Source organism: Calypte anna, chromosome 1 (genome assembly GCF_003957555.1).
Source record: "Calypte anna isolate BGI_N300 chromosome 1, bCalAnn1_v1.p, whole genome shotgun sequence".
In the NCBI taxonomy this organism is placed as follows: domain Eukaryota; kingdom Metazoa; phylum Chordata; class Aves; order Apodiformes; family Trochilidae; genus Calypte; species Calypte anna.
The window spans coordinates 28,326,530-28,903,245 of record NC_044244.1 but is presented as its reverse complement, the minus strand read 5'-3'; the positions used below and the strand labels follow the sequence as shown (position 1 = coordinate 28,903,245).

The following is a 576,716-nucleotide window of genomic DNA, read 5'->3' as shown; positions in this document are numbered from 1 at the left end:
CAAAAGCATAGTATTTCTGCATCCAATTTAGGATGCACATCAACCCATCAACATTTATTGGGTGAAAATTTTCTATAAGGCAATTTGTCCTGCCTCGTGGCTTCAGTTCTTCCATATCCAGTCCAGCAATGTGAGACATTCTTATGAGCATCAACATCAGCAGTAACCTTGATGTTAATTTTGTTGCCTAACCTTGTCTCCCTCCCTGTTCCATGGCCTAGAAGATATCTTAGGCTGAGGACAGTTTTGAAGGCTGCAGGATCACACTGGATTAGTATGGAATATGCACATGGAATATGTATTCAGGCAACAATGCTGTTGTTTACTAAGAGAAAAGACATTGTCTAGAGTGGGGCATCACATTGATGGTATCCTTAGCCGGGCTGGTCCCACTGCTTGGAATGCTGTCAGGACATGCACATGAGCTGTGAGAGACACTGCAACACTCCCAGCAAAACTGCTGCTTCTGTACAGCCTGGGGGAAAATGTCACCTTTCTTGCTAGCTTCCTCACACTTGAATATACAGAGCCAGATGAGTTATTTTTGGAGGAGCTTCTAAATCCTGCTTCAGTTTCACACAGCCAGACTGAGAGTAGGACTAGTTCCCATTTTACTCACACTTAGCAGCTTTGGAGTCTTTTTTACTGCATAGTGCTTCCCATTCTTACCCAGAAGTGGTAAACTTCAAATCTATCTCTTTTTTTTAAGTGCAGCAAAGATTATTTGAGCAGGCTTCAGATTCACTTGAGTGCTGCACAAAGGCATAGTTGGAAAGAGGAAGAAATGTAGGTTTTGTTCTCACATCTCCAGCACCATCTCAGTCCCACTGAAACTGATGGAAATCTGACTTCTTTCAAGATGCGTTGAACCTGGGCATACTGAAGAGCAATTAAAACTCAATATTTTTTACAGAAGATGATCCTGCCCTGAAGCCAGCAAACAAACTGAACAGAGGCTAGTAAATCCTCTCCTGGATAACAATGGCTCTTTGCTTATCAGCCCTTCAGATTTCCTGTTTATCAGCACCAGGTTGCTGCTGGACTCTTTCTGTTCTGCTTGTTAGTGTCTGATCAGAGGCTTCCTTTGTACAGCTTTAATTATGCATGAAACCCAAACAAGCAGGCAATAATGGATAGAATTTCTTCCATTGTTTCAAAAAGGTTGTATAATTATGTGAGAGAACAATAGAAAGCACATTTTCTGCCTTACTGTCAAATATAAGAACTACAACCAGGTTTGGCCATAAAAGTAAATTTCTTTCATTTTTTTTTTTTCCTTGTTGCTGCAGCTTCTGTTTTTAACAATCTCCTGGTGAGGTAGATAAGCTACTAATTCTATTAATGTTGTTATCAAACTTTGTAGGGTGACTGAAGCTTCCAATTTAATGATTTATTATCCTGAGCAAGGTAGGTAGAATGTGTCTTTCATGTTCCATAATCAGCACTCAAACAGCAATAGACTCCTAAGGAGGAAACTTTCTGCTTGACATTTCTATTCACAAAACTCTTGATCAAACAAATGAGCCATCTTTTCCTTTGACTGACATCACTTTTAAATAGTAAAGAACCCAAATAACAAATTTATGAAAGCATGGGCTCTCCCAATGTCCACTTCTTTTGATATAAGATCCTGTGTATTTCAGAGAGGTCAGAAAAATATTAGATCTAGAAAATACTCTTAAAAATGGATCACATCACATTCTCAGGCTCCTCAGCCTGAAGCAGGATTAGCAGAAACAAATCCAAATCTCCTTTGTACATGCTTTTCAATCCTCTCACACCAGGCATTTGCTAATAGAACTCTACTGATTTTACAAATGTACATCAGTATTATCATAGGAAACAAGGGAGCATACTTAACAGATAGCTCTACTGGGCTCATCCTGAGGGAAGAAATAAACTCCAGGAGCTTTGAAAATCCTTTTTTGACAACATCAGTTATATGGAGAGAACTTGCAAAGGTCTAAAGATTCTGCTAGATCTTGCTATATAGTCATCACAGTCTACAAGAAAGGCCTTTGCTTTGAATTGCTCAGTTATGCATGGACAGGCAGGTGATCAAGTCAGCATTACTTGAGGACAGTCATGTGGAGATTATTCAGATACAACTGTTATTTGTAAAGGATGTACAGTGCCCGCCAGGTTGCAGGAAACAAACACTAATGGCCATTGCTAAGGTCATAAATTGGATGTTACTAGTGCTTGGCGTTTCCTCTGGGAGTGGAGAAAAGTTCAGGAGTATTTGTTGAGATCCTAGCATATTCACAAATATAATCACCAGCACTCCCTCCAGATATTGATTAGCTTCAGAATATTTTTTTTTTTTTTTTTTTTTTTTTTTTTTTTTGTACTTTTGCTGTATGATGTAACTGCAGAAAATCCAGCCAAACTTGTGCTGGTACTCTCTGCACATGATGGTACATATGGAAGTTGACCAATCAAGTTGGTTTAGAATACACATGGGCACACTAAATCTTTGTTTGTCAGCAAGGAGTAGATTAAAAAGTCAGATTTTATAGGGTTAATTCTCTGGATAGAGGATGTTATTGACTGATTTATTTATGTACATAATTCATACGAGAGATGCCTCAGACTCTGGATATTCTGCATGTACATGAATCCAATTTATTGTCAATTGGAGAGATGTAAAATATGATCCCCACTATTTGTGGTCACTAAAGGACCACTTTTTATAAATCTGCTGCTGTACAGGTGGTCTTCTTTAATATTACCTTTCATAATCACAATTTCCCAAATTACTTTCCAAGATTCTCCTTAAAAAAGACTCTATTTCAGTATTTGGTAAATATAGCCATATCCTAATAACAGCTTTATATTAACGATGGTGAAATGATTCCTGTACATGTATCAGTTTGGAACCTATCTGATGGGAGAGGGCTCTGATTATGGGAGGCAATATTTTTACTACTAGTAATGCTTTTTAGGGGAGGTAGTATTATCATCTCAAGAAATTCAGGGGTTTGATGTGACCACCTTCTGTTGGAATCTTGCACTAAATAAAACCACTTTAAAGTCTATAATGCATTCTCTTTTTAATGCAATCCACATCAAAATAGAAAATGAACACTTTAAGAACTGAGACGAGGTAATAGCACAGATGAAATTGTTCTCATAATTCTTAGGGCTTATTTTTGCTGAGTCTCAGTGAGGTGAATTCAAAGATGTAATTATCTTTTACAATCAGCATTACTTAGAATCTTGAGGTCTCTGCTGTATTTATCCCACTGTACCACCAATATACGATGATTTAGACATTTGTTTTGGCTTTTAATCTTTGCTCATATATATACACCTCCAAAATAAAAACCAGTGGAGTATGCACAACCATAAATCTGCCCAGACTTCCACTCTTCTGAGATATTTCAAAAAAGGCTTGACGCTTGTAATCAGAACTAGGTTTGGATGCTGCTTTCAATTAATTCAACAAACACCCTCCCCCCCGACCTCTCTGCATTCCCTTCTCCCTGTTTGATTCATTTTTAAGCTCAAAGGTTGCAAGGAGAGGAAAACTCATTCACAAGTGCCTGAAGAAGAAGCCTGGCAGCAGTAGGAGATGCATTGTTAGACTAAACATCAGTTATTTTTTTTGTTTTGCCTCAAAAGCACGCTGATTTAATATGTTCAATGTACTTGTGCTGTAGTGAATATTGCATATTTTCCACTCCTCAGAGCTTCCCATCTCCAAACCCTGAGGAGCATTCCATCTTTTCAACTACTGCCACCCCACAGTGCCTTCTTAGGTCTGCCCTAGGGAAGCTCTGGTGGGCTCACCAAGTCTCATGAGAAGAGGCCTTGGGGCAACCCAACAGCTGCTTGCAGCTCCTTACAGCATGTTTCAAAGGTGAAGGATGCAAACATTCCTCATGAAATAACTAATGATACAATACAGGGCAGTGGCCACAAATCATAGCTCATGAGGTCCAGTCTGGACATTACCAAAAAACCATCAGGAGGACAGAGCTGAACATGTTTGCCCAGAGAGGATGTGAAATTTCTATAAATCACCTCTTAATCCTGTGAGAGCAGGAGAAGTATGACCTTAGCACAGCACCTGGCACTGTAGGCAGGAGGAGATCACCAATGTCTCCTAGGTCAGCTGGAGGCACATTGCCATGCCAGGACAGCACATTTGGTGGTAGAAATCATAGTGGTGGATGTGTGGTGATCAGGTGGGGTTCTGAAGGCTGTTGGATGATTCAGAGATTTATCTGTCTGAGAAGGATGGGATTACTTACATAGAGTTTATCTTTTAACAAGAGTCTTCCTTTCAGGTTCACCTCTCTGCATTTAATTCACAATGAAACCACATAAAGGAGAAAAATAATCTCTTTGCTGCACAAAGAAAGGCTCCATTTAAAACAGTATTGCAATAAGTCTGGCTAGGCAAATGCTCAGCTAAGCCAATGTTATGTGAGGTGTTCAGTATAGAGAGCTCATGCTTTGAAACACAAAAATTACCTCTCTGTAATCTGTTTGTGCAGCTCCATTGGTCAATAGTTCCTACTGAACCCAGAGATAAGGTCCCACTTGGATAGAATGGTTTTTGTTTAGTTACTCTGGATTTGAACAGTGTATCCAAGAGCTGAACCCAGACCAGAAGCTACAGGAATAAATGGGATTGGAAAAATGTATTGTTTTGAAAAGGAAAAGATAATCTGATAAACTGGGCAGCAGGAGAACTATTACTGTGATTGAAGACTTTTTTCCTTCTAAGTTCATGTTTGCTGGATTTATTATTTATTGCTGGGAGATGGTGGATTATTAGATTTTTCAAAATCATTTTGATATTTGATTATGAAGCCAAGTTGCCCTTTTGAGACTTTCTTGGATATAGTGCTCTTTTGTTCAGCACAGAAATATCACTGGTTGTGTTCTTTACAAAATAAATGCATTGTTATTATACCAATATTGAAAATGGAAGTTCTATCATATTGGGAAATATTTTCTTTCTCTAAGATGACATATTCTTACTCTCCTAGAGGTAAGGTAAATAGTAAGATGCTATTTTTCATATTTAGGAAATTGTGAAGCTCTAATTAAATAACTGACTCAGTATTCAGAGCTTTCTTCCTCTTCTGGGCTTTCAAAGTTGTAATTTTCTTGCCACCTGTTTATTTTTTCAGACTGCTTTTTCCTAATCTCGTATTTTTCTTTGTATCTGGCCATCCAGCAGTAGGCTCTACTGTAACAGCCTAATTTTAAATGACAACTTAAGAACATCATCAGGTATTATTTGCGATCAGACAATAAGCCTTTTAAGTTCTTGCCAGATGGAGCAAACAAATCATTAGAAGTTATCCAGCAGACACCAGTGTCAAAGTGCCATAGATTTATCTCTTTCATTTGCCCTTTGGGTAAAAAAAAAACCAGAGCATTTTCTGTCAAAGCTTGTTTTGACAGAACTGGCCCAAAACACGTTGATGAACAGTCTTCTCCCAGAGACCAGTTTCATTTCCACTGAAACAGCCTGTGACAAGCCATCCATTTCCAGTGTTTCTTTTACTTTGTGGGAAAATTTTGAAATGATGAGGTTTGACTTTCCCATTTCATTTTGTGATGATTTTAAGTCCGTGCATTTTGTTTTTCAACAGAAGCAGCCTAAGAGCACGCACCCAGTCCTACTGCATTCCTTGGTGGACACGAAGCATCTGGCTAAGCCAGAGGAACTCGATTCCATGTAGAGAGCTCAGTGCCTTTGTCTTTGGTTTTGGAGGAAAAGGGCTCAAACTGGTCCCTTCACAGAGACCCAGCACTGGGCATCCATCAGCATTCAGCACCTGAAAAAGCTCTTCTCCTCAAAGAGATGCAGAGGGCAGGTCCTGTGTTCTGGGGAAGGGGCATGGCCCTTTGCAGTATTTTTTACCATGCTGCTGCTTGATGCTGGAGCCAGCCTCTTCCCTGCTTTGAGTTCAGGCTTACCAACGTGTGTTCCTCAATTTTAGGTGAAATTGCAAAGAGGAAATTGGAAACTTGCTGCTCCATCCTTATTTGGGAGATTACACACCAGCTAATACCATGTCTTTAGTGAAAGTCAAATAGTTTTCCACAGTCAATAGGTGAAAAGGTCCCCCGAGCATGAGATTGCATTCAGACAAGGATCTGGAAACTTAGCAGGTATTTCCATGTGAGAGAAAAACTGCTAAATCCCACTGTTTGAAGTAAAAAAAAATTAGTTGTACTAGCCCAGAGCTGTCTGCCTGCACCCAGGGAGGCAGGAGAGTGATGCTGGCAGGCTGTACAGCAGCAGAGTGAGGCTGTGGGGACAGCTGTGAACAAGAGGGCCTGAAGGGATGCCACATATTGGGCTCCAGAGAGCCCTCATGATGCTTCTGTCACTTTATGCAATGGACTGAGATGCTTGCGTGGGGAGGCACGGCCCTGAGCATGGATCCCTAAATCCCTCTTGGGTCCAAGGAGCCTCTTACTAGACTGTTTCTCCCCCAAAAGCAGACTTTGCAATCTGTTCCATCTACGGTTTGTGCGTGTTTGGAGAGGAATCAAGAATAAGCATACAAAAAAATCCCCAAAAAACAACCCAATTAGAATGGGCTAGGGTGCTATTTGCATGCAATGTTAAAGAGTCCTGCTATCTCTTTAGCTATTTCTAACCACACTTGAATTCATGTAATATTTATAGAAGAACTCCTAACCTCTGACATGGACAACCATATAATTTTTCAAATATATTTATAATGAAAGTTTCAACTGCCAATAAATCTTTTCCAAGAGGCAGAAGGTAAAGGAGACAGAAGGAAATACAGGAGAGATAAAGGCATTGAAGGAAGATCACAAGGTCGATAACAGCAAGAGCTGCAGTCAAACTTGTGTGTTTACACACTAAAAAAAAACAGGAGTGGCATTTGTTCCCAAGGCTTCACAGATCTTCATCATCTCTTTGTCATTTCAGAAATAAAGTCTGTGCTGCTACTCCCAAGGCATGACTGCCATCAGCCATTTCACTGCAGAACGTGATATCACACCAACACAGAACAAAAGAGAAAAGGGAAGGTGAAAACTTGGGAACAAAACATGGGAGTGGTGAACTTGAAAGAAGAGTAACTTCAGTCCTTCCCTGTCTCTCTCTGATCCACGGTTGTCTTTTCATCTAACCCCAAACAGGTCTAATCCCAATTTACCTTTAACAGCTTAACCACTTGTTTCTTTGTTTTCCCCTTTTTTTCTCCAAGAAGGCTTTCCTGTCAGGTGCTGATCTAGTTGTTGTTGCTGAAGTTGTGTCATAAAATCAAAAAATGGTTTGGGTTGGAAGGGACCTTAAAGATCATTATTTCCAGCCCCCCTGCATGGGCAGGGACACCTCCCACCAGACCAGATTGCTTAAAGCCCCATCCAGCCTGGCCTTGAGCACTTCCAGGGAAGGGGCAACTTGTTCCTGTTGCAACCTTATAGTAAGGAATTTCCTCTTAATATCTAATCTCTATCTCCCCTCTTCAAAGTTTAACCCATTGCCCCTTTTCCTCTCTCTACACACTCATGTGAAAAGCCCTACCCCAGCTTTCTTGTAGGCCCCCTTTCGGTATTGGAAAGCCACCTCAGGACCTCCTCTTCTCCAAGCTGAACAACGCCAAGTTCCTCATCCTGTCTTCATAGAGGAGATGCTCCAGCCCTCTGATCATTTCTGTGGCTCTCTTTGGACACATTCCAGGAGGTCTATGTTCTTCTTATGTTGGGGACTCCAGAACTGGACACAGTGCTCCAGGTGGGGTCACACAACAGCAGAGTAGAGGGGGAGAATCACCTCCCTCAGCCAGCTGTCTGTCTGTGCTTCTATTGATGCAGCCTAGGACATGGTTGGCTCTCTGAGCCAACATTGACAACATTGACAGCTCATGTTGAGCTTCTGGTTCACCACCACCCCCACGTCCTTCTCCTCAGGGTTGTCCTCAATCTTTTCTCTTCCCCACCTCTATTCATGCATGGGATTGCCTTGACCCAGGTGCAGAACCTTGCACTTGGCCTCGCTGAACTTCATGCAGTTTGCACGAGCCCACTCCCAGATCCTGTCAAGGTCCCTCTAGATGGCATCCCCTCCCTCCATCTGTGTCTATGTTTATATCTATCTATCTATATCATCTATATGTATATCTGTATCATCTATATCTATCTATATCATCTATGTCTATTTCTCTATCTATCTGTATATCTCTATATCTCTATCTCCATCTGCAACTATATCTATCTATATCTATCTATATCTATCTATATCTATCTATATCATCTGCATCTACCTCTATCTATATCTGTATCTCTATCTCTGTCTCTATCTCTCTCTCTGTCTCTCTCTCTCTCTCTCTCTATCTATCTCTATCTCTATCTATCTCTATCTCTATCTCTATCTCTATCTCTATCTCTATCTCTATCTCTATCTCTATCTCTATCTCTATCTCTATCTCTATCTCTCTATCTATCTCTATCTCTATCTCTATCTCTATCTCTATCTCTATCTATCTCTATCTTTATCTTTATATCTATATCTATATCTCTATATCTTGTATATCTATATGTATATCCTTGTCCTTATCTCTATCTGTATCTATATCCCTACCTATATCTCTATCCCTACCTGTATTTATATCTTCATCTGTATCTGTATATCAGCTTAGCCCTGCTTGGAAGTGAATTAACAAAAAGCTTTGACAGCTGATGCAGAGACCAAATGATGAAGGCAGGATCTGCTTTTGATCTCCTGTGAAGCAGCACGTTTTCCATTCGCTTCTCTCAGTGTCTGGTGGTGGTTCTGCACTCACTTCAGCTTCCCTAACCCAGGGCTCAGTTCTCTTCTCAGTGTGGCACCAAGATGGAACTAATTAGACATGTTCTCTTTCATGGCACATAGATTAATTGCTTTGCCTTCCTCTCCCATCCCTGTCTCCCTTAGTTGTCATCCCCTGAACCAATCCTACCTTCTTAATCTACTGATCCCACTGATACTGCAACGAATTCATTAAAGTGTCTTGTCATTCCATTCCACCTCCCTGGCTGTCAAGTCAGAGCAGAAGGGTGAGCCAAGTGACCACTTACACATTTTGTGATGGAGTCAGAATAATATGTGATAAAAAGATTTCTGGTAATAAGATAATCTGTCTGTCTATAATTACAACATATTGCCTGGTGATACATCCAGCTTAGGTTTGGATGGCTGTGCAAAAAGGCTTTCTTTTGACAGTAGGCACCCATTCTTCTTGACCTTTCTCTTAGGTGTTGATTGAATAGCTAAGTTACTACTCCCTGGTACTATGGAAGCACTGATATTTTCTTGCAGTCTAACTAAGCATTGCCCATTTGTTTAGATCCATGTATCTGAGACCCACCATCATGGATATTTTTTTATTCTAGACAATACAAGGTAAAAAATAGCTTTGCAGAAATATCTTTGTGTTTTTACTGAGGAGAGAGCTGGGGTCTAAAAAAATCATAAGCAGGGGACTGCATTCCAAAAACAGCTTGAGAGAAACAGGGTTCTTTACTGCTACAGAGTTACAGACCTAAAATCTACAGACCACTCAGTAAAGTAAATTTTGAAAATTTATTTCTTGTTAAAAGGAATGATATGGAGTGGTTTTCCTGAAATGTGTTCATTAAGAATTAAGATAAAATCTTGTGGATGTGAGGATTAGGGGCTTCACTTTATCTTTGCAATAGGAGTGACAAGTGTCAGGTGCAATAACTATTTGCTGAGGTGGGGAGCAAACCTCCTCACTGAGGAATTGGTGAGCACCTCAGGCTGATGTATTAGCCAAAGGCAGGCACAGATTTATTGAGCCTACTCAGAGGATGAATAATGAGATGAGGGGGCTGTTACAGGGTCAGTGGTTTGACCAGGATGCTGGATAAACCACCCCATTGCTGACATAAGTTGATTTTTAGGAATGAGAAACAGTGCTACTCCAGCCTCTCTTTGGAGAAGCAAATACTCATCTGCTATTACCAGAAGAGCTAACAAAGTTAAAACACTGTCACTGCAAATGATCTTTTTCACATGTGTCAGCACCACCACCAGAAACAAAAATGGTCTGTGACACAGTGTTTGCCTCTGCAGAGACACTTTTTTCTGCCTCTGGCAAGGCAGCCTTTACACTTGCCATGCCACCAGACACAGAGGGGGAATCTGCTGGCAGCAACAGCCCCCGGTTGTGCCCGTTCCCCACCACTGGACCTCGTCTCCAGCCCCTCTGGAGCTGGATCAGTCAGAATTTAAAATCATTCACAAGGGGTGGAACCAGAGAATAGGCACAGGAGCTCAGTTCACCCGGCTTTAAAAATATGTGTTATGTTTTTCTCCTCCAAATCTGAATATGTTTTTGGCTTAACCTTTGGAGGATGACACCACTTCTGGAGTTGCAGACACTCTCCCTCCGAACTCTGTGACTGTGTGTCAGGGAGCTCAATGGCTCTTCAAGTTAAACTACTCTGTATTGTCACAGGTTTTTGAAAAGTAAACTATTGTTCTGGCAAGCTGGAGTGTGACTGAGACACTGCAGCCAGAAACACATGGGGAAAAAAAAATCAATGCATTCTCCATCTCCTCCTGAGCTCTGTGTCCTGTGCAGCATCTCACTAAATATTAGAGTCAATGAAGGACCAAAAAGGCTGTTCCAAATCTAGCCTTTTTCTGAAGAATACATAGAGTTAAATGTATTTAGATGTGGAAGGGAAGTAATGGTAGACAGAACCTTCTGGGAATCCAGAACTCTTCTAAGATCTCACTTCTTACTTCAGACAAATGCTTCTTTCACTATCCTTCCTGGGCTGGGTCAAAGCAGCTGGATTTTGGAAAAAACCAAACCAGCTTTGTGTTTCCCAGGTCCCTAGAGCCTGATAACACATTCACATCTAAAATTAGCAGAATAGGAGAGGAATAATACTCTTTTCTTCTTTTTGCCTGTCCCTGGATCTATTAACAATAAAGCACTTTGGTACAATCTTACAATATTACATCCTGACCCACACTGGTCTGAGGAGTAGTATGTTGCTTCATGAATCATTTGACTTATGTAAATATTAACCACCTCTTTTCTATATATAAAAGAAAGACTGATAACAAAGACTGTGTATTTGTGCAAACATTGCACTACACTTGATCACTTTTAAACCCCATTAAAACAAGTTGAGTCTTTTCTGTATGTAGAATAAGGCTCTCAGAAGACTCTATTTTATTCATTGTATTTGGCAGTCACAGCCACATAGTAAATGATCACATTTTATGCAGCATCCTAATGTGCAGAATGTAAATGCTGAGGAGGATAACGAATAGGGCAATTGGGGAACACAATTACATTTCCTACTCAGGGCTCTGATCAGCCCTAGTTAGCATGCTCATAAGTAAGGAGTTAGTTATGGAAAGGTGACTGGTGCCTAAATGAGTGAAGAAGCACATTTGTTTTGACCAGCAGAAAACTGGTAAATAGATGGGTATGTGGGAGATACCAGTGTGTGGGATGCACAGGTATTTTCACCCGTGTAAAAAGGAAGTTGCCTTTTTATTAGGGCATGCTGAATACTTGCAGTTCATTAAAATGTTTTTTGGTGAAAATTTAAATCTCACACTTGACCTCCACAGAAATTTGCTGCAAGAGTCATCATCTGACTGTCTTTCCTTGAGATATTCAACCTGGGAGTTAATGTGGAGAATCAAGAAATGTAAATGCTGTTCAGGGACAGACAACTAAACTGGCTCCATGTTATTTTGGTATTGTATCTTCAAAATGTCTTTCCCACTTGTGAATAAGAAATGTCTACTGACTTTTATCTGCAGAATTTTCCATGCTTTTATTTTTTCCCCCTAACATTGGCACTCAGTGTGTGATAAATCCAAGTTCTACCATACTTCTAAATTCTCCTTCATGTTTTTGGTCAAGAACTAGCAAGTCAGACAAAAGTAAAACTTGGAAAGGAGTTGAGAGGCATAGTTTGTGAGCCAGCCTCACGTGCTGGTCAGCAGCTGCTGTAATACTACAGCAATTAATTGCACAACCTCTCAGAAGTGACAGGCTTTGCACAACCAGAAGCTACCTTGGGGTGGGTGTGGATGAGAGGAGGGAACTGAAAAAAACCTGAAGAGTGGATGTCACAGTTTTTCATCCAAGCTCCAGCAACCACAGACAGCTGTGGCACTCCAGTGAGTGTGACAGCACGTTTTTACTGCACAGTAACCTTCTGTACCCATTAATTGCTCTCAAATACAAATGGACTGCTTTGGAGATCCAATTAATTATGTGTTACACATGTGTAACACCTTAATATGTACCCCTCATCTGGTGGAATTTTGTACTTTACCAGCCTCCATAAACTTGCACTGATAGAGTTGAGTCTAGACTGTGTTGTCATGACATAGCTTGACTCTGTGTGGAAAGAGTTAGAAAACTATGTCTGAATGAAGTAATAGTATTGGTTAAAATGGTTTGCTAAACTGCATTGATCCCCATTATAGGCATTCTTATTCAACATTAAAACAACTCTAATTCAATTCAGTTTGATTCACTTTGGGAGTGGAGAGAACTGATTTGTACTGGTTGGGTGCCCAGACACTGCTGAATTCAGGCTCTGGCCTTGTGCAGCCCTCTCAGACTATACCTGCACAGATTGCAATACCTGTCCCAGACTGATAACTTGGATAAGCATTGACCATTCCTGTATTTGGCATGTCTACCAGGATTTTGTCTGACAATGTCCTTGGTGATTGCTTGGTTACAACAGAAAAGATTAACTGTTGAATGGTTATGGCTGCTATTTCTCTTAGAGATTATGTTTTGCCTCATTGTCTTGTGAAATGCACAGCATTTTTGATAGACATCTATAATAAATATTTTCTTGATTATTATAAGGAAATTAGAGTATTCCTATAGATGTTTATACTTAAAGGAATAAAACCCAAGAAGATGATTCTGGCTATAATTTGAGAAATAGACAAACACGAAGAACCATGAAGCCTTCAAATATTTTGACTCTTTTAAGCCATTATGGTCTGCTGTGGGGTATTTCTAACCCTTTATAAGCACACTTCTGTGAGAGAGCTCAAAGTGAAGGATGCTGTGCCAGGACATCCAGGTCACCCCTCCTGGGATCACCACTTGTGATCGCAGCACTTTCTCATCCCAATTTCTTCTGCCAGTAGATCACCTGCACCACATATGGGTGGTAATACTGCTCTTCTCCCTCATGTTCTTGAAAAGGAAGAAATATTCCCTTAGCTGGAGGAAGTACTCCCTGGAAAGGAGGCACAATCCACTTTCAGTCTCTTCCTTTCCCCTTTCTATATGGGCAAAATGTATAGGTAGCAGCATCTTTGCTATTGAAAGAGGTTTTTATGTAAAAGAGGGGCAAAGGCATAGGCCAAGGATGGCCAAGAGAAGTGGAGTGCAATGGGTTAGTTTACAAAAAATAGTGTAGGATGGAGCATGAGACTAACAGTTTTCATACTGAAATGGTATTGATGCTTATTAGTTCAAGTATTGTTGGGATTCTAGAGATTTAGAACAGTTACTGCTATGGAAATACTATGTACCTGTATGAATAAAACCACCTAATTTTTCATTCTGAAATATCTAAACACAATAAATCCAGTTCCAACAAGCACGAAGAGATGGTATATTTTCAACTGAAACTAACAGATTTAAAGCAAGTTTCTTTTACTGCTAAATTAGCAGCAGCTAATGTAAAAATTCTTACATTCTCCAATCCTTTTTATATTTTGTAACAATAATTGCCCTGCAGATGACAGCTAATGCCAAGATGTTAACCACTAGTTCTGCCTCCTTCTGATTTGTGTAAATTAAATTAGGCACATAGATTTATTTTAATATTTCTGAATAATTCTTTTCTCTTTCTAAAATGCAGAGGCTCTAGTAATTTTTATTTCTGAGATCTGACAGCTACCCCTTGCATGGGGCCTTTAGATTAATGTTTCATGGAGACAAATATACTCTCTCCAGTGAGTGTGGGGTGTTATCATTAGATTGTCCATGATAATAGAAACTGCATTCACACTTGAACAGAGAATGTTCTATATTATCATAATATCTCAGCTAAACAAATTGGAAGTGGGAGATGATCTAGTGACTTCAAAAACAGTTGTACATTTTATGGAGCATTCCCTTAAAGGACCACAAGAAGATTGAACACCACGGGCCTGATCCTGCCTCCAGAAAGCTAAATGGAGAGTTTATGATGATTTTGTATGTAAATTGACTGAAAATCCTAATCTTTGTCTCACTTATCCTTTCTCTCTGTACTACATTGACACGAGGGAACTCACTTGACTTCAGTTAGGCCAAATTTTCTGATTGGAAAAAGATATCATCAGACTTTCAAACCTCCTGTATCAGCAGCATCTCCAAGTACTGTCAGGGAGCATCCAAAAAAACCTTTTCAGCCTTTCCTCATAAGATTTTTACAACTAAAAGGACAAGTACAATAAAACCATCAGCAATACCATTCTTGTATTTTTCTGTCTTTGTAAATACAGCATTTTCCCCCTTTCTGAGACACTTTCAAGTCAGCATGTATGTTTTCTCTTTTAAAGTTTCTTGTACTAAATTGATGGAGCAAATCATCCTGGGATCTGTTTCCTAATGTTGAAGTACAAGAAGGTGATTTGGAGTAATAAGCATGAATTTATGAAAGAGAAATCATGCATTACCAATCTGATAACTTCCTGTAATGAAAAGAATGGCTTGGTGGATGAGGGAAGACCAAGGGGACGAGGGGATGTTATCTTGACTTTAGTAAAGATTTCAGCTCTGTCTGCTATGTGAGGTGAATTTTTGGTGTGCTTATAAGTAGGCTGGCCATAGAAGGCATCAGTATTACCCCATTTTAAGTAAGTACCTTCACATGTCTGAATGTTGTTATGATTCTCAGCTTTCAAGTTGGACAGCCTAAGATGTTGATGATTACTTGCTCAGCTTCCCACTCTATAACTGGACTTCTGAAGATTTACTCCATTCAGTCCAGGGAGTCTCTCATACTTGTTCATGTGCTAGAATCCTTTTGTCTCCACATGGAGGCCTTCTATGTAGTGAGATGAGGCAACCAGGTGCCACTAATTGCCAGGTAGTGGGCATGAGCTTGTGTTAAGCCCACCTGTGTCTGATTAGGGTGGGCCCCAACTGCACATGAGCAGGATTAGGGGGCCAATAAAAGGTGAGGCTCAAGCTCCCGGGTTCAGCTCAGTCCTGAGGTAGCCAGCAGAGAGGTTAGTTGCTCTCAGAGCAATAGCACCGATCCAGGCTGGTCAACTCTGAGGGCTACAGGCTCAGAGCACTGTTTGTGAGTCTCTGCTGGAACACCTGGTTGGACCTTGAAGCGCTGTGCCCTAAAAGAGGTTCGTCTTGCTACACTTCTAGATGTGTCCAAACCACGTCTTGGTTCAGCATTTCTTGACTGATTTACTGAAGTTTCCTCTCCCTGATCAGGGAGCCTGGAAACCTGAAGAGAACAATTTGTTCCACTGAACCAAGTAACTGCCCCATTAAGATCTGAATGATTGTGGGGGACTCTCAAGGATGAGCTGGAGAGAAGCTGTTGTGGTGGAGTTGATAGAGCTGGTACCCAGGAATGAAGTAAGGTTGAAAAAGTAACTGTCAGTAAAGACTCCTTTTCTCTACACTAACTGAATTAAACTATATTGTCAATTTATTTGTCTGCTGCTTGCTCTTCTGATCCAATTAAAACTCTTCTCATGAATTAAAAAGACAGGATCACCTTATTGCATTATGGGAGATGTTATTTTACCCGAGTTATTAATGACAGTGTATATTATTAAACCAGGAAGAAATTTTGTAAGCTAATTCAGTATCACCCTGGATGCTGCAGTTCATCAGCTTTAACAGTAAATAAAAATAACTCATTTTTTTTCTTGAGCTTGATTCTCTCTCAAACATCTCTTTTGTGTCAGGGTAAAGGTTCTATTGTTCTGAATGGAATCTGGACCAGGCCTATGGGACTGTTTGAGACAAGAATTAGGCTCTTTCTCATTCAAAACTATCAGTTCAACGCTGTTGTTTCTTCAGCAAATGCTAAAGTACATCCTAATGCCCCAATTTTCTGTGTAATTTATTTTTATTCCCAAGAAACTGAGAAAAGGTCTCATAAAAATTTATTTTGTCCCCAAACTAAATTTTCAGAAGTAATTAGGCCTGTCAAAATCATTTTACTTCTGGTTCCAACAGTATCTTTTTCCTTTTTTCAAACTATTTTTTTCTGCTTTTTTCTCTATCTCAATCTGGTTTTAAAGCCCATCACAGATAATTTTTAAAAAATATATGAAATATATATGAGCTTAAGATATTTAAGGAAAATCTGAATTTCAAAAAGGAACTTTAAAGCATACCCCCAAAAAGCCAGGCATTAATCTAGGGGGACAACATCAATAAGCCTTTATGAAGAATTTAGTTCTTTTGTTTCCAAGATAAATCTACCTACTTGAAAGGTGAAGATGGCTCACCTCCTAAATAGCTGTTGGAGCTAGATGATATATAATGATTAATTGTAATATGCAAAGTCTATCCCACGTGTATAGACATCATAAAGCCAAAGATGACACAAATGGACTATTAGTCTCATCACAGCAATGAAATAAGCCAGCTTGTGATATAATTATATATTTTTTGTATATATGTGATTACAATGAGTGTTCTGGCAGTATGTAAAGACATAAGTTAACTATTCATGGTTTTATCTGTAGTCTTTCACTTGGTTTAAATTGAAAATGTAATGCTTGATTTGCCAGCAAATCTAGAAAATATGGTTCCAGACTCTGTATGAATTTTACTGTATTACATACTGAGGCTGCCCCTGGGAAGGTATTTATTTCTCTCCTCCTTGTCAATAATGAATGACCCTACATAGCAGAAACCTTATTAGAGTCTATGTTTAATGATTGCCCTAGTGATATGAGTGGCCTGATAACAAATTGAAATGTCAGACACTCTATGACCCTCAAATAATATTGAAATCTGCCAGCCCCTATTAAAATGACTTCAAACTATATTATCCTGTGGTAATAGATCAGTTACTTACCCCTACTAATATAGTTATCACGTGGGACACTGCAGCATGATCCTTTTAATCAAAGGAGTCAAAAAAGCAGTGGAACAGTGGGAAAAAATGAGGTATAGTCAGAGCAAGTCATGATGAACCTGCTTCATTAAGGCAGAAAACTGCTCAGGCAGAAAGAAGGCTGTGATTGATACTCATTCTGCTGTGTCATACTGTAAAAAGAAAGAAGTAACTTTCAGATTTGAATGAATAGGATTTTGTCTCTCTCTTTTGGCCTCTCCCTACTGCTGTCTCTGTTTTAATGCATTATTTTATTGCATAAGCCAGAAGCTACTTCTGTGGGTCCAAGGGCCATCTGATCAGTTCTAGTGTTGCCATAGGAAAAAAAAAAATCAAACCCATCCAGGAAACAAAAAGACTTTTTCATCATTATTTCTAACAAATCCTCTGCCTCTGACACTTTTACATGGAGAGAATGGCATTATTTTTTCCTGTTTCCAAATATATGAAATAAGGAGTATCAATTAAAAAAAGCAATATTCATTTTCATGATTATAACAAGGAAAACAAAAGTGACAGCAATTGTGTTATTGAAAAACCAATATTTCTCCTTCTTTAGGAGTTGCCCCTCACTGAATTATGTTAATGTGTATTTACATGACATCAATAGTTGCACTTGAACAGGAGCATTGTGCAATAGATTTACCCATAAGATAAGAATGAAAAAGAGAACTCTTGGTAATCTCAGACTGTCTCAGCACTTGACACTCTTGAAGCTAAGGGGAACCTTTCTGCTGTGGAAAATGCTGAGTTGTTCTTGCCTATGTGATTCTCTGTCCCATTCCTTACTATGGAAATGAAGATGAGGTTAGATAGGAAGCCTATCAAGTCTATTATACTATAACTAATAGGGATCAGGGTAGATGTGACCTTCTGAGCCAGGCTTTACCCCTGGACTAGCACTTAGAAATTTAAAATATAAACACTGAGAATTCTAAGTTCAAATTTTGAATGTTATGACATTCCAGCTGAAATACCTCTGGAAATGACTCTACAGCTCCTCTGCTGAAATGTATAGGAGCATCTAAAGGCCCAAGGGCACACTTGCTTACCAAATGGAGTGTCCCAGGGACCCTGTACCTTTGTCAGATAAAGAAAATAGTTCAGAGTCCTTCCTAGGGGAATTCTGAGCAGAGTAAGGGAGATGTGTAGGAGGTCTGTGCTGAGCCTGACTCCATGTTTGCACAGAGCTGACTGCAGGAACTCTCTGGGTTTCAATAATGTGGGATCTGATCTTAAAGTCCCTTTTACATCAACTCCTAGATGAAAAATCAGGATGGTAGGATTGATCTACTAAGTGCATGAGTATTTACAGCTTGCATGGAGGGGAACATCTGCCTGCTTCTATCCCTTCCTCCCTGCTCTGAGGCAACATCCTCTAGCAGTGCCTTCTGCTATGTGCTTTACACCCTACACAGTGCTCTGTCATGTACCACTATGCTAAAGGTTTGTATGGCCCTCTAATCAAACTACTGAATCATAACTCCCAGTTATCTTTTCTCCATAAACCATCTAAAATTAGATCCCAGTGCTGGTGCAATGGGCTCTCTAAAGCTCACACAGTTTTAATTGACCTTGACTTATGGATATAACCAGAATGAAGAAAATTACAACCTGGTTTCAGAAGTATCCTCAGCAGGAGCTGAAAGCTGCAAGAAGATTTTGGCAGAAGTTTTGTATGAGGTGCATTTAAATCCACTCTGTTCAGAAAAAAAAAATTACTTTGTCAACTTAGCTCCATGTTTATGGTCTTTTCATTGAACAGACCTAACTTACAAATAAAGGGATGGATATTTTATCTACCATTCCTGCAAACTCACTGTGGGCTTTTACTGTCAGGCTTAGCTTCCCTTCATTTCACCTATCAGCAGCAGCAGCAATAAAGACTTGCAGGCCAAATTAGCTCCCTTGAGATGACTGTAACACACTGGCTTCAAATTGTGCTTTCATTGACACCCCTGCAGCCCCCTCCAAGCCAGTGGTTTTCTACAGGTAAAGTAGGATGACAGTTCACTGAGGATGTGCAAAAGCTATTAGGGACTATAGCTTGTAGGTCCTTGATGCATTACTCTGTAGAGGAAGCAGTAAGAAAAAGGAAAAAAGGTCTAGAAATTGGTTACATCATCATTGTATTCATATTTGATGATTTCTACAGAAATTCTTTCAGTTGTTTAACAGGCCAGAATTGCATCTAACTACCCAAAAAATACATAAAAGCTTGATTTGTTTTCTCCAAGGTTCAGCTTTTGATTGTGAAAGGCCCTACCCTACAATGAAATTTGCCCAAGGACACAGGCAGCCAGTGTGGTCTCATTGCCAGGCTGGGACCCACCTGATTCCAATGAGAAGAATTCCTCAGCACAGTCACAGAAATCACCAGGAGCTCCAGTGAATCACATTTGGAGTTGAAGGCAATGGGTCCACTTGCTAGGCATAAAGTAAAGCACATGAATAACACAGAATAATCCCCAAGAGTCTTGCATTTATTCCACTGAGTTCAGAAATGTTAATGGTTTGGATTTTCAAAATAAAGTTTCAAACCTACTATCCAAGAAAGTTTGAGACATAATGCATATGATAAATTTTTCCATGCTAGAATTTGCTTGGAGGCATTTTTCCTTAGCATGGGATATGTTTCCATGTACTTCTGAATGCAGAAATAGTTAGGCATAATAGTGCCAGACAAATCAAGAACACATTTACCCATGGATACGTTTTTTCTTACCCTATTTGTCCAGCTTCACTGAAACTCTTGACCTCAATAAACTTGAAGATCCAGGAAAAAATATCTTGCTATCTGTTTTCAAGTACCTGATTAGCTTGGTTAGAAAACAAAGGATGTTCATAAATATTGTCTATTTTCATATTCAGTATTCTGTATCAAACCATGTTATTGACCTGAACATTTATTAAGTATCCTCTATATTTTGTTATGTAGTTCTTCCTATAGGGTAAATTATACTTCCAAATGCCCTCCTGTTTTGGTAATTTTCCTTTCATCCCTGGTGGCCATTTTCACTCTTGCAGTAGCTGTTGTGAGATGACACATGTAACCTTTGGTCATGTAGAATATTAATCCATCTTCGCTTGCATTTCTCTGTGTATCCTTCCAAACATCTTTCTGGGTTTTTTTCTCCAAAATAAAATCTGAAGTAGTTCAACATCTTTATTTTTCTTATTGTGATCTGTTCACTTTTGCTTTAGTTAATAATACTGACTCTGACTTTTTTTTGCTGTGGGGTTTTTTTTTTAATTTTTTTTTTTTTTTTAACATAGCTCCTGGGCTTGGGTGCTGATGCTTTAGAAGCATCTTTCACTGCTTTTGGTTTAATTTTGCTGAATCCTCGTTAGGATTACAGAGGTAATTATCAGAATATATAGCTGTAACATAGATTTTCTAAACTTGGTATTCCAGATCATAGAATCATAGAATTGGCTGGGTTGGAAGGGACCTCAGAGATCATTGAGTCCAACTCTTGAACCACCATTGCGGTTACTAGACCATGGCACTGAGTGCCACATCCAGTCTCTTTTTAAATATCTCCAGGGATGGAGAATCCACTACTTCCCTGGGCAGTCCATTCCAATGTCTGATCACCCTCTCTGGAAAGAAATTCTTTCTAATATCTAACCTAAAATTCCCCTGGCACAACTTAAGGGAAAGCCTTTTTCCATTGTCAGCTCCCCATCAGTGCAGGACTGTTTCTCCTAGGTGATTTTGCTAGCCACTCCTGTGCAAAAAAACTACCCCACATGTTAGCTTTTCCACTCTTTAAGAGGCTACAACTACTCTACTGTAGTAAATCATAATTTATTGTTCTTACATTTTATTCAGGATGATAACAGGACTACTTGTGATTTCTTCTGCAGGGTGTGGTTCCTCTTTTTCCCAGCATTTGAAGGACTTTCCTTCACTGTGTAATGCTCATTTAAAGTGCCCTTCATCACTTTGTACCATCCTTGAATCCCCATTAATGTTCTCTGAGCAAACTCCACCTTGCCAGCCTTTAGATTCTGTAGCCCAAACAGCAGAGAAAATTTACAGAACAGAAGCTATCTGTAGAAATTTCCCTCACAAATACATCTGAGACAAAGAAAAGCCACATGTATGTATCATGAAATTAAATTTGTATCCTGAATAAAACACTATAAAACTCTCTGTCCATGAGCCAATGCCACCACATACAGAGCCCACAGTTGTGTTACCCTTTTGCACCCATCCTGCAGGGAGTGCTTCTAATTTCCTGCCCACTGTCACCTTCAGTTTTTTGCATTCTATTGAATTTGTGACTCCCCCCAGTCCAAGTTATTCTTCCCCTGTGGCCTGCAGTAGCATACATTTTTACAAGCTGAATCTCATTTTGCTAGTCGCAGTCTCAGCCTGTATTTCTCTGAGCTGCTCTATATTGCATTTCTTGATCCTGACTGCTATAATATCTCCCAATTTAGCATCATCTGCAAATTTAATGAATGTGTTTTTATCCTGCCATCTTCATGATTATTAATGAAGATGGTAAGTCAATATTGGTCCTGCTATAGGGGTCTATGGCTCTGCACATCCCCCTTCACATCCTTACCCCACTCCCTTGTACCTCAAGCTCTCTTCGTTGCACTGTCTGGCAGTATTTTCTCCTTTCAGCAGCCCCAGTGCCACCCTTTCTGTATTTCTACATAAATCTATTTTGCAGGTTCATTTGTTGTATTCCTGATTTATCCAGATTCACTTCTCGGACACCCAGAAGTTTAGGAAAGTGCAATGATGGTTTAAATGTCATAGTTCTGTTACCAGCTGTGATGTAATGCTTGCATTAGATTGTAGCACCACATCTCTGGTCTTTAAATCAGTGACAGCTTAAAAGGTTTTGTGCCCACATTGGTTTTGCTAAATGTGTGATTTTTTTTTTTTCCCTGTTATGTACAGAGGTTGGTTTTTTCTGTATTGATTCAGTTAGATGGTGTTGAGGATATTTTACTCCCTCGGTACAACTACTTTTTCAGAATAAGCATCTTGATACTGCTGCACGGGAGGTGAACAGAGTGGCAGAAAGTCCCTGTTTGTGTGTGACTTTGATTACATTTACTGGTTTTGCTGGCACAGCAACCTGTGACTGAAAACAAGTGTTTCTAAGCAGCATGGAATTCAAACATAGAAGCATCTTCACTGGCAAAACATGCTTTTTTTTTACAGATATTGTCTTCAGAGAGTTCCTATAGATTAAGGCAATTTTAATTTTTTTTTTTATAAGATTTGTCCTTAAAAGAAGGCTTTATGCAGGGTTAATAAGTATTTAGCACCTTCTCTCAACAGATGTACCACCACATACTTAGTCCAATAACTGTTAGGAGGAAAAGATAGAATAAGTAATAATTATAAAGTAATAAAACTACTAGGCAGCAGCAAGAGCATCTTCTGCTCCATTTACCAGCATTTTAAACCTGTGGAAACCACAAAAGAGAGAAGGCACTGGGATGGAAGGAAGAAAAAAGCTCAGGTGATCTGGTCTGTGGATCATTAGTTTACATCTTCAGCAAAACACATCCATGTTTCTGTTAAGCCCCAGCCTACTCCATGCCTTCAGCAAATTACATAATCTCTCTATAAAATGTGTCTATATAATAAAATATAGAGAAAAAAATCGAGTTCTGCAGATAGCAGCATGGACAAGCAGTAATTTTAACTTGAAGCTGTCTGGTAACTCTTGAAAAGTAAAGGTAGCTGAAGTTTTTAGTAAGTAATGTCTTCCATTTTCTAGTAACTGAAGTTTTTACAAAGGCAATTTAGTTACAAATTACATTTAAATAATGTACAAACAAATAGCCTTCTAGGTATTATCTCCACATTTACCTTCCAACTAAATGGAAGGTGACTACTACATCAACCAAATAGTTACAATTGGTGGAAAGTTATAGGAGTCTGCTCAGTCTTATGTCTGTGTAACTCTTCAGCTTTCCTCTCATTCTGTTGTGCTTCTCTCATTCTGTTTTGAAAAATAGATTAAAACCCAACAGTATATTTCAGTCTCTCAGACACTTTCGTGCCTGGTTATTTTCAAAGCCTATTTTCTTGCTTGCTTTCCTCCTTAATTTTTTTTCTCTCATTGATATATTAATAAACGCACTTCTCTTTTCCTCTCTACCTTCAGCTGGCATTTACCCTTACTTTTACCTTTCTCAGCTGTGGCTGAATATTCTTGCTTCATTGCCTCCTTCCTTTTTCATTTCCAGTTGACAGCACCATCGTAAAGGTGAACTAAAAAGAAAATTGGAAATTCTGTTTACTTCACCACTGTGATCTGAGTGCCCCACCTATGCAGTCTAACAGAGAAACTCATAATGAGAATGCTCTGCACCAACAGACGTGTCTTTTTCTCTGCAGATCTCAACATATCTTGCAGGGATGGTTGATGCTTAGCATTGCTGTTACCTTGCTGGGCAAAGGTGGCCTTGAGCAGACTGATAAAGGACAAGATTCACTGGTGCTACTATATCATATATGCATTTCAAATCTTATTTCTTTTTTATCCCTATTTATCACCCTTTTTATTTTCTTGAGGTAAAACCTGATCCTTTCCCATCAAATGTGTAATGCTTTTTCTGACTAAACTTAATATATATGGTGAGGGTAAAAAGACTTCCTGAAGCTAGACTTCAGAGTAGGTTGCAAATATATGATTATAGAGTTATGTCGTGTTTCCAGGGATCTGTGCACAGGAGGCAGCAAATTTAAGTGTGTGTCTAATGGAACTCAGGTGTAAATCATCACAAAAATATCTACTGCTTTAAAGTACTGCTTCTGTTTTGGAGGTTTTTCTGGAGGCCAGAAAGGGGATGAATAATAGAAGGAATGACTTCATTTTTAACAGAACTGTAAGACTGGTATCTCTCTGAGCAGTGGGACTTATTTTTAGTGAATTGCTGCACTGATTCTTGGCAGCCATAGCAACTAAGATCCATTTCTACCCAGACAAAACCAGAGAAAGGTGAGAAGCCAAACTTTACTGTTACCTTGGCCTCTATTGGGCAGTTTCTGTAACCCCACTGCAATAGGTTTAGGTTTAGAGCAATTGCTCACACATTTTCCCCTACATGTTTGCAGCTCCACTATAACCTGAAAGAATGGATTTTTGCAGTGGGGTTCCCTCAGCCCCTATGCTGTGCTACCACCTCTATTGGCCCTTTATGAAGATGACTGTCTCAGTCTTGTGTTAGCATATCAATGAGACACGAACAGGAGGATGGAGTGAAACTGATCAGTCCCATGGGAAATGCCAAGAGCAGACTATTCTTGATGGACCTCATCCAACCTGGCCTTCAACAATTTCAGGGAGGGGGCAGCCACAACTTCTTGGGCAACCTGTTGCAGAGTCTCACCATCCTCACTAGAAAGAATATTTTCCTCTTAATATCCAACCTAAATCTCCCCTCTTCAAATTTTAAACCATTTCCCCTTTTCCTCTCACTACACACCTGTAAAAAGCCCTACTCCAGCTTTTTGTACACCCCGTTCAGACACTGGAAAGTCACTATAAGGTCACCTTCAATCCTTCTTTTCTCCAGGCTGAACAACCCCAACTTTTTCACCCTGACTCCATATGGGAGGTGCTCCACCCCTCTGATCATTTTATTGGCTCTTTTCTGGACTCCTTCAAGGAGTTCTGTGTCCTTATGTTGGGAACTCCAGAACTGAATACAGTACTCCAGGTGGGGAGATTACCTGGCTGACTCCCTGGCAGAGTCCTACCCATGATGCTGTTGGTTTGTGTTTGGCAGCCATTTGACCCTCAGAAATTGTCGGGCCCAATACAGGATCACAGAATCACAGAACTGCAGAATCATCTGGGTTGGAAAGGACCTCTGAGATCATCAAGTCCAACTCTTAATCCACTGCCACTGTGGTTACCAGACCATGGCACCTCCAAGGACGGAGAATCCACCACCTCCCTGGGCAGCCCATTCCAATGCCTGATCACTCTCTCTGTAAAGAATTTTTTCTTAATATCTAACTTAAACTTTCCCTGGCAGAGCTTAAGTCCATGCCCTCTTGTCTTACTGGGAGAAGAGACTGACCCCCAGCTACAACCTCCTTTCAGGGAGTTGTAGAGAGTGATAAGGTCTCCCCTGAGCCTCCTCTTCTTCAGACTGAACATCCCCAGCTCCCTCAGCCCTTCCTCACAGGACTTGTGCTGCATCCCTTCACAGCCTCCTTGCTCTTCTCTGGACCTGCTCCAGCACCTCAATCTCCTTCCTGAACTGAGGGGCCCAGAACTGAACACAGAACTCAGGTGTGGCCTCACCACACCCTGCTGAGTACAGGGGCAGAATCACTTCTCTGGACCTGCTGGCCACACTGTTCCTGATCCAGGCCAGGATGCCATTGGCCTTCTTGGCCACCTGGGCACACTGCTGGCTCATGTTCAGATTCCTCTCAATCCAGACTCCCAGGTCCCTTTCTGCCTGGCTGCTCTCAGCCACTCTGTGCCCGGCCTGGAGCTCCCCATGGGGTTGTTGTGGCCAAAGTGCAGGACCCAGCACTTGGCCTTGTTGAACCTCATCCCGTTGGAATCAGCCCAACTCTCCAGTCTGTCCAGGTCCCTCTGCAGAGCCCTCCTGCCTTCCAGCTGATCCACACTCCCCCCCAGCTTAGTGTCATATGTGATTTTGCTGCTGATGGACTCAATCCCTTCATCTAAATCATCAAATGAAGATATTGAACAGAACTGGGCCCAGCACTGATCCCTGGGGGCCTCCAGCAGTTCCTAACCCAGCACAGAGTGCCTCTGTCTGAGCCCTGGGCTGACAGCTTTTCCAGGAGAATGCTGTCAGAGATGGTTTCAAACGCTTTGCTGAAGTCCAGGGAGACTCCATCCACAGCCTTCCTCTCATCCCCCAGGCGGGTCACCCCATCATAAAAGGAGATCAGATTGGTCAGACAGGACCTGCCTTTCCTAACCCTGTGTTGTCTAGGCTTAGATATTTAGTATTAAAAGAGATATCTGGTATTAAAATATTGTGGCATAGAGCCTTGTTAGAAAACCTGCCCATCAGAAGACTTACTGTTCTTGGAAATTCCAAATGATTGTCAAAATTAAAAGGTAGCATTGGTTTTTGTCTCTGAAAATGGATGGCTTTTATGAAGAATTATCTCCTGTAAATATGTTGGGGAAAATGGCTGTTTGTAGAGATGGACTAATATTTAATGAGGGTGAAGAAATAAAAATATTAAAATTTGAAAAAAAATTGCTATACTTTGCCATGATGCTATCTGTTTACTGCTGGTTCTGCTTTGTGGACAGTGCTAGACCTTGTTCCTCTAGCCTACAGTACAAATACTGAGGTCAGGATCTTTGTCTCTTGCCTTTTTGACAGATTTGTTGTGTCAAATAAATGGATAATTCTTAAAAATTTAGATTTCCAGTAGGGCCTTAAAGGTGACAATTCTGGAGTGTCATAAAGATACTGATTGCTTCCTGGCTAGTCTGATAGGATCAAAGTTTGGAAATACTGTGACTCCTGGGGGAAAGTGATCTCAGCTTTCCAGAGGGGTAAGAAGCTCTTTATATCTTATCTTTCTTATTTGTCTTTCTTATCTCTAGCAATATTAATGTGAACATGATATAGACCTGGGACCATATTCATGAAATATACATCTTTGTGTCAACTTATTTCTCCCAAGTTGTATGATTTAACCTTCCTGGGGAGATACCTGTAAAATAAAAGGGAGTATTTTAACAGATATAGAGGGTCAGAATCTAAATATTAGGCATACTTTGTGTACAGACAAAAATACCATATTTCCTGGACTAAAACATATTTCTTTGCCCCTCGAGGCTCATCTGGCAGTGATTGTACACACCTAGCTAAATCCAGAGAGCCACAGCTTGATTTGAGGCTATTACTGAAGTATCTCAGGTCTTTCTGATCAAGGCAAGCCACAGAGCAGTCATCAGAAAAGAAAGAAGGCAGATGAGAGAAGACATGGCTTCTCCCAGGGATCAGTGTTGGGCCCAGTTCTGTTCAACATCTTCATTGATGATTTAGATGAGGGGATTGAGTCCATCATCAGCAAATTCACAGACGACACTAAGCTGGGGGGGAGTGTTGATCAACTAGAAGGCAGGAGGGCTCTGCAGAGGGACCTGGACAGACTGCAGAGTTGGGCTGATTCCAACGGGATGAGGTTTAACACGGCCAAGTGCCGGGTCCTGCACTTTGGCCACAACAACCCCATGCAGCGCTACAGGCTGGGGACAGAGTGGCTGGAGAGCAGCCAGGCAGAAAAGGACCTGGGAGTCTGGATCGACAGGAAGCTGAACATGAGCCAGCAGTGTGCCCAGGTGGCCAAGAAAGCCAATGGCATCCTGGCCTGTATCCGGAACAGCATTGCCAGCAGGTCCAAGGAAGTGATTCTGCCCCTGTACTCAGCCCTCGTGAGGCCACACCTTGAGTACTGTGTCCAGTTCTGGGCCCCCCAGTTCAGGAAGGATATCGAGGTCCTGGAGCAGGTCCAAAGGAGGGCAACCAGGCTGGTGAAGGGACTCGAGCATAGACCCTACGAGGAGAGGCTGAGAGAACTGGGGTTGTTCAGCCTAAAGAAGAGGCGGCTCAGGGGAGACCTCATCGCTCTCTACAACTACCTGAAAGGAGGGTGTAGCCAGGTGGGGGTTGGGCTCTTTTACCAAACGACTTTCAACAAGACAAGAGGGCATGGACTTAAGTTGTGCCAGGGGAAGTTTAGGTTAGATATTAGAAAGAATTTCTTTACGGAAAGAGTGATCCATCATTGGAATGGGCTGCCCACTGAAGTGGTGGATTCTCCGTCCCTGGAGATATTTAAAAAAAGACTGGATGTGGCACTCAGTGCCATGGTCTAGCAACCGCAACGGTGGTTCAAGGGTTGGACTCGATGATCTCTGAGGTCCCTTCCAACCCAGCCAATTCTATGATTCTATGATTCTATGATTCTATGAAAATCAGCATCACAGGTAAAATAACACAGGCAGGAGAGACCTTTTGCCACAATATCTTGTGAGCAAACTCCATGCAAGATTGTGTTGTGTACTTGTAGCAATGCTTGTATTTCCATGTGAATAGAAAGAGCTCTTCATGCAGAGGCATTCCAAAGGAATAAGCTAAAGCAGACAAAGCTTTTCAGAAGATCTAAAAAAAGAACTAAAAAATAGTTTATTCAAGCAATAATCCCCTCAGAATTGGTTATTACCACTATTAATGACTTGCTAGTTAAAATATTAATGGTCCATAACCAAAACCTGCTGGCAATGATTGATTTCAAAGGGTGTTATTGCTAATTAATGACACTGCCTATCTTCAGTCGGTTTTGTAGGTATTCATTTTGCTGTCTGTTTCAGGGTCCTAAAAGCTGTTATCACAAAGAGAGATAGAACAGATACTTATTTTCTGTTTGCTTTTTTATATAATTATTTATTTATTTCATGGCTTATCAGCTATCTTGCATCTGAAATTATTTGTCTCCTAATAATATATGGCTTCTTAGTAGGAGTGTTAAGTGCATTGAAGCTGCATGTTTTAAATGTGTGTTGAAAAGAAATGCATCCTTTTGGGAGAGACTGGTAAATGGCAATTTAAAATATCTATTTTAAATAATTTTTTATAGATCACCTCTTTTTTTTTTTTTGATCTCTGGATGACAATTTCTTTCACAATACCCCATTTTCATGCATTGCTTTGCCAGGTCCTGTTTCGAAAGCTCCTTAGATGTGTTGATACCATGACTGTGCTAGTTTGTAATTCATACATCATGCTGATTACAAAGGGTATGTTGTGGGAATACCAATGGTTAAAATAAAGTAAGCTGAAATGCCAGGTGGCTGGATAAGTGCAAAGTGTGGAGGGAGTGAAAAAATTTTGATACTCCTACTAAAATATCTCAGACTTTGATTTGCTATGAGCTGTTGGTTATTCACTGTTCCCTACACCTGCAGCTGTTTTGCTCAGGAGTGGGCCATAATGAAAATCCTTTGAAACAGGCAGTTTTAGTATCAGTATCCTAATTTCTGCCTTTCCCTGCACTATCCCACATGTTGAACAACAACACTTTTCACACAGGAGCTTCCAATGTGTCAAAAAACGCATTGCATTTTCTGGTTTGGACATTTTCAGTTCTTTTATTAATACGCTTTCTCAGGAGCCAGTCCTACAAACCCTTACAAGATTAATGTTATCCTCCCAAATGCTCCCAGATCACAGTAGCAGAACAGTTATGGGGACTATAATGATCATTCCCTTGGCTGTAAATCTGGCTGTAAGCTCAGGCTTTTAGATACTCAGTAGTGCTTTCTGTGAGACATACTCTTCTTTAAAGATTGTGGCAACTTGTGGAATTATTAACAAGGTATTCTAGTGTATTTCTTCTACTCCTTCTTTAGTGAAATACTTCAGAAAGTACAAAAATTTACAGGTATAAAACCTCACATTGAATAGCTCTTTAACTTGCCAAGTATTAACATTTATTTTAAAGTCAATTTTGATCAGTTCTGCTGAACATCTCTCCAGACTATCTTAATTCTAGATCCCAGGCTGAGAGACCAAGAGCTTTGACAAGAGCACAGGGAGGGGAGTTCAGTGCACACAGAGATGGTAAAACCTCAGATGAAATTAAAATCAAAAAATATTTAAATTAAAGATTAGCTTTCATTGTCTAAGAAAATAGGGTAGACATACAACAATATGGTTGTTCTTTGTGCTCTTGTGGGATTTATTGCTTTCATTTAAACAAATTTTGGGCTACCAAAAAATGATAATTTTAATTCGAGTTGAAGGCCTGCCATCTGTGTACATAGTCATCTCTTCTCCCTTATGCATTATCTATGCAAGTAACACCCATTTTATTGTGTGGGAAATGCAATGAAGACAATAAAATTGAATAGAGACAGGTGCTGATCAAACAGATGTTATTTTAGTCTGACTTCTTCTACCTGGCTCATCAGTGTTCTTCAGCATAGACATACATCACTCCCAATATTGTAAGTTTGAGCTAACTCTCCTGGCTTGTACTGTGATTTGCTGGAGGAGCACAAAGGAATCAACAGACATTACCAAAATTATGTTGCAAATATCTGGGAGGGAGAAGGTACCACACACTTCCAGTAGGTCACTTCACCTGTGTCTCTCAAAATAATCAGTCTTCCATGAATCTCATCCTTAAGTTTTTTGGCTGTGCTGACATTTTCAAAAGAGAGACAGCAAAGAGGTATTGGGAAACATTTACACAAGTGTCTGCCATATAAAACCAGCAATACCAGCAGTACAAAATCTATATCTGAACTTCTTCAGCTATAGAATAAATTATCCCAATGTAATCCATATGGAATGTAGTCTAAAGCTGATTTTAATGCTAACCCAAACCTCTTTTAAATCTATTTCAGTGAGATGGTGTAATTAACTAGACCACTTCTACCAGCCCCATGTACTCAATGCAAATTAATGGCACTCAGAATACAGTCTCTCGGTGTCTTGCTACTTGTGAATCCTATCTCCCATCCCACACCTTGCACTTGCACAAATGATTAACTACCTCCAGAACTCATTTCCTCCTAAGTGTCTTCACAGTATTTTTCTTCCACAGAAAGAAAATACAGTGGGTGAGCCAGCATAAGACTATTTTCAAAGATGTCTGCACTATTGTGTCAGAGTAATTGTTTCTGATACCTTATACTATAATACAGAATACAAATGTTATGTTGCCTATTTACTATATACTCTATCCCATTCCTAAGGGAAAAAAAGAGGGGTCTGTTTTGTATTAAAAATATGCTGTTTGTGGTAGAATGTGGAGGTAGGCGTTTCAGCCAGACTCAAAAATGAACAAGTATTTTAACATAGCATTTAGGTAAAGCTAGCCTGAGAAATGACAGGTATTTCTCTCAGGGACACCAAGCAGACCCTCTTCTAAATGCAAATGGTTTTTGAGGCCATGACATGGACTGAATCACTCTCATGCCCTTTGTCACCAAGAGGAAATGCAGTGTAAGAGCTGGATTTTCTGCTTCATGAGATTCCCACATGTAAACCTCTTCTATTTTTTTTTATTTTATTTTTTTTCTTGCCAGAGGGGAGTAAGAAACAGAACTGCTGAAAATCCTTTCAAGTCAAGTTCTGACAAAATCCAGCTTTCTCAGTTCTTACCTGAAGAGCCCTGCCAAAATGTCAAATTGAGATGAAACCCTGACAGGTCACTTTGGTGCAGGGTGTAGAGAGAGACCTTTGAAAAATTGTCTTTGCTTTCACGTGAGCTTCAGACATGAAACCCTATTCTTGCTCTTAAGCTCTTAGGATTCCTGGAGGCCCCTAGCAGACAGTGCAGTCCTGTCAACTGGGTGCTCTATTAAATCTCTGTAATGGAGAGTTACTGCCCACAAGAACTTCACATTAAAAGGCCAACAGAACACAGGTGATGTGGAAAAATGTTGCTGTGCTTATTGGGACTAAAACAAGACCACCCAAACCCTGTCTTCCACCAGCAGTAGCAAGCAGAGGCTCTGGTGTAAACACACAGGACTCAGCAGATTGAAAAGGGGCCAGGTCTGATGCAGGTGCAAGTGCTCTGCAAGTTGACGGTAGCCACCAGTCTGGGATCAGACAGCAAAGAGCTAGGAGGGCAACCAGGCTGGTGAAGGGACTAGAGCACAGACCATATGAGGAGAGGCTGAGGGAGCTGGGGCTGTCCAGCCTGAAGAAGAGGCGGCTCAAGGGAGACCTCATCACTCTCTACAACTCCCTGAAAGGAGGTTGGAGCCAGGTGGGGCCTGGTCTCTTTTCCCAGACGACTTTCAACAAGACAAGAGGGCATGGTCTTAAGTTGTGCCAGGGGAAGTTTAGGTTAGATATTAGAAAGAATTTCTTTACCTAGAGGGTGATCAGGCATTGGAATGGGCTGCCCACTGAAGTAGTGGATTCTCCATCCCTGGAGATACTTAAAAAGAGACTGGATGTGGCACTCAGTGCCATAGTCTAGCAACCGCAACAGTGGTTCAAGGGTTGGACTTGATGATCTCTGAAGTCCCTTCCAACCCAGACAATTCTATGATTCTATGATTCTATGAAAGCCACTACAACCCTGCCCAGAGTAACAGGGCAGCAGGTTCTGGCTAAAAGGACCCTCAGCCTGGCAGCCACATCAGCACAAGTGGGAAACTTCTGTTCCCATTGCCCTAAAACCAAGCGCTGCAAGTTGTCACCTCTGTTGCCAGGTCTGAAACCTCAGTGGGGCTGATGGTGAGTAGGAGATGGTTGATTATGGTGGAACAATGATGTGAAACGAAATAAGAACCCCACTGTCCTTGTTAGCACAAGGGCACCCCCTAAGGGAGGCAGAAATTAATTGGAATTCTGATTGGAATTTGCTACTGGAAACAGAGATTCACTGTGTCATGCATTTCGTAACATCTGAGCTTCTCCAGTGCTGATGCTATATTAAAATGTTACTGTACAACTGCAGAACTTCTCAGAAAAGTTTGGCTGAAAATATAGGAATGCTTTTTTTGTCCTGCTTTGTAGCATTTTCCAGGTGTGATTCTTGTGGAATTGTTTGTCAACAAACTCAGTGTTTCATCTTTAAGTTTGGAAATTTCCTCCTCACATATGTTGCAAGTAGTCCCTACTCCCTGCATCTTTGAGCATTTCGATGCAGCACTATGTAAACTGTCTGTTACAGGGGAAAACTGTTTCAAATGTGCAAGTGTATCTCAGGCTTGCAAAAATGAGCTCCCACAGGGTTTGGCTTATTATAGACCCAGGCTGTGGACACTTGGGTCATTCTGCTCTGGCCACCTTGGCTGCACGGGATGTCACCAGCCTGGCTGCAGCTCTGACCTGATGCTGCTGCCCTAACATTGTGTGGGGCCTCTTTGTGAGATCTTTTCTTGGCTCATCTGCCCATAAAGCAGTACCTGCAAAAAGAAATAATTTATATCATCACAGTGGTTAAAAAGGGAATACCTTGAGCTGTGTTCCACAGCTCTACCCATTGCATGGTTGACAACACAGTCCTGTACACTACTGCTAACCACAGAGCAACTCAAGACTCATTTGCATCTGACATTTTCCAAGTACCTACTGCTGTGTGGTTCACTTAAACCCATACTGGAATAACAACAACAATAACAACAACATTATTATCATTATTACAAGTTATGGCATCAAATTCAACGGGGTTCTATATACTGCCAATATATATATTGATATTAAATACAAAGCAGCTAGTGAAGACAAAGCTAGTTGAACAAGGTAAAATTAATTAATTATTTAATGTTTTTTCTTGAATAGGAGGGTGGGTTAACTATCTGTTGGAAAGGCAGTGTAAATCATTTCACATCACACCTTGTAGAAGAAGAGAAAAGATGAGTCTCTAAAAGGAAAAGCAATCAACAGAAGGGGTGGAGAAAAAGTATAAATCAGGATGGTTTATGCTTTCTTCCACCTTGTTGTAGATTGCTTTTCCTTCTGTAACCTCCCTCCCTCCTTCTCCCCCTTCCTCTGTCCTTCACTAGCAACTCAGTTTGTCCCCACACATTTGCCCTTCTCACAACATTTGAGTGTGTTATGAAAGTAAAAGTACAGTTTATAGACTGGGCTGAGTGTTGTGCTACCTCTCTTTTTATTCTGGACAGGGGAATGTCCAACTCAGAGGAAGTTTTTGATCAATAACAACTCACATTGAATTTATACTTTGCTGCTGAGCTGTGGACTGGAGGTTTAGATTTAGGTACCAAGTTCCTGTTCCTCATCTTTTTACAAACATCTGTTTCAAAGAAACCTGCCACTGAGATTGTACTCTTTCCTTTTTGCAGTCTTGGTTTGAAAGGATAATTTTAGTAGGATTCCAAGTCTTTGGCTCTGTCTCTTAGTGACCTTATAACAAAATGCAGCAGCTGCATTTCTTCAGTTCTAATAATTTGTTCCATTTAAATTTTAAGGCAAGAAATGCAACATTCACACATGCTTCTTGTGATCAAACTGTAATAAAAAAATTCAGCTCTGCCTTCATAAACCTCTTATGACAAATGCTGTATGATAGTGCTCATCCTGATACACCATTATCAGCCAGGAATGCATGTTGGTCTTTCCTAGAGGAAAGATCAAGAGCTGCATTACCATGCCAAGGTAAGACACATGGTGATGGATGTACTTGTGCTAACCCATCTACTAGAAATATTTGATTTGTTTCAGAGGGGTGAATGCAGTCAATGAAACTAGAAATGTAGTCTGTGGGTAATTAGGAAGGTGATCTCAGCTGAATTCTTCCTTTCTTGCAAATCTTGCTTATATGCCTTGCTTAAAGAGTCAAGTAGACAAACTTTCAATAAAATAAATTTGCAGGTGTCAGCCTAGCAGATACAATGTACTGGACAATAAGGTCTGAAAAGGGAATCTAAGTTTCCTCAGGATATTTTTTACAGATGGCAATTTTACCTTTCTGTCCTGTTTATTGAGAACATATTTCACAAAGCTGCTTAGGTGCTATCAGAGTTTTATGTTGAAATGGGAACTTAGTTGCTGTAATGTGGCCTGATTTACTGAATGTCCACAAGGACAAGCAAAAACAACAACATACTTCATGGTAATTTTTTTTTCTTTTCCTCTGAGGAAACAAATACTTTAAAGAAAATGATGTATAGTGAAGCCACACTTGGGGCTGCAGAATTTGGTCCTTTGTTATAAATCCTACAGTGGCTTCTTTACTCCCAGGCAAAGAGGTGCGGGTGGCTGATATTGCTCCAGAATGATGTATTCATCTATAGTTTTAAAGCAGGCTTCAAGAGCTCCATCACAGAAAATCTTTTAACTGGCTGCTATCAGTGCCAGTTATTTGTGATTCCATTGGAGCTCAGCTTTTGGCATTGTCATCTTAATCATATGGGATAAATCTCTAAATCTGTACAAATCAAAACCATATCATATGTTCAAGCATTTAATCTTTCCTCCAGGTTCTCAAAACACTTCCAAACAAGGCTGAATTTAACTAGGAATTTTGAAAATAGGACCTAGGCGATTGTTTATATTCTAATTTTACAGTTGAGCAAATTAGGGCATAAATAATTTTTCTGCTAGTGATGATGCCATAAGAGGTTTTGGCACAAACAGAGAAAATATCCAGATGAACAGGAAAAGAACAGCTTTTCTGTTACAGACACCTGGGATTCATTTTTTTTTGTTTTCTCTTACACAAAGAGTGAGATGATTAAGAGAAAAGATGGAGAAATATAACCCAAAAGTATTTTTCCTTATGGCATCCAAAATACCCATATCATTCAAATTTTCTGTTACTTTGTTAAACTTACATTGAAAAAATAGTATTACTAAGATACACTAGAAGGTTGTCTTTCCCATGAAGCATTTTAATTGTTAAAAATAAAAAGCATAATGATTCGTGGTGTTTTTTAAAAAAGTGCTTAACCCTTCCTACCACAAGAATTAAGCTAAGCAGAGAGAAAGAGACAATAGAGAGGAAAGGAATATTCCTTTTTTCTCTCTGTATATGCTCTCAGAGATAAGACATAAATTACAGTGAAGTTAACAAACACCAAGACCCTTTGGCATTTGACACAAGAGCCTTTTCTCTTTAATTTGGCATCCTAATAATGCTTGGAGTCCCTTCATTCCAGCAAGTCAGTGGCAGATGCTTTATTGTGTCTGTTGTTTCTCCTCTGGGGCTGTACATTAGGTTAAAATATCACAAATAGCTGCTATTAAAGTGTGAGTCACAGAAGCTACAATTTTTCATGACAGCCAAAGAATATGTGACATGTTTAGGAAACTCTGTCATTGATGCTAGCACTCAGATCTTCAGGCAAATGTTTAATGACATACTCAGCATGCTGTGCAAACTCCACTATCTCCCAAACAAAAGGTAACTATGAGGGAATTATAAATATCTGCAAATGTCACTAAACAATAGGAGCTCTTTTCTTCCTGATCACTGAAGGTAAGATTCAAATCGGACTGTTGTGGACTGCAAAAAAGAGAAGGATTTTTACATATGCAGCTATTTTTGTTTGGTTCCTGTAAATACTGTGTTAGCACAGCCACCGTCTGTGCTTAGTGCAGAACCATGGCTTTCCTCCTTTGTTGTGATTTAAGCTTTTGTCTGGCAGTGAGCTTCCAGGCTTACAACTGTTCAGCTGCTTTCTTTCTACTGTACAAGGAGTAGGAGATAACTAACACACACTTGCATACACCCTCTGAGATCATAGAATCATAGAATTGGCTGGGTTGGAAGGGACCTCAGAGATCATCGAGTCCAACCCTTGAACCACTGTTGCGGTTGCTAGACTATGGCACTGAGTGCCACATCCAGTCTCTTTTTAAATATCTCCAGGGATTGAGAATCCACTACTTCCCTGGGTAGCCCATTCCAATGCCTGCTCACCCTCTCCATAAAGAAATTCTTTCTAATATCTAACCTAAACTTCCCCTGGTACAACTTAAGACCATGCCCTCTTGTCTTGTTGAAAGCTGTCTGGGAAAAGAGACCAACCCCCCCCGGCTCCAACCTTCTTTCAGGGAGTTGTAGAGAGTGATGAGGTCTCCCCTGAGCCTCCTCTTCTTCAGGCTGAACAGCCCCAGCTCCCTCAGCCTCTCCTCATAGGGTCTGAGCCTTTCTGCAAGCAGGTCCTGTGCTACTCATAAAATTCCTAGGGAGCTTTCATGATCTCATTGCTCATGGTCATTTACCTTCTTAAATTAGACACTATGTATTTATTCAGTCTTTATGATTACTGTTAGAAACTGGGCTATCTTAGCTATCATACCAAATGACTAAAATGAATTGGGAAGATGCATGACTTAGGCATTTTAATATGAGTGATGCAAAGTGCTGCATTGTGAAAGTCCTGAGGACGTGTGTAATACTGCAATATAAGCTTATGGTCATTTAAGGTGACATCAAACTATCAGCAGTATGAAGGAGAAAAAAGGGAATTATTTTACTTCATCCACAAAAACCATCAAGGCTGCAAACAGTGGAACAGCAAGTGCAGAGCAGTCGTGGCCAGGTAGCTGGGCTGTAATGTAAAATGCCATGGAAACTGCCCACTTGGCTTCCCTCTGTTTCATGCAGGGGGGCAATTGATTCTCTCTTTCACTGAGCAAGAGAGAGTGTCCACTGGTGAAGCAGACATGAGCTTTCAAACTGTTCAAAAGGATGATGGGTCTTAATCATGGTATTACAACAGGTTAAGAATTGAAGCCTGCACAGCCTGGAGATGATGGAGCTGCCTGGGGATGGAAGTTCACTGCAGCATATTAGCACCTAAATCAGGGTTATGAGAGCTCAGGAAAGGAGAGAACTGAGCAAAAAAAAGCAAGAGCAGAATGTACAGGTTTCCCTGTGGATTAAAGCAAAGGAAATGCTTGCATGCGTTTCTGTTCTTGGAGGGCAAGGATTGCTGATTGATTTCTTTATCTCCAGAGAAAGTGATAGAGGTTTCAATGTTTTAATTTAAAGGGAGTAATATGTTGTTCAGAATTATCTTTTTTAGGCTGTCTCTACAATTTCAGCGATGGGGAGCATGGGAGCTGTAAGGTTCATCACAGTACTGTCAGAAACCCAAGCTCAGGGGAAAGCAAGGGCCTTTGCAGGAATGAACATTAGAGCTAGCATGAAACACATGATATTTCCACCTGGTCAAAATGAGCTGCAACAGCAGATCCTGCTTAGATACTTGTCTGTTTTTCTGTGTTTCTGAAATGCACAGTTGAGCTATCAAAAAGACAATATGAGCTGAGATTTGAGTGTGAGTTTGGGCTCTCACTCAAACCTCAATGTGGGATGCTCCCTCCTCATGTTATGAGATTATCTGCCCTATGTGGGAGCCCTCCTGGGCTTTTTGCCCATGCTGACAGTTTCTTCCATGTGAGGGGTAATGTTCAACAAAGGGAAAATTTATAGCAGCTGACAAATGGAATGTTTTTCAGCACAGGTTCAAAAACAATATCTGTGTTGGGCTCTTGGAGACTGTTAATATCTATCTCCAGGTAAGTGCTTTGGGAAATTAATCCCTTGTGATCTTCATGTGGTTCCCAGAGAAACAAGCAAAACCCAGAGAAAGTTGGGATTTTGGATTTATCTTTCTCCTCAAAATTTCCTAAGTACACTTTTTACATGGTGTTTATAACTGCATATATACTTCTTTCCTCTAGCCAGGAAAAGCATAACAGGCAGCCTCATCACTGGATGGGGTATTTGCTTTCAGTTCTGGCAGGTACCAGATGTAAAAGAATCTGACAAGAGAAAAATTTCAGACTGAATACAGGTCCTTGAAGGAGGTAACAAGTAACTTTTGCAGTGCTAGTTAGGAGGCAGTGAAGAAAGAGCAGGGGAGGAAAAAGAAGGTATTTCTTCTACTCTGTTAGAAGCATGAGAACTAGGAGGAAGGTTGAAGACGGAGTCTCCCTTCAAAGAAATGCAGAATGCCGGGCTAGGCATTTTTCCATATTCATGTGGCAGGAAAGGCATAAATCAGAAATAAGCTTAATCATGGGAATTTGCCTCTCAGAAAAAGGAGAAGTTTAGGCTTGTTGACCTGGATGATGATAAGTGGTTTTGGACTGGTAATGCATCCCCAGTAGCATTTTTCTCCCTTATCTGCATATAGAAACACCATGAGGATGCAGCCCTGGAGTGGTGCGTCCCAAACTGGACCAGAGAGACTGAACTCATACTATTAAAGCTTGAAAAGTTCAGAAATCTAGAAAGAAAAAAAAAAGATGATAGAAAAGGCTGTTTAGCACAACAGTTGCTGTTTGGAACAACAGTTGCAACAGTTGCAAGGCAGCCATCAATATGCCATTGTCAATAATTTTTAGAGGCTGCAGAACATCCTAAATCCCCCCTGAAAAACATTTGGTGATTCCTGATGCCAGCACACTTGTACAGAGGTATACTTCTGATATTACCAATGCCTTTGCAAGCTGCCAGAGAGAAGCACTGGGACCCCAGGAGGTCCCAGAGGCCTAACGTTGTGCTGCAGACAAAGTACAACAGAGGAAGATTGGCAGACATTAGAGAATTACTGTCTGAGCTAACATCAATGAAAGCTTTGATGCAAGCCTCTTTCAGGGAATTACAATAAAAGGTAGAGTGACTGAAGTTGAGGCAGGCTTAAACAAGCATTCAGATAGAGTTACCGATACAGATAAGAGACTTCATGAGCTTGAAAGGAAGAACCTAAAAAATAGATCATTTGGAGAATTGAGAGAGAAGAAATAACACTGGCTTGAAAGAAATCCCAGGCCAGACTGACACAAAGAAGGAGGGACTCTTCAAAAAAGTGTTAGATTTCCACAGAAGGAACTCTTCAGTGAGGGAGAGTTTTCTGGGTATAAGCGTATGGAGCACCTTATACATAGTGAAGCCAGCTTTTCACTCTAGCACCCATAGCTTTTGCACTGTGCTATGTACCACAGTGTACCAGTGAAAAGAAAATGTGCACTTCACAGGAAATGATGAAAAAGGATATATCCCTCTTAGTTTCTATGAGAAATGAGCATGGAGTTCAGCAGAATAAGAGGGGAAGCACTGATGGGAGAGAAAGGATGTCCAGAAATCAAGGCAGATCCTTAGATAAGCCTAGAATTCATCACACGGGGACTTGAGTACCAAAAAATGACAAATCTGAAGAGTCAAGACACTGAGCTAGAGGGTTTCTGCTGAAGGTGAGGGAGCTGAGTGCCACACTGCCACACTGGGATGTGAGTCCTCCAGCTCTGTGCTTCCTGGGAGCCTCTAACCACTTCTTCATGACACTTAGTCACACATTTTTTTCAATAGCATCAAGTGTGGTTCATTTCTCCATGCAAAAGTGTGACAGCTGAGAGTAGAGGTAGAAGATATGTGGGCATATCTGCCCACAAAATGAGGAGACCTGAGATATATCAACCCTGCTTCTCCCAACCCAAAAGTACTGTTCCCAGCAATGCTTTTCAATTTTCTATTCAAATGTCATGGTAGCATGAGCAGAAGTTCAGGTAAAGAAATCAGGTAACGGTCCCTTTAGGAAAAAGGTTCCTTCTTTCTCCTTTTCTCTAGCCCAATAAATCCTAAGATTTGGAAGAGATCTTGATCTCTTTGGGCAGGAGGAGGAAATGGTCAGGTTTCCCTTTTCCTGCTGGAATGTGCCAGCCACTAGGTCAACACACACAAAGATTTCCTCTTGCTGTTGCTGATATAAAAGAAAGTTTTGAACATATTTTTAATTAGTGAAACATAATTCTGATGGTATGTGTTAGGTATCATCTGAGAATATCTATGAAGTCATGCTCTGATGGGCTGGTCAGTGGGATACCTACCTAGCTTATATGCCATCTAGTCAGTTCTGTAAAGAAAGAAGCTGAACATGAGTGTCAATAGGAAAAGAAACTATTTAGTTAACCCAATGGATACTTACCCAGAGATTATTAGATATGCTGTTTTGCATTATTTGGAATGAGTTCTGAAATCTAGGAAGAACTTACATTTTGGGAGCTTAAAATCTTTCCTTGAAGCCAATGTTTCAATTAGAACTATTTGTATTCAGCAAAACAGAAGAAATCACTATTTCTCACATTTAGAGGGGAATTTTGAGGTGTGTTAAACAGGGTATAGCTCAAAGGTGTAATCACAAAGTGTGTTTCCTTTGCAAGGAGTTATTCCCATTTAGGCAAAAGGTAAAATGAATATAAAATTTTTAAAAGCTCAAACTATGCACCAAGGTTTACAGCTAGCACTATAGTAGCCCAAATCCTGGGGGAAAAACAGCTAAGAAAACAAAAATAAATGTGAAGGAATATTTTAGGAAATGGTGAAAGAAAAAAAAAAAAAAAAAAAAAAAAAAAAAAAAAAAAAAGAGGAAGAAAAGCCTTATTGAGGCATTAAATGAAGTAAGGGTTTGGCTTGCGACTCTGCAAGTTTGTTTCCTGGGAACCCAGCAAATTTCAAAATCAATAGAAGCCCTTCTTTAATTGACTTGAAACCTAACGAAGACAAATTTGTTTTTTCCTCTCATACGCCTGTCTACTCGTTCTTTATTGAGGCTGAGAATTCACCAGTGTGCTGGCTAATAGGTTGGACTCTCTGCTGCCTGATTAGTTAGTGGAGACCAGAGAAGCTGTTTGCAAGGGCATTAATCAGCAGATCATACATGAAGAAATGCAAGCATATAACAGGTATGCCATTGTCCTGTCATGCAGAGGAAGTCTTAAAAGAAGCTGATTTAAACCATTTAGAGAGGAGTCCTTAATTTTATAAATAATTTGAAAACATCACAAGTATTTAGACCAGTAAGTATGGTTCCATTATAAAATCCCTTTGTCCTGAGTCTAAGTTAACCACAATTCTTTGTATCTTCAGTGTATACTTCCTTTTTGCAATGGTCCTGGCACTTTTGCATAAATTATCACTAAATTTCCATCTTTCAGGTATAAAAGATAGGAGATTTGAAGACTGGAGTAATGCAGAATATAAATGACACTTTAATGATCCACTTTTTGTGACGATTGTTGTAATGAAGGAAATTAGGAAAAAATGTGCAAAGTTTATAAAAGGTCCAGGGCTTAGTCAATTAAACCAAACTTTTAGCATTAGTATTTCAAACAAGTCTGACTACTCACAAATCATTACAAGACAAAAGTGAACTCAGTGAGAAAAATCTTAATCAGCTCCTAAGGAGTTTCTAGCATCTCCCTCCTGGGAAAAAGGCATGATGCAAATTACATTTCTATAGCAGAAAAAAATGGGAAAAGATTTACTACAAAGGACAAAGCCAATAACACTGTGAACCACTAGAATCTCAAAAGGGAGTCTTCTCACCCTGAGTGTTCTGCTAGACACTTTCTGTCTCTTCTTATTCACTTGGAGAGGGGCTGCAGTCCTCCATTTTAGTTACCATTTTAGCAGAGGAGAAAGTTGTCCTTAATTCAAATACTTCACATAGGGCAGAACTGAGGAAAAGGAAAAAAAGGCTTTTTCAGTATTAATCCTCATTGACTGTGAGTGCAGCCAGATCATAATGCATCCCTTTGGAAAATCCTCCAGTCTATGGGTACACAGCCCAGGTGATTTTTACATCAGTTCCTGTATCAGCTAATGTTTCAGTAGTGTAGAAGCTCTAGAAGTCAGTCTGAAACAAAACAAACCTTTTTTTTTAGTCCCAATCAAATAAACCCTTTTTTCCCCTATTTATGTATTTGATACCAGTAGAGTGTAATTAAGCTATGGATGTAGCTGTGCTCTAAATATCTCCCCAGTGGGTCCTGGAGGGCAGGCTAAAAACTATAATGCAAATATTTGGTGTATTTTGCATGTAATCAAGACAAGAAAAAAAATTGTTAGTGGAAGGAAGAAATCTTCAGTGCTTTTATTTTGGAAACAGAGGACTATTTTTTAAGCAGGGACATCGCAGGATCTTCAAAATGAAACACGCTCTCCTGCAATCTGCCAGGCAGATGGACACAAAGCCATGATGTCCATTCATCCAGCTTCCTGCCAGGATAGAGGTCAGTGAGGAGCCAGCTGTCTGCAGAAGGGGGGGTGACAGCCAGCTAGTTGTGGGTAGCCTATCATGAGACATCAGCCAGGAGGTTTCCCAAGGATTCTTGCTGTCCACCAGACTTTTTGCTTGGGAATAAAATGCCCTGGAAATCTGGTAGTCCACCAGCCTCCCTGAATCATAGAATCATAGAATCATAGAATCATAGGGGTTGGAAGGGACCTCGAAAGATCATCTAGTCCAACCCCCCCTGCCAGAGCAGGGCCACCTAGAGTACCTCGCATAGGAACGTGTCCAGGTGGGTTTTGAATGTCTCCAGTGAAGGAGACTCCACGACCCCCCTGGGCAGCCTGTTCCAGGGCTCTGTCACCCTTACAGTAAAAAAAATTTTCCGGATATTCAATTTGAACCTCCTGTGCTCCAATTTACATCCATTACCCCTTGTCCTATCACTGGTCACCACTGAGAAGAGCCTAACTCCATCTCCTTGACACTCACCCCTTACTTATTTGAAAACATTGATGAGGTCACAGTTACACACATCTGGTGGGTCTGTGACCTACTTTCAGAGCAGCTTGACAAAACATTCATTGAGAAGTAGGTGGAAATGCCCATGGATTCCTCTACTGCTCTGTCTTTTCTGGTAGCTGGGGAGGTCACGCACCAGTCTGGGTGAACTTCAGTGGCCTTGAAAGGTTCCCAACACAGGGAAAAGAAATCAACTTGTAAAAGTCTAACCTGCTTTAAATTGCAAAGGAATATGTGTGTTTACAGAGCTGTGCCATCTTTCTGTCTGCAAGTTGTGAAATGCTCTTCTCACCTATGGATGACATGTCTGACGCATCATTTGAGGGACACTTGACAGACAGTTGAAGTGACAGGTCTATAAAAGTTTCATTTTCAAGCTAGAACCTTGTCATTGCTCTATATATTCATAGTGGTGCAAAAAAAAAAACCCAAAAACAAATGGAGTCTGTCCTGAACATGCTGGTCCCACCCAGACCCCTTGGAGTAAAGGACAAGTGGGAGAAACGGTGGGGACCAATCTGTTCTGCAGGCACCAGTGAGTCCCTGAGACCCTATCAAAGGTGAACCTCTCATATCAAAACCTTTTACTATCTGTACCAGAAAAACCTGTATTTCACATAAAAAATCAATAGTTTAATGTCCATAGACCCAGCATTCTGCACTGCAGAATCACCAGTAGCCAAATTTGCTTTCATTCAAGGAACAAATTAACACTCTCCCATCCTCCCCAGATAAAACTGGGTTCAAACACTGCTAGCAATGATTCCACAGAGGCTCTGTACAGGCACAGGTTAAGATTATAGTCAAGTTTAAGGGATAAATGTACAAAGGACTGCCCTGAAGGCAGTCCAAAGCCCTGCCCTGGGTCTGGTGACAGGAGTGGTGACTGAGCAGCTGAACTGGGAACCAAAGTCCCCCAGGCAAAGGCATCAGCTGGGCCCAGGAGTCAGGAGAAGTCTTGGCCTGGCTGTGTCCTTGTGCCCCTGTGAGGAAAAGGATCAGCTTTAAGACATAACCTCTCTTCAGTTTTTCTTCTTGAGACACTACCCTGCCATCCTAAAATTTAGGCAGTGCAACATTTAAGGTCCCTCTGTGGATCCAGCCATAAAACTTTTGCTTTCTGGGTTGTGATATTCTGCCAAATATTCTTTAGCACAGCTCTGAGCAGCTCAGCACTGTTTTCCCATGTGCAGACAGCCTGAAATTGCACTTCTCTTGTGCCATTTAACATGTTTACCAGCTAGGCTTTGTAGAAGCTTGTTTTCTAAGTAGAACCATTCATGCTGAGTTCTGAATCCTTGGTCTTAAAACATTTCCCTAGGCTTCTTTCCTCTCCCAAATCCCAAATTATCTTTTAGTCAGTGTAACTGCTGCCAGATGCCCCTGATAATTTTTTTTTGCCCTTCAGTTCTTCATTTCATGTACATTTCAGAAGCAGAGGAGAAATGAAAGTGTAGGGTAAAATAAGGTTAGTTTACTGTGACAAATAATGCAAGAAATTTCTTTCATGGATTATTCATTATATACTGAATGCAATGATGATCTTAAGTTTTAAACTCTACCTGAAGCTGCAGTATTTCCAGACTGCTGCATTAGAAAGTCAGGGAATCCAGAGTTACTTTCTGGATAATTTAGGCCCTGTTTGTCACAGTTTGCATAGGGTCTTATCTATTGGAATTATGGGGAAATAGATAATTAGCAAGATCTATGGTAACTCCAAGGTGGATTCAGGACAGGAGCTGCCTTTTAAGAGACACTAAAGACAGAGGCAGTGAAAACCCAATTAGCATTTAAAAATACTTTAAACAAGGGATGTCACTGCCAGTTGGGATGAGAAGGGAGATACTTACTCTTCCATCTAACTGTACAGCTACATAAAATACCCATATAAATGATAATAGGCTATATTCCACACAAAAGAAGACAGGCATCGAATAAAGAAGACACTTAATTGTACATGCATCTTTCAGCATTAGCGAATATCTCTTGAACTTATCTGCATCCCACAAGCCTGGTCTGGGGACTGAAATTATGATGAGGTCATGGATCAGTTTTATTCACTGCTGGCTGTTACCAGAAGCCACCAGACAATTAAATTTTATCCATACATGGATATAGGAGAAGGCTTGTGGTTAAAGTGATAAGTAATGCAACACAGTAATTAGTGCAATACAGAAAGGTTACATAGGTGAATGCTACTGACAGACATGAGAGGACTTTTGAGATTACAATATGAAGAGTGAGCATAAAAAAAATGATGGGAATTGACATTAGAGACCTGGATCACTCCCTTCTCTGCTCATGGCTACCAGAAAATAACATCTTTTATTTGCTTTGTTATAATACCATTATGTGGGATAGATTTAGCTGGGGTAAAAATTATAGAATATTGCTCAGTTTAAGACAACAATCTTCTGACATTTAAGTACAGACAGGAAAGGGATGAAAGGTTTGGCTCAAACAGTTTGACATAAAGCTGCTGAGATTTACAGAGATATTTTCATTAATACTGTAGTATTTGGATCAGCAGCTGGCTCAAGGTGCACAAAACCCATGCCTGCTCTCTGCTTGTTGTAATCTGGGTCCAGTATTCATGAACAGCTGCTAAAACAATTAAGGCTGAATGGGTTTTGTTTTCCTGCTCCTGCAGGAATAGGTATCCTGATCTCTAAGATTCCAAATGAAGCTGTTTCTAACAACATGCAGCACTTTAAAATGCAGGACTGCCTTAACTCCAATACCGCAGACAGCTGAATCTCAGTGTGGAATGTTTTTTAAGCAATGGGAATATAGGGAAAAATGGATGAGTTGTGTTCCCATATCATTGCCAATACTGTCACATGCTGATTTTAACTTATACATTATAATTTGTTTACTTTACATCATCCAAATTCTCATCTAGATGATAGTAACGCAATATTGGACTTCAAAATCATCACGTTCCCCTGCTTCAAGCCAAAGACAAAGAACATTTAGTTCCAAACCACTAATAGTTTTTGCTCAAAGGTCTGGTAATATACCAGATAAATAAATATACCAGACTGGCATTTATTTCCTCATTACAGCCAGCAAACCCTCACCTGTTTGAAAGGAAGCTTCACATTATCTTGACATGAGAAAGTCTTCTAAAGCTTTGTGAAGCTAAAAGTGGACCAACCATAGATAATTGAGTTCATAGGTCTTGCAATAGATAAAGCTTTTCATTTTTAAATGCTTTTCTGATAATTGCATTATTTACTAATTAGGAGCTCTCAATATTTACAGAGACAATCATTCTGCATGCACACATATTCAAAGGGACTAACAAAGTTCCCTTCTCTTTCCCTTCCCTGACACCCTTCCAAGGGGTCTCTGCACTCCACTCCCCTCTCAGGAGCAGAGCAAAGGAGGGAAAGGGGGGCAGAGGAAAAGGCATTGGACTATTGGTGCAGTGGCATTGCTCATTCCTCCATACACATCACAGGTTTGCTGCCACTGCCCAAGATTAATATAATGATCTGAATCTTACACTTACAGGGAAATAAATTTTTTTTTTTTTTTGCATCCAGTCTAAAGACTAGGTGGCATAGCCAGGAGAACGTTAAACTAAGACAGAATAATAAAGAAGGTTGGTACATGGTACCCTCTTGTTGAGGGGACATACATGTGCTCTAAGATTTTCCTTCAATCAGTACTACCTTACGACCAAAGTTCCTAAAAAAAAAAAGATATTCTAATACAGAAAATATTGCAAAATGATTTTTTTTCAGCTCTATTATAGAAGATGAAGGTGAATTAATCACTGAACTGGAAGATTGTCCTTGTACAAGGATGATGATGATTACATTTATTGTTGCCAAAAAGTAGGGCAGATCCAATCTTGAACACACATATTGGGTATTTTTTTGAAGAAGACAAAGAAAACAGAACTAAGTGGAAGAAAAATCATTGCTGTAAAACATAATTTAAACTTCTTCAAGAAGTTTTGTTATGTGTCAAGAAAGCACATTCAAAAGCAACTTTGTCCCTCGATCCCTCTATGGAAGTGAGAGAAGCTATCACAAATGGGGAAAAGAAAGAAAAATAACACAAAACAAAAGAAAGAAAAGGACAATAATAAATATAATTTGTGAAGTGAACATAATTGATAATCAAAGCTAATAATATCATGGATTTGTCTCTGGGCAACATAAAATAAGGAGCGTCTTAAAAGTCTATTAGGACCAAATGAAATCCCAGCAATAGTACAAGACCATTACCAGAGATGATAATGCCATTAATAATGAGACAGGAAATGCAGGATTGTACAATAAATAAATCCCTATTCTGCTTTTGAAATGAAACCAGAAGAAGTGCTTTTTTCACATGAAGATGATTAAGTACTCAGTTAAGATCTGAGAAAGATATTAAAAATACCCAACCCTTGTACAGGGGATAAATCGTTTCAAATTAGGAGGCCTAAATAGTTTATACCTAAAAATCCCTAAGAATTACTTGAAGATATTTCTTCCCTGAGCACCAGCAATATCCTGGGAATGTTGATCCTAAAAGAGCTGTGAACTTACCCAGGTGTCTCTAGTACAAATAGTCTCTGGGCAATCTGTCCCAGAAAAAATGGTACTAACCCAAAATGGTGTTCAGTTTATTATGACAATAAATATGATTCCAAAATAATCTTAGTTGTCAATCTGGTTGCTACATGTATTCTGATGAAACAGGATGTTGTAAGGCACTTGCCTTAATACTGCCAAGCACAAGTAATGCCATCACACAGCATCAGTGGAGAAGTGCATTAAATGGTTTACTGTCAGGGTAATGGATAAACCTGAGAAAGTTGGCAGCAATAATCATAGAATCATAGAATGGTTTGGGTTGGAAGGGACCTTATAGGTCATCTAGTTCCACCCCCCCTGCATAGGAACACCTTACACTAGACCAGGTTACTCAAGGCCCCATCCAACCTGGCCTTGAACATTTGCAAGTAGGGGGCAGCCACAGTTTCCCTGGGCAACCTGTGCCAGTGTCTCACCACACACAGGACAGAATTTCTTCCTACTGTTTACCCTAAACATCCCCTCTTCAATTCATCCAACAGGCTCCTGTCCTTGACACCTACATTCAAGAGAGTGTGCTGGCTGGTAGAATGAAATGCAGTCCCCTTCATGTGTATGTGGTGTCTGACCTCAGTGAAGAACAAAACATAAAGGTAAGACATGGTAAACAACAACTGATGGTGGATCTAAATAGTAGAGCTTGTTTAAGAACCAGCAAGATTCATCTTTTGCCCTACCTGACTGTCCCTCCCCTCAGCAGAGACCTCATGTGACCTTTCCCACTGATGGCCCAGGAAGGCTGGGAAGAAAGTCATGTCAGTTCCCATGGTTGTGAGTCTTGGGCATCACCCATCAAGGCCTCTGGGTGCCTATGGTATTTGTCTCCATCCATCTCCCTGATTTCCAGGACCTTCATTGACTTCAAGGATCTTTCCACCAGCCAGGGTCTTCATCCTCAGTTCTGGGATTGCTAATTCTTTCAAAGAATCAGTACAATCTCTGTGCAGGACCACAATGTGTAATCAGCTGTGCAGCTGATGGTCTTGTCTCTTGACTCTTTATAAAAGGTGGTATTCAAGTCATGTCATGTCTGTTTAGTGCAGGTGTTACTAAAACACATGACTAGCCCTTCCCAACTGAAGCTGGCAAGTAGTAGAGTTCTGCTTTAGAGTTCAGAAGTTCAATTTTGGGCATTTGTTCCCGCACTCAATTGCAAGTGTTGCCTCTCCACTTTGACTATTAAATCTTTTATTCTTCTTTTTCCTATAACACGACATAGTACAAAAGCCAAATTCTCCCCTGCACTGTTTCCAACATTTTCCTGCTGGCTGGCTCTAGGCAGCTCTGTGCACAGAATTAACTCTTCCCAGTGCTCAACCCTGACTCTACTGCTACAGCTTGTGGCCTAAATCAGGTGCTGTTGTAATGGAACTCTGGGAAGAAAATATTTTCTTTGGATCTTCTGCTAAACTCAAAGAAGAAGCTCTGTAGTTAGCACATTCCAATCTAATCTTCAGTAACAAATGGAGAGTTGACGAAGAGGAAGTCTTCCCAGTCTAGTTCTGTTATCAGCAGTTCCCTGTGCAGAAACAAACTACAGTTTCTCTTTCTTGGTGTGTTCTTGTAATCCCCTTATTTCCTTTCATTATTCGTCAACCTGTTGTTCAGAACATTTTTCATGAGTTTATTTCTTATTCCAGTGGGATTTTTGCATAAAATGTATAGAATATGTATATTTACAACATTCACATGGGAGGTATAATCAATACAATGCTCTCGCAAGTCTCTAGTATTAAAATTATGTTGAAAAAATATATCAGAAACTCAGAAAAGTATAGGTGGTAAAAATAGTATTTCAACAAAATTAACTTCTAGTAGCAAAATAGAGTTTATGCAGTAATTGTTAGAGAAATCATCTTCCACCCACTCTCTCTCCACTAATATGTAGAACTCATCAATTGAATTAAAATTTGGAAATGAGCTAATATGAAGGCAAGTTTTGCATACATTTGTATGTATTAGAAGTTTGCACAACTTTAGCTGTCATGAGCAAGTTTTAATTAAGAAGAAAATCAAGAAATTAATAACACCTTGCCTAAATGTCTTCAGTGCAGATTAACACATGTTATTTAATCAACAGGTCTCACTAACAAATGTTAGTAAAATAACATGCCAGAAAGACAGATGAGTAAGTATGAAAATCCAGATTTTGAAGAAGAGGAAAGCAAAATCACAGGAAGCCTAAGGATCCAGTCCAGAAAAGTTCGAGTTTTTTCTAAGTTTGCAGTGATTAAAGGGAATTTAAGATGCTCATTTATTTGCTAAAATTAATTGTCACAATATGTAGCAGATGCCAAAATACCAATGGGTTCTAAAAGCAATTTAAAACATTAATGAAAGAAAGACAATTAATTAACCATAGAGATGTGGTTCAGGCTCAGGAAATTCAAGAACATGAGGAAGCATCACTGTTTTCTTCCCCTGCTCTTCTATTTCCCTGCTCATCCGGGATATTGGGTGCCTACACATAGACTCTATGTGATATTTCAAAGAATTTTATTTCTCAAAAATAAAAAAAAATAAATGCAGGTCAAGTCTCAACTGAGTTACCATGAGCTGTTTTCCTCTTTGCAAAGAGATGGGGCTTTCTCTATAAATAATTGCACACGAAGCATACAGCAAAGTAAGCTTCTTGGGAAGTAAATGATCCAAGAACAGTTTAACTATATCAGGATTACATACTCCAGGGATTTAGCTGAAGCAGAAGGATTTGCATGGCATGAAGCTCCTGAGAAACCTCTCAACAGAAACACAGCTTTCTTTCTTTCACATGGTGTGTGGTCCAGCAGCTGCTACTTAGTGTTTGTATTTTTTCAACAATCCAAATTATTGGAAGACACTAAGTAGTCTGAAAGCCAGCTATGTTTTTAATAAGCTCTGCTCTGTGTAGTCTCGGAGGAAATGTTATTCAGAAGGGTTAGGCAATTCTACTGCTAAAAAGCCAGGAATTTTTAGTGCATGGATGAGGATAAGAATTATGTTTTCAAAAAGTAATGGAAGTTTTCAGATTTGCTGCAACTCCTGATGCAGTATAATGGAAGCTTTTTAAGCACACGTTGGATTACGTTTTGTTACCTATTCTGGAAACTATAGGTGTGGCAAAGTTGGTCAACAGTGCTTGATGTATTGGCAGTTCTTTGACAGGTCTGGGTAACCAATATAGTGTGGGCATCATTCACCTCCATTTGCTTTAGGTCATGCATTATTCTCCAGTTCATAGCTTCATAAGGTTGTGGAATAGCCTTTCTCTAGGAGAATCTGTGAAAAAAGAACATAGTAAAAAGGGTTAGATGTGGCCATAAATATGATAAATGCCTTGCTAGAAACTACATCAAATAGCAGCAATATCAGCCCAGAGATGAGTTCTGCAACATTCTTATTGCAAGCCTGTGTGGATGGGTGATTCACTATGTGCTTGCTTTTCATGGACATCATTTAATGGAATGTCCTGTGTCAGTAGTCATTGCACTCCAAATACAGAAGACTTGTTTGCTGCTGTTTAACATTTCATCACACTTTCCTCATTCTCCAGACTTTTGTTAAATAATGGGAAAGGAAATCAGCTATGTTACAAGTTGTGCCTCTCACTCTCTTCTGCAGCGTTTTATCTGGAATCTTTTGACCTCCCCTGCTGTTTGTTTCTCTTTTTGGTTTTTTTTGTTTTTTTTTTATTTTCTAGTCTTCATCTAATTAAGAGGTTTTTCCTGCTGTGCTTCTCTGCATCACAATCCTCCAGATAGCAAATTTGGTTGCTCAGCTTAGAGCTGAGTCCTGCATCAAGATCCTGAGTACAAACTACCTCAGCATTGTCCTCAGTGGCTCTGTTTTCACAGTACTCCAGGGAGCCTTACTGAAAACCTACCTAGCAGGTACACTCAAGGATGAACTGCTCCCTGTCTGCATAGAGTTACACTTTATTAAGTTAGTACTTGGCAGAATTCAGCTCACTACTGCATATAAACCATAGACAAAACTTAGAAAAGTGGTCAAGTTGCCATCAGGAATGCCTCCTGCTGTATTTTTCCAGAGGATGTGTCTTCTATATACAAACTTCAAATATTGGTATACTGTAGATAAAGAAACTCATATATATATTTTTAGATTATATTTTCTTGACAGTAAAAATTGCAGATAGGAAAGAACATAATGGGAGAGCAAGCATCAGTGAAGAAACCAAATATTACCAGTTCTAGATAATTGTGAGATAGCAGGAAAGCACTTTCTTTGATGGTGACAGCAAATATTTAAAAATGGTAACAGGAAGTCTACTGTCAGAATGATTCTATTGCCATAATTGATAACTGTGCTCTATGAGATCATAGCCTATTTGGGGATTTTTGTCTCAGAGTTGCTTGCAGCAATGCATCTCATTCAGCCTCTCAGCTTTGCTGATGCACCAAGCTTGACCCTGCTTCTTGGAAACGTTCTCGCTATCAGTCAAGCTTGTTCACATTAATGTAGACCACTTTTATTTATCATAGTAATATACTTCATTTATATTTATTGCATGCTGCCTCCTTTAGTTGAGCTTTGCCCTTAAATTGACCCAGATTGTACACTGTACATGGGGGTACTGTTACTTTTCTGGCCAACAACAACTGAGGAGCAGACCTGAAAAGACACTTGGGGCCAGGGTTGTGTGGAAGAAAACAACAGACATATCAAATTGCAGTTAAATCCAGCTACATTATTTACAACATCTCAAACAATATATTTATGCCTCGGGGCATTTATAGCAATTATTCAATATGGAGTGTATATTATTTTAACCCCTGATTATAGCAGATTTGACAGCTTGTATTACAGCTTGGTATTCCTCACTAAAGCTATCTAGGGACCTGCTTCAGCGCTCGGAGGTGACAGGAGAAAGCTTCAGCCAGTCATGACAATTTGTAAAACCAGCAGGTTTTATTTGGTTCCAATTACTTACCTAGCACACCTTCACTGATGTATAAATAAATAAACCAGACATGTCTCAGTGTCTACGTGAGAACAAGCAGTATGGGTGGTGGCTGAGCCCTCCTGCTTGATGAGTGATTCAGATGTGAGAGCACTGGGATGGGAAGATGTGTTACAATAATGAGGAGTAAGACCTTCTTCATAGTTTCTTTTTGGGTAGGTTTCACAGCATTTGGTCTGTGGGAAGGCAGCATCCTGTACTCTCCATACTATGGATATAACAGAACAATTGCTAGCAACAAAATTACTGAAGCATCAGGAATTACCAGCTGGCAGATAAACTATGCACCCTAATTGCATTAATGCTTCTCTTCTGTTACAAGTGAAAAGTAAATGCTCTAGTGGAAATTCTGAAGGTGGTTTATATTAGAAATAAATATTGTATTTTACTGACCCTCATCTCGATGCTACTTACACAAAGTGGCAAATGTGGCCTTTGTGATGATTTAACCTAGTGCTTTTCTGTTCCACCTGTGTGTTAGGTGGCACACACACATATAGCCAGCCAAGGCAGCTCAATGACATATGGCAACTTATGGAAACAAGATATGGAAACTCAGTTGTTTGTGATCACCTGTTCATAGCTGGTAATTATTTCAGCTTGCATCAAAAACCCTAAGAAAGAGGTAGGCTTTGAAATTAGGAGCCTTTGGTAAATTTGAATAGGATTTCCATGTCCATAACCTGGATTGTGTATGTATTCCTGGATATGAGCAATATAGCAGAGGCTGGAGAACACAAATATTTATTGAGCTCAATACCTCCAGTGTATAAGCATCAGCTTTTTTTTACCTTTTTTTTTTTTCTTTATCCTTCCACAGTAGGCAGTTTGCTGCTATAGACTAGAAGATGGCTATTAGTAGATATAAAATGATTTTTCTACTTGATTTTCCACTCCTGTATTTTTATAGCTTTTACTTACTCATTTGCAATGTCCTCAAAGAAGCCAGTGCAATGCTCTTAGAAATATCTTAGTCTACCCACGTTCAAGTCCTTTCTTGCTTTGCACAATGGCCAATGTTGTATATGGCTACACCTCCTTCAAGGGCTTTAGATTTCAGAGACAGACAGGGTCTGTAACAGAAGTAAAAGCAGAAAGTAAAAAAAATTGATATATTTAACTACTACAGCATTTTTCTCAAGGAAAATCCTGGGGCCAGGTTCAGTGTCACTCTGTGTTGTGCATGCTTATATTACACACCTGTAGAAACCAGAAAACAGATGTCATTTCCTGCCTTCTCTCAGTACAGCAGTATTTTACATCACCAACTCTGCTGCAGAATCTTGCAAGAGGGTTTTCCCCAACTCCCCTGAAAGATGAGAAATGGTCTTCCGAAAGAAACGGTACAGGTGCTGTCTCCTGGACTTTCTCTGACTAAATGAACACTGGAAAGGCTTGAAAATGTGTAGCAGTCGGGTGACTTGAGTGTCTTCTCCAGTTCTGATTTCTGTGATCAAGGAGACAAAGGACATAGATGGTATTGAATTATGCCTGAGGCACAAGGATTCCTGGAGCTGATCTCCTCTCCCAGGAAAATGTCAGTCTAAAAGGTTTTCCGATACTTCTCACTGGCAATTTTGACATGTGAAAGTCAGGTGTTCCTCTGAACTGTAGCTGATGTTGTTGATAATATTTATTATCAGAAATGTCAAGGTGCTGTCCTAGATGCTTTAATATTGAACTTTTCTTATGTGACCTTCCACAAGATTATTAGTCTGCAGGGGTTTGTGTTACTTCAAAAGGTCCAGTGTGAGCTTCCTGTGGTGACAGGACAGTAAATGATTAGAAATCCTCTATCTCCACACGCCATATGGTAGGCAATACAAGGACCCTTAATAAAACTCCTTTCTGGACCTCCTTTTGCCCTGTTTCTTCTTTTAATCTCTGACCTGAGCATCTTAGGCTGAATGCTTGGGATGTCTTTCTGATAGGTTTTGAGACTTATATCCAAGTGCTTGCAACCTGGGGAACTCAGGTACAAAAGGTTATAAACCTGCCTCTGGAGATACTGGAATACCTTCAGACACTCCTTTCAAATCAAATAAGAAAAAAGATCTCTTTTGGTGCCCACTTGACTATAGACAATGTTGCTGATTTACTGGTTGATTCTGCTTTGCAGAGATTCAGATACCCCTTGAGCATGTTATTGAAAATTCTGAGCAAACAGCAGCTGAGGGTGAAGAAAAATGCTCTTTTCATAATATTTAAGAGTGTGATGAAGAACTTGAGAATCTGCTTTCTCTCTGCTTTTCTCTGAGAGAGCCCTGTACACCTCTGCAAAGCCTGTGCTGAACCCAGTGTCCACCCTACTAGCATTTTATCTGAGGTTTGCTTCACTTGGGTTTCTATAACAAAGCAAAGCAGAAGCCTTGGAGTACAAGTGCATGTGTGTTTTTGAAAAACATCCTTAGTAATATAGGACATTTTTCATCTAGATTTGCCTTCCTCAGGTCCCAGCACCAGGACAGCCTGATCTCCTGCTGCTAACACTGACTGTCTGTAGCAGATGGTTTCACCTGCCTTTTATGAGGTCTCCTCAGGTCTGACAAATACCTTAGAGGCAGGAAAAGCACAAGATACATCTAGTAGTTTATGGTACTTCCTTGATTCTAACCATTATCAAAGCCTCAGTAACTTTGTCTATATCTTTTTTGACAAGCTAATACAATCAACTCCATTCCCTCAGCTCCTCTCTTCTCAGTGTGGGAATATCATGTTCTGATGAAATTGTTAACCATTAATAAGCGCAGGCCTGAAATATTAACCCATTTTTTCTCTCCAGGGCATTAAAACCCTCAGATTGCATAGGACTTAAAATGTATGTATGGAGTTTGCTACAGTACATAGCACACCAAGCAGCGACTTAAAACACACTCTGAAGAGACCTGTTTTTGTCATATGTAATGTGTAACTGGAATGAAAATTAGAGGCAGGAGTGTTTAGTGATTTTTCACAGGAAGAAGTAAAAAAGGTATCTACTGCTGCACATCAACTGTCTTATTCTGATCTCCTGGAAAAGACATAACTTATAAAGGATATACAATAATGAAGTTCCAGTATAGTTGTGTTAAAATGGGAAAGAACTTGCATCAGTGTGCATTATGGAAATCTCCTTGTTCACATCTCTTGTAGGCTTCTGCACAAACACCAACCTTCCTGCCCTCAGCTGTCTTACCATTTGCTTCCTCAGCCAGGAAAATAAAGTCTAGTGTGAAGCATGAACCTTTACTAAGCTTCCTCACTTCACCAAATCATTACAGTAGCAGCTATAAAAAAAAACCTCTTTTGTCAGGTAAAGCAGAATACACCACAACACCTTTCCAGCAGGCAAAAGGTCCTAATTTTATCTCCAATCCTCTGTGTTTGCCATTCACTTTCTCTCGGGGAGATGCCCTGAAGATATAAGCTAAAATCAGAATAACTGGTAATAGCTGAGTTGTTTTGTTGTTAGGTTTTGATTTGTTTTGTTTTAGAGGATGGTGGCAATTAATACATAGCTTCAGCAATTTCTTTGTGTACCTCTAGGCTGCTTTTTGTCTGATGCCTTGCAAAAAGTGTATGAGGTGGGCATCCTAGGGATGATAAAGCAGAGACACAAAAAGACTCTGTATTCCTTGCCAGCTTCTATCTGTGCAAGTTACTGGGGAAGCCAGATAATCCTGCAAAAAGTGAGGTAAATCATAAAGAAGAGCACAGTTTGAATGTTTTCTATCTTTCATTTACCTGTCAATGCTTTAGATGTATTCAGGTACCATTATTTCTGGAATGTCTATGAAACATGGTCGTGATAATTAAAAGAGATCTCTTGCCCTTAACATCTCATTTTCACAGTGAGTGTGTTAACATGAAGCATTACCCAATTCTTAAATCAAGGTATTGGTTATTTCAAGCTGTACATGAGCTAATATTGTTTTCCTTATGGACAGGCTAATGAGTTAGTCCACAACAAAGGAAAAACAGATGTACATCTTTTCTACAGAGCTCAGAGATGAATTTTCAGAGGGAAACTGGACAAAATGACTTGGACTGCTGCTAAGCAGTTTCTTTCTTCCTTTTCTTTCTTCTCCCACTGAGGGGACCAGTTATAACACAATACTTCCATTCTTGCCACACGAAAGGTAGGGAGCAGCTGCTTCCACGGAGGAAGAAACGCATGGTTTGTAGAATAAAGCAAGCTTGTGCACTTTTTATTAAAAACTGCTTTTTACAACTGAAACATAATCTGCAGATGGAACAGCTGATATGGCTATTTTGCTGGTTGTTAAAGAGTTTATACTACATTAAATTGACTCCCATGGGTTTAATTTTTCAGGGTTCTTACAACCACCAACCTTTCTTATTGAGAAGGTCAATAGGCACAATGTGAAGTCTTGTAAATCATTGCCTTGCTATTTTTGTAATATTTAATGTGACCCTTTTCACACACCTTAAAAATTATAAACCAAAGCACATACAGTATATCAAACAAATAAATCAGCTGCTATAAATACAGTCTTCCTTTTGGTTCTGGACAGATTAATTCTACTGCATTTCATATGTTTTAAATTGTTTTCTGCTTCACAGGCAAAATCTGCTTTTGTATTCAGAAAGCAGAGACCTTGGATTTAATCTATTTTAAAAGCTTAATAGAGCCTAAGTGACCCCAAAAGCATATTTTAAAATGACTCCACTAAAATCCTTAATGACTCCAAACATTAAATAAATTAATTGATTCTACTGAAATAAAATATATGGTCAACTGATAAAAACTTTTAAAGTGAAATTTTGAAAAGGAGAAAGAACAAGTGGTAATTAAGTGCAATGGTCACCTGATGCTCTTTTCCTCAAGTGTATTTACTCATCATGTTTCATGTGCAGACTGGGAGTATGACATCTGGGGAAACTGAGTCACTGAGTAGTTTGTTTTATAATGGAAACCTGTAGTGTTATAAGGAGAAATTTCTTTTACTCAGGAGATTGTTTATTCAGCTACATAGCAAAGCAGGGTTTTTTAACCTCATATTCTTTTCTGTTTTCCCTCATGCATCTCAGCACCTACATAAAAGTATATCTCAGGTCCATGCTTACAATCTTCATCAGTCCATGATGAGAAATGGGTGTCCTTAATCATGCTTAGTATTCCAATACTCTTCCTAATCCTCATCATTGCTGCCTACACTCTTGAAGGAAACAGCAATGATCAGAGGCATTTGAGGGTGAACTTATATAGGAAAAGGAAATTATTAGAACTAAGGGAACAGATTTTTAAAAGAAAGAGCTGCAAAAACTCTAATACCTGTGAGACTTTTTGTTTCTACTGTGTCATCACTGCCCTGAATAAAACATTTCTCAATTACCCCTCAGTCATGGTCTCTGGAGAATTGACTTTACCCTTGGACACTGTAAATCTGGGTGGAGAAAAGGAAAGGGTGTATTTGTGTGCCTGTGTGTGACTGTACTTCTGATGTTCATCTTGCAGGTGCCCTTGACAATGCTAGCAAAATCCAGGTTATGAAGCTGAAAAAACTGTGAGATGTTCCTTGAATTTCAGCTAGATGAATGTCCCACAGAGGCTTCATTATTGTGTTCCCGTGATAAGCAGATCATCTTGATACTGATTTTGCTGAAAAAGTTTAAGGTGAGAATTTGCGTGTTCCCTACTGACATATTTTAGTCTATTTTAATATGTTTTCATCAACTTATTTTTCTAATTAATCTTTTGTTCTTCCTCCCTCTATGCCCCCTACCATACATTTTTACAGACTGCAGTCTTCAAGGGCTTTGAGAGACACTGCTCTGACAGAAAGTCCAGGAAAAATCTGCTGCAAAACAAAACACAGGTTTTAGACAGAAGTGGTGCAATAGGGTCCAAGAGAGCTGGGAATCTGGGTTTATTGGGGAACAAGTCTTTGCCTTAGCTCAATGAAGAAAATGGGATTCGAAGTATAGTGTTGCTTGCATCGTACTTCCCTCCTTGTACAGCCAAAATTTGTCTTGACAGAAAATACTTTCATATGAGAAACACTGGATATATCAACAGATCCTGACTAGGCTGACAGCCAAGTTGTGATCTGTACAATTCCCTGATAGAGACTTGCATTACTTTCTTAGATAATACTTTTTTTTTGGTAAAAACTGACACTGTCCTACAAAAACCTGTGAACAAAATGTGATGTAGGTATATAATTAAGGAAAAGGGACTTCTTCTTAGTGGTTCATTTGAAGTAAAGGCCAAAATGTTTGAAATCAAAGATCTTGTGGTCAAATGAAGTCTGCTTACATTGGATATTCTAGTCGTTTTTAATTATCAAAATAATCTGTATGCTCACATTTACTTTTTTTTCAGGCAGAAAAATCCCTTTGATTTAGACATCTAAGAGTTTTCCTCTTCCTTTTCCTCCATCTCTTCAGGGAGCTTCCCCCAAAGAAATGTCAGATCAGCCCTTCAATTCCTAGCATTTTCTCTACAGTTCTTCCAAATATGTAAAGTAAACCTGGTCACCAATCTGATTTATGTCCTATATTTCATCTCAGAACATGTTTACAGGCTGAAGGTGTAATACAAAATGCTGGGAGTCAGTGAATTATACAGTGTAATATAGATGTTGAAAGCACTTTCTTTTTTCATGTGTGCTATATTCTAAAACATACATTTTACAAAAAAAGGTGAAATAAAATTTACTTAACAATGTACACTTCTGAAAACTAAGGCATAGCACCAATTTTTCCTGACACTCATCAGAAAAGTTCCTGAAATTTAAATGTAGGTCTAAAGAAGTTGGGATAAAGTTCCTTTTTAAGAATAATACATACAATACACTGCAGCATTTGTTTTATGAAGGGCTAGACACCTAAAAATGACAACATTGTATTTTTCGTTTGACACTGTAAGAATTTTGGTTGCATTCATGGCAGTTCAGTGAATTAGGAGTGAACATGAGGAAGATGGCTACAGTGAACAGAAAAGGAATTGAAAGGAAACAGTGATACAATATAAACACTGTGATGGAAAATGGTCTTTCTATACCCATCCCCACTGCACCTGCAAAACTGGGCTCAGCTTCATTGTTTTCTCTCTGTTTTCTTTTTTTAAGGACATCCCCCTCCCAGGTCCTTTTAAAAAAAAGGAAACCAAATCTCATAACACTGAAACCTTGTAAAATTTTACTCCAGAAAACTTAGTCCCAGATATTTCTGCTTGGTAGACACATAGTACCTCAGTTGATGACATAACCTACCAGTTTTAAGGCTAAGATTAGTTGTGGGGGACTTGGGCTAAAATACATTTGTAACTATGGTAGGCTACAATAAAAAAGGTATTTCAAATATTAGAGTTTTGAGTGAGAATTTTTGTGAACATTTTGACAGCATAATATTGTACCAGCATAATATCTAACATGTTGCAGCAAGACCCAGTAATTTTATTGTCATACAAGGAATAAAAACACTAAATATGTGAACAGTTAGTATGGTAAGACGGCCCCAGGTATGCTTCTTTAGTAACATAAGTGAGGAAAATCAAGACTGGATTATTTACAAATTAATTGTGTTTTATATAATGAAATATATGTGTCTCGTATAAGAGAAAAATATTTTACTGACAATGAAAAACACACAAATCAGGAATAAAACCAACCATCTCATCTAAGTAGTTATACTTTTAACTGCCTTAACTTCCAGATTTTTAGATGTCAGCAATAATTACATGGTATATTAATTTATTTTCCTATGCTAAAGACTGTGGAGTTGACTTTGAATGACATGAACAAGCCTAAAAGCTTGTTCAAGCTTTCAAAATACTTCAAAATATTAAAACACTCAATTCTTACAGGTTTTTAAATAGATTTTCAATAACATTGGGATTTTCCATTTTAAATAGATGATCTAATGCTTTCAGTGATGCTAGTAGATAATGATGCAATTTAAAACGTAATTCAGAGTCTGAACTAACCTGCCCTCTTTAATCCATGATTCAGAGGATGATGGATGTTAAAAGAATTTTGTTAGTGAAAGGAATGTCATATTGATTGATCATAACAGTCTTTTGAGAAATTTCACAGATGTTTAGTCAAAACAGAAGCTCCCGAAGGCACAGGTAGTTCCTGTTCTGCCCTGTTGGTTGTGGAGCCCATGGTGAGATCTCTTCAGTGATCCAGGCAATTGTTCACAATGTGCATTTTATGTAGGTGTCTTAAATCATAGAATCATAGAATTGACTGGGTTGGAAGGGACCTCAGAGATCATCAAGTCCAACCCAAATGGTACAGTGCTGAAAGAATCCTGATTATTCATTCTTTGATTCAGAGGTTTGCAGGTATCAACAGTGAGGGCCACAGAGCAGCTATGGCAAGGTCTCTGTTTCCCCATGTTTGCAACCCTTCCCCACCAGCTTTTCTCTCTCTTTCTGTTGCTTGCACTCCCGAAGACTTATGTTACACACTGAAATAATGCTTGGGGAATTTTGGCGCATTTTACTTTCTCATCCCATGAGGAAATTTGCTTTCTTGTAGACAACTTTCTCTCATTTCCATCTGGATAAACAGGAGCTTGTGGGCAGGAGAGCAGACGGGTCCTCCCTCTCCTATGGTATTTCCCATTTTTTGAGTGTCTCGTGGGTACATCAACCTTTGTCCAAGAGACCCTTGTGCTTCACTGAATTCTTCAGCCAGGATCAGGTGTTATGGTGAGGTGTGGTAGAGCATCAGCATCTGCAGTGATCCTCAGCTGGGAGTGTGGGGAGGACAGCCCAGCAGACCTGTACCAGAGAAGAGGCAGAATGAGTGCCGTGTGTTAGGATGCTCTCCCTCTCTCACTTCTGAAATGATTCAAATCAGCACTGCAAACTTCATGCCAAATATTACTTAGGATTGGACCAATGCACGACTGGAGTTCTCAGAGCCTTCTCAAAAGCAATTTTCATTTTATTTATTTGCAGATTCACAAAGGCTGACCTATTGACTTATCTCAGTGCAATCTAATAAAATACACACAGATCCATCTCTTTGCAAAGGCAAAAGACAGTAAGATTATTGGAATGGAGATCCCTGCCAACTCCCCCTCCTCCTCTCAGAGAAAAGTGACATCCCACAACCCACCTGCTGGAAAGGGCCTTGAATTCAGGTTGTCTTTAAATGCACAGAGGCCTCTTGCTGCAGAAGGGACACTGAAATATGAGGATTTCTAGTGCCAGCACTCTGCATGACCCCAGTTGCCATGGAAGATCATGAGGCAGAAGGTGGGATTCGAGACAGCCTGGCCCCAAGGTGTATTTGCCTTTATCATTAAAAGGGGCAACACTTCCCCCAGCAGTCAAGAGTAAATAGGAAGCCAAGGTGCTGGATGAAAAATTGACTTCATATGTTCATCTGGATGATGGCTGCTACCAGCAGGGCAGTGTCCTTGTGATCTAGGTCATTGGGAGTCAATGGCAGCTGCTGGGAAAATGGCTACCAAGGGACCCAGGTCTGCATGTCCTCTGCTTGGCTTGCTCTTCTTGATTTTTTCAGCCACCCCTCTCAGTAAATTTAGTCTAATTTAAAACAAGAGACCTGAATTTGATTGCCTAAAGGGTGAATCAGGAAACTTTGATTTTCAGAGATGCCAAACAGCTTTAGACTCTGCTGGCTCTCAACAGGCAGCAGCCTCATGCAGAGCTGCAGGAGAACGTGGTCCTTGAAACCCAGTTACCTACAAACAAAAATCAGGCTTGGAGTATGATGCTTCATTTAGGGAACCAGTCAAAACAATATGGCCTTTGACCTTGAACTCTGTGTTTCAGCTGTACCTCCCATGAGACAATAATAACACTTACCTATGGTATTTCAACTATAATCAGGAAAAAGCTCTAAAATGCACACAGGCTGCATCACTGCATAATTGTACAGTTTTATTGTCTTTATGTAATCAACAATAATCTAACATGCCATTAAAGGGCAAATTGCTGTTTCAAATTCCTGCAACACAGATTTCTTTCCTATTTTGTGGGTAAGCTCTGCTTTGATGATGTGCGCATATGTTTATCAGAATGCCCTTGAGAAATAAAATAACATGTGAAACTCATTTTTTATTTTCCAGTAAACTTCATAACACTTTCTCAGATTCCATCCTTTGGAGTGATTTCCAGTTTATCTTATGTGTGAGAAATGACCTTATAACCTATGTGTGACAGTTGCTTGGGTTTTATTAAGTGCCCTGCTCACTGGTAGCATTGGGGCATTACTCAAAGAAACTATTACAGAAAGCTACTACAGCTACCACAGAAAGCCAAGGAAAATTATTATTATTATTCTGTATTTAACTATAGTGTCTTTCTTTTGCCCCATGTGACTTAGACCAGTATCTTGCACAAGGATAGGTTTTCTTTAAAATTGGGAAGAGAAAAGTGATGAGGCTTTTTCTCTGTAGTTGGCTCTGGCATTCAGTGCTCTGGAAAAGGCAGCTTTCATTTCTGGGAGCAGTTTGCCAGCCCTTTAATTGTTTGCTGTTTAAAGCAATATTTCTATGTAAAAGCTGCCCTCTGTATGAAGAATGAAGAGGTAAATTGCTTTCCATGTAGAGTTCAAGGAAAGCTGTCAGAAGAGGAGGAAGCACATAGCTTGCATCCCTCTGAAGAATTCCTCTGCTGGGAATCAGAGAAGGAGCTAAACCTAGATGAGTTTACTAATAAGGTTAATTTAAAAATTATTCTAAAGGATTGTTATTACTATTATTATGAGAGAGGTTTATTATAACTTTTCCTATTTTCAGTCTCAAATGCCAGCAGTAATGACACCTTCCATGTGAATGATACTCATTACAGTGCCCTGGGGCTGTGCACTCTCCTCACCTTTTTTATCTCTGACTCTCTCTCTGGTTTTAATTTAATTCAGTGTTAGGTATAATATGATTGTACTTGCCCAGGACACACACCAGCTTTTCTGAAAGAAGCTGGGAGTCTGCATCTAAAAATACACCTCCATTTAGGATGGTGTCAACAGCAATGAATCAGTCAGGTGTTTCATAATCACCACTCTTTTAATAAGAGTATTGGAAAGAATAATATTCTGAATTGCAAATGGGACCTTTGGCTGAACTAAAAATGAAGAAAACAATTAGAATTCCTGGCATAATGGGTCAAAGCAACAATTGCTGCAATGGATGCTCCATATTATTAAAACACATTGTGATAAGGTTTCTTCTGCAAACACAAAGGCAGAATTATGCAGAGCAGGGTTTTAATCTAGTTTATTATCCATGCCTTTTATTGACAAATAGCTAATGAGTATTACTCATATTTCCACTGTATCTTATCAAGCATTGCTAATAAAGAGCCCACTCTTTTGCATGTATGTTGCATCATTTCATAAAATTTTCAGCAGAATATGACTTACTAAATGAAGTTGTCACTCAAGCCTCATTTCCCATCTGACTTCAGAGAATCAAAATGGACATTGAATTAATTCTGAATATTGTCTGTGTTTGATGAGGTCTCTGCAAGATCTCTGTTCTGTCACCTTTAATGCACCTTTGAGGGACTTATCTGATTTCTTATTGTTTCCAGGCAAAGATGAGATATTACAAATCTGCCCCTGGCCTCATCTAATTTATGCCTTTGAAATGTATGGTTTGGGTTTTTTGTTTTGTTTTGGTTTGGTTTTTTTATTTTATTTTTCTTTTTTGTTTGTTTGTTTGTTTTTGTTTTGTTTTGTTTTGCTTTGCTTTGCTTTGCTTTTTATGTGAAAAGAAATTTAAAAAAATGGGAGATCCATCATTATTTTACAAGACTCCAAGTCAGAAGTACTTGCAAAAACAGAAGAACAAGTACTATGCTTCATTGTTCTGCCTCTGAAATAGTACAGCTGAAGTATTATTTTCCTCAGGAAAGTAGACTCAGGAAACAAAATAAAATTCAACCTAAAAGCACAGCACAATATTTACAACTTTGCAGATTGGTATCTTCATTTCAATTTTTGATTTGTTAGAGATCCATATAATATAGTAAGACAGGTGTAAGCCTGTATTCAGCTCTTGAAACTTTTTCTCTATAAATTATTCATGCAATTTATGAGTAGAGAACCTCTCACACCTTTGTGAGTTTTTCTTGGTCAACAGTGGCAAGACAGTGGCACAGGTTGTTGAGGAAAGTTGTGGCTGCCCCATCCCTGGAGGTGTTCAAGGCCAGGTTGGATGGGGCTGTGATCAGTCTGGTCCAGTGGAAGGTGTCCTCACCCACGGCAGAGGGGCTGGAACTCCATGACCTTTAAGATCCCTTCTGACCCAAACTACTATATGATTCTATGACAGGGGAAAATGTGCATTGCTCTTTTTCAGGGCTTTTTCTTCACTGTAGCATGCTCAGCCATGTGTTGGTGGCAGAGGCAGCCAGATCACCTTCTTCCCACAGGGTGCTCCTCAGCCAGTGGGTCTTGCAATGCCCTGCAAGCATTGACCTGGAGCTCAGTTTTCTTTTTCCCTAGGATACTGTTCCCTAGCCACATCTCCCAGTTCAAGGGCTTAGCACAGGTCTTGGAAGGTGGGAAAATTTGGGCAGGAGAGAAATGGCAACCAGATCTCACACTTTTCCTCTGGATGACTCCACGACCTGATCTATTGCATAAGGAATGGTGACCACTTCCTTTGCATGGGTTTTGTCAGGCAAGCCTGGCACAAGTTTAAGCCCCAGAGGCATTTCCCTGATGTTCACCACAAAGCACCTGCACATCAGACACAATCCTGACATGAAGAAGCACCCTGTCTGTTGCACTCCTATTGGCTAAGTCAGGCAAGTCCCCATTTAATGAATGTCAGTAAGATTCAGTCACTTGTTGCTGGTCACCTGTTGGAGGTGAGAGCTGTCAGGAGCATGTGGGAACAGACCCTGGAGGCCAGCACTCAGCATACAGCCAGTCCTGAGTGCTTTTGGGGCTGTACCATACTGTCACCATTTTTTTTTTTAACTCCTGCACAACCTAATACTGCAGGACATTTTTAGGCTATTTAATCATGTGCTATTTTTTTCTTTTTTATAGCTTGGTCCCTCTGCAACACTGTGGCTTTCCTAAGTAACATCTGTCCTGGCTGTTTGAGTAAGTGGATTTATTCTCTCCTATCTCTTTCACTTTTACCACATAGAGTGACAAAACTGACTGTAACAGGTGTCTCAAAACTACCCAAAATTGAACAAGAAGCCATTAACATACTTCAAGGACAAGTTCTATGCAGGAAGTCAGAGTGCTCTGCTCTGTTCAAGTAAAATGAGCTGTCACCAGTGAGATGGCTATAAATCGTTGCACTATTCTTTATGCTGATGCATCCTGAAATGGCTCTGCACTATTGATGATACTTATTTATTTATTTGATGATTATCAATGCATGGATATTTAATAACAAATACACTTAAACCCTTCCAGCTCAGGGTGTCATGCTATCTTTGTAGCACTGTGCCTGCCTCCTGTCTCCCCCGAATGCTCATGATGAAGTACAAGGTCTCTCCTAGGCCACATCCTTTTCAAACACTTTAAAAACAGTAAGTGAAGTAAGTACAGGAGGGCCTGAAATCAGAATCATAACTAGAGCTCTCAGTTATAACTATGTTCTAGAGGGTAGGCATTCTCAGCTAATAATAAAAATATTTGATGACACAGGCCTTCTTTTTGGATAATACACACTAGGGGGGTTGTTAACCATCCACAGTTTTGCCTCAAGCTGTGTAAGTGCCTTGCAGAAGATATTAATTTTGCATGTTAATGTTTGCGTCATCAGATGGTCTTATTTACACATTGGGATCCTGTTAATTTGCACACTATGTTTAGAAACACAGTTTCTGTGTATTTCTTGCAGTAAACATGCAGTCCTCTTACTTCCACTACCAAAGCCATCTTCATAAGTGTCATTTGGTCACATTTACTCAGACAAATTTCAGAACTAGTCACTGCTTTGTTGAGGAAATCTGTCTGTGTTCAACATACTCTGATGTTGATGGGTCCTCTGGCACCAGAGGATGGAAAGTGAGCCATCTGCTCACTTCAGACAAACATCCTCCCCAGTGAGCCTCAAAGGAACATGTCCAGGAAGCTGCCATTAGATGAGAGACCTTGGGTGGAAGGTGTGGCTGAAGCAAGAGATGAGTAGCACCCTCCAGTCACAACGAGAAGAGCTGGGTTGAGAAGAAGCACGTTTTAGAAGTGTGGGTGAATTATTGCATGGCATGCCCAGAAATAAATCCGCAGCCTCTGAATCAGAAAGTAATATGGGAAGCAAACCTTGGCACAGTTCGGGAACAACGTGTGCCAGAGTCCTCACCCCAGGAAGCACACACAGACTTATGAGGATGCAGAGCAATGCAAAGCATTTAACTGGGGACTAATGTGGATGTATCTTGGAGAGAGCTTCACTGAAATCACTCAGTAAATGAAACAATAGGCATTGATCCTGAGGACAAAAGGTCCAGAAAGAGGCAACCAGCAACAGGACAGTGCTACAGGGGACATAGGACACAGGGAATGAGGAACTGAATTTCCTGACTGGTGAGGGAGCTCTGCCTAGGCTGCAGGTCTGCACGTGGGCTTACAATGTGAAAGGATGACAGCAATGCAGTATCACATCTTTTAAAAGGAGCCTTTTGCAAGAAGCTGAAGAAGCTTCTGACTACATGGATCTAGTGGTCTGGGGCCTAACAAAACAATCTGGGCAGCAAAACTGGAACTGACTTTTTGTTGGCCTATTGTAGCTGCTTATATAAAATATGCAAGGGCCAAGAATGCAGCCTTTCTGATCCATATTTGGCTATTCCATTAATCTTTTCAAGTGGTGCTGATTTATTGCTTTTAATACAATCACCTGTATAAGAAACAGTGACTGGTAACATGGCTTCTGACCTTGATTCGTACTTCTTTCGTAACATCCATCTCTAACCATGATCTGGAGATGTCAGCATTGAGCAAGTAAGCAACATCCACACATGATTAGATTTTCCTGCAGTCTCTGAGGTAGAACTTGATCTGTGTTTTATGTGGTTCTCACCAAACAGAAAACTAGTATGAAGCAAAATGCAGGCACACAGAGAGCTGGACACTGTTCAGATTTCATGTTTCCCGGTTTCTCATTTATTAGCCCTGTGCAAATGCACCTATTTGTTTTCAGCAAATTCCTATTCTCTCCCCAGTTTTCCACTTGCACTGCCAGAAGCACAAAAAAATTACCTGGCATGCCAAAATGTACACAATACCACTGCTTGGATGAGGACCTAAAGAAGTCAGAACCTCAGTTAAGCCCAGGTGTATTACTGTGTCCTATAATTGTGACTGAAAGAATTACATTTTATTTTAACACAGTGTTTTGTTAAAAGAGTGGAAAAAAGGTTGTGTTACTGATGAAGAGGATAAAAAATTATAAGACACTGATTTTTCAGTTTCTCCATGGTCCCTGTGTAACCTCATTGAAGTCACACGGACCATGATTTTCAACCCTGGATTCATAAAGATCTCCAAAAATCACAACCAGCTCTTCTTTACACATCCTTGACCCTGCACTGGCTCTTAAGCCTCCAAAACGTGAATCTCATCACTCCTCAGCCTTAATGATGGATAGGCCAGCACATCCTTGCCATCCATCCCATCATGCATACAAACATGTCCTGTGGATGAGGACTACTTGGAAAGGGAATAAAAAGCCTATTTCTTTTGGCAAGGAGCAATATGACAGTTGACTTACAGAACAAATTATTTCTCTTTTGTGTAGTTAATAATCACCAGATAGGGTATCTCTCCTGCACTGCTTGCTCACTGAAAACCAGCGAGCTAAACCCAAACTCTTTTAACATTATTATTTAACGAGCCCCCTCCCTGCAATGGGACTGAAATCCAGCTGAAATTGCCAGCTTCCCTAGGTATAAGTCTGAATAACAAGATTTGCCTTGACTTATCACCCATACACAATAAGGAAACGTTTTTCTGCTTTAAAGTGCTGCACAGCTTGTGAGGGAGACTTTCTGTATCTGCCTGGAGATGAACTGGATCCCCAGATACTGCATCTGAGGATGAAGGAACATGTGAGGAAAGCAAATCAGAGGCACTGAGCATTTCAAGGGATTTCATTCAGTTAACAACCTTCCAATGTTTCAAATAGCAGAAAGAAGAACTTCTGTGTGTTGGCCAGGAGCTTGTGAGGTGGACACAATACCACCTGCCCTCAGAGGAGATCAGGGTCACTGAGCCACCACCACTTTTCTCCCACTTCTTTCCCTTGCAGCTCCTTCCCCTTTCTCCAGGTTGGTGAGCAGCATCCTGCACCAAATCAACCTGCTTGAAGGTATCACAACCAGAGACACCAGCAAGAAGTGCAAAGCAGTGGTGCAGAACACATGCTTTGTGCTTTACCATCCATCAGATATTGGTCATGCTAATGAAACTGCAATTCATTCTGAGGTGGAATATGATCAGTAAGCAAACTTACTGTGAAAATCAGTTTAAATATTTAGTTATTTTGGTTATTGAAATAAGAAATCTGAACAATTAGCAAGACTACAAGATATTCTTCTGGGAGAAAATACATGGTCTCTGGGATGTGTGGATGTTCTGGGCTGTGGTGGAATAAATACAACTCTCCTTTAACATTGTAACTTAAGAGTTTCAGAAAAATAACAGAATAAACCATATTAAAAAATCCCTTTACCCCAGGCTATTCTAATGAAGAAAAAGTGTTCCAAATGTGAACTAATGAAGTACAAAGTAATGAATATTTAATCTGTATAATTTACAGAAGTGCGGTTCGGAAACCAAGCAACATTCTTCATAAACACAGTGTTCATTAGGCCTTTACTGTAGCTTCCAAACAATCATTACATTTCCCTCTCCACCCCCCCCCCCCCCCTTTATTACTATTACTATGGTATTACACAAAAGTGAATGAACATCTCATGAGAGTATCTAGAAAGTTCAAGGGAAAAAAAAGAAAATGAGAAAGGTAGTGGTGTCTATTAAATTTAAATAAGCTACCTGTTTACAGTGAAAGAGATAAAAGACTAAGCACAGCAGAAGAGCAACTGAGAAAAGGAATAGAAAAGGTAATTGAGTTTTACCTTATGGGCTTCTTCACTTGGCAGTGTGAATATTATTGAGTTAGCCCCATTACTATAAAGATTACACATAAGCAGAACAGTGTGAAGGCTTGGTATAAAACTTTAACAATATCAGTGGAGGTGATGTAACTGCTACCAAAACTTCAGAGGAATGTCTCAGATAAAGAATATCGTGGGATGATATTTTTTTTCAGTAGAACTGAACTATGGTGTGCTGTGAATTTTAATAGGAGCACACTGAAAAATGAAAATACAGACAGCAAAAAAAGTCTCTGCACAGAGGGAAGGATTCCACAGCCACAGCCTGCACAGTAAATATCAAGAGGTGAAATATTTGTATTAAAGGGAATGTCCTTCATACCATAGCTTTATTTAACAGACTATCTCTTGCCATATCCATTTGGTCTCTAGCTTACCAAGTTGATTCTGGCACAAGGTCACATATTTACCTGAAATATGGATTTCACATATTTTTATAGATGCAAAGTGAGAATTAAAGGTCAGCAGATTTAAATTACCGAGTGTGCAACTAAAAATGCTGCTTTTGTTTGACTGCAGAAAATTGAACCAGGTTAGTTTTGCAATACTTTACCCTCTTCTCCAGGTCTTCCTTCCTCACACTCCAACATACATTTGTATCTGCTCCCTGGATATTATTTGCTTAGTTGCCCACACAGGTTTTTCTGTAAGGCATCTCCTTAGGATGTTTAAATAACATCTAAAATCATAGCGTAACACTCAGTATTTCACACTTTTCTTCCAGAAGATAGCAGGGTATCCAGAAGAAACAAAAATAAAACCAAAAAAACCACACTGATTTGATCAGGCTGCTTTTTTCACTCATCACTTAAGTGGGAGACTAGGGGCTGCTGGACAGGAGAAATTACCCTGGCACCAGGGGTCCTGGTTAACCATAAGAACTACTAGTGCCCCAGGCTGGCAAGAAAACCTAATCAGGTACTGAAAAGAACACAATTTTGACAAATTATATATTCTAGAAGTATATGTACACAGTGTGTTGTGTTCTACTTTTTGCCTTCCCCATCTCTGAATGAAGGAGTGAGTTGCCCTTGCCAGGGGTCACCCCCAGCTATTCCCATGCCTTGCTCAGAGCTGTAAGTTAGCGACTCAGCCCAACTGGAAGAAGTTTTGAACAGCTGGCAAGTGGAATCCAGCGGGATCTCCTGCCTGTTTGATGTAACTCCTGCCCATTTGAAGGCAGAGTAGATGGGTAGTTGCACAGCTTCCCAGGAGCAGCAGCTCTGGCAGCTTCAGTCGTCACCATTGGAAGAGCCCAGCAGGATGCTGGACCCCAAGGCCTCTGTTTAGGGAGCTATTTGCAGAATGAAGGGATGCAGCATGAAAATGTGCAAATAATGAACCAGGAGAGACTGATGATGGAGGGTGAAGCAACTAGGAAAGTGAAATTAGAGGGGAGATGTAAACTGCCATCTAAACGTAACCAGTGGTAGGTCCTGAACATAGCTGTATATGGATGGGCAATTTTCAGGTTTCAGCACAGATATTTCTCATGCTGTCTTAGGGTAATTTAACAAAAAACTAGTAATTCTCATCCTTTTTTTTTACTTTAAGAGACCGACAGTGATATAATGCTAAGGAAGCTGAAGACTGTGGATGGAATGTAAGTCTTCTTCCTGTGTCTAGAGGTTCTTGAGTGCAGATGTGAGGTGCATCTCAGGTGAGCAGTGGCCTGAGAGCAATGTCTGGTTTTTGGCCCAGAGCAATGGCCAGGGTCATGCTGACAGCATGCAGCTCTTTCTTGAAGTGGGATTTGTAAAAGAAATGCTTCCCTAGTTCCAGAATTATAATGAACTAGAGTAATAGAATCATAGAATGGCTAGGGCTGGAAGGGACCTTAAAGAACACCTACTTCCAACCCCCCTGCATGGGCAGGGACACCTCCCACCAGACCAGGTTGCTCAAAGCCCCATCCAACCTGGCCTTAGACACTTCTAGGGAGGGGGCAGCCACAACTTCCCTGGGCAACCTGTGCCACTGAACTGGACTGGTAAATGATTTGTGTTGTTGCCTTTCCAGCCACAAGGGTGGGAGAGCTCCTAAACCCCTACCTTCTCCTCCCTGCAGATGCTTGGAGGAGATCCCATAAAACAAATGGGTGAGCATCCAGACTTGAAGGAAAACCTGGCTCAGATTGGAAGATTTGTTAGTCACAAGAAAATTATTTTGGAGAAATGTTCTTTTTATCATATGTAAGCATATTCCTTCTCCTTCCTGAACATAAATGAACTGGTTTAATCCTGCTCTTTTTCATTTAATAGTATTATTATTCCCTTTCCATCTTCCCTGCTGCTTCTTATCACAGTTGAGTATTTATTAAGTAGGAAGATTCATGGATTTTGCTTGCTTGCTAGGTGGAGAAAAATACAGAAAGCAGGCAAATGGCAAAGTTCTGTGCTTATTGAATAGGGACTGCTATGGCTATAATACACTATTAGATTATATAAAAAAGTAGTAAAATTGTTGAAATGAAGCAATAATTTTCATATCTTACGACCCAATCTTGCAAAGTGCTGATGGTGCAGTTTTCACAGAAAAATGGGATGAAGGCCGTGGCACTTTCAGTTGCACAATACCACATTATGGGAAACACTTAGGACCAGAAAACACATTTTTCCAATCTGTTTCAATATGGAGATAAGTCTAATAAGTTTTCTCTGGAAATAGACTTTACATTGCAAATTGAAGCCCCTAGTCAACAGGATCTTTCCACCTGTGCCCAATACCAATTTTTTTTTTTTATTTTTTTTTTTCCACCATTGTCTCATGATTCCTCCTGGCCCCAGAGACTTGTTGAAATTCTGTTATCCAAAAGAGAAAATGATGACCCCAGCTTGTCAAATACATCTCTACATTTAATCCTAATTGAAAAGATGGGGGTTCATGTTAGCACATTTGATATTTGCAACTTCAAAATTTATTTTGTAAAACTCTGAAAAGGAATTATATTTGTGGTGCATGGAAAATTCTCGGCTCATGTTACTAGTAAATTTTTCTTGCAAACCAGTAAACTATCCTGAAAATTCTGTTTCAGTTTTCTGTCAGCTACCAATATAAACCCTTTAACATATCAAAAAATCCTAGATTGATTTTTTTCAAACATTTGATGATACATAGGGGTCATCTGAATCACAAAAAATGTGCAGGGGAGCATTTCATTTCAGAAATAATGAAACATATTTCATTCAGGTTTTAGTAACATAAGTGAGTCAAAAGGTATAAATCACTTGTTCAGCTTGGCTTGGTACTGAGATTACACTCTCAGTCTAGTCTGTCTCCAGAAAAATTCTATCTTTGTTTCTCACAAAAATGCTAAACTGCCACATCAGGAAAGATAATGCCTATGTAGATTACTTGAAAGGTCTCTTACTGCTTCCAAAAATGCTAAGCTTCACAGTGAGTGTTTTCTAAAGAGAACGGCATTAGGTTTTTTATTCTACCTGATTCCAGCAAAAACAAAACTGCAGAAATGAACACAGGGTGCTTCACACTGGTGGAAAGATATTATTTGGTGATTAAGAAATTATATCCTGCTGGCTCAGAGGAAAGTCTCTAAAATTACAGAAATAACAAGAGCAGAGTTAAACTCCCTAATAATAGGATTTATGGCCCCACATTTTATTTCATGCGAGTGCCTTATAAGTATGAATAAGTAAACTGGTATTTTGTGCTTCAAAATGTCATTTTGAATCCATAATATAGGATTATTTAAAGATTCCTCCATATATTCTTGGCATGTGTGTTTCTGTGTAGGTAGACATAAATATATGTAGCGGGAGGAGCCATTCTTGCTCCTGAAGCTCGACGAGCTGCTGGTCTCTTCCAGGACTCCAGCCACCACACAGCGCTTCCAGGGTAGAAGTGTAGTGGGAGGAGCCTTTCTTGTTCCAGAGGCTCGAGGAGCTGCTGGCCTCTCCATGCCTCACACCAGAGTGAGCTGAGTTTCCTTCTGTGGGTGTGTGTCCCACCTTTAATGGCCCCCTGGTAATAAGGGGCCTGCCCTAACCAGGCACAGGTGGACTCACACCCACTCCTTGGCAACTCGAGGCACCTGGTTTATCTTGTTTCTCTACAAATATATATGTGTGTTTTACATATGCACTACATATATGTGTTATATGCCTGTGTATATACACCCGTAGGTACCCACCCCAAGTTTTGTGGAATGCACTGAATATTCTTTCTTTTTCTTCTAAAGCCATAAGGAGCTGGAAAGCTATGCCCAAGTCCAGGTGTCATTATACAACATCATATTTAAGATGGTGATCAGCCACAGAGGGGCTAAGAGTGAGACCAAGCATAAAGTGTGTCTGATGAATTAAAATTCATTCAGTGCCCCTGTTATCTCAATCAATAATGTGGAAAAGGCAGTAGGATTTATGGTCTGGCACTGGTAAAAGCTGATTCAAGATATTTAATAACGTGGACCTATTGTATAAAATATCTTGATTAACCACACAGAGAAATGATGGGCACCGCCATGCTCCTGGCCTGGGAAGAGAGTACAGATCTGCAGGACTTGCAGGACATGGGATGATGCCCAGGAAGACAGCAACAATCCACACTGCAGACTGGTTTAGTTTATGCCAACTAGTAGTACAAAAGTTTAAAAGTGCCTTCAGTTAACACAGAATACAGACTTCAAGCATTTACCACTCTGGATGTAAACTTGTATGGAACAGACTGTGTAGGATAAATGTGTAGGACTGAGAAATTAGTTTTGCAAAGAATGTATATTAAAAAAAAAAATTGCAGAGGAAAATAAAGACAGAAACTTGTGACATGACCCTCATTTTCTCACCACCTGCACAGGTTATATACAAATGTGCAATGGCACACATGGCCCCAGCACATGAATTTCTGGAAAAGCAGAGTCTGAGCACCCAAAACATCCCATTTAGACTGGGATCTCACTAACTCATCTCTATGGGTGATTTGAGTTGGAGCAGCAGCTGAGATACTATTTCACAAGGTAAAGAAGAAGGGTGCAGGTTATGGTTGGTTCTGCGCCTATGCCCACCTTACTCTTCAACCAACTGAATGGTCATGGCCATAGGCGAGCATAAGGAAAGAAAATAAATTGTAGGGAACTTAATCCACTCCCTGACACCAAGCAACTTCAACTATACTTTGAATGAATAATCACAATGTGAAATATCACTAGAAGGGGGAAAGGGATAGTGAAACATGTTCATGGGCAACTGTAGCAGTGTAAATTTTGTCTAGGGACTTGGAAGCAAGGATTCTGAATTTGATATACATGTGGGATCCAAGGAAGAGACTCAAGTGAGGCAACAGGAAGTCACGACAGTGACACGTTGGCTGATCTGGAAGAACAGATATTAGAGAAACTACTAAGTCATTTCCAAGTGAGAAGTGATACAGTCATGTCACTGACAGTGCTAAAAGTGAGGAATGCAGAGAGGGCTTTGGGAGCAACCTTGAAAATTCAGTTCTGGGGACAGTGAGATTGACATGAGGGTTATGACGGCAGCCAAGCCAAGGTGAAACATCAGATAGAAGGAGATGAGAGCCCTAAGACCATTCAGATGCAGTGGAGTGAAAAGTAAATTTGAGAAATGCTAACACAGTCAAATAGGTGAAGCCACTCAGCAATAAGGAGTAGATTAGAGGCAGATGGCAAGCAGAGGCAAACAATTTGCACTATTACTTAGTTTGTATTTGAATATGGTTTTACATTCTGCATATCAACACCTCATGTACTGAATGTGCAAATTCATAGGTCGTTAACAAAATGGGAAGCATCACAGAAATTACAAAATGGAGTACTGAATGTATGTTTCTACAGAGGAGAACACAGGCAACTCACTGAAATGACCTTCAGTCTCCCAAACACCATAAAAACTGGCCTGTTCTCACTGTATGGGCTTAGAAAGCTGACTGTAAACTTTCATGCAGACAATTATGACACCTGCCCTGAACATCCATGTGGAAGCACACTTGTCCCTGCCCAAACCTTGATGCTAGGTGGCTGCTTTCCTGCTTTTATCAGGACTGTGTCTTTTGAAGCACTCACATTTATTATACTTCTTATTTCAGCCAGGCATTTACTAGTAAAAGATTCACCACCATCTCTGGTGAATATCAAAGTCTCATTTGTAAAGAAACATATTAAAACTGACAAAAGTTAAAAAAAAAAAACAAATATGTAAAACAAACCTTTCCCTTTGAAATTAACTAGTTTCAAAACATCTCTCACACCAAAGCAGAGCAAAGCAGGAAAGCAAAGCAAACAAGAAACCTGGAGAGACAGGAGAGGATGGAAACAGACCAAAGGACAGATCACAAACCTGGGGAATCAAGTCATATGCAAATAGTGGTAATCAACAAGGATAACAGGAAAAGCATGATCAAAGCTAAACTCTTCTGATATGAATGACTCTCATGGCATGCTAGAAGTGCATTAGCACCCTGTAACCACAATAAAAGAGCCCAACAAAGTAATTCGTATCAAAGAGTATCATGCAGAAAGAGTACATAACAAAGTAACACATGGTAAACAGATTCCACCTCTTGCCTATATTTAACTCAAAAAAAAAAAAAAAGAAAAAAAAAGAAAAAAAGAAGTGAAAAATGGTCTCACTGACATGACATTAAAGCAAAGATTAAGGAGAAAGAAGACAAAAAAGCCATCCCAAACTAGCAGCCAAGATTTTGAATAAAAAAACTCAAAACATTTGAAGAACTGAAAACATGAAGCATAGCAAGCCTCTCAAGAGCCGTGAAAATAAATCATTCCAGTTTTCCTAAGGATCCTCTTTATCTTCTCCAGCACTATATCCATCTCCTTATGTTCTTACAAATCCCGTGGCCAATATCTATTATGTTACCCTTGCAATATCTCAAGTCCCGTCCACACTGCAGTCCCCATGGTTCTCTTATTCTCCTTTCACTTCATGTACAGCCCCATAGTTCCCCAACAACCCCCTGAAAACAGCCTGTCACATTTCCCCAGCTGCCCTCCATGGCCCTTACACCCATCAGCGATACCCTCCAACATACCCCATGTTTCTGCCATCCCATCTGGGTAAGTTTTGCTTCCTCCCATGTCCCTTATGCTCCACAGAGTCACAGAACCTCAGAGATTGGAAAGATCCCTGGATGTCTCTAGTTCTGCTCCTCTGATCAGGTGGGGTCCAGTAGAACACATTGCTCAGGGCCATGTCAGCTGATGGAAACTTCACAGCCTCTCTGGGCAGCCTGTGCCAGTACTTGCCAACCCTCACAGTAAAGAAGTGTTTTCTTATTTATAAGTGGGATTAACAGTACAACTAGATTTTTCCTGTGACCCCAGTATGTCCCCCAGTGTGTCCAGCTCTGAGCCATACCATATTCACATGCTCCGAGCACCCTTATCCCCAAATCTACATGCCTTGCACCTGCATGCAATGGCTGATCCTCTCCCATGTCTTCTACCAAATGTACTTTGCTTGCTGACAAGGCAGAGGCTGGAACAGATTGTGCCCTGCTCTAGGATGTCACTGGCCATAGGCATGGACAGCTGGCAGACTTTTGGCTGCTAGACAGACTAAATACAACCATCAGGGCTGAATTCTCTCTGTCTTTCTTCAGTGATTAGCTTAATAAAGCCTTTTCCTCTACACAGCCATTGATTCAGATCTCTCTGGTCTGTCATTGTACCTTGACTTGGCTCAAAACTGGTACTGGGTTGAAAAACTTTTAGTCGAAGCTAACAGAGATCACCCAGACTTAAATGAAGGTGTTTATCCCTTCCCATCAACAATGCTTTTAATTTAGCCTCTGAAGCAATTTTCTGTTTCTAAAATTATGTGAGAGGAATTAGGCCTACAAGTAACGTGAGAATCTAGCTACAGACTGTATTGAGAATAAAGACATGAGGCTGGAGATGGTCTAGTAACCCAAAGACACATTTCAGGTGTTCATGATGGATATTATCACCATCTCTCTTCAGACAGAGAAAATACTTCATAGCCAATAATAAGACCACTTCTGAAAAAAAGTGCTCACTTCAAAAATCATTAACCACACAATGTAGTCCATAAAGAATACAGGTGCTAAGAACCCTGGGCATTGATCTATTTAATGAAGCTTTCAGGAAGCAACATAAGATGTGAGCAAGAGAAAAAAGTGAGATGCCAAATTCACTTGATAAATCAGTGAATGGCACTGAGCACCCCTTAAGCTTGGAGACCATTTTTCATCCTTCCAAGGAATTTGCAGAACAGGATTCATATAAAATAGCTCATAATAAAAACCAGGTTGTCTGGGGGAAAGAGTAAAACTGTTCTAAAATAGCATCTGAATCTATGAATGGAATGAACTAATTTAATAACACTGAAAAATAGTGCAGAACCCAGCTTCCAGCTGAGACAAGCTTAGCAAGGCTCTTCCTGGCTTAATATTTTGGCTCACCTGGTGGAAATGCTGTGAGGGTCTCAGCTGGAACCTCAGCTGTGCTAATGTGCAGGACATATATTGAAAGTCCAGATACCAGATGGGGGATTTTACTAACTGCTTAAATCAGGCCTCATGGCTAGCTACCAGTTGGCAAGCACAGGAGCATTTACAAGTTTGTACTATGCTAAAAAGCATAATATTGGGAGGGGGGGAATGAAGAGCATGACAACAAAGATAACCCTCAAGCGAACATAGAGATGGGTGGTTTCTGTGTGATTGCAGAAGTCTTGTATTTGCCATTGAAACCTGACAGGTAATGATTATGCTTTTAAAGGGAATAGAAATAAAAATATACAGTGTACATCATGTACACAAATACACACAGGGATTTTTGCAAAACTGCTGAAAAGCAGTAAAAGCTGTTGATATTTAAGTGTTTCGGAATCCTGACTCTTAGAAAGCTACATACTGAAGTTATGGCCTTTGCTGCTTTAGCATTCTGAAGCTATTTTCAAAGCTACCTTTCATTGATTTAAGAGCCAGACTTCTCAACTGTCTTTGAGAAGCTTCAATCTTTTTTAGCTTAAATTTTCTGGAAGGCTGAACACATATTTTGCAAGGATGTATAGCCAGATGGAAACAACTGCACAGCTGAAACTATTTCTACACAAGGGTTCATAATCTCTATTACAGTCATAGGCTCACCTATCAAAACAGCTCCCAAACCCGAGCTTCCAACTCAGAGTCCAAGTAGTCCATAATATTACATATCCAAAAGTCAATTACTTTGGCTGGTGAATAGTTACTTTCGGTTTTTAAGTCCAAGTTTAGTGGTACAGTAATTTCTGTTTCAATTGACACAACGTGGCAGAAACACCTCCAGTTCTGCAGTCTTTGGAGGGAAATCAGGCATTCATTATTGTGAAGGCTTCTGGATCTCCCTTGGAGGACCTTGTGGACACTTTTGTTCGAGTCACACAGAGAAACATAAAGGAATCTGGTAATTCCAGTCAGGGTATGCATATTAAGTTATTGTAAAAAATATAAAATGTGGTAATATGTTAGAAAAATATCCTATATTGGGAAAATATAAAAAATGAAAGGTATTTCCACATCTTCCCCTTTACTGTATCACTCTGTATCACTATTCTTTGCCATCTTCACTATCTTGTGCTTACTTCTACCTACTTACTGTTTTATTTTTAAAACTTAACACTTTACAGTATAACTATTCTTTCCAACTGAAGCCCCCCAAAATTCATAATGTATGTCAGGAATCATAATGTCAGGAATAATGTATGTATTGGATCAGGATCCAATACAGCTGATGTCCTTCTCCCTTTGTAACCATTGGAACAGGAATGATGAATGTCAGTGCCTGGGGCCATGGTGGTATATGGATTGCAGCTGATTCCAAATCTGAATGTCAAGTTCAAGATTTTTAGAGCTAGCTAGAGATATCTATCTCATTCCCAACTTCTAGCTTCTAGCTAAACAGAGATCTCTTGCATTCTTAGAACCAAACTACCTTTCCTGAGAAAGGAAGGAATTTAATTTTTAAATTTAAGAAGATTTTTCTGCCTCTGGAATGGATTAAACCCTTAGCCTGTGGTAAGCAATACATACATTGGGTAAATTTGAGACTTAAACCAGCAGAACCTGAAATGAAAACTCTCACTTTAAGAGAAATTAGTAACTTCTGTAGATAAATAGTTTTAATTTATGAGGCAAAATTATATAATCATGTGGAGAAGAGGCAAACAACCTTAAGTGGAACAATGAAGTTCTGATCAATTATGACATAATGACAGAACAGTCTTCTAAAGCTCTGGAGGTGCTTAACCTTTCTCTTTCCTAAGTAAAGATAATCTGCAATTACAGTGTCTAATTATTTGCAAAAGTTCATTGTATTTTCTGTTTCTGTAAAAAATTTCTATCCTAAATTGACTTGCTCTAAGCAAGGTTATTTTTTAAAATTCAAACTAAATGTTTTCATGTTTCCCCATTTTTATGTAATATCAAGAACTTTAGTTACTTTCCCCCATATGCCATAATTTTGAGCATGATTTTGTAGCCTGGGTTGGAACACCACGGGGCACATATCCGGTACCTTTATGCTTGGAGTGATCATAGAATCATAGAATCATAGAATTGGCTGGGTTGGAAGGGACCTCAGAGATCATCAAGTCCAACCCTTGAACCACTACTGCTGCAGTTCCCAGCCCATGGCACTAAGGGCCACATCCAGTCTCTTTTTAAATATCTCCAGGGATGGAGAATCCACTACTTACCGGGGCAGCCCATTCCAATGTCTGATCACCCTCTCTGGAAAGAAATTCTTTCTAATATCCAACCTAAACCTCCCCTGGCACAACTTGAGACCGTGCCCTCTTGTCTTGCTGAGAGTTGCCTGGGAAAAGAGACCAACCCCCACCCAGCTACAACCTCCTTTCAGGGAGTTGTAGAGAGAGTTGTAGAGGTCTCCCCTGAGCCTTCTCTTCTCCAGGCTGAACAGCCCCAGCTCCATCAGTCTCTCGTCAGAGGATCTGTGCTCGAGTCCCTTTACCAGCCTAGTTGCCCTCCTTTGGACCTGCTCCAGGACCTCAATCTCCTTCCTGAACTGAGGGGCCCAGAACTGGACACAGGACTCAAGGTGTGGCCTCACCAGCACTGAGTACAGGGGAAGAATCCCTTCCCTGGACCTGCTGGCCACACTGTTCCTGATCCAGTATAGGATGCCATTGGCCTTCTTGGCCACCTGGGCACACTGCTGGCTCATGTTCAGCTTTTGGTGATGATGAGGTTTGCCTTTTTACTCACTAATCCACTATGCAAAGGACGATACACAGTGAGGTGACCTGTCCCCTGTGCATGTGGCACTGCAAGGTGTTCATAGTTCCATGTCCTGGGAATTTATCATGATGAGCAAGGACATGCTTTGGAAGTGGGGTTGCTGGTAAGGGCATGAAGAGAGGTCAGACAGGGAACTGGAGCTAAAACCTGTCTTGGGTACCCTTACTCTGATTTAAACATAGTGAGATTTTAATGAAATACTGGTGGTTTTCAACTTTTTTACACCTCAGGAACACATCTCAGCCTGACCAAAACTGCACTGAACATTGCCTTCTTGTTTAAAAGCATTAAACTGCTAGGATTTATTTGTTTATTAGTACAGGCTGGGAGGTTTCTCTCTGCTCCCTTATTTTAGTACAGATGTTTTTATTTTCAGCTGCACGATAAAAATCAGTCATATAACAAAAAAAAAAAACAAACCAACAAACTTCTGTATGATGCATATGTTTCCAAGATTGCCACAAAATGAATTTTAGAATCTAGAATATTTTCATTTCTTCTTCCACTAAAGAGGGACAAGAGTATAATCGCAGCCTTATCCTGATTTATACTTCATGGGAAAGTATGTAAAAGAACATAAATACTATCACTGCAGTGTTGAATTATATTCCATGCATATTTTTTTCACTTCTCTTTCTAGTGCTTCCCAGTTTCATCTGCTTACTGCTTTCCTCATGAAAGAAATGAGCATGTTGATATAAAATATATCAAATACACCTGTGAACATGCATTCCTGTTTCCTGGATTTTAGAAAATAAAGAGATGTTTCCAAGCTTCTGCTTTGCTACAGAGAGAGGCAATAAACAGCTTTGGTTAATATCTTTAAAAGTGCTGATAGATATAAAAATGTGAGCTGCATTCCTACTTCATTCATACATTAAAAAGGGGCTGAAGGGTACTGGGGAACAGAAGGAAATGGAATTAAAGGAATAGGGCTGCTCAGCAGAGTAACTGAAAACATCATGGGCTTTGGGGTTAGTCATAATACTAGAATTAATGTAACTAACCATATTGCTATAGTCTGCAACTGTGAGAAGGGTTCTGGAAAAAAAAAAAAAAAGGAAGAGGTTGTGTATGGTTTTTACATATAACAGCAGTTTATTTCCTAAGATTGCTGTTGAAGCAGAAACCATATTTCACATTAATATCATTTAATACCTTATTCATTGCCCTGGGCTCCAGAAACGAGCAGTGAATTAGGTCATGGTGAATAAATACCTATCAGTGTCCATCAAGTGACATTCCTCATTTCTTTTCCCTCTTTCTTCTTTTCATGTGGTATCAAAATCTCATTCTGTTGTTTATCAGGCAGTACACGACAGAGCAAACCTTTTTGGGGGTGGCTATAAATATACAGCTCCCATTACAGCTAGAGTCAACCTCAATACAAATGATAAGGCTGATGTAAATCCCCCTCATTTTGATGAGGTATGTGCTGCATTTGGTCAAATGAGCACGTTTTAAATGACCCTGAACTAACTACCACTCAATGACATGGCACAGGGCCAAGGCAGGGGCCAGTGCAAGCTGCTGGAGATGAGGGGAGTCTGTGCTGCCCCCAGCTCCATCACCCCTTCCCTTTCTCTTTTGCTGACAGCGTAACTGGGGTTGATTTTTGCAAATGCTGGCTAACAAAAAATGGCTTCTCAAGCTACGCATCAGCAACTTGATAGTTGCCCAATCCTTGTTGTTTTTTTTTTTTCTTCTAGAAAATGATTCCATTTTCTTTTTATCTCATGTCCTTTGCCTCAGACAGTTGTTGATATATTGCTATTTTGATATACATTGACATATGGCTCCTGAAGCACTAAATAACAGATTCAGGCTGCTGCAACAGTTAATTTATAGCCTGCAGACACAACCTTCGCTCCCGATGACGCCCAGGCTGTGTGCAGGTGACATCCTCTGTTATCTGAAAGGCAATTCCTCAGACCTTGGCACCCTCAGATAATGGAGGCTTAACAATCTAGCTAATCAAGATCTGATCAGAGCATTAAAATTAATGGGATAGTGAAGTGTTTTGGTAATAATTAGGGGTCTGTAGCACTGCCCAGGTTTTTAAATCATATTTACAGCAATTCTTTTATTAATTAACTGGTAGAGTCACCAGGGCAAGATAGGTGGCTTGCATTTAGCCATGCAATGGTGTTCTATGTCTTTAGTGGCCACTGATGTCTGTCCCAGGCCCACCACTGGTCATGTGGCTTCTTTGTTTCCTTCACTGAAGTCATGGCATGTGCCCTGCACTGGCCATCAGATATAAAATTTTCCAGGGGCTGTCAAGGAAAGAAGTAAACAGAGGTGCCTGTAGAAAGTTTTCTGGGAAAACAGGCTTGCAACATGGATTAAAAAACAAAACCTGTCTTCTTTTCTGCATGATATTTTCAATCAGGGATTGAGGGCACACTGCTCTTTTGTCCCCTGGCTGGAATGATTACTAGTTTTGGCTTAACAGTTTCCAGGAGGGGAAAATTCACTTTAAATATCTAGTTAGAGACCTGTTACTATTTTAGGAGAATGCCCTGAGGGCCTCCACCTTGTCCCTTCTATTTATGCATTTATACTGCTTTAGTTAAGACTGTGACAGGACTTCTGTCATACCTACTGTATTTTCCAGAGGCCAGAGAACCTTTTTCTAGCACTGTAATGTGGTCATAAAACTGTGCTTTGAGCTGCAACCAGTAATACAAGATTTGAGCCAAGAAGCAGACTCATTTGACCAAATTAAGCCTTGCCCAAATAGCCAAGTTTTCTTGAAGTTTTACAAGTGCAAAACACAAATACGTTTTACTCACTGGGATAAAATTTTGCTGGAATCTTTGTGCAAGCATACAAAGCAATGCAGGGGAATAAAGAGTTAATACAGAGTTAAAAAATCAGGATCATGCTGACAATGTAGGGTCACTGAGCATTAAACTAAAAAGCTGAGCTACCATTAACCTTGTCCAAGGCTGACAGGAGAAACGTTATGGTGGTGATATATTTAAGCAGATGGGATCATGGTCTTCCCTTCCTGTGAAGGTTCTGTAAGACATCAGAGAAGTGGTCTGTGCTCATGGCTTTACTTCTTTCATTTGATGGGGACAGTTTCTAGCTGTGCTTTGTGCTTAGAAGTATGTCCCTGCCTGAGACATGGAGTGTTGCTCTATATGTGTTATTCAGGCAGGGGTTTCATTTTTGCTATAGAAACAGTTTTAATGAAGAAAGCCAAAATCCTCTTTTGCCACAGCCACAAAGGCCCTATTATTTAAAGATAATGTGGGCAAACTGGCAAAAGAGGAGTAGTCAGGACAGCTGAAGTGAATCAAAGAGAGGTGTGAAGTCAATGTGAGTAAGCTACAGAACATCAAGCCACCATGTGCCTGGTTTCACTCAGAAATGAAACATCCTTAGCTGGCTGCAGCTTAATCCTGGAAGATACTCAGTGTATGACTTCAAAAATTTAGTTTATCCACCTGACCTTTTCTGGGTGTCCTTGTGCAGATGAGTAACACAGCTAGTAACTCTTTTGTAAGATAGGGTGGATCTCTGCAGATGCAACAAACCAACACATCTTTTAATTTAAATATCTCAGATAAAGATCCCAACTTTATACCCAGGCAAAGTTTCCACTGAATTTTAAGAAAGAGCTGATCCAAACTTCAAATCCTGGTCTCCAGAATGAGAAGGGGAATTTTTAGAGTGTCTGGGAAAAATTGCTGCAAAAGTGATTAGAAGTAGGAAATTAGATTTCAGGCTTAAATAATGATAATGCTACTTGGTAAATAAAGTCAATAGAAAAACACAGAAACTTGCACTGAAAAAACGTAAGGTAATTGTTCAATGCAAATGAGATTTATGTTCCACTTCAGTAAACAAATTAGATTTACTCAGAATTTGCAGATGCTGGACAAGACTTAGGGTGACTATGGTGGGTAAAAATATTTGGAAGTTTCTAAAGAATTCTCTCTTTTGTGAACAGGGGCAAGCACAGTATTAGCCATCAATTACAGCTCCAAGGGGTGCTCAGGAAAGAGCCACAACACCTCAATCACCCCTGAAAAAATTCAGCTTCTGGATTCAAGCCCATCTCCTGCCAGAACAAGAATGGAGTCCATGGATACCATCCTGAGAGGCTGAAGTATCTCAAGGTCTCAACAGGACAAGGAGGAGACGGGGCAAACCTAGCCATGAAGCATGTCAGCAAATGATGTCTACTTGTAGGGTTCATGTTTACCCAGTACCAGTTACTGTTCAATGCAAAGCACAGCATGACCACATGAGCCTCTCTTTTGTTGTGAAATGGGTGATGCAGATAGCTACATTTATATTTATAATAATTTATGCATCTCAGCAGTCTTTTCTACACAACATCTGAGGGGCTGAAAATTGTTTACTCTCCATGGAATTATCTAGGGTGCACAAAAAATACAAGGAAATGGTGATTAAAGCTGGGGTAGCTTTAGCTGACAGATACACTACAGATAAATTGGTATTACTGCCTGTTGTTTAAAGCCACTGGACATTAGGTTTGGCAGACTAATTTGACTGTGTTATTTTGTCTTTTCCCATGGATAATTTTTATCTGCCCTTGCTTCAAAAGCTAACTGTCTTCCTTTGAAAAACAATAAGATTGACAGGGTTCAAGCTAAGCTTCTTGAACTTAAATCCAGCATGGCTATCCCCTGACTGAATCAGCATTAACTTGAATTGTGTGTGTCTAATATTTCTCACCTTTTCAATCACACTCCACAGCAGCTGAGGACTATGTGAATTCTAGTGCTAAATTTTGTCGAGTTCTACTCCAAGGTGGAAGAGAACATATCTTGAGAATTAATGGAAAGAGACAAATGAAATCAATCCCTGGTATCTTGGTTATGTCCACTCTGCACCAGAGGACATCCAGGAGAAAAGTCCTTCAGTAGCAACTGAAGCCTGAAGTCTGATAATGTGAGAACTTAAAACTGCAAGGTATGAAACCCATGAAAAATGGTACACTTCATCTGGACTGTGGATCAACAAGAATTTAATAAGTTAATCAGATCACCACCATTTGAGTGCACATAAATTTGAATTGTTTCTCCATTATGAAGTGCTTGTCTGTAAATTATTGCAGAGAAAGACATTTTCAAATTAATGTTTGAGCTATTAGAAAATACAAAGGGCATTTTCATTAATTGGAGGCAGCTTTTCTTCCTCTCCCTTTATCATTACCTTTGTTACTCACAATCACTTTAGAGCTCAGATTTATTGATGGGTCTGATTCAGTGGCATTATTTGTTTCGAATTTATCCTATACCTGGTGGAATAAACTCATTAAGTGTAAATGAATAGTTATGTAGTCATCATCTGAAATGAGTCACTGCAGTTCTCTGAAGTCATTACAGTGCCTTTGAACACAGCTGGAAAGAAACCCTCTGCAAAGGTTACAGATTCCCTTTCAGAGTGTAACCACCATTAATCCCTTCCTTGGGATGTCTTCTTGTTTACTGACACTGAGATTCATTCTTCAGTGGAAGACCAGGACTCCCTGTCCTACCCAAAGATTTGTCAAAACTGCCAGCAAAATGTCCCATAGTCCACTGCCACCACACATTCCTTTACACTGCATATAGAAGCTGGGCTTCAGCCAGCAGGACATTTTTTTAGGAAAACAAACTGATTTAAAATCACTGGTTTTGGAGATAAATATGAGGTACAGCTTCTCCTACAGCTGACAAACATCCTGCCACTGAAGGCTGAAGGAAGAGGAGAGCTTGCAGACTACAGGACACACTTTGTAGGAACTTCAGTAAAACTGCTCACAAGGACAGAAAAGCTTCATGGCATGTTAGAACTCCTACAAGATAATGAATGAAACTGTATGAAACTGAGGCTAATGCTGGCATGGCCCTCCCTGGTTTGAGAAATAAATACCTCCATAAACTTTGCCTACCTATTTGAATTCTTTAAAATATAGGTAAACTGAACCATGTTCTGATAATACTCATATCATGTCAAACACCTATTTTGATGTCCAACGTGAGCGAGACTTGTAAGGTGCCAAGCAGTAGTGTGGCACACTACAAGAGAACAGGATTCCTACTCACTTTTTACTCACAGCTGGGATATCTCATTGCACCACAGGAAAATCTACATAACTGTATAACTCTATACAACCTGTTTCAAAGTCAAAATATATCACGCTGCCTTCAGCATAAACCTACTGGAAATCACATTACTTGAGAAATGCTTCACTGAGAATGCTGTATGCTAGAAAAACCATAAGAAAAAATTCCTGCTAAAATTGGCTGTATCTAATAATCTTGCTCAGAGCTACAACCATTTCAGTTACTTGACTTTTTCATCTAAATAGCCTTGATATATTTTGTAAGCATACTGTTTGTGTTTCTTTCCCCTTCTTACAGGCTGAGTTTGGTTGTCATGAGGCCAGAGAGATCTATGAAGGGAATATCAGATGTTTATGGCAGTTGAGATACTGCCCTCAGGCCAATGATGCATTCCAAACCACACTGGACTCCCTCCACTTGTTTTTACAATGCTTGTGGAGCACAGGTACCTTCACAAAGGTGTTTACACAAGATCTGAGCCAATGCCCACAGAAGTCAGCAGGACTTTTTCTTTCAGGTTCTGGGGACTGCAGATCCTGCCTATGGTCATGGTTATTTCACTTTAGACAATGTCAGAGGAATTAGTTCTAATTCCATTTTATTTTTTTCTTTCCCTGGCACAAAATATAATTAAAGACTCAGGGAGGCATTTGAAATGCAACCAATGAAACATTTGATGTAGCGCAAGTAAAGTTTGCTTCAATTAGGAATGCAGAATTGTGTTACACAGCACATTAAATGGCACATTAACACATGTAAGTGCTTCCATCAAATTAAAAACGGTTAGTTTGCTTGTTAGATTATTTTTTGTTAGAGTAATTGTGTAGTTTTCTGGTTTTCAAGAGCACATGAAGAACTGATCCAACATTTCTTCTCTACTTGTAGGTTTCTGGAAGTGGATATATGTAACTTTTCTGTCAGAAAATACTGAGCCACTGCATGCAGAGGAAGGAAAAACTCTTTCAAATCACATATGTCATTCCCAGAAAAAAACACTTGAACATCTATAATTCTAATTAATTTTTGATGAAACTATTTCAATTATTCCTTCTGTGGAAAACATCCATATCTTAAGGATGCACCATCTCCTGGAAGAAAAAAAAAAGAAAAGCAGAACAGTGGAAGAGATATTTACAGTAGAAAGACAGTAATGCAAAATTAATAACTTCAACTTGGTTGAAAAATGCTATTATTCCTCAAAAGGTTTACTGAGAGAAAAACATTCCTGGAGAATGGCATCTCCCTGGCACAGGAGACCAAAGCAGGAGTCAGGAAATCACTGCAGCTGGTGCTGTATCTCCATCTGCAGTAGATTATCTCACTGTAAAGACCAGGAGATTTGTTTGTAGCAAAGCTGCACCTCAGGCAAACTGACCTCCTGGAGGCTTTTTTTTTTTGGACTCCACCACTGTCATTGGGAGAACAATAGAGAACAGAACACAAGGCACCACTGAGTCACACAAACTGGTCTGTTCCCTGCCTTGTGAGGGCACCTGCGACACAATTCCTAACCTCCCACCCTGACTGCCCTTTTGAACTTCAGAGGATTTGAACAGAGTATTTGAACTTAACTTTTCACAGGGTAGAAGCTCAAAACCTGCCAAAACATCAGGTGACCACATTACACCGTGAGCCACCTGAGCTGATTACGTAGTTTTCTTGGGTCTCTGAGAGGCAAGGAAGGCATCCTCTTTCTGATCTGGTCCTGGCAAAGATTCCCTTGTTCTTGGGGGTGTAATTAATTACTGCAATTACTTAGAGTCCCCAGTTGATCAAAGATGTGGCAACACCCTGTGTAGTAGGGGCTCTGGGGTGCTCAAGGGCCTTGGGAATGCTTCACCGCAGGTGTCACAAGTGCATCTCCAACAGCAGTGAAACTTCTTGCTCCCAGATCACACCCACCTAGGGAAATGTTGCAGGTATCTCAGCACTGAGATGTGCAGAGTGTAAAAATTGAGGCACAGTTGTCTATAGCCACAGGGCCAGACACATAAACTTCATCTCCACTGGATGGAGTGAACTGGATGGTTACATGTTTCATGAGGCCAGGATAGAAAAAACACAAAGAATGTCACTGGGAAGTGCTGAGGAGGCAGCATTTCTGCAAATCCTGTTTTTCTGAAACACTGATGCTCTCTCATAGACCTGAGTGAGATCTCTGAGGCAGAGACTCACAGCCCAGAGCCACCTCCTGTCCTCTGGCATTACAAAGCCAAAGCCCTGATCTGGAGGGTGGAGTGAGGCCCCTGCTTGGTTCCTGCTCCTCCACCCCTTCTGCTCTTTCTTGACCATCCACACTGGGGTCAGCCTCAAGAGGAGCCAGAGACAGGATCTGTCCTACCAGTCTGTGTGAAACAGTCATGATTCCTCTCAGTGTTTTCATTTCCTTTTGCATTCACAGTTCTCCAAGGTTCCTCACATGGCCATGAAACACTGTAATACGTTTTTTTCCAAGTTGTTTACCCAGGCAGCTTTGGGTGAACTCACTGCATGAAGCATCCCACTAACATTCTGCCATTTTCTGGCAACTTTTATGTTCATTTGCCTTCAGATAAGTCACTCAGAAATGAGAAATAAAGTGTAAACTTGTCTTTTCAGGAGGATTATAAGCAAGTTTTCGTTCCTGATTTGATGACTTCTGATCTTTAGCAGAGGAAAAGTCCCAGCAAAACCATACCTTTGCTTCTACATCTCATTAATCTCAGTGTGCAAAATTAGATTATTACAAGCTGCAGAAGCTTAATCGAGCAGCCTTTGAAACACAAAGGCCTCTGACTCAAATGGATTTAACAGAGTTGTTGGTTTTTTTTTACCACTGCTCCCATAATGTTTAAAGTCATTCCCATTTCCACAGAGTGCTCACTGATGATTATGAGCAATGAAGCTTTGGATCCAGTTATACCTGTGCTTCCATCTGCTGTTGCAGAACCCAATTCTATCATCGTTACTTTCTTGTTAATGACCTACTTCTTGCACTCATTTCAGATACCTGTTCCCTTGTGCTCTTCTTCATCAGCAGTGTCAGTGGAATAGCTGCTTTTATATTCAAATGTCTTGAGCACAAAAATTGCCATTTGAATTATGTCTGCCCTGGGTGTTGAGCTGGAAAGCAGAAAACACATCCATTTTCTACACCTTGTAATGAACTGATTCTCCAGTTGCTGAATGAGGCACATCATCAGAGCAACTCTGATTTGGGAGAATGTTTTTATATTCACTGGCATGCCAGTACTGAAAAACTTGCTTATCTGTGGATATTTAGGAAGGGATCCTATGTTCATCCATCTCTTCCTTCCCTTGCCTATGCCCAGTGAAAATCTGTTTTGTTTCAACAATATAACACTCACCAGGAAACTATTTAATGGCATTTTTCTCCTTTCTCATGGATTTTACAAACTGAAGTTGAAGATGTTTCCTCTTATCCTATGACCTTTAAAGGCTATTTTTAAGTTGCTTTGGACATTTTCGTGTGAGCTGCAGTGGTGTTGCACATTGCCCTATTGCCCAGAGCAGCACTGCATGACATTTGAAACTCAGAAACTTTACGCATCATCAGCAAAAATCATGACCCTGTCCTCTCTGAAAGTAGAAATCATTCTCCATCTTCCCCCAGTGCTCTAGCTAAATTACTGATGTCTCTGTGTCTTTAACCTCTTCCCACTCAGCCTCAGGGGTTGTGCCCCGAACTTTCTCTTCTCCTCTGTCCACAACAGATGAACTATTTTAAGATCTCTCAGTATTGCATGGCTATCCTAGCCATGCCCTTCTATGAGCCCTCACCCCTCTGCACCCCTCTGGTTGGTGTGCAACCAAAACAAAGAGAAGAGAGCCCAGGAACCACATCAAATATAAATCTGAGGTAGACTTTGGAGCCCATACACGTGTTAGGCAACTTTCCCCCTTATGGCAGATGGATGTAACATGGGGAACACGGATCTTATTGCCCATCAGTGCTTCTGCCTGGTGCTGGGCACCACTCTCCATCAGGCCATAACACACGATCCCAGATGTAGAAAGTAGGACAACCCCTTCAAACTGAAATGCAGATTTACTTTTACTTCTTTCCCCACCTCCACTGATCTCCTGTTTCTGCTAAAGCAGAAGGGAAATACAGTAAGAGAGCTAGTGAACTATTTTATGTGCTGGTGAGACAATTTACTTTTTGGATGTGTTGATTTGCAGTGCATGACTAGACAGGAGCTATCAATACATCTGATAGGGAAACTGGAGCGAGCTTTGCTGCCTGGAATACCATAACTGGGTAGCTGAAATAATTTCTCCTCTCCAGGCAATAATGACAGGAGCATTTTATGAGCTATCTCCTCTCTTTGCTTCTTTCAAATCAAAGAGGATATTTGAAAGAAATATGTGTGTGTAAAAGATTATAGTAATGTGGCTAAGGCTCTTAATCAGTTTATATATGCAGTGAAATGCTAGCTGCAGTTGGGTGGAAGTGGTAGTAATGGTGAAGTTTTTCATAGGAAGTTGGTAAAATCTTTTGAAATAATAAAATGAGAAAAACTATTAATGACTCGTTCATTTAGTACCATCGTTGTACACAGAGTAGTGACTATTACTTTGATGGTTTTATTTTTGCATTTGAAAGCAAGTTTTCAATAACAAAGCTGGAATCAGTCCAAGTCATATCATACGTGCAGTTAAAAAGCGACATAATAAAAGGCAGAGATAAGGCCTTTCATTACAGATGTGCAGAAAGTCCTAAGGAAAAATGAAAAAATAATTTGATGTCTCTTCTGACCATCTTAATCCCCTTGCAGAGACTGTGCTTGTTTGACTTGCTCTAACTAGGTTTAGCTCACTTTGTTGTTCCTGGAATATATTATGCCAAATGCTAACACCAGTATATTCTCTTTAGTGGTACAACTTGCACCACAGTGACAAGAACACCCAGCTTTTGCATCCTGTAAGTAATTTTTTTTTTTTATCCCTCTAGGTAATCCTATTGTTTTCTATTTTATTATTGTACACTTGGACTTCAAATATAGTCAGAAAAGCAATAAAAAAAAAAGAGTTTACTGAAATTTCAGTATTAGGACAATAAACACTGAATATGAGATGACATTTTCCTTGTGTACAGCAGTGCTATTATTTCAAAGAAGCTGCAGGAAACACGAATGAAATCTGACTTTAATCTCAGCTAGTCCTGTTCTTGTAAGCCTAATGATTTCCTATTCTAGAGAAGAGTGGGGCATGTTTTTTCTACATGTCTTAGGGCCTGAATGATCCAGTAATAGCCTAGCAGCCAAGCTTCCCACTCCCTGGGCAGGAGCCATGGCTGCTGAGCCCACTGGCAGAGGATGAGTGGCAAGCCTGTGCTTTCTTTCAAGGGTGCCCCTCTTTTCAAACATAGTTTTGGATATCCATAAAACCCATCTACTCCTGTGATGGGTGAGGTTGGGGCTTTTTTCAGAAAGACTGATCAAGATGCTCCTTTCAACCTGAAGTCAATCACTTTCTAGATCAGCAAAAAGTGCCCCAAAGGATGCTCCAGAAACAAAGTGTGTGGGAGATTAATCTGGAACCTCTGGCATAGCCCTGGTGCTGCTCTGGTTGCATGCAAGGAGCCAGTGGGTCCATACAGCCTGGGCCAGTGGGCTGCAGGGTGCTCCCACCTGGATCTGAACTGTCTAGCTCAGCACAGGAAGCTAAAAACTCAGACTGGTTGGAATGGGGTTTGGCCAGACAGTCTGCCCATACAATTCCCATGGCGATAAACTGCTTCAAATAGCTGGATCAAAATCTCAGATTTTGAGTAGTGCTCAAGTGAATCAAAGAAGCAACTAGCACAGACAGATATAGGCATCCATATGAGTTTACAGAAATACCCCATTTTCAACTTTGTAACTTTTCCATGAAGAAAATTCACATCTGCAGTGACTGTACACTTTTGGGCTTCAAAACTAAGCTATTGAGAGAAAAAGGGTGCATGGAGAAACAGGCAAGGCCAACACTAGGTTTATGGTACTTTTTGATTATTCAGTGGCACAGTAGGTATTAGTCCACTGCACCTTTGAAGTTAGCAAACTCAGAGAGGTTTTGGAAGCATTTTCTTCACGGAAGATGAAGATGTTTTTGAAAACTTGCCTTATGTGGTTTCCCCATACAGTATACAGGGTTTGAAAGACTTTGCTCAAGCTATTGACCATCTTCATAGTGCTAATGGCCATTAAAAAGACAAAACAGCTGCATTTATTACATTTAATCAGGTTGTAAATATGTACATCCAAGAAGGATGACAGGCAATTTAGCAAATTAATGGTGATTTGATTCAATTTTGCAGTGTTTACCTTTTTTTTTTTCCAGTTAATCATAACCCTGTACAATGTAATACCCTGTGGAAGGTATCCTTCTCTTATACTCCATTTCTTTACCCATTTTTAGTTGTAGACATTTAGTGAAAATAATAACAAAAAACCAGCAGTATCCTTCACCATGCCAGTGATCACAAAAATTAATAATCTCAGAAATTCTGTATTCAATCTGACACAGCAAGCATTATGAATATAGTACACAGTCTATCTCTACGTTTATTTGCAAATGTGTATAGATATGCTTCATATAAATTAATCCTCTATGCCATTATAAGGAAGGAATTATGTCTGTGGTCAAAAGGGTGGGGTACAGTTAATCTGATTTAGCACAGCATGTGAAAAATTAATTGAAAGTCAGAACTCCATAGTGTTTATTATAAAGTAATTTCACACCAGCTCAGGATTAGCATGCTAACAGGTGACAATAGGTCATTACTATGTTAATTGAAAGACAGCATGCTTTTGTAAAAAAAAAAAAAAAAAAAAAAAAAAAAGAAAGAAAAAAAAAAAGAAAAAAAAAGAAAAGAAAAAGAAAAAAAAGAAAAAAAAGAAAAAAAAGAAAAAAGGGATCAAGACAAAATGAAATTACAAGGAAAAATATTATTAAACTGAAGTATTTTATCTAGGATTGGGTTGCAGCTCTGTGGGACATGTCCTAGGGAGAAGATATCTTCTGAAAAGAACCAGTTGGCCTTATGGTGATAACCTTGCATTTGTCACCATGCTGTGGAGCAGGGCAGATGTCTGTGTGTGTCCCCTCCCCTACCTGGCTTAGGCTGGTCCTTTTTCTTTCCACAGGAGCTTGCTGCATCTCCAAAACAGTGGCCTGGCATTTGCAGCTTACTGACACTGCTGAGAGGCCCAGGCATGTGGCAGCAAAGGCAAGCCCGAGGGGAGGGAGCTCATGAACTCACCTGGCTTGCCCAAAGGCAGCGTGGGCCCAAACAAAGCCCCTGGGAGCCGTGAGATTTTGCAGCAATGTTTAACAGAAGAGCAAACTCCAGTTTTGTTCCTTGACAAGAGGATTAATAAGCTAAAAAGACTGCCAACACACCAATGGCAAATAGCCTGTCACTTCGATAGGATGCTGAAGCATGAAGCCAGGGACAGCTCATCCTTCCACTTGAGCTGCAGTGACATTATCCTGGCTCTGAATAGGGATGGGTGCCACTGTGCTCAGCCGCTCTCCTACTGTGCAGTTTGACAGACACCAATGTACAGGCATTTCCCATTATAAGCTGTGACCTGAGTAAGCACTCCTGAGCCACCAGCTCCAGCCTGTCAAAAGACATCAGGAAACTATTTTTTTCTCTTTTATTTGCATAGTAGCAAAAGGTGCTAAATCAGTTTTGGGGGCAGAAGTTCATTCTATAGGTCTCCCTATAGTTGACAGAATACAGAGAACACAACATGCAATAGTGTGTAGGTTAGCAAGATGGAAAGAATTCTGTATTATGGCAGTCACCACAAAAGGACTTCTGCTAATGGCATGTTATAATACAAACAAGGATCTTTTCTGATAATATGCCTATGTAATGAAGCTAGCTGCCTTGCTCATTGTAAATGGAAATTCAGAAGCACAGCTGGGACTTGAAAATGGGAAACTCTGATTTCATTTCCTGGAAGAAGAATTTAACCTCTTCAGATACCCTCATGCAGCCCAATATATGAATTGATGAGGAATGTGACCTTTCTGCTTACCCTGTTTGAGAAAAGTTTGCAACCCAGCCTGACACAATCTGTTGTAATATGTTAATTTCAATGTAGTTCTGCCACAAATACTAAGGGTGATCTCTGAGACCTTTACATCCAAGAATAGAATCCTTCCAGACTTCTCTTTCATCTCAAAACAACCCGATTAAGGGGTGCCTACTTGTCTAATAAAGGTCAAAAGGAAAGAAAGTGTGAATGTTCTTTGATTACTTACTACAAAGGAAAGAGCTCAGATGGAAGATGATGCCCTTGCATTCAGTGCACAGTACAATGTGATGCTGCTTGCAAAGGAGAAATGCTGACCCTGATCAGATCATCTGCAACCCTAAACTACTGCCAAGCTAAAATACTAATGTAATACAACTACCCCTGTGAGCTGATGGGCTGGTAACCTGCTCACCAGCCATGCAAAAAAGCAATATAATAATTTGTACATCCCCAGTAGGAAAATCTCTTAGGATATAAGCACAAAACACAGCCTCTGAGCAGACTATGGCCAGAACATACAATTTTTCTGATGATAAGACTGAATAGCAAAGTGGGAGAGCAAGTGACCAGATTCAACCCTACAAATACAACATTTTAAAAAGCATGTTAGGGATGGTGGTTAGTGTGTGATCCTGATATAGTTATTGATCAATAGGAGCAGCCAAGTTTATTTTTAATGGTTTGCCATATCTTTGCAGATCCTTTACAGCAAGTCAGATCCTGAGTAGCCCACTCCACCTCTCTCTGCCCTGAAGTTGTTTCTGCAGCCAGAGCTGTAAGGACCTGTCCCAGTCTAGTGGACTCATGAGCAATTGGCCTTCATCCTGCTCATCCCAAGGCTGAGTCCCTGAGCCACCCACAGCATGTGTTTCTCCCTGGGGATGGCCAGGAAAGCACAAAGGGCAAGTTGTCTCTTTGGTTTCATGTGGTACAGGCTGCTTTCTGGCCAACATTCAGACAACGTGCAACTGCTCCAGGCAAGAGCAGAGCTGAGGGACTTGGAGACAACATTGACATGGTTGCTGCTTCAGAGTGCCATCGATTCCTTTTCTGACATGTTCTCCTTTTTGCTCTCCAATCAGCTAAAACAAAACAAAACAAAACAAAAAGGAAGAAACCAACTCTCCAGACAGACAGACAGACAGAGTGGCAGGAAGAACATATTTTGAATGTACTGGCAAAACTGATGAGAGGAAAAGCTGCACATGAAGCTGCAGCAAGCCTGATGTTGAAGTAGTTCCAAAAGTAGTTTTTTCCTATTCATTTGATTACAGCTGTCTCTGTTGTTTACTCTGCTCTTCTGTGATCTTTAACAGTAACAGTTCAATTTAAACTCTGTACAGAGAGAACTCTGTCTTCTCACCTTTCTCTACACCTCAAGGATAACTTACACAGCCATGTTATGGCTTTGCCCTTATCTAGATGAGGGATATGTTGATTTGGTTTCAGCTCATCAGCTCTCTAAGGAATCTCTTCCAGATTAGGCATCTGCAAAGCTGGACTTATCCATACTTCAGGGCTTTTTTTCCTCTGTGAATTTCTAAAAGGGTGTCCCAAAAGGTGCATAAACTACACGGAATCCTGAGAAGCTCCAGGGATTACTTCACAGGAAATGAGTGTCCCCTCTTAGGGTAATGAAATTTTGTGTGTAGCGTTTGGTGCTCAGGGATTCATAAAGGTTATCAGACAGGCATTTAAAACAAAAGTTCTTCCTGCTTTTCCTGGCATGCATGGGGAAGATGGGAGTGTTATCAGTCTGACATTTCTGTCAGAACTGGTATTTGAACCACTGGATGATTCTGACAAATGCCACTGCTGTCAACTGCTGCTCAGTTTTAATTATATCTGACTGAGGCTTTCAATGGCAGCAAGAAGAAAACTTAATTAGTTGGTTTAAAGGCTGATCTTCAGAGTTTGAAGAATCCAAACAGCTTTGCAATACTTCTGCACAGAGGCTGCCGTTTTCAGTCTGACGATGCAAGTCAGAATAATTAATGGTCCCATTCATGGGAAGGGAAAACCGAGCAAGATTTACAGGAATGTACGTCAACAAAATCCAGCATTTCTGTACCCCACATGTCAGCAAGGCAACCTCCTGTCTAAGAAACTGCTGTGCTGGCTCGCAGGTGGGTCTCAGACAAATGGTAGCAGAATGCAGGCAAAAGATTGGGCACTCAAGGGAACATCCAGCTAATGAACATCTGTTACCTTAAACAAAATGTATACGTTCATCCTGCAGCCGACTGCTAGCACTGCACTATTTGGAAAGACTGAAAGGCTGGCATTTTCTTACACACCACTGCACTGTTCAAACAAGCTGCTTGAAAGAAGATTGTATTAACAATTGATACCACCTTTGTGTTTGCTTTCATAGCATTAAGATGATTAGATTTCTGCATTATATCCTGGAAAAAAACAAGCATTGGTAAGATGCAGTGTCAAACTGCTAATATGATGCAATTAGAAGTTAACATTACATTCACATGCTGGTTTCGGGTTGCCTGTGGGGGGAAAAGAAACAACTGAAAATACATTCTTGTGTTCCACAAACCCTGGGGCTATGGGTCTGGGCACTTATCCAACTACCCTGGTGGAGATCTGGAATGGGTGGGTTTTGCTTATTAGTGAGGTCACATGCTCTGGAATGCTGCTGCTGGCATCCTTTGGAATATTGCTTAGTTTCATAATTTTTTGAAAGGAATGGGATGAATTTTATATTAAAAAAAAATGTGCCAAAAGCTCTGTGTCTGTGAGCTGTAGTCAGGAGCCAAAGCACTTGATGACTTACACAGCCCACAGGACTGATCTGCTCTCATTGGCTTCTCCTGCACTTGCAAGCGTTGTGCTTGCAATTTAGTATTGATCACAGAATCACAGAATTGCTGAGGCTGGAAGGCATCTCCAGAGATCACCTAGTCCAAAATCCTGCTCAAAGAGGGATGAGCTACAGCAGGCTGCTCAGGGATTTGTTAAGACAGGTTTTGAATATCTCCAAGGCTGGAGACTCCAAAACCTCTCTGGGCAACTTGTGCCAGTGTTTGACCAACCCCTGTCATAAAAAGCTTTCTCTTCTTATTAAATAGATTTTCCTGATTTTCAATTTGTGGTCACTGACCCTTATGCTGTTGCTGAGCACCACTGATGAGGGTTCAGCTGCACCTTCTTTACTCCCCCCCATCAAGTTACACATTGATTAGATGCCTCTCAGCCTTCTCTTCCCAGGCTGCATGGTCAGAGCTATCTCAGCCTCAGTGCTCCAGTCCCTTAATCATGTTTGGGGACCTTCATGAGACCCTGTCCAGTATGTGCATGCCTTGTCTTCTGTGTGTAAGCCTAGGAATGCACACAGCACTCTCCAGTGATGTGGTCAGGGCACGCTGTGGGTTTATGGTGTCCTTCAGGACACCCTGGAACTTCTCAGCAGTGCTTTTAGCCAGCTGGCCTGCAGCCTATACTGGTGCATGGGGTTATTCCTTCCCAGGTGCAGGACTTGGCATTTCTTTTTGTTGACCTTCAGGGGATGCCTATTGGCCCATTTCTTCAGCCTGCTATGTCAACCACTCCTCTCAGGAAACCATTTCAAACTCGCTGAGGGTGCATTCAGCCACATTGTCATGAATGAAGCAGTAAACGGGGGATGGGGGAAAAACATGTCTAAAGAAATTATATGGCTCCTATCACTGTTTTCTCAGAGTCACAACTCTAGTTGAGCCCTCCCTGCCTGAATCCTGCCTCTGCTGCTATAATGAGTCCCAGTCCACTGGGATGCAGGTCCATGCACTCATGTAGGTGTATGACTGGATGATATAAAATGTGCAGTCAGCTTCACTGATCTTCCTCTGCAAGAAGAGAGGAACTTTTGTCCCCTGTTCTGCTGAGCTATCAAGGGGCTAATGAAAAGATCCTCCTGTTGTGAGGGCAACCTCACACTGACCTGGGCTGCCCCTTCTCTTTCCTGCAATATTGTGTCCTTGATGGTTTACCCATCGGGGTGAGTATACATAAATACAAAAGCATCCCTCCCATATTATACAAGAATTTGGCTAAAGAAGCTCAGTGTCTGAACTAAAACTTGAATCATACATTTTTTCTTGGATAGAAGTTTTTACAAAGGCCATAAAGACAGTATATCTATAGGCTATGTGATAGCTTTTGTTAATCTTTTGTTTTTTCTAGACAAATACATTGGTCCAGAAACCACCATTTTCTAGACCATACACAATAAGGATGTCCATAGTTTTTCTTTCTATTAGTGGCTGAAAAGCTGGATTACTCTACTTTTAAGTTGTTTCCTATAGTATATTTAAGAAGATTACAAAATTCTGTACTTAAGGATGAGTTTGGATCCATGTGGCAGGCAGCCATTTTGTCAGAAGCCAGCGATCTGCCTAGCCTGAGGGAGTGGCTGCTGGAACCCCAGAACTACTGGGTCCCAAAGTGTTATGTCTGAATTGAATCAAATTCATACAAAAGTTGTTGTGCCTAACAAAATCCACAACATGGAAAAATTCAAGTAAGTTGTATATTCACAGAATCACAGAATCATAGAATGGGTTTGAGTTAAAATGGGCAGGGAGACCTCCTACTAGACAAAGTTGTTCAAAGCCTCATCCAGCCTGGCCTTGAACGAGGCCATGGACGAGGCATCCACAGCTTCAATGGACAACCTGATCCAGTGTCTCACCAACCTTACACTAAAGAATTTTTTCCTAATGTCTACTCTAAATCTACTCTCAGTTGAAAGCCATTACCTCTTTTCCTATTCCTAGGTACCTTTGTAAAAAGTCCTTCTCCAGCTTACCATAGGACCTGTTCAGGTACTGGAAGGCAACAACAGGTTTCTCTGGAGTCTTCTCTTTTCCAACCTAGGTTTTGCAGTTTTAATTACAACTGCAGGAAATCCTCACACCAAATTCACAGATTTCCCTTAGACAAGGTCTCAAACTCTTTAGGGCCTCACAAACTTTCATGATTTTTCTCATAGACCACCCTCCCCCAAGCCCCCCCAACCCCTGCAAGTCAAGCAGCAGCATCGTCTCTTTCTCCAGGAAGCAAAACTGGAATTCATTGAGACTAACTATATTAAATTCACATCCTAAAGTGCAGGTAGACTTCCAGAAGAATTGGGAAGTGAAATGGCTGCATGGCTCAAGTGTCTTTCTGAGGGTCCCAGGATGCAGGGAATCCCCTTTCCTTCTAAACACATTCATGTATATAGCAGTACACTATTTCTGCAAAAGCCTCTCATGGATTTGTCCCTTTGCTTGATGATGGCTGCAGCGTTTGCCAGTGCAGACTCAGCCTTTAGGCTGAGCTGTCATTCTCCATCATTGAGCTAACACAGTTATTTCTGTATTATAGACCCTTTACTTGACACTGAAGGTATCTGGTTAATGTATTAGCTAAAGGGATGCTGAGAATAGTCTGCCGCCTTTAGCAGGGAATATTGGATGCTTTTGTCTTTGAAAAGTCCCACTGGTCTTTCCTTTGTGAATGGCTGTAAATTGCTTACTGGAACTAAAATGCCACTTTTTGTCCAATTCTTTCTTGATTTTACCCAGGAGGTACATAGCAGAGGTTGATTAAATTGGTTGGTGTGCTCTCTGCCTAAAAGAGACACGACTCTCTCGGCATATGCATTCAGGAGTCTTCAAAAACAGGAAAAAAGCTTTTCATATCCAGTTACCTGTTGTCCCCTTTTTGGAAGGCACTAACATACTTTAAGCCAGGCTTTTTTCACTCTGCTACAGCTAACAGTCTGAGTCTTGGTCTGAATTAAGCAGCCAAGTGTGCCTCATAGGACACCTTTACTAAGGAGTGAAATCAGCAGGTTTTTTTGAGGTGCCTCCTCTCTATTCCTGTGTCTAATTTAATCTCTTAACCTAGATCACTGATTTAGCATCCTGCTCTTAAGGTCATAAAGTTATGTGAGGTGATGCCAACTGAAGCCTGGAAAAGCTTTAATACTCTTCCCTCTTTAGGTAAAATCACCTTTCAACTTTGGAGAACAGGCAAATCCTGAGGAGCATTATCTTGGAGTTGGATAATCCAGAGATGGCAGTGCTAAAGCAAGATACAAGAAAAGAATAACTGTAATTTCCTTTAGAAATTTTATCTCTTCCTCAAATCTTTCCAAGGCTGCCACTAAACATGCTCTTGTTTTGGAGTGGGAGCCACTTTTGATCCACTTCCATTTCTCAGATAATGGGAGTGCAAAGACTAGAGTGGATAGTTAATCCTTTTCACACCAATGAAAAGGGTGAAGCATTCAGCCTTGCACTGAAAACTGAGATGAGGTGAAATTAGAAGTATTCTGTAAATATAAACACTTTCAAACAGAATGACACAGATGACATAAAAGTATAAAAATGGTTACTGACATGAATAATTCAATAACTATTGCATGGTGTAAGTCACCAACTAATGTGTATTACGTGCCATTTAATAGTGGATGTATCTGAGGAAATATGGAAATTGGAATAGTTTAATAACTTTCTATATGAAAGATGATGAGACTGCCTAAATGATTAAGAGGAAGATATGTTATAATGAACTAAAGCCACTCGAGTGTAAGGTAATTTTAATTCAAATCTCCATCTGCTTATGTATAATTAAGACTCATTTAACAAGTTAATGCCTAACAGAGAGAACTGATAAGTTTGGTTTTAAAGAGCTTAAGAGAAGTAAATTAAACTGTCGAGTTTGAGGAGCTTTCATTTGAATTCCCTGTACCTGAACTAAAAATATAATCTTCCAGAGGCATTTCTTTACCTTGACCATATATTCAGTTGGCAAAGTTAGGGAAAAAAAGAAGGTGAGAAAAGAGGATATAATTTTTTTAATTTTATTTTAATTTTTGATACCACATCAAGTCAGGAATTTCACAGCATCTTCTCTGACATGAATATTTATACTGTTCACCCTGCTCACTATATAGTGTCTACACACCATAAGAAGACACTTTACATGCCATCAAAAATATTTATGCATTGCAGAGATTGCCAGTGGGGTTAAATAACCTATGAAAATAAGAGGGCCGCTTTTGAAGTGCAAAAAAAAAAGTAATAGTTTGATCTGTGGTGAATTTTATGTGATATTTGCCTGCTTAACTTTCTATTTCGTTCTTTCTTCAAATATCTTTCCTGCAAAGGTCCAGTAGTCAAAACAGTGACTTCAACCTTTTCATCTTCCATCATGCAATTTTAATTTTCTTCTTTTGGCTTCTTATCCACCGTCAAGATGAGAGCTCCCTATGCTCACTTTACACTTAAAATTCTCTGTGCTCTCACGTTTTTGTCACTGTAGCCAGACATCAGCTTTGAATATCTCCTAGTGCTTAGCAGGAAGTTAACCACTTTCAGGAATGTATTGGAAGAACAAATACCACATTATGTCTGATGCTCATTGCAATGCAGATGTTTCCAAGTGAAGTAAGACAAAAATTAAAGCTATGAGGTTTGAAAACACCATCTCAATAAATGACCAACATAACACATTGTTGTAATATTTGAAGCTGGTCTTAGGCCAAAGCAGACTTTTCTAACATGCTTTAGCATCAATCTAAGAGCAGAAAAATCAGGGACTGAATTGTTTAACATACATAAAGGAGTAGAACCAATGTCTTACTTCTCAAATGGAGTTTTGAGCAATGGTGCTACTTCAAATTCAACAGAAAGTGAAATTCCTTTGTGCTTACATCCATAGATTAACACAATTTACTGCGAGGGGAAAAACTGCTTCTTTTAGTGAAATCCTCCCTCCAATATTTATTACATTTCAAGAAAAGCTGAGTTTCTAAAAGAAAGAAGGAAAGAGAGATGGAAAGAGAAAAAAAAAGATGTAAAGAACTAAAGAGAGAAGGAAGGAGGCTTAGTCTGCAAGATGATCTTACAGACCCAGGGAATTAAGATTTTAAAATCATATTTAAAACCTGAATACAAAAAAGAAAACTTAGAAACTCATACCTATACCATGAACAAGTCTGGAGTGGGAGGAAGCACAGATTTTCTCTGTGAAACATTGCTGATGGACCCTCCCTTGTCCCTGAGTATATCCCAGGACATACTGCACTTGGACACCCCTAATCTCACGGATGACTTCTCACTTCTGGATTTTGGGATGCAAGAGGATACTGATTTGGGACATCTTTGTATCTTTAATGAAGCAAGAAGCTTTCATCAGGGAATATCAGCATGAGATGGACTAATTAGTGAGGACTCAGTCCTGTGCTCTGCCCCTCCTCATGGTCAACTGAGTGTGAAAAGAAGCACACACATTTGGATGTAGCTCAGTAAAACCATCAGTTTTATTTTACAGTTCAGTGTAGCAGACTATTAGTAGTCAACATCACGTATGTACTTAAGCCCCATACCCACAGAGAGCACAATCCCTTCCTGCAACTACTTCCTTTTTTGAAATTATTATTTTATTTTTTAATAAATTAAAAAAATGTATTTGTAAGTATCTTTTAAATGTGGCTAACTAGGAAATGCATTTTTTGTTTCAAGGTAGTCTTCACCATCTAAGCCATCTTTACAACACAACAATTCCACTTCTTAACATCACTGGGATCCATGTTTTGAACTGCTACAAAAATACCATTTTTTCCTTACTCAGAACTGGACGAATTGCACCAGGGAAGTCAAGATGCTTAATCACTAAGGGCAAGAAAAGCTGCACATAGCTGAAGGCTCTCATGTTAAGAACTGGACCCTTTCCCCAGGAGGACTGGAATGGTCTCACTCCTAAGTAGGGCTCAGGGACTATACTTGGGGTGGCTGCCATGCTGTCTGCATTCCAAATCCCTAGGTTGTGCCTTGCCTCAGAGGTGCCATCCTAAGCCAGTCATGTGTCCATATAGAAGCTGATATTAGGGCAAGATAAATTACATCTGAAAATCTGGGAAAAATCCATACATGATACAGCTATCTAACTAAAAAGCTGAATGCTTAGCCTCAGAAATGCCACAGTAGCCATCCACAGGGAATACTTTTTTTTTTTTTTTTTTTAAAAAAAAAACTTGTTTCAGAGCAAAGGTATTTAAAGAAAAAAAAGACTGATCATGATCTCTCTGCAGTATCTTCTCCAGAAGGCATTAGTCAACTGGCCTCACTCAGAAAGTAACACCACTAAGTTTATGACAGCAGCTCTGTTTTGCTTTAGTGAAACTCCCCATCATATTAATTTAATCCTGGCTCCTCAAGAGCATTTAATGCTCTGAAAAAGCAGTAGGTCCATAAAATGGATATTAATAGAGCACTTAGCACATACATGTTTGTGATTAGCAGCTTAAAGGTTAAGAACACAAGTAAAACAAAACCTGGAATAATTCCAGCCTTGATTCAGGAAGCATTTTAGCACAGAAGTCATGGCATGCTCCAAGGGGATGCTGTTCTATAATTTGTATCAAGAAATGGGGGATGGAAACCAACATTAGTTTAAAAAAAAAAAAAAAAAAAAAAGAGTCAGGCATCATGGTATTAATGATTAATTAAATCCCCATTAATTCAGAAAGCATAATGCTGAAGTTGCTGTATCATCTCTTTTGAGATCCCTGCAGCCCTCTTAAAGGGCAAGGCATCAAGCACAGATTAGATTCCATCTCTGATTCCTCCTGTTCAACTCAGGAGGTTTAATTTATTGTCATGATCACACTAAATACTTAATTTTCCCTTTAAGGATACTCACACTGGAGAAGAAGATTGACAGATCCCACAGATTTTAACCTTACTTGTGAGCAATGCTCCTAAATCACATGGCAATAGAGTTGTCATGTGACACAAAATAACTCTTTTCACAAGGCCATTTTGCTTGGAGGAAAAATTGGGAGGAAAAATTACCTCCCACTGGTCTCAGATGAATACCAGTTTTGGGGAAAGAATGAGTAGGACACGAACTCCTTCCCCAGCAGTGATGTTGGCATAACACACCTAGCCAGGTCCTCTTCTTGCCTTTTGCTCTTTATCACAGAGCTGCAAGCAACCTTCTTAAGCAAGATCTGGTCTTGTTCCAGTTGGAAAGCATTTTTATATTTCTTCATATGGAAACAAAACAGTTTTTGAAAACTTTTAAAAAAAAGATTTATGACAACACAAAATGTATTTTGTTTCTTCTCTTTTAATTTGTCTTGGTGCTAAAATGTTATTTTCCTCATTAAAAATTATGACATTTGGAAAATAGTATATGCAGGAATAAACAGCATGTGGGATGCCAGACTTGGATTTCACTGATAAAGAACTGCTGGGATGAGAGAGCACAATGCTGAGTCCTGCCCTGTAGGAGAAGCCAGACTAGAGCAGTGGGCAGTAAAAGACTCTTCTGTCATTCAGCCCTTCTGCATCAACACCCCAGGTCACCTCACAGCCCTGCTCTGGGCTGGTGTGTTTATTGGCAGAAATGACTGAGGCATTTCATCAGGAAAACCCACAACGCTTCTTCTCCAAAATAATGCTTAGAGAAGAAAGGAAATGTCACTTAGTAACTGTAGATATGAAGGAAGGAGAAAAAACATGGGCTGGTGGAAACCCACCTGATGAAAGTTTGGGCAAGGGATGTGTTGATTCTAGCAGGTGAAGAAGGGAGAAGGTGGTTGGCATGAGCTGAGCTAGAAACCACACCATGGTGTGCCACCAGCAGTGTTGCTGTGTTACCTCATGGTCTTCTCTTTGTCTCTTGCTAGATTTTTCCTGAGATCCTCAGATATGGATGATTTCCATTTGCAGCCTACTAATATATAATACCTAGAACTAGAATTTATTTGTTTCTCTAATATTTTTCTAGTACTTTATGCACCCCTCCTCCCCCTCCATCCAGTTAGGTCTATTCTCTAATTAGGCATGGGGTTTTCTAATTTTATTTCTCATGATGAAATAACAATATTACATTTTCTGAATATTCGGGCTGTTCTCTGAAGTTGCATGTCATAATGGTTTGTTTGAGAGGAGCTCTCAGTCATCATTTAATAATGGGAATAGAAGGGTAAGTACTGTGTCTAAGGGAAAGCTGTAAGAGTAGCCATTATCTGGAGCTGATGGTAGGAGAACACTGGTTAGGAATGAGATTTTTTATACCAGTGTGGTCAGTGGAATGTAATGAGAGAAAGATCCAAATATCTGTGCTTTGAAGTCCCCAGAAAAAGAATGTATGCCTTTCCAGGTGACAGGCTAGACAATTCCCTGGCTTAGCTGGAGGGACAATCTGGTAATGGTCCCTTGAATAAGTACTGTGTCATCCCCAGATCCTGCCTGGCCTTGGATTCCACACTTTTTCAAATTTAATGGGAACTGGTGGAAGTGTTCTTCATTATGCACAAATAGCAAGGATTTAGCATCTTGTCTCCCCGAGTGGTGAGATTTTTCTCATTCTCAAACTGCAGAACTGTCAGTGGCATAATTTTCCTAAGCACTTGGGGAGCAGTGTTTTTATGGTATTTACATGCCAGAAGATGAAGAGAGCACTGCCAATGCCTACTGGTGCCAGAAGTGGTTAGGAAACAAATGACTGATTTCCAGAATTGGATGATCTGGAAGTACTATACTGTGCCTTTCGGCATCTTTAAGCTTATCTTTTAAAACTCGATGCCAAGTGACTTCAGTGCCTAATCCTGCTATCAGTCAGCCAGGATGTGCTGTGGATCATGTGCAGGGGCAACAAAAATGGGGCTACTAGGCAAAGCCTTCAGCCCTGCTGATTGCCCAGGACTATTCATTTCAGCTTGCTATAAATCTGGGCTGCCATCAGCACAAGCAGCTCAGAAGATGCTGCAGTGGCAGCTGAGCTGACTCTGGTGCAGGGAGGGACAAGGAGAGACAGTGCCTGACTCTCCCAGGTACCCAGACAGAAAGCTGCCCTTGCTCCCAAGCCCCAGTCAGCTCCCACTGGGGCTCTTCTAAAAGTCTCAAATGTTAAACCCTAAACTCGTTTTGATGATTTCCATCCTTTATTTTACCTTCACTCACCTTCTGTGAAAATACCAGTGACAGCCACAGGCAGTTTTTCCTGCACAAGATTTGGCTCAAAGTTAGGCATGTGTTCTATTTACCTTTTGTATGCATTGAATAAATAGCAAGCCTGGCTGGGGAAAGGATCCACAGTAGTTACCTGACAGCATGAGACACAGTAACATATCAATGAATCATCCAGTCAACTAATACCAGCAAGTAAAAAAAAGGTAGGAAGACCCACTCACTTCTACATGTTTTGCAAAATGAAAAGCTAATTAATAAAAAACTTGTCTTTGGGATTTTGTCCCATGTTCCTGAAATCTCGGCACACTGTAAAAATCATGCACGGTGAAATGACTCTTCTGTTAAAGGCAAATGCTCAATTTGAATCAAAGAACTCCTGACTTTTGTTTTCATAAAGATAAGCAATAATTTATTTCTCTTTCATCTTCACAATTATTACATACTGCCCAGCTACATGACCAATGCCACTACATAACACAGGAGAATTGCCCACCTACACTTTACTTGGACAAATACAATTGCAATTTACAGATTAAATGTACTATACAATGTGTTGTTGGAAAAATGTCATTCTAATCTCTATGATGAGATGTGCCATATGATTTATAAACAGATGCACTCTAAGATGTAAAACTTTAAATCTTTGTTAAGCCAAGGATACAGTATAAAGCATTTTGTTTTGGTATTGTATTGTTACTAAAGTAGAAAAAAGAAAATTAGAGAAATAAATCCAGATCTTAACTTACAGGATATGTACTACGTTAAGAAATTAATTGACTTCTCAACTTTTTTTGTTTTGCTTTTCTTTTTCTTTTTTTTTCTCATTTTTTTTTTTACAAATGAATAATATGAATATATTGCAGGATAAAGAAAGACTGCCAGAAAAGAAAGGTACCATTATATGAAAACAAATGAAAAATTACCAGGTAATTCTGCTTACAAAAAAAGATCAAACTATAAACAGTCACAAAAATATATAAAAATGCCACATTGAACGAGGCATCGTACTCTACCTAAACTGGTAGTATACTCTCTGAAAGAAGTTGTGTTCATACAGTAGTAACTGATAAAAAGGCATTGTGTACTCTTGTGCCATCTGGAATTTTAGCAGCGTGCGTCATCAGTTCTTGGATTGTCATCCAGTTGTCCAAGATTTTCTTGTTTGCGCATTTTTCATCATCTTTTGTGACTCAGTTCAATAATGTTAATTTCCTTTTTGCCCTCGCTGCCACTCTGGGACTTTCCTTCAGACACTCCAGCCTGCTCCTCATCATGAACTCCCGCCGCCTCCTCTGCTCCTTAGCTCTCACCAAGTGCTGCTTCCTCTCTTCTTTGCTCCAGTAGCGACCCATCTTCATCTCACTCATGGTATCATCATCTGTCGTCATCCACTGCGCTCCTCTTTAATTTTTAAGGCACGTTCCTTCAGGATTCTGTCTCGAACTGGTCCTCTTTGTGATGTACCTCGTCCCATCACTCCTGATTTTCACTTTCCATTCCATCTTGGGCTCTGCACACTTCTGTGAGTCCTTGCACATGCTCACCAGGCTGAGCTGGCTTTGGGCATACTCCAAGCAGACTTCTGCTGGATCAGCTGCATATAGCTTTGATATGCTTGGCATGAGCAGGTATTTCCCATACCTGTAGGAAGAGGCTGTGATAGGGAGACAGGTAGGGAATGGTGGGCTCACTGCTCTGGCTTTTTCCCTGCTCTGTGTGAATTTGCCGTTTCTGATGCCAGCCACTGTGTCCTTCAGCCAGCACTGCTTGGCTCGGTGGGTTTGGTTTGGCTGGAGGGTTGTCTCCCTGCTGGCTTTGTCCCGAGGCCGATGACTGATTAGCCACGATCGTGCTCCTCAGGTTTTTCCTGGTTTGGTGATCGAACTGATCATCCTCTGGAGAGAGTTATCCAGGGGATTCGCTCCACTGTCAGAGGAGTGTTCCTGCAGCTTTCAGCCCGTGTTGTATGGCGCTGGAGCTTGTCCTTGTCAGACTCTTCTCAGGGTGCTTCCATGATGTCATCCAGTTTGCCTCTTTGTACACTCTATGCTGGTGTTTGTAATTCCTGAACCCTTCATCATGTAAAGCCCCAAATGTCTCCGTACTGATCCCTCACCTTTTGGAGCCGGTGAGCTTGCATAATATTCTGACATTCGAGTTCAATGTTCCTCAGTTCCTCATTGAGTAGCTGCAGCTCCGTGCTCTAACTCCATCTTTGCTCTCTCCTGTTGCAACTCTATGGTGCTGCTTGAGTAATAGAGGTCGTACTCGCCATGGTTTCGAATCTTGCACTTCAGTTCCAGCAGCTGCCGAAACCTTTCACATTCCTCCTCTGGGTTGCCTATGAATCAGATTCGATGTATTCCCCAGACACAAAGCTTTCATTGCACTGGAGCTCAACGCTTTCCTAAGGTGTCTTGGCTGTGGCCCCAGCTCCCGTTTTGCTCTGCAGGGTTGCTCTGTTTGCTCCTCGGGTGCATTTTCTTTGCTCCGAGCTCTCATCATTTGCGCAGACTTTCATTCTGTGGGTCCCACCCCACTGTCCTTTTCATGATTGTTGGATGATGAGGTTGCAGTGTCTGTAGTGCCATCCTCCTCTTCATGTTTCTTTGGCTAAAAAAAAAAATAAGCAAAGCAAAATGATTATCAAATGCAAACCATATTACGTGAGAATATTTTCCAGCTCTGTTTTGCTTAAACAGCTGGGATCTGATTTAAGCTGCGTTAAAACAGATCACTAAACAGCAGTCCTACTGCTCATAGCTTTTAAACATTTCTGGGAGTCACGCTGTGGTGGCCATACTGAGCAATGTAGATGAATCACAGCACCAGTGACATATATTCTAAAGTCAGGAAAGAAATATTTCCCTCTCTAGCTAAGCCATCTCTTTGCAGTGCTTAAAGATAATGATGACCAGACGGTGCACTGTTTTTTATTCTGGATTATGGCCAGAGACTGGTGAATCTGAAATCCTCTCAAATTGGGGAAAAAAGCTTCAGTACTGGCATCATTTCAAAAAATGAGAGCAAGCAGTCCAATCAATGACTAGTACCGTGTAAAAAGTGTGCAAAGATTACTTTCATCCATTAGGGCTTTCTTCTTTTTCTAAAAAAACAGTGAACTCCTTTTTTTGATCCATGGAGATGGGCAGGGTTGAAGCCTGTTCTGCTACATCTCACAGCCCTTTCTCACACTTCTTGTTTTCAGTAGTCTTTTTCTGATGACTGTTCATTTTGAATCCTAGGATTTTGCTCCAATACACCTCTCTCTGTTGAATCCCTGGAGACCATTTTTGTTCCTAGTTGGAGTTTATGTTCTTTAGAAATAAAAAACAGCCTTCTACCATTAAGTGTAGAACAACACTAAGTGCTCGCCATGGGGCATATGTCAAGCTTTTAGGCTGTTGTTTTTTAATTTGCACTGTACTTTGGTGTGACTATTTATATTCTCAACCTATTTATATTCTCAAGAATGTGAGATAATACCTTTCTGAGAAGAGAGATGTTTTTATTTTTCACAATGGATAAGCAAAAGAATTTCCTCCTATTCCCCTTACAGTCCTGCAAGTGCAATTTTTATGGCCTGTTCGCCAAAGACTAAGTGTCTGTACTTACCAAACCTAGTGCCATTTCTCTTTTAGGCAGTATAATTGCATAATTATGTGTAATGGTAGCAATAATCAAGGGAGAAAAAAGGTACAGTGCACCAGCTGAAAGGAAACAAACTCAAAAAGGCCACTGTCATCATTCCCTTTTTCTCTACTTTGACAGACAGTAAAGTAGGATGAAAAATCTGCCTCCTAACTATCCTTTCTCCTCTCTTTCATGTGTACCTCATGATCACAAACCCTTCAAGTGGGATCCTTTCTTCAGTTGTAACGAAAAAATAATGGCCTAGTCTCAGAAAGCAAAATAGCCTCCAAATCCAATAAAAATTACAATAGTGGAATTAAACAAAATTAAAGAAACACAACACAAAGGACAATTCAGTTTTGTGAGAGACTAGTTAAAAAAATTCCAAAAAGATATTTTAGCAATTTGTTGTCAGACAAGACCTTCAAAAAACCCTCTCACTTTTAAAACTGAAGCATACACTTTACCCTCATCCTTTTCCACATACAATGTGCAGCTGATAGCAAAATGCACAATAAATGTGTAATTCTCATGTAGCTTTGACAGCCACGCAGCAATGTACCAATTACTATTTCTCAGTCTTCACAAATGGGGAGAAACTCTCCCCTTAAATTCAAATGTCATGGAACAGAATGTGTTCAGTGTCACTCAGGGGATCATGAAAAGGTTCAGTGTTTCTTGAGGTTGTAGGATCAGAATTTTCTAGAAACCAGATTTTGAAAAGAGATGAAGGCAGACTCATGAAGTTTCGACAAGTTTTAAAACCTTATTAGTAAATATTTTCCCCATCTGAGATCCTCACAGATCTGTCCATTGTGACATCTAAAAAAAATAATTAACAGAGTATCTTGTTGTCACAAGTGGAAGCAGTAGTACCAATAACAAAATAACTATTCTGTAATTGTTCTATAATTATTATTTATCTATTCTTTCTTTCCTCAGCTTATGCATTGCTGAACATTTGTAAAGTATATTGGAAGGCTTTTTTTTATTAAGGCTTTTGTTATATTTTTCCAATGTGTCTGCAACAGTTTAGTTCCATTTTCAGAAGCAGCTGGAAGAGTGGTGGGAATGTAATATCTCCCCACATCACCTGCTTTTTAAGAGTTCTTAAAAAATGTCATATTTTACACAGACAAAAAAACCCAATATCTAGAGAATTCTTCATGAAAACCAAAAGTAACCATACAGAAGAGCACTTCAACCAGCCAAGTGGCTGGGACATTTGATACAAATGCTGGAGATTTAGATTTAAGTTCATATTTTTCCTAGTTTACCTCCTTCAAATGAGTCCGACTACATGAGCTATTTCTGGTCCCTTTACCCACCTGCTCTGGAGATGCTCCAGCTTGTACTGACCTCCTCTGCTCCAAACCTTTCTGCAGAGAAGTGACTCCAGACTGGGTCACCTACACTGCACCCCTGCACTGCAGTGTGGAGGGACACAACCTGTTGGTCTCTGACCCCAAGGGGGAGTGACACATCACAGCTTGCATCTGTATGACTAAACCCAAAATTCCAAAATCAGAGTATCTCACTTCCAAAACAGAGTGTCTGATCCACACTGCGTGAGTAGTTATCCAACTTACAAGACCTGAGCCTCATGATGCTTCCTCTGATGTCTCCAGCATGGTGTCACACCACCCAAACATGTATTTGAGCACTTCTGAAAAAACTCTTAATGTATCTCTTTGTATAGGTGTTGAAACAGACCTTACAGGTCAGGCCTACACAATAAACACTTTCAGTCTAGTGGCTCTTGTTTTCCACACCACTCTTTCAGCTATTCAAACTTTGCTCTTTCAACTTCCACTTGATTAGACGGACTGAATGTAAAAAGCTGTCCTCTACTCAAGTTACACCATCCATAATTAACACACATATGCATGCACAAGATGTAAACAAAGCAACTTCTCTATCTTTCTAGTCTAACAGAGATCATACAGGTGGGATTGATTGGGTTGGACTCAATGATCTCTGAGGTCCCTTCCAACCCAGCCAGACAATTCTATGATTTGACCAAATGTGTCTATAGTACAGGCACCTGAATACTAGGTAGTCACTTTGGGTTCCCCTCCTCGTGAGGAAGAAAAAGTGCAATTACAATCAGATTCTTCTCAATGCAAAGCAGACATTCAAATCACATTAAATCTTTCTCCAGTATGTGAGTTCAATTTCAGTTAAAAAAACAGTTCAACTAAGAAAATCAAAAGTAATAAAGATATTTATTGTAATGCATAGCTTTGAGATTTATCTTTTTAAAAGTCTACTGTGACTCAAGTAAGGTAGTCCCTGGCTTCTGTCCTGGACTTGTCATGCTTGCCAAAGCTCCTAAACATGTGCAGACTGAGCAGGCTTTTACAACACGAGATTATTTTAATTTTACTTTGAAAGGTAGCAAGCCTAACACCAGGTTAATTCCCTTCTGAAAAAACCGAGAAAGGTAGCAAGCCTAACACCAGGTTAATTCCCTTCTGAAAAACCGAGCGTCTCCAATTGTCAGTGTGTAGCTTTTGTGAGTGTGATCTATTATCTATTCCAAACAAAGTGTTTGTTTTCAAAAGTACCTTGTCAATCTCGTCTACAATTACTTCTGTTGGAAATACCAAAGGGCTCCTTAGGCCTCATCTTTGCAGTGAGAACTCAGATAATGAGAAAGCAAACCTGGTGGTGAGTACAATCAAGCAATAAATGAACCTCAAAAGATTCTGTGTTTCAGCTGCATTCATAGCCTATAAAATGGCTAATCCTGCAGGAATTCAGGCACTGCTCTTATCTCATTTTACAACTTACGATGTATATTGGGACTCAAAACCCAGGCTGCTGCTAAGCCTTGCAAGCAGTGAGATTCAGTCAAAGGTTTTAATGAAGGCAGCTGCTGGGATCTCTTTTCAGTCTCTGACAGTGAGAAGGGTGACTGACCAGAGTGAGATGGATCTCCAGTGGCAGGCTAACCACAAGGTACTCCAGCCACGAGGGAAAATTGAGAGTGATTTCAGCAGGGCACTAAAAGGAAAAAAAGGAGCTCCTGCAAACACTACTGTTCCTTTAAAACAGGCCTCTCTCAAAAAAGCATTTCCCCCAGATATTTTCACTGCATTTCAGCTTTGAATGAGCGTGAATGAATTTTTAATCCAATTCTTTCTCTTCTTAATAGGTTTTTATATATTCCATGATATTGATAAGAATTTCCGCATGGCAGATGTATGGTATTCTTCTGAAAGTTATCTCTGCTGAACTGCCATGTTGTAAAGGAGAAGGAATACAAAGAGTTATAAAAAATTGGAGAATTATATCTTTCCTCAGGGTCTATTGAACTATTCTATACAGAGAAGATAACAATTCTTGATTAAATTCTATAGAGTGGCTCAAAAACATACCAAAAAGACCTGACTACCTACTCCATTCCTCTGTTACAAAGCGTACCAGGTTCTTCTGTGGCAGTTCATATTGTTAAAATGGCATTCTGTAAAACAGATTTGTATTTGGAAAGATATTCTGCTATAGTGTATATTGTTCCTGGCAGCTTGCAAGATTCACGATGACAGATGATTATGAAGCCAGAGGACTGTGTTTTGGTTCACAAAAATCCAGGCTGGCATTAGAGCATAATCTCCATGGCTAGCCAGGGAGCTTGAGAGTACCCATCTTGGCCACAGACAGCTGTAACAAGAGAGGCTTTATTGTGCCAATGGATTATGTGATTCACCTCAGGAAACTGCTAGGTTTCCCAGCCTAACAAAGAGTAAAGAACCAGTTTCTGACTTGCCGAGTCACTATGTAGAGTCTAGAGACAGCAGCTGTCACAAATTACTGATGCTCCATTACACACCAAGCTGCATTTGGTTGATTCGATTACTCATCAGAAGGCCATGGAAATGTCTGGCTGTCCTAGAATTACTTCAAACAACCCAATGTCAAATACCAAGAGAGCACAAGTGACCATAATTTTTTTGAGTGCAGCTCCCTTCTACAGTAATATAAAATCTCAAGAGGCAAAAAACCCCCGATCAAACCAAACAAACCCCAAGAAAACAACTTTAGTATAAAATCCCAATGGGGAATAAAGGATCTCAGTGAAACACAACTTCAGAGAACTGTTCAATAATTAACTATGTTCAACCCAAATTCAGTGAAAGAGCCAAAGCTTGAGAACAACTTGGGAGCGGAAGGTCACAACTGTTAAGTGATTTCAGAAATCCCAACACATCATGTGAGGGGCTAGCAGGGGTCTGTAGATAGACCTGCTCAGGAATTTCCTCCAGAAGGGGGGGTTTGTGTGAAAATGTCACTGTGCGAGGCAAATTGCTTTGCAAATAAGCAGTGTTCTTTCTGACAGGAAATCTTTTGCTATCTGAGATTAAATCTGTGGTTAAAAAATAAACAAGATTCCAAATATTTGTTCAAAGGAGCTAGCTCTGCAGTAGCAAATTTAACCCGGGAAACCCAGGCTTAGATCATTGCCTGGAAAAGAGGGTTAGAACTAAAAAGGCCACTATAAATCCTGTTGCAAGCCTCCCTTCACCTCTGACCCTGGAGTTATTTTAATTTGTGTAAATAATTAAATGCTTGTAAGATCAAGGATTTGTAATCTGATCTATCATATTCCAGATAATTGACTAGATTATTCTGTCAGTGTCTCTGTCTGGATGAATATTTAATCTATGTACAGTGAATAGCTTTAATAGGAGCTATCAACCACTCTGTAGCCCAGTGTCAAGGCTTGGGGGGAGAGGCTTGTGCATCTTCAGGCCTTCAGTGTGGGACAAAGGGCGAGGCATTTGAAGCCACATCTCCTGCTATCCAAATAAGCTCCCTGGTTTCCAGAAGAAGGAAGGCTCCTGCAGTCTTTCTCCTACCTTTCACCTCAAAGTAAAATACCTCAGGCTCTGATTTCAAGAAATTCAGAAGGGGGAGGGGTGGAACTGTAAGTCACAAATTTTCTGTGGATGGAAAAACAGTTTCTCCCCAGTTGCCCACACCCAGAAGCCAGCATATGAAGTCAGATTTAATTTCTTTGGCTCCACACAGGTGTGCCTGTGGACATTTCATCAGATTCAGGTATGAATAAAATCACTTATGCCTTCAAGAGAGGACTCTTCTTTTGATGAAACTGTATGGCTGGGGGTGCATATGCATCTTTGCCACATTCACACCACTTACAGCACATATGGACAGCTAAAAGTCAGGATAGCAGCAAGCTGAGACTATGCTAACAATAGGCTTATTTGTCTCCATTAACAGAACAAATGTCGAGCTGTGTGCTGTCTGTATAAGAAAAATACACTTGCATTACCAAAACACCTGTTGTTTATTATAAACAGCTCTTCTATCTTGTTTTGCAAGCTCTCTGGTGCAAGGGCTTGCTCATACCTCACATGCATACAAGAGGCACATCTATCTCAACTCGGAGCTCTAGCTGCCACATGATACAATTAATAAAAAACCCTCCATAAAATATAACAACAGAAACTCCAAACACTTCAGAATTAAAGAAGGAAAAAGCAATATAGTTCTTAGAGTTCAGAGAAAATAAGAATTTTGCACTTGCCACAGCCTCCTAAATTGTTTGCTAACTTGTGATACTGGCCTAAGCATCTATTGTTCTCCTTTCCCCAGGAGTGCACAGCATTTTAAAGAAAGAATTCTGTCAAAGCCTTTGACTTTGTTTCACAGCATACCATTTCATTCTCTATTAATAAAAAAGATACCTAGCAACATTTCAAAAATACATCTAGTAGCAGTCCTACCTGCTCCACCTCGTTGGCTGTGTACTGCATTGCTTCATTATGCTGCTCTTCCAACATTTCCAAGTTTAACTCCTCTAAGAATTCATTCCTTTCATCATCCAGCCACCCTTCTTCCAGCTGCAAAGAATACATTAGTATATTATATTATATTAGCAAGGACACATGCTCTAACAGGGTAAACCCAAATGGCAACACTTGACTAGTTCTTTTTATCCTAATGATTCTTTCAGAAAGCCGGGCGTAAGTTTGCATCTCAAAAAGAGAAGAAGAAAAAGAGGAATGAAAAAAAATGGGACTCTTATGCCTTTTATCCTTTCTTGAAACACTGTGACTGATTTTCTCTCATAATGAAGGAGCCTGCACAGCACAGACATTATTTCCTTTCAAAAGGTATGAAAGATGCAGTGCATAATCCTGAAGCTGTCATGTTCATTACTGCCGAGAGCCCCCATGCTGGAGGAGAAGCAACGTTACTAATAGGTCCAGGAGGCAACTGGGTTCTTTCCTCTAACAACCTCCATCCCAGTGTTGTGCCCTTCTGCTGACACCTCAATAGAAACCTTATGTTGCATTTCTGTCACCGTTTTCCCATTGATCTTCCAGGTAAACAAATGAAGAGAGGAGGGTGACAGAAAGATGCAGGGTTTGAAGGGAGGTTATTTTTGTTCTTGCAGTGTACCTGAAAGAAAGGCTTAGTCGTTTGTTTGGTTTTTTTTTCCCCAGCTGTAAATATAACATTGACATTTGGAAGACAGGACTGCAAGAGGACGGGAGGGGATGGTATGTTTTCTGTCAAGTGAGTGTATCTTTTCTCTGAACCCACTTTATAGCCTTCTTGCTAAACTGATAAACAGGCACCTCTGGCCTAAAATGCTCTTCCTCCAATTTTGTACATTGCACACATGTGTGCACATGGCATACACCCATATGCATTTGCAATCCCTGCCCAGATGGCACACTGCTCTGAAGAGGAAAACATTGATGAGTGGCACTCCTGGCTATAACAATGGGACAGCAGCAGAGTGTTTTCTCACTGGTGAAGGAACCAGGTGAAGAAGGTGACAAGAAGATGCTAAGAGGTTAAAGTCTCAGAATTAGACAAAAACCAACTATTCACATTCCAAGACATGAGCAAAGCAACAGAGGCCAACATCTACAAGAGAAGAAGTACCACGGCCTCAAGGCCAGGAGAGCTCCAACCACTGATTCCAGTCAGAAAAGCTACACCAAACCAGCAAGTAGTATTTCAAAGCTACACAAGGGGTGACTGATGCTGTGCGGTACTACTAGATGAATACTGGCAGGAAACTACTGTTCCCTTCATGAATTCCAATGTGTTTTTCCCATGCCTATGAACTCTTTCCTCTTATGAAGAACATAAGCCTTTCACCATTTTTCCTTGGCAAAGCCAGCCTCTAATAGTTTGGGGGTGAGAAGGTGGCTTTTTTTTCTTGAGGACGCATAATTTTATGTTTGTCCTTAATGGATCTTACAAACCTTTCATTAAAAACATTTGCTCCTGTATACATACAAGTATTGTTTGCTTGTCTTGATTACTCTTCTTTCCCAAGAAAAATATTAACACAGCCTTTCCTCTACCATAAAGGATGTAGTTGAGTTTCCCTCCTCTGAGGAAATCAAGAGATTAACAAATCTGGAGGATGAAAGATGACTCTCATTTGGGTAAATCTGCTGCTTTGATTGTAGCAGACCCATTACCTAACAACTAATGGCAATGCATACGTTATGTTACAGCTTTTTAGAATAAAACCAATATATGACAGTATACACGTGGACTACATACACTGTGTGTGACATACCCTCATGTAGGCATGTGCCTGTGCCATATGTTTACATGTTAAACAGGTTGTGAGCTCCTCCAGTGCCCTGTTTCAATACCTAATACTCATTGTATTCATTGGTATTCACTGTGCAAATAAGTGGTCAGAAAAGGTTTTCTTCCCTGTCACCAAATGAATGCACTCAGTAGTCATCCTTCAAGACTGCAATACTGCCATTACCATTTTCTATCTAGAAATGAAAGCCTGCTCAATCTTGCTTTTTTTTTTTTTTTTTTTTTTTTTTTTTTTTTTTACCAGAGTCAAAGCAACACAAACCAGCATAAATCAATTTAGGGACACCTGATTTCTGATATTCTACAGTTTTTTCACCAATTTTCTATAAACATATTCTTAAAATGTAAACCAAAAGAAACCCCGACAAAACCAACACCAAATCCAAACACTCTTTTATAATTTAAAAGGAGCATCCATAGGGGTAACTATACCAGTAGAGCTAAGTAATTCTTTTTCTCATACTGATATAACTTTTCTTGATGACCACTCTAAAGAAATACAGAGGATGAGCTTTCCCTGGGCATGTATTTTATAAATGGGAGATTTTTCATTCCCTACCAAAAAACAAAATTTTACTGAAAAATAGGAAGTATGATATTGAAACAACTCTTTTAAAACTTCTGCACCTTCCAGTGTGGGCTACAGTTTTGCAATATAAAAACTGATTAATGGCTTTTTTGCTGTGCTATGTCACCAGTTTTATGAGAATTGTTTAGATTCCTGAAAAGCATAAAGGAAATGAATGATGAAATTGTGAATCTTTTATAACTACTGCATTCAAGTAGAGATTCCAAGTGGCACTGAATTACACTTACTCAATTTAATTTATACAGAGTACGCAGCCAGCAAGACTGAGAATATCAGATCAATAGCATAAGAGACAAATGGCAACATAACCAACTCTGAATTGTTGGCAGCTGGAGAGAACAGTGACAATATAATATCTTTTTGCTTTGCAATGGCCTATAAACAGAATATAAAGGGAAGTACAAACAATACCCTTCTTCCTCTCTGCTTCTCCTTCAGTCTGATGATGAACCTAACATCTGCCTTCTGCAATGATATAAAAAGTTCTTGGCATGTCAAGATTCTCATAATTGGCAGAATTTTATTTTTGTAATAACTGTAGGAAAGTTTCTAAAGGCTTTTGAAAATGCACCTCCCAAGATACAATTTGTAATGTACAAGCAGGCTGTTTGTGAGCAGGGTGCTTCAAAAGCAATTAGATCCAGGTTTGTTGAACGGTATTGTAGTGCAAGTTCCACAACTGGTACATAAATTAAAAGTTTTCATGCCTGCTTATAAGTGCATAGGCAAAAAAAGCCATCACCACTGACCAACCACAGCTTTGTGTATGTTCATATAAGTGACTGGGGAAGCATGGGAAATTTATGCCCAGAACAACAGGAAATACTAATAAAAAGTATACGTAGTTCCCATGTTCTACTTCATATTTTGCTAATGTCATATTAGTGCTGTCATCTTATTTTCATATCTGCTTACTTTATCTGCTGCAAAGGAATTGCTTAGTTTGGGGGAAAAAAAGCCCTTGTAATACCACGTCATTTTCTTGTTGGCTAAATAGGGGCAAAGCTCTGCAATTATCTGCGTCCTCCTTTGGTCAGGAACTTTGGCATTCCTATTTCTCAGCAGTACATTACTTGTAGTGACAGCAAATGTATGGAATAACCCAGGTTCTGGCTGAGTGCACCTCTTTAGTCTAACCTGCATCTCCGGTCTTGCAACCAGCAACACAATTTTTTTGCATTCTTCACTGGAGAGCAATGCCACTGCCTCTTCCCGATTCTGGACATCTTGGCCATTTATCTAGAAAACAAATGAAAGTGGCACATTAGTTTCTATTTCCACAAAGCAACACACAATAAAAGGCAGATATCAGCTCATTTGTGCTGAATGTATGGACGATGAAACCCGTGCAGCGGGCTCATCTTCAGCCCCTCAGTGGTAAGTGCCTTCACTCAATTATGCGCTTACTGTAAGAGCTGTATCGATTGTTGAAGGATGGAGGACATCAGAGGAAGCAGTTATGTTCATAAATGTCCAACCTGCGCCCTGGTAACATACATCTAGCAACACAATTAACCAGTCCCTGACAGGTGACGTTCATCTTTCTCCGTTCAGAGTAATGGAAGTGTCACTCTGAGATAATAGTGCTGGTGGAAGCAAGACTGGTAATGTTACAGCTGAAATCAGTCACCCTGTATGCTGGTAGAGAGCCAATTAGAGAGCTGCAGTATTATCTCTCACCAGGCAATACTTACAAGCCACTGCTTATTGCTGCTCCGTTTAATCATTTTATATTTGTGTGGACAGCTTAGTACCCAGAACCGCACAAAACATATGTATCCCCCTTAGAAGGGGATAATCAAAATAAAACTGGTTCTCCAATGAGAATGTGCTTTTCTTGCTGCCTTTCTCCTATTCTGTCACCTCATTAAAGCAGCTGTGTCTGTGACTACACAGTAACATGCACATCTTTCATTGTCCGAAACCTTTCATTGAGGGAATCAAACAGAAATCTTATTTTCCGTGCATATTAGGTTCTGTCCAAATCACAGCACAAGAGGTGGATTATTTTCATTGTGGCAACAAAAAAACCCCGAACACTTGGTTTATTTGAAAAGGAGTGAAAACAAAATCAGAAGATAGAAGAATCTGAATATAAGGGGGAAATAAAACCTTGTAAGGGTTTGATTTCCAAGTAGCAGGAACTTCCTTGTTGAAAAGTAAAGAGAAAGCTGCATTTCTGCACATATGTTTGGCTTGTAAGCCTTGGCTCAATAAGGAAGTTTTAATTTATACCAAAGAAAATACCAGTGTACCCTGATTACATCACCAGCAATGACTAAAATGTTGAAACACTTCAAAGTCTGTAGTCTGAAGTCTGTAGTCTGTGGGAGACCAGACAAACAGTTCATAATGCAGAACTGCACTGACCCAAGAAGCAGAGATAGAATCATAGAATCATAGAATTGGCTGGGTTGGAAGGGACCTCAGAGACCATCAAATCCAACCCTTGATCCACTACCACTGCGGCTACAGAGATGCAGGAGCAGATCATGGAAACATATAACAAAATGGTCTGGGTTGGAAAGGATCTTAAAGATCATCTACCTCCATCTTCCCTGCTATGGGCAGGGTTGCTTCAGGCCTCAACCAGCCTGGCCTTGAACACTTCCAGGGATGATGCATCCACAACTTCACCTGGCAACTTGTTCCTACCACGTTCATTAGGAAGAACTTCTTCCTTAAATCCAATCAAAATCTATTATTTTTCATATTGAATTTTTAAACTATGTCCTGTCACCACATGCCCTTGTGAAAAGCCCCCTCCCCAGCTTTCCTGTAGGTCCCCTTGAGGTACTGGCAGGCTGGTATAAGGTCTCCCTGGCACCTTTGCCAGGCTGAACAACCTGAACTTCCTTGGGCTGTCTTCATAGGAACAGTGCTCCAACCCTCTGATCATCTTTGTGGTCCTCCTCTGAGGGATCTCCAGCTTGTGCAGGACATCCCCAGCTATGGGTGATTCCTGTCAGCCAAGCAGCTGCTCCTCACCAGCCCCACACACACATCCTGGGAGGTGTCCACCCCACCACAGCTGCACCATCACCAAGGACAAGCAGGACTTCAGCCTGCCCTGTGTTATCTCACCCCCATGGACAGCATTTGTCAGCCTGGAGGTTAACAGCTAAAATTAGAAAAACTTCAGGCAAATCCCACTAGGTTTATCCCTATAAATCCTTCTCTTTGACTTTGTAACATTTCATGTAAAATACTCAGACTGTTCTCAGACACTCAAGGAAACTGTGGAGGTGATGGGAGAGGTGTGAAATTTGTAAGAATGAGAAGGGGACAGTTTCAGAGTCAAAAATGTGAGGAAATGGGCTGTAATTTTGTGAGAAATACACAGAACAGTGTCCTTTCCAGCCTTAACTAATGCCATCTGCCACCCTCAGATAATGCCACAGATAATGCTCAAGGATCTGTCTCCCTCCCACCTTCATTGTAATCCCCCCATAATGGCACTGTCACCTTCTATTTCTCTGAGTTATCTCATCAATAAGAGTAGAGAGAGGGTCAAAAGTATTTTCAGATATGAAAGTAAACCCCATATAAGTCTCTGGGAGTTAACACTAATAATCAAACTCATAGCTATATATCAGCACTGACATTAAAGTTATGCTTCAGTACAGAAAGGGATGGCAGAATTACTGATGCTTTTTTCTCACCCCTGTAGTCTTTACTCACAGTTGAAATGAATTTCATTAGGAATTGGAGAACATTTGCCTGAACTGCTGTTGGGCCTCCATTTCACCCAGAAATTTTATAAAGCAAGGAAAGGAGCAGAAAATGGATGGACCTACTCTCTATTTCCTTATTTTGAAATGCATAGGTTAGGAAAGAAAGTTGTTTCTACTCAGCTGCACAAACTAGTTTTTTCCTTTTTGATTTTTGAAAATGTAAAACATCATTATATTCTGTTTGCTTCCTTCAGCAGGTATTTTACAGAAAGACATAGAAGGCAGTGCAATATTTTTTCCACTCCTGGCTGCATGTCATGATGTGGTTCTATCATTCCAAGTACCTGGAGCACTTGGATCTCACTTGTCCTCACACTGTGTCATCTGTGTCTTCTTGGGGGGGGAACACCATCCTTCCTGTCAGAGCTTTTACATTACCAACCACACAGAGAATAAAGCAGCAGCCTCTGAGTGAGCCCTGCCATTAAAATGTAACTTAATGTATCCTCTGCAAAAACATGAGCCCCTTTGGTAAGCCAGCTCACAGACCCTGTTGTGTTAGTGAGACTCCCAGACCTGATACCAGGGTAAGAGATACAGGCACAGGTTTCATTTCTTGCATAAATGAAGAGGCTGGAGGGAAGGAGCAGGCTGACCTTGTGACAAACTGAAAGATCATGTGCCTAAATTAATAAAGGGTAATTATGGAACTGGTTACAGAAAAGTGACTTCTCACACTGGGAACTACTTCTGGGGCTTAAAAGGTCAAAATACAAGGGAAATCAACTGGGAATCAAAACTAAAATGCTTCAATACAGCAAATACTTTCCAGTCTGCTGATTTTTGGTAGCTGTTTTGTGATTTTGTTCACTAGAGCAAAAATGTACTTACTCACTGCCAGCTGAAAATGGAAACCTGCTGCCATTCTAGCTGTACAGGTGCCCTGCCCTCCTCCAGAGCCAGCAGCCAGCCACCCTCACCCACTACGCTGGATCACACACACCTATCTTGGGGCAGCTCTTCAAGTGAGCAGTTCAATGGAAATGAAGGGTAAAAAAAAAGTCAAGATGATGGATGTGAAAAAAATCTCAGAAAACCAATGTTTTATTGGTGGAGAAAAGAAAATATTAACAAAAGCCTTAATGAAACCCCTCCTCGTGCATTTTTAAGAAGAAAACTTACTAACCGCTCATTTTTTGCATGAAAACTCTTCCCATCTATGCTCAGCACAAGTGAGTTTTATCCAAATTTATGAGATCAGTGAATGATCAGCAAGTCTCAGGCACCCATAATTCTGTCTGCAGAATCCCTGTTTAGAGTTTGACACTGAGATGAACATAGTGGAAATGAGGTTTGCTAATAAATACGGCAAAAAAAAGAAACCCCGACAACAAACACGAGACGTAAGGGCATGAGCCAGAATGAGTTTGTCATTCTCATTTTTCAGTACAGGCATTCTAGCTCCTGGCTATTGTGTTAAAAAACAGACAGACATGGATTTTCTCATCGATCACAGTAACAAAGAGAACTACATTCCCTCATTAACAGTCCACGGGGAAGACGGCACCGTGCGTCTGTCTGAAGGGAGTTTAAGGAAGAGTCTATTGTCACTTACTTGCAAAATCCGGTCTCCTTCTCGGATCCGGCCATCTCTGGCAGCAATGCTGTTTGGATCAACCTGCAGAGGACAATATCCAGAAACTGAGCATGGAAAGATTTTGACTGGAAATGAAAACAGCTGTGGAACTGCGCAATTTGGAAAAGTATCATTTTTACTCTGTACAGGAGTTCCCTTTAGAGTCATATAAGCAAACCAGGGCTTCAGAAAATCATATAAGCATCTTTCAGATAAAAGCTTAAGGACAGGAAGGTTTGGGATCATACGATTTTCAGATTAATACTTCCATATGCCACTCTAAGGCATTAACCTTCAGCTGTCAGAGCACTAAGAATTAATGGTAGAGTCCCTCTTCTCTGGAAGTTCACTATGGACTGAGATACTTCTGCAGCAGTTGATACCTCTACACAAATGACACCGACTTTGGGAAATGAGCAGGCTTATTTTTCTTTCATGGAAATGTTTGTATTAGATTATTATCTCAGTCATCACCATTATTTCCCCTGGAATTTCGTGGCTCTCGAGGAAACTGCAAAAAACCCCAAAGGATCTCCATTGTATAGATCACTCACAGGTTCTGTATATTGTTACCAGTCTGAGTCAGTTAATTTTAAGTTAGTTAAACCTAAATAGATGTTTAGGGCTCCATCAACAGTTTATCAAAGTCACTATAGCTCGTCCCTGAGCAATGACCTACAGCTCATTGCAAGGCAATTTGATCTATCACCTTTCACTTGATGGTTATCTTAAATCATTAATTTTGCCTCATCATGCCATAAGCTATTTTTTTTTTTCGAGTCAAGCATTTGGTTTTCAGGTTACATTCTCTACAGCTCTTATTGCTTTCTTCTTGTCCATTGTCATAGAAAAAAATATTCTGAAGTGCTAATCAAGTACAAAAGACAATATAATTAAATTCTCTTTAAAAGGTCTGAGAAATTTCTACCATGTAGGAAAACCATCAGGTTGCAGATAAAATCCTGGAGTGTATTAAGAGATTTCTGCACTTTCTTTGTTCTCACAAGGTCAAACAGAAATTAACAGCAGTGTTTATAGATTTGGTAGAAGACCTATTTTTGGGCAGATTTACATTAATTCCTCATTCTTGCTCCAAGGCTGTGCTTTTTGGCTTCCTTGATACTGCTGCTGGCCTGTGCATGTGCAATGTGCCTTCATTCCCATTGATATGTAGGAGAATTTTCTCTACCAACCCTCTCTGTCCATGAGCTTCACTCCAAATTTAGAACCACAGAATATCTCAAGTTGAAAGGGTCTCATATGGATCATTGAGTCCAAATCCCTGTTCCTTGAAGGGTCACCTAAAGCTAAACCAGATAACAAAGAGCATTGTTCAGATTCTCCATGAACTCTGCCAGGCTTAGTGCCTTGAACACTTCCCTCGAGAGCCCGTTCCACCAACTGAGTACCCTCTCAGTGAAGAACCTTTTCCTAATGTCCAAATTTGGTTCAATGAGTTAAAAAAGGGACAAACTGATAATACAATTCATGCAGGACAGTCATCAGTGACCTTGGGCTCACAAGAGTTCTGCTTTATCCAGAAGAACAATCCTCTCTGAATGGCTGGAGACTCAAAGGGAGCTAAATGCTCCTGGAAGCCTCGTGGACTGACCCTGTGAAACACTAACATGCTGTGCTATGTGCTGGATGCCATGTTTTCCTGGTGAAGCCAATGAAAATCTGAGGGTTCATCCCATTTCAGTATCTGGTATTCAGTTTTTGTCTGGTAAAAGAGTAATTATTAGTCTTTCTAACATATTCCTCTCCCAAGCTACTCTCCCCATCCACCTGTGGTATGTCTGTGTAATACAATGCTAACAAAACCACAAATAATAAATTATTATCCAGTGATTACCAAGGCTGTGCCAGGAGAAGAATGCAAGAAAGGTATGTAGAAAGTGCTTTTCTCCTTAATTTTTTTGCCTGATTTCCATCAAAAGGGCAGATTTCTTGCAAAATTCATGCTCAGACTGCTCTGTACTTCCCTAACTATGATGTTGTAGTTAAAAGCATTCACTCTAAAGAAGCTCACTAGTAATAATTACACTACTTGGACAACATAATTTAAACTGATAATCAAAATTAACTAAAAGTGACACATGCTGGCTGATGGCTGACACTTCTCCACTCTGGTCTCAGAGCACTTGCTCTTACATCCCCTGGCATCTTCAGCCTTTCCACCATGAGCATCTCTCACAGTCCTCCCCATTGCCATGTCCTTATCTCACTCACATAGTCATGTCCTTACCTCACTGACATAGATCCCTGTGTCCTCCTCATCATCAGTTCTGTAGCAGACAGTCAGCCCCAGCTTCTCCTGGCTGCTGATGCGACACAGCTCCACCTCCTACAAGAAAACACACAGGCTGCTACAGTGGCTTTGGCCAAGGGTGGAAGAAATGGTACTGCACAACGGAGCCCTTGAGCTACTGACACATTCAGACATGCTCATAACTGTGGGACCTTCTCATACTGCCCAGACTCAAGACACAATATTTTGTGTCCATCTTTATAGGGGAAAATATTCTGTGAATCAAAGAAATTCCTGAACATTGCAGGTTCAGGTTATATAGGAACGGTTCAGTAAGACATGCCAAACTCTGAGAAATATTGATGCGAATTGATTTTGCAGGTTTTTTTGCTTTTGGGTAATAGAAGATGACTTACAGCATATTACATAGTCATTTTAGTCCTATCACACCAACTGTTGATTTATAGGATATAAGAGAGTCTAGCTGCACATCAATCAATCCATCACACAAGTGCCACTCTCTTTTAACAGCAATCTAAGCCATAAAACAAAACCATAGCCTTCCATTAATAGCATAATTCCTTCCCTGTGCCATAGCTTCATTGCAAAACCTGCTGGATAACAGTGGGATGCTTCAAGGAATCTCCTGTGGAGCTGAACAGCCGTGGCTTCCTCCTCAATTGTGAGATGATGCAGAAAACATATTTTTAGTGCCAGATGTCCCAGCAGTGGCATCTCATGAACAGTGCAAATTTTAGGGCAGATGGCACAGTGATAACTACTACATGCACCCATCCAAGTTAAGCATCTTTAGGGTTTCACAGGGGAATCATTCACAAAAATGCAAAGCTGCACTTAGTTTGAACACTGTGAAACAAATAATTGTAATAAAGCATGATGAATCGAATAACACAGGTTATTAGATTGGTTGCAAACGGGAAATGTCAGTTGATATTTTTATTTAAAAGGAGTATGCAGGTGACATTTGGGGCTTAACAGCTTCTGCTTCTCAGCTTCTGCTTCTCATAGCTGAGCAAAAAAAAAAAAATGAAGACAGACAAACCCACGCTTCGGTTCCCAGTCTGTGCTACGGAGCGTGTTTCCCTCACCCCCAGAGATGTCACACAGATTAATCCATAAACAGGCACAGGGCACACGGCAGTGAGGACTCACTAGTGAGTCCAATCAAGTTGTGGGGACCAGGTGTCAAAATAACACAAATTACGGGAAAACCTGCAGTTCAGGTGCACACTTAGCTGATGAGCCCCACGCCTCTTTCATTTCATCTGTGCATCCTTCACAAAGTGCCCTGCCATGGCTTGTTCCTCTGCCCCCTCCCCACTGTACACATCTTCATGGGTTCAGCACCTACATAAACCCTATAAACTTTTCTCTGGATTTTGAAGAATCATAGAATTGGCTGGGTTGGAAGGGACCTCAGAGATCATCAAGTCCAACCCTTGATACACTACCACTGCGGTTACCAGACCATGGCACTGAGTACCACATCCAGTCTCTTTTTAAATATCTCCAGGGATGGAGAATCCACTACTTCCCGGGGCAGCCCATTCCAATGTCTGATCACCCTCTCTGTAAAGAAATTCTTTCTAATATCCAACCTAAACCTCCCCCGGCACAACTTAAGACCATGCCCTCTTGTCTTGCACAGAGTTGCCTGGGAGAAGAGACCAACCCCCACCTGGCTACAACCTCCTTTCAGGGAGTTGTAGAGAGTGATGAGGTCTCCTCTGGGCCTCCTCTTCTCCAGACTGAACACCCCCATCTCCCTCAGACTCTCCTCATAGGATCTGTGCTTGAGTCCCTTCACCAGCCTGGTTGCCCTCCTTTGGACCTGCTCCAGGACCTCAATCTCCTTCCTAAATTAAGGGGCCCAGAACTGGACACAGAACTCGAGGTGTGGCCTCACCAGGGCTGAGTACAGGGGCAGAATCACTTCCTTGGACCTGCTGGCCACACTGTTCCTGATACAGTCCAGGATGCCATTGGCCTTCCTGGCTACCTGGGCACACTGTTGGCTCATGTTCCTGTTGGCTCAGGGTCCTGTCAATCCAGACTCCCAGGTCCCTTTCTGCCTGGCTGCTCTCAGCCACTCTGTGCCCAGCCTGGAGCTCCCCTTGGGGTTGTTGTGGCCAAAGTGCAGGACCCGGAACTTAGCCTTGTTGAACCTCATCCCATTGGAATCAGCCCAACTCTCCAGTCTGTCCAGGTCCCTCTGCAGAGCCCTCCTGCCTTCCAGCTGATCGACACTTCCCCCCAGCTTAGTGTCACCTGCAAACTTGCTGATGACGGACTCAATCCCCTCATCTAAATCATCAATAAAGATACTGAACAGAACTGAAAGAGTCAGTGACATGATGAAAACTAAGAAAATGTTGAAAATACCTTGAAACTTCTAGTATTCTTTAGTTCTTCATAAATATGGCAGGAGTTTTAAATAGGGTGCGAAGAAGTGGAATTAGTTGCCAGTACACGGGTTACACACTGGCTTTGAAAGAAGAAACACAGGACTGTGTTTTATTAGGGAAGAGAACTGCAGTGACCTGATTCTGGCATTAGGAGGAAAAGTATGTGTACCGGAGGGAGGCCTATTCAAACCCCCTAATAATCGATGCCTCCAGAGGGAAAGAACACTTGACTAGAACTGTAATATTAGGGAGAAATTACAGTAACAAAACGGCTTCAATTACAGCAACAAGGTATACTTTTAAGGAATAAAGAAGCTTGCGGTCCCTTGGAGGCCTATAAGGAAGCCTAAATACACCATAAAGGATGGAGACTGGGACCTTTAAATCAAGGCAAATTAGGAGCTGTGCACAAGATGAAATCCATTGACTTTCATTGTCCTGCCAGCACAACCTCCCATCTCCCTGCATTGAGGCTGGCCAGGGACCCCAAGGACTGCTCTGAACATAATTTCTTTGGTTGGGAATGACCTTGAAGTTCTTGTGGATGATTTGTTTCAAAATGTTACTACAAAGCTGTATGAGTGTTTCAGGCTGCAAACAAAGGGAATCCTTTCAGTGTGCTGGCTCAATGAGCAGAATAATGTAACCATTTAGGCCATGAAAGAGCAAAGGAAAATGAGGATGACCCTAGAGGCTCCATCCTGGGAGTCCAAGAGGTTTTGCTAAAACTGTCTCTGGGAACCAGCTGGTGATAAATGTCAGTGGCTAATATCCTCTGACTGGGAGGTACCAGCCCTGGCTGTGCACAGTGCTGGAGTTGCCTCTGCCTTTATTTATTTGCCCAGGAACAGAGCTGCAATCTGTTCTCAATACTCTTGGGGCTACCTCTTTCCTAAATGGCTGTATGGGGCACAGTCTGATGACTGCACATGGCTGTGGCCACATAAAAGGTGTAGAGACCTACAACTGAGATACTGGTATTTAATGTTAAAGGCCCCAAAAAAACCACCTCATGTGTTTGGGTCCAGACTAAATTACATAAGTAATATCTCATTCAGCATGAGGGAGTAGTTGGATGAGGACTCTTCCTTTGCATTATGAGTCATTCCAGGTAACTACACAACTACACTACTAAGCTCATGGCATCATCTTTTTTACATACATTCTCAGTCACATTCAAATAAATCAGGGTTGACAAAACATCTTTGGAAAATTTAGAAAAACTTTGCATAAAGCATTAAATCATCTCTCAGAGCAAGAGTCAACAAGTCTGATCTTTATGTAACAACCATGTCTGAAACAGCTCCAACAGAAGAGCAGCAACTGAGACACTAAGGGACCTGGACCATCATAGTCAAATGCATTTGACATTGAATTTTGTGACAGATGCTTTTGAGTGTTTTGTTGTTGTTTTCTGGTTCAGTATTTTTTTGTTTTGTTTTGTTTTGGTTTAGTTTTTTTTCTTCTCCATTTGGTCTTTAACAAAAGAAACAGTAAATCTGGCAACCGTAATGGATTTATAAAAATGTAATTTCCTTCACTGAAATACCTTTAGATAGATGCATGCATGCAAACACACATACACATATAATTTCTTTCTCTTTGGGGTTTTGTGTGTTTGTGTCTAGGGACTGAACTTACTGTCGTCAAAATTCAGCATTTAAAAAATCTGTGAGAAACAATATTTGGAGATTCATGAAGTGTGCTGAAACACAGATGGTGGAAGGAGAAGGACTGAAGAGAGAGCTTGGGAGATGACAGCCTCCCCTTCTTTTGGGCACTTGAGGGGCAGCCACCTCTCAACATGAAGAGTATTCTGGTGCCAAATGATGCAAATCAATGCCAAATCTTTGACTTGCTTCTTCTTTTCTCTGCGTGGGCAGGACAAGTGAATTGCCATAGTGAAGACAATACTCTTAAATTGTTTTGCTATAAGTTATTTTGTTGAAGGATAGAGATAGAAATAATGACTCTCCTGTCCTGAAAGACTTGGATGAAAATTTCCAAAGTAGTCCAGTTCTTCAGCTATAGAAAAAGATAGTGAAGAGGTTGTGGGTCATGGTCCTGAAAGACTGAAAACTGGTTATACTGGTCATCCTCTAAAGTGAGGCTGTAGCCTCTGGCTCCTAGTTCAAGACTGTCATTCACTTTAGTAAACAGAAAAGCAGTTTACAGGCTGTCAGCCTCAGGGGACATAAGACCAAACAAGGAACTGTCACATCTTTGGGGAGGGAAGGTGAGGTTAACACTGTCATTTCTCTCAAGTGGTAGAGAAGCAGATCAGCAGCTGCATCAACGAGGCTGTTGGCTTTCTAGAATTGCTGAGAAGAGATGAAGGGCTATTCCAGGAGACCTTGTAAAAGTTTGCATCAATTTGCAGTTACAGTGAGCCTTTTTACTAAAAGCTAGATTACAAAGAGTAAAGATGATGGTCAGTTACCATGAATCCTTCAGTACCTATTCTTAAACAGCCTTTCTAGGACAAAAAGATCTATGAAGTCTTCACATTTTCCCTCCACACATTGGGAAACAAATTATAGTCCAAGAGGGAAGTTGGTAAAGTTTCTGCTGCCGTGAGAAACTTCTGATAAGAGTTATTCAACTGATGATCCTGTACTAGATAACTACACACATGGAAAGCTTATTCTGCCTCATTTTTCTTTGCCATACACTCTGCTAATGGCTTTATTAAGCCATGCAGACCTTGGAAACCTTCCTCCACTTTCTGTCAGGATTTGCTAGTCCCTGTTTAACACTGCTCAACCCATTTATGGTGTGGCTGAGCTCTGCCTGTCTCATCACTGCCTGTCAGTCTCTCACCTCCATTCAAACCATGCCATCCTAATACCCCTCTCCAACAACACAGTACTTCTTTCCTTATCTTCAAAGTCCTTCTCATCTCACTCTTGCCCGAAGTGACTCTTCATACGTTTTCAGAGACAGCAGCCTCACTCACCCTTTTCTCCCATTTCCCCCAAAAGTTTTCCATTTTCAGCAAGTGAGCCCCTGCATCACCTTCCTTTTACTTTCCCTTGTAACTCATCCTATTATCTTCCCTATGGAAGTCTCTAAAGAAATTACTGCCTAATAAGCAGGAAGCCCCATCTACTAAAGTGACCCCTTCACTATATAGGATCATACATTCAGCTGGGCACTGCCAAAATGACCTATCGTTACTGTCACTTTGTTTTCCTTCCTCTCTCATCTTCTGATATTTTATCATACTTTCTCACACTTTTGTGTGATTAGAAGAAATTTGTGAACAGCTGGGAAATAAAACAAACAAGAAATCAGAGCTTGATCCAAATCAGTTGACATGAACAGCAAACTGCCCTCCTCCCAAGGCAGGAGACTCTCAAAGCCCTTACAGGAACTTTCAGTGCTTGGAAGCGACTGTGTGGCTTTGAAATAAACTTGAGATCAAACGTGTCCCTTGGACAGTCCCAGGAACAGCTGGGGAGTAAGTGGGTTCAGGGAATCTCTGATTGTCTATTATTTTTGTTGATTTTAATCTATTATAGTCAAAGAATTAGTGACAAAACATTGAATTCTTTCCGTTGAACTGCAACTCTTAGACTGCTCTAGTGCAATGGAATTTTAAGGATACAAACACTGCCTCAGCTCTAAAGGGTTTAGAGTCCAGTTGCTGAACATTATAATGTTGTCTCATCTCACTCAATGAGATAAACAATAAGATAAAGCAAAATACTTTTCATTTTTGTCTACTCATGATTTACTGGCTGTGAAATGCACTAATTCTAGTTTATTGCATGTACTGTGGACCAATATAACTAAGAAAATTTAATCAGTTCTTCCAAATTATTCTACAGTATGAGCAAGGTGAACTCTACATTTGGCTACTTCATGTCCAACCAGGATGCCCTAGGACTGAGAAGCTCATAACAGGGGAACTTTCTGATCCTCTTTGCTATTTATTTGTATATGGAAACACACTGACTCATTTCCAGAATGAAAACCTTTAAGAGCGAAACCTTAAAAAAAGGTTAACATTGCAAAATGCAGAGGATGAACTTACTGAGACAAGTAACTGGTTGCAAGATCAAGAAATATAAAATTTATGAAAAATCATTGAGTGTGTTTTAGAGTACTGGGCATATGCTTGAGATATTTTCCTGGATGATGCTCTATACCAGGGAAGGAAAATTTCCCTACCTGCTAAAAATCACCATCATTTTGAAAAAAAGTGAGTAAGATCATGCCTCGTAAAACAGTTTTTCAGATGGTTTCCAGAAGATTTCTGCCTTTAAGTCCCTATTCCCAGCCCGATTGTAACAGCTTTGGTGCAGTCACCTTATGTAGGTTTTTGTTTTTGTTTTTTTTTTACTTGCTTTCCTTATCTGTAAGCAGAAAACAATGCAAACATCATCAGGATAGCAGGACATAAAAGAATAACTGATTACAGAGTGTCTGAAAGGCACTATAGAAATATTATAAATACTATACTCCCTTCCAACATTCCCCATCTGCCTTAAAAGCAATTGTTGCACACCACTAAAAGGACCAAGAGAGACTATCAAAACTGTAATAGCTATTGAGTTCCCTTCACCCATACAGTATATTAAAGTAATGGGTCCCATGAACTTTGGTAACACCATTAAAAGGGACAGAATGGAATCAAAACAAAACAGTCTTTTTCCTACACAGACAGAGCCTGATCATTTCAGTTAACATTTAAGTCCTCATTACAATGAGAAAACCGTCTCACCTTTGAGACATAGTCAAATACCAAATTAATTTTAATTAGTGCTGCTCTCCAGTGTAACAGAACCTGTGATTCATAGTTCAGCATTTGTATTTCTGTGTCATGGTAAGATAGGTGTTCTGTTTATGATACAGTCAACTATTTCCCTTCTTAGCATTAACTGACATCTACCTTTGTCCCATTTAACTCCATTGTCTTTAGAGGTGAGAAATTAGCTTTTTATGCTGGTTATATAGCAGTACAGCCCAGGCTGTAAAGCCAAACCATTTTGCTTTCTTCCCTCTCCCCTCTGAACAACTCTCCTCATTGGGGAGGGGAGGGGGGGAGACAGAGAGGAGAAGTTTAGCTCTTTACAGGTACAAAATTCCCATAGAATCATAGAATCATAGAATTGGCTGGGTTGGAAGGGACCTCAGAGATCATCGAGTCCAACCCTTGAACCACCGTTGCGGTTGCTAGACTATGGCACTGAGTGCCACATCCAGCCTCTTTTTAAATATCTCCAGGGATGGAGAATCCACTACCTCCCTGGGCAGCCCATTCATTAGGAGCCAACTCAACAATAGGCATGGCTTCTAGAAAAGAAAGTCACCACAATGTACTGGAGGGGGATTCCTGCCTCACCAGAAGGCAGGTAAAAATCTGGCAGTCTGGAAAAGTCCTTATGTGGTGAAACCACCAGTGCAATTCAGATTTGCTTTGTCTTCAAGATTATGCCCTTGTTTTCCTCAGTTTCTTCCACAAGCATTTATAAAGCTGTGTCTTTGGGCCAGGGTAGTTATTTTGTGCCGTAGCCTTTCCTGTGCTTTCAGAAGGAATCAAAGGTTATTGAATGTAATGAGTTGGCCCAATATTTGATGATCCAAGGTGGAGCAGTGTAGCATTCACCATAAATTTTAAGAAGGGAAAACAAAGCCTGAATAATAAAGGAAAATCAGAAAAGAGGAGTAATCTTTATCTTTGCTTTTCCTTTTTACCTGTAGTAATAGTTGAGAAGCTGGTTTTATGTTCATCTTGCTAGCAGCATAATTGACAGAATGATTTACTGAATGAATGAAGCTCAAAAGGCTTAGTACAGAGCACTGACAGAATAATTCAATGAAGAATTAACTGAAAAAGTACATTAAGGTCTGACTTATTTTAATAAACTGGTTATACTAAAAAAAAAAAATCCTCATCCACCGGAATCAGTGTCACTTTTCTGAAGCACCAAAGAGAAATGCATAGGGACTACAAACATCTTAAAATGAAGATTCAGTCTTCATTATTGCTCTGTATCCACATCTTTATAGGTGGGATCAAACTCGCAGTTAGCTGAATTTCAGCTGCTCTTCACACTTTCTGTCCTGCAAAGTCAGATCAAATGTACCAGTTTCTTGCTGCTGGTTTCTGTAAACTATGGAAACCAAGCAAAGTTTGCTTCCAACCTCATCATTGTGTTTACTAATCTCAGCTCTGCAGTTGTTATCTCCTCACTGGGAATGATGCAAGCACCTGAGAGCTATAAGGCAGAGCTTCCCACAGCCAAGCATCCTGGCAGCATCTGGCTGGTCAAATTAATTTTCTTGGTTTCTTCCTCCACATGACTTCAAGGATATACCTTTTCTAGGCTTTCAAACCATAGGTTATACCCATTGCTACCTTCTATAAAATTTAATCTTCCTAATGCATCATGTTTTTCATCATTGGCAAATAATTCTGCTCCTGAAATAAAAATAAATAAACCAACAGAAGCAGAGCTAGTTCTTCACTCTACGTACAGAACAGTTAAATTGAATGAAGCTCTAGGAGGGTAGAGAGCTAACAGTGGACCTACCAAAAAGAAAAATTAATCTCAAACTCAGAGTGACAAGAATGTTATTACACTTTACATAAAAGCATGGGTTGCAAATTAGAGTGGGTGTAAAACAGAGGAAACAACAACAAAAAAGCAACAGCAGCAGAATAAATGCTGCTCTTTAGACTTTTTTAAATAACACCATTTCTTTCACCTCTGAACTTGTACCGTGCAGTAGGAGTTGTGACTGTCACATAGAGATGATCAGGTTACACACAGTGAGTAACACTACACAAAAACAGATGCTCTTGGTGTTCCAAACAAGTCTCATGTTTCACCTTATCCAAATCATGTTTTCTAACTGTCTTAGCTGGGCTTTATTTAGCAGTGATGTCTTTAACAATGACCAGAAGCAATTTGAGGAAACTCAGAAAAAAAAAAAAGATATGTAAATCCTAGTGTCAGTAGAAATCATTGCATCAATCTATTTTATATATGAGGAATTATTATTTCCCTATGGGCTACCTGTCTCTGACAAAGAGAGTCTGTGATACCTCCAATGTACATTTAACAAAGTGATGTCAGTTTAAGGTAAATATTTTGTTTTCAGGCTTGGGGTGGGTGAAAATATTTGTTTACTTGTGTGTGCATGTGTCTGTGTGTGAAGAGGGGAGGTAATATGTGTGTGTAAATGTACACATATGAGCATAAGGGTATATATAGTGTGTGTATATCTGTGTGTAAGTGTGTGGTTGTACTGCAGAGTCCCTCCTGGCAGTCATCAAACAATACATTTAGAAGTACAATTGCAACACTTGAATACATATGACAGGATATACACTTCTAATGAGAAAGTAGAAGTATGAGATGACCCCACAATTCACAGAACCAGAGCAGTGACATTTATAGCCATCTCTGCACTCTACCTTTGAGTAGAATGGCAAAGAATGGCAAACCATTCTTAAGACTAATTACTTATTCATAACTGCAAAAAGAGAAATTACAAAAGGAAATAAGAATTTTCAGTTTGCTAGCAGGTTCCTCTGCCATAATCTAAATCAGTCAAACATAAAGCCCCTCTCTCACTTTACCTCCACAATAACTATGTGGTTAGGGCAGGCTACTGTACAGAAACAACTCAGAGGAAAGACTGTACAGAGGAAACGCCTGTCACTGCAGCTTTCTTAAGTGTACCAACAAAAAGAGATCAAAACCAACTGGGATTCTGGGACTGCCAGACTGAAAGCAAGTAATACAGAAGGAAAACGAAGGCTTCCTACATCTGAGAACTATCCTAATTCCATCAAGAGTAAAGCTCTCTTGTCAAAATGATTTTCCAGGGGAAAATGCTAATGTCTGTGTAACAAAGGCTAAACGTAGGCTATGTAACAGAAGTTCAATGAATCTGCCCATCCCTTCACAGGTCACTGCAAGGTCTTACTGAATTCTTTTCTCAACAAATAAAATTGTATTTAAATGTTAGGAGTGGATTTAATTTATAAAAATTGGCCACTTTGATCAGAAAAAGAATGCTTCCATCAGAAAAGCAAAGCTCTAGACTCCTCTGGCACCTTCACTATGGAAGGTAATGGGCATCACAGGATTTTAGCAGATTATAGTTCAATTTTAGAACCCACTCAGTAAATGCTTATGGAGATTTGGTAGAGTTCAAGATTGCATTTTTAAAGTGACTGACACTCTTGAGTAGTGAAAATAACCCAAAACAATACAGTGATTTTTTTCCCCCTAACACTCTCAGCATGTTCTGCTATGCAGATTTCATGTAGCCAGGCTCATCCAAAACATACCTGGTGGCTATGTGGATGGAAATAGAAAAGCTATGGAGCAAGACAGAGCCAGCCTGGATGTAAACAAGCTGGAACTGCTGGCAGCTGTGCTGTAACAAATAAAATTGCATTCCCCACTGTCTTGTCACTTATCAATTTTGACAGAAGACTGTCCTGACTTCTCATAAATAGCAACGAAAAGGACAAATCACATTGGGTGTCAGATTTGCCAGAATGGATTTGGTTGGTAGCTTACCACAAAGAAACAGAGGGTTATCTCCATCCCACATGGTGGGGAAAAACAATGCTCTGTCCAAGGGGTGGGGGCTCTACCCTATAGGCTAAAGTCTCATTTAATCCTCATTTTTTAAAGTCTGGTTTAGATTTAAGAATCTCTGACACAAGATTTGTTTACATCAAAGCAGAAAGGAAAAATATCAGCAAGCATTTCTCAAATGCATAATCCAAAAGAAAATAAAACATAAAATGAGAAATATTTAAAAATAAAATCACTTTCCTACTGATCTCTGCTTTATAGGGGACACTTAGAGCCACACAGTGCTTTGTGTTCAGACAAAGAATGCTCTGGGACAGCAAGAATGCTGCTGACAATGATACAAGTGTTGAAAGGCAGAGGGATGGGAAGGGAAGAGAAGGGAAGGGAAGAAGGAGAGAAAGAAAGGAAAAAGAAAGAAAAGAAAAAAGACAAAAGAAGAAAGAAAAAAGAAAAAAGAATAAGAAAGAAAAAAGAATAAAAAAGAAAAAAAAAAGAAAAGAAAAAAGAGGGCGAGAGGGTGAGAGAGAAAGAGAGAGAAGAAAGGAGGGAAGGTGGGTGGCAGGGAGGGAGGGAGGGAGGGAAGGAGGGAGGGAGGGAGGAAGGAAGGAAGGAAGGAAGGAAGGAAGGAAGGAAGGAAGGAAGGAAGGAAGGAAGGAAGGAATTTACTGTAGTAAATTTACTGTAGTTTACAAATCCTTTGATAGTAGAGAAGCTCCACTGGATATGGAAACTTGATCTCTGCAGCTCCAGAGAGAAAATATTTGGTGTGTACTACACTTCCATGTAGAAAATCAAACAACGGAGGAATGTAAGAAACAGCAAGCCTGCCAGTGCATACTCAGTAGTCTGATGTGTGATGATCAGTAACAGTCTGATGGCTGTGAGTGAGAGGAGGAAGACACCCAAGCATCTTGGAAGACACCCAAGAGTCCCATTGGGTGAGGAGAGGGGTGGGAAGCAGTTGTGGTGCAAATGGAGGAATGGATTGGGCTGGATGAGTGATGGAGCTGGGTGATGAGTGCGAGAAACGTTTGATTGTTGCACCATGAACAGATTTAGCATTGCAGTGGGAGGAAGGGCCTAAGCATATGGGGATGAGTTAAACACAAGTTTTGATTCCATGGGCTTTTCAGACTCTGTGTGGCCTTTCTGACTTGCTTTTAAAGGATATTTTAAGCCTTGCATTTAAAGACACATGGTGAACCTTATAGCGAGTGCAAGAGTAGTTTAAGAGGGGAAAAAATATCCTGTACAGATTATAGGCTTCCTAATTGTAACAGGCTCAACAGATGATTGTATCAACTCCAGACAGTCACAAACATCCATTCAAACCTGAGTCTTCCCCCTTAGCTAGCCAAATCTCAAGATCCCTAACAAAAAAAGATAAATCATAAAAGTCAGCCCTTACGGAAAATTTTATGCATAAAGTAACTGAAGTACTTTTATAAAACATTCCTCCCTTTTATTGTCTGGATGATCACACTTGCCAAAAAGCTGAGTCCTCAGCATACCCTATTATTTCAAACAGTCTTAATTTCCTACCTAATTCTTCCACCTCCCTATTCATTCTCTTTACTTCTGTTCTTGAAGTAGAAGTACTTAACTACATGCATAGGTTTTCCTATGTTACATATGCATATATTCGTTCAACTGCATGAGACCCAACGCATCTTCTGGTATGTTCTACACTTGGGAAAACCATGAATTCTTGCTTCCTGAGCAGAGAGATCCATGATAAACTGCTTATATATAGTATTTCTCAGCAGGCAGCTTTGGTCCCCACTTTTGGTCTTTCACCCAACGGAAGTGTGAAGTTGCAGGGATATGAGAAGAGTTTAAATTATAATTAGCTAGCTGATGATATGTGGCAAAGGGTTTCCTTTTTACTAATCTTAGATTCTACATTCTCACTTTCTTCTCACTGAACAAAGTAGGTGGGAATAGCACAGGCAAGGCAGAAACTGAACCTTATGGTAAAATGAGATAAGAAGATTGGAGTAGTAACTATTCTATTTTGCAGCATGTGTGAATATACTCAACTGTCACATCGGCTCATAGCCTCTATATTGCAAAGAAGTCCTTTACTTTTTGACAAAAAATGTAAGAAAGATTTATTATTACATGTATTTGAAGAAAAAAAAATCTGACTTTTCACTAACGCTCCTATCCTGACTCCCATATTAAAACTCTTGGGCTTTCAGCATTGAAAAAATAGCAGATACAGCTAGGGAATCAAGGGTGTGATTCATTGAAGAGGTCTGTGTGGGGAGAAAACCCTTCAGCTTTACCAGTCCAATTTTTTTTTGGTTTTGGGGCCTTCTAGAGTTACTTCCCCAATCTGTTTTCCAATAAAAATGGCTTTGACATTGAATGTCAAAGGTAGGAATACAGCATCCCACATCTGGCTAGAAGTCCCTTAACTAATTAGGGGGCTGGAGCACATCTCCAGTGAGGGAGGGCTGGTAGAACTGCATTTGGTTAGCCTTTTGAAGAGAAGCATCTTCTTAAGAGAGAGATCTTGATTCCTTCAAGTACAAAATGCAAAGGTAGAGATTTCAGAACCACACTCTTCCTGGTGATGCTCTCTGACATCCACACAAGACAACAGACCTGAGTTACTACTCAGGAAATTCCAACTAGATATCTTGTAAGTCCCTCTTAACATAAGGGGTAGTCAAACACTGGAAGAGCTGTCCAGAGACTGCTTATAGACTGCTTACTGTAGAACATAACCAGCTATATCAGCTACATAACCAGCACCCGTTTCTTTGCCCCTCTACAATGGGCTCTCTGCAATTTCTGGATTTGCCTCAAATTGTGGTACTTGAAAGCAAGTTGGAAAATTTGGTGGTGGCATCTCCTGAAGGGAATGGGACAATAGTAACACACAACATCATTGCTAAAAATTTATGGAGCCCACCTGTATTTCTGTTTGTCATTCACTGTGCTGGAGATTAAGGTCTGGAAGGGGTCTGACAACTGAAAAAAGCTCTATGTACTGGGAGACCATGCTCTTTAGACTGCCAGATATATCCTTTTCTATCCACTAATGTCCTCTTCAATATAACATGGACCTTCTCGGGAAAAGACACTGATATCTGGAGTCTTCCTGTCTCTAATAGTATAAAAACATCCAAATTGACACACTTCAAAAGGTAGAGGAAAACCTGCTGAAAGTAAGAATTCTCATAATATCAGGAACTTCAAGCCCCAAGAAGATCACTATTCTTCCTCCAAAAAACCCATACACTGCAGCTGTTTCTAAGCCTAATTCCCAACTCTCTTAAGTTTATTAAAGATAACAGCCTATCATATAGCTTATTCATAGCTCTGAGTCCCTTCTAAACTCTAATAAGTGCCTTTTTCTGGCCAACAAACGTTAGATATGCAAAGTCCAGAATTTTATGGGTTGTCATAGCCGCAGTTCAAATCAGCAGAGAATCACTTGGCATAATTAGCTTTCACTTTAGCTTTCACTTTTTCACTTTTTCACTTTAGCTTTCACTTTTTTTTTTTTTTTTCATAATTAGCTTTCACTTTTTACAATACATTTCATCTATTGCATGTAAAATCCCACTTTGTTTTAGCTGTATTTCAAAACGTTACTGCCCAGGACTTGGCTCTGTAAACATCATTATTACTGCTGCTTTCCTGCTTTGGGCCTGAAACGTGTCAGAAGATTTATCTGTCTCATCAGCCCTTTCTGAACACCCAGGCAGGGAATCGAAACGGGGCGGCAGAACAGATGTGCCAGCATCTGCTGCAGCAAGCATTTATCTGGACAGCAGAACATGGAGCTGTAGATTCAAACTCCTAACCAGGAACAATGCCACACATTTGGACAGCCTTGATCTACAGCTGTGTGCAGGCTATTTTGGAATATTAATTAAAATTGAGTTGAAAATGTAATTTTTCAGTTTGAGATGGCTGTGAGAAATACACCTTCCTGTAGTTGTTTATGCCTTTCAGAAGCAGTAAAGGCAAAATACTACAAACAAGCTAAATTTAACATTGAGTTCATAAAATTAGAATTTCTTAGAAAGCACCAAGCTAAAATCCCACTCCATCCATTCTCTTCTTCACATTGAGATACATTTATATAGATATGTATAGTTAAAATATGCAAATTTTAATCACATACACATGCCTATAAATCAAGCGCACGAAGCGATAGGCAATGACTTTTAAAACACTTTTTTTTATTTTCCTGGCACCAAAATGAGATCTATGGGCACCATATCCATGCTGAGTTTCAGCTGTTCAAACTTCTGTTGCACATGGAAATTTCCTCCACCCCCAAACACATACTTGTATAGATTGATGAAATCCTGAGATGAAATACAAAACAAACTCATCATCTGCTTTTTTGATGCACAATACAGTTTCACCTGTATTCCTGCTCACCAAACCATGCCCTCCAGGAATGACTATCACATTCTCTTTGAAGAGCTGCCTCATTAAATAAAAAAGCAAACTTCCAGAGAAAAGACTTCTCCTGCTTTTTTGATTTCTCCTCTGAAGGCTCAGCATATATAACACTGAAACCTTGTTTAAATTCCATTTTCTTGTAAAAGGCTCCTGCTTGCTAGAGGGATTTGGCCCCTGCTTTGTGTGCTCTTGAATTTCCTAGGCTACTAAGCTTTAAAATAGTGACATTATAATAAGCTGGTTAACACAACTTAGGTTATTTTTAAAGAATTATTTAAGAGACATTGTTTGCTTCCATCTTTCGTCTGTACAGCTAGATTCCATCACTGCAAGACAGACTATATGAACTTTCAATCAGAAGTTGTATGAAAAATAGCATTAATAAAACCCTTAGAAACATTTTCACTGTAAAGCATATATGGAGGTATGTATGTTACAGTATAAAAACTGTCTAAACAAAGCATTTCTTCAAAACAGATGATTGATAATCCAAAGATTTCCATAAATATGAAAATATTGCCAGCACCTCTCTCTTCCTTTACTGAGTGAAAAACATATAGCATATGTTGTAAAGTTGCCCAACAATAAAGTGATGCTGAACTAAGCCCACTTTTCTTAATTTTCTTGGAAAAACATAAGCTCTGACAACAAGGAAGAGTTTTTATTAGCTTTCAGGTGAAGTGAGGAGTAACCCTGTGTTTGTTTGATGAAATCATGGAACAAAATGAGTATCACTGACTTGATATATTTTGCTGCTGTTTTAAAACACAATAAAAGGTAATAACTTTGATAAATTTGTGTCTTTTTCTCCCTACCCTCTCATGATCCTCTGTAGCTGTGGACACAGTTTAGATCTTTAAACTGGGATATTCATTATTTAGGGGAAGGGAGATGACAGGAAATTCATCTGCTTTGAATGTTGGAATTTTATGACATACAGTAGCACATTCAAATTTAACAAACAGCTGTGGCAGAAAGCACCCTGACATCCTGTTCCATCTCTAGGATCAAATGACCAGCAAGGAAGAAAAGTGATTTAATGGCCAAAAAAAGAGATGCATTACAAGTAAAAGCTTCTGGGTTTTACTGCCAGTTCTGTCACTGACTGACTTGGCAAGTCACTCAATAGGACTGTCCTTAGTTCACCTGCTTGTGAATTCCTGTAATAATACAGGACATACTAACACTGAAGAACCTCAGTGGACTGGTGTTAAATTTAATTAATTTATATGTGAAAAGCTACTTCTATTCTTAAAAGACAGATGAAAAAGTAAAAGGAAGGGACTGTTTCTTTTACTCATCCTTTGCTCATTTAGAGTGCACAATTGGCCATAGCTAAGGAGAAATCACATATTTATTACTGTCTATGTGGAAATTATGATGATTTAAATCCCCAGGTGCTTTAAAAATAAAAATGCCAGGGAAATACATAATTTTGCGCTGCAGTATGCCAAAGGCATGGTACAGGAATCTTTTAATTATTACACAAAAGAATTACAACAAAAGATATTCCAGTGCCACTTCTCCATTTTCACTGTGACCTTTTCCATTTTTAGTCCATAGTGACAGTCAGCTGGATCACAGGCTGGGTGTTAGCAGCTCAGAACTTCTTTCAAGTTAAAAGAAAAAAAATCTCAAGGAAGTATTTTAGAAGCCCTGATCACCTAGAGTGGTTTCTCAGGTTCAACTGAAACAACTCTAACAATCTATTTACTCATCCAGACCTCCTCACAAGCTTTTCAATTAATAGCTTTAAAATATACTCCATTTTTTTCTCTCCTTTTGTATGACAGGTAGGAAAGGAAAAAAACACAACACACCAACCTAGGACCCCACAAACCACAAACTCTCCTAACTAACCAAGATCACAGCTCACAGGCACACACATACCTGTTCACTCCCTTCATAATACCTCTTAACAGCAGATGCTATATAATATAAAGAATTGGAAAAAAAAAAAAAAAAGAAAAAAAAGAAAAAAAAATCAAAATAATAGTGTAAAGTGGCTCAACACCACCGGACATCCATGATTCAGCCATAACCATGAGGTGGTTATGAATTGACGGTCAGAAAATAAACACAATGCACTAAGTCTCAGTTTATCTAAGCCTGCTCTGAGCTGTCAGATTAGTCCTTCCACCACTACAGCAGCTGCATGAGGTAAGGCATGTGATGAGAAATATCTGTTTTCTCACTGAAAATCTTACACACCACACTTACCACTGAGCCTTTTCATATTCCCCTTACTACATCAGTCAGGTTTGATGACAGTGTAAAGACAAAACCATGTCCACCATTTCAGCTCTTCTAAATGTCTCTATTAGGATCACTACTTTTGGAAGCCTTCTTTTAAATTACATTTGGTGGTTGCTGAATTTAAAAACTGCCTTTTATTAATAGAATTTGAGAATGGTTTGGGTTGGAGGGAACCTTAAAGATCATCTAGTTCCAAACCCCCTGCATGGGCAGGGACACCAGGTTGCTCAAAGCCCCATCCAGCCTGGCCTTGAACACTTCCAGGGAGGGGGCAGCCACAACTTCCCAGTGCAACCTTTTACAGTGCCTCACTAGCCTCATGGTGAAGAATTTCTTCTTGATGCCTAACCTAAATCTATTCTTTCAAGGTTAAAGACATTCACTAGAGGTTCTTTCTTCATTCATCCCAAGTTTTGTGAGGTCCAGAAAAAATAACCAATCACAGCAGGAAATACAGAAGAAACACAGACAACCTAATAGTAAGCCAGAGAAGTATTATAGCAGTTCTGCCATTCATATCACTGTCAATTCAACTGAACAATGGATGGAACTTGGCTTGAGTGATCCATACCAAAATAGGGTTTCATAGACTCATAGAATGATTGCAAGGGGCCTCAAGAATCATCATGGTCCAGCCTTTCTAGGTAGGAACACAGTTTAGATGTGATGACCCAGCACCTTATCAAGCTGACTCTTGAAAGTGTCCAGTGCTGGGGAATCCATGACTTCCCCTGAGGAGATTATTCCAAAGTTCAACTGTTCTCATTGCGAAAATCTTCTTTTTTTTTTTTTTTTTTTTTTCCTGATGTTCAATCAGGAAGTCCCCATGCAACAAATAAGTAACTGAATGAAATATCTTCTCTGAGAAATGTTTTTCATCTTGCTGTTTACACACCCATCTTCTGGGTTAGCTTCTCTGCACAGAAACACTCACTGGGTAACAAAAGAGTCTGACAGGAGCAAGGGGAAGGGCTGGCAGTGTGTGCACAGAAGCTGCTTCCATAAAAACTGTTTGTTCAGGTGTTGGCAATTGAAGCAGGAGCTCCAATCGCGCTGCCGCAAGTGCTGGCAATACTGGCACAGGGGTGTTTGGAGGCTATCACAGCTCTGGAGGGAGCTGTTACAAGCTATCAGATCAGTAATTCTCATGTTAAAAAGGCCCTAAATATGTATTTACAAGATAGACGGATCTGTTTGGTTTACTGGTTAAATAAACCATGTGTTGAAAAGGCCTTAAATGCAAATTCACGGGGCAGGCAGGCAGGTCTCTCCTGGCCTAATGCAGCAGTGAGGGGCTTTTCAGAAAGTCACTAGAGACCACACTGTAGAGGCTCCTGAGGGCCTCAGCCCACAGTACTTACACGTTAAAGAAACTTGGATCAGATAAACAGCCTCACACAAACTGCTAACCTGAACAAAGTCACTCCTGTTCTAAGCAAAAAAATATCAGTAAAATCAATCACTTCAAAAGTGTTATGTCACAGGAATGGGAAATCTGAATTTGTGCCTGAAATACCTTCCTTCATCATGATGGGATAGGTACTAATGTAAAAGCAAACAAAAAATTTTAGAGGTTTTCTCTCTTTAAGGAGCTTTTTTACACAGTTGTGTGTAAAAAGATTTTTGTGAAAATAGCTGACAGCACCTGACCCAGAAATTCTCAGTCAATAGGAAACATTATCAAGTTCACTGGGTTTGGACCAGGCCAGTGGTAACCTTGAAGGACTATTCTACATTTACAGTTAACAGAGTTATGAGAGTAAATACTTATCAAAATATTTAAGTGAACAGATGTGCATAAACTAGCATTTACATTCAACATACACTCAAACAAATTTATTTCCTTATTCTGACTGAAAATCTGTCCCTTGGGTCTACAAAGTAGAGCATGAATTTAAGAATATCCATTTTTGCCCTGATGGATTAACCAACCTTCTGAGCACCATGAGTTGCTTCAGTTACTGATGATGGAGTAAAGCAACTTTGATACAAATCTCCTTTCCAGAAGTTTTACTCTCCAAAGGAGGAACAAACCCAGCAGAAGTGGTTTCCAATTTATGCTCTAGGCTTCACAGGGGCATCTGGTGGAAAAAATCTCACGTGGCTTTTTTCTCAAAAGACCATTCGCTTTCGTGGCTGCTGTTTCCTGCAGGACCTCTGATCCTTTCATTGTATGGACACAAAGGGCTTCATAAAAACTGACCACAGAAAGATTTCACCTGCACATGCCCTATGTGGTTGTCTGTTGATTTAGTGACAGGCCCTAACTTCCTGAGCAAAAAAGTAAAATAAAGAAGCTCAGTGGTCTCAAAGACCCTCAATAAAAAGCATCAGAGCATCTCACATAGGGTCAACTAAACACCTAGCAACTTCTCCCAGGTACTGGTTTCAATACTGCCCCAGTCTGTCATTTGCATGCATTAAAACTGGAGATATCAGCCACTGGCAGGCTGACACAACGGCTGCCATTCTGCCTGTTCACTCTGAAAATGCTAATCCTGGCATGGTGGGATGTTGTTGTAATTTTCCAGGCTCCTGTGAGCTATGATTTGTACTGAAGCAACCACTTATGCCTTTGCTGGAAAATAAGAACACAGCTGCAAAGTCTTTTAGGCAGTTAAGATGGTCTCCTTCACACAGCCACATCAACTAACACCCAATGTTCCTCCAAAAGAAGCCCTCAATTCTATACAGAAAACAGCCTAATCTTCCTCCTACACAGAACAGTAAGAACAGACCCACTGCTATTGCTTCCCAAGGAAGCTGATTTTTGCTGTTTGCAAGGAGCATTCAGCTAAAAATAAGAATATTTTCCCGCCTCAGATAAACAACATTTTAAAAGCTGTAATTATCCAAAGATATTGGCTCTCACAGCAGAAACTGACCACTTCCCATTCTGCTTTTGCTCAAAACTTGCATCAGTAAATAGATGGTACAAAGGTCTCTGCTCTTGGATACTGACTTGTTGACTAAATGACACCCCTGACTCATAACATCTTTTCTTCTGCCCCTCTTACTGCAAGTCAATCTCCTCAGAATATGAAGGACCAGATATCAATGATGGTTTTTTTTCTGTCCATCTTTGTCTTCATAACATTCTTTGGGTTTTTTAATCGTATTTTTCACTGTTCCACCATTTAAGTGACTTTGTCCCCTTAATTTCTGTATTACTGCCAGCATCTCAAACCAAGCAGAGGATGTTTCTGTCTCCTGGATGGTAGGTTCAGAAATGTTATTAAATAAGTGCATGTCCACTAGCTTATTTACTCCCCTCTAGCACCCAGTATCCTCTGTTCTTCTTACAAGGACAAGTTCAAGAGCCATGTTTAACACAGGTTTACTGGGGGTTTTGATGCTTTTAGTCCTTTCACCATGTTGGTACCAGAGTGTATACTCTAATACCACATGATGTGATTCCAGCAGCACAAGAGCCACTCACAGCCAGACTGAGTGGGTTTGTCTTGAACACCTCTGTCTCTCTTTCAGTGATCCTGACTGCATGTCCACCTGAGCATTTACAAATCAGTCAATTCCTCCTTTATTACAAAAGTCCTTGTGGGTATCTTGCTATGCCAGAACTGCAAAGTGTTTCCTCTCTTCCTGCCAACACTGACTGAGGCTGGCTCTGACCTCTGTCTGAATATCTACCAACAATTTGGATTCCTTTTAGGACAAGTTTTGCAGCAGCAACAAAAGAATGCTCAGGTTGGCTATCAACAGTCCCCCAGCATCATCATCTTCACAGCCATTTGTTTAAAATATGGTACTATATGGAGCCTAATGAGACTCCTAGGGAGTTCATCCTTCCAAGACAATTGGCTCACACTTCAGTTTAGTGCACCTTGACAATTTGAGAACAACCCACTAAGTTTTTCTAGTTACAAATGGTGTAGAAAAGTCTTGCAAGTGTCTAACCCTACCAAATTCATTGGCAAGTCCACATCCCCAGTGCTGGCTATCATATGTGACCCTCCTGTTTCTTATCATGGTAATTTGGGTACTCTAATGCCAGCATAAATCTGTAAGCAAATTCCAAGCTGTTCAAAGATTTCCAAGACATTCCCTTTCCTGGAAAACATTATTGTTTACAGCACCTCAGTTGCTAGTCATCTTAGTTCCTTTCTTCCTAATTTGGCAGAGTATTTTTCATTTGTGTTTCAGAACTGACTTCACTTCCAAACCATTTCTAGGAAATAACAAGGTGTTGCTCTACTAAGCTTTTTCTGCTCACTATCTGCTTTCAATTTCTTTCTAAAATCTCCAGGTTTGGCTTTGAATCCATTTATAAAAATTAAGTTTGCCATAAGCACCTGTGAGCTGCTTATCTGTATCCTTTTAGCACAGAGGGAATGCTAATGTGGGGTTTGGAAACAGTACCATATTCTTCACTCCAGGAAGGTTTTTATTGTGGTGTGTGATTAGCTAAGGTTCTCATCAGAAAGTTGTTACAAAGAAAAAAACCTGATAAAACCTGGTATCATTGACACAACTCTCGTCTGCAGAAAGCACAGTAATAAGAATAAAACTCTTTTCCCTGAACACAGGAGAAATCAAATGGTGGGAGACAGAGAATGCTCTGTGCATCTTCCACCCAACCTGGAGCCTGCAGGGCAGCATAAGGAAAGCGTCTGCTCCCTCTCTTCTTGCTGCTTTCACCCTTAGATGGTGGATGGGCAATGATGATGTTATAAGCTGGTTTTTTCTGAAGTCCTTGAGCATTTTTTTTGTTCCCTGGTTCCCACAGCACAGTAACTTGTGGAGCTCTGCTGGAAATTAGATCAGGCAGCTGGGCTAGGTTGAAAACAACCCTTCTAAAAACCCATTTTTAAAAAATATTGGATTACTTTTCACATCTGATTTAGAAAAAGTGGCATTGGTGTAACTGAGGGGCAGGAAAACATCAGGGCAAGGGTAGGACTGAGTGGACAGAGCAGGGTACAGCTAAGCCAGTACTGTTGTAGAAACCTTCACAGTCTCTGATCCACTCATTTTCCTGCTACTTCTCCCCTGGATTCACAACAGCAGCTGCTAAGAACCTTATAAGTCTGTCTTTTATGAGACCTTTTTTTTGGATGGAGAAATACATCTCTGGGGACATGCTCTCAGTTTTTTCCAGCTACCTAGATGCAGAGCAAGGAAGCTAAATAGCATCTTTTAAGGACCTGAAATAATAGATGATGCAACCAATGAGTACCTAAATCATAAATTACCATATGGGCTTAAATTATGGAAATATTTTTTATGTTTAGAGCTCTGCTAGTTAGAGGCCTTGAGATGTTCTTGTTTCTCCTTCAAAATATTCATGTTTAGAAGAAAGCATCTTCTCAAAGGAAGCTAGATGATTCCTTCCCCATTTGAATTTCACATGAAAAACTTTATTTCAGTCACCCAGTGAATTTGCCTTGGGCAATTGAATCACAACTGACAGAAAATTAATGACTATGATGGTGTGACTAGTAGATTACAGGCAACTGAGAACCTGCTTAAGCATTTCCCATTGTCACTATACTTATCCCACCTATTATTAGGGATTACTAATGGTCGTAAAGAATACTTCTTTCCATGAGGTAGACTCTTAAAAATTTTTAAATCTGTTAGTATTTAAATTTGCCACTGATATTCTAATTAAATGGTAAAATTATTTTTATCCACTTTAAAATATTTTTCTAGGTGTTTGCATTATAGATTTATTTAAATATTACCTGAAAAATAGTTTGTTACATTTAATGAAGAACTACTTTAAATAATCACGTTTAATAGATAAATTTAATACTATATTATGCAGAGGGAGTAAAAAGAGGACTTAAACTCCTGCGTTATGCTGTGAGATACCACACCAAAACCCAACTGGGAAGACATAATGATTTCCCTAATCCTTAGCAATGATTTTTTTTTTTGAGGAGTTCAAATAAAAGTTTGCTTGCTCTGATTGAGAACCACTAAGTACACGTTATTTGATTTTTCTGGTTCCTGGGGGAAGAAATTCCAATTCCCCAGCCTGATAGAAGAAAAGAACAATGGGCTGAATTTGCAATAGAATATTTTAGCTGCTAAAGACACAATAAAAATGAACACACTGCATATTTGCCAAAGCTTTTGCCATTCATTTCATTTCCAAATGTCAACCAGTTATATGAAACCTCTAAAGAGGTTTCTTAAGGTAGAGCAAACAGGAGGATAGGTTATTTTTAATCTTGAATTAAAGATATTTAATTATAGTCATTCCTATTTAAAATACAGTAAGTTGAACTTATGCAGAGACTCAGCACTGTTTAATAATACAAAGAATCATCTGCTTCTCATGCCTACCCCTACAAGTATTTTATTACTAATTAATAGCAGAAAATATGAAAAGCTAATGACTGGCCAACAAGAAGACTAGATATTGAAATTAAAATCTAATGAAGTGCACTGTCAATCACATGTTATCATTTTGGGAAGCCTCATATAATGATTTGCCAGTAACTCAGAAACACATCCACCCTTGTCACTGGAGAGTACAATGCATTAACAGCAAAGGGAGGTTCATGGTACAGAGCACAATTTCTAATAATTGCAATTCTTGCAATGTCAAATATCAAAGAGCAAGTACCAGAAATTACATTAATTTTCAAAGTCACAGTCTGATCTTACAAACACTCAAGTACGGACCCAAGTATCTGGAAGACTTACCCCATACACATGAGATACAAGGCCAATTAATTCTTAAAAGTAGGGGGGAAAGTAATTAAGTTTCCAGTTGCAATTTTTAATTTTGGAAAGCATTGCTAAAACTGCAAAAGCAAAGCACCCAGGGTACAGTCTCCACCGCACTGAGGGAACATCCTTAATAAACCTCTTGGACTTGTATGTAGCCACACACTGCAGAATTCTGCTTTCACATTTCATGTCTATAGCCTAACCCCAGTAAAGCCTGTGACATTACACAGGTATCAAAGAAATTAGTCTTTGGTGTAGATTTTTAGGAAGTATTCCCACTCTTATTTCTCCCAGAGGAGCTTTCTGTCAGCTGTGCAAATACCATATCTGTAAGAACAGAAAGAGAGGCTGCAGTGTGCCCGTGATCTTACCTCATACTCAAAGTCCTCTGCTCTCTCTGCATCAGCAGGCAGGCTGGAAAGATACTCATTACCTTCATAAAATTCCTGCTCCACTGGGTGAAGAGAATGGCAGCTATGAGGAACAAAGCAGTACAACAGTAGATAAGACAACAGTTTTTTTTAAATTAAAAAGTGATAAAAACATCCCACTCCTCTGTAGTTTTCTCATCTTCGGAATGCTAATCTGAATAGCCTGACAGCCTGGAAGGTTTTTTTACCAAGAAGTAACATAAGCTGTTTGCTTTTCAGAACTGATGCACTGTCTGAGTTCATTTTGCTGCGCTCATCTTTTGTCAGATTTACACAGGGTGATTTCTTAAAAAGCTCTCTTCTGGGCCAGACTACTTAATTGTGACAATTTGAGATTCCTTATGCTCATAAATGCACCTAACTCCATATTCACATGCTGTGTCACGACTAGGGGCAACTCACTAATTATCTGGTTATAAAATCTTGAACATTCACAATTTACAATCCACACCAGGCTCACAAATTGCTCAAGAACTTGCATAAAACAATTTGCATTATGCTCTTCTGTTAAAGTGATAACAGGGTGGCAAAGTGCATTTGAAAAACTGCACACTTAAAAAATGTCAGTAAACTGCACTGCTAAATGGGCTTGGAGCACAAAGAATGAGGTCTTTATAATGTTCATATCTTTAGGCACAGCCTCAGGCCCAAGGCCAGTTCCCACCAAGAAGCACTCAATGTGGATCTGTCCTAAAAGAGGTAGAAAACATTATTCCAGTGCTGAGGGCTTCACGAGAAGTTCAAACACAAAGTCGGAAAAATTTTAGTAACAACTCAAAATTATACATCTATCATGTTCCTAGCTGTGCAGCAGTAAGTGGTAGGCTCAATACAGCATTTGGCTGGCACATTCTCTCCAGGATAATCACCTACCCAGCTTACCTAGAACTTCTAAAAAAAGAGTCACAGCAAAGTCAAGAAACCATCCGTGTAGCCTGAATGGGATAGTGGTTATCCATGACACAGTTTACTTAAAGTATTTTTAAGACTTTTACGACAGAAGGCCACAAGCCTACCACTGCAATGCCTTCATCCCCCAGGTAAGCACCAGGAGAAGATAAGCCATACCTGTCTGAAAGCAGAAAAGGGCAGATATCAGGAACTGGTGGTGTGGAAGGCCTCAGTTTTGCCAGAGCCATAATGTGCTCGAAAGTGATGTCAGTCTGAGTGCTGGCATCCACCAGCCGAAAATCCTGAGAGCTGCCATGAGCTTTGCTAATTGGGGCTCGTCGTAAAACCTGAACTACAATTGGCTCCTTGGCATTACGAAAAGCTTCCACTGCCTCTTCATGAGTAGCCTTGGAGAGGTCCTTTCCATTGACCTAAAGAAAAGCAGAAAAATAACAAAAGATTACTCAAAAGAGAAAAGGCGACAGAGAAATATGGGTGTAAAATATAGGAGACTAAATTGTGTAGTACATCAAGCTTTGTGCTGACATTGACTGGACTTGTTTTGGCACCCATGCAAGAGAAAAGATAAGGCTGGGAGAAAGAATAAATTCTTTAATCACTTCTAGAAACTAGAAATGGCTTGAATTCTTCCACAGCTGTCCCAATGGAACCTGAACACAAAAAAAACCCCTACAGCATTTAAAAATGACATTTAAAATTACTTCTCTCATGCCAGTTAATTCACTTCATAAAATACAAATAATAAAAAAGGAGAGATGTCTTTAATTTTCAATTTCAACATTTTCTCTGCCATCCAACTGTTTCGCAGGGTTTCTGGCATGGCATTGCTATTAATGTGGATTTCAATAACATGTCGCTGAGGTCTAAGTAGCCAGTTTCCAATGTTTTGTCACTCATATGGCCACTATACAATCCTTAAGATCAACAATAGGAAGATTTGACTATCACAGTCAGGTGCTGCTCTTTTAACAAAAAATAAATCTGAATTAAACAAGCCAAAGAAATAATTTTCTACAAACAAATGAATATTAAACCAAAGAAAACAATGGTGTGCATGCAGCATAGCTTGGTGAAACTAAAATACTATGGCAAAGTTTCTCTCTTCTATGGGCAAAGCAGCAAATTCCTCCCAGTCTGGATGAGGTGTTCTGGTATTAATAAAGACAACTGTGAGGCTGGGTGATGTTAAATTCATACAAACTCTGCTGTTCAGGGCAAAGTTTCCAAGTATCAGTCCACTACAAAATGTGAGGGATAATTTGTCAGTGGCAATCAGTAGCTAAGCCCTTGGGCACAGGGGCTGTGCAATATCCTTACACAGAAAATACCATTCTGTGGTTCCAGAACAATGGGACTGCTGATGAGCCCTGCACAGGACACAGACGTTGTGAGCTACTGTGGAAATGAGATGATCCCCTGCCAGGGTAGAAAGGCAGAGTGTTTCTAGGAACAAATGTGAATATCTAAGGGTAACAAAGCCTGATTAACAGTTATATCCCTAAGAACATCTCTACACTGGCAAGAAATCAGGGTTCTACCCCAAGTTAACATCCAGATTACCTTTCCTGCACAGAGAGTGAAGTTGCAAAACTTCTGCTTAATGAATTAAACGCTAGACCCTTACCAGAAATGAGGCAGACCTCATAACTAACTTACTCAATGCCTGTCAGTGCTGACTGAAAACAACCTTGCTTTGCCACATCACTCCTTCATTCCAGAAATTCTAGGAAATTTCTTGTCAGGAAAGGAAAAACACGCAAGCAAGAACAACACCAGGAAACCCAAAGGAGCCCATCAGCAACTCTCAGCAACATTTTTAACCCTGCCAGGAGAGGATCTGCAATTATAAATTAAGGTAACACATGTAACCATAGTCCTATCTATCCATGTGGATGGCTATGATGCAGCTGGCCAGTGTGCATCAACTCAATGCATCTCCAGAATGCATGCTCAAGTATAAGGTAGAACCAGCTTACCTCTAACACAGCTTCCAAAGCAGCAGCACTTTTGTGGCCACTTTAGTCAAGAAGACATGCAAAATAACCACACTGTAGTGTAGCCACCAACACAAAGGTCAATTGGTCCTTCTAACTGGCCCTCATGCTCTAACTGGTCATGAGAAGGGTACAAATTACCTAAGGAGAATTCTAAACATAAAAATGCTCACAAGTCCCTGTGCTGACTGGCCCTCATGCTCTAACTGGTCATGAGAAGGGTACAAATTACCTAAGGAGACTTCTAAACATAAAAATGCTCACAAGTCCCTGTGCTGAATGTACAAGATCCCCAGAACTCCATCCCACTGTCGTCACCTAAGTTTAATGTAGATGTACAGTTTCTCTGATGACCAAGGCCAAAACCATTAAGGTTTTATGTTAAGATTTTATCATTTAAATTATCACCCATCAAATAACAATGCTGGGTTTTGTTAAACTAAGTTACAGGGGAAAATACGAGTGCTATATAAGAGAAAAGGCCAGAACAGCCAAAGAACAAGTTATGCTATAAGAAAATAAACTCCCTGACGGAGTGAGCTTCTGCAAACCCTCTCCCAGCAGCACAAGTTCTACTGCCAGGGTGTTGGGACTCAGACCAGTTTGACAGAGGCTATTACAGTTAAAGTTTCAAGACTGAGTCTCCCACATTCCTGCCTCCAAAACCCTTATAATACTTCTTAAGTTTCAGAAAACTATATAGTGCTTCTCCCAAAAGCAAATGCTAGGGTATAAGTAGCACATAGCACTGCATCAGTTTTTTTCCCCATTCAAGTATAAAACTCATGATCCTTCTGCATCCCAGCTGAACCACACAGTTTTGATACTAGCTGACCATTTTATCAGAGGTCCACATCAGCAAAGCAAAAAGATATTTGGATTGCATTAAAAATATTAGATTTTCTTTGAAAACAAGAAGCTCTGTTTATTCACATCAGTCAATACTTATCACTTAGTCTGAAGAAACAGACATAAATTCACAACAATGCCACTTGCACGGAAATTTTATTTAAAAAAACCCCACTATTTAAAATCAGATGAGTGTGAAAAATCACAAAAGATACACATTTTCATTTATCCTGGGAACCTAGGGCTGACCTCTATTTTCAACTAAATGCCTATTTAATTAAAGCCTTTAAAAACATTCCATCCTTTATGTCTGTTTCTTATGAAATACAAGCACTTTGGACACCCAATACTTGTTTAAATTGTCACTTGAAGTTCATCAATGCATTTTTCGATCTGCATAAAGGTCACCTAATTTATGAATGCCACCTCTCTCAGAAGAAAATCTATAGCTGAATTACTCTATGCTGGCACTTGGGGATGGGAAGAGAGAATTTATTTTAAAACCTAAAGCCAATATTACAGATGGGGTTGGAAGCTCTCTTCACATAGTTTCTTTAAGGTTTTCTGCCTTCTGCATTATCCCCCAACTTAATGCTCACATATAGTTACCCTGGGAGCCATAGACAGCTGAGCACTTATTTACAGCAAGACACTTACAGGTTCTTAGTGGATGATTAAATAAATTCCTTGCCTCCAAAAGGTTACTTTCAGTGGAGTCCAGGGTACTATTTTAAGTGGGTAGGGAAATCAGTCACTTTTAACAGTCAACATAAAGACATGGGAATACATTTGTTGTAGCAGATGGGCTAATTAATCCACAATCAAGTTGTGAATGTTAAGTAAAGAATATATCTTTTCTCATGTAAACCATCCTCCTGCCCTGTTTGATTAAGCTTTTGTTTAATGAACACTCTGTCCCTGCTTTTGGACACACTGCAAAGTCCGGGCCACTTGTCAACATCTCCCCCAGAGTGACTGGTGGCCGATGCCTGGATCCTGGCCACCCCCTTTGGATTCTTCCTCTAAATTCAGCCACATGCAAAACTTCCTCAGCATCAGAAAATAAACAAGCAAATGGGCTTTGTCTTTCAGGCACAAATCAACTGACATTGGCCACTTGCCACTGGCAGTGCCAGCACCACTGTGCTTAGGCTTATTCCCACTCACACAGAGGTGGACAAGAGAGAAAGAAGGAGGGACAGGACTAAATAACAAAACAGTAGCTACAAAAAAACCCCCACAACAACCTAGGAAAATGGTTGTTACATCATCTGTGTGCTTTGATTGCATTGAAAATAATAGTAATTAAAAATATATTAAAAAATCAGTCCTTGGATGAAGACTGCTTCCAGGATTTAAGTGCCCATGACTGAGAAATGAACGAGCCTTGTCTTCTAATGCTTTTCTGCTGTGGTCATTTCTTGTGATGCTAACCAGTATTTTTGAATAAAGAGGGTCAGAAAGGCCTACATGTTTCCTGTAGCCTTTTCCCATATTAAAAGGAAAAACAGGAAAAAGGGAAAAAAAGGAAAAAAAATGTGTAGTCAAGTGAATGCAACCATCACATGAGATGTATGTCACATTAGCAGCTCATGAAATAACCTCTTATTGTCAGCAAGTACCTGGCATATGCAAGATGAAATTTAAGATCAGCTCTGCTGAAGTAAAGTCCTTGGAGATCCTCCACTGAATCAGTAAGGGCAAAGGGAAGAGTAACCTGAGCGTTCTGCTAGAGTAGAGATGTTCAGACATCAGAATTTCCCAGAGAAATTACAAAGATGCTGTCTGACATGATGATGGAGTTCACACAGGGCTCACTGTTCTGGGAGATTTCCACATCCATGCAAAAAGCTGCCTGTGACCTGACAGGTGCTAAATCTGCTCTCATCACAGCAATCTCTTCACCTCCAATCCCTCACCCTAAATACATCCAGGGTACCACACCCTGGGTGCATCCTTGGATGGCAAGCCAGCACAAAGGATTGAATACTGTCCCTTAGTTTAATCAGTCCTTCTTTAGGACAGGAATCTGAGCCCTCCCTAACTGCAGTCCACAGAAAGAACAAAACCATACCACCTTCCTCCCAGTTTTACAGCTTTTGGCACATACAGACTCTGGGGCCACCAGATGTGAGGCTCACCAGGCAGGACAGAGGAGCACAGCACACATGAGCTAATAGTGACACACATGATGGAGAGGACACTGAAACTCTTCTGCTAACACAATTGTCACAGCTCCTCTGCAGAAATGGCATTCAACATGCTGACCTTTTAGGTTACAGTTCAGTACTAAGCTGCATTTCTTGAGCAAGTTAATCTGAAAGGTAGCAAATTCAGCCACTACCCAGTACCAGTATCTCAGTCAGGGTTCAGGCAAGTTCAGTAAAGGGACAACTTTTATTATGCTGGTTAATGACATTTCCTCTTCCTTAGCCAGATGAGTTAAGTAACACTTCTTCCCATTTGATCTTTTGGTGCCCTGACCTCCAATCTTGTCATCCCTCCTAGAAGCTACACAAGCTGCTGAACATGCAAGCTCTGGGTGCTTCCCCCAGGCTGAACCACAGGCTCCTGAAGAGAATTACATCTTCATTACATCTAGAGCTGAGGCTTGTGCTGTTTGATAATACATGTAGCTGGTTTGACAATGCTGAATGGATCAAGGCAATGTCCAGTACTGCAGGCTCCTGTGCATCTTCTTAAGTGTAACCAGCACTTCCATTTCCCAGTATTTAACACTAATCTACCATGGCTGAAAAGCCTACGACTGAGCCTTAACTTAAGCAAGACAAAATGAATGCTACAAAAAGTGGGAAAACATAGAAATATATCTACTTTTCCTCTGTAAACCTTCCCTCCGGAGAAAGACATTCCAGGGACCTCTTGGCAATTTTTATTATCTAAATAGCAGCTGTTAGAAAAAAACACCCTTCCCTCAATTGACATCAGGTTGGTGATTCATTCTGTTAGGAGTTGTCCGCCACATTCGGAGCATCTGTAGGCAGGCCTGACATCTGCAGCTCCTCTCTGTGAAGGACATGACACATCCTAAAAAAATGCCAGTAAAGAGCTGGACACTGCCTGGAAGTTTGGCTAACAAGTTAAGAAATTCAGAAGATTTTAAAACTGGATTGGAAAAAGTGCCCCAGTAGACACACAGGGAATGGAGAAAAATCTCTCATCACAACTGCAGTAAACTACAGCAAACTAACGAGCAAGATGAACTGATACAGAAGTTCTTGTCCCATTTTGATTCTCCAACAAATACAAACTCACCTTAATACCTTTTTCTCCATGATTTTACCTTCTCTACCCAATCATCTCTAACTAATCACTAGTACAAGAAGTTTCTCCCAAAACTTTGTGTGCAGAATTATGCTACAGATTTTGAAAGAAAAGTTCAGTCCATTATAAGCAAAAAAAAAAATTAAAAAAAAAAAAAAAATCACTAAAGACGTCTCCCTCCCAGCTCCCACTCCCCCTTTAGGAGAAGATTTTAAATCCCTAATGTATTTACTGCCAATTGTATTTAAAGTATTGAGCACAGACAAGTATGGTGTTTTAGATACATGCCTATAGCCTGTTTCCAGCTGGCTAGGTTAGGCACAACCATCATGTACCACAAATGCCTTTGAGCATTTTAATCTCCTCTAACAGTGGATGGAAAATTTCACCCTGGTAGACACCTGAGATTTCCATGCCTAAAGCCTCGTTGTAGATCCTGGCCTGCCCTTGAGTCATATTTCAGAGAAACAATTGGGTGCTACAGTTCACACCTCCAGGATAACTATGCCTGCTCCAACAAGTTTAAAAGCACTGCTGAATTAGCAGTTTTAATTTGTGGCCAAAACGCAACCTGAATTCCTGCACCTTTTAACATGAGTTAAGAGTAAAACACCCCCTCTATCTCCCCACTGTGTGTTAGAGAAACACACATCCCACAAAGATCCTTTCAAGTCCTTCAGTACTGATGTTCAACAACATCAGAATAGCTCAGAAATCTCAGCCTGGAAAGCCCAGCTGAGACAGCACAGCAGCAGCTCAGACAAGGCAATTCTCTTGCTTTTTGTTATCTGCAATTCTCTTGGTTTGTGAGTGAAATGAAAACACCAAAATTAATTTAAGAATCACTGCTTTAATTTCATAGGGAGCTGCCTGTAGACAAGTGCTGGTAGACATGCATTTGTTAGCTGTCACTATTCCCCTTTTCTGACTCCCCCTGTCTGCCTGGCAGACACATTGCTACTTGCTGTGTCCATCTTTCTTGCACCCACTTCCAGCTGGCATTCATCTCATTTTTCTCTCCTTTCCTTTGCTACCTCTGGTCTCTCTCCTCATTTTGGATGTTGCTCTATTCACTTCCTTTTTCTTTCAGTGCAGCCCCTTCTCTCTCCCTGGGGCCTCCTTTATCTCATGCCTCCTGATTCCAGCACCTTCCATCTTTCCTTTCCTGAACCATTCTCTGTGAAGAGCTCCAACTGAACCTGTCCCCTTCCCACAGGGTGGGGATGATAACACTTATCATCCTCCAATGGTGACAGCTGGACAGGCTGAACACTTGTGAGGTTTTGTCTTCACCAGCACCTCCTGGTACCAACACAAATGCTCAGCTAACCCAGATGGTGATATAATAAGGCTGGAGTCTATTTACTATGTAAATTGCTTTTAATATTGACAAACAGTTTTTGTGATGATATTAGGATTCTGCCTGAGGGCAATAAAGACTAAACTAGCTGGGGTATGCATAGAATATGTTTTTTCTTGATAGAATTAGACTATCATTTATAACATTAATCATAGAAAACTTTTTCTATTTATGGATAGGCCATTATATAAATCTCTCACAAGATCTACCACATACAGCAACCCACTGATGCTATAGAATAATACAATCAAAATGTGTAATCAGAAGAAATAAGTTTTATCTCTAAGCTCTGCATTGAATGCCGTATTTTCTTGTAAACTCCATGGTGTCTCTGTTCTACCACAAGCTCACTCCCCAGTTTCTTTCTCTTCAGGGTGTCATGGTTTAACCCCAGCCAACAGCCAAACACCACCCAGCCACTTGCTCCCTCCCTCCAAGGCAGGATGGGTGAAAGAATCAGCAGAGTACAGTGAGAAAAAGTGTGGGCTAAGATAAAGACAGCTTAACAGGTCAAGGAAAAGTTGAGTGCACAATCAAAGCAAACCAGGGAATTCATTCACTACTTCCCAACAGCAGCAAGGTGCTCAGCTGTCTCCATGAAAGCTGGGCTCTATCATGGGTAATGGTAGCTTGGGAAGACAAGCACCCCTTTCACAGCATTACATGCTGACCATAATGTCATATGGCATGGAATGTCCCTTCGGTCAGCTGGGGTCAGCTCTCCCAGCTGCATCCCCTCCCAGCTTCTTGTGCACCCCCACCCCATGCACTGGTGGGGTGCTGTGAGAAGCAGAAAAGGCCTGGACCCTGTGTAAGAACTGCTCAGCAACAATGAAAACACCTCTGCATCATCAGCACTGTTTTATGCTCAAATCAAAAACATAGTCCCATACCAGCTACTGTGAAGAAAATTGACTCCACAGCACAAAAGGTAGGCATTTTTCTCACGTTAGAGGCACTTCAAAAGGTAGCTGCCATTAAAGTTTTAGGAAATTAAATTAATGACATTCTTTAATCATCTTCAATTCCTAATGCATAATAGAAGAGACTGAATGGCAGATATGACTGTAAATAAAACTGTCACTTTACTCCTTCTGAGAGAATCATATTCTACATTTCACCAACAAAAAAACCACCTCTCTTTCACTTCTTAAAAAAAAACACCTCAGCCTTCCATGGACTCAGCCACGGCTGGCATCGCCACATGAATGTTCACTTATCACTGTCATAACAATTCATTCACGTATAGACACCTGAAATTCCTGGTCTCCTCCAAACTGAGTAGTTTAAAAAGATAGATGGCTGCCTTCTGGCTAATTGTGGGAGTTCTTTCATTACTATAAAAAGACTTTTTATATCTCAAGTGACTTTATAAGCAGTGAATAATGAGACTTAAAGTCTTTGGAAAGGAGTCCACTGATCAAATGCTAGGATAACTTATGGGCGCAATGACCTTTTCCTCAGCAAGATACTCCAAACTGCTGCTGTTGGCACATTATTAAAATTCCCCATTTTAGGCATTCAGTAAAGCGCAAGACAGATTTTATTTTTTATTTTTAAATCCAATTTAAGGTAGCACAGCAAGAGCCAGAGCTCTCCCAGGGCTGAGGACTAACTCCCATCTGCTCCAGCTGTGCTGGTGCCAGCACAGGGATCCTGCTTCCCCTGCACACTGTGATCCTGTCCCAGCAAGGGGACACATTTCTGCCAGGACCTCCACCAGCATATTGCCCTGGCTTTTCAAAGCTGCAGAGAAGAGCAGCCCATAGCATGTTGCCTCCAGCCTCTCCTGTAAGCAGAGTTTTGCCTCCACCACTGGGCATTCCATGTGCCAGTGTTTCATAGTGCAAAACAGCAGCTTTGTTACACCCAACATCAGAGCCCTGAGACTGGCCCCAACCCTGACTGAATCCCTGGTCACTGCAACACATTCAGCCCATCCTGATGTCCTGCTGGGGTGCTAATGACATGATGTGCTACGGCTAGAGTGCTCCCTAAAAGCATCTGACCTTGATTTTCTTTAATGGATATACAATAGACTTGCTCCACTTCAACATGTGTTTCTTATAGTGTTTTAATTGTCATCTTGAAGGGATAGAAAAGGCTTCTCCTCTCTTGAAATAAGACTGGGATATTCCCTTTCATTATTTTTCCATTATTCTTATGTTGACTCAACACTAATTTGACACAGTTGTTCTCCATCAATTTTCATGGCTTTGCTCCAGAAGCAGCATATTGGCAATTTTTGGGAGTGCATGATACTACTTGAGAAATTTCCTTCCAACTTTTTGAAGGACTAAACATTTTAAAAAATACTTTTCTGAACATTTTAAAAATGCTTTTCAAAAGCTGACACATATTTACAGTGTCTCAGCCATTGGGACTGACAGAGCTATAGGTTACTAAGAAGCTTAACAGCATCTTGTCACTGGGACATGGAATACAGCAACTTCCTTGATCTCTTTTTTCAAAGCAGAAAAAGTGAATTAAGAGGAGCCATTCATTTGATAAAACCAAGCAAGCAATGGGGCTTACATGCCATTGAGAAGTCCATCAGAGTCTTTTCTACCAGGAAGTTCCCAGTAGCTCTTAGGAAAGTTTAGCAATATTTTTCATTTGAACATGAAGAGAGCAGGTAATAGTAACTTGTACACATTTAGTTGCACATAATGAACACAAAGTAATCTACATGTAGATGCACAGAAAAGAGACCTATGAAACATACTTGTGTCTGTTTCTTCCCTTTTGCTTCTCTCCTATTTCAGTCTTTCTTTGAAGACTATATGTATGATTATTTTTCTACTGAGTGCTGGCTTACTGGACTGACACAGAAATATTTTAAGTTATTCGGTAAATTGCCTCGTCCCTTCTCAGCAGGAAAAATGGGAAGACATAAAAATATTAGGACCAGCTTAATTCTATTTATAAAGCACCATTCCTGTGTACAAATCTTCACTAGTAAGAGCTGCAGCTCCTTCCTAGCTGAATATCAATTACAGCTGCTATTTCTGTCCCAGTGTTTCTATGTCTGTTCTTCCTTCTGGAGTGTCTCTCTCCTTTTTTCCATATCTCTGCCTTGCCTCACTACTTCCTTCCTCTGCTGTATTCCATTTGCCTCTTTGGCTTCCCTCCTTCACGTTCCTCTTGCTCCTTTCCCTTCCTTTATCTTGAGTTAGGTCTCTGCAGCATCTGCATAGGCCACCACCCCTGTACAGCTTTAGAACTTAACACCTGCACAGGAAACCTTCCCCTGCAAGTCTACTTGTGAATTATTGGGGAAGTTCACACAATGCTTATCAGTTTCCACTTGCCAGGAAGTTCTGGGTGTATGGCAAAACTGTCTCAGAGCTGCTCTTCCAGCTCTTCAAGGCACAGGAAAGATGTGGACTAAATAGAAAAGCTAAGGACTAAATAGCTGAAAAATAGGGAGGTTACATGTTGCTTGAAGACAATGCTGTGAAGTCTAATGACCACTGCATGAATCAGATTTGTACCACTGCTCTGCAATACTTCATGTATCACTGAAACCCAAGCATATTTTGAAGAATATCTGTGTTAACAGTTCAGAGAAATACCCATCCTTTGGATGCACCTGGGCAGCTCTTGCTGCTTTCAGCTGCCGTGCACTGACATCAGATGGTGCAGTTTAGCATACAGAGCAGAAAAGACCTTTTAACATCAGGAACAGAGTAATTCTTCCTGTTCTGAGCAACAGAGTCATCCTTTAATATGTAATGAGATGATTTGACAGTCTTTTTGATTATCTTGTAAAAGCAGCATGAACACTTTAATTAAAACACTGATCCTGCAGTCCACACTTTACACCTCCCATACTTATCTATTAAAGAAAAATCCCTCGGCACAAGGACTGTGTCTTTTTGGTTTTACAGAATCAAGCACCACTGAGCCCCAAAGCAAGTACAGCCTTCTAGATATTGCTGCAGTAAAAAGCAATGATTACACATCCGTGCTGAGAATTTTGACAACAAATTATAAGTGAACATGAATTCAAATAGACACACTCGAAAATAAAGTTTATGGCCTAGATAATGAAAATACGTTAACCATGGCACACTGTGGGATATCAAGCCAAGGGTGAAGTCATTGTTTTGTCTCAGGAATCAAGTCCTTTTAAAAATGTGCTTTTCTTCTTTTAATTCCTTTGACATTTCATAAAAGAAAAATGTATCAGTGAAAAAAGAAATAAGGCATCTTATTTTTTACATTAAATATTAAAAGAGAAGTGTCAAATGAACGTAAGTTACTGTTGGCTATGTACAAATTATATGCAAAGGATTATTTTAGAAAGAGAGATACAAGTTCTATATGTGCTTATAAAAGAATGATTGAGGAACAGCTGAGTACCTAGAAATATTTTTAATAAGATTTATAAAAATATGCCTTAAGAAACATCATACCGTTTGTAAAAACTAGAGTCCTAAAAAACTGAAGTCATTTCAACAAAATGAACAACACTGAAAGGTAACACTTTTTAATGGAACTTCTTATTTAAACCTCAGACAGATTTTAAGATCTCATTTGCCATCTTATCACGACACTGCCTTGAAGTGTTTATTTACACTAACTTCTGCAGTCTTGTTCAGTGTGAAGCAAGAAACTGTGGCAATACATAAAATTTCTGTGCCGGGTATAAGTACAGATTGTGCACAGAGCAGCCCTGCAGAAAGTGCTGGCCAGGGGCAGGTTCAGTAGGAGCTGTGAGCCCTGGGAGCCAGGAGGGCAAACAGGATCCTGGGGGCATCAAACACAGATAACCAACTGCTCATACAGGTGGTTATCCTGCTGTATGCAGTGCTGGGGTGGCCTCACCTGGAATACTATGTGCAGTTCTGGGCCCCACCATTTCAGAAAGATGTGGAGGTCCTTGAATGTGTACAGAGGAGGGCAACAAAGCTGGAAAGTCAGTTTTTTGAGGAGTGACTAAGGAATTTCGGTTTGTCTAGCTTGGAGAAAAGGAGGCTCAGGGGTGACCTCATTTGCTCTCTACAGCTTCATGTGGAGGGGAAGGGCAGAAGGAGGTGCTGAGCTCTTCTCTCTGGTATCAAATGATAGGATGTATGGGAGTGGTTCAAAGCTGCACCAGGGGAGGTTCAGATTGGACACTAGGAAACATTTCTTTACTGAGAAGGTGGTCAAACACTTGAATGGGTTTGCTGAAGAGATAGATGGTGGATGCTCCAAGCCTGGCAGTACTTAAGGGACATTTGGACAATGCCATTGGTAGCATACTTTTATGTTGGTCAGCCCTGAAGTAGCCAAGCAGTTGGACTAGATAATCATTCCAATTTTAAATATTCTATTCTATTCTGTTCTATTCTTATTCTATTTTATTCTATTCCATTAAAAAGTATTCTATACTCACAGAAACCAAAATATGATGTTAGAACATCAGGGCTTGTAAAATTGTTATTAGCCCTTTAAATAGGTAGTAGACAAGGAGAAGCAGCACAGGCTTGCAACAGGATGGATGTATTGTAGCAAAGTACAAATTTCCACCCTGTCCTAAATCTAGGTATTCTTACAGCTCAGATGTACCTAGATTCAAGGTTTTCTTCTCGGCTCACTTGTTGAAAAGGTTATGTGTGAGAAAGGCTTAGCTGCAGAAAAGGCTTCCCCCTTAAATTTAAGATCAGATAGGTTCCTATTTCAAAGTCCACATCATGTAGGACCTGAGAATAGCTTTCACATTACTGCTGGTAGATATAATCTTTAAGAAAGCCAGGTTCCTTTAAACTTTCATGGTAAGCTGGCTTTACAAGCCAGTCAAGTAAAATGTCATAGCATAAAGTTAATGGTGAAAAGATCCACAGCTGAAAAGCAGAGACATCCAATAAACGGCGAAATGTCTGAAGCCAGTTCAAATGGCAGGACAAAATTTAAACAAACCTTCCCCACCCGAGGAGAGGCAGACAAGCATAAATCATTCCCAGCAATCAATTCTGCTATTTGAATTTGCCCTGACACTTGTTGGGCTCAGTCGCTGACATGGAACCATGGCAGAAAGGCCAGGCCACCAGGGAAATTTGGCCAGCTTCCACATCTGAGAATGAAGCACTCGACTGGAGGTCTCCAACCCTCATAGCATTGTTCTTTGTTCCAAGCATAAACCATTTTGTTTTCTGTGCTTCAGGTCTGCCTCCAAGACTAAAGGATAAAGAAAATTCTTTGATTACTATTCATACAAGAGAAAGGAAATATTGGGAGATACTCCAGCCAGCAATGGCACAGGTAGCTTTTCAGGCAGACAATTTAAAAATAAACCTGCCAAGTCAGTATTCATGGCTTTGTTTCTCACTGTGACTACTTTGCAGTTAATTATTGATATTCTGTTAGACAACAAGCAAAATGTCTGAGAAAAGGGAGTACAGGTTTCAAATTGTGTGAAAATTCAATATTTACATATGTAGGAGACAAATCTGCTCTTGATGGAGATTCTCAGAAAAGATTTTTGTGGGAATGAATTTGCATACTGGCCTCAAGTGCTTTCATTAATAGCAAATGGAAATACAATGATGCTCAGATGTCAGTGCAGAAGTCTCACTAAAACACAGTTAAGGCAGCCAGTGCTATCTTACACACATCCAGAACATGTCTTTTTTTCCCCAACTCCCCCTCCAAAACTCAGCCTTAGGGAAACCAGAGACACCAAGGTCAGGTACCCAGCTGTGCAACCTTAACCTCCAGCTTCCCCCTGATGCCTGCTGCAGTCAGTGGAAAGGAGCTGCAGGCAAACCATCACATCCAGTCTGTCACACAGCTCTACAGAGCAAGAGGCAGATTACTTGGAGCAGCTTCTGATACTGTGGGCTCAGAGGGAGCAATGCTGTCCCATCTGACATCCCTCAGGCAGGACCAGCAGATGATGTGTGTGAGCATGCAAAGAGATTCAGCATCCTCATTTCACCCTCTGCTGTTTGGGAGGAGGAGGCACACAGCCCCTCCAAAGCTGCCAGGCAGGAGCTGCATGTGGTCTATAGGGCAAAAGAAGAGTCATCATGCACAAGGGGTTGGGAGTGAACTCAAAAGGTGCTTCTGGAGCTGCCATCTAAGCCTGGAAGTTAATCAGTCATTTCTCCCCACCAGGTTTTCCATTTTACTCCAGGCTCAAGCTAGTCAGCTGGTCTTCTTTAGACGTAAAGAATACAACAGAACACAAGTTTTTCCCTTGGAAAATAAGGACAGTGAGGACTGGGGGCAGTAGCAGGTGCATCGTAGTGTAACGAGTAAGTAATAGGCTTAGAATTTGGAAAGCCTAACTCAGCATAAGTGAATATGAAATCACATCTTTCACTCTGCAAGGGAGTATTTCCATCAGGTTATGGGACATTTTATAATGCAAGAAATTATACACCACTTTCTGAAGCTATAATTTGAAGTAGTAAAGTATCATCTAGGCTTGGAATTAAGGAGCTAGTGTGGGTAGATGAAGGCTACTCTTCAGAAATGCTCCCTCCCTCCCAGTCAAGTGGGCACAACCTCTGTGTTTAGAAAAATCATCCACTAGTGGAGTAACTGTGAGAAATCACAGGTCTAGTTTCAATCTGTTTCTCTTCTCCTTATCATATTCTGATTATTGTACTTCACAAAACTGTGACACCTTACACAAATTATCTCTTTTGCCTCCACTTTCTGCCCTCAGTATTTAGCCTTCTCCCTTCCTGCCCTCCTCCTTTGCCCCTCCAGGGTTCCCAGGTAAATCTCCCAGTCTTACAAAAGTCACTGTTATTTTAGAAGCATTAGTCACATCATTAGGAATTGACAGGTGAAATTTGCTGACATTACTGCAAAAGTCACTAATAAAAGTGTTAAAACAATATCACTGCACAGAAAAACCCTTTCAGAACTCCAGCAGTCACCTCTCTCCAGACTTTCACTTTCCTTTTTAAAACTGCATGTAGAGATATTTCTCCAGAGTCAACTCCATATCCTCCCTACAACTGCTTATCTAACCATTTCTGTTCCACTTGAGCTAGTGTTTTCCCTTAACATACCATGCCAGATATTTCTGTTTATCTGAAGCCCAGATAAGAGAACCTACCCCACACTCTTCATCAAGATAAGGTATCTGCTAATCAAAAAGTCTATCAGGCTAGCCTGGCTTTGTAGCCATCTATCACTGCTTAGTCTGCAATTCATTATATCCCACTTATCCTTTGCTTCTCCTGTGTGTAATAATCCTTTTCTTAACGCTGCACTTTAACACCTTCCACACTGTGTATGCTGAATTTGAAGACTAACAAATTGCACAGTGACCCTAAGCACAGGTACACCATTTCATTTTATCCCACCAATTCCTGCTTGCTAAAGTAGTTAAAAAATCTCTCTATTCATGCTGGCTATTAGTTCTCTCAATGCTGGTGCCCCTTGCCTCACAGTTACACAAGTATAGTTCCTTCAGGGGACTGTGCTTAAAACTGGATGACTGAAAAACCCCACCTCAGAAATCATCTTTATTAAAAGGGTAGGGTTATTTACCCCACAGGCAATTATCTTATCCTTCCATGCTTCCCGAGTTCCATTCGAATTCCTTCTACTACCCCTTCACTCTTCAGGTGCTTTTTCCCTTCACTCAAAACATATCTGTCTAAATCCTTCTGAGAGGATTTCATTAATTCTTTCTGTTTGACACAGATTGTATCTCCCCAAAAGGAAGAACACATTCTTCAAAAGGACAGACTGTTAAAATGACTCCTTTCCTTACGTAGCATTTCATGCAGCTACCTGGTCACAAGGCACAGGCAGTGTACAAACAGGTCTTCAGATTGAAGAGGAAGACAGCAGTCTCTCTTTACTACTAAGAACCTCACACTTGCACTTGAATTTCTTCTCTCATGCAGACCTTCATTAGGCTCGTGTTTATATTGCAAGAATAGCTGTTTATGTTGGGTTTGATTTTTCCACCAAGTAGTAGACATGTCCTGAATAAGTGAGGGCGCTGAGTGGATAAAGCATATGTAACACCATCAAACCCGAGTTCTGATTCCTGAACACACCAAAAAATGTAATACGATCTTTCAGTTTTGGGAAACCTTATCTTCCTAAGGAAATAGACCTCAGAAGCCTCAAGTGACCTCAAATTTGGGACATTACCCCTCGAATGATCTACGAGGCATACCAGCTACCAGGAAAATTCAAACTGAATTTCAAACTTCCTAAGAGTTTCCTTTTAACCATGCTCAATCTTAAAAATAGAGAAATTTGTGCTTCACCATAAAAAAAAATCAACAAAGACCACACTTTGGACATCCACTGGCATCCCAAAGCATTGGCAGCAGGAGAATAAGAAGCAGTTCACTTCCATCTGACCTTCATTTACAACGCTTCCAGTAACATGCTTCAGCAGCTCACCAGCTTCTACAATCAACTCTGACACAAGCTGAAGAAAAATCTATATTCCCTTTGTATCATCTAACTTTCACACAAAACTCATTCTGACCATTAATGTTCTGCATGTCCATCTGAAGATATGGACCAACTGCTGGGCAATGGGTGAAAGTTGCCAGTTCCACCAACCTAACAGCAGTCTTTGTAACCTTTAAGGAAGACCAGCCTACAGGTAGCTTATGTGCTATCATCCAGACCAAATTACAGAGCTACAGACAAACTGCTCACCCAGCCAACTGCTGGCCATGTGGACTTTCCATTTGGGACAACAGTCTCATTGACTCATACTTAAATCTAAAACAGCTGTTTATAAGAAAAGGGAAGCCGTGGTGTATCTGCCTCTTCGTAAATGCCAGGAGACATAAAAACTGGAGAGATATGGGGAAGAAAAACCAGAGAGATATAGAAACAAGGATTTTCCATAGTCAGAGGGGAGGAAGGGTTATCTAGACGCAGTACTTAACCAAGCCAAAATACACAGTTCTTGAGCTACTGCACAAGTACTATTACTGACACAATATATGTAGGAAAAAAAAGCTGTTAGGCTTTAATTTGAAATATACATCATCGAAGATACTCAGACTACCAATGTAGACACCTAATTTAACTGGCTATTCTTCTATAGTCAAAGACAAGAGACAAGAAGAGAAGGCAAGCCAGAGATGTAAGGGAGCTATGAATAAGCTGAACCAACCTCTGCAAAGGCAATCTTCCTTCCATGAAAAGATGAGAGCTTTCTAGAGAAATATGTTGGTTATGAATTTCAGCACCTTGGAGGATGTGTATATATCCTTTTCATGTACTAAAAGGCATGACCTCAGTTTTGGACAATTTAGAGACAAAAAATCAGGCATAAAACACAATCAGTGAAGACAGGAAGAGAACAGATTTTTTAATTTAATTGCTGGAAAATTTAAAATATATTTTAATATGGCTTTGGTAATCCTACTCTACTAATAGATGGCACTATTCAAGGGTGTTGCAAACATACCTCCCAGGATGAGGTCTGATTTATAGTCTTGGACAGAAATTATTCTTCCTGTGTCTTATGAAAGAAAAAAAAAAGTGTTCACTCAGCATGGTTTCAAGTTACACAAGTATAACACAGCGGAGACTCCACTGTTTTCTTGACTCCTTCTGTGCTGCCATAAGTTAGCTCAAAGATGGTTTTATTTTTGTAGAGTAATATTTTACAGGCCATTAATCCAGAAAGTGGATTACTGCCTTTGGGTATTTTGTGAAAAAATAAAATAGAAAACAACTGAGGTATTTCATTTCATATAGCTGTTGTGTATGGCCAGTGATTTGTTTTTCTCCCATAATATATTAGGGTTCTCAGTGCTTGGACTTCCTAAAGCAGCTTCTCTAACATAGTTGACTGTAAGCCCCACAGAGACCGTCCTGTCAATTAATTGTGACTTTGGAATGATTTACACAACAGATCATAATGACCTGGGTTTAAAAGAGGTTTTAAAGGTGTGATGTATTTATCCTGAAGCCCAGAACAGCTATGATGGAGATAATTATTGTGCCAGCTCTTGCACTCACACAATGAGTGTTTTTTTCATTTAAAAGTTGTATTACTAAAAAATGGAAGTAGAGATGTGACTTGGATGGCACAGGCCTGAGAATACCTGCCTTCACCACTGTCTTGGTCCTATCATCTTTGAACAGTCACTTGACTATATTATGACTTTTTTCCCCTGCTTGATATGCTGAAGGTAAAGGAGTAGAATTCTACTCTGACTTAAATAATAAACTCAATTTAAAAAATATATATAGAATATAAGATTATTTATTTTTGCCATGTTTGAAGATCACCATTTCCGAGCATGCTGCGTGCTGGCTACACTACATCTCAGAAACACTGCAGTGGAGTTCATGTTTGCAAAGAGTTTCTGAACCTCAAAAAAGAGCACATTCACAAAGCAAACTGTAATGAGGGCAGATGTTGAAGTCTGATAAAAGCTGCAGCAACAGCACAAAGCAGTTATGACTGACATGTGACCCCCATTCATTTATCTCCAAATGTCACTACTGTTTAAGACTGGTATTGGATATGTTCCAAAGGGGGAACCATAGAACAGTGTTAGCAGAAATAGGAAAGTTCCTGTGCCAGAGTATCTGCATTCCCAATCTATCCAACAACTGATGGACTCCACTTAAGGTCTGGACATCAGTTGGCAGATACAGATGTAAATGCCTTGCAGGTGCAGCTCCTGGAAAATATGACAGCTGCAAAGAACAACTCCCAGCTTGGAGCACTTTGCATGGCTCCGTGCAGCTCTGCCACCAGCACTGTCCCTCTGCAGCAGGCTGGCATGCTGCTGGCTCCAGAAATGGCTCTGCCCTCTGCTTTCTGACTCTTGGCTTCAGTAACACAGTGGGTACAGGCAGAGTTACAATCATTGAATTGTTCAGTTTGCAAAATACCTGTAAGATCATACAGTCACAACTTTAACCTAACCCTACCAGCTCACTGCTAAACCATGTCCCAAAGCACTGTAGCTGTATGATTTTTAAACACATTCAGGGATGTGTCTCCACCACTTCCTGGGCATCCCATTCCAATGCTTAATAACCCTTTCTGTAAAGTTTTTCCTAACATCCAACCTAAACCTCCCCTGGGCTGACCATCCCCTGGCTACAACCTTCTTTCAAGTAGCTATAGAGGGATAAGATCTCCCCACAGTCTCCTCTGTTTTCAGACTCCAGTTCCCTCAGCCACTTCTCATAAAACTTGTGCTTCAGACCTTTCACCAGCTTTGTTGCTCTTCTAGTTAAATACAAAACTGGGGTCTCTGTGCTGTAGAACATGGACACAGCTAGGTCAGGCCACTACTACATTGGTTTGTGTTCAGCTCATTACATGTTTGTGCTTGGACTCTGTTCTTTGTCACTCATTGTGAGAAAGGCTGTTAAACTACCACTCATAGGACATTTGACACATTCAGAAATTTCCTTGTGTATCAAAAGAATGGACTAGAGAAGTCCTCAGGATAAACAGAAAAGAATAGAATATATCTTGTTTAAACTAACTAGGCTCTGGAATGCACCTGTAAAAAAAGGCTTGTGACATGTAAAAATAATTTGCCTTGGAATAAAAAAAAAAAAAGTTTTGTTAAAAAAAAGTTAGAGGCATATTTGATGGAAGGACATATTATTGCTGCCCAGAGTAGAAAGATATTTATAGACCAGGATGTGCAAAACTGGAACATTATTTTGCCAAGTACAAATTAAGCTAATGTACCATTAAAAGCTGGTGGCTCATATACATTAAAAACATGAGATTAGGACACAGACCGTGATATGACAAACTATCTGTGCAGAAACTTGACAGCGATCATCCAGCATCCAGCTAGGAAGTCAAACAAATCGCTCCTTTGCCTGCAGGATACTTAGGATGAGCTTTATGAACACTAATATTACTCCAAACAAAGGTGTGCTTTCTTTTTGGAAAAAAGGAATTAACAGTGGGTAAGAGAGAGCAAAAAGGTATGAAGTTTAATAAGAGGTAAGACAATACTTCTGGTGATGTTATATATAATTTTGTTATGATGCACAGCTCTTCCTTATGTTGCATCTTATACTCCTTACCCTGCAGCAACTTAATTGAATCAATTCAGAGGAATTTTGCTGCCTTCAGCGTGACAAGGAAAAAGAGGTAATAAGATGGAAGAGCATGTTATATTCCAAAACGGGGCAACTGTGAACTAAAGTAACATCAGAGTACATTCACAGAATCATAGTATGGTTTAGGTTGGAAAGGACCTTGAAGATCATCTAGTTTAAACCCCCACGCACAGGCAGAGACACCTCCCACTAGACCCATGCAACCTGGCCTTGAATTTTTTCAAGGAGGGGGCATCCACAACCTCCCTGGGCAACCTATTCCAATGTCTTGTCACCCTCGCATGAAAGAATTTCTTCCTCATGTCTAACCCAAATCTATCTTTTCTGGTTTAAAACCGTCACCCCTTGTCCTATCACTACATGTTCTTGTGAAGTCTCTCCCCAGCTCCTCTTCTGGTTCTGGAAAGCTCATATAAGGTCTACCCAGAGCCTTCTCTTCTCCAGGATGAACAACCCCAATGCTCTCAGCCTGTTCTTATAGGAGGGGTGCTCCAGCCTTCTGATAATTTTTGTGGCCCTCCTCTGGACTCACTCCAAGAGCTCTATGCCCTTCCTATATTGGGACTCCAGAACTGGACACAGTACTCCAGGTGGACTCTCACGAGACCAGAGAATCACTTCCCTCAACCTTCTGGCCATGTTTCTTTTGATGCAGCCTCGGATACAGATTACTTTCCAGGCTGCAAACACACATTGTTGGCTCTTTTTGAGCTTCTTATTAACCAACACCCACAAGTCCTTCTCCTCAAGATATTATCTTTGGAGACAATCTTTGGAAATTATCTTTACACTGCTTGCCTCCATCTCCAGTTACAAAATCAAACTTCCATGCTGCCTTTGCATCTCCCTCCACCTCATAGTCTCTATGACCTTCTTTGTTAATAAATATTTTTATGACAAAAAAGTCACTTGCAACTTTGCCCCCTCTTATTTATGGGGAACCATACAGAAAATAATTCAAAAGACAGCAGACAAGAATTAAAATACATGTGCTTTATTTCCTTCTTTGCTCATTGCTCTGTCCTGCTAAGCTGCCTTTGCAGCCTGGAATAACATGTTCTCCATCCAGCAACAACAACTTCCTGAACTAAACCCAGTCATTATTTCTTTTTACTTTTCACTAGTGTGACATGACAGGTGCAACCCCCATGCATGCCCCTCCATACACAGGGAGCTGCTAAAAATCCCAGGCACCTACGTTCCAAAAGACAACCACCCTGTCTCCTTTAAGGAAAGTTTCACTACCTCCAAAGTACTTTCTCAGAGATTTCCAGTGAAAATAGTTCAGCAGCAATGAGAAAGAGAGATTTCAAGAGTACTGATGGCATGAAGAAAATCAAAACCTGTGGATTTTTATATGAGCTTTTTGCTTTCTTGGTCCCACTGGAAAACTCAGTTCTACCTTTATCCATAAATCATGAAGGAAAATGCAGCTCTAAGCCACTTCCTATCCACACAACAGTCAGTTCATCAAAACAAAAGTGGAACGCAAACTGCCAGACACTAAAGAGGAATTTGGGTGAGATGCCCAAACTCTGATGACAGCCAACAAGGAGCCTGCACCTCTAGAAACAAAGACAAGCTGCACAGTGGGAAGGAAACACCCCCATCCCTACAAGCCTCTGCTGCTGCTTTTTTTACTGTGTCTGGTTGGTATGTTGCTTTCCACATTTGCTTCATTAACACAATTATCATCTGCAGCCTTTGGAAATTATTTTCTAAAGATGAAACAATTATGCCAAGGACTATTAAAAGCTCTCCACTGGTCCATATCTGCACACATTACCTTGTATTTCAGATGATTTTATGTACATTTAATCACTACAGATTAATTAGATGGCATATAGAAATCAGCAAAACATTGAAGAGCTAACTTCAGTTTAAGTGCACAGGAAGCTAACTTGTGGCTTTTTAGAACAATTTTAATTAAAAGTACTAGAAAAACCACCCAACTGAAAATATTTGGAGCTTTGGGATGGGCTTAGCATAGCTAATTAATTGTATATTTAATCAAAGCAGCCTTTGGCTGTAATTAATAATCTATTTTCCTCTGGTAATAAATACAGTAATTCTGTGAAACAGAATATATAATTTGCAGAATGTACAGACAATCCACACTGAAAAGAGATCACTGCAATCCCAACCTTCAGAAAGCAGGTTGTTCTTCTTTTGCATATGTAAGACTACTTTGAAATCAGCTTTAAACGTCATGTCAAAACAACAGTTTCTGAAGAAGGTGCCCCAAAGTGCCTTGGATTCCTCCAAAAGAGGAAGAATGATCTAGAGTGACAGTAGGTTTGAATGAGCCTGACTTTTCCAGTGAACCATGGAAAGAATGCAAGAAATATCCCACCGGCTCAGACCAACACCTCCATCTAGGTAGCCCACTTCCAGCAATGGAAATGGGATATGCTATTAGTAGTGAGCATGTGAGGGCAGTCACTTCTGGCAATCCACTCCCTTGTATCCTCCCAGAAGTTCAGAGAATTTTACAGATAATCTTTAAAAATGTCAGTTGCACAGAGAACCTGAAAAAAAGAGCTTTTTCCAGTTGTTTCTAAATAGTAGAGTATAATAGCTGGCAGATTCTCAGTTCTAGCCATCCTGGCTAAATGCTGGATTTGATCCATGCAGCCAGATGAAAACACTCCCATCAGTGCAGAATAAACCTTCCAGCTTTTGGAGTCACAAAACCACTCATCCATCTACTCACATGGTGAAAGCCAAGAGCTGCTACAGCATCTTTTCTCCCAGAGACGTCCCTTCATTTATATGACACAAATTCCCAGTTGTGCTACTATAACATGTTTTTAATGTGGTCCTGCACTGAATTATCTCCACTCCTTTACGGGGTAGATGCAAATTTAAATAAAATAGCTACATTAATATAAAACAATGCATCTTCTTCTGAAGTATCTAATGTTGTAATATAAATAACACCTCTGACTCTCTTCTTGCTTAGTTAGATCAGAATGCAGAGCATTTAATCTGCACTGAAATATTTCATTAATTTGTAACAGTAAAAATACTTCATCTTTTTGTTCAGTAATATAAGAGACTGACTAGAACATTATCAATCTGATGCCCTCCCCTGATAAAATTAAATTGTCAAACAGATTAGTTATTGATCTGCTAGCATGTATTGATGAATACCAGCTTATTGGGAATTAGTGTGGAAATGAAAATGGGCACTTCATTCATAATATATATTATACATATATGCACACACTACAACCTTTTATCATTATGCTTAGACTACAGTAAACTTACAGACCTTTGCTCTTCCTGAGACACATATAAGTCCAGCTGATCTGCACAGATTTTGTAGCATTACAGAGAACAGAGGCTGTAAGCACTTCTCCTGTAGGAAAACCCAACGCTGCAGTTCTCTTTCACTGTAAGCTCTTCTACTTTCTGTGCACCTGTCACAGCTATATCCTCTCCTTTTCATATCTAGGAAACAAAACCTGCTCTTCCACATTCTCATGCAAATACTGTCTTCTTTGGCAGGTTGCACAAATTTAAAAATGCAGGTTATCAATGTGCAGATTTCTGGAAGTGTTTCCCAAAGCCCTCATCTTCATGGCCTGCTCTTTCTGCACTATGCATTCTAGTCAAAGAGCTGAAACATGGCTCTGAAGTCTTCTTTGTGTCCCAGCTTTACCTTGCCTGACAGAAGTATAGCATTGAAATGATTTTCTCTTATTGGAAAAAGTGTGAATTCCATTTAACTATAATAGCCTCTCTTTGCCTTCCAAGAGTTACCGTGAGGTCTCCATAGCAAATAGGTCCTAATCATAGTAGGCCATGAAAAATACATCTTTCAAACAGGATTCTGCAAACTACTCTAATTACAGTTGGAACTGCAAAGAGGCTTACTCTGCATATTTACTCTGCAACCAGCATTCCCTAATAGCAAACCATCCTCAGTAGGCAGCCACATGTTCATTCCATTGGACCTCAATGTGGCTAGCTGCACATCACTTGGCACATCTCTCATTGCCAAACACATGGTCACTTTCTTTCAAGCCATTCACAACTTCTCTGATAGCAAATGACTTAGGAATAAGGACATAAATACAAAGGTCCATTACCTGCACCAAAAATATGCAGAAAAAAGCACAAGTGAAAAATCTGTATTTGAGCTCCATCCTGATGACAGGCCTTCCTAGCATCTTCCACCCATCCCTCTTTTTAGAGGATGTCAGCCTTACAGTATGTGTTAACCTTACAGACTTTGCTCTATAAAAGACAAGAAACTTCTTTGCAGATGAAATACGGTTGTTGGAAGAGAATCAATCAAATGACAACCACAGAATGTGAGGTATAAACCCCTTCATTTTGGGAACCTTCCACAGCAAGCCACTTGCTTGTTGCCAAGCTATAATCCCTTAGGCAGCACTGATGAGAAGACAAAGATGCTACTTCAGAGTCAAAACTAGCTGTATTGATCAACAACTGTGCCTGTAGGAGCAATAAAGATAGATGAGGCAGTATGTCCACATACACATGGTATCAATTACATTTCATATTCCACATACTGAAATGGTAGAAATCTGTTACACTTATTATAAATGTCCCTGAGCTTTGCCTTCTGCTCTTTTACACCATTGTTTTCCACTGCATGCTTCATAGGGAAGGAGACTGAAAAGAGGAATGCTTAATAAATGGAATCATTAAAAAGTCTGGACTGCTCCTCTTGCTTTCACAGGCATTATTGCAGCAGAATTCATTCATCTGTTATGCTATGAGTAGCAAACAGTGAAAATAAAAGTGCATCAATACAGTAAAAATGGCAATCAGACTGATGACATAAAATTACCTAAATGCTGCTTTTTATGTCCTAGTACTGATGCACAAAAAAAAAAAAAAAAAAAAAAAAAAAAAAAAAAAAAAAAAATCAAAACAAACCAGGTAGCTTTGAAAGCATCAGAATACGCAATATTTGTCATTTCTACTGTAAAAGATGGAATTGGACTTGATCTCACCTCCATTGTTTTCAATAAACAATCTAGTAACAGCATTTCTCTATTTCAGTAACACACACCAGAGTTTGTTCTGCTGTTATTGCTCCTATAACCTAAAGACATCAGAGTAAAGTACATGGAACATGATAATATATTGTACAAGAAAAGGTCATGCAGCAGTTTCACAATTGCTGATCCTAAATATATGTACAGTTGTGTCACCCTGCATTATAATCACATTTCTGATGCATTGCCAGCGTGCATGATAGCAAGTTTATGGTGCAATGCCAATTACATGACACTGTGGGGGAACAGACAACTATTGAACCAGCATAAAGTTAGAATGGTGCAGACAGATGATATCTGGTTTGGTATTAAGCATAAGCCCACGGGTAGGAAATTAGCCAATCAACATTTTTTCAACAAAAACTGGAAGATGAATTTTAACTCAATCAATGGGAAGTGCAATGTAGTCACAGAACTTGTATTTATGAACCGTAAAGCTGCATTTACTGCATCACTGCATGACAGCCCAAGAGAGCTCAGGAATACACATGGAATTCAGCCAGGAAAGCCTTTCTTCCTCATCCCAACCAGACACAGCAACTTTAAATGAAATGAGGACTGCAGCAGTTGATCTGAATTAAACTGAGCTCTATTAATTATACAAAGGCTAACAAATGGGTACTTAGCACATGTGGAGCAAGAGGTGTTGTAAGCAAGGAGTAAGAACCCAGAAAGAGACAAGAACAAGGAATCAGCAGGCTGGAAATGTAAAAAGGGTTTCCTTAGTCAGGCATTGATCATGCAATAATAATATAATAGGCCAGAACATCTCCATCTAGTTCATGATTTTGAGGTATGAATGACATTTGCCTGTCTCTAATGCAGAATTTCCTGTTTTGCAGGTCCAGTTACAGAATAGATTTTATATCATTTGCAGAGTAAGTTATCACAGTAAATGCTTCTTATTGATTGATAGAGATAGGATCCACCATTAAAATGGATCAGAAATTAGATATTGTTTCTCTAAGAATCCAAAAGTGGAGTTTCTGTGAAATAGAAATGGGGGAAGAGGGGACAACCAAAAGAAATCAAAATCAATCTGTATCCATTACAGAACAATATCAATTAAAGCTGGATTTAACTAATTTTAAAATATTATTGATGACACCAGCACAAGCTAATGTCAAACCACAACATCAATTAAGAACAGGGAAAATAACTGCAAGACTTGAATGAAATATACAGAGATAATTAATCCTCTAATTAGCATGCTAAAATTAATTCAGGGATTGAAGGGTGAAATCCTTTCATCTGCATTATTCTATGCAACTCTCCAGCTTTTACTTTTTAAGACATGATTCATCTTTTCCATTCTGGTATCAATGCATTTTTTTTCCATTGGTGTATGAGCAGGACTGTAAATGACATGTGAAAGCCTGATTCTGAGAAATTTTCTGTAACTTTTTAGGAATGTACCCACACAGATAAATGGGACAAGCAGACACATCACAGAAGTGCTTTGGATATTCTGGACTGGACTGAGCTTCCTGAACTCATGAGGAATTTAAAGCTTTTCAGGTTATGTTTGAAGGTCAAACTCTTTACAGATTTTCAGCTCAGGAAGTGTTAGATTTTTAGCACCAGGTCTTATACAGAAGTCTTGCATATGGATGCTTGTGTCCCACACCCAAACAACCTCTGCCAAAGACAGAAACTCACTACTGAGTCTACTGGGCATAATCAGACATTTGCAGCTCTTAAGAAAAAAATAATAAAAATAATGAAATATGAACAGATGCCTTGAAAGCCTCCAGATCACCAGTAAATACAGAAATGGGAGTGAACGGAGGCTAGAAGTTGCTGAAGAAGAAAGAGGGTGAGGAAAAAATGAAGGAAAGAGATTAAAACACCCAGAGTATCTGCTGCGACTTCATGACATTTGTGCACCAGGGAAAGAGGTTTCAGCTTGATTTCACCTGCCCCCTCTCAGCACAACAGTGAGGAGTCAAGAAGAAGAGACAAGGGATTTGATGCATGAGGTTGTTTTAGAAAGAATTACACTTGGGAAAAACACACAAAATATCCCAAACTTCAAAGCTGCCATGATAGAGCTTTGATCAAGAGAAAGCAATACTCATAATGCAGGGCACACCACACATCAGAAGAAGATCTTCTTCCATTCCACTCTCCATCCTGGTGGCACTGACCTGGCTGGTAATATGGATTGAATCACATATTGAATCACATGGCTCAGAGTTGTAAGGCTGAAGATTGGCTGGTGTGAACTGGTTTGGATGCTAATATTTAAAAGGAAAATAGCAGGACCACGAGCTAAAATAAAGGAGAAGTAGATACCACTTAAAAATTACAAGCCACTCATGAGGTAGAGAGATGGAGAGCAAGGGGAGATGAACCCCTAGCCTTGCTTGTTAAAACCAAATCCAGGAATAAATGTGACTTGGCTCTTAACTCTCATAAGTTTCAAACACATCTGTAGTTCTTCTCTAAATTAGATAAGAGACCAGGATCAGATAAAGTACAATATAAGAGAAACACTGTAGAGAAAGGCAGAGTTTGTTCATCTTTGTTACAGACCACTTATAAGCTCTTTTTGCTGCTTACATCACTGCTAGGAGTTATTTTATTATTTTTTTTTAAAGTTGTACGAATTTTCTTGGTAAGTAAAGCAAGAACAGCAGGATCTGACTCCTACCTCTGTAACTCTTTCATCTGCTTAGGTGACTGCATCAGCCACTTCCTCTGACTGGAGAACAGAGGAAAGTTCAACAACAGAGTGACATAATAATGGGGAAACAAAATAGAGATGAAAAGAGCACATGTCTAAATGTCTGATGAACTGATAATAGCATATAAATGCAATATATGTACAACAGCAGCCTTTGAATTAAACCACAAAGAACACTGTCTACTTGATTAGTTGTTTATTTTTTCTTTTGAGGGGACATATCAGAGCCACAGATTGATGCTTTAATAAAGAACCTAAAAACCTTTAGTAGAGATTAAAAGGGCTAGTGGTTAGATGTCATAATTCATGGATACTGATTGCACAGGACTTTGACAAGAGCCATTAATTGTCACTTTGTAGCTACCTTCTAAAGTCACATACTCAATTTAGTTCTAGTTCTTACAAGATGTGGTAGGATCATTAAAGGAAGCTTGAGGCTAAGCACTGATAATGGGACTATTTTAATATTCTCGGTACTTTTACAAAGGAACAGCATGTCATACATCAGTTCTATGTATTTCACCTAAACTCTCAAAAAAAAAACCCAAAACAAAACAACCACCACAAAAACCAAAAAACCCCACAGCATTTTGCTGCCTCGACTGTTATCTAAGAAAACGAGGTGTTAGGGTTTCTGCACTCTTTTGCAAGCCTGAGGCACAGCAGGAATCTGAAAAAATCTACAAAAAAACGCAACCTGCAGAGGTCTTTCATATTCTCTTTGTTTGAGGTCTGGCTCACCTTTTGGATTACTCTTACAGATTGCCTACTGTTCCACAGTACAAGTCACTCTTCATTCAAAATACAAGGAAAACAATTAAAAGCAAAGGGTGCTTGCTTTCTGCCCATGAAGACTTCAGGAGTTCTAAGAGGTAAGATCATTTTTTCACTCCAGTGACATTCAGGATGGATAAAACCCCAGATTAATGCAAAATACAACAAAAACTTCCCCATTCTCCCTTCTTTCTTTTCTGCTGTTGCTTCAGAGCAGCATAACAGAAACACAGAAGAATAAACGGAAGCTAAATGTGCTCACAGAGGCAGAAAAGCAGATGAATGTTTCAACAGGAGGCCAGGTCTCAGTGCTTGTAATTAAGGCAATAGCAGGGTTTAGGTTGAATTAATAAGCATAGGAGAGGCATGGAGGAGAAGGAGGTTCCCTCTGGCCACTCTGCCCATCCTGTTTGGGAGCTCTGGCAGGTTTATTTTATCACAGGCTTATACTACCATATAAACATGAGAGCCTTCACTTCATCTGCCTTCTACATATCCTTAAGCTATATGCCTGGTGGCTGCAGGCCTCCTTTGAAGTCAAAGTGTGGGCAGCTTCAAGCCAATGCATCTGACCCATTTTATCTCTGTTAAGGAAGAGGTCAGCTGCTCTCTGATGATGCCTGTTTCTTTCCTTGTTTTTCCCAAGGCCAGGCATATGGCTGAAATAGGGCAGATGAAGCTGCTCCCATTCAAGCTTCATTCATTTCTTGACAGCTTGGCTTCTGGGTGCAATAAGCTAGTATTTATTCTAGTGGGTAACTGGGCATCAGCCTCCACTGAGAAGAAAATCCACAATTAAAAAAAAATCCAGCAAGAGTACAATAAAATAAAAATACCTTGGTTAACAAGCCAGCACAAGTTTTCATGCAGGTAGTCTTACACTCACTAACATTGCGCTAACTGGATGTGTATTTTTTAATTAAGATCACCTTTCAGTATTTTAATGACTTAATTTGAATACAGTTGCTGTTCATGCAGGACCACTTAAAGTCTTGCTGCAGACTGATCTTAAGATCTGGCTTTATGCCTTTATCAGCCATGGAGTTTTTTTGTTTGGTTAGTTGTTGGCTCTTTTTTTTTGTTGTTGTTGTTTTGTTTTGTGTTTTTTGAGAGAGACTGTAGCTATTTCTCAAAGTGGGACAGCAGAAAAGGTAATATTTCAGGAAGCTTCAAGACTGAAACTAATTCACTGTTCATAAAGAAGGAAACAAAGCCCAAGAAGAATGTTCAGCACTACAATTTCCCCTGAGGTTGGCCAATTAATTTTGGTTGTGGTATATTTGGAAGATTCAAATCCTGCTTTGTTTACAACTCATTCCATATTATTTAACACATTATCGCTGTCGACATCCCATTAATTAAATAAGCACAGAGACAGATTGTTTCAGCTCTTGAAAGCAGAATGAATAAAAGACCCCACAAGAACAGATTTCTCTCCCTCACACATTGAAAACACCAGATCAGAGCTAGAAGTATTTCCTGTCACAATTTCATCAGGTACCAATCTTTCAGCATCTGAGCAATTTCTGTTTTGATTACACGCAGCACATGATGAATTAAAAACTGCCAGAAATCTCACAAAGGCATTTCTAGGCATTCCACTTTCCCCATCTCTCTCTGAGATATCATGCGCCACAAGGGGAATTCACTGGACCCAGTGGTGATAGGAAACTTCTGTGTGAAGATGGAGTTTGCTCTCAGCAACCCTGAGCAGCATCGGCTCCAGACTGGAGTCACATCCTGCCTCTGGCATCTTGAGGAATTGATTTTGAGCAGTAAGGAAGACATAGATCTGAGAGAAAACCATTGCTAAACCACTTTCTGAATAGTGAAAACCATCCCATTTAAATGTTTATGTGTTGATACCCTGGCAGGGTCTCCTAGGACCACTAATCTTTTAGCTACTCTTATGCATTCCATGGCTCCTCAACTCATCAATACATTCTTAATGCACCAACAGAAAACCAAGTATTTCCTTTGGTCCTGCAGACTGAGAAGGCTGCTGCATAGGGAAGAGCCCACTTGGAAAGGCTTGATAAACAGCCAAAGCAAGCATGTCGTTGGGCTACACTGTTCCTTCTCTCTCCCTGCTGGCACAGTCCATCTAGAGCAGGGCTGCTAATGTTGTGTCTCCTGCTGCAAAAAAAGAGTTTCTCTCCTCAGTTCTCCTAATGAATATGTCCCCTTCCACATACTAATTCCAAGAATCAAAATACTTGCAGCTGTTTCTGTTCATGCCTTTTTCAAATTTTCTGAACTTTTCTGTCACAACTCAGTCTCCTTCTCCCCAGCTAACAAACCCTTTCTTGCCCAAGGAACTTCTTCCATGACCTCTGTATCTCCAGATGTTTGATCGGAACAGAGTTCATTTGTTTCACATAAATAGCCTTTGGGAGCACCTTGGAATGGTCACACATCTTTCAGGTGTGCTATTAATATAAAATAAACTATTTTAACACATCCTTAATCTTTCTTTAATAATCCATTCTAAGTAAATTATCTTGAAGCAATGCTGGACTGTGACTGATGTTCTCTCTCAGTAAGATCTCACTGTTGCTTCCGTACAAAAGAAGTGCCCTGCTAATAAGAGAAAGCTCAGCCTGGATAATCAAACTGACTTCTTGAAGAAACAATGGGATGGAAAAAAATACTGATATTTCTCAACCTAGTTCAGTGAGATTGGTGTTCTGTATGAAACAAGATAGATGCCTTCCTCTGCCTGCTCACAGCACTAACAGCTCACCCTGCATGTGCATCACCAGAGATATCGCCAAGCGCAGCATCACTGTACATGAAGTACTGGGACTTCATGCAAACAGCCCTTATCAGAGTTGTATTTGCACATCTATACAAGGTGTTGTAAAGGCATAGACACTTACTGGAACAGCCTGTGCCCTATGCTGCTTGAATTATTGATCAATTACTAACAGATTACTAACAACTATGAATCGTTAAAACCTTATCATAAATCACATAGACAAATAAAACATGCCCAGGGTAAATAATCTTCTCTTTCCCTCTTCCTTTTTCTGAATTCACTACCAGAAGTGAGGCACTAACTTATTTATGGTAAAGCTGTGTTCTAAAAACCAAAAGGGCAATATATTCAAAGAGTTGGTGGTCTTTTGAAGTAGAAAGAGGATCTCCTCATGCATTATTATCTCAGCTGCCAAAACAGGGACTGCTAATAAGTTCACCTTACAAAATACTTACATCTTCAAAGAAGCTGATCATAAAAAAATTGGCAAGTACAGTAACAGACTGTCTTTTTGTTCCTTTTAAAGCATTTTGCTCCAGCACTTTGATAAATACAGAATCCTTGAAAAATTACAGAATGATAGAATGGTTTGGGTTGGAAGGAACCTTAAAGATCATCTAGTTCCACCCTCCATGCATGGGCAGGGACACCCCACACTAAATCAGGTTGCTCAAAGCCTCATATAACCTGGCCTTGAAATCTTCCAGGGAAGGTGCATCCCCAGTTTCCCTGGGCAACCTGTGCCAGTGCCTCACCACCCTCACAGTGAAGAATTTCTTCCTAATGTGCTTTGTCCTTATAGACACAGCGTTAATTACTCCAGGGCTTTAAAGCCTTTTTAAACTCAGAATAAATATGTATGCTGCAGTCCCTGCAAAGATTTAGGCAAGTGTGGCTGTTTCAATACTTGTTCTGCTACCGCGTGTGCAAGAGCCAGTGTCGGAGATGGTGTCAGAGATGGAAATGTCAATACTGTGACTGCCAGTGCCAAGAAAAGACCACACCAAAGCTGCTGGGAAGACCAAAAAAAGTGATAGCAGAACAGAAAACTTCCCCAGCACTGCTGCAGATATCCTCTCTGCTGATAAAGTCCTCCTTGCCTGATCTTTGAAAGGTTTTGAGGAGGCACTGGGTAGTACTAATTTATCTTGCCTTATCCTACTCATACTCATAATTTCCGTAACCAAGTTAATAGAGCAGAGCATCTTGCAGGCAGGAGCAGACCAGTCTGTGAAGAGCAGGATGAGTGGGAAGTCTGCTAACAAGACACGTGGCTGGATAGGCTGAGAGGGGCTTGGCAGAGAGATTCCCACCAAAAACTGTGAAATGGGTTAAGGGAACAAAGCAGCATGTTTCTCCCTTGATGCTACAGATAGCAAGATAACAGGTGGCTAAAGCCATCTCAGTTTTTATGCTATTCTCAGGGAATGAAGCAAACTAAAGTGCTTTCATTGCCACTCAGACTGCACTGCCCAAAAGTGTCTCCTTTCTTTTATGCACACAGGGAGATGTGCATGTGCAGGTAGATACCCACTGACATGTTCAGAAAAAATTACAGACTTGGATTACTAATTATATTACAATGTTAAGAGCTATAAAATGTGGTGAGTTTATCAGGAAACTGCTGTCCTGTCTTGGTATGGATGCACAACCAACAGTCTGTGCCTGGCAGAGTTTGGGTATCAGTACATAAACAAAACAAACAAACAGAAAAACAACAAAAAACCACCACAAAACCAAAAGGAGGAACACTGAGTGGCAGTAAGACTGTGAATTTTGCTTATTCAGCATATTATTTATATCTTCATCTCATTTTGTAAGTTACTACTTATGTTAAATCATATCTCTGCTTGTGAGACTATAATTAGTGTCACTCTAATGAGTTATAGAAATAAGTGCAACTGCAAGGATGCCACAAAAGGCAAAAAAGCTGCTAAATACTGGAGCAAACTGGACCTGATTTTTAAACAAATGCTCCCCACTGTCCAGCTAATGGAAAACAAACAAAACCCAAACCACTGAGCATCTTTAAAGATGTCACCACTTTTATTCTAATTACACCGAAAGTCTGGCAAAATGAGTCACACACATTTCAGTAATCCCCAAACAGATTCTATCAATTACATTTCAATAAAACTCAAGTGGATTCCTTTAGTTATTTGGAAGAAAAAAGGAAATATTTTATCATAATATATTGCTTTTTCAGAAGAACAATTTTAACTTTAGGATTGCTGGTAAAGCTCAAAATATCATCAGTTATACTGAAAATGCCATTTACACAGAAGAAATACGAGGTTTTGTCACTCAAAATCAGTGGCTGCTGCTGGGATTTCCAAAAGCTATGGAAGACACTGGGGAGCCACCAGAAGGCTGTTTTAACCAAAGTGAGCTGAAATAATTGTAACCTCAGTGTTTTGTTCTTCTATGTACAGAAGCCTGAAACCCAGATCCATCTCACATGAGAGGTTCCAGCACTGTGAGAAGGCTGAGGAAGACCTTGCTGATGGCACGGACAGTTTTATGGGGAGAGAAAGAGGGGACAGAGCCAGGCTCTTCCCAGAGGTGCAGATTTGCAAGATAGGAGCCAGAGGACACAAGTTACAACATGGGAAATCTCAGTCAGAGATCAGGAAAAATGCTTTGCCACAAGGGTTGTGACTTGCTGGGATAAATTCCTCAGGGAAGCTGTGCAGTATCCATACTTGGTGAAGGTCCTGAGCAACCTGCACAAAACTGGAAGGGGGCTGGACCCTATATGGCCTTCAGCTGTCCCCTGCAACATAAATAACCTATGGTTCTGCTCATGGCATGTCACACGAGGGGAGAGAAATAAAGACAAATAAACAACTTACCAGCCAGCTGGGCATTTTAAGGAAAATAAAGGATCCTTACCTGGAAAACATAACAGAAAGGAAAACCTTAATATTTCATCAGACTCAGCAGGGTAACAAATTGTAGTAACTCCTGCCATATAAGTAACATACCAAATTATGCATTCATGGCATTGTAAACACTATTTCACTATGCTCATACTCTGTAAAAGATAAGATACAGCTATGCTGGAATTCATACCAGGGCTGTCTTCATGTCAGCACCTTCTGCAGCTTACACCCACAGCTCAGAGAAAATAAGTAGGCTCTGTGACCTGAAGGTTTTCTATGCACTCCCGCACTATTTAAATTTCATCAGACATGTGCCAACATTTCTTGTAGACAATTTCACCTTCAGTCCCTGCTGAGGATCTGTCCACTAATGACCATAATGAAACATGCTTTGTGTGAGAGCCTGTTCATTTATTTTCATTCCCGTGAGTGCCTTCAGAGACCGGTGTTGCAATCACGGCTACTTACTATTTAATTCCCAGCCAAATTTATGGCCAAATTGAAAAATGGATGCAGGCTGCCTGATGCAGGATGCTTTTGTCTGAAGTGTCCTCGTGGAATCATTATACTTGCATTAATCTTTAATCTGCAATTAAACAATCAGTTCTATGTAAAAGATAGCTGCAAACAGATCTCCTGAATGTGTACTAGACAATATATCTTAATGGGCGTATGCTTGCTGTGGAGGGTCTTGGGGGGAGAAAAGTCAGCAATTAGGACAGCATCCATCACTGGGCCCCAGGTCACTGAAAGGTTAGGGGAGAATCAAACCTCCCTGAGGTGCTGAGCATCCATCCACTACCTGCCCTTCTCCCTAGGGCTGTGCCTGCAGCAGGGGGGACCATGGAGGGAACAGGGACAGGTGGGGGTGGAAATGACGATCCAATGGATTAAGGCCCCACTTCACTGATAAATCTGTCTTGGCAGAAAATGCAACCTGCTTTGAATCTGTTTCTTTCCAATTAAGAGCCCTGCTTCCAGCTCCAGCAGATGCTTAATTGGAGACTGAAGCTGCCAGGCAGGCACCAGCACCATGATCATTAACAGGTAGTTTGAAGCCATTAAGGTGCTCCTGCTTGTCAATTCCCTTCTCATCCACCACTGACACAAACAAATGCATCTTCTTCCTTATGGCAGCTAGCTCACCTCGTAGGGAGAGGTGCACGGGTGTGTGCTGCAAGCTGCCCTTCAGTTCCTGGGACTGCAAGGTTATTAAATTAGTACCCAAAGCATCTAATGCAGCAGGGAACACTTAAGGGCTTTTCTGCCTGGTGTCAGTGTAATATTAGAGTGGTACCAAATGGCTTCACCAATAGGTAAGCAGAAGGGCACATGTTTCAGATTTGACTAAAATAGCATAATTAGATCTTGGTAAGAGATCCGTCTGCTCATGTGTGGTTTTATCAAATGTTCTTCCCTGATCCAAATAAGGAACCAGCTCCCAGATCTCAGTGGACACAATTTCTGATGCAAACGTAGGCACCACCTTAAGAAACTCAACACCTGTGCAGAGCCTTCTGTACAAACAGCTGACTGCACCAATACACCAGGTTTTTAATTACAAAGAGGGTGAAACAAAACTACAACGATACCCACTAACCCTACCTTATTAAAAAATATAGTACCCTTGCAAGTATTAGTCTTCTTAATTCACTCACCGGCTTAGCAAAAAACAAAACAAAACAAAAAAACCAAAGAAAAACTCTAAAAAAAAAAAGCCCCCCCACCCCTCCAAAAAACCCACCCAAAAACCCATAACTGGATTGATGTCAAGTGTTGAGATTAATTTTATTTTCTATTACAAGGGTATCCTGAAAAAAATTCACAACTGTCCCATTTAATGATGTAAAGAATTCACTACCACGTCCAACTTACAAATCAGCTGATCTTGACAAACATACACTAATTAAAGGCAAGGAAGCAGAAGGCATTTATTGACTGCAAGGTCTAAAGCACCAGAAAATGGATAAAATATATGTTCTTAAGGAGTTAATAAATGATTTAACTGTGCTATGCCATGCTCTATGTACACCCAGGGCTATGGAAGCTAAATGGCAATTCAATGCTATAGTCTTCCATCATTTCCATTGGGCTAATAAGATCAGCAATTAGACTGCTGTCTTCCTTTCAGACTCAGTGTTAACCTGATCACTTGAGTAATGGACCAAATGATACCCAGCAGTGGGGACAAAACTACCATATAAAAAATATTTTGCAAAAAGAAGAGCCACTGGTTTAAAACAGTGGCAGGAGAAGTCTCAGCTGTTACATAAAAATAGTATTTTACAGCTGCACAGTGATCACAGAAACTTCACATCTATGGTCCACCAGAAGGGAGAAGAGTCTTAATTAAAAGTGAGACCTTTTTCATGGATTCTATCCCTGAGGTGATAGAAATCACAGGTGGACTCCAGCTATCCTAAAATGATTAACTGAGATCCCTCTTTGCTGACAAACTGACTCTTCAACAACATGCTGCTCATGGTTCAATGAGTAGAACCATCCTGACATGGAAAACCTAGGGCTAGATGTCCTTAGCCAAGGTTCAGGTGGGAAACAGGGTTCTCTCCTGTAAGGTCCTGTAGATGCTCATGTGTTTGCTCCCTTCCCCAGTCAGTGGGAAGGCACTCCTGGGTGAGAAGGGAAATGTGCCCTAAAAAGCCCACAGCATCCACTTCCCCAGGGCAGGGCAGGGGTCCCAGCCCAAGGAGCTTCCTGCAGCCAGACAGGACCTCAGAGGAGCCATGGGCCAGGCCTGTCTGGGGCTTGGTCGTTCCCCTGCCTAACACTGGCTCCAGGTCATGCCCACTTTGGTCAGACAAAAGCCAGAGTCCTCAAGTTCTGTCTTATCAGCAGAATTTGCTGCTCAGGTTGAATAAGCATAATTATATAAATGAAGGCATTTATTTACTACTTTCCAGTTCCCTTTCTACTTCCAAGTGATGCTATACTGTACTTTCCTCTTCATGCTTTTATGTAGCTTTACAAAATAAACAGAAATTTTTCCTTTGCCCCTTCAATATATGCAATTCTAGAATGGGATCAGAGAACAGATGGATGGCTTGCAAGTTGCCCATGAAGCGAAGATCATCATCTCTCATTTTTCTCTTTCCTCACACATACACAAGCACAGCACATGCATGGTGTAAAATAATTGATAAATACACCTAGACAGACCTTAGATGATCACCTAATATTCCTCTCTTTCAAGGATTTACATGAGAGGAGTTCATTTAATCTGTTCTCAAAACCTGTCCCTAACAGACACCTAATAGGAATTCTGAGCCCTCCTTTACAAACCTTAGACTCAAACCCAAGCCTCATACGTTGTTGCAGTTTAAGCATGTTATTTATTGCCTCACTCTTCACAGGAAAAGAGATACTCCTCTATGCACCCTTCAAAAACCAGACCTCTCCCATCCCTATACCTTAGACAGTCCTTAAAGTTCACTTTCGTGCCAACCCTTAGGTGTGACTTCAGCCCTGTAATTCCCACTTACTTGCATGCTTTTTCTTTCTTTCTCCTTCCCCTCCTTTCCCCTGCACATAAATTATGAAGCTTTACACACTGAGCCATGCTGCATACCCCTAGAAATAATGGACTTGCTCCCAGCTTACTTCACTGTTCTGATTATACCAAATTTAAAGCAGAGCATCAGTCACACAGCACTCTCCTTCAAAGTCTATCAATAAGCAAGAAGTGACGGGTGGTCATCTGAACAATGCTTTGTGCTTCCATATTCAGCTCAGCAGTCTACAGAATTTTAAGCAAGGAGCTGCAAGGATAAGGAGAAAAAAGATTTTTTTTCTAGTCAGGTTAAAATGTTTCAAGTGGCCCATTTTTGCTTTCTGTACACTTCTGAAATATGACTAGGAATCAAGATGAGAGATTATGCTCTGTCGGTGGTGTACTGTATTCATAATACATTAATAAGCAAGAATGCCTCAATTTTGGTTTGACACTGGCAATAGACTGAACTAAAAAAGGGCATTCACAGAGGTGAGAATGAAAACTGAAGGTAGTGACAGTGGACTACCCTCCAGTAATAGAGGACCTTGGAAAACTGAGAATGTTTTATTTTCAGAAATACTGTAAACTGCATACATACATGTTACTCAACCCTCCAAAATGAAAAACTGCATTAAGCATTTGAAACTCTGGGAGAGTCTCAGTAAAGGCAGCAGTAAGTTACAGAAATGGAAAGAAAGAGGTGACACACTCTTCAGATATAATCTCTCAGCTTTGTTATGTTATATTCACATTTTGGTGACAGGAGGAGGTCCTATCAGGAACCACAACCCCTTGCACCAGATCAATGTATGACTGGGATTTCCTCCCCAGCCAGCTCACTGGCAGGTTAAGCCTCTTCAGATAAATGAGTTGAACCTATCTAGCCCCAAATGCCTTAAATAAAATACTCTTTCCTCTCTGAGGGCAAACTTTCTGCCTCTGAGCACACTTTCAGAAATCATGCATAATTGTATTTACTTAATTGGAAATAAATCTACACTCAGTACAGGCTTTTAAAGGCAGAAAGCATAAAACATGTCACAGCTCACATGAATAATGGCAACTGGAAGTCAGGCTTCTCAGACTCCAGCCAATAACCCTCTGACACCACTATGGATTGGAAAGTCAGCCTCTCATTGGGGAAAATGTTTTGTCAATTAAGAAGTTCCTTTTATTGCTTCTGGAAACAGAAAATGTGAATCCAGATTGTTAACTGAAAGGCTTCCCACTAATGAAGGAACTTTTTGCTGAACTATGTCAAAGCCAAAAGGTTTCTGAAAGTATTGGATGACACAGAGGTTTTATGGTTGCTTTGTTGTAATTTCCTTACTGTGCTCCCAGATGGGATTCAGAGACTCATTGGAATGAAAGTGTATTCATTTGAATTACAGCATTACAAAGCACTGTCCTAAAACATATTCTGTTTCCTTACAGAGGTTTCCAATCTCCTTTAAAGATACTGAAAATCTACAGCATCCACCTCCAATTAGTATTTCTGTAGGCTGATCAAATACTTACCAAACTTCAAACTGATTTATCTTAGATTTGGATCCTTTCCACACATTAACTGAACAGCCAAAACTTAGTCTACATGCTCATTGGCAAAAAACCCAACAAAAACAACAAACCCACCTCGCCCTGCTCTTCTGTATCTTTACTTCACAACTGGAAGTGCAGAAAATTACAAAAAAGTAAAGTATAAACTTACTTTTATAGCAAAAATAACAAAACATGATCATACAACAGTAAAAAATGAATCAGAAACTGATTATGTTGATCCCCAAGTCACTGCTGTAGGTTGCCCACACACATTGGAAAGACATGGACTTGATGGATGAGGAATTGGTTGGATGGTTGTATCCAGAGGGTATTGGTCAATGCACAATATCCAGAGAGAGAATGGTGATGAGTGGTGTCTCTCCAGGGTCTATACTGGGATCAGGACTCTTTAATATTTTCATCAATGACATGGACATTGGGATTGAGTGTACCTCTTTGCAAGTCTGCAGATGACAGTTAGCTGAGTAGTGTGGTTAACATGCCCGAGGGACAGGATGTCATCCACAGGGACCTGCACAAGCTTGAGAAGTGGGCCTATGTGAACTTCATGATGTTCAACAATGCCAAGTGTAAAGTTGTGAACCTGGTTCAGGGCAGTCCTAGGTAAATACAGGCTGGGAGATGAAGGGATTTAGAGCAGGTCTGTAGAGAAGGACTTGGGTGTACTGATGAATGTAAAGATGAACATAAGCCAACAATCTCTGCTCGCCACGCAGAAAGCCAATTGTATCCTGGGTTGCATCAAAAGAAGTGTAACCAGCAGGTCAAGAGAAGTGGTTCTGCTTCTCTATTCTGCTCTGGGGAGACCCCTCCTGGAGTTCTGTGTCCACTTGGGAGCCTTTAGCCCTGGAAAGAAATGGAGCTATAGAACAGGTCCAGAGGAGGGCCACAAAAATTATCAGAGGGATGGAACACCTATCCTATGAGGAAAGGCTGAAAGACCTGAGGTCCTTCAGTATTTGAAGTGGGTCTATTTGAAAGTTTGGGACATACTTTTTAGCAGGGCCTGTAGCAATGGTACAATGGGTAATGCTTTTAAACTACAGGAGGGTAGATTCAGACTAGATGTAAGAAGAAATCTTTTACAGTGATGGAGGTGAAAAACTGGAACAGGTTGCCCAGAGAGGTGGTATAAGCCCCAGCTTTGCAAGAATTCAAGGTCAGGTTGGATGGGGCTATTAGCAACCTGATTCAGTTGAAGATGTCCCTATTCATTGCAGAGGGGTTGGACTAGATGACCTTTAACAGTCCCTTCCAACCCAAACTATTATTTGACTGTAACATTCTATGACTTTCTTGGTAATTTGTCAGAAATATTCTAGCAAGGAAGTGCTCATAACATATAAAGAGATTAAATCCCTCTTATGAGAGTTACACAAGTGCTTTGCTAATATTTACCACCTTTCTACCTTCTGACACTTAGCACATTTTCTGTACTGTCACTAGGTAGTCTCTGCTAGTGGAAAAACAGAGCATATACCACAGACACATAAACAGTGAAATATACATGAGTTCAGGCCACTTGATGTCCAAGGAGAAATGACCAGAGAAAGAAACACTAGAAAGGACACCAGGAAAGGCAAAGGTTATTTATTAAATCAGGGGTGTTCTTGGCTTGTGTGTCTGAGGATAAAGACAACGCATTATAAATGGATGCAAATTCTGCAACTAACGTTCAGCTTTGGTGTTGCAAAAGCAGATGATACAGGTCACACGTCTGGTGGCAGATCTTAACTTGAGTTGAAGCTGAAGCCTTTAGTTGTCTCTGGGTCATGGATTTTCTATTTTTTTTTTTTCCTTGTTATGGGTTAAAGATTGAAATATGCTTTACTTGTGTGATCTTTCTGTGTCATTAAAGTTAAGAGATTATTTTTTCCTGGGGAATGAGGTATGAAAAAACAAACACAGCACAAAATGCATCCATTTATATTTCATTGGAAAAGATTGCGAATGAAAGTGAAAGCACAACACAACAAAGACACGAGGAAATCTATCAGCCCTAATGTTTTATACTGCATGTTCAAGAAAGTCACTAAATTACTCTGTTGATGTGCAGACACTGCACCTACAAGCATTGGCTTGGCAGAGAAGGTCTCACTGATTACCATGCATTTTCTCTGGCATTTCTATAAAAAACTCAGTCACAAAATGCAAATAAGAGTGCATGAGATATACAATGATGTTGGTTCTGCCTTACATTTTTTCCATATTTGTATACTCTCTCCAAAACGCAAAGGAACTGATTTTCATACTCCTGCCATAACTTCCCTAAGGCAAACAGAAGTGAGGGATGCTTGGTTTGCTGTTCTCTAGACTTCCTTTTCTTCTGCCAAATTTGAAACTTTTTGACAACCACTCCCCCATACACTCGACTGTCACCCTTAGATGTCATTGAAACGATACTAATAATATTTGTGGCTGGGTATGCCACTCAGCCACCAGAAGCAAAGCTATTTGGCACTGTCATGCAAATTAGTGCATTCATCAAATGAGCTTTGTTAGTTATTCATTGTGTTCCTTATCATTTCCTCCCCAAACCCTGGTGCCTCTGCAGTGTGCACGGAGGTGTAGCAGCAGCAGCATCCCTGCTATAAACCCCATCCTTATCAGGCAGAGCAGGGTGCCACAGCAGTGACCTGCCAAGTCACTGCATCCCCTCTCCTCTCCCTCACCCTTTTGTGCCCAGTGTCACTCTTTGTCCTCATCCAGGGGATCTGTCTCCCCCTCCTCTGCTCCCTGCACCAGACCCTCTCCCACAGCTGGAAGAATGATTTGCAATGAAAGGGACTCTTGAGAGATCCGTAATTCCCTCCTTCTTCTATCCCATCTCCTCATTTGCCTCTGAAATCAACTGCTCTCACCAACCTTCCATAGGGTCAGGCTTTTAAAAACAACAACTGCAACAAAACAGCCCAAGCCATCGTCCATATCTCAGAAGCCCAGCAGGTCTGCACAGACAGAAAATTGTATTGACAACTTTGGAAAGGGACAGACACCGACTCCGATGCAGGCAGGGACTCGGGGCTTTTTTTTTTTTTTCTCATTAAATCTTTCACTGCTTAACACAGTTCAACATATCATTCTGTACCTCCAGAGAAAAGCTTTGGGGGGCTGGAGCCAGAGATTAATCCCTCTGTAATTTCTACTGCTTCTGGCAGTACTAACTGCCAAGGGATTTGGGGGAGGGATAATGGCACTGTGAGCTTGTAACCTAGGTGTAAAAACGATCTTAATAAAACTGGGATGTTTGAGGCCCCATCAGTAAGGACCACACACCAATTTTATTGGACTTAACAGATGCAACCCATTTGATGTGATACTGGAGGCTCGTCCCATTATGGTAATTAGTAGAGGTTGGGGAGCTACTCCAAAAATTGTCTACTGCAACAGGAAAGCATCCAGGACAATCCAGTCAGTCAAGCTTCTAAAGTAAATGTGAAGATGTAAAAAGCTTTGGTAAGAGAACTGGTCTGAATCTTTCTTCAGTGTAAAATGTAATTAAACAGGGTATAAAAACTGTGCAATTGAACCAGTTTGGAATGATTCTGTCAGATATTCCATAATTAATGTTTGTATAAGAAGAAATTTTCTGTTTTGCAAGAATCAGCAGATAATCAGCAGTTGATTGTTAACCTGCAAATAGCTGATCCAAGCACAGTTATTTCTACACATGTACCTAACTTTCCATGAAAACATAAGCAAGAGATATTTTCTCTACCTGAAGAACTGCTGTAACATCATGAGGCATAATCCCCAAACAAATCCAATAGTGTTAAAATTACTCTGGACTGTAAGTGCTTTGATACTGTGATTAATTATTAACATATTGATGGTTTGTATTGACTTTTATAAAACTAACCTGTGAATTTTCTGTATTTCAAGTGATGATTTTGGAAATGCAAGGGATCAGAAAAAAATAACTAGATTGGTAGGTCTGTAATGCACCATTAGAAAGAAGCCTTGCAATGGTGACAATTAGCTGTTAGGTTAACTGCTGGACTTGGTCACCTTGAAGGTCTCTTCTAACCTAAATGACTCCATGATTCATCAGCAACAGTTTTCAAAAGCTGCTTCTAGCCTTGTATAATATCTACTGTTATTGTCAAGTTTGTTCCTGTTTATGATCATATCTCATTTTGATTAGGAGAGCAGTTCTCATGTAGCACAGAAGACAGACATTTACAGTGATAATAATAAAGCATAGCCCTTAAGTCATGCCTTTTTATGTATTTATAGAAATCATTCTTTACAAAGTTTCTTTCCTCTCCCATCCTTTTCCTTTTCTAGTCAAGTAAAATTCATCACTGAACATAAGACCATGCAAAGCTCAGAGAGATTTTCATGCTCTTGCTCTGGGACTGCTAGACAAGGTTCCAAATGCCTATTTGCACCTTCCATCAGCTGCCAGGACTTGGAGGTGTAACATGCTTCATCCCTTAAGGTAGATTTGGTGGGACAGGACTGGAGAAGCATTTTGGGAAAGTTTTCTCAGGTGTATGTCAAAGATACCACTTTTCACTTAAATTTGGCTGGCTCCACCTAATTGGGTTTAAGACTGAAGGGTCTATAGAACACTAAGAACATTATTGAAGCTGCTTGAAATCAGACTGTAACAAGTATCTAACTCTCTGTTGGGCATTTGAAAACCCTGGGAAAAAAAATGGAAGCAGGAAAAGCAACAATACAGAGGTATAGGATCACATCAAACTTAGTCTATCCATGAACAGCAACATAACTTGCATCTGTATAAAGAAGACCAAGTAGAACAAACTCCTCATCAATTTATAAACACTCATAATGTCTGTAGGATGCCCAGTGGCTTACCTAAGAGTATGTGTTGCACACAAAAAAATATCACCACTGGAAAAAGATTAAGAAAAAGGAAATATTGTTTGTATCCCTAGTGTGCTGAATTAGTGAATGATACAGAAAACAACCTAGCTGCAGATTTCTTATCCTTAAAATGAAATGGAAATGTATCACGGTGCAGAAAAATCTAAATGCATACTTACAGAAATGGGAAGTAAAAAGCTGAAGCATTAGATATGCTATTAGCAGAGGGGAAAAAATTTCAATTGGCCACAAACTCCATAGCACAGAAGATTAAATTTTAGTAGAAAATTATCAAATCAGCAGAAAATAAAATTGATCATGCCCATGCATACTGCAAAAGCAGTATTTTAGTGAGAGGGCTGAATCCCTCAAATACAACATAAAAGCTTGCCATAATGACAGATAGTTCTATTACAAGAGGTACTGAGTGCATAATTAACCACTGCTAATACCAATCTGAATATTTGAAGAGAAGAAAAATTTATTCAAGTGGAATATAAACTATTCATCAAAGCTGCAAAAAATATATAAATGAAATTACTGCAGTGAAAACATGCACTAGTCGGGCTATGTTTATGATGCCCTGACAGAAGATGTATAAATAGGAAAAATTTACCACTCGTTCACTAGAGGCTAATGAAGCAGAACTAAGATCACATGCACACCATTACTCAAGTCCAGGACATTTGCAACTTCTCAATTTTATATGGAACTGCCTGTTCAAGTCCTGTATTCTGTTACAAAGGTAATTTTTTTTTGTTGTTTTGTTTCAGTCTAAACAGTAAACTGTAATTGGCTCAGAAGTTTCATTTTTCATAAGCTAATGTTAATTTAATGAGTATTCCCTCCACATCCTGGATATAGGTGATGGAGGACTTTGCTTTCTCACTTCCCCAGTATCAATCATTTGCATACAAGAAGGCATAAAAAGTAATATTTAATTGAAGTTTCCTGCTCTGTGAAATGATTTATACTCTTGGATAAACAGCCATTGCTCTAAACTTTGTTTTTTTAAAAACTGCTCACAAAAATGAAGAGAATCTACCCCTGTTATGTCCATACTATTCAAACAAACGCAAATGTTGAAACAGCTAAGTACCTGTAATCTAAGAAAACTCTTCTAAGAGTTGAAACATTTGTAAAGGATAATTCAAAGTTTATACTCTGTAGACAGGTGCAAGTTAAGGTCTAAATTCTCAAACAATGGCAACTTTCCAATCTTTGAATGTTCATTTAGATTAACACAAGCTGCATTACTTTGTCAGCCAATAGAGGCATATGGACAATATTCCTGAATATACTCTCATCTCTAAAGTTGTAACATTTGCCACGTGCAAGTGTAAACATATTTATGAATTTTTAGCATCATCTTATTCTGATGACTTTTTTTATCTGCGTCAAGTAGTTTTTTCCTAGAAGCTGTCTGTGAATAAAATTTAAATTAGTGCTCTTCCCACAGAGAGATTTGAAGTATTTCCCATGAATTTACTTTCACAGCAAAAATGCTGCCCTGTAATTTTAGTCAGTGGATTATCCCTAATACATTATTTTCTCCCTAATTTATTTATACAGCCTATAATGCACTTAACAAAGATCTTAGTGAGTCAGGTGCTCTGTGAATGCTAAATAGATTAAAAACTACAGGCCTATTTCTACAAATAGGAAACAAATAGTACCTTGTGGTTCCAGCAGCATGCCAGGAAAATACTCTCTGGGGATTAAATCTGCCTCCGTTCTCCAGATGAGCCCAAAATAATGCCAGTCTATAGGAAGCATGACTTTTTCCTGCTATGAATACAAATCTCCACTACACTTTACATATGGAAGTGTCTTCATGGAAGTGTTCAAAGGGAAAAATCCTACAGCACCTGAAACTTTGGCCCTGTATCTTTAAGTTCACTCCAACTTCCATTTGCTATGTGGAAGGGAATGATCAGAACAGCCCTGTTCTACAAATGTGAGTATGAGACTAGATGGCTTACTGATCATCCTCATGTCCCATAAAGAAAAACCTGTGAGAGTGCCCTGTTGCTACTGCAATCGGTGGCACATCCTGCTGGGCAGAGACCAGGGACATCTCTCTTTTGTTTAGCACAGGCTGAACAAAAACCTGTGCCAGTACCAGGAGGAGGCAAGGAGAGCTTCCTTGGTACAATGATGCATTTACTTTTTTAATAGCAAAGTTAAAGATGGAACTGTCCATTAGAAAAAAAAAAAAATCACAAAAAAACCCCCCACAAAACCAAACCAGACTCCCAGTGGAACAGCATTCCCAGTATTTTAACTATGGACAGTAAAGTTTTACTCTGTGTTGCTGTACATATTAGTAATGCCAGTGGAATTTGTATTGCTCAAATGACTATACATGTGTTGTGGAGTGGAAAGCAAGCTAGTCAATCAGAACTTAATACTTACTAGTATTTAACACATCCATACCATAACTATAAAATCTCTCACTAGAAGAAGAAAAATAAGAACCACAAAAGACCTTGAAATGGCTTGAGAAGCCATCACACAACTCTTTGTACATCTGGTGCATTGCATTGTGGACAAATTTGCAAATAAAGCTTCTTGAGTGGCTCCCAGCTTTCATTCTTAACCATCTCGACTTGCTGCTGAGGTACAACCAGCAACACCTCCAAGATAGTATTTATAATTTTGTTTCACTAATGAAAAAAGATTGAGATGTTAGCCAGAGAATCACATTAGAAGAAAGAGACAGGAGTAAATATTCTGTCAGTGTTTTATGGTGTTCCTGGGCAATAAAAGGAAATTCAATTTTCTAATAAATTTTTAAATTTTTTTTTAATTTTTTGCATTCAGATATTCCTCATTACAACAAAAAGGTAAACAATCCTTGGTGTCCTTCAACATGGGAGCAACAGCTTTTCTGTAAAATCTGAAACCCAAGTAGATTCCAGTTAACGTCTCCTGAGGCATAGGAAGGTGGTAGTATGAGACCCAACCCTTCTAAAATCACACTAAAAATCAACAGCACTATTATTTGAGTGATGACCTTTCTGCACAATGCAGAGAAGTTTCAGAATAACAGAAGTTACTTGTTGGGACCTATTCCCTACAGCTGCTGCAGTCACTGTGACCCAGAAGCGTAATCCAAAACTTCTAAGTTCCCACCTTTTTCATATCCCACTGAGAACATATGCATGGAAAGAATCCCAATTACAGGGGTGAAAATTTCAAAAGATCAGCTATGTTAAATACTTTTGTCCAAAAGGAGGGTGCATTCTGCCACCAGTCCCTTTTCCCCAAGTCACTTCAGCACACAGTAAAAGAGTGGCAACAGAGTCCTGCACATAAAGATTCTGTCCCTGGTTACCCTGGGGTTACTTGTTCAAGTACCTCTAATGTTAAGGGTGACAATTTGCTTGAAAAAGTCAGAGCTGTCCTGCTTAAGTAGGACCTGCCTAGAGGCTCATTGCATATTTGTCCAGCTTCCACTCATTTCAGGAGTTAATTATCTTTAAGAATGTTCCTTTGAAATAATGAATCCATTCTCAGCTGGAGGTCAAGGAAGCAAGAAAAGAGAGCAGGAGGGCTCACAGAGAAATTACTAAATTAAGGTTCTTAAAGTCTTATTTGCCTATTTTAATCTTAATCAAGCTGCTCTTCAGAAATTATAGAAGTGAACAATTGTCTTTAAAATACAGATGAATAATAATCAAAGTGAATCTATTGCCAACATAGGTATATTATCCACTTCACAGTGCACCATCTGCAGCCTGAGAAAAATGTTGGACAAAGCAATAGGTCTTGAAGTCTATCAATAATCTCAAATAATTATAGATAATGATATATGAAACAGTATTTCAAGACTCAGAGCTCTCTGCAGCATTTCCCAGTCCCCAAACGAAACACACTTGGGAACTTCACAGAGAGTGACAACTAAGCCTGTATTGCCTAGATGAAGTATTAACATAAAGACAAGCCTAAGAAACCCAAATTCACACCCCAGAGCTTTCCAAATCCAGAACGTATTTGAACTTTTTCATGGAAATAAGCTTCAATGCATTACAAGGGAAGTGAACAGCTGCATTCAGCAGTTGCTGAAGTCAGTCTCTACAAGAACATCAGGGGCCCATTAGGTTGCATATTGGGGCATGCAGGTGCCCATGGTAAAAGCCCAAATTTGGAAAAAAAATAAATAAGTCTCATTGTTATGCACAAATCAGAAAGACTGATTGGCTGCTGCATTGAGAAGGCTGTCATATAAGCTATAAATAAAAAACCATACTGATCACTTTAAGAGCCTTCCCTTCTGGTTTTCTTCTGTGTTTTGTCTGTGGTTGTCAGTAAATATGATATCTATCCTCACCATTCAGCTGGCTAATGGCCCTCATCTAACTCTGAAACATTGTACTAGTACTTTGGGAAGCCATCTGTATCCATGAAATAAAGATAAAGCCAATACTACAAAGGCTCTGTATTTCTAGTCTCCCATTTATTGCCCTGAAGATCGAGCAGTTATCACCAAGCAGAACCTGGAGACACATCACACAAGTGCTCTCCTAGAGCATCTGTGGCCAAGCAAAATCTTATGAGTCCTTCCCAAGAAGAAAGGCCTGGGCTTGTCAAACAAGCCTCCATCCTTCCCTGAGAGGGTATTCAGGCATGCTTGCAATATCTCCTGGGCAAGATTACCTGAGGCAGCTTATACATGTAAAAGAATTGTATGTTTATTTATTGTCACAAAAATTAAAGGAGAAAATAGTGACATACGCATACTGCTCTAAATATCATACTGAAAAAACAGAAGAAGGGATTGTCTGCTATTAAGGATTAATAAAAGTTAGCAATATAGTTAAAAACAGAAATAACTACTCAATTTAGTCTAGATAGCAGTGGAGTCTCATTTTCTCTTTCAAAGGCATAATCAGTTGAAGGGCACATTTTTCTTCCCTTTGTTCTTTCCCATCAATTTTAATGGGTGCAGAACATCAGTCACATGAAATGTAATGGGACAAGAAGATGGATGAGTACATTTGAAGCTACTAGTCACAGGACAGAAAACATCCTGACAAAGTGACACTGGCAGCATAGGGTTCAACAATAGAGCCTGGACAATATTTAGTAAGTGAAACTACAGTGCTACATGATTTGGTATTCTCACTGGACAAAATCCTTCCCCTGTCACTATTCATCATGCTCCCATAGGTCAGACTTTCAAAGACATTCTACTACTGAACATGACCAAATGACATTTTTAATCCGAGGAAATGCTTAAATCTGGGGGAAAAAGAGGTCACTTGCAGATAAATGGGAGGAACCTCCTGTATTAAGAACTTTAAATTGCTTCATCAAGGTTTGAAATGGTTTAGTAAGATTCACACTTGAGATTTGAAATATATTATGCTCATGGGAGTCAGGAGACTTTACATCTATGCTGAACTTATTGACATCAACAGGACCCCACTACTGAAGAACATGTAGCAAAAATCACTTATTTTTACTAGTACCTGAAGAAAGCAAATACAAATATAAATTAGTACTTAAAAATTGCTCCATAACGAAAAGCCTCAAATTGGCACAATACAATAAAATATATTAATTAAAGAGCAACATGTCCCACTAGTTATCTGAGAAGAGGTCCTAGGGGAACTGCAAAGAAAATTCCTACCAAAACTGATCTTTAGTGTGCAACAAAGGCAAAACCAGTTATTCAACAAACCAAACCAAACCCCTTCTGTACTTGGAGGAAGCACAGGACTCCGGAACTGTTGTGAAATGCAGACAGATCTACTCTCTACTGCAACAATCTACCTGTGTTACAGCTTTACCAATAATTGCTAAGTGGATCAATCTAGCATTTTGCATTAATTCTTGTGATCACCATCATCATTATTAGACAATCCTATTCCAATTTTCTAACCATTTGCTGAGATCTCTACAATTAATCTTGACAGCTTTAAATAATATTGAAACTTCATACCAGAACAGGAAAAGAGAAACCAGGACCTCTTCAAGTTTACCCATGAGAGAAAGAATTAGAGACAGACCTCCAGGTGCTGCTCTTGTGCTGAACAGGCCCTATGCACAATAACCCACCCAGAGGCCTGTGATAGCCAGAAAGCAAAAAGGCAGCTTTTGGCAAATTCTCTTAACAGAGCAACATCCTTCTTTGGCATGACAGCATACACTATGAATGTGGTAGTATATGCTTTTTCTAACAAATACTGTGCTGTAAGCTGTGTACACAAATGCTTCTTGCTTTATTCCTTCTCTCCCACAAGATATGAAACTGCTCTCCAAAGGATCTCTAAAAGAAATGTACACTGGTAAAGTAGATGATACACAGGGAGTTTGCCACAGTAGGTCATATATTTTAGAATGGGAAATCCAGAGAGGATGGAAATTCCACATCTGCAGAAGGTTTGAGGTTTCACAGTTAGCACACCCAACTCTGGAAACAGCAAAGCATTTGAAGATAAAAGAACAGTTGACTCACTTTTGGCTTAGAAATTTTATACTATATGAAATATACTATATGAAATAATGCACCATTTTAAAATCTACTAAGCATAGGATATTTCAAAAGTTAATCAACCTAAATATTTTATTGATGATATACAAATTATATTCAGGTGTTTCTGGAAATTTCTTTTTCTGTGAATCATTTTGATATTGATGGAATTGCATTCCTTAATCCAAAACAATGTAGACACCACACATACTTTCTGGAATTCCCCATTTATAATTTATGGGTCTGTGTCTCTCCTGGCTGTAGTAGTAGATTACATGACAAATTTATTTTTTAAAAATGCATAAAACTATATTGCAACGAAAGATGTGATTCCACTTATATTAACCCTGGCCTCTGAGAAAGCATTCCAAATGCTAAACTTCAACTAGTGATTGACCCTTTCTTCCATCTTTCCTTGCCATTAGAATTTGTTTTGAGCTGGCAGTTCAAATGCTCAAGGATATCATAAGGAATCTGACTATTTCACATTCTAGCCATGAGGAAGTCGAAGGCCTGAATAATGATTATTCCCTGAGCAGCTTTACCTGCCAATCCATCACTATAATATGCAAAAAAGCACATTACAAATACAATCAAACATATTAAGTAGGTCAGTCATTGTTCTGTTATATCACAGGTAACCAAAGATAATCCTTTTCTCCGATTATTTCATGGGTCCTGGCACTGCAGTTCATTATCTTTCTGACATTAGAGAGTCAATGAACACCTAGGAAGTCTGTGGATCTTTCCCAGGAGTCTCCTCAGTCTGCTGCACATGGACAGAGAAGCTGCACTAACATTTGCCAGCAGGATGGTCCCTTAAGGCACCTCTAAAGATGCAGAGGCAGAAACTGTGATCCTAGCCTAAAACCAGTTGAGGTCTCAAGTATGCCATGAGATGCTGACAGCTGTGTACCACAGCTGGCTCCTGATGGTACTGATGTCTGTGGACAAACAGGACCATTTTCCCTGAAAGAGAAGTCCAGAGCAATTTTCCTTCACCCTAGGACATGCACACATGCTCAACCCTCAAGCAATGATGTCTAACCTAGACATGCAGGAGAATACCAAACCCTTAGAAATTTAGACTGTTTCTCAACATTATCTTTCAACTTCATCCCAATTCCTTTCAAATTTCCTAAGCTGTAACCTGAAGATGATTGACACTTTCTACTTTTGTCAGTGATCATAAGTGAGGCCAGGTTTCATGAAAAGTGTTTTTTTCAAAACAGGACGATTCCAAGAGGTAGGAAAAAAACCCCAAACAACCCTCCCAAATGCTAAAATATATAAAACAAAACAAACAAAAAATTCTCTAGCTGGGTGAAGAACATAAAACCTACATTTTATCTAGCTGTATTAATGATGCTTGTAGACTTTTGCAGATTGAGTCCTCTCAGGTTTGACTCCTGACCCTAAAACACATGAAGCACAGGAATTCTGCATATGAAGTGGTAGTTTGGAAGACTATTTGTTCCACTGTGCCCAAACTGTTTCAGAGGTCAAACTTCATGGCCAAAATCTCTAGGAAATAAACTGATATTCTACACAATCAGATCACAAAACAAAGGAAAATGAATGCTTGTTTTGCTCCCCTTTGCTGATTATCAGGGTTTGCTTCTGTTGGTTAAAAAACCAAACAAAACCATTGAAAAAGACCACCAAAATCCCAACCTTCATCCTGGATGAAAAGGAATTAATTATTTTTTTCATCTGAGAGAAGAAGGATATGTAGAATTTCCTAACTTCCTCAAACTGAAACAACAAAACCCCTCAACACTGAGGGTCATGAAAGTTTACATCATCCTGTAATGCAGAAATGGTCAAATGGCCACACTGTCCTCTGTGTGTTCACACCAGTATTTTAAACTAAGCCACAAACAACTATGAGAGTTTGCATTGAGCTATATGAAAACAACACAATTCCATTTCTGTGTTCAGTCCATGCCATAACAGTATTTGTAAAATTTTCTTACTGAACCACCACTTATTATAAAAAACCCCCAAAACATACACATAAAAAACCCCCTCACCTTGAAACAGTTATTGATCTAATATCCTCTCCCAACAGACTGATTTTGTTACAATTATTGAGCAAAGTAAATCATATTATAGGCTTATTATACACAAAATAGTAAGTAAGTAAGGACTCTTACTGCAACCACAAAGTGTATAAAAATAAACTGCATCTAAATCATCTTGATATTCTGAGCTGACATTTGTAAACTAGGAAATTCTCTTCTCTTGGAAAAAAAAAAAAAAAAAAAAAAAGAATGTACATGTCTCCATTAAGCTCACAGCTCTTGAGAGAAAACTGGTGGAACAACCCACTGTTGATTAACCCATAGCATATACTTGGCAGAGTGCTTGGTTGACATTTTAATGCTCTTTCTCCTTCAATGAACCACAAAACTAAAATATTGAACCCCTAAAACATGCATCTTCAGCAGTTATCAATCTGTGAATGTTCAAGGTAGCAGGATTGGCTTTAGCATATCGCTGATGTGTAAAACTCACACAAAGATACGTTTTTGCCTTTAGGCCTGAGGATTATATCCATAGCAAATCACATCAGGAAGCAAGCCTCAAGAAAGGACAGCTCTGTAAAAAGTATATAAAAATCTGATCATTAAAAGAATCCTTAATCCCTATTGTCAAACTCAAGATTCAAGGAATGGCAAAATGACACAGAAAGTAATGCTATTCAGTGCCTCAACAACTTTTTTTTTATGTTCATGGCACTGCATATCCCTGCAGATTACTGATATAATCTTGGTTCGTTCTTTTATAGCTGCCTCCATTGTACCCATCCCCTGAATTCTTATCTCACATACTATTGTCTGCTTTCTTATCTCAGGCCTCTTTCTGTATCCTTCCTCTTGAGGTATGTGCAGGAACCACATGCCTTTTGCAAGACCGTAAACAAGGACAGAAAATGAAAGCCTGGCCCCAGTGAAGTCAGTGGCAACACTTCAGAGTTTCCTGGATTTTATCAGAAAGAAGAAAAAAGTGTTTTATCAAAGGCAGTTGGCATGAGACTCAAAATAACACTTAGGTATTTAGCATTCAGGTGTCATGTTCAAGAGAACAATCCCAATAATACTGCTAGTGGGTGTAGGTTTTTAGGAAATAAGATGACAACTTCCTCATATGCCTAGTTGTATGCATGGGTTTCTTCTTTAAAGTCCCCATCCTTCCTGGTGTCCACAGCTGGTTATTTTAAGCTGCTTATTTACAGCCCCCATCCTTCCTAGGCCCAAATCCCACGGCACAATCCTCCAGGACTCATCAGGGAGCCTTCACACCTAAACACAGATCTGGTAGTAAAAGCCAGACAGGAGGTGCCCTTTCAGATATATCTTCTGTTTTAAGCAACTGGCATGTGGTGACTCAAAACTCAGAGCTAAGGAGTGGGTGCCCAGGGTGGCAGGCACAGTTACTGTCCCCAGAAGTCCCCAGGTCCATGGGCTGGGACCTGGTATGGGACAGTGAGCTCCTCCACCAGGAACAAGAGCTCTGTTGTTAGTAATGTGCCACAGCACTGGTGACTCTTTTAGAAAACAGCCTGAAGAAATGTTGTGGCAAGAGAATTAGTTATTTAGGTGAGTGCTGCTCAGTTATCAGTGTAAAACTAAACAACCAGGGAAGCCATGTCTGTTAACCATAAAGACCACCCCTTTTCTGTAAGAGAAGCAAATTTTTATGAACTCAGGTATTAAAGTCTTTCCTGATCAGTGGATGCTCTCCAAGAAAATTTCAAGCAAGTTTCTAGAACATTGCTAGAAACATGACAAGCTGTACTTGATTACATCTTTACCATAAATAAATTCCCCTACTAATATGGGACAGTGCAGCTTTAAGAGGAATTACATAGAGCAGAGCTCTAAAATAGTTCAGTTAAACTGAGAGGTACTCCTACCTTCAGCATCTAAAATTTATTTTTGAACTTTTCAAACACATAAATCAATATTCAGAGGAGATGTTTAGAAAAAGCAAGAATCAGGGAGTTCTCAATTTTTAGTTTCAAGAACTGAAGAAGAGCAAGAAGGAAAAGATAGGAAACGCAATGAGATCAAACAGATCTATTTTTGCCACTGATTTAATTGAGCTCAGATAATTAAACTGATTTCCAGATAATTGAATTTAGAATTGTTTCCTTCAATATTCTCCAGAGTTGAAAGTGTCCCACCACAGAATTTCTGTTAAAAGTAGAACCTAGATATAAATGGACCCTATTTGATACTCTGAATAACCCCAAAATGACATTAAGACCAAAGAATGCAGGTCCAAAAGACAGGGAACACTGCTTGGCACTCAGTCTTCTTTCTTGATTCCAATGCCAGACATAAGCAGCATCTCCTGAAAAATACAGAAGTGCCTCTGCTGTTTCAGTGGGCAGGCTTGGAGTCTCCCTTGTGAACACCTTTCAATATGAAGAGATGTACCATTAAAACTCAGTACTTCAAGTAGCCCAAGGGATATCAAAATGAACATAAAATCAGAAGTCTAAACTGGTGAAAAATTGAGCTTTATGCTAATTACGGAAACCAACATGAGAAGCAAACTGCATAATCAGTCTTCAGAGGATTTAAAAATGCTGCAAGCAGGCTCTACTACCATCTCAGGTCAAATGTAAAAGATAAATGTGCAACCTTACAGTTATAAACCCATCTCCACCACTGACTTTGTGAGCCATCCCAGATTGCCAGTGTTTTCCCCTCTAGCCTTTTTCCTCTCTCTTTGTCAATTCTAAGCTCACCTGAGCCAGGACTGCTTCTTAATATGTAACTCAAAAAAAGTAGTTCACACTGGTCTGGTTGACCTCCAGAAGAATCGAATTCTCTCCCCCTCCCCCCCTTCTTTTTCTTTGGGTTAACTACACATTCTGAAAACAAAGCTTAAGAATTCCAGAACAGAAACAATACCCATATGATATCCATAGAATTCTGTGAAAAATTTGAATTTACTTGAGTCTCACACTAGGCTATTGAAGATCACAGCTGATGGTTGATTAGATCAGTTACAGCACCTCAGTTGCATTCCCTCCAATCCTTGTCACATTTCTCTTATCCTTTCTGCTAAATGGGAAGAATCCTTATCATAGAGGGAAAAACTCACTTTTTTCACCCCAGCAATACAAAAGCAAATCAGCTGAAGATGGCAGAGATCTCCTCCTAATGGACATAAGCCCACACTATGTCCTACCTTCTTTAAGTGATTTGATGCAGACTTCCTGGCTGTGCATTCATTAGCTCAATCTTGCTCATACAGCACACAGGAAATAATAATAATAAAGTGCTCCACAGAAGTAGCATCTAGGGCCATAAATTTCAAATTGAAACATCTTCCATTTCTACGCCAGCGGGTACATGGAGAAGAGGACTTTGTGTGTCTGCTACACCTGATAGATTCTCAAGGAGAAGTCAAGAAGCTGAGCCATCCTCACATCCTGAGGGCAGGTGAAGAGGCACTCAGAAGCACAAGAGTCCTTCACCAAAGCAGAGTGGTATCTCAAAAGCATTCGTTCATAAAACATGACTGCTTGACTTTTTGTTTTAATCTCAACCTGCATGTGCAAGACACAGCTATCAAAAGAAAAGCCCCCATCATGCAGGCAAATGCTGTTTTCAGAGAGGGCCTTCATGGTTTCTCAACTGCTTATCTCAGTGAAAGGCAAATGCCTCTGGAGGAAGGGGGTTAGTGAGAGGAATTATACGTATTCTAACAATGTCTTCATTTCCCAGCAGCTCTACAACAAAAAGCTCTCCAGTGCTGAATACACCCTCCCTACAAACAGTAGCAGAAAACATGCTTCATTGTAAGCACTTGCATGGTTTTCCTCTGCAAACACGCTTCCCTTTGTTTACTGTATTTTTAAATCCATGAGTGCACAGACCACCCACAGTATCAGGTAGCCTAGCACGGGAAAGGTGAGCAATGAGGCTCGGATTGCTTCCTTATATGAATATAAATTAAACTATCTGAGCCACATATGCTAGTGAGGCACAGCTCATCCTCAGTCAGTTCATGTCCCTGGCAGGCTAACTTGTCCCAGGCTCTCCAGAAATCACGCAGATGAAAGAGCCAAGGCTGTGGTACAGGCATTACAGGACTGGAGAGTTAAAAAGGGATTTGCAAATCAAGTATTAATGCCTTCCTTGGCTTAATTTAATTTATCATATTCTACTGCTGCTCCTCCCCCCAGCAGCAAATCAGTATTGTACACAGAAACGGTGTGAGATACTACCTGATCTCTACTGTAGCACCTGCTTAAAATATGCTCAGTATCCTTTGGGCTCTGACCTGCATCCACTGAAACAAAGATAGGGATGAGTTTACAGATAAACACAGGATCTCGAAGCGAGCACACTAAGTCATTTCTCTGCTCTCCTTCTGCACCTTATCAGTGACATTTCCCTAACAGCACAAGATGCAGCACCAGGCTCACTGCACTGCTACTCCCCCCCAAGGGAACTCACTCAGATTCTCCCAGGTATTAGACTTTATCTGGCAAGCACCAGAGTAAAAAGTGAAAGCATTAATTCATTTTGTACCTTGGATGTTCACATCCACAGATACTCCAACTCAGCAGCAGGGAAGATAAATAAAGGGAAGAATTTCTCTAGAATCTCTTGAAAACTCTACCTTTGGGTTTGCTGAAAATTTAAATAGAACTTATTAGTATGCAACATTACTAAAGAGTACTTTGAAATACTAAATACTTGAATACTAAAGAGTATTTTGAAAATTCATTTGCTCTAAGCCAGACACAGTCTCTTTTTTCCCTACACACATGCAACCCTTTAAAAAATAGCTAATCCCCTTCACAGCACAACCTGCATTTCTTATTCCCTGGCACAGAAAAGCAGGCAGCAACCCACTCCACTCCATTTTTTAGATCCATTTGGCAACCCAGAGCTGAGGAGGGGGACAGGGAGGAGTGGGAAATGTGCTGCTACGCTTTTGCCTGTGTTATTGCTGTAAGAAAGCACGATGATGGGATTACAACTAACTATGGAACTAAAGGAAAGTGTTCCACCTAGAGACCGTCTCCACCAGGCAGGGCAACGAGCAGGTTACCTGCAAACAGACACTCTCTGAAGACTGAATATGTCTGCTGGTCCTGGGGTAAAAAATGCTGCAGAGGTATTGCCCCCGGTAATTAACAATGTTAATCTTCTTCTTCCTCTCTGTGGTGATAGAAAGAGTCATTTTTATATTTAATTAATGCAGAAGATCGTTTTGGAAACTGGCTAATGAGGCTCTGATCACATTACCATGAAAATGTGCATTAACACCACAACCGAGGAGGCTGCTTCATGTGTAGAGAATCCACTTTGTAATTAGCCCACTGTGAAATGAATCACGTCAGGAGGAACTTGGAGGGAACCAGTGGGCAATGGGCACTCAGCTGCTGCTGTGCCAATAGACCACCAACACTGTGAGCTGTTTTTCCTCCTCCGTGCTGCCTGTCAGCAGCAGCAGCACAGCCCCAAACTGCAAGCGTTCAGCCCCCGTCAACAGCAATGTGTCAAAGCCAGGACAAATTATAGAGAGGGAGAGAACAGATGCTGAAAGGCACTAAACTTCAGTGTGTGAGGGTCTGCTGTGCCAAGAAGAAAAAAAAAAACACAACCCACAAAGCAAAACAAATAATAAACCCCAAAATCTGCAAATCAAATACTGATTCAATAGCATCTGAGCAAAAAATGATGATAAGTGCTTGTTTTGTCTTCTCTCATTCTGAAGGAGCTGGGAACACGTTTGCAGCACACTGCTGCACTGTTCTCACACTGATACCATGCCAAAAGAGACACCAAAATGTCTAAGATCTTTGTCTAGTAGTAAACAGAAATAACACCCACACAATGAAAGAACAAGCAGCGTACCCGTGGAAACCCTGTTGTACTCTGTACCTGTTTAAAGGTAACCAGCACATTTCAGAATCACTTCAGTTTTAATTAATGAACCTGAAAATTTAAGACAGTTCCTGGCCACCACAGACATGCCATAAAAACTTTGCTCCTTAAGTTAGAAATACCTGAGATCACAGACCTAAGGCTTTCAGAGGCAGCAATGCAACTTGCCTGAAATCACCCTTCTTACCAAAGCCACAGACTCCCTTAAAACATCACCGACACGGTTCAGTGAGACTGCTGCTATATGACTGACATCTTGGCAGAAGATGCACAAAAATGTTAAAAGAATCCCACAGGAAGTCATCTGAAGGGGGAGTGGCAAACGAGCAGAAAACAACAGGCACCCAAAATACTAATAATTACCACCACCCCCCCAACAACTTAGCTAGCAATTTTGCAAAGGAAAATAATAAAAAAAAAAGGCAAAGCAAAACAAAAGCATCTCTACTTACTCTCTGCAAAGAACACACATTTTTACTCTGGAGATGCTGGCAATATCCTCTGCACTCACCTGTGAAACTTCATAGAGCAGTTTGTAGTGCTCTTCTCTCTTCTGAAAAGTGCACAGATTGCAGCCCATCCTAATAAGCAACACAAGAGCAAAGCCTCTAATTTCCCCAGCACTGAAAGGCAAACGCAGTGACAGGGAATCACCCTCCAGACTTGACTACTGTTTTTCATCAGTCACTCCAGCCCCGAAACACAGGCACACCACTGTTAGCTGGCAGCACAAGGCAGGGCAGTGTGTAGCAGCATGCTCTTCTTCCCTTTCCCTAACTATCTTACACTCACGTATACACACAGAGAGTTTCGACTCAGTTCATGGCAACACTCCCCCTGTCTCTGCATCAGTGCACATGACTACACAGATTCTCACTCATGAATATTAATAGCCTCTCATTGATTATTTATGACAGAATGTGTTAGCGGGGAGGGGTGTCATAGCTGCTGCTGATGACAGATGAATATTCACTAATTAAGAAGCAAATGTACTGTGGTTAAACAAAATTCACTTGTGTCAATACCATCTCTGTTTATTAAGGTTAGAAGGACTAAGCCTCACGTATCTCACCCATGGTCCCCTTAATTTTTACAGTAATTGTGAAACTAATTCATGACTGGGGATAGGAGGGGGTAAGGCACAAGTCAGGTCTTATGTTAGGTCTCCACCTTGTGCAACAGGGATCCCAGAATACATTTAAAATATTTGTAAGCTTTTTAAGAGAGTGCTTGTGAAACCTGAGCTGATGTTGCTGAAAATTTAAAGGAAAGAGGGAGAGAAAATTAATCCAGATGGCTACTAGCTTCACCTTTGACACTGCCAAATTTATCCAAAATTGCAGTGTACTCACAAAAGACAAGCTTGTAGCAACTTGCCACAGGTACCCAGTATATGTGGAAATAACAGGGTGCCTGATTTGCTGTTTTTTACATAGATACACACACTGTACTGTTTATTAAAGAATCTCGCATTCAAGCCTCTTCTGGCATGTAAACCAGATTAATAGTAATTATAGCTCAAATCTACAAAAAGCTCAACAGATCAACCCTCTTGGACTCCTAGATATCGAAGCCTTTATTATAACACACCATTATATCTATTTTTAGCATTTATAAATTACATTTAATGGCTCCACAGTTCTCAATGTGTGTATAAAGGCAAGGATGCATTTAAAATTAAACCCACATATTAGATGTTAAGGCCACCGGAAATCACACTTAATTCCAGGCTGACATTAATTCCTATATTGCATATCACATAATCCATTGGTAGTTATGCAAAATAAAAAGCCCAACCCATGACAAACCAAGACAGGAAAGAAAAACGTTGCTTTTGTTTCTTCAGTCCTTTCGCAGCAACTCTGTTGCTGAGAACTGTGTCCTTGTTTCAAAGCATCTTTAATCTAGAGGGTATAGCAGGTGGGATCCAAAGCAGAAATAATTACTTGGAAACCAATGAAATCAGTTAGTTAAGATTGACACTGGGCCCTAAAGAGTTGTAATTACTAAGCAGTGATGTACAGCTTCCATCTTTTTTTTTTTTTTTTTTGGGTGCAGTTTCCTAAAAGTGCTTTGTCAAACATTTAAAATCGATAACAGGAAATGATTCTAATGAGCACTAATTGTTAACAAATTGGCTTTGCATCTAGCAGCACCTCAAACACCACCAACACCGGGTAGCAAGCAGATCAACAATCATGTGCTGCTTATCAGTCCTGCCTCTTGGGATGTAATAATCCGATTTTCTGGGCCTTAATTTTACCTAACAGACAGGATGAAAGCCAAGCAGAGGAACCTACAGGAAAACTGGACCATTATTGCAAGTTCTGCATATTAGTAAAGTTTGCTAGAATCTCTATATAAATTACAGATAGTTTGACACCAAATATATTTCATCTGTTTTAATAAACGAGTCAGCAAGCAATAGCAAGCTCTACTCATGTGCCAGCTTCCAGCACTCATTTAAAATGTAACAGTACTTTTTCTTTGGTTGAAGAACCCAGGCTGGCAGGTTTGGTTCTGAACTTTCCCAAAGCCCAACGGTTCCAAAGCCAAACCATGGAGACAGCTTCATCACTGTTAGCAAGAAGAAGCCTCTATTCTCCTCCTCCACAATCTCATGAAATGCTGCTCATGCTGAGAGTTTTAAACCCATGAAGCAAACATCAACTTGATCTTTGAAGGTTTCTACATTGTGAGGTACAGAAGGCTTCTCAGATGTGTAAATTTTGAACTTGTCAAAGTTCAAATCAGATCAAGGAACAAGACAACAGTTGTGCAAGGACAACCGTGCCATCTTCCAATGAAGTGTTCTCTCCTTCCACTGACACAACCTCCTCCTCTGACACACATACAGTCTGAAAGATAAACTACGTCCTTGAAACAGCCATGATTTACACTGTCATAGTTTTGATAGTCCCTCAAAGTTAGTATTTCAAATAAAGGTGAAAAAAAGGTATCTATAACAACAGGAAGCCAGTTGTATGGTTACAAGAAACCACCACCACCAAAAATACACCCCCAAAACCCAAAGCCATCAGATAAAATAAGCACTAGAAAATTACATTTAATTTTTCAGCAGTTTCCCCTGTTAGGCTCTTTTATCACTGCTCTTCCTCTGGTTCTTTTGTTTTCTTTGGAGCTGACATAGGCTTCTCCATTCATTTATCAAATGCCTGCCCTCTGCCCATGCAGAGAGTAAAAGGGTTCTGTCTTCTGCTTTTGCAGCCACTAATGGGCACAGTCTGCAGGGCTGAATAGATTTAACTGAGAAGGAAAGGTGTACTTCCAGGTTCTTGAGCTCCACCTAAACATGGGGCTTTGATTTTTGATATACTGACCTTTGAGTAGCACAGAATAATACTCAAGGCAAAACCTGATTGAACTAATGACTAAAATGAAATCTACGATGTGCTTTTCAATTGGAACTTGATTTTGGGGAGAAAGTAATCTCTTTCCTGCCATATCTCCCTCTTAATCCCCCTTCAGCATCAAATTTATAGATAAAGGGACCAAATAGATACTAAAGCATAATCATGTAATTCTTATTCTGCATGTAACTCAAAAATATTTGAATAATTCAATACTTTTCTTAATTGTGGAGTTCTCCATGTTCATCACCTAAAACTTAATGCTACTATAAAGACTAAAATCACAATTTATAGTCAAACCAGGAATGCAATGATGCAAAAGGATGGCATTCAATTTCAAGAATGCCTCATTTGAAGGAACATTAATTCTCGCCCATAAGAAAGTCACTTGTTGCACCTTGTATGCTCTAGTACAGCCACTGAGACTTCATGAACTGCTAAAAGTCTCAGCAAGAATAAGAGTGGTAGGAGAAAAGGTAGGACATGGAATTCCTGTGTTCTGCATTTCCCACAAGTATTGTAATTTACCCAAAGATGATCGAGGTCTACTTGGCTGTAAATCAAAGGGGTCCATAAGTGCAATTTTCCATTAAGCTCAGAAGCCTCTTGGAAGGTAGAAAGCACCTTCAACAACATATCACACAAATCTAGTCTATTGATTCATTTTCCATCTATGGTTTAATTGACTCAGATCTGTGGGTTTCCTGGTCTAAAATGTAAATACATATCTATGAGAAATAGAAAACTAGCACATGTGGAACCATCTCTGCCACAATGGGTTACAGCCCAAGAGCTACTTGGTCCTTTTGTTCTACACATAAAACAATTATTAAAAAAAGTAAAATCACATGAACCCCTGATTACCTACCACTCCCAAGTGAATGGGCTGGCAAGCTTTCTTTGGGAAAAGTACCATTCCTTACAGGTATACTGGCCAAACTTCAGACTGCTTAGATACCTTTTTTTCCTGTTTTGTTTCTTTGAGTTTCACCCAGGATATTATTTCTGAGATTTTTACTCGGGGTGGCTTCCTTATTATTTCTTACACTGCTGCCATAATCAATTACAGAAGTGTTGCAGAACAGCAAATGATGCCAACACTGAACTTTAGGACTATAGGAATACATAAAGACATCAAATGGATGGCATCTGTTAAACTGAGAAAATTGGTCAATGCTGGCCCTGAGTCCTCTCTAAACTAAGGCCTTTGATAAAAAATTCTAAAAGATACTGGGATTTCTCTTGACTTTCTCTATCTCAACACTTAATTACAAGGAAACTCTCTGACCTTTATCTTTTTATAACCATGTCATTATGTGAAACCAGACTGATAGCTCTACTGCACTAGAGAGTTTCAACATTACAGAGTGTATAGAGTAGATTTACTCATAAATAAGCTTGAAAGGATTTATAGGAAATGGGAAATTTTTAGTCAGGATAGCCAAACCTAAAATGGCTGAACAGAGTGGTGAGAAACCACTTCTGACTAGATAAACTGGGATACAAAGTCCCATGTCAATAAACATTAACTAATGCAATTAGGGAATACTGCTAAAATACCCACAGTTGTGGTCTTCAGTATAGTTATTCCTACTCATAAACCAGATCTGGAGTTATGGACAGTTCCCTTGAACTACAGGTTCAAAGCTTTACCACAGCAAGAAGTCAAGTAGAATGTGAGGAATTTTAAAAAAAGGCTGAAAATGGAGCAGAAACTATTGTCATGAAACTGCACAAGCCCCAGCAATACCTATATTTGAATATAAACAGCAGTCCTGGTCTTTCCATCTCTAAATCATTTAATGGAAATGGAAGAGCTACGAAGAATAGATGAGAAACACAGATGTGTAATAGTTCACTTTCCCTGCATCCTTCATCTCAATTTATAATTTTTTCCCTTCATACAGAAGCCATTCCTTCTGACATTACCCAACGAAATAATCAGAAAATACATTGAAAGCAACCAGAGGAAGTCTGGCTTTTTTTTCCCCAAATAATTTGACTGCGGAACTCATTACCAAAACTCACTGGAAGCAAAAAGTAGAAAAGGATTCAAAAAATATTAGACAAGTTTCTGACAGACAACTGTCAGGACCCATCTGCCTGCTTAGGAAGCCTGTAATTCACCCACTCCTGGGAGCTGAGAGAGAGAGTAGAGCAGCAAGACCTCTCCATACACCCTCTTGCTGATGGCTTGCCTGTGTTCTATGGTTGGCCTCTTCAGAAATCTAATATTTGCAATATGATCCCTTTACTAATTCAATTCCAAAGCTCCAAATTTACCAGGTCTTGGACAAAAAGCTAGAACATGTACTAAATTGAAAGTTCCTTAACTAACCTTGGATGGTAATACACCACATAGTCCAACTACATTACGAGGCTTCACAATGCACACATAAGGACTTTAGATGTCAAACATGTCTAGAAAAGTACAATTTATTTTTGTCCTCACTGGTATCAAAGCTTTTCAAGACACATCTGTTTGGAAAAAAAAAAAAAAAAAAAGAAAAAGAAAAAGAAAAAAAAAAAGAAAAATTTTTCCCCACACATGAAGATAAAATCTTTTACATCTGTGTGGGAAAGAAAGACTGTCTGGAACTGAGATATTACTCACCAAGTTCAAGCCCAGACCAAACAAAGGCAAATATCAATGAAACGCCTCAATGAGAAACTGAGCTCACAGTAGAAAACTTTAATTCAAATGCTGAGGCAGCAGGAGCTGATTCAGAGGATAAGAGCAGCAGTGAGGACTTCTTGGCTCTGTTCTTTCCTTTGATTCCTGCTCCATTAGAAAAGCTTTTCCTTTTTACATTCTTGCAAGTAACACCTGTCTTGCAAGAGCATTAATTCAATGAACCTTTAAAGATTTTTCAGAAGTTTTCAAAGAATGTTTTATGGAGAGCTGTTAAACCCATCCAGAGTCTTCTGGTGAGGCCACCATCAGAGTCTCCAGCATTCAAACAAAAAGAAAATGTCTTGTCTGGTTTCTTAATTAAAAGCTTTAAGTAATACTGATGGTGTGCTAACCAGCATAAAAGCACCAAAAAAAAAAAAAAAAAAAAAAAAAATTACTCATGGCTTGAAGAAGTTTCTTGCTAAAAATGACAATCACAGCAATTTGAGGGATTAGAAAATCTAAAGGGTAGATATACTTAGGCCAGGGTGATGGTTGAACATGTCTTCATCCTAGAATGGCTAAAAATAGGCTAGATAGAGGTAGACTGGACTACTTCCTTCTCAGTTGCCTTCCATTTTCAGTACCATTAGTTGAATAAATTGACAGGAGTAGTTTTGGCATATCCAAGTATTTTTAAAATGAAATAAAGATGCTGGGAAGAGGAGCCTGTCGTGAACAAGGCACTACCGTTACAGAGACGTATTTACCAATACAGACACTTCATGGTTCATTTTCAAAGATCACAGAAATTAAAATCTAGAAGAATTGTTGAGGGATACATGCAATATAGTTGATTATTCTGCCTCATCCCATATGAATACCCTGCTGTAACCTAGAAAAACACCTTGGGATTAGGGAAGTTTTCATGACCTTGAATGGATTTTCTTGGTATTGGAGCTCAAAGGATTGTTATACTGAGCCAGACCATAAAAACAGCTGTTTTCCTCTTTTGCCAAAGCATTAAAATGTTGTAATGTAAGTGTCAGAAGTCCATATTATTATACTAAAGGTAATTTTGCAACAAAGACATCACAATTTGAAAGGAGTAATGAGGCAGGGGGAGCTGGTTGGTTTGGTGTAAATAATCATGACTTCATCACCCTGAAATTAGCATTGGGTGGTGTATGTGATTGAATCAAAAATCTGGCTTTTGAGATTTGAGATTCAATCACATCTACCACCTAAAACTAATTTTAGGGTGAGGAAGTCATGATTATTTACACAAAACCAACACATCTGATGGTAAGATGGATGCAGGAGCAGCACCACATGATGCTCCAGGAGGAACCATCCACACCACTCTTGTGTCTGACAGCTCACTAGTTTGATTTAAAACTACAGTTTGAACTGAAATCAACTCTGTTGACAGTCATTAACTGACTACCATAAAAGTGCCATTAATTCTGTTGTAGTCAGCAAATGCTTTGTAATGATCTAAAACTAATGCAGCTCCCTCTCTTATAAAATCCCCACAGTGTTGAAGGTTTACTTTGCACACTGTTTGGGCTTTCTAAAGCTTAAAATCACTGCCAGTGCACCTGCTTTCTAGAAGACCATTGGGTAAAAATCCCAACAAAGCCCAATCAACCTGGCTTTAGTTACCTTACCGTCTGCTGTAGAAGAAAATAATGTTATTAGATGCATCTTTCTCTGAAAATTGCTGGTGTTTGGTTACCACACCAGCTGTCTGGGAGGTGTGTGGGTGTGCTGGACACTGACCCAGATGGCTGCCTGGGCTCAGCACAGCCCCAGCCCCTTGCTGGTTCTGATGGGACCCTGATCCAGCTGCTCTGCTGGCACCAGGGTGCCCCAAGCCCCTGCAGGACACCAGACCTCAGCCTGGCCAACACAGCTCCCAAGCCCCAGCTCCCTGCAATGCTCACCGAGGCCATTGTGAAACAGCAGCACTGGGTCTGAACTCAGGTATCAGAAGTCAGGAGAAAAAAAAGATAGGAAGAGTGAAGAAAATCCTGCAGAGCCACATGGATGAAGACAAATCCGATTAACGGTGCCTCTTTTTCTTCCATTTTGATGTCCCATGGAAAAGAAATTAGCATGGCAAATCCTGCTTTATCTCTAAACGAAATTTCAAATCCTCCGTCTGAAATCTGCTCTTTCCTCCTGGAACAAAAAGTCAAACCCAAGAGCTTGTCAGCTTGAGGAGGGAGATTTGTCACACGCCAGTGGTTCCCGGGGGTGACTGCTCGCCTGGCCCTTGCTGCCCGATGCAGGGACACCTCTGCTGCACAGCCTCTGCTCAGCTCCTGTCTCCCCTCTGCTCCCCACCAGCCTCACCACAGCATGCCAGGCCTTTTGGTTTGTCTGAGCCCTCTGGACAGACACACTAAAACCACTTTTTGAATATAGCTCCCTAAAATAGCCAAACACACAGTAGGGGAAAAGTATTAAATCACATTATAAGCAAAGAACGGTGCTAATTAAAGCAGAGAGCTTAACTAGTATTTGGCACAAAACCCATCTGAAACCCTAGAAATGCCAATGTCACTTAAAAGAAACTTAAAAGAAAGGAATCACTTAAAAGAAAGGAATGTAGAGGCATGGGCCTCATTCACTTTACTAAGAATGAAGCAGTTAAAAAACCCCAGTGTGTTCTGAAAGGTTGAGCCCCTTAGTACCCTTCTTCACTGGTAAGTATTATTAGATTAAATAGAAGCAACACCAGTGCAATTTATCTTGGATGAAAATTCTTCCCAATTAAACTTTCACACAGTGAAAATACTGTCTCCCCAAGCCATTCTTTGATTTTCTGTTATATCTGAATGCATTTACTCACTACAAAATATTCATCCTGCTTTGTCCAACAGTGCAGTGAGTGCACTTTACCAAAAGCAAACAGTGGTATTTAATAATAATAATAATAATAATAATAATAATAATAATAATAATAATAATAATTATTATTATTATTATTATTATTATTATTATTATTATTATTTCATTTCAAGGCCATTTGTATACCTTTGTCAGCTCCTCTGGTAAGCCAGATGCTGTGCTTATATTTGTAAGAATTTAAAGATGCTCAAAGACAGACACACGTACCTTCCCTGTGCCCCTGCACCTACCCACCCACTTGCCCACTCAGACCAAAGCATTCTGCTGTAATACAAAAATAGATAAACCTAATCTCATATACTTCAGAGACAGTTTCAGTACCAGTAAATCATTTAACCTCAAAAGGAAAACAACGGGCTTCAGGCCAGGTAGGCATCTCCTGTGGCTAAATCTGTCCACATTTCTACTTGTCCATAAGAAGTCAGCCCTCACATTTTCAACTCATTGTTTTCAGAGAGGAGAGAAAGATGCTCTCATTTACCACAGGGGATGAAGTGACATCTGTGAAAAATGAATTTACTTATCAGGCTTCAAACTACAGGCAGTGTGTATGAGAGTGTGTACACTGGAGGGAAAAGCAGCGTATTTCCCAAACTCACTTGTGTTTCATTTTTACAGAATTACACTTCTTGCCTTATAAAACAGAACAATCTTTTACTAGAAAGAGAAATATTTAACCTTCTCAAAGTCAAAGCTTATTCTCTTCTCTCTGATTGCTCCTGTAGAGATATTAAACAAATCACAGGGAAAACAAAAAACAAAACAAAACAAAAGAATTGAGGACAATAACATACTGGGGGGGAGGCTGATGATTTTTTCTGCAAGACCTTCACATCTAGTCTGAATCTCTTTCATTTCTATTCAGTTCTTGTGCAGGACACTAGGATTATAGGTATCAACCTAATTCAGTGATAAGAAAATCCTTACTATAAATCCTACCATGTGGGACAAATCTGTCAAGATCTTGATTATCAAAACAAATGAACAGACAGTAAAATGTGACATACGTAGCATACACTTTACATGATAAATTAGTCCTCGCAGAACTGACAGACATACTGTAAGGGGATGTTAAGGTTGCTATGGCAAACAATGCCTTTCCTCCCCCAGCTCCTGAATCACAAGTTTTCAGAAAGAGTCATTGACTTCTAGCAAAAGACAACAAATTTTCTATGGTTAAACACTACCTGCATGTTACAAGACATATTTCTTTGTCCCACTGTGGTCTTCTTCTGAAGTTATTGCCTTCTAGAGTGACCTTGCTGGGTCACTGGAGTGACCAGCCAGAAGCAGTAAGGTTGTTTTTTTCCCCTTCATCAGACACATTAGGGATTTACTGTAATGCTTCAGGGATCCAAACAGTGATGGTCAAATAAATTAGGAAATGTACTTCATGCAGCAAACCACTACATTGTCAGCTCAGGGTAAACAAGCTTGAGTCCTGTGTCAAGCTAGAAATGTGAAATAAAATTCAAAATTTTAGCTACCCAAAAGTTTGGATGGTACACATCCCTCAGAACCGGGTTATTATGCAAGAACAGAGGTTTTCAAAGCAAAGATTACCCCTTTTGTTGGGAATAAAAACCACAGGGGGGAAAAAAAAAAAAAGAAAAAATTATTTCAGCATATTTCAGCATTCTTCTCATTGAAAATGGTGTTTGGAGCTCCCATGGCAGAAAATCAGTGATACATTTTAAGAAATGAAGCAAGCTCCAATGAGAATTCAGTAAAGGATCCTTGACAATTATTTCTATCAGCAAGACCTAAGCATGCACCCAAGAGTTCTCCTGCACAAAGACCAAAACACCAAAGAGACTAAAAGGTGTATAGAGTACATTCCTAGCAGAAGGTCTTCAGAAACTAAATCAGGATGTCCTTGCTGCAAAAACCCACAAGTCTTACACAATAATCCTGACAACTTCACTGAACACTCCTGAAAACCTATCAGAAATTCAAACTAAACAGCCTCTCCTGCTTTTCTTAGCAAAACTCATAAATGACCATAAACTCTCATTTTGCTGTTAATATCTGGTTACAGAGTGCCTTCTTTCTCTTCAGTTATAAAGATATGTGTATTGATCATCATGTGACAGGATGCAGTCACAGCTATGACCACATCAAAATCACCATGTGAAATGTTCAGATTTCTCCAGATCTAAGAAGGTCTGCAGAAGGTGCTTGTGTCACCTTTCTACTTCCTGATGTAGTTCCTCATATAAACGTGTCACAGAAGGTCACAATTCAGTGGATTACATTAATTATTCAGGTGCTTTTCCAAGCATGTGCTATAATAATGGCAAGTGATGAAACAAGGATGAGAAGCAAAGATTGTGCAAAACTGTCATCCTCAGCTACTTTGTCTAAATCCTCCCTGTACTATTGGTGAAGAGACCAATTTACCAATTTATATACAATTCTATCTTCTGTTTGAAAATACTTTTCATTCCTTCAGGCACAAGCAGAAGAGCAAACAATCCTGAGGAAGTAAAATAATTATTTTAAAATTATTGTACAAAACTTGTAGAAAAAAATTCTACATGTCAGTAAACTGTGTAAAAACAGAAGTCAAGTTTCACACAGACTTTTCAATACAGAGATATCAAAGTACCTCACAAAGCCAGGTAATATTATCAACATTCTATAAATGTGAATAATACAGAACTCCAGCAATGCATAATACTGAAATAGGACACATAATTTTCAAAATTCAGTACCCAGATAGAAAACACCAAGAAGCTCTGTGGTGAGGGAGATACCCAGCACTAGGCAGGTGATGGCAGAGCAGTAGCACACCAGAGGACATCATCTAATGGATTTCAGCGATTCTTTGGGGTAAAAAAACATTCCAAGATCTTTGTATGCCTTGCAAAGAAAGAAAACCAGTATGACATACAGCCCAATTTTAAACAAAAAACTCTTTGAAGGTAGCTCTTACAATAAACTGTAGAGAACACACATAACAAAAACAGCACTAGCTTCCAGTGGGCAACACGACCCTCTGCAGATTTGTCTCATTATCTCTTCTTCTTCCTTTATTGTAAGGTGAAATTTTACTTTTGCATATCCTGCTTTGTATTTTTTTCTTTCCCATACCTAGTTTAAATTCTGTGCCCTCCCACAACTCTGCATTTATTTCCCTATTCATCCACTCATGACTCCAAACAGGCTCCTGCTGCTGTGGTCTTTTTTGTCCACCATTTCCTGCTCCTTCCCAGCTCTTCTCTACAGTATTTCCCTTCATCTTTGGCTGCCAAATTTCCCCATTGTCCTTCCTGTGCATTCTCCCAAGAGCCCAACACTAAAACACTTCTGCCCCTCTTGCTGGGCTGGAGGGGACCTACTCAGATGGTGCCCAGTGGCTGACAGGTGGTAGGGCCTGCTAATACGTCTGAAAGTGGTTGGGCTCACCCATGCTTGCTGGGACTGCTCCCCAGGAAAAGTCCCAGTTTGAGTGTTGAAGCCAGCATCAGCTGCATGCCTGCTATCCTGTGCACAGCAACAATAAACCAGGATGCTTGGGTCATGGGTTTCATTGATTTTTTTTGTCTTTCACCCTGCTTCAGGAGTCAGTCTGATCAATGTTATTTCACACTCTCCGGTGCAAGCTTTACTGATCTAACCCTTGGCTAAAAAAATAGATTCATCAAAGCAGCACCAGGGGAGGCAATATTTATCCCCTGCAACACAGAGGGAATGTCACGTTACAACTTCCTCCTGGCTTTCCTTTTCTATTAGGTGAGGCGAGGAAGGAGGAGAGGGAAGGAGGACTCCCACGGCTGAAGTGAGCTCCAGCACTGGAAACTGATGCTGTGTGTTTATCCACTTGCATTAAGTATGGAAGCAGCAGTCACAGTTCGTGCTCCCTTGGCACTCTTGCAAATTGTCATCCTTTCCATCTTCCAGTGGGTGACAGAAAATAGCAGTTACTGACAAATGCTGGGGGAAAGCACAAGACCTAACCAATAAATAATAAATGCATCTATATCTGTACAACTCCTTCCTTCAAGTCCACACTTAGTTAATATGAGAATCCTCATCGGAAGTCATGGAAGCTATTAATAAAATTAATTCTATTCATAAAGGTGAATAAATAGACTTTTGTACTGCTTCACTGCATTTCTTTAATAATCTGGATAAAAGTTGCCACCTAATAATACAGCAGAAGGTGTTCATCATCCACACAAGACAGCCTTTCCCTTGCCAACCACCCTGGTGTGAAGGGAGAGGGAGAGGCCCTGGCAGCATTGCCCCTGCCATGCATACACAGGAGGTACCCAACAGCCATGCACATGAAGAAATAAGGCTTTGTCATTTTGTCACACAGGTGAGAGGATCACTTCATATACAAAACTGACATCTACAAGGACTGCTACGTGGATGTGGTGTGAGAAGTTACTTGTGCTACTACGTGCACCAACTTGTTTCCTCTCCAGCCATCTGCTCTTACTCCTTCTTAGCTTGTTGTCTTAATGTACCTTTCTCAAGGACATTTTCTCAGTTCTCTTCAATGGTGGGTCTATTGCTAACCCCTCTGGTGCCTTTTCCAAATCATGCAGATTGTTTTTCAATATGGAATCAAAAAGTCCCCCTGAAAGGCTGAGTCCCATCACAGCTTGACTATTGTCAATCCTGCCTGCTGTTCATTGAATATTTCCATTTTGAGTAGTTTGCTGAGATACCATATTTTAATCACTTCCCATTCAAGGTGCACACCTTCACCACTAGAGACTCAGACTTTAAAAGCTCACCTGTCACTCTCTCCTATCATTGCCCCTGCTCCTGCAGTGCTTCCTTAACACATTTAACTTAATTCATCCACTTGCTGCTCTGTACAGCTATTTATGAAGCTTCTAATTTGGGCATAACTATTCTATTTCTTCTATGCCAAACTTACCCTGAGACCTCATTCATACATCTCCTTAAATCAACTTCCTTCAGGGACTGCTGTATCACATCCCTCACAAGGAGATCTTGAGTCCTCAGCTGCCTAAACAGAGTCCTGCGTTCCTTCACACTGGACTGTGACATCTTTAACTTCGGCACTCCCCTGAACCTCTGCCGCCTTCTTGCAACCCACTATGTTGGAGAGCATCAAAAGAACAGGTTTCTTCTCCCACTTTCAAACAGATCTATTCCAGAAAACTATTTTTTCAAAGCTGATGTAAGACAGGACATTGTCAGTGCCATGGACAACAGCACTGAGTGCACCCTCAGTAAGTTTGCCGACGACACCAAGCTCTGTGGTGTGATGGATTCACTTGAGGGAAGGGATGCCATCCAGAGGGACCTTAACAGTCTTGGGAAATGGGCCAGTGCAAACTGCATGAGGTTCAACAAGCCCAAGTGCAAGGTGCTGCATCTGGGTTGGACCGATCTCAGGCACAATTAACAAGCTGGTTACAGAGTAGGTTGAGAGTAGCCCTGAAGAGAAGGACTTGGGGGCATTGATTGATGAGAAGCTCAACAAGTGCCAGCAGTGTGCTCATGCAGATCAGAAGGCCAACCACAATCTAGGATGCATTAGAATGAGCATGGCCAGCAGATAAAGAGAATTTATTCTCCCCTCTCTACTCTGCAATTGTGAGAAACCCCCCCTCCCAAATAGTGCACCCAGTTCCAGTGTCCCCACCACTAGAAGGGCACAGATCTGTTGGAATGAGTCCAGAGGAGAGCCACAAAGATTATCAAGGGGCTGGAGCACCTCTTCTACAAGTAGACACTGAGGCAGCTAGGATTGCTCAGCCTGAATAAGAGAATACCTTGGGGGGACACTATAGCTGTCTTCCAAAACCTGAAAGGAACCTACAGGAAGTCTGCAGATGAGCTTTTCATAAAAGTACAAGGAGAAAAAGATTTAAACTGAAAGAGAATAGGCTTAAACTAGATACTAGGAAGAAGTTCTTTAGTATGAGGGTGATGGGACTCTGGAACAGATTGCCCAGAAAAGTTGTGGATGCTCCCTCCCTGGAGGTATTCAGGGCCAGGTTGGATAAGGCTTTGAGCAAAATGAGAGGCATCCCTGCCCATGGTAAAGAGGTTGTAGTAGATCACCTCTAAGGTCTCTTCCAACTTAAGCCACTCTATGATTCTATGATTAGGAATCCAAGCCACTCTGAATTTAAAGTACAAGTAAATAAATAAAATACACACTGCTTCTGAGGCTTTACTAACACAACTCAGAGCCAGGAATTAGGACCTGCAAGTATTTATGCTGATTTGAACAACTGAAAACATTTTATGCAGAAAGCACACACTGAGCCTGTAATTGGATGTGCTGTAATCAAACAAGTTCTCAAAAGCTGCAGAAGCAAATGCTTACCTCAAAAAACCACAGCAGGGCATCAAATCAAGACGAGTTTGAAGTCACCACCCTGGAAGCTCTCAATTTGACCTCTGGGTGCAAAATGAGGAGGATTGTGATGCCTTCTCATTTGCCATGCTAATACCTAAAGTATCACTTCATATGACCACTGCCTAGTACATTTGCAGAGTGAACCATGATATTCCCTTCAAATGAGGTGTCCTTTTTGCAGACAACAATAAAAACTGAGCAGAGTATTCAGCACATTCCCCAGCACAAACAAGAAGTCTGGCCCTGCGTGTGTCTGCCCTGCACTGTCTGCTAATTGGACCTAAAGCGTGCTGAAACAGTCAGCTGGAAAAGAGCCACCTTATCTTTGTGCTCCAAAAGAATTTTTAAAAGGAAAAAGACACTCCTGTTGTGAATTATGAGAATAAGCATTTTTCAAATACTGTGAATAGAGTGATAAGAAATACCTTTTCTTCATGTCTGTAATACCCCAATCAGCAAGGACTGCTACTCTCTCCCCAGGTCTCAATTTAACACGTTTTTATTTACAGTATTACTTTGCAGAGAGATATACTAGCACTTTTTTTTCAAAACTGATAAACATTGCCAGAGTGATAACTAAACCTATCTTTCCCTGCACAGCCAACCAGGGGTTCAGTTCTTAAAACTTGAGCTATTAATAAATGACACTGCAGTAAACTAATTGTATGTAAAGTCAACGGGTGCATGTTTAAGAATTTTAATTACTGTTCCATGATTGCTTTATATTCAATACATAACATGCAGGTAACAGAGCCTTTATGCTGATAAGCAGTTTAATTAGAAAGCCAAGATAAGAAAAAAATGCCTTTAAGTTACTGAATTTGTTCATGCTGGCCATGTGATAACTTGAGCACATAGTATTGAGCACTTGGTATTTTAAAACACAAAATGCTAATTCTACCTAAACCTTTGTTTCTTCACACTCTTAACAACTATTTTATATGCCATTTGCTTCTCTCTTGTATGAGTATCAACTGCACAGTTAATTGGACCATGACCATCAGCCTTGTCTTAATCTTTGAGGGGGAATCCACACAAGCGAGCGCTGCCTCACGCTCCGTGGCCGGCACGAGCCCTCTGGTGAGCGGAGAGAAACCTGGGCTGAGTGCTGGCAGTGGCATGCTTACCCTCTCAGCAAACTGTCTCAGAGGATGGCCATTGATTTCCTTGTTATTATGAACATGAAATTATTGAATGACAGATGATAGAGTGTTAGGTCCTACAAGTATTTTCCCAAATGGGTTATCTAGCTGGCGTTGCCGTAGCAACGAGGCTGTTTGACGGAGCTTGTGACAAAGAAGTCTTTGCTCGGAATTCAGCTACAAAATAGCTCCTTCCTTCCTACCTTACCTTCCCCAGCCCAATCCAGCATCTCCTCAATGCCTCCCCAGCCCGTGCCTCTGGCCAGCTGCTCCAACATCATCCAGGGTATGGCACCATTGACAGATAACAGTTCTCCAAGAGAACACCCTGCCTGTGGCAGGGCAGGACACTTGTGCCTAAGATAATGCTGATCCCCAAAGATAAAGCAATAGGTCTGACAGTGTCAAATCCATGGGGAAAGTAAGTTCTGCATCAGGACATGCAACTGAAATCCTAGGAGGAACCACTCATTGCCTCATATAGCTAAAGGTTAAATAATTTTATACCAAAATGTCACTTCTGTTGCAGGGATAGAGTGAACCTCTCTTTTATGCACTTTTTTTTTTAATTATTTTTTAAAAATTGTAATAAGCTAGTATTTTGTACAGGATAGTTTCTTATTTCATGGGTAGCTTGAGAGCCCAAAGTATGGTTAGACTCTCTCTCCCTTTCCCCAGAGCAGCACACATATCCCTGCACCACAGCATCCTCCTTCCATGGGAGGAATTCACAAGCAATGCAGTCCAAGGAGCACACAGCCATAACTCCATGTCCAAACAACATGGCAGAGATGTTGCAAAGTCTTAGTTCAAACAAAAGGCAAAGCACAAAGAAGAGTCACACACCTCTGGGATACCTGCAATAAGTTTTGCTTTCAGTAATATTCCCTCTTAACCTTGAAGTCATGACTCCTGGAAATTTTTTGTAAGTCCTTTCCCTATTAGCAGGACATAGCCTGAATAGCCTAAAATAAAACTCAGCTGCCTGCCTTCTCCAAGTGCTGTCATATTTGCTCAACTTTTCTCCAGATTTTAGAAGACACCACTCTTCTGAGCTTTGCACTCCCAAACAAAGCTGCTTCGTTCAAATAAAGAATGACACATGAAGCCAAAATTATGGGCAGTAGTAGTAGGTTACTCCACTTAAACTTGTTCACATTTTAATTCACTGATCAGGAGAAGGTATTACTGAAGGACAGCGTGAGAATCTCTGGCTGCTTGCAGTGGAGCACCACAAAGATGCAGCCAGGAAAGCTCATGTGCTTGAGTGTTGCTGCCCAGGTTGGTAACTGCTCTTCAGACTACACAGTTATCACCTTTTTCATCCTGCCACAGGCCATGATGGATGTTGCTGTACTTTGTTCCCATCCTGAGTGGTGATAAGTGCCATTTGAGTTTTGCTACGTGAGTAGGAAAAGGGTTATGAAATATAACTGTATTTTCCACAGGCATCAAGTTATCACAAATGAAGGTGTAAAAGTACACCTGGGAAAGATGGAAAAAGGCCCCATTGTGAAAATGTAAGTTAAAAATGTGCCCAAATATGCCCTGATATCTTTGCCAAGTGAGAGATGTTTTTCCTCCAATCTCCAATAAAAATCTGTCCCAAAAGGTGTTCTTTATGTCCTGATGGAAAAGCAGACAAAATAAAACCTTTCAAAGCACACAGCACTAATGGTAGGGGGTGGAGGGAAAGACAAGTAATGACCAGATCCCCAGGAGAAACTGAGGATTCAGAATACAGTGAGAAAATTGAGATAAGTTTCTGCAATGAAGCTTAAATGCTCAGCCAGTGCCAAGTATCTTGTTTCTGGCCAGAAGTATTTTAGGTTTTAAAATATTTTTAAAATTTATTAAAATTATTCCTGGTACTGCCACATCTGCTCATAACAACACTTTTATAGGACAGCTTCAATCAGACTTGGCTCTTGATGAGCCTCATCTAGGCTGTGCTGCACAAAGCAATAAACAAGGCACTGAAAGCACATGGAAAGCTGTAGCTTCATGCTGCCACCAGCCCCCACTGTCATATTTCCTATCCTCTCATCCCCTCCTTCTCGCATAAGCAAAGCTGTAAATGTTTTAGGGCTGTGTGATAGTCCCTGAGAAAAACAGGGAGCATATGTAGTGTATTTTCACATGGAAAAAAAAAAAAGGAGATCCTAATTTCTAAAGTGTGCCTTCTGTCCAAAGTATACCCTTGACACTAACTCAGCTGCGATGCAAATCACTTTACACAGATTACTCAGCCATAGATGATACTAAGGTACCATCAGAAGGGTATTAGTCAACATTTTTTCATGAAGTCCAATTACATGTTTTCTATATAATTCCCTGACTACCCACTAAAATTTTGCTGATATTAGCTCATCCAAAAGGTATTTCAGGGACCAGGAGCACAGATAATATCCATTACAAAACCATTCTGTGGTTTCTGTCAAATCGAAGTTAAATGCACAATAGGGACTGGAAAGCTGCTACAAAACTGCAGATTCAGGATCTATACAAAACAAAGACACTATGTCAATACACTCTTCTTTATAAACAGAGAGACATTCAAATATGTGAAGACCGAGCTGAAAAGGATGCATCTAATGGCATAATACCCCACCACTTCTGAGCACCACTGTGATGCAACTGTGAGGACCTCCATGGCCCATAAACATAATTGATATCATCTATCTTTTCTCAAATTTTTCATGCAAACACAAAACCAGTAACAAATGCATATAATTTTTAATTGGAAGAAAAGGGGACAAGTTTTGGCAAAACCCTCTCCTTCTCTTCAACTGCATTTTCAAAACGTGTCCCATCTGAAGTTATATACATGTTTAGATGGTTCAAGGCACAGGTAATTGCTACAAAGCCCTCTACCTGCAGGTCACAGGTTTGAATTCAACCCTAGATGGTAGTGATAGAACATTATTATGGTAAGACAGCTGTCCAATAGTCTATCTGAAACAGGTTGGTACTTTCAGTCCAGTTCCTACTGGACAGGTGTTTGCATCATTAAAACATCACCATTTTATGCAATAACTTTGTTGTCAGTGTTGGCAAAAAGGCCAAGGACAGGGCAGACATGGGACTAGGTATGCTCTCCTGAATGAGAATAAAAAGAGCTCTGGCTACTTTAGGATTTATAGTGATTAGCAACAAAGGGACAAGCTATCACTGACTTCACTGAACAAGCTCTGGAAACAAAATAGGAGTTCTATATCTTACCATAGGCATTTCAGCCAACTACTTCTTAAAGATTTCGATTCCTCTTCAGAATTTCTTACTTCATATGGATTCTCATCTCATAAAACAATATCTGAAAGACTTCAAGGTAAAAGCAAGTCCCTATGAAGGGTTAAAAAAATTAGGTGTGGGGGGGGAAATTTGTTTTGGTTTTTGTCCTATCTTTGTACACTGTTTGCCAAAAGAAAGGAGTAAAACTTAAAAAGGAAAAGGGCAAAACCTGTGAAAACTTGGTATATTTCTTATCTGTGGGATCTCTAGGGAAATAGTTATTGCTTTATTGATTTATGCTACAAAATTGTCGAAGAGAGTACAGCACTGGAACAAAACTAATGCAATGTATTGACCTAACTACTAGCTTTAACCACAATCAGTGCAAACACCTCATAATCAGTGTCCCTGAAAGCAGGGCATCAGCTCCTGTGCTTTTACCTAGTTAAACAGAACTGTGACAAGCTGCTCATCAGGGTATCCTGATGAAAAACCCTTGCAAACATTTATAGACTCGGTGACATTTGCCCTTGGGGTTCGTGCAGCAGGGATTATGGTACTTCTGTCTTGATGAGCACTTCTGTATCCAGCCAGGCATGGGCCAAAGGAAGCCTGAAGGATATTACTGGAGCTGGTTGGATACACACCAACAATCTCTGCTTGGCAAAGATTTTAGGAGTAAGATTTTCAAGGATGTGAAAGAAAATACTACTACAGTTATGATCAGCCAAGTTAGTAGAGAACAAATGTGCAGAGAACAGCTTTCAAAAGATAGATTCAATGTGTTCCTGAAGCTCTAAGTGCCAAAAAATTACATCGCTATATTGGGGAAATGGGTGCTAAGGAATTTCTTTTTTCTTGACTGAAAATAAAGAGATCTCATTTGATGATGCCTCTGGAAAGTGAATGAAGAAAGAGAAAGGCTACTTCCCTCAAACTCTTCCATTTTAAAATCCTGATTACAGTCTTAGTACTGTATAAACACACTTGTTTAAAGATAGTAATAGTTAAGCTTTAAGCTTACTTTGCTAGGGGCAATCCTAGCAAGCTTTAAAAACAAAAAGAATACATTTGCTCGCCAGGCAGATTTTTCCTATAACACAAATAGGAAATTTAATCTGCTGTTAAAAAAAATTACTCCATTCTAAAAGCAATTAAGGAGGGCATTTTCCCCCCAGCTTGACTTGTCAATCCTATTAGACCAAATTCTAATTAAGGGTGGAAAAGTGGCTATTTTATCAGCCAAATGAAAATAATTTAGTGCAAGTTAATGAGGACTGGCTTATAACTGATTAGTCATTTTGATTCTGGCTTGTTACAGTGCTAGAAATTACCTTCAAAAGATACAGTAGGATCAGCAGTCATTTTCACACATTTGATAAACAAACAGAGCTTTCCTTTATGACCAAATTAGGCATATCTGAAACATGGAACAAGACAGGTGCAACAGCTCACAGCTAGCTTGGAAAATATAAACTACTTTAAATAATAATAGCAGCTAAACTATTAAGGCTTGGTAATCCTTCCTCCATGCTTGCAACAAGTAGACTCTGACTAGCAAAGGCCAAATATTGCTATGAGAGATGGGAGACTCATCTCATGATCCTTACTCATAAGCAGCTTTCCTTTACGGTGATACAGTGCCACACAAGAGTCCTCACATAAAGACTTTGAAAATCAAGTTCATATCTGTCATCAGGTACACTTTTGAAACTAAAAATGTGTGCAATGGAAAAGGCTGCAAAGGAAAAGAATAAAAAAAGGCTGCACAAGAGTAAAAAAATCCTACTAGTCCTTCACAAACAGGGAAGGAGACATGAAGAAAGCTCAGAAGGCACCCCAGGGCAGTCTGCCTTAAATGCACCAGGACATGTGGCTGCACACAGAAAAAATGACACCTACATCTGTTTTATTTCTTATACTCTGGATGAATACACAGCTGTGTAGGCATCTGCTTTTCTCAGTAATAATTTGAAAACATTCCATACTTCCATAACAACTGATACGTTCTACTTCTGTGGCACCTCATGTGGCCTTGAAAGCCATACAGAAATTGAGTGATGACATTTCATTTTCAATATTTTGTGTAAAGATAAAAATGTCAAAAAGAATCCTAAAGCCAGATTCCTGGACGCCAGAAAACTCAACTCATTTTCTCATATGGACACAGGTACTGAAATGATTAACAAGCTTCAGAAAAATAAATTTAAAACAATTAAGTCAAGATTGAAGTGGTCATCTCACTACCTAAAGAAACTCGATTTATTACTCCCTTCATTCACATGAAGCAGACAGCTCTTTTCACACACTTGCAGTCAGTGCAAGAAAATTATATATGGAAAAGCCCCAAAGACAGCAGCATAGTTTACTGTTAACATCCACCACTAATTTAACATTACTTGTCTGATACTCTTCACACTTCAATATTATAATCATTATATTGTGACTTTAAGTAGAGGACCTCTTCCAGAATCTAAAACAAAACCTGGAGAATAGAGTCATGAAAAAGGAATCTCTTTTGGGATACTAGAAAGCTAATCTTTGCAAGAAGTTTAGGCACTTAAAGGTTCGGAATCATACTCTAAGTTTCCTAAATACTTGACCAGTTCCTCCTGAACTTTATACATATCTCCAAGCACCCAAATGACTTTCAAGTCAGACCACAACAATTAGTTACTTCAAAAATACAATGGTAACTCGGTAAACAAAATTCCAATACTTTTCTAAACTGATAATTTATATCCTACCTGAAACAAATCAGTGTTTGTTCTTGTACCCTCTATGCAATGATTTAAGGCAGCTGTTGTATCGATATTTTATAATATTTAGACCTAACATTGAAAAACTCAGTCTGCACTTATTGACATACTGTAGCACATGACACCTAATTTAAAGCAAGTTATGTTGGCACACAGATTTTCTCGGGCTCTGCATCATATATTTTTATACTCATCCACATTTCTAGTTTACAAGGGAGCCTCACTAATCAGTGAAAATAAATGCGGGGATAAGAGAATCAGAAAAAACTTTGGATGTCTCCTGTGACCTATTTAAATACAAGTTTCATGCTGACTTAAAAATAAATCTAAATCTTTACATAGTTTTCCTTTAGGATTTGGGGCTGTAGTTACATTTAATGTAGTAACAAGTTTTTGTTATTTGATATATGTCCGCAGCCACCATGGTGGGATGTTTATCATGTTAATTATATCCAGTTCACTGCCATGGGAGCAAGAGGCCCAAGGCCACTGTAGTGCCCCAGTGCAGAGTACTAAGCAGAGGAGAGCCATGAGCCCTCCCACCTGTCAGAAACCTGCTGCCCCGTCTGCTTCAGTCCACCTGCATGCAAAAGGAAAAAACTGAATTTTACCACTACAGTCAGGACATTTCCTAAGCACCAGCTTTCAATGCCAGCTGAAGAAACAGACATTTCTGGTTCAAAACTGCATAGCAACTTCATTGAGCTTTAATTTTGCCTGGTCCCCCTGAAGCACTCTGCTACCAAACAGCCTTTAATATGATTTGAGGCAGATACCACTCCAGGGCTTTCTCATCTTCATCACTTGTTTGCTTTGACCTTGACATTTATTCAATTAGAACTGATTTGCCAATCATGCACAAACCTTCTTAAAGTCCATTTCCATACACCAGTGAATAGGCCCATACAGTTAGCAATGATCTTACCACATGCCCCAAGTAAAAATCTACAAAAGTGAGGGGCATACAAACTAGCCAAGCTGCCTGTCACAAGGAACCTGCTTTTTTTACATAGGAAACTATCATTGCTCTCTGTAAATGGAAACAGGATCTATAAAACATCTTTTGCCAAAAAATGACCTTCAACATGGTCTAGGCAGATTAATCAGTTCCTTGATATTTGCTTCAGTAGAGGAATGCCTCAAGTTTGGGAACAGGCTTCATCCCTCGATTATCATGTAAGCTCCACCACAGCTAGAGAAGGGGGGACAGCACACAGTCACCATCACATCCCTGCCACATCCTCGGTGCTGGGAGAGGAGGACTTGTTAGGATTGTCAAGTACCATTCACAAATTTATGCCTGTGGAGTTGTTCCTTCTGGAAGAGAACCAAATAACTCATACTTTTTGAAAATTGCTTATGACAGCTTTCCAGTCTGCTTCAGGCTGGCTCTCAGTGATGATTTGTATTTTCATATACTCCTCATACTTTAGGAAATTTACACCTGTCAGGTCCTGACAGAGTGCCTCCATCTTCAACCTTTTTGGGAAAAATTCTTTGCTTGCAGACATTATCCAAATAAGTTTTTATCAGAAGTCTGGGTGACATAGGAGGTGGAGGTATAAGAAATATGCAGCAGACAAGCAGAGAATTTTAATGAGACAGGAATTTCTGCACTGACAGAAAAGGGATGGAAATTACAATACTGATCCCTGACACTTTAAACTGCACATGAAGCCCATGGGTAATTGTTAGGAGAAGACACAAAAGCCAGTTACAAACTTCCTTACTACCCAGGATGATATCAGGATTTTAATTTCTATATAAGGAATTGTGCTTGGGGTCAAACAAAGCAGCTCAGTGAACAAAAGGCCTTGTAAACAATCAGGAGGATGGCTGTTCCTGCTGGTATGCTTGGTGACAGCAACCAAACATTTGTTCCTTCCAGCCACAAGTGGCCGGAGGAGAGGCTGCAGTGTGCGGGAGGTACAGAGGGACCCTCAGGCAGGGGACTTCCTACTCCATTCAGCCAAGCCCTCACCTGGAACTCCTGCAGGAAAGCTGACAGTCCTAAAAACACTCATGATCCATCACAAAACGTGAACTTTCTGGTTCGGACTCAGTGCTATTTCAAGGAACAGAGTGCTTAACACAGGTATTTTGGTGAGGAAACACATATCAGCATTGCTAGCTGAAAAAATGCATATAGGCCACCGGCATCCTGACACAGCAGTACCTTCAACAGGCTCCTGTGTCCATAAATCCTTCTCTTCACCTCCCCCTTCATCCAGTTCTGGGTGGTTTCATTCTGTGAGTGTGCTTCAAATATTCTATTTCCACAAGGGAGCTGGAACACACAGGCAGGCAGGGCCACATCCTGGTGGGAGGCAGTGTGGGCAAGAGGTCATATCTTTGCTTGGGTAAGAAGAGTGGTGTGAGATGCCTGGGTGAGACCCTCCCATGGCTAGGGATGCTGCCTGTCAGAAGCCAACATAATTTGGGGTGATAGGATAGGGAAGGAAAGTGTCTGTCCCTCAGGGTTTGTTTCCAACCTCCTTTGAGAGATGGCTGAATGAAGACCCAAAGCAGCATGAGGGCTGCCTCCATCCATTGCCCTTTGGCAGCCAAGGGAGGAAGGGAAGATTAAGAGGAGGCAGTGATGTTTACCAGAATCACAGAAGGTTAGGGGTTGGAAGGAACCTCTGGAGTTCATCTAGTTTGACCCCTCTACTGTAGCAGTTCACCTAGAGTACGTTGTGTTCTATTCAGCAGCAGGCAAAAGACAGAGCCCCCAGTCTTCCCCTGCCACCCTGGCTCCAGTACCAGTCTCTCACTCCACTGTGGAAGAATTCAGTGGGTAAAAGAAAAGGAAGAAGATGCTGCAGCTGGCAGGGACCATGGTGCAGCACCACAGCTCTCCTGGCTTCCTCCCTAGGAGAGCAAACATTTGTATTCTTCCTAAGGGTGTAAGGAAAGTTATTTCACACCCATCCCCACTGTAACTAACTATTGTTGCAATGCTGGGCAGTAATATTTAATTACCATTGCTTTTACAGTTTAATAAATGGTTGGCTAACCAACACTAAAAAGGCACAATTTGTCAACTGGAAATAAATGTTATTCAAATTAACTCTGGACCATAAAGAGGGCTTTTAATGTCACTCATCCATTCAACATTTACTGCCCCATTTTGTGAGTAATATGCAAACTGCTGAATTATTGGATTTCTCTAATCTTTTTAGATTCTTTATTACTTGGTACCTTCTGTTGTACTTTCATGATCTATCATGCCCAGCTCTTCCAAATAAAGGGTTTTGTTAAAAGAAAAGGCCTGGTTAACCACTCAGATTAATTTCCCCCCTTGTGCAACTCTTCCTGCAAGCCTTTCTTCTCCCTTTGATTGCAGAAGGAACCAGACCTCTGACATGTATATTAGCTCTTGAACTATCCTCTTTTTCCTAGGCAAAGTGTGCAAGAGATTGCTAGTTTCCAGGAAGTTTTGAAGTTAAAGGTAATTATTACATACACACAGACACTGCTGGAGTTAAAGGAGGCACTCAGATACTTGGAACTGTCTAAAAAGGTCATTTCAGTCCCAAAGGCAGTTCAACCAACCCCATAATGGCATGGTCAGCTCCTCTTGGCATTATCTTCTCCAAAAGGCCACTTTTAGGTACAGGCTAGTGAATGCAGATTTCAGCTTTATTCCCTCCTGAAATGCTTAACAACTTTAAACTTTTTTTGAGTGCAAAGAGCCTTTTCGTTACTGCTTTACCTAACTGGGACAGAATTTCCTCACAAGCAAAAGGAAGGATTTCTTTCAGGTTTAATTTTCCTTTTCAAAAAACCTCATAGACCAAGAACTGTCTCCTTGAAAGACAGCAGTTGCTGAGTACTGATGTAAGGGGTAACACACATCTGAATGCATACACAAGTACAAAATTATCCTATGTCAAGTGACTGTTTGTAATTAATTTAATTAAAGACGCAACAAATATTTGTAAGTGGAGACAGACTTTCTATTCAAAGATACAGCAGTCTGTCAGCCATGGCACAGCTGATGAACACCTGCTCTAATTCTATATACAGCATAAAGACTGATTGTTTTGTCATTCTTGCTTAGCTAGGGGAGCCTCTTTGCAGGATGTGCTGACATAGAGGCTGGAAGGAAGAGGAGGAAATCACCTGGTGTGTTCATGTTGGGCCAGGAGAAGATGGACCCACTGACACCTATTTCACTTCTGTCACTGGTGGGAAAGAAGCCTGGAAAGTATTTTGAAATTTCCCTGAACATCACACCATGAAAAAAAAAGATAAATGCAAAAAGAAGAAACAAAATAAAACAAACAATAGAAAAAGTGTGAGCAAGTATCACAGGATTTTATTAACTTTTTAAAAAAGTGACATCTTTGTTGCTACCAGAGAAAGGAATGAAACTCCCTGCTAATGTCATAAGTAGGCCATGCCACACCTGGAATGTCCCAACCACCATGAAAAAACAAACACACAAACAAAAAACCCACAAAAAATCAAACCAACCTACCAAAAAACAACAAAGAGCACACAAATATGCAAGGGAACTGAATGAAATTAAAAATACGGGCAAAAATACAGAATGAGAGCTATGGTCAAATAAATTGTGTCTGAAAGAGCCAAATGAACAGATATGCATAAGACACTTCTGACATGGAAGTTAAAAATGAGTGTTGCAAATGAAGTGATGGTGAATGACAGCAGCTAACAGGGCATGCTTGTTATATAGTAGTGCCAAAACCCACATTTTTCTCCATCAGTGAATGATTGGTGCATGTTCACATCATAGCAAATTAACTTGTTTTTTAATTAATTAGAATTTTTCTCTGTCAAACACTGAAAACTTGCTTCTGATTTTTGAATAGAGGAGAAGAGTTTCTTTTCTCCTCCCAAAACATTAAAACTAAAACCCGTAGAACAGCAGCAGTACAGTACTGTGAGAGTCAAGAGTTCACCTGCACAGACTGAAAGACAATTTGTAAGCCATCAGGGTAAAAGGCAAGATATAAATATAGCTTTCTAAAACCATAAATAAATATAGGTTTGGTGGGGTTTTTACTCAGATTTTTTTCTACAACTGTGGAGATCCACTAATGGAAGGCAGCAGAGAAGCTGAGAGCCCAGGTGCAACATGCATGTGATACGTCTGCTCACAAGTTGAGCTACAGTTGGATGTAATGTATGAGAACAAAAGAAAGGGAAGAGAAAAAATACTTCAGCAAGGCAGAGGAAACAAGATTACTACTTCAGGATTAAATCTTTAAAAACACATAAATGTAAAACTCAAGAAATTCCTCATTTATCCATGTCTAATGGTTTCAGTGTTCATAATCCTCCTCAGGTAAAAAAATGCCTGGGAAATTCCTCAGCTTTTTATCCGTGCGATTGGTAGCAGCATTTTGTCTGTTCTTCACAATTCCATCAAACAGATTTATAGCAGAACTCACTCCCTGACAGACATAAAAGTCTCTTCATTGAAGGTGACACAGAGCTTTACAAGGAAAAAAGTATCTGCCTCTGCTTTTTTCACACCTGGACATTCACTTGATGGGTACACAGCCCATTTTTCTTGCCTGTGTCAAAAAGCTGAAAAAATGAAAACTAATTATATGGTCCTCAACAAAAAGATCTCATCCAGCTCGAACAATCCTTGAGATCCTGTCTCTGTGTCTACCAAAGAGGACTACTAACATAGATCAGCCTTTACATCCTTCCTTGAACGTCATGCTATTGACACTGAACTGCCACGCAGCTGTAACAAATGAAGAGGCAGGAGGATATATGGCAAAAGCCCTTAAATCCTCAGAGTATCTGAATTGCCCATTTGCCAAGAGGAGAATAGGAAGATCTTGCTGCTTGGAGCCAGGCCATCAATTTCTGAGGAATAGGTGCCCTGGGTGACAGCAAGCCCTACTCACATGGCTGGGTAGACAACTTTCCCAGTATGAACCTCTATTCACCACTGGATCTGCAGCCAGGCAAGCGTGATACCTCCATTCCTCCTCATAACTTCTCAGAGAACCAACAGAAAGGAGTTAACAAACCAGGGGATGGCAGAAGAATTGCTCCAATTTGGGGATATCAGTGCTGCTCAGTAAAACAGTGCTTGGCAGGCACAGGTATACTGGGGGAGGACAAATGCTTTGGGGTGTAATATCAGACTGTTTCTCCTCACAGAACAGCTGAGTATTTGGAAAGCAAAATATTAGACCCTGTAGAGTTGAAGAAAGATAGATAAAAAAGGATAAAATAATAACTCTTTCCCTTCTTCCCAGGAGCCAGGGGCAGCTGTCACAAGTCTGCTAAAGTATACAAAATTTCCAGCTGTGCAGTGGAGTTCACAACTGAAAACTTAATAAAAACTCCTGCACTCTTCCTGTTCCTTGAAATGGAAACCAGCTTTTTAGGTTCGGTCTGCCTTAGAAAGGTTTTCACTGTTCCAGTCATCAGAAACTCTGTCTCCCTAGCACGTGCCTAGCACTTTGTTTTTGGGTTTTTTCCAAGCCTCTGGACATTACAAATGCCTCTGGTGGAAATCTTCACAAGGTATGTTATATCCACTATCTTTTCAGGAGATAAACAGAGAAGCTCTCTTCCTCATGCAGAGTGCCACACAAAGGGGTTTTACAATCAGGATATCCTCAGGAGAAAATAGTATGAAAAAAACCAAGTGGATAATAGTTTTCCCCCTAAGAGTTTTAACTACAGACTAAAAAATGGCATGTATGTAAAGGTAATAAAGCAATTATAATAAATGCCTGTGTCTTTACATGGTGCATACATTTCTTTGTACTTTGCCCTGATTGAAATTATAATCTTATTTTTGAAGCTGATCCCTGTTTAATATCAAATGAAACAATCTTCTATTTTTTCCACCTAAAATGGACTTGGTAATTGTTAGGACATTCAAAGCAAACAGCAAGATGTCATTTGTCATTTCTCTTTTCAGCACCAAACAAGTGACTGGCAACTGAAAAGATGGATTATACAGAGCACTGTCACTGGCTGCATTTACACTCCTGGCCTTTACACAATGGCTGCTTTCTAATTACAGAATCATGGGCTGCATAAAATAATTTGCCAATCACTTTTGAAATTCTTCCTCAAAAAGCTACCTGCCACTCACACCTTTCTTTCTAATGTATGTGGATACAATAATCAAGGATTTTAATATAACCGTAAAATTATGAATTTTACCTTTTTTCTAAGTACATGCCTAAAAGTTACCAACAAGTATTCCTTTCCTGGTAAAAACCCCCCAAAAAACCCCCAAACAAAAACCCCAAACAAACAACATACTATCTAGATCAAGGTAACTACTAACAGCAGACATCTTTACAATATTTTCAGACAGAATAATTTTCCCCCTGTGGCAAGTTTCTGTGGTCAGAGAATCTTTCTTTCACGGAACTAATGTGTAAGCTTCTATCTTTCTTTGTCTGCTATTTCTGCTCCATCAAAACTCATAATACCCATTTTATTGCTCAAGTCTTATAAAAAGAAACAGGTTACCGAAAAAGGAAACATTATGGTCTATCCCATTAAACACAGTAAAACTTTAAATTTCACATAAAAATAGGTCATCCAATTACGTGGTAAAAGTGAAATTTTTTCATTGTCCAGTACACAATATATTTACAGGAAAATTACCAGAAACCCCTCAGCTGTATCACATCTGAACCTTATATTTAGATGCAGTCATATATTACTGCTGATAATGTGATGTCAGTGAATAGATTGGAATTTTTCACTGTCCTTTATCAAGATAAATTGTTCTGTCAATAGCAAATGGCTGGCAAGTATTAACACTCTGCACACTATATGACTTTTCATTCCAAGCAAAAATTGTATTTAATGCTTTTGCACAAAATCTATGGCCGTGACTATCCCTATTACCTATTTAACTACCTTTTAAAAGGAGGATTTATTTCTGCAAATTAGGACTTGGGTAACAAGACGGTATCATGCATCATAAACTTTAAGTCAATACAAGGCAGGACACTTGCAGTTCAGATAGGGAAATACCTTACTCTCATCACTTGGCCATCCAATAGCGTTACCAAGCTGTGGCGGGAGCAGCTGCTCAGAGCAGAACTTTATCTTGGCATTCTTCCACCTACACTGTCACCGTGTCCCACAGTAGCAATTTGCTCATTGGCCTATTACTTTCAATAGGTATCCCAGTAATTGGCTATTTCACACTTGTAAGGCTTGAACTGGCAGAGTGCAAAGGGCAGGCAACCAGCCTGTCAGGGTCCTGCAAGCCAGTCATCCATCAATTATCATCAGCTTTTACAAGAATGAGCAAATGCTCTGAAACCTTGTTGGCTTGGATCAGCTTTGCTATGAACCTAATTTATCCCTAAACCATGTTATGTTCCTATCTGAAGAGAGAGGAGGTTGCTATGGAGTAACATTTGTTGGCTGGCATGTGCCGGGGCAGGAGGTGGCTGTGGGGGGGAGGATGTTGTTGATTATCTGGAGGACTGGAACTTCTGCTGGGTTCTGCAGCCACCTGCTGCTGTCCTACAGCCACTCCCTTTGCCAAGAAATACTCAAAGCAGACAAATAGAGTTTGTTTTGTAAATTATGACTTCAAAGGAGAAAAGACCCTGACTACAGTGGCCTGGAAAGGATGGGCACACCTGAGCCACAAGACAAATTGTTCCAGACGTACAGAGATGATGGAGAGAAACATGCTTGGAAGAAAACCAGGGTTGAAGCATACAGGCAGGTTACAAAGTTAGAGTGATTTTAAAATTTTACCACTTTTCTGCTGTGACCAAGGGTCCAAGGGGTTTTATTTGCAACAAAGTCAGATCTGACCTCTCACATTTCCTGCAGCATTTCACTCTGCATCCGGCCATGCAGACTTTTTCATTACCACTACTTAAAAAGCAAAAAGGCATAAAGCATTTTTTGGTTAATCTTATTTTCTACTCATTAGATATACCGATTTTCGGTAATACTATTTAGTGTAAGGTGGCTGTAGCTTATTATCCACCATTTTCTGGTACAAACAACCCAGACAAAGGCTTCCCAAATGCCAAATTGATCTGTTCACAGCTAATTGATGAAGTGGTCTCTCATCTAGCATCTCATTCACCTGCCTTGAGCAAAGTATACAAACCACAGATTTAAAAAATAAAACCACCTCATCTGTAATAAGCGCTAATAAAATCTCAAGTGCTTAGAAAAGATGAGAAAAAACCCAACCCTCATACATGTTAAAAGCAAAGTGATTTAGAAAGCTGCTAAGGATGTTCAAAAATCAATTCCAAACTTCGAGAGGACATGACTAAGGCTCTTAATAAATCCACCTCCAAATGGATCTAAGAGTTACACACCCTTACTAGTTGAATAAATGAAGTGACACTGAAGCATATCTAATTGTAATACATCACAAGATAATCTGTCAAGCCCTGAGTGTTCAGGTCCTGTCACCCTTCTTCATCCATTATTTATACACAACCTTCATTGGCAGTGAAATCCCTATGAAGTATAGCTTGGCATCGTTTTAGCCACTCAGCAGATGCAGTCAGCAATCAAACCTGAACAAACTCTCCAAAATAGCTGTTATTCTGCTGGAGAAAAAGTTCAGAAAGGGACAAACATACAGAAGCTGCAATTATTTTCTGCTTTGTTTAATGGACTGATAAGCTACTCACCCCCCGGTCTTTGCAGAGGATACTGTGGCATGCCCTGCTGCCAAAGCTTACTTTCTACCCATTTCTAGCTTTTATCTGGGGCCCCTCTAGCCTTTTTTTTTTTTTTTTATCCTGTTTTAGACAGAAAGGCTCACCTAGAATCATATCTCAGTGCTCTTAACAGCATCTGCTGTGGTAATAGGCAAGCAAATTAATGGAGCAGCGCAAGATTTTTTACTCCAAACTTGCCAAAGATGTGTGAAGGGCAAACAGTTGTACATATTTACATACATTCATGATCCAGAAAGTCTCAGTTCAGCAGCTACAGCAGCAAAAGGCAATCCTTCCCAGTTAGCCTGCTCAGCAAGCACAGCCCTGCTTCTTATCCTGCTGAGAGTGATGGGGGGTTTGCAGGGGAAGCCTCTGGAGCCATAGCTGTGCTGGGCATTTTTTGCTGACTCTCATTTTAGTAACTGAAGTTGCAAATTCTTAATTGACACCTTGCTGCAGGATAAACAGGGGCTCCTCTCCTCATTCTTCCCCTCGTTCCTCTTCTTCCACCAAGATGCACACAAACACTTTTTCAGTTTAGGAGTAAAGATGCACATTTCATGGTACTTCAGCAGTTCACCCACGGCCTCTGCTTCACTCACAAGACTGCAACAACAACCCCAATCTGCTTCAGGCATGCAGCACTAGAAAATTAAAGGTCCTGTAAATTATAAGGCTGTATTCCTCCCACAGCCCAATTAACGGCTTTATTATTTGTCAATAAAGTACCAACTATAAAAGGTGTCCTCCAGATAAGGCAGCTGTTGCCATTTGGCTCTGGTGAGCCTTTATTTATGTTCCCTAAGTTTGCAGCATGAAAGTTGCTGATAGGCCATGAGCATTATTACCAGATGCCCTGTGGAACTGCTTGTGTCCCTAGGGCCAAGTCCTCAAAAGCATAAGCCACTTCCAGTAGGCAAGCAGCCTATTCCCATGCAGTCTGGCTCCTGATACTGCTTTCTGCCTCTGTAGCTCTGAAACAGCAGATGCTGCCTCCCCATTCACACAGCATCCTCCAGCAGCCACACACCCCTGTCCTCAGCCTGTACCTGCTCTGCCTGCCTCTCCATATGATGGCTGCTATGTCCAGAGGTGACCTGAGATATCAGTAAGATTTTTTTCTTTGTCTAGTCAAAAGGAAACAGGACCAGCCCCCAAAGCAATACCTTCATCCTGCTGAGGGTTTCTATCACTCATTCCTAGGCTAAAAGGTTGGCTGCTGTGGTCTCTCATGTCCATATTCCCTCCTGTGTAGAGCTGTAGCCTCTCGCTTCCTCCTCATCACAAATTTTCATTGACTTAATTAAAACATGACTTTTTTTAATTTTTTTTTTTTTTAATGTAAAGAACAATGCCTTATGGGCTCTTACTACAGCTGCATGTTTTCATTTCTAGGGATGGTAACAGCCCTCAGGAAGCGAAGCATTAAGACATCAACACAGCACTCCCATGGCTTAATGTGAGCAATTGTCTCCCTTTCCCCAGCTTTTTTAATTTCAGGCACTTCCTACTTCCTATTTAGGCTTCTGAGTGATATGAGTGTGTAATTAGTGAAAAAAAGACATTAACACCTACAAGGCACTCTTCAGACATCAAAAAAAATCAAGCCATGCAATTCTGCTTGCTGTTACTTGTAATTACAACATTAATTTCTTACTTTTGGGAAAAAATAAAAGTCCTGTATTTCACTGATGATGGCAGAGCTAAAAATTAATTTAAGATGATAATGCTACATGAAAATAAAAACCTCTTCTGATTGAATTTCAAGGACTCTTCTGTTTAACTAGCTTCAAGAGTCCTTTTTTTGATCATAATAAAATTATTTGCCATATGGTTCAGATGCTTGTGATCCTCTCTCAATGAGAGGATTATGCATGAGATATAATGCCTACTGTAGCTGCAGCCAAGCACACAGCTGGCTCTGATAATGCCAACAAATGGCTTCATCTATCTCAATGTCACGTAGGAGCTGGTGTGATGAGAATCAGCCCAGAGTACAATTAAAATCTACATCATCTGTGAGAAAGGTGATGGAGGTTCTGACATCAGAGCTGTGCCAGATTCATCCTCTTTCCATTGTAACAGAAGAAACATGTTACCCCTTTCACCCTGTCACACTAATGATGTGCTTTGCACATCCCTTCCTGTGCACATTAAAGGTAGTAAATCAGGGAGACTCCTATTTAAAAGCTTCACCTTTATCTGACATTCAGTAACGAGAACAATTTCTAAATTTGAGTTAAGTGTATTCCTTGCTTCCTTCTCTCTGATGAGATAATGCCAATTGAAGTCCACAAGTGAAATATGCGTAAAGGAGTTTATGATCCATACGGCCCCACGCTGTGATGCAGTATGCAAAATTTTCCTTGGTTTAGTTCCACAATATTTAGTCATGCTAATAAAACCAGGTTTGCACATACATTGCTTCCACCAAACTAAATTTTATTGCAAAAATGGCCATAATTCACAACAAACAAGCTTGATATCAAGACATTGACAAACCTCCTCTTTCAGGTTTTTAAAGCCAGTGGAGGACTTGTGCAGTGATTTTGGTTTATTGTTATATTCATTAAAGGGAAAACCCACAAACATGTTTTATTAACATTTTCAATGACAACGTAAATATAAGACATAATTACTTATGCTTGGCTCTCAAATTTTATTGCAAGCCAGGGTTCTATTAAAATACTTTAAGCGTTTGGATGTCAGAAATGCAAAAGCTTGTCTGGTGGAACATGGCAAGACACTAGCTAATGCTGTTTTCTCTTTCTGTCAATTTAGCTGCATCAGTTTGTGTGGCACGTTGCAAATAGTATTGCTAATCAATGCAACGTAGGCACTGGAAAATGGAGATATGGGGGCTTACATTCACTCATGATCTTTACCACATTTGAGATGTAATCAAAGTCTATTTAAAAATCTTTAATCACACCGTAGACATGCAGACAGTTTTCAACTATCTCCTGGTTAGGACTGAAGTCAAAGTCCTAGTATGCCCCCTAATTACACTGATAAATGTATTTTTAAACACAAATGTTTTGTACCAAATAAGACAAAATACATTGCATTAAACTTCCCACTGTTTCACTCCAGCTTAATGCTATTTGTCTTAGTTGTGCTACACTATGACAACAGTGATGAAATGCAGGTGTAGAAGTATTACACGATGCACCAACATTAAAAATCTAAATCTGGGAAGATGACACTGATCCTCCCTCCATTTGAAAATGAGCACCTTATTGCTTTCTGCTAAGCAGTATATGATAATAGAAGACTTTGCCTATGCCCCAGCCTGCACATCTGTAAGAACATTGCTCTAATAAGTGGATTCAGAAGACAACAATAAGACAGCAAGAGCTTCTTCCACAAGAGGATGGTTCAAGCTTCAGAGAAATGAATTAACATAAAAGTCTGCTGTTGAATGCAGCAAAAATCACAAAGCTGAAATTTTAAACAACCGAATGATCTCTGAGTTTCTAAGGAATACTTAAGAAAGCAGATGTCTCAAAACTTAGCAATGCAATCCTTGCAGGTCACGTAAAATGTCATTGCTCCCAAAGCAAAAAAGAGAAGAAAATCCAAACAAAATTTTTACTGCGATTGCTATGTCTGCTCATATCTAAACTTACACAGCTACAGAAAAATGAAACAAAACACTGGGTGCCAAGACTTCATGCCTCATTGAATAAATGTTTGTTCTCTCAACCTTTACTCTTGTTTTGGTTTTTTTCTTCCTCAAATAAGAACAGCTGGTAACTGCATAATGTAATTCAGGTATGGCTCTTCACAACTCCATTGTAAAGAAACTCTGCCTTTGGAGATAAGACACCTGCAATTAAGTTGGAGTTCAGCTTCCCTCCTTTTTTGCCCCAGTGGATAAACAGTCAGTAGCCTATGTCCAAGTTTGAAAACAAATTGCAAAAGGTCATAAAAGCAGCCACTCCAAATGACAAGTTGTCATTTCCTGTACAACTTTCAATAGCTCTGAAATGGAAATGGTAAGTTAAACCACAGAAAAGAAAAAAACCATAAAGCAAGAATTCACGATACTAGCAAAGGTGACAGATATCCTCCAAAATTCAAAAACCTCCTCCCATGAGGTGAAAATGCCATTGGAATATAAGCACACATTTTCTCTACATTCTCAAAAATTGACTGCAGCTACCCCAGCTCAGTTTGGGAGTCATCTACAACACTTCCATGTGCATCCACAAATCCAGGAGATCAAGAAAACTCTACATAGTACAACATCCTTATATACAATCTCAAAATATAAGTATTTGGGTACTGTATTTTAAAAGATACTCTTAAAGTAACAGAAATAAGAGTTTTAGAAAAGCAAATCTGAGAGGTTTTTAATAGCAGCAAAAAGACATGTTGACTAAATGTGGTGCTCTAAAGAAGACACCAATGCTATAATGCAAGTAGAAGTGCAACAGAGACACAGAAAGACAGGCCACCTGTCTCATATCCTCCCATATTAAGAATTTTAAGATTAAAAGCAATTGATTTAAGGACTCAAGTACTTTTTAAAATTGATAAAACATTAATTTGAACTCACACTGCACAATTTCTACAAGCAAGGCTTCAAAAATTTTATTTTCTCTAGCAAACTATAAGTTCTTGTTGGTGCATCACTTGGACTAAGTCACCAATACATTTTTAGTATATAAAATTTAATAGCACCCAATGGTACAGTAATACTTCAAAGAAAGTTTGGACTGAAATAATCTCAGAATTAGCTACAGGAAAAGGGGGAAAGAAATGAAGATAAAATTGACTGAAAGAGGAAATGTTATGGTAATCCTATCCTTTTAGATTTGTATATGTTTTTACCTTGCTAATATGCACAACAAAACTGAATTCTACAACCTATCACACATACTGCTAAACCCCTGAACTTCCTCTGTTTCAAATAACCAGGCTCAGAAAGAGGCACATAAAAGAAGTTTGCTTCTGTTCAGAAAAAAGCAACATTTGTTAAACCTTCCCATCACCAACACACATACACATACAAAAGAACAAAACCTAGCTTTATTTCTTGAATTACTTGAAATCAGAGCAAAAATGGATAAAGGCACACAGACAAACCTGTATCAGATATATAATGGTATAAAACCATTATATTCTTTAGAAAACAGTTAGAGATTACTGACTCACTGAGGACCTTGCAGAGCCCAGTAGTACAGAATGTACCACTGTACCTTCAAGTCATGATAAACTGGATAGCTGAAGTGCTGAGATGGGAAAGGAGAAAACAGAAGAATCACAAAAAGCCATCTATCAAAATAAGGTATTCTTTCCATTTTTCTCATACTTGGCTAATCTCTCCACCTGCAATGTTCTCTGAGCTTTCTGTTGTACAAAGACCACTTCTTATGTTAGTGTGCTAAGTAGCCCAGCTCAGTTTCTAGTTAATTCACTGCCAAATATCCAAAACGGTTTTTTTTCCCATGGTTTTAGCAGTGCTTGTCACTGTTGACATAATCCACTTCTAGACTGCTGAGACCCTCACCACCAGCTGAGCACCTAGATGCAAACAGCATCAAGGGCTACTACAAAAGCAAACTTTTTATCCATTGAATAAACATTAAAAAAAAAAAATCCTAAAATATGTATTTTAAGATCAGAATACAATTCTCTTCAGGATGTGTAATATTTCTTTAGTTATCTAAATCAAAGTATCTACAGGTCTGGTTCCTTAAAATGCACAAGCAACTATGATAGAAGAATGGGCATTTGCTTTTAGGCTTCTGCTCATCTCCAAACAGTATTGCTCCCTGTTTTAAAGATCATATCAAAATTTCAAAGAGCAAAAGAGAAATAAGCTGGAAGAAAAGAAAAAAAAAAAAAAAGGAAGTTTATTTATTTTGCTCCAGTGCACCTTGGATCTTTGGTATTTTCTCTTCACCTTCTTCTATTTCCATTTTTCATTTTCCTAGAACCAGCTGTCTATTCATAAAGCCAGAAAGATATTGCTTAATATAGTACCAGCATTCCTGGTATAGCACAAACAGATCAGAAAAGGTTGTTGAAAAGCAAATGCATATATGCAAACGTGGGGTTTTTTAATATATTAAATGTAAACATTCCAAAAACTCAAATGATCCATGTGAAATTTTAATTATAACTTAACAGCTGTTTGAGCTAATTGAAGTATATCAGAAATGTGATTTCCTTCTCATTGTAATTAAAGAGTTAAGCCTAATTTACTGTTGTCAGAACAAGACTAAATACCAATCTGGTCTGCCTAATTACATAAAAAGGTAAACAGAAGAACTCCAAGACAGACACCAGAAAACTTTGTCCCGCTGCAAAAAAAACCCCAACATGAACACATCCACCCCTCCCCAGTAAAAGAAAAGTAAACCAGAGAAGTTCTGCAGTGCTTCCTTCTGCTCTGTATCTTTCCAGGCAAGAAGATGGGCAATGACCTTTAGAGCAAGTGAGCAACTCACTCTAATTCTGCTTTGCCACCCTTTTATTAATTTTGCCCAGAAGCTATTTTCATTTCCATTCCCTTGGCTTTGCAGCCTTATTGCTTAATACTGTGCTTATGCATGAAGGTAAACATATGGTTTGCATTCACTAATATGGTATTATCTTCTTGTCACCAGCAGAAGAATAATGCAATACAGAAATAATGCTGAAGCACTTCTGGGTCTATGAAAGTATAACATTTTTTTTTCAAATAACTTCGAAAGAAAATAGAACAAAAATGGTTTTGATCTCTATTGTAAATACATAATTTATTATGTGTACTTTTAAATGACTCATTAAATACAGTGGTCTTCAAAACAAATGCAATCATCCCAAATGTACCTGCACAGAAATTAGAATCTATTTCTATAACATTAACCATTCAAGGGTTTGGGTTTTCTTCTAAGCAATCCACTGACTGACAGACCATGGGAACTTTTCTACTCCACCTTTTCCCACCTATCTTGCAACACAGTTGTCACTACTGAAAAGAAGCACCAAAGATTTAACAGGGCTACAAACCCTGCTATAACTGTCAGTAAAATTCAATGTAAAGTAAACTTGCTGAAGTATAAATTATATGAGTGGTTTTATAAACTTACATTTGCAGCACACTTGAAGTTCTGTGTGTCTCCCATGCAATTAGCATCAGACCCTGGGGAAAATGAGCAGCAGGAGAAAAAGAAGCAGCTCCACTGCTTGGGATGACAGCAACAGATCAGGAAGCCAACTGGAAAATGTGAAAGTGTTCAGAGTTTTTGGAACTGCATGGATAAAAGAAGAGCCAATGTAATATGGAAGACATTTCCACTGTCTTAACAAAGGCTGGTGCTGGTAGGAATGAAAAGAGGCCAAACAGCACCCAGGCATCTTGCTCTGAATATGACCTGTGGCCAGACAACTATAGTTTTCATTTTATTAAGGCTATTTTAAACACACAGGCAAAATATAGAAGATGAATCAAATACCGAACAGAGATAAGTCAGCAATAAGCACACTTTCTCCATATTGCTCCAGAAGAAACCTTCTATTGACCCATATCACACCCTAAGCACTAAACACTCTGCTTTTATGCTCAATTAATGAGACTTAATCTAGCCACAGCTGAATATTTCAGACAGCTAGATTGTGCTGGGATTCCCCTGCCTCCTTGTGCTCTAGTGGTTCTCCTGACCTTGAAAAATCTCCTGGTTAACCTCCATACAAGATGATTTTCTACATCTTTTTAAATAGGCAAAAAGAGACAATGTACAGCAAAAAGTTAATGAGGAGTTATAAAAGCACACTTGAAAATCATCTCTGACTAATTAACTTCAAAGCAGATAATAAAAAAATAGCAATTTTACTCGTTGCATATTACAAACATAAATTGTATAAACTCTGTTTCAGCTGCCATGCCCTTCATACTCATACAAAGCAGGGCTTAACTCCCAGGTCAGCAAGAACAGCTAAAGATGTTCCTCCACCTTCCTTCCACTGCTTTCTCGCTCATTCATTTGTGCTTCACCCTGTGCCCAGATGTTGTGAAAATCTTAATGCAGATTTATCTCAGGAACATTTACCAAAATCTTTAACTTTCTAGGGATCATCCCATTGGTTTACTTTCCCGGATAAGAAGCTACTAGAATCAAATTATTTTACTACTCATCTTTTTCTGTCCTGTCAGAAGTACGTTTAACGCAATCTACATGATGAATGTGGCCTCATGGAAAGTGGGAGGGAAAATTAATTTGAGGGGTCTGACAATGAAAAGATCATTTGTCATTACTGGGCTGAGCCATGCTGGCAAACGACCAGAGCCCCGCAATGTATTGTTAGAGCCAGCGGCTGCCGCCCGTTTTCTGCCCCTTCCTTTAGCAAACTCCTCCTTCCTAATGCTTCAGTTCCCTCTGAATGAAGATTATTAGCAATACTAACCAGGCAGGGTGGTGAGGCTGGAGCCAGTGGGGGTGGGATGAGAATTTGTAAGAACTAATTTGTCTAATGTTCAGTAACAAAGGCAAAGCATCTCTGCTGTGAATTAATACAGCATCAATCACCGACTAACTGCTTCAGCTCATGTAATGAGAATATTCTCAGGCCAACCTCATGGTCTGCACAGACAGCTGGGGAGATAATAACCCAAATGGAATTTTTATTTTAATGCAACTCCCATCTTCAAAGCAAGAAAGAACGTAGGGAGCCTATCCTTGGTGTGAGCGTGTGTGTGTGTATATGTGTATACATGTATTCTCTATATCTGTATATACACGGGCAGTCTTTCAGAAAGAAGCTCAGAATAAAAGTATTTATTTCAAAAATAATGCCTGATACTTATACATATATGTTCAGTTGATTATAAGGTTCCTTGTTTAATAGCCCTTTTCTTTTAATTCTCTTCTTGTTGCTTTACCTTCTCTGCAGTAGATGTTTTTAATGATGTAGTTAGCCTATCTTATTAAAATTTTAGTTTGTGTAAAAATAAAGAATGCTTGAAAGCAGTTTAATATCGAGGAGGTTTTTTCCTCCCTTCATTTGCTGATCACATTAAGGGCAGACACAGAAACATATTTTAATACATTTACATTAAATGTAGTCACAACTGGAAAAACACATCCACTTCCATTTCTTTTAAAGGGACATTTACTGTTTGCATAGTAACAACCTCCCATCGTTTTCAAAACAGAAAAAAAAAAGGCAAATACAGTTTTTTAAATTTTTTTTTTTTTTAGATCACCAATCAAAAATGCATCTAGTCCAGGACCACCTGGAACAATTAGTAGGAGCACCAGACAACTCATTGCACTACCACTACTGGAATGAATTCTCTGTATAAAGGGATTTCGCAGGGACAAGTTAGGAGTGCCAGAGAAAGACAAGAAGAATGCAAAAAACCCCAATAAATTAAGAAGAAATAGAAGACAGACCTCTATTATGAAGGTGAAAATGAATATGCCATTTACAATTAAAAGGTTCACTGAATTCTGCATACTGATTGAGTGCTTCAGCACAGCACACCCAGACTACTTGACTTCAGCATTCCTGCCCTGAGAAGGCTGCAGTGAAGCAATAAGGATATTTTATCCAGTATTGATAACAAGGAGGAAGACAGCACTTCTCAAGTCAGCTATGGCAAAGAATGAGAAGTTGCTGCAGTTGCTTAGAAAGCACTCTCATCACACCCTCCCCCCCCCAAACCACCACTGCCAATTTATGTTATTACTCTGTTAAATATTTTGCTGCCTTCAGCAATGTATGATAGCCTTAGAGACATCCAGAAAGCCTCCTAGATCAAACTGCAGGCTTTCAAGGGTGAAGGGTATGCTGCCATCCAGCCTAAATGGTATGGTATTTCACTCATCTTGTACTACACACATTATTAGGCACAGGCCTCAAATAACAGGAAAAAAATAAATTAAAAAAAGTTAAAAACTGTGACTTCAAAGGTAGTTTAAAACCATACTATCCTCTCTGAACAGACAAGCCTTGCACTGCCACAACCCTGTTTCAAGCCACTGTGACACTGGGGGTATAACACTAGTGGCCCAGTGTTTCTGATCAGGACGGTTTCTTGGAAACATGATATGACATTTTGGGAAAAACAAGACTTAGAGATAGTACTTTGAAAAAGAAAACAGAATTCCAGCTGCTTTTGTCAAAGCAACAGAGGAGCTGAGGGGGAGCTACAGCTACCCAATGCAGTATTGAAACAAAACACCTCTAAACAGAGCAAAGAAAAGATGGGCAGGAGCCATCCTCCCCCAGCATGCTTCAGTGCAACCCCTGGGAAAGGCTGAAGTTTGTGCTCTTTTGGGCAAGAGACACTGGGACTAATTGCAAATGCAATTTTATTTAAACTCCTGTAGGTGAAATATGCATTTATCAGGACAAAAAAAAAAATATGTGTGTGTACAGGAATAGCCACACAGCATTCCGATAAGCAGGATACCACTGTACTGGTGAAATTAAACACTGGTTAAATTGAACACATAGGAGAAGTAAGTAATTTGTATTATTTAGCTGTGAAGCAATTACTTGGCAAGATCAATAGGGAACTATTAAGCATATACCTGAAATGTCCCTTTACCATTTGCATGTCAGATAAAAAACACTTCTGATCACTTTTATACATAAGAAGCATTAAGCCTTTAGTTAGATGATGTATATATACACTATTTTTATAGCTGGAGGAAGGAGGTTCTATAGCTCCAATCTGAATTAATGGGGAACATAAGCCTCTTTTACTCAAAACATACAATAAGCAATGCATAGCATCAGTCCAGGATGAGTCCTAGGATGGAAATGTGATTCAGATACAGAATTCTTTCCCTAACTTTGATGGAGGAAGGAAGTCTTTCACTACAACTAAATAAAAAATGCACTGTACTTCCCTTTTCTTCTAGTAGCTGGTAGGATGAGGCAGGTGCAGGGAATAAAGCCTCTCTTCTTCTTCCCAGCTAGAAGGAGAGCTACATGCAGCTTCTTTCAGCCAACACTTCAATTCCCAGGACAAGACAAAAGACTGGGAAAATTCTATCTTCCTGGTGTTATAAAATGGTGTCCCTGGAGCTATTTTGCAATTTGATTCCTGATGAAAAAAAAATAAAATACTGATGAATCAGAAGGGAAGCTCTGAATCACATACTGAAGGACTTCCTCTCCTTCATGTCCTACGTTGTTTCAATCTTTTTATAGACAAAATAACTGTCAAAGGGATCACAATCCATTATTCATTTAAAGGTCTAAACAATAAAAAGAGACTGTTACTCAGTCCAAGTGTATCTTTCATCAGTTAAGTGAGAATACTTTGAAAAATTGTGATGATGATTGAATGACAGCTATTATTGTCAGTGTAACTTTCCCTGTCAGTACCCTATAAAGCATGTTGTATTGTTGGCATCACCTTCAGACTAGTTCTACAGGCCTACTAATGAAAAATCACAAACCATTAAACAACATGCACTATTGGCAGTGAACACATACATGTATTTTGGCATGTTTCACACATACAAAAGGAATATAATCAGGAGTAATTGTTTAATAATAATAATCAAGATATTTACAGCACATGCACATAGATTGTGGTTTTGAATGCTACTTGCTTGTGGGAACATTATGTGGGAACAGAAATTTATATTGTCATAATTTTTACAGGGGAAACAATATGTAACAAACTTAACCAAAAGTGAGGATGCTGACATTGCCAATGACAACTGGTGTGAAAAGGGAAGACACACATTCAGACATCCTAAATCATCAATGATTTATCTTCTGTTGTTGTTGGATTCTTTGTTTTGCTTGGGGAGATTGCGTGGTTTGGGGGTCAGCTGAGTGTGTGGAATTAAATCCAACTCCTAATCTGGTGAGTTATCTATGGTGTGCAAGGCAGACACAATCCATTATGTAGCACCAGTGAGTGACAGTATGAATAGCAGTCTTTGCCAGTTCAAGCCGTGATAAGGCCTGAATTCTGAGAGAAGTTCCTGCTCCAGTGTGATCTCTATTGTTCCAGCCATCAGTTTTGGCAGTAAGGGTGATTCAAAGATAAGACAGCAATGATGCTGGAGTTTTACACAGAAAAATATCAGCAAATAATCAGTTCATCTGTATTTAGAAAGACATCTATCAAATTGGCTTTTATTGAAAAAAGACCCACTGCCATGTTTTTCAAATTAATAACAGAGAATTTCATAGAGTTAGAATCCGATTCAAGGCAGAATTATTCTATATTCAGTATTTGTGTCCCCATGAGTATCTGCCTGGCAACAGCCCTCATCTGAACCTTACCTCATTTGTAACTACATTGACGCTGATGGGCACGTTTGCTGAACTTCAAGAAGCACTCTGCTGCTAACCCAACTTTCTGACAGCCTGAACACTGTGCACATTTCTTTCCAATAAGATCCCAGACAAGGTCGCACAGGGCTGCAGATGCCTGGCCTGACGGTAGCCGCATGCAAGCCCACCAGGCAAGCAGGGTTCCCGGCTCCTAGCCCCGCAGGAGCGCCGCCGTTCAGCTCTGTTCAGCACCGCAGACAGCTCCGGGTACCTAAAGGGGCGCGGGAGTTCAGCACCGCGGACAGCGCCGGGAGCCTCGCAGGGGGCGAGGAGGGTCTGGGGACAGGGTGGTGGTGGCCAAACAGGGACATCCGCTGGCCGCTGGCCACCAGCCCCCCTGCTGTGAGCCACCCAAAGCTGAGGGAAAAAATCTGTGCCAGGCGGTGCAATCGGAATTATTTTCAGAATGTCCTCAGCAACAGCAAACTGTGAGCTTTCTGTTCCTGAAATATGAGCTTAAATGACCCAAGGTACTTAATTTCAATGAGTTTTCAATGTGTTTTCCACAAGATCCCTCCATCAGAGATTATGAAGGAAAATAAATAACTGTGGGGCAAGGGACAGAGTCCTGGAATTGATTCAAAATTGCTAAGTGATAGAAAACAATGAGTAATGGGCAAATGGCTGCCCCTCAAAATGAAGAAAATGTTAGAGTAAATGCTCCTGGGGCTGCTGCTGAGATGAGCACTATTTATTAATGACTTGGAAATGGAACAACACAGCACATTAGAAACTGGTAGTGTGAATTTATTCTAAGGCAGTGTGAATTTCTTTATTTACTTAAGTAAATACTGGAAAGTTTACAACTACTATCTTCAAATAACTAAAGCAGCACAAAGATACTTCAAGCAGCAAAATGAAAGTTCATTAGGAAAAATGAGGCTAAATATGAGGAAAGAGAGCCCAGTGTACACTATGGAACTGTGAAGCAGTTTTTTCAAAGGAAGAAACAAGAAGTGGGCCTGTTTTGTGCAGATATGCTACAGAACAAGTAGCCATTCCATCTGCCTCTGGATACATGAAGTACATCAAACATTTTTTTGTTTGGTTGGTTGGTTGGGTTTTTTTCTTTTTTTCTAGTAAATCTATATGAGAAAGCATCTGTCAAAGTGACTGACTGAATTTTCCTTGAAGAGGCACAAGGTGATGCAAATTAGAAAAAAATTCATAAACAGTCTATGTAATTGCCAGTGTATCAAGTACTGATTACCAGACAAAAAAGATCTGTTGAAAGAACTGAAAGAGCATCCATTTCAATTGTTACACTTATAAGAATTCCATAGTCAATAACTTAGAAATTAAATTCTTCAGAACACAGACTTATAAATTCTTTTTCTTTTACTGGATGTCTTTGCAGCATAAGGAGAAATAACAGAATAATTTTACATATGGAAAGCAGCAGAGGGATATAAAATTTAAAAATATAGGCCTGAGAGAGAGCAGGTGAATTTTAATGCCCAGTAGTGTGTCCAGTAAAAAATATATAAAGGGGGGGGAATGGGTCAGGGTTAGTTGAAGGTGGAAATCATAGAAAAATAACTGATTTGCTCTAAGGCTGAACCAATAAATACAAGGGAATAAAAAAAAAAATAATAAAGTTCAGAACTTTACAGCACCCAAAATGATATGCAACTTAAAGGGGATTTCATACAGGTATTCATAATTACATAGGCTGTATTAAAATCTGGTCAGGTTCCCTCTTTTCTCTATCACATAAAATGAAAGGAGTTCTAAATGAAAGAATGGTAAATGCAGAAACAACATAATGAAACATTTCTTTTGCACAGTCAATGGAACTGGCTGCCAGATCAGGTCATTGAGATAAAAACCATAGCTACCTTTTAAAAAAGAACTGAATAATTTTATGACAGTTAATAACATTTGCAGCTATGCAAGCTAAGATAATAAGAGTAATCAAATCTCATGCTTCAGGGTGTAAGACAATGAACTACAAGGTTGAGAAAGAAATGTGCAGTGTCACACAAATGGATAAGACACATTAGCAATTTGGGAAGAGTTTTAGCTTCTTTTAAAATACCAAGAAATAGCCACTGCCAGAGGCATGGCACCAGACTACAGGGACCTCAGGTCTGATCTGCTGTGACAAAGCCTTTGTTATTATGAGTTTGGCTTTGATAGACAATAAATTCTCCTGAGTTTTACGGAGCTGAATTCAAATTAAAAGCACATGCTCTATGAAAGCATAGCTTGGAGGAAGGATCTGAAGGACAGAACTGTTAGCCAGTAATTAAGAGTTCCGTACTGTGCTTTCTGGCAGCAATTATTTTAACATAATTCTTAACAGAGTCTATTAAAGAGGAAATGCCAATTAGCAATAGCTTATTGCACAACAAAACAATGACTACTGATATAATTTACTACCATAAACTACACAGAGAATTGACTGCTGAAAACAAGATTGGATGTTTAATTAAAAATGGGGAAGAGGAAGGAGAATCTACATTCACTTAACATGCACAAGTCTGACGAAATTTCAGTCCCTACACAGAAAGCTCAATTCAGAATCTTGTTAAACTATCCAGGCTATGTATATTATTTGCAGCTAGCTTTCAAATTAGAGTGAAATGATGACGTTTTGCATAAGTTGTTTGGGTTTTTTTTCAGACTACCCATCCATATTAGCCAACTAGGCAGTTATCCATTTGGAGAGAAACAAATTTATGGGCACTGTTATTCCCACACTTCACATCACCACAGAGGGCAAAAGAAGAGCCAAGAATGATCCCTGATCTCAGCAAAGCAAAGTGTAGTGGATCGGGGTCCATACATAGAAGACAATTTGCTGTTCTAGGGTTTTCTAGCAGTGCTGCAAATTACTTCCCTGAGCTACTGACTCTGCTTTACCAGTCCATCCTGAGTCCTGTTTTATCCCTCATCCAGTTGTTAATTCAAAATGGAATATGGATAACAGAAAAAAATGCAGTCAGTGTTGTGTAAAGAATCTACAATCAGGAAGGCCCTCTTGTGCACCAAAAGCCTCCAACAAATATAATTCTATGGGGTTGTTTTAAGCTTTTAGAAGCTAAATAAGAATTGCATGTTTAGCATAGATCTGCTAGTTGTTCTGCTTCTTAGTTCTGACAAATAAGGAGCCTCTGTGTTCTTACCTCATAGGAAAGGATGACAACAGAAGGAAGAAAATTACCTATAGACTGGAGATTCAGAGGGCCAGCACTGCAATCTATTCCATTAAGCTGATAAAACATACCATCATAGAAACCTGGTAAGGGTTCAAAAAGATGAGAGAGATTCACAGTCTTAAAAGTTTCCCTGTTCTGCAGTCAAAGCCTTCAGTTACACGGAAACATAGTCCAGCAGTATAATCACCTTAAAGAATGCAGCTCCCCATAAGAAGACTGAAAGGTGGGAAGAAAAATAAAATTATGCTCCTACTTTCCCCCCAGAGGGTGGAATAAAATAGGAATGAGATATTTTTTTTTATTATTATTTTTGGTAGTATGAGAGTTAAGAGACCATCTGTAGACAGATTTCTCCATGAACTTTTGCGCATAAGTCTGACCATCCCCAGAACGTCTTACTTTGTTATACACCCTCTTACTTTCTTAACTTCCAGTTTAAGCCTTATTTTGCCATACAGACCTGGAATTTAATTCTCTGGTTCCCTGTATCAAACCCGAGAATTAATTATCTCTTGCCTCAATAAAATGAGACAGTCTTTTAAAAAAAGAATATAACTCAACTGTGCTTTGTCTGTCTAACCCAGAGTGACCTCATGCTTCCCAAAACTTCAGGCCATATGCAGCACTGCAGAAGATGGTATCTTTATTAATGAAACACCTGATTGATTTGTTTTCAATTTTAGATGAGATTTAGCTTTCCTCTGGAGAAAAATGGCTTTTTTTTTTTTTTTTTTTTTCCCCCACACGCCCATGCCACACATGGGCAGTGGATCTTTAGCATAGTTCAATGCCATAAATAGAAGATAAAAATCATCAAACCTGAACTGGGAACTACAACTTTAAAGTATCTTACATATCTTTTTTGACTGCTACAGAAACCAAGTACGTATTTGACCTCAGCTTCTCAGATGACATATTAATCCCTTTCTCATAAATTATTATTGTATGTTATAGCTTAACTAAAAAATTATGGAAAAGAAGTAGAGCTGAAGGATTCTTTAGATTTTTGATTTTTAAAATAGCACTGAAATAATGCTATTTTCAGTGCTTATAATAGCACTGAAATTTTGCTTTTATTTCAAAGCAATTATTGGGATTAAGCTCCAGCAATATGTATAATAATTAATGTTTCTTCCAAAGCTAAAGTTTTCTGACATTTTTTTCTTTCAGGGCTCTGTCTCCAGATACCTAGAATTTTGTAAAACTGTTCTCTTCAACAAACATTTAAAAAAGGGTTGTCTGACTCAGAAGCTGCTTCAAAGCCTATTTTTACTGAGGAGTCATTTCTGTAATGTAATGCAATCAACATAAGCAGTGATCAGGAGATTCAACTACAAGACTTGCTCCACAACTCTCTTAAGCATATCAATAAAACTTTTAATACTTTTGCTACTATTCAGTAGTAAGCATGTAATTTTTAAATAAAAACAGGTTTCAGACAACTACAGACTTGCAACAAGCATTAAGATGCTACCACTATATGCACAGTGAACTATCTTTGTAACAACACACAGCAAGGGGACCCTGTGCACAGGTGTGAACAAAGGTACAACCTTCCCTCTCTGCTTAAATGGAAAGATTGCTTCTCAGGAGTACCAGATTTTACTGAAATGCAGGCTACTTCATAAACAACTAAACAGAGCAGCAAGCTTTCACCTAAAAAAGAAATGGAGCTCTGAGGTAGGATTATGTAAATTATTTTACTTATGACAGTTCTTATTTACATTATCTTGTAAGCCTGTCTGGAAAAAAAAATAAATTAAAAATTAAATTTTGAGTCAAGCCCTAACCTGGGAAATGCAGTTCTCCACAAAACAAAGTCTAATGAAGATCAGATCATTTTTTCTGGCAATTCAGTCTGAGTGCTGGAGGGAGGCATCTGACTAAGCAATTAAAATAGCACTGGCCTGCTCAGAAAAAGGGCTTTCTGACCAGAGATAATACAACACAAACTTCTTGAAAGCATTCTTAGAGATTTATGTGTTGTAGTTAAGGCGATGGTTCTTTGGAGATTTGGCTAGCATAAATATAATACACTCTTAGGCACCAAAGCTTTCATTCCTCCTGCAATCCCTCTTGGACTGCAAAAAGCTTCAGTATAAACTGTGTATTGAAAAGCCAGTTTTCATCTCTGAAAACCTACTGAATGCTTCATTCTGAAAACAGTGTTTCATTTTTAAATAGTTAGCTATGTCCATTGGCTCCCCCAAATGATATTTGACCTATTCCAGCCATAGGTACATGATGACAAAGCTCTTTGTTTTCTCAGGTGTCCACTGTCCATCTTCTAATTACATATCATAGTATTTGCTTGATAGCAGCATAGGAGATGAAAGCACAGAAGTTAGCTAGTGAACATTTTCCATTTCATTACACTTGACCAACAAGCTGCTTTTTTTTGTCTATAGCAAATAACTTTTCCATTCATCACACTGCAGAAGAACTCACTTATCCCTTTTCTTAACACAGACTCTGGACTTCCCAAGACATGAAGACCCCAAGAATCAGAAATTTCTCAATGGGGAAAGCCTTCAGTTGGCACTGGGTACTGGCTTGTGTACACATTTTTATTATTTTCCTTAAAAAAAGCTCTTAAAATTGAACCAGAAAAGACACATGCTCTCATCTAAACTCCTAAATCCTAAATCTAAACAGTGTATGTTACTCTTATTTGGCATGTTTTCATATTTTGTCTCTTTAAATTATTTTTTTAAAATACCAATTAAATGCAGAATTATCACTGCCATATCTAGGAGAAATTATTTTTTTATCCTGACCAGAAAACTGTTGTTAAGGGATGGCACAATACTACACCACCAACTCTTGCACTTCTAAACCAGAAGTGTATACAGTGCTTCATTTCACAGATTTAAGAGACAGAAGTTCAACCTATATCTCTATCCTTGTATATATTATGACATCATAATGGCTACATCAGCTGTAATAAAAAATGAATTCCCTTGATGTATGTTACCCATAAGTGCAGCATAGTAAATAAATGATTCATGCAAGTTCAATTACAAGGGTATGATGTCTATAAATGCTAAGTACCTGCAAGACAGCAGCAGTAAAGGAAATGAACCCATGCAGTGTTAAAAATGAAATGCCTTCCAGCTAAAGCTCCTGGCCACACCTTTCACCTCTTTTTACATGCTTTTTACATGTGTTTTACTAAGCACACTCATGGCAACAATCAACTAGAAGGTTACATACAGATTTTCTATCTTACTATGGAAAAATTCCAAAATAGAACTAGGTTTCTGTATTGCTGTGTTAAGGAAATATTTTTAAGAACAGGAACTCCCATTGAATTGAAGACTTCACCTCTGCCCTCCTGTGAGTTAGATTACTAATCCTTAAAAAAAAAATCTCTACCCAACATATATACATACAGCCTTTTATGCTAATGTACTTTGCTTCTTAAGTATATGTAAGATGACATGACAACACTGGTCTCTATGTTTTAATATTTATAGGAAATTTAATGGTTCAGAGAAAAGTCTCTAGGTAGGTAGGTAGTCATGCTCAACTCTAAACTATGCATAGTTGATAAACCTTAGCAACATCCTACAAATCAACCATTCATGGTAGTAATTTTGTTGACCTTATTAGCAAAAAGTAATTTCTGAATGGATTTGAAGTAACACTCTAATCATCTCGTGCTTGGTTGCAGTTGCTCATTCACCCACAAATCAGATAAAAACTGTCATGTGAAGCAACCTCATCATCCTCCTAAATTTGCTCCCTGACTCTACTAGGTGACAGCACTAGATGTTTTAAAGAAGTCTTCCAAGAGCATCAGAGTACAGCTGATACGTCATTACCATATCTGGTCTGATCCCAACATATGTTAAAATTTGGACTACAGAACATAGCACATATTTAAATTCCACGGGTTGATATTGTCATAATTAGTAGCACTTGTATTTTGGATAGTGACTTAAATAACAAATGAAGTGTGAAATTTTGTTAAAACTCTTGATTTTCACAATTTCCCAAGAAACAAGCTCCAGAGGTAAAATAAACACTGCAAGAAAATAAAAAATACAAAAAAAATCCTATTCTTATCTTCAATTGCCTGCCTTCTGTGTTCCTTTGCTTTTGTATTATGAGACACCAAAATTCCCTGCACTACTTCGTCCTATTAATTCATTCTTTTCATCTGCCTGGGTTTCAACTCATGCAAAATTCCTCAAGACACTTTGCCAGTTCTGGCAATGCAGTTGTAAAGATTTTTGTGCCATGCGTGAAAGTGGATTTATATTTTTTAGGATTCCACTTCACAATAAACACCCTATTCTAATGTGTCCTACATTATTATGCGTAATTGTATTTTCTATACAGTTAGAAAAACTAGCAATGAATTGTGAAATTCCCTGTTTTCCAGAGCACTGAAGCCTCTATGGGTCATTGCAAGAGTTTTGCAAGTTCATTTTTATAGCAGATTCTTGAAATGTCCCTAGCTCAATGCAATGTCTGCAGAGGGGATCAAAACTTTAAAATGCAGCAACCAGGAAATGCAAATGTCAAAAAAAAAATAATAATCTGTAACTTATCTAGCAGATGGTATTTTCATTGTGATAAAACAAACGTTGACAAGGACAGACAGAGTTCAAAATTACAATCCACAAAGAAATAATATACTTATTTACATTCAGAGTATGTGAGGCCACATGGATGGAGATTGACATTCTGAGGCCAATTTTACCATAAACTGTAATGGGGAAAAACACCTCTTCTGGGTTTGAGGTTTACTTGATATTAAAACACTATAAGACAGCTGCTGAACATGAACAGAAAGTTGCAGCACATTTCGTTCACTTCTTTACCATATGGCTGTAAACTATTAGAACTCACAGCATCTGCTAGAAAATAACTTTAGAACAACAAATCTTTAAGCCATTTTAATTGGAGGCCGCTAAACCTCTTGCCAAAAAATAATACACCTGACTATGCAATTGCCCTATATTGCACTGAAAAATTTCTGGGAAGGCTTATTCATAAAATACCAGTGCATCATTATTTATTAATTTAAAAGTGACACCATGCCCCCCAAACCTCTTTTCACACATGCAGAACTTGCTTCTAACCAAAGATGCAAATAAAATATATAGGAAACAAACCAAATTCTTCCTTATTTGATAAGGAATGTATACCTTTGTATACCACAGCCAAATGATCTGAACTGCATGGAAGTGAACTCTCTTTGTACAAGAAACACGCATCAGGATCCCTGCCAAATTTTATGCAGTAGTAATAACAAGTGTTGTCTGATATATATAGCTGTCCTCAACTCCTAAAGTGGATTTAAAGGCTGATCTTTATACTCACCTCCCCTGAAAACTGTTTCTTATTGCAGCATTTATCTTTACGGATTCCAGCACCAACTTATAATTTTTTTTTTCCCCCCTTTCTTTTTAAAGCAGTAAACACTACTGTAGAGCTGTATTAAAAATAGATATGCACTATTAACTTGGACTACATGTGTAAACAAAAGCTATGACTGTCAACACTAAACACTGACACTTTTGGGGTTTTTTTGGTGGTTTTTTTTTTTAAATTATGAAAGAAAGATAGTAAATTTTACATGGGCTTCACTTTTTATTTACTACTGTGATAAATTTCATGTTTGTCTTAGAACATGAGGTCCCTAAATATCCTTGCAGGGATACTTGGGAATCACACAACTGGCTCTTACGAATTTGATGTTCTCCACTCAAGTTCCAGCATATGCCACTAGATCCACAAACAGAATTATTAAATGCACAGGTGCAGATGTTATCCACTCCAAAAAAGTAAATTTTCTACACACATTCCTGTTCTCTACAAATTTGCACTTGGACTGTGGGATATACCTTGGATTTTCCAGAAACTTCTTTGCATAAAATCTGTATACAGTGCCACACTATACCCCCAACTTCGCAGTGAGTCACAGATGCATCTCCTGTAACTTTTTCCTCAGAAGGATACAGATGGTTATGTGCAGTCAGAGAAGGAAAGGCAGAGCTTTTCATACCCTCTCTGTCTCAATAAAGACCAAAACCTCTCAAAACTGAGTAGTAGCCCCAGTAGTAGCAATGTTGCAATTTTGAATCAAAAAGCTGAATTACAGTTCTGCTCCAGTTCACACCCATATAAACTGCTCCCATAACTCACTCTAGGAGTAACCATCCTTTCTGAAATAGCAGATACAGATTCCTTTCCACAAAGTCCCAAATGACACCAAACCCTCGCTGCTCTAATCGAGAGGGAACTTGCCTCAGCAATTTTGCCTTTAGAGGATGTGTCTCTTGGGTCTCCTTAAAAGACTCAGGAAGAAGGAGCTAAACCTATTTGCTCTGACATTTCTTCTGGAGGACTTGCATTCTGCCCACTGTACAGAGAATCCTCCCTTAGTGAACAACCAATGGAAATACATAGTACGAATAGGTGTGAGCTTGGAGAGACCTTGGGACAAGTTGGCTCAAAATAGCAAATCAAGGCCACAGAAGTCTTCATCAACAGCATCTCCTTGCTACCTAAGTAGCAAGCTTTTTTTCTGCCAGTTAATGTAGCATAGGCTCTCCCAGAAGGGTTCATATAACCAGGAAGGGTTCATATAAACAGGAAGTTAACATTATTTTTAAAATGTTCTACCAGATAGAGTAGCAAATATTCTAAATAATACCCTTCTAAGACTTCTCTCTGTCAATTCTTTTCTTTCCTGATCATTTTCCCTTACACTTGGATAGCTCTTTCAGTCTACATTGTACTTGTGTAGATGGAATTAAGGCAGCAAGAGCAGATCTAATAGTTTTTCCAGGTTTTTCCTATTGTCTCAAAATTCAATGATCAAGTACTTCACAAAATAAAACTTCAAAGTTTCCATTAAAAACATGTGAAAATAAGATTTACCAGACACATTTGAAAGCCAAGTTTCCAAACAGCAAAACATCTGGTGATACCGATGCCAGAAACACTTCTGGGGAAATAAAATGTCCCTATTCTGGATTTTTCACCTTGGCATCAGTGTTCAGATTGCCCAACCATTCAACTAATCTTTTTAATGACCCTTTGCAACAGGCAATTGTAAAGGTGATCCAGCTGTTGCTGTAATAGGCAATCTGACTTCTATCTGATGTGGTGGCTATTTTCTGAACCATGATTATATCTGTAAGGGTATCAGTTTTGAAACTAGCAGTTTATTGCTACAGATGACCTGTTTCAAATGTGATAGATACGATTCTCTCATGCCCATCAGATTTGCATCTCTATTTTCTTCTTATCCATTTTTCTTTTGCATCTTGAAGTGACCTTGTACATTAGTAATATTCAGTCTGGCAGAGCTTCACATTAAATATCAATATTGTAAGTGCAGATTTGCCATGTAGTTCCATCTCTGAATAAACTATGCCAGTATTTTACTAAAATAAGTTCCACCACTGGAAATAAACACCAGAAGCAATACTTTTCCACACAGCATTCCTTTTATTTTTCAGAACCCTACTTCTTAAGAAAGACCAGCAACTGACTGATTACTTAGCAACCTCATCGAGTCTGATAGAGTCACGCTGTGATAATGGAACTATCAATGCAGTTATAATGTACTTACACTCTGTAGATGGCTGTTTCAAATGGAGCAACATTCCCTTCCAGCCCAGTGCTTCCCTGCAAGGCTGGAAGGCCTGGTAAAGATTTAATACATACTTTTAAAAAGAGCAAGTTACAAAAGGGTTTAACCAAACATTGATCTTTTGTGCTGCATTAAATATTGCTGATGCCACATTACCCCCCTCTCCCCTTTCTTTCTTCTCATTTAACAATAACTTTTAAACTGATTTTCCATGGAGAAACATAAAGTGATAAACATCTTTCATGTATTTTCCTTCTTTATATTGCTCTTCAGTAACAATATAGCTAGTAATTAATAAATTACAAGGTCCTATACTATTAACATATTATACAGGTCAAGATTTTTATAAACAGCCCTTTCACATAGCACACCAGATAGTCTGTATGATGAGGATATAATTTATGACCCAAAGTTACTTATTTAGTTGTACAACATTGTGATGAAGGTAGCATTTACAAAAGTGAAAGAATGGATGGATCTAAGACCCAACATCACTGGCAATATCAGAGGGACACCTGAAAAAGCCCACCACAAAACGACAAAAATCCCAAACCAACCAACCCCCCCCAAAAAAAAACAAAACCAAAAAAACAAACCACCCAAAACAAAAAACAAAAAAACACCCACAAATATCTCAGCTCTGATCTAAACTGCTGTACTCCTTTCATCCCCAAAATAGTGGCTTTTTTTCATCATCCCTACTTGGAACAAGCCTTGTGTCACGAGTAAGATGGTCTGCAAGAAGGCTGGCTGGCAGAGGCCAAAACTGTGCCATGTAAAAGTCAAGCAGTACGAAACAAATAAATGTCACACCCAATCATGGCACAGTGCTCACATTTGTTTCACTCACACAGTCATAGTGGGGCTCACAGAAATCTAAAAGACAGAACTTTCAAATCCTTGGACACACAGAGAAATAAACTGCTGTCTCTGATCCATCCATCTCCAGGTACCAAAGTGTGACTAAGTGCCCTGTGCTAATCACCTTCATTCCTGCAGCTTAACCTTTACAATTTAAGTGGCTAAATCAGCAACATATTCCTCTAGACTTCACAGCTACTCCGTGGAGAGAAATGGGAATCTCTGGAGATTATATAGCAACTACAGTGCTCCAGCAGAGATGACTGTTGCCTTAGAGACTATACAGGGAGCCTACTTTAAACACAGTTCAAGCCAATAATGCCTCCATTCGGGTTGTGAAGCCATGCAAAAGGAACTATGGCTCAACAGAACTTAAATTTGCTCGAAAGCTTTATTTACAGTCAGTTTTACTTGTATCTTGTGCATCCAAGTAAAGTATCTTCGATGTAATAGGTCTAACAGACCATAATACAATGTCTTTTTAAATATATATGTACACTCTTCAAAATAGAAAAGAGATCACTCACACAACAGAAGAAAAAACACAACATAACTGTACAAGTTATGGGAAAAAATTATAAAAAGTCAAGGGAAAAAATCATAAAAATTAAAATATGAGAGAAATCAAAGAATATGCGAGTTGGATGTCCTCATGTTGGTCATGCCTGGTGGCAGCCACGGTACACGATACAATGAACCAACTGAAGTTCATTGAGAATTTATGGAAAATGAAGAACTTGGGAGGGTAAATTCAACACCTGTCATTACAAATTGAAAAAGCTGTCAGAAAGGAATGAAAACAGTCACTTTGCTTTCAATAAGGGGAACGCTACTGAAGCAAATTATTAAACAATCAATTTTTAGAGACCTAGGGATGATGATGTGATAAGCAACAGATAACATGGGTTTTCCAAGAAGAAATCAGTCAGGCCAATCTCATTTCCTTCTCTGGCAGACCAACTGGTCTAGTGGATAAGGGACAGACAGAAGATATGATATAGCCTGACTTCATTAAAGCTTTTGATTCTTTAATATGTGACATTCCCAGAAGCAGAAGAGGGAAATACGGTCAAGACTGAATTTTACACAATTGAGAGGATGGCTATCAGTTGTTCTCCATCAAGCTGAAAAAAGGTATCAGAAAGATTTTCAAGGATTTATCTCAGGTCCTGGAAAATCTGCCATTTTAATTAATGGCTTGGATGACAGAATAGTTTGTGTTTAAAACCTGCAGCTGTTAGGACTTGACTAAATTTTATGCAAAAATCAGAAACTCCTGGAATGAACTGGATGAATGGAACTACCTAGATGAACTGGACTAATGTACATGCACACAAATATATTGGAAACAACCCAGCACTACAAAAAGTTTGAGGTAATAGCATTTTACAAGGAAAAAGGAGAGACAATAATAGCCTTCCATTACAGGAAACTGTTGCAGACAGGTGGCCATTAATTGTTTTCTCTGTTCACTGATCATAGAACAAATTGCAATCATCTTAATCTGCAATCTGTGAGAGGGAGCTGGGAAAAAAGACAAAAGAAAACAAACTCATAGCTATAGTAACAAGACTTTCCAATGCCTTTTAGTCTAGTGAAACTGGAAAAAAATCTCATCTTAGGAGGTTTTCCAAACTGGTTAGTATCTGTCAAAGATGGTGGGGTGTCTCATCCTATCTTGGAACAGAGATCTGGATGAGATGAGCTCTTGAGGCCTCTTTTGGGCTTTTATATCCTAATACCTCACAAAAGTAAGAACTCTGTCATCTATATACAGTTCTTCTTGGACTGGGATCATCACCATCTTAATTTATTTCCTTTTTCCCCCCTTCAAGCCAGTGAAAACAAGCAAGATAACAGAAGTAACATTTGCATGTGCATCTTCAAATTACCATTCATTCTGTAGTGCATTTAAGCTGCAGAAGGTCACTGTCTGAACACAAGAGCATACCAGAAAGCATAGTGGCAACTTGCTAAATCTGGGGGGGAAGACAACGTCAGTTGTGGGTTTGGTCTGCATTAAGAATTAATAAATAAATACACAAAAATCTTTCAACGATGAATACGTATGAAGTCAGTAAGAACATTAAATGAAGCTCGCAGCATTTCTCTATTCACCTTACACATATAAACAAGTGTCTTTCAATTTTCCTGTAAGTAGAAGATTGGAACTTCTAGAAGGAACTCTTCCATAGAACTTATGGGAAAGCTTATGGCATGATGTTCATGAATTGCACTGTTTATGGAGGTTTTTTGGTGAAAATATCTATGTTAAATTCCTGGATTCAGATAATAAATATGTTGACAATAAAATGTTAGCATGTTTTTATCTGATCTCTTATGGATAAAAACATACTCTGAACAAACAGCTCAGCAGACTGATCTTGCACAAGCCTCATATGAGGAGCAGCAGTTTACCTGCCAGAGGAACATAGTTCTTACAGGGAAGGGGAGAGAGGGCTTTTTCCATCAGGGTAGTTTTTCAAAGGAATATTGATACCTACTAAAGAACAAGGAACTCAGGGAAAGGACTTCATGCATTTATGACAGCTGCCACAATATCCCACTATTTTCTGACTTAGTTGAAATTGGACAATAAATCAATAAACCTCTAGCTGATTGTTACCTTCAGTGAAATATGATGAAACATAATTTAAAAGGTGATTTTTAGGGGTAATTCTCTGGAGGTTTTATGACACCCATTTGAGGTTTATTTTCTTTTTCCCCAGTGAAAAATGTTTCAAATCCCTGTGTAAAATGGGGAAAGTCTTCATCCAAGAAACCTGCCTTTGTCCCTTACTTCTGCTGCTTCTGTTTTCGGTCTTATCAATATTATTTTAGAACTCTGTTTTTGGATTTTAAGTCTTACTGACTTTCACTGGAGAGATTGTAGTACAGAAAGTAATGATTTTCATACATGCAGCTCAGTCAGCTAGGTCCTGCCTTGAACATGCTTTTCATGAGCAAAACTCTGTACCCACAAGCCTTGACACTTGGTATTCTGAAATCAAGGTCATAGCAAGATCCCATGATCTCCTTTCCTAAAGGAGTAAATTCTTTTTAAAATGCAGCTTGTTGTCATGCAACGTTTTAAGTGGTTTTGCTGCACAGTTTCATAGGCTCGCTGCTGAAGAACTGATCACATTAATATTTTAAATATGACTACCTGAAGTGACCCCACGCAGCTCTGATGTCCCAGCAAGTAGTGTAAGCAGGTAGGCAAATTTTAGATTAGATTTTAATTTTTACATTTAAATGTGTCCCATAGCATTTCAGCATTACATTCCAAAGTCAACACCAAATAGCATCATCTTCATAAAGAGTTACATGCAACTTAAGAATTAGAATATGTCAGCAGGCAGACAGTTCATGTACTTGAAATCCACCTGAGTCCCCTGCCAAACTCACATAAACCCTTAAGTATGTGCGCTTACAATGTAAAACTGTCTTCACTTTCTAACTTTTTGTTAAACTTTGACTATGACTTGGCCTGATCCAACTGATTGATAATACTGTCAAAAGACAATCTAGATCTAGTAAAGATTCAGGATTTTTCTTTGTGTAGAGTTATAGTCAACAAGAGGTGACCTTTCAGTCCCAAACGTTCTCAAGAATACAATTTGACTTACTAAGCAATCTCTAGATTGACTTGGTTAAGTACTTGGCAGGGTATTAGCAAAAGTTGGATTCAATTCAAGCTTCAGTTGCTTTAATCAATAAAGAGTTTGAAAGCTTTCATTTGAGGTGATAGTAAGAGGAGAGCGGGACCAGAAATCTGACAAAACCAACAATCAGTTGTCTTCCATCTTAGGAGAGAACATTAAAGATCATAAAATGGTGGCAAACAACATTAAAGATATGTAAAACTCTGAATATGAAATGAAGGCTTTCCTTTAGGTGTACTGACAGGTGTGATGCAGGTAATCAATTACCTGTAAAATATGAAGGAATAAATATGCAGGTAATTTTGATCATTCTCTGCAATGCATCATTTCTTTACAATATTTAAAATACCCCAGGTACACCAGTACAGACAGATCTATGAAGTCAAATCCTTACAAATTAATCCTAGCCTTAAATAGAACAAATTTGCTAGTAAGTCACCAGTTTCGATTTACAGCAAGCCCCAGCTGCATCCCAAAGAAAGGGTGGCCAACATTTTCATGGATTTCCAAATTTCAGATTAAACAGTGAGCACAACTGAAGAAATGCAGACAGCAGATACAAGGGGAGTGACACACAACGTCAACCAAGCCAATGATCTTCAGAAGGCTGTTGTGATCCTGAGACAATTTCCATCACACGCCCAACACTCACTGGCTACCTTTTTTCTGTTATTAGACAGAATTTGAAGAGGGAAGACCTGGGTCAATCCACAAGGTGAGATTTACTTTGTGGAAAAAAAATGATGAAAGGGGAACAATTCCACTTTTCTTCTACATTCTTTTCACACTTACCATCCTGATTGTTTAATGTATTATGAAGAAATTGTAAGAGGGTATTATCAGTCTTCTGTATGTAATGTTATGACAATTTAACCAAAAAAGGGATGACTCAACTGATCATGAAGTTTTTAGAAACAGTTCATGCAAGCAAGAGCAACCTACTTTAGGTTTAGGTTTAAACCTACTTTGGTTTAAACCAGGATAATATATATTTAGTATTTTATACATCTAAGTAATTCTTCTACTAGGTTCTAATACTAGTAAGAACTCCTGTAAGCACAGAAATAAATAGATAGAAAATACAGAATAAAGAATGATAGAAGAACTGCAGTTGCACTGTCTTTCACTGCATGACAATTAATTTTAGACCTGGAGTGGCTAGTAAGTTGTAAGGAAATCCTAGTTACATGAAAATACTAGCAACCTTCTTCAAGTTAGTTGTGAATTTCTTAATGCAAAGATTTGCACAATGCACAGAAGTCAAAACGTCCATCTAGCCAACTGTCAGGGTGCAAAGGGAAAAAGGAAAGTGTCAGTTTTATCTGCTCAATGTCAGCATCAGTGAAAGAGAAAATACAAGCTGAAAGCACATAATCATGTAATGACTTCTCAGTGCACCCAGGGACCAGTCTTCAAATTAAATAGGAGCAGACAGAAAAGCAAACTCATCCAAATATAAAGTAAAATGTTCTTTAGGATGGCTTAGCATAGACAAATTTTTTTACCTGTTTAAATACCCTAGCTCAGCTAAACCACTGTAAATTCGTGTTCAGCATCCTGTGTTTTACCTCTCACTGAGTGACTTTTGGATCTTGGGGGAAAAGGTAGCATTACTCAGTTAGTAGTGTTGACAGTCAGTGAGTTTTCCCAATTCTACCCACCAAATCCTGGTTGGACAGGTACACCATGAACCACACGAACACAAAATCCAGACAGAATCATCTGGTTATAGAAGACCAGAGAGGAAAAGATTGCATTCCTTACACCTCCTCACAGTTTGTGACCATATGTTTAGCATGGTAAAAATGAACACAAGGCAAAAAAACCCAACCCAAACCAAACAACAGAGAGAGGATACATTACAAATATGTCAAAAGTATATATTCCAGCATGCAGGACCCTCATTAGATGTTGCAATGGCCATGATCTCATCCCCATGAAATATGAATAGGAATAATCTTAGCTGCACTGTGTTTTTCATGTGTGTGGCTTTGCCACCACTACGTTTGCTCGATCTACTGAAATACTGATATTAAAGCAGATGGACATGAAATACTGATATTAAAGCACAACACATCTTCCTTCAAGAGGGATGTGAATGCAGATGGGAGTGCTTTTCTCTCCCAGCTTTGGCAGGATGATTCAGAACAGGAAATATCTCAACAGCCGTTTCCTTCTGAATTTCCTTTTTCCATCAGAGAAAAGAAGGGAAGAAATATTTTTCAGGATTCATCCACTTCATGGATGAGCAGAAAGCCAACATTTAAGAGCTGGCACAAACCAGTCCAAATAAATCAAAGTCCTTCAGGTACTCCAATGTATTCATATACTTTTTTCTGCCAGACCTCCTCTTTTCAGTACACAGAAAAGCAGACTGTCTGGTAGCCTCAGCTCTCACCATTTTGAATGTTTTGTCTGGAGAAGGTATTTCCATGCTTGACTTTCTAACGATGACTATGGAAAACCAGTATGAAACAATGCTTCAAATATGGCATCAGTTTGGGCAAAGTCAAATCAATAGGGCTAACGTGGATGGCGAGAATTCAACAAAGAATCTGAGACATACCATGTTCAATAAGATCTTTTTGATTGCCACAGGTTGAGAAATTTGACTGGAAAATAGAGATTTCTAAAAAGATCTTCTGAAATCAAGGTATTTTCATGGCTCTGGGGAATCTTCACAGGCTCTGGAGGTGGTTTTGGTTGGGTTCATTTCCATCGCTCTTTTCATATTATCAATATGGCACCTGGTTAAAGGATCTTTCTATGGGATCATTTTCAAAGAAAATATAATGATCACAATGAAAACTGGAAACGTATTTGTGTTTTCCCCAAGGCAAATGTGGCATATAACTATGTGTGCATAATATATTTTATCAGAGGTTTTCTAGACCTCCTAACTCCAGATGAAGAACCATTTCAATTGTAAAACTTCACTAGAAACTGATTACTGGTTTTGGAAACGAGTGAAACAGGTGAAGTCACAACTCCTTGATCTGCTTGGCACAGACACTGCCTGCACGGGGTATAATTACCTAGAAATGGTATTAAGCCAGATAACTGCATGCATATGAAAAGGAATTTGCTCTTAAAGAGGTCAGCAGTGGGTCACTACAAACAGTTCAACAATTAAAGGATATATCCAGTCATTACATTTACTAAAATAATATCAACCCATTGCTCTGCACAGCTTCCCCATTCACTACATCATTAGAAAATGGTATTATCTACTACACATTATTACTACCTGGAGATGGAAAATATAAATTATGCAAGATATCAATAAATAAAATTCCTAAATGGTCCTCAGCAATAAACACTGCTGATCTTGTGCATGGTTCAGTTGCAAACACAACAGAACAACAAATAATTCCATATTGCTAATCGATATAGTTTTAATTGGAAAAAAAAAAAAGCAAGACTGAAAAATTATGCATTCTTTTTATTTTTTATTGTCTTTATGCAAGAGAAAGAACGTAGCCCCATCTCTGCACCAAGGAGGAGGTCACTTAAGGCTCTGGCTGCCTTGCAGAATTAAATTATTTGAACTGAACTGGATGAGGCTAATCAGAAATATCCACATTGGCCACATGGGCATTAGTAACAGAATCACTGAATGGCTGCTCCCTGTCCATGCTGAGCACTGTTAGAAGAGTTGGGTTTTTTTGGCAAAGAATTAATTTTCTAACTTTAAATTCCTGCCCTTATGAGTCCAACTTCAAGCTGCAGGCCTGACAGATACTGAACTATAGGAAAGCCCAAGTGAGCTCCAATCAGAAGAATGGGTTGGATGTTTAGGACAGCAGAGAATTTTAAACAAAAGCCAGTTGAACCCTTTCTGCAGCCTATGTTCTGCAGCTATGACCAAATAAGACCAAATTATTTAGAATCAGTGGCTTTTACACATCTAATAAGTGCCACATGGAAATATGAAATTTACTCAAGTTTTAAATAAGCCTTAACACTTTACAGAACAGCGCATTCCTCTAAAAAAACCAATATTTAAGGGATATTTCATGTTTTGATGGCTAAAGGAAGTGAAAACAAGTCATCTATACTTGTCACATGTCCTAAGAGGAAAGCTGTCATTTTCATAACAATTTTTTCTACAACTCTTTATTCCCACGTGATTTAAAATACAAAGAATGAATCAGGGACTCAGAGTTGGTTAAACATACTTGCACAGAAATTCAGGTAAAAATACTGGGTTTTTTAGCCAAAGAAAGTTCTATTGTAAAAACAAAATATCTACTCAAGCAATAATACCCCATCTCTAGAGGTCTCACATTTTGAAAAGCCTTAGGAAACTCATGCTACTCCCTGCTTACACACAAAACTAGCCAAGCCTCTGTTGGTCACAAAGGCAGAGCTGTACGAGTTTGGAGAATTCAGAGCTAGAGAGTAGAGAGAAATAGGAACTAGAAGGCAAAAAAAAAAAAAAAAATGTAGAAACCAATTGGCTATAGGAATCATTAACAGCTTTTTTTTTTTGTGATATGATACACGTAAGCATCTTGAAATGGTTCTGATGAGTTTAAAAGTGGCTTTAATAAAAGAGATGGAGGAATAGAAATTTTTAAGTCATGTATTTGAAAAGAGGACTGGGGGCAATTAATGACTCTTTACAAGAACCAATAAGCAATGTGAGAAGAATTAATTACAGTAGAGACCATATAAAGATGCAGTTCATGTTTTTTTCCAGAAAGCTGTGCACAGGAATCCAGAAAACCCAAGGCCAAAACTGATTATAATGTTTTTCCCTGTGGATGAACCTTCTTTTACCTATTAGCCAGAAACCACCATGTGTTGCAAGTCATTTCAGAGGGTCATTTCAAATCCAACTGTGCAGTCCAGTTGTGTAGTGATTTAATTCACTCACCTTTATAAATATACTGGATGAAGTAGAGAGAAAAGTAGGTGGTAAACTAACAGGAGAGTGAACATAATATTTTAATAAAAACTAATCAGGTCTGTTGCTCATATTCAAAGGCTGAACCCAAAAATATTACAACAAACAAGAATTTCAAGAGCTGCCTTAGATCTGGTGGAGCTATTTCAATGTCCCACCATTACCACATGGAATGGGCTTGTTGTGGGCTATAAGTTATTAGTTAGCTTGCAGAGGAAAGAGAAGAAGTGTTGAAATAATGCTATATCTGCACATAAAAAAGGTTAATCCCTAAATTATCTAATTGCAAATACCATTGAGAGAATAGCCCCAAACACAGTCTTGCAACCATATGTGGGAAGTAGTCTGTGGACTTGCAGTTTTAAAAGTCTGACTCTATACATTGTGATACAGAATCATTCCCAAGCTCCTGCTGAAGACTTAGAAGTGTTTAGGGATTAGGAAATACTTCTTTTACTCATATAATATGATTCCTCTCAGTCTACTCCAGTGCAAAACAAGTGTTTATGAAAGAGCACTGTTGTGGCACCCTGTGCTGCATATCTTCATTTCTGCATTCGTGTTTTATGGTTTAAGGTACTTTTTCTAATGCAGACAGTCATATCTGATAATCTGTATGGAAAGCCTAAGCATAAAATTTTAAGGGAGGAAATAATAAAGTAAATAGCTCTAACCAAAGGAAAATAAATAGCACTAACTCAGAAGTAGGGATCTGACAGTCAGAGCCCAGACTGAGAATGAAGCCAAGAGAAAGGCAAGTTGTAAGGCAGACTTTGTAGCATTAAAGTTCTGTTTTCATCATTATGAAATAGCACTCATAGCATCATTATGCTATGCTCTGAAATTACTCCGAGACCATTTTAAATAATGTCTCTATATAGACTTATTTACATAAAATTACTCTGCAATCAAGTTTAAAGGAGGGCCTGAGAGATGCCATATAACAGTGTGGAAGATGGGAAGCATTCCCACCTCAAAAATCCAGACATAACATCATCTCTAAGGGATGAGATCAGACTGCGGTGCATGATGGGGGAATGCAGTCCTGCTACAGAAGCAGGCCACAAGAAAAAAGGGGTACACAGGGAACCCAAACTCACCTCTGATGAGTGCTAAAAGAAATTGTCTCATTAGAGTCAAGAAGTTGAGCCTTCAACTTTTGAATTTCTGTTAGCCTCTAAAAAAAGTCAAAACCATGTTATTGCCCAGGTTTCTTCAATCTTGCTCTGTAGCCTTCCTAAGAGGGGAAGATGCTGATCCAGGCACCCTGTCTCTGCTCTGTAAAGTTGTATGACAGGGAGAGTTTTCTTTCTCTTTTCTCACTTTCTATTTTTGCCCAAAGTAACTTTTATTGCTAACAGCTATGAGTCCTGCAAAGAAAGCTCTACATGTGTGAACCTTTGTGGAACACTGAGCAGGAGAGTGCAGCAGCCCTTAGTGTAATCGAGCTCAGCCCAGATCCTGCAGCTCACACGTGCTCTGCACCCTCCTCAGTTCCCTCTAGTTTCTTGCTACTCCTTATTTGCTTTATGCATCTGGTCCTGGTCTTCTCTCTTCCTTATTTTGACTTTCATTTGTTCTTCTCTTTTACACCACATCATCTAATCCATTTCCTTGACTCCATCCCACTTGCATGATTTTTCTTCCTTTTGCCCTCAGCTGCAAAGCACTAACAGAAATATTTAGCAAGTGAAATTTTAATTATTTCTCCCATTTACATTAGATCATACACTCATTAAAACTTAGCATGTATTTGGATGTCTTGTTTCTAACCCCTCTCCTCAACTTTGCACCAGGCAGCATTTATCCTGATGCTATGATAATTCTTAGATTTGAGAGGGTGTTATTTCTTCTGCTTTCAAGGGACCTCCTGCAGGTTAATGCATCAAGGAAGTTCCTGGGATCAAAAAATCTCATCAATGACAGCAAACATACTGGATGTCTTAAGGGTGCATACAGCAAAAAGACCTTGTTTTCATTTGTGCCTATTCCTTTCCTCTTGCATTGTGTTTTATTCTGAACACTGCACATGGTGAGTAGAGGATTTATGGTCCAACAAAGGTAAGTTGAAATGGCCTACAGATGTCAGAAAAAAACAAATGCAGCCAAGTGCAAAACTCTTCAGACTGATCTGAAGATTCCAGGTGTTTTATTCACCATAACAGCTTTACAGAGCACCTGTAAGAACAAGCCTGCCTGTGATAAAGCTCTTCACGTGTTCTTCAGCTTCAGTTTTCAGCATTAAAACTCCTGTTCCTGCATTACTCTGTACGCCACACAATATGAGCAGACATTAAACATTCAAGAAATGAGTTTTAAGAGTACAAATGAGATCAAAGAACAGAGTCTACATCCCGTTTTGTTGAAAGCACATTCAGCTATTAGATCAAATAGTCCATATCACATTCTCCTGTAATTTCCAAATCAACTTCTTTCTGGCAAGGATGAAGCATTTCTTACACTCTGTGATGTGTTAAGATAAAGTCAGCCTGATTTAAAAGATCAGTTCTTGTTTCATCAAAAGCCCACAGCCATAACCAAAGACTTCAAAATGTGTTAGTTATATAAAGAGAGCATTAAAAGGTATTCCAAAAAGGAAAATCAGAAACTGTCAAGCAAAATAATGTGGAAAAAGTTTCTAAGGAAGAGAACGAATGCTTCAAAGCTAGCTCAGGGATGCTGTGATGATGCAGTGAAGCAGAAGGTGCAGGTGGGACCTCAGTGCTGCCACCAGACATTCAGGCTCTGCCAGCAAGTGGCTTTTCATGATGGACTGAGCACACCAGACTACTGCACAGGAGAGACAGAGATTTGGCCCCATCAGTTCTTTCAACCAATCCAAATACACCTTTCTTTCATCAATTCCCATTTCCACTAACAAGGAAATCAGCATTTATCTGGACTGAGGATAAATCAAAAGAAAAGAGAACTGTTCAGAGAGTATCGAGGCTTTAGGAATTCCTTCCCAAATAGGAGGAAATTATGCTAGACAGTTACTGATATAATCACCAAGATTTGAAATATCATCTAGGTTTTTTGCATATCAGATTCCTTTAATTTTCAGAGGAAGCTTCACACACCAAGAACTCAGAAAGCTTGTTCTGCAAATGCTCATTATCAGACAAGATGAACTACAACATTTCATTGATTCTGTCAGATTCTCCTCTGAATATTTTACTGAACATTTAGCACTAAGAACTTCAGTTTAGGCATGTGGCTTCTAAAAAAAACCAAACAAACACAACAAACAAACAAAAAAAATCCCAAACCAACAAAACCACATCAAATACAATTGCAATATAAGACTGCAGTGAACAGCCAGTGACTGTGGTGTAAATTGAGAAAAATAGATGCATAAAAACACGCTGCCAGAACTGAAAAGGGTGAAAGGCAAAGTTACAGCACACATTGGCTGAAAACAAACCAACCCCCTATTTTATATACTTTCCTGTAGGACAAAGTACATTCTTGCTTGTTAAGCCCACTAATGGAGCTGCTTATTATTTTTCAGCTTCCAAACAAGAGAAAGACCATTAGTCACAACATTGAGTAATCATATAAAGTGTTGATTTTCAAAACAATTTTCTTAAAAATATTGCTGTTCAAGGTACATGATACTTTATATGAGTAATTCCTGAGTAAAATACAACCAAATTACTTAGTTTATTTAAAATACAACTAAATTATTATCTGGCTTACAGATAATCTACCATAAATATGAGACTAATTACACCATCCAGAGCTTTGTGAGAACAGAACAATTATTCTAAAGAGACATAACTCAAGATCCACAAAATCTGGGGAAAGCTTTAGCAGAAGATTGGCAATTTAATATCAGGCAAGGCAGAACACAGATCAGAGCTACTCCTGTGCACTCAGTTGCACAGCTCACATACATTAAGGAGTACACCAAGTGCACAGGTTCACTCTAGATCAGAGAAGCACCTGTAGTACAATGGGTGAGGAAAAGGAGCCATGAGGTCTCCATGAAAATACAAGGAGTTTCCCAACCCTCCTTCATTTCTCCAGACAGTAGAAAGAGCTGATGGTTTGTGCAACCCATGCAGAAGCTCCCTGTTGTCTGCATGGACAACTGGCAGTGATGGTGCCTGCATGGCAGCAGACACAGTGCCATCCAACCAAGCAACCAACCAGGTCCCTCTGAAGGGACATTGAACACCATGAAGGTTCCAGGTGCCACATGCCCCACTCCCCAGGGGCACCCAGGAATGCCGCAGCAGAAATGATGTGTAAAACCATTCTTTTTTGCTTGGTACCAATGTTGCAAAGCAAACCGTGCAATGGAGAAGCATATTACATGAAAGGACAAATCCAAGGACAAACAAAAATGGAACTGACAACTCTGGGAACTCAGCAGTGCCCCTGCCAAAGCATGCTAGAGTTTGCAGATGGAAGATCTCACTCCCTCTTGCCCAAGACAAGAAAAGGGAAAGGAGGCCCAAGAGTGTCAAGAACAGAAATGAGCATCTGCAACAGCTGGTGGGCTGCTCCTCTACAATGTGAACTTTATTCAGGGTGTCTCAGGATGCTCATAATATATCAATTCCTACAAAAAATATTGCAAGCTAGAAATACAACAAAAAAAATAATAGTGATTCAGAAAGATATTCTCAAGTGGGAAGTGTACAAAACAAGACAGAGGGAAGAGCAACACTCCACATGATATTAGATAGCTTAGATAAATGTAATTTTTTCTGATAATACCTTGCAACATGCTGTATATACACTGTGACATATTTTGTACAAATGATACAACTTATTAATGATATTTCACAATACTTTCTGCTGTTAAATCTTGGCTAGAAAGTGGAAGACTATATTTTTTTTAAATCTAAATAATGAATTTTGCAAATTAGGAAAGCATGGATTAGAAAGACTCAACTACTTCTCCTAAGAACACCAGAACACATACTGCTCTGAAAAATTAAATGGAAATTAATGAACCCAAGATAACTCATATATTTTAGCGAAGTTTACATAAGTAGTTTTCTTTCTCTAATCTTGCATAATCAGCCCAGGTCTGCTTCTGCCTACTCTGTGTTGCCATCATCTGGGCTGTTTGCAGCAACGATCAGCAAACATGCAGGGAAGCTTAAAGAAAGGCAGCTTTTTACAAGGACTGCCTAAACCAGTGCTTTGGCATGTAAAATGAAAACAAAAGTGTAATTGAATTCTTTGCCCCTTCCAAGAGATGCTCAAGCAGCAGAGCAGCTTGTCACTCAGCGTTCTCCCACAGCTCTTCAGAGGGACAAAGAGCCACACAGCAAATAGAGACACAAAACATCAGAGAAGAGCTACAGTTCCAATTAGGAACGAAATCAGCCACTCTAGGCAATAAAACAACAGGAGGCATCACAACATCGATACCTGAGAAATACTGCCACTTGTTATCTAACCATATCGCTCACTCAAAACATTCCCCAGGAGATTCAGAGCCAGCCTAAACACTTCAGAAACCATCTAGAGCCGTATGGCACTGCATTCTTCCAGACCTCAGGAGTAAAAGTTAGCCAGAGCCTTCTGACAAACTAAAATGATTTATTATCACAAAGCAGAACTAATGCATTCTGCTTTACAACTCTCCTGGTAGTCTAGGAGAGACATTGCATTTATTACCTACAGTACATAATGCCTGCTGCAGAGCTCTGTATTATTCATAAGACTGGCTTTTTTGTGCCATCATAATGCTGATAAATTATGAAAAAATGCATATTTTATTTCAATTTCTAACATATTTTGGTACACGCATCAATCCATCACATTGCTGTAGGAGGAATAAGCATTATTGCTGACAGCTGTTGACATGTTCACCTCAACAGAGACAAAACAAAAGGGCTGGAGAGATCCTTCTCACTCACAGCTATCATTTCACTTCCATCCCCTAATTCTTCCCAGTTTAATATTTGGAGGAGGCTGTGGGAAAATGTCAGTTGTACCAGAAATGGGGAGCATGAAGGGATGAAACAGTACAAAGGAGAGAGAGAAAAAAAAAAAAAAGCCATCAAAGGTAGAAAGTGGTATTCACAATTTTCCCTTCAAAGGTAGATTTCTGCTAACAGAGTGGCTCGCTAAGATTAATTTCATTTCCTAGATCAAGGTGAGGTTCATTTCTATCAGGAGCTGATATAGGTGGTGCTGAGTAACACAACTACAGATGCAGGTGGGAATGAAAGGGAATAAGAGTTATTTCAGCTTCTCTGCCTTGGCCATGTCCCATTTCTTCCTCTCTCAGTTGGTGATAACATGAAGGTCCCCCTCTGCCACTGCTTACCAGTTCCGATAAAAACCATCTCACCAAAAATATTACAACAACTGAAAATAGAACACCCTGCCCTCAAAACCATTCAATTCTTCCAAAAGCATCATCTGGATTGATAGACAGATATAAGCTAAACTATTTGCCTATTCAATTTGTTTTAAAGGACTCCTGAACTGGTGTTAGCACTGGTAGTGCCTTCCACAGAACATGGTTAACAGGGATGGTCCTACAGACACTAAAGTATAGTGCCAGATGTATGTTTTTCTGCAACTATTGGTCAATACCATAACATAGAGAACAGATAAGCACAATCACCTAAACTATTACACTAAAAAATACCAGCTCTCACAACCCCCAAAACTCTGCAGTTCATAAACTGCACTCTCTTTTTTTGGAAAGCTTAAATCTTACTGTTCCCTACACTTTATATTCTTCTGGTTTATTTTAACTACTACTGATACAAAATTTAAGTCAGTTCTCCCCTGCTTCATTTTTACTCATTAAAATGTTACTAATATTTACTGAAAGATCACAGCACAAACCCAACAGACAGTATGCTACTTTAATCTGTGGTGTGTGTGTGTGAGGTGCCCTTTTATCTGCACACAGATATTCTGAGCAAGAGAACCCCGCCTGCCATACGGCCACCACAGCTTTTAGATCTATGAGACCATTAACATAATTGGCTCTGGAGCAGATGAAGGGTTGTTTGCCTTCAAATCCTAGCAGCAGACTAAAATACCTTACTAATGTCCACCTTTCACTCAATGGTCTTTCTAAAAATGTGCTTGAAGGGGAATTTCTACCTCATGCTCAGCGGGTCACTTAAACTGCAAAAAGAGGAACTGATTTCTCTGCCTGCCCAGTATCAAGCATGGATTCAGACCACAGCTCATGTTACGGCAGGGATGACCTTAGTTTCTTTGAAATTCCCTGCAGCATCTAGAGCAGTGGGATCTCTTCTATCTCACCAGACCAAGGTCCTGTGGGACTTGCCCCAGCCCACACTGGCCTGGTAATCCTATTGCCACCCACAACACAGAGCATCCTTCCTCCACCTGAGTGATCTGGGTACCACCTGCTTCCCAAACACCTCACCTTGCCCTGGTACAAAGGCTTCTGACTCAGAATGTTCCTAAATCAAGTCAATCTTCATAGAAGTTTCACAGAAGCAACATACAACAGCACTCCATAGCTTTCAAGGTGCCTGTCCAGGTTGTAACTACACCACATTAATCAGATAACACCTGAAAAGCACAAAAGCACTCAGGACAGCTTGGGCTGCACTCAGTAATATGCAGTGGGATGGGATAGACTGGGATACCCTGCCATCTGCTGGGAAAAGGCAGCTTGCTGCATCTCTTCAACCCCTTTACTACCACATACACAATTGCATATTTTTAAAATCTAAGGACACCAAATGAAGTTATAAAAAATGCACAAATCATTCTGCACATCACACAGGTCATTTGTGAAATACATCATATTGCATATACATTGAAAGAATATTTTTTTTTCCAGGATCTCATCTGGTGTATGCATAATTTTACATAATATCAGAATAATTTCTTTTAATAATATCAAAACTTTAAATTTGATCAGTCACATTAATTCTTGCATAATCAATTTTTTTGTTACTTTAGTAATAGAAGAAACACTTCAATAAGCCAATGATCTAGAAAGACTTGGTGATAAACCATCACTTCACAACTGTCAACATTTCCCTCATTTTTGCAATCTTATCCCATGTGCTTTGGTTTTGGAGGTCCACAGGGGAGGTTTTGTATCAATTAAAACTCTGCTTGATTCCAGAGATTTCACAAACAAATTTTGGAAACAAAACTAGGTAATACTCCTACATCTTTGAAGACAATAAATTTGGATCACCTGTATTTTCAGGAGAGAGCTAACTCAACTAAAGCTACCTAACTTCATACCAGGCAGGTTGCAAAATCTTTGGTACCACTGTAATAATCTCCAATAGCTTAGCTTCTAGCTCATAGTGCTCCAGAGCTGGCACAGATTGCAGAGGGCCACTGGAGCACAACTCCAACCAGGTTCCCAGGTAGGGGTGTGCAGTCTGAAGCTGCCTGAAGCATTTGTCCAGTGCTACACAACCACAAGTTAATTCAGGAGAGATGTTTTCAGTTTTCAGTGAAGAAAGCTGTAACTTCTAGCTGGCAAGAAAACACATGTGCCACCCTCAGATAACTGCATGGAAAACATTCTGGGATATCCATGGATGTCACAGCGCTGCATCCTCTGCAGTGCAAGCAAGCTGGCTTTGGCTCCCCTGAGAAGTGCTGAGGATGAGCACTTCACTCAGAAGAGGAGTGAGGAAGGAGCACATCAATATGTAAAATACTTGTAAAGGAGTATTTGGCAACCAGAAAGTTGGCTGGATGAGGCAGAGATAAGCAAAAAACAAAGGTAAGCAGCTTTGTTTAACAACTCTTGCTAAACTGCAATAGGGAAAGGGGAAAAAAGCACTGTCAGTGCATTCTCATCTGTTTCAAATTGTTGGCTTAGCACTTTCTTCATTACAAAAAATAGTTTATTAACAACAAGCCACACACAGACTTGTTCCCATTGCAGCAGCAACAGTACATAAACAACAGTTATAAGCAACAGTTATAAACAACGAATAATGTAACATGTCATTTAAAGAACAAGGTAACACCGGAATCCTCAGTTGACTGACTGAACGTACACAAGTTCTTTACGACTTAATAAAACCTCCAAAAGGCACATGAAACTTTCTACCTGCATTAGCGGAGGTATGATGTCAAAATAGTCCTGTCATTTCTAATACTTCTTAAAACACTAGAGTGCATTCAGAAAAATGCACCATTAAATATTATGAGGCATGCCTGTAAATATGCACACTCCTATGAAATCCTACAAGAGGAAATAAGATGAGTACACATAATACATTACAAATAACCCGACTTCCAGAGAACCCCAAGCCTCTTAGAATCCACTCTAAACAGATTTATTCATAGTGATTACTTCATATCCACTCAGAAAGGCTGCCAGGTAAAGGGGAAAAAAAAGTTTAGCTGCATTGGGGAGTAACACAGCAACAATTTAAAAAGCAAAGCAGATTCAAATGTTTGAGCCAGTGGAAATAAATAGCTGAGCAGAGTGCAAGTGCTTGACCTGGAAGCTGGCCAGGATGCAGGTGATGATACCTCTGGTTCAGAGAATGCTGCTGATCTAATCACCCCTGAAAACTCCCATTCAGAGTTTTAAGCAACACATCTATACCATAAAGTGCTTCCCTCTCACTTGCTGGCTTCAAGGAAACAGACTGCTTAAATGCCAAGTTTAAACATTCCACAAAATGCTAAGTGCAAGACAGCAGTTTAAATGTATTTCAAAACAAATATGCTGAAGCTGTGCAAGTCCCAAGCTCCTGCATTTGTGTCAGCGTCAATTCACATTGCACTTGGAAGTGCCACCAGCAAACAAGCAACAAGAGGTCACAAAAAAAAAAAAACAAAAACAAAAACAAAAAACAAAAAACAAAAAGCACCAAAAAACATCAACAGGAAAACAAGCAACTTTACAGGTAAAGCTCGAAGCAATGCAGCCTGTAAATATGTTTAGTACTAAAAGTAAACAGGAAATAATTGTAACTTCACTCACTTGGGTGGCCCATGCCACTCAAGACAAACCAATCACATTAATTCCTGAAACTAAAACCAGAAGGTATCACACTTCCACTGAGTGACCTATCTCAAATTATTGAATTTCCTGCCCTTTGAACTGCAAGAAGGACCCATTATAGGAAGTCAAAAATATTCAAAACAAGAACAACTGTACACTACGTATTTCCCAGAGACTTTTTAATACATGGAGTACGTCTGAAGCACTTTAGATTCCTTCATCCACTTACCAGGTGGTAAGAGAACAGCTACTGCTGGCTCCTCATGAATACAGGACTTGAGGGGTCTGACCTGCCTTGACCCCCACCCCCTGGGGGCTCCCTCATCCCTCCTTTGGCCCAGGACCCCATTTCAGTCCAACCTGGGACACAGTCCCTGCCCATGGCCTTCTGAGCCACCATCCTTTTCTCCTTCCTGTTTCAGAAGACCCCAAAGCCTCTCAGCAGCAGAGATTCTGAGTGAACAAAACACAGACCATCACAGAAACAGCTGAATTCCAAAGAAAATAAAATTCCAAATCAGCTATGGGAAATTGTATCATGAGTAGGAGCTACAGTAGAGTGTCCACACTCCGTAAATTTCACTGCTCTTTTTCAATATTTTTTTAGTTGCAATTAATGACAGCTACTAATTTAAAATGGAAAAAGCCAAGAGAATGTATAAAATTAATTTCCCACGAAAATATTATTTCAGACATTAAAGAAATCCAATACATAAAAAAAACCCTCAACTGAAATTAATGTAAAGAAGAAATTTATTTCATATACAACAAATTTTAGGTATCAAAGTGAACTGAGTGTTTTCAGGTGGATGGTGCCAGAACTCAGTGATAATTCCTGTGTTTATGACAGGCAGACACGTGCTTTCTTCCAGATTTGTTTACACTCTGTGTATTATAAAGGCTCCTTTATACGTTTGCAGATATGCGTATGAGCAATAAGGGGATGCATAGATTTTTGTAAGTGATCTGCTTTAAGAGGCACTTAGAGCACTGACCCTTTAAAGCCATTTCAAATAGTTGCCAAGATTTAACACTTATTTTGCTAGACAAATAGCCTATTATTGGCAAGTTGGTTATTCTTGTAGTATGTCACTCAGGTCAGGCTTAAAATCAATACACGGCACTTGTCAATGGCATTTCATGTGTCTTCAGCCTGATTATATTCATTAAGAAAGAACAGACTTCTAATAGCATTCATTGTAAATCGGGTTATAGTGTCAGGAAGCAAACAATCCTACAGCAAAATAATGAGCTTAAATTCTTAGCCAGAAAAGCCATACAGACAAAGCTCAGCTGTAAAAATCATAATGTATGTAGTCTTCAGTCTAAGTCGACCTTAAGCCTACAAAACCCTGGAACAACGTTGCCATAAAGTATTTCATCAATCCATGTTTAATATAAGTCACGAGAGGAAAAGTACACCCAGTGGAGCCCTTCTCAAAAAGAAATCAGATTATACACCATATCCCAGGGTTTTGTCCCACCACTGCATACCCTCCCACTTGAACAGAACTCATTTCACCCTCAACATTGTAAAAGTCCCCTGCAAAAATGGAAAACCAGCTGATCAACTTTCTAACATAACCTTTCAAACTTCTACTTCTTCTTAGCAAGACAAACTGATGAGCATCAGTGCTTCACATACAATTACCTGATGAGTGAATAAGGGTGAAAAAATTTGGCTCAGAATGTGTATTTTACCCCATTTGTTCCCAACACAAGTGGAGAAGAAACACTGAAGCCCACCCTGCCTACCCTCCTCCACTGACTGTCAAAGCCTGCACTCCAGCAGCAGCCCTGAGTATGTTGCCCGTGGTTGATGTTCAGAAATCACAACAGGAAATGCAGGTGAGCCCAGGTGTAGGTTTCAGGCTGCAATTTGTAAATTGGATCAATCACAGCTTATTTGCATTTGAAGTTGAACTAGGAGAACATGGAAAAACATGCTGGTTCTAAATGAGAAAAAGGAAACGAGAGGCCAAAGGTGGAGTGCTTTAATTGGCATAGCATAAATAACCAAAACCCCAAATCCACCACCAAGCTGAAAAGCCTTTACCTTTTTCAAAATGGAGAAACAAATTACCTAGAAGCACAGTGAAGTAATTTACTATGTTCCAGATTTTTAGTGTTGGCTATACCCAACAACCAATTAAGTAAATGTTACTGCAGGATTGCCACAGTTCCCATCTTTTGAATTGAATTATTATTGAATTGCAACCCCTGGCTGAAGCAAAGGCTTAAAAGACTCAGCGTAGTTTCTACTTGTCACCATGGAAGCAGAGGAGAATGACATTTAATACATTTTAGAAAAAAGTTCTTCAATGCTATTCATTAATGTTAATTATTATCTTCTACAGACTTACACATCACAAACACTCTCTTTATCTCTGTAAGATACCAAATACATGATCAAAGAGGACAACAGAAGCACTTTTGAGACAAATGCTGATCACTCATGAATGTATTCAACTGAGAAAACTAAAACACAAGCCCCAGCACAAAATTCTTAGAAGCCTGGCAATATTCCTATCCCTGGTGAGAAAGGACCAGTTACATAGTTCCATCTTTTTCATGTACGCTGTGCTCCACTGGCTTGATCTGCCTGAATATTGCGCACTTTTCTCTGAAGCACCCAGAGGATAGGGTGACCTAGAATTTCATTGGAAATGGCAAAATAATGTTAGGTAACCTCAATCAGCACTGCCACATTGCTCTTAATAACACAGTTAATAGCTTGTGTCAAGACAAAGTAAAATATATGTTTCATATCCTTCATTTTAATCTGCATCTTGCCATCCGTCGGATATGCAGGTGCAAATGTATGCAAAGGTATTAACATATTGCTGCATACAGCTGAATGTTAACACAAATGAATTATTTATAAGACAAGCTAATGGCTAAATGATACTGATTTGAGAAAGAGGAAAAAGTCAGTTTTGGATAAGTCTTTTTGTCATTACATCTTACCAAGCAATAATATTTGAAACATAAGCAGATTTCTTGGGGGAAGGGGGGGGCGGAAAGAGGAAAAAATCGTATAAAATCTTGTTATTCAGCTATCTAGTCAGATATTTAGAGATATTTTCGTATCTGTTTCTCTGCCCTGCTTACTTCTCACCCTGCCATACATTACAATCATGAAATAAATGCCTTTTAAAAAAAAGATGTTCACAAGTTGTATTCATTCTCTTTTCACACAGATACATACAGGAAAGTTGGGCCAATACAGACCTACAGGAATAGGAATGAAAAAGCCTGAATTCAGTAGGTTTCAAAACAAGAAAACCTCAAAAAGATATTCAAGTCATTCTCTTCCTTCCTTCCTTCAGCTGTCAAAGATACAGATCATTTTACAACCAAGGGACCAAAGGTTTTACAATGTGCATTGCTGAGCTCTGAGGCTTCACGGGAGGGGAGAGCTGTGCACTGCATACCCCAGGCTTCCCAGGAGCCATGCAGAACATCACATTCACCCACCCAGCAGGACTTGCAGCAGAAGACAGAGCATGTTCAGGAGCACAGACTTGGCTGCCTCCAAGATACAGCTGCCACCAACTCAGAATCTCTGCTCCAAGTCTTTTAAGAAGAAACTGTGTAAGTGGCACTCTCCTCCAGGAAGCCATTCTCAAAAGGAAAAAAGTTTTCTTTTCTCCTGTCCTTGAATTACACTGGAAATGCTAATAAAATTATTTGACACGTGGACAGCATTAACTTCTGATGGGCATAAATTGTACAAACAGCCACCTTACCACTGTGCCCAGGGAGGTAAATCTTTACTTCAACAGATTACCCAAGGAGTCCAAACATTAACCAGTCAGTAGCCTGTAAACATTACTCCGAGTCATTTTAATGATCTTCAATCACCAAAAAGAAGGGAAAAATACACACCTAAAAAATGAGTGTCTCTGTCATTAGAGGAGCACACTTTCCTCTGCCTCCTACTACATCAACAAAGTTTTTACCATCTGTTGCACATTTGATTTCTTTTACTGTAGACTAGCAATACAGGTACTTGAAAAACAGGACCCTTCCACATGCATTTTCCAATTTTGGCATCAGTGGAGACCTCCAATAAAAGCCATGGTAAAAAAAGGGAACTCTATAGAACTACTCAACTGTCAAATATGCACTTTCCCACTCACTAATTCCCAGGAAAGGAGAGGGGGTGGAAAACCAAGCTTGCTAAACTTAGCAAACATGAGAATATTGTGCAAGAACTGCTTTTTTTTTTTTTTTTCCCCTTATTTGTTTCGAGGAAAAAGGGTGGGGAAGAAGGGAACAGCTGAATGAGAACAAAAAAAAGTCTGCTGTATATATTACACATTTTTCTTACCTGACATAATAAGCTGAAGATATTCTCCTGTGAGAACTCAGTTGTTTCCTCTATGTTGTAGCTTTGATTTTATATTTTATAATTTTTTTCCCAAGACTTACAAGCAACAGTTACCACCACAGCTATCTAAAATAATTAAACATGATAACCATCTATGCCAGTACAATCCATCCAGTTGGAGCCTGAACCATTCATTCACACAGGTTTCCCCTCCCCACCCCAAATTCTTCATCAGCTGGGAAAGTCACTTTTTTAGAAAACCACTCCCAGGGGTAGCCTCAGTTGCACACCAAGGAGGCCACCCACTCAGACCTGAACGTATGGCACAGATAATATGATATGCAATTAATATATAGCTCTTTCTTGATCTCTTACAGTAGCAAAACTCTCACAGAGTAAACACTACTGAACTACAGCAAAACAGAACTAACTCCAATTTTGGGATTACTTGCTCTACCTGTGCTTCTCTCTGATTTGTATCAGAGAGAAAAGCTGGAGCCTCACTCAAGGCAGTCAGTGGTGGGTTCACCCAAGTTCAATGTTACCAGCAGCCTTTAAATACTGCCACAACTCATTATCACCTGGGCTCTTGAAAAGGGCTAATTAAAAAAAAAACAAATAAATTACTGGCACGTTTTACAAAGTAAATTTTTAACCTTCAGTTATTTTAAACCTGCCTCACCAAACATATTGAACAACAACAGCATTTTCTGCTGTAAAAGTATGTTATGTTGTTTATCTTGTTAAGATAAATATATTTATCTTATAATAAAGTTACATTCTGTGCATCACATCAGAAGCAGCTAGTCACATCTTATAAAAAGTCACTCTGTAAATAAAAATATAAGGCAAAAATTCTGTTATATGGATCTATTGTGAACAGTCAACAGAATGCTCAAAATAGATTTTTTTTTCCTGTGCTCCATCTATTTAAAAAAGCTGCACAAACAGCATCATCTACAGGGGTTGGGAGGGTGCTGGTGGATGAAAAGCTGGACACAGGAAAACAATGTCCAACTGCAGCCTAGAAAACAAATCCTGTCCTGAGCTGCATCAAAAGAAGCACAACCAGCAGATCAAGAGAGGTGATTCTCCCCTTCTATTCTGCTCTGATGGGCCCCAACCCAGAGTACTGGGTCCAGCTCTAAACCCTTCAGCATAAGACAGACATCACAGCCATAACTCCAACATGAGCTGTTGAAGTGAGTCCAGAGGAGGGCCATAGAAATGATTAAAGGGATGTAACATGTCTGATATAAAGATAGGCTGAGAGAGTTAGTGTTCTTACAGAACCTTAGAGTTAGGGTGGCTTAGAGAAGAGGAGAGACTTTAATAAGTTCCAAGGACCCCTTATTGCCTCCCTTCAGACTTAAAGGGGGCCTTTAAGAAAGATAAGGACAGACTTTTTTGCAGACTCTCTAGTGACGTGCAATGGTTTTCAAATGAAGAGGGGAAGATTCAGATGAGATAAAAGGGAGAAATGTTTTATGATAAGGGTGGTGAAACACTAGAAAAGGTTGCCTAGAGAGGCTATAGATGCCTCATCCCTGGAAACCTTCAAGGTCAAGTTGGATGGGGCACTGAGCAACCTAATCTAGCTGAAGATGTCCCTGCTCACTGCAGGTGGTTTGGACTAGAGGACCATTAAATGTCCCTTTCCATCCAACCCGTTCTATGATTCTATTACACACTAGGGCTGCATGTTCTCTTCAGAGTGTGCAGACCCTCTGGGAAACACATGCAAACATTTTCATAATGGAACCAACACTAACCAGAGGCTACTGATAAAAATAGCACTGATGAGAAAGGGAATAGCTTTAGGACTATTTATACATACACTGGCTCTGTGCAGCACTGGAAAAAGAGACTAAAAAAATAAAAATTGAAAGCCAGAGCTCCTCATCTGTGAGCAATTAATAAAAGACTGCATCACTCAAGCATGAGGTTTGGATGGATGCCCTAGATCCATTTCAGTGCTTCAGAGTAAAATAAAGCAGCCCTGCAGTCTCACTCCACAGGGAATCAGCACTGATTGCTGCAGAAATGAACACATTATACTGCATTTGATCTTACAGTAATATTAATAACTAATAACAGTTTGTTTCATATTTGCAAAGGAAAAATTAATAAGCTTTCAATTTGTAGGGAGAGTTGGATTATTTTTGCTATATTTCCACATGGAAAACGATGCACTTAAGCATAACACATAAATTGACTATCTTTACTAATTTACAATATAAAATATTTTCTTGGAATATTAAATAACACAATTTTCACTGATTGGTACACCACTGTGAGTGCCATACCTTTCCCATGACTTACTCCACTGTAATTGAAATTCCAAACCACTTTAAATACTCACATTCACACTCAGGAAATTTATCAACTTGAATCTTCTCCAGAACTGCCTTTGAAGTCTGGCAATGAAATCTGCACTTTCGAACCCTACATAAGAACCTTCCCAATCCACTGACTTCAGTTAAGTAAATTACTTGCCTATCTGTCAAGAAACAAAGATACACGTCCCTAAAAAACATTCAAAATGCAAAGTTTGTTTGCACATCTCAGCATAGGAGGTGCCATATCATGTCAAACCAAAAGCTGAGCCAAGTCAGTGTTCTCTTCTCAGCAGTGGTTGCTAACACATGCTTAAGAAATACAGAAAATATAAAATAGTGTTTTTCCTGGCACACCTCCTCATCCTTCCTGCAGTTATCAAGAGACTGAAGAAAGATCAAGACATATGAAGTTCAGAAACTACTTCCTTCCCCAGCATAGGCAGCAACACTACATCTATAGCACTATCTTTATGGGATAACATCTTCTTTAAGTGTTAAAGCTGGGAATATAATTCTGAGGTTTTATGGTTTACTACATTTTCAAAATCTGAGAGAATAAATATCTGAGCTCTTAAAAATGCGTGTTAAGTGCCCTGATTTAAATAGATTTTTTGCCTTAAATTACTTGAAGAAAATTCACATGCTTTGCTTTTCGTCAAAATATTTACACTTTATCTTGCCTGAGCAGTTCTACCACAACCAGATGGTAAGTAAACTTTAGAAGAGAAATTGGACATTGCTTTTCCAAGTCCTTTTGCTACTTTTCTAAAGGCAGATTTTAAGGAGATTCTATTCTAACATGCAAGTTCTATTTACTCAAATGCCATAAAAAGACCAAATAAATTATTTTGCTTGTTCTGCTATTGAGCTAACATAAATTCTGAAATTAAACCCGCCTAATTTTAAACAGAAAACTAATTTCAACCTTACCAAACTTGTACCTGTTGTCTTCCCACTGTGTCTCCTCATCGACTTCTTTTATTAGATTGCCCTCTAATGGGTAAATTGAACAACTGCACAATCATGGGTTTGCTGTTCAAGTAAACAAGGTTGCACTAGAAATGGAAACATTAATGGTGCTTTGTTTCCGCTCCTGTTTAACTGTCTTTTTAGATATGAATTAAAATTTTCAAAATTTTAATTGTCAACCGATTCATTTCACTGTATTTAATTTCAAAATGAACTGTGTGCTGAATGCTCAAGTTTTAAAATAGTCTTAGATTGCAAATAGAAGTTGAAATCTAGAGTGAGAGAGCTACTTATAAAATACTTAAAGAGAAGCTGAGCCAGCAAAGGATTTCTCTAGGCACTTTCACCAAGAGTCTATAATTTGATTTTTATTCTCAGTTACCTACCCAGAACCAGACACCAAATTTGTCAGCTCCACCACTGACCTCTTTTGCCAGCAAGCTGACAGCAGCACAACACCCTGCCTCTCTGCCCTTTTCTTTTTTCTCCCCTGAAAAGAAAGTGCTTATCTCTTCCAGATGGGAAACCACTACATTAAAAAAAAAAAAGAAGTCTTTGTAGAAAAGATCGAAATGTATTTAAATGTGACATCCAATGTAATGAAAGGGCATATGGATTTACACTATGGATTTGAAGAGAGTTTATTATTAAAGGTTATAAAATAAATGAAGATTTCACTAAGTACCCAATTTAAATACTGTAGCGTGGCTCATAAAAGAAAAAAATATTAATTCATTTTAATGAAGAAATGCACACACACTTCCCTAAGCCAAAAGTGTAGCCCTCTTGCTTAGAAGCAGGAAGAAAATGACCCCCTCAGAGATATCCCATCCTACAGTCTTGTAGGATGTTCCTCGTGTTTCACAAATATAAACCAAGGACTTCTTTCACTTATCACTTCCCTCACTCTGTGTTATCCACAGATCTTAGAGTGGATGGAGACAGGGCAGCTACCCTGAGCACAGAGGAGTGGAAGAGAGGTTCCCACAGTTCAGGTAAATGAAGACAATCTCTCTCCCTGGAGCTCAGTAGGTCCACATTGGTGCAGAGGACTGATCTGGCACTGCATCCCTGCAGAAGTCAACCCTTTAAGGACACACAGCAGTGGATACAAAAGGGGTAACCACACTGATGCTCTTGGCACATGCTACCAGCATTCCTCTGCCACTATCTATAATACACTATCTATCTAGTAAGATACAGGTACAGATCCTCCAAACCCCTTCAACCCTTCGTGCCCTCTTAGGCAAAAGATGAAGGGTTGTTTTCTTGCTGTTGTTTGTTTTCCAGACATTTTAATGCTAAACTAGTGTTATTTTTTAATTATCTTCATTCTCAAAATGCTAAATATCCATTGTGTATTTCACCAACTAAAAAACCCACAGGGAATAAATTTCAGTTTAATGCAATATTTAACATATTAAAGAGCAAGAGTGCACAAGTTTAAGCACAGCATCTATCTTCCTGTCATTGCCTAGCTTTACCCTTAAAACCACCATAATCAACATATGTAAATTAAATCCATTTCTCTTTAAAGTATAAGGACTAAGTGAAAAAAATATAGTCCTGAATCTCTGAACATTACAGTAAAATCAAAGCTCTTCTTCCTGGGAGTAGCAGGCTAAAAGGGGTTCAAGTAAAAAGGAGAAAGAAGGCATTTCTAGATTACTAAACTCATTAAGTAAAAGCAAAATACAGACAAGTGTCAGCATCCAACAGTGGTAGAACAAGAGACAGGCTTAGATCTACATCATGAAGTTAAAACAAGTTTCAGCAAAAACTATGGATTAAAGAGGTTTGAGTAATCATGTTTCATTTGCTGCAAGAGTTATTTGATTTTGATGATATCGAAGAAAATTGCATTTTCTTCTTTTGTTCATATAATGAGGTGTAAGTTAATTAAGTCTGCAAACATATAAATGTATAAACAAACTAAACAAATGAGACTCTCTCATAATTTCTGACCACTGCAGCATGGAGGAGTTTGCTATCTAAAGCCCTAGACACTCACTCTGAGATTTGTTCTCTACAGCTTACAAGGTTAACCCCCTCCAGAAAAGCTATGTAATTCCAAGAAACCATTCTTGTCCTGTTCTGTTTGAACTGGGATTTGAGCTATTATATTTAAAACCAACTAAAATGAAGGAAAATTCCACTAAACATTTTCATCCATGAAACTGTATCTAACCTATGCTCCTGAATATAATGACTTCTGGCACTTGCGCACAGAAACAGAAGTAATTTTTACAGCTAGACCACCCAGCACTTACTATCTGATTGGGGTACAAAGACTAAAGTACTAAAGATGATATATATTTCCATATTCAAGAGCTCAAAAATATGCTTACTCAAAGAAAAGTGCATTTCAGGAAGGTTGTTCTCCCTTTATCCTTCACTTACAGTTGTAACCTAGACTAAAACTGATGGAACACTTTCTAAATGCCTAAGGTTTAACTACCTAAACTCAACTAGCTAACTTGTGTTAGCTGACAAACACAGAACAGGCTATAATAATTTTTTTAAGCTATAAAAACGTTCACACATAAATAAAACAGAGGCAACAAATACTGTTCTCCTTAAGAAATATGAAGAGCATTGAAAATCAATTAATGAAGCAAAAAACTATACTAGGGAGGTTTTCCATTTAAGAGTAAACAAGGGCTGAAAAAAAAATACATCAAGACCAGAAGAGCAATTTGTGTGAAGAAAGATTTGAAACTAAGGGAGCATTTAAAAGCTATCTTCACGGTACATTTAAGATCAAGGAGAGCAAACTCCCTAAGAAAGCAGGAACTCTAAAAAACATAGAAATATGACACTCCATCAGCTTCTAAGGAAAAAGTTGTAAAATCCTGCCTGAAAATAGACTGCTCACTGTCAACTGGAAGTATAAGGGAGAGAGGCCAGTATCTAACAAAGGTCCAAACTCCACAGAGGCTGGGGAAGTGTAAAAAAATGAGGAAGAAGAATAGCAGTGCTGACCGATGTGACAGTCCTGCAGCTGTGACACTGAAGTGAAAAACAAACCACTTTAAGGAAGGTTCCCTGGTAGAAAAGCTGTAGAAAGGTCTCTAAAAACAGCCACTATGAGGTAAAAAAAAAAGTTTCAAAACAATTTAGAAAAATATATAGCTCTGGGGTTTTTTATTAAAGAAGTCTCAGAATAAGCAGTGTCTTAAAGGATTAGTAATCAAGAAGGGTTCTGCTGCAGCTTCTGTGTCCAGTATGACTTCAGATGATGCTTCTGTCCCTCTGCCTTCTTGCTATTCTTTAAAAAAATATATGAAAAAAATAGAAAGAAAAAAGTGATTGCATATATCTTACAGATCAGTAGAAAGAAATATTTACTCCGCAAACAGGTGAGGAAGCTTCTGACTCCTGGGGAAATGGTGAAATATCTGACATGAGAGGTACTGGCAAATAAAGTAAACTCATCAACACTGTTTTTCTTCTGTGCTCTTTTGTCTTTATTTCAGATTATTCTCCAAGTGATAATTTCAGTTTCTTTCAAACTGGAGGGTGAAGTTTTGAAACTATTATTGATTACTATTGAATCTGGCCTGGGTTAGGGATACATGTGGGATGGTTCACCCTACCAGCTGACCCCAGTGGAATCAGAAAATGCCAAAGGGTCTTTGATTCACAGTAAAGACAAAAAGTAACACATCACCTCCACATCTCTGTGAAGGCAACCAACACAATCAAATTACTTGTGCCCTTAAAACAGCAGCTGCCACTTTCAGTGAGAGCCTACAACATTATCTTGTGTGTGCTTTATACACCCCCCATCTCTATACCACTGCTCACACATATCTAAAGGTATGAAGCCCACTGGGAAGTCTTGTTGCACACCAGGTACTTATTTGAAGTTACTGCATGTTTAGTTAAAAAAAAAAAAAAAAATCCTTGTAAGTTTATATAGTTCATTTCAATGTAAAGCAAGGTAGACAGCTTTCCCAAGTACTAACAAGAAGAACAGGGAAGGACTGGAAGTTTTATCTAATGCCTTAAGGATGGAAACTGTAACTCAGCAAAAAAACTCAAAGCCCCCAAGGTTAATTTGATCACATGATGAGCAATTCACACTTCTAACCAACCTCTATCAGAAAAAGCAATTACTCTGCAGAATAACTAGGTGCTCAGTTAGACTACTAATTGTACCATATGTGGGTGGGAGATACTATCTCTGAGATTTTGTTCAGGTTGCATTAGTTTTTCTCCTGTTAGAAATGCATTCCTCCACTTTTTCCACCTCATTTCTAGATCTATATCTAAAGGTGCTACAAAGACAAGACAAAGAAAAAAAAAAACCAAACCAAAAACACTAACTAGCCTGACCTCATGGATTGCTTCAGCACCCCTGTATGTAAACCTGGTGATGACATTAAAGAGTTGGGAGAAAGCCTCTGCTTTGGTTTCAGCTCAGCCACCATGTTCTGACTGTGGAAGGGGAAGGACCGTTTGTTCAATCAGATGAGGAGCCCAGAGAGTCTTTATAGGACATCCCAAATTATATTCCAGTCATGTGACTCCAAGAAGCTAAAAGAAATCATTTAAACGGATCCGAACAGGAAGAAGCAACATTATTCTGGCAATGATACTGGCAAAGTCTCAGACAGTCAAAGACGCAAAGCAACATCATCAGGTGATGAAAGATAAATGATAGGAAAAGCAAAGACAGCCAAGAGAAGTTATACACCTCTAAAGAGTTGCCAGGTAATAAAGAAAAAAAAAAATAATAAATCTGTGCATATTTGTGAGGTGGGGAGAAGAGGTAGAGGCTGTTGATGATAATGTAGCTTTGAAGGAAGTAATTTCTAGGCAGCTATCCATTTGAAACTCTTGGTTCTGAAGCTGCAAAATTGCAAAAACATGACATCTTCTCGGCTTTAATATTTAAATGTATAAACAATAAAGGTTTTTTGCCTCAAAGCAAGTCTGCAAGAGCACAAGCTCTTTACAATTCTAGTAGTGTCAAGAAACATATGCTAGAGTAAGTGCAGCTTTCCTTACCAACATACTGGTTCCACTCTCATACTTTTCACATTGAATTCAAGGCAATCACTCTCACCTGATTTCTTCCATTTGCAACACATTTACATGTACTATTCCAGCCTTTCATTTAACAGCACACACATACCGAGCTTTGGACTCTTTATGTACTGTTGCCACATAACTTTTTCTCTTTTGAAAGAATCTTAGCTAATTCTTACCTACCTTCTTCACATTTTACTGATGGTATTTTCCTCCCATCCCATCCCTCAGTCTCCTGTTTCTCTTTCATTGCTATTCCTATTTGGTCTCTTTCAGCCAAAACCCACACCCAGTGTGGGCTACCAAAGAGAAGAGAGAGGGAGAAAAAAAAGATCAGTAATTTCAACCTTTCCCTGTTTACATCCACTCAGAATGCCACTGAACCTAACCTTCCAAGCCTGTTCCATTGGCTTTGTTTTTTAGTAGACTTGTTTTGCATCAAATAAGATCTTTATAACTAACCACATCATTAAACTAATTTTCCTGTTTGCTGTATTTCCAGATAGGTCATGCACCTTCTCTATTATTTTTCCATCAGAAGTTTCTTCAACCTCACTGCAGTTGGGTTTTCTTTAAATCCCCCATTAAAACTCTCCTTTGCAACAGCAGAGCAACTTTTTGTTTTAAAACAAAGAAACAAACAAAAAAAATCCCAATTTCTATCGCTAGCCTCTATTGATGACCTATTCCATTGTGCTCAAACCCTTTTCCCACTGTAATTTGGTTTATATAAATTGCAAGCTTTTTGCTTTTCATCTGAACTCTGCCCAGACCAACAGAGTGTTAGTTTAGTTCCAATAAATTACAGTAATATGCAGTAAGAGCTTTTCCCTTGCTTTACAGTATGGCTATTTTTTCCCCCACCAATGCAGTCTTAGCTAATGGAAATGACTGACAACCTTAACAATAAGAAAAATAATCCTAATTTCCCAAGATACAGTTTCTTGGTATAGAGAGGACTACTCTGAAGTCCATTAACTACTGCATAGAGAAACATTCATAGAAGATGTAAATTCACTTTCACCAAGATACACCTTATAATGAAAACAATGATAAAGCTGCATTCAGACAGTTCTCAGACATTTCAATTACTAACCCAAACATGCACAGATTTCCTTTGTGGGAAAACTTGTTTCATTACATTCATTCACACAAAGTGGGCACACACTGCACAACGGAGAAGAAGCTTTCAAAGTCCATTTTTAGAGGAGAGGAGCTGGGTCTTTTCAGTAACCTTAAGTTCCCTCAAATTTTTGCTAAGTCTTTTTTTTTTTTTTTTCCTTTATCCAAATGAGATATGAAGGAAAAAAGAGGAAGCAGGCACAAACACTTGATGGAGAAAATAGTGGCTACCAACATGAGTCTCTCCACACTCACTATACCTAATCCTCCAGGAAAGGTGCTGTAGGGCTGACAGGCTGTGATGTGCCTGAGCAGGTATGTTTTGTTATCGACAATGAAGAAGTGTTAATATATTTATTAGCCCTGTAAGTGCTAACATTTTTCAAGGTCTGAATGCTCCAGTATTCCCTGCAGTAAAAACATCAGCTTTCTATTAATGTTTTCTTCTGGCAAAAGTTAAAGATGACATGAGAGATTTAGAGTCTGTCTTTTTTGAGAAGTGAAGCTGCTTGGTATTCTCACGAGACAAAGATGTGTGCGTTCAATGATTACCTGACCAGCCACAAGCAAGATCATTTCTACTGATGTGGGCTGTATGTTCTGAAGTGCTACTGAGGCATTGACCCTCTGGTTCAAAGAGCTTATCAGTTCGAGATTTGGGGAGAACCTGTAAAATCTCTAGCCAGAAATCTGACAGCTTTACTAAATAGACTTTCGTTTTCTCTCTGATGCAATTGACATTTTCTCAAGGTTTTGTGTTAGTTAAGTCCAATGAAAATATTCTTCACAACAGAGAAAGGACTACTTTTCTCAACAAAACATCAGATGGGCAAAAAAAACTTGGATCTTTTAACAACTTCGCACTTTCTCAGGTTACCTTTGACAGCAAGTAGCCACAGCTGAAGATAAATTTCCTCTATGACCCACAAGAAGACACCCTCAATCTTCTCCAAAAGTTCTGTCTACTCACATTTTCTCATCATAGGTAGAAAACTTTCAAGTTGTTCTGAACCTCTGATCTTGAAAGCCAATGGCACTAACTCAAGAAAATCTGCTCTGCTTTACATTGAAGGATTCACTTGATAAACCAAGCTGGTTTTTTCCAGACTGGCAAGAATCAATGAGCATATGCTGATTAAATTAGCCCAGATACTTCTACAGGCAATGGTATTCCTGGTCATAACAAAATCAAAATAATTCCCACATTAATAATAAAAATATTAATGAGCAAAATTGATGCACTGGGGAAGGAAAAAAAAAAAAAAAAAAAAAGCCTGCTAATACAAGCAAAAAAAAAGCAACCTCATACCAAGAGTATCTTGGAGAAGGAGCCAGAAGATCAGGTGGACTTGCTAGGTTCCAACACCACTGCACCATTACTCATTGCAGCTTCTTAATATAGGTTATCTCCTGTTTGCAGTAATGACCAAATCACTTGGCTGTGAATTCCTATCATTAGCTTTTCCATTATGAAATCAGTTAGCATAACAGCAATAGCCAGTCCCACCTTCAGACACTTTTGGAAATAATTCTTCCTGGACACACCCATCAACTGCAAATACTGAGACACAGCAGTCACTTTATCATTTTGTTCTTGTCAGCACTTTTAGTACACCTTCAAATTACCTATGAAAAGACTTGACTGTCTTGACTGTCTAGAATACTTTCATTCAACAACTTAGTTTTCCTTTGCAGAATGCCCCAAGGATACAAATTCCCAATGATGTGTCAGTTCATCAAGATTATGTGGTACAATGCAGCAAACAGTCATTTATCATCCATGTCACCAGGCTGCAAAATGCTTCTTTCAGATGCTGTATTGACAAATACAGCAAATTATAGTGGCTTATCCTGGTTTGTGTTGCTGCTTCTTTACAAACTCTGTCAGCTTCAATTTCTGGTCATGAATATTGGCCCTTGTTCTGGCAACACATGCTGCAAAGAGCAAGAGAGTTCAGATAGTAGATAAGAAAACTGACAAAGTGACTTACAGCCATAAGACTGAAGAGGCAGCTTGTTTGTTTACTTGGGCCATGGCTTAAACCTCCAATCACTCCAGGAATTTCAGATGTGCTGTTATGCATATGTGGAATGACATTTTAGAAGAAAATCAGAAGTGAAAAGAAGACAAAAAAAAAAAAAAAAAAAAGACCGAATCATAAGTTCCTGAGCACTCTGAGCACTAAACCATTAGTTCAGAGAGGAAGCTGCTTTAGTGGGAGATTTGGACTAGATGATCTCTAGAGGTCCCTTCCAACTCTGATGATTCTGTTAAGCTACACATTAAAAAAAAAAAAATACAAAAAACCCCCAGTAAATGTGCATGTGGGAAATAATACTGCAAACACAGCCAGAAATCAATATATTTCTGTGTATGCTTACTTACTATATTTTGAGCTCAGTAACACTTTTTGAAAATGTACTACTCTGATTTTGCACCATTTTATAACTTCAAGAACCTCCTATAATATTTGAGAACTGACAATACATAAGAAGTCTGTAATTTAAATCTAGCTTGACAGCTAAATCCAATTCTTGCATCCCAGCCCTTGGGCTATCAGGCTTACTGCCCAAAAGGGCAACCACTCCTGGTTTCTCTAAACCACACTGCCTGTATCTACAAAACTAGAGCCATGAATGTCTCAGCAAAAATTAATAAAAGACAAATACCATAATTAAGGTTATAAAATAAAGCATAATTAATTGAGTATGCTCTTGCAAGTTCTAAGACCAGTGTGATAAACCCTTTTCCTTACTTGTTTTTGTGTTTCAGGGAACATAAAGTAAAGTTCATCTGCTGCCCTTCACTGGCATTTTGGTTACTGAATATCGGGGAAATATGCAATAGAAGTAAGAAACACAATGCCAATGAAATAACAGCCATGAAAACTGATAGAAATCAAACACAGGAGATCTAAGTCAGGAGTCTGGGATTTGATTAACTGCATTTTCCTTTGAACTTCTGAGAGATGAAACTATGGTGACAAACAGGGGCCCTTGATGTGGGTAGAATGCCACAAGATAGAAAAGACACAAATGTGTTGTTATTTCTTTCATATAGTTGGAGAAAAAATTGCTACCATAGGCTTTAATTACTTCTAAGAATTAAGAGCAGGTCTCATCTGAAATTGTGTAAAGGGAAAAAAAAAAAAAAAAAAAGAAAGAAAAAAAAACCCCAACCCAATCTCACATCTCACATTTCAGCCAAGAAATAATCTTGATAAATTCAGACTGCTTAACAATTCTGGACTAAAAATACTGTTTAAATTGCTCATAATGCATTTGGATCACAATTTTTTTCCTGCAGTAAATGCATAAAATAAGTTAATAAAAAGTAATGACTAATAAAAGTAAAAAGTAAGCTAAGAGATCTTACTTTATTGCTATCTTCATAGCATGCTTCTACAGTGCTCATAAAAGAGAAAACTTACCATTATGGTTTCTGAGTTAAAGCCACATAGGATGCTTTTCCTCAATCTATTTAACAGGATATATCTATAACTAGTTAGTTAGACCTAACTGAAAAACACAGTGTGGGTAAGAGTCCTGATAATAAACCAAGCTGCCACCGTGGTGTGCAGATCCTGACCCAGTGGGCCCCTACATCCAGGGAAACAAACTACATTCAAACAACAAAAAACCAAAAAGCTACTGATCAGACTCATGTCAGCCAAGTGAAGCCTTTCAGCAGGAGTAAGGAGGATGTGAGGCTGTCTAGAAAAGTAGGTACTGAAGTCTGGGAGCACCAATAAAGCTGGTACAGAATGTGGCTGGCTGTGGAAGGTCCATTTGCTAAATACATTAAATCCATGCAGGTGGGGTTGCACATACCTTGTTTATTTTGGATTACTGAATCAAAAGGCATAAAATTTGCTACCTGCTTAACAGGAAGTCACTTATCCTTGCCATTTGACAAATTAGTATTCTGAACTTCTGAACCTATTTAAAACAAGAATTTTAACTTTTAACTCAGATCACTTCTATCTTTACTGTAAGTAAAAAAAAAAAAAAAAAAAAGAAAAAAAAAAGCTAATAAAATTGATACATAAATCATACAGTTAGTTCAGCTTAAAGGCTGTAATGTGAGAGAAAGGATCACACTAAAGACTGTGTCAGACCAGCAAACTCAGCAAATCTGTCAGTTGAAGCACTGACACAGCTTTATGGGCTCCATGTGAGATGAAAGTTTTCATGGCCTTGATGGTCTCACTACCAGCAGCTTTTCTTATTTGCAGATTATTGATGAATGAAGGAAGCATCTCCCGGTGTTCCTTTCTAAATATCACAATGACAGAGATTCTACCATCTCATCTGGTTTCCTGCTCCAGGTCACTTCTATTAGTGGGTGTCAAGTGATCAAAAGGAAGATTTGCCATCTGAGATGAAAATGCAAAACAGCAAAGGAGCCTACAGCAAGCCACCATTTTTACTTCAAGATGACTTAAAACAAATGTTCACAGAAAGTTCATGAGTAAAATATATCTTTTATATTTAAACAGTGCCATATGAACACTTCCTTGTTGTTTCCCAATGAACACTGGTAGGAAATCCAGGTTAGGTTTACCTCTGATGTGCTAGAAATTAATCATGCCACATCTCCCAAAATTTTTCTGCTCTGAATAGAAATACACACCTCCCTTGCAGTAACATGGTGGTCTATGCTTTGCGTATCCTCTGCCTTTCTGTCAGAACACAAACTTTCCTCCATCTGGTGGCATCTTTAGCTAATTATTACTTATCAAGTCCATTATATCCCCCTTCAGTCATCAAAAAACTGCACATTGCACTCATTAACACAACGTACATCCATCGTCTCTAGATACTTGACAATATAAAATAACAAATAAGAATGCCAAACGTGGTATTGATTGATTTAATATTGGACCTACCCTTGCTTAAAACTATCTTAACCCAGTTTCTATAAATTGCTACACATGCAAAGTGTATTTTCCCTGTTCCATCCTGAAGTATTCATACATACATAAGGAACAGTGTTTTCAGAGTCTGTAGAAGCCATCCCAAGTTGAGTCAAGAACTAGCAGCATCACAGTGCAACTTTCCCTGCACCATGAGTACAACACAATACTTGCAGATGTATCTCATCTCCATCTCTGCGGGAAGATTTCTGTGTCATCAAAATGCTATGACATCACCCAGCCTCTCTTATCCAGTTTAAAGTTACACTTACAACAACTTTCAAAGGGTTTTTAGCAAGAATTCATCTGTATCATATGCAAACACCAGATGTGATGATCTGCTGAACTTGAAGCATATAAAGTTAACTTTCTGAATGGTACCCCTTCAGCTGTCCTGGAGAGGTCCAGTTCACTCGCATCTTTCTTCGTTAACCGCCTGCTCTACCCAGGTCATTTCCTGCTTCACACAGGCTGCCTAAAACAACAGTGCTGCCTAGCTCACATCTGTAAAATCTTTCAGCAAATGGAGCAGTGCCAGCCCCTTGTGCAGCTGAAATATTCAGTGACTGCATGAGCTCTCTAACTTTGTGAGCTGCACTCTGCCTTCTACCAGGGCTTGCAAAACCAGCACTTTCCCCATGAGTTTCTCCAAGCACAAGAGTGGCTGTTTCTCCCTCTAAAGGATCCATGTTTTTTTCAGGCTCTTTACACTGCTTATGGCACTTTTATCCTTCATTTAACCTGCACAGAGGTCAATGGCAAGATGACTTTGGATTCAGTAAAACAACAGTACATTTTAATTACAGTAATATTAACTCCCTGTGAGTTAATCTTGTTGAAATTACATTTTCAGTGAGCAACACTCTCATTACACATTGTTTTCACTGGAAACAAAAAGGAAAGCCACAAGAGCCTCACTGTACTAGAAATAGCTCTGATCCTTAAAGACATCTATTAAATAAAGCAGTAGCAAGCATTACTTTGTTCTTGATCAGGTCTTAATTTCACATCTAACCTTCTGAATTTCTTGGCAATGAGGGAAAGAACCAAAACTCCAGCAAACATCCTCATCTGAATACTTCAGAAGATACCCAGGCAGAAGCTGCAGTATTCCTAGCAAGCCAACGGTGAGAGTGCCCAGAATGGAGAGGTGCTGTTTTCCAAAGGCAGGTTCCAGGGCCCAGACAACCAATGTCCTGTAGTACAGGGTTGTTCTGGAGTTTCTATGGCGAGCAGCATCATACCACATATAGGACTCAGGACACATGTGGAAGATTCAGGCACATTGCTCAATACATGATTAAAAACATATCTAGCTGTAGCAGCAAGGATAATCATTTAAGCTTCAAGATGACTGTAGCAAGAACCTCAAAGCCTCTATGAGGCCCTTGATTCATGCTCACAAGGGAACATAAAGTTATTAAAATTAAGCTAGAAATACTGCAAGAGGGAATTAAGCTGCAGATTTGGACAGTAATGAAAGGAGCGGTGATGAACAGTGATTAAAGCAGAGGACTGAGTTGCAGAAAACCTGAATGCTCAGCTAAGCTGTTTACTTGCCAGATGACGTGACCCAGGTTACACAAAGCCCCACACACATCCTTATTTGTTTTAAAGTACACATAGGTTGAGTGAGGAAACTCCTGACTGCTTACCCCTAAAAGTAGGGACACTTCTGCCCCTCTGTATCTTCAGCTCCAACCAACAATGGTCCTCAGAAAGCTGCTGAAAGTCTCACTAAACTTGTGAGACAAAAGAGCCTTTAGTCTTCTGAGTAGCCCAACAGCATCATTTTGTACCACTGAAGAAAAAGAGCTCCTGCATCCTGTTTGCCTGCCTCCAGATTCTACCAGGAGAAAAACACAGACCAGTCACACAGGGACATTTCATTCAGGTACAATGAGGTACTGCTGCATAGCAAAGTCAGAGATTTACTGGTATCTTATTCTGGGGAATAACTTTTGAATGGTTCAGTAAGATTTGGGAAAAACCAAGTCACTGTTGGAAAATATGACTTATTCGTATGTTCACATCTAAAACTACAAAAGGCTTTAAAGAAAAAAAATAAAAGCAATGAGATGAAAAGTGGATAAAATTTAGAGAGGCTTCAACAAATTCTTATTATTTATGAAATTCATTAGGCTGTTTGGGAGAGAAGTTGAGAAGAAAGGTAGGTAGGGCATAGGGTTAGCACTAAGAGATGGACAATAACAAGGGTGGCTGAGGAAATCCTCAGAAGGCAAGGGATTAGTTCAAGATAGAATAACCTGAAAGATCACAAAAACTATGAGAAAAACCAGAAATTTCCATGTAGCATTTCCTGCTAGAGTATCCAAACACTATCAAAGCAGAGGATTGGTCTGAAAACCTCTCTGAAGGACAGAAGGCAAGAGCAGAAAAGGCTCATGTCTCAGGACACTGCATTCCTTTTTTGTTACCCAGAGTGAAAATGTGCACATCCAGACATCACCCAGCAAGGGGGTGGGGTGAGATCCTGCCTGAGAACTCCTGCTACATCCCAATTTGGACTGATGGTGAGTCTCCCATCCCACAGCCATTGGCTCCCAAAATGCAGCTGCAAAACAGAGTGATACATGGTGGAGGTATAAAATATTACATGCTCCTCCAGCCCTACACAATATTTTGCAAAGAGAAGTTACTTCCAAAACTATTTTGAATGCTGTGCTGTATGGAAGCAGCTCATATTATGTGCAGAATACAAGGCAGTATCTCCTTGAGTGATGCACATCCCCTGTAGCTTTCCTTGTTGCTCTCCAATGGCTGATGATGAAGAACCCAGCTCCAAACCTTTCCCACTCCCATGGCATCAGCTTCATTGGCAACAGGCACATAAGAGATCATCCTCCCTGGTGTGACACCTGCCTGACAGTTGCCTTGACTTCAGCCCCATAGGGAAAGGGGCTGTCACCATAACTGGCTCCCATCCACACTACTGATACAGTGCTTACCCAGACCCACCTGTATGAAGGGTTTTATTAATCCACATTGAGGTTACCCCCGCACATACAGCTAAACGTGGCTGAAAGTCTTCTCCCCAGGTGGTGTGTTGTACATCTGTCACTCTGTCCCCCTCTGAAACCAAAAATCCTGAGCCATGCCTGAATCAAGTGGCATTAGTTGGGCATCTTCATGTTATAAAGGCCCACGCAACAAACAAGCAGAAAAAATGCAGTAAGTGGCTGGAAGACAGGCACATCCCAGCTCCCACAAAGAGTAAAGAAAAGGAAAAGTATGATCAGCTATTTTTGTGCCAGAAGGAATGTACCATGAGCAGAAACATCCCAGCTGGTTTGCAGAACCTGGTGAGTTCTGCCAGCACACACAGTGAAACTGCAGACATTAAAGAGGGCAAGACAGTGAAACTGTTCCCAGATAGTGAAAGTGCTCCAAGGACTTCTCTTTCTTTGTCCACATCTTGGGGTCCTATCTCATCACTCCCATGACCATGGTCAGTGTAAGTTTAGCTGTTTAATTAGCAGGTGTTGAAAAACTGTGAGGAAAATAATTTAAGAATTTAGAAAGAAAAAGGCACCTTGCTGATGAACTGGCAGAAGCACTGCTTTATGCAGCATATCAGAGCAGAAACTGAATCACAAAATCAACACAAAAGCATTGCATGGACTACAGATGCTCTACAGATTTTCAAATGTTAAATTCCAATGTAAGAGTAGCAGTAGTTCTTTTATAAAAGTCAAAACAAACCTGGCAATAATAAGAAGGAGGACTGATGATAGACGACTCAAATAGGGAGGAATGGGAAAGAACCCAGTACATTTAGAAAAAGTGGTCAGTAAGACAAAAGAGTCCAGAGGGAGTATAAAGCAGCAGGGTTTAGCAATACCCAAAATTGCAGTGAGTTAGCAGCTGGCAGGACATAATAATAAGCAGGAGATTAATAGATTTTTCCAGTATGAGGTCAGAAAACTACATAAAATAACATTACAGTGCTGGCATTTTAGAAAAGAGCATGAAGTAACAGGTATTAAAAAGAAGCACAGCAGTTTGGGGGTGGGTGCAGGGCAGGGTCAAAGTCTTGCTGGACACCCTCCTGAAGTTCCTGCTGCAGCAGGCTTTTTAAGCACCTACCAATACCTCTTAATTTTCAAAAGTGATGACAAGTCCTGGATACCAACTTTTATCCTAAGTTGGTAAGCACTTGCTGTGGCTGTAGAGGGACAACATGAAGCTGTCTTTACCTGGAAATCTTTACAGCACAGAAAAATTCAAAGCAAGGATCAAAACCGATCAGGCTGCATTAAACATTTAGCACCTGTCACCAGCCAGAGGAAGTAAAACCAAGCTAAAAATTTCTGTAACAGAACAGAGCAAACAGAAGAAAATGTACTCCCTGACCTTAAGACTGGCTTCTTACCAGAAAGACACAAGAGCTCTGTCACTGCTGACTGCATGAATTCCTAATACATTCTCTAATACTTTTATTATAAATTCTTTCTGTATGCAAACCTTTACTCCTCTTCACTGTGGTACCTAAAAGCTGAGCTGTAAGCACTTTGAGCACAGCGCAGAAACTCTTCACTCTTGACTGCTACACTTCATGCCTAAGATTTTGACCTTATCTCCTTCTTTTGCTCAGCAATAAAGCAAGAAGTTTTGCTTTAACCTTCCCAAAACTCAAAATTAAAAAGCAAAATATAAGATTGTATCTTATTTTTAACAATGACAAAAATATTTCACATTTCATTACTTCAGGAATTGAAAATAAATTGATAGATTCATAACTACAAAATACTGGCAGGAGCATAGATGAATTCCATACCACAAGTCATGCTGTGGTATTGGTCAAGTTGGAGCAGAAATACAAATGCTTAAGTTTTTGTTTGCTTCTCTTCTTTTTTTGTGGAAGAATATCCAAGCTATACAGGCAGACCATAAAGAGCAGAAGTGCTGAATCAACAATACTAAATATTGGTAGATTAATTTTGTTAGGTTTACAATTCCATAACCCCTCCTCACATTTCTAGACAGATTTTGGCAATAACTGTGCTACTATATTCTCCATGTCCTAGTGCCTTTTGGTGGCCTGTAGAGTATTTAGGCTGAATATGCACTCTTGGTGTGCTACAGTATGGTGGAGAGGCAGGATAAGTATTAGTAGGAATTAATTGCTGGGGATGTTTCTAACCTTTTCATGACTAATAAAGATAGGCATACTTGCTGTTGCAAGTAAAGAACACATGGTGTTATTAAAAATTGGCACAAGCAGTGCCTAAAACATCCTTTGGCAACTCATTAAAGAACTGGATTAGTTCTTAGGAAAAAAAAAAAAAAGGGGGTCAGCGATGAACTCTGAAAATATAAACTCAGCTTTTTCTATGGGTGTATCATGAAACTGATTACCCATACAAGCACAGCTGAAGAGGAATTAGCCACTGAGTTATGGGAAAGTTGCAGAAGTAGCAAAATACTTTGAAAATATCCAGATATGAAGAAACTTAATGAAAAGAGCCAAGACATAGCAGGACATGTCACTTCCCCCTTACAGCAAAGGGGACACAAATACCGTCAGCTATGAGAGCACAGGAAAAGGCAGCTCACTTTCAGGGTGAGATCCCAGGATCCCTCAAATTCTTGCCACAGGCATGAATTTTTCATAGAAAGATGGGGTAGAGCAAATGGAGATTTTAGCACTTCATTAGCACATTGCCTCTATGTCAAATAACCCATATCCATGCTCCCTCACCTCCCCAGCTCTTACTCCCACGCTCAATTTATTAGTGGTGTATTTATGTAATGGTGTGCTTGCCACAACAGTTTCCAAGGGATTTGTCTGTTGTTTGCAATTACAGTTTGGATGTGGGGCCCAAAGAAATGGAAGCTCCATGTAGGTGTCCTCTACAGGATGCTGCACCTGGGGAAGCTGCTCTCCCTTCCTGGGCATCTGCTCCTCAGCTTGACTACAACTGTATTATATGCACGAGCTGTCTGATCCAGCTACCCCCAATAATTTTTTTTATTCTGATTCAGCTACCCCACAAAAAGTTTTGTGTCATCAGGGAAAGCTGCTCTTCCAAGATTCTGGGAAATGAGAATGACAGATCTCTAACGCTGTACCTAAAACAAAAAAGGACTTCATTTCATTTTCAGAAAGAGTTCCCCAGACACAGCTGCAGCACTAGATGACTTAAAAGATCTCTGAATGCAACATCTAGGATTCCCCAGCAGAGTAATCCCAATTACAAAAGCAGAGCTTCAGAAGAGGTAGTTTTTCAGAAATATAAGTTCTTCTGACTTTCTCGTGCTGCTAAAGCTATTGAAGCTTTATGAGTCCAGGATGCTTTTTTAATCACCTCAGTTACCACATGTGAAATAAATACATATTTGTAGGGTCTGAAACACTACACTGGCTGAATGTTTGGCAAAGCACCCTTGGACACTGCAAGATGCAGTCTTTCTCCTCTTTGAGGGCAGATCTGCAGCATTAATCTACATCCGTCTCTCTAAGGAGATCTCTTCCGACACTAGAAAAAAAATTCAAATGCAGTCTTGTAGGGCCAGAATAACATTAATGTTTTTAACTGCATCTCACAGTAGCTCCATTTGAGGTCCCTTATTTAACAAGAGGAGTCTGGCCTTCAAGATCATCATGAAAGGGTTGTCGAAGGTGCAAGAAAAGGGGGTAGGCAGGTAGGGGAAATGAGAGAAGCAACAATTACAATTGAATACATTACAGTAAGTTCTGAAACCTTCCAAGTAACAGCAGAAGACAAGCCTGCACTGTCTACAGCAAGCTGAAGGGCTCTAACAGCAAGCTAAAGGGTTCTAACATCAACCCTTGCTTAGGATGTGTTTACTCATGTCTGTCCTCTGGTACAGTCTGGCAATTGCAAGCTATCCCTGTGGAGTGGCTGGTCCCCTCAGCTTTGAGTCAAAAACTGTCTGCTGGATTGAAACACAAAGTAGAAGTAGATATTTTGGGACATCTCCAGTCTTACTTGACAGAATTTTGGCTGTGTAGATATTGTCTCCAGCTCAGGTTGTGGGAAATGTTTATTGAATTCAAATACCATCCATACATTTAAAACCAAACATGCCCTTGCATGATTGCCTTCTATCAGTGTATCCCTATGTGACTTAGTTCTCTCAATTCAAAAGGTGTGGTCTCACCTGATCCTTGAAAGCCAGATAGCATATCTCATTTTCATAAAAACCTCAAATTTTTGTAGTGGTTTATTATGATAAAATCCATTTAACAGCGATAAAGAAATGATCTTGAAAGAGGCAATAGTTAAACATATACCAGTCGGTAGCAAATCACTTCCAAGGTACATTTCCTTTATGAGCACTTCCAGCTTTTTAAGGAATTTGACACAACTATCTGTTATTTGATTTATCTTAATATGATTTTCACTTTCCTGGCATTTTGATCCTTTGAAGAGATGCATGAAATGAAAAGCATATCATCAATTAGATTAAACAGCCACTGATACTTATTCTTCAGTGTTCAAAAACTTGTATTTGAAACTGAAATAAAATGGGTGTTGGGAATAAATTCTGCAGTGATACAACACCAAAAAGCAGGAATTGGCTTTTGACATGGTAACAATTGAGGAAAACTAATTAAAAGAGTTCAGTAGTGCTGCTATTGTAATGCATAAACACGTTGTAAGCTTAAGCATTACCATTTGGTTGGATTTTTAGCCCTTTGCAAATTGTTACTGTGGATGTAAAATCAAGCACTCTTCACAGAATTAAAAACATAAACTAGATATTTCTTAATAAATCTTCCAGTTCAAACAGTAATGATTTCAATAGCCAGGTCCACACTTCACTGCTTTTCTGGCAGACCTACTCACTTATTTAATTTTATTTTTATAAACCTATGATGATTCATCGAAGATTACATGACAATAAATCTTTCTCTGAAATAACTATACTTATACAGACATGCACAAAACCAAGAAAAAGTTTATAATCCCTTCAGTTCCTTCACTAAAAACAGTAAATATAGTGCCTGGCAACCAGTCTGTATTTGGAGCATTGGAATATCTGTAATATTTTTCTTCTGTTAAAAAAAAACTCAAATTATTTTTTCAAGCTCAAGAAATGAATAGTTAATTGCTTTTTTGCTACCAGAATTGACCTGGGACTCTGCTTCTTTGACAAAAAAAGGAAGATAGATAATGGGCATTTCTTTAGGGTCTTTCACATCTATCACTGTTATCAGGACAGGAACAAAGATCTTTCGTACTGCTCTGCTGATAATTCAAATAATTCATTATGTGAAGTGGCCTCGAGTTCAGTATGTTAGCTATGTACAGGAGATTTCAAGTTCTACAGGAAAAATAAACACATTATTTCAGGCTAACTTTAAAGGTTTAAATTGAAAAGAAAAATCAAACTCTCAAGTGCTGCCTTAAGGGGAACTATTTTTTCAACTCACCATGATGAGCAATGCCATCTATATGAAAGCCACATAGTTCAGCCAAGCCTTTTAGCCGCTTATTTTCCCCTGTCTTTCATTAACTAGATCTTGAATTAGTAATCAATTTTAATTAAATGTGGAAGCTGTGATTATAGGCAATGCTGATGTGCTAATCCAGATACTGTTAGCAGCAGTGAAACAAGCACAAATAGGCAGCTGCAATACAGCCCTAGGATAGAGAGGCTGCCTCTCAGCTTCACCCCCTTAGCACCTCCAGACCCTAAACCAGGAGGGTAAGGGCAGGGGAATAGGCTCATGCTCCTAAAAGCATGCCTGTACTGGGAGGGTCAGGGGATGGGGACAGCACACAGCCACTGCACATTTTTAACATGCCAGGAGAGGGAGGGAAAAGACCTTTTCCCTAGTAAGCATTTCCAGGTAGCCTGACCTCTCACCTGCTGCCAGAATCTTTTTTCTCCTTTACCAGATATCTTGAGGTGTTTTGCCTACTCCTTCTCTACAAACACGGCCATCTATCTATTCACATAGCTCTTGAACACAAAGGCAGGTGAGGCAGATCACTTGCTCCAAGGTGCAGCAACTCCAAGGCTCCAGGAGGCTGCCCCACACCTGCTGATGGTCTACACCACACCTACAAGGATACACCTGAGCCCAGTGTACCCCAGATCTCCTGTGCTCTGATTGACCACATTAACCAGATTCCCCAAAAACTGGAGATGATGCCTGGAAACAAATAAAAATACTGAAAAACTGGAAAGCCAGGTTGAGATGCAATCCATCAAATACCAGCTTTAATTGATTAAGTATTGTCAACTGCTCTCTTATGCTTCTATTTTATCCCATCTCAAGATGTTGTACAAACTTGCAAGCAAATATTCACACAGATCAACACCTCCTCAAAAACAGAGTTCCAGTTCAGTAGTCTTCTAATACCCATTTTTTTTTCAAAGGAAAATGAAATCTAGAACATTCTTTCCAGCTCTGCAAACCCCTGCCATTTGAGAAGGGAGGAAAAAGACATAGCCCCTGCCTTCCCAAATCCCAAAGCAGCTAGAAGTGCTGAAGCTGAAGTCCAAATTAGACTGTATGTGTATGCACACAGCCTGATTCCTTCATTCTCAACTCTGGGCCAAAACTTCCCTTTCCCCTCCTTCTCCTCCCTCCCCCACTTTTTTCTCAATATAAGTAACATATAAAATTCCACTGTAAAAAGTAGAAAAAGAAACTGAAATCCACTCAACTCCAGATTTCATTATTTGGTATCACATATTTCACAAGCACCATGAACAGTGGTTTTCAGACTTGTTACATTTGCATTAAGTCTATCTCAGTTGGAGGTTGTTGAGCTCCACTGAAGCAGTAGGAGAGAAAAAGAAACACTGTACCTGGAGGTTTCAGGGACAGTTGCTGCATGCTTGTAACGGAAAGATTCCCAGTCTTCTGTCTATTCCAAACACCAGAAAGGAGGGAGGTTGAGTAGATGACTCAAGAGCTTTTCTCAGCTGCCCACAAAGCAGTTGTCACTACATCTCATTCAGCTTGTTCTACTTTCTGCTCTAATTCATCCCTATTCTTTATCTTAGCCAAAAATCCTTTCCTAGACAGACTCAGACACAGCTCTCAATTTTTCAAGAAAAACAAAATAACTTGTCTTATTTGTTGAACCTCATAAAATGAAACTGAGGGTTAAAAAACACCTTGCAGCAACAAACCCTAAAAAGCCAGGAGTCATTTCAGCTACAGGATAATGCTGACATAATGGCTATAAAAGCACTCAGTCTGATATGAAGACCATCTAACACTACCACACAAGCAACGTTCTGGAACAGCTTTGTAATGGGAGTATTACAGTCTAGATAGTAAGTTTTAAGCTCCATCTCCAGCAGTTGAATAGAATATTATAACCTTGCAGTCTTCAATCCAGTCCATTGCTGCCTTAACTACCTCCTATTTCCAATAAAAAGTAACATTCAAAGATGCAGAACCTAATTACACATTTCATCAAGACTCTTTTCTGACCAGATGACTGTAGTTAATAGAAGACAGAGGAAACATGCGAAGTATATTGAAAAATTCAGCTCACAGCCAAGGTCAAACTGTAAAATACCTTCAGAAGTAAAGACAAATTCAAATTATCTAGTTCATCCTCTGCAAGGAGCACATCTGCCCTGTCATCATGAAAAACACTCTGGATAAGTGTCCCTGAAAGGTTTATATAGAGCTGTGAGTTTATATAACCCCCTAACCTTTTTCAGCTTTGGCTGGAGAGGTCACTTACACAGACCAGTAGCTGGCTTCAAAGCTGATGGATGAAAAAAGAGTGACAGCAATGTATCCTTCCTTACCCTCTCAGCATGCCCACTCCAATTACTCTCATATATACTGACTTCTGTGCTCACTCACATTTCATTTTTCCCCTCTTTGATGATACAGACATCCTGGCTCCATCTGTCATAGGGTTAAATAACCATCTCTGATTTCAGTAGATTCTATGAACTGCAAAACAGAGCCCTGAATCAACCAACATTTACAAAAAATCTTTAAAAAAACAAAAAAACAACATATAAGAACATTTTTTTGTTTTAGTAAGACAAAGAACACTTTAATTTATGTAGAATATTATTAATTATTGCTTAGAATTCAGTAACATGCGATTTTCTAACTTTAAGAAACATCATAAATCTGATAAAAGGATTGGCTACTGAGCAAATCTGAAAGCCTACAGAAGTCTCTTCTTAGTTTTAGTTTTCTCATTCTACTCACTATACATTTTCCCATCAGTCCAACTTTCCATACATTAATTGCCATGACATTACAGCTCAGATACCTTAGTCGAGATGATGCTTTTAGTTCTACAATAAAGAACACACCAGCTACCCCAGCCTTGATGCTCACATTTCCCTGAAGTGTATACATGCCATTTTTAACCATGTACTGGGAAAATGATTCATAATAAACACTTACGGTTTTTGGAATAAGGGAAGATGACATTTTCAAGAAGTCTGAGGGAATAATTCATAAACTGCTTTTCAGGATTTTGTAATTGAAAGTTAAATTATACTCCTGCCCAAGGCACTAAGTAACATCAGCCTCATTGTTAAACAGCACCATTACTCCTTTGCTATCACAACCCTTAAGTGAGTCGATGTGAGGCTGTTCATGAAAGCAAAATGCATTTCTTGTGCAGATACTGTTTGTGTTCACAAACTTTCCCAGTATATCCTTCTAGCACTGCAGGATGGCAGCCTCTTTGGTCTTCTCCTTCTCTTGTAATTTTTGCCAATGGTACCAGTGAAATATCACTTTTAATAACAATGCTGAAGCCAGCAAAAAAGGAACAAAATAGATTTCTTTCAAAGTTTGCTTCCAAACACAACAATTATTATATATAATAAAATCTTTACCACTGCTTATTATTCTCCAACTATCACCAAGCAAAATTCCTTTACCAGTCTACTTTAATACTAGTATCTGCAGTTAAGCTTTTAGGACTAAGTTAAAGAGAAATTACATTTCAAAACATTTTGTACCAGCACATTGGGCTCAACAGAATGTAAAGTATAATTTCTGTGTATCCTTCCCAACTGCAGGAAATCACTCTGCCTGGTTGATCTGAAATAGGCTTTGGACACTACTGCAAAATAACACAAAACAGACACCACACAAACAGGAACCTCACTCAGAAGAAAAAAAAAAAAAAAAAAAAAAGCAAAACCAAATCAAAACAAAACGTTCAGAAGAGGATAATATCTCCATCATTCTTCTTAAAGTCTTTATCAACCATGCCAGATAAGAAAAGAGCACAAAAATATTTTTCAATCCTTTCACTAACACCCCAATAGAGAAAACATGGATTTCTTTTTTTTTTCCTGACATAAAAAAAAACCAAAGCACCCACCTAGACATCCTATGAGGTTAACTAGGAAAGTTTAATTCTTCTTCTTTGGCATTGGAAACAGCGGCCTACCGAAAAACCATTTATTTGAAGGTTATCATAGGGTTATAAAACAAAAACAGACACAAGGGTTTGAATATGCTCACTCAGTTGAGGCAGAGCTGGGGCAGGAAACCCTCCTCTTGCAGTTGTCAGGCTCTTCTGGCGATACACCCTGGGCAGCAGTGGGATTTGCGTTGGTAAGGAGTGGGATTTGACCAAAACTCCACCAAACACAAATTATCCCATAAGAACTGAGCTGACTGAAGCCAAAGGCCCATCAAGCTAAAGGTCCTTTCTGCAACTGATGAGTATTCAGAGCCAAAGGAAAAGGTCAGAGCAAAGCAACTCAGTACCATTAACCAAGCTTCTAATGGGAATAGGCTCACAGTGGAGCTTGCAGTCTCTGAGGGTATTTTACTCCATTAATCTGTTAATTTGTTTTTCATTTATATCAAGTGAAGCTAAATGGACTAAGTCATATATAATGATGGCTTTGAAAAATGCTGGAATTAATTTTTGGCTATATTCTAGCCAAAGCCTTTAGCATTTATATGTTTTGGTGTAGAACTTCAAAGCCTTCATCACACAACAGAATAAATAGCTCAACACAGTGATGTAGTGTGGGGTAACTGGGAAGAATTTGGCACCTTAGGGAAAAATGCAGACAAAAAATGGGTTTGGAAAATATTGCGCTGCCCAAACTAGAATTTGAATCCAATTGTGACTAATCCTTATATTTATGAGTTATTTAGATCTCACCTATAAAGGCTGATTTCCCAGCCTATGTTTTTCCCACCCTAGAAGCACTATTTTAATACTGAGTTTCCAGAACATGTCTTTCCAGGCTACCAAAAAAGTTCTATGCTAAACCCACTGATCAAAGGCAAAGTTAAGGAAAGTAAGAATTACTGCCACCATCTCCAACACAAGAAGACCCTGGCAGAAAGAAAAATCATTTAACTTTTTAAGACAGAAAATGTTAACACTTTCTGTCCATGCAGGACAAAGCTGTCTTGGGCCAGGCAGGAGTGCTTATAGCAGCTTCTTTCTCCAGGAATGTGTAGGTGAAAAATAGGAAATAGTGACAAGAAGATAATCAGATTCCAATTTGCTCTTTCAGGCCCTGAAAATCCCAGCAGTAACTTCTCAGGTAATCTTTGATACTGCATACACAACAAAAGAAAATCCGAACTCTCCGCAGATTTACCTCAGTGTAACCCACTCTTCTTACTTCACTTAACTGCAGGATTATGGGAAACAATTCATATTGGTTACTCCAGGGATGAAATGTTTTTCCTCCCAATACAGGTGTGCACCACAGACCAGATTTTGCATTTCAAAACATGTATTCAACCAGCACTGACAGAAACAGGAGTAACCCACACCCGCCTTTCAGTCTAGTATAGTTACATCTGTCAATTTAAATGTAATGGTCTGGAAATTGTTCAAAGTTGGTTTTGTGGTTGGCTTGGGTTGGGTTTTTTGTTTGTGTTTTTTGCTTTGTTTGGGGTTCTTTTTTGGTTTGTATCTTTGTTTTGTTTTGTTTTCCCAAGCAAAGTAATTTTCAAATAAATCTTTCTAGCATTTCTTGAGCTCATTGACCATTCAATTATGAAAAAAAAAAACAAAACAGAGAAATTCTAGAAGAAATTATTTCAGTTTGAAATTAGTTACTAACTACTCCAGAGGTTCAGTGTATAAACAGGGAAAAAGTATTTCCTTTGATGTGAGGCTGAGAAACACTTCAATAAAAGCAAAGTTCTTAGCCTTCCCTGCTAAGGACAAGGGCTTATCCTTACAAATAAGTCATGAAATGGAAACTCTCATTTAACAGATAAGGCAGCCCACACGCATATTTGGATGAAAGCAAAGGTATTTTTAGGAGGAAAAACAAATATCTTCTATTTTGTGTTAATTAGGAGCATAACTCAAACCACATTCCTACATGCAGTTATAAGATGTCATTTCACAGAAAAGATACCAGCATATTTCCTTGTTGCATTATCAGAAATTTTATCAAGTTACTCAGATAATGCCATCCTGACCTTTATTTGCCTGGGTTTTCAAAATGTTTATTAAAAAAATATGCAGACACTAAATCAAACTTTTGACCCAGCAATCTGGCACAGTTTAATTAAAGTTAACCCAAAAGCAAAAGCATCAAACTATGAATTTCCTTACTGTATTGCAAGATCATTATTGTGACAAGTAAATGGCAAGATCCTGATGAATGGCTGCCACTGCTCAATAGACTGAAGAGCTTGAAAATTCCTTATCTGTACTCCCTGGGACAGGAAGATTAAGGAAGGGGTGGATAATAACCGTTCGTATTACCCTCAAACACAGGATTCAGTCTGTCTGGCTCCATGCTATATTATTGCTTTGGACCAAGCTATTGTCTGCTCTCACAGCATTCACAAAAAAAGAAAACAAATCTCAGACATATGATTTTTGGCTTCTTTTACAAGACAACAGTGCCATTAATAGCCTGTGGAATGGGTAACAACACTATAAATCAGTTAACTAAGTTGAAATTATAAAAGTCAACAAACATGTTATGAAGAGCTCCTACACACAGTTAGTTGATACCAACTTGTTTTTCAAGTATTTTAATAAAAATCATTTATCTCACTACAATGGTTAATAAAGAGGGGTAGAGCTTAAGCACAGTAAGTAGAAGCTTATCAAGATTAATCACAACTGAATTTTGCAAAAATCAAATTAAAAATAAAGAATTGCATCTATTTTTCTTTCTTTCCAATCTGTAAAGAGGATCTGAAGAGATTTTTCTATGTACTGTTATTCTCTGGGTTTCTTTACCTTAAATATACCAGCTTCATTGTGCCCCATTTTGCTCAATGACTTCTAGAAACAACTATGAAGACATAATACACTCATATTCAACAACTGATGAGGTGATTTTTTTGTTTGAGGGTTTTATTGAACTTCCAGAAACCTTTAATATTGTTATTAATATCCGCTTACTATTATTCTGGATAAACTGACCAAGAAGAAGAGGTACAGGTTATAAAAACATACACTTCAAGTGAAAACTGAGGAAAGTCTGCAACACTTCCAGTCTTCCAATACACAGGAGAAAAGATTAGATAATGCTGTTTCCAAATGGAAAGAACAGACAGACATGCTTGCCTGTGAATGGAAGCTTTGACTTCATTATAAATCTATTAAAAGCAACAGAGTGATAAATCCTATGGTTTTCCTTCTTCTTAACCTTCATCTTTCTACCTTTAAGGTAGAAAAGGTATCATGAAAAGATCACCTTTAATAATTCCTGGGGCCCCAATTTTGCTAAATAAATAAATAAAATATGCAAACATTTAACACCGAGATTGTTCGTGTCCCAATAGTGTAATTACACTTACCTGGTTTTAAAAGCTATAGTTGTGTACATATCGGACTGGAGATACACCAGAAGGGAGCATTATTGAATAAACTCAATCAAAAACAAGGATGTCGGGAGGCACATCTGCAGTATGGGCAAGTCATGAGTTAAGAGTAATGCACCTTGGCCTGTGGATCTTGATACTGAGAATTATCTGTATTCTTTAAGGACAAAAAAGATGGAGCAAAAGCCCTGATCTGACACAAAGCAATACTTAATCAGTAGCACAGTCATAGGACAGCATAAGTTGTATTACTGCTTCCCAAGCAGTTCCAGCATCTCCATGAGAAGGTCTAACAGGTAAGCTGTACTCCAAGCCTGGGGATGGGAGGCCAGAGGAAAGAGCTGTCATCACTTGGTTCTCACAGCTGCTGCACAGCACATGAAATCAGAGGACACTATTTATAAAGTCACTACAATTTAAAGAGTATTTCATTGTGCATTATCCAAGTTTTCCCATTTTTACATCCTTCGATCAGTTGTACATCTGCTTTCAGACATCATGCAGGTCCTATCCTTTTATTTTTATTACATATGTAAAACCATGGTTCTGAACACTTGGATTTGCTCTCACTATGCATGTGAGTTCCTTGGGAGCAGCCACAGAGGGACTGTAGTGACAGTGCTGCTGATGGCACTGAGTGCTGCCTTGAGGCATGGCAGCTGTTGTTCCTGGAATACTGGGATATTGGGATATTCCAGGAATATATGGGGCATTTCAAACCTACAAGCAATTCTTATAGGTCAGTCACCTGTAGCCCTCTGTACAGAGTGTGAAACCAGACAGACTCAGTAGACTTCCCCCTGAGCAGGCTCGTCTACACAAAAGTCAGGTATGAAAGATTAAGGTACATGATACAGCTTGAATGTGTATATATATGTGCCATAATATAATTAGGCACACTGGTTTTCAGGAGAAAGTAGTAACATGTTTTTTCCACATTTGTCATTTTCAAAACAAGTCTCTGAATTCAACAAAGCTCTACAATAAAAGCAACACACTTACTTAAAACTCTAATGTCTCACGTTATAGCTCTAAAAAATAAAAATCAACGGCAATGTCTGCAGAAATATTTCCTTTGGAATTTTATAATGGCAATACAGTTATTCACAGTATAAATATTTTCTCCTGAAGTAGCAAATTCATTCATCAGTAAAGCATTTAATGATTCAGAGGGAGGAAAGAGAATTAATGAAATGAACTAACATGTCTACTTAGCATTTTATCACAGGCCAACTAAAGCTTCATGAAATAATCACTCCTGAGTGAAGTGATTTTTATTAGAGGGAGAGAACAGTATTTTTGCTTTTGAAAAACCTTTTTTACCAGTCTTCTGGCACAGCAGAAAGTTTATCTATAAATGCCCTTAATCACTGTAGGAAGACACAAAACTTCTTGCTCTCCATAAAGTGCATCATCTCCATATTTAAAATTTTTTCCTAGCCCTAGACTACAAGTTGTGCACTACTAGTTCCAGAATGTGTTCCTCCAGCTCTCTGCTGTGAGACCCATTATAACCTCCAAACTGCAGAGCATGTTTCTAAGCCATTGGTATGACAAGGAAGACAACAAAATTACCCTTGTATTTCTAACACAGAATCAGTCCCATCCAACACACTCTTCAGCCTCTTCCAAGAAAAGCACTCTTGGGAGCTGAAATGAAGAAGTCTCCAACCACCCAAGAACAATTTTTCTAGAATCAACTCCACCACTATTGCAAATATTTCTACAAATATAAGCCATAGTGCCTGAACATACAATAAATTGTTGCTTTAAATACCTGTAAGGAAAAGTTAGGTGCAGTCTACACCTAATCAACATACCTTCTCTTGGTGATGTCCTCTGTCTTAATGTATCAGTCAGACAAGGTTGTGTGACTATTTTCAACCACTAGTATTCTGTGGATATAAGTAGTAATTAAATACCCAGCTTGTCAACAGGGAGTAGCTGTGCTTCTTCTCTACTTGGAAGTGCTATTTATTGCCCATTGATTCCAGCCCAGTAAAATAAAAATAAAAAATGAAGGGAATTCGTGCCCTAAGGCAAGGTTTCTGCTCAGGCAACCAGTGTAGACTACTTGGCTGTGGGTTGAGTTGACCTCTCTTAGTGCCATAGTTTTTCCTGGCTAACAGGCAAACCTAGCACAATAGCAAACCTTGTATTACAGCACACAACAATACCTAACTCAAAACAAGCAAACATCCCAACAGCTCCCAATAACCCTATGAAAACCTCGATTGTGAGGCTCTTGCATCCCAGAGTCCTCAAGGGTGGCTGAGTGTAGAATCCCACATGCAAGAAGGTAGACCTCAGTTTCACGTTTCTCAACTCCTGCAACAGATAGCTTTCATCTCCGCTCTAACTTACTGCATTTCAGCATTTCTCAGCCTTATGAATTGGGAAATAGTACCTCTTGCATTCACAAGGGACTTAAAGGCACTGTTAAGTGCCCTTGGCTGTGATTCCATCTTCACTGTTCTGCATAGCAATTTACCGGGTGCGTGAAACCAGTTTAAACCATAATACTTTGATCCTTTTCATGTATTTTATTATTCTAATTAGCAAGATCTACCAGATTATCTTTGTGAAGATACAGGTGTTGGCAATGTTAATAAATACTAGAAACATAGAAGCATATGGTTTGGGTTGAAAAGGACCTTAAAGACCATTTAGTTCCACCACCTCTGCCATGGGCAGAAACACCTCCCTTGAGACCATGTTACTCAAAGCCCCATCCAGCCTCAGCTTGAACACCTCCAGGGAGGGACCATCCACAACATCCCTGGACAACCTGTGCCAATGTCTCACAGTCTCACAGTAAAGAATTTCTTCTGCATATATTCCCTAGGTTTATTTTCCTGGGTAAGCTAGACATTCACTGTTTCAAAGTAAGCATGACAAAACCCGGCTGCGTTTCAGCTCCAACTGTTTGGGCAGAAAGCCCTGCCAGTTGGCTTTCCTTCAGAGGAATCACCTCTGAATTAGTTTATAGAACACAGACTACAACAGCTGCTCCCCAAGCCACCTTTATAGTAATAGTGCTGCTCAACAGGGGCTAACCAAGACCTACCTGGCATTGCTCTGAAACTTTTTTCAATTCTTTTCCTTCGACTTTGCTTATAAGACCAAGGAGAAAACAATCATATAAAACACTAATAAATGTCATGTTCTCAATGCAAAACCCTGACAGCAGTTAAGACACAATAAAACAAAGTCTTTGCCAAGCAATTAAACTCAGGGAAGATAGATAAGCAGTCAAAAAGAATTAAACTCATTAATTAATTACATAAAATCTGCAGATAACAGAAGTGGAGAGTGCCCAACTCCTCCAATCCATGCAGCACAGTCCCTGCTTCCATCTCCCTCCCTGCTCTTCACACAGGACACAACCACCTTCCTCAGCAGCTCCTGGATTCAGTCACCTGACATGCGACTTTTAACATCTTCTTGAACACCATTATCAAACAACAGCAAAAAATACATAAAAAATAAGAACAGAGAAGACTGATTATGTTCATATTATTTCAGCCACCAACAGAAAGCTGAAAGCCTCTGCACCAAGAACATGAGAAAAAAATGCAAGATGCTTGAGCTGGGCAGCAGATAAATAGGGAGTTAATTTCCAGGAAACAAAAGGAGATACAATAAAAGCATTGATATTTTAGTTTAACTAGTGGCCATTAATATGCAGTAATCGGAGCATTATGTGAAAACCATACATGATAACAGATGTGCAAGAAGGAAGCAATATTTTCCAAATATTTTCAGCAGGATTTTACAAGAAAATACTGAAACAGTTTTCTCTATTTTCAAAATCAAGTAAGATTTTCATATAAATGTATTAATTAAGAACGAAACACCTTCTGGCCGGAGCTTTGGCCTATTCAGTTCAGTTCTCAGTGACTTCACCAGTTTACTTGGTTGGCTTTGCCAGCTTTTGTCTCAAGGTACTCAGATCCTGACAAGACCTTGAAAGACAAAGTGAATACAACCAGTTGCCACTCTTCAGTACCACTGCAGGCAATGAACTGAGCTCCTGACATACATTTGTTTAAAAGGTGTATTTTACAGAAACTACTTCTTATGCAGTATATTGTACTTGAGAGTTTTTACAATGCTTTGAGTCACTTCCCCCAAAATCACAGCTGTTGAGATGTATGAGATCACTTGCACCCTATGATGATAAGTAAAAATAAGTAAGTAAGCATATTTTTGCTGGGTTAGAAATACAGACAGACAAGGAAGAAAAAACACAAACATGTCTACAGCTGGTTTTTTTCTATTGCAGTAGTCAAAATATCTTCCAAAATTTTATCTCCTCAGCAATACCTTCCTTATCTGACAAAAAGGGGAGCCTAAATCTGTTTTCCTTCTGCAAATGGAGAGCATGTGGAAAGGGAAAAAAATGTGTACTGATGGAGCAATATTAACTTTACCACACGGAGTCTCAAATGCCACAACATGTCCCAGCATGAGCAAAAGCAGAAGACACCTCAGAACATAGGCATGGTGCTAATATTGCTATCATATCTCATCAAATTTGATACCACCAATTTTTACTGTTAACAACACTTCTGGATGCTGGCTGAGTCATCTAAAAACAAGCAAACAAACAAACAAAACCCTCCACTAATATAATTAAAAAAACAAGCCCTTGCCATCAACGTTCAGTCTTAATATGGCCGATAATGACTGCCCTTTCAGAGCCAGTCCCTTGGTTATCCACAAAAAGAAAGGAATCAACCATCACATTACTCCCTCAGTTTTTTACTCCCTCAGTTTTGTGCTATAAAATTTTGATTTATCAGAATACTACAAATCAGTTTTAAAAGCTCACAAGTTCTTGAAGAACTGCAGCAGAAAAGACTGAGCATGCACACAGAAGTCTGTCTTTCCTATCCCTCCCATCCCTTAACAGTATCACTGTGAATTTCACAGCACAAAAGGGAGGAAAAAGCTCCATCATTCACTTTCTTCACCTTGATGAATGATCTTTCTCATTGCAAACACATTTTATAGTGCCTTGGTTGGAGACTGAAAGCTGTATTGTAGTATTCATAGAAACAATTTAGATTTGAACACAATTCTCTCTGAAGTGATTACAGTTTCAGTCTATGAGAAAAGAGAGCCCAGTTTTGTTGCTCACAGCAGCTTTTACAGCTTAATCACTTCCAAATCCTACATGTAAAGCAGAAGTTTGAAAAACTATGGTGGTTGCCTTCTGAGCACAGCTCACAAATTATAAAAAGAAACTTTAAATCTCATGCTAAAAGCACAACTTTATGATCATATAAAAGCTGAAGTTGGAAATCTTGCAAGGCAAAGTTAAATGATATCCAGAATGCATTATTCAAAAACCACATAAACAAGGCAAATACAAAAAAAGAACCAAAACAAAAGTATGTTTAATAGATAAAACTTCAGATGTTCCTTTTATACTATTCCTTACCTCCTAGCCCATTAATACCTCCACTGTATCAAATAAGATGTTATAAACCTTTCCACTAAGTAGTATAATAGACAATCTAGTATTTAAAAGGTCTTATGAATATCACCATACTGAACAGTAAGTGTTTGTCACTTTCTTTTAGTCTGGCTCATTTATTTTGTTTAGATTTTTAGTTCATGAGGCAAGGATTATACTTTAGACTTGGTGTTTGTGCATCTGCTGAAACAGTGTTCCCTGTTTTCTCTGTAGGTTCTCAGTGTCGGTGCACTACTACTGACAAGAAAAACTCATCCACTGACATCCGACAAAGCAGGCATACAACATTATTCTATTTTTTTTTTTTAACTCTATATTTTCCTATGCTGACAAGATATATTCATAGAGTACATTGGATATAAACCAGGTTTTTAGGTTTGGGATGGGTATTTTTTGGGTTTTGTTTGTTTTTTTGATAGCAGCACTTTACTACAGTCACCTAATGTAGGAAAAAAACAGCTTTCTAAGAGTTAGCCAACTACTTAGACACACAGCTCTGAAAAAATCCCCCTGCTGGCATTTGAACAACACCCTATCTCTCAAATTCCATCAAATACAGACCCAGACACAAGTGTGCCACAGATCAACAGACACCAAATAGAACCTCCCAAAATGTCAAAGTATTTCTACAGCAAACATACCATCCCAGATGTAGCTTTTCATGCCTCCCCACAGAGGCATTTTCAAAAATCAATGCATCTCACATGTGTGCAACCTAAAACCTGACTGAAATTCTTGCTGAAAGTGCGTGGGAACACCCAATCATGAAGCACCAGTTTAAACTCTTATGCCTATCAATAAAGATGACTTAGAACAAAAAAAAAAACCACATTTTGCAGGAAACAACCCCCCCACATCTCCCATCTCTCAATTTCTCTGTCCTGGTTTAAAAACAAACAAACAAAAAACACATAAAAACCCAAACAAAACCCCCAAAACAAACAAAAAAACCCCAAACAACAACCAAAACCCCAAAACTTACATTAACCTCCTTTGTCCGAGCATTAATGAAAGCACCTTTTGCCCAAAGCCCACACATTTTATACAACTCTTGGTTTGAGAAAAGACACTGCCTTTCTTCTCGTGTCCCTTAGATCTCCATACAAAACACAGAGCCCAAAAGCAACAGAAGAGCAGATTAAAATTTCTTACTTTGAGGAAGGAGAGAATTCAGACAGTTTGCTTGCCAAAAGAAGGTCACCAGTCTCTCAGTCTTTCTACAGTCTCTTGCTGTGAACAAACTCTATCTCTCTGAAAACTGCTGAAAAATGAAGCATCACAGGGCTGCTTGGATGGCTGGTGTTCTGTACCATTTCAAACACACATCTGCATCTTCATTTGCTAAGACCCATCACCAAGGTTCCAAGAACAGCTACTCAGATTCCTCCTGAAACTGCCAAAATCAGAGTTCACCGAGTCCCAAAAAGGCACAGAGAAGTCAAAACTGAGATCTGGGAAGCACTCAGCTCACAGCTGTTCACATCATTTCTTCCACTCCAGCCAAGTCAGCAGTACACTGACCATCCTCCCAGGGGATACAGATTGCCTTCTAACTCTGAGATTTACTTTATTCCAATCCCAAAGATTGAGAGATTAATGAGACTGGATATGACATGAAACCATATGTTAAATGATTTCAAAGCTAGTCTTGAAATAGGCAGGGCTTAGTAGAGCATTTCAAGTTGCATCTTGCCTCACGCTAATTCCTGCCAGATTTTGAGGAACAATGTTCAAAATTTAGCAATCGGAATATCTGGAACATGGAATAAAGCTTGATCCTATTGTATGCCTCTTTGTTTTGCTTGCTTGTTTAATGAAAAATTTAACACTCAGTCATTAAGACTACGGGGTTGGAGTAGGTTCTCTCAAGTAGGAGTACCAGAGCACAGTCAGTGGATTCCAAGATCAGTTTTGTTCCTCAATTCTTCTTTTCATATTTCAGCTGGCATTGTAAATACTGTGAACATGGAACGTGATTCCTTGTACATTCAAGCTCCCATTTAAATCAGTGAAATACATCATTCCAGAAGAATGGAGTAGCAGAACTAGGTGAAACATAATGTAAGAAAGTGAATGAAAGAACTTAGTCTTTCTTCTTAAATTTTGTTCACTCTTGGATGACACAAGATTCAGTAAGCTTTGTTCTGGCTTTTCAGTGAAAAACTCTGTACAAAGACAGTTTTTCTCAAGCTAACCTCAAAAGCAATAAAAAGCAATAAAAATCAGATGGTTCATATTAAACTTCTGAAGAGTTTAGGATGTATCACTACCACTTTCTTCTCTGAGGGGTGAGATGAATCTCATCACAACTCAGATGTCATTAAGTATTCCAGGCTGAACTAATCACCTTTGCTAACAACAGGTGCCTAATTAATCTTCAGTACTTCCAGGAAGACAAAATATTAAGGTATTTAGCATTAGGCAAGATAAGCCTCATCTTAAGTGTTCTGTGTGCTCTACATTATCTGACACTATTTTTAGATGGGCATTTCACTTTTCAGGTCTTTGTACACTGCTGAATACAAAATCAGCACACAAAAAAACTAAATATCTGGCTGGTTAAGACCACTTGTTATTGTTCTTCTATGTAATAACATGAATTTATCCTGCTTTGGCCAGTCACTTATTGATAAAATCATAGAATCATAGAATGTCAGGCTGGAAGGGACCTCAAGGGTCATCTGGCCCAACCCCTCTAAAGTTATTGTTTATATGAAATGTCCCAGCACCCCACTGAGCTGAGACTTAAAACTTTCCAATCCACCACTTTCATGGGAGACCATTTCAAGATCTGACTGTCCCCACAGTGAAAAATTTTCCTCTTGTGTTCAAACAGAATGTCCCCAGGAGCAACTTGTGCCCATTGCCCCTTGTCTTGTCCAGGTGTAAATAAGGAGTCTCCATCTTCTTTGTAGCTGCCCCTCAAGTACTCATCATCAAGGAACATCACAATAAGATCTCCCCTAACCCTTCTCTTCTCAAGGCTGAACAGACCCAGTTTTCTCAGCCTCTTATTGTAGGGCAGGTGTTCTAGTCCTCTGATCACATCCTTGTGGCTCTTCTCTGAACCATCTCCAGCCTGTCCACATCCTTTTTGTACAGTGAGATCCATATGGATCCCTGGAGGACTTCAATTGTGACCTGTTGCCAGTTGGAGAATTAACCATTTACTATTACCCTCTGAGTATAACGTGTCAGCCAGTTCACCCACAGCACAGACCACCTGTCCAGGCCATTCCCAGTCAGTTTCTCCAGGAGGACACGGTGGGATAATGTATCGAAGACCTTAGAAAAGTCCAGGTAGATGATATCCACCACTAGTCCTGCGTCAACTGAGCAGGTTACTTTGTCATAGAAGGCAATCAGGCTTGTTAGGCACAATTTGCCCCTGATAAGTGGCATGGTGGCTTTTATTGATCATTTTGAATAGACCTGTGATAGTCCCCAGGAGGATTCACTCCATGACTTTTCCAGGGACTGAAGTACAAAATATGAATGTGCAAATTTGTACAAAATGTACTAAATACAAACTTGGGGAAAACTCAGCTCACTTAAAATCAGGAACAGCAACATCAAACATAATTTTTTAATTGGACTCCACTATTTTGTAGTAGTCTAGTGCACATTTCTTGATCCACTCCATTAGCCTAAAGGTCTAATTTCATCTCTCAGTGGCTGAATCAAAGGAAAAACTCAGCAGGTGGGTATGGAGTTCAGGCTTCATCTCCCAAAATAGATCTTTAATAAGGCAGCATAGCCAGACAACAAGTACTTTGAGATGATAGAAGTACAATTCTGGTACTTCTACACTAAGCAGCAATTCTAGTTAAGAAAGCAGGAGGGGATATTTTTGCTTTCAAAGTGCAGAAATGAAAATGAACAGGAATCTTCCAATGAAAAGGCATCTTGTACATAGTGGCTAAAAAACTCCGACTGCCTTCTGGCTGTGCCTCTGTCCCAATTAAGAGACTCAGGTAATCAGATGATTAGGCAGCAAACATTTCTATTTGTATATGTTTAGAAATTGAACTATTTTTTTTCTGATAAAAGAGTTCAGTTAAAATATACAGGAATTTCCAACTAGCTTAATGGCTTATTGTCATCCATGTTTCTCATTGAAAAGACTCTCTAACGTTGTCAATTTGATTTTTTTCTCCTCCTTCTTTTATTACAAAAGTAATTGTAAATCTTTGCTGCAAGAAAGCCTGAAAGATGCCATTCTAACAATGTCACTGGGAAGGACATCAGCCTCACTGCAAAGCCAGACAGTGGGAGTTCATGGCCCAAGAGATGTAGGTGGAACTGAGGTCATCTGAGCTGAGCCCAATCAGTTTTCCCTGATTTTTTAAATCAAAAGGAAACTCCTAAGGATGGCCAAGCAGATTTGAGAATTGAAAGCAAAGCACTTAAACTGACTGTGCTAACATGTTTGCTTTCAAGTTAATAACATTAATGCTTAGCATATACTGTTTCCTACATGATGCATTCATCAACAGACACATGGAAGTAGCTCCCTGAACTGCAGAACTTAAGCAAGAATAACACAAAAGAGACAAATGCAAAACAATACAGATAGAAAGAAGCATACCAATGTATAGACACAGTTTTTCATTTAGTACTAGAACTCTCCAAAGTACTTGCTAATGACATCAGCAGAATGGCTGTAATGGGCTGTGGAACTCTGACTAACGTAAGACACAAAATGAAGCAATCAGATTAAAACTCTGTTATTAAGTTGCTCTTCTAAGTTAAGACACATTAACAGCACTTTCCGAACAGTTCACTCTCTGAACTGTGTTCCCAAATGTCCGTGTGTTCTTTAATCTTTATACTATTGTCTACAGTTTGTGTTAATTAAAAGATAAAACCTCTGGATTAAGTGATGAATACTGATTCTTTAGATTTCCATTACCTCATAGCAGGGAGGAGGGAAAAAGTGAAAAACCCACACTCTTAGTACAAGAGTACAGTACTTAAGTGACTCAGAAAAGAAGGCTGAAAACAGTGGTCTACATTTATTTAATTATAAATCCTAGCAATAGTAAGAGTTCTTTACAAAAAAATTGTATGAACCATTTTTGTTTCTTACAGGATCTTATTCTATTGAAAACATATTGTTCTTCCTAGTCCCCCACACTCTTCCCACTCTTTTTAAATAAAAATGAAAAATTGAGAAATCATTAAAATATTCAAGTTTATTTAAAGTGTCTAAATATTTGTAAACAAGCAAGAACCCCTATATTTTTAGAAAATATCGTATTTATTCCCATGAGGAAAGTTCCTGCTCACCACTCAAAAAAACCAAATTAAAAGATATGCTAGCAAGAGCTCTGTGACCTTAGCACCACTCTTTGGTCACTAGAAAGCAGATTTCTGTTGTGACACTTCTCAAAACAGTCAATTTTCCTCTTAACCACACATCTAGAGCATGCTAAAAAACAGCTGTGCTGAGCGCTTAAGAGATTTCATGGCAACATTCCAAAAGCAAGATGCAAGGGACCCCAAACGCAAGTCAGAAAGTGCTGCTCCACATCTGGCACTTGCACAGGGTGCCCTGTTTGGAGCAGGGCTCTGAGCACTGCAGGGGAAGTGAAAGATTCACCTTTCTGCTCCAGATTGCTGGATGCTGTGCCACTCAAAAATGCAATTAATCAATTCAAGAAGGGCACAAGAGCCTGAAAGCTCCCAAAACACTTCTCTTTTCAGGCTGCAGTAGCAGCTACCATTCCAAGAGAGCTCGGGGGTAGGCAGGGGGATGTGTCGAAAAGGCAGCTCGCTGACAGCACAAGGACCATATGGCTCTGCACTGTCCATCTGCCAAGGGCTAGCCCAGCTCAGTCAAACTGTAACAGAGAAGTGTAGGGATCCAGATGTTTTAATTCATGCAAGACAGCAAATCCCTTCCGTTTAAAATAGAATTCCTTCTTCCTGCGAGCTGCTGGAAGGACTTCAGATATTAACCCACTTGAGCAGCATGCTTAAAGAAACAAACACAAGGCTGAAAGACTGTACTCAGAAACAGATGGGCAATGTCTGAGCCACTGGGTCTCTTAAGTGCTGAATAGTCCAAATGGTCAGGAAAAGACAGACAAAGGGAAAAAAAACCACCTTGTGTTCTGTATCAACCTTTCTGTACCTTCTCCTACATTAGGTGACCACCTCTGGATTAGCAGTTTCATAATTTATCCAATTTTAAAGATAAAATATTCGATGGGTGCATAGAAATATGTTCAAATATGGTTTTCATGCTTAAAAACAAGTAGAAAACAGCAGGATGTCAACAGTTACTAATTAAATTTTTTCCATAATTTCCCCCTTCCTCCTACTCGATTTCCCAGCCTCGCTACTTGAAAAGACAAATTCCTCAAAGAAAACATTATGTAAATCATGTCCTGTAAATAACATATGTAAACTTACTATGTAAATAAACATAGCAGCCATAGCTTATTTTGTCAACATTTCATAAAGAAAATGCGTTCCAAAATTATTTGAATGGAGAAACAGTGTTGAGTCATTCTGAACTTCTTTCCTGCAGCAGCAGTGCTTCAATCAAGTTGGGTCTACATACTAAGTTTTACAATTACATGAGATTTGCAATTCCAAACAAGACATTCATTTACTAAAATGCCCGTGTATTAGTAACAAATGTCCTTAGCTTTGTGTATTTGATTTTACTCTGAAGAGACCACGTCTGTTCTTGCCAATTTCAAAATGAGATTTTCCATTACTGTATGGTTTTAAATGCTTCAAAATTCTGCATTTCAGAGAGAAGTTTCCAAACAACAACTTTTTTTAGACTACTACTTCAATTTTCAAATCATTTGGGAAACACAGTGCTTACATGCTTTTGACTGCTTCTGTCTGCAAGTTCTAAGAAGCATTTTCCTCTCAGCACACTGCTGCATTTCATAGCTCCTTAAAAATTAGGTTAATAATTTTTTAAGTGAAGCTGTAATAATTACTTCATTTTGAACATTTCTATACTGTCAGACACTAATGGCTTTTTTCACTCAGCTTCCAATTACAGAGAACAATGATTAGCTCCTCCTTACAAATGGAATTAGCTGATTAAGAAAAAGGACAGAAGAGATCAAAGCCCTTGGAGCATATACTCTTGGATTGCAACAATCGATTCAGTGACTTAAGAGGATAAAACACTGCATTCACACAACATGTGTAAGCTGTCATCTCCTCTAACTGTGAAGTTGTCTCAACCACAACAAAGAACAACCTTCATGAAAGGCTGAAGAAGGCTCTTTTCACTTTCTGAAAATGCCAAAAGCTTCTGAGGTGCCAGCAGCATGTGCTGTGGGAGGCACGGCTTCCTCATACATCCTGCAGTTCTAAGCATGGTCTCACACTTAAACAGGGCTTTTCATAGCTGGGCTTCCCATGAGTTATTCCCCCTGGTCTTTGTCATATGAACCTCCAAGGGTTGGCGCTCTCTGATCCACCTGACGTGTTCTCTGAAGCTCCTGACTTGTGCTATACCACAGAACCATAGAATCATAGAATCATAGAATGGTCTGGATTGGAAGAGACCTTAAAGATCACCCCATTCCATTCCCCCTCACATTCCACTAGATCAGATTGCCCAAAGTCCTGTCCATTCTGGCCTTGAACACTTCCAGGGATAAGGCATCCACAGTTTCCCCTCTTGAACCACCTCACCACCTTTACATTACAAAATTTCTTCCTAACACCAAGTCTTTATCTCACACAATCATTGAATGTTACAGGTTGGAAGGGTCCTCTGATCATCATCATCTAGCCCAACAACCCTGCCAGAGTAGGTTCACCTAGCGCAGGTTGCACAGGATAATGTCCAGCAGAGATGGAAACTCCATGACCTCTCTGAGCAGCCTGTTCCAGTGCTCTGTTACTCTTCTATATCCCCTCTTTCAGTTTAAAACAATCACCCCTTGTCGTATTGCTACATGCCCTTGTAAAAAGTCCCTCCTCAACTTTCCTGTAGGCCCCTTTCAGGTACTGGAAGGCCGCTATAAGATCTCCTCAGAGCCTTCTCTTCTCCAGGCTGAACAGCCCTGCCCTCACAGAAGAGGTGCTCCAGCCCTCTGATTGTATTCCTGGCCCTCCCCTGGACTTGTCTTTGAGTTTGGGGCTCCAGAACTGGACACAGTACACCAGATGGGATCTCACAAGAGTAAGGTAGCAGGAGAGAATCACCTCCCTTGATCCACTGGCCACACTTCTTCTGATGCAGCCCAGGATACAGTCTACTTTTTGGGCTGCAAGTGCACATTGCAGGCTCAAGTTGAGATTCTTATCAGCCAATGCCCCCACGTAGTTGACAAGGTTTAAAAAAGGTAACAGAAAATGCCTTTTGTCCTCTCAAAACTTCAGAAGTCCACCAGGTAAGGGTACTTAAGCTCCATATGACCCATTGAGTCCACCATACCTATAAGACAGACTTGGTCCAAGACCAACAGATTGATCTCACTTGGATCATTATCCACACTCACACCTACAGCCCACCTGTCATGGAGATTTGGCTTCCAAAGGGAAGAGAAAGCCCTTTCCTCAGGGCTAACCCAAGGTCATGGCCAAGAGCCAAGACAGAAGAGCAAGGGTCTTCATCACAAAACCTCGCCACCATCCGCATCAAATATAAAGACGCATTTCTATGACCTTGTCTTCCCTAAAATAAACAGACACTGACATGCAAATATGTGTGTAGGCAATTATTTGAAAAATTCCTAAACAAACCACTCCTGAGCACATGCCCATCTCTACCTGGGAAGAGGATGAAAGCAGCAACATTTGACAGATGTTAGTCAAGTTGTTAAATCCCTAAAAGTGCTCCTAACACCTCTGAAACTTCATACAAACAAAAATTTCCTCCAAACCTGCTACTTCAGCTGTATATAAAACTGCATTGCTCCTGCTGCTCAGTGAGATGGAAGTATGTTAAAGTTTCATTGTTTTGCAAGGTTTACCTTAAAGCTTAAAAAAAAATTCATGGGAAGGAAGAGAAAGATGACATGCAGCAAAGACAAGCTCAAACAGGGCATCTAGGAAGATGCTGAATTTCAACTTGCCAAGTTTCTGACACGTTATCCCTCAGGGGTGAGATTAGACACTTCATGAAGGAGATGGGTGTGATCAGGCCTTCACACGGTGCCTAAGGATCCGTGGTGCATGGTAGAAACACTGTTTATGGGATCTTGCAGGTTCTTATGTTAGTCAGCTCTTCCACAGGTTAACCAGAATCCTTCCTATTTAACAGCACCACTGACTTGCCCATTTGGCTGCTGCCCTACTGCAGGCACAGTACAGTTACCAGAGCTCTGCACCAGTTCTGATTCATCTCATTTCCCTATCAGAGTTCAAGGCAGTGTGTATAAATGATCCCATTTAATCCAGTGACCCCTATTCCTACATCCCCTCCATTTCTCCCACACTGCCTATTTATGGGCAAGAACTGAAAAACTATCCCGTGGAACCATAAGGTTGGTGCTTTTTTACTCTCTAATGGCAAAGCTCATTTCCCCCTGATTTCTTCTTCTTTGGACACTTCCATTCACCCTTTCCCTCTGCACCTACAGTGATCCATCTGCTGTAGAGATCCAACACAGAGCAAAAAAGAAATATCCACCTGGAGAGAGGAGGTTATGCACACTCACATGTATGCAATATCCTGAAGACTCTTCTGCCATTCCTAACCCAAGACAACATGGTTAGAGCAGCATAAAAATCCACTTTCAAGATACAATTTTCACTACTTCCACTTAGCTTGCTCTCTTCACTCCAGTAAGGTCACATTTCAGAAATACTCCAGACACTACTCCTTCTGCCACATCTACTTTGTCCCTTGTTTTATCCACCCCTGCATCTCCTTTGCTTTGCTTACTGGGAGCCACTTGTGGAGGAGAATCCAAACACATCCAAAGGTGCAGCACACCAGCCAGTTGCAGCTCAAGAACTGTGACTTTCAAGCTGAAAAGACTTGCTGAAAAGGATGACCCTATCTTATCTCTGGAATACACCAACTCTGCAAATAAACTAGTTGGAGAGTTCATCTGGTGGTCATATTCCAACCACATGTCTGGCATTTCCCCTTTTTTCAGGTAAGAGCACTGTGAGCACACATATTTCCACAAAAAATAGCACAGCATTATACTTGCACATATGACTGATGCATCTGTGAGAAGAAGCCCAAATGAACACAGTGAGGAAACCTTCCTATAGGCTTGTGCCTCTCTAGAGCTGAGTCCACAGCAAGTTCTCAGCAGACAGAAACTTCTCAGTTTATACCTCAGATTAAAAAAAAAAAATAAAAAGTCATCTCGTAAAATCCAAGACATTTTAGAATTTTTAATTATGCTGCTTTATACAAGTGTCAACATACTATTTTGCCTTTTTATGAACATAAGACTCCATTCAGTCAACTAAGGCATCAAATGCTGCACTTCTGATATTTGGGAACTCAAGCAACAAAGTAGAAAATCCAGGCATTCCAGGACATCCATGGTGAGGTGTCAAATTTTATCACAGACAGTGCATTGAACACTGAAATTCTTCTTCATGAGATCCAGCCTGCACAGACATTTTACTGAGAGCAGGCAGCAGCAACCACCTCTTTAGATAACATGGTGGCTAGAGCAGAGACTAGAAGGAGGAAAACTCCAGCTACTGCAACTTATCTAGTCAGCAAAACCCAGTCTTTCATATCTAGGAAATTATCCTAGCTAGAGGATACCCCGTTAACAGCATTTGCTACCTTCCCTCTCAAAAATCAAGACACTAGGAAGTCAGAAATGCAACTATAACCCAAGAAAGTGTGATAAAAAGTGCAAAACTGTGCAAGAAAGAGAGAAACTCATTGTCACAAGCACTTATGTAGAAAAGGGCAGGACCAGTGTGCCAGATACTACTCCCTGGAATCAGTACTTATTTCACAGCAGATTACCACTGGATAATCCTGACTCACCTGCCTGCTGGCACCTTGCTCCATTTGCAGAGGAGGGCTGGAGGCTGGTCTCACACAGAGAACCTCTACCCTAAAAACAAGGGAGATTACCTGAGTAGGTAACCTCAGTCCTCTGCAGGCAGGGCAGAGACCATAGCCCAGATCCCTCACTTCATGGAGAATCACTCAAAGACTTTCTCTTCAGTAAATAAAGTCAGTGGGGAAAAAATCTCCTATTCAAATGAAGTTATGTACAGACCTGGTCACATTTCACTTTTAAAAAAAGTTTCTTAGACAGATGAAAGAATTCAGGTGTTCAAAAACCTGTATCTCAACAGGTGACAGAGAGATGAAAAGAAGCTACAGACATTTCTAAACCTATGGTATAACTAATTCATTATGCCAGGGATCTTTCAGACTATTAGCAGTTTTCTATTGAATGCAGGTGCCAAACCTGGTTACTTGCAACATAACATGATGAACGTCTTCAGGATTTAAGAGAACTTAATATACCTAAGGCTGCTTTAGGCACATTTAGATACACTGAAATCCACACCACTAAAGCTAGCTATAAAAAAGCTTCCCCAGCTACCACACAGATCTTACTGGCCACATCATGTGCAGCTTTGGTTCAAAGCCATCCCCTATCTTCTAGCTCTGATCCCAGCAAGACAGTTTTTAAGCTCACTCCTTCTACAGACATAATCTGACAGTGGAGATTCTTAGCCAAATAAACACGACTAGTATCAAAGATTTTGCTTGAGCAACATAGTGAGTGTAATGACAGAAACATGCAGAAGATAAAACATCACAAGGCTGACACACAGCACAGTCAGCAGTCTGGCAATGGTTAAAAAAGTTTCTGTGTAGGCGCTTAGCAGATGTAAGTTCCTTCTGCCAGGACAAGCCTCAAGACTTCATCTTTATTGAAACTGGCTTTGCTGACATGCGCTTGAAAGCCCTTGTGTGTGTACTCTCCAAAAAAAGTGAAAAGAACAAAGGGAAATATGGAATAAGGGATGAAGTCCTATTTATTACAAACTTATGGAGCTCAGGCTGCATAAACAAAATACACGGTCACAATATGCAGGCATCCATCTCGTTTTTCAAAAAGACTTAAAGGTCCCAGGCTCAAAATATTTTTCTTTCCCCCCTTCTCCACCATGCCTGCTTCTCAGCCATCAAATTAATGAGAATCAACTGACTAAAATGCAAAAGGACCAATATTCTCGTTTTACTTTAAAGAGTAAAAGAACAGAAGCCTTTGCCTTGCAGTGCAAGGAACAGAAAAGCATTTGAGCCTTCCAGACAACGATGTGCTTACACTTCCTCATATGAACATTCTGGTCTTCAGCCTAAGCCCCTTTTACTTCCACACAAGGTTTTTCACTGCTGTTTTGTTATTTGGCAAGCCTGCTACAGAAGGTTCAGCCGTGACTGCAGGGCTTTGTCTCCCAGGCAATGTAAGCTCTTTTCCTCAACTTGACAAAATACTGATCTTTTTTAAGAAAAAAAAAAATACAGGAATTCCATCTGGACAGCAAATTTTGTCCTGGTCACGTAATTCATGCGCAACACTGAAGTAAAAAGGTAAAACCAGCATATCCTACTTCAGTAATACAATGGTTTTTTGCATGACACTGTGATTTACAGAACGAAAGAGGACTTGAGAAAATAAGTCACTGTTTTTCTCTAAAGCTGGGCTCAAAAGCAGAGGAGATGACATACAAATTTCTGTAAAACATGATGTTATGCAAACAAAAACCAATCCAAAGCAAGTATAAAGAACTCATTCCAAATGGCTTGGTAACTAGGCACTAATTAGTGTACTTGGAGCTCTGACCAGTGTGGGGCCATTCTTATGAGAAACTGAACCGGCTGCAAGCTGAGTAAAATTTTCCTCCATACCAAAAGAACTACTTCCAGTGTTACTGCTCAGAACTATAAATACGTATTCATCAGGCAGCAGGTAAAACACTTCTTTCTGCATATCAACAACACTGCCAAGATTCATAGCTGGTTTATGCTGCCCTGAGGATGCTAGCAGCATTAGCAAAGACAAGCAGTGAAGTTATTCAGTAGGAAAGATTTACATGCAGTGAAGGGGGGACAAAATGATGCACAGCTATTTAACTGTGACCCATTGTAGACATACTTTGTATTTTCTCCCAGAAGTAGAATTCTGTGAACCATCACAGGCTGATAGTCAGTCCTGTGCCTAGTTGCTTGCCTCCTCCTTGCAGGATTCACAGGCAGGATGGAAAGGAAGACAACGGATATCCAAAAGTTAGAGGTCTAGTAGCTCATACCCAAGGCTTTCATGTTGGGAATCACAGATATCAAAGATATATCTAGTTCTAAGAGATGCTTTTTATAGAACGTGGTCAATGTTCAGTCCTGGAACACGTGCCACACTGTGGTACTTTAGGGAGCTAAATTTCTGGATAAAATTTTTTGAAAGCAGCAGAAGACCAGGATATCTGGAGAAACCTGCTACATAGATGTAATTCAAGAGGAAGAGTTTCTCCTTGATTAGCAAATAATGATAATTTTTATCTGTGGTAAGATTCCTGAAAGTACACATCACCAAAACATGGCTTGTGCACATCACTGTCCCAGGCCACCTTTACACTGTATAAACAGGTCTTTCCTCAAAAACAAAGAGTTAACCTTGAATAAAGAAGGTAAAGCTGTGCCTGAAATCTTCTGTTCCTCAGCAGAACAGTGAAAGTTAACAGTGATGGTCCTGTGACCATACCTGTGAAGAGCTGCAGCCCTTTGCCCTTTATCTCTCCCTGTCATTATCACCCACCCCCACCCAGTCAGATCACAAGCACCTATTTGTAGCTTTCATGTCTTCAAGCACAAAGTATGCTCACCTAAGCGTAAAGCCCAAGTAAACATTAATATTTTTCAGACAAAAATGTCAGAGAGGCATATTCTGGGCACACTGTTCTCAAAACCCTCCAGGAAGTCAAGTAATTTGTGTGGAATTTCTACACTGAAAAATACTTCAAGAAAGAAATCTGATTTCTGTCCTTGGCACCCTCACAAATACTGTAACAATCACTTGGCAAAGTTGCTGCCATAGCTAATGACTTATATAAAGTTAAAGGCAGCACCACTTATGTCTGCCAGGCTCAGCTCACAATTCCAGCTGCCAGTGCCACAGGGCTGTGAAATCCATTTGCTGCACTGGGTTACCCACAAGATGGTCATTTGAAATGTGCACAGCCCACAGTCAACCAAGTGCAGTTAACATTTGTTAAACATCTGATAAAGCACTGAAACAAATTACCTTCTTTATTTAGCAGCCTGCCTTGAGAACAGATTTTCTCCTGATTTAATGGGATGGTTCTGTCCGTTATCCCATTAGCTACGCATTGCTAGAAACACGCCAGGCATCATATTGTCAAACAACTGACTGAACCCATTAAAGGCCCTTCAAACAACATAGGTTCCTTCTGCTCTTGATTACTGAAAAATGGTCACCCCTTAGATCACATCACCAAGTGAGTGAGCAAGCAACAGTAAGAAGTCCCACTTCCTATCAACTTTTCACCAAAGCTGATACTCTGTGTACTTGCCAACAATTTTTAAACAGTTAAACCATCCACTGTATTTCCTCACAGCAGAAGCTTTCATAATGATCCTTCACAGGGCTGGAAAGGGCATCCTGGTGCAGGAAGACATTGATAGCTCTGTATGGGAAAGGAAAATTCAACCTCTTTCCCCCAGCTGCTCCCTATATCTAACAGGGAGTGGTAATTACTTATTTGCATTTCCTTTAGAAAGTCTTATCATTATCATTATATTATCATTTCTCCCCCCTTTTCTATTTTAGTCTAACAATTCTTGAAACACTGAAACATTTAGTAGAATATTTGGCCTAACCCTGAAATTCTGTAAATGCTTGCCTGAATACACAAGAATCATATACAAAGTCACTGTAAATTATTATGGTGGAAATGGTGCTCCATTCAGAGCTATATGAATGCATACACTAGACTGAATTTTGAAAAATTATCTCATATTTAATAAATTCTGGGTTTTGACATAATTATTTCTTCCTCCAAAATCACTCTATTTTGTCGTTAAAAAAAAGGCACGAGAAAAGAATAAAAGAAAGCAGGAATTACTGAGCCAATGCATAAACTATACAGCTGGTCAGTCCACAGAAAACAGAACACAACAAGTGAAAAAGTAATGTCTGAAAAAATTAGGGCTTTTTTTCTGCATCTGAGGGCTGCTGGTACAAAAAAAAAAAATGGAACTAAACCCTTTTGTGTATCTCGGGGAGATTTGTTGCCAGTTCATTTTTGCTCAGTCGTTTGTGTTCTACTGGAGATGCATGTATCTGCCAACTTAAAAGCATGAACTTTATTTTTCCAAGAAAATACATTAATTTGGTTTCACACAGTGCTCGAGGCTCCCAACATTAGGAGCAAGTCCAGCAGCATTCAAACACTCAGCTTATGTCTCCAGTCCTCAGCAGAAACATAATACAAGGAGCTCACAGCAGGAGTCTAAATTTGTCTTCCAATTCACTTGTTTCATGTGCCTTTGTTCAAAACCCCATTCAACTGGCAAGTTCACACCATGCTTCTAAGTCTCCCCTAAACCTGAGGCTGGAGTGATGTACCCTAAAACAACCCAGCAGCTACTAGTACATGTAAAAGTAACAATATACATCATTCAGAGAGAGCACCCTGAGGAGTTTATTTCAGTGACTGCTTGGAACTGTTCCTTCAAGACCTCTTAGGAAGCTAATTATAGTTATACATGTAAGCTAGGCAGCAACCTAAGCCTTCAGATTGATTTATTGATTTTTTTTTTTTAATTACAGTTATTTTATGGGAAATAAAATGCATGCAACACAGGAATAAACTTTAAAATTCCCATGCTGGTATATTACATAACTGGAAAAAAAGTGGTATTGGTCCTGGGGAGAACAACCTCTGATCATATGGAAGTACTTTAACTACTGAAGAAGATTCAGAGCACTGCTTACCAGCACAGCTTCTCTGCAGCATTCCAGAGTCACAAGAGTAATAAACACTACACAGGGCAAAATTAACTACACTAAACCTGTGAATTTCCATGGAGTCATTTACCTTCTTTCTCAAGGTAATGAAAAGAAATACAAAGTGCTTCTCTTCCTCCCTATTTCAGCATCTACACCTTTGCCTCACCTAGACCAGCTTAATCCCAAGACCCATACATAATTTGTTGCTGGAAAAAATTTATCATGAGTCTTTATATCAGAGAAATGTTTGAGTAGTTTAGTGTAGAAGAATCCTGTTTAGGCACAGCAGAAGAGGAAAATAACAATGTACATGGTGTAAAAACATCAAATTATTGATTCATCTGATAATATAACAGACTAATCCATTGGTGAGTTGTTTTTCTTTTTCTTACCTCAATAATCTTGTCATGAATTTGCAGGCCCTCTGCTTTGTCTGCAGGTCCCTTTTCCAAAATCTTCGACACATAAATTCCCTCAGCAGATTTCTCCTGATTGTTCTGCACCAGGTGACAGGGAAATTGCAAAAAAGGGCCACATTAGTACAAAAATGAGGCAGTACTAAAATCAGCAGCAACAAAAAATGCAAATCCACCTCAAATATGCAGCTTGCTTTGCTAGCTAAGAATTAAGCTGCTTGGTGTTATTTTAAAACTTGCTCAATACAAACTAGTCATTTATCCAAAAGACAGAATTAATAAACTATTCCAGCATTTTTTATAAGATTATCCATTTACTTCTGGTTATTTTAGTCTAAGTGAGACACAGGGTGCAATGGTAATCAGATTCCAGCTAAAATATTTAAAGCAGACCTCAGATTTAAAAGCAGACATATATGACTGGTACATAACTGCACAGAGGAAGATTCCCTTTTAAAAATGGATGCACAAGTGCTTCTTTCAGGAGGGAAAGAGCTCCTGCAGTACTGCTGCTTGTAAACTTTCTTTTCTGTATTTGAAAATAACATATAAGCTCCAAGGAATAAAGTGACATGAGCTAGCTGGCACGTAACAGTGACAGGATTTGGTTGGAATTGGTTAACCTCATAAATCCTATTCACATGGGAGATTGAGAACTTGCTCAGCTGTGAAATCCATACAGATCAGCTGTGGACAAAAAGACAGCCCACTTCCAGTTGATCTCTACAGATTGCTAAGTAAAACTTGCATGGAGGTTGCCTGCCAGCCAGTCCTAGCCAGCCAGAGCTGGGGCCCAGGACAAAAGTGGGGACAAAAAGGGGGCAGCTTCACTAGAATAATGAATCACCTCTCAGAAATGCAAACTTATGTGAAATGAGTCGACAAAATAAAAGACAAGCTTATGGTGCATTGTTCTTTTCCTCTCCTCTTCCCTTCAGGCAGGAGGTGAACAGTAGGGAAGTGTGTTAGGGACTGAAATGAAACAGCCAGTGAAAAACATGTATGTACATTCCCCAAGACACCAAGAGTCACCTGCTTTCCTATTGGGAAAAACCTGCACTGTATGGATAAAACACAAACGTCATGTAGTGAAGGAAAATAGTCCCATGTAGGTGACTAAAACAATGACACCACTGTTCTGCTCTTCTGCTGCAAGAGCCAACGCTTCACCCAAGGGCGCTCTTTCCCAGAAGAACCTGAACTAAACGTACACACTGCCTTCATGAACTCTTCTTGTCTTCTTAGCAAACAATTCCTATTCCAGCATTTAAGGTTTTGAGCAGAGTTTTTTATTTTCACTACTTAACTCAGTCCCTTTTTCTTATTATATCCTTTGGCTCCAGATACGTTAAGCGAGACCTTATACTGATATCTGGGAGGTGCCAATCAAGCATCTGTGGTGTTGACATTTATCACAATGGGAACAAAACAAAACAGGATTTCTGAATTAGACTTCCAAGAGTGAAAAACACCGTTAGGCCAAAGTCTGCCTCACAGCTCCAATGACTTCTCCATCTCCAATGATCAGTGTTACTGGAAGACCACGACCACTTCTTCCCCTGCAGTCAGCAGTTCTCTCCATGACTATGTTACGAACCTTCACATATTTATCATTTGAATATTCATTCAAAAAGCCAAACAATTTCTAGTATAAAAATCTGTTCCAGAATGCACTATCATTATGTATGTACTGCAGAGAAGTTCAGTTGCCACCCCAAGAAAGTTGAACACCATGCTCCCTTTTCACTGTAGTTTTCCTATAGCTGTAAACAACATAGGTCACACTGTAATCCAAGCTAATGATCATCTGGACTTTGTTACTGGTATATTCAAAATATGGATATAATCAAAGCAGGTGTATTTGATCTTATAGCCACCTGTTGTCTCATCCTTTAATGAGAAAACCTATGAAACTGTTGCTTTGGATTTACAGCACCAACATTTGATAACTGCTGGTCTCCATATTTACCCACAGGGAACAGTAATTCCACATCATAGACAGTGAACTTCTTAAGCTAATGGGAACAGACTCTTTGGCACCACTAAATATAGCTTTAGAGTAGAAGACTGCCAAACTAACATACAGGGTCCCATTCCCCTCCTCAATAATAGTAGGAGGTTACAGTTCTCCCACTTAACAAGAACCTGATCGGTGCATAATTATTACCAAGCACTTCTAATCAACTATTAATTTTCCAGTTTAACAGGTTTCTTTATCCTTCATATGCAATGACAGTCTTGATTAATGCTTCTGGAAGGATGAAGTTAAAAAAAAAAAACAAAACACAAACCAACAAAAAAGCACATTCTTATGAATGTTCTGTGGGGGGGGTTAGTGATCTTTATGCATACTCCATGGTTTCCAATGAACTTTCCAAACCCAACCTGATAAGATTAGATTGATTTAAGATACAATATTGATGAGAACTGTGTTTCAGTTCATAAAGAACTGAAAGAAAAATTAAAAGCAGGCATGTGAGAGCAGGAGGTGCTTAAGATATCTAAGTTACAGAAGCAAATTTTTATCTCTCCTTTAAATTATTTCAATGGCTTAATCCTGCAACAATGACTCTTAAAAGCAGTCCCAGGGAGTTCCATTGAACAGTTTGCATGAATACATATTACTTACATAGGAACTGAGTGAAGATCAGCTTCAAATTTTAAAGCAAAAATAATGGGAAAACCTTTCCTGAAAATTAAACTAATCCAATTCTCAGGAGATAACATCTTCAAAATACTAACTTCAATTATACCAAACAATATACAGCCCTCTATGTATGGAGCTGATTCCATACCTACTGTCATTGAAAGTAACTCTTTTATTACTACCAGTGTACCTAATACCTACATTGCCTTTTGTCCTTACCTGATTGGGACGTCCTCCTATAATATTGAATCCCAAAGTATCATTTTCTCGGTGTAGCATGATCGTTAAGGGTTTGGGTTCTCCTCCCTAAGAAGCAAGAGATGAAATACTATTCAAGAATACAGTTTCAAAAAGATCTTAAATGAAAGCAATAGCATACAAAAAATCTTTAGCTGGTAAATATGTAAGATAAGGCTTAAGGGGAAATAACAATAATAATCTTTTAATAATAAAGATAACAAAAGACTTTGTGCAGGGGAAACAAAAAAGAAAAAAGCAAAACCAACCAAACAAACAAATAAAAAAAAAACACAGGAAAGGAAAAGTTACATGCCACTGAAAAGCAACAGGTAACACCTGATTATCTTCAGCTGAAAACAGAAAAAAATGCAGGCTTTTGGTGGAAAGAATGTTCAGCAATACTAAAAAAAGTCAGAGCTCCAAATGTCTCAAAGTCTCTAGAAAAATAAAATACCTATGTGTGTCAACGTTTCAGACATTAAACAGATAGGTTAAAATACATATAATTTTCAGGCCAATGTCATATCAGTACACACGTCATAGCAACTCAGGGAAGGTACACACAAAAAATGAAACCATACTTTTCATCACATCCTTTCCCTTCTCTCCCAAAAAGAAAGAATCCAAAACCATGTCAGGAAAAATGTAGTTTTTTTCTAACAAGGTTTAAAGTATAGAGCAAGCATTCAAAACCAGTGCTGAAGTAAAAGTTAAAAATGAAAAGGAGAGAGTAACCTTTTCCATCAGTGGAACAGGTAAATCATAAAAATACTTGGAGGCTTGAGCATTGCACCTTAGCTTATATTACCTTATTCATGTATGATAATAGCCACATTTCAGGAGCTATATTCCCCACAAAACAGATCTGATTTCATCCATCATTGTTAGGCGTTTGTGTTCAACATGTTAGTTGATCTATATAAATTTGACACCTAAACACTGAAGATACAACACAATGCTGAGGCCCCTATTTTATTACCTGTGACAGTCAAATTTTTTATTGCCGCAAGTTCCATTTGATTTTAATGAAGAACATTTTTACTTTATTGATAGTTTTTCTCTCAAACGCCTGCTTTATTCATTACCCTGCTCTCACTTATGGAATAGATTTTTGGGAGGCAGTTCATGCAGCAACACCTACTGGCAGCGCTCAGGAATGGCAGATGCTCCGCTGCTGCCCAGCGGTGATGCCTCCGCCCCTATCCCCACACCTCCTACCAACTCCTTACTGAAAATCCCAATCTCCCTCCTCCTTTCTAAAGGCAGTTTTCCTCGCACACCTCACATGCCGTAACAGACTTAACAGACTGCTTCCCCCCTTCGTATGATCCGATCCCATCTGCCAAGGGATGAAGCAGATGTATGAGCACACCTCGCAGTGTGCCCAACCCTCATGGATCACCTAACCAAAGGAAATTTAAAAAAGAAAAGAAAAAAATATATACATAAAAAGAGAGAGAAATACTTAAATATTCAAGTCTCCAAACAGAAAGTGTCATGATGCCACAAAAAGCCATCTCTCTAGGCACACAGGTGTCCTGCAATGTCCCCTTTCCCGTTTTCCATGCAGCAGCAGTCAGATGCCCAGCACATGACATTTCTCCAGGACTGAGTTAGACTTCTCAGACAATTTCCATTTAGGATTTTTTTCCCCAAGAGAAGACTTGGGTAAAAAGAAAAATCACTTGCCTGAAAACACACTTCACCACGGCTGCAATCAGCAGTGCCAGAGCCTATGCAGTGATCCTCCAAGCCAGGCGTTAATGCTCCAAAAATGCTCTTACAGGGAGTTAAGCCAGCTCACCAGTACTCTCAGATAGTTTATTTAGCCTAAAGGAAGCGAGTGGCTACCTGAGCGATGTCATCACACCTGAGAGCAAAGTAGTGACAGCAGCGTCAACCACCACTCCTCCATTCTACCAAACGAAAGAAACTTTGCTGTCCTGTCATCATCGTTTCCAAAGTTTACAGAAATTTTATGCCCCGTTTAGGACGACTTCTCGGCATCTCAAAAAAAAGTTAAAAACCAGCTCCATGCCCCTGAGCTTCTGTTAGTCCCTGCCGAAGCAAACTGAGTAGTAACTGCAGCCGGGTCCCTGCAAGGTGGGGAGGGGGTGGCTGATAAGGACACCCTGCCCGGAGGAACCGGGACCCCTCTGCCGACTGCCAGCCGAATGGCGAACCCCCTTCCTTCCCCGCCCGCTCCTCATCCTCTCCAGCCGAGCAGACGACAAGCCACCCTCGGCCACGGCTGGTTTCGTGACCGGGTGCCGAAACAGGACCGAAAATGAGCGTGTCCCCGGCCGGGGCTAGTGGGTCAATCTCCCCGGGTACGGGAGAAGGTGAGAAGCGGCTCTCACCGTACGGGTCATACGCAGGGAGGGGGTTCGGGCTGGGTCCCGGCGCGGGCTTGGGGATTTTCCCCCGGGGACACCGTTCGCACCGGCACCTCGGCAGGTCGTTCACAAGTCGGGCAGCTCCAGGGAGAGCATCTCTTGCGGGGGCAGGCCGGGAGGCGAAGGTGCTGCCCCGCTGGTCTCTGTGCCCACACTCACCTTGCCGGGCTGGCTGCCCGCCAGGTCCCGGGTGATGCTGCTGATGTGGCTCATGTACTGCCCGAACTTCGCCTGGTACCGCCGCGCCGTCTGCTGCACCTCGCTCTGCAGCGCCGAGAGCTGCGCCAGCAGCGACTTCTCCCTCCTGCTCCAGCGCAGGGCGTCCCTCTTCAGCTGGGGTGGCGGCTCCGGGCTGCCGCCGCCCCGCAGCGGTGCCCGCAAGCAGCCGTGCCCGCCGCCCGCCCGCGACGGCTTCCACGGCTGCCCCTCGGAGCCGCCCCCAGAGCGGCCGGGGAGGGGGGTCCCGCCCCGCGGCTCCGTCTCGGCGGGGTCGCTCGGCGGCGGCCCGTAGCGGCACGCCGCGAGGTGGGCGGGCAGCTCCCGCAGCCTCACGGTGCGGCCGCAGCCCCGCGGGCTGTAGTCGCACTTGACCTCCAGCTTCTGGACGAGGCTGCGGAGGGGCAGGACGGGGCGCAGCTGGGCGGCCGCCAGCGGCTGGCAGCGCAGGGGGCAGCGCCGGCGCCGCGCCGCCCAGGGCAGGAGGCAGCCGGCGCAGAAGACGTGGCCGCACGGCGTGGAGAGCGGCTCCTCCAGCACCCGCCCGCACAGCTTGCACTGCAGCTCCGCCGCCACCGGCGCCGCGAAGCGCGACGGGTCGAAGCCCATGGCCGGGGACCGCCAAACTTTCGGCGCCCTGACCCCGGCCCGGGCCCGGCGGCGCTGGAGCCTCTCCCGGCGGGCGAGGGGCGGGCGGAGGGAGTGGGGCCGTGCCGGGGGAGGCGGGCGGCAGCGCCGAGCGGGAGCTCCCGGCGGCTCCCCCCACCCTCCCGCGTTAACTCCTTCTCCCCGGCGCTACCGCCTCACGCCCAGTCCCGGCACCACCTCCGCCCTCCTGGGGCATCCTTGCTACGCGGCGGGGCGAGGTCCCGGGAGTCGCCGCTGCCGCCCGCCCCGGGGTGCGCCCAGCGCCCGCACTGGCGGCCCAGCTGTGCCCCGGCCGGTCACCGACCTCGGGTCGTGGCCGGGGCGGAGAGGGGGGGTTGGAAGTTGACAGGCGGCAAGGCAGCGTGTGGCTCAGGATCTTCTACTGCAGCATATAGGTGCCGGTGCATCTCACACGCGTGTCAATGTGTCGTTGTCATTTCTCTCTAGAAGGCTTGAGTCTCTTCTGCACTCTTGTTTTCGGATGTCCGACAGGGCACAGAAAGCTGAAGCCCCCGGTTCAAATGTTCTCTTTCTTGGCGCGCCAAAGAACCCACAATTGGAATAACAAAATTGCTCGTTGAGCTCCCTTAAACAACAACATATGTATAAACAACACTTTTCATTTTAAGAAAAGCTAAAAGACTACAAAATGTAGCAATGCATCGTTAGGATCAATAGCCAGCCTGGACTCCAGCCTTTCACTGCTGCACAACCCGCAACATACATTGAAACATGAAACTCCCAACACATTCTCCACATAACTTCCCATTGAAAGCATAGGGCCCGATTGCTGCCCCCCAGTCCCATGGAAAACCTCCCAGAAGAGAGAGGAGACTGAGAGTTTTTTTCAGTGGGCTCCCTCATGTGTGGATCAGGCACCATCACTTTTGGAAGGGCTGGCAGGTTTGGACTGTCCAGGCACAGATCACAGGATATTTCCTGGCCTGAGGACTCCTGAAGCAGAGCCAGGGTGTGTCTTCACCAGTTCTGGAATTCCTGCCTCAAACTCAGGATCCCAAGAGCATCCCTCTGGCAAAGCCATCAGGGCTCTTGTAACCCACAAATGAATGGTACTTTTCCATGACTAAGATGACAACATGGGGGCAATGCAACAGAGACAAATGTTCGTTCCTTTTTCCCAAAACAAGAAGGAAAACCCTGCGCATGCCTCCTCCTAGAACTGTACCTGGGACCACAGATCTGTTACATCTACCTATAAGTTTCTTAGCAAAATTTTCTCTGCAATTATAAACAATAACAATTGGCAATGCCTCACAAAGCATCTACAGAGAACCACCAGCAATCGACCATTTCTGAGTTGCCACACAGAAACTCCCAGTTTCAGTTAAATACATATGGCTGTGAAATACATAAAGAAACTGCACCATCAAAATAGCCTCTCAGTCTGGAGAAAATGCACCCTAATATATTATACAATATTTCATTGCAGATCAAAACCACATACTGTCAAACAAAAAAAAATAATACCCTTACTAACTAATTATGCTATTCATAATGTGTTTTTTTCATCTAGAATTTCCACTGATTTTAATTGCTTTGCTGATAGGGTCAGAATTAGTGTCATTCTAACTGTTACAGAAAATTATTAAAAACTGTATTCTCTTCATCTATCTTTGCATTTAACTATTCATTTTCAGGCACCGTTTGTTTCTACCATCTCTTCAGTCCCAATGTCCTCGTGTATTTTCTTTACCTGCTTCTATGAGGCCCCCACACAATCTGAGGTCTAAACACAGGCAGTAACATCTACACCCATAAATTAAATTGGGAAAAAAGCAGGCCCAAGCATGGGCACATGATCTGTTAAGTGGGTATTACCTCTTTTAATCTGCTAGCATGACTTTTAGAATGGTTTTAGGCAGAGGCCTGTGAGCAGTCTCCCAAACTACTCTTGGGCATGGCCCAAGGGCTTCAGGGGCTGGTCCCAGGAGACAGTTTGGGGTGACAAACCTGCTTCAGGGATGACAGCTTAGGGATGAGGCTGTGAGTCCTTCTGGCATCCTTGTCACATTTTTCACCAGTACAAAAGGAAGCAAAGGGAGGACATAGCCAGGTAGAGCCTTTAGCCTGCTTTTAAATTAGGTGATTAATTAAATGGAGATTTAGGAATCCCATGGTAGCCACATGTTTAAAAAATTCCTGTCCTTTCTGGCCCACTTTGGGCATTTGTGAGATGTCATTGCCTTGGCCAAATGGCTCCAGAGAGTTGTGCCCTTTCTCTGTGCTGGAGCAAGAAACTGTCTTTGTTTGCTAAGGTATCAGCACGGATGGCAGCACAGGTGACTGGGTTTATATTAAAAGTAGTTTTTCAGTGCAGGGACCTGTAAAAAAGAAAAATGTACAAAACTCATCTAAAGGTGCATCTGCATACCAGACCTCCATGAAAATGGGTACACATGGATAAATGGATACAAACATTACGGATGTGCTTACCTGGGATTCCCACAATTAGTACTATTAGTTCCGACATAATCAGGAAATGAAAAACACGATCCTTATACTTTCCTAAACCGTGCTTAAAGAGACAGCATAATTATAACCTTGTTTGCTCATCAACCTACAGCTCCAGGTTTCATAAAGCCACTGCTGCAATTATGGCTTCACTGCAGTGGTCAATGAGGGAAATTCAGATGTAATGAGATGGGGAGAGGCTGGGGAGTTCAGGAACAGCAGGGCCAGCAGGAATATTGCCCATGGCTGCAAGAGCTCTGTGCAGCTCAACCACTCACACCAGGGCTGCACCCAGACATGTTGGGTGGTGGCTTGTCTCCAGGACAGTCTGTATCTTCCAACAAACCCCTTTTGCTCTACTCAGTAAAGCAGAAAAAGTCATTTAAAATAGAAAGCACTTGCCTTTTTAGCCACATGCATCTAGACACACACACATGAACATTTTGAGGAAGTACTTGGTGGGGATAAGTGCTGCTGAGGGAGTTCGTTATCATAGAATCATAGAATCATAGAATCGGCTGGGTTGGAAGGGACCTCAGAGATCATCAAGTCCAACCCTTGAACCACTACTTTATCAGCACAGAAAGCTCCTGGACATCAGAGATGGGAGGAAGAGCTATTTCAAGTATAGTATCAAGGGTTATTTATGCCTGTAGATTTTTTTTCTCATCTGAAGGGGATCTGCAGTTTAAAGTGTGAACTATACAGCCATACCCAAATCTTCTGATGAAAAAAATCCTGAGATAAGAATTACTGCTCTGAAATCCTGACGGGAGCTGGAAAGCTGCTGGCTCCATTGAAATCAATGAGGAAAATTTGATGAACTTTCAGCTTACATATGCAAGAATAAAGCATGTATTTTTTTATTTTTCTCCCTCATAATAATTTTGCTCTAATCTTCATCTGCGGGATTTCAAAGGAAGTTTATTTTCCAAGTCACAGTAATAAAACCCTGCAACTAGTTTAGAGCCAGGAAGACTCAGCATCTTCACTCTGAGAGTAAAAATGAGATCTGAACATTTGCTATTAAATCCTGTTATCATCAGAAGATAACATGTCTGGAAAGAATGAATGCCACTGCACTTTGGCAAAGAAAAGATAAGCATAAAGTTGGTCCATAATACTCATGTTTCATTGTAAATCACCTCAGAAAGGGTTCTTTTTTCCTTATTTTTCAGGTCAGCAAGCAATTTTTTTGCCTCACTGTTTACCACTGCAGTGTGTTAAGAGAGCATCCCTAAGATGGAGGAATAAAAATAAGTCTGAAAGCTCAATTCATTGCTGAAACCTGAACAAGTATTTGTATTTATCAGTTCTCAGTTAAGGAAAGAAACTGCCAGAAAACTGCCAACATCCAGTAAGGAAGTTTACACAGAGAAAACATTTATGATCTATTTCGTTCATTGTGACAAAGACACTACATGGTCTCTATTTAATTACAGTTGATATCAAGTATTCTGTGAAGCCTAACCTGGGAGGTGTGCTCTGAGGTCACCCCTGCAGACTGGGCCTTGTATAGGGAAAAGGAGAAGGAGTAGTGAGATTGTGTGTATTTAAGCATCCATCTGTCCAGGGCTATAAAAGCTAAGTACTCCTGAATGTGGCTGTTAAGTCTCTTGGGAACTTAGTTGCTGAACACAAAGGATGCCATCAACTTTGGACACCTCTAGCAGTTGAACAGTTGGGTTTTTTCAGTACTACATTTCTCCATAGGATCCTGTGGTACAAAGTTTATAGGTAGATGTGAGTACTGAAAGGTGGCTTTTCTCCATCTTCTTACCAGGATGTTTTAACATCAAACAATTGTGAGGGAGGAAAGTGCTGTTTTACAGATGAGGAGGTAGGTAACTAGGCTTGTGGGTCAAAATAGCTCATATAAACTGGAAGAGTGTGTCAAAGCAGGGAACTGGGACTGCCTTCCTCTTTCTCCTTAGGAGGATAAAGACCAGGCAAGGCTTTCTCTTAAACTGGAGTCCCAGGTCTGTGTGGTTCGCCTGACCTTCACCAATAAGTTGCTGGTAATCAGGAAAGCTCATAGTGAGATCAGGCAATAGCTCAAATCAGGAAAGCAAAAGGAAAGCCAGGAGTGATGCTCTGACCCCAGAGGCAGATGGAGGGGAACGAATGAATGCAGGTGTCTGAACTGCAGTAATCCACAGGAAAATGTTTCTTTAAATCCCTAACTGAAAAAATGCACTAAGAGAGGCAGAAGACTACATACTTAACCCCTTGGACAAAACAGAATGATACTCAAAGAGCAACCAGGTCTAGTGGGATGTGTCCTTGACCAGGCAGGGGGTTTGAAACTAGATGATCTTTCAGCTACCTTAAAACTCAAACCATTCTGATTCTATGATTCGGGGCTTGACACAGTCCTTTTTCCTCAATTCTTCTTGTTCAGAACTTCATGTTCAGCTGCTTCTTAACATGGCAACAAAGAAGCAGCAAGAAGACCGGAGACCCAGCAGAGAACTCAGGTCTGTTCTTGCGTTTCCCTCTCACACTTCTCAGGCCTTTACCTCACCCTGCAGCCAGCTGGATCATTGCTCAGTTTCCTCCTAACCAGTTTGTTTCAGACTGTGCTGGCTGCTGCACCCCTGCCCCACATTGCCCAAGCCACCTTCAAGGCCCAGCCAGAACTGTGGGTCCAGCTGCAGACTGAGCAGAAAGTGCCAGCAGCAGAGATAAATGGAAATGAACACAGGAGCCTTGCCTTAGGTGTTTCTATCTCATCTCCCTTTCCAAACCTAGCTGGTGCAACTCCCAGATGTCCCAGTTTCTAAATTTGTCCTCGAAGAGCCAATCCACATTGTACTCACCTGCTGCAGACACCTCCTCTCAGCACAGAGCTGCTCCCTAAGGGTATGCAGATACCAAAAGCTTTCTGTCTATTTTAGCATCCATTAGCTCAAGGAAAAAAGAAATCTAAGGGGATTATTTTTGTCACATTATGAAACCTCAGCAGCTGCTTTCACTGAGCAGGGTGACTCTCTGCTGCCAGGCTCATGTGAGATTACAAACTGGTTCAGAGAGGGATCACCTCACTGTTGGTGACAGTGCCTTCAGAGTATGTTTAAATCCTCCTGCCCTTGCAGTTATCCATCAGCCAGCAAATGTACAGAGGTGGTTCCTAAGGCAGTTTCAGGCAGTGAAATTATTTAAGAACCAAAGATGGAAAACCAGTCACTTGGCTGAATATCGGTAAAATCAGATACACTACAAACTGAGATAAAAGCAGAAACTCAGTTTCTAACCTCATCAGATCTCTGTGAATGCTTTGATAGTTACTAAGATTAGAAGAAATGCTTCAGGATATTACCACTTTTCTGGCTTTTGCATATCTTTTACTAGTGTTACATCACAAAGTATTTAGAAAACTGCCTTTACCTTTACATGTTACCTTGACATTTTGTAGTATTACCTTGCACATCTATTGGTAAAGGAGAAAAGTAAACAACATTCAAAAACATACATGAAAAGCTCAGAGTGAATTATGACCAACTTAAAAAAAAAATGTGGGAATTTTGTGGTAGGATTTCCAGAACTCTTATGTAAATCTGTGAGTTTAAGCTTTTGAAATTAACTTTAAATATCATTGCCACCAGAATGTGTCTGGCCTTAGTCTAAGGCAGGTGAACAGCCTGAGAAATGTGTGCAGAGAATTCTGATTACTTTATGCATTTTAACATAACACAGTCTGGAAAAAGCTATTAGTAAGTAAAAAAAAAAAATTACAAAAATGAAAGAAACCATTTTTGAATTGTAGCTAAAATAGAATTACAGTCAGTGCTTGGGAATATGGGAACCCATGCATGGTTTCAGTGCTCTTAGCCTCTTACCAGATGCAGTAAAAAAAGCCAGGTTGGAAATACGCACTAAATAGATAAAAAAGGAAAATGAAAAATAAACATCTTAGTATTCATGTGGGCCTTAAGGTAAGCACAGAAGTTTCATTCATGTAATCTGCTTGCTTGTTATGCTTACTGCAATTTACGCACTTTGGAGAGTCCTCTTCAACCCCATATCTTTTGCCTCCATGTGCAAAACAGGTTAAACCAAAATGGCCAAGGAACACTTTACTCTGTTGGTGTTCCTCACATATGAAAATGGAGACACTGACTCCAAATATTTAACTGACCCCAAGGCCAGTCCCTTTGAGACACAGCTTAAATTAACACAAATAATGCAGTGCAAAACATGAAAGATTTCCTCATATGATGAAGTATTTTAGTGCTCTAGCAAACATGATTCCTGGCTATACTTCACTTCCTCCCTTAGAGATTTATAGCATTGTCTTGGGTTTGCATTTGACAGTAGAAATGATATTGTCATGATTTAGAGTAATACATTTTGAAAAATATTAGGATAAAGTAGAAGTAAAAATTATAAACAGTGAAAAAATAAGATTTTAGATTTTTAAATTTTTCCAGCTCTTGATCCATTTAGCTTTATTTTTCCTGTGAGTCCTATTTTCCTAAAGCTACACCTCCACAAATGAGTTATCAGTGAGACTGAATTAAAAAACATACAGTTGCTTATTCCACCAGTACACTTAACCCATCTGGGTGGCTTTTATTTTACTTCAGTTATAATTAGGATTTATTTTACCTTTCTTGTTTAGAAGACCACCTTGACTAGTTATGCTAAAAGCACATTTAGGGAGTTTTTCTATCAGCATCTCTTGTTCACCACTCCCAGTGAAAGCAGACAGAACATGCCCCAGTTTGTCATTTTTAGCTTGCAGGTGAATTAGATTTACTGTTATTTCACATGAAGCCTCCCTGTCTGATCACAGAACTGGAAACTATGACCTCCTCAGTGAGGCAGTGGCTTTTTACAGTATTTTTGGTAACATAGCAAGGGGACAGCACTAAAGGGACTGCAGGGAGTTGGGATTAGTCCCCATGATTGCTGTCTCTATATTTTCTGTCCCCTTCCTACCCTATCATCCTGCAATGGGCTGTGTTCCATTGGGAGCCTCTCACTACAAGGATGTCTGGTTGCTGGAGTGGATCAAGAGGAGATTAATGAAGGTGGTGAAGGGTCAAGAGAACAGGTCCTGTGAGGAGAGGCTGAGGGAACTGGGATGGTTTTGTTTGGAGGAGAGGAGGGTGATGGGAGACCTTGTCGCTCTTTACGACTACTTGAAAGGAGGTGGTAGTGAGGTGGGTGTTAGCCTCTTCTCCCAGGTGAATAATGATAGGACTAGAGAAAATGGCCTGAAGTTGTGCCAGGGGAGGTTTAGACTAGGTATTAGGAAGAATTTCTTTATTGGAAGAGTAATCAGGAACTGGAATGGGCTGCTCAGGGAGGTGGTGGTGTCACCATCTCTGGAGGTGTTAAAAAAATGTGTAGATCTAGCACTTCAGGACATACTCTACTGGGCATGCTGTTTTTTTCTGGGTTGATGGTTGGACTCTGTGATCTTAAAGGTTTTTTCCAACCATGATTCTGATCTGGTTCATGATCCAATTCAGAGTTCCACCCATGAGCTTGCAATCATGCTTTTGGGGGGCTTTCAAAGGAAAGAAAGGTAGGTTCACAGTACCCTTGTGCATGGAGGAGGTTGGTTAGAGAACTTTAGAGGAACTAATGAAGACATTTTCCTGAGAGTTGTGGCTGGTGGCTGGGTTTTCCAGTGTCACATTGCAGTGGGAAGAGCCAGGGGTCTCTCCTCCAGCAGTTTGCCAAGTTTTATTAAACTTCTGGGCTCTTTTGGTCTCCTCCACATTTGCCAGATTTGGTTGGCAGAAATGAGAACTTCAAACAGCACTAAGGAGGGGACCCAAACAGGAATGCGTACACACAGAGACAACTGTTGCCATGTCTCCTTTTCTGAGGAAACCAAACTAAGAAGAAGGTTTAATACAATTGATAGATCCCTACAGGTAAACCACAGTAAAGATACTGTGTCTGTTTATTGTAGTACTTGAGGGAGTGGAGTTTAGGTGAGCATCTCCTGGGAGAACGTTCATACAATATGATCTCTCCTGTTCCTGGAGATTTCAAGAATTAGCTAAATTAGTAGATTTCTGCCTTATGGTATGAATTATCCTAATGAAGAGAAAAATGGAAAATAAAGAAATAATCTTCTGATACTGCAATATTTTTTTTCTTAACATTTTGAATTTGGTAAGAAATTTCTATTCACCTTTTTTGTGAGACACTCAGAACAGAAGGATCAGAGGTGACACCATTAAAGCTTATTTGAACAAGTTAAATCTACATTGTTCCTAAGCTGCCTATCATCACGAATTCATGAACATTAATTCTGGTCTACTAAAGCAACTTACTAATGACTACCTCCTCCTGCACTGAGGATTGACATGTACAGCCTGATAGTCTTGTTGTGGGGTGTTTTGTCAAAGCACTAATACAGCTCCTACCTGCTGTGTTACATCATCACCATTTTATTATCCTATATGGGTTTTCAGGAAAGAAGCCTGAGTTTTAGAAATGCTGAGCAGCCAGATGCTTTAGTGACATCAGCAGGAGATAGAAGTGGTCAAAACGAGGTACACTTTTAGAAAGGATGGATGTGCTTTTTCTTCATCTCTGTTACTATTGTCCTGTTCAGCTCACTCAGGTGTATTTTATTGTGTTGCCTCCCTTCACCCCAAGCTGCAGTACAGGTGCATCAGGTTCTGATTGTATCATAGCAGAATCAGATCAATAACATATAATTTAGTATAAGAATCTGCTATTAACTTCTGAGAGGTTCTTCACCTCTAAAATAAGCCAGATTAGCCCCTTGGTTATGTTTTAAAATGAATCAAGGCACAGCAAATTTTTTTTATGAATTTGATATTTTGCTATCAGGGCTTTCTCTTTTAAATAGAAGCAGCAGCTACATAAGATGAGTTTTGGGAGAACTTAAGGGAAAATCTAAATGGCAAGTGTGTTATCTGTGGTCTCTGATGAGGCAAAATTTCAAATTTGTTACAGCTCAATTTAAAGCCAGAAAATTCTCTCAAATTAGTAATGATTCAAACTGGAATAAAAGCTGAGGTCCCTGCTAGATCATACATATTAATATACCATCAGCATAAATCCACTAATGCCAGTCTGCATCCCATGAGAATGTGAAGCAGCCTTATAAGTTTCTGGAAAAGGCTCTTGTGATAAAATAAAGCATCATGGTGGTAGGGAAGAGGAGAGACAAGCAAAATACCTTTTACTGTAGTAATCAGACTTTAACGATTCCAGGTTTTCTTTATAACATCAGAATTATCCAGCTGTGTGTTTGAGCAAGCAGCCATTCACTGCTGACTAGGAAAAAGTCCAAAAGCAGCTGTCTCCTCTGAAGCACAAGTTAGATGAACATGGTTTTTTGGCAGCCTACAAATTAAGAGATACCATGTTCCTAGGGTCTACATACCAGACATCGGTGACATTGGTAAAATGTCATTGGATCTGATTTTGTACTGCCTGGGAACCTTGAATTTTCAGTACAGCACTCTTCAGGCTGATTTTGTGAACACAACATCCCAAGATTCCTTTACAAATGCTACCAACTATCTGCAACACCCACTGCCTTCCAGCGGTGTGATTCAGACAAGCAGGAGCTTTTCTTTCCATTAGCCCCACTTTCAGCTTCATTTTAGCAAAGAAATGACTCCCTCCTTCCCTTCCCACACAAATAATCCTCTCCTAAAGAAGTCTAGCTTTTGGTGATTAATAGCATTTTGCAAAGTCTGGCTAACCCTTCAGCAAGAACTGTCAGAGCATCAGAGCAACAGAGAGAGCAGAGCTCAGACCCGACTGTCATTATTCCTGATTCTGCCACTGACGTGCTTTGAGATCTTTAAGAAGTTAATTAACCTCTGTGACTCAGTGTAAGCACTGGTGTAATGCACAGAGTCATGTTTAACATAAAGTCTTGCTGATGTAAGGACTGATAAAAGGGTAGAGGGGTATTATTGTTACTAATGATTATTAGATTGAAATCATACACAGTCAGACAAAACCAAAAATAACAAGGCCATTGCAATTACTTGAAAGGTAGGGTTGTGATATTTAATTATCATTAAAAGGGTACATAATGAAAAATACATTACGTATTTTCAATAGTACTACTTAGAGAGAGAGAGAGAGGAGAAATAACTTTGTGGGACATCTGCAATAAAGACCTCTGAAAAACAAGGATCACTGAATGTTCTGACTTTCTCCCAGCACACACCTACTGTGTTGAGTACTGTGGCTATGAGGCTATTTTCATGTGTGTGATAGGCTTGCACATGAAAAGATAGCAAGCCACAAACCTTCAAGTTTATCTCTACTTTCTTTCCTGCCATTATTGTTCTTACTATGCATAATGCTAATTACATGTATTATCTAGAGAACCCTGGCTTGAGGTCGGATCACTTTTGTCCTGTGTGCTGCACAAGTACATAAAAGTTATTCGTGGTCTCAAAGAGATAGGAAAAATAAGCTGACAACTTTGCACAGCACAATTGGTTCTAACTATCATTCTTCTAAACATTGCCCCTGGGATATAATTAGATAAAGAAAAAAAACTATCTCTTCCATCAGTTAAGATATTAGGGATCAGAACTGAATATTGGCAGCCTCAAAGAAGACATTCCTTTCCAACTATCAAGAATTTTCCTTTATTGATTTGTATCTTTCAGCCTATCAAAGAAAAGTTTAATTTGTAGCTGAAATCCTGATCCTCTGATGAATCATATTTTCTTTTGAACGCAAAGGGCGTCTGTCTGGCAAAGTTGGCAGCCTGATCTCAATAAATATTGTTCTATTGATAAAAAGAGGAATTAGATACAGGGACTATCCAAAATAAATATTTTTTCAGGGATCCTGAATGTCTGAATACAATAGAGCACTGGAATGCTATAACGTTTTAAATAATTCAGACATAAACTGAGGTGAATATAAGTTTTGGTTGAAAAACTGTCAAATGCAGTTTGCACCTTTTATTTCACTTGGGAGATCAAAATGGACACCTGTTTTAGGGTCCCTTTTGTCCCTTTTGTCATCATTAGGGATTTGCCATTGATTTTGATGGGAGCAAGTCTGGGCTTCTTAGTGTCTAGGAGATTAAAAACAGGATTTCAATGAGGTGTTCAGAAACATCAGCCTTATGTGCCCCTTCCTTTTGGGTGGAGGTGGATGGGAAAAGAGGCCTTTGTGCTTTCCCTGTTAGAAGCCTTCACAGACTCTGGGCAGCTGCCTCAGCATCCCCTTGGGGCAGATGTGCAAGTGGAAAATCACCTGTGCATTGCAGGCAGCAGGCAAGCCAGGCTGTCCTTAGGATCAAGAAAACCTCTAAGTCCACACTTCACATCAAGAAAGCACAGAGGCATGATTTGTCTCCAAAACATCATCCCCCTGGGGGTTCTCCTGGCATGGCACACCTTCCCACTGTCCCCTGAAAAGGCCCAGTTCCCAAAGATAAAAGACATGCTGCTGTATGCTGGAATACCTCCTCCTTTCTGCCCCTTTTGCTCCTACAAAAGGTACTTAGATAAAGCAGAAAGGCTGCACAGAAGGACAAGTTAGATGTGGAGGACTATTGCACGAGAAGTCCTCAGAAAGACTTACAAGAGGTGTCAGCATGATCAACTCATGAAAGAAACCTGTCTTCAGACAGGTTGGAAGAACCTCAGACACAAGGGCCTGAGCAACCTCGTGTTGAAGTCAACAGATCCACATCTCTCCATATCCAGCATCGTTCTTCTGCTGCCCCTTCCCAAACAGAGCAACAGAGGAGTTTTTCTCATCAGATAGTTTTTCCTCTCATCAATGAGTTACAGTATATTGCTGCTGCAATATGTAGTAAGGACACATATTTTCAGTGGCTCATCTATTTAAGAAAAGAGAAGAACTCCTTTCCATCTATTTAAGAAAAGGGAAGAACTCCTTTCATCAGTGCTGAACTGTATGCTAAAATACGACCTCCTGTTTCTTTGTCCTATAACTCACAGAGAGAGCTGCTGTGACTGCCACTCGAGGTAATCTTTGTGTAGTGGATGTGACAGATGCACCCAGACTGCTTGTTTTTCCTATGAGTCATTCTTTTTGTAAACCTCCTGAAAAGGGTCTCCTGTTTTGTTTTTTTTTTTTTAATGCTTTTTTACAATAATTTAAAAACAAAATAATACGTCTACAACAAAAATAATGGCATTATTTACTTGGAAGTAGATTCCTCTGTACTGAAACCTCAAGCTGTACTTCCCTTTTTACTTCTATTTTAGATCACTTTAGAGAAGCATGGTGTCTATCAGCTTTCCTTGCTATAGGCACATTTCAGCACTTTCACCCTCTCCACATTTTGAAAAGGGTCTCCTACATTTAAAAGAGGACCACACCAGTTACATCTTCTCTACTATTTGTAGGAATCAATCAAAGGCCTTCTTGGCATGAAAGGAGTCTTAAGCATGTGTACATGTAAACATGCAAGCTTGCTACAAGTCAAAGCAGTGAGAGATTGAGATGACATTTGCCCCTCTCTTGACCCTGAAGTTTCCTGTTCCAGTTGAAAGAGCATTTAACAAAACCCAGAGAGCAAAACTCAGAACCCACAGGCAATTCCCTCATCATGCTAAACGTGCCAGAGTTGCCATGAGGGCACACTAAAATGCCCACTTGGTCATCCTGGGAAGTGCAGGACTCAGCAAGAGGGCTGGGGCTGGAGGAGGTCCACGCAGGAGCTCAGCCCTGGGCAGTGGTGGCTGAGCCACATACTTTTAAGAATTTTTAAGAGTTTTTCTGCACAGCCTGATGCCTGTCCTGTTGGCCTCAGCCTGCTGCACCTCTGCCTCAGCAGCAAAGCTTAATGGTTGCTTTTTGGTTGTATTCTAGCACAAACAGCACACCTGAGGATGAATAAAGAAGCACTTCCTTGTAAAAGGAGTTAAGTAAAAAGCTGAGATGAAGAAAACGAACAGTGGGTCGTGAAAATGTCACATGCCCAAAACCAAGGGCACAGAAGTCCTCAGGCAACCCAAATGAAATACAACTGTGTTTGTTACAGTGCCACCTGCGAGACTGCAGGTTCTGAAATCTGTCAGAGGAAGGCTGTGTACCTAATCATAACATATCTCCTTCTCTTGGCTCAGTAATTTAATACTGTTGCTTTTGGATACAAAACATTCTCCAATGCCTTTTTGGTGTATCTGTCAGGGGTCTGATTTCTGAGGACAAGCTAAAGTTAGAGACGAATCTTGCTTAAAGTCAGGTAGTGCTGAGATCAATGGATCTCTTCCTAACCATTTTTTCTTTGTCCATGCTCCTATTTTTCTGCTTTTTACTCTAATTCTTATAACTAGAATTGCTGAAGTTGGGATCGGGTAGGAGGTTTTTGGTTAACATCAGAAAAACAATCGTTAAACCAGAGAAACTTTTACTTCATTTAGGCATACAACATTGAATTTAGGAGGTATAATAAACTGGGTTTTTAAGTGAGACAGCAACGTTTTTCACTGGCAAAAGAGTTTTGCATGTGTACCAAGAGTTACACCATGAGACAAAGTTCTAAGGATACGCATAGTAACATATCACAAAGCCACAGCAGACTCTTCCCTCTGTATCCAGCTCTGGTGAGGCCTCACCTGGAATATTGTGTTTACTTTTGGGGCCTGCACTGCATGTAGGACATTGGGGTACTGGAGTATGGCCAAAGAAGGGCAAGACAGCTTGTGAAGGGTCTAGAGCACAAGTCTTACAAGGAGTGTCTGAGGGAACTGGGGTTACTTGGTCTGGAGAAAAGGAAGCCAAGGGGAGAACTTAGAGGAGGTTGTAGTGAGGTGGGGTTTGTCTCTTCTCTCAACTAACAAGAGTACATGGCCTCAAGTTGCACCAGGGGAGGTACTGATTGGAATTTAGCAAAAATTTCTTTACTGAAAGGGTCTTCAGGCACTGCCCAGGGAAGTGGCTAAGTCACCATCTCTGGATGTGTTTGAAAAATGTGTAGATGTGGTGCTTAGGGGCATGGCTTAGTGGTGGACTTGGCAGTGTTAGATTACCAGTTGGACTTGATGATCTTAAAGGTCTTTTTCAACCAAAATGATTATATGATTCTAATTGTCTTGAAGGTATTTTACCTCTTGGGATGTGCAATAAATACACTGCTGAATGCATGCCTTATTTACATCAAACCTCTTAAATACATATCAAGATATATGATTTTACCATATTGATATTAATGTCAATCATATCATATTGATATCAAGACCAGCTTCTTGTCTTCGTGTGAGTTTTAGCCCTTCTGAGCAGAGAGAGATGCAGTGCTCAGGAGTTTGCTCAGAGAGAAGCTCCCTTAGCCATCAGGGATGCCACTGCATTCCCTGGAAAAACTCTGTTTAGTTTCAGCAAGTTTTGAAAAGTGCTCGCTGTTGTTATTTGTTCCACATTATCAGCACAGGCCCAGAAGGCCAATCAAATCATGGGCTGCATCAAAAGAAGTGGGGCCAGCAGATCAAGAGGTCATTCTGCCACTTTCCTCTGCTCTGGGAAGACCTCACCTGGAGCACTGCATCCAGCTCTGGAGCCCTCAATACACGAAGGACATAGATCCAATGGAGCAGGTCCAAAGGAGGGCTATGAAAATGATCAGGGGGCTGGAACATCTCTCCTGTGAAGCCAGGCTGAGGGAGCTGGGGTTGTTCAGCCTGGAGAAAAGAAGGCTCTGGGGAGACCTAATAGTGACCTTCCAGTGTCTGAAGGAGGCTCACGGGAAGGCTGGAGATGGACTGTTTGCAAGGGCCTGTGGTGACAGGATGAGGGGCAATGGTTTTAAACTAGAGAAGAGTAGATTGGATATTAGGAAAGAGTTCTTTACCATGAAGGAAGTGGAAAAATGGAATAGGTTGCCCAGGGATGTGGTTGGGGCCTCATCCCTGGAGATATTCAAGTTGGGTCTGAGCAACCTGATGTATATTGAGGGTGTCCCTGCTTACTGTAGGGGGTTGGACTAAATGACCTTTAGAAGTTCCTTCCAACCCAAATTATCCTATGATTCTGAGAAAATTTTTCTCAAAACAACAGCTATAGGCCTCTGCTAAGAGAGGCAAATACTGAGTAAGAGTCAAGAGCTTCCCAAAAAGTTTTGAAAAGAAAACCATAAAATGGATATGATAGACAATGAGTAAATAAACTGCATTTAAAAAAACCTACTAATTTTATTAATCTGTTTTCTACAAAAAACTTCAGTAGTGGAATGAAGAAAGGAGTCTGCTGTCCCCAGGTCCCAGGTCAGCACTCTAACTATAAAGACATCCTTCTTTACCTATCATTTGCAAGATAGGTAACAGAGATTAGGTTAAAGACCATTATTAAGAGCTCAAGAGTTATACAATGCATGACCTAATGCCCACACAACTTTTAAGCAACAAGGCACAGCATGTGCTCTAGGATGCCATCTTTCATCACATGCTTATGTCCTTTCTTCCTCCATGATTCCTTTCTCAGTGCAAAAAGCTGACTGTACTCAATTATTGAGTAACAGCACACAATTTTATTTTCTCTCCATTGTTCAGTGTATGGGACAAGCTGTCTTTCTTCTTCACTGATGAAATTGTGCTGTAAAAGTAGAATTATTCTCATCCTAAAGAGCTCTTTACAATGCCTTTCACTTCAGTGTGTTTGTGCTTCACCATCATTTGTGACCTAGCTTCACAAAGTTCCTCTGAGACATGGACTTTATATTTTTCCCATGTTTCAGATTTGGAAATGCAATGCAGGATGACTAATGTCAAGTCAGACAGTGTATGCACACCTAGGGCTGCAAAGTCTTTTGGTGTGCTTTAAGACCTTCAACAGAAAGTAATGTCCTCTCTGGAAACTTTAGTGTGTGAACTCCAACCACTTTCTAATGAGAGGTTTGAAGTACTGTTGTTTCAAAGGGATGTCACTTGACCAGTGGTGAATTTTCATAGTGACAATAAAGGATAAGCTCCTGACAGAAACTTTTTCCTCTTCTAAAGCTTTAGATCCCAACCCCCAAATGTTAGAATATACTACAACACTAAAAAAAAAAAAAAATGATGCACGATTTTGAGAGAGGTAGAAATAAATTCTTTATCCCATACTTTGTGCTTAAATCTATCACAACAATCTTAACTGAAATATTCTTGGGGGGGGGGGGATGGCAAATAAGATGGAAATTTTAATTACAGACAGAGAAATCTTGGAAGAGTTGTGAGAAGCTGAAAAACAAGGAATTACAGCAGGACATGTGCAACCCCAGGAATAAGCTACTGACCTCACTGCAGACTCTGGAAGCATGCAAAGTCAAGATGTAACAGTAAAAGGAGTCCACTGTAAAACTGAAAATAATGAAGCCACAATAAGAACACCTAATAAAATAATGTCTGGCAAGAAAAAAGGCATGGTTTACAGATAGTAATCCCAGAGAACCTTGTAGTATGCATTTCTCTGATTATTCCTGCTCCAGACTTGCGGCACCAAGGAAATATCCTTTTCTTGTTTTCCACTGCCAGCTTGCATGGAAAAAGAGCTTGTTGGTTATATAAAATAGAGGTTATCAGCAATATTGCTAATTAATGGTGTAGTTGCCAACTAAAAAGTTAAACTCTGACAAATATGACCTAATGTTAGACAAAAATGCTTCATCAATCACAGTTAAAAAAAAAATACACAGCAGCCAGTATTTTCTTTGGACTGGTAGTAGAACTTATTGGCAGTTACTTTAATTAAAGGCTAGTAAGCAAATTAAAATGTTTTGGGGTTTATTGCCTCCTCATCTACAGAGAAAGGATGAAAGTGTTTTTTAAATGGCCCAGCTTTGAACTGAAGACATTTCTGTTTGTTTTTTTAAAGAGTTTAATGGGAGCCCAAGGATCTACAGGCAAATTTAGGTTTAGCATAGAGAGATCTCAGGCTTTTGGACATCCTCTGATGGACACTTGCTGTTGCTGGCACTGATCTTGGTACTGCATGGTGTCCTGCTGGCACCTCCCTGGGTATCTGGGGTTGTGACATACAGAGCTACTACTTCTTGCTCCCACTGTGTCCTGTGAACTTTAAAACTGTTGTGATAATGTGGAGCTTGTTTGGCCTCTCCCCTTCAAACAGATCAGAGGCAAATACAGTTTATTTCTTTAATTTATTAAGTGCAGATTTTTTTGAATGATGGCTTGTAGCAGATGGTAATTGAAGACTGCAAAGATTAATAAGGAACTTTAACAGCAACCCAAAATGAGACATTCAGAAGATAGGGTTCTCAGGCTTAAATGCAATGAATAAAGAGGAAAAAAATCTTTTATGAGAGACATCACTTTACAGATTTAATGAAGCTAAATCAATGTTTTTACCATTCTTTTTCCAAAAAATAGAGTTTAATGGTGAGGGTGAACCAAACATTTGCTCTGAATGCCAATTTCCCACATGCCATAAAAGAAAATGGTCTGAATTTTTTTAAATGCTATCAAACAAATGTTACTCATCTGTTTTAGTACAGACTCAGTAAATCAAAGATATATTTCACAGTAATATTTATGCAGCAAAACATTACTCATTGACATAAAGAACTAAAGTTCCATTTATGCTCTGTAATTTATCATTAGACTCACTGGCTTCACATACCATCTCGGCAAGATAAGGAATTCTATGAAAAAAAATGTTACTTATAAAAAGAAAAATCAAAACCTGAATATTAAAAGCATTGGACTGCAGTATGATGGAGCTTTACTTTAATATTGGCAAAAGAGAACAGCACTATAAAATCAGAACATGCTCCATGAAAAGAACATGGCTGGAAGTAGTAGTGATAATTGGTGCTGAACCTTTCCTGAACCCTTTGACTTCAGTGGCCTTTGGATGAGGCCCAGAAACAAAACCCCACATTTTTATATGGCAGGCAGATTTGATAAGGGCACAGTCTAAACCAGAAACAAAGTGGTTGTGGGGAGCTATGCAGATTGGACCATGAAGCAGAAATAAATAGTATTCGTACAGTCAAAGGAACAAATAGACCAATTGTATTCACTCACATTAAACCCAGATTACTGATTTCCATTTAAGGAAATTTGAACTAGAAAAAAATAGGAATCAGAACACAAAAAAATCTTAAGGATCTGGGTTACACATCTAAGATAAGCCCTGCAGGCAACAATACATCTATTATGCTTGGCATTAGCCCAGTGCTTTGTACTACAGTTGAGTTTCAGTAATCACAAATCCCCAAGGGTTTATAACCTCTCCTTTCCTGTGATGACCTGGCCAGCTCCCCAGTATGCTTCTAGCAAAGCTAAGGCCCATAAAATGTCACATACAAAACCTCTTCATGTCTCCTCATAAGCATGGGGCAGAGCTGCAATTCCCATCAATGTAGGACTGGGTCTCTGGTGAAAGAGGTTTCCCTTGTTCTTAAGGGAAGGCTTCTGCTAAGGTGGCTACTCACCAGCAAAAGGAAACAGCTGTGTGCAAGCTCTAAATGCAAGTGCAAAGCTGCAGTGCCAAATCTCTTCATACTCCTGTAGCTATGAAAGCTCTTCAGGTGCCTTGCGTTTTTAGGTTTTTTTCCCCCCTATCATTTGAATAAAACAGACTTAGCTGAGTTTGTGATTTAACAAGAAGGGACAGCTTCTCTTGTGCTGGCTGTAGCGTTTCCTACTCTAGAGGCCTTCCTTCTTCCTTTCATGGGGATCCTTTCTGTTCTGCACAGCAGACACCTGGGTAGGAGGATGTGAGAGCACATCTCACCTTGTGTTGTACTGACCTATGGAGCATTTCCTCTTTCTTTGGCCCTGCTGCAGATATTGCTGCATTCGCTATAGTTGCTACATACTAGAGCAGATCCTGGACTAGGGACAAAGGAGAGGAGGAGAGGAGACAAGAGGAAAGGAGATCTTCAAAAATGTTGCTTTATACCTCAGCAGATACCCAACCCATTTTTTTCCTAGTGTCATGAACAACTGTGTTGTTATGGTGCTTTGGCCAGCACACTGATTTCTTGAAAGAAGTCCTTTCTTGGAAGAAAGTCCTGCTCCCCAGCCTACTGCATGTAAGGAACTTTTAATGAAGATCACGAAAGATGATTTATATGTCTTTAGAAACAAATATTTATGGCTAAATCCAGAAATGAAATTTTGTCTGTAGCCTTTCTTCTTCACATTTCTGCAATGATGTGCCCTTTGCCTCGCCCTCTATAGACAGCACATCATTTATGATGAGCAAGCAAGCTGCTTTCACGAGCAAGAAGGGAACAGTGACTGGTTTTGCACACAGCAAAAAATTATCAAGCTAGCATGACTGAACTGCCATAATATTCTATGTATTATACATTGACCTGCTTTAACTGAGAGACAAAGTCTAATCAAGGTTTAAATATTTGCACAGAAACAACCCTGAGCTGAAGGAAGCCATGAGTGTACCAAAATTTAGAGCACTATCTATGAGAAAAATTCTGTAAAAACAATGTTTGCACAAATATCTAGAAACCAAATACTACAATAATTATGAAATGTTATTCAAAGCATTGCTGATATTACAGAAATTGTAGATGGGAACACACACTGGGCCTTAGTCCATGCCAGCTGACTTTCTCATCCCAGGAATACCATAAGTTATGTTTTAGATAAACTTGCAGTCACTTTAAGATAAACTGGTATTAAAAAAGATCTAAATTTAATTGCCACAGAAAAAAAATTGAAGTACACTGGATCAAAGGATTGTGTTGCCCCGTTACTGATATGCAGTCTCATCTTTCATATTTAGGTATCTGTGTTTTCAACCAGCAGTCAACTCAACACCTGCCTACAATTGCAGTTCCTATCTTTCATAATAACTGCCTTGGGAGCCCTCATGACAGGTTCCACCCTGACACAAGGCTAAAAGAAATACTCCAGAGATCTCTGAGGAAATGTTGCACCTTTGTCAGTATGGTTCACAGCTGAAAGCAGGTATGGAGGGTGGAAAAGAAAATTTCAGGCTTTTTCTCCCATTCAGTATGCCACCTTTTGGGTGGGTTTGGTTGTAGATACATTGAAACGTAGAGCTAGCACTACGTTTCATCTTTTACTGGATTTATTTGGCCTCATTTAGATCCAGCCTGTTTTCTGTGTTGGTCAGTCATGTCTCTGACTGTCCAGATGGGTCTCAGTTTGGTAAGGACAGTTTTTGCATTATTTTGGGAAGAAAAAAATGAGGCTCTGAAAACCTTTGAGGACAAAGCTTTGCTGATTAATTAAATGCTGATAAGTAAAGTTGCTGATGGAAATATGTTTACTTGTTAGCTAAAACTAAATTTGAAATGTCCTGTTTTGTTATTCACAACACAATTTGTTATTTTGCATGCACAACATTTAATTTATTTTTTTTACTGGAGAAGGAAAGGTTCACAGCAGAATAATTATTTAGAATGAGGAATCAAAATTGTGTAAGATCATTCTTGCTATTAAATCAGAAATCATTTGACCAAGGTTATAATTTTAGAAATAATTACATAAATGTTGAGCAAGCAATAAAATGTCCTTCTATGGCATTTAGCCATCAGACAAAGGCCTGGCACACACTTAGATGACACCTTTTCACTCTGCTACCATGTTGTGCAATGGTTTCCACATGCAGACTGGGGACTGAGAGGGGGATGACAGACTGCTTTATCTCCTTGACTTAAGGAAAACAGAAACCAGTGCACTCAAAGACAGAGGAGAGAAGGAGAGAGAAAAATCTGTTTGAAAACCACCAATGATACTATGAAATATCAAGTTCTAATTCACATGACTCATCCTAATTACTCTCTCCAGGCTGGCCAGATGACAAAGCATGTTATAATTATGTGGCTCTGATGGAAATGCTCTTAAAGCCAATGTGACTAGCCCAATGGACTCCAGTAAAACCCACCAAGGGCACCAGACCTCACAACCAAAGACCATATGTTGATATTACAAATGGCAAGGCTGTAGTCCAGTGAAAACATGGTGCTACTTGCAAATTGTTTCTCTCTAAAATGATTGCTCTGCTGAATGCTTGAGGAGAATGACATCAGTTAGTGGTCACCCATGACAGTTTTATTCCTTCAGCCATTTCTTATTTCTTCAGCTATAACAAAAAACATTTTCTTTCCTTCCATAAATCTCGAAATGAAATGAATAGGCAGGGGAAAGCTTTTCAAAAAACAGAACTCTCAGTCCTTGAGTAAACCAGAAAGTTCCTCGAAGGACATAGTCATAGCAGGATTATTGTTCTCCACATGGGTTTTCAGCAAAATAATTTCCCCCCTGCATATGAAATAATTTGGTCAAATGAGGACAAAAGGAGAACACATACCCCTGGCTGGACTAGATCAGCCTTCTTGATAGTTTGTGCTTTTGCTCCCTGTACCATGCTAATGTGTGTGTGTACAAATGTCTTCCCCATAAACAAAAATTTATTTTGAAAGGTCAGTTCTCAATGCACTGCAAGACCACCTAGAGAGACTTCAAAAGGCCAGGTAAATAAGAAAATCAAACAACAAAACAAGAGGAAATATTTTCAGTGTCCAAAATATTATTCTACCTTTTTAAACACTGAAAAGAAGCAGAAATCCCCAAAATGGTACCTACAAATTTCTGCTTTCCTTTGCTCAAACTTGTTCTGTTCCTCTTCCATTTCATCATCCACTCACATTGTTAGTTTCAATGAATTTATTTGTCCTACAATTGTTTTGCCTTTGTCTATACTAATCCCTGACTGTCCTGATTCCAGTCTTCAACATGTCCAATCTCTTCCTCTTCCCAGCTCTCAACTGCTCCCCTTTTTCTTCTTTGGCTCCTCCATTTTATATTATCTTTTCCATTCCTCCTTTGCTGGTGAAGAGCTCTGATCTAAAATCTCCTCTCTGTCCCAGAGGGAAGTAGGAACAGGAGTGCATAAAACAGCAAAGACTCTTTTGGGAAAGAGAGGAAAGTCCCACCCAACCATTGCCTTGAGCTGCTTCCACTCAAGAGCTCACTGCTTAGAAATTCAAATTTCTTTCCTCCCCCCTCCTTGCCCCCACACACTACTATGTAAGGAAACAGAGTAAAAGATCCCTCATGGAGCTCTCAGACCACAAGACAGCAAGAAAAAACCATGGCCTTCTTGAAAAGAACTGATGTGCAAGCTTTGTCTTTAACCTTTAGAAAGATTACATGGTCACATCCGCTGATGAAAATAATTCATCAGCTTTCTGTCTATTTTCAAATCATGCCCTTTACCTCAGTTCTTCAGATTAGATCATCACCTGGCAAAGGAAAACATCAGAAACTCACCCTGCCATCACAAGTCCCAGATTTCCCAAGGAAAGTTCCAATATCAATCTTAATTTTATTTTTATTTCTTTCATTTTTCCCCTTGGAATGATTTGAAGAAGACTTCTTGGAGAGCTTAGATGTTTCCAGAAACTCAGAGTGCCCAACCTGCTACATCTATTGGTCTGCCTGCCCACAACCTACAGCTCCTTGGTCTATTTTGTGAGACCTATCAGGTATTGAAATCAACATATGGACTCATTTTTGGCAGTGGACTAGGACAACTAGTGGCTTAGTGAATCAAATGTGTGAGATTAAAAAGTAAGAGTGCCAGTACAAAGCTGGTCTGTGTTTCCCTGAAATCACTGAGAATCTATTACCCAAATATAGCTTACACAGGTTCATGACTAGTGAGTAATTCTGGGTAATATTTTCTCCTTTGGTTTTTAATCTGGGGAGACTGTTTGCATTTTTGACATTTCTAGGGGTTATCATGACTGGTAATTTCCCAGAATGTTTTCTGAGGCTGAAGAAGAAATCTTGCATTCAAAACAATGCATCTTTTGGCTGGACTTTATTGTAATCAACATTAAAATGCCACTACTTGGGTTTTTTTCTGAACTCGTCAGTACAGAGCTGTTGAAAATCTCCTGATGCTTCTCCTTCGCCTCCTGACATTAATCATGGTTAATTAAGTGACAATAAAGATCAGGTTAATGCAAACAGGCATTAATTCTTGTCATCTCCCAGTTCTCAGGAGAATTCACATTGGACAAGCAGAGAGGAACAACACTGAAAATGGATCCTGGAAAAAACATTCCATTAACATCAGCATTGGAGGTCTTGTCAGAGATCTGTTATAATGTATGCCCCATTTTTTTCCAATAACTGCATGAGGGCAAATCCCAGTGTCTGCTCAGAGTTAGATGTAGGACTGAAGACTATTTTTACAAGCAGAAGGATAAAAGCTTTTGTATCCTTGCTGCTGAATATATGCCTGGCAGTGTCAGGCAGCAAATGTGACAGCTTCATTTTTCTAGAGACTTTTATCAGAAAAACTAAAGTTTTTCCCCACACTGCTCAAATTCAGGCAACTAAATCAAACTGGGGGCTTAAGAGCAAGCAATATTTCCTGGGTGAAAAAAAATATTCAGAAAGAAAGGCTTAAGTGAACAGTTCCTATTTTATTATTTTGTGGGAGCTGGGGAAGAATAATAATTTAAAAGACACCTTAGAAAATCTGCTTGCCTATCACTAGATGACATTACTGCTGTTCCTAGGTGTGTATAGTCCTGAAATGCCTCTTTCAGCTGAGTGAGGCAATAGCTAGCTGCTACCTGGCTATACATCACTCACAGCTAACTGCCAAGGCTTGGAGGATTAGCAAGTAGATCTCTTTCTGGAAGGGTATGAAATATACGAGGTCTGTTACCTCTTTCAGCTAAAGCATTCACAGCTCTGTTTCTATACACAAGACCCACAAGTGAGCTCCATCTTTAAACACGCTCTCCATGGCTTCAGCTCATCCCAGCCAATTGCCACCCCCAATCCAGTGCTCTGCAGCTGCTTCATCAGCTGCTACCCATCCCTGCAGCACTACTGCCACTGTCACTACTCTGAAGGTTGCTTCTGCTCCATCCCCACCATGGCTGCCCGTGGTTCCCCATCCCATGGCATTGTCCCTTTATGACCCTCACAGCATTTCTTCAGCCGTTCTGCCTGCTAGGGAAGAGCTATGGCCTGCAGCACTGTCTCCTTCCACAGGACCTGGGACTGGAGCTGAATTTTTTCATAGTAAAAAAAGGTCACCTCTGCATGTGGAACTTTGGGGTGATGTCCCTCACTCAGAGGTTGTCAGATATTAACCCATGGATTATAGTTTTGTATTCATTAAGTGAAAAGTTCATTTGTAGTAAAAAGATACACACTCAAGACTTGAACTGTACGGTCACCTCCCATGCTCTCCAAGTCCTGGGAAAGAGTTCCTATACCTGACACCAACCACTTCAACAGGGAAATTTCAAGTCCTTTTCAGATTTGATATGTAATACCAGATGATCAGGAGCAGAGTGTCGGTATCTGCTTTGAAGCCTTGTGGATGACTTGTATTGGAAAAAAGTATCTCCAAAATGAAGTTATGGAAGAACATTTGCAACAAAGAAATAGTACCCACTGCATTCTAAGTTTCTCATAGTAATAATTTTAATAAATCTTTTAATTTGGGCACTCTTTTACATACTGTGCTGTAAACATAAGTGCTGGCAGGTAGAAAAGCAGGCTTGTGTTGCAGTCACAGGAATAGAATCTGAATTATTTACGAGGGGAAATTTTTTCAGTCTGGGAACCATAGTCAAATGAGGAAAATTAAAAATCTCAGCTACAGCACAGTGCAAAGGCTATAAACCTTATATGCCCCATTCTGATTTTTTATGTGACTGAGCGACATCTGTATTCAGCAGATCACAAAAATAATTCATATACAAGTGGATGTAGGTGGGCGATGTCTCCTTGAGCATTAATATATACTAAATACATGATTTAACCCAGAAATTTAATTTGCTTTCTGAATTATTTATCACTGTCTTAATTTTGGTGCACACTGGCTTTCATGCTTCTGCTTCCATGCCATATTACTGCAGTTCTATCATCTTTATTTTTGAGCAGTACAAACCTGCTGAGTGTAATGACTCAGCTGCTTTGCTCCTCTTCTTGCTGTGCACAGCAAATATATCTAATAGCAATGATGAAGGGTAGAAGAAAGAAGGAAACCAGACAAAGTGCATGCTTCTTTCTAAGTCCATATATGATACAACTGGATAATAGATAAAGAGATACCTATGCTCTTCAACTATGCCCACTTAAGGAATTTGATTTAAAGATGCATGAGTGCATCAGAGGAATGAAATAATGCTGCTACTAATAATGCATTCTTGTCTTGTTTGCAGTGATACTTATGGAAAAGACCAACTTTATATTCATTCTGTAAAACATTTACCATAAAGACAATTCTCCTCTACCTCCTCAGTTTATTGGCGTTTGCTGCTCCAGAAAAACACTTTTTACAAGAAAATAACCTTGGCCCTCATGTCCAGCTCCCAGAATGGGGGCCTGATCTCTCCTGCACCTTTGGCTACAAAAGGAGAGGCTTTCAGAAGGAGGCTTTTGTCCAGCTTTCAGAATCCTAGTTTCTGACAGAGGACCCTATGTTCATACCTGCATTCATGTGCTACAGCTTTCTCATGGTAAGCAACTAAGTGAATGAAATTTGTTTCCCTATTTCTAATATGGTACAGCAGCTCTGAACTTACTTTTGGTAATATTTGCTCTAGCAGATGCACTGAGTGCTTGAAGAAATCAAAAACTGTCAAGCATCTGTCTCTTCATTGAAATGACATGAGTAGGAACCACTTAGCAGGGAGAAAACCACTGCAAAATTAGAAAAAAAACTCATTTCTGTTTGTTTTTTACAGTCTAAGACACTAGACTTGAGGTGAAGATCACAACACTGGCTGCACTCCTTGAAAAACCTGATCAAGATGTGGGCTAATTATGCCAGACATCCCCCAGAATTATTTGCATAAAGGCAACACCATCTCACCCAGTAAAAGCTATTTTTCATCTGTGAAAAGTCAAAGGAAGAATTTAAGAAAGGTTTAAAATTTGCATAATTTCCTTCCTTGTGTTCTCATATATGCATTCAGCCAAGCTCATTAGTGCTTATGAGGTAGCTCTGCTTTAAAAATATTACCAAAAAAATCAATTATGACTCCTATCTGTTAAATAAAGAGGTGACACTTGGGAGCAATCTGGATTGAATGATAAATAGAGCTCATTTGAACAATATGTACTTGAATACAGGTAATGTAATGCTATTAACCTTGACATCAAGAATGTAGGTTACTTTAATAGAAGAGTGACTGTATTTTGGAAATCAAGAACCAAGTCAAGGATTTAGGGGTCATCATTAGCAAGCATTCCTAATCAGGCATTCCTAATGTGAGGTTGATCCTGATTCCATTACTGCATTTGTGCAGAATGTGAAATGAACTGTTTACATTACCAAGGTCTAACTGAGTAAGTAGTAACTCCAACAGGAAGGCAGAAATGTGTAAGAATCTTTCAAAATAATAAACTTCTCTAACCATAATAATTTTTAGCCATGGCTTGGCCCCCCAGATTCATGCAATTTTCATTAAAAGGAAAGAAGCCCTCAACCAGATATGGCTGTCTAGTTCAGATTGCTAGGGAAAAAAATACCTGAAAACATGAACCCTGTTATTTTTTTAATTAAATCTCATCATGCCTAGACCTGCCAAGCTGCGTATACACCAAATAAAGACAAGAGAACCATTTTCTTTTTAAATACTGAGTAGCTAAAATTAAGGACACTTTTAGTTATGAAGTAAGATACACAATTTTATCACCAAGGGTATTTCAGTCTTCAGTCTGAGCTGGAGGAATAAGGACAAGTGCAGGAAAGGTACATTGAAGAGGTTTGGCTTATGCATGTGTACAGTGAGTAAACTGGGATAGTCCTAATGCCAAAATCTACACTTTTAAAGCTCTCCATGTTTGGTTTCTTGGCTCCATTGAGTGGGATAATATAAGCTCATCATCTGTGTTGATGGGTAATGAGCAGCTATTGGCAGATATCAGCTCTGGCTACGATTGTGCCTCTCTCCCAACACCTGTAACTTGAAAAGTCCTGCAAAGGTTCCTAACAGATTGACTTCTGGCATAGAACAGGACTTGGTTTCACCACAATTTACTCCTTCAGCTGGTGAAAGTTGGTGTAAATCTCCTTTCACAATGTAAGTGTACCAGGAATTTAACTTTTTTGTAGGAAACATATTCCTACAGGAGTTTCGTTTTTTTATAGGTAAAACTCTGGGTGACCAGAGGTCAACTTTTCCCTACCAGCTTTTTTTTCTTCCACTCAGTTCATGTCCTTCCAGCCATGAGCCCTGGCTCTTCCTGGACATCTCAGCCCCTCTCTGCACTCTCCCATGGGGGCACTGTGCCACCTTTGCACCTCTCTCCAAAAGTAACAGAGGAACTCTGAGTCTGTGGTGCTAAAAGACAAATCCTGGAGGCTCAGCCCCTGGCACACTATAGTTGTGACCACAAAAGAAGGACCCTTCCTGTACTCTATACTTCTTTCAGGTCCTCCAGAAGATCCTCTTGACAATTCCCTGTATTTTCCAGGGTGATAACTACAGCCTACTGCTTCCTCTTTCCTCCAAAACAATTTGGTTTTATTTATTTTGTTTTTGTTTTTGTTGTTGTTGGGGTTTTTTTGTTTGTTTTGTTTTGCTATGTTTTGTGGGTTTTGATGGTTTTGGTTTTGGTTTGGTTTGGTTTTGCTTTGTTTGTCTCCAGAGAGATGCCTTTGCAAGGCTTACATCTTTCCTGGCATCCCACTGTTTTGAACAAAAGGTTTTTTTCCCCTGGCAGTCCTTCCCAGCACTTCTCTGCCTTTAACTTTCTGCTTCTTTGCCAGGATAGCTTGCAGGAATGGGGCCTATATGAGGATATAATCGCTTGGGAAAGGAATGTAATTAAAAGCAACATATAACAAAAAATTCTTCTGAGGACTCTCAGCTGGCACAATATGAATCTTGCTGAGAATATTTAATTGTTCATCTTATTAAGTGCAGACAGGTTGGTTTTAATCAAAACAAACATGGCAATTAAAATTTTAAAAACTCTATATCAATACAACATTATAACTGCATAGTTAAAAATGTAAACACGTAGGAGACATAAACATTCAGGCTTTCAAAAAATGGAAGAAACTTCCAGATTAACCAGATAATTTTTAAAAAAATCCTAAAGTTTTATGTTGACTACAATATGAGGAACCAGATGTAACTGCAGCTACCCTAATTATTAATATTTTTTTTTAATTCCTTTTTTTCAGTTAAATCTGCAGCAGAACATATTGCATTTGGTGATACCAAAGGACATATTATAAGAAACACTTCACAGCTGAATTTATATTTGTTATATTTTCTTTCCTACACATTCTGCCTGCTGATTGTATAATTGTTAAGCTGTTAACACACTGACATAATGTAAGGTTTAATTCCTTCTTGATTTCTTTTTAGTATATGCACTTGTTTTGCTATACCCTATGAGGAGAGGCTGAGAGAGCTGGGGCTGTTCAGTCTGGAGAAGAGGAGGCTCAGGGGAGACCTCATTGCTGTCTACAACTACCTGAAAGGAGGTTGTAACCGGGTGGGGGTTGGGCTCTTTTGCCAGACGACTTTCAACAAGACAAGAGGACATGGTCTTAAGTTGTGCCAGGGGAAGTTTAGGTTAGATATCAGAAAGAATTTCTTTCCCTAGAGGGTGATCAAGCATTGGAATGGGCTGCCCAGGGAAGTAGTGGATTCTCCGTCCCTGGAGCTATTTAAAAAGAGACTGGATGTGGCACTCAGTGCCATGGTCTAGCAACCACAACGGTGGTAAAAGGGTTGGATTCGATGATCTCTGAGGTCCCTTCCAACCCAGCCAATTCTATGATTCTATGATTCAATGGAGATGTTTGATAGAAATACTGATAAACATTAGATAGACTTGTGTGAGGTAATGCACAAACTGATCAGAAAAATTCAAAGCTTTTTTTTTTATAATGAAGCAAAAAAGATCCAGGCTTCTTATGAAAGAATTTAGGTTACTTAGTCCCTCTTCTGTGGATATTAACCAGCTCACCTATTCTTAGAATCATTCTGGCTGGAAAAGATGTCTAAGATCATCAAGTCCAACTCAGCACTGCCAAGTCCACCTTACCTGAGAGAAGTAAAAAACATTTAGCCCTGTCTTGGAAACGTGAAACCTAAGTAGGGAGAGTAAATGACTGCCATAAAACCAAAGAAGGAAATTCCTTCAGAGCTACTAACAGATGTTAGGAACTATGGATTTCTCACCACCTCCTCAAAACTATGGACAAAATCACTCCATCCACTCCAAAACAAATGCTTAATATCTCATTCTGTGATCAGGAGTATCATTAAAAGGTCTATTTTTCCCAAAGCTGACCAGTTCTTCTTTAGCAGCCATTCCTTAACTACTGTATTTATCCCCATTACACCCTTATTGCCTGACCCAGGAGCTGAAACACTGCCTAAGCCAAGTCTCAGCACAAAGTAATTTTTCTCTTGTGTCAATACCATGTAGGGGAGGAAGGAAGAGGGGGTGCTTGGATGACAGTGTTGACACTCGAGCTACTGTGGAGAATCACAAACAGGATGCTCTAATAAATAATCCCTGCTGACAGGTTAGAAATCAAAGCTCATTAGCACTGAGGAGGGAAGACAAGCATTTTAATGCCTCTGGATTCCATCCAGTGCAATTAACACCACATACAGCATATTGTTCACCTTAAGCCATAAATCACAGTTACAAGTGTCATATTATACAGGGATCCTGAAACCATAAGAATGAAAATAAGGAATGGCTTAGAAAAAAAATAGGGGATATAAAATAGGGGATAGTTGGATAGTAAACCTAGAGCTGAAAATACTTTAAAAGTCTTTCAAGATGGATGGTCTTCATAAATATGTCTGAAGGAGTCCATTTACCTGAATAAACTACATTGCTGTAATGCCTGTGAGCCCATCCCTACCAGAGCAAGTAATCAAGAGTAAGACAGTGGTATTTCTGAAGTGAGTATAAAAGCTAATGTGTATTAGTCTGTACAGGGCTTGGTATAATTTTTGGTAGGACTCCTACTAGAGTGTTTAAGGAGGAAAATAGTGACCCTCAAGTTCAAAAGATGTCAGAGACAGATCTGAACATGCCATCCAAGTGCAGATTAAATGATAATGATTATTTAATAGTATTTTTATTTCCAGGTGTGTTGGACACCAGGAGGGGGACTTCTTAGATTGCTGCTATTTCAAGCTCAGTATGACACCCACTGAGTTTCGTGGACTTTTTATTTTAACTACTGAGGCACTGCTGGAGGAGCCAGACCTCTTTACAGGTCCTGTGTCCTGCCTGACATCTTTGCATGCAGACTGTCATCTTTCACTGATAAAGAAGGCAAAGCACATAATATATTGCACTGTTATACTTAATTATATCTCTTTTTTAAAGCTCTCTTCCTGCTTAGGGAAGGCACACACACCACCCAGCTGAGAGAGCCAGGAATTTGAGACAGAATCTACAGATACTCAGATGCTGGAAAAGGACAATGTAAACTGCAGCCTAAATGCTGAACCATGTCTTTCCAGACTGTATGATCAGTGAAGCAGCACAGTTGCTGGAGTGCCTGCGATAGCACCAGGGAGGCACAGGACACCCCAAAAGCCACCACGGTGCTCAAGCACACATTTCCTCACCCAGAAAGCATCATGAACCTGCAGCCTCTGCCTGCTCAGCTCTGTCTGAAGCCCATACCAGCCCTGTAGAAGGTGATGTGCTGTAAAGCGTTACTTCTGTTGCCCAGACCCATCACTCCACTCCTGCCTCTCCCTCTGCCCCAGCTAGGAGAAAAGCAGGATGGCAGCTTCAGAGTGGGGACCCATGGGTCCCCCATGAGCTATGTCACTCACTCCAAAAAGGTTTCTGGTAGCCCATCAGCAAGCAGAGATCAGGAACTATTCAGAGGTCATGCCAGGGTAGAGCAGCTTTTCCCAAGGGACAAAAAAGAGCAGATTCAGAGCCAACCCTTGTGACCCCTCTCTCTGCCACACTCACCTCTGTCCTGGCCTGGCCTCTCTATCGAACCCAACTCAGGCGAATCCGCTTCCCAGGAGGGATCGTGCAGCTCTGCAGGAGCCTTCTGGTTGCATGGAAAATTTCTCAATGATCTGGGCTTGGCTGGGTGTGGAGGAGAGCGCAGGTCTCTCTCGGGGAGCTCCTTGACACAGTAGGAAGCAGGCTTGGCACTGGCCATGGGCGATGAGCGGCTCTTTCCACGGTGTAATTACAAGATGGAGCTGCGGGCCAGGAGGAGCGGGGTCCCACTGCCAGTTCCCTCACACGCACCTCCTGCAGAAGGGAACCATGGAACCCTGCTTGCTGCCAGCTGGGATCCTGCCTGCTCCTCAGTGCTGCATGGAGACTCCATGGAGAGAAGTCCCACAGCCTGCCCCTTGTCTGGAGGGGACTTGGGGCTGCCCCCAACCAGGGGCTCCAGCTATGGGATCAGGCTCCATTGTGCCTGCTCTTTTCCTGCCCTATGACCCTCGCTTTCCTGTCAGAAGGGGCTGGTGTTAGGTGGGAGGACAGGGCCACATCCCCTCCCCAGCCCTCCTGCTGGGAATGGTTTTCTGGCTGATGGTTAAAGACAGGAATCATAACAACTTGGAAGTATCCAGGTGATTTTTAAAGGAAGGCTGCAGTTTGGCTCTCATTTGAGGAGCAAGCTGCTAACACTGTGATGGAGGCAGCCTCTGCACTTCTGCCTCTGTAGAAGACAATTGCTCTTGTCATGAACATGAAGGTCTCCATGCTCTGGACAAAGACCTGAAGAGGGCCCTGAAAAAAGTGCGGCAGGGCCAAAGTTGTGTCACTTCAGTTGTGTACCTCTGCCTACCATATCCTAATGGTTTGCCCTGTTCCAATCCCTGCATGACATGTAAAACTTGAAAGAAGAAATATGCATCAGAATAAGAAATCTAAAAGCCTTACTTAGGTGGTCTAGATTTTCTTTCCAGATACCTCTTTCTTTAGTCAATGCCTCTTTTAGCTGTCTGCTTCATGTGTTGCAATCTTTGTCTTGCCCTTAGGCACCAGCAAAAGTAAAATAACAACCAACTTTTATGTCAACAACTGGTTGGAAACAAACATATTCCAAACACACCATTATTTCCTGCCAGGTGGAGAAGAAAGACCTATAGCAGAGCAGTGACAGTCTCTTTTTTTCATGTTCCCCAGGTTAGGAACAGGAAACACAAAGCAGAGAAAGAGATGGCAGAAATTTGACCTTTGTGCATGTTCTGGAAGGGTCTTTTCCCCACTTCCCTTCTATTTCAACATATTCCCCAAAGCACTCAATTACACAAATAAATGTCTTCAACCTGTCAACAGAAATTTAAGAAATTGGCTGTAGTTAGAAGAGAATGGCTGTAGTTAGAGCAGAGCAAGATTCTTACCATAGTTTTCTAATCGAGTGCTCTCTGTGGCCATATTTTCCCCATCCTACCCTAAGTGTCTCTGAGAAAAGCCACGCTGCCACCCCACTCTCCATAGTCATAAATTATACAAACCCTATAAGCAGCATTATTAAGATAGAAGAGAGCAGTTTCCCACAGATATGCCTCTTGTTTGATTTTCAGGCAAAAATAGTTTTGAAATAGCCGAGCAGATGTATACCACAGGGAGCACATGAAGGCTCCTTGCATTATTCTGCAGAGGTGCAGGGTGCTCACCATGGGCCTGGCAGTGTGCTGTGCTGTGCTGTCAGTCACCAGAGGTGAAGTCCACCCCACTCTTTATGCTGCTGTAATTAATAAGGCATTTTCTGAAGCCACTGGCACACTGTGGATGACACAGCTTGCCTTCAGACACTTCTCTTTCCAGTCCAGCTGACCACAACATTTACTGAAGTTCCTATGATCATATAATTGAGTGTGGGCAGCCTGTGGCACAAATCCTCTGCAAAGGTTTGGTGATGCTACCATGCTGTAGCTTGCAGTCCTTACCACGCCTCTTACAGCTTAAAAATTATACAAATACAGCAATTGATCAGACACTTGTCTTGGTGGATTTCTGGAAGCTAAATGAAGCCTTTAGCACCTGCACAAATTACTTCTTTGGATAAAGTTGAAGGCAGTGACCAAAGTCCCTGTGGTGCCCTCTGCTCCCTTCCCTATCTTCTGCTCACCTCATCACTGGGAACCTTCAATCGGCATTTTGTAGTAGACGCCACTGGTAGGTTTTAAGCATTTTTTTTCCTTATGACACCCTTTGGGTAGGCAACCCATTCTCCCTCTGTCAGTAAATCAGCCCTTGATATCAGACTGCCTTGAGATTATAGAAATCCATGTGGAAGAAGCCACAAGATTTTGCAGTGGATCCACATGCCTGAGTCTACTGTGAGACGTCTGTAGGAACCCATGTTGAAAACAAGAGGAGACATCAGCCTGCCTTGACCTTTTTGCTGCCCTTGGGACTTTCTTGGCATCCCTGACGTTTTCCCAAAGTAACCCAAACCCAGCTTCTCAGATTTTTGAGCTCATTCTTTGGTGCTCAGAGCATTTATCTGTCAAAAAAAACCCAAACCCAAGACATTTCCAACAACAAATTAAATAAAACAAGTACCAACAATCAAAGGTACATGGGTTCTGTGGGCAAAACCCAGAACAATTTATAAGATGTTTACATTCCTTTAAGAAATTCACCACTTATTCTACATATATGTTTTGACAGCAGCATTTTGGGCAGCAGGCAAGGAAGGATAAACATAGAGAGTTGATGCTTACAGGAGAAATGCAAGAAACAGAGGAAGGAAGGAAACAAACCACACATACACACACAGAAAACCTGAGGGCCTTAATATCTAAATCAGGAAATGAGGAGGGCATTTAAAAATAAGTATTAAGTCATGGATCTTTTGGAATGGCTTTTTCAAAGGGACTCCTGGCAGCACCGTGGCACAAAAGGCACACGTACGCTGAAGGGCAGGCAGATGTGAGCTCTGCTATCCAAGATGACCCAACATGAAGCCATGGGCCAGTGCTGCCAGGCTGAGAAAATATGACTGAGCTTGTGCTGAGAGACCTCTCAGACCAAACCTGGTTTATGTCTGACCTACCTGGGGGGTGAGGGAAAGAGAAGTTTATCAGTGCCCAGGTGTATAGGCCTGACCGTAATGACCCATGCCGAACCCATCTTGCTTGAACCCTGGGCTCCTCAAGGGCCACACACTGGTTGAGAATGAACTGGTTCATGAACTGGATGAATTGGTTCAAGATGAGGATGTCCCAGAATATGATAATTTCACTATTAGATTGACAGAAAGTGTATTTAGACACTTAGGGTCCTGCAATACATCAGTTACTCCAGCAAGGACAGCTTTGCCTGTGCTCCTCCCTGATGGCCACTTCCCACTTCTCCACTACCTCATTTTTTTTTTTTTTGTCCCATAGTATTACTGTGAAACCCTTAAACCAGGACCACAACCTAGTGCTTCTCTACACCCTGTGTTTTATGGACATCTCATTCCTCCGGGTATCCTTTTGATAGCTGTGTTACTCTCTGAAAAATTTCCTAATCCTAGCCCTTTCACTCTCCACATTTCCAAAGAGCTCACTTGGAAACTTCTGCAGCAGGGAAGGTTGTAGAGAGGCTGCCTTGATGCACAAGGCCCTGCAGAATGCACACTGATAATATCAGCTCATCTGGGCATAGCACCTCAGTGCAGGACTTTGCTTGTGAAACAGGGAAAACTTGCTGAGGAAAAAAAGATTTTTAAAGACAGCTGGACAGATAGCACCCAAATGTGTCTGAAGAGACACCCACCCAAAATTAATACTGGGTATCTATATATGCAGATTTATCATCTGAAAATGCTCACTAGGAATACACAACAGCCAAAGGTATGTTTATAAAAGAAACCAAAAGCCAGGATACTGTATAAGTAGCTTAAATTTCTGAAGGGCCAAGCATCCATTAAATTCCACTGAGACCCCAGAGCATTATTTTTTGATTGTAACTATATTTAATACAGACTCCACTAAGAGAGACAGACACAGAAGAGGCAAGATTAAACTGGCTTTGAATGGAAAAGCTGATTTAATGCATTTTCCTCAGTCATTATTTGATATTACTTGTCACTATATTTACCCATTACTCAGTACTTCAGCGTGTCATGCTTGTGTTTGCCATGCTAAAGCACATAGTGTTATTCAAATAATCCAAAGGCTGAACCACAAACTGGCTGATTTTTGTTGGCAAGCTGCAGAAGGAAGAGGTACTATATACCAGGTATACATAAGAGTTATTTTTTCATAGCTTAGCCTTCTGTGTAGGGGAAAAGTGCAGTAAGCAATCTCCACCTTTTAGCTATAACTCTCACTCTTTCATTCAGTTTCATTCAAGTCTTTCAGGCCCTTATCTACAAGGACGAATAATACTAATTCCCCACACTACTGAATGGTTGCAGGGTGAAATATGCTAGAAATGCTGAAGTGCTCCCATACTGTTGTAAAAGGGTAATCAGAAATACCCAGATATGTAGCTGGCTACAGAAGTTAAAGTCACCAAGCTGGCTTACAAAACCTACTTATCTGATTACTATAATCTGATGAAAATATAACCTAACCCTAAAATATTTTGCCTTGGGATATTTTAAGATAAGTGGCTGATGTTACCAGGAGACCATGTTGCCCACCTGGTGGCTGGTGAGATGGTCTCTGTGGTTAGATACAACCATAGAGCAGGTATGGTGCATGCAAGGGAGTGAAATGATGTTGATGGAAGCTTACAGACCCTGTAGTCTAAACTGTAAATTCAGCATGGGTCCCACCACTTCTGGAGTTTATTTTCTTTAAAACTTTCTGACTGGGCAATGCCCCTCAACTACAACCCCCATCCCCTGCCCAGCGTACATCTGGCACTCAGTTCTCTTGAATGGAGGTGATCAGGAAGACACAAAGGCCTTGACCATCCTCCTTTTCTAATCTCCAGAACTGGGCTGTACCTGCAGTTATTCACATTGGCACCATTACAGATGAGGTTAGTCTGGCTGGTTTACCCCTTCTCGAGCTACTTATCAGCCCGGAGTACATCATTTAATAAAAATCCAGTATTTCCATGGTCCTCACTGCTGTACCTCAAGCATAAGTAGGCGGTGTGCAGGGTGTGAGGAATGTATTCAATTTACCATACATTTAAATGCCTAAGTGCCCATGTTTGCCAGCTTTGCCTCCCTGCCCTCCCTTGACAGTGGGTGCAGACAGAGCGTCTCCCCCAGCGGGCAAGTCAGGGCGTACAGCCCAGGCTCCTCTCTGAGTCACCCCGGAGAAGCAACCCTCATCCACTGCCTCTGAAAGGAGAAGGAGACTCATTTCCTAACATAGGGATCCCAGTTCAGTGCCTAAACTTTGGCAGTGTCACTGTCCTCCATCTTCCCTGGATGTTTTCCTTTCTTCACTTCTCAAGAGAGCAAATTAAAATGGAAGAAGCAAAGTTATTACAAGCAATTGAACTACACCCTGACTAGCAAAAATACACTGTTGCCATGTTGGCTTAATAAAGAAACAAGCCCAGGACAGGATTTCTAAATCTGAAAGATGTCCTGGGATGATACCCTATGATGTGTATACCCCATCCTCTCCCACCTTCCCAATGTCTAATGAACCTCACTGCATGTATATGCAAATGCTCCATATATAGGACAAAACTGGTTGCTCTCCAGTGCATCCTCAACTCTATGTAAACCAGGAGGAGAGTGACTAACGTAAGATCCAAAATGAGATACCAGATACTTCTTTCATCCAGTTTTAAATATATGAATACATAAATCAATGTGTATGTTTATGTGTCTGGCTCCAATTAATAAGCACCCATCCTGTGCCTCAGGCTTCCAGACAAGCATCAGAATTAATAATTTAATACATGGAAGAATGATAGTCTTGTGGTTAAGTCATTTGAAAGTGGGTTTCAGTTCTTGGCTCTGCCATAGATTTCCTGCGTGACTGTGGGCAAGGCACTTAATCTCCTTGGCCGAATACCTCAAAGGTATGTAGGTGCCTAATCCCACCAGTTAGGCGCCACTGATATCTCAAAAAAACCCCCAAAACATTGCTCAGCTGTTACTTTGGTTGGTAGGTATCTGATTTCTGTCATTAAGCACAAACAGGGGTTGCTGATGTCACCCCACAATGCAATGAGATGCTTTGAGGCAGTTCAAAATCCTGGGTCCCCACCATGTCACACACATGGCTTTCATCTCAGGGGATCCCCAGTGGAGGGGGATCCCCAGCAGAGAACATGACTACCCAGCTAGAGAGAAGCAAGCAAAGCACTGCCTTTTTTCAAGGATTTTGGCTCCTGGCAGCTCCTTTCTCAGCTGGGAAGCTGTTTTTCCCACCTATTGCTTGTCTGGACAACTAATTCCATCCCGCACATTCAATTAGATAGCAGAAAATTACAGCGTGGGGGAAATTAGAGAAAGGGCAGAGGGAAGAGAAAGGACCACACAGGGAAGGTGACCATTTCCTTAGTCTGGGCTAGATCAACATGCTCCCTGTGCCCCATAGCAGTGGAGCAGCCACATACAGGCAGTTCCACCCACCCCACTGCAGCTCAGCACAGCCCAAAGCCTGAGTCTCTTCACTTGCTGTACCTTTTTTCCTGGGAGCACCCATTGCCCTCCATTTCCCTTTCTCCTAGAGCTGGTGAGTTTCTGAGAGGGAAAGCCAATATTCATCACTACTAAAGTCCTCACACAACAGTGATGGGACTCAGTGCCCTGCTGAGTCCCCCAGGGAACCTGAGTTTGACCTGAAGCTTCCAAGAGCAGTTAAAGAAAAAAAAAAACAACAACCCAAAACACACTTGCCCTTATGAAAGATTTGGGGTACATTTACCAACCAGGTGACAGAAAATATAATCTATTTCCAGTTACTGCATGACAGTGGTGAATGGGGCAGCGTGGCATTTGGTAGCCAGGTCTGTTGCTCACAGCTCCCTGCCCACCTTCCCAGAGGGACCAGGGGACATGATTGGCACTGAGTAAATCTCAATAGGCTGTGCAAAGCAGGTAGCCTTAGGGAGCTACCTCCACATTTTGCTGTTACTTTCCTGTATTTATGTGGAAGAAGACTCCAAAGACTCTTTAGACTGTTGGGAGTTTTAGATCTGAGGACTGGATTTAAACAAGTCAGTCAAGTTGTTCAGGTCTTTGGCATATGTGCTAAGCTCATCCAGTTGTACTTTAACCAAAGAAAGAATAAGAAGAGAAATTTTACATGGCTGGATAGAATTAAACAGAAAATACAAAGCTGAAATTAATTCAGTGGTTTAAGAAATTCTTCCAGCTACAGATTCACTCAGTCTGTTGGCTGATCGAAGACACTGCAAACCAGTCGAAGTAATACAGAAAATTAGATTTTTCATACATGCTTTAATACTTTCCATAACAATGTGTAGCTGCTAAATCTCATGAATCATACATGAGAACAGCAAAGATCTCAGAGCAAAACTGAAAGGCACTGAGCTTCCAAGATAAGGAGATTTTGAGCTGGTGAAAGTTGTTCCCTGAGGTCAGTGTCTTTGTGGATGTGCACAGCTGTCTCTGATGCATGTGTTAGGGGGGGGTAGAAGCTTCAGTGAGGAGAAAGGTTATTCTGCTTATTTCTCCTCCAGATGAAAGTACAGAGCTGTCTTTTTTTGGTTCTTTTGTTGGTGCAGCCCCAAAGAGTGAGCCTGCTTGCTGCTGCTGCCTGTGAGGAAGAGTTCTCAGCATGAGGGATGCAGACTTTTCCCAAGAAAGCTATGCCTGTCCCTGCCTGTACAAACAGATGCCAAAGCAAACCCATCCTCTATCACTGGCAATAGAAACTCGATGCTTCAGCCCTGCCTTGCTCCATGTTGTGTAGTTGTATCCTCTCCTTTCCTACAGAACTCTAACCAGGGAGGCACAGGAGAATTACACAGCAAATCTCAGCTCTGGCTGTGAGGGCAAAGGCTTCCCCTAGCCCTGCAGGTCAGACTCTGAGATTTCAGGTGGGATCACAACTCCTTTGGCTCTTGGCTAGATTTAATCAAGCTGGAAAGAAAACCTGCTCTGCTCAGTGCCATGTAAAACAGATCAGGATTTGATAGATTAACTCCTCTAACACACACAACTGGAGAGAAGGTAGCATCTCCTACTCCTCTGTGTTGTTGAGGAGTGGAGTCCTGCAAAAATGATAATGTAGGAACTGAGTTTTAGTTATCTAGCAAGTGCATAGAGTGCACAGACTGGAACATTGCTGTAACAAGGGCAGCAGATATAATAAAATAGCACAATACTGAGAAAATAAATACTTAAAGAGGGAAAAATCTTCCATACCTCTGCTGTAGGCATCTTCCAGAAGCAATCTTCCCAGCCCAAGTCTGTGGTATTATCAGTCATCAGTCAGCACCTGCCACAAGTTCCTCCAGGCAGGGTCAGGTTTTGTGCTGCCTTTCTGGGGGGGGGTTTAATGGATAAAAGTATGAAAAGAACATAAAAATTTGCTGTTTAACACTTTTCCTCTTCAGCCAGATCACTACAGAGGTTGGTCTTTTTAGCTGTTGATCTACCATATGAGCATTGACTAAGTGAATGGTGGATATAACCTTAACCTTGAAATTAATCTACCTGTAGGTGGAATACTGACCACAAAATGTGGTGGGAAGGCTCCCAAGATAACTCTTAGACTACTCTGTCCTGAAGTGAAGGTTTTTTCCCTCTTATTGTCTGGTTTTTACATCATACATTATTGTTTAAAAAAAAGAGTATACAGCCATTGGTCTCCAGGCTGTGGTTTACAGGCACAAAAGCACAAAACGCTTTGTGAGCTTAATCATTATTATACCTAATGATAACCATTTAGGAATAGTTTATTAACATCTGGCAGTCATCAGCTTGTAATGAGAGGTAATTTTAATACATCCATTCCAGAAAATTATTTTTTGATGCTTAATGGACAGAAACATTAGCATCCATAATGGAAGGATTTTTTTTCCAAACAATTTCATTAACCATACATTGCTTGTTTTCGTAATTTTTTAATGTGAATTACTTTTAATTTCTTGCTGAGCACTCGCTACATAAAGGAAATCAATGGAGGCTTCTTGTTATGAGCCAGAGGAAGTAAAAAACCCAAACAGATGGATACTTTAATGGGTATCCTCACAAATCCACATAATGTTTTTTCATGTGCCCTTAATCAAGTGTGCATTTGAATAGCTTGCAGTTATACCACAGGGAAGCTGGGTGATTATATATGTGCTATTGCTACATTTAACCCCTTTGCACAGTTCTTTTAGCAGATTGGACACAAAAATAACTTACGGGTCTCGCTGGGGTGTCTCTTAGGAGATCAGGATCCAGAACTAGAGAGAAGAGACTGCACACTGGGGAAGAGGGTAGAGTGCCAGCCACAGACAATCCAGTTGCTGGTGAAGAAAGCTTCCTGCATCACCCCTTAATCATAATTACTGCTTCCATGAGCAATGACACATGGCTAACTGCAGCATTGTTTAACACAGGCTGGCTGAAGATAATGGCATGGCCACCCAGCACTGGCCACATCTTTTTGGATGAGAGTTCAGGCCCAAGTCTCACTGCTCTGTTTGAGAAAGAGGTATCTTCTGATAGCTGTTGGTACCAATAGTGACTGCTCTTATCCCTTCATTTCTCCTAATGCTTGCAAACTACATCCTAAAAATACTTTGGGTTTGTTAATTCAAAGTCTTCTGCTTTATTCCATCCTTGTTATTCACCAGTGAATCCATGAAGCTTGGACATGCTCTCTCATTGCATCCACTTTGAGATGTACTCTGGCTCTGCTCTCACTGACATTTTGCACCTCTGCAATCTCTACTTTGTATCACACTTCACTAGTTTAGGTGCAGAAGGGAATAAAAGCTCTCAGATACAATTATTGCTTTCTCATGACATTCCTAGCTTCACCCTCAGTAAATATTCAGTGGACATGATGGTTGCAGACATGATGTACTTGAGCTCTTTGTCTGTGATCACAAAAGCAACTGCACATTTCTTGAGACAGTACAGGAATCCTTTGCCCCACGTCCTGGAGCAGGATGCCTTGCTCCTCCTTGCTTGACAACCTGAAGAGAAAGCCCCTTTACCAGTCACACAGATGTTTTCATGGATCCTCTCAAACCACCATGCTGTGTGACACACAATAACGGTCTTACCCGATGTACATTTTACTTGGTTTTAGAGCCACACAGATTTTCAAGGCTCTCTGTGGCAAATCTGTCAAATTGAGCTGCTCTGCCATGCTAGTCAATTGAATACCTTGAATAGTTTCTGACATTTATATGTCAACTATGGCAACAACAGAGTATGAGGAGGCTGGTGACCCACAGGGCATGTGGGGAGCAGAGCAGCTGAAGCACTGGGGGGCTGCCCCAGGCATTGGGCACCTCCCTGGTGAAGGGGTTGGGAGAGGGACAGGATGGGACATAGACCTGCAGGTGGGTTAGACTCATCAGGGACTATGGCTGAACAAGGAAGGGTTTTGGGGAGCTGGAGGCCAGCCCTGCTATCAGGAACAGTGTGGGCAGCAGGCCCAGGGAAGTGATTCTGCCCCTGTACTCAGCCCTGGTGAGGCCACACCTTGAGCACTGTGTCCAGTTCTGGGCCCCTCAGTTTAGGAAGGATATCGAGGTCCTGGAGCGGGTCCAAAGGAGGGCAACCAGGCTGGTGAAGGGACTTGAGTACAGATCCTATGAGGAGAGGCTGAGAGAGCTGGGGCTGTTCAGCCTGGAGAAGAGGAGGCTCAGAGGAGACCTCATCACTCTCTACAACTCCCTGAAAGGAGGGTGTAGCCAGGTGGGGGTTGGTCTCTTTTCCCAGACAACTCTCAGCAAGACAAGAGGGCATGGTCTTAAGTTGTGCCAGGGGAGGTTTAGGTTGGATATTAGAAAGAATTTCTTTCCCGAGAGGGAAAGAAGAGGGATGGATTCTCCATCCCTGGAGACATTTAAAAAGAGACTGGATGTGGCACTCAGTACCGTGGTCTGATAACTGCAGCAGTAGTGGATCAAGGGTTGGACTTGATGATCTCTGAGGTCCCTTCCAACCCAGCCAATTCTATGTTTCTATGATTCTATGATCAGTGGGGCAGAGGCTGCTCTGGTCCTTGTATCTCTCCATTGTTTATGGACAATTGATTCAGGGGTTGAAGAACTACAAGAGGTTATAACTTGTTTTTTCATATTTCTCCCAAGAAATTGGCAGAGAACACTGGGCTGATGAAAAATTAATAGCTGGTAAACTATGAATATGAAAATCAGAAACCACTCTGCCACCTTCCAGTCATAAACAGGAGAAGGGAAATGCTTCAGCTACTGATCATATATTTGCGATTTTAGGAAAGGATGTCCTAGATGCAAGGTTTTACACTGTAGTTTTGCAAGTCTGCTTTCTCATGAGATTTTTTTGAGTTGTTTTTTCACTTGCTTTTTCAAAGGTCATAAATGAAGTTGACTTCCTCTGAATTTTGATTTTGTAAATTAATTCTTGATAGACATCACAGCTTCTGGCATAACATCAATATTATTGTACTTTACATGCAATTATTCTCACAGTAGGTTCTAGTTCATTAATTCCCGAGAAGCTAATGCTGTGAACAACACTGATTTTAATGATATCATTGGAAATAATATTTTAATTTCACTATTTGTTATTTCTCCAGTGGCATATTTCACAGTATTAACTCCTCCACTTCAATTGCCCTGATTTTCATCTGTGCTAGGGTTGTACAAATTCAGTTTCTCTTAAACAGATATCCCACAGAATTTTACTTATAGTATAACAAGGTTCAAGAGAGAGAGAGAGAGAGAAAGAAAGAGAGAAAAAAAAAGAGAGGAAGAAAGAAAGAGAGAAAGAGAGAGAGAAAGAGAGAAAAAGAGAGAGGAAGAGGAAGAGAAAGAAAGGAAAAGAAGAAAGAAAGAAAGAAAGAAAGAAAGAAAGAAAGAAAGAAAGAAAGAAAGAAAGAAAGAAAGAAAGAAAGAAGAAAGAAAGAAGAAAGAAAGAAAGAAAGAAAGAAAGAAAGAAAGAAAGAAAGAAAGAAAGAAAGAAAGAAAGAAAGAAAGAAAGAAAGAAAGAAAGAAAGAAAGAAAGAAAGAAAGAAAGAAAAGAAAGAAAAGAAAGAAAGAAAGAAAGAAAGAGAAAGAAAGAAAGAAAGAAAGAAAGAAAGAAGAAAGAAAGAAAGAAAGAAAGAAAGAAAGAAAGAAAGAAAGAAAGAAAGAAAGAAAAGAAAGAAAGAAAGAAAGAAAGAAAGAAAGAAAGAAAGAAAGAAAGAAAGAAAGAAAGAAAGAAAGAAAGAAAGAAAGAAAGAAAGAAAGAAAGAAAGAAAGAAAGAAAGAGGAAGAAAGAAAAGATGAAGGAAGAAAGACAAACAAAAGTTAAGTATTTTTTGACCTTGAAAGCACCCATTTTAGTTTATGGTTTTTTGGGGGCTGAGCTCAGCAAGAGCACTGGCTAGGAGCCACCAGGTTATCACATCCCAGCAAGGATATTATGGAAGAAACAAGGTAGGAAAATAAACCATTTTAAGTAAGCTCATGCCATCTGTGACTCTATGTTCCTGACAGGGTGAGGGCTTCTAGCTTTCTCAGTACTGATTAAAACAAACACCAAGTCTTTTTTATGGTCTAATTATGGTGCTTCTACAAATAAAACTGTATTCCTGCATTCTGGAATCACTAAGCTGCAAAGAAGCAGGTTACTGTGCTGTATCCCAATGCGTTGTTTCTAACAGTGAAAATTCATGCTATTTTTCTAGGTCATTTGTATTAGCATGTTTGACTCCGTCTTGAGAGTTTGAATTATTGATTCCTTCCTGGTATAAACAGAATTATTTTACACACTTTTTTCCTCTGTCTAAACCATAACACTCACAGCATCACAGAAAAGTCAGTGCTGTAGGTTAATGATAGAAAACTCTGCTAAGCAGAACCCAGTGGACTCATTCTACATGCTCCTTCTTGGCTCTGGGAGCACAAAATTGAAGCTATCTATTAAAGATGCTACAAAAACTGCAGAGCTCATCTCTGTTTCTGGTTTGTGTGGCTGGTGGGTTTTTTTTTGTTTTTTTTTTTTAAGGTGTTAGTTTTTCTTGGATTCCAATAAAATCCCCAATGCATGCTCTAACCTGCTTGTAAAAGGCCACATATACATCCATCTCCTGTAGATCCTTTTGTATTGTTCCATCCTCTGCTTTTTACAGATCAAATCAGGGCCTGAAGAAGGCTGAAGAGTCTTGGGATTTGATGCCAGGGAAGACACTGGCTTGGCCCTGGTGCCTGTTTTGGAGGTCTGCAGCAGTACTGAGGTGCTCTGACAGGGCAGGCACACAGGGGCTTTGTGGAGACCTCTCTGATTTTGGCAGCTCTTTGAGTTACAAGTGAACCCATAGGAAACATGCTATGCATTACAATTAAATTAAGATTGGTAATTAACTGTTTCAGAGTGTTGTCATTGAGGAGCTCTAACTGATGCATGTACCTCAGCATATATATCTAAAAATCTACTGGGCTTCAATTCCTTGAGACAGGAAAATATTTACTTGTTTTCTCCCATTTGGGTGGGAAGAGAACTCAGTGTCTCCCCATGGTTTGGTGTTGTGGGGACCACTGCCCTGCTCACCTGTGTGTCCTCCACAGCCTTGGGGTCCTGACAAGCAGGGGTTTCCTGAAGGCTTGGACACCAGTCTGCAGCTGGGTAATGACCCCTTGGTGCTGTCCATCCCTTCTGACTGTGGTATGTGCCGACCTGGAGCTGTGTGCCCATGGGATCACCATCAAGGATGTCACTTTGCCTGGAGCTGAGCAGACAGCAGAGAACAGGAGGGCTGGTGCTGGACTAAATGCCATAGGAACACTTCTCTGGGCATTGCTTTTGGCAGGTGTCACGAAACAGGAAGATGGAGGTGACACCATGACAGCCATCTAGAGGGAGTGATGCCCAGTCAATATCTCTGTATTCTCTGTTCAGCTGTACCTTTTTACCAGCATCTGACCTGTCAGGTTGTTGCAGCACAGCTGGGATGGGACTTACCTTCTCCAGCATCAGATATCTGCCATTTAGAGCTATGCCTCCTTCACAGCCAGTGGGCTGGTGCATTTAGGAGAGTGATTTCTCTCTCCTATTTACTCATCTCTTATAGGTTAAATTAAATCTGCTATAAATGTGGCTGTTCCATGTGGTTGCAGAGAAGAGTTTCCTCTGAAAACTGTTACCAGCAGTGGATGTGGAGTAGGATGGGGAACAGGGAGAAAACAAGCAGGTCTTTAGTTTTCTCCTTTCTGCTTTCATCTAATAGCAATGCCCAGACCCAGGTATCCTCCAGGACACTTGCATGGATGCAGTTGGAGTTGTGCACCTGCACAGCCCCAGCTCTCGGGATGCACCTCCTGATGGGAACCAGCCTTCAGCACTGTGACTTTGCTGCCAGGCTCCTCCTGGCTGGTGAAGAGTCCGTGTGACAGATATGTTTTCCCAGGGCCATTATTTCACTTTCCCACTTAACACCAGCTAATTCCATGCCAGCAAAGCTGCATTTATCCCAGACGCTTTGCTGACCCAGCATTTTGGGCAGTGTCTGATTCTCCTTTCACTGAGATGACATATGGCTCTGGCACATCTCCCTGCTGCTGACCAAGCCTAATAAAATTCAGAAGGGCTGTATGGCTGCACTGAAATCTGCCGTGAGTAGAAGGCAGCAAGTAGGTTCACATCCTCAGAAACAGCCCCTTCTCTGAGTCAGAAGGCACTGTGCCTTTTCTGCTCCATGCATTGGGAGAGAAAGGAACAATTTCCTGCCTTTTTGTGAAGCAAATGGGTAGTGGCTGTGAAAACACACTAAAGATCGTCAGGTTTTAAAGAGACTATTAGCCCATTTAAACATAGAGCAGTAAAAGCCACTCACTGGGGATTGCCTGTTCAAGTTACCAGCTAAATCATGAGGTTTTTAAAGTGTTTTGGGGGAACTAAAATTGGCATAATTAGCAAGTCTATCCATGTTATTCAAAAGAACAGACCAGAGTCAAGATCAGCTAGGGTGAAGGAAATACTTTTCATGACATCCTTTAGAGCAGACTTGGTTAACTGGCATCTGGGTAAAAAAAAAAAAATAAAAAAAATGTTAGCCTGCCAAGTAAAGAGTAGCCAGTGCTACTTCTGTTTGAGATGTGTACATTATTTTTTATTTACCAACGATATGTTTTTTTGTGATTTTTTCCTTTTAAAATTTTTTTTTTATTTTTTTTTTACTGAGAATGTTAAAATGACAAAGCAAAAGGAACTAAAGGTAGAAAGGTTACAGAAATGTCATCTCTGAAAGAAATGAAGAGAGATAATTTTCCTCTGCAGACTTGCTGCTCTGTGTGGAAGGCAGGTGGCTCCTATGTTGTGCCAAAGTCCTAACACTGAAAAGATTCCACTGGAGAATATGTGCAAGGAGGGAGCATACACAGGTGCTAGAAGCTACAGAAATTAATACTGCTGCCAAAGGAATATCCTTAGTCCATCTTGTACTGCTGTAACCTAAAAGACAGATGTTTATGTGACCTATTTAAATAAACAAAATCTCGAAACAACAAAATTTGGAACTATTTCAAGATCTATACTGGATGTATTTGGGTATTATATGATGTCTTTTATTATAATTCCAATAGGAAGTTAAAGATCTGGTCTTTAACCACATATCTAATATTTAAAGCCATATATTTTTCTCATCTTCTATAGCTAGAGGCTCAGAAATCTGGGAACAAAGTCTCACAAACAAAACCAAGCTGCTCTTCAGAAGGAGGCATAAATGAACCTTTTCTCCTATGGCTTTATGTCCCAGGCCTCATGTTCTTCCCTGCCTTGCTCTGTCACTGCAATGATCTCATATTCCATCTCCTGCAAGACCATGTGCCCAGGTTTCTCCCCAACCCATCCTCTTCCCATGCTGTCCAGCCCCTGAATAAGGCAGGAGCAAGGTGAGCTCTGTTTGCTAGACAAATAGAACAGGTAAAACCAGTGACCATGCTCCAGCTGCCTTCGATGCAAATCCTGATTTCAGTGTCTACCTTCTACTCAGACTCCGAATACCTTCAGTAAGATACTTGCTGAATTTGCCTCCCAACACCAAGTTCAAAGCCATTAGCTGGGAAGTGTCAGACACAGACTCAAACCCTTATTTCTCTTAGAGACCAGAAGAAAAAATACAAACCATACTTAATCAAAGTAGTGATAATCTCCTCCTCCCCAGGTGTGAGCCTTGACTAGAGAGTGTTTTAGGTGCAGGGCATGAGGAACACATTCTGTCACTGACACTTCTTTTTTGGTACCTGAAGATAAACCAAGTTCTTCATTAAGACTGTCAGTTTTACCAATCTCTTACAAGCCAGGTTTTGTGCATTTTAGGGACTGAATGTGACCCCCTCAAAGACAGGCAATATCTCAGGCAGTTCTTGATGTCAGCTCTTAAAATACAAGATCACACAAAGTATATCATCAGCATGAAGTTTTGCCATTTTGGCTGCCTTTATTTGTAATATATCTATGGAGGAGAAAGTATTACCTGCAAAGAAACTGGTTAACTTGTGCTTCCAGAAATGCTGAAGAGGTCTTAGGAGACTCTCTGCCACTGATGCCAGGAAAATCTTGCTATTTCTATCACCTACAATCAAAGCAGAACAGCCATCCTTATCTCACAAAAGCTTTTTAACTCCAGCAAAACTCATGAGAAGGCAGGGCAGGGACACACAGGACCTCATTTCATTCCCACCTTTGCTGTCACAGTTGTTTGCATCACTGTTACGAAATTAGAAAGTTTCAATTCAAAAGACAGTTATTGTATTTTGAGTAACATTAATACATTTATTTAATTGTAATTTACTTTTCATTCATAAAAAGGACAAAGCACGGTCCTGCTCTACTTGTTTGAAAAAAAAAAAAAAAGATAAAAAGTAACTAAAAAAACATTTCAATATCCATCAGTATCAAATAATAGTAATATCAAGTTTCCTGAAATATAAAGAAACAACAAATATGTCTATCTATATAAACTTTAATTAAGAACCTTGTGTTCTGAAGCAGATGATACATTAGTTAGTCTTCCTTGACAGCAATCTGAAACTGAAGGTCCCAGTTAAATTTACACAATTATGTGAAACAGAAAAATCTCCAGACTATCTGATCAGTGTGTGAGACCTATCTCACCTGTGCTGTTGATTTAAAAAAAGAAGTGGCTTTCCTTCCAAATCAGTTCCATGCAAAAATGAAATAATTTTGCTTTACACACCATGTATTAAAAAAGTAAAAGGCAATCATGCATTTGGCAAAAGGTTTTAGTTGTGGTTGTATATTATATAAAAATGAGTCATACTGCAAAAAAACCAAACAAAATGAAACACAGTAAAACAGTTGTTTTGTACAGAAGGCTTACAGCATATTAGTTTCTTATGTATGAAGACAGCTCGTTTCTCTTTCAAATAATTATACAATTTATGAAACTCAGTAGTGTTTGACACTTTGACATTCCTCTATAGGGAAGTTATCACTTTCACCTACGTAAAAAATTTTCATTTTATAACAAATAGTTAAAATTAAACTAAACCAGTATTATTGATACTTCTTAATGAAGACTCTACACTTTTACATGTAAATATATAGTACAAAATTACACAAATAAAAGAGGGGGTGTAAATTATTAATAGTCCTATTCTTGCTTCATGTAAATATTATTACAGACCTCTACAGCATCAGTTCTAAAAAGATAAAATCTATTTCTAAGTAGCTAGCAAGGTTGTGCTAATAAAATATGATTCAAAGCTTATAATTCTTGAAGCATCAGACATTGCACTATTACTTGAGCCAGCTGATTCAATATCACTGTGTTTCTTCAACATTCACACTCAAACTAATTCCCAGCATACCATGGAAAGTGAAAGGAATGTGCATTTCTTTAACAACTTGAAGAAACCCAAACAAACCAACAAAAAACCCAACCCTGAAACACTCTAGACACAGTCAGAACAAAAACATTCTCTGTCTCTAATTGAGTTCCCATTTTGCAAAGGCCATAGTAAACATTTAGCTTCGACTAACAGTTGGGATCTGATTTTCATGTACTAACACACAGTTGGATCATTCAGTACTCTATTAAATAGGGAGACGATCTCAGAACTTTAAAACTCTTATTTACAACACTATGAACACTAGAATAATATCAAGTTCTTCAAAAAGCATATAATTCTCCCAAATGTACACCTTCACATGAAAGTAACATCTGGCATTTGCAGCATAAAAATGTAAATATAATAATTTTTTTTTACTGTGCTAGTTTGTTTTCACCATTTATTTTATATCTTTTTTATTATTTTATATTTTAAATCTTTTCACTTCAAAAAATAACATACATTTCCTACCATTTCATGGTCCACCCGGCTGATCTTAACATGGACTCCATCTCCAAACTCCTAAGTGTTATATTGCTACTTTAATAGTAATAATAGTAATAATAATAATTAACCAAAACCAATACATTTCACTGCTTCCCTGAAAGCCAAGATTTGACTCCTAAAATCAGCAATGACCACAATGAAATTTTTCAACATAATGGTTTAAAGAAAATAATATGGCATATCTTGCATCAGTGAAGCACAGGTAAATTCCTTTAAGCTGAGCATGCTTTGCATGTCAGGTGTTCTGAACATACCTAAAATAAAAAGTTCCTTGTCACTGACTTCTATTTCAAGTCCTTCAGATTCCATCCAGTAGCCTCAAGAAATATAGCTCTAAAAAAATGCAATGTTTTTGCTTTGACTGTCTCTCTAAAAACCAGTAATCCAAAGAAATGATGATGGGGCCATTCAAAAATATGCAGTACACAAAACATATAGGATAGTACAGACAGACGTAGTACTCTTACATTTATCACATACAATCAACATTTCAATCTCTATTATATTTCACAATTTGTTATTCAAGTTAAAGCACCTACGTATGGTGATTTTACTTTCACTGTACAGCCTATGTTATTGGGTTTTAACACTGTAACTTGCCCCATTGGACCGAATCATGCAACTGTCACAGATCAGCATTAGTGTTTTATAAGGCATATTGGAACAAGTTAAAAACATTTCTTAGCCTTTCAAAAGTTGATTTACTTCATGAAGGAGTTCCTGGATGCCTCGGTCCTCTTAAAGTTCATAGGAAATCGGTAGGGTAATTTATTTTAAAGTGTAATTTATTTGGCTTAGGACGGTGCCACAGGAATCAAAAAGAATCGTGGTCCTCATCTTCACAGGGAGTCCTTTCTGTTAGGCAGAGGACAAGGTAAATCCAGCTACATTCAGAATCCCGAGCAGGCCAGGACACCCAGGGCAGGCACCACCAGGACCAGGTGCAGAGTCGGTACTGCAGCAGTGGCACCTGCACATCAAACAGACAACAGCACCGTGTTGGTCTTCCTTAACAGTACTGACAGTGGGAAAAACAACCCTGGGCATGAGTAGAAACATGCAGTGGTAAGAAAACCAGCTGGTGGATCTCAGCACAGCCCCTACCTGCATGGGTAATGTGGAAAGGACAAAGAGACTGTTACAGTACCCCAGGGGACTCTTTTGTTCTGCCAGAGCTGTTTATGCAGCATGTTTAGACAAGCAGCGAGGCCATTCAGAACACATCAGTGTATTTTGATTTGGCCAGTCCAACCAGTCAGAAGGTTATACCAGGAGGTAAAAGGTCAAAATAAATATTTAAACATGTGAAAACAAAATTAATGTAGTCTTTGAAATGTGACGAAGCAAAGAGACACCTTTGGAAAAGTTAATGTTCATATGATCAGCAATAACCTGAGAGATGTCAAAGAGCCTGGTCCATTTGTTTACCTGCCAGATTACAAAATGCAGATGGCTGACTTCTAGCAGTGTGGCATTTACACATCTATGTCTGCTAAATTCACCAGGGTCCTTCTTAAACAAATATTTTTAGACCGAAAAATATTAATTGATAGCTTACAAACTTAACCTGACTTGCTCTGGCAAACAGGCATAAGAATTGCTATTGGGTAAAATGGCTTGTGTTGCCATGGTCCAGCTCCCTGTTAAGAATGTCAATAAGAGAAAATAACCCAGCCAAACTGTGCCTGTCTGTCAGTCTTGGAGATGGGCCAAAGGAGCTGGAGAACAGGCTCTTCTTTCCTCCCAGAGAGGAGCTTCATCCTGGGTCAGGATGGTAGCACATGGGCAGTGCAGGACTGATGAGCTTACTGCTCATCTTGCTGTTGAACACAAGCTGCTGGAACCATCCCACTGCATGGCTCTCAGCAAGTGTTCTTCTGAAATACTGCAAACATAACACATGATTCTATTAATATATCTATCAGTGATACAGATGAAGGAATTGAGTGCACCCTCATTACGTTTGCAGACAACACCAAGTTGGGGGAGAGTGTTGCCTTTTTTTGAGGGGCCCGGACAGGCTGAATCAATGGGCTGAGGCCAATTCTGTGAGATTTAGCAAGGCTAAGTGCCAGGTCTTGCACTTTGGTCACAACTACCCCATGCATCTCCTCTGATATCCCATGCACGTAGTACTTGCAATTCCAAGACGAACGTGCAGTTCCTTAAACAAATAAGGATATTGTACACAGTCTTAATTTCTGTGCTGAGCAGAGGTACTCCTCTTTGCAGAGATATTTAATTGAGCCTTCACCTGCAGTTCTCCATTTTCATTGCACTATCTTCTCATTCAGCTTTAAACAACCCCCCTCCAAACAGTATCAGTTTTCAGGCAGTCGTTTGGAAAACCAGTTGGAAGCATACCTCAAACTAGAGTGCTCACTCTTGTTTCTTCACAGCTGCCTTATTACAGTACTTCCCAACTAACTCGTGAGCACTGGTATGCTGGGAAGACCCAAGTTCCACCAGATACATACACAGAGTACATGTGTTGCACTGGAGAGAGCCCAGGTGTAAAGATACCTTTCATCCCAAATCTCTCTCTCTAGAGTGTCAGAGGAGTGTGTGCCCTCCTCATCCCAGGAACAGAGCTGTGCTTATGTGGTCACCAAATACCACATGACAGGATGTGCCTGCAGCTGTTCATATGCATGTGTACATGAAGCAGGCATTAAAACAATACTGACTTGGATATACGTCTTAAGCCATGGTAACAATTTGTTATTAAAAATACATCATTATTTTCTTTAAATGTTACTTATCTCTAAGATATGACATTTTTGGCCCTTTTCCCAACATCAGTACCTTTTAAACTGGATTGTAAAATAAAGAAAAATCTAGGGGTCTGTTTAGAAATGTTACTTTCAGATTTGTGAACCAGGAAATTCGTTTCTGGTCATCTGCGTAGCTGTCATATGTGAACTACTTCTCTTTCTCTGTGGGAAAGTGCCCTGCCAACATACACAAGCTCCAAGCAATTACTTGGCTTATCATGAGCTGATCCTCTTGTGGCAAAACTCCTTCTCCACTTTTGTTGTCAGGAATAGTGTTGAATAATCAGTTTGGATTAAATGACACCAGTTTTCTTAGTTTCCTGGTACTGAACATTGTCATGTCTACATGAATCTCCTTGTTTGAGAAGGAGAGTGTTTTTAAAGTATCTCAGCTGTCTCCTTTAATGAGGTTTATTTTCCATTGGGGAGCTATACTGGATGCCCTGCATAGGACTGGATTAGAGGGAGAGCAAAGCAAACCTGACACGAGCACAGTGTGGAGTTGCATCCTCAGTGCTGCTGTGGCTTTCTCCAGAGCCACTCTTCTCATGCTGCATGAATGGTTCAGGTAGATAGAAAGTGGCTGTGTTACACAGTCCCTGCAACACACTTTTCAGGACACATTTAGTAAAAGTAAGAAAAAGGGAAATTTTCCTTACCAGGACTGGTATTTAGTATGATTCATAAAGGATTTAAGTTTGTAATGTAGATTTTGTTGCTTGCTAAGAGATAAGTCTGCTTTTTTGTCTGTTTTGCAAAACATTTGTTTTTTTCTGAAAGAATGGTCAAATTCCTACCCTTTTTCTTAAAGAAACTACATTCGGTCCAGGACCCAAGGACTGTTCTTCCATCTGGGCTATTTTTATTTCTCTCTGATTTCCTTTAAGAAAGGTAAATGCAAGCCCATCCCATATTCTGATTCTCCTTGCTTCTAACTACATTCGTCCACTTCTCTGCGAAAAAATTAGGCAACCTGAAATAAAGATTTTAAAAGGGTATTTTTGCTTGCTCTGTTAGTTCACTTATTTAGCATCCACCAGGCTTCATTATTATATTTTTTCTGTGTGTTTTCATATCTATCCAGGTAGAACAGAAAAGAAGGAAGGGAGGCAATGTTAATTTCTTTGGGTTATTCTTAACTGAGTAAAAGACGTGAGTGTGTTTGTTGTTCTTTCAGTTGGCTTCTGAAAAGAAATTCCACTTTTCTCAGCTGGAAATACCATCTCACCATTCATGAAAGCCTACTGCAAGAGAAACACAGTGCTAGCTGACATGATTTAAATTCTGCTATCCCTATTCATGCTAAATGGAAAATAACTGAACTAATTAGAATATATTTATCTTGCATCACTGGCATCACTGCTAAGTCATGGGTCCAACTTTCCTTTGTCTAGGAACACCTTTGTTTGGGCACGAGGAAATTTTCCTCTCACCTGTGCCATAAAGCTTTCAAGAAAGACGCTACTGAGTAATTCATAACCCTGGGAATTGCTGTTTTGTTGCAGAGCATATGTATAGGATGGCAATAATGCTGCCTGTGCTTTGTGCTGTGTTGAGGATTGCTGTGCATCTGCAGAACAGCTTTAAACCTACTAGAAGAAAATGAGAGAACATTAAAAACATATAGTTGAAGGGCTGATGATGGCCTGGCTTTGTTTGTCCACCCCACAGTGATCTATGTCTGTCTTCTCCTCCTTGAAAATCCATATGCCAGAGCCAACTAAACGTTTTGTTTTGTTCTGGCTATGGCACCTGGCATCTTGATGGTGTTGGCAGGCAGCTACAGTGGCTTCTTTGCCATTCATTCTGGCCTTGCTACAAACCTGGGCTGCCAAAATGAAAAGATGCCTTGGACCCTTTGGAAAATGAGATAATTTTCAGCTGGTGGGCTACTACTTCACTATCAATGCACATAAATTATTTCTCAGCTGCCTCTTCCACTTCACATGTATTACTACTCATTATGTATTCTTTTGCATGGAGAGTTAAGAGGAAGACCCTGGGTAACATTTTTAAAATGTGCTCTTTTAAAGTAATACACTCAACAAAAAAGAGCAAGAGCAACCTATGGGGCTCCTCCTGTGACCCAGGCAATAATTGCAGTTGTACTTTGCATACATATGGTGAGTTTCAGGATCTCCTGTATGACCTACAGGCTTGTTGTACATCTCAGCATCTGCCTTGTCACTCGAGTTGTCAGTGATCACTCCAGACAAACTGGCTCACTAGCAGCACCAGGAGCACTGCCAGACCAAGTAAGGCTGAATCATGTGCTCAGCTAGGACAAGGTGTTCAGTGCTGGAAAGTGCCTGCTGAAGCAGCAGGAGGAGCTTGGAATGAGTTTTGGTAGCTCACCCCTCCAGAACAGCTCATCTGTTTGCACTGCTTGTCTGGTGTGGTGAAACACTTGGCTGTGGATGGTTTTGCATAAATGTATTCTGCATTGCCTCAGAAATCAGGGCTGATAGCTATTCAGAGGAACTCGATCAGCCTCTGAGAAAGACACTGAAGGTGTTTCATCAAAACAGGAGTTTTTTTCAGGTAAAAATTGGAGGCCAAAAAGATAAGGTCTCATTGTAACCCTGAAAAGTAGAAAAAGATGCCAGCTGGCATGTCTGGGGATTCCTGAGCAAGGAAACTATTTCTCCTTGCTGGAGAAATCAGGGATTTGTGAATGTTTGTTACAAATAAATTAATTTCAAGTAAACACCAGATATGTCACTCTTCACTTGCAAATAGTCCACATGGTACCACAGGTGAACAGTAGAAACTCTTCAGGTGTAAAGTAGTGGTTAATGAACGGGAAAAATACTATGCTTTTGGAATTTCTGTGTTCTTGGGAACAACGTGGCATGCATAAGTACTGAGGTACATTAAAAGCCTGTCTGAAAAATCTTCACCTTTCAGCCTGGCAGCCTGGCTCACACATCAGAGGCTGAAGGATGCCCTCAGGTTCTATAAGAACAGAAGGGCGCAGTCTCAATGGCTCCATGGCAGGGAGAGGCCACCGTCCCTCTGCAGCGTGTGACAAAACTTGTACAGCATGCACAGTGCAATGCAGGGCTCCTGAAACTGGCTTCATGTACAGGAAAGTCCCATCACCACACAGCCCTTGAGAAAAAGGGAGGTGAAGCAGAAGGCAGGCAGTGCTGCCAAAACACAGCCTCCCTCCCTTTGCTCCCTGAGCACAGCTTGCAAGCAGAACTGGGAATCACCAGGGCTTGGGAGGAATGTGACAAATATGCAGCAGAATCAACCAGTGGGCTGAGAAGAAGAAAAGAAAGTGTTAGTTCAACAGGACAGCTCAGCTTCAATTTGGCCTTTCTATTCAGTAAAGCAGAAAATAAAACTTAAATTGAGCATGAAAGTTACTGCAGAAAAGAAGAAAGCAAGCAGCTGGCCCAGCGTGTGCCTCTCCAGAGTAAAATAATATCATTTCTACTGATAAGGATATCATTTGAAGAATTGGGTACTGTTAAATCAGAAAGGTCAATACAATTTTCCAAGGTAGCTGGGTAACAGGATCTTTGGTAAAGAAGACAAATAGGAATAGGCAGGATAAAGCATCTTAGGCTGCATAAACCAGACAAAAGGTACCCTGCTTAATACAGAGGGATTACTGGGGATGCCCCAATTTGCCAAGCTTCAACCAAGATAAAATAAAAGGAGAAATAGATGAAGGTAGAAATTAGCAAGAAGATATACACACACTTACACAAAACAAACAAACAAACAAGCTGGGGGGAAAGTAGAAATTGTTCCTAATTTGATACATTTCTTAGCAACTTCATTTGGCTTTCTAATAGTTTATATTGTTAGGAATTTTTAGGTATATGCAGTAATGGTTGTGATTAGCAGCACATCCCCCTGCAGCTGGGCACATTATTTTACAGATGTACTGACAGCCATTACAACTGAATGAAAACACTTAATTTAAAGCTCCATAAAGTTTTTTACCTCCATACTATGTAATGTCAGAAAATGAACTGGAAGAACCTATGACTGGGTTCTACTATTAGAGATAATAGCAATTTAGAGATTCATTAAATACTTGTTTTAGGAAGAAAAAGGCAAAATTCTCATGGGGAGGTAAATGAGGGAAATGGTTTTTTATAGATAATATCTAACTGAGCCAGCAGCATCTAAAAAGTTTTAAACAACTGCTCATCAGTTCAGATGAGTGAATGATGCTGCCACATTAAACTCTACATTTCACTTATTTCTGCTGAGCAGTATTAGAAAATAATGCTGAGTTACACAGTTAAGGACAGAAAGGATCTTTTAATGTAAATCCTATACCATCTAAATATTGCCTCCCATACAATACAGTTTAAGTAGCTTTTTATTCATTCTGTACCAAGCTCAAAAGAGTTTCCTAAAACATACTTTCTAAAGTGGCTCACAGCCTTGACTTAAAAGCAGCAGGAGCTGAAAAGCCAAAAATTAAGCAGATTTTTATGTTTCTGGAGAAGAAATTTTCAAATTCATCTTCTTTTAGAATTTCTCTCCTGATAGAAGTTCTTATTTCAGCCACTCTACAGCTAAAGCACCAAATATGATACTCTGAAACATTCACATGAAGTTAGATGGAAGATCCTTCTAGCATTTCCTACTGTGACAGAATATTCCTCCTTTCCTTCCCACTGGCTTAATATAACTGTGTTGAACAGGCATAGGAGACAGACCAGGTAGTTCAGTTCCTGTGCCTCCTGTGCACAGAGTTCTGTTGTCAATTATCCACCTATTGCTTCTATGAACAGGCTTGAGAAAGATGGTAAAAGTAGTAGTAAAGATGGTATTAATCTTTAAAGACAAGAATATCTTAGAATTGGAGTCCTCCAGGTATTCAGAGGAACTCGATCATCCTCCAAAATGACCTTGGATTCATCATCTGTGTAACTGCTCTTTCTGTACTTCTGTTAGATCCCTCCTCTCCACTATGATAAACTTTGGAGTTTTCTAGTCTAGAGAACTAGACTTCCTTAATCCTAAACTTCCTTCCTACCAAAGAGTGTTTCTGAAGTCCCTTGGACTTTGCCACTGAAGTAACTGGGAAACTATCACTGCTGCTTTTGTCAGAGAATCACCAGGGGTTTGTTCTCTTAAGAGAAAGGTTTAATCAAAGGGGGTGTTCCAGCAGACGTCTAACCTAGGACCTGAATCTCTCTCCTCACTAAGAAGAAAAGGAGTCTGGCTAGCATAGGTGCATAAAAGTGAGAGGTATAAGCAAGCCACCACCCCAAGGCACCCATAAAAAGTAAGAGATTGTTAACTGCTGAACTGAAAAACACCACAAGGATCAGAATAATGCAGTTTCACTGCTCCTGAAAATTAAAACATGTAAGAATTGTCATGACTAGAAAGAATTCCCTTCATTCCTTCACCTCTGTGATCACACCTACAATCTAGTCTAGATTATTAAAGGGAAACAAAAATAATGAGGTGAGTCTTTCAAAGATTACTTTAACCCACTCCAAGCACTACTTGGCTGGCTTTGATTTCTCAAAGCAATTAAAAATACTGTATAAATATAGTTCAATAGTTAAATGGCCTACTAAGGCGTGAAAGCAGAATATGCATTTGTATTAAATTAAATCATTATGCTTCAAAAGAATTACATTATTAAAGCAAAATACTAATCTTGGCATTCATTCTATGAGTTATGTGATGTTTTCAGTGATATTCTTTTTTGCTATGTTGCTACATTTAAGCATAAGAGTTAAATCTTTTGGATTTTTTCCATCTTCTTCTAATGGTAGAGTGCAATGAATATGAAATACAAGCACTTTGTTACATTAAAGTGAAAGAGTATAGTATTATAGAGTATATACAGAGTACATATAGAGTATGTGTGTGCAATAACAAAAATATTATAGTATTTGCATGACATAGCTCAGCAACTGGATAAATTAATGGGGAAGAACAGTTCAGCCAAACTGAATTTGAATGTCAGACGTTTAACACATTGGTGAATTGATGGTCCTACTAAAACAGTAGCAATCAAAAGCTTGCTGAATTTTTAAAAAAGGGATTCTAACTGCACAGTGAACCAAAATTTATTGTCCTTCTTCCCCTTAAACACCTTAAAAGTCAGTCATTTTTTGGTTGGGAATATCCAAGATGCTGAAAACCAAAAAGAAACTATTTAGGGGTTTAAGAAGAAAAATTAACACTTTGTCCATCAACTAATTTGGGCATTTCATAGTACACTTTTCTGAAGCTGGGAGTGTAGGGTGAGCTGCAGTGAGTCTGACCAAAGGCCCATGTAGCTCAGGACACTGACTCCAAATGGTCTGTAATAGGGTATTTTGTAGCTTCTGTTCTGTAGCTCCTCAGTCAAAGGCTGAATATAGGACATAGTTTTAAATATGGGCTTATAGATGAAGCCTCTATTTGTAACTTAGTCCTGCACAACATTCTGTCACAAGAAGTTGAATTTAATTTTGTGTCATACAAGAGTATTATTTGGATAGTTTTCAATCTGCTGCCTGCTTATTTTACTGAGTAACTTCATTCTCACCATGTGAGTGAATAGTGTATCAAAAAAAAAAAGAAAAAAAAAGAAAAAAAAAAAAGAAAAAAAAAAAAAAAAAAAAAAAGAAAAATTAATAATCTCTTCCTATTTAGCTCTCCCTGTTCTTCATGACTCCTCCTTGCTTCAGCTGAAGTCCCCTTCCCTCTTGCACATGCCTCATCCAGAATTCACTCTCTAAGCATTGCACCCCTACTGATTTTCTACATGCTTTTATAGTATCTTTCTTTAGTATCTTTTAGTACCTCCAGTATCTGCTTCCTGAGGTCCAACAAGAACACATTTTCTGTGAATGTCACACTTCCCTATAGCATTCTTGCAAGATGGGGGATAGTCAGCAAAACCTCTAACATGTAACAAGCTAAAACAAGTAACAAACTATATGAAGTTGCCATAGATTTATTTTTTTGCTGGTGTTTAAGGGCACTGCAGACTCCTCATGACTTCATGTGACCCTGCAATAGCCATCAGTGGGGATTTGGCAGGCAGGTCCCAGGACAGGTATGTGGCAGCTCAGGCTGGAGATGAAAGCAGGAGGAGGTTACCCAACCCTCGCATGCCAGTGGCCACTTTCCTGTATTCTGATGGATGACAATTACGTATTCCTGTCTTGTCAGTATTCTCTGACAGTGAGTAACCTAATCTGCTCCTTTTTTGTGTGATATTTTTCTCTTAAACCTTTGTTGCATTCTACGTCTACATACCCTAACATCTAATTTCTAGCTATGAAGTCTGCCAACCACCACTGATCAGCTTAGTTCCAAGCCTTATAGCTATAAATTAAATTTTGTTGTACAGGGCTTTCCCATATAAATGAACAAATGACATACAATATTGGGATTATCACAGGATAAAAAAACCCATAATTAGATACGAAAACATTTCTGCAATCTGTCCTACTGTGGAGTTCAAATATGAGAAAAAGAAATTGAAATTAAAAATATGGCTTTTCAAGAAAATACTTGTTCTAGCACTGAATGGAGTTGTTAAGCCCTAGATGTCAAAGTAAGGCTTGGAAGGAAGCAATACCAATAAATTAGAAATGTGATGAAATGAATTGTGATGATGGAGGAAAATCAAGAGAAATACCAGAGAACTGAATATGCTGATTTATACACATTTATCTACCAGGTTACAGAGTATTCTTAGAATTTTTTACTTAATTTTTGTATGAGACAACAACAAATGCATCAGTAAAGTTACTCTTCTTTTAAAGGAGAGCTCTTTTGGAAAAATATTTTTAATTTAGTAAAAGCTCTTTGCTACCTTTTTTTTTTGTCACAGATGCTTTAAGTTCCAAGATCAGGAACAAAGGATTTTCATGCCAGTTAGAAAACTGTTTTCATCAGCATTCCTTATGAATTTTACCTCTGTTATCCTCTTTCCTTATTACTACAATCATGCTGGCAACAGATGGACATTTTCAAGTTATGGTAGAAAGATTCTGATGATACCACATTAAAAGTGAATGATGACCTGATTTACTCAACACTAATATGTTCATTAAATACTAATGTCCCTTTTAAAGAATGATAAAAAAAATTAGAAGATAAGATAATGAAAATGTTTGTATGTTACTTCATACAAAAAATTTGCATTGTCCTTTGAAAAAGCTATGCTTCAAAGTAAATATTTTTTCAGGATCCTAATACATACCTCTAGCAAATACAATTCATAGGCGTACATAGATGTGTGCAGTAAACAGAGAGAAGCTCTCATTTTGTCCTATTGATATAAGCATATATGACACATTCTTTGCCCACACTATTAACTGTTAAACTAAGCCACTAAACTGATTTCACATTTGAAGGTGAAGGTGCCTGGTGCCTTCCTTTTTTCCCCCAGTATTTTCCCAAACCAGAAATTTCCTTGTCCTCTCTCCCAGTTGGGATGAAGTATTGAAATGTGAGAGCTTGACTGAATTTTTCCTTACTATGGCATAAATTCATTGCACTGAGGCCAGTGAAGTGAGAAAGGAATCAAGCACCATATGGTTTGAGTTCCTACTGATTGCAAAAGTGCTTTGATTACATTAATATCAGCATTAGCATTATGACAAAGCAATGCAAACCAAAAAGCATGCAAGAGACAAAAAAATCCTCAAGTCAGCCTTCAATATATTCCAAAGGAAGCAGATAAGCCTATTATTAGCCATTGAAACAAAATTCTTTGGTTAAACAAGTCGTTCCAGTCTTCAGCTGCTTGTGGTATCTCAGGAATCAATTTAAAATTGTGTAGATCATTAATTTACTATAATGGGCTTGAAAAATATCCCCAGACCTCTAACTGTACAACAAGCACTGCCCAATAAAATACAGCAGTTCATGACTGTATTCTACACTGATTATAAGTGTTAAGTAAAATAAATTTTAAAAAAAATTAAAGCTCAGCATATAAACAGCGAGTGATTTTAAGATAAGTGCTTCTATTTCAAGGTGTGCACTAAAAACTGCATGAGTGTGCTGTGCTTGTAACCTTCCTTGACATTCTTCTCAATTAAAAACAGTGGAAGTTGCTGCAGTGCATTTACCTCCCTCTTCAACATGTGACTGTTTTTTCTGTGAGAAGGAAGAGGATGAGGAAAACAAAAAGTTTCTCCCCTAGAAAAGAAGTTGAGCTAGAAATTACATATGTCTCTGATATCGTCTACATTTGACTTTCAAACGTAATTTAGTTAAAATGGGCTGCATTTTTAATACCTAGGTTAAGACCTCAGGATTAGTTAGGGTTCCTGATGTAAATATTCTTGCACTTAAACCTAATTCAGACCCAATTGAGCAAGTGCTCATAATTACTCAGAGTACACCTACAACAAGCTGACAGCACAGTAGCCTAGCACAGCACCAGCAGCCACACAAGAAAATGGTTTTGTTTTGCAAAAGGGTGAGAGTCATATGCCTGAAACACAGGACAAACGAGGATTCTGCTGTACTGCTTGGCCTCCAGCTGCTGATCCAGAAGACCTCAGGTTCCCTATGGATCAAGTCATGCCTGCCAGAACTGTGTCCATGCCTCTGGTAATCTGGGGCATCTCAAGCGCTGGAGGTTTTCTTTAAGCTTTTGAATTAAACCCTAGATGACAACTGATTATAATGGGTCTTAGACACCAGCTTAGGTGCATTATGTAGATTACTTTGGATTTGATATCCAGTGAACAGGAAGAAAACACCAGTCTGGAAGACACATGTTTTCTAGACATTCCTGTCTCTTCAGTGCAGACTTCCAGTTTGCTTAAGATCTGGTCATGCCTGCTGAACATCCAGGCTATTCTGAACCCATTCCCTAGCTCCTTAATTGTCCCCATTAATTTATGCAATGACCCTCTCTGAATTTGATAAGATGCCTTATGTTTTGTCTTAGCTAATGTTTTACATCTCTCTGTAAATATTTAAATTCCATTTTGCACAGCTGACCATCAGAACATACATTCCTATCTAACCAGATCTCCTCTTTGCAAATATCTGAGGAAAAGTATGGTTACTTAGATGTTTCTCATCACTTTATCACTCTTTTTGAGCAATTATTCTAAACCCTGTTGCACTAATAGAGTTTTCTGAAGGATAAAAATTAGAAGACATAATTTGCTGATGTGTAGGTTTTAAAATTACACTTCATTGTGCTTTTTGGGAAAAGTATGCTTTGAGCCTAGAAACAGCCTGAGAAGCTTCTCTAATTTTCTGTATATTGTGTATTCCAAATATATGACCCTGGCTTTTGTTTCCTTTTCCATCTCCTTTACTAAACAGAGTCTAGGGATGCTGCCTCTATTCCCTCTCTGTCTAGCTGGGGTATAGCAAAAGTTTTGGATAAAAAATTCTCTGTAGTATGGAAGATAAAGCAATATAAAACTCTACAAACCACCATTTGTTGGCTGCCAACTTTCCCAGAGCTGCTGACCTCTGGGTAGGGGCAGGATTGGGGCAGGGCTTCCAGGCAAGACAAATCAGTTTGGGATCAACACTATTGACATGATGGCTCTGCTTCCAGTCTGGGATGTAATCTGCCTGCTGCTATCTAAAGGGTCTTTGCACCACTCTGATACCAGATGATAATATATGCATGGTACAATGCATATAAGTGATGAATAAGACATGTCCTAAATATAACAGTTGCTTCAGCTTTTTTTTTCAGCTCCAAAAATATGTTAAAAGTGATTTCCCAAGAGCATGATAATCTAATGCAATGTATTGCAGCTTTTGAGAAGTGGTTGACCCAAGATATTCTCATAGAAAAATGGTACAGTTAACAGACTGAATGCTAAATGGATTAAGAATTTAGTCACTGCAAGATTTCAAAACTCAATTACTGGAAACAGGTCACTGACTTTCTAGTGTAATTCCACAGTGAACAGTAGTGGACTGAACACAATCCAATCATTTTTATCAAAACTAAAAGCAAACACCTAGGGAACTGTGTACATGAATGAAAATGCCAAAGAAGTCAAGAGTGATGACAACAACATGTTCATATGGAAATACAGACTGTGTGGGAACTCAAACCATTCAAACCCACTGTGCTTTGTCATAGCCACATGCAAACTTACACACTGAGTTAAAAAGAGACATTGTACAAAGATTAGAATGGGACACTGTATCCTGGAAAGCAAAGATTCCAGATAGGATTTAGAGATGGTGTTGAAAAAAAAAAAACAAACTTCATTTTAGAGCACAGTGCAGGGAAATAAATGACTAGTGAAAGCCTTTCATGAATAATGCTGGGAGTAGTAATTGTTGGGAGGTGAGACTACTTCCACAGACAGAGGAATTGAAACAGTGCCTATAGTTAGAGTGTCTATGGTCCTAAAGGAACTTAAGGAAGTCAAAGAGTTGAAGTGAAAAGCTGTTGAAATTATTTGAGACCTGAAGAAAATGTTATCACAGAAAAATTTAAGGCACTCAGTCTGTTTAGCATTTGGTCAGTCACATGAGGGATACATATACATTTCTTAATGGTGGAGAACATATCAGGCAGAAAAAAGCTCTTTAATCTAGACAAAAGCTATAAAAGGAAACAATGGCCAGATCCCCAAACGAGATAAATAGAGATAAAAATTTGGCAAAAAAATTTTTAACAGTGCAGTGATGAATCATGAGAACAAAGTACCTGGTAAGTAATGGATTCTCAACATCTAGACTCCACTGGATCAAGAGTGGAATTGTGGATATAAACTACACATACTGTTGAAAACCAACAGACCAACAGACCAGAGTTCTTCTCTTTTAGTAATGAGCAGCTTCTTCACAGTATACAGATAATATAGCACAGGAATTGATTATTTTTTTTAAGACGCAGTAATGGTCGCACTGACTGTCTGACAAGAATACTGTTGATGTTTTATCTTTATAATTCCTCAGGTCTATTTTTTAACAAAAAAAACCCACAACCAAAACAAAAAAATCAAACCATAATGCAGGTGTTTAAATCACAACCTTGCAAAGACACCATGCAAGTCCTTGATGTTTATCAATACATTCTATTTCATACACTTATATGCCAAGGCACTACTTCAATTACAAGACTAAGAGGAAAAAGATGTGCAGACCATGCCTGAGATCACATTAGAATCAACACTGAGTATATGTTGAATCATTTTCCCTTCCCCTCTTCACCAATCATCCAGACACCCTGAAGTTGAGCATGTTGCATTTCTCATTGCTTATTTATTTACCTCTTCATGCCACAGATCCTCTCCTCCCTGAAAAGTAGAACTTGCTTATCAACTGGCCTATGGATCACTGTGGACCACTCACTTTTCTCAGTTACTTTCCTCTCAGTGGCAGTTGACAAAAGAATGGAGTTATGCTTGTAAGACTCAGCTAGAAGGGACAGCCTAACTGGGGGCACCAGTAGAAACAGTCTGGTATTTGGAAGATGTTTTGAGGGTTGAGCTGTATGGATGCTCAAGTGTCCTGTGTGCATTCTGAGTTTTCAGAGATATTGTAAGATAAAGCCAAATTCTCAGTGCAGTCACCTCTCAAACTTTGGATGGGAATGGTGTATCCATCTCTGGATAGTGTACAAAAGAAATATTCAGTCCAAGATTACCAAGGATGGTGGGAAAGAGAAGGGAAGTTATCTGCTCACCTGAAATTTTTATTCGAGCTACTTCTCCATCTCCTCCTTCACTGTGTGCTCGGACCTCGACAACATATTCACCATCACTGGGGACAGGGACTTCTATTGTGTGCTTTCCAGTTGAAAACAACTTGCCTTCATGTTGTCCATCTGGTCTATAAAGCACCTAGGAGAGACACAGTAAGTATAGTTATTGAAATGCTACATTCCCACAAAAACATAGCTACATATGATGTGTATAGATGAGAGAGTATTAGCTTTTATTTATATATGAAGCCTACCTATATCAAAACTTAGTAGCTGATATTACTTTTTCCATTTTTATATAGTGTGAATCTAGAGAGGATGTTTCTTCATTGTTTTCTATGTTATAAAATTATGAAAAATAATTTCAGCCACATTTCAGCTTCGATTTGAAATAGGTAACTAAACGACAGACAAAGAAGGGAGGCAAAACCACAAAATCTGAGAACTCAGCTGGGTTTGCTGATATAAAATTTATTAACATTTTCATAAAAGAAACAATTATTGATTTTATTATTAAATCTCAATAATATTAAACTATTGCAAACATGATAGTATATGTCTATTGGGACCTTTAGAAAGGATCCCCACACCTTCTCTAATCATCTCTGTGAAACACTGTCAGCAATTCCCAAGAAGTAGTTCAACTCCTCAAGCAAAATTTGTACATATAGAACATGATACTAGCTTCCTTACTGCCAAGCAAGTAGTAAAGTTAAACAGGAATTTATTTTTTTAAGCTTTTTATACACCCTATAGTTAGTATATACACCTGCTCTAGTTAAACAGCAATTGCACCTTATGAGGTTAAGTGTCCCTTCTCTTCATCTAACTTAGGCTTTTGAAGAACTTGTTTTCCAGGAACTGTACATCCCAAGGAGATGAGAAAGGGAAGCTGAAACAATGCACACTGGCATAAGGAAAAACTATCCAAGTGTACAATTCTTTTAAGCATTATTTTTAGCCACAAGACAGTTAATGTAATCGTAGGGAAAATCAGATTGCTGCTGTCACTGATCTAAACTTTCCCACAATAAGGCTTATGATCCAAAAAATGTCAGTGCCCCAATGTTTAAATCTCATCATCCTGACTCAGTACAATGCTTTGCACTGGGTGTCTGTGATCTCTGAGCATGAAACCTTCATCTTTAGCATGAAACTATGTTCAAGGCTGATTAGGTACCAAAAGTCAAAAATGTCAACAAAATGCTTCACATGTAGCATACACAAACTTAAAAAATATCTTCATAGAACATACCTTGTATCCTTCAACTGCAGACTCATTTGACATTGCCCTCACATGATCCCAGGTGATGATGTACCTTGAACCAGATCTTACAGAACTGATAATTCTTGGACGTTGGCTTGGAGCTGAAAAGTAACATATGTATAATGTGCACACAAATGGGGTTTCATGAAAGTTTAATGACATTTTTATTAAGACATGCAAAAATCTTGAAAGGGAAATTAGGCTGATCTTTATATGATTAAGGAATAGTCTCCTTCCTGGAACGAATTGCTACAGCTGCAGCCAGACAGTTTTGGATAGCTTGTGCAGTGGCTGCTTTGTGGGTTCATCTTTCTGTGGTGCTGTGTTGCCAGACTGGAAGAGGCCAAAGTTTACCCTTCACCATGTTGCTGACCATTTGTCTTTGCTGGTGTGCAATTATGTTCAGAAACTCCCAGAAATGTGGCTTAAGTCATATTTATCCATTGAGATTAAATATTTAATTAACCATTTAAAGCCATTTATATGGTATTTACCTCAGTAGAAATCAGAGTATCCCACTGCAGAAACCATTAACTGCATTTTGCACAATAAGCTAATAACCCTGTTCTTACAGGGTTATTATGAGGAAGAAAGATTCAGGCCCTTCAAAGCAATGTGGCAGAAGGACAAGGGACAAAAGGCACAAATTTGATTAAAAGAGGCTCAGACTTAATACTCAGAAAAAGCCAAGCAGTGGAACAACTTTCCCAGAGAGCTTGTGCAATCTCTGTCCCTGAAGGTTTTCAAGATTGAACAGAATAAAGCCCTGTGCAGCCTGATCTGAGCTCATAGCTGACCCTCCTATGAGCCTATAAGCTTAGTCTCTCTCCCACCTTTTGTGAGATGTCCACATGGCAACAAAAGAGAAGAAAGAGCCTTAGTAGACATTTTCAAATAACATAAAGGGAGAATATTTGGTATATGAATGAGAAGCCACACTTGAAAATATGATGGACATACTACAACATGTAGTAATGAAACACATGGCTTTATACTTAACCTAATGATCCAGTTACATACGTGCTTTCCTGGTGGTAACATCAATGGTCCCACTGGGAGGTCCATAGCCTGCACTATTGAAGGCAGAAACATCTACATGGTAGCGAGTGTTAGGCTTCAGGTTTTCCAGTTTGGTTGAATACTCTTGGTTGCTCACTTGCACCCTCTGTGCAGCTACTTCTTTATCATGAGCAGCCCAGTAACGAATCTGTAAGCAAGAAAATTGAAGGATTAAATTTAATGTATTTAGTCTTAAAGTTTACAAAAACTGATGTATGTTGGGTATCCTCATACTACATACTCTGGGTAATAAGCAAGCTAAGAGAAATCATAACAGCAATAGCATGGAATTCTTTCTACAGGCTATTATTTTAACTGAATTGCATATATATATATATATATAAACAGAAATAAATTCAGGTTTTATTATGAAATCTTTTCTCACAGTGGTTTAATTTTTTCCCAGCCAAGTCATTACAAGTGTGGGAGATGGCAAATGGCTTGAGAGGACAAGATTATTTTCCTCTTCCTGTTTTGCTTGACATTTTACTCTAAACTTGATTATTGTTTTCCCTCTGCTAATGTTTTCACAGTATTTTGTTTTGAGTGTCTCACAAATTTAATACTTTGGTACTTCTATCCAGGGAATGAGAGGATTTCAGACATGTTATCTGTATGTGAAGGTCTAGATATGTGTATCTAATAATTTTCTAAAGTTCCTCAGCTAAATTCAATCAGATTTCATAGTACAATATGACATTTGTCAAAATACACGAGGATTTGCATAAGACTAAATTACTGCACTAAACTGATAAAGTGGAAAGCTGTGCACATTAATTGTTGCTTTTGAATGTTAATACACTCAGCACTTCTACTGGGCTTCTGGAAGCCTGTCTTCATCATGATTTTAGGGTATGCTACATGAGGACCTTTTAAAATTTTTTAGCAAGAGGGTTGGCAACCTCAGGCTGGAGGATAAATCTTACTTTGTAAGATTTGACTGGTGATATCAGGTATCCTGTTATTTTATCCTTTTAATAGCAAGTGCTTTAATCTTCTACTCTGTGGACACTTGTTTTCCCTGTAAACTTAATTTAAGGAATAGGTTAGAAGAGCAGATATTTTGTCAAGGTGTTAGTATGACAGTTCTCTCAACAAATGATGGGTGCAACCCATGTTTGGCAATGCTTTACTCTCTCATTCAGGTTTAAATTAAAATACTTTTTTACAAACATTTCTTTCTTTTACCTCAGAGCACATACTATGAGGAGAGAGGCAGTGCAGGATTTCTCTTCATCTACTTCAAATGTCTGTGGACATAGGTATTGGATTTTGGCTAACAGCCAATATCACTACACAGAGCTTACACCCATTTAAATACTGAAATCTTTTGTCAGTGCTTGACACATCAGTCTTGCCCACCAGTGTTACAGGTTACTCATACTCTGATTATTATATGACAATAGCTCAATGGCTTTTCTCACACTTTCCTGATGTAGAAAGGATCACATTGTATCTGTAGAACAAACTGGTTCTGATTTTTAAATACAACATGCCTTCCTGTCTCTCAGAAGCTAAAACCAGTTAATTCTTAGTTATATAAATGTATGACCTGCAGTGTTTTGGAAATTTAATCCACTACCATCCTAAAAGTCAGATTACTGTAATTTAGACACTCATGAAATTCCCACTTACTGAGGTGGCTGTTTTACTGAGTCAACAGCCTTTGCCACAGAACGAGAGAGGAATGTGCACTCAATCCATCCCACAGGCTTCTCCTGCTTCCACCTGATGAATGGTCTCAAACTGGCATAAATCTCTAGTAGTCATTGTCATTTCAGCTGAAGGTCTGATTGTGGTCTTCAAGGCATATATATATATATATATACACATATATATATATTTAATATGGTTATAATTAACAAACTGTTGTAGATAAACTGGTATTGAATGCAACCAGTTGTATTCCACAAGCTGTTAACTCTAAGTGGTTGACTACAATGGGAGAGAACGTGTACATCAGGAGCTGGAGGAGGTCAGGTCTACCTCTGTTCCTAAGTAAACAAGTTTCCAGCCTTCAGCAGAGGGATGTCTGTGAAGTTCCAGATGACCAAAACTTTACTAGCTGTGACAGGACCAATAAAGCTTTGTTGATGACATTAACTGGCCACTGAAGAAAAATTAATTTATGTTTCATATGTTCTGCGATGTTAATTAAGTACCTGTTTTACCTAAAGATGGCATATACACTTTATGTGATTTTGTTAATCATAGGGCATATGGTAGAAGCCTTTGAATACCTCTGACTTGCAAAACTTTCTACAATCCTACTGTTCATTTGCACTACAGTAAGGCTTAGGGTGTAATATAACAAGTAATATACAACATCAAACAAGACAAGTGAGAACAATGAATGAAAAGGTAAATGACTTCACTGAGAGCATATTGCATTTCAGGCAGAAGTAATATAATTTCAAAAGTAAATTAAATGTGAACTCCAAATAATATTGTTCTTGGCTTTGATGTTATAGATTTAACTACTTCTACAGTGTGAGCTGTGGGTCATGCACTCAGAATATTTCTTTATCTCTTCATTTGATACACAGTCATACCTACATTTTGTAACGACTCTTGGAAAAGAAAAAAGAAGCATTGTAAGATGTCTCCCTTGAGAGCATTGTCCTCTTTATGCTATTTTTACTGTCCTCATTTATTATTTAAATAATTTGAAAATCTCTTGAAATAACTTGGAAATTTATTTCACTCTCTTGGAAGTGATCTCTGTGGAAGCGATTCTAAAATTAAATGCCACATTGCTTCAAGTCACATTTCCCCACTTTGCAGAGTAGCCCCCTCTTATGGAAGAACTTGGATAATAAACCTGGACAACATGCTTTTTCCTGACACTCTTTATTTACCTTGCTGGGGTAATCCCCATGGGACACAAGAGGGAATTTCACCCTTGCTCTAGAGCTGGTTTAGGAGACAAACCAGCAGTGATGTGGAGGAAGGAACACCTTAGTCATCATGAAACAGTGCAGCCCCCTTTGCTGAAATCAGGGAAAAACAATCTCTTTCGTGGTCATCTCCTCTATTCAAATTTTAATTTACTCAAATACATCACAAGTTGCTTTTGTAAGTGTCATGAAACAAGACCTCTCACACTTATCTTTCACAGAGACAAGGCATAAAAGAGATACTTCATATTAAGAAAGTACACTAATGGTGTATGTCGGTACACAAGGAGCAATAATGGTGAGTAGTGATAAATTTGTTTAATAAAATAAACATATCTATTGCATAGAAGCAGCAGGATATATGGACAATCTCTTTGGTACTGCATGCACTGAAGAGCTGTGGCTTTTAGCAGGCTATTGTAAGAACTCATAAATCTTAAATTCTCTCTATGGATGGAGATAGTTTTCATGCTTATCTCTTCTTTAAGTGTGAGCTGAGGATACTCCTCTGTAATGGCAAAATGCATCAGCTCACACTCATCACTGTGAGGGCAGTCATCCTGACAGTATGCATTAGTGTCAAGAAAATATGACTCCTGCTAGTGTGAAAATAGTTATGTCACAGGTTAAATACCTCCAGGTACTCTGCTCAGGGTACTCCCACCTCTTAAACTCCAGCATTTAAAAGGTCAGTTATGCAACTTACAGGTAATAATAAAGACCAAATGAAACTGAGGTGTTCTGGTGATTGAGGGATTTTGCTAACCTGTTACAGCTGAGCAGTAATTAAAAATAAATATTGGAATATTTCTTGATGCCAATAGAGACAGAGCCTTCCACACGTATTCATTAGAATTAGTTTGAATGCTCCTTCCCTGACAGCTTATATTGTAACTTTATAAAAGGTATCTGTGGTCTTGACCCTACAGAAGAACTCTGTCCTATGGCTCTTTCAGGTCTGATGGAAGAAAGATCTGACCTTTTTTTTTGTTTTCTTTCTCCCCTGCTAGCATGAGGGTGGTGATCTATGATCTAAAGAGAAAGATCCTAGAATTAACTTCTTAATGGGCTCCATGGGGCAGTAATTCATGTCTATCTGTTTATAGTGTAGCCAGATGGGAACTTTTTTCCACAGTCCTGATAACTAGATTACTTAAGAACAGTAAAAATATTTGAAGATATTCAAGCCACCCAGTTCACAGTGGACATGTGGAAGTGTAGCACTTCTCTAGGAATGAGTGGGTGAACTTGTGGTTCAGCTATCAACTTAAGGCCACATTCTCCACATCTATACTCCATGTGACAAACCTCTACACCTGTTTCCAACATATCCCACCCTTCTTCAGAACAGCAGCTATTCTCTTTACAGTCCAAAGATCTTCCATGCTTCTTTCCAACTTTTCCCCTTTTTTCTATTGACTGTTACATCAATAGAAAAAATAGCCTATTGACTGCTCTTTCCTGCTGAATCCTCTCCCCTCTTGCTCCCTATGTCCCCTTACAGAAACTCAGATGGCTTTATGTAAAATAAAATTAAAAAAACAGCCAAAAGTAGGTGTGCAGGCCTCATACCCAGCTTCTGCACAGAGTGTCCAGCTCAGGAGTGCAACACCACTAAACATCTGCCTCAGACACACAAGTCTGAGTTAAACCCATGAATTTGTAGCTCCTATTGCACAGTCTCTATGAAAGACCAAACCAGGGCCTGCTTTAGTAAATTAGGAGTTACCATTGGTGTCAGTGTCTTTAATTCAAGTCCCAGTGTCCTCTGCTTGTAGTTTTAAAACTTTATGTGTGTACTGAGTAAGATCAAGCTTTATATGGAACATGATGTTAGTCCTTGTTGAGATCTTTGCTATGATCTTATTATATTACTCCCCCTAAAATTACATAATACTCATAGAGACAGATCAGGAAATATAAAAGCAAGTACTGCTAATTACTCATTTATTCACACATTTCAGTCATACAAGTACATTTTATGAAGCTACTCCACATTTGTATGAACTCATTTTGGAACATAGAGGAAACCATCAAGTAGCTGGCACCTTAAATCACAAAGGCACTGACAAACTAAGGCCCCAAATCCCTGTTTTGGAGCAGAGCCAACGTAAACCATCTGTACGCTGTGGAGTTCATCAGCATCCACTGATGTGGATTATGTTAAGATTTCCTTGCTGGATTGCTATGTGACCATTTCTGGTTGCACACACTCTGGGGCAGCTGTCATCTTTGTTCAAGGAGAAGAACAATTTTTACTATTGGTACCACTTAGTCTTGGACCAGATGAACACACCTTGAAGCTCTTTTTCTTGTGGAGAATAGAAACCTTGTATAAAATATTATTGTCTTACACAATAGCACTCTCTCTGTTACACTGGACTCTCGCCAGATGTCAGAGAGTCCCACTTTCTATAGGCTCTGTGGATGAATTATATTAATAATTTGTGGTAATTTAAATGGGTTACAATTTCATGCCTGTGTTGACAATTACACCCAAAACTCAATTTCAACATGTTTTGAGAAGGTAGAGATAGGCATTCAACTACAGACTCTTGTATGAAATAATGATGCCTTTTTTCAATCAAATAGTGAGCCCATACATTTGTTAATGTTTTAGCAATGAAGTACACCAAAAATAATCTGTTTCTCAGGATGAGAAATCTATACAGCAAACAAGTAAAGCAAAGTGAACCTTAAGACAGAATGCTACAGTAGGAATTATTCTTGCATCTAACAACTGAAATCAAATGCATGAGGTCTACAGTGTTACCTCTAAACTCACCTGATAGCCTTCCACAGATTTATCAGTAACATGGTGCCAAGAAACAGACATTTCAGAAGATGACAAAACTTTTACACTCACATCTGTAGGGACTTCAGTTGGAGCTGGAAGATGAAACACATGTTAAACATCCAATATCATACAGGGGGTCTTCTCACTTCAACATTTTGTAGTATTTTCTTGGTATCAGGGAGCCAAGTGTGTCAGTCTTTAATCAGGTTTTATTTGAGTGAACTTTAAATTCAGTCATGGATTATATGTATGGGAAATGACTATAAAAACAAAGCAATGATCCTATTACTTGGCTCAGAATGAATATTTTTGTGTTTCAACAGCTTTCATGCTGAAATTTGTGTGAATTAAACCCAGATTTTGAGAAATAGAATGAAGCATCCAGTGGTCTTTTAATAAATTGGACATCAGCTCACAGATCATAACACATTTTTTAAGCTGGTTAGACACGAATATTCATGTGTATGTCACTAAGTCATGATGATAAACATTTTTTATGAGATCAGATATTAGATTTAGAGCTGGCCAGTGGCACATAAAAACTTGAACATGGGTGTGAAATAATCCATGAAAAGAGGAGTGTGAAAAGAGCACTGCTGTATCAGGGGTACATCACATATTTGGTTTTGTTTGTGTTCTCTGTCCTGGACAGCCACCAACACAGAATACAGGCCATTATAATGCATACACATTTATTCAGGATTTCCAACATTAAGTTTTAGTTTCATTGTAAGAAGCTGTTAATTCCCCTGCTGGTTGCATTTAAATGAAGTAAGGAATCTAAAAAGGCTTAAATTTAGCAATGTCTATAAAAGATACAGTTTTCCAAGTAAAAACAGTTCTCTGTCGTGAATATTTTGAAACAAGTTGCAACAGACAGGCATGGCAGCCTGGGTTGAGGAAAGCTTTCATATACTTAATCTTCCAACTGGGCATCCAGTCAACTATGCATCAAAACAGCCACTGTTATGAAAAAAAATCAGTTACATCTCTCATGAAAAGTATCCCAGGTAACAAAATAATCTTATATGCAAAGTTACCTTTTGTAATTGTCTTTCAGTGACTGTTAATAATGCAAATGTATAATTAAAAAATTATACATTGTTGCAAAAGTGTTTTCACAATGACAGGCACTTAGATAGGCAAGAGGCCTATGTACTCATTACTAGCAATCATTACTCCCTGCTAGCAATGGCAGGTATGACTAGTAGTTGTCAGATATGGAACTTGGCTTAAAACATGTGGGAACATAGAAATATCCTGGTGACTAAAGTGAATAAAGAAGCTCACAGTTTTAACTAGACACACATATTACAAAATACTCAACTTAGTGGAACATACATGTATGTATGTATATATATTTATAGATGTCCATATGGAATATTAGATGACCACATTGTTTAAAAATTAATACCTTTGAGAAGCTGTGTTGCCTGAAAGTAGGAATATCACTGATTCAGAGGTACAGCAGTACAAGCGGAATACACGTTATCATCTAAGTTATTCCCAAATCATTGTCAGAATCTTCTCCAGTGTACCAATTGAAGAATTTGCCAAAATGTTTCATATTGAAAAGTTCCAACTGCAAGGGATTCTGCTGATACAATACTCTAAACAATATTTCATTTGCTTATGCTTGTTTATGAGCTCCAAATAATTGATAGCCCTATTTGGCATTTATGTTCCATAAATACTTTGCAGTCTGTCCTGAGCCAGAAAGATGACATCAGCTGCTTTTCTCTAGCCTTCTAATTCAGTAATTCTACAAATAAAAGAAGCAATCACATGGGCTTCACAATATGTTCTCTTCACTGAAAACATAGTGACCACTGCACACCTACCTTCTAAGCATAACTACACAAAGCTAAGGATGGGAACAGGTAAAATCACTGCAAGGTACAGAGGTGACTGTACAAGCCCTGATGGCAGCAGAAAATTCTGCAGAATGCTCCTTGGAATAACTTCCATTACATCTTCCTTCTAATGCACCCTACAGTTCCTGGATTTGATACTGTCAGTAGTCAGGACAATAGCTCTTCACAGGAGCTGTGATCACTACTGTTCAGGTTTGGAGCACTGTGAATCTGACTGGTTTTGTGACTTATGTGTTTGAAATCAAAGAACTTGCCTGGATCTGGTATCATTTAACCATAAGTGTTTCTGTCAAGTGTCAGGACTCTGAAGCCACTGAAGTGAATTTATCTGGGAGACAGCACTACTGCACATTTACTTTTCTGCTGCATATCTGAACTGAAGAGCTACACACACTGCCACCCCTGACACAGTTATTGTAATCCTACTATAAACACAGGGAAGCTTATCAGTCAGCTGTTGATAATGGCTTTGAGAAAGGATGGATACAGAAATGTTATTTGGCAGATATGGCTTTTATTACACCATAGCTATTTACTAATGCATTTATACAATTGCAAAACCAACCCTTCTGTTGCTGCATCTGCTGAAGAGGATATCCTAAGATCCAGTTTTATGAGAAAAAGGATCATTAACCTCTTGGAACAGATAAGTGTTGCTTGCTTGAATCCTGAATTATTGTAAAAAACAAAAGGACTGTTTCTTCTTTTCTCTGTGTGTGGGCAATTTGTATGCAGAGTTCCCATTTGTGCTGATGGGAATCATGAACATAAATCTCCCATAAAGTACACAGAGTAAAGTACAGAGTTGGAAGTGAGTGAATGTGACCTTGTTATCATATCCCTTCTCTTAGCTCTTTGGTCTGGATCTGTTGACTTTGTGAAGGATATTCTGCTCTATGGAAAGAAAAATATGAGCTTTGGGCTTCTGGCAGAAATTAATAAACCAAATTTTTTAAAAACAGGCTTGAGTGATTATATTGCAATTAGAATGTTGTATATATTTCTCCCTACTTAAGGTAAACATTCTTCAAGTACTTTCTCTCACTGAGTTTGGAAATGTCATTTAAACTTCAATCCTAGAGATCACAGCATATGAAATTATTCTAGTAAGAATTAAGAAAAAGATTTTACATGTCAAAGAATTGTCATTAATTATTCACTCTACAGCTCTAACATCCAAACCAGAACCAAGAATGTGGCGGGGATAATTTATTTTAGACTGTAAATATGCTGGAAATATGACTAGGTACAACTGAACTATTATTCCTTCACGATTTTGGGCTTAATTCTGATACTTATCTACTAGAATAACAGGCTTTAGTGTGGTCTGTTAAGAAGAAAAAAGATTGCACACATGTTGAATAGATAAGACCACAGAGACATTGCTGGATAATTATTTAAATGTGGTGACCAATATTTACGTGACCAATATGAAGATCAGAATTTGTTTTTTAAAAAATAATTAAATCTTTAAAATCTGTGTGAAGAATCTTGAATGCTTCCTTGTATTGCTTATTGACAGCAAGTACAAGTAAGTGATGTGCACCACACAGGATGCAGATTCTGAAGCTATTTATTCAGAACAACTGCAAGTGTTATGTGAGAGCAAAAGACTCTCTCTCTGCTGAAGGGACCTGGTTCAAGGACCTGTGTCTCTCTACTGATATTGGCAGTGCTAACCTGGTGCCTCAACACTACCTGAAATGAGGTTGTAGTGAGGTGGGCTTCAGTCTCCACTCCCTACTAACAAGTAATAGAACAAGAGGAACTGGCCACAAGTTGCACCAGCGAATTCTTCTCTGAAAGGGTTATCAAACACTGGAGTAGGCTTCCCAGAGAAGTGGTTCAATCACCATTTCCAAAGGCATTGAAAAGATGTTTAGGTGTGGTTGTTAGGCATATGGCTTAGTCCTGGACTCGGTAGAGTTAGGTTAATGGTTGAACTCCATGATCTTAAAGATCTTTTCCAACCCAAATGGTTCTATGATTCCGTGTAAAACTTATCTGGAACCTTTACTCACCATCTTGTGCTGAATAAATGACAGCAGTGAGACTGAATGGTCCATCTCCTTTGTTGTTAAAAGCTTTCACTTTTACTTGGTACTGGGTTGAAGGTGGCATTGATTCATCCTTGTGGACGTAGCGGCCAATTTCAGGATTAGTAACTGTAACTCTTCTCCATTCTTTCTCACCAAATGGCTTGAAAGCCACTATATAACCAAAGTTATTGCCATAGTGGTATTCTCTTGACAAAGGCTAAGGAGGTAAAAGATAACACATACTTTTTGTAGCCAAATGGATCTCTAATGACATATATAATATATATAATACAGAAAGCATTTGATGTGTTCACTGTAAAAACAATGAACTAAAGTTCCATTTTCTTGTGGTTTACTTCTACAATTTGCTCCCATCTCCTTTAAAAACACACCACTTCTAATATGCAGACCTGCAGTAGTATCTGTTACCAAAATATTTTAAGATCTTATTTCTCATCCAAACTCAGTGCAAAACACACCATGTTACCTCCTGCAGAAAGAAACAATGCATGATTGTGTGCTAAAACTGCTCTCAGCTGTAGCTACCAAAAAGGGCTTTCTCAGGGAGCAAGTGATCCACAGACACACAGTGGGTTGTGTATAAATCCATATGCATGTGTGGAGATAAATATTCTTGCAAGAGAGAGAGACAGAAGACAAAATTTATATGTCTGGCTAAATTGTATTCATTTACCTAGAGCTGGTCTCCTAAGCCACTTGCACAGCTGGTGAGGAGATGGACATGTTCAAAGAATAATTTATCCTACTACTTTTCACAGATGATGGACAGGGTCCAGCTGCTGTTTTAAGCTAGCTACCTAGCTTCTAACTCATGAAAGTTTTAAGTTAAATGACCCCCACTTTGAGTAGAAGCATTGACAGTACCAATCCAAAATATTTCTTATAACTATAGGTGATCTCCTATATCTAGGAATACTGGAAAATGTAACATCACAAAAACCAGCTACTATAATGAATTTTGCTTCATTTACCAAAATTCTGCATTCCGTGATCCCTCCTCAATCCACAGAGCCTTTACCACAACTATTAGACAGTCAAATGAGTCAGAATCATGAAATTCATCAGTGCAACTGAAGGGCTGACCAGAAGCATTCTTTGAAAATAAACTTCCTGCATCACCTTTTTTTGATATTGTAAACTCAAAGAGATGAAATAGCTTATCTTGGGGCAAAGGTCCTGGAGCAGTAAAACAGAGTCATTCTCCTTAGGTATTTATCCACTGTTACAGTGCTTCAACTAACGTGTGGAGATACTCTGAGCAAGGATTTACGAATCTGAGATGTTAACAGTAGAATAAGAAAAAAAGAAAAAGCCCCTAACTCACAGATTTTTATGTTTATATTTCTTTGAAGCTAGAATGAAACTCAGATTCTCAGAGAAGGAAAATTCTGATGTAAACTCCCAGAATTCTTGGAACAGCAGAAACATTTAAGTTTTGACTTCAGAAACAGAACACATGGATTAAAACACTAGTATAGATGATGCTACAAAAAAAAAAAAAAAAATGCAAACACAGATGTTGGAACTCAAAATTTAAAAAAAATGTCTGATAAGAACATTTGAAGAATAATGCAAATTCTTTTCTTCATGACAAAGCTTCCAAGAGAAACGTACAGAATCAGACCAAAGGCTGAGACTCCTGACTTTATTCAGCTTAAGGTTAATTGACCCTTGTCCTGGGTGTGCCAGCTATCAGATCCCATTGCATCCCATTTTCTGTGATGCTGCTGCTGTAAATTTTTCCCCACTCTACAACATCAGTGCTAAAGTCACAAGAATAACACCACAGCAATAGCAAAAGCAGGCAGCCTTTGACTGGTTGATGACAGATAGCTGGTTCTAGATGAAGCTTCCTTGACACCAGTGCTTCAGTATGGGGTCATGACTGGATGGAAATAAAAAGAAGCTGCCAGAATAAGGCCCAGAATCCAACAGAACTTCCCATCTGCACAGCTCAGTAACCAGTAGGTTTCCTCTTGCTTGCTGTTCTTTTTCCCCCAAACTTAACTGCATGTCTAGAAGATCAGTGCCTCTATTCAGTCAAAAACTGGGAAGTCTCCTCAGTACACGATGACGAGGGCAAAGAGACCCTTCTAGAACACGGGATATGTATTGATAGTCTTGTAAAATGAGTGCTTCTGGCTTCCTGGGTGGGTACTCTAACCATGAATCACGTTTTGGAAGTCAACAGCCTGATACAGCTGACTGTAGGTCATAACATAACTTCTGCTTCTCTGGGGAACACAAGTGAAATACTGATATATGTCAACACTGAATTATAATGGAGCTTTAGATAGTGGAAAGATCCCATCTACCTACAACATGACTTCTGAGAACACATGAATGACAGGTATAATTGGTAATTAAGATGACTGCCAACAGGTAAAATTAAAGAAATCCCTCATGCCAAAAAGGAGATGTTTATTTCATCTCTAGCTGTGATGCTAACCACAAGCCACCAGGTGAAGATTTTAACTACAAATAGGCTATGAAAAAAATCAAACTCTAGATAATCTATTTTATGTGCTTTATTTTTTGTGCATCGGGCATATTCTAAGTGCTCCTTCTGGATCAGGTAGAACTCCTGTCTTAGCTTTTTTTCTACCTCAAGTCTGACTGGAGTTCAGATGAAAACTGGATACCTGGCTTTCCAGAAAATATAACATATATTCATGTACCTAAGTTTAGATTCAGAGGCAACCTTGCCTCTGATTCAAATTCAAAACTTAGATTTCAGACTGTGTCACCTTTGATAGCTCATCCTCTGAATCCATCATTGTATGCAGCTGCTTACAATAAACCAGAATCCTATTTCATATGCCAAAGTAAGCAGGCTGGATGCAGCCCTAACCTCAGAATGCTTTTCAACCAGAGAAAATTTCAGCAAGCCAGAACTGAAACTTAAAAACTATGTTCTGGAAGGTTTTAAATATCATGTTAGAAGTCCCTGGCCCCCAGCAGCTGTACATAACAAGTAGGTATAAGTAGCTGAATAGTTTTTGGTATCCACTAAAAATTTTGAAAAATGAAACTGAAGAGGGAAAGACAAATGGGGAAAATTAGGAAGAATGGGCTTGTTGCTCCTACCTCTCTTTCCAAGTTCTTTCAAAACAAGACATGTAAGAGCTTTGATTGCATCTCTGGCTGTCTGATTCAACCTGGACTTATGAATCACAGCAAAAGCTGAAAGGGGGTTGGCAGCAACATGGGAACCTGCCATACATTTTATTCTTCTCTTCTTAATTAAGGACTATTTTGAGTAGCATATGCAAATGTCAGCACATTTGAGGGAATCAATATACACCTTTATCTTAGCCTTACAGATAGATACATTGGTGTCTGTCAGACAGGCTCCATAAATCTAATGCCTTGATGCAAACCCACTTGTTAGACACAGTAGTAGAAGATTCTTGGGAAGTAAATATTTGAAGCCCTGCTTAATTTGTCTGACTAAATGAGATACTCATTACAGAACAGAAGTCAAAAGCATGACATTAGGTAAGAGAAATAATTGAAATGTAAATCTATTAGAGTGTATAGGAAAAATTGAAACGATTCTGTATATCAGATCTTGCAATAGTCACTACTCTCCTGGTTAAAATTATCTTTTTTTTTAATTTGGCATGTTCTATTATTCTATAAAATTAAAAAAAAAAGGACTCATCTACTTCTTAACCTAGCACTAGTGGAACTAAGAAATAATTGTCTCAATATATTTTAACAGATGTGTAGGTGTTTCTTTTTTCAGAAACTTAGGAATTTTTTCTTTAGGTAAATGAATTGGTAAAGTACTTAGGAACACTGAATAAGGATTTTGAACTGAATTTTAAACCAAACCAAAGCAAAACAGGAAAGCCCAGATTTTTTAGCCTGAACATAGGGCTAGTTATCTTTGTATCACACTTGAGAGCTTTTCCAAAGAGGTATGATCAATCTTAAGTGTAAAAAGAAGGAAATCAGCATATGGATTAAAGTTTGTACATTCATAGGGAGGATCCCTGTACAGCAATGACAAAGTTGCTGATGGAATGATGTAATCCTTGTATTTCTTCCCACAAGAAAAAGCACTCTTCATAGTGATAAAGCTGCTACACTAAAGTAAACCATTGCCCATAAGACACAAATGGCATAAGGTGCCTTGTATGCCTCATAGCCTTGACAAGACAAACAGAGATGTCAATAGCAAGATAAACTTTTTTTTTTTTTTTCCAAGCATAGCATATAATAATTTCTTTTGCCATAGGTAAAGTTTCTGTAACCCCGTTTTTGGTTGGACAGTGACAGGTTCTAATTTGATTCAGATAGGTTGTGCTACCAATCATATTAGAATAAAATAAAACTTATAAAGGTCCAGTATACAAGAATTTCTTTAAAACTCCAGTTAACGACAGACTACTTTATAGAACGGAAATGCTTTTTCTTTTTTTTGATTGTTTTTTAATAAACCCTGTAAATCTGTGCATAGCACATTAAAGTCCTAATTAAGATGTTATACCTTTATTTGTAGTAAGGAAATCTGTATGCTATTCAGATTCTAACTTTAAGAAAAAGCTTCAAAGGAAGACACAATATGCAGACTCTTCATATGCAGTTTGCAGTTATGTCAATGCATTATCATAGTATGTGTCTCTTCCAAACATAATCAGAGTGGTTTAGATAACATTTTAGAAATGTCCAATACATAAGCATCTAAAACATCATCATCCCTATTCCTTTTAATGTATTTTTATGAGAAAAGCCTGAAAACCTATATACTGTGTAAAAATCCTACTCTCACAGGAGCCAGTGACAAATCATTCATGAATTTCAGGAGGAACAAGAGCAGAAACAAGTGTTGGCTTTGTGCCATCTCAGTGCAAGACCTACCATCCATGTTATTGTCAGCTCTCTATTGCTTCCACCCCCTCCTCCAACATCAGAAGGAGCCACATTAGGAGCTAGAAAAACAGAAGAGATGAGAAAAATTACTACAAAGTATGCAGTCAGTAAAAATATCACTATTTACTTTTCTTTCTACCAGCAGGGCCAATGAGCCCACATGGTACACACAATGAAAATAATGATAGCTTGTAATAGCTGTGAGAGACTGTGGTCTTGCCAAGACTAATGTATAGCTACTGCTGCAGGAACCATGCCAGCTCTAACCACAGCTAGCTATCAGTCATTCTTCTTTTTAATTGTATTCTCAACAAATATTATTTAATTGAATATTCAGAAACAGAACACTCATAGAGAAGCATTGTGTATCATTGTCTTGGTGCTTCCTCAGACATTAGCATGCCAAGGGCTCAAGCAACCAGGACTTGAACATCTATTTAACTTTACAGACTCTGATTTGTTCCATTGACTTCAATGGATTCACTCACAATGTACAAAGTTAAACCCATGGATTTATTTTTGAAGCACTGGCATCCTAATCCTGTTCTAGCTTAGTGGCATACTTCTTGATTGGCATGTTCACAATGGACAGATGTTCAGAAGCAAAGCTGGCATAGCACTTAGTAATTTACTAATTGCATTTTACACTGATATTCTGTGTAATGAGATAAGATCTGTCAATCTGTCATTAGTGCACAGCTGACTAGTAAAGCAGGATATGCTCAAGGACTCCATTACAAATCACTCCTGAATTCTCATTTCTGTAAGACTCTTTGCACTGTGTTATTCTATTGCTATCCTCTGTGGTGTTTGTGTATTTATTTGCTGTCACTCAATACTGAGGACACACAAAGTACCACTGAAAACTTAGAAAATGATGGATTACATACAGTATATTGAATATAGCCCAGGTGATCATGCACTAGGTATGTGCTCTAGCTACATGAATATGTTCTTTGTCTTAAAAATTCTTATGTGATCAGGAATTTTCTCCACTAATCAGTGAATGTCATAAAATAGGGGATAGTTCCTAAGTGTTCTCCCACTATTTATGTGAAATGTTTGCTAAGGCCTTCTCTGAGGGACTGCGAAGAAGAAACACAAAGCTGAGAAGAATTAATGTTTTCAGAAAAAATAAAAATATGTAAAAATAAATTTGAAATCAAGATTTAGTGAATGGCTTGTGTTATTTATTTCTGGCCTTCCAGAAAACATATTAGTGGAGGCCAAGTCTAAACATACATACCATAATGATCCAAGAGTAAACTTGAAATTATTACTCAACCTCCTTATTACTGAAATACACTGTAGTCACACTATTTATTATGAGAGTATAACTTATTACTAAAGTTAGAAGCAGAAGTCTGCTAGAACGCTGAAGTAATCAGCAAAGATATGCAGACTGCCAGAGAAAAGAGAAAAGAGTGTTTAATGTCTTACAAATCACCCTTTTCAAGATAATCTCCATCACTCTCTCAACCATTAAACCCTGGTTTCTCTATCCATTAAAACCAGATTACTAATTCAGACAGCTATACTTAGACAATTACCCTAATGCATCCAGAGCTAAAATACATAAGTGCAGCCTTTGAGCCATGGAATTTCAAGAAATCATTGGGGAATGTGTTACTGATGAAGCAAGAGTTCATTAATAAGAAAAATCATAGCACACATTCTTAGCAGGCTAATAAAAATGTTACTGATATTGCAGTTATCTGGAAGAGAAACTTCAGAACTGAAAAAGATACCAGTAACATTGTTTCCCCCTCACACAGAATGACACAGATGCAGCAGTGTTTGCTGCTGTTTAACACAGCAAAGTGTTAGAAAGAAGGACAATGTGTGAGTATGGGTTGTTGTTTGGACAATAAAATATTTACCTTTTTCAGATTTACATGCAAATGCACATGCAGGTCTGGCTCTGCAGTACCTGTGGAAGCTGGCAGCACAGCCCAATTCCTGCTGCTGCTGCTGCTGCTCATAACAGATTCCAGCTTCTGGCAGAAAATTCACTTGGGCACAGAAGTTCATCTGCAAACGTTACTGATTTGTACCCTATTTTGGCATGGGAAGAAGTGCTGACTGATGCCTAGGAAGACTACATTAACATTTTGCTTTGTTTCAGTAAAAATGTCTCACAGGCTGCCAGAGACAACAACAGTGCTGTGAGTAGGGAATCAGACAGCAGACTGAACTGGCTACCTCTTGCAATAGCATTGCATCCTGCTACAAATCTGGAGGATTATGGATGTACTATTTTTGGAGGGAGGCTACAACACATACAATGAACACAGCACACTGCAAACTACAGGATGCTACAACTATTCCACCCATGAGAATTATTTCTGCCTCTTTTATGACATTTCAAAAACGTTTGCTGTGTACCAGGCACTCCAAGAAGCATGGGTAGATTTCTCATTTGAATTCCAGGGCCTTCAAATACAGATGTCAAGTCAAAACAAATGATGCAAATAGTCAATTTTGTAGGCAGTAATTTCCTTTCACTTTGCTAATAAAGTTCTGTGACTTTTTCTTCCCTGTCCAGATTAATTTATCCACTCTGTATATCCTTTCTCCTTAAGTGGCAATTTTTTAAATGGACAAAGCATGGGTCTTTTGTAATAAATGTTTTGAAATTTGCAATGCAAATACATTTTATTTTGAAAATACTATCTAATCAAGCAGTGACATAGAAGGTGTAATTGCAAAAATCAATTTTTACACTTTGGTTTTGCATGTTTACTTTCAAATCTCAAGCTATGGGACAACTGTAAATGTATGTAGGCTGCACATGGGTGCTAATATGTGTGTAAGGAGGATAGTACTGAGGCTTTGTTGGATACAGTCTTTCTGCAGTGATACATTACTTCCTAGAGCATTGCTGTTATCTCCTTTGTCCAGTCAAAGCAGGGTGTATTATCTTGAATAATAACATCTAATTCCTCATTTTGGAGAATTCATTTTGGAGAATTCATTTTAAAAAGGATTCGCCTGAGCCTAAAGGATATCCTTAAGGATGCTCTGAAATTTGAACACTGAGCAATCAGCCTGATAAGGGTGTATGTTGTGTCAGATAATGTCACATCTTGGACGTGAAATAAGAAGACAAAAGACCAAACCTTCAATCACAGAAAAATGGCATTATCCAGTGTAACACATAACCTGACATATATTCCTTAGTTAGAACACAAACCAAAGACCAAACGAACATTTTCCTTGTTAAACATATGAAATGTTTTTCCCTAAGACCTGTACTGTGGTCCCAAGCATATACGTGCTCTCATACACACAGGAACTCACTGACAGATGTGGTGAGCAATCCCTGAGACATACAGGATGATTCTGTTCCAGCAATGAAAGCAAATTTGTTGTTTGTATCATTAGGTTTTTTTCCTCTCTGCTTGGATGCTATCACATCTGGACAGTCTGCTATTTGCTTACTAAAATATACTCTGTTGTGTGTCTGGAAACCTGTTCTCTAAAGTGCTTTTTTCTTGGGTTTTTTTTTTCCATTTAAAAAACAAAATCACAAAATTGATTATTAAAAATGTGAAAATTTGAACCACATTAAAAAATTTGACATTTGTTGTTTACATACGAGCTCCTTCAGTTCTGATTCTCTGTGATGGCATGCTAGGTTCTCCTGTCCCCAAAGTGTTTGTTGCTATTATTCGGAACTCATATTCCATCCATGGGATTAAATCAATCACAGTAGCAGATTCCATATTTCCTTCAATATCCGATGGTTCTAAAAAAAGATAAGAAATTGCTTTAGAAAACAGCATTTTTACAATAAGGTCAGCAAGAAATGGTTCATTTTGGCAAAACTACCACTATTCTGCAACCACACATAGCCAAGTGAAGGAAACTTAATGTTTTATGTTGGGAATACCACATCTTACAAGGAGTACTCATGGCAGGGACTGGAAATTTGGAAACTATGACACAATCTTGGATAAACCGTTACAGACTTGTGAGTTTTAGCTGGGTGTGAACTAGCAAAAGAAGTATGTGTACTTATGTTATGAGGTATCCTTACTAATTACATATTGGAGTTGTAGAATTTCGCTTTACCTACGGATAAATTCATTGAAAAATCTGGAATGAAAACCCAATAAAATAGAAATTCATTATACAGACAAAGGCTAGATGTGCAAATGTAGGGTTTGATCAGTTGATAAAGAGTGGTTTATAAAATGTGGTCATATTTTGGTGTGCCTTAGTAGTGAGCATGCTACAACTTGCTGTCTGATCCCATAATGGTGTTCTTATAATACCTGTGAGAAGACTTATTACTGTCATGAAGATGAGCTTCTTTACCATAAATAAAATGCATAACTCACATAGAAAAGGGCTTGTTTCTATAGCTGTCTGCAGTTATAGGAAGACAGAGAAACTGTATTTCTTGCAGGGGTTAAGAGTTTTTTTTCAAATGTAGAGTCTGGTTCACAGGGAGATGATAAATGGGAAATTCTGCACTGGGAAAATAGCTGATTTAAAATTAAAATATCAATGCAAAAAAAAAAAAACCAAAAAAACAAAAAAAACCCAAACAGGCATACCAGCATAAGCACTAGATGGTGACAGAATTTTCCTCTACCTAATGTTCATTAATTTTTTCATTACAAAATGAGGTCCTGAAGGAGAAAGAACACTTTCCATTTTCTTCCCTCCTCCCCACTACATTCTCTCATCCTTACTCAAATTACTTCTCTAGAGCCATTGCAAACCCCCTATGGCATCCAAGCCATGATACAAATTTGACATTCTTTTTCCTGTGCTACTTTCAAGCTCTTCGTTTAATCTTCCTGTGCCACAAATTCTCAGAATAATTATGAATACTCAACACAATGAGAGTCTTATCCCTGTAACTGGAAAGATCAACATAAAGGTAAACAACTTCTTACATAATCCATTCATACATCTTTCATGCTGTGAAGTAGAATATGCTTCTTTCATAAAACACAATTGATATTATGCAACTTGAGATGAATGATTTGGGAATATTGATAGTAGCAATAATAACAATATTTACAGAGTGCAATGCCAAAGTATATATTTTTTGTTCCACACATTGAAAAGCAACAGGATTAAATGATAGCCTAAACACTGATGAGAGATCAATTTGGACTGTTCCTCATGGTTCTTTCATACGAAAGTGAACACTGAGCCAAAAGGGGAGGAGCCTAGAAAGTGAGTAAAAGCTTGCAGTGGTGGCAGTGATGGTTACTATGGTGATTTTACCTTTTTTTTTTTTTTTTTTTTTTAGGGAATCATCTACTCAAGCATGGCTCAAATGTAAAAGCAATGATTTTGAAAACACCAGAATAGAGAATTTCAGCTTTTCAGAAATTAATAATTTTTCTTTCCTACTGTCCCTTCTTAAAAGAGGAATTCAGCAATCTAGGTTCCTCCCTGCCCTGTTTAAGATATAAATCTCACTCAGCATGCTATAGGATCAGACTCAAAGTCTGACTGCATTTCTCAATGACTATCTCATTAATTCTGTGAAGCAGAAATTAAGATGTGCATCCTATCACACCTATAGCACTGCCAACAGGGAATCTTCCTCAGAAGTGAGACAGATGTGTTCAAGTGGCTGCTCTGAACCAGACAGATCAAAGATCTCAATCCAACGTTTGTATCTCTCACATCCATGTTTCTAGTTCCAGTAACACAAAGCACAAAAGGAAGCAGTATGAGAACTGTCACCTCTTGTTCATAAATTACCCCTGTGTATTTCTATGGTCTCATTTGTTACAAATTATTTTTTTTAATTTAAAAGAAGAAAAAAGGAAATAAAACATAATTAATCCTGAAAAAAAGCAGAGACTGGTTAGTCTAAAAGGCTCTTCTTTCTTGTGTATATTGTTACTGAAGAAAGTCATCAGTTATTTGAACAGCTCTAATTTATTCATTAATTTTTTTTAAAGTTTAAATAAAACTGTTATATGGAAAATACTAAACAGCATATAAGAGATAGGAAAGGACTGGGAAACCTAGTTTTATTTCCCATGCTACTTGAACATAAATCATATGAGAGGCTGTGGGAGGTAATACATACAGTAGAGATACATATACTACATATTCAAGAGGATAAGATGATGTAAGGCAGTAGGGCTTGTATTTTCAACATCATACTCTAAAAATATAACAGATTTTCAGGTCAATATGTCAGTCTATTTTTCATACATGTCCATTGCTTGAAAAGGACAACTTAAATGAAAGCCAATAGCTGAAACTATTAATATACTTAGTATTTAGAAATGCTGAATATGTGATACCATAATTTTACTTGAGTTATAATTTATTATGGTGGTGTGATTAATTATATTGATAGGACAATTCTGTATAGGTTGTGGTAATGCCATAAGGCATTGAAAGATACTAGTGGTTTAAAAATAGGTTCATGATTTATGCATTTATGTTAAATCTTGCAAAGAAATATACATTAGCATGCTCTGTGTTCGTGTAGCTGACTCCAATTATGTGGCACAATGATGACATCCAGTGGCTAGAAGGACAATCTTAGCTATTTTTCCCTAGCAGTGCCAGTTTTAACACAACTGGACCTCAAACAGACAAAGCTAACCAACTTTCTGCATAAAAAATACAAAAATGAAGACATCTATCTGCCATCCAAATTAACCTGAAAATATTTTTTTTTACGATTCTAGTAGGAGATGTGGAATATTTCCAGCAATGAGGAAAGAGGTAATAACCAGGTAAAAACCCTGGCCTGTTGTTTTCCCTATTTCTTGATGTTCAGTTCAGGCTCTCCAAGTGCTGGGAACAAACCTGCAGACAACCCAGTGACACTACCTGCTCCCAAGCCCCATAGGAGACATTCACAGCATCTCTGGTTTCTTTTTATTGTGCCTATTTTCTGAATAGCAAGCTTTCTAACTTCTGGTATTGCTCTTACCTGTTTTGGCATCTTTCCACTCTTCAGATAGAAACGTTTTTGTCTGGATAGTGTATTTAGAAATAGGGCTATGATTGTCTGTTCCACGACTCCAGGTAAGTGCTACAGAAGTGTCTCTAATGTCTTCTATTCTTATACCACCAGGAGGGCCTGGAGGACCTGAGAAAAAAAGTTGAAATAAAAAATTAAATATTCTGGAAATGAAAGTTCACAAATTCCTTGTCCTTTATTTTATGCCAATGTAGTGAATTTACCATCAGTTTCAAACTTCCTACCTGTACTTACTGATATAACTTGAATGAAAGCAGAACTAAGCAATGTTTCTCTACAGTTCAACAAAAGCCCTCCCACAACAAGAATTCAAAATTCCATACCAAAATGTGGAATCCACTACGTCCACTGAACTAACAACAGCCTTGTGAACTCCAAGGGTTGGACTTGATGATCTTTGAGGTCCCTTCCAACCCAGTCGATTCTATGATTCCATGGGTGAAATCAAACCAGTTCTGTGCACCAGAATAACCCCACGAAGACCAACACCAAGGAACTGAGCTGACAGCACTAGGCTGTCAAAGGGAAAACATTTTTCAGATAACAGCCATTTCACATCTGCCCTTTCAGTCTTCAGCATCAAGGCAACCTATAAAATAACTTCTTGAAGAGTTTCTGAGTTTGTTCAAAAGATAGATACTTGCAAAAATTAATTTCAAAATTTGTAGCTCTAGTGATTACAAAAAGTCATGAACTAAAGAGATGTTGGCTTGATGCCATATTACTATGATCCCAACACACAACTAACTCATTGCACGTAGAAGTTGCTTGTCCTGAACTAGATCATGGTCTCATCTCTTGTTTTTCAAGTCTTAAATACTATTTCTGCTCAAACCTACTACTTAATATAGCTATGTTAAAATACCAGCAATTATTCCCAACCCATATTTGGCTTTAAGTTTGTTAACTGCACTGAAGAGACAGACCTCTGTTCCAAAAATTTGCCTGTTTTTTTCCAAGCATATCAGTAAACCTAATAAATGGTATTACAATTCTTCATCAAACTCCACCTGGTATGTTACTGAAAAGTAACAGACAAAAAATGCTGAAGTGAGTGCTTGCATTTTTCTTAATGCATTTTTTTAATTAAAAAAAATTTCAGATTGCTTCAACTCCTGCACCTTTACTTTGTGAGCGTAATTTTTATACCGATGCACTGATGTGACCTGGTCCCCAGAAGAGAGGCTAAAATGTGCAGATCAAGAGGCACAGGTCATTTTTTCATAGACTAAAAAAGCTAAGAAGAGAGTGATGCAGGCACATAGATATAAAAGTGTAGGAATCTTCATCTGCAAAAGGCACTGAATGTTCAGTAAGGTGTGCTAAAACCCATGAAACTTACAGTAATTCTGTAACCGAGAGCTCAGTACCTACTTAAAATTTGGCTTACAGATATTTTCAGATCATTCTTTTCATATTGTCTATTCTGGTTTTATCATGCTTCTGTTTTCCATGATACACAGCTACATGATATATATTAAATGTTGTGTAAAAAACAGAGACAAAGCAATAGGACTTTTCCTATTGAGAAGTATTTTCTGACTCTACATTCAGAGATAATAACATGCCAAAGTGATTCAGCTAATTATCCAGCCATCTGATTGAACAACTCCCAAGGCATATTAAAAACCAAGATAAAATAACAGGATGTGTTTCTCTGCAGTACTTACAGAGAAACCACAGAAAAGCAAAACAAAAACAACTCAACAAAAAGAATGGAATGAGATTTCTACATCAAATCTAAACACAAAGTGTGACAAATATGTCTCTCTGGCTCTATTTTCTCCATAAATCTGTGCAAAAGGAATCTAATGAATTTAACCAAATCAAACCAAAATACTATGATATACTGCTGTTCCTCAGTTTCTATGAATTTATGTTTTAATTAGCAAGCAATTGAAATTCCAGCTCCAAGAGTGTTCAAATTTAGGCTGGTTCCTTAAAAAAATATAAACAAATGTCTTTTCTTAAAAAATAATAAGTGTAACCACTCTCCACAATCAGTTGGCTTGTGGCCTATGACTTTAACAATAAAATCCCTGGTTGTTTCTTCTCTTAAGATACAAAAGTAGTTCCCATTTAGTAGCCTTGGAAAAATGTACATCAGCTGACTACTGGATCACTCCTAGCCAGCTTTATTAAAATTCAAATCTTGGTATTGAAAACTAAGCTACTAATTAGCTGTCCTCAGACATCCCTTTCAAGGTAAGGACTAAATCTGTTACTGCATGTGGAGACAGCCTCTTACTCTTCACAGAGGATGCCCAGAGTACAAGTTAAGGCTAAGGACTGATTTTTAAGATGGGGTTTGTTGGTCAACTCTCCATTCTGGTACCATGATAGCCTGGATCTAAGGATGGGTAGGTAAATCCTGAGAGACCCATTCTCCTGCAAAACTGTTCACTTCAGATGCCCTCAAGGTGGAACCTATCCAGGTTTCTCAGTCCCAAGATCTTTCTTTCCTTCATTCTTCTCTTACAGCTTCTCACTTACTGCTGAACTTTCCAAAAATGTCACATCAGAAACCATGAAGGGGCAGCTGCTGGAAAGATAAGCCAGGACCCACAAGTAACCTCAGATTTGGCAGTTCCTTCAATGAGGCAGAATACACAGGGTCTGGATACAACAGGCAGAGCCAGGTGCTGATATTGCAGTCCTGGGTACCACAGTGATGACTCAGGTGCATCCAGGTGACAAACTATTGCATATATCCAAGCAGCCCATCCAGGAGACAAGACACCTATAGCATGGGTCTGAAGCCCAACCATGAGGCAGGGCTGGATACAGAGCTGGAAGAAGGTATGTCTGTAACTTAGCTCCAGTCAGGGATGAAGGTCCAGAGATAAATGGGGCTCCTGGGCAGTTGCATGGATGGGTGCCCTGGGTGAGGCTGGGCAGGACCATTAAGGACTGGTGGTACACTCAGGGGGCTAAAATTTTTCCATGTTCTAATATCACTAGCAAGTCTGGATATAACAGCAACTTTCATACACATTGGACAATCCATATGAGCTGTTAATTTATTTTTATTTTTTCATGCACAGACAAAATATCTCCCTGTGCCTGCATGAAGGGTGGCTATGCTTTAAGCTCTGAAACTAGTTCTTTGTCTTCATACTTTGCTGTTGCCCCTTCTACTAATGCAGTGAAACTGTAGTGTCACCTTTGTCATATTTCATCAGATATTTAACCTTGTCCCTATAAGATAGTCTTCCACTAAATGGTAATGAGAATTACTCAGCAATAAGCAGAACTGTGTTGATCTTACTAAAACCAAAATGTCAAGAAAAAAATGAATGCTGTTTTCTTTCACAACATAACCTCAGAGAAATTATTCTAATCATAACTACTGGGTTGGAAGGATAATCAGAAGCTCAATAAGGCACCATGTCTCTCCTTTTACTTTTAAAAGGGATTTCTTACACAATACTAAGGCACCAGAACAGACCCTTCTCATCTTTGCAGATGTATTCTGCAGTTTCACCACTTACCACATATGCTTTGACATTTCACAAAAAAATTATGACATTTCACTGGCTGTTAATCTCCAGAAAAAAATTAAATACAGAAAGATTCAAGTCCACAACATTCTTGGGTGACAGAAATGCAGAATGAGGGTAAAAGCTACACTGCAGGTGCTGTAGACCTCTATAGTGTAACTGGAATATGGGGCAAAACATGACAGCAAAGCAGCCCCAAGTATAAGTTACATCTCCTTTATACTGTCAGCATTACAGACCATTAATACTTCATAATGACCTGGAGGCATAACACAGAGTAAAACGCCCAAAGGACATGATTTTACTCACATTTTTGAAGCTGTGCATTGTAACAGATCTTGTAGGACACCTGCCATAGAAGCAAGCTCAGTGTTTTAAGACCTCAGTAACAATTAGCTCCACCTAAAGTTCCACCTCAATATGAGGAAGAATTTCTTTAAAGGGTTACAGAGCCTTGCAACAGGCTCCCCAGAGAGGTTTTGGAGTCTCCTTCTTTGAAGACTTTCAAGACCCATCTGGATACATTTCTGGATCACCTGCTCTAGCTTTTGTCCTGCTCTGGCAGGAGGGTTGGACTCAGTAATCTTCAGAGGTCCCTTTTAACCCCTGAAATTCTGCAATTCTGTGAATTAATAGACAGGAATCAGTTAACAATCAAGTGACAACCTAAATGCCAAAATGTCCTGATGTCTGTAATATGAAAACTAGATCGAGTAGGTCTAGTACTCTATACAGTAACTTAGATCTAATATTGTAAGTCTAGCACTGTACACAATAATATAATCCATAGAGCTTCCAGAGAAAAAAGAGAAATCTACTTTTATACAGTAGATTTATTGAAATGGTACCTAAAATCTATTTTTAATAATGAAGCCTTAATTAAAGCATCTAAAAATGACTCCCACATAAGGAAAATACCCATAATAAAACAATCTTCATTGATTTTCAGGGAAAAAAACCACATTCAGTCAGACATTTAAATGTCTGGAATAGAATCAGCGCCCTGACTTTACACGCTTATGCACTTCTCATTTTCTCATTTCTTGCTGAGAAAGAAAATAATCTAAACAACCTGAAACCCTCTGCTTAACTAGGTGAAACCCAACCACATTTCTGGTGTACCTGGAGAACCTTACCTCTGACAACGAGGTCAGCTGAAGCAGAGGAGTTGTCCACGATGGTCTGAGCAGTGCAGGTGTACCTGCCCGCATGACGTAGCTGGACGTTCTTGATGAGCAGCTCCCCGTTGGATTTAATCTGTAACAAAAACAGCACTCGATGAAGCTGGCAAACACCCCTGCACAGTTAGGTGATACCCATCTCCACATCTCTCCCAACTGATATACAGTGGTTGCTGTTTCCAAAAAAATGTGTTTTCTTCAAGCATGGATCACCTCAAAGATACATCTGATTTATATGACAGTTGTTTAAGTGACTTGTTTCCTGAGGAGCTGCTACTGTTTACTGCACTTAAAAAAACCCAGATGTCTTAAAAAAGTAAGTATTTTTTTCACCCTTTTACTATTTGAAGCCTTAATCTAAACATTAGATGTGGTCAAGAATTTTTTCATAAACAGATTATTTTTCCTTTACTTTCACTTGCTTTTTTATGCATGTGTGTACACTAAAACATCATGGAGTCCTTCTAAGAGAGTAGGATACTCTTTTGCTCTTCCCTTACAAGCCTAAAGCAGTATGAACACTTATCACAGAGCCTTTTTCAAAGATTAAATAAAGGTGCACCAAAATGCAGGGATTGCAGAGCAATAATCACGTTCAATGCTCAACACTTTTCACAGCTGCTTAGAGGAAAGGACAGACCCTGCTCTGCACAGGGGTGTTGGCAATGGACAGGACAATGACAGTAACTGTACCCAGGGAAGCAATTTACAGTTCAACAAGGCTAATACCCTCATCATCATCATTACAGACCCTAATCCATCCTCAACACTCTTCACCAATGCTGGACTACTGGGAAAATAGTTAGTTATATTTTCACAAGCCTGTAAGGTCCACCGTCTGCTGCTACCTGTGGTTCTACAAATAGGCAAACTGAGCAAAGTATTTTTGCCCTATGACACTTCTGTGAACCCACTGAGTAACCACATGTGCCCCTGTAAACCAAGGAGTAGAACAGACTGCTATACACCACAGCTATTCATAATGAAAAGCACATTTTATGTTGATGCTCATACAAATATTTAAAAATAACACACTTGAAATATTTTGCTTATCTTTCCTGTGGTTTTATTCTAGAAAAGGATACCTACATTAAATCATAGGGTTATACATGTATTAGTCTTAAAGGTATTTCAGAAAAACCCACAACATTATCTCCAAAATATATCTGATATCTTTCATGGAAGCTGAAATGTTATAAAATATTAACAGATGGTTTTATTCCACACTATAGTAAAAGAGGTAACATTCAGACTCCCTAATTCAGTCCAGATTGTTCACAACTGTAATTTTTTTAAAAAAAACAACAAACACTGAGACAACTCACTGCAATCCTGAAACCTTCACAGGCAGGAGCAAAAGGGATTCAGATGCAAAATTGTTTGTAATACAGAAAATGCAAAATATTTAGGCATAAGAACTAGTGTCATCATTATGGAAAGTTCTAGGGAACAGCAAATGCTTTCAACACAAGCTCAATTATTATGGGCTGTCATTAGTGTCTCTGCATTTAGACATTCTGAAGAAACGAAATAAAGTTATGTCATCCAGTTTATATTCCTAAATGTAAAGGAGGAGGAAAATACAAGGTTAAATCTTTTCCAAATGGTCTGAATCTAGAATGCCAGTTGAGAATCTATATTTAGGGGAGATTAAAATAGCCAGATAAAACTATCCTTTTCCTTTCCAAACTCCAGTGAGGATTTTGGATGCCAGCTTCAAAATTGGCTGGCATAAAATTTCAGTAGAAACTGAAGTCTGTTAACAGTATTTTTTAAATCCAACATAAGAATTCACATCTTTAAGAAATTACTGAAGTAAACATTGATTGGTTAAAAGAAGAATCAAGCACACATGAAAGTAACTGCTTGATTCTGGCTACCAACACTTCAGATGATTGCTAGGTAGGGTCAGAAAGAAATGTGGGTTTCTTTTTTAAATTCTTGGCAACACAAATGCTATTAGCAATGTTCAAACAGATTAGCTGGATAACTGGACAATCCCTTTTTCTTGATGTATTTCTGATCCTTTCTCTTTCAGTTATTAATTAACTATGTCCATCTTGACACATATATATATTCACTCTGGATATATTTATATATATACACCTTTCACTCTAGACAAATATGACAGGGTTTTTAATTTTATTTTATTGCATTTAGGATACAGGCATGAGATGAGTCTGGGACAGTGGCATTATTGTACATGTTCCCCCCTGCCCCCAGTTTATTCATGAGCACTTCAGTGGGGCTGCCTTCAAAGACAGCATCCTCTGAAAAGCTGGGAGGAATACTGCAAAAATGAGCACTGGCTGCCTGACTAACCCCATGTGAGCCACAGTGGGCTAAGCAATGCTGTCTACAGCTTTCAGGAAGAAAAAGCAGTGGGAGTATCAGTACTTCTGTGGGAGCAGAAAGGATGGCTACCTGCTCCTCTGCCTGCCCTCCAAAAATTACAGCAGTCTCTACAGAATTTCAGACTCCTGGATTTTTCACTTGCTGGGGTTTCCTTACTTTGTTCTTGTTGTTTTGCTTTGTTTTGTTTTTTGTTTTAATAAAAGAGATACACCACTCTCTATTTTAGTGCTGTGTATAAATCTTTAGTTCATTAACACTAAATGTCATCTCAGGAAGAACCATACTGCCTGTGGAGCTCTGATCACTGCTTGCACTTTGAGCTGAAAATAAACATAGGCAAAGGTTGTCCAATCCAATAAGGTTTAGGAAAACTGCCTAAAATTGTAATTCCCATAATATTATTGCTTCAATAATAAATTATTACAAGTTTGTAATAATCTTAGCACTTACTAATTCCTAAGTAAGCACCTTAATTAAAATACTTTATTACAGTTATTAATGCTATACCCATATATTTGCTCTAAGATTAATTTTTTTTATGGTAACTTGATCTTCAAAGCTAACTGATGAAAAACAGAGGGGAAAATGAAGCATAATGTAAAAATCAACAACACAGAGATACAGTATGATCTTGTTGACTCAGAAGCTCTCCTGGACCAAGGTTTTATGCAATTGGTGAAGAAGCTTTCCATACCTCAGAAGCAGCCTACGTTCTTGGTGGCAAAAGAAGAGCTTACAAAGCACATAAAGAGCATGGGCATCAGCAGATTCTGTCCACAAATTAGATATGAATGCACTGTATGTTTTTATTCAAAAACCTCGGCTTGGCTGCATTCAAAAATGCCTTCCTTAACTCAGAAAAAAAAAATGAATCACAGACTGGAAATTGTGATAGCAGCACTCAGGGATGTTCCAAGGGTAACTGTGGTTCACCACTCAGTTATTTACCACATTTCAAGCAAAAGACTTTGATCATATCAGCCCTATATTTATGCTTTAATAGTGATGTCAAAAATAGCATTGTATGACCCATCTCAAAGATTCACTGTTCTCTTTTGACTGTCACTTTTGCCAGGGCACCTAATTGCTAGGAGCCAGCAGAAAATGCTCCTGTGCAATCAAAAATAATTTGGAGGAATTTTGACTGAAAGCAGCATCCACTTCTCTTGGACCATCAGAGACAAGAAAATTAATGTTAGTATGAAGCTTACAAGCCCTTTGTAATAATAAACCTCACTTAGCAGAAATAGAAGAACCTGGTAAGCAGAGTCAGTCTTTTTTTTTTACTTATTTTTTAATTTTTTAAATTCAGGTTTGAAAATTAGAAACCTGAGCTTCAGAGGTATTTAATACCCAGTGGAGCTAAGAAAGCAGAATTGATAATCAGAAATGTGGAAGAGATGAGATGTGGTGACGAGATGAGCTTTTCCAAAACCTGACAACAATTTAAAGCATCTTTTTCTATTACTGTACCTAAAAATATTAACTTCATGTGAATTACTCTATTCCTGCCAGGAGAGGATCTGCTTTGTAGTGTATACAAGAAGAACAGAGAAACCAACAGCTGTTGATGACTGTTCATGTAAATGTGATCACACCTGTCTTCCTGATATTGAGATCAGAGATGAGATGGGGACTACAGTGTAGTTCTATTATCTCAAACCTATCCACAGGAGATCTTACCTCACTTTTTTTTCAGTAAACCATAGCTGGCATAGAAGTTAAGGGTAAATAAAATAAACCAGCAGGATAATGACAAAGAGTCATTCCCACTGAAGAATCTTTTCCTTCACTGAACTATATTTATATGTAAAGGAAGTACAGTGCTAATTCTACCCTTGAAATGTGGACTGGGAAATATTTCCAACAAATATATTATTCTTCCACATTCAGCATAGTGTTGAGGATGACTGAGGAAACTATGTTTTGTACTAGCATCCCTGTGGTAATATGCCTTGTTATTTCATTTCCAACAGCAGAAAAACTTTAGGTACTTGTTCGTATGTATTCATGGCTCACAACTACATGGCTGATATCAAAATTTCACAATACACTGCAAACTACAGTCCTCTGAGTAGTGACCACACCTGGCTTTCACAGCTCCTGCTACCTCACTAGTGCTGGTACACAGATTTTGATATTTTGTGAAATCTCAAAAGCACACAAGGTTACAGCCAACTGATTTTGCAGGGTATTTTTTTTTTTAATTCCACTACAGAAATTGGCATGTCTTGATCCTTTAAATAGACTACATTTCTTCATGCTGGAAATAGCACAGTGGATTAATAATAGGTTTCCTCAAAGGCTTCGGAGTTAATTGCTCATTGGTTTCACCCTCAGCTCTATGTCTTCTGCTTTCCTTCCCCTCCTTCCACTTAACCACTGACTCCATCCATCTCATTCCAAGCTCACTACTTTACTATTAGGCCCTTGCCACTGAATTTTATCCCAAAGCTAGACAAAATATGTGAATTCCAACTCACTCAGGCCTGAAGTGTCTCCCTAATATACCAAGGCACTGAAAGCAATGTATTGAAAACAGTGCCTGCGGAGAGTCCTGGGACACTTCTCTAGAAAAAAACCTACAGTAGCCCAGTTGATTTGGGTGTCTGTGCCTCATGAGCCATCACCTGACCCCTCAACAAACTGCACTGAATGAGTTCCCTACAGCTGTCACCCAGGTTTTCTTCCAATACAGACACAAACTCTTCTTCTCAAGCCATATAGAGTCTTCTTCCATGTCAGTGCATATCTGAATTTTCCTATCTAAATTTTTTTCTCCAGTTCTTCTTTTCTCCTCCTGAACTTTCCATTCACTTCCTGTCCTATAGCTGTAGCCAGACTCCACAGTCTACAAGAAAGATTACCAGGGAAAGCAGTGAGGAAAAATTACAGTTAAAATCCTGGTATTTTTTCTGCTGTAGAAAACTGTGGAATGTGCAGGGAGAGACTTAGACACAAAACCTAAGTGTCTGCTCAGGAATTTGTCAAATTATGAGCATGCACATCTTTGTCTGCCATGTCCAGCCAAGGGACTGCAAATTATAGTAATTTAGAAAAAAACAAGTAGGTACTAAGCTATACTCCTCTAATAGGATTTTTACAGCCCAACTTTTTCACTGCAGTTTGCAAAACCATCAACCACTTTTGGAAAACTTTTTTTTGGCAAGCACTGTCTCCAACATAGAATTCATTTCACTTACTGTAGACATGTGTAGTATGGATCTTGGTATCCATTCCACCTTTAGGAGATAAAGTGAAGAAACAGGCCCTTCCACATGCATTATACTTTAACCTAAAGTTATTGTCTGGCCACCCACCTCTAGAATTTTATGAGTGTGGTCCTATGAGACTGCAAAGCTTTCTGTGAGTTATAAAGTAAGATAAATTATATTTGCATAAGGAAAAAAAACCCAAAAGCTGTTGGCAATACAGTCTAATACAGTCTACAGTATTGTAAATTAACTGTATGATGGTTGCAGAGACACCAGAGCTAATTATGCACAGAAAACCTGGATTCAGAAGTGACTTCAAAGCTAAATAGAGCCTGAGCAGTGTTCACATTTTCAGGGACATAACACAAAGGTGGCCATCCCAGGAATACGTGAGCTCAGCAGGTCTCAATTCCTGCTCCATAGCAGTCATGACATTGAGGTGTATAAGCACCATAATGAACAATGCTCCTTATTTTCTGAGAGCTTTTTAGCTGGGTGGGATGTTATCCACTTTTTTTTGGCCTGTGAACTCCTGGGGAAAGCATCCCTACCAAATTTTGTAAAAAGATTCCATCATTAGGGCTGCTGGAAAAGTAAATAATTCCTAAATGTTAATACAATATGATTTGCCAACTCTCGGTGCAAAGATTCTTATTTTGATGAAAATTAGAAAGAACAAAGCATAAAATCCCATGGTATCGTTTCTAAAATTACCTCATTCTTGCCAGTACCAAGCTTTGGTCCAATACCTTAACTCCTTTCAAACTCATTTCAAACACTGGAGCTTCTCTTTGTGGTGAAAAGTGCTGATATCACGTTAGAGAAATAACTGTGCTCCAGAATTTAAATGTATTGTCTTGAGCTCAATGCTATCACCATCTTCTTTCAACGCTCAATACTGCCTTTTATACATTTTTTTTTTTTTACATAAGTATATATAAAAAATCACACAACAAACCAGAAATCAGAAGGATCTCAGGCTGTGTCTTGTCCAATCTCCTTGCTCAAAGCAGGATCAACTGGAAGAGGTTGCTCAGGGCCTTCTTTTGTCCAAATATTTTGAATAACTTTTTGCAGGGAGAATCCATGGCTTCTCTAGGCAACCTATTTTAACGTCTGACCACCTTCACAATGAAAAAGTTTTCCTTATGTTTAATTAGAATTTCCTGTTTTTCAGTTGCTGCCCATCATATCTTGGCCACTTACTGGGTGCTAATAAGAAAAATCTGGCTCCAGCTTCTTTAGTTCCCTCTCACCAGGTGTTTATACCTCTTGACAAGATCCCCCTGACCTTTCTCTTCTGGAGGTTAAAAAATCCCAGCACCTTTGGGCTCTCCTAATGCATCAGATGCTTCAAACTATTCATTAACTTATTCACTGAGAAGTGAGCAGAGGGTTTGGGGTCATGCATCTTTCATTCTTCTCCTTTTACAGTAGGAATGGAATGACTGCTTTCTACACCTCAACATTTTTGAAATACAAGATGTAAATTTCAAAACAATACAAACAAAGAAACCAAAAATCTTTGCCTCACACACAAACAAAACCAAAAATCAAAACAACAACAAAAAATCAAAAAGAACCCTCAAAAAACCCAAACAAAAAACCCCCAAGAATTCCAAAATTTTCAAATTAAGAAAAAATATTTTTTATTTTTTTTTTAAATTATGCAATGACCTACAAGCTTCTCTTATAAATAGTCTTGATCACTCCAATTTTGCACCTAACATTTTTGGCATTCTGTTTTTTCTTGGCTTTATCTTGTTGTAGAGGAGAGGGGAACTCAGTATCTCGAGTGGGGCTCCACTGATAAATTATCATCACGGAACAACATGAAGCCTTACAGCTCTCTGATGTAAAAATAAGGATAGTACCTCAAGAACAGAACTTACAAAGCACTTCAGCAAGGTACTTTAAATGATGCAGATGCTAAATTTTAGGGTGATACAGTTGTGCATTTTGATAGGTGTGGAAGGATCTCAGGCACCAAATACAGTTCCTTCCTGTAATCTCACTGCTATTATGAGAAAATGTGAGCAAGCAACAAGTCAATTGTCTCTGTAAAAACTCATTGTCTGGCTTTATGTCTTTTTCCATCATCCCTTCCTCCTTCTTTTAAATCTTATAAAAGGAAATTTGAAAGCCAGACAAGCTCCTGAACACTTGTTCGACAATTGAATTTAACTTATTCAAGATAAAATGGGGAGAAAAATGTCAGAGTTTACTGGTATTTTATAATACAACTAATAAACAACGTAGCAAATACAGGAATAATTATGGAATGGAAACTATTTTAAAATGTATGCAGCCTATATGTGACTAAGTCTATTACAGCCTACATATTAAGCCTCTTCCTAAATGTATGCACAGTTTTCTGACTTGAACTGGTTAAATTATGGGGTTCCTCTTCCTGATTATCTATACAAATGGACTGTGTGGCTCCAAAAGTACATATAAAAAAAAAAAAAGCTGCACACCTTCACATGTTAAAGAGAATTTTTTGTAATAAACGTAAAGGAATATATTTTTTAAAAAATCTATTAAAAGTAAGCTTTTCAGTCTTCTAACATACCTTACAAAAACAGATCCACAACTAAAAAATGACTGAACATTACAGTTTTCCAGATTACTTGAAGTTCTGTATCCCTACAAGACTTGAAAGGAAGTGTTAATGTTTAGTTCCTCAATCAAATAATCAGAGGAACAACCATACATAAAGTCAAAAGCAATTAATTTAATTATAAGGTTCTGAAGACTTCATTTGACTCTTTGAGAGCTAACCAATTAGTATATATATTTTTGTTTTTTAAATACTAACACCACAAGAAATTAAAGCAGTACTGACAAATGTTATTTTGATAAATGAGTTTTAGTACTAATATAGTGCAAATTTGTTTTGCCTTCAGCAAATGATGGAGATACTAAAGCTCCCATTTAAAGAAATAAAACTTATGCATGTATTTACATGAATTCCATTAGCATTCCATTGTGGCAACAATATTAGCATTATTCTGAGAACTGAAATCCTGCAGCTGTTGATCTGCATTATCACATACATTGAGAGACATTCTCGGAAACACAGATGAGGATTCTCCATCAACAGCACAGGGCACACGCATCACAAATCCAGTAATTTTAACATGCATGATGGAACAGTTTTTTCTTTTATGTTTGCAAGGGGTTGGGTGGCAGCATTCCACAGCTTGGATGCCAATATCAAATGCTGAGCAGCTCACACCTTTGCAGCAGAGAAAGCCTCAGCAAACCAAACCTGCCACCCAGTGACTGGAGCTCAGAACTGCCAGAGACTTGGAAGAGAGAGGGATTAGAAAATCCCTTTGTTTGCATAGGATGGAGAAAACCCCTTAATGAGAGCACAGGATAACAAATGGATGGAACACAAATATTGAAAGTGCATATTCCTCTTAATTCCATTCTATATAAACCTCTGTATTGGAGTTGTTGAATTGGTTAAACATTCTGCATTTGTTATTTTTTACGTGCTGAATCACTGAACACACACAAATTGCAATTCAAATCCTACTGTCCCTCTGTCCCCAATGAGGAACACTGAGCTGCCTGTGGAAGAGCAGCAGAGATTATCTCCCCTTGCTCTGCATTTTAAAGTCCAGAAAAAAGGGTCAGGAATGCAAACCAAGAAGCTGGTCCTGTTTCAATAATTTCAGTATTGATCCAAGTATCAAATGAACTCAACAAACCAAGAAATATCCCTCGGGAAGATGGAGTTACACACTGACAGATAAATTAATTGATGTTTCACTCTAACCTACTTAAATTTAACTGCCTAAATGAATTAAGAATTAGTCACTAACTCTTCAGCTACTTTTTAATCCTACTGAGTATCTATATTAATTCTTGAAAAATTAAATCTTCCAGCAGAAAAGTCAGTGCCCATATGAAGAAAACCACCTCTTTCTCTCTCTCTCTCTCTACAGACTATAGAAGGTCTGTAAAGACTGAGTTGGGCTAAGTTAATTTGGAGTTAAAAAATGAGCACTTCAACAAAGTGCCACATGCAAGAATTGTTTTGAATGTTGCTACTGTAGGATAGATTTACATGTTTTATATTTCCTGACTCAACACAAAATACACTGCAAATTGCTTAGTAACTTGCAAGTAACTTGAGTTTGAACGTAGACTTTCATGAGGTTTATTGCAGAAAAGTTTATGTCTTTGTGTTTCAACAGATCTTAGGGTACTTCTACGGGTGGACAAGGACTTGTTCTCACTGAAAGAGAGCAGTGAGACTTCTTAGAGACATTTACAACTCAGCAAATCAGCTCACTGAGGCAACTCTGACTCTTCAAAGGACTGTTTTTTTCCAAATTAGACTAAAATAGCTATGCTTGAAACGCTTTCTCATATACTGATAAACAGATATTGGAAAAGAGAGAAAAAGAATCTCTTGCTCCAAGGAAAATCAAATAACATTGCCAGCCTAGGAGAAAGACTCCCCAGGAGGCATGGCTGCATGGTACATTATTTTGAACCTAAAACTGCCACTAAAGGCAACCTTTTGCTGTCCACATCCACAGTTCCTCTTAGAAGCACACACAAAAAAGTACCTAAATTTGAGGTTTTTGAATCATTTAAACCCAGAACAGCAACATAAATATATACACACGTGAGCAACCACTCTGCATTTGTTGTTGGATATCAGTAAAATTAGCACATGATTAGACACAATGAGGAGGGATTTCTACTCAAAGTCTTCATTTTCAATAAGCCTGATAGAAGACTGTTAAAAGATGCAAACAGATACATGCAAACACAGATCTATGATTCCTCTTTCTCTGAGCCAAAATGAGTGTCTTTGTATTAACTTGTTTAGACTTCACACAAACTCTTCTTACTCAGTGTTTACAGACTATTTGACTCCTACCCACCAGCTGGCTGGGTGTCGTGCCAAATTCCAGAAATGGTGATGAGAATAACACGGGTAAGTAAAAGTGAATGCATATGCATATATTTTTTGAGAAAATTTGAAGCCTGTTTATGATTGGGCTACCTTCTTACCAGTTGTGTTCACTATTAATCAGCATGCCATTTAACTGAGGCACCAAAATACGTCAATTTAGGTCTCTGACTTGAGGTATCTATCTACCTGCAAGTTTCTACAGGCCTGTAAGGCTTCTAAATTGTAATTTTATTTTATGTTCTTAGCCTACACCAACACAACAGAAAAAGCAAAACAGAAAAGACAGCTATTCACAATAAAGAAAACTAAGCTTTCACATATTAGATAAGGATCTGTAGTATCTTACCATAACATTCCTTTCATAATGTTCGTGCTCCTTCTCAAAATCTATTACAAAGCCATTTAGAGACCAAATAAATGTCAGGTCTAATGTGGGATCATGGGATGCAATGCATTGCATGGTGGCATTCTCTCCAACGGTGACATCCACATTCAATGGAGCTAAAGTAATCTTTGTAGCTTCTGTGAAGTTAACAGTAAACACAGAAAATTCCAGTAAATAAATGTTTTTCCAAATGTAACCTCAGCTCCATAACTGTTTGATTATACATTAAACCATTCCCTTAGACCATAGTTTACATGTTATTCATGCAGCTACATTTCAAAGGACCAAACTGAGAGAACAAAGGAAACCTCTTACATTTGAAATGCTGAAGTTCTGTTTGGCTGTCCTTTGGAAATGGCTCTTTCAGTCTCTGAATCACATTACTATTCAAAGCTATTTTTATTCATTGAGTACATCTCAGGTGGAAAGAAGACATTATTAACCTTGTGTGATTTGTGTTGCATCTCTTGTTTTAATTATAATATGCCTTTGCTTTAAAACCTGTATTTTTAATGCATGGAAAGTTCTTCTCAGTTGTCAGGCTTAGTCAGATATCCAGTAGAGCATTGCAGGGACCAAGATCTTAATTTAGCTACTGAGAAACAATATAATGGATGCATAGCAAACTATGCAAATAGCTACATGTGGAAAGGAAAAGAAAATGATACAACAAAAACAAGAAAGCTATCTATCCCCTGGAAATGTCCCTTATTATTACAGAAACAAACAAAAAAAAGGAAAAGATCTCATGACACTTGCTAGAGAACTTGGTATATGCATCAAAATCACATAGCAAATTAGCAATACTGTTGTGGAAGAGACTGAATCACTGAAACCTATTAATTCTTCTTCAAACATTATCAGAAGACAAAAAGCACGGACAATAAAAAATCCTCAATAAAACAAACATTTCTTGTCCATCTGCCTTGGAGAGAAGCCCTCCTCTGGACTCTTTTCTAGTAACCTAAAACCTGCTTAATTGTGCCATATGGGAATGGCGCAACTACTGGCTATGGAGCTATCCTATAGTGCATTTGGGCAACCTGGTAACACCTGATCTCTAAAGTCTTAGCTACAGACAAGTTTAGGCCACCTGCTCCATTCTAGCACTGTGTCTGTACATTCAGCATTTGGTTCTGCCACCAGTCATTTTCTAAATATTTACCTAAAGTGCTCTACCAGTCTAAGAAGTGGAAGAAAGAGTGGTCCCGAGGCAGTCAACATACACCATGCGGGAAAAAAACATTTTAAAGTACCTGTCAGATTCAGATTTAACTTTTTAATTTCCTCTAGTCATGTAGTCTGTGAAGTTTTATGGGCCACACAGTGTGCTTGGGAAACCCATTTTCAAAGCAATGCTTGTCAACCTCCCTAATTGTCCACTATGTGAAAACAACTGAAATATGTCATCTGACCCTGCTGTTTCTGCTGTGATGCAGGAAGGTTCTCTTAGTCTTTTCTTTTTTTAGTATAATCAGAGCAGAATTCTCAAAAATTTTAAAATTCTTTACACCTGGTTTATAAACTTATGCCTTATGTGTTTCACTGTGGAGACTGATTATGTAAATGTTCTTACTGATTTTAGAAGGTATGATATGACTATTGAGGGGCTGGAAATTTATTTACATAACCTTTCAAAATAATCAAAATGCCTGAGGGTAATATTAAGGCATATCACACCGCAGAAGTATATAAAAAATAACTGGTAACATTGAACAAATCTCATTAATCAAAAGAAAGTCTTACAATCCATTTGGTACAATAAACTTGGTATAAATCAGCCAGAGAAATGCCTTCATATGACCAGATTATTCAGATAAATTCTTACATTAGCACAACAGTATTTTGGCAGTGAGCTGTCACATCCAGCATAAGTTCTGGAACAGACATTAAAAAATGTATTTGATAAATGACTCTTCCACTGTCAGTAATACTTGACAGACAGAGCTGTTCATGAATGTCATCTCTCTTGTCACAGTTATTTATTTATTTGACTTAAGATTTAAAATAAGCAATTAAGCATATCAGTATTAAATCAGTAAATATTAATACTTATAAAGGAAGACATTTTAACAAAGAATCATGAGTATATGCTCTGTCTCACCAATTTAATGCATATTTCTTTATGTGCAATTCTCTCTCAGACTTGTTTACGCCAACAAAAGAAAAAATAAAGAAAAGAAGGAAGGTGACTAAGAATCCCATTTCTCTGAATCATGGCTCCCATCCTGCACCTTAGTGCTAAGCTATGAAATTGAGAGAATGCATCAAAATATGTCAGTTTAATGAATCTGATTTAATAAGCTCTTACAAAAATCAGCTATGAAAATGAAGATACAGTCAGAGAACTGGTGCAAGTACACACAGTTTCTACGAAGCAATATGCTTTAAAAGCATCAATTCATTGTTTAATGAGCAATTAAATTAGAAAGAAAAGATATAAACTGGCTTGCAAAAATAGTGCAGTGCTGGAAAAAAAGAGTGATTTTTAGTTAAGGGTTTCCAATTAAAAGGAAGTAATGGAATCCAGAGGTTTACCTGTCATTTCTAGGACACCAGTGCTGTTAGCTTTTCCACGGTTATTTTCAGCAAAACAGGTGTAGCGACCTTCATCCAGCTTTGTGATATTGATAATTTCCAGGCTCCCATCATCCCATATACGTATGCTATTGAGAGTGCAAAAAATACAACAAGAGAAATTAGCTATTTATTTTAGAAAGTAGGTCTTTCAGTAAGGATTGTAGTTAAATGAAATAAAATCCCAAACATCTCTTGGAAGCTCTTCTCTAGCTACCGCATTTATAAACACTGCTACAGTCAAAAGTATTTTAATAGATTGTGGCAAGATTAGATGCCTCACATTGTTGCAAGAGAATGTACTTTTAGCCACTTGAAGTAATTCAAATACTTTTCTTACACTTCTTATAGTTTTTTGATTCAGTTCTGAAATGTGAACTGCATCAAAAAGAATGGTTAAAGTTGGATGCCCTGTTAGCTATTTGGCTCAGCAATGCAAGCAACATTTTGACATATAATTTTCCTGAAATTACAAATTCTACTGCCCCTGAAATCTGCAAAAGTGAAAACTAATCAACAAGATAAACATAAGGAACAATTTTTAAAATTCGGTGTCCACTGGCAGTCAATACTAACCGGCTCCCATTTACAAGCAACTCTGTTCCTTTGCTCCAGGAGAATTTTGGTTTAGGAGCAGCTTTAGGCTTGCATTCAATGATTACACGGCCCCCTTTAGCTGCTAGGATTTTCTTCTTCATAGGGTTCAGTTCAAAAGTAGGAGGTGAAGCTGAAAGCAAAATAAACACAAGTACTCGTGTTAGTGATTTTTCTGCAAATACTTTTTTTTTTTTTCAGCATGAAGGTAAAGGAAGGAACTACTGAATTGTATGTAAATGTCTGTTATTCAGACTAGTAAGAAAATATCAGTGGTGCAGAGATGTGATGACACATAGATGGTGATCTAAAAGAAACAGGAAAAATCATTACATAGTCCTGTGCTGTGTTACACTAGAGGTTTTTTATCTGATGATTTCTGAACCTCCATCAAAGTTTAATCTAACAAGATCAAAGTCCCCAGAAATCAATAGAAAGATTCTCCCTTTCAAAGGCTTTTTGATCCATTCTAATAAAATTTAGATTCCTAGAGCCCAACTCGATCATACTTTCAAATAATTGTTGGGTTACTTTTCAGTGGTTTTAACTGCCCTCTAGCAACTCTAAGGTTTCTTCTTTGTCTTCGTAGTTTTCCATTTGTCTGGCCTTAGGTGTACTCAGATGTACAAGAGTAAAGAGACATGACTGTAGCAAGCACCACATTCATGCATGTGAGGTCAGACCATTGCTTACTAATTTTCTCTTTATTTGTAACCAAAGAAAAACTGCTATTGATCATTTGCATTTTGGCATACCATCATTTTTAATCATGCCAGCCAGCATATGCACAGCTTGAGGGAATAGGGTTGTTAGTTAAGTCTAGCAATAAAGAGAAAACCTCTGAACATCCACTTCTTACCACTGAATTTTGAAAATGTGCATGTAAAAAGTGCTTGTCTCAGGGTAATCCAGGCTACTACTGAGTACATAGTAAAGGAAGAAAAGACTGAAAGATGAAGCACTTCTGTGCAATGGGTTGGGGAAGTCAAGAATTGTTTAGCTCTTGGGAAAGACTGGAGATGGAGAGTACCCAGGGAAACTACTGCAAAGAAATTGCCTGTGAAAGCCACGTCATACAGCCTGTGCACCTGTGCATACACCTGTGCATACAGCCTGTGCACCTGCTCTGATGACATCACTGATAACGTCAGAAATTGTTTTAAGCCTGAGCTGGATCTGAAAGGCAAACTTGCAAGAGGATGCTACTCAGGATAACACAATGAATTAACAGCTAATTGCAGCTGGTTGTAATGAGTTGAGGCTAGAAGCAAAGAGGAGTGAAGAGGAATAACTTCAAAGGCCTGGTGACTGAAAACATGGTTTCTAAATAAGAATATTTTGCCCCACAGTAGAGGGAGCATAGGGTAACATAAAACCCCCAGCACTTCTCAAGAGTTTTGTAAGCTTGAGAGGGTAGACAGCAACTCTAGGCACTTCATATGATTTCTCCACCAGTTCCTCTGAGTGGTAAGAGCAGTGAGCAAACATCAGAGATAAACTGAAATAAACAGAAATAAACATTCCCCATAAACTAGTAACAGGTTTTCTCAAACCCATGTAGGGGCTTGAATAAACCCCACCTCACTGAGATTCAGAGAGGGTTCTTACCTTTATCTTCACAGAAATCTGTTACCAAACAATACAAATATGACTGCTATCTTACTCAAATGTGAAATAATAAATAGAGCAAATAATCCCACTGACCCACAATCTTCAGCTCAGCATTTGCATAAATAATTCCATGTGTGTTTTCAGCTATGCACTGGTACATGCCGGCATCGTCAAAGGTCAGACTTTGCATCCTTAGTTCACCTTTCCGAAACTGAAACAAAGAATCAATAAAACATCAGGATATACATATAGATTGCACATGCTGAAGTATCCACACCCATACACATTTCTTCATTTTGTTTTTATGGGTGTTCCCAACAGAGTCCCTCACACAACACTGAGGCATCAATAAGAGTGTCTTTTATCCACACGACATTCCAGTCTTTGTAATGATGCGTTCACCATTTTTTAAAGGAAATTTTTGGGCTGCTTGATATTTTTTTCTGGAAAAAATCATAGCTGAGAAGTACTAGAAACATCTATTCTTCAGTCCACTGTTACCATACCAATGCAAACACTACTGATTCAGAAAGAAGCAACAAGAAATTACATTCATTTTATGTACATAAGCTTTGTTTCACCATGCTCAGACTTCAGTATGTTATATGTACATTGTTTTACAACAACAAAAGGTCAAAGCAAAGCCCAATGAGATAATTTTTCAGAAGATTCTTCTGGGAGGTAGTATGAGCTATTTTCAATCACTTTGTTTTAATATAAAAAGGAAATTTGATAAATCAAAATGAAGTACTTGATGATTAAAAAAAAAAACCCACAACTGTATATAAAAATTCACAAAGTATGAAATATTTTGGAAATCACAAATAAATGTCAACAGTTTTTTAAACTATCATGCTAATAAATTCTCTTTTCTTGTAAAAATGAGGCTGAATAGCTTTTAACTTTGTATATGAGTCAACTGGAGTGCATGAAGTAGTGGAAGAATAAAGAATACTTTTTATCTGAAACAAAGAATAGATTAAAGGGATCATATTTCCTGTATTTTTTACTGAAAAACATTAAATCAGATTGTCTACAAGAAATCTTTGTTTTCTGCTAAGTGAAATACCTAATTAAAAATTATCAGATTTAGAAACAAACTATGCTCTCAAGGTAATTTAAATATTTTTCCTCTTTTTCTTTTGGAAATCATCTTGTACCATTAACACATAATCTTCTCGTGCACTGCTGGAGAATTACCCACTGCTTTAGCAGCCCAACATTCAGATCTTGTCACTGAAAGCCAAGCTCAGTGGGGACTGTCAAGCAATTCAGTGGCTAAATCACTTTTTTTCTAATAGCTCCAGAAGCTAGAAAACAGCATTGTTTTTTCTGGTTTAAGCTATCTCCATATGGCAGATGGTGATATCCCTGTTCTACTTCCAACCTCCTGCATTTTCCCTAAGATAAAACAATGCTGCCTCATTGTCTGGTTTTTGTTGGCTTGCCAAGATCAGTGTCACCCCAGCTCAACAGATGCAGCCTTACATTGTGCCCTCCTCTATACTCTTTGTTCTTTAACGGCTCATCATACAGTATAAGTAATGGATATTAAATACACTGTTGAAATGCCTGGACAGAAAATCAACTTAGTTTAAACAGAGCAGCCAATGCAATAAACTGTAATCATCAAATGGTATTCATTTAAACTTCACATCACTTAAAATAATGGAATTAATGCCATATTATATGGCTAGAAAAAGATGAAAAAGTAAATGATGTAGGAGCATCATTGATCATTTAAAAATTATTCTGTTTTCTCTTGTCTCTACTGGCTAGATTTTTTCTTACAGTTTTAGATACACTTGTGTCTTCTATGGTAAAAAGATTCTTTTTAGAGAGATGATCACATTCATTTTTTTATCCATGGGAAAGGAAATAGCCTTTACTTACAGAGGCCTTGAGAAAAAAAGGGTAACCACCTCCTCAACATGTGGTAAAAAGGCAAGCTTATAACTCAGACCTGAATATTAAATAGCATTTCAAAGCAATGCATTTCAAAACAGAAGACAAGACCGAGGTAAAAGTGTAAAAAATAGATTTTAATACCTAATGCAAGTGGAATCATCAAATATTTGTATCTCTAGAATTAATTTTCTTTAACCTTTTAATAATGCATGCTTCAAAAAAAAACCTGTTTCCATCAGCTAACCAATCAATTATGCATTGACTGTGGCAATATACTCACTGAGACACCATTCTTCAACCATCTAATTGTTGGAATAGGTTTGCCTGTAGCTACACAAGGCCAGTACAGGTCACTGCCTATATCCTTCTCTGTGTCATTGATATGTTCCACCCACTCAGGAGAGGCTGAAGAATAAAAAACCACGATACCTTGTAAATATAGCAAGTATGTATTTAATTAGCATTACAATCTCTTAATTCCAGGCTTTTTTCCATGATACTTCACAGGCCACATAAAGTAACAATGATAATGCAGAAATGTATCAGCACAAGAAAGAACTATGATGTTTTTGTCTTACCACTTGGACTCATAATAACTTCAAACTATTTTTTATGAGAAGAAAATATGTAATTGAAATAATGCACCATGAATATCCAAAGATACAGGATGCTACTGCTTTTGCTAATCTGAAAAAGTAGCAAAAAGCCCTAAAAAAAAAATTATAGTTATTACATAGAATTGTGCAAAGTGATGTATGCACTGAAAGAGTCTCCAAGAAAAATATTCTGTTGGTCTAGAGAATACATTTTGGAAATTAATATTGAAAATATCCCAGCTTTTGCAAAGGAAACAAATTTATTTATTAACTTTGCTTATAACAATCTGTCACAACCTTCCCACACCAATTTTTAATTATTCCTGCTTAAGTTAGCTGAGGATCTAAACCCAAGAAATGGTCCATACAGTCAATTAAAAGAGACAGAAGTCTCTGCCGAGGAGCCAAATTATTTGGGATTATTACAATATGAGCAGTAAAATATAGTATTGGTTCTGTCATTTAACCAGTGGCATAAGAGAAAAGGGACAAACGCCAAAGGAATAAAGAATTAACTTCAGCTAGTAAGAAAGCAAAGACAGAAGAGACAAATGGAATGAGGAAACAAGGGAGTATTAACATATCTAATGTTATTTTTTTGTTCCTGGCTTCTCTTTCACTTCAAGTACTCTAAATGTATTTAGTTTCCATTATGCATAATTATATTAATACTAATGGGAATTGCTGCCAAGGTGTATATAGTGCTACCATAGCCAGACAAATTGAATAGGTGTTCAATTAATACACAAATGTTATTCCTGCCATTCAGTGCATGATTTTCATTTTGCTCTGGTAACTTGAACAGCAGCATGTCAGGATGATGCAATGAGCCAGAACTGACATCAAGTGTGAGAACAAAGATCCTTCCAACATAAGTAAAAGCAACATAGATCATGAAGAATAAAACTGTTCTACCCACCTTGTACATAAACTCTTGCTTGATGTTTATCTTTTCCTTTATAGTTTTCAGCTTCACACTCATAAAGTCCTTCATCTTCATACTGAATGTTGAAGATCTTAAGAACTGCACCAGACATGCTTATCTCAGCAGTGGCTGGCATGGGTTCAAGGTATTTACTCCACCTGAGTTCAGGAACCGGACTTGAAAAGGTACAATAAAGTACAAATCAGCATGTTCAAGAACTGGCTGTTAAAGTGTAGACTACAAAAATGTGTTTGATGATGAAACATGTATTTTCATTCCCTGGAATATGAAAGCAAGCAGTGCTCTACAGTAACTTTAAAACATACTTACTTCCCAAGAGCAAAACACTCCAGTGTCACATTTTGCCCCAGGAGAGCATACGTGTCCTTGAACTTCACTTTGATATCAGCAGGATATACTTTTGCACCTAAAATGAAGAGATTCTCAGAAAAGGCAGGGCAGAAATATAGCTATAAAAACTTCCAACAGTTCAAAAAAACTGTTCTTACAATTCTTCATGATGAATAAATAGCCTGGCCATCCACAATGTCTGATTTAGCACTGAACTTTTAATAATACAGCAGAACTGTTTTACTCAGCAATGAGTTATTTTTCACTGAGATGGTTATGCCTAACATTATTTACAGCACAATGCTTTAATATAGGCTTACTTACTTCACTTGAACTGTGATGATGTACTGCACGTGTGGGTAGACAAGTCTGAGTCTCTATTTTCCACAGATGCTTTTACTGGAAGGAGTATTTTGAATTACTGTGAATTTACGCTCAACATTATCTTAGTAGGAGTATGAAGGAGACAGAGCCAGCAAATCTACACTTTAACGAGGCTACAGGGATGTAAATGTAATAAAATCTACCTAATGGTGATCCCTGCAGGACTCCTCTTTCAGTTCTTCTAGATGAAGATCTCAGTGTGAGTACTGGCCGTGGAAAATTTAGATAAAGATCACTGATTTGTAATCACCCAAATTCAGTCACAGTTCTTCACTGTAATATGGGAAATTTAACAGATAAAAGGGGCACTGAAATCCTGGTGATGGATTTATGAGGCTCTAGTGACTGACAGCCTAAAATGCCAAAAAAGGACTTGGTTACCATTTGGAAAACATGCAGTTTTCATGAAGAAATGGTAGAGAAAAATTCAGTGACATAAAGTCACATGGGTGTCCTAGGTGACTGGCCATGAGACACAAAGCCCTTAGGCCACTGTTGGATAGGAAATTTCAACAGTGGAAAAGGATTTTCCATGTTCATAGGGGATTTCCTAGGGAGAAAAGAAAACCAACCCAACAATTTCTCAAGGTGTTTATCAACTTTTAAATAAAGTTTCTGCTTCATAGTCATATCCCTTTGAACAAAGGCCAAGATCAGAGAAGTTGTTAAGGATTTTGGGATGAATAAAGGGGCTTATTACATAAAAGATATACGGATTCTCGGGGTGAGAACAATGTTCTCAACAATACGAAAGAAAATTTGTGAATGAATCATAGAATCATAGAATTGGCTGGGTTGGAAGGGACCTCAGAGATCATCAAATCCAACCCTTGATCCACTACCACTGCAGTTATCAGACCATGGCACTGAGTGCCACATCCAGTCTCTTTTTAAATATCTCCAGGGATGGAGAATCCACTACTTCCCTGGGCAGCCCATTCCAATGCCTGATCACCGTCTCCGTAAAGAAATTCTTTCTAAGATCCAACCTAAACCTCCCCTGGCACAACTTAAGACCATGCCCTCTTGTCGTGCTGAGAGTTGCCTGGCAAAAGAGACCAACCCCCACCTGGCTACACCCTCCTTTCAGGGAGTTGTAGAGAGTGATGAGGTCTCCCCTGAGCCTCCTCTTCTCCAGGCTGAACACCCCCAGCTCCCTCAGCCCTTCCTCACAGGATTTGTGCTGGATCCCTTCACAGCCTCCTTGCTCTTCTCTGGACCTGGCTCCAGCACCTCAAACTCCTTCCTGAACTGAGGGGCCCAGAACTGGACACAGAACTCAAGGTGTGGCCTCACCAGCACTGAGTACAGGGGCAGAATCACTTCCCTGGACCTGCTGGCCACGCTGCTCCTGATCCAGGCCAGGATGCCATTGGCCTTCTTGGCCACCTGGGCACACTGCTGGCTCATGTTCAGCTTCCTGTCGATCCAGACTCCCAGGTCCCTTTCTGCCTGGCTGCTCTCAGCCACTCTGTGCCCAGCCTGGAGCTCCCCATGGGGTTGTTGTGGCCAAAGTGCAGGACCCAGCACTTGGCCGTGTTGAACCTCATCCCATTGGAATCAGCCCAACTCTCCAGTCTGTCCAGGTCCCTCTGCAGAGCCCTCCTGCCTTCCAGCTGATCCACACTCCCCTCCAGCTTAGTGTCATCTGCGAATTTGCTGATGATGGACTCAATCCCCTCATCTAAATCATCAACGAAGATATTAAACAGAACTGGGCCCAACACTGATCCCTGGGGGACACCACTGGTGAGCAGCCGCCAACTGGATGCAGCCCCGTTCAGCACCACTCTCTGGGCCCGGCCCTCCAGCCAGTTCCTAACCCAGCAAGGGAGATTTCCTTCACAGAGATTTCACCAAGGATGGTACTGATTTGGACCTCTGCGCATGGAAACAAAATAACATTGTGCAGTAGCCACTATAACTTGCCATATAATTATCCTCAGAGACCTGAATCTAGTTATGACTAAGCAAAATTAAAATACGCTTAGAATATTGCATGTACACAGTATTTCCAACAAATACTTACGGTCTGCCTGTGGGATGAGTGGAATAAATTTACTGAATACACTCTTAGTTATTGAAGGGCTGGACACAAAACATGAATAATTGCCCTTATCTGATGCTTCCACATTTGCAATGTAAAGATTGCCGTTCGTCTGGGACACGAAGCGTCGCTTGTCCAAAGCAATGAACACCGGGAACTCATTTAGCAGCCAGCGGTAACTGAGATCATCTGGAGGAAAATATTTTCTAGTCAATATTAAAAAAAAAAAGTACTACTAGCTACTTAAGCCACGGACTGCTGTCTGCATATAAATCACTTCACGCTGATTTCTAGTTTCTTCCTATCCAGATCTTTCCTTTGGGAGAGGCAGCTCTGTCAGAGAGAATGTACACGTTTCAGGAGTCACCTACACTGAACATTGGGGAACTGCTGCCAGGAGTGCAGATTACTGTGGACCCAGCTACAGTCCACATGGATCAGTCCACATGGATACAGTTTGCATGGATCCCCATGGGCACAGCCTTCCCACAGGAACTGGGGTGGGGTGGAAGGAGATGGGCAGCAGGGTCTTGCCCTGGCCCAACTGAGAGGTTGGGGAGGCCTTGCCAGTGTTGCAGCTAGAGTGTAAAAGCTAAAACATTATCCCATTTTATGAGGTTAAAGAGATGCTAACAGCCAAATTCAGCCCTTATGATGGAACTTCAGATGCTTGAGGACATGATCCCTGCAGAGCTCTTCAGCAGTTACTGCTCAGAGAATGGCACTTCCAGAGCATAAATCACCTCACCACTGTAATTTGTGTTGTGGTGACTTTGTTAGGTGGAATGGAGCTGGGTCCTGGCCAGTAGGAAGGCCAGTGCAGTAGTGACACAGTGATAGGTACTCAAGTCTTTTGAGTAGTAGGCAAACCTCCCCTAAATCATCCAGATTAGTTTGAGTCATGCTATTTTTAAAATAAAAAACTGTTTACTAACCTTATCCTTTACATATGAACAACTACAAGTATATATTCAATATGGAAACCTAACCTAAATAGGGATTATCAAGCTACAGAAAGCTACTGTTTAAGTAAACTTAATAGATTTTTAAAAAAAAAAAATAATTATTCTGTCTTGCTCTCTCAAGTAGTTGAAAATGAAACACTTTGAGCTGTATTACCTGGGTAGTGGTAAGGAGGCTCACAAAGAAGCACTGCTCCAACACCTTCTCGCACCTTAACCTCATAGCGTTCCTCGGGTGGAAAGGGATCCAGATCTAGTTAAAAAAGGGAAGGGAAGGAATACTGTGGGATTTTTAGTTTCTATTCTTCATCATCTTGCCCTATTATCACTTAACTATTACATACTAATGTTCTGCTCAGTGTAATTGTTCAGTACACTAATTATTAGTGTTACGTTCATGCAATCTGCCAGTTGGTGTCTCAGGACTGTTTTGGTTGTACTTTTTCACCTATTATGTGTATCAGTTCAACTTGACATAGCTACAGCTATTTGTAGATTTTATCCCCCTAGTCGTTCAGGACTGGAACCACTGATGCCTGCTTTAGGTAAAAAATAAATATTGAATATCCTTTAAACTGAATCTTGATGCTTTCTCCATTAGTAGGAAATACCAACCTTATAATTTATTCATTCCAGAAAATATACTGTATAAAACACTAAGAGTAGATCAATCATTATGTGATTCATCACCTCATTACAGTTGGAGTTTCCTTGATAGCATCATAGACTGGTTTGGGTTGGAAGGGACCTTAAAGATCCTCAAGTTCCAATGCTCTTTCATGGGCAGAGACATCTCCCACTCTATGTGGTCCCACAGTCCAAATACTGGCAAAAATGAGAACTTTTCACATAATCTCTGATCTTATACTGTAAGGATTGAATTCTGCTCATGGAGGCTGCTGAAAAACAAGAGGGGCACTAAGCACTTAACATCAGAGTAAGGGACACACAGAACTTTGTGAATGGTCACCAGATAAGAGTGGATTCCTTTTTTTTTGTCCTCTGATGAAAAAATATACCCAGGAAAAAAGCATTTTAAGGCAAAATAAAAATCTCAGATTCTGTCTTCACTTTGTGAAACGCTACATTACTCTTTATGCAGCATATCAGTTCTTTACAATGTTTGTATTTATTGAGAGTGCAGGTGTGTGGATATGCATGTATTCCCAAGACCAGTTCATGCATGTCTGAATCTGACAGAAATGTTCCCCAGAAGGGTCATCATAGCCTAGGAATGCCAGGCTTTCCTCCTGCAGGTACACCAGCTGTGTTTGCACCAGCAGCAGAGCCTCATCATCATATGCCCCCATTTGCATCTTTCTTGTGACTATTTCCCTTCAAGTTCTACCATCATTTAAAGAGAGTCTGGACATTATTACCTCAAGATCTGGCTCCATAAGTCTCTTCAATTAAGAATTTAATATTTACTAGGAGGGTTGTCATGTCAGCTGAATGCTAAAGAATCAAAAATGCTTACAAAAGGTATTTTGTGTTCATCTCTGCAGACTAAGGCACTTGAGGTATTGCTTTTACAGAGTAATACAGCTATAATACATTTTATCAGGGGACACTGCAGTGTAAAACATCAGGCATTTCAAGCTAACCATGTTTCAACATTTTGATGTAAATACCAGCTTACATCCAAAGCTCAGAGTGGCTTCACTGCTTCTGACAGTTCCAAAGATATTTGACACTACACAGACGTATTTTCCAGCATCCCTTGATTTCTCTGGATTATTGATAACAAGTCTGCCTCCCACCATACTGTAGCGCTCCTTGGTTAAATCAATATCCCAGTTGTTGAGCTTCCACCTATTAAAAAAACAAAAACCAGACATAAGATTTGGATCAGGAAAACAAACCTGGTAAATTTTCATATTTGAAAAATAACTAAAATATTAAAATAAACTATACAGGAAGTTAGTCATATGCTTTTATATATACACTGTTTTTTCTTAAGCAAGAGGCATAATTTGATGAACTTTATAGGTCTTCCAAAAGTTGCAGTTTCAGTCTGCTGACAGTAATTACTATAAAACCTGGCAGCCCGGTCGCTGAGTAAATGTAATTTTCACTTCAATGATGACGAGAGGAACTCAATGGCCCTTACTGACTTCTAATGACTCCAACAAAGCTGCTTACCAAGCAGTGGTACCAGTACCCCCGACTCATAACCATGGTTCTACTATTGTGCCCACAAGAGGGAGCCCACAACCTTCGTTGAAAGGAACAGCACGCTTCCTCCTCAAGAACAGGGAAGATGCGACCAAATACATTTAAAGATCTTAATATCAGCTCAGTATAAATATCTTTTTTTTTTCCTTTTTTTTTTTTTAGCAAGGGGAAGACAGGTATTAGTGCTTGAAAATGAAAGAGCATACCCTATGTGTTCTGTCCTTACTGCAGATGTACTGAAATACACAGAATACTTTGGAAACTGGAATTGCAATCATCATAGAAAGAAACAGTAGTATAAGTGGTATTTAAAAACAAATAATTAAAAATGAATACAGAATTTTCCGGATTTTCAAGATGAAGTAAATAGAATTTAGGTTTTAGAATATCACTTCAGTCTTGTGAGGTATATTGTATGTCTGTACAACAAATAATAAATCTCCTGTTGAGAAATACCTAGGAATAACTCGTGAGGATACCTTATGCTGCAATGAAATAGATTAGGATAATATTGCATAAAACGTGTGACTGAGGAGTAAGAATTAAAAAAACACATTAAATTTTTTCTTCTGAATTTATTAATTTAAAATCAAACCACAATCATATTTCCATTATAAATATTTTTTTTTCTCTGAGTAAAGTATAATTTATGTTCATTTGTAAAAAACCCTACTCTGTAGTTTAAAAAATTAACCTCAACAAGGATACCCAAGTGAGGGCACATCAGGAACTCTGGAGATCTGCTTTCTCAGACCTTGCCTCTTAAATGGCAGCTGCTCTATTCCCCAGAAGCTGTGTTTGTGAGGAGCTCCATGCACACAGGCAGTTCTCACCAGGTTCAGCTGGACTTCTCACATGAATGGTGTTCCACATACATGAAAAAGCAGAGTAAGATGCCTCATGACATCCAATGGGATGCACTGAATTTAAAAAAAAAACTTGTCTCTCTACTAAGCTGGAAATGAATCTGTTTTTCCTATAAACTGCCTTGTAGTTTGGAAAGGTGTATTAATAAAATTTCTAGTTATCTATTATTCCTCTTCTCTTTTTTCAAGGCAGGTCTGAGTTTCTTCCAGCTGATATGTAAAACTGCAAGAATATACATATAAAAATATCTACAGATGAATTAGGAGCAATCCAAGGGTTATTTCTGAAGGAAGGCTATAGAAAGAGAAGTTTGATGAAATCTGTGGAATTCTAGAACCCCAGCAGACCAATGAAATCTCTAAAGATGGTAGGAGATTCTACAGGAAAAGGTCACTGTTAATCACTAGCATGTATTTGCAGAAAAGGTCATTTCAAGAGTAACAGCATAGTAGGCTGAGGTCTGTGATTTGCAGACAGGACAAGGGACTAAAGAACTCCTGTCTTGTCCCCATGAAAGTAGATTTCCTTCCCTTGCCTTGGAAGGCTCCAGCAATGATAGGAAAATATTTTAAAATAGATTCCCAGAAACACAAATAAATAGCAAGGTTATATTATTATATAACAGAAGAGAGAGTCGATTAATCCTTAACTAACAGTAAAAATAAGAACGTAAGACTAAGAAGGTGGTCAGAGGGAATTAAAGTAGCAGTGATAACTTATCTCTCTCTGAAATAGGAGAACTTTGGCTCATGAGCTGTTGAAGGGCTAAGAAATGAAGGTGATGCAGTGAGGTAGACTAAAATAATGATGTCAGGAAATAAGGAAAGTGGCCTCATCCTGTACTGCAATTATCACATCAACTATCAGCAATAACAGTCAGATCTGCTCTGAGATAGAAGGGCTCTGGAGGTGAGAGGCAGATGTTCCAGAGTGACTTCACTAGGTCAGATTTTGCAGAGCCCATGACAGATAATGCTAAAATTTCTGTAGAGCCTGTTGTCACTCTATAGATGGGGTATTTACAAAGTCTTGCAGAGAGGGTGAGCACATCTCTGGACTGCTGGAAGTGACGAGAAAGTATTTCAGAGGGCTACTGAATCTAAAGGTATATGATGTCTCCATACTTCCAGTCCTTTCCAAGCATATGGAGTGGAAATAAGTGAAACAGTAGAATACTGTGTAGAAAAACTTGTAAACATGGAGATACTTTAGCTTCCCCTCAAATTCTTCAATCATAGGTGGTTCTTCACATGTAGACAAACTGTAAGAGTATTTTAAAAGAAGGCAATGGAGACTGTCTAAGCTGTTTTGATGGAAGAATACCATAGTTGACCAAAATAGATTGTAATAGATTTAAAATATCAGCCAGCAGACTAATCTACTATTGCTGTCTTAGAAACCAGAATTTAGGAAGATGCATAAGTGAGCAATGGGGGAGGATCATAGGATAATTAAATGAAATTGATCTCTTTTGCTAGCAAGAAACTGCATCTGCCCTCAGTATTATGACAGTAGTTCTCTGCCCATGATTAGGTGGTAAATTGGTCATGGTTTTAATAAGGACAATCTTAAGTACATTTCTCAGTGCATAATGACTAGATAATAGCCAATAAACTAATTCAAATGCCCTGAGTTCCCACAACAAAACAGAATGGCTCTGCTAATAACAACGTAATTATTGTGAAAGAGGTCACATGTGTGAATCTCTACTGAAATTAGTTGAAACTTTCTCAGGATTAATTTTTCCATGTCTTCAGCAGCATAGCTGATACACTCATGAGCATCTCTCTACAATATGGTGTACACAGAAGCAAGATAGGATGTCGAATATATCCAGGCTAAATAGCCAGTATTACTTCTTTCAGAGCAAAATAAAAAAAAAAAAAACAAAAAACCAACCAAGAGCAAGGACTCTAACCTTAGTCAACCGTAACCTAAACTAGAAAGATGTCCTCTTAATGACTTTTCTAAGGTCACCTTTTTCACTTGTTTTGCATGTTTTAGTATTCCACTGTGCATATATGTATATATATATAGGAACATACTATTTTTAGTATTGTTTAGACATTTTTGCAGTTTAAATCAAGGTTGATTCTTCCTCAAAAATTGCAAAATTCTTGCCTTGAAGACTTTGTACTGACCTGCGAAGACAGTCACCCATTTAATACCACAGCCTGAAATATTCACAAAGTAAAATATGTAAGACCTGAAAATCAAAATGAGAGAGGTTACCTGTATGTAGGAAAAGGAACTGCTCGAGCCCTGCAGTTCATTGAAACTTGCCCATCTGAGGACTCTTCTGGGTAGATGGTATCAATGGGTTGCTCTTCAAAAACAGGTCCATAACCTTTGTTTCCTTCCTCTGAAAAACAGTTTGAAATGAATCACTTTTAAATTACTAGGCAACTGAAGATGAATTTACATCATGCCTTGTGCATTCAAAATGTGAAGGCTAAATAGTGAGCTCTGCAAAATCAAGTTTTATCTGCATCAGCAAAACCAGGGCAGTCTGGATAGTAGAAGTGCTGGACCTCCTTCACTGACTCCTGCTTCATTCCTGCCCTCTGTGAACTAATGTAATTTAAACTATGTTCCTGTAGAAATACCTTCTCTGCCTTCTCTGTTCACATCCTCAATTATTTGATGAAGATAATTATGAATAGAAAATATGCCCTTTGAGAATGAAGTGAGACCAACTTATTTCACAGAGACCAACAAACTCTCATCATAAAGGTCCAGGTACAAAACAACTATCCAAACAAATTTTTTTAAAACTTATAATCTAATAATCTTCAATGTTTTATACATTTGGAAAGAACCCTTATTGTATCAGACAAAGAAAAAATGATGCTGGAGATCACAGCTCAGCATTACATTGCTTCCATAATAAATTTCTGCCCTGCCTTTCATACTGAGATATATGTTAACTCTCTCTCCAAAATAATACTTTAAGACAGCATCAAATAAAACATAATTTAAGTTTATAAAGCCAAGCACTTGAAGGCAAATAAATGTCAAATAAGTCTGACAATAGGCTATTTTTTAAAATCTTTATCCTGCATTGGCTGATGCTGCTATAAAGTCTTCAGGCTCTGCTTGCCTCAGCTCTATTCTCTTCTCATTTATCTCCTCCAAGTGTACAAGAGTGCTCTTCGGGGCCTGCAAAAGTAAGAAGAGGAGCAATGGTGGAACACTATGGGAAAATTCTGCTCAGCAGAACCAGGATGTAACTATTACTTTCTGTGAAAATGGCAAATGTGCACTTTAGGTACAGAATGGCACTGGGAGAAGCTGGTGCAATCTAAGGCTAGACAAGAAATTTAGACAATAGAGTTGTCTAATTCTCACAGGTCTCTCTTGAGACTGAACTGACAGTGTGGACACTTGCAAGCAAAGTCATGGGAAAAGCAAAGTACTACATGAATGCTACCAGGTTCACTTTCTATTTAACATATTTATCTTAAACATTTCCAAAAGCAATGTTTAAGGATGGAAAAAGCCACTCCATGTCTTGTAATGCTATATTTAAAAATATTCAGATTGAGACATACACTAGTGATGTAACAAATGAATGTCAGTAATCAAGGTCTTTCTTAAAATTCTTGCCCTTGGCTTTAAAATATTTTATACTAAATCAGGCAGGTTTACAGAACCTGAGAAGGAAGAATCTATATATATAACTAAGGAATGCAAATTATGTCCATATTAAAATATAAAAGAGATATAAAACAATTCTTAAGCAGGTAGGTTTATATTCTTCCTACATTCTATATCCATGGATAGACACTGTATTACAGCAATAGCAGAAAAGTTGAGCTAGCTTTCAAATGACTTAATTTTGCTCAGTTCAAGTTTGGGAGAAAAAATAAATCACTGTTTCCCTAAGGGACAAGAGCAGGTCCAGAAGGCACTGTTGTGTTGTAGCAAGTACGGTCAGGCAACTTCAGTTTTAAAAACTAATTCATGTAATGAGATGAGAAGCCTTTGAAAAAAGAAAACTAGAAAGACAGAGCTTTTGAAAAATGGTCTGCCTTCTTTGCTACTTTAAATCACAACACTATTTAAAAATCAACGAACTGCTAGATCAAAAGAAGAGTAAATTCAGACTGAAAGGGCAAGAGTCATGTATTTGATTAGAGCCTGGAATGGCTGAGCCATAAACCTGACAGCAGTTTCTGTTCAGTTCTTAAATATGAATACAGACAAAAAAAAAGCCTCTAGCAGCAAATGGCCAGATCATATGCAGCTGACTCTTTCCACCTTAGGACTCAAATGATAGTGCAGACCACTTAGGCATTTTGTAGCATCCATTTTTAATGCTGCCAGCACTATTAATTATACTGAGTGAATGTCTGCTTCTCCCACATATCAAATATGCTTTATAATGGCACTTCTGCTGCAATCTAGCATGAATTTGGTTTTGGATGTCTAGCTGAGCAGAAAAAGATGTGCACACTGCATATTAGGACTAGCAATGAATAAACCTTTCCATTTCCATCGTGAACGTGGACTGTGGATACGTAAATAGCATGAGGCAGAAAAGGAACAAGAAAGGGTTCAAGAAATGTTCGTTCACACTTTAGGTGAAGCACTATGCCTTTGTGACTAAGTTTGGAGGGTGAGGAAAGTTGGAGTAAGACCACAAACAAAAGGATCAGTTGACTGAAGTTGGAAAAGAGCAGAAGTTGGGAAAAGAAGAAGGAAATGGATGCATTAAGTAAACTAAAAAGATGAGAAAAAAAGCACATTTCATCTGTCCTGGTCCACTTTAGACACGATGATGGTCTTAAGGAACTCTCAAACACCTTTACTGCCCTATTTTCTGGGCACACTTCTTTGGATTAGTATTTTTAATTGGAGAAAAAAGGTACCATCATTGGAGAAAAATGCATTCTTAAGTGCATTCTACAAATGAGATTATTCCAACTTTTCAACACTACTAGAATACTTTGGGAAGTCTTTGCAAAGATCAAGTAAAACTCAAACAGCTGATGAGATCATGGATCCTATAAAAAAAACAATGCTGCTGGAGGGAGGCCCAAGAGATCCTCTCCAGGTGGGCAGCACCATTCCCCCTCTGGGTGCTCCTGCAATGCCTCTCATGCTTGTCTGACTTCTTAGGTAGCTCTTAAAGCTAAAGAAAGTGGAGATTTATTAACTTCCAGCTTTCTGTGTTAGATTTCTGCCACTTTAGGGATGTGAATTTGTTCACTGATGAAGACTTGTGCTTGTGGAACAGAAGTAGCAGTACAGGCTTGTACCTACTGAGTGTAAAATAGTTGTCTTATTAACTGGATCATCTGAAAGCCTTACCACTACTTGCAGATGGGCTACAAAATTATATTACTCTACCTTTATGTCTCTGCACAGTCCTATGAGAGATCATAAATAACATACCCAACAAATTCAGGAAAGGATACCCAAGGGATGTCTGAAAATAACAATCAGAAACCACCTGAGGCTGTAATTTTCAAGTCATCTCAAGAAATGTCATCACAAGAGGGAAAAGGCACAATAAGAAGGCTCATTCAGTTCATCCTAGCTCTGTATATATTTAATTGAGGAAATGTCCAAGCTCTTGATATAAATCTATTTTTAAAAAATGAATTAGCTTTCAAATTACTTAATTTTGCACAGTTAACACTACTGTAATGCAGAGACGAAGAAGCTTTCCAGCCCATACACATTTCTGTTATACTACTAAAGTCATAAAAAGAAAAATTAAAAACAAGTCAACAGCTAATCATTCTTGTAGCAATCCTCTATTGATCTCCCTTTGACTCACATTACATGTCCAAAACATTTGGACACTCAAATGGTCTTGCAGCCTCTATGCACCCTGTTCCTCATTCTCCATGTTATGTCCAGCTCAGATTGGATAAGGACATTATGCTAATCTATAAATATAAAGGTAATGAAATCTTTTCAGTATAGGCAACATGTAGGTCCACTTCTTGTGTTTTATTATAAAAGCCTAATCACTGTCTGGTATTGTTAAAGAGTATATTTAATTCATTCTGTATTCAGTTTAATGATATAATTCTATATAAACATATTAATTCTGTGTAATGCTATAACTGCACTGACAATTTACTCATGTTGGGTAAATTTGGCATAAATTGAACAACATAGAAGATAAATTTTGACTTGATTTTTGAAAGATGAATGACTGAAGCAAAGCTGCCCTGGATATAAGTCACTTTAACACTGGGAAGGGAAGGGACTTATTTATCAAAGCCAAATGCAGTTGGTTTACATTAAAAATACCATAAATTAAGCAAGTAATTTTCCAGCTTAGTTTACAGGTCTTCATTCAGAAACACATTTAGGGAAACATTCATGATACTAAAGGGCTTCTTTAAAAGTGTTTTATGTGTGCTTGCTGCAGATAGGAGAAAGGTTGAATACTGATAAGGGGAGTGCAATCACATGGTCAGTTTGGGATTTGAGGATCAGGAGCCTGAGAAGTGGAGAGGACACATGGTAAGAGCTTCCCAGGAATGATGCCTGGGATACTGTGAAAAAGGGAGAATGCAGATGTGGGAATGGCAAAGTGATCTTGGTCTGCTTGGACACTATTGTGATGAAAAGAAATCGATGTCTAAGGAGAGGAAATGTCGTAACTAGAAAAATGCTTGGGATACAACTGTGAAAGGAATCAGATGAACTGAACCAGAGTAGAAGGAAACTTTAAGGGTTATAAATGAGGTGCCAGGGAAATACTGTCCAGTGTAGACATCATCATACATGACTTTTGTAAGAAATGGGGACAGGGTTAGGGGAAAAGTGAAGGAAATTCTCACCATTTGGGAAAGGGTGGGCAGGGCTCAGCTGCACATGAACCTATACACAAAAAGGCCACCTACTCTCTTCCAACCTTCTTACTCATCCAGTCCTGACAAAGTTTGGAAAACCCTACTCTGAATAAATACTCTGTGTTTTCTTGGTTTGGCATTATGCCCATTGTGACAACAAGCTTTTGTAACATTTCTAATTATCTAGACCTCTCTTGTCTGGGTCCCAGCCTTTCTGAGACTTGACACAAGACATACATACTCCTAATACTCAGGGCAACCTGTCTTCTATTTCTTCACTTTTGATTTTCCTGAATACATGAGTTTTTCTTTTAAATACAGGAAGGATCCTCCAGATCAACCATCCCAAATAATCTCAAAAGATGCTTTTTGACTGATTCTGTAATTTTAATATGTAAAGATCTTCAGCTTCTGAGCCATTTTGTTGAACTTTCTAATTTTACTGAAAGTTCTTACATTACATCTGAGTTTCATCTTGTAGTATTTTACCTGCCTCTTGGATTTTTCCTCTTGCTAGTAAGAAAAAAACATGCACCAAGTATGTGCACACAACCACTCATCTTGTTCATCACGTGCAATATAAGTCATATAAATAATACAATAATAAATACAATAATTATGTTCTGCATAATACTAAGTAACTACATCAACCTGCTACTGCCATAGACTATCCAGAATCTTGAACTCAAAACAACATTTTCAGTGGGTTATAATGATGAGCAACTAATTCCTCAGTCGAAGAGAGCAGGGTTAATTTTCTTATTTCAATACCAGTCATCCAAATCACTTTCAGACAAGTCAATTTATTTTATTATCAGCTAATTCAGCCCTTCTGTGCATCTAATTTATTTTGAAAATTGATTTTATTCATAGATTAAGGATGTCATGAAGTAAAGCTGCTAATAATTATTGGAAATGCTGAGTGTGTGAGCACAATCAGAAAGATAAGTTAAAAGTATGCAGTTTATTAAAGACACTGTGAATTTTTTAGTTCATAGGGTTTATTTTTCCCAGTACAGAAATTAAATAAAACTTAACTGCTTACTTTTGCTTTACTCATTCTCAGCCACAGATTGCACATATTGGATATAGTTTGCAGGGTGGCTTTGTATTATTTGTGGCAAATAAGAAAACATAAAATGCTTTAAAAGGCTTTTCTTGTCAATAACCTTGGCTTGCAGCACTCAAATATCTCAAATCTTAATGAGATGACACTGAGGTAAAAATTTCAAGAAAGGAAGTCATAGCAACAATAGCAATTCATAATTTCTTCTTTCTTTTTGCTAAATGTACTCTTGTGTACTGTAAATTCAAAGTGAGACTTTAAAGTGTGGGATTTATCTCATATAATTTTAAAAGCTAGGGATTTTGTCTGAAGTCATCATATAGGCTTCCTTTAGAGGGGTGAGACAAGCATTTCCAGCAGGTAATTTTGATATCCTATTCTCTATTCATCAGCTACAGAGAAACCTGAAACCTATAAGCTTAACCTTTAGATGACTAAAATAAAGCATCATGAATCTTCTCATGAGAAAACCTGCATTTACCTGACTCAAGTGCAGCCCCAGAAGTGCAACTGCACTTTCTGCTTCTTAATTCTTTTTGAGGTCTTAGACACCCAAAGAACACAGAGAAGGGCAACCACAAAAAGATACATTGTCCTCACATCCTCACAAATCAAAAGATAACAGTGTACCTGCTCCTTCTTAGCAAAAATTGAACATCCTTTTCTGGATATCACAGAAACACACTTTTTTTTTCTTTTTTTTTAATGTACCTAGGAACCTCATGCAGACATGTATTGAAATAGTGATTTTATCAAGAGATAATATAAAGAATCATCATTTCCACAATACTGGATAACTCATCTAGTTATGATATGATCACAGGAGCTAGTAGAGTCCCCCAGGGATCAGTGTTGGATCCAGTCCTATTCAACATCTTTATCAATGACCTTGACCTTGATGATGGGACAGAAGTTCACTGATGACACAAAGCTGGGAGGAGTGGGTGACACCCCAGAAGGCTGTGCTGCCATTCAGAGGGACCTTGACAGGCTGGAGAGTTGGGCAGGGAAAAATTCAATGAATTACAACAAGGGCAAGTGGAGAGTCCTACATCTGGGAAAGAACAATCCCATGTACCAGTACAGGCTGGGGACTGAGCTGCTAAGAGAGCAGCACAGAGAAAAGGGACCTGGGGGTGATGGTGGACAGAAGAATGACCATGAGCCAGCAATGTGTCCTTGTGGCCAAAAAGGCCAATGGCATCCTAGGGTGCCTCAGAAGGGGGGTGGCTAGAAGGTTGAGAGAGGTTCTCCTCCCTCTCTACTCTGCCCTGGTGAAGCCACATCTGGGATATTGTGTCCAGATCTGGGCCCCTCAGTACAAGAAGGACCAGGAACTGCTTGCAAGAGTCCAGAGCAGAGTGACCAAGATGTATAAGGGGAGTGGAACATCTCCCTTATGAGGAAAGGCTGAAGGAGCTGGGGCTCTTCAGCTTGAGGAGAATGAGAGGTGACCTCAGTAATGTTTACAAATATGTAAAGGGTTAAGTGTCAGGAGGATGGATCCAGGCTCTTTTCAGTGATGTCCTATGACAGGACCAGGGGTAATGGATGCAAGGTGGAGCATAGGAGGTTCTGTGTAAACATAAGAAAAAGCTTTTTCACTGTGAGGATGACAAAACAATGGCACAGGCTGCCCAGGGATGTTGTGGAGTCTCCTCTGGAGACATTCGAAAGCCACCTGGATGCATTCCTGGGTGACCTACATTAGGTGGCCCTGCTCTGTCAGGGGGGTTGGACTGGATGATCTCTCAAAGTCCCTTCCAACCCCTAACACTCAGTGATTTCTGTGATTTCATCAGGTTCTTTTCCAAACTTTCCAAACATTTTTGATACAATATCTTTGTATATCATTTGCTGCCAGAACAGACACTTCATTTGGATCTATAAATAAAAAATTTCAAAGTGTAGGCTTAATCTGCGAAGCTTCTGGGCACAAAATTACCATCTCTTTGGATATCTGCCTTCACAGGACTGTAAAGTCCAGAGAGCTTTCCTAAACTCATTTATGAAGCAGAATTTAGTGTTCAGATGAAAGATGACATTAGATGTGACAAATGGTATGTGTGAAGCTGAAGACAGCTCCTGAGATCAGCAATTTCTTATTTTATAATGAGAGCTGAGAAAATGGTAACCCCAGGCAGGTGGCAGATTGTGGCTGAAGTAAGGCACAGAACTCATGCTGTAGAACTTCATTTAACAGAGTCAGACTCATCACCACTGCCACCAATTTTTAATGACTTTTTCTAGTTTCAATCATGATGTCTTTTCCCTGTCCGTTCTGCACTTGGATAGCTTCACAGAGTTAGGAATTTCCTGGATCAGGTGAAAATTTACTTCTGGTGCATTGCTTTTCAGGACTCCGGATTAAAGGAAGAAACAAGAAGCAGCAGACCCAGTGCAGTGAATTTCCCCTGATTTTTATTGCTACTTTCAGCACTGGGAATCACAAGGCTGAGATGTATTGCACAAGCAGGGAATGCACACTAAAGAAGGAAAGAGCTGATGTCAATTAGTACTCACATGTTACAAAATTTGGAAAAGAAAAAAAAAATATATATTATATATGTAATAATATGTAATATATATATATAATATATAATAATACATATATATATATATATACACACACACATATTGTTCTGCTCATGGATAGTTGCCACAAGTACACAGGGAGTTACTTTACACCTAATCTGAGAAGTTATTTTGTAGGGAATGTGAAATGAATAACTTGCAATTTATTTATTAAACAATTTTACAAACTGCAACTTGTCTTCATAAAATCATTCTCACATTTTGCATAATCAGTTCTCTATTTAATCTGGATACAGGAAAGCAGAAGAAAACAGAAAATTCCCAAAGGGAATAGAATACTGTAATTTTACTGTTAGTCTTTTATAATGATGTCTCTCAAAGACAAGTCTCTAAACCATTTTAGGACAGTTGTGCAGCATTCTAGTATGAGTATTAGCAAAAATGTTATAAATTAACATTTACTCCCACTTTCTAATTTTCCATACTGATTTCAAGCATTTTCTACATTCTTTACAGGAAATACCTTTCATGTTGTATTATAGTGTAGCAATAAACTATATTACATGCAGGAGGTGTGGAATATTCTTCACTTAGGAAAAAAAATAATCTTTTAACTGCTTATTTACAAAGCTACTAATGATTTATCAATTTAAAAAATGTTCTATGTTTCAAGTGATTAATCATAAATGGTGGATATATATTTTTGTGGCAATTCATTGGGAAGGTAGATGAAAGTGTCTCTAATCTCACTAAATCCTTAAATTAAAACACACAAAAAGATAAAAGTCATTGAATCTTAGTAAGGGAAACAGTTGATTAAGCAAAATGGAGCAAACATTCTTTTAACCAGCACTTAGGGCACTTAGTATGAATTTTCTATTCAGAATATCTGTACATAAACCAATTTGTTTTGAAGATAGTTGTAAGAAGGTCAGCAGTACTTTTCTTTGATGGAAAATTGCCTAATAATTCTACTGTAATGAAACCACATTTTCAAAAAGTTGGTAACAGTTTTACTAAAGGATAGCTACAAAAGCTCCTCCTGGAAATACTAAAATCTTTAACTTCATCTTTAAGAAATGTAAAATGGTAATATTGTTTGCTGAAAGCAAGTAACAATGAGACAGAATTAATTTAAGTTCATCAAAGGCCTCTCTTATTCTTTCAGGAACTCAACCCATCACAAATTTTAAGGACAGAGGTTGGGTCAAATCAAAAATCTTTGTTATGAATGCAATGTTAAACACATGTTCAAGTTCTCTGCTGGATAAGACTCAACTGGATTCGAACAACAATGCAGATTGTGACATGGCTATCAATAGCAAATTACAGTGAAAAATCTTACAAAGGTCATTGCCAGAAAGAAGCTGAAACAAGTGTAAAGCCTTAAGATCCCATCACTTCCACTGTGCATTGATCTAATATTTTTCTCATCAGCATCTTTATTTTTCTCATGTGCCTTCTCATCTTTCTGTCCTGCTTCCTGTACATCTCTATTTCCCTGGAATGTAACACTGCTGCTCGAGTCAGTCATTTGGTATGACTCCCATCAGTATTGATCTGATCGATACTGTTGTATCCTGTTCCATATTTTCACATGAGAGAGAGACAAAGATCTGTTGACACAGTGGATAGCTAGGTTAACCTAGCTGAACAGAAGAATCATGCACTTATTCATTATCTTAAATATTACTAAGTCAGCAGGCTCCATATCAGCATAGCAAGACTGGAAACCATTTGTTATTTAGATGTTGAACTTGAGCTGTTTGCAGTATGTCACAGAAATGAGGACCTACTGGTATCAGAGAAGCTCATGCTCAGAAGCAAGGTAGTCTAGGAATGAGCCAAAATATCTCAACCAGGCTATTCCAAATGTCAGGCACTCTTCAGTGACATGAAATGGTCATCTAAGATCCAAGCAGGGACATGGCAGACAAGGTAAACAACAAGTATTAACTATATTCACCCACTCTGTATTTTAGAAGAAAACAGATTTCTTTAGCAATTGTGAATAATGCCACAGTTTCTGGAAGAAGGCTTTAAATAATGTAGATTTTGGCCCTTAGTTCACAACACGTGTTTTGAACCTACTGTTCCAGAAAAAAAACCAAAACCAATCTATATATAATTTAAGGTTTGAGGGTTGGATTTTTTCACTTCACTCATAATCAAGTGGGAAAAGCTGCACTGGGCATTCATGGGAAGATTATGTGCTGAAGCAGAAATATGTCCATGTCATAAAACCCATGATGTATCATTTCACAGTCTGTAAAGAAGATTCCATCACCCTGATGGAGAAGTGGCACCAGTGTAAGCTGTCAAGATGCTAAAGGGACATCAGTTTCCAAGGACCAATCAGCACAGAAACAGGAAAAGTTACCACTGAGGCAACCTCACTTTTTATTATATAAAAAGGTTAGACTGGCTTTAGGAAGGCTGCCTCTGCTTTTCCAGACCAAAAAGAGCAAGAGAATTTCTGCTATCTCATGTGACACAGGTGCTTGAGGAGACACATAGTTATTATGCCGTTTATTCTTTACACCATGTTTCCAGTATGAAAGGTTTCAACCCTTGGGAGAGCAGCTTTCTCCACTCATGCCTTAGCATGACAATTTGGTTGTTTTCCTAGACTGTCATGAGGAATGCCAAGCAATACCTGTTAGATTATTTTCAAATTTGCCCACATTTGCCTATCAGATAGTTGAATCATTTAGGTGATTCTTCTTGAAAAACACAAGTGTTACTTCAGCTGTGACTTAAGAGCTTAACATATTAATCCCATGGGAAAGCCAGTGCTCAGTAAATTAGGGATGAAGGTGAAGTGCAGTAGGCACTCTGCACAATCTCCCCACAAGACTCCTATGTGCATATGAAATACAAGCAACACACTCAGAAATCCAGCATGCTAAGTAATCACACCAGATCACTGCCCTGCACTGAGAAGCCCTGTGTATTGCTGGCTTTCACTGAAGCTTGGGGTCCTAGGGATTTTTGAAAATAAGTCATTAGGCTCCCTAAATAGTAGAAGTGCTTTTAGCAATTTTTATGAAGATTGGACGACCAGCTCATTTTGCACAATTCAAGAGTTGCTGGAGTGTCAAGCTACTTTTGGGGTCTGATCTAAGCCAAGATCAGGTATTGCCTGGCTCTGCACCATGAAATCCCAAGGTAAAAAGTGGAATAGTTTATTAGAAAAAAAAACTTGAAGGAACCCAGTAGCATTTTTTGATACTGATTCCTCTTATAGCCAAATGCTATAAAGTATTCCTTAAGCAAAATGAAATATGGGGCTTTTGCAGCTTTTAGTTTATCTTTTGGAGGAAGAAACAAACCAAGCCTGCTGCTGAAACAGACTCTCAATTCTCTTGGTGCAGGGTTATTATCTCAAGTGAAGATACACTTTGTTTCATTGATTTATACAGGATGTGCTAGATGAAAGAAAAGTCTAAAAGTCAAGACTTAGGAATAGGATATGAATTTAACAGGAAGTCAGAGGCAACTTAGAAGTATGTTGGCAAGAGCCCAGATGTCAGGAGAAAGAGAAGAAGAGTCAAATCATACCAGTAATAGGCATGAAATAACTTTTTTGGCAGTGTACTGACAATCATCACTATGTTCCCTGAGGAATGATTTGCTGATCTCATTTGCCTCACACTGCTCAAAGTGCACTCTGGAAAACAACCTTTATTGGAACTGTCTGTTCTATCAGTAAGAGAAAGACCAATTACTTACGGCTTTTTCATCAGTTTATATCTGCAAGACTAAATTCCAAGCCTTTATTTACCTGGAAAATAAATATTGCTCCTGTCTCATTGCAGAAGATGGCTTCCACTGCACTGATTTGTGTAATGTTTGCTTCCCTGCAGCACTGTAAGTTCACATCCTCCAGAGATGGGAACTGCTCAGTCATTGTCACAGTCCTAAACTTCTGCCTTTAACTACCACAAAACAGAAGTGGCTAAAAGTCAAGGCTTTTATTCTAGGGGAAACTCCAAGTTTCTAATAAATACATATTTCAGCTTAGGGGAAAAAAAAATTCAATTTCCTGCAGCAGGAAAAAGATATATTTGAGAACAGGTGAAAATCCATAGCTCATCATAATTACTGTCACTCTTTCAGGCCAAATTCTGAACCTTTCAAGACAGCACAGCTTTCAGGTTTTCAGCTGCACAGCTCCTTGTTTCCCAAATACTTCTAGCAGGTAATTCTGCAAGCTCTCAGAACTCAGTCAAAGGAGTACATGAATTCTCAGTACCTTCAGGCTTCTTGGCTGACGCCTTTGAATTGGGAACAGACCATATGGTGAGGTATTTCAAAGAACATTGGCCCTGGCTGCTATCAGTTTCCTGGCTCAAGAACAGTTAATATAGTAGGGTTACCAAAATAGAATCACAGAACTGTCATGGTCAGAAAAAGACCTCTCAGATCACTGAGTCCAACAGGCAGACACCCCTCCAAAAAAAAATAATTAAAAAAAATTACTTATCACTATCACACTAGAGCATGTCCTGAAGTCCTCGTTTTTAAATACCTGCAGGGTGATGACTCCACTCCCACCCTGGGCAGCCTGATCCAGTGTATGACTACTCTTTCAGTAAATAAAATCTTTTTAGTATATAAATCTGTATATAAATATATATAAACCTGTATATAAACCTGTATATAAATCTGTAAGTATATAAATCTTTTTAGTATATAAAATCTTTTTAGTATATAAACCTTAATAGATGGCTTCAGATTGATAGATTGGTTTGCCTTAAGGCAACTTACCTGGTAGAACTGTGGGTGCATCATCACAGGAGGCAAGGAGAGACAAAGAAACCCCATATATTGTTAAAAAGTGCTAGAGCACCTTTTAAAATAATCTGCTTTCAACATCTGCTTCCAAATAACTTCCCTCTTAGCTCTGACCCTTGGTGTGTCTTGTTATGAAAATGAGAACTCATGAACTCTCCTCAAAACCCATCCCCTGTCCCCACATTGACATTGCCAGCATTCCCCTTGACAGCCCCTTGCAAGGACACCTCCTAAAACCTGACCTGTTCAACATAATTCTGCACTTTTTTTCTCTACAGTTTCTATCTTTACTCTAACTATAATGTGAGCACTGCCTAATCAACTCCTTATAATTTAGCTTGGTTACTGCAGCTATGTATTTTCTGGTTTCCATGGCATTTTCATTACCAAGGAATACATCAAAAGGAAAAATTGATAAGAGTGACTGCCAGCAGCTCTAGCACTCATTTGAAATGAGAAACCCTCCAGCAGGATTCAAGTGCTGTGACACTTGCAATGACTGCAATATCAGATATAATCCAGAACTGTGTCCTAATCCCTTGGTAATAGAAGCAGATTTTCTGTCAATAAAAATGGATATTTACTTATTTATGCAAAGTAGAGCAGCTCCAAGAACAGAGTCTCTGTGTGTGTGTGTGTGTGTGTGTGTGTGTCTGTGTCTGTGTCTGTGTGTGTGTCTGTGTCTGTGTCTGTGTGTGTTACTCAGCTTTGCAATAATGCACCAAAAATAACAAACTCCCTCTGATTGTATAAAACCATGAATCTTTCCCATTGGAAGATGGTGTCATATCTTCAGAGGTGGTAGCATATCTTAACTTGGGCTTTTGATGAAAAATACAAGCAAATCCTGGGTTTATTCCATAAATTAGGAAGTTGCTTTGAACTGGGAATGGCACTATTAGAACCTTCCCACATTCAAAACCCTTCACATCAATGCCTCCTGCTCTTTTTACAGGAGTCATAGCTTCACACAGCCAATTACAGTAAAAGTGAGAGAACAAATCACTGTTGCTATGAATATATTGGTACATACTCAAACTGCATGCAACACCATCATATCCATCTTTGTTCTTTTTATGTCACTTACTCATTAGCCCATCATTTACTTGCCTAATGCAACTGGTGTCAACATGTACAGAGTGAAATCACGTGTAACTCCACTGCTGGTAGTCAACAGCCTCTGTTTTCAGGAGTACCAACATAAAATTCAAGTGATAAATTTTGATTTTTAATTTTGTTGCCGGCAGCAATCCCTCTCTCTTAGCAAAGGCAACACCCTTGAAACACATACTAAACACATTTTATGGATGAGAGCATAACATTTTAAAGGTCTTCATTAGGTGTCAGTATATTCTCTAGGAAACTGAAATACGGAATAAATAACTGAGACTAAAATTAAGTTCTCACTAAACCAAAAAGTGGTCCTGTGAGCTATGGAGTAAGCTCAGATGACAATATACATCACATCATAGCAACTGAGAAACAATATTCATTTAAATTGTTACGGATGTTTGAAACAGGCCTTACAAATCTCAAAGTTGTTCAGAACAGTTAGGAACTATATTTTAATCCTGAATTTTAACTTACCAAAATGCTCCTTCCATCTCTTAGAACACAAACAAATTTCAGTTGCAAAAATCTGTAGTTTCAATTGTAAAAAATACGATTCCTAAATGTTTAAAATTTATGACCACATCTCTACTTATGACAAGTTTTACCATTTGTAATTTTAAGCTGAAGTCAGTATATGTAGCACTGTACATTATATATGATGTATCTGTTTTATGAAGATTACTGCTATGTTGTGCTGGTAGGACTTTATGAATTTTAAATGATGTTTATGACTGAAATTTCTGTTGTCTCTTCTTGTGGGTATATTTCCATTTTTCTAACCATGTTGATCATCTGTGCCCAAAGAGATGGTTGATATATTTTTTTATGATCTAGATAAAGAAATAATTCTGTATACTGAGTTAGAATAAACAAAAACAAATGTTAAGTCCAGATCTGCAATTTTTCAGGCTTTGAATTATGGTTTCCATTGTAGTAAGTATGCTTCCTTTCAGCTTCATTATTCATATTTAGAAATACATTGTATTGAAAGAATTTAAAGACATACAAACAGAATAATTGACCTTGAAACATATAAAACTGAAAACATTTAAATGAATTAACATGGGAAGTCATCTTACCTGTCAGGCAGAAGATGAAAGAGGGCAGTGTAATAAGATGATAGATGAAGAGCCACATGGTTATCTTCTGTTCAGTGATTATCTCAAAAGGAATTGTGCCACACCAGCATTCAAAGAGCTAAAACTACCTGATTGAAAAAAAGAAAAGAGGAGTTAACAGTTCTGACATGAAGCTTTATCTCATGTCACATTTAACTTACCATATTTTCTGTCTAAACCAAATACTTAAGAGTTAATAGAGGATAGAAACTTTTGAATAATAAATGCATTCTCAAATTTGCTGGATCAAATTAATGATCTGTACAGAGAGAGCACTGTTTAAGAGCACCCAGATTTTCTGGTGATAGCAAATTATATAGTAAATGTTACTCCCAAACATCCTCATCCAAACTCATCTTCCTGAACCAAAACTCTTCATTAGGTTGGATCTAGATCCTCTCTCTGAGAACACTTCACATTATTAAAATATTAAAATAATACACAGTGTGCAATATGATATGGGAGGTCCATATTCTATCCTCATTCTACTCAGTAAATAATGCATTACAATTAATGATTTCAAAGTCCCTAAAGAAATGAAACAAATACATGAATCTCTTTCAGGATCCATTTATTTTGTCTAGCATATCATTCATTTTAATCTTCCAGCATACAGTTCATGATCCTCTGAAAAAGCAGTATTAGTTTTTATGAATTTCCTTTTAAATATTAAATATAATCATATTTGAAGTTTTCTCTTTTTCCTTTAGCTTTGTGGGAGAAAGTCTCTCTGTATATGTACTATAAGCAAGCAAAAGAAACATCCAGGTTGTTTTTAATATACTAAGATTTTAGATATAACTTTAAAGAATACTACTATAATATTTTTTACTTCTTCCAATCAGAATATTTTCCTAGCTTTTTGTTTCTGGCTGGTGGCTGTTATCCATTTCTTTATGGCAATACTTGAAGTGTGCAAGTTTACCATTCTGTTTAGTGGATTTCTGGCCATGAATAAATAAATGCATCTTCTATCTCCTTCACATCTTTTTCACAGTTCTTGATTGGTTCTGCTGCAACACTGCCTGACTTATGTCTTTCAAATGAAGCAAAGCTTCCAGCTTATCACTGACAGAACATTGCTCTATCTCAGGCACATAAGGATATTATCCATTCCTCTCAGTTTATTAATTTTGTTACTATTTCATTATTTGAATACATTCACACATGCTTGAAAACCCTACAGATATACTAGGACATGCTTGCATGCTAAGATAGCATTGTCATTTTTGCTGGATGTGATCTTGATGCTACTGTTTTCCAGCTTCCCTCTCCTCCAGTGGCTTCTACCCTTTCCCTACACTCTTGTTCTTTCCAGGTCAAAAATTTTGCTGAATTGTTCTTCTTGCAAAATCCAAATGTTTTAGCTCTTGTTTTGAAACTCCCATTTTCCATCTTCCCCTGAATTTCAAAGCAAAGGTACAAACATATCTGACTCTGTATGTATGTGTGGGTCAGACAGGACTGGCTCAGTCTACTTGTCTCATGTCTCTCCTTCAGGTGGCTTGGAACAAGTCTGTTTCCTCAGAATAACACTTAAGAAATTTTTATTTGAAAGTGCCTTAAATAGTGAGTTTTCCTAAGAAGTGAGTTTGATGGGGTGTGAAACACATAGTGTAGGAAAATTACACGCAGTATTACAAGAGAATCTTTTGGCTCAGAAATCGCAGGTGCTGTTGCACTTCTTTTTTTTGTTTGTTTGTTTGGGTTTGAGGTTTTTTTGGAGGTGAAATCTTTAACAAACTGTAGTTGCCAAAACAATGGCTATTACATGAAAACAAGGCCAAGTGCCGGGTCCTGCACTTTGGCCACAACAACCCCATGCAGCACTAGAGGCTGGGGACAGAGTGGTTGGAGAGCAGCCAGACAGAAAGGGACCTGGGAGTTTGGATTGACAGGAAGCTGAACATGAGCCAGCAGCGTGCCCAGGTGGCCAAGAAGGCCAATGGCATCCTGGCCTGTATCAGGAATAGCGTGGCCAATGGGTCCAGGGAAGGGATTCTGCCCCTGTACTCAGGGCTGGTGAGGCCACACCTCGAGTACTGTGTCCAGTTCTGGGCCCCTCAGTTTAGGAAGGAGTTTGAGGTCCTGGAGCAGGTCCAAAGGAGGGCAACCAGGCTGGTGAAGGGACTCGAGCACAGATCCTATGAGGAGAGGCTGAGGGAGCTGGGGGGTGTTCAGCCTGGAGAAGAGGAGGCTCTGAGGAGACCTCATCACTCTTTACAACTCCCTGAAAGGAGGTTGTAGCCAGGTGGGGGTTGGTCTCTTTTCCCAGGCAACTCTCAGCAAGACAAGAGGGCATGGTCTTAAGTTGTGCCAGGGGAAGTTTAGATTGGACATTAGAAAGAATTTCTTTACCGAGAGGGTGATCAAGCATTGGAATGGGCTGCCCAGGGAAGTAGTGGATTCTCCATCCCTGGAGATATTTACAAAGAGACTGGATGTGGCACTCAGTGCCATGGTCTGGTAACTGCAGTGGTAGTGGATCAAGGGTTGGACTTGATGATCTCTGAGGTCCCTTCCAACCCAGCCAATTCTATGATTCTATGAAAACAATAGAGCTAAACAGCGATCCCCAGAACTGAGATTTATTTAGAAATATTCCCTGGAAAAAGGCTCTCATGTTATAAACAAATGCATATGCGTACTGTATCTAGATCCAAGGGGAAGAAATCACTAAATATCTTCACCCTCCCCCTTCTGCTGGCACTAAATTTTCTTCATTCTATCACACAAAGGATATTCACAACTATTTCAGACACCTGCCTTAAATGACCAAGGTATGAACTACTGTGGCTATATGCTCCAAAAGACAACTGTAGGTCAGATCCACAGATAACTTTGTATACTTTTCCAGCAGCCACACTCTGCCTGTGAAACTTCTTGTGTTATGACACTGTCTTGCTTTGAACATTTATTTCCAAGTGATACCAGCTAAATTGCATAGTTAGGCTGAAATAATGCACACAATTAGACAGCAATGAAACAGAAACTCTGTTGGGAACAATTGTAATTAGACAGTAGCTCATGGTGATAATAACTGTGCTCAAAAGTATTGATGGATAAAACTGTTAAGAGTAAACCTGGGTTCTCCCTCTGGCATTACAGGCACAGCTGCAGACAGAATATCCCTCAACCCTCTCTTTTGCAGAATCCAAGTTCCATTTTGAAAAGTTACTTTGTCCTCTAGCTCTCAAAAAATTCTTTTCTGTTGGCTCAGGGAAAAAAATGGTTTGAACACTCGTTCAAATTACTGTAAATAAAAATTGTCAGTAAATGCTATAAATACCTCATTTTACTCAGCTATAAAAATATCCACCCTGCCAGGATTAAAATCCTTTCCTTGCTCTCACTTTTCGGCTGAGTGGGTTCTGTACATATAGCACATCCATCTCAGCATGTGGATGAGAAGTGAGGCTGTTTCCCATCACCCTGCTGAATTTTGGCAGAACTGCCTGCTGCGAGATGAGATAGCACCCAGGTCACCATCTGCATGTCTGCAGTAGTATTGCCTGTACAGGATGCTACCAGCCTAGCTGCCCAAGGATGAGTCCAGGGGCATCAGAGGCAGCAGCCCTTGAGCTGGTGGCAGCACTGTGGGCTGCAGTGTTCACACAGGGTTATCTACTGCCTCTTTTGCTTTACAGCTCTCAGCCTTTTTCCTTTGCAATCTGAGTATTGTTGCTTAAGTAAAAAACACCCCTGAACAAAAAGAACAATCATTAGTACAACGCACTTGTCTCCCCTGTAAAAGCAGAGAGCGACTGCATGCCTGGTCATACAGTCTGCACAGTACACTGTCCTTCCTTTCTCACAGCAAAGCATCATACTTCTAGCAAACTAGTAAGACATTTTGAAAATATGTAATAAAATAATCAGGCATTTAACTGCAACTGTGTCAAGTTTAATTACTATCTAATGCTCATTAACACATTTAAGTCTCTTCTGACTGCTCGGTTTCCCAAAAGAGCCAGTCACCACTACAGAGCCTCTGCCTTACCAGATTCAAGAAAACTCGTTCTGGTGAGCAGTTTGGAATGCAGTCCTCCCAAAGGAGGTGGGGGAAAACTAGGACATTGGCTACTGAATAGAAAGCATGTTCAAATTTGAACACAGGGACCTCCCAGGATGCTTCTGGAGGCCTGCACTGTCTCATGATGCTTCATTAAGATGAGGAGTGTTCCCAGGACATGAGGGAAGACCTGCTTCTCTATAATACCCAATTTTAAGGATGTTTTAATCTCTAAAAATGCACTTCAGGAGAATGCCTGCATATTCTGTCTGGATTTCTTCATATCTTCACCACACATTTGGGCCTTCATTTGGAAGAAAAACATACTTGCTTTAGAGCTATGAAAAGAACTTATTTAATCCAAACAGGTAGATGACACCATTGTGTTGCATGGACATAAAGCAATCATAATGCAGACATACACAAAAAAAATTACAAACAGCAGGTAATAGAAGCCAGTGGAATAAAGACCATAAGATCAAAAGCAGAGGAAACAAGCTACATAATCCACTAGTTTTGAAATTAAGGAAGAGTGGGAATGGACAAGGGAAAGCAGAGAAACAGTGGGGGATGTCCAAAGGGAGAAGAAGAAGCCCAAAAACAGGACTTAGTGCTACAGAGGAGAGGGGATTTCATGCAGACATCTAAGTGATGCGTGGGAGGTTGGAAGTACAAACTGACCCAAAAGGGCAGTCCAAAAAGAAAGGTCAAGAGGAAAAGTAATGGAGAGGGAGATGAAGGTAGATGAATGTACATGAATATACAGTCTGCTGTAACCACAGCAAGAGACCAAAGGACTAAAGTAATAGATGAGATACAGATGGGGAAGGTTATTTCATCTGCTGTATTTTGTTTAACTAGACCAGCACAAAGAAAAATGGGAGGAGCTGGGGAAAGCATAGAATCAGGTTGCACTTGTATAGGAGAAAAGTAACAGAAGATAGAAGGTAGTAGAAGAAGAAAGGTAATCAAGTTGCCTGTCAGTAAATCTCAGTGGTTAGCATGAGAAGATCTCCCCTGACCATCCTTTAGCAAAGGGTTCAGCGTAGAAGCTGTGTGATCACTGCACAGGGCCCTGACAACCATTAAAGGTTCCTCCTCAGGAAGCCCAGGTGCTGAACAGGCAGAGATGGGGCAAAGGGAAGGGTTTAGAAACTCTGGCTTGGTACTTAGTGAGGAGAGGTCAATCAAGATGCTTGTTATGATTCTCATTTCCTGGTATATTATGATATGGTATAATTATGATAATTATACACATTCAAGCTTTAGAATTGGTAGAGATTCCATCCAGATTAGCCTATAAATAGATACAACAATCTAGAAGAAATCTCTGGTTCTCCATCCTTTTTCATAACAAGAATACATATAATTGCAATAATTCACTTGTAAATTAACATAGTGGTAAGTTATAATCAAAGCTTTTTAGCAGCCACACAATACTTCAACAAAATCAATGTTTTGTATTTGTTTTTATTTCAGGCTCTTCTAGTGATTTTAGCAGGCATCTAATTGCTTGTTTTCATGATTTTCTTTAAAAAGTTCACCTTTTTTGCTATGATAGCTAACTCCATGGAAATTTCATTGGTTGCTCAGTATTTAGAATTTCCAAGAAAACTTAGAATTTAATAAAAATATTATGTTTATTTCATATTATATATTGTATCACCCTTTACCTTGTTCTACTGTTTGGTCTTTGGTCTGTATTTTGTGATCAGTCAATAAGTTTTGGCAATTAGAAAGGGCACTGCATCTTCTTGAAAACTCTGGCTTCTCAACCATCAACCACAACCCTTTGATTTACCAAAAGCTTAGCCACCAGTATTAGCACTAATCCTCTCTATTACTAGAAATGTAATGGCAGTCAAATTCCTTGCCACTGCATAGATTTATCTCATTATAGTGGTCTGGGATAACTGGAAGTAAAATTCCAAGTCAACCCTGCTCTTTTAGCACTACTGTGTCTACAGAAGATTTTAGATATCTGGCCACAAGTGGCTTTAATGCCCTTCACAAAAGGCTTCTAAATACTCTTCATTCATTTTGATGAGCTTTGGTTTCTACTTTTGATTTTTCACAGATTTGTTCAAGTGTAAACACAAGTTCAAATTCACTGCCCCCCAAATACCAGCCACCGGCCCACTCAGTCACCAACAGTTAAGCTTCTAGTACTTTCCACACTATCCTATTTAAAGAATACAGCAATTATCTCCATTTCAAATGCTTGAAAGCCAGCTAAGAGGCCCACTAATTTGATGGACCATAAATAAGATAACTCTACTTGAACTGAATTTACACTTTCAAGGGCAACATCCAATAATAAACATACCAAAAAGTCACTGAGTTGGAGCAGAGTAGTCTAATACTCCCCCTCCTCAATTATTCACCTTTTTTTCCTACTGTTTACAGATGCTAAATAAATAAATAAATGTCAAGATCAGTTAATATTTTAGACAGTCTAAATTAATACATGATTCTACCACTACTGGACAGTTCAACCAGTTCTGTATTTTTGCTTAATAAACATTGTCTTGGAAACATGAAGAACTAATGTCTTGGGTATGATGAGGACTTCAGGGCTGTTACTGGGTTTGGCCCACATTTCTATAGAAAATCTCATCTTAAGTTTGGAGTATAATAGGAAATTTCCTTTCTTTTACAAATATTTATAAATTTACTCTTTATGCCTTCCTTTCTATTTAAACTCTCTTGTCAATAGGCTTAAAAGGACTAGTATCCTGGCATCCTGATGACTTGCAACATACTCTGGCTCAGAGGTACCCTTTTCTTCCCCTACCTGATTCCTTCTTTGGAAGCTGTGATTTCTCCCTAAGAATCAGGCACAAAAAAGAATAAATTCCTTTTCTAAACATGTTTTGAGCCAGGCATGCCTTTTGCAGTTGGAAACAGTCGTGTTCCATCTACAGAGGGAGAAAACATAGTGCCTGTAACAAGAAACCAAACCACCCATTATAGCACAATTAGCAGGAGATCTTTAGGAGGTACAGAAGGTATCTGAATGGCAACTTTACTGCTTGAGATGCCTGTTTTCCATGGCAGTTTTCTAACCCATCATATTTTCAAGTAGGACAGCAGGCTGGTAGTTAATTACACTGTGAATTCAGCTTTCCTGCTTCCTTTATACTTACACATCAAAGAATTTAGACCTTGAGAACCATTAACTTCTTCAGTCAGTTGCTCAGGATGCACTTTTGCTTTCTTGTTAAGCAATTAAGAAGCTCTCTGGGACTTTGCTTGCCTGCTACATCATCCTACCCATTTTCATTTCTTTTACACTCTGTTTTGGCTTTTTGTCATTTTCTCCTCTCAGAGAGTTCATGCAACTAATTAGACATCTTATTTTTCTTATTTGTACTCACAGATTCATTATGAATCAACATTAATTCTTTTCCCTAAAAGGGTTTTACTGTGGTCACACATCTATCTCATCTTGCAGTTAATCAATGATTCTGTAACAAGAGATCATATATATTTTTAGGAAGTTTAGGCATCTCCTATTTCGTGGTAAGATCAATAAATCAGCTTAACTATTAATTATGACTACGGTTTTGTTACTTATTTTTGAGTCACTGAGTGGCAAAAAAATTTGTTTTGAAATACTTTCAGATAATGAAGTGCTGCTTAGAGGTACTTAAATACTGATTTTGATTATCATGTCAGCAGCAAAGGGTCAGGCAGGTAATCCTCCAAGTCCTTATTCACACCATTTGCTCTAGCAGCAACCAGTCATTTTTTCTTCTGAGGTAATATATAAGAAAAATATCACTTACTCCTGCCATAACTCACAGGCACTGCTCACACTTTTCTGAAAGCATGCTGTAAGGGGATTGCTGTTTGAAAATTGCCTGGTCAAAAATTTCAGCAAACAAAAATCAATAAATCTGAAAAGCACCAAGGATTACACCTCCTATTCTGTTCTTATACTTAGCAGCAGCTTCTGTTTGTGTCTGAAAATTGAATGAATTTGACTCCAAAATAACCAAACAAACCCAGCATGACAAAGAGAATCAACCTTGAATACAAATAAATACCCATGATTAAAACTGGACATTCTTTCATACATTAAAGAGGATTTTTTGGATACTTTGGCCAACAAGTTTTGTAGGACAAAAACCCACTAACTCTTTGGTAAAATTAATCATATAACTGCTGGTATGTTTCAGAGTTTCAATTTTATTAAAGTTTATAAAAGAAAAGAGAAGATAAGACTACTTAGAATGTGATGATGAAATAAAATCTTAAACACACTAGATAAATTTCTAAAAAAATATTCCCTTGACTTTTCAAAAAAATCTTTATTATACTCTTGGCATTTCCCATCTGATTTTGTACATTTTCTTGCACTTAGCAATACCTTCTTATTCATCACTAAATGAAGATATAGGAATGAAACACATGAATTCAGTAAGCTGATAGCAGATGTATTTATATACATTAAAATGTAACAGTTTATCCATATAATCTTTAACTCAGGATACTCTATAACATACTTCCTATTGTACAGGCAAAGACAAGCTCTGTGGGAGATTTCATCTTCAAACTGCACGTTTCCTAGCAACTCTCTTTAAATCAGAGTGGCTTTTTTTACATCAATCACTTGGAACTGTTGAGAATGCTTAAAAAACATCTCTTTCATACTGTGAATAAGCAGTTTGAATCAGACTAGCAGCTGCAAAAAGGAGAAAAAAAGGAAAATCAATTCAATATTTACTAGGATTTGCTGTTGGATTTTGGAATAATACATTACTTGTGTCTTTTGGTTTTAAGCTTACACATCAGAATAGCTACTGGTGAGAGCCATGGGCTTTTTTTACTGGTTTGAGCTCCCATCCACCATTTCCAAGAACCTCTGTGTTTTAAAGGATACTTTCTGAGTATATTCATGAGGTAGATTTAGCTGCATTCTGAAGCAAGAGGCTCAAGAGCAGGTATTAGAGTGTCCATTGCCAGTAGCTGGGGATAGCAGGGGCTTCAGGGCCAGGTGACAGAATCATAGAATCATTTTGGTTGCAAAAGACCTTTAAGATCATCAAGTCCAACCACTAACCTAGTGCTGCCAACTCTACTACTGAACTGTGTCCTTAAGCACCACATCTACACATCATGTAAATACCTCCAGGGATGGTGATTTCACCACTGCCCTGGGCAGTCTCCTCCAGTGCCTGACAATCCTTTCAGCAAAGAATTTTTTCCTAATATCCAATCTAAACCTCCCCTTGCACAACCTGAGGCCATTTCCTCCTGTTCTCTCTCTTGTTACTTGGGAGAAGAGACTGACACCCACCTCACCACAACCTCCTCAGGCCAGATTTTGGAGGGATAAACATTTATGTCTGGACACTTGCTTTCCACTCACAGGCTTTCATCCTCATCAGACAGGCAGGATGAGGGTATTGGGGCTGCTCCTGTTTGCAGTTTCTGCTGCTTTTAGTCTGCTGATCTATGTGGCCAGCCCCATACAGATGGATGGATGAACTGTGGGAGGTGCTGAGCAGGGCTGCTGGCTGGTCCTGGACACAGGGACCTGCTGCAGTCCCAGCTCTCTCAGAGGACTGGATTTGGCAGCTCCCAACAAAACCAACCAGAGAGTTCAATGAGATGCTCTTACCTTGAATTTCTACAGTGATGTGCAGGACTGGCTCTACAAATGCATGAGTGTTTTATCTTTGCAATGTAATACATCAGAAAATGCCAGTATTTTATCTTTTATAAAATATCTATTATAAATTAATGGTTATTCACATAGAAAGTAGTTTAAAGTATGAAAATTATATTATAAAAGTATGACTAATTTGTGTAATGACTGAATCCAGAGAAACATTTAAAATCACTTCTATGCAATTAATAAGTCTATAAATAAAGTCAAAAGAGAGAAGCACTTGATTTTATACATCCAAACCATTCTGCTTTGCTTTTATTTTTAAATATCATAGAGAAAAAAGCTAAAAAGAAGAACAGGAATATGTGAGAGTCAAAGGCCTGATCTACTGAAAAGTCTGCAAATATTTAAGTATAGGATGAACAAATACAGAAAATCACAGGAGGCACTCATGACTCTGCAGGTCTGAAGCCTAGAAAATTGCATTTTAGAGTGCTTGTTCCAAGTTCCATATTTATATAAGATACATTTATATACATTTATAAGATACATTTTTATATTTCTCACTAGTTAACAAAGTTGCATTAGTAAGTAATTCCATTCCAACAGACTGATTTCAAATAACCCCAAATGTTTTAGTTGATAACTGTTCCACTGAATGCAACACGAGTGCATTCTTTCACAGATGCTATTTCAGTATGGCAAGAAGCCAAGAAATCAATATAACTTTCTCATTTGGAAGGTGTTGGTTGCAAAATAATGCCCTAACATCTTGCAACCACAAGCAACTCAGTGTTCTTCCAAGCAATAAAACAGAGTCCCTATAGACTTGGTTAAGCAACTGCCTACAGATATTTTGAATTTACTGCACTTCTGACGCAGACCTGGAAGTGGCCACACCAAGGCACAACCCCCTCTCCAGCACAGGGCCTTCACCAGTTTAGGAGCTCCTGATAGAAAAGGTTTAATGAAAACTGCAGTCAAGTATTTCTGAAAGAAATAATCCTTTGAAAACTTGCATTCTACCTGTTTTGATTAAACCTCTGATTTTTAGCATGCAGTAGTTTTGGTATTCATGTGCTTACTACTCCTGCTTTTCAGCACTAAACAGGTCAAATATTACAATGTCCGTTGTCTTTACTTATTACAACTTGAACAAACTTTGTGAAAATGCACTGAATTTTTAATATTTTACCCTATTACATCCTATTTTTTTCATACTTTGGCCAAAGAGTAAAACTTCCTAATTCTTGATGGTAAACTTTAGGGTAAAATATTAAAATTATTTTTATATTTTAATTTTTCAATTAATATAGGGGCTTGAGGGGTTAAAAATGACCAAGAGCACTCCAAAACCAATGTAGTCATGGAAATTGTACTGTTAAGTACACACATTGTAGTAACTGTTCTGGCTTTCATTACCTGGCTCCACAATTGAAGAAAAATATAATCATTATGAAAGGACAGGGAAAGCACAACATCACCTGCACTCATTTTTATATCCAGTAAAAGCCAAGTAATCAGTATATATTCTGGTATCTCAGGTGACATGTTAGTGCATCTACAAATTAGGAACATCCACACATTAATATCTTTAAAGAAAATCAATCATAAATGCTTTAATCTATTAACTTTTATGCATACTTTCTACCATGCTTGCCTTCATCCTTCTTCCTTGACCTCTTCCCTAAAATTCTCAACTTTTCTTTATTGCCTCCAATATTCAAGTGAATTAATTTAACTGGAGAGAGGCATGTAAGGTATCCTTTACAGTTAATTTATTTGGAAAAAAATAATTGATAAAATTACCTCCCTGTTGCACAGCAGAAATGACAAGAAAGGAACAGACAAAACTTCATGCATGGTAATCAATATCAGAAATTGAAAAAGCATCATTATCTTCACTGGCATTTGTGTGCTTTTATACTGATGGAGATAAAAAGAGAATGTAGCTCAGCATGCACTATTAGTACATTTAAAAAGGCAATGGGAAAGATGCTGCTATTTATAACTACCAAAACCTGCTGTATATTACACTCTGTGGTCTGCTAATGCATCTATCAAATGAATCACTATGCCAACACAGATTCAGTCTTTTGGTCTTTTTATTTCTCAAAGTATTGTAATAAATCAATTTTTAAATGTATAGGACTTGCACTGTAGTATTGATTATGTTCTGAAACATTCTTAGAACTTTGGGGGACTCTTTTGATAAGAAAATTTTCTAATTCTCATTATAGTACCAACAAGAGGAAAAATATTCTAGTGGGGGTAACGCTTGCAAAATAAAAATGATCAATAATTGAACTCACCAGGCATTTTGCAGCACAGTTTCATGTATCACCTTTTTCTTCTCATTAACACAGAGTATCTCTAGGTCACAGCTCGGATTTTTTTCTTGATTTTTTTCAAAGGTATTGAAATTTGGCAATAAGGGAGTATTATCTCAACTGAGAAATGGCATCTTACCCTAATATTTGGTTTGGTAGCTTATTTTAATGCTGCAATCTGTTTTTTCTCTTGTAGTCATCACAGAAATGCACTGGCAGTTTTGGAGAGCTAAAATTTCAGTATTTGTGACCTGTCACAGGATCTAAAGTCCAAACTTCTGCAGATCATTCTTTGGACTCAAGCAGAAACAAGATGAGAAAGAGAGACAGGAGCATATGAACATTTGTCAGTGTGGTGTATGGGGACTGAATGATTTAACAGCACAGTGGAAAAAATGGAATATGATGGTTTAGGATCTCAGGATCAGGAAATCATGAATAGTTTCTGAGTGGTCATTTTAATGTGCATTTTAAAGCTGTTACTTGTCAATTTTAGCTCTGTCTCTAAACTTTCTTAGAATATAATCAGAATTAAGATCAAAAAGCTGGACATAAAAAAATGTTGAAAGCTAAACGTTTGAGAAGGAGCTTATGTTAGGCCTTCTGTGTCAATAGCATGTTATGTGATTTTCACCAGAAGAGGAGCTTCAGAAGGGATGCAGCAACCTTTACTCCAGAGGCACCAGCTCCCCTAATAGGGCAGGTACCAGGGAGATCTTTAAGACCTACCCTAACAATGAATCTTCCTTCCTGCTTTTTCCTCTACGATTGCACTGAAGTGCATATTTGCTTGGTACTCAATCATTTATTGAGGAAGGACTGCTCAGTCATTTATATGCTGAACTCTATGGATGTTTATCATGGATGGAAAGGAGCAAATGACAGCCAAAGCATCAACAATAAAGTGATAAATAACAGACATATATTTATGTCTTTGTTGTACATAAGACCTGGATAAACACTACTTTTCTCCTTTTTGATGTGGGCAAAACACCCTTTGCCTGCAACTACCTATTGTAACATGGTCAGGAATTGATTTATTGATATTCACAAAAACTCTCTTCACCTACCTTACTGTATTTGAAACTTGAGATTACAGTTGAGAAGATTATTTAAGGCCCTCTGCTATTCTCTTCCAGTAAATTTTGTGGAGAACAAAATTTACACTTGCCTGTGTGTCTTATCAGAAGACAAGCAACTATACTGAAGAGAAAAAACAGAGCAAGGAGAGTTTATTTCCTTTGTTAATCACTGATCTTCCTGTCTTGATGCTTGTCTTGCAGTTTGAAGAAGCCAGTAACCAATGTCCAAGATTACTATTCACAAAATAATATAGTGCTATGTCTATAACACATGATGGGGTTAAATGATTTCATTAATTGCTCATACTTTTTTATCACAAGTATTTTATGCTTCGTGGTACATCTAAAGATCAGTTGTTCTAACACATCATTATTTTTTTTTTAATAAAAATGCTTGCATTTAGTAATTTGTATTTATCCTGGGAAGAATATAAACCTCCTATGAAAACCAAATGGATCTGAATTAAATACAGACAGATATGGTCAGGTGATAGACTTAAGTGATGAATAGCAAGAGGTCAGGGTGTCCATTATATTCTGAAATAAAAGTAGCTCATCCTATGCCTCATAAACTTGATTTGAAATATCAGACCAGTTAAACCTTCATTGACATCACATTAACAAGTAATAACTTCTTTTAAAATCTAAGGGTTACCTAGAATTGATTATCTGCTGTTGGGAAAATAATTCACGTCACAACAATCTGTATGCATTTTGGAGATATTTTGAATAACTTTGCATTGAAAACTGAATCTGTACCTTGAAGATGGTTCTGAAGGGCTATTTAGTGTTTAAACTGCAAATTTGTTATAAATATTGCAAATTTCAATTTGCATTTTCTATGTGGTATAGATAACCCACTGCTCTTCCTGATTCCCAGCAGCCAGGATAGATCTTAAAAGAACCCACAGGTGGAAGAAGTCTGACAGCTCATTAGTCTCTTCCAGCAGGCATTGTAAAAGTTCCCTTCAATTCAAGAAAACACTTCAGAAAGTATCTTTCCGAGACTCTATTTTAGGGTTGCTTTGACACAGGAAACTTCCTTTTTGATGTGTTAACTTTCAAAACTTTATTGACACTGGCACTCAACTGCATGCTACAACCAAAGCTCTGAAGTCTCAGGTATTTCCCACCTCATAGGACCAAAGAAAATGGAAAAGGAAACTGTACCACAGGAGGATTTTGACCTGTTCGTCTTGGTAGCAGCTGCTCTTTGGAAGTAAATATATAATAATTCCTGTTATATTTGCAGATGAAGAAAGTCTGACTTAAATACCCCAATTAACAATAAGAACAAAGCAGTCACAGTTTTCTTCAGTGCTTACAAAACAAGTTCATTCAGTGCAGAAAGGGATAAATTATGGAGGTCATAAACCAGACTGGGTGTCCTCTGGACAACTCTGAAAAGCATCTAGGGGATACAGTGGACAAGCAATTTAACTGGGATTTCCAGGACAATGCTGTGTCAAAAGAACTTCAAGACCCTCAGGGATTAAATTTAAGGAGTATAGTTATCATGTCAATTTGCTTATTAAAAATATTGGAATTAGCATGAATCATATTGGAACACTGTAAATAATTGATGATGGATAATATTTATTACAAGAGACTGAAAGGAAAAAAAAAAAAAAGAGTGTGGAGAGATGAAAAATATATAAATATACAAAAAAGGAGTGGAGAAAATGTCTTATGGCAAGAACTTGCCTTGCTTAACCTGTCTGGGATACTTAGGAGACAACTGAAGAATATACTGGTTACAAGAGTGGGTTGAAAATACTATAAAAAGAGTCCTTAAATCTATTAGAGAAAGGCATCATAAAACAAAAAAACCTGGAAATCAGTCCCAGAGTGATTTAGATGGGATGTATGGTGAAATTTCAGCAAAGAATCCAGTGACATTCCCAGTTGTAGAGGTTTTCAGTAACTACTAAATAGTTTCTTGCAAAGCATAAGCACTGAGGCAGCTGTTTGAAAGTCACTGATCTACATCTGAGCTCTCAGAGTCTTTTGAGAAGCCGAGCTGCAGAAAGCAGGATGCTACTGATGTTCTGGCATAGTGCTTCCCCTGAGGAGGATCCCGTGTTTTCAGACTGTCAAGCCTTGTTACCTGCTCCCAAAGCCAGAACCTCCAATTATACTCAATTTTATGGCACCTTCTTTCAATACTTCCAGGAAAGGCCACTGTTAGACCACAAATTGAATTGCTAGTCTCCAGTGAGATTCAAAACAGCTGATTTTTAGTGAGCAGCAATTTTTATCCCTTCTAACAAGCAAAACCCATCCAATATACTTCACATATAAATATTAGAAACAGCTGTGAAAAGTGCAAACAAAGCTGTGATCAAGACACCAATAATAGAGAAAGAACTGATAGTAAAAAAAAAAAGTCTTGAAAATAGCTACATCAATAACAAAAGGTCTTGAGATGATACTAGGTTATGAATTATATTGCAAGGTGTTCCATTCACAGAGAAATAAAATAGCTGCATGAAAAAGATCTTTTCAACAAGCAGCCACTCAGCATTCCACTGGCAGCAAAATTAAAAACAGATCTTGATGTATTATGGCTATATCTCACTGCTCCTCTCTTAAAAAGCAAAGTTCACGGTTGATTTTAAGTTTATGCAACAGACCCTATGTCACAGAGGTTATTTTGAGAGATTTTCATCTCGGTATTTCAAATGTTAAAGGTGAGGATTTGCAAAATTTGCTTTTAGATGTATTATCAAAATAATTCATGCACCCGGATAGATTAAAAAGGTTCTGTATTCCCACAGATGCTCTTTCTTTTATTATCAAAATTCCTTGCAGAGGTTAAACACCAAAATGACAAAGGTAGAACATCCAGTGCTCCAGAATTCCTATTACTACGTGCACATAAGATGCACATTCATAGTCTGTCAATGTGCCAGGCAATGACAAGGATTCTGCTGTGAAATGTGCTAAGTTCAATGAGAACAGGATGAAAAATTAGAGAAAAAGATAACTTCATAGTGAAAATTTTGTGAAGCCATTATTAGGTACACTGCAGTAAACATTCATGTATTTTGTAAAAATAAGGTGAGTCTCAGTCACTCTGAGAAATACTTATTTAAGCTGAGGAGACAGAGAGCTGAGACTATAGGGTTAAGGGAATGAATTTCACTCTCAGCTGTGTGTTTGTGGCTCCCACTAAGGTCAAAAGAAAATATGACATTCCACAGGAACTACAAGTACTCATTTTTTATACTTCAAATGTGGGGAGACCCCATATTCTCTCAACTTTGCAAGTTTTGTTTGGTTACAGATCTGACTACAGGGGGACAGAAATTAAGTCAGAACTTATCTGACCATCACCTGACTATCTGTTTAAAATTTTATTCTTAAATTAATTCTTAAAATTTTTATTCTTGCTACTTCCTTACTCTTCCTAAAATACTTTCAAAGTAATTCCCAGCAATGTATTTAGCACTGATATTTCAAACCTCATTGCTCCAGATGGCATTTCACTCTTGGACCTTCTACACTTCCACTCATTTCCAAAACACCTCCATCTAGTTTTTATTTTTGACCATTTTGACTTACATTCAAGTGCATAGAGATGTGCACATGCCCACTCATTCTATACCTTGTCTAAATTTGTCTGGCATCAAGAACCAGCCTTGTTTTACCTTTATCTGCAAAACAAAAGATTACTCTTTAGCACTTTATCATTCCTTATATGTATCAGTTTTCTCTTTATAAGTCAAGTACTCTATAGTATATACCCCTCATCATAAGGCATGATTTCAGATACTTTCATTATCCTCATGATTTTTCTATGAAGCTACTTAGATATTTTGAAATTTACCTGAATGGTATCTACAGTATTTTCCTCAATCTTATTTTAGTATTTCCTTCTTTATTGTAACTGAACATCAGAGAAGAGGCTTTTCTTCACATAGTGCTAAGATACTGATTATCTCTGAGACTTCTCCTGTCTATTAAAGCCACTCATCCCACAGAGAAGATAAACTAATCCACAGAACTGACTGACTTGTACAGATTACCTTCCAGGGAGGGAGAAGAACTAAAAACCCCAGGAACTGCTAGCCTGAATATCTCCCTACTCTGTTCTGCATAGTATCTGTTCTCTATTAAGGAAGAAACTGTTCATTTAAACCTGTTTTTAAAAATCTTGTGGCATGATTTTGGTCTGTGAAATGCAGCTAATGAAGTGTGCACAATGATTTTCTGTTAGATCTTGGTCTTCCCTATTATTTAACTGGCAATTAGTTCAACATACCACATTGCATGCACTGCTGATGTTACCAGGTTACAAGGACAGAAAGTACTTTTGCTGAAAGGAGTAAAAGCAACAGAAAAGGGTATATGAAATTCCATCACTGGAAAGGGTGTTTGAAAACCCATCACTACCAGCACTTGGCAAAGGCTAAAGAACGCTAACAGATCGTGAAAACAGTGTCTCAATAGGGAGTATCCTGCCAAAGGTCAGGGTGATGCTGCATAAAAAGAACACAACACAAAAAGCTTAAAAACCCACCATAGCATTCCTCAGATTTCTTAGCTATAAACAACTTACAAAACTTGCAGCTTCTATTTTTATTAGTTCTTCCTCCTTTTAATGAAACTGAAATACAATGCAACCATTTATATTTGCTGTATTTCCGTCTGCAATATAACAAGTGGAGGATAAGGAAAGGAATGACCAATGTGTTGGCTGCTGATGCTTTTTCTGCATCAATAAGACCATTATGGCTTCACACCGTAACCTGAATTCTCAGCCAAGTCAGCCTGAGTGAATCTCAGATTTTGCAACTGTCTTGAGAAGCTGCCTCAATTACCACTGTGTTACTACACCTTCTGCATAAGGATACACAACTTAAAAACTGAAGCAAAGCAGCACTGAACTAGGGCTATGTCTTAGCTGTACAATTTCCTGTCTGTTTTTAAATAGTTTTTTTAAGAAGGTTTTGCAGGATAGGAAATTTCATTTCAGGACTTAAAAAAAAGCTCAGCTGATTTTAAGCACTATATGGCCTCTTTTTTTTTTCCCAGGTAGAGAATTAAAGGCAACAATCTGTTCTAATGTCTTGAAGCAGATAAAGAGTAAGTGATGTATACAACTACTGTGCATCCCTGCCGTGATGCAGCTGCTTCTTTTGTGTTACTAATGGATTCTTCTGTTGGCCAAAAAGGAATCTTCAGTCCTTTTTCAACAGGTGACAGGCAAAAATAAATTGCAGATCCTGGAGCTTGCCTGACAGGGAGCCAATTACCAACTCAGCTGACCAGCATCACTTGAAAAGAAAAGCAAGGAAGAAGGAACATGACAGAAGATGGCAGAAAGATTACAGAAAGCAAACAAAATTGGACCAGAAGGAAAAGTGGATTCAATGCTGAAAACAGGAGAAGCCTCAAAAGAAAATTAGGATAGTCTCCCAGTAGTTGTGCTGTTTTTCTTTCTTTTATGTTTGGTGGGAGTAAATGCAAAGACCAGGCTCCTGTGGACTTGGTTTATGCACCTTTTCTGGTATCTTAAAAGTCCGCGGTTTGCCCCTGGCAAATTATTCCTGTTCATTATTTCAGTGATTTGGGTGTTACTAAAGTGCTGCATCTTATTCAACAGCAAGTACTGGACTGAACTTGGGATGCAGCGTGGGTGGAAGGGGGGAGGGGACAGAGGGAAAATTTCCTGATCCCTCCAATTATAAAACCCTACACAGCTTGCCCAGAGGAGGGAAGGGTACTGGCCTCAGGGACAAGGGCACAAAGAAATAAAGGATAAACATGGTGATTTGGCTTAATAATATGCTGCTTGCTATATCAAACTGGATTAGACACAGTTCATTTCCTGCAAAGGTTTCCCAAGCTTTGCTTTATAGTGCCTTGTGCCAAAGGAGAGAGTTGCTTCCTGCTACCCCATAAATGTGGGTTTAGTAGAAAGATAGAGCTTTTAGTACTGTGTGGTCCTGACAGGGAGCTTCAGCCTGCAGCATCTCCTACTCTGAATCTTGTTCATAAATTGTTCCCCTGGTAACTCAGTGGGGTGAACACTGACAAGCAGATGACAAAGATCTTTCCTACAGATTCAATTTTATCACATGTAACAGCTTAGAGCAAACCAAGTTACAGACTATATAATGAGTGGCAGTCCTAACACAGTAACTACATGCATCTTTCAGTCTGTAGAAACCATGCCAGCACATGTGGTGTTGCTGGTTTTGTAATTCACAGCATAAGGCAATTGATTCAATTTGATCTATATGTAAAAATGCAGCAGAGAGAAACATAAAGGAAAATCACCAATTTTCTGTCAGCAGCTTATCTTCTTGTTGGAATAGGAGTAAAATCTGAGTCCTGTGGCAAGGGAAGGAGTGGTGCCACTAGAGGTTAGCCTGTGCTAGGGTTGGATGATACGCAGCTCAAACAACTTATTCATCAGCTCCTCTGGATCCTGTTCTTCAACCTGCATCACAACGAGCTTCCTGCCTTTGCAGCCAACAGTAAATAACAGCAGGCTTGGAGATTCAGAACACAAATACCTTCTATCAGGAAAGAGTGGCTTATGTTACCCAAATGATGCAAGAAACAGATTCTCAGGCAATGTTAAATGTCTGATATCAAACTTCCCACCACACAGAACATAAATGATCAATGTATCTTAAAGTACAAAAGATTGCATTAGTATTAATATCAAAGACAATTACAGCTATATCCAGTCTTAAACCTCAAAACTGATTTGACTGATAAAATTTACACATTATCAGTAGGTTTGAGGACTCAACTGACCTCATGAATGGTAGGCATTAGTGAAAGTCTACTGTGCCAAGTTCACCATTATAAAGTTCAGGGTGAATTGCTCAGAGACATGCAGAGTTAGACTGGTTCCTGCCACACTGAAAATATATGCTTACCACAGAGAGTAGGAATGCCTTTTATAAAAGTAGCTTTGCTGTTATTAACCTGTATCTCTGTATTTTGCACAAATATTTGAACACACTCCATTGGGTTCATAACCCAGTGTTACGGTTCCAAGTAACTTAAAATTTTTGGATGTGTGATAATAAAGTCCCCACCAGGGGTTGGGTGCAAGCATCAAGTTTTATTTGACCAATTACAGGCCAAAGGGATATAATACAATGAAGATACGGCAAAATATTTTCAGAGAGAGAGTTTAAAGAATGAGGGGGAGAGAGAGAGAGAGAGAGTGAGAAAGACATCACCCCCATGGATGCAGTGGCATCTATCAATCTTTCTTCTTTGAGATGGCGGTCAGAGGCCCAGTCAGTGGTGGGTTGGTGATGACAAACACGACAAGTGCAACAGCACTTTTTATTCTCATTTTCCAGGCTGACTCAGGTAATCTCACCTCCCAGGGGTCCAGTTGCCACACTGAGGTCATGGTAGACCATGAGGGGGTAGAGATGGGGGGGACCTCCACCAGACTTTGAGGCTAAGTCAGGCTCCAGGAATTTCGCCTCCCAGGAGGTCTGGTTGCCACACCAAGAAGGCCATTGTAGAGTGACCCACCTAAGGGGAACCTCCACCTGGCTTTATCAGTCAATGTGTCACCCCCACTGCCCTCGAGTCATCATCCCTTATCAGTGTTAGCTAGCTCTGCTCCAGTTGACTTTATTCCATTTAAAATTGTCTTTTGAGCCAAAGACAATTCTACTGATTGAAACCTCACACCCAGTTAGGAGCAAGGCTTGTGAGAAACCTCCCCCTCACTTTTGTGCCACTCACTTTTGTGTTGCTCTTTGGCTTGGAGGTTCTGCTGAGTTAAGGTTCTTGACTGAGCAATGGTGCTGGCACCTGGGCCCAGCCCTGACCTTGCCTTGCTGACTTGACCTTGGACCTGCCCCATCACTGCCAACCTGTCTAGCAATCTGGAGTCTGCACAACCCGCAGTTGCCATCTCTGGACCCTTTTCTGCTCTTCTTCAGTTACAGACTGGTATAGAAAGTTCTAGAGGGGTATGTGTCTGTGTACATACACATCCAAGCATGAGCATGGTTTAAGCAATAAGAAACAAAAGGATTCCCATGTTTGCATGTGTGTCTGTCTGAAAGGTGGGTGGGGAAGGTTGTTATGGCAAGGTTGAGTGTGTCAACAGGGACTGTCACAAATTGATGCATGTGTGCCAAAGCTGGGGAGCAGGTCAGAAAAAAGGGTGGTGGTGGTCTTGTGAAGAACATTGCCCCTGCCTTAGGTGCTGGTGTGCCTTCTGCAATAGAGCAGCTGGCTCTTGCGAGCCTTGAGAGAATGCATGATCTTCCTCTGAAGTCATACAAGAGCTGAGCTGGTACAGAAAGAAGAAAAGACTCAGAATAGGCAATTTTGATGGACCATAACAATTTGTATCATATGATGAGGTCACGGAGAGCCATTCTGAATTTACCATATCCAACAGTTCAGCACATATAAGTTTAGATGGGTGTTGTTTTCTGAAGACAGCTGGCTTATTTTCACATCACAGAGCTGCTTCCATTCTATGTACATCTTTAGGAAATAAATGAAATGAAATGAAATTTTCCTGTGCTCTGCATAAGCATCCAGCCAGAGGATTATTGCTGTTCATTGCCAGCCAAACTTCAAGTTCCATTTGCAAAGCCAGAGAAGAACTCCAAAATGATCACTGAGGCATTAACCATGCTTTTGTAGTCTGGTGGCAAGTTTCCTACGTCATGAAAGCAGCTGGGGACTTCTCAGTTCCAAATGCCCCAATGCCAAGCTTGTTTGTCCCAGTTTCAGAAAGTTACAGCAAAATAAAGCTGATGTGCACACTATTTCCTATCTTTCTGCAAGGTAGGAATTCTTCAATAGTCTGTGTTAATCTACCAAACATTTACAAGTGAAGATGATTTTTATCATAAAAGTAATTGTTCAAAAGTTTGTTTTAGAACTATCCATTACTTGATTTTCTTTACTGCTAGAATATAAAACATTCTATAATCTCTATTGTTGAACTGCCCATCAATGTACATATAATAAAAGAGGTGAAATTAATCAGCCATAAAAGAAACATGAAAAATATTTTCATTTTGCTTACTTAATGCCAATCTTACTTTTAAAAATACTGCATTAGACAATGGAAGTGTTAAAAACATTCTATCTTTACTCAAACTAACATGCAGAATTATTCTTGTTTTACAAATTTAAAAAAAAATTGAGGGAAAACAGAGATAGTAAGAAAAGTCTATCCTCTCGATGTTATGTTAACCCAAAACCTAATTGTCATTATTCTGGACATACTGATAGAAAGTGTTCCACTATCTGCAATCTAATCTTATGTTTTCCATACAAGCAGGAAATAGAATGATACTTGTACTTAATAAACAAATAATTTTAAAATGCTTATAAATATTTATAGCACTTAGTTGAAGAAAAAATATGCACCCACAATGACAGCCATTCAGGTACAGATGATTCATTTAGTGGTCCTGCCTCTTCTTGTTTCCAAAGCCAGAGTTTTCTGTATGGTTTAGGCAAAATCAAGATTTATATTCATATAGCTCTATACTGTATTCTTCTCCAAAGTATTATGTCAGTTCAAAAATCCTGCTACAGTGCCTGTCTTTTCAGGGATAAATAAAAAATTCAGTGGCCATGGTTCTGTATCTCAAGGTTCTTTGCATTATCTCCTTGTGTATCACCATTATGTCCCTTCTTTTGGCACCAAATCAGACAGGTTAAGTCTGAAGACCTGGCCAGCTGCTTTATGAGGAAAGTAATCACATTAACATAGACCTTTATTTAGTGGTAAGGTAATAAAAAGATGAAAACTATTTCAGTATAGGTATCTGCTAGAAGGCCTTTTAGTTCCCTCTAGTTTTTCCTTGTCATTCAGTCTACAGGGAAGGATTTCCCACACATCCTTTCCTTTTAAATGTCTCAGAAAAGCAACAGCTTATTTTGCAAAAGCATAATAAAAAGGTGTGTCTCGACAATTTGAAAGAAAATACCATCATGAGATTAAATCAGAACTCCATCTATTTCATGATGTATGCAAGGTAACATAATTCCCCAAAGATAAATTGCCTTAGGACATATATATCTTTCTTCAATGAAAGGAAAGATTCACATGAACCCACAGATTTTCTCACAAAAACAAGCTGTAAGTTTTGCAGGGATAAATTAATATTCTGTTCATGATGAACATCTGCGTTACAAATGCCAAAACAAAGCCAAAACAAATAAGACAAAAAAGACACAAGTGATGGAAGCTAGATCCTAGAATCTGTTTTGTTCTCATCTTTGGCAATAAGAGAGAATAAATATTTCCTTAGCCCACCACCAGAACAAGCTCTGGGATGAAGCAGCCAGACTTACCCTGTCACAGCTGCCAAGCCCTGACTGGCCTCAAATCTGGCCTGGCCTGCCTCAAATACTTAACTTCCAGGAGACCAGTTCTCACTGTTCTGCCAGGAATTGATTGCATCAGCTTTGAGCCAGTGCAGGATAGTGTCATGAAGGGGCATTTTCTATAGGAAGGAAGCCCAGGAGGCTGGCTGCCCAAGAAGGAACAAAAAATGCCCTATATGCATGTTGGAATATAACTTAACTCATCCCAAGGGAGAGATAGTTCTGATGGATGTCTTTGCAGCCCATTTCTCTGCTGTCATAGTAAATTCGAAAAAATTGTGATGGTGTTTTTGCAGGACTTTAAGGGTAAGATAATCAAGCACCCCAGAAAAATTCAGACTTCTCCAGTCTGCTCTGTTGAGTTGTTCAGTTGACAAATTCTGCCCATGTACACCTATAGGGCTTTGGTGGAACTGCAGGCCACCTTAACAATTCTACTTACAAGGAGACTTTTTTTCTTTTAAACACACTATAAGCACGGAGACAAAACAGGTAATGTGCTAGACAGCACAAGAAACCAAGTCCTGAGTGGTTTAAAAACAGCAGAGGGAATGCTGACAGCAAGTGCCCTCATCTCTCCTAATGTCTCAAGGTTCAAAGGGACCTTGAAAGATCATCAAGTCCAACTCCTCTGCCTGAGCAGTGTCAGCTACAGCAGGTTGCACAGAAAAGCATCCCAAGTGGATTTTGAATGTCTCCAGAGAAGACGACTCCACAACCTCCCTAGGCAGCCTTTTCCAGTGCTCCCTCACCCTCACCGTAAAAAAAAATTTCCTCATGTATATATGGAGCCTCTTAGGCTCAAGCTTATATCTGTTGCCTCTTGTCCTATCATTGGGCATAACTGAGAAGAACCTGGCACCATCCTCCTGGCTCTCACCCTTTAGGCATTTATAAACATTACTGAGGTCACCCCTCATTCTCCTCCGAGCTAAAGAGACCCAGCTCCGTCAACCTTTCCTCATAAGGAAGATGTTCCACTCCCCTTATACATCTTGGAGGCTCTGCACTGTACTCTTTCAAGAAGTTCTCTGTCAATCTTGAAATGAGGGGCCCAGATCTGGAAACAATATTCCAGATGTGGCCTCACTAAGGCAGAGTAGAAGGGGAGGAGAACCTCTCTCAACCTATTAGCCACCCGTCTTCTAATACACCCTAGGATGCCATTGGCCTTTTTGGCCACAAGGGCACACTGCTGGCTCATGGTCATCCTTCTCTCCACCAGCACCCCCCGGTCCCTTTCCCCTGTGCTGCTCTCTTAAAAGCTCAGTCCCCAACCTGTACTGGTTCTTGGGGTCCTTCATACCCAGGTGTAAGACTCTCCACTTGCCATTGTTGTAATTCATTAAATTTCTCCTGCCCAACTCTCCAGCCTCTCAAGGTCCCTCTGAATGGCAGCACAGCCTTCTGGGGTGTCAGCCACTCCTCCCATCTTTGTGTCATCAGCAAACTTGCTGAGAAGTCACTCTGTCCCATCATCAAGTCATTGATAAAGATGTTGAACAGGACTGGACCCAACACTGATCCCTGGGGGACTCCACTACTCACAGGTCTCCAGCTGGACTCCGTGCTGGAGTGGATCACCCCTCTTTGGGCTCTATTCCTTAGCCAGTGCTTAATCCATCTCACTGCAGATTCTCCTATCCCACATTTTGTGAGCTTCCCAAAAGGATGTTATGGGAGACTGTCAAAAGCCTCACTAAGGTCAAGGTGGACTTCAAGAGAAGATCATCAGCAAAGCAAACCATCTAATGTTGTCAGGAACACCAGATAACTGCAATTGTATTTTTAGGATGGGACTCAATCTCTATGATGCATCCAGAAACCCAGCTCTTTCTCCTTCTACTCTGCTATTACTCTCCTACTCATACACAGTAGCTCTTAGACTGGCAATAGCCAGACAAAACCTATTTATTGTAAATAAAGCCAGCTTGCCTTTGTGCCTGCATAAGTTTTTTAAGATTTAATAATTTTGTTGCAATGGGTGAAAGAACATGAGACTGATAAAAAGAATACAAAATATACTTCACCTTACATGTATATTGTACATTAGAGTATTTTGTGTAACTGAGACAGAAACTAAGTTACATTAAATCAAAGGCATATTGTTTCTTGGGTTTGCAATGTAGTCATAAATACACATAAATAGCTAATAATTGCAAATTAGCACATTGGAAGACAAAGACTTTTAAGAAATTGCTCTTTTGGGCTTTTCCCCCAGGTGATATTATGATCAGTGCTGGGATCTTTTCTGCCACATCAGAACTGGCAGTATGAGAAAACTTGAACATTATTACAAATTACCAATATTTCATCAATAAAGCTATTTGCCTTATATTTTACTTGGTTGTTTGTTGTTTATTTTTGAGTCAACAGATTTTTCCCTTAAATCGTTACTCTTAAGATAACTGAACCTCATATAATTAAAAAGAGATAACACTGCTTGAAAAAAAATTTGTTTGCTGATGACACCTAACTACTTTATGATATAAATTTACAAAGATATCTATATTGCTACAGGGTCTTAATTTGTGAGGTTAAGACCTCAAGTTCTCTTGGTCAGAGCGTTTGTTCTGCTTCATTAGAAAATATAAAGGACACTGGTTATTACTATAATTGTACCACAAACAATCAGCACAAACCCCAAGATTTGCTATAGAAGCTGTAATATATATGGGCTCTACAGGCTCAGTGGAAAAGACAATCAAATGCTAGTACAATGTTAAAGTATCTTTTAGGGAAAAGAAAATTTAATTAAAACCAGCTACCTGTTTTAAATATGTATTTTATTTTCACCATCTAATCAAGTTAATGCTTGGGAAATCACATTTTAATGGGTGATTTTTCAAATGCATTTTTTTTAATGGTTACATAATTTAAAAGTAAAGGCTAATACACCAGAGCTGTATTAATCCTGTAGCCCTTATAAGACAAAATTAACAGGAGAGTCATTCAAGGCACCATCTATAGTTGGAGGACAGAGATCTGCTCATCTAGAAAAAGGCTCAGCCTACTTAAGATCTAAACCTCTTAGTAGGTACCTGATTGTCTTCTTCCACTTGCCTCCTCTAAGATGGACAAAGCAGACTACACACCTTGCACCTCAACAAGGCATACAAAGCTAGATGTGATCAGCCTCATTCTCTTAACAGTTTGTCATATTAAAAAGGATAACATCCGTGTCTTGTACTCTTTTTAGATGCACACCCCCAAAGAGTAGGGCAGAGCTTATAAAAAGCAGGGTTCTCAAACTATCAGTGAAAGGGCTTGGTTTTTTAGTTTTGTCTTCCATGATGCTTTCTACCTCTACACAGTCTCAGTTATGGTCCTCTTAAGAAAGAAGAAGACATTCAACAAAAAAATGATGCTGGAAAATGGAATGAAGACATGACTTCTCACTTTGCAGAGCTGGCTTCTTCCTGAGTATCTCAGAAAGTTTGTATCTCATTAGAAAAGGGAAATAAAATGCCATAATTCCTGTTTGAGCTGCTACTTCCAGGTTTTTGATATGAAAAGCCCTACTAAGTATTCTCAGTTCTGCTGAAAGTACACAGAGACAACAACACCAAACTAATGAAAGAAGAATAGCATCTAAGTGAAACAGATTCTGCCCTCATTCACATAACTAACAGGAAAGAGCAAATGCAGAAACCGCTAAAATTCTTTTTTAATATGTAATAATTTTAAAATAATTAAGTCCTTCTAATTTATATAACACATCTAGAGGACAGCTGAGTGTCAGACAGGAGTCATTGTCAGGAAATTATCTTCTAAGTGTGACAATTAGCATCCTAAATGCATTTTTCTTTTGCTAACACAATACCAAGAGAGAAAACTGATCATAACCTGTTACAAACTTGAAAAGAAATTCAGTATAGGATTAACAGTTTGCAACCAGCTGAGATTTAAGATTTCTAAAATATGTTGGTTTATTTTCTAAAAATCTCGGCTATTTTTACTTCACAATGAAGTGTTAAAAATGAAATAACATAGAGGCACACGTGGTTTGAGGTTCTGTTGTCAACACTACAAATAAACATGAATTCATGTCTAATAAGCACTCCAGGAAGTCAACTACACAACCTTAATGATCCTAGAGGCTAAAGTATACAGTTGATAATCTCAAGCAGATTCCAGAATACTATATCAAGTAGGATATCCCGCAGAGCAACAAAAAAGGCAACACCAGCTGGAGGCATTCTTTGAACCTCATTGTCAATGCAGCAATAAAAGAAATCCTGTTCTACCAAAATGAAAACAATAAAACAGAGATTAGCTCAGTTGGGTCAGGAAGTAAAACAGGTCAAGAAGTTCTGAGCTACCAACTTTGAATGGCTGAGTATTAAAGATACTTGGATAATCTATGAGTTGACACCTTGGGGGCTGTCTAGTGGGATGCTACCACTGGATGTCACTGGTGCTTCAACACAAAAAACACTGCCCAGGCACTTACCAGGCTGCACAGTTGGGAAATGGCAGTACTGTGAGTTAGACTCTCATGCTAAGACTTCTCTTCAGCTTGCTTGTCACTTTTATCTTCTCTCCAAATCATTTCAGAAGCTGAAATTGTTCACTAAGACTCAATAACAGTTAAAGAAATGAAGAAAGCTAGCAACTATACTGCTGCAATTATCCTGATCCTAACATCTTGTTTTGTTTTGTTCTCCAGGAGATAGTGGATCAAGGGTTGGACTTGATGAACTCTGAGGTCCCTTCCAACCCAGTCGATTCTATGATCATCCGTTTTATTTACTCTTGTGTTTACTCCATACAGACTTGAAAAAAATCCTTACTGTATGCTAGTAGCTTCGTGTTTGGTCACACCATATATTTTACTGGCAAGGAAAAATAGGATACACACTTCTTAATAGCATGTTGCTGCAATAGATTTAGCAGCTAAAGATGGAAACCATCAGAATTCATGCAAATTCTACTCTTACCTTGCTTCAGAATTCAGTCATGATACAATCTTGGTTTCACCTATATGGGATACAGCTATAAGGAAAATTGTATCTTTAAACTACTCAGATTATTTCAACCTAGTGGCAAATCTAGAAAGAATGGGAAAAACATTCTAGCATTCTATATGCACTGTATTAAAGAGTCCCTGTCTGCTGACCCAGGCTCTGTGAAGAAACCAAACCCAGAAATTAACAAAGCAATAGATACAGGAGACGTGCCTGGAGTCTCTACCCACAGCTCACAGGGCAGTTCTCTGACAAATATTCTCTCCTCCCAGAATCTCTTTTGTTGATTATTATTAAACACTAAATAAAGGGAAATTAAATGAAGGCAGAACGGGTTGGCTTTCACAATGGAATAAGACTACCAGAGGGATCCCTCAGATATTTGCAACAGATCCACAAAGGAGAGGAAAAGAGGCAGAACACTGAGATGATGCAGACTGCTGAAAATTAAACTTCTCAGTTGATGTAAGATCTAAGCTAGCTGTGAAGAATTAGTGGAGATCATAAAAGCAAGGAACTGAGGGTAAAAGGGTAAAACAGCAGGTGAAATTCAGTTCTGATAATAGAAAGTAATCATAGAATCATAGAATGGTTTGGGTTGGAAGGCCCCTTAAAGATCATCAAGATCCAACCCCCCCTGCATGAGCAGGGACATTTTCCACCAGACCAGGTTGCTCACAGCCCCAGCCAGCCAGCCCAGGAATACTTCCAGAGATGAAGTACCCACAGTCCTCCTGGGGAAATGTATTCCAGTATCTCACCATGCTCACAGTAAATAATTTCTTCCTAATGTCTAAAATAAATCTGCTCTCTTCCAGTTTAAAACCATCACCCTTTGTCCTGCCACACCTTCTCACCCACCCACATCCCCAAGTCCTTCTCCTCAGTACTGTTCTCAATCCATTCTCCATCCAGCCTATAATAATGCTTGCACCAACCCAGGTGCAGGGCCTTGCATTTATTATTGAACTTCCCAAAGCTATATGCAGAAAGAGTCTAAATCAGTCATTACCTCTCAACACCCCTTTATTTTAGCATGAATAAGGTCCCTAAAAATATCAATCCAGTTCTCAGTAGTGGTCCAAAAGGGATCAAGACTTTGGAATAATATTGGTCATGTTGTAGCTGCAATGCCCTCTCAATAAAGGCAATGGCAGTATTGTAACCAGCAGTATCTAATATGGGTGGAAAAAACCTAAAAAGTGTTCAGACTTTTTGACTCTTTCTCAGCTCTTATAAGTAGCAGCAGCCTTCAAAGTTTACTACAAGCTGAGAACAATAATTCTGAGTTCAACTTAACTATGTCATGCAGTTACACCATGTGGAGCAGATAGGGGGTGTTAAGTACACTAACTTTATGGGCAGCTTTAAATGAGGCTTCCAAATGCCATGAACTTGCTTTGATGGAGAAAGAAGCCTCACACTGTCATATATCCACAGATGCCACATACAGACTTCCCAGGGAAGAAAAATCATTTAAGTATTATAACTCACAGGGAAAAATGATCCTACCCCATCTCTTTTTTCAGAACATCTGCTCCTACAGTTCAAGCAATCCCTCAGCTTTGTTAAGCTCCTGATCAGAAGCAGTCTCCTCACACAAACATAAGCTGTCACTGAAACCATCTCCCTCTAGGACAGCAAACGTAAGGCTTGGTGACCATCTCCACAACCAGCAAACCAAACTGCCATTCCTAGAAGGATCATCCAAATTCCTCTATTTGTACAGCCAGCAATACACTCGATGCCATGTCCCAAATGCCTTTATCAGGTGCACATATGTGGCTTACACTAAACAGCCATTCTGCACCAGAACAAATTCTGTCCTTGATGAGGGATAGAAATATCCTATCATCAGAGTGAAAACATACCTTATAAAACCAGTTTCTTTAATGTCTCAGGAAACCTACCGATCTACCATTGAAGTCAATAAGGTTATTAGTTTTGGGGGCTATATTAAATTACCAGCCAGTTTCTAGCAAATGCTGCCATTTTCTTGAGGATTCTCGTTCTTGTACCCACCGATCTCATTCCTTTTCTGTAAGTACCCCCACTTTGCACCTCAAGCTACAAACTTGTTCTCCTATGTAGTCTAACCAATTTAAACACTGAAGCTGATCTCAAAACAAGGGATGTCATCTTGCATTTAGCTCCTAAGGCTGATGTTTCCAGTTCAGGAGAACAGAAAAAGTCATTATGCTTCTCTTTAAGTCTGTACTTAATGTGCCAGCCGTTTTCATCCATAGTCAAAGGTTGGACTGGATGATCTTGGAGGTCTCTTCCATCCTAAGCATTCTGTGATTCTGTGATCCAGCTGTCCATTGTGTCCACTCATACAGAACTTGATATATTACAGAGATTGAGATGAGGACTAGTTGCATAAAACCTCTTCCACAAATGAACTGTATAAACCTGTACTCGTTTCATGAAAGGGATGACTTCTATCATAAGGGGGTATATAACCTTGAGAATGAGGTAGAGAAAATGGAGAGGGATTTTTCACTTTATCTTGTAATATAACCAGTGGCATCATCAGGCATTGGATTTTAAAGAAAGATATAATTAGGGAGCCTGTCACTGAATGCTGAGAAAGCAGACATTTGAATTTTTGGTCACTAGAAAAACAATGGTTAAGATGTGACCTCGAGTTCACAATGCCTTAAAACTGCTGCTTGCAGAAAGGTGTGTGGGGAGGATCCATGCTGGGTGTCCTCCCTCTTTTAGGCTCTTTTGCCCTAACTTCCCTTCTCAAAGCAGCAGAGTTAAACCAGGATCTCTGTCGTTGCTGGTCTGCAATCTGAAACAGAGATTTAGAAAGGATATATCTTGCTATTCCCAGCAACTGGAAAGAATGTGACATAACAAATGCTGGCATCCTCTCTCTATGTCTAGTTCATACTCTTGTGGGGCAACAGGCTACAACCTAAGGCAAATTCAGCATGCACAGACAGACTTTTTACTGAGAATGATTTTACACAAGCTTCTGCTTCCTCATTTAGAAAATGGTCACTCCACTTTCCGTAAGCTCCATCTTTTGGATTTTTGGCCTTTCTACTCCCCCAACAAGGGATCAGTTCTTTCATCTCTCTTTCATCACAGCCATGGCAAGGTCACTAGCTGCAGACTGGGAAGGGAAAACTGATTGCAATTCCTGGATGTAAGCACATTCATTCTCCTCACTTGAGAAACGGAGCTGTTGCTATTGATTACATGTATTTGGCTTTTCCCTGGCAAGAATAAATGCTAACACAGTAATTACAGCTGCTCCTGTGTCCCCAAAAGCAAAAAGGGGAAGAAATAAAATGGTTATGATTTGTTTCTGTTGCTTTTCACTTAAGTTTTATGCTTCTAATTACAACGGTGCTACAATAAATAATTCAAAAGGTTTTCTTTTAATAGTTTTCTCTTTCTGTAAACTCAGCCCCCAAAACAGCTTTGTAAAATCTCATTAAAAACTACTGCATTGCTTCTGGGCTCAGCATCAATAACTTGAGATTCACTATTAAGAATACTAATTGATTTGATACACCATAGTTCACTTATATGTACTATGTCTAATAAATTTACCATAAAAATTAATACAAATGCATTAAAATATATTCTTTTATAAGAATATAATATATTTAGTAGTCAAGGCATGGCTGATATTTAGTAAGAGATACTTTATCACATTTCTGTGTGCAAAGGCTAAAAACCTGAGTATTTTTATAGTCCTTATATACACTATTTTTGCAGTCTACACTTTTACAATAATTGGTGATTCATATTTAGTAGCAGTAAACCAATTATTAGGGATTGAGCACAGTATGCAAAAGTATCCTTTTTTGTTAAAAATATTAAAGAAAACAAGGCATGTATGTTAGAAGAAAAAACTGTAATTATTTTACATTGCAACTTTTCTAGAATAGTGACTGGAATATGCATTTCTATTTTTGCCATTTATTGTGTGCTATACCAGTGAAAGTCAGTTTGGTTTATTTTACCAGAAAAACCATGCCCCCCAGCTCTGTTGGAGCTCTTTGAAGGAGCCAATAGGAAAGTAAACTCCTTGCTTATTAACACTGAAAAAAATAAAAAAATAAAAATTGCTACTAGAAAAGAAGCACAAAAAATAGCAAAAAATGTCAAAATGCCAATCTATAGACACCAGAGATCAGCAGCTTAGGCACTGAAAGCCATTCTGGTCTTTTCATTCTCCTTCTCTACATTATGCTCAGTGGTGGAGGGGTAGAGGTGATTTGAGAATGTTAGCTGGTAGTTTTTAGTCCTATCTACTGCATAGATTAAGCAATGAATTCTGCTTTGTACTCCTAAGCTGCATATATCCTGCTAACAGGATCTCTCCAGGGACAGGTTGCTTTGCTCGTGCAATGCATCCCAGAGAGAGGCTTCATTTAAAACAACGACACTTGTGGAGCACAAGTTCCACTGTAGTTTAATCAGAAGAAATTCAGTTTATGTGCTTCCAGCAGCTTTACAAAGAAAAAGGAAAATTTGGCAATTGCCAGCAAAAGCTCCCTCCATGGTAGCAACATGTGTTCTGTGGATCTCCCCCTAATTATCTAAGGATGTCAAAAATTTCTGAATTAATTCAAAAGCAATTACACAAACGTGCAATACAGAAATCTCTAACCTATGATTAAGCCCAAAGATGGCAGCCATGATTTGGGAATTCCCAAGTAATAAATTGCTGGGGACAGACAGAATAATGTAGGAGTGTATTATACAATTGTTTCCCTCTTTTTATACTCTATCCTCACTATATGATAATTGAAACTCCTAGAGAGATAACAACAAGCCAGAAGGATGACTTCTAAAATTTTCTGTAATTTCTGTGTCCACACAGAATTTCATCTGTGTGTATTTACACTATTCACAAACCAGTAAATCTTACTGCTCTTCTGCATAGAAAAGAAAGAAGCAGTAGGGTTTTGCTACCATCTCCTTTCATTTTCCTGTCACAAAAACTGAGCCTTTTTTGGAGGCTGCTTCTTTGATTTTACTTTGATTGTCATGTCACAGTGCCACCTCAGCCAGACAGGTGTTTTGGCTCAAATACTGCCTACAAGTTAGCTATTTTTACAGAGCTATAAAGGACCCATTTATACACAGTAAAACACTCAAACATCAGTATCAGGCAAAATCAGGATACCAAGGCTTCTTGGTTTAGACACAGTCACACTGGAATACATTTCTCCCTCCTGACCACACAAAAACTGTCTTCCACAGACAATTGCCTTTCAACACATAATATTTTTATTGTCTCCCCAGTCCCTCTATGCTAAAATAACAGAAAGAACCGAGCTCAGTCCACACCTGTGTATTCACCACAGGCTAAAACTTCCAGCACCTTGACCAAATGTAGGGTGTGCAGAGTACAAGCTGAGCTCTGAAGAGCTCAGTCCTGTTAAAATACCTGTGATTACCAGGCTTTCTGGCAAAAAGAGAATCAAGCTGCTAACAACAGGGCCACGGTTCCACTAAGGACTTCTGCATTAACGCAGGAGTAAGAAGGGTTGCATACAATGTCTCAAGTAGTGCCCTGTACGGTAAAACCACTGCAATTACTCTTTGGTTGCATGAGGTTTATGTGAGGGTGCACATATGCCCTGGATGAAGGACAGGACTTCAATGTATATTTTACAGTGAATTTAACCCTCTATGGACAGCATCTTTACAAGACATGTATTTTGTCTGTTGGAGGAGGGTAAAAAACAAGAATGCAGCTCACTCAGGTAATTTCAAGCCTGTAAGTCAATCAAATGGACCCTTTTTTACCAGGATGCTGGAAGTCATTTCCTCAGCTAAGCGCCTACTCCTTCTGAATTTCAAATCCATTCCACCTACAGTCAGTTGTTTTACCACTTAGATTTTGACAAGGAGAAAAAAAAAATACGATTTTTCAGTCTTTTGAGTATCAAAGAATCACAGATGTATTTCAGTTTTGAATGAAGGCCACAGGTAAAAATATCTGTGTTAAGAAGGACAATCAGGAATGCCTGTACTGCCCTAATAACGCCCTAATAGCTCACACTTGACCCAGTCTCAGGTGTAACTCATAGCTCATGTTTTTGTAAACCTGAGTCCTTAAAGCTAGCTTTAAAATTCACCAGTAGTCTTTCAAATAGAAATTGCTTGTGTTTAAACATGTTATGCTTCTACATATCCATTTGGAGTTGATTGGAATTAGCTTGCCAGCATTTCTGACAGCTTGGTCACATTTAATTTAACTTAGGGAGTTCAGACACTAATTTTAGAGGCAAGTGTCTTGCTTCTTTTAGCTGCAAAGTCTCAGGTACACCATTCCATCCTCTAAAGGTCTAAAGGTGACACAGCAAATTCATTAACAGTTATCGCAGAGACACCCATCACTGCAAGGCTTCAATTTTCCATTTAACTCTTCTAGTCTATCAATTTTCTAATTCCTAGTTTTGTACTTCACTGCATGGTATTTGCAATGTTGTTAGATTTTTGTGCAACAGAAAACGGATCTTTAACTTGGGGATAATTCATTTAAGTTCCATAATGTTTTCTAACTCCCCCGAGTTTTAGCATCAAGAATCTGCATAAAGAGCAATTTATAATTCATCTAGGCTGCACTTTTGGGTATAATACACTGATGCACTATATATATATTGAAACCACAGGGGAAAATGTCCACATCTGAACATCTATTTGCATGCAATCGTGTGAGGCTCTGCAGTTTTGGGATGCAGCACCACTGCTTTTGAGCCTAAGAAACCTCTGCAGGCTCCAGGATGGAAGAGGAGTGAGAGCCTCAGGTACAGTGAGCACAGAGTCCATCCTGAGTGCATGGCCAGGGATGCTGCTGTGCCATTTTGTGATGTGTGGTGCAAGACAAGCTCTACATACTTAATGTCTGAGCACCAACTAATATTTATTTGTAGAAAACAGATGGGTTGGAGGAGGTTCCAAATCCCTGAAGCTCTTTTTTTGGCTTGCTCCTGCAGCTGGACTCCAGTGTTTTCATTTGGTTTGAATTAAACTCCTCTTTGCTTCTGCTTCTTTTTTTGTTTTGTTTTGTTTTCATACTCTGCTTGTGACTCTGCACATGTGCAGCGTCTGCTGTATAGATGAGTCCTCTCCAGTGGATTTGCTCAAGTAAGGCAACCTGCAATCGACCTATGACAATACTTACAAATTAGTATTTCAGGAAGATTTTTTTAAAATGACACTTTCAATGCTACATTAAATTCTGTTTTATAATAGGGCTTGCTAGGAAAGTCTTCTTTTTATTATTTTTTTTTTAATCCATCACTTAAAATGCAACAAAAAAGGTGTTTTCAGGTTTGGTGTTTTGGTTTTATTTTGGTTTTTTTGTTTTGGGTTTTTTTTATTATGGTCTCAAGTTTAGATGATGTAGTTAAAACACTTCTGTAAACTGCTCCAATTTGCGTAACAAAATAATTCAACCCCTAATTATTGTACTCCTACATCTCAAGAGGTTTTTATAGCTCTTGGAGCTTCTTTAAAAAGGCCTAATCAATCTGAGAACACTCATTAAAAAGTAAGATACAAAACTAAGGCCAAATCCCTAAACAACTCATGTATGAACGGGTATACAGATACAAACACACTCCAGTATCACAAGTCTAGAAGATTAATATAAAGCTAAAAAGAGTTCTTCATTTTATGATTCTGGTTCATTGCTTATTTATTATTTGAAGTCTGAAAATATATTAGTTTAATTATAATAAATTAATATATCTATTAATATTTAATTATGTATAAACGTTACCACAAAAAAGCCTTTCTGACCACAGCAATTTAGGGCTGCTAGAACTAGCATCAAAAAGGACAGGTTTAAAAATAAATTTATGCCAAAAAAAGTATTATTTTCAGGTTTTTCCTGTGTTTTTTAAAAAAACAAAATGCAGAATAAATTCCATATATATGCTGTTATTTACTTACTAATCTCCCTTTTAAGCCCTTCAACTTCTCACAGTCCAGGTTTTTCTTTCTCTGATTCAAGAAAAAATGAAATTGGGTCACCTCTCCCTCATATTCTTAATCTCCTACTCTAAGTAAATTCTAATAAAAAGTAGCTCAAAACTGAAAAGGAATTCCATTTCTTTCTTATTATCTTTCATAGGCTTCACCTGCTTGTACCAAAAATGATGCTTGCCACTGCAGCCATGACACAGTGCATCACTCCTGTGCTTGGCTATGCCAGCAGTCTTGATAACCTGAGAAATGATACTGAGGGGTCATGCTCATCTGCTTGATAAAGATTGGATTCTCATCCTGCAGAAAAACAATCAAAAGTTTTTCTGCTGTAAGGTTTCCCACCCCACTCTCATTTTATACCTGCCTTGCTAAGGCCACTAGACCTCAGTTAACTGTATAACTCTGTAACTGACTTTTTTCTGAAACAGGCTAAGCAGGAAAATCAGATTTTTTAGAAAAAAATTACTAGCATCACTACACAAACTGTTCAATCAAAGCCTGACTTCCTTGAGTTTAAGGACTGATCTAAGGTGCTGCTTGAGTAAGCTGGGCATCAGGAGAGGACACCACTTTATTCATGTTGGACAGAAATCTTTACAATGTTGAGGCCAGCAAATGTAAATGGAAAAATAAAAAAGCCAGTACTGTGCTGTTTCTGTACAAACAAGATGGCCTTACATACTTAGTTCTGAAGGAATGGAGCAAGAGTGACTTTAACTCTACCTTAGACTTAGAAGCCTCCAGATGAATCTGTAGTCCAGAGGATTTTAATTCTTTTCTGGCTCAAAGGCCAGAGTGCACTTTCTGGTACCATCTGTGCTGGAGTGCAGAACAGAGACAAAACCAAATACCACAGAGAGGGGTCCATCAAATGGGGGGATGCCTGCTTGTCACTAAGTGTGCTTGATGAGCTTTCAGAGTAATGATTCACTGAGTAGGTTCACACAAGCCTCTTCACTGATATATGCCTAACACCAGTTAGGGGAACTTCAACCTTAAAGAAAACCTTAAGAAAAAGTACCCCATGAGATGGTTTACTGACATTTACTCAGATTAAACCTAGCAAATACTCAAGTTGATGCCACTGTCATGAGGACTTCTTGTTGACCTGCAATTACCAGGGCACGTTATACCACATGCTTTCCCATCAACCTTGTTTCAGGAGAGCAACAAACAAAAGCCAGAATTGATCCTGCTTGTGCTTTAGAATAAATGACTCTGCAAGACCTAAGAGCTGTGAGGTTGAAATGCAAGGGCAAGAAGAGGTGATAGTTTTATAATGACATAAAGATGGGGCAGAAAGGTCACTTACAACTTCAATGAAGTTTTAAAGATGTGTGATCCTTGTACAAGGCTACAAGGTTCCCATGGACCTATAGAAGGGGCAAGGGTAGAAGGGCATCAAAAAGACTCAAAGCAAGTCTTTGTCACCAGATTTGCATTAAATTGCACTAAAAAATCACCTGTGTGGGTACTGCATGTGTGTATGGCAAAGCCACAGAAGAGCCTGAGGACAATACTGTGTCTGATAGACAAGACAGAAAGAAAGAGTTGGTTTGATGTCTGGGCATGATGTCTGTTCATGTCTCTGGTATAATATATACTGGTGGTAAAAAGATGGAAAAGCAGACAAATTTCTACACCTGGGCATACCATAAAAGACAATTAAATGTGTACAAGCACTTAATGAGAACAGGAACGGTTGCTAGAAATCAGCTTCACAGTTAACTCATACAAAAAGCATTTTATTCAGGGGGTATTTTTAGAAAAATAAATTGATTTGTCTGGAATTAATTCTATAGCCATCAAGGTAGGAGGATTCTGGAGCAACTTTCCAAAGAAGGAGTGGGAGCAAACAACCATTCTTAAAAATGGAGGTTATTTTGAAAGAAGTTAAAGAGCATAATGCTTTCTGACAGCAGGAGGCCTTTCCTTATCCTACAATCACCTGTTTTTAAATGAACCTATTTTTAGAAAAGCACTAGAAGAGATCACGTTCAAAGAAATTAATTCAAAAGTATGCAAGAAAATTTGAATACAGAAGTGTTTTATGTTTCTGGGCTTTGATTACCTTAAGCCCTTATATGGGCACCCACTGCTTTCCAAATCACTGCATCAAAGTCCACCCCTACCTACTATTTGAGTAATTACATGGAGGTGTTCAACTTTAGATTAAGATCAGCTTGTCATGCATCAAAAGTTTGAGAGGTCTATGGAAATCATTACTGTTGTAATGAAACGTAAAGCCATTATTCTTCAAATAATTGTAATGAAAGATTAACCACGAGAATCTGACTGTGCCTTCCCACAGTAAAACTGGCAAATGGGGAACAGAGGACACTGGCAAGTCTGCAAGGTTCACCTCTGGGTCTTTTTGTGGAGAATCATGGTGTGTGGAGGGACCTGCCCAGGAATCATAGAATCATAGAATTGGCTGGGTTGGAAGGGACCTCAGAGATCATCAAGTCCAACCCTTGATCCACTACTGCTGCAGTTACCAGACCATGGCACTGAGTGCCACATCCAGTCTCTTTTTAAATATCTCCAGGGATGGAGAATCCACTACTTCCTGGGGCAGCCCATTCCAATGTCTGATCACCCTCTCCGTAAAGAAATTCTTTCTAATTTCCAACCAGGGGAGGTTTACCTCCCCTGGCACAACTTGAGACCATGCCCTCTTGTCTTGCTGAGAGTTGCCTGGGAAAAGAGACCAACCCCCCCCTGGCTACAACCTCCTTTCAGGGAGTTGTAGAGAGTGATGAGGTCTCCTCTGAGCCTCCTCTTCTCCAGGCTGAACAGCCCCAGCTCCCTCAGCCTCTCCTCATAGGATCTGTGCTCGAGTCCCTTCACCAGCCTGGTTGCCCTCCTTTGGACCTGCTCCAGGACCTCAATATCCTTCCTAAACTAAGGGGCCCAGAACTGAACACAGTACTCGAGGTGTGGCCTCACCAGCACTGAGCACATGGAAGCATCAAATGAGTACAGAAATGCTCTTCTATATTTCAGAGCTATGCATCAACATGGATTTCTCTGTTAAGTCCTTCCCAGGGCTGGTCTCCTGCTTCTCCATCCTGCCTGCACAGCCCATCTGCAGCCACCAGACATTTCTGGCATATATCAATAAGGTACAGACATAAAGAAATATTATCTTGGAAAAAAATCCCACAAAATTTAGCATAATAAAGATTACCTGTTGATATAAAGGAAATAGAGAGGTATTAACATCCTTAGCTTCAGCTGAATATTTGGGCTTGCTCTCTCAATGGACTGGTGCAATATAAAGTAGATGGACATAAGCAATCTGTTGGAACTTCTTCTAAGGAACTAATGTATCTTAATTATAGAAGGTGTGCAGGACAACCTAACACAACATCAGAAGATTTATCTAAGTGATGTAGTGGGCCACTGTAAAGTAGTTAAGCAATGGCTCATGAGCAGGACTTGTTATTTAATTGATCTGTAGCTATCTCTTTTCCAGAAAGTACCTTTGGAGCTGAGAAAAGAACAATATTTGCGGTTGACCACTTCTCAGACAAAACAAAACCAGAAAATTTTCAGTGGTTTTTGGTTTTTTTTTCCTTTCCTCTGGACCCCTTAGACAATCATAATTTTACTTTCAACATCTTAATTTTTTTTTAATTAAAACCAGCTAAATTTACAATCTAAATAAAATTTTAAAATTAAGTCCTGGAAAAGTGGATGTCTAAGCATAGCTTATAACTCACACCCTTCACCTTTTGAGGGGAGAGAAGGAACGAAAGATAATTGCTTGCTGGGTATGAAATTAGCCCAGGTTTTATTAACTGTACATAAGAAGTAATGAACAACACAAATTGTGATTTTCATGGTATAAAATCTTGATGTCCAGCATTTTGTTCTCAGCCACATCATAAATAATTTATGAAAAACAACAGAATATACTATTTTTAAGTAGGCTGTTGAACATTGCATGGATGCTGCATATAGCAAGACTATTTTCTACAGGAACCAACAGGGAAAACCTTAACACTACTCGTATAGTTCTGAACTGAATTTACACCTAATTATCAGAGTTAATAATGTTACAACTAAAAATTTAAGTTATATAAGCCTCAATTGTGCACATTTCTACCAGGCTAAGAAAGAAAATAAACATGGCAAGTATACAAATGAACAACACATATACATTGACTTCTCTTTTTATTTTGCTCTGGATTCAGATATAGCTGTATTATAAATAGGCAGGATAAGTAATTCTATAATTCATTACAAGATGCAAACTAGAACTAGGAAAACAAAGTCACCTGCAAAGCCTCTGTACTCACAGCAGAGATAAAATAACAGAAAAAACTCTTAAAAGAGTCACCTTGAAAAGTATTGAGGAACAGCATTCATCTTCACCATGGGGAACAAAGAGGAAGCACATTACAGCATCCAAGACACACTGTGGTAGTTAAGAGAATGACGTTTCTCTGGGAAAGCACATATTTCTGTTTTTAAATTCCTTTATTCTTATATTTTCCCTATTTGCTGACCTTTTGACACAATTGTCTAAACTCCCATTGGGCTGAAAACAAGAACATATTACAAGTGCAGAGAGGAGTGTCATGAAAACACTTCTATGAGCATTTGAAGAGATAAACCAATTTAAAAAGAGATTAAACAAATTCCCAATAGACATGTTGATCAGCAGCTATTAGACACCAACACTGCTCTGGATCAGGGATTCTCTGAGCAGCTGAGAGCTGAAATGTGGAGACAGAGCAGGGGAAACGTTTGGTGTTAGTGTCTGATCAAGGCAGGATGCTGGACTAGGTCTGGTCCAGTATGGCCTTCCTTATGTCACCCAACAACTCTGCACCACATCCATTTTCACCCAAATTATCACGTAAAATGGGCCAGTCCTGGGCATCTCATAAAGGTACAAATGCTCTGCAGGCAGCATGACAGCAAAGTAACCTGGTGTTACCAGTTCTCTGAATACTGCTTTCTCTGCATGCTTACTTTGAGTCAGTCCTTGGAAAAGGTTCTTTAATAACAAAGCCCATCAAAAAAAAAAAAAAAAAAAAAAAAAAGGCATCATGGCCTGAATAGCTACAATGCCACTAATGGACTTGAGATTACTGTAGCCCAGGCAGATCTTTCTCAGATAACAGGTAAAGGCCAGTCATATTTTACGCCAGATGGTATTTAGCTCTCTGGACTCTACTTCTTTAATGTGTTAGCTCTATTCAGCTCTCTGGACTCTACTTCTTTAATGTGTTAGCTCATTAGTGATTACATTTTGGGTGAAAATGGATGTTGTCTAGTTTAGTTTTAAATGTGTCCCAAGTGGAGATTCAGAGGAGCAGGTGTTGGGGGGGAAGGGGGAGAAAGGTGTTTCCATCTCGTTATTATGTGATGTTTGATACAGCTTCATTGTAGCTCTTGAAGTGTATGTAAGCATTATACTTTCCTATACAAGCTTCTGTGTGTCTGTTCCAATTTGTCGTGGTTTATTTCATCTGCATCCCTGTGTGAACACACGTCCATTTATTTTATAGAGCATGCAACAACTAAAAAGATTTTTCTTTACTTATAAAACCACAGCAAACTGAGGATTAAAAAAAAAAACCAAACAAACCAAGAAATCCCAGAAAGGCAAACCCCCAAATGATGAAGGTGATCCTGCACTGTAATTCTAATAAATGACAGAAGGTACAAACCCTCTGAAAAAAAAATCACCTATGCCAGGGATAGAAACCTCCTGATTTGGGGCTGCAATCTTGGCTCGTGGTGTAACCCAGAAAGTCCTGAGGGGTCTGGCTGGATCCCAGCAGCCTGTGATCACCTGCATATGGACACCTCTACTACCCAGAGCCTCCACAGCACCACACATGGCAGCTTGTTCTGCTGCCAGCCACACACACCACTGCCACAACCCTCATCTCTACACTCAGAGAACAACCATGCAGGTTAAAACCATGGCGCATCTGTCCTGCCATTCCTGCCCCAACAGTGCCTCAGAGAATCCAGGCAGGATGTTGTGTGTAACCCTGTTAGCCTCCCCAGATCACCCTCTTCTTCCAGAACTTTGGGATCTGGAGGCTTCTCACATCAGAGGCAGCAGCTTTGTGCCTAATGGTCTTTGGTGGATTGCTCCTCTGAAAATTTATCTCATCACTTTCTAAGCCCATATAAGAACATTTTTCACCTATTAACCCTGTAGCAATAACACCCAGTTTAACTATTCCTCACATGAAAAATACATTATTTTGTTTATTCTGAACCTTAGGGAGTTCGTATGAAATAATTCCTAGAACCAAGGACCAAGTGATTCCTATTCACCTTTTGCATGCCCTTTGTTCCCTTCATTTGTATTTAGATATCTCTTACCAAGCCTAAAGACACTATACATCTATTTCATATGTTTTCAAGTGTTACATAGTACACTTGAAAAAAAACCACAAAACAAAACAGCTCCCCCTCCCCCAAAAAAACACCAAAAAACCAACAACCTCTTGCTGTTTTTATTTCTTGTAATGTCACATCAGGCTGTCTCCTCCCAGCAATACCAAAGAACTCATCAGACCAGGTAAGAACATCTGAAATACAGAAAATGCTACTCCATGAATCAAATACACATTTCTTTTTGGTGCTTGCTATAAGGAAGCTGATTAACACTAAAATATGCAAGAAGCACAATGAGAATGATTTGCTCATGGGGAGAATTCAGGAGGAAATTTCTACAGTGAACAAAAACCAGAAACTTAGTCAACTAGACAATGCACCTACTCAAAACCACCCAAACTACACTATTATATGGTGTATTTTTCTGTAAAATGTACATTTACACATATTCTGCTGTTATCAGTGTTAGACCAAATCAGGGAAGCAAATACGAAGGGCTTAATGCAAATACAGCTGGAAAAGGCTGAATTTCATGCACTGCATTCAGCAGTCAGCTGCTATTTTTGAGGCAGTTCCTGCCCCACCTCTGCAGGTTCAGCTGACACTCTACTCACAGAACTAGGGCAAATCTTGGCATGGAAAAAAAAGTATCCTCTTGGCAAGCAGGTCTAGTCATGGAGTACTCCCAGTGGAGAAGATTGTTCTATTTTCTTGCTTTCGTAGAATCATGAGAGGACATGTAAACCTCCACAGAAAAACTTTCTTTACATGGATTTATGTATAAATTAACCAGTCTACAGTTGAAGCTGTATTATGAGTTGCAGGCACTTGTGCCATTGCCATCAAGTTGAAGACAGACCCATTTTAGAAGAGTTTGCCTGAAGTGCTGTGGTTCTGCCTTTATTGACAATGTTACACAACAGAATCCTTTCAGCTCCTTCCCAACAAAATGAGAAACTGATCTCTTCTCCTGTATTTAGGGAGTTAACCAATAAGCTACAGTTTCATGTAATACATGAAAGGTGAAAAACCCTTGGGAAGCCAGAAATAGACTGAATGATAAATCCCTCTTTCTAGATTTTTCCTTGCTTCTTATCTCAAAAATCATGGAGATAAAATACACAGGAGAGTGTTATATATCATTGGTGCCAAATTATTAAGTAATTAACTTGCCTGATGAGAAAGCTATCAGTAGGTTTGAGAGTAGCTCTGCAGACTAGAAGAAAGGAAAAAGAGGAGGGGTTAACACTCTTATTTGGCTCTTTCAAGCTGTCTAACAAGAGGATGAAATACTGAAGCTGAGAGGTTGAAATTTCCCCGAGAAAGTTGGGATGAAGTACCACCACCCCAGTGATAACTCTTGGGGTGTTTTGTGAGCTGAGGTTTCTTATCACTACATGACTCCTGGAGTAGGGGAGCAGAGAAGAGCAAGCAACCTCTGGGACTAGGACTTGAGAGAGGAAGAAGGGAGAGAAACTCAGCAGAAACTGACATGTTGCTTTTTCTTGGTGACTTAACTCTGCTGGAGCCTATTTCCATGCCCATGGCAGACCATGCCAGCAGGTGGAATGTCATCTACTACATCTACTAGAGCTTAACTAGTAAAGGTGATGTAAAATGGGTGGAAAAACCAGGAGTTCACATATTTGCATAAACGCTTGGTTCCAAAGTGCTCTGGCAATGCACATATTTACCCACAGAGATTTCTCTAAGCATGCATGTCCTCTGTTCCTTCTTCAGACACTTTCCAACTGCAGGCTTCAAATGAGGTTTGGGAACAGTGAGGAAAGAACAGAAAAAACAGGTTTGGATTTCTGACCGTTCTTACTTCCATTACAGCACTTCTGGTGTAGACAAAGCCTTGGAACTTAATCAGTAAAAGTATTATTTTCTTCCAGAACAGTAATAAAACTATGTAACTGCTTCAAGCCAAGTATGAAATCAGTGCTGAAACAAAGGACAGAAGTAATTCTACAAATGCAGCTATGACTTAATGCAATGCTACATTACCATCATAAATTTATTAATAGGAATTGCTGAGCTCTTGCATTAGGAGAAAATATTCAGGAACCTGAAACACAAATTTGGAACTTGATGTATGCGGACACAACTCTGCGACATTGCAAACAAATGCAGAATGATAAAAACTTAAGTACATTGGTTATTAATATAGTGACTCATGAGTTCAAATAATTAGTTCTTCTCCCTTTTTTTCTATGAAGTGTTTCAGGAGAGAAAAAAAAATGTCCTAGAAAGCCAGCTGGGCAATTAGTTAAGTCCGAAGATATAAAAAGCATTTACAGCTATGAAATTCTGGGTATCCCCCACCAAGAACATTTTAAAAGGGTGCAGACCTCCAAACTTAAATAAAAAGCATGTTTAGGAAGAGTTCAGTTCTGACCCTACTATGAAAGACAATGTACTTTGGTCTCTAAAAACAGTTGAACCTCCCTCACAGGGCGTAAGCTAGAATTTGGTACAGGTTACTGAAATTTGTAAAGCACTTTGTCATGATCATCATTCCCATCCCCTTCAAAGAAAACTTAAGGGTGGGAGATCATTTGCTGGGCTGAAGAGGGAAGAACACTGTGGCCAGGTCATATTCCAGCACCCAGAGGGGAAACCATCCTGAAAGGTTTCAATATTTCTGTGTTATAGTAATATACTCTCCCTGCTGCACACACTAAACCTTGACAAACAGATTTTGCTGTCTATGACTGTTTTACTTTCTTGCCACACAGTTCCTCCAGTTAAAATGCCCCTTGTGCATCAGTGCTGTAGGAGGTAGTAGAATATCTGTACTGAATCTATGCTTCAAGACACTAAACCCATTTCTAAATTAAGGAATGAGATGTAGTTCAAAAACCTCAGCTGAAAAATTCTAAATAGTTTCACTGACCTACATTAATCATTTAATTTATAGCTTCCAGCACAAAAGGCAGGTGAATAATTATTTTTATAAAGTAATCTTTAGTGTACCAGCCCTTTTTTTAGTAAAAATGCTACCAGTAGAAATACTAACACATCAGCTCATCTTCCCAGTTTCTCCTAAGAGATTAAAGACCTTGTTTCCAACATTCTGAAATATTACTGTAGTGTGAATAATACCATCAGCAAATGGTATGAAGGGGTTCCAGTTCTCTTGCCGCTCAGTTAAGTTTTTGGCTATAAAAATGAGTGATGTTTAACAGAACTCACCTGCATTTTCCTTCAGTGTTATTTACAGGGAAATGCTAACAGAAGGAAAACGTGGCTATTCTTAGTTACTGCTGAGAAATTGGAGCTCAGGGAACAGATTTGCTGAGTAAGCAGGTATTACATACAGACACACACACACTGACATAGTTTCCTGTCAATAAGCACTGATGAAGTATTCATAGGTTACTTGCTTATAACAATTCTATGCAATTACCAATTTTTAACTGTCTGAAGATGTATTCAATCAGTCATAAACAATCTGATAATTCTCAGTGATCTCTTCTCTGCCACAGCAGGAAATAAATAAAACAATTGTAACGGTGTATAACACAGCAAGTTACATGAAAAGCCATTTTTTACTGTGCCATTAATAATTTAGAAGCATGCTTCAGTTAGCAAGCATATACACCTAAGTATTTCTTCATTTCTAATCTACTATTTCACCATTTTTGGAACAATCCTAACTGCATGATCATTTCAGATACACTGATTCCTCTTATTAATTCTTCTTATTAATTCTGCCTTCTCTTTCCAACAACAAATTAAAACCAATATAGACCAGAAATATTTCCTTTTATATATTATAAAGGTATAAGTCAAAAGCATGACAATGCCACTTTACTGCAACAGGCAGTGAGAATTCAAACAAATGGATTTGTGTCCGTTTGAGCTCACATGATGCCTTAGCATCAGCTCTTGAAGCTTCTGATTTTCTTAAGTATTGTCACCCCTTCAGCTATTAACTGCAATGAATAGATCTGCACTGCAGCCCAGAAAAAGAACAAAATCCATCAAATCTGGTAGTAGGCATCAATTATCTGATTGCAAATGTATTTAATACAAGACAGGTTTCCATAATTAAGTCCAAGTTGGTTGAAATCTGCAAAGTACTAATTTGAGAAAACCAAGTACTCTAATTGAATCTTGGCCATTATAATGAGAACATGAAAGAGAATATTCCAACAGGTTATTAATGGAGACTTCTGTCTACATTAAGCTGCTTTTTTTCTGAACAATATCCTTTATGAATAAGATGTCTGCAAGATCTTCCCTTCTTACCCTTTTCTTTGTATGATACCCTGCATTATTTCTTGGTATTTTAGGTTGTATAATTACTCAGTTAACGGAGGAGATATGGGAGAAAAAGAACATGAACAAATTCTGCATTTCCTCTAATTACCTATATTAACTGTAAGCAGTTGTTGGGCTACCTTTGTTTTCCTGCCTTTTTATTGAAGCTCTTACTTCTGTTGTGACTAAAATATTTATATATGCTTCTTTGAAAATCTCAGCCAAAAAGACTAAAGATCACAGTCTCTAGTGAATTTCAATGGACACTGGATACCTCTCTCAAATGTCTTAGAAAATCCCAGCCATTAATTCTTAGAGAAAATTAGTATTTCCACTTGTTACCATTTATTTGTACATGTTCCATCCGTAAATACAGGTAATTTAAGTACCTTAGTATCAACAGGGGAAAAAAAAAAGGAAATGTTGTTACAAGATTAATATTCATCCTTGTCACTGTGAGTGTCACTGTGATGCTTTTTATTTACGATAGTCAAACATGTACATAATGTTTATTCACTGACATATCTGGAAATAATAACAAAGCACTGAAACTGCTGAGCCATATTTCAGTAAACCACATAGAAGTCAGTTCTGAATGTCCAAGCCTTAACTATGTGTGTCATTCTCACCAAAAATAGGTTTCCATTATTTTACTTAGTTTTTGTGATAGAAACAGTAAGACAATCCTTAATTACGCAGATGAGAGGAGTTCAGGAAAGTTTGTTTTTTTTCTCTTGCTATTTGTTCTCTTTTGTATCTGGTTTTGTGGTTGCAAGTCTGCTCAGTCTGCAAATGATACACCTCAGGTGATAATTCATGGCAGGAGCCCAGCAAATGTAATAAATCCTCCAAGACAAAGGAAGAATGACTGGCACATTTGCAAGCAGCCAGCTCGCAAGCACATCTTTCTTGTTACTACTGCGTGAAGCTCTTCACTGCTGTCACTGTCATCCCCCCCCCCGGGATCCCAGCCTGGAGTTCACACACCCAGAAGTGTGTCTGCACTCACCACAAGATGCAGCGTTTGCCAGGGAGGATTTTTAACGTCTGTCTCCCTTCCCTCTGAATGCTCCTCTTCCCTGTATCTGTATTTTCCTTCCCCGGGCTTCATCTCGCTGCAATAGCTGATGTGGCTACAGCCAGGGGGCCAGCGAGCACCTCCCAGACCTCTCTGTGACTCAGCATCCAGCAGGCCTTCGGGATCCCAGGCAACAGCACTGCCTCTCCCCACCAGCGGGATATATTCCTTAGCCCCAGGACACAGGAAGCTTCCCCCAGCAGGGGAAGGAAGGGCGATGGAAGGACCCACCCCTGGGCAAGAGCAGGCGGGATGCCGAGGCGGGAGGGCATCGCCCGAGGCGCGGGGCTGCGCAGCGATCCCGCCCGGAACGGCGCCTTCGGGAATGCCGCTTCAGCCTGAGGATTGCTTGGAGTTTTCTTAATGGAGCAAAATTAACAACGCCTCATCCCTGCTACGGCACCTTGCCAGCTTGCCTGTTGTAATTAACACCCAAACACGCACTGATCACCGAAGCGGGGGTCCATACGCGTTTCTGTGGCACAAGGACTCCTAACTGGACCATCAAGTATAATTAAATGCAAATGAAAAATAGCAGGGCAAACTTAAAATAGAAAGGCATTTTACCCAAGGAATGGTAGCAGACGGAACTCCTGTTGTGACTGCCTGTGATAGTTTCTGGCTGTACCTGGCTCCTTCAAACAGCAAACAGCTTTCAGGTTTACTCACCCAGCTATTTCTCCGTACTCTGACAACGTCTCTTTGAAAGTATGGGTACAGCTTCAAGTTACTGACCACAGAAACTCAAGTATTTGTACTGTATTTTCCAAAACACAGTGTTTCCCAAAATATTAAAATTTACAAATGCACAAAATTTTAACTATACAAAAATTTATTTATTGTGTTAAATAATTCAATAAGCAAGAATAATGCAATTTCTCTTCTCTTCAAAGGTGGTGTTTTCACTGCACATTTGTACATTGTTTAAAAATTCCTAAATTGCCAAATATCCAAATGAAAAGCATATGGATGTTTGTAAAATATTTTTTCTTTTTTTTTTTTTTTTTTTTTAAATTTGTTTCCAGCAAATTACATAATTAAAATAGCTGTCTTTTTATGTAAAATCCCCATAGTTTTCTGAAGGACAAAAGGGACAGGGTTTTCTCCTCAATGAATGACAGCACAGACTTTTATTCAAAATGTAACAGTTTTATCATCTTAGCTATTTACCGGACAAGTCAAGCAATAGATTCTGGGACTTGTTTGTCTGACACACATTTTACTGTAGCTTCCAAATGTTAGAGAAAATATACAGATAGAGGGGGAAAAAAAAAAAAAAAAGTTAATGAAATTTCATTGTCATTATTCAGTTAGGATCTCTAATGAAATAGATCACGCTATTATTTTGATTACTTAGATGAATGTCCTGCCCCTCCCCACAATGCAGTCATCTATAGCAGATAAAAATTGATCAGAAATGCATGCTCTTGAACAAGCTGCAGGGCTCAAAAAGTATAACAGTATTTATTCGCAGCAATATTTACACCATTCTCTTAAAACAACCCGGCTAGTAGGATCTGTGCAGCCATATCCACCCGAGAATCCTTACTCTGCATTCCAACGCAGATCTCTGAGTCAATGTAACCACACTGCATCATCATAACCCTGCCTCAGCATATTCCTTCTTCTTCACTCAAATACACAAATTAAAAATACCCCTTTTTACCTTAGAGGGTGAATTCCTTCTTGTCCTTTTGTTCATAACAACTATTCCAAGTTTGTATCTTTGAAAATTACAAGGCTGGTTGCACCAATAAACTTCACCGATCCTCTCCTGCGGCAGAAAGCAAATTAAAAAAAAAAAAAAAAAAGACTTCAAGCTGTGACCTCAGAGCAAAGCACAGCCGTTAGCATCCCTCAGCCAACCATCGGCAGAAAGCAGGTTAGACAGCAGGAAAACTGCCTCTCTACATGGCTGAAACACTTTCAAATCAAGCATTCGGTGCTGTAAACTCAGGGGTTTATATCTTCTTAAATAGGCCGTCCCACTCAATGCTGCTTGTGTGCATGAAAATATGAAGCATTTCACTGCAGTCACTTTATGCACGAAACTGCCCCAGTCATCTTTACAATCTCTGTCACTCTGCTCTGAGACTAAAGAATGAATACAGCATGCATAATTCATGCATTAAAATCTTCTGTGCACTTCCTGCAGCAACTGTTACATCCAGTAATGGGATATTGATCAGATCAACTCTAAAACAATCGGGGCTGGGCAATTGGTTTGCTGCAACAAACAATATTCCATCCAAAATGGGATGCAGACACAGGCTTCCTCCCTGCAGCACTCAAGCCTAACTCCAACATACATGGCCTGGCATTTACATATTGCAGAGTGTTTAATTTGCACTCTGCATTTCTGTGACCTTCGAAAAACACTGCATTATCTGAGCCTTTTATTTGAAGTCTGTATTTTCTGCAGCCTGTTTCTACTTTAACTCTTACACAGCATGAGTATGCTTTCCTAACTCCATGTTCAAAGCAAGTGAACACCCAAAAGCAAAGTGCAGCTGTAAGAGCTTTCTTCCCCCACAATACATTCTTTGCCCCATATACACCAACCCCTTCTTTGTACCAGTGGATTAAACCACTCACTCTTGAAATCTTTTATTACAATGCATATATTGTAGTCAATATGAATAGGGATGCACATATGTGTCATTTTTGTCTAGCACAACTCACACAATCTGTATCTGTCAGATCAATTAAAGCATGTCCCAAAGTTGCTACTTCTTCCCCCAGATCTGAACATCTTTCAGCCTCTTCAGCACACTCACTTTTCTTGCACACCTATCACTTACACAAGCCTCACACACAGTTTACCAACCCTGTTTTCAGTCCCTGTCTCCAGCAGCTTCAGAGCAACCCCACCCTTTACCATGTTCTTCCTTCTCCACACACAGCAAAACCAGGACTCCCACTGTTTCAGAATATTAAAATCAGAGAGAGAAGACAGACAAAAGGAAATACTGGAGCCATGACTGGGAAACATTGACATGACATTGTGGACACTCCAAAGCAATATTTACAAACAAATAATGAGAACCTTTTATTACCCTGCTGTTGACAAACAGCATAGTCACCTAAGTATGACTCACACAGACCTGTAGCTTCCTGAAATAAATGGGGTTATTCTTTACCCTGACATTTTTTTATGAGCTTTTATCATAAAAATACATCATCATCAATAAAATAAAGAATTATTAATGTAGTTTATTTGAAGGGAAATTTAAGAGGCTAGTAAGACCTATGACAATTACATCTTAGCGTAGACAAAGGTACAATTGGCTACAACAAAAATCTTGATGGGACTGCAGCACAAATAGGGGCTCTACATATATTGATGGAAACCTGAATCTGGGCTAAGCTGCTGACTCTCCTGCATTGTAGGCATTCAGATTCCTCTCAAGTGAGTCAATGGAAAATTGTCTGATGTCAGTAGGCTTTGGCATACAGTCTGGAAACCAGAATGAATAGAGGCTTTTTCAGAGGAAAACGAGGAAGAAGTTTTGCTCAGTCTCTCACTAAAGTGATCAACTTTCAGTATACACAGACCCTACTGTTTCCCCTTATGCTAAGGTACACCCATACATTTCAGTGAGGTGGGAAAGGTGTCACCAAGAAATGACTATTGAGCTTTCTGGTACATCCCCTCTCAACAGGTACAAGGGTTGTAATAAAAGCAGCCGTTTAGGTGATCAAGTTCTTCACCCATTACTATATCCTGAGTGCTGGGTCATGATCATTTATGACAAGCATTAAACTATAAGCTACAAGCCACACCAGAAAACCTGGTGTTGTGAACTTGATGGCTTAATTAATCAGATTAGAATGGGAAGAAACCTCAGAGAGATGAGATTAATGCCCCAGGTCATACAGTCCCCATGAGCTTTCTCTGATCTTACTCTAATCAGTCATAAGTGAGAAGTTTACTGGGAAAAAAAAAATTTGCTCATGTAGGCACTGCAGAACAGCTCATCCTATGCTTATGATTACAGTGGACATCTGCCACTTCTTCCCATGTTGGGATTCTGCTCCAGATAAAGGTGTGTAAATGGGATAACTAACAGCACATGCCTACACACAAGGAATATGCCCATCCTCTCCTAGGAGTTTCTTAGAAGCTGTTTGGCTCTCCAGCTCCTGCCATCTATTTAAAGGTGAGTTGAATCATTTGCCTTGCCTATATTGATTGGGTTTTTGCTGATTCTGATAAGACTGCAGATATGCAGATCACATGTAGATACTGACATGTAGACTGCTCAATTTAGACATCTCCTTCTGGCCCTGCATCCACCCTGCACCTGGTTTGATGGAACATTTCCCTGGCACAGGACAGAAGATGTGGTAATTCTGGGCATTTAGGGAAACTTCAATACCTCATGCTCTGCTCATTCAGGCTATGTTTAGAATACTACAGAGCATTTCAGTAATTGCCTAGGGATGGTTTACTACATAAACATCATAAAACAAGTGTCATTTTAGACAGTTCTGTCAAGACTATGAATTTTGATCATTGATTCAGAGAGAAACTAAATTTCTACATTTTATTAAGACCTAAAGGTAAATTATGTGTTGAATTCAGAGCTGATATTCTCATTTGAAATATAAAATGGAAAACATCTCTATGCAGAAGTTATTGGTACTGTAATAAATCAGTCTTACATATTTCCTGTAGAAAAAAGAAAATATCTTAGACTATCTGCAATCTTTGCCTGGTTTGGAATATGTAATCTGCCTGGTTCCTCAAAGCAGGACTAGGCACTTTGGGGAAAAACCTAAGTCTTCCCTCCACCAACAAACAGTCATAAGAAGCACAGACAATAAAAAGATAAACTGCTGCCACTTTCTTGGGAAGGTCACAAAGATAAGAAAGGTTTCACCATTCAGCTGGACAAGGTCTGGCAACTGGGCAAATCAGTGCTTTGATGAAATTACCTGTGTTAACAAACATAGACACGAGTCTTTGTTATAGGTGCATTTCACTATATTGAAGTACAGCTTACACATTAAGTCCATTAGGCACTGATCCCAAAGAAAGCTGACAATCCATTAGCCTTGTATTTTTCAGTGTCTCCTAAAATACCAGTAATGAAAAACATGAAATGAAAATACCCTACTCTCTTTGGTTTACTAGACCATTCCAATCCAGCTTGTAACATGAATGATCATATCAGGCATTCACAATCTAGCTATGTCCCTGTAGAAATCAGAAGCTCACAGGCATAAACACAGATTCCTCCTTCATCATGAGTTCCAGTTTCAGCACACTACCCTTAGCCTCCCACCCCTCCCAGCCCATTCATTACCCTTTTAAAGCAGAAACTCCAGAATCTGCTACCCAGTATCAAATGGGGACGCAGTCATGGGTCTGTCAGTTACTCTCATGCAGAATACCATTTCTAGCAGACTATATTCTGAGAGCACAAAGCCATTTAATGCAGCCATTTCTTGTAGACATCTTACAAATCTTAATCTCCTTCACATTTTCCAAGTAGACAGCTCTTATTTTACCATTTATCACATCCACAATGACTGTAACCTCCTTGGCTCCAGTTCTCAAATTCTCCTATTTCTACTTCCCTTTACACATGCCTATGTTCCACCCTCCTTAGAGCCACAGCCATCTCATAATTTCATTATTTCCTTTTGAAACTCTCATTTCCCCATACTTGTCAGCTTTAATATTCTTCACATTCTCACTGCTTTATCCTTTCAGAAAGAAGAAAAAAAACCAAAAATCCACTCCCGAGCATTTCCCTTAACCTAATTTATTTCTGCAGCCACCATCCTGCCCCTTTCCTTTAACTCTATGTAGTTTTAAAACTCCTGCATCAAGTCTCTCTCTTCCTTTCCAGAAGCCCTTCACCTTTTCCATTCAAATGTAGGAAATCTCGATTTCTGCAACATTTTTAGCTATGCAGACCTTGGGAACTGGGCTCATTCTTCACTCTTCCTGAGGTGTCAGCTGCTTTACATGGTTAGGAGACCTAAGGTTTTACTTTTAAGTTTTGTCTTTCTTTACACAGCTTTCAGAGCTGATATTCACACAAACAGCTTTATCCCAATCTCTCTAACTCTCGCTCTGGATGTCATACAAAGAAACAACTTCCTGCTGTCTTCTATGCTCTGTGGAAAATTATTTGGTCTTCTTTCCTCTTAAAACTTGTGTAATCTCCTCTGTAACAGGGTCAACTACCATCTCATCTTCAGATGCTGCACCTCTACTCCAAACTACTACACTCTTTTCAAATTGGTATCTCATCCAATATTTCAGGAATCAGCTGAACTTCAACACAGCCACATTAGGGGTTGCACTACCTGCCCCCACAAATTCCTCCTGCCAGCTCCTTCCTGAATTACAATGTGCAGTGGCACCATCTAGCCCACCACATAAGACACCTGTCTGAATGCTACCTCCAACACAGGTCATCCTCAGGTCATCAAATCCAGAACAAGTCTTGCAGAAACTTTCTGCACAATACTGCTCATATACAGTCTCTTTATATGTACTTAGTTAATAGCCTTGCCCAGATCCTCATCATCCCAGGGCTAGATTACTATACCACAGTGTTTTTTCCTCTGGCCTGGACAAACACAGCACCTAATCAGTGCTGCTGCAAAGACCTCTGGTGCATCACTCTGACAGTGTGACTTCTTTCTTTGCAGCCCTTCATCCCGTCCTTGGTTATCTCCAAGAAAAGCAGCTTCCTGCTCCCTTCTAAGGGCTATTCATTGTTATTCTCACTCGGTACTGAATAGTCAAGTTACAATTAGCCTGCAAGTTACTTTTCATTAGCTCCTTGTTACATTTTCAGTTAAGCACTTCTGAGCTTCCTCCCATTATGCTCCATGCTTTGGAAGAACTCTCCGCAACACCTGCAAAGTCGCTGCATTGCCCTCCTTCAAATCCTTTCTTAAATCTTGTTTGCTATGATAATTACAAAAAAAAAAAAAGACAGCATGTAGGCTGTTCAGGAAAGCTGAAACCACTATCTATCCTCATGGCTGATTTTCTTTCACTGTTTCTTAGCAATTCCCCATCTGTCTTTGCCTTTTGTGTTATACTTCCACTCATAATTTCTTATGAGTAATTCTTACTGGGAGAGGGACAGAAATTCTATTTTCTTTGTTCAAAGGGGGCTTTGGTTGATGATTGTGGCTTTTCAGTTCTACTGTAATCAACAGTACCAGGGAGCATAAGATGGACGTGGACTCTAGCAGGGGTTATCTAACACAACCCGGGGAGTCAGGAGAAGAATCTGTGCCAGCTGAGAGTTCCTATGGAGGAGTCATACAAAGCTAAATAAAATCAAGGATGCCAATTCAGTCATTTAAGCTGAAAACATGTTTTTGTTTCTCTCTGGACCATTTTGCTACCAATACTGAAACATGTTCCCCAACAAAACAATGGCTTGTTTTGCTTTACTGTTTAAATCAGTGTTCTGAGCTATCAAAGATACTAAGTAATTATATAAAAATGCTTTTCCTAATCACTATTCTGAAACAGTTTGAATATTTAATACAGTTATATAAATTGTATGCCAATGTAACTGTCCCTACTGCATATATTAAATTGTATTCTATTATATAGCACAGGTTTAAAATATCATACTAAATACTATATAGTTATAAAATTATATACAGTATTAGAGTAGCTACTTTTATTATTACAACAGACTACAGACTATACATATAACTGCTATATTTCAAGTACAAAATATTTCATATATACTGAGAAAAGTGTCACTCTGTATGTCCTATACAAAGTCTAAGCCTTTCTTCTCCTGTTGGTGTCCTAAATATGAGGCAGTGTTTACTCAAAATGTCATTTGGCTTTCGAGAGCTAGCCACACATACAGAACTGGAGAGTATACTGCTGTCATGTTCTCCTAGGACTTTGGTTTCAAAGAGCAACAAAGACTGCATCCAAGATAATGCAAAAACCTTCCCTGCAAATGCTTTCCCACACTTAGAGAGTGATTTATTTCACATCACTGCTGTTCCAAAACTAGCACGAAGCGCAGCATGACTTGCTGTAGTGTATCCCTCTACAGACTGTCTGTAATCCTGACAGGAAAAATCTGTCCTTCAGGTCTTTTCTTCACCTGGTTTTCTGGTGGTCACAGCATTCTTTTTGGACCTGCAGCCCACATCCACTACCTCACTGAATGTCCTCGTAGATTCTGAATTCTTGTGCTAAAGAAAAAATCTGAAATTCTCTTTTCCTATACACTCATTACCACTGGTCTTGCACTCTACTGTGTGTGCGTTTCTTCTGTGATGTTCCTGACCTCTGGATTGATTTTTCTATCCATCATTAGTTAAGAACTCTCTTCATTCGGTTTATTGGTCCTCATTCATCACACTAACAACTTACATCACTGGATAAACAAAGCAAGCTCTTATACTTGTCCCAGTGGCAATTCCCTGTTGAGTTAATTGGCTTTAAAGCCAGACCTTTACGATACCCTTATTCAAAGATTCCCGAAAATTCAGGGAACACCACAGGAATCAACTGAATTATGTGTTTTGGTGAAAAGTGGGAGAAGCCAAATATCCATTACCATAAGCAGAAATTCAGGGCCACTGCTTGTGCAGAGCATAGCAACAAGTTCAAGGATGCCAGCTCCTAAAGTGTGCAGTTCTAGCCAGTTAATGTTTCCAGCTGACTGAAATGCTTTAACTACAAGCTGTTCACCACACAAACAAGAGACAAATGGCTGCATCCAAAGATCTTGCTGGGATTGCTCTGAAAAGGCTTGGATGGGAAGGGGTTCCTGGGTGAGGGCAGGGGTTCAGGCAGCCTGGGGCCACAGGCAGTCCCTCACCCCCAGAACACAAACCCAAGGCCCTTGAACAAGCAGCTTGGGGCTGGCTTGCAACAGGGGCAGCTGTGGGTCAGGATTCCCAGAGAAAGCCAATGCTGTAGGACAGGTAGGAGATCCTGCCAAGATGAGGCAGGGGAAGCAAAGTGCTTGCCCAGACACAAGTGAAGACAGAAGCTGAAACAGCTCAGGCAAGATCCCAGGCAAGGCCAACCCTCATAGCATCTCCTGGAGTAAAGGGAGAGAAGGGTTCTCACAACTTTCCTACAAATCTGATCCCAATTCCACTATTTCAGAGTTGGGTTAAACAGTGGGAGCTAACTCCTTGGAGGGAAAAGAAGCTGCAAAGCTTGCTGGTTCACTCACATCCACAACAAGCAGGAATGAAAAATGATAGGATTTTCCATGAAGACTGGTAGGTTGAGAGGAGGGGGAGAAAAAAGGAAAGCAATAAAAATAATTAGCTAAAATATATGTGAGGTTTGCTCTAAAGCTATGGGAACAGAAGTTATGGAAAGAGTGAAATTGAAAAGTCAACCAAAAATGACAATGACATCAGCAGAATATTAAGAGGAAATCCACTGCAAAGGCAAGGAAAAGTGAGGGAGTGAAAAAACAGGGAGGCAGGTGTGATAAAATTGGGTGGAGGTGAACAAAAGGAGAGATGCAATGGCAGCATGGAGGTAGCTTGATACACTGAGAGCCAACAGGGTAGTCAAGGCTGAAGCGAGGAGCAAGGATCCAACTATCACACACACACTTCGGGTTTTCTTGCCTCCTGTTTGCAGGTGATTGTGGTGGTAATTTTTTTCTACCTGTACAATGCTCTTGACATCCTCAGAGCAAAACACATGTCAGAAGTGAGAGACTGAAATCACAGATGGTGCCAGCATGCCAACTTGGCCCCAGTGTAGCCCAGTAATCCAGTCAACTGCAGAAACCTCGGGGACAGCCCCCTCCCCATCCAGCAAGATCATATGGCCACAGATACTAACCTGCCCTGAAAAAAGTGTTTCAGGTGCCAAACCACAAGACACCAACTTGCATTGCAAATTAATACTTATAATAAAGTACAAAGTAGTCAGAGAGTTTTTCTCCAGCTCACTTTGTAATCTGTACATTAGGATTTTTACCTGATTTGTACTCAGTCTGCAAACTGCTCAGAGAGGACTGCTGTCCTTCCTGTCACACTGATGGAGGAAACGAGGGTGTCTGCTCCCGTAACATCCCCTTGCACGCTAGAAGAAACACATTATTTGCTCACTTGATTTTACTTCATTCTCTGCTAGCTCTGTCATGTCACTCTGCACTTCTGAATGAAGGATATGTCAGCGTGTTCCCTGATACACAGCATGGGACAGCATTTGGCTGCATGCAAATCACAGGGAAACTGAGGTGGGAGGCCAGTATTTAATTTTCAGCCTCATGTCAAACATACTTGCCAGTCATGCCACACAAGGCTCTCAAATGCAGGTAAACTTAGATCAGTAGCTTGGCAGCTAAGAAGCAAAAATGACATAAAATAAACAGAAAGAAAGCCTCCTAGGTCCCTGCCACCAACAGCCTGTTTTGTCAGTGCCAATCATCCTCTGCTACTCAGCACCAGCACACAGCCCTCTCCTCTTTGGCAGAGCATGGCTTTTGACTTTGTCATCTCCATTTGTTCACAGTTCTCTGAATCAACAGATGCTCCACCACACAACACACACCCTTCCTCCTATCTGACCAGCGAGAAAATAAACACACAAATACAAATGTCAAAACCAGTTCTTTTCAGCTTGCGAGCAACTCTGTTCCTCCATATAAAAAGTGAATCAGACATGCAGGTTTTCTAGGAAGGATCTTCCCCTGCAGTAAGATGAATTCTCAGATCCAAAAGCAATCATGTTCTTAATCCTCTGCTTTCTCCTTAGAAATGAGCTGTGAGAAATTACAGACTGGAAATGCACAAGTGATATAAAAGAAGCAGCTCTAAATATGGACCACAGGTTGCAGGGAGAAGAGCCTAACAAATGATGCAAGTGGAAAGCTCTAAGTCATCAGTCAGAATTTAGTGGAAAATCAATTAAATCTGCAAATTTCACCGCTGTGAGGGGAAACCTGAAACTGAGCCAAACCAAGATTGTCAGCTCCTTAAAACTGGAAATGACAAGCACTCTCTCCTTTCACTCTTATTTTCTAATCTATACCAATGTGATTGTTGTGCACAGCTTTTAGAATTATTCTCTCCTTCCCAAACTGTTACCCTGCATGCAGTTTTTTGAGTTTTCACGTCTTTTTTTTTTCTTTTTTTTTTTTTCTTTATTTTCTTGTTTTTTCTTTTTTCAGAAAAAGGCAAATTTCACCAACACATACAGAATAGGATATTTCTACTGAGGGATGCTGGAACCTGAATAAACTGATGTCTAACAAGACTTTCCCTAGAACAACACTTAATGAGAAATGGAACACATGCCATGAACTACCAAACATGAGAGGCTGCAAACACTACACAGGGTATGCAAGCTGTTTTGCTTGTTTAAAAAAAAAAAGCAAAGTTACTAAAACCAAATTCCTAAGCAGGACAAAAATTTAGTCATCTTTGAGGAAATGTGAGCTCAGTTTCAAGTCCTAAAGTGAAATGCTGTCATGTAAGGGACATACTGAGGGAATATTATTTTCTAATGAATAATCACTAAGTACATAAATTACATACTTTTTAATGGGGATGATCTACTTCTGAAAGAAAATTAATGTTTTCATTAAAGGATTAATACTGCCTGGTTTGTTTGATTTGAGTAGTAGAAATAAAAAAAAATAAATTATATAGTATCACAAATAAACCTTACGTAGACAGATGTAAATGTTCACCAAATTTTTTAATACACAAAAATTAAGCTAACTGAACCTTTTTTTTAGGTACATGATGGGATGGCTGGAGGACTGCAACATTTTCCCACTCCTTGTAGAGACACTCAGATACCTTCATTGCAGTGTGGATGGTCCTATGAAGAATTATCAAAGAAAACCACAAGAAAGCTCTTCTTTCAGTTACTGAGGTTTGCAAAAACTAACAGCAGCTCCCAGAAAAATATGGGATATGTTCCATACAAGCTGTACTACCATGTAAGACTAGGTATTGTGCTTTATGGGATACAGAAGCTAGAAACCAACAAAATAAAGCAGTTGCAGTACTGCCTTTTTATAGCTCTTCATCTAACTAGTCAGATAATAATTCAAAATTAACTGCCTGGGCTTTTGAGTTTACAGATGTTAAGCTTTGTTTATTTATCTTATAGTCAAAGTATAAGAGGCATTAGAGTCTGGTTCTGTGACAGAAAAATGCACAGCATGCTTGAAAGGAAAGAAATCTGAAGTGAACACTGTGAATGGACATCTACAGTAACCCACTATAATGTGTCTGTGAAGAGAAGCAGGAACATTAATAAGAAGTACATCTGTATCAAAATACCAGTTGTTCAAGCCTTTCAGTTATTCCAGGTGAAGGTTTTAACTTCTGAGGAATATGAGAAGAAATTACTCTTATGTGTTAGTTTAATTGTATGCTTGGGATATAATTTGCCCCTGTACTCAGCACTGGTGAGGCCACACCTCGAGTACTGTGTCCAGTTCTGGGCCCCTCAGTACAGGAAGGATATCGAGGTGCCGGAGCAGGTCCAAAGGAGGGCAACCAGGCTGGTGAAGGGACTCGAGCACAGACCCTATGAGGAGAGGCTGAGGGAGCTAGGGTTGTTCAGCCTGGAGAAGAGGAGGCTCAGGGGAGACCTCATCACTCTCTACAACTCCCTGAAAGGAGGGTGTAGCCGGCTGGGGGTTGGTCTCTTCTCCCAGGAACTCTCAGCAAGACAAGAGGGCATGGTCTCAAGTTGTGCCAGGGGAGGTTTAGGTTGGATATTAGAAAGAATTTCTTTACGGAGACGGTGATCAGGCATTGGAATGGGCTGCCCAGGGAAGTAGTGGATTCTCCATCCCTGGATACCTTTAAAAAGAGACTGGATGTGGCACTCAGTGCCATGGTCTGATAACTGCAGTGGTAGTGGATCAAGGGTTGGACTTGATGATCTCTGAGGTCCCTTCCAACCCAGCAAATTCTATGATTCTATAATAATTTTAAGGTTTAAAAAAAAAAATAAATAAAAAAAAAAATTATGGCCTCTATTCTGTAAACAAAGATTTTAGTTACAACAGCAGTAGAAGCTAAAGGGTTATAGCCAAATAATGAATCTGTGTTCAGATCCTGAAATACAATTGCAAATATACCATCTGGCACTTAAGATTTGACTAAATGTGACTGATACAGTCCACCTGTTCTGTAGTAGTTTCATTATACAGAAGTTTCAGCAAATTTCACACAGAAAGTAGTAATCTGTTCAAGAATGATGATGAGCTAAAATAAGAAAACTGCAGGCATGCAACTCTAAAAATCAAGAACAGAATTTATCCATTACAGAATGAAATACAAATGTATTTAGTGCTCTCTAGAGAGGACAGAATTAAGTTAGTCTTGAACTTTAGACTAGAACTGGCCATAATCCATCTCCCCACCCTGTCTTCAGTGTACTTTATGCCAAAAAACATTTAGAAGGTTTTGTCACTATCAGGCTGAGTAATGTCCTAAGATAATCTGACAACAAAGAAGGACAGAAAACTTCTGGACAATTCAATTATGACCAGGGTATCTCCGGACTACTGATAAGTTATCACCACTTAAAAGCTGGCAACCTTATGTGATAGAAGCATTGAATTTTCTAGATGTCTTTTCCAAAGTCTTCAACTTATTTCCTAATATAAACCAAAATTGCTGCCACTCAGCACAAAACATGAAGCATAAATTAGTGACATTTAAATGACCTATGCAAGATTATAAGGCACAGTCAGAGTTTGAAAAAAAAATATGTTTTTAACCCCCAGGCTCTAATTCTGCCACAGATCTACAGGCAGTTTCTATCGACTTCAGCAAGACTGCAGAGTTGTTCGAGTGCAGGAAATGTTTGTGCTATGTAATTAGTTATGTTTATCACAAAAACATATAAAGACATCTGCTATCTCCCTAAAAACAAGCTGAGATACCAACAAATGCCACTGTTGCTTTAAAAGAAACAGCATGACTTTAACTGGGCCTACTAAGGGTGACCCAAAAGCACTTTTGTTGACACTTAAGGCTGGATGGAGGAGGTGGTTTGCACCAGCAAGTAGTCAATACTCTACTGCATCATGGGCAGGGACTCTGCTGCTCTAACAAAAATCTGCATAAGGGACACCCTGCATGAAGGACAACTTAGGTTGTCAAAACCAAACAATATATAACTCTCTGATGACTGTCTCCTCTACCTCCACCTCTAGTTCCGAAGTGATGTACACATACCTTGAAGGATAGTATGACACTAATTTGTATGTTCTTAGGAAAAAAAATATGATATTAGAGCACAGGGGGAACTTGGGTCAGCTGCTTGTGCTGCCCTGGCACATGGAGTTTGGGACTGAAAACCTTTAGAGGGAGAGAAAGAGTGCAACTTCTCTGCAGGGTTTGCTCCCCAAGCTGGGCAAGCTGACGTGGTCCCCTCCACCTTCCCATAGTAGTCTCTGTCCAGAGAAATCCCAGGATTTCACACAGCCAGAAGCAGCCTGCCATGCAGCATGGGGTTAGCTGGGACCCTGTAGCCCAAGAGGATCATGGACTTCCCTGCAGTAAGCAGAAGAGTTGCAGCCAGCCCTCAGGAGTTACAAAGAACAGGGGCAATGGCAGGGGACTGCATCCTGTTTGCTTCACCACACTGGAGGAAAAAGCCAGCTCTGCAAGAACATGGAGAGAGGGACTCATTTTCAAAGCCTTTTATTTTAATCTGTTTTACCAATATTTTTTCCTAATTAATGAAATACGTGTTCCAGTTCATTAAACTGAACCCTAATGAAATTTAACTTAAAAATCTTATTTGGTGAATTTAAGTATACCATCAGATAGCAAAAAGATAAAGCTCTGTTACCTCAGTTCTCAAAAAACCCTCATTAGCTTGTCACATACATGGATTACAGGAAAAGCCTCTGATTTCTCAGTCCATCTCTTTGTCACAAAGGAACACTTCTTAAGATGTATGTAGGCTGATGGCTTGTTTACTTCAATGCATAGTTTCATCCAAGAAAAGAAGCATGAAAATTGGTATAAGAGGAAACCAATAAAAGTACCAAGTGCTCTGCAGTGCTGGACTTGTCAGAAAGATGGCACAGCCCCAGATTTTGTTTGTCACATCAGGAGGAAGAACAAAGACCAAGACCACCAGAGACGAACTGGAGAAAATATGTGGCTTGTGTGACTCTGTGAAGAGCTACATGGTGCCTGGAAAGTACCTGTTAAATTAATGTTAAAATTAACAGTACACTGTTAATTTAAAAAAAATACTTTAAAAACCTGTCTGGAAATATACACACACTTGCAACATGGCTCTGTGCTAGCTTTTGCCCTTCAAACAGATCAGGTCACTTTCCTGCTTTTTCCTTCATACTCCTACCATTCTTAGGTAAAAACCCTGAAAGATAAATCTTGTAGGATCTCTGACTGGTACTATACTATACTTGTAGTATACTATACTTGTAGGATCTCTGACTGGTACATGGTACTTAACACCCACCATTTGCTTCACATGTGAATCCAGTCATGTTCTCCATGTCCTTCCTGGCTTCCCTTCAGCCATGGCATCACGCTTCCCTGGGACACCAGTCAAGCTTCCTTGGGACACCAGTCAACCCTGCACTGGGAACAATGTTCTGAGACCTGTGAAAAGCACTAGAACAGCAGGCATCCAAGTTTGGGGCTTTACCAGAAGCTGCTACTAGGAGAAAAAGCTTCAGCTCCATGTCACCCAAATGGATGAGGAAAAGAGATGAGTTGTCCTGTGTGCTGATGTGTGTAAGTTTCACTGCAATTCTCTTAATACTGAGTTCATTCAAATAAATAAATAAATAAATAAATAAATAAATTTAAAAATAGACCACCAAGTAGCATTTAATTATGCTTAAATATGGAACTGTACACAAACAGAATGAGACCCATCTTGGACTGCTTCAGCATTCAAAATCACCACTGACAGCAATGGACTCCTGCAGTATCTCTGCTGATGTTCTTTCCCAGCACATTCATCACAACAGAGATGCACAAGTGGATGCATAAGTCACCAGGAAGGATGAAGGTGGTTAGTGCTACAATCTTGCTGCAACATTCCCCTCTAAGAGCTGCAAAAAAGCTCCCAAAAAAGTAAGAAAAGCTCATCAAAATGACCAGGACTTGGTTTGATGTTTACTAAAGTAATGCTTATTCCCAGAGGATCACTTTTACTGAAACAAAGGCCTAGATCAAAGGTTCTTAGTTAGGAGCCCAACTTCTCAGTCTCCGATGCTTTTTTTTCTGGATTTGAAAAGGAAGAGATTTTACCTTTTTGAATTTTAAAATTTTTTTTTAAAAAAGAATAAAATTTAAAAAATTAACTCAGACTTTCTTGCTTTTCCCAGCAGGGGCAGTTTTGAAGTTTTATGACCCCATGTCATCAAAACTGCCCCTCCAAATCACAAAGAATGACTCTACAAGTAACAGTAATAAATGTATTATCAGAAGGCAAGATAGTAAATAAATTGCACTGATTACTAAGGTACACATAATAATTACTGGAACCAAAGCTCTATTTACTGTATGCAGTTAGATTCACAGGGGAATTTACAAAGTAATGCTATTCATTGATAATATTGGTATAATTCCATTATTATGATGATCAAGGAAAGCTTAAATGCTCATTTTAAAGAGGCAACTGTCAACTGGGCCCCGATCCAGTAAAGCACTTAAAAATGTTAATTTTCATTATGAAAATAATCAAGTGGATTTGGACAGGACTTGACACACTTAGGTTAAGATAATCTTGGCTTTGTTAAGTGTATAGTGGAAAGTCAAGTAGAAGCATTATAAAAGTAAGCCATGAAGTCTTGCCAGAATATTGCCTCAATATTACATCATTATCATGCATTCTCCTAGGAGCTACTTTCTTCTGGGAGACTAATAAGTAAAATGAAGAACTTTTATAGGAACTAATTTGGGGAAAAATAAATACATTATGGACACACACACACACTTATAATCAATATATATCAGACATATGGTCACAAAATCGATACCTCGTATATATGGTCAAGATTCAAATGTCTTCCTGAACCCAAACCCTGATGCAGGTCTTCTACATCTGATTTTGAAATGTTTTCTTTTTTACTCACACTCTTAAATAAGCAGCTGCTCCTTCAGAGCCAAAGGTTTGGGCTAGGCATCCAGGTGTTCAGTTGCAATTTGTTGCAGAAAAGGAAGACACACTGGAACCTATTTTTATGAAACATCTTGGCAGTGTTTGCCTTTGGACTAGGTAGAAGCTGATCACAGTAGTTATGGACAAACAAACTGCCAAGGCTCTGTAATCTGTCTGGAAGGGATCCTGCCTGCATCTGGATCTGGTTCCTTTTATCTTGTCTGATGTACAGAAGCTGCCTCTAATGCTGCAAGCTTGTCACAGCTTGTCAAGACTCCCAAAAGCTATCTACTCATCTACTTAAAAGAAACACTGAACCTCTTCAGAGTCCCCTGTGGAAATTTGTTCTCTTTTGACCAAAGACTCTCCAGCACAATAAAAATTCAAACAATCATGGTATTGAGCCAGAAATGTAGACAGGTTTTTTTTGAAGGATGAATCTTCCTTTTCTTCACATCAATCATGAAAAGGGTAGTGGTCAAGGAAGAGTGTCTTTGAATTCTGTAATAGAATTTAAACTGCATTCAGCTGCAGCAGAATGAATTCTGAAGAACCCAAATAAAATGATCTTCAGCAGTTTTTGAGAATAACATGAGACGTGTGTTTCCTTTTTTATTCTGCAACACCTGATCGGGATCTCCTTTTGCTTTTTTATTTCTACTCTCAGTTCAGGACAATATTATTCTCTGCGTATACATTAAAGTATTTCATTTTATATATAGTAAGACTCATAAACTTATCACCAGTATCTTATCATGAAACTTCTGACTAAATCTTTCGGCTGTCCCTTGCCTTTTGCTAGGCAGAGATTTCTTCTGAATGTATGAATTCAGCACAATGAGAAATGAAACATTAGATGAAGAGTTTCACATAAAATCATATTTTAAATGCTCCATCCACATACACTTTTCTACTGTAACCTACTGAATTTTCAGTCTGGGTTCCTACCTCTCCTCTTTCTGAGCAGCCAGTGCAGACTAGATTATACTCCAATGCACACAGGATTCACTGACACCCATTTCCCATCACTCCATCCACTGTATGTTTATATAAGATGCATTTTTTTCATCCTTCTTTATTCTCAGATTTTTAGTGTTCCTAAAGTCATGTCTATGGGTTTCAACATTTCATACTTATAATCTTTAAACTCAAATCAAGAGATTTGCAGCCAAGATGATTAAGGGAGTGGAACATATCCCTTATGAGGAAAGGCTGAGGGAGCTGGGTCTCTTCAGCTTGGAGAAGAGGAAAATGAGGGGTGACTTCATTAATGTTTATAAATATGTAAGGGGTGAGTGCCAGGAAGATGGAACCAATGTTTTCTCAGGAGTGACTAGCAATAGGACAAGGGGTAATGGTTATAAACTGGAGCCCAGGTGGTTCCATATAAATATTAGGAAGAATTTTTTTCACTGTAAGTGTGACAGGGCACTGAAACAGGCTGCCCAGGGAGGTTGTAGAGTCTCCTTCCCTGGAGACATTCAAAGCCCACCTGGACATACTCTTGTGTGACCTGCTGTAGGTGACCTTGCTCTGGCAGGGGGGATTTGGACTGCATGATCTTTTGAGGTCCCTTTCAACCTCTAACTTTCTATGATTCTGTGATCATACTTCCCTCTGCCCATGTAGAGTGTGCAAAACAACCAGAACAAAAGGACATCTTATTTAGGAGTCAAGAAACCAGAAAAGATGTAAAGGCCATTTTATCAGTTACATGCTGCATGATGTTTCAAGTCTATTAAATATAGCTCAGTACCAGAAAATACAATTACAAATATCATTAACCGAATTAACACAAATTACATTTGAGCTACTGAAAAGGCAGTGCACTGCTGGTGGAACATAAATGGGTTGCCTGACTCATGCAGAATGAAGGTTAATCCTAAAGACTTCAGAAACCAAATGGAAGGAAAAGCGAAAAAATCCCCACAATGCCACCAAAGAGCATTTTATTAATTTCATGCACTTGTATATAGCTCCCAAATTTGAGACAAATGCTTTACAAAGAAAAACAGGGTGACAGTGTAGATTATAAGGTTTATCTGTGTGTCCTGTGGTGCTGAATTGAGCAGATAACTAGGTAGCTCTGAAAGCTGAAGCAGTAGTGCTGTACCCAGCCTGCTGGGAGAAAGCAATACTTGATGGGGTCACTGCACTGTAATTATACCTAGCAGCCCTTCCTGTATCTGTGCTGGTGGCACAAACATATCAGACATTTCTGACATGCCCTGGCATTGCAGAGGCTGGCTTATACAGTGCAAGCTCTGAACAAACAAAGTAGGGTAGCAAATTGAGGATGGAACATGTTAGGAAAAATGAGTGTCACAACAATTAGATCATACTTTAAAATCTCCATATTTCATGACTACGCTGACATAATGACACACTCCAGCTATGTCCTGGTTTCAGATAAGACCTGAATGATAACATCTCTTCGCTACATTTTCTTCTCCCCCTCTCCTCTCAAGATTCATGTTGCCTTTCAAATGAAAGCTGGAAAGAAGCTATGTTTAATTTAAGGAAATCTAACATTAAAAGCTAGCAGATGAGGTCTGCTAGTGTGGATGCACCCCAAGATCAGGATTTTGCCACACAGATGGCAAGTGTACTTGTGGGCATCCAGAGCTTAGCTTCACCTGCTTCAATACCCTAGTCAAGAGCAGAAACTTGGAGACTAATGAGAAAACTGGATTGATCTCCTTAATGAATAATTCTGTCCTCAACTTTTTCTAAGTTTATGCCCTTAAACACAATGAAGTATATCCCTCTAATACTCCCTGAAGAGGTAATCATTGACTGTTCTTTGGAATTTTATTAATCTCTTTAGATATCATATACTGTGATGACTTTAATAAATGATTTAAGTAAAATATGGTTACTTTTATTAATTTTAATTTTTGAAATAATTCTATTTCTGTGTCACTTACTTTTGGTATTATTTGAAAGAATAAGTGGAACTTTATATGCATATGGCCAGCTTTTGTTGACAATATTGTAGTTGTCCAGTTTCAGTTCTTCCTTAGAATCATTGCATCTGCAAAATGAACTGTCCTAATCAACTAATTACTTCACAAAATAATAAGCCAATGTGCAAAAACACTTCTCTAAAATATTTACCCATTCATAGTTTCGAAGAACACATTCAAGCAAGAAGGTATTGCCTAACCTGTTCCATTCTTTATATGACATAAATGTTTATTTCTTGTTGTATATTGAACAAATGTTTTTTTCTTAGTTGTCTGGCATGATCTCTAGATTTCTGCAATGATTATTACTGAAAGCAGAACAAAGTACTATTGAAATTCATCTTCCCAGTATATCTTTCCTTCCACTCGATAAAGCTCAAAACTGACTGCCCTTATGCTGCCAAACCATTTATCTTTGGGTTTGTTCCTAGGTTGCCTTCTTTGCTCCATTTCTTCGTATTTCATTCAAAGTGGTCCTATTTTTATCAAAGCTAACTCCTGTTTAGCTGTAATGCCAGTTTTTCTGTGTTCCACCCTGTACCATAAGCCATCCCCACTGAGCTGTCTGGCACAGTGGTGCCCCAGGGAGACCAGTGGCAGTCAGATCTCCCCTTACTGGGAAACCTCCATCTCTGGCTGCCTGTCAGAAGCCAAACTTAAACTTTACAGCACTCTTAAAAGGCTGTTTTGTTCACTCAGCCTGACACAGTCATGTTTAATTTTTATTTTTTTTTCAGCTTTGCTTTGTTCTGGTTAGTTTGATGCTCAAGGCCATTCAAGGTTTTATAAAAGCAAGACTTCTAAACATAAATTTTTTGCTTTGTTGTTAGAAATTATTTATAGTGCTCAAATCATTTTGTCGCAATGCAGCCAGTAAATATATCGATATTAATGAAAATATAAACACAAATTACCAGCTTTCAGAAAAATACCATTTGCTAAGTATTTATATTCACTCCATACTGAAATCTTTTTTTTTTAAAGGCCTTGTAGTGACATGCTAACTACATTTCAATGAGCACTAATGCTAAGGCAAAAAAGATTTCTGAAGCTGCAAGTCAGACTAGTGCCAGAGAACAAAACCAAAAAATGGTTCATAGCTAATAATTCTATAGACAAAGTATGAAGCAAAATAGCTTTAGCTGCATTAAGCATAATGAAATTTCAGTTTCACAGTCATTCTTATCTCAGAGGCATCTTATCTATAGAAGTGCGTATTTGGTGAATTCAGTAATTACATTACTTGAAAACTGAAATAGGAATGGTGGAAAAAAAGAAAAAGAAAAAGAAAAAGAAAAAGAAAAAAAAATAAACAAAGGAAAAGAAGAAAAAAAAAAAAAAAGTAGAGTTTTTCTGTGACCAGACCAACAGATTTAATGAAACAATTTCCTACAGACTTGAGTCCTATTTCTCTCATGCCCTTTAACCAAAATAATTTCAGCTTCTCTCCCACCACATGTAGTTCCTGACATCCCTTCTGGGCAGGAGACAGAACCTGCTGGGCTTAGCCTGGAGGTATGTATGTGCTGACTGCTGCCAAGGAGAATATAGAACAGCTTTCCACTCAGTAGGGCACTGATTCGGGTTATTCGGCTTTACTGAGCCACGGCCATCCTGAAACTCCTAAGAACTTAATTATCTTTCAGACTGGCAGAAGAATTCCTTCCTTCCCATGTGGCAGAAGCTGGATCATAAGCTCAAAATCTGAGGCAGAGGACTGAGAGAAAGAAAGTGATTGCACAATCCTTGTTTCCTGAGGAAACAGTAAAATGTTACACCAAATTAAATCTCCATTACACTAGCAGTGCTGGCAGCACACAAACTCTATGAAAATCCCAGAATATTTATAGCTTTGTGTATTCGTTCCATAAGAAGCATTTGCATGTAATAGCCAAACTGCAGCTGGGAAATTGTGACAAGAGCAATCACACTGTGGATGACTTTACAGGTAAAACAAGCAGCTGGTTGCCAGCTAAATGAAAGCCTCCTGTCAAAACAGAGGTGGTGATAAAGATGCTGCTCACACTGAATTATAGCAGACATATTCCCACCCTGAACAAAGAAGCACCCACTTTGAAAAGTATGGTTTTCCATTGTTCTGTGAAACAACACAAAGAGAGCTCAGAACTACACGTGTATACCTTAAATATAATCCTGAAAACAATTTTTGTGACAACTGGTTATCCAAACAGAAGTAATTGACAGCAAGTTAATGCAGCTTAGTAGTGGTAATAACTCATATGTGGTCTACCACAGAACCTAAGTCAATTTTAATACTTGGATTTTTTTAACAATAGGCCTGAAATCTCAAGACTTAGATGCTATCCCCCTCCAAGGACTTCTCCAAACAAGAATGCAACCAGTTGGCTCAGTACTACTTGGCTGAATTTCACTCCAAAAACTGACTGAATGTTTTGTAAAGTAATGCTGCAGGCACAAAAATGCATATACACAAATAGGTGCATAAGGCTTGCACACAGCCACAAAAGAGGACGGGGTTCAATAGCCAAACCAACAGTTAGACTTCAATTAAAAGCCACAGCTTTTCTCTGAATTTGAACTTCAAAATATATTAGAAAGACAAATAAAACTCAATCTTCCTAACCACCATAGAACAAAACATAAACCAATGTTCCAGTTTTCTGTTACTATTTAATTTGAGATTAAATTATTTATTAACATCAACATGTGCTGTGGCTATAGAAGAATTTTAATTTAGAAGAATAATTTCACCTTCAAGCTCTGTCATGAAAGGGAAGAAGGAACATTTTCAAGATTGAATCTGATCTGTGGCCATGAAGCAAAGTGCTGGCATCTCCAGCCATTTTTCCTTTTTTCCTGTGCTGGTAGAGAGATGGGGGAGCAGGTGGGCTTGTCACCATCAGTGCTTCACACCCATGATTTGTCACACAGGAAAATTATTCTCACCTAAAACCGTGGAAGCCACCTTTCTGATCCATTAGCTACCTCAGAGTTGATCCCCTGGGAGAACAAAGAGCCAACCTGGATGTTGCCAAAACAGACTCACTGCTTTCCCATCAGCTGCCAACACAGTTGTTCTCGGTAAGAGAACAGCAGAGAGCAGACAGCAGATGGTCTCTGTCCTGTCCACACCTGGTGGCCATCCAGAAACTGAGCTCATAACACCATAACACCATTATTCAAACTAATATTATTAGTTTTTTCTGTGTTACTTCAGCAGCAGCACAATGATTCCTAATCTGATTTGCAGAAGTCATCACTGAAATCCTAATGTTGTTTTGGCATTTGCAATGCTCTGCACTTAAAGGCAGATGCTAAAAGTTTTCAAGAAGCTAGCCAGCATACACATACATTATCAAGAATCTCTGAAGCTTATTCTGGATAAAAGAAAATAAAATCACCAAATCTATCATATCCACTGGACTAACTGAAGCGTATCTCATCCAGAAGAGACCAATATATATGTCTGAATATATGTGTGTATAGACATGTAGGTGTAACTAGGTGACAGAAAAAAGAGGTAAGAAACAGCCAGCAACACTGATGTTTAAATTAGAGTGATGAAGGATGAGAAGAGCACATGTAGCTCAGCAATTTGTTACACTCCATCAGCAAAACCAGCGAGGCACTAGTAAATAATTTATCATTCATATTTGGATCAAATTCTTATCCTGCTTTCAGTTATAAAGCATATTTCTGCCATTCAGTTATAAAGAAGCATATTTCATTTTTCAACCTTGGAATGATATTGTTTTAAAGGATTAGCATGAACTCTTATCTATGAAATGGAGCTCTGTATCCCAAAAAGCTCTGAAGTCAGCAAGGACCTGGAAAACAGCTGGACATACACTTGTCTTGTGAAGTTTTAGCCACCCTTGAGGTGGGAGAATTAAATATTAGTATTTAATTATCCATACAATCAATATGTAAGTTATGCTTTTGCGTTTGTTACAATTAGAACCAGTACATCATATTAGCAAAGTCATTACTAGTATTCTGCATTCAGTCCACAAATCAACACCTCAAAAGGATGTTTGAAACTAAAGAAAAATTTCTTGGGAAATTACATAGTCACTCACATTCATGAAACTTGCCTCAGGCAAGACCTAAAGAACTTCAGCCTATATGGGTTATCCAAAAGAAAGCTAAGGTGAAATAGCACAGTCCACAAATGCTGGCAGAAGGTAACAAATTACATACTATCTATACATTTTCAATGTTTCATTTATTTTATTCTTAAATATATTTTAACACAGGGTGGGATTCATGTAGACTATCATTGAAAAAGTCTGTAGCATAAACATTAATCTCCGATCTCTTCAATTAGAGAACATTTACATTTAATGAGAATTTTTAGCAATATAAGTATCAACAACTTACTGAAATGATTTTCAAAAAAATTCATTCAGTTCAAAATAATGTCTGTATTGGGGAAAGGTTCTGTGGCTTATATTATCAAGGGATTGCTTTTGTGTCTTTGCATAATTCTTGGAAGTTTTAGTAAGCAATTTTTTTTGGTCAGTCTCTTTCTGATGTAAAACATCATCTTGATGCAAGGTGAAAAGTGACATAACCAAGATGCCAGAGTCCTGCAAGACTATTTGGCACTCTGTTTTCAGCCATCTGAATATCTTCTTATTTAATTATGAAATTCAGCAACACACAAAAATAAGTGCTTTAATATCATGTCTCGATTCAAATAGCTTTCAACACCTTCCACATAAATGCCTTTCAGACCTTTCCTTTCTCCAGAAAAATAGGTGATACCCATGGCTCAACCCCAGCATCAATACCAGCAGCTGACTAAACAGACATGAGGACAACTTTCCTCCCACTGGCTCTGCAGAGGGAGTGCAGCGTGCTCACAGATGAACAAGGACAATGTCCTGAGCATCTGCAGGGATTCCACCCCTAACCTGCACTAAATCATGTTTTTTATGCAACAAGTACTTATTTTGAACAAAATGGCAGCTTAATTTCCCTTCACATATGAAGGACTTTGGGTTCTTTTGAGGACTTGTACAGAGTTTCTGCCACTCCAGTTACTGTATTTGCTCCCAGGCTACTGACTTTCCTGGCCCAGTCTAGCAAAGCCTTCTCTGCACACTCCTGATTAGGAAATGTCTTTGCTTGACCCTCAGCATTTCTGCTGACATTTTAATAATCCTATCAAATGCTTCACAATAGCTACTACATATATGCTTCAGTATTGTCCCCCCAAAAGTTAAAGGGATGCTGCCTTTCAGTAGCATGCCAGTCATAGTTTAACCCCAAGGGGGGTATAAAAGTACTGAGGAATGTTAAGAAATTGCAGTGATAACCACAAGAAAACATGTACTGGCTGCAAAAGCAAACTATAAAAAGGAAATTAACTGTTAAAGGCATGCAGTGCTACCTACTTCACAGTAAAGTAAGTTGAAGGCAGAAATACACTTAAATCAGTTGATCTTAGTTGAACATACATTGTCTTTTCCAAGTCCCTATTGTGTCAAACACCTGAGGAAATTACAACCTTGAAAAAAAATGTCTGAACAGAAAAATGGCAAGATAAATTACCCAGGCTGTCACAATGTTTCAGTGTATCAATAACAAAGAATCTGCACTTTTCATACATTCTGCTGTGCATTGAGATAACTGAAAAAAAAAAATCTGTTAAATTAAAAAAAAAAAAATAAATCTCAAAAGCACAATTAACTACAGTGTTGGGAAAGCTAGTGCATATCCAAACCAGCTCACCTTTCATGAAGAAGACAATGCTGTGCATTTACATTTCTGCCAGCCACAATGGCTACTCCATGAAGAGGAGCAGCCACTCCAACAATACAGCTCAAGGATAAGAATGTGGAGCAGCAGGAGCCGAGGCAGCTGAGTAAATCATCTCACTTGAGAGGAATAAGACACGATTGCACTCTCTGTACTGGCTGGCACAAACTCTTCAACAACAATCTACTATGTGGAAAACAGCCTGGCCTTTGTACTTTGTGCCTTTACTAAGAGCATCACTCTTAAAATACTTCAGTAATCCAAAACTAATGAGTCCTATATAAAGGGCAGCTGCATAGTTATAGAAATTAATGTATAATACGCAGTACCTAATCTATGAAAGCCTTTCCAGGAAAATGTTGATTTTAACTGCTTCTGCTCATTCAAACATATTCAAATTGAATTCTGCAAGATTGTTGAGAAGTACTTAGTCTGAAGCAACAGTCACATCCACAGATCTAACTCTTTCATATTTGGTCACTGCAGTGCTTACTTTAAATAAGAAGACACTGCATTGCATTGTAGAAATACAATAATTTATGGAAAGCATTTCCATTAAATGTCTGCACATCTAATTAGCATATAGAATACTTAAAAGTGCTTTGTTAGATGAAATGCTAAATTTTATGCAATAGTTAACACAGCACACTACCATGAGACCTGCTGAATACCCACTGGTTATATACCTCTCCATTTTCTGCACATATACATGACAGTCATTGTACCAGGTGAGCTCACAGAATCCTGTCTATAAGTCAGATCTTCAGAGAAGCATACAACAGGCACTTCATGACACTGTGTAGTGAAATGAGGCAACCAGGTGCCACTAATTGCCAGGGAGTGGCATGAGCTTGTGTTAAGCCCACCTGTGCCTAATTAGGGTGGGCCCCCACTGTGCATGAGCATGATTAGGTGGCCAATAAAAGGTAAGGCCTGAGTCACAAACTCAGCTCACACTGAAACTCACAATCTTGGCGTGCTTGGCTTCAACTGCTTCTTTCAGCACTGCACTACCTTCATTGCTCCACTAGAGCTCATGACCAGCAGGGTGAGGCTTGAGTGGCGCAGCCAGCTAGGATGCTGTAACTAAGATAACCTGAGCAACCCTGAGGCCGCAGGTTCGAGAATCCTCAAAGCCTCACCTATTTGACTCTATAGGAATAAATAAAAGCAGTAAAAAAAAGAGATTGAGCAGGTTTTCTAACAATGACTACAATTAAGTCTGACCTATATGAATTTTTTCATGAAATTAAAATTAATTGAAACAGTACATAGAATAGAAATGCAAGGAAGTATATCACACAAAAAACCCAACCAAAATGCATTAGAATTACTGTTGTTTGCTTATATTGCACAGATCCCTTGAGTTCAGTACCACAAAAACATTAATATGTTTGTCAATATATCAGTCAAAGACACCAAGGTTCAGATTCCTACATGCATTAGGCTAGAGGTAGGGACCTGTAAGGTTCACCACAGCACTACCCTGGACTGCTGCCATCCTTGTCCAGTAGCAGAAAATTAATGAAGTTAGAGAAGGTAAAAGATGGAGAAATTAAACAAATCAGTGCTAAGAAACCTTTAAGTCAAGGAGCCATGGTTTGCCAATACAGAATCACAGAATTGTCAGAGTTGGAAGGGATCTCTAGAGATCATCTAGTCCAGCTCCCCCACTAAAGCAGGATCACCTAGAGCATATTACCCAAGACTGCATCCAGAGGGCTTTTGAATATCTCCAGAGAAGGGGACTCCACAACCAATAAGGAGCCATGACTTCTTCTGGTCCTATTCTACAACAGAATAGAGGATGTCACTTCAAGCATTTCAAACAATATACTGAGAGTGTTTCCCAAATTGTATTAAAATGTCTCTTTATGCTCTTCCATGAACGATAGCCTTAGGAATATACATTAACGTAATGCAACCTTTCAAGTTATCTTCAGAGGGAAAAAATAATGCCTGCATACCCCTCATGAAAATCTAAGCCTACTCTATATGCAGCTAGATGGAGTAGAAATCAGTGTGCCCAGCTGAGCTGCAGCTCAGCATGGCTGCACTCAGCACTCACCCGTCTCCAGCAGTACCTATAAACGTCAAGTGCTATTAAGCCCTAGAAGCAGACATGGACCAAAAAACATGCTGCTCATTTCAGCAAGTGCTGTTATGTAGAAGAGATAATTAAAAAGTAAAACTACTGAAAGAAAAGTGGTTCTATCCTGTCTCAAACCAGGATACACTTTTGTTTACCCATCCTCCCAGACTAGCTTCATTACAGCCATGTAATCATAGAATCATAGAATTGGCTGGGTTGGAAGGGACCTCTGAGATCATCAAGTCCAACCCTTGATACACTACCACCGCGGTTACCAGACCATGGCACTGAGTGCCACATCCAGTCTCCTTTTAAATATCTCCTGGGATGGAGAATCCACTACTTCCCTGGGCAGCCCATTCCAATGCCTGATCACCCTCTCCGTAAAGAAATTCTTTCTAATGTCCAACCTAAACCTCCCCTGGCACAACTTGAGACCATGCCCTCTTGTCTTGCTGAGAGTTGCCTGGGAAAAGAGACCGACCCCCACCTGGCTACACCCTCCTTTCAGGGAGTTGTAGAGAGTGATGAGGTCTCCTCTGAGCCTCCTCTTGGACTAAGTCTGGGCTCCCTGGAACTGGGGGTGTTCAGTCTGGAGACAATGATTCATGTAGTCACTACAGTCATCACTGAGCTATGGGCTTCCCATTGCCCAACAATGTGTACATACAGAGCCAGGACAGGAAGGGCTTTAGCCTAGTCTAACCTCTCAGCAGGTACCACATTTCATGTTTCAAACATATACATTATAGAATCAAGAAGGTTCTTTAATGCCAAAATAGCCAAAATAATTGGCTATTGACCAAAATAATTTCTGAATAGCCAAAATAATACAGATCAGGTCCTATGTTTCTTTATTATATATACAAAAAGCTTATTTGGTGTGGCTTTCATGGCAGATAAAGTCTCAGAAGTACAGACTATGCCAGCCTTCAAACTGGAACTGATGCATATACATAGCAGTTCAAACCCAAAAAGCATTTGAATCAAAAAACCTTGTCAGTTGATGTTAAGTGTTATATTCATATTTCAATACATCTACTATTTAAAACCTAATCACACTGATGAGGTCAAAAGTACAACACTACTTCTGTGCATTAGTTCAGCATAATTTTCTGAATTAACAATGTTTTTACTGTTTTTTCCATTGCACCGGGACAAATCATTGCTAATAAGAAGCTCAGATCTTTCACTTCATTTCTTAAACCTAGCAATAAATATTTTTAAACTGGATGAAAGAACTGAAAAAATGGAAACTCACCAATTGCTAATAAAGTGCAGTCTTTTTTGATGCGGATCCAGAGGGAGTACCTAGAATTGAATAAAGACAGGGTTCAGTTGTTTGCTCAAGTGTCAATTTTTCAATTACCAGTTCTGGTAGAATTTCTTATGCACACCTTCATAACAGCCTCTGATGATCAGCTTTCCCCAAGGATTTCTTGCAATTCATAAACATGTGGGATTCCAGTTAGTTACATTCTTGCATAGAAATAAAAAATTAATGGAATGCTACCAAAATTAATCTTTAAAATCAGAGTCAGCTTGTGTGGTTTTAATTTTCCTGATTATTTGATATAACAAGCTATTATAGACTGCCTTTAAAAATAAGCTTAGGTGCATATTTAGCTATTTTTAGTCGTTATTACTGTATAATGAAAACTTGATGCAGAAGCTCTCTCCTGCAGTAAATTACACTGAGATGCCTGCTCAGACACATGCTGGTACACCATAACCAAACTCCTGCTTAGTCTAACACATATAATTCTCTCTTTTATAGCATCACTTCTGTTAATCCTTATATAGCCTCCATTTTTCTCCAGCAAATTTTGGCATGCCCTAGAATGATTCGAAAATCTTTACTGAAGTTCTGCTTTGATTTCTTCTCAAACCTTCTCAAATTCACAGCTGCAGATACTGTCAAACAACTTCCAAATCTCCATTTCCTCTCTTAGCAGTTTGGGTGTAAAACCCACTGTATGTCTTGATCAGTGGATCCAAGGGAGGAACTACATGACTCTAACATTATTTGCAATTTTTTTCAAGTGCTTCCAAGGTCTAGCACAATCCAAACATACCACAAAAACCAAAGCACTCACTTCAGAAGTTGGCCACATAAAGTAACAGATTTCCAGCTCTCTCCCATGCCTCTATTTCCTTTTGTAATTGTAGTTCATCCCTACTACACAAAGGATTTTAAGTTGTGTTAACAGTCTAATGGACAATTATTTATGTATGTGAATATGAGGTACAGAATGTTTTTCTTTGGACCTTATATTTGGGTTCAATGCTAATTCCATTGGTGACATAAAAGACCAAAGCACTCAGGCTCCAAAGCTATACTGCTTTGAGTAGTATAATCAAGGTGCGCTTGCTACTCTGTTTTTCTTATGCTCTGGTTTACTGCAACACAAAATCTGATCTGCCACCAGTGATTTGATGATTATTTATGAGATTAGAAATAAAATAACTTCTCAAAAAGCTTCACCAAATCTTGCAGTCCTACTTCTTTCCACATGCTCCATGCATGTGGAAAGGAGACACAACTTGCTGGTGGCACCTTAACTCTGTAAGTTTAATGTCACAAATATTTCACTGTGCTCAGAGAAGAAAGATGATGATTGCACTTCCAGGCTCACCCCTTCTCTCTGTAATGAACTGAATAAGAGTACATGTTAAGACATTGGGCTTTAATCCTCATTCTGCTGCTGACCTGAGCAGAAATTCAGAATGTGCCCATCCATAATGAGTATTTCTATTATTTTAACTTCCTTGTAAGCTACTCCTGAGAATCTGTGGACACAAATATTTATAACAAATCTTACAGAGTCACATGCACTGAAGGATTCGGTCATGCCTAAATTTTAGTCTCCATTCACACTCTTGCAGAGTACATACTTGCACAGTCCTAAGTCTTAGTTAACCTGAAAACTGGTTTTCAAGAAACACATTTATCTCCAGTAGGAAGTTCTTGAAATAACAAGTTACTGAGTACATAATCAGGATAATGCAATATAATCTGTCATTCTTCCAACGCTTAATATGAAGATCTACTTGTTTGGTCCCTAATTTATTACCTGTGTGGAAAATAAACTATAACTCACACAAAAAAAGCCTCAGGGTTCTGAACAGTTTTATGAAATGCATTTAAAGAATACCAATTTCTCATCAAAGTTCCAGCAATTAACAATATATCTTTCTAAAGTAAAGGTTTGAGAACTATTCTGCACCATATTCAGTGAACAGTACTACACAATAGTCTTTTTATAACTTCCTATACATTATTTTCCAGTATGTATTTGTGTTACACCAAGCACAGCACTTAATAGCTTTACATTCATTTCAGCTGAAGCTTGGGACTGCTGTGCAAAGTAAAAAGCAAAGAAGCGTTAAAGAAATCAACAGACATTAATTTTCTTCTCAACAGGGCAATACTTGGTTAGAAGTAAACTGCAGTAGCTGTTAACACCTTCCTTTCCTTTCACCAGTAACTCTGGATATTGCTGTTTTACCATCATTTAACATTCATTCTGTACTGGACATGGGTGGGAATATAGTTATCAAAGATGAGGAAAAGGCTGAGGTATTTAACACCTTTTTTACCTCAGTTTTCAACAGAAAGACAGGTTATCCTGTTGACAGCAGGCTTCTGGAGCCTATAGAAGGTGATAAAAATCTAAACAGCCCCCCTGTAATATTGAAGGACACAGTCAGTGACCTCTTGAGCTGCTTGGACCCCCACAAGTCTATGGGACCGGATGGGATCCACCCAAGAGTGGTGAGGGAGCTGGCAGAAGAGCTTGCCAAGCCTCTCTCTATCATCTACCAACAGTCCTGGCTCACGGGGGACATCCCAGACGATTGGAAGTTGGCGAATGTCACGCCAATCCACAAAAAGGGCCGGAAGGAGGACCCGGGAAACTACAGGCCCGTCAGCCTGACCTCAGTGCCTGGCAGGGTTATGGAGCAGATCATCCTTAGTGCAATCACACAGCACCTGCAGGATGGGCAAGGGATCAGACCCAGCCAGCACGGGTTTAGGAAGGGCAGGTCCTGTCTGACCAACCTGATCTCCTTTTATGATCAGGTGACCCGCCTGGTGGATGAGGGGAAGGCGGTGGATGTGGTCTACCTGGATTTCAGCAAAGCCTTTGACACCGTCCCCCACAGCATCCTCCTGAAAAAGCTGTCAGCCCACAGCTTGGACAGGAGCACCCTGTGCTGGGTTAGGAACTGGCTGGAGGGCCGGGCCCAGAGAGTGGTGCTGAACGGGGCTGCATCCAGTTGGCGGCCGGTCACTAGTGGTGTCCCCCAGGGATCAGTGTTGGGCCCAGTTCTGTTTAATATCTTTATCGACGACTTAGACGAAGGGATTGAGTCCATCATCAGCAAATTCGCAGATGACACCAAGCTGGGAGGAAGTGTGGACCAAGTCGAAGGCAGGAGGGCTCTGCAGAGGGACCTGGACAGACTAGAGAGCTGGGCCGATTCCAACGGGATGAGGTTCAACAAGGCCAAGTGCCGGGTCCTGCACTTTGGCCACAACAACCCCATGCAGCGCTACAGGCTGGGGACAGAGTGGCTGGAGAGCAGCCAGGCAGAAAGGGACCTGGGAGTCTGCATTGACAAGAAACTGAACATGAGCCAGCAGTGTGCCCAGGTGGCCAAGAAGGCCAATGGCATCCTGGCCTGTATCAAAAACAGCGTCACCAGCAGGTCCAGGGAGGTGATTCTTCCCCTGTACTCAGCACTGGTTAGGCCACACCTCGAGTACTGTGTCCAGTTCTGGGCCCCTCAGTTTAAGAAGGATGTAGAGGTCCTGGAACAGGTCCAAAGGAGGGCAACCAGGCTGGTGAAGGGACTCGAGCACAGGCCCTATGAGGAGAGGCTGAGAGAGCTGGGGCTGTTCAGCCTGAAGAAGAGGAGGCTCAGGGGAGACCTCATTGCTGTCTACAACTACCTGAAAGGAGGCTGTAGCGAGGTGGGAACTGGACTCTTTTCACAGACGACCATCAACAAGACAAGAGGACACAGTCTTAAGTTGTGCCAGGGGAGGTTTAGGTTAGATATTAGAAAGAATTTCTTCACGGAGCGGGTGATCAGGCTATGGAATGGACTGCCCGGGGAGGTGGTAGATTCTCCGTCCCTGGAGACATTTAAAAAAAGACTGGATGTGGCACTCAGTGCCATGGTCTAGCAACTGCTCCGGTGGGTCAAGGGTTGGACTAGATGATCTCTGAGGTCCCTTCCAACCCAGCTAATTCTATGATTCTATGATCTCTGAGCACTTAATCTCCAGAAGTTTTAACTTTAGCTTTGGTACCTGTGACAGATGCACTTTCATGTTTGAACTAACTGGACTTTGGTCTAGGGAGGTGCTCAGCAAGAATGTCTGACCCTGGTTAATCCTTTTGTGTGAGGCTATCAGTGAGAACTCAGCACCAATCCCCCCCAAAAAAGTGTTTGGATGGAGACTGGGCTGGTAGGAGGCCAAAACTGCATTAATACAGCTGAAAATCCAACTGCAAATCAACCCCTTTATGCAATAAATATCTGCAGCTATGGGAGTTCATTGAGCTCTCCCTCCACAGGAGCTGGAGGAGCTGCAGAGATCTCCCCTTGAGCAGGGAAGCTCTGAAGGCTGCCCCAGGATTGCAGATCCCTTCCTTGACATCACACATTGATGGCTTGGTGAGTAGCATCCTTTGCATGCATGTAATGCTTAGATCTGTATAAAAAGCTTAAGCAATAATCTTTGTTTCTCATACTAACTTTAAGTACAATAGAGTATTGCCTGCCAATCCATCTGTACTTATTAAATATTTTACATATCTAAATTTACTGATTAAAACTTAATAAATTCACTACTAGCTCAGATCTCTCTGAGTGATCTCTGACTTCCCCTGGAAAAGTAACCTATGCTTTATTGAAAAGCCTGTCATTCTGAGACAGCTGCTAAAATAAAATAAAATAAAATAAAATAAACACAACAGACTATGGATATTAGTGAACTAGAAATGGATTTTTCAGATGTTAAAGGCAGAGAGACTGCAAAAGAACTATGGGGCACAGAACTATGTCATTTGGATTTAAAACAAAATTTGAAGTACCTAGAATGATGCTGTTACTGTGAGAAAAGATTAAATATCCAGGAATAGTCTGGGAATTGCAGATCAGGAAATGTTTATCCTTGTAGGTTTAGAACAGAATATAACTCTTTTTTGTTTATATAATCACTGTAGGACCATCAAAATTTTAAAACTACTCTGTTGAAGAACACAGTACACACAGATAGGGTGAGAGGAAGGGTCCTTCTAGCTTGATATATTCACCTGGACAACAGCAAGCACTGGGTGATTATGGACAGAACATAGGAAAGGGGATAAAGGATTCTTGCTCTGTTGTACTCGATGTGACTTAAATGGGAAAGAAAAAAAATACACCACTAAAACCAAATGCAGACTCAGAGAGGTCTAAAAGTGAAAGAGCTCTGTAGGCCTGTAGCCCACAAATGTAAGAGAGACAGCCCTACAAACATGAATCTTTTTATTTTATCCTCCAGAATTTGTTGACGCGTATTAAAAACCCATTTTACCAAACCAGGCAGGAGGTACTGGCAGTTTGACTGTGGCCAGACAATCCCCAGGCCTGGAGCTCAGTGACCTCCTGGAGAACATCCTGTCTTTCTCCTGGGCAAGGGAGGGTAGAGGGAAATCCTCCAGCAGGATTCATTCCTGGTGACAAAATAAGCTGTCTTTCACAGAGGACTCTGGGGACCTTCATAGTATACTCCTCTTTCATATTGAAGCAATGATACTGGAAGCATCCTCATTTGTATCTATTAGTACTGAACTGAGCCACTGAGTCAGCTGGGAAAGCAGTGACACTTTCAGTTAATTTTTTCATTTTATGAGGAAAGACAATATTGCATCAGGTATTACAAAAATGTGATTTATTTCACCTCATAACATAATGAAGACAGGCAGAAGATTTTTTTCAATTTTATCCCACTTCTTCCCATTCACAGGGGGCTGTAAAAGATAATGAAGTAATTTGCTTGAATCTCCATACATGAAAATTTATAGACAACCAGACAGAATTTTAGATCATCCTTGCAGCTCTAAATTCACTTCTTCAGCCTCAATCACAGTGCGAGGCAAGAGAGAGAGCTGTGAAGGAGAAAGATTACTGCTGAACTCAATAATACCTAAGCAATCATGAGCAGCTCTTGAAAAAGCCACTTTCAGTCTTTGCTAATCAGAAGAACCCATCAGTTCAGCACCAGACACGAGACATGCACAGTAACGGCAAAAAAAAAGGTCATTATAAATTAATCTCCACTCCAGTGAAGCTTTTTTGTAATAATTACTATATGTGGATATCCACTGTGGAGGACACTACGAGAAGAGTATGTCATGCAAAATATCACCCATGGAAATAAAACATGGGGAAAATGTGAACTGTACCAAACTGAAAGATGATCCATCTGTTTATATCAGAAAAAATATTCGTATATCTGTTATCTACCTGGGGAGGGCTTCCAGATGGGAACACAGTATGCACAGTCCTGCATAAATACAAAATGCAGTGCATTTTGTGTGTGTCAAGTAGCTTGGATTTTCCAGACTCCAGAGATACATAACTGTTATCTACCTAGAGATCTTGAGGTTCAACTGAAAATCAATATGCTTGTTTGCCACAGTAAAAAACTGCCCTTAGTACCAACTGTTAAATGAAGCATTCCTAAAGGCACAAATTGCATTCAGTCTTAAGCTCTGACTCAGAAAGGGAAGAACTTCTGACATGTTTTCTATTAGCTTTTGTTAAAGCTGTTACTGATAATTTGCCTTCTTTCCTTAAAGCCTTCCTCTGCATTTTCACCTAATCCCTTCAAGTATCTGTTTTCATGTTCCAATACATATGGCCTTTTCCAGAAGCCCTTCAGAAAAAAACCTTGCTTGAAAACTGCAAAAATGATTATGGATCTTATCTCTTTCTGTAGTCTGTTATCATCCTAGCTAGAAAGTTCAACTTGCTCTGATAGACAATGAAGCTAACAAAAAGCTCCATAATTACAGTGAACAAGAAGCTGTATTCAAAAATGTATAACAGTTCTTCCATATCTTTAAAAAATGGTAATGCAAATTCTTGTCCTGACTGGGCATTACTAAAGATGAGAAGCTAGAATTAGTATTCCTTAACCTACACAAACAATACGCAAGAATATAGTTTCACAGGGCCAGCAAGGGTAAGGCTCCAGTACAATACAGAAGATAAGATCAGCATAAAAATGGGGCAGAACACCAGATGAGAGATCCAGCCCTGTGGCTTGAAAACAGAAACAGAGCAGTGTTTAAGAAATCTTCCCTTTTTGGTCTGCTTAGTTTACAGGTTGGGTAGTAATGTCAAAGACATACCTGAAAAATTGTAGGAGCCACACAAGAAAGACACCAGTCACTAGCACACATAAATTCATCTCACATTGTTAGAAAATTAAAAATTAAATGGATGGTTTAGACACTAATTGAATTTTACACCAGCTGTCTAGCTTTAGTTCCCATCCTTTAAGCAATTTGTAATGCAAGCTCAGACTTTATTTCTTTTTCACTCTTCTTCTTTCTCTTTTTCTCTTTTGTTTTAACCTCAAATATCAGGAAGTTGCTTTAGCTGATGCTTTCCTCATATAAAAGAAAAAGGAAAAAAAAGGAAAATGTAGAACACAGATATTTCTATTGCCCATGATCTTTCCAAGAATGCTACAGAACTGGCACTTAAAAAAAATCAAGTAGGTTTCCCCATCCGGCTGCAAGCCTACAAACCCACCAGTGCATTCTCCCAGTCCAACCCCATCTCCAGAAATAGTCTGGAAGCACTGATGCTGGGGACAGACTGATGCAGCGAGGACACCTACCTAAACTCTCCTCCTCACTTCTCCTTCCCCAGCTCTGGGGGAGCTTCTTTGACTTTCCTGCAGAGAAGCAGAGCCTTGGCTCAGCAAAGAACATTTCTGTCTACTCACTCTCACTGCTCAGGCAACCACGATGGATGCTAACTCCTAAGTGCCTTGTCTGCTGCCTAAATTACCTTCTTCTAACACAGAATTTTTGCAAGAAATTTAACATATGTTATTTTTTTTTTCTCTTTAAATTTAGTTTTTACCGGAGGCTAGTGAATTTGTAATTGTAATACCCTCACCTGTCATAAAATGTCAAAACAACCATTTACAATAATGCTCCAAGGAGGCTGCTTGTCTTTTAAGACATGCAGTTTCAGGATTTGCTGAAGAAAACAGGAACATGAAAAGAGCTTCTTGGCCTTGCTGAAAGAAATCAGCCTGCAAATTATTTCACTGATGGAAGGATTTCTTGGATGGAGGTCTTGTTTGGAAAAAGCAAGTGGTGACTCTTACAGAAAAACAGGCAAGTTGGAGAGGTCAGCAAAATGGGAAATTTAACCAAGTCAGGTTCCAAAGACCTCACTCAGCTTTTGCATGCATTTCTAGAAACTTGTTTCTTAGAAAATCTTCTCTTCAACCTTTCAATACCCATATAATCTCCTGCAATGTCTGAAACTGCATTTTGATAATCTATTTAATATGCACACACAAGTCTGACACATGAAATCCCTTGTAGGAAATTCCCCATTCATTTACAATAAATGTGTGTGCTTGTAAACTGACGATAATTATCAGTTAAAGTAAGACAGAAAGAAGTTCTTACTTAAATCAGGAGATTTTTCCTGAAAGTTTTAAAAATCAGTGTCTTAAAGTTACCAGTCACTTAAGAGGTTACAGCATAATCTGCTCATGTGCTTAATTAAAGAGTGTATAAATTTAAATCAAAAATCTTGAAGCTGATAGAAGTAATATGTACATGCCTAACATCGTTCCTATACATACATATTTATATATTTATAGATATATATTTATATATATTTATATATATTTATATATGCAGGGTTTCTTTACTCTTAAAACAGTAAGAATGTCAGAGAGACGCAAGAAGATGAAGAAAAAAAATTCACACCAAGAAAAAGAAACCAGTTGGTTTATACTGATATACACCGTGTATACAATTTTCCTAATATTGAAATAATTTTGTTTTTATCAGTCATAATTTCAGCCCCAGAATTTAACTAGAGCTATGAATATTGTTTTGTGAAGTATGCTGATACAATTCACCTTCTTTTAATGGGTATAATTTTAGATTTTGGGGCAATTACTATGAAAGAGAGGAAATTTAAGAATCAGCACCCACAAAGTAAAAAAAAAACCAAAACAAAAAAACCCCACAAAATAACTAAGTAATTAAAAACAAAAATCTCAAGGAAAAAACCCCATGCAAATATTGCAAGGATGACCTTACCAATAGAAATATAATGCAACATACAAAATATTATTTCATAAACTTATTGTTCATGTAAATAATCAGAGTGCTTATTTAAACAAAGACATAGTAAGAAAGATGAACGCTTAAGTGCTAATGTATGCTTTATTATCTAACTAGGAAAACTTGCACGAGCAGGGAAATAAAGATGAGAAACTATGGCATTTATGTTGTTATCTTTCAACTTTGGAATCTAGGGGGTCACCTTTACCCTTTAGTCCAGAAAGAGCTCTAAATCAGTGTAACAAACCTACCAGAAAAACCCTGAGCTAAGTTTAATTTCTTCCACCCAAAGTTTGTGATGAAGACACAGAGCTAAGGGTGCCCACCTCCCCTTCCCACAGGCAACCTGTTGTGCCTTCAGAGCACTCATTTGATCTATTTTGCCCCCGTACTCAGCGCTGGTGAGGCCACACCTTGAGTCCTGTGTCCAGTTCTGGGCCCCTCAGTTCAGGAAGGAGATTGAGGTCCTGGAGTGGGTCCAAAGGAGGGCAACCAGGCTGGTGAAGGGACTCAAGCACAGATCTTATGAGGAGAGGCTCAGGGAGCTGGGGCTGTTCAGCCTGGAGAAGAGGCGGCTCAGGGGAGACCTCATCACTCTCTACAACTACCTGAAAGGAGGGTGTAGCCAGGTGGGGGTTGGTCTCTTTTCCCAGGCAACTCTCAGCAAGACAAGAGGGCATGGTCTTAAGTTGTGCCAGGGGAGGTTTAGGTTGGACATTAGAAAGAATTTCTTTACGGAGAGGGTGATCAGGCATTGGAATGGGCTGCCCAGGGAAGTAGTGGATTCTCCATCCCAGGAGAAATTTAAAGAGAGACTGGATGTGGCACTCAGTGCCATGGTCTAGCAACTGCAACACTGGTTCAAGGGCTGGACTTGATGATCTCAGAGGTCCCTTCCAACCCAGCCAATTCTATGATTCTATGATTCTATGATTTAAAGTGGACTTGGATCCTTAAGATGAGAGAGAGGTCTGGGTACTGGCTACCTGTCACCTAATGCAAAACACACCATGAGGGACCCCTGAAACCCATCTGGTGCATTCGCCTTTCCTGGCTCTACAGTCTGTCACAGCTGCATGAAGCAGAAGGGAGTTTGTTCAAAATCCTCTTACAAAAGTTATTTTTGGGTGCCTTCTGGGCAGGAAAACCTCAGCATCAAGGCTCTTGCAGGCTGGAGCTGGCCATGCCAGCTTTTTGTAAGCTGTGGTGTTAAAGTAACTGTGTTCAATTGCTGAAAGCCAGTCTTAGAATTATTTGAAAAAAGAGACATTCACATGGAAGTCCTCCCTGATATACATATTAAAATAGAAATTAATCTTATGCGAGCTAACTATTCAGAATGGTCTTTCATTCAAAATTTCTTTTCCACTTCCAAGGGTTATGAAGAAAAGACTTGAACTTTTGCATAAACTATTAACTGTAGGACCACAGAAAAATCACAGAATTACCTTCAGCTGTAGGAGAGAACTAAAGTTCAGTGCAGCAAAGGCACAGGAAAATGCCAGAGGCATCAGCCTGTAAATACAAATCACACCATAAAGGAGTGAGTCAGGAAAAATCACTTTTGTTGGTAACAAACAGAAAAACAAGTGTAATGCAGAACTAGGAATCAATTAAGAATGTGCAAGCAAGCAAGCTGTGATAGAAAACTTGTAAAAACATCTCCAACTTAAAAGGCAGTAAGGCTTTCCCACTGCGGGCACACACCTTCTCCTTAATGCCACCATGCTAATGACACTCCATAATCTCAGTCATCTGCCCATCTAAATGTTCTTGAGAAGCATCAACACCACCAGTCTGGGGACCCAGAGGATGCTCAAAAGGTAAGTGTAACACCAGAGATGGGAACACGTACTAGAAAGTCCATGTCTTACCTGGACTATTAACTATGATAGAGCAGGACTAACATAACAGCTGTGTTTTAGAAAGTTAAGATTAAGAAGTTAGATTAGAAAGTTAAGACTTCAGGTTCAAAATAAGCTTTTAGCTTCAAATATCACTCATTGCTCCCTCTGTCACCACAGCAGAAGCACAACACCTGCAAGCCCAGGCTCAGCACCCCAGCCTTGAATTGATCAGTAACAGTGCAATGGACAGAACAAAACCCTATACTTCCAGCTGCCACTGCTCTGTTATAGGTTAAGCAATTTTTAAACTTGCTTTGGTTGATCACATCAACATCTCATCATCTTCTGTTTAATTAAATATTGATGGTTGCAAAGAGGGAGAACCTGATCTGCTAGTGGAGACCCAAGCTCTTGCCATTTCTATCAGTCCATTGTGAACCAGGCTGCAAACAAGGCAATTTCACAGTGCAAAAGAGAATGCTATCATTGTGTTAAGAGTCTCTGTGATTCTTGCTCCTTATTTATTTTGGTTTTAACTTATGATGGGAGCTGAAGCCTCTGCTTCTGCAAAGAATCCAAATTGAGTATTATTAGTTATGCATTCATACTAAGCAGACAAAGCAGACAGATAGATATGGCTCCTGCCCTAGGAATTGCAAAGGTTCTTATCCTGAAAAGATTTACATATCAGCAATTCTATTCATGCAAGTAATCCTGCAGGACTAGGATCTTATTGAGTCTTTCTTCAGAAATTGAGCCTCTATGAGCAGCACATACATAATACTTCTGCTTCCAATAGCAAGTTGTTTCCTGACATTTGTCTCCCACAAACTCAGCAGTAGAGTTGCTAAGAGAATTTCCAATATATTAAAATGTTATCATTATTAAAATAATATACACAATTTGCATTTGAACAGCATATTAAAAAAATACAGCAGATACTCTTCATAGATGAGGAAATCTTTAACTTACCACAACCAGACAACGATGTTCCCCAGCAGACAGTATGAAATTATTTTCAAAACCTCCTTCATAAACCATTCTTTACATAAGAGAAAAATTTATTCTGGAAAGGAAAAGAAGATCTACCTGTGACAAGTTAAGTATAAATATGAATTTATGTTGCTATAAATATAAAAAAAAGCTTTTAAAAAAAGGAAAAAAAAAAAAAAAGACACAAAATTTCTTTTTGACTAATTCATGCTTTGTTCTAGAGAATCTTCAAGATGGTTCTGCCAGTGTTGTTCCAGAAACCACATGACAACCTAAATTTAGCTATGTAAGTCACCATCCTACCACACACTACAGCACTAGAAAAGATGAAAAGTCTCTCTGCCTGTGTCTGAGATGTAGTGTTCCAGTAAATGCCTTAGCAGAGAACACTCTAAACTGCAACCACCTAATTTCAACATTACTTTAATATTGATCAGACATCAGAAAACCAAGAAAATAATCTATTTCATAGCTACCCTCACCCCCTGCACACCATTTATTGACAGTTGAGCAATTAAAGAAGTTTCTCTAAAAAAAAAAGGGGGGGGATATTTAAGTGGAAACCAATATGAGGTATCAGTAAGTTTTCTTTCACACCTAACATCAAGAAGTTCCCTCTCTGCCACTCATAACTAACTGATCTTTTCAGGCTCTGCCTTCACTGATATACAGATGTCTTTAAACTGCCTGTTCACTCAATGACAAAACTAGATCATTAATTACTGGATTTCAGTGATGCTGGTAGCATTTTGTACTGCAAATATATTTTCCCTAGACAGCCTACTCTGAGCAAATCGTGTAGGATGTTCCCCCATTGGGATAATCCTAATCCCAAATGACATGGACCTGCATGAATGCATGGATTTCATTCAAGTAAGCAATAACAGACAGACAAGTGAGAACACTTCTATACTAAGTTAATATAACTGTACATCAATAAAGAAGTAGGTTGTATTTCAGTAAGGTATTAATATTGCAGCTCAGGGGGGTAATTCAGTACTCATTACAAAGGATGGTCTTCACCATTGACCAGAGCAATTGCTGGCTCAGTTAAGGCTATATATGAAAAGAGCTTTCTTATTTCAGACAAAAGATGTCAGGAAGTAGGAAAAATCAAATTTTTACTGACTGCCTCCCATGCATTGTGGCATTACTGTATTTGCTCAGAAAGACAATTTGACAGTTAGGAAAAAATGGCTTCAAGAGAAGCATTTTCTGAAATGAAAGGCATTAAATAAAAAAGGTTTGTGGGAGTGGACCATGCTCAATCAATTTATCAAGGGCCTCCAAGTTTAGGTTTGTCAAAGACCAGCAAAATATCTCTGTTAGTGAAAGAAAGAAATTATCTTTTACCCTGAAGAATAATGTTTGCAAAGCACATTCAACTCACTCAGGCAAAGTTGTGATAAAAAGCCTGCTCACCTCTGGACGTGGAGACCTTCAATCTACCACTGCAGAATTTGATAAAAGTGTTCTGAGATCTGCCACAAGGTTCAGATTTAATTATCAGTGGAGTCAACAGAAAGAAAGATTGCAGAAAATTATGAGTTCTCCATCATTTAAGTTTTCTGATTGCTGACTTCTGGGCTTCAGAGGCAGCCTGTATTACCTCCTAAACTAATTCAGATGGTCTAGAAAGAGAGATTCATTTCTACTCCAGAGAACATAAAACTGTCTCTACTTCAAAGTATGTTCCACAGGCCTGGATTTACTGGGGAGAGCAAGGAGCTGCATCTGCCCTTGCATTTCTCATGCAGAACACCAATTAAACGAATGATGTGATTCTTCATTACAGGATTTTCAGCTAGTCAGTGCATGCCCAAGAACTAAAGAGAGACCAGGAATTAGTTCTACTTGTGAAATGAGAAAGCATATTATATCCACTCGTTGGGAACAATCAAACAATTTTTAGTCATGCCTTGGATATAAATGGAGTAGGTTTGCCTTGAACTTGCTGCCAGGTAGAAGGATGATAACTACCTCAGTCAGTCTGAGAACTCAAGCTGGAAGACAAACTGGAAGAACTCAGACTGGAAAATCACTAATAATGCTGCAATCCTCAAGGTGCTAAAATGTTTCTCTGACAAAATCACATGGGGTATTAAAAATACCATTATGAGAAGTATCAATCTCCATAGGTAAATATACTATTGTTTAAATCGTATGCAAAAAAATTCTGTATTTTTTAAATAAAGTATTTGGGTATTAATCTTTATGTATTGTGCACAGTACTGAACAGAGATTCTGAAAGCATGATGCATTAAAGCTACTTCATTTTAATTTGTGAAATACTGTTAAGACATTTATCACCTTTATAAAGAAAACATACCTGTAAAAAAGGACAGGAAAAAATGTATACTTCTAGC

At 39.4% G+C, this 576,716-nt stretch overlaps 2 protein-coding genes across 2 annotated transcripts; both read right to left on the bottom strand.

Moving 5' to 3' along the window:
• Nucleotides 1–108,143: 108,143 nt before the first annotated feature.
• PDZRN4 (PDZ domain containing ring finger 4) lies at nucleotides 108,144–348,112 on the bottom strand. The gene is given in 23 exon segments (XM_030459211.1): nucleotides 108,144–108,257; nucleotides 108,259–108,329; nucleotides 108,332–108,481; nucleotides 108,484–108,541; nucleotides 108,543–108,667; nucleotides 108,670–108,705; nucleotides 108,708–108,987; nucleotides 108,989–109,150; nucleotides 109,153–109,182; nucleotides 109,184–109,327; nucleotides 109,329–109,441; nucleotides 109,444–109,612; nucleotides 109,615–109,707; nucleotides 116,478–116,594; nucleotides 120,059–120,160; nucleotides 124,211–124,273; nucleotides 126,480–126,578; nucleotides 151,227–151,329; nucleotides 152,355–152,608; nucleotides 341,981–342,085; nucleotides 344,871–344,953; nucleotides 347,044–347,054; nucleotides 347,457–348,112. Coding segments are annotated over 23 exon segments (3,138 nt in total).
• Nucleotides 348,113–398,708: 50,596 nt separating this feature from the next.
• CNTN1 (contactin 1) lies at nucleotides 398,709–533,238 on the bottom strand. Its single transcript, XM_030446668.1, has 23 exons — nucleotides 533,147–533,238; nucleotides 485,138–485,265; nucleotides 469,965–470,094; nucleotides 466,330–466,502; nucleotides 464,848–464,943; nucleotides 463,711–463,917; nucleotides 461,277–461,373; nucleotides 460,941–461,122; nucleotides 459,706–459,830; nucleotides 457,611–457,728; nucleotides 455,889–456,039; nucleotides 455,274–455,401; nucleotides 452,697–452,872; nucleotides 441,797–441,917; nucleotides 437,110–437,268; nucleotides 433,783–433,932; nucleotides 430,173–430,243; nucleotides 425,268–425,502; nucleotides 421,361–421,464; nucleotides 415,640–415,826; nucleotides 414,608–414,720; nucleotides 413,335–413,491; nucleotides 398,709–398,914 (listed from the first exon to the last, which is right to left on the bottom strand). The coding sequence occupies exons 2-23, from the start codon at nucleotides 485,193–485,195 to the stop codon at nucleotides 398,835–398,837; spliced, it is 3,018 nt and encodes a 1,005-aa protein (XP_030302528.1). The 5' UTR covers nucleotides 485,196–485,265; nucleotides 533,147–533,238; the 3' UTR covers nucleotides 398,709–398,834.
• Between the last annotated feature and the right edge of the window lie 43,478 nt (nucleotides 533,239–576,716).

Excerpts from the sequence above, each read along its gene's own strand:
- CNTN1 (XM_030446668.1), bottom strand. The coding sequence starts at position 485,195 with ATGTGGCTCTTCATCTATCATCTTATTACACTGCCCTCTTTCATCTTC. Across the intron at positions 461,374-463,710 it reads ACTCATCCCACAGGCAGACC|GTGCAAAAGTATATCCTGCT; the intron begins GTAAGTATTTGT and ends TCTTCATTTTAG. Across the intron at positions 398,915-413,334 it reads AGCTCGAATAAAAATTTCAG|GTGCCACTGCTGCAGTACCG; the intron begins GTGAGCAGATAA and ends TTTGATGTGCAG.